Source organism: Acartia tonsa, chromosome 5, assembly GCF_053477335.1.
Source record: "Acartia tonsa isolate MP-2025a chromosome 5, ASM5347733v1, whole genome shotgun sequence".
Taxonomy (NCBI): Eukaryota; Metazoa; Arthropoda; class Copepoda; order Calanoida; family Acartiidae; genus Acartia; species Acartia tonsa.
Window position 1 is genome coordinate 18,726,249 of NC_137264.1, and position 507,875 is coordinate 19,234,123.

General features: G+C 32.2%; 22 protein-coding genes and 3 long non-coding RNA genes across 91 annotated transcripts; 18 read left to right on the forward strand and 7 right to left on the reverse strand.

Moving 5' to 3' along the window:
• The first annotated feature begins 28,083 nt into the window (after positions 1–28,083).
• LOC145320043 (uncharacterized) lies at positions 28,084–36,302 on the forward strand. Its single transcript, XM_080162481.1, has 3 exons — positions 28,084–28,202; positions 28,505–31,776; positions 36,228–36,302. Exons 2-3 carry the CDS (start codon positions 28,783–28,785, stop codon positions 36,300–36,302), a joined length of 3,069 nt encoding a protein of 1,022 aa, XP_080018607.1. The 5' UTR covers positions 28,084–28,202; positions 28,505–28,782.
• Positions 36,303–49,897: 13,595 nt separating this feature from the next.
• Positions 49,898–51,326, forward strand: LOC145318923 (uncharacterized). Of its 2 annotated transcripts, XR_013879588.1 has the most exons (5): positions 49,898–50,083; positions 50,240–50,287; positions 50,539–50,675; positions 50,839–50,947; positions 51,148–51,326. It is a non-coding gene; the product is annotated as an uncharacterized LOC145318923 (long non-coding RNA). The 2 variants fall into 2 exon arrangements; XR_013879587.1 differs by lacking the exons at positions 49,898–50,083; positions 50,240–50,287; positions 50,539–50,675 and having other exon boundaries at positions 50,807–50,947.
• A 42,417-nt stretch (positions 51,327–93,743) lies between these two features.
• Positions 93,744–96,979, forward strand: LOC145318925 (solute carrier family 60 member 1-like). Its single transcript, XM_080160630.1, has 8 exons — positions 93,744–93,837; positions 94,034–94,095; positions 94,250–94,359; positions 94,966–95,102; positions 95,257–95,364; positions 96,277–96,391; positions 96,562–96,650; positions 96,840–96,979. Exons 1-8 carry the CDS (start codon positions 93,777–93,779, stop codon positions 96,962–96,964), a joined length of 807 nt encoding a protein of 268 aa, XP_080016756.1. The 5' UTR covers positions 93,744–93,776; the 3' UTR covers positions 96,965–96,979.
• Positions 96,980–97,022: 43 nt separating this feature from the next.
• Positions 97,023–100,006, forward strand: LOC145318926 (solute carrier family 60 member 1-like). Its single transcript, XM_080160631.1, has 7 exons — positions 97,023–97,191; positions 97,346–97,420; positions 97,572–97,634; positions 97,798–97,899; positions 99,101–99,175; positions 99,415–99,501; positions 99,744–100,006. The coding sequence occupies exons 1-7, from the start codon at positions 97,104–97,106 to the stop codon at positions 99,848–99,850; spliced, it is 597 nt and encodes a 198-aa protein (XP_080016757.1). The 5' UTR covers positions 97,023–97,103; the 3' UTR covers positions 99,851–100,006.
• An 808-nt stretch (positions 100,007–100,814) lies between these two features.
• On the reverse strand, positions 100,815–106,937 carry LOC145318927 (uncharacterized). 9 transcript variants are annotated; one of them, XM_080160640.1, is made up of 11 exons: positions 106,847–106,937; positions 106,317–106,395; positions 105,938–106,006; positions 104,881–105,631; positions 104,119–104,281; positions 103,642–103,730; positions 103,336–103,454; positions 102,819–102,866; positions 102,433–102,566; positions 101,451–101,563; positions 100,815–100,941 (listed from the first exon to the last, which is right to left on the reverse strand). In XM_080160640.1, the coding sequence occupies exons 2-10, from the start codon at positions 106,369–106,371 to the stop codon at positions 101,465–101,467; spliced, it is 1,527 nt and encodes a 508-aa protein (XP_080016766.1). In that variant the 5' UTR covers positions 106,372–106,395; positions 106,847–106,937; the 3' UTR covers positions 100,815–100,941; positions 101,451–101,464. The 9 variants fall into 9 exon arrangements, with proteins under 9 accessions (XP_080016766.1, XP_080016765.1, XP_080016764.1 ...); XM_080160639.1 differs by having other exon boundaries at positions 100,815–100,978; XM_080160638.1 differs by having other exon boundaries at positions 100,815–100,989.
• An 11,278-nt stretch (positions 106,938–118,215) lies between these two features.
• On the forward strand, positions 118,216–139,488 carry LOC145318942 (uncharacterized). Of its 2 annotated transcripts, none has more exons than XM_080160675.1 (15): positions 118,216–118,324; positions 118,726–118,805; positions 119,340–119,441; positions 120,368–120,634; positions 123,894–124,057; positions 124,301–124,377; positions 125,399–125,461; positions 125,870–125,936; positions 126,231–126,273; positions 127,170–127,249; positions 127,804–127,870; positions 128,206–128,292; positions 137,857–137,916; positions 138,616–138,723; positions 139,126–139,488. In XM_080160675.1, exons 1-15 carry the CDS (start codon positions 118,249–118,251, stop codon positions 139,303–139,305), a joined length of 1,521 nt encoding a protein of 506 aa, XP_080016801.1. In that variant the 5' UTR covers positions 118,216–118,248; the 3' UTR covers positions 139,306–139,488. The 2 variants fall into 2 exon arrangements, with proteins under 2 accessions (XP_080016801.1, XP_080016800.1); XM_080160674.1 differs by having other exon boundaries at positions 123,861–124,057; positions 139,126–139,487.
• A 337-nt stretch (positions 139,489–139,825) lies between these two features.
• LOC145318940 (uncharacterized) lies at positions 139,826–145,112 on the forward strand. 2 transcript variants are annotated; one of them, XR_013879594.1, is made up of 10 exons: positions 139,826–140,353; positions 140,716–140,925; positions 141,030–141,287; positions 142,207–142,271; positions 142,643–142,763; positions 143,015–143,129; positions 143,377–143,537; positions 143,884–143,977; positions 144,266–144,701; positions 145,038–145,112. XR_013879594.1 is itself a non-coding variant. In XM_080160672.1 (9 exons), the coding sequence occupies exons 1-9, from the start codon at positions 140,100–140,102 to the stop codon at positions 144,623–144,625; spliced, it is 1,638 nt and encodes a 545-aa protein (XP_080016798.1). In that variant the 5' UTR covers positions 139,826–140,099; the 3' UTR covers positions 144,626–145,112. The 2 variants fall into 2 exon arrangements, 1 of the variants encoding a protein (XP_080016798.1); XM_080160672.1 differs by having other exon boundaries at positions 144,266–145,112.
• Positions 145,113–145,143: 31 nt separating this feature from the next.
• LOC145318938 (sodium-dependent glucose transporter 1A-like) lies at positions 145,144–169,243 on the forward strand. Of its 11 annotated transcripts, none has more exons than XM_080160660.1 (13): positions 145,144–145,283; positions 145,431–145,492; positions 145,713–145,822; positions 146,573–146,709; positions 147,377–147,484; positions 147,860–148,102; positions 154,824–155,063; positions 155,843–155,980; positions 156,379–156,480; positions 159,767–159,841; positions 160,229–160,315; positions 161,319–161,553; positions 167,874–169,243. In XM_080160660.1, exons 1-13 carry the CDS (start codon positions 145,196–145,198, stop codon positions 167,953–167,955), a joined length of 1,707 nt encoding a protein of 568 aa, XP_080016786.1. In that variant the 5' UTR covers positions 145,144–145,195; the 3' UTR covers positions 167,956–169,243. The 11 variants fall into 11 exon arrangements, with proteins under 11 accessions (XP_080016786.1, XP_080016785.1, XP_080016789.1 ...); XM_080160659.1 differs by having other exon boundaries at positions 167,891–169,243; XM_080160663.1 differs by having other exon boundaries at positions 167,989–169,243.
• Positions 169,183–183,384, forward strand: LOC145318937 (U3 small nucleolar RNA-associated protein 6 homolog). Its single transcript, XM_080160658.1, has 20 exons — positions 169,183–169,314; positions 171,323–171,430; positions 171,857–171,947; positions 172,779–172,839; positions 173,159–173,213; positions 173,357–173,404; positions 174,058–174,191; positions 174,550–174,799; positions 175,269–175,327; positions 177,418–177,529; positions 177,934–178,029; positions 178,653–178,730; positions 179,147–179,273; positions 179,573–179,673; positions 179,912–179,976; positions 180,506–180,661; positions 181,662–181,734; positions 182,327–182,395; positions 182,754–182,821; positions 183,119–183,384. Exons 1-20 carry the CDS (start codon positions 169,270–169,272, stop codon positions 183,183–183,185), a joined length of 1,863 nt encoding a protein of 620 aa, XP_080016784.1. The 5' UTR covers positions 169,183–169,269; the 3' UTR covers positions 183,186–183,384.
• Positions 183,385–187,947: 4,563 nt separating this feature from the next.
• On the forward strand, positions 187,948–191,261 carry Mnat9 (microtubule-associated Nat9). Its single transcript, XM_080162484.1, has 6 exons — positions 187,948–187,968; positions 188,210–188,311; positions 189,092–189,160; positions 189,618–189,644; positions 190,636–190,722; positions 191,130–191,261. The coding sequence occupies exons 1-6, from the start codon at positions 187,948–187,950 to the stop codon at positions 191,259–191,261; spliced, it is 438 nt and encodes a 145-aa protein (XP_080018610.1).
• Positions 191,262–191,373: 112 nt separating this feature from the next.
• On the forward strand, positions 191,374–200,441 carry PGAP5 (Per1-like protein PGAP5). 15 transcript variants are annotated; one of them, XR_013879600.1, is made up of 14 exons: positions 191,374–191,570; positions 192,868–192,952; positions 193,333–193,394; positions 194,129–194,213; positions 195,985–196,068; positions 196,376–196,443; positions 196,731–196,774; positions 197,096–197,224; positions 197,397–197,470; positions 198,015–198,132; positions 198,569–198,702; positions 198,873–199,074; positions 199,334–200,154; positions 200,382–200,441. XR_013879600.1 is itself a non-coding variant. In XM_080160682.1 (13 exons), exons 1-12 carry the CDS (start codon positions 191,543–191,545, stop codon positions 199,036–199,038), a joined length of 1,077 nt encoding a protein of 358 aa, XP_080016808.1. In that variant the 5' UTR covers positions 191,374–191,542; the 3' UTR covers positions 199,039–199,074; positions 199,323–200,441. The 15 variants fall into 15 exon arrangements, 8 of the variants coding, with proteins under 8 accessions (XP_080016808.1, XP_080016807.1, XP_080016809.1 ...); XR_013879601.1 differs by having other exon boundaries at positions 199,362–200,154; XR_013879595.1 differs by having other exon boundaries at positions 198,873–199,032; positions 199,362–200,154.
• On the forward strand, positions 200,441–209,366 carry LOC145318944 (ethanolamine kinase 1-like). 5 transcript variants are annotated; one of them, XR_013879602.1, is made up of 12 exons: positions 200,441–200,550; positions 201,004–201,114; positions 202,117–202,199; positions 202,705–202,787; positions 203,107–203,167; positions 204,227–204,311; positions 204,608–204,669; positions 204,992–205,074; positions 205,490–205,659; positions 207,036–207,147; positions 207,513–207,678; positions 207,810–209,366. XR_013879602.1 is itself a non-coding variant. In XM_080160687.1 (11 exons), the coding sequence occupies exons 1-11, from the start codon at positions 200,441–200,443 to the stop codon at positions 207,606–207,608; spliced, it is 1,056 nt and encodes a 351-aa protein (XP_080016813.1). In that variant the 3' UTR covers positions 207,609–209,366. The 5 variants fall into 5 exon arrangements, 1 of the variants encoding a protein (XP_080016813.1); XR_013879603.1 differs by having other exon boundaries at positions 207,826–209,366; XR_013879605.1 differs by having other exon boundaries at positions 207,513–207,662.
• Positions 207,610–273,770, forward strand: Gos28 (golgi SNAP receptor complex member Gos28). Of its 19 annotated transcripts, none has more exons than XM_080160708.1 (11): positions 207,610–209,507; positions 211,476–211,597; positions 212,106–212,189; positions 266,342–266,445; positions 266,697–266,789; positions 267,121–267,183; positions 271,021–271,105; positions 271,654–271,756; positions 272,284–272,432; positions 272,959–273,093; positions 273,529–273,770. In XM_080160708.1, the coding sequence occupies exons 1-9, from the start codon at positions 209,441–209,443 to the stop codon at positions 272,334–272,336; spliced, it is 774 nt and encodes a 257-aa protein (XP_080016834.1). In that variant the 5' UTR covers positions 207,610–209,440; the 3' UTR covers positions 272,337–272,432; positions 272,959–273,093; positions 273,529–273,770. The 19 variants fall into 19 exon arrangements, with proteins under 19 accessions (XP_080016834.1, XP_080016824.1, XP_080016825.1 ...); XM_080160698.1 differs by having other exon boundaries at positions 272,284–272,423; positions 272,959–273,084; XM_080160699.1 differs by having other exon boundaries at positions 272,284–272,403; positions 272,906–273,093.
• On the reverse strand, positions 249,182–258,515 carry LOC145318947 (uncharacterized). Its single transcript, XR_013879606.1, has 4 exons — positions 258,235–258,515; positions 249,962–250,085; positions 249,558–249,659; positions 249,182–249,270 (listed from the first exon to the last, which is right to left on the reverse strand). It is a non-coding gene; the product is annotated as an uncharacterized LOC145318947 (long non-coding RNA).
• LOC145318936 (uncharacterized) lies at positions 273,768–286,484 on the forward strand. Of its 4 annotated transcripts, none has more exons than XM_080160654.1 (21): positions 273,768–273,834; positions 274,109–274,392; positions 274,914–275,010; positions 275,399–275,486; positions 275,791–275,842; positions 276,444–276,530; positions 276,839–276,910; positions 277,201–277,308; positions 277,807–277,954; positions 278,371–278,470; positions 279,226–279,322; positions 279,833–279,923; positions 280,287–280,359; positions 281,065–281,133; positions 281,686–281,841; positions 282,448–282,502; positions 282,883–283,051; positions 283,307–283,408; positions 285,008–285,262; positions 285,650–285,775; positions 285,957–286,484. In XM_080160654.1, the coding sequence occupies exons 2-21, from the start codon at positions 274,327–274,329 to the stop codon at positions 286,178–286,180; spliced, it is 2,235 nt and encodes a 744-aa protein (XP_080016780.1). In that variant the 5' UTR covers positions 273,768–273,834; positions 274,109–274,326; the 3' UTR covers positions 286,181–286,484. The 4 variants fall into 4 exon arrangements, with proteins under 4 accessions (XP_080016780.1, XP_080016781.1, XP_080016779.1 ...); XM_080160655.1 differs by having other exon boundaries at positions 274,136–274,392; XM_080160653.1 differs by having other exon boundaries at positions 273,778–273,834; positions 274,051–274,392.
• Positions 286,485–286,516: 32 nt separating this feature from the next.
• Positions 286,517–299,124, forward strand: LOC145320045 (glycerol-3-phosphate phosphatase-like). Its single transcript, XM_080162485.1, has 11 exons — positions 286,517–286,564; positions 290,584–290,681; positions 291,504–291,622; positions 291,821–291,916; positions 294,433–294,452; positions 295,344–295,448; positions 295,738–295,843; positions 296,274–296,333; positions 296,497–296,581; positions 297,071–297,152; positions 298,189–299,124. Exons 1-11 carry the CDS (start codon positions 286,517–286,519, stop codon positions 298,291–298,293), a joined length of 924 nt encoding a protein of 307 aa, XP_080018611.1. The 3' UTR covers positions 298,294–299,124.
• On the forward strand, positions 299,118–310,037 carry Srp54k (signal recognition particle 54k). The gene is made up of 16 exons (XM_080160673.1): positions 299,118–299,247; positions 299,684–299,863; positions 300,499–300,608; positions 300,886–300,947; positions 302,050–302,146; positions 303,087–303,197; positions 303,513–303,586; positions 303,990–304,094; positions 304,474–304,576; positions 305,046–305,143; positions 305,630–305,745; positions 306,693–306,754; positions 307,165–307,236; positions 308,023–308,156; positions 308,596–308,772; positions 309,677–310,037. Exons 2-16 carry the CDS (start codon positions 299,706–299,708, stop codon positions 309,749–309,751), a joined length of 1,554 nt encoding a protein of 517 aa, XP_080016799.1. The 5' UTR covers positions 299,118–299,247; positions 299,684–299,705; the 3' UTR covers positions 309,752–310,037.
• A 6,185-nt stretch (positions 310,038–316,222) lies between these two features.
• Pgi (glucose-6-phosphate isomerase) lies at positions 316,223–324,856 on the forward strand. The gene is made up of 20 exons (XM_080160671.1): positions 316,223–316,351; positions 316,826–316,916; positions 317,360–317,425; positions 317,659–317,732; positions 318,070–318,148; positions 318,659–318,805; positions 319,252–319,359; positions 319,820–319,927; positions 320,200–320,257; positions 320,488–320,568; positions 320,770–320,835; positions 321,184–321,262; positions 321,972–322,057; positions 322,256–322,320; positions 322,704–322,762; positions 322,958–323,036; positions 323,345–323,422; positions 323,804–323,899; positions 324,044–324,109; positions 324,230–324,856. Exons 1-20 carry the CDS (start codon positions 316,260–316,262, stop codon positions 324,323–324,325), a joined length of 1,674 nt encoding a protein of 557 aa, XP_080016797.1. The 5' UTR covers positions 316,223–316,259; the 3' UTR covers positions 324,326–324,856.
• PIG-Q (phosphatidylinositol glycan anchor biosynthesis class Q) lies at positions 324,850–330,674 on the forward strand. Its single transcript, XM_080160709.1, has 9 exons — positions 324,850–324,976; positions 325,691–325,803; positions 327,499–327,560; positions 327,905–327,972; positions 328,292–328,394; positions 328,888–328,966; positions 329,460–329,519; positions 330,004–330,123; positions 330,405–330,674. The coding sequence occupies exons 1-9, from the start codon at positions 324,878–324,880 to the stop codon at positions 330,472–330,474; spliced, it is 774 nt and encodes a 257-aa protein (XP_080016835.1). The 5' UTR covers positions 324,850–324,877; the 3' UTR covers positions 330,475–330,674.
• Positions 330,675–331,619: 945 nt separating this feature from the next.
• On the reverse strand, positions 331,620–342,041 carry LOC145318930 (poly(A) RNA polymerase GLD2-like). 3 transcript variants are annotated; one of them, XM_080160643.1, is made up of 15 exons: positions 341,910–342,041; positions 341,397–341,514; positions 340,995–341,061; positions 340,172–340,260; positions 339,850–339,975; positions 339,469–339,521; positions 338,606–338,723; positions 338,052–338,213; positions 337,378–337,488; positions 336,309–336,356; positions 335,328–335,463; positions 334,915–335,084; positions 334,174–334,225; positions 333,352–333,489; positions 331,620–332,369 (listed from the first exon to the last, which is right to left on the reverse strand). In XM_080160643.1, exons 1-15 carry the CDS (start codon positions 342,007–342,009, stop codon positions 332,262–332,264), a joined length of 1,596 nt encoding a protein of 531 aa, XP_080016769.1. In that variant the 5' UTR covers positions 342,010–342,041; the 3' UTR covers positions 331,620–332,261. The 3 variants fall into 3 exon arrangements, with proteins under 3 accessions (XP_080016769.1, XP_080016767.1, XP_080016770.1); XM_080160641.1 differs by having other exon boundaries at positions 339,850–339,971; positions 340,168–340,260; XM_080160644.1 differs by having other exon boundaries at positions 339,850–339,971; positions 340,168–340,260; positions 341,397–341,513; positions 341,915–342,036.
• A 1,671-nt stretch (positions 342,042–343,712) lies between these two features.
• Positions 343,713–384,742, forward strand: Ufd4 (ubiquitin fusion-degradation 4-like). 2 transcript variants are annotated; one of them, XM_080160710.1, is made up of 65 exons: positions 343,713–343,950; positions 344,401–344,529; positions 344,772–344,850; positions 345,138–345,199; positions 345,594–345,665; positions 346,855–346,911; positions 347,296–347,412; positions 347,908–348,039; positions 348,370–348,476; positions 350,760–350,886; positions 351,151–351,254; positions 351,360–351,522; positions 352,003–352,163; positions 352,560–352,653; positions 353,043–353,155; positions 353,241–353,567; positions 353,724–353,807; positions 354,141–354,260; positions 354,562–354,667; positions 354,889–355,005; positions 355,504–355,599; positions 356,148–356,281; positions 358,182–358,309; positions 358,909–358,997; positions 359,247–359,928; positions 360,509–360,654; positions 361,149–361,295; positions 361,841–362,025; positions 362,358–362,422; positions 362,740–362,815; positions 363,919–364,036; positions 364,419–364,602; positions 364,877–364,948; positions 365,266–365,349; positions 365,546–365,623; positions 365,867–365,936; positions 366,318–366,429; positions 366,933–367,021; positions 367,222–367,382; positions 367,699–367,802; positions 368,027–368,288; positions 368,544–368,702; positions 369,087–369,184; positions 369,783–369,910; positions 370,249–370,308; positions 371,085–371,212; positions 371,606–371,710; positions 372,091–372,207; positions 372,701–372,871; positions 373,184–373,311; positions 373,448–373,552; positions 374,958–375,066; positions 375,378–375,508; positions 376,133–376,340; positions 376,733–376,891; positions 377,408–377,521; positions 378,593–378,712; positions 379,225–379,317; positions 380,203–380,333; positions 380,514–380,565; positions 381,204–381,313; positions 381,837–381,947; positions 382,208–382,283; positions 382,575–382,690; positions 383,610–384,742. In XM_080160710.1, exons 2-64 carry the CDS (start codon positions 344,402–344,404, stop codon positions 382,653–382,655), a joined length of 8,046 nt encoding a protein of 2,681 aa, XP_080016836.1. In that variant the 5' UTR covers positions 343,713–343,950; position 344,401; the 3' UTR covers positions 382,656–382,690; positions 383,610–384,742. The 2 variants fall into 2 exon arrangements, with proteins under 2 accessions (XP_080016836.1, XP_080016837.1); XM_080160711.1 differs by lacking the exons at positions 367,699–367,802; positions 368,027–368,288.
• A 1,039-nt stretch (positions 384,743–385,781) lies between these two features.
• Positions 385,782–464,055, reverse strand: LOC145318931 (tubulin polyglutamylase TTLL5-like). 4 transcript variants are annotated; one of them, XM_080160645.1, is made up of 32 exons: positions 463,529–464,055; positions 440,946–441,066; positions 434,678–434,750; positions 434,154–434,253; positions 433,055–433,118; positions 425,861–425,920; positions 424,745–424,870; positions 423,005–423,064; positions 421,796–421,902; positions 421,071–421,222; positions 420,317–420,387; positions 418,343–418,488; positions 416,856–416,947; positions 415,573–415,630; positions 413,380–413,458; positions 413,039–413,097; positions 412,386–412,440; positions 409,680–409,762; positions 404,353–404,440; positions 403,946–404,019; positions 403,433–403,493; positions 401,331–401,482; positions 400,070–400,160; positions 399,596–399,778; positions 399,247–399,306; positions 398,695–398,808; positions 397,331–397,417; positions 394,494–394,617; positions 393,405–393,649; positions 392,805–392,960; positions 392,072–392,161; positions 387,062–387,585 (listed from the first exon to the last, which is right to left on the reverse strand). In XM_080160645.1, the coding sequence occupies exons 1-32, from the start codon at positions 464,011–464,013 to the stop codon at positions 387,580–387,582; spliced, it is 3,522 nt and encodes a 1,173-aa protein (XP_080016771.1). In that variant the 5' UTR covers positions 464,014–464,055; the 3' UTR covers positions 387,062–387,579. The 4 variants fall into 4 exon arrangements, with proteins under 4 accessions (XP_080016773.1, XP_080016774.1, XP_080016771.1 ...); XM_080160647.1 differs by lacking the exon at positions 392,072–392,161 and having other exon boundaries at positions 385,782–387,585; XM_080160646.1 differs by lacking the exon at positions 425,861–425,920.
• An 8,829-nt stretch (positions 464,056–472,884) lies between these two features.
• Positions 472,885–475,127, reverse strand: LOC145320268 (uncharacterized). The gene is made up of 3 exons (XR_013880139.1): positions 475,072–475,127; positions 474,083–474,161; positions 472,885–472,981 (listed from the first exon to the last, which is right to left on the reverse strand). It is a non-coding gene; the product is annotated as an uncharacterized LOC145320268 (long non-coding RNA).
• Positions 475,128–475,290: 163 nt separating this feature from the next.
• Positions 475,291–478,907, reverse strand: LOC145320046 (uncharacterized). Its single transcript, XM_080162486.1, has 4 exons — positions 478,837–478,907; positions 478,269–478,336; positions 475,918–475,986; positions 475,291–475,418 (listed from the first exon to the last, which is right to left on the reverse strand). The coding sequence occupies exons 1-4, from the start codon at positions 478,905–478,907 to the stop codon at positions 475,291–475,293; spliced, it is 336 nt and encodes a 111-aa protein (XP_080018612.1).
• Positions 478,908–479,489: 582 nt separating this feature from the next.
• On the reverse strand, positions 479,490–483,303 carry LOC145320047 (uncharacterized). Its single transcript, XM_080162487.1, has 4 exons — positions 483,099–483,303; positions 482,721–482,781; positions 480,418–480,523; positions 479,490–479,618 (listed from the first exon to the last, which is right to left on the reverse strand). Exons 1-4 carry the CDS (start codon positions 483,118–483,120, stop codon positions 479,490–479,492), a joined length of 318 nt encoding a protein of 105 aa, XP_080018613.1. The 5' UTR covers positions 483,121–483,303.
• Positions 483,304–507,875: the final 24,572 nt, after the last annotated feature.

Consider the following 507,875-nt stretch of genomic DNA (forward strand, 5'->3'; position numbering starts at 1 on the left):
TGAAACATTTCAAAGTTCCAGTAACATTTACTGTCTAACAAGATTTTCTCAATTTAGAATGTATTACAGTTCACTGTTCTTTATTATGTTGCTAATACTTTACTCCTTTTTTAATAATATTCTTTAATCAAATTTTAGGGCGGATGCATATAATGAACCATGCTCTTTTGGTGACCTAGGCATTTTAAAATCGGCGGCAATTCAGAGATATACTTTTTAGAAAGTATATCAGATCACTTTAAATATCAAATTCATATTTGATTTTTTATATGCAGGATGTTTTTTATTGGTTTCAGAGCTTTGCAAGATAATTTCTCCTTTTCTCTATATCTCTCCCTCTCTTTCCCTCTATCTACCTATCCTCCCTCTCCCTCTCTCTCTCTCTCTCTTTCTCTATCTCTCTCTCTATATATATATACTAGTGGTTTCGCCCCTAGCCTCTAGGGGCTTTGCCCCAAGAGGTATAATTACATCTTCTATTACTTACCCAGCAGAACGGATCACAAATTTTCGCACCTACCCAGCAGGAAAACATTTTGCGATTAAATTCGCGAAATTCGTAAAATTCGTAAATTTCGTAAAATTCGTAAAATTCGCAAAATTCGTAAAATTCGTAAAATTCATAAAATTTGTAAAAAAAAAAAATGGGGGGGGATTTTTTTGTTTTTGGGGGGTTGGGGGTGTCCCACCCCCCCAAGAAAATAGCTTAAAACCACCGCAGGACCAATAGGTATATACCCTGAAGAGTAGAATCCAATCGGTTCAGTGGTTACCGAGATCTTAAGCTTCCGACGGACAGACGGACAGACAGATGGACAGACATCGTTCTACTTTGTATTATAGAAATCTCTTTCTCTCTCTCTCTCTCTCTTTCTTTCTTTTTCAATTTATATAGCAATTTATCTACCTTTATTTATTCTCTCTCTTCATTTTCCTTCGTCGAGTATGAAGTCTAAGAGCGCTGAATGCAATTCTGCCAAGTTTTAAAATATCATATTTAAAAATTCATAATTATGACCGATTTCTTACGGGTTCCTATATCTTCATTTGACATTTCAAGCTTCTTTGATATTCAGAAAAATATATGAAATTTTATAATCAACAAGGACAACGTATTCGTTACCAAAGTAGCAAAGATACTCTTTAAATCAGTTGATCTGTCTTAAAGTCTGTCATTATGTCCGTTAAGATAGTCTTTGGTTTTGAATATATTTGCCGTTTTTAACGTTAACACTTAAGGTTACAAATTGTAATCAGTTCAAAACAACAAATATTTGCACTTACGTTAAATGTTCGAAATTTTTCCTTATTTGTTTTTTTAGGGCAACCTAAGTTAATGAACCAACAACTAAGTTATTTTGGTTACTATTGGATACCAGTATAATTATAGTCCAATGTTCTCTCCCTCCCTGCATTATAGCACAAGTCATAATAATTATTCTGGAGTCATGAGGTGAGAATTATGGAATTACAAAATTAGGATTAAGATTCCATATCTATTATATTATCCTTTTAGTGTTCACACAATACAAATAATATTTAAAATAGCTAATGAAAATTTGGTAAAAACGTTTACGTATACGTTTCAGTCCCTTTTTGTTTATCTTATTATTACATTTTTTAGAGCTAACGTGTATTTATAGCATAGAACCATCCAAAGACTTTTAAATTAAATTTTATATTAAAATGAACATAATTGAAGATTTAATCAAATGCAGAGCTACATAAGTGGTTTGCGAGGTCTTAACGGACTAACAAATAAAACCTGACCTCACACCATAGAAGCATTTAAAATACGTTTTATTAAAGTTTGTTCGAAATTCACTTTTAGTTAATGGAAGATTGTCATTTTTGTGATTAATATTAGTATTGTCTGTATTGTATTAACTCTAAACTTATTGAACCAACGAATGAATTAATCCTATTTATTCATCATAAGCAACAGTTGGAACTTCATAGGAAACTCTTTAATTTTGTTTTGTAGGAGTGTTTGATATAGTTGTATGCTAAAAGCCAAGTTGTCGAAAGTAATACCTCTGGTACTGTTCAAATATTATAGACAACCAACTATTTGATTGACGCTGTTTGCCTAGAAATATTAACAGTGCAAGGGGATGAGTTTTTTAGGGGCCAGGGTATTCCTTCTTATATAACTTCTTAATGTTCTAAAAACGTCACTTTTTAAAGTCTTTTGTATGAAAATAGTTTGAAAAATTTGAAATGTAAAGTGTCCCTTGATTTAAAGGGCAAATTGGCTGCAAATTGATTAAAAGATGAAAATCTAAATACAGGTGGGGAAACGGAAAAAAGGGATAATCCACTCCAAGAGCCCCCACCCCCCCCCCCCTATCACCAAAATTGAAAGAGTATCAGACAAGACGGAAGTCTGGTAATTATGAATAATAAATCAATTATTAGAATTAAGTGAATTTAAAGTATTTTCTAGTTAAAGCGAATAAATGTTTTCTGAAAAATTTGAGCAAATCTATTTTTATGAGCTTTTCTAGAGACATTCTTCTAGTAATTTCCTAGATCTTTAGCTTCACACAAAAAAAAAACTTACTACTTTATACTTTAGGATATGTTTATAAGTCGTAATTTCCTAAAGAATTAATAATTTTATATCATTAAAAATACTATGTAAATACATTTTTTGCCATAAATGTTTATATAATAGGTGAATAGTAGCCTGTGAAATAACAATATCCTATACATTTCAATTATCCGGACACCTTTATAACTTACAGAGCAGCTCTCTCCTTGATTCCTCTCATCTTTACTTATGTTACTTATTCTTACACTATATGACTGACTAGCTGTTACGACCCTAGAGGCCTCTATTGGCACTTGAGGAGGGGGGGGGGGAGTTGAATATCAAAACTCATTTTTTTATTTTAGATTTTACATCTACCATCCCGCAAAATAGTTATAAACCTTCCCAGGACAAATGAAAAGCTCCCGTGTTAAGGAGAACCCGATCAGTTCAGCGGTTAGCGAGATCCTTCAGTACAAACATACAGACAGTGTTACTTTAGGTTAGCCACCTAAATTTGTTTGTATAGATTCCCCTGATTAACAGTAATGTTAATTATAAAATGACCAAATGGTCGATAAACTAATGTACATGAAAGATAAGCCTCTTCTTGTAGATTAAATTATTTGTGGTAAAGTTAAGATACTGCTAGTTTGAACCAATCAATCAAGATTTAACAAATTACCCAAAGTTTTTAGGATGAATACTAGAAAGTGTTTATAAATCTTTGGGCATCACTGCAAGTAACAGTTCAATGTCCTCTGTCTTTCTATTTAATGTATACCTGAGAGGTCTTATGTAAACTAGATGGGAAATTATTAAAATGTATTATTATTATATGAATAATCTAATCACTAGTCATCTATGTTGAGCAAAAAATGTTCCAAACAAAACCCTGATTGATTGTGAAAGGGGCTTCTTTGCCCCTTGCACACCAAAATCAAAGTATCTAGATGTAAGTATTAATTTAATTATTTCTTCGTGTTAGTGTAGTGGGGAAAATTTTATGAGGAAGGGGAGATTGGGCTGTAAATTATACTGGCACCCAAAGTTTTTTAAACACTATCACTAATTTGTAGGCTCAAAGCGTTTGGAACTTAACATTTAAACTTTGATTGGGTTGTACAAAACTTTAGTGTCTTAACTATCATTTTAATTGCAGTCAGTCAGTCCATATTAAGCCAAAATTATTGATTTTTTATTTATTATAGAAATACTTTGATTTATACAACCTTCCTCATTATCTAGCAATGTTCCCCTTGTTAAAGAGCGCAGCATCTCTACAATTCTTTCTGTTCTTGTCCACAAAATTTTACATAAATTTGAAAGTTTCTGTTAAAAATTTGTTATTTTTCAGATGTAAAATAGTAAAAAAAAAATTTTTTTTAGATGAAGTTTAAATTAATTTGTTCTTGTTTTTCATTTTCCATAATCCACCATTTAAAGACAACTTTGAACCCCTTGTTAGCTACCTCCCCGCCCCCCTTTTTTTCCACCTGTAACACGCCTTTGTGTGAAAATGTTTTTAAGGATGACTTTTTAAACCAACAGATTCAATGATAATTCAGATTCATCCTAAATACCCCTTTACAGGGCTAAATAGTATTTTAATATACCAAGATCATGGAAGTGATTTGACGTTAAATATAGGAGGGTTAACATATAAATTGATCAGTTTGTCAGTAAGCACATTTTATTATTTTCTTCGTTTGTGGCAAGTTAAAAATAGTAATTTTACAGCTTCCTAACTATAAGCCACAGAGCATTTGCTAATTCTATAAGCCTATTATTTTAAATGTAAAAAAATATCTTCTTACTTTTATTCTTTTTTAGAAGGTTGACAAGCCCTGAAAAGCCATAATTACCCATTCCAATGAAAGCATGTAAAATGACGTGGCTCCGAATATGCAAGCTTGAAATTTGTAAAAAAAAAAAGAAAAGAAAATGTAAGTTTCTTTTCTTGTAACATTAATACTTATCTTTGGTATAGACGTGCTCTTAATGGGAAATGGTGTACCCCCCACCCCCCCTCCCTCGATGCAAGGGGGAGGATAAATCAAATTAATAACCCCCCCGCCATAGCAAGAAATTTTGGCTTTTACTGTAGAGGTATTTATTGATTTAATTCAGTTTCTTAGAGAAGGGGGGTGCAAACCTCTCCTAACTTTTTGCATTTGGGAACCATTATCTTTCCTCATAAATTTTTGGTGTGTGTTGGGTGTGGTCGGGGGGGGGGGGAGACACTCCTTTGGGAAAGTTTATTTATGTATCATTTCTCCTGCTTTTAAAACGCCATACCTAACCATTCAATACACCTTTTTTACCTTCTATTTTCTATTTGATTAATCGAACCCTTTCCCAATTCTATACCGTTTTCCCTTCATCTTCCCCCCCAACCATGTATAATACTCCTTCTACTTTGTGTTCTAAACAGTTTTTACTATCGAATCACTGTCTTTTAGCTTTGACGGATTTATCCCCTTAAGAAAATATCCCAGAAACTTTTCTATCCTTTCTATTTTTTTGTAAGACAAAGTAAAATTGTTATCATTTCACTTATATCTTTTTATTGTCATAATAATACAAAGTAGACTATCGTATTGTATGTCTGTCCTTCTGACTGTAGGTTGGTCAGTCTGTTTGAAGCCTAAGACCTAGGTAACCACCGAACCAACTGAGCTCTTTTTTCGAGGAATATACCTATTAGTCCATGTATGGTTTCAAGCTATTTTTAGGGGAATTGGAAATAAGATACTCCCCTTCCCAAAAAATTATGAATGTAGAAGTTTAATCATTGGGCGAATCCACTAGTTTGTGATGTATTTCTTTATATATTCATACAAGAATAACTATTGCAAGAGGGGATTTGTCCAACTCCTTTTCAAAGCAAAAGTCACCTTTAATCTTGGTGGATATTGAATAGAATTTTACAAAATAAAAATACATGACTTTTTTTGCAACAGTGCGGACAGACAAAGATTTAGATATATTATCATGCAATTTAATTATTAACTTAATAATATTTGCCACTGCTTGCAATATTGCAGTTAGCATGTCTTTGCTGTGCTACTTATAAACAAAATTCTCCTTGTTTGAACAAGAACATTTAAAACCAGAGAAAGAGACAAAAGTTTGGATAACCCAAGAAAAGAAGCAATAACAATTTCACAAAACACTCAGGCAAGGGGGGACATTGGTCTGTTGATTACTCTAGTACCAAAAAGTTTTGTAATAACGTTTTATTATTCGTTTGATTGATAACTTTGGTAACTATATTAAACTATGATTGGTTGGTTTCTTAAGTTAAGTGTCCACACGTTTTTAAGGGTAATTTTGTATATCATCATCATTAGGATATACATCAGTTTATAGTCTATTGTCTTATCCCTTTAAATCTCTGGAAATGATCCACATAAAAAAACACAAAACAAAAGAAACAATATTTGGAAAGAAGAAAAAGGTAGATAAAAAGAAATATCATAGAAAAAATTAAGTAATGGTAAAAGTAGAATGAGCGGACAACACTATGTCCTATAGAAGAAACGCTTCTTAATTATAAATTGGTTTGAACATTTTTTAAAGTAACTGACCATATCCCTAATTATATTATCTTAATTAAACATCGCAAACTAGCTTTGACGCTTTTAACAGAAGATGTTTCTTGAAACCAGCAAAACAAAAACGTCTTTTTGCTAATTACTGTAATGCCTGCATATTTTTGTTTTATTTGGGTTCGCTACTATTAAATGTAATCTCCCTTGTTTCGATCTAATTAAAGCAGAAATTTACCCACATTTACCATTACCTTTTTAGAACCATTTAAGATGTAAACAAACGAAAATGAATTGCATTGCTGTATGGATACTTGCACAAGAGAAAGGATATAGAACTTGTAAAATATATTATATGTTGATTAATAAGTCTAAACTCTGTCGTCTTGTCCCTTAAGATCCCTGTGACAGTTTAAAAGCAGTGTCTTTGAATCTTTGGAAAAATGTCTATCAAAAAAATTTATATTACATAGGAAAAAAATTACAGAAGTTCTAATTATACACAGTGCAAAAAAAACTCTCGTCAGGGAAAAGATAGCTTCGCCCCTAGCGCCTGAGGGCCATATATTTGACAGTGTAAGGAGTGGCAGTAAAATAGTATGAAACCAGCCTAAGACTCTTTTTTAGAAATAGGATAACCTAAAACCATCCTAGGACCTAATTAAAGCTTCTCAAAAATTGAGAATTAAATAAGTTAAGTAGTTAGCAAGATCTTAGCACAAAAACAAAAAAAAACTTTCTACTTAAAAAGCCCTAGAGGCCTCTGGGGGAACTTGAAGGAATAATAAAATAAAATAATGGGGGACTCATTTTTTCTATGGAAGATTCCTCATGGGAGGGTTGTGGTACCCTCAACCAAAATAATCATAAACATTACCATATCGGTTCAGCGGTTGGCGAGATCATTCATTAGGTACAGACAAACACAGATCCTGTTACTTTTATATGTGAAAATGAATTATACCTTGTGTATGGTTTATCTAAAGATATTCACATCATAGCATTAAAACATTTGGCTTACTTAGAGTTCACACAAAAATAAGAAATTCCATTTTCTAAATCTTATTGGATATGCATATTGAGTAAACATATTTTAACTATTTTAGTGTAAAGGATTTTGTTGTAAATCATTCTAGTAAGCTTTCTAATAAATTCTTGATCTTATATCTTATTTCTCTTTTGTTAAATCTTGATTGGGTTGTGCAAAACAACATTGGTTAAACTTTTCCACCAATAATTTTGTTATTCATAATTGGGGTAGGGATGTATATCAATTTATTATTCATTACCTCTTTGAGATCTCTGAATTATTTGTGTGGACGGACAATTCTTCTGTACATAAGATCTCAGAAATTGCTGGTGCGACTGGGTTGTAATTTTATTTGGAAGCTTTATAAATGCCTTCCGGTGGTTTAAGCCTATTATCCTTACATCCCCATTCAAGGCCCGGGGTGAAGCAACTATAATGGTGTAACATTTTAGTTGCATTATGAGAATATCATTTGATTAAGAATAGAATACTTAATTTGTAAATTAGAGTTATCTTGGTGTACATTCACTTTCGCATATAATCACAAACACTAAATGTTTCACCTTTGAAAAAAAAATTATAATGGTACACGAAAAAAGGTGTATAATGTTGAGAATAAAGCTAAGGGTAAGTAAGGAGTATCTTGTTCTATTGCAATAATATGCAGTTTGTATAACTTGATAATATGAAACATGTGCGGAAGTCATTGCACATCAATTATCTCCACTTGATTAAGTTATATATGCAAGACAGTTACCATATCAAAGCTGTATGGACGGACAAACCTGAGTTTAGAAAATTTAAAAAAAAATACTCTTAGAAACGAAATTTAAAACATTAAACAAATGAGAAAAATAACATATTTTACTATATGATTAACCCTTACAGATCGGGCCCCAATTCCCACCTTAATAGATCGGGGGGGGGGGGGGGGCTCAAAGAGCCCCCCCCCTCTATCTCGGCTACTGGTACAGATAAAGACGTAAAATTTTTTTCTGGTGGTTCATGTGTATTTTTAGAGAAAATTACTTTTTCTAGTCATAGCAGTCAGACCGCTCCTTAGCCGCTTTTTAGCGGCCAGCCACTAAATTTTAAACAGCTGTAGAGCGGCCAATTTTGCAGCTAGGATGACCAAATTTTAGGACGAACTTTTATTTTTCATAACAAAAAAATTATTTTTTCAGATCATCGCCGAAAAACGGCAAATAACGGAAACCGCCATTTTCGGCGGTTACGGCGGTAAAACGGCGGTTGGCGGCGCAAATTAATATTTTTATCTGTTTATTATTGCTCAAGAATTTACCAAAAAAAATTATAGGTCTCTAGCTGTGATAGAAGCCACGATATTCATGATTTATATCTGTAGTAAAAGCCGGACAAAAATCGGTCATAAAGTCGGTCAGGGAGCGGTCAAACGGTCATAACACCACTTTTCTCAGAAGGTCATTGATATCTGAGTATTCACCAAAAAAAATTAGGTTTCTACCTTATACACAAAAGTTATAATGTAGTAATTAAGATTTATTTAGAATTTTTTCTAATTTTTTTTTGCTACCCAACCGACTTTGACCGGACACCACGACCGACACAGACCAGATATCCTAATAAAATCAACTCTTGCCGACGTATAATTACTAAACTTAAAAAGTCATGAAGTTACAGCTCTCCATCTTACCTACAAAAAAAATGAGATTGAAAAAACTGGAGGGGGGGGCTCTTTGAGCCCCCCCCCCCCCGATCTGTAAGGGTTAAGTTATTTTTGTTTGCTCTAAATTTGAAAGCAATAAATTTTAGACTTGATTAAAGAAAAACTTTCTTTAATGACTTATCCCCTTATCCCTAAATGTTGCTACCTGATTACATTTCTACCAATTAAATTATAATCTCAACAGACAGCTAAAATAAAACAATATTATCTCTTTAAAGGTTACAAGTTGCTTCGCCTCTAGCATCTTAAGGCTTTGCAAAGCATGGGAGAGGGTGCAGAAAAAAAGACTAAAACCATAGAATTTACTTCGAAAAGAAAAAGCATAAACCTTCTCTAAAAAAATAGGTAAGATTAGGTTAGGTAATTTTAAGATTGTTGTAGCTAGTTTAGATATGGCATACAAAACGTTCACCTCTCCGATGGGGTTATGTCTCTCAAATAGTAAAAATTCTTTGTACTTTGTTTTTTTTAATTAACAAATATACGCCAAAATTACGTAATTTCTAAAATATTTTTTTCATAGTTTAAGCGCATCAATTTAAAACATTCAAATTTTTAAATGAAAAAAAAATTGTCAGCTTGTTTTAGCTTCTCTTTTAATGGATAAAAATATTCTTTGTGAATGATGGTTATTGCTATAGATGTAGCCACTACTATTCACATAAGATGACTTGTAATACAGTGCATCAAAAGTCTGTTTAAACCAATACAAAACCCTTTCAAACAATCATTTTTATTGATAAACAATCACTATTGTAAGAATTTATACAGTCTATTTAATGTATTTTTATCTAATTGTATATTAACCCCTTACAGTCGGGCCCCTTGCCGCACCTTAATCGGTCGGGGGGGGGGGGGGCGTTCTCAGTTCCTATTAGAGCTAGAGGGCTAAATTTTTTTGTGCAAGTCTATGGTTTGATAATGAATTTCCGACCTATTATAAGTCTAAGTCAATTTTTGCTTCCTTCACCCTTTTATTTAACAACCTTTGTTTTTAGGTCTTTTTTTACTTAAAAATTTCAAACGGCTGTAACTTTCTTATTTTTGAAGCTAGAAGAAAATTTTTTTTCCAGAAAATGTTTATTTTTATGTAAATTTTACATTAGAAATATCAAATATAAGTTTCAGCGGCCGCAGCTGTACTTGGCAGCTGCCAGCCGCCGCAGTCGGCGGTCGGCGGGAAAACGGCGGCGGATCTTCATGAAATTTTAATACGTTATGTAGACATGTAAGAAAAGCTTAAGTTTAAAATTTGAAGTCTCTAAGTCAAAAATTACGGCCACAGGAGCCTTTTAAAGATTTCTGGAGACCTGGAGGATCAGGACCTGCAGGATCATACCTGGAACCTGAAAGTGACTTGAACACCTGTATTTTATATAAGGATGTACTACTAGAGGATTTTTTAGTATTTTGGTATGATAAAATGCTTTGTTTTAGTCAAAAAAAATATTTTTGCTCTTTACCTGGATGACCCTGCCAGGTTTGCTGGCATCCTGTGCCCGCCAGGATGGAGATATTCAAAAAATTCCAACTCTCAGTTTTGTGTCATACCCATACTTAAAAATTCAAGCAGTTTGGTCTCTATATCTTTCACACACAGAAAATGAGATAGAAAACTCCCCCCCCCCCCTGACCGTTAAGGGTTAAAGCTTAATCTCATATTACAACTTTTGCAGTATATAACATAACAGATAAAAAAAGGTGTTGTAAATAGCATATCATAATCTTTTTTTTTAGATTGCTGTGAGATAATAAATTTGTTTTCAATGAAAAATACATATAAGAAATAATTTTAGTAAATAAAGTTAAATTTCATCAAAAGGACATAGTACAAATAATACAAATTATGTATAAATTCCATATTTTTTCACATCTTTTTACAGATAGGGAAAGAGAATCAAAAAAGAAAGATAAAAAAAGCGTTTCACATCCAAAATATGATGACTATAATTTTTCAAAATATTTTTAAAACTCTTAAAGGGCAGCTTTCAAAATTAGTTCACCCATTAAAAACACTAGACCTGGTAGCCTGCACATAATACAAGTTGATTCCCATTGGGCGCTTGGCGAAGGGAAACCCGCGTGAGAGTTTATTCTTTGAGTGACTGAATAAGAATTGCTTAGTTTCTCTCAATCAGACACTCTTTACATTGATTGCAGCTATTAGATATTGTTGGTATAGACTACAAAATAGACTACAATACCCGTTAATTTTTACCATAAAAATTTCAATTTTCGCCAACTGGCAACTTTTTCATCCCTTATGAATATCAAACAAAGTTTTTTTTTAATTTTTTAGTTGTAAGACCAAGTTAAAATTTCTAGTATAACTCTGATATGATTCTTTTTTTACTAGCACTTTCCCAGGATTTCTAAAAATATTCTAGTCATTCAAATTATGGCTACCACCATAAATATGGTGTTTGTATAAACCAAAAATTTTTGGGGGGCTTTTTGTGCTGCTTTTTTTATATCACTTGCTAGGCTATAATTAGAGCATTTACTTATGTTACTACCAAAACAGTTTCATATTTGACAATTTATTGACAAAAACTGCTAAAGGACAAACATATTTAAATATGAGAAAAAATATTTTTGTAGCTACAATTAATTTTTTGTTGTCTTGTGTTTTAACTAGGTATGTTTAGATCCCTTTATATAATCATCAATCGAAGGTTATGGGCTTAATATGGGAATATGATTTATGCACAGTGGCATTTTAAACAACTTTTGAAACTATATTTAACTAAAAACTATAATCAATCCGACAGTGCTTAAAAATTCCAATAAGGGGTTTTCTAAGAATGTCATTTTGTGAGATAGGCTTTTTCTAAGTAAGGCGTTTTTGGAGATTATTCAGATGGAATAGTTATTTAACGCATAGTATTATAGACAGCTAAGGCGCTAGCTAATTAACCTGATATTAATTATAAATTTAAATTTCTATATTAGTGAACAATTTTCTGAAATACGATGCTATACATGATTTTTCAATATGGCTTAAACCAGCTATAATCCAACAAATATTAAAAGGTTTCGAAGCAATACTGAAAAATTATTTACTACATTGTTTTAAAATATTATTTTTCAATAGTGTGAGCTTGGCTGGTTAAAATTTAATAAATCATGTTTTATTGTATGTATGATACAATGTTTAACTATTGGAAAGAGTTAGGGGGTAAAAGTGTTAGTGTTTTTATATTTTTATCATACTTATTGTTCGAGGAATCATTTTTAAAAAGTTAAATGAATATTGCATATCACGTATTGCTGCCGTAAATATTACATTCTACCAACAGAAATACCATATCCTAAAAAGCAATTTAGACGAACGGAATGATAGACATTTACTTATTAAATAATTTGTTTCTTTAAGAACAAACTATACATAATTAAATCACATAGTCTTGAAATATTAATATATACAGTTTTAAAAAATCGCACATAAATTGTTAATAACAAGAGATATTATAATATATTGTAAAAAAAATTAACTAATTACATTTGGAGACATTTTGAAAATCAAATACTAAAATATTTTGTGTATGATAAACATTTAGAAGTAGGTTCTTCGCTACTAAAGAAGAACTACTAAAGTTAGGGAGGATTTCTCTGCCTTTTTCCCCTGAGTTTTACCCCCCAGGAGGTCTTAACAAATATTTGAATAATCAAACTGAGAAATTTTAAAATCATCCATTGAGCGTTGATGGGAAAAAAGGGCGCAATTTAGGAACAAATATTGGTCAAGTCATGATTAATCTTAGAAATATAGCGTACAGCATTTTCAATATAAAATACGTCGCTCTTATTCTCCAGGGGATGGGTGGGGGATAATTGGAACTATTGTGTAGATAAGTTTTCTAAAAAATTTTCAATAGGGTTAGTCTTGAAATAAATAATTTTTTTAAGACCAATATCTTCTTGCTATCTATTTTTTCAGACTTACGGACTAAAAGTTAGAACTTTTAGAGTATCTGAAAAAAGTCTATTAAAAGAGTTGAGTTTAGAAATTAAAGGATTATTTCTGACCCATCGCCTCTGCCTTATCTATTTGAAAGACACTTTAAAAGTTTTAATGTTTTAGCATTCCTGCAAAAAAATAATATTGGCTTTTTGCAAGCCCTGGGCAGGTTTATCCTATAACATAACGTAGAAAGCATTTCGTGTCTTAAGTAAAAGATCCTAAATGTGTATAAGCTATTATTTGCCACAGGTGGTTTTAGGCTACTGAAAATAAAACCGTTAAATGCTAATGCTGAAGTTGCTAGTATAGTTTTAGCTCTTTATTCTCAAGAATAATAAAAAGAAATATATTGAAAAATATTACAAGCACCCACGCCCTGAAAAATAATTATGATTTATTTTTTTTAAACTTAACTGAAAGGTCGTTTCTTTCTTTAGAGGTAAAGCATTTGAAGAGTTTATTCTACCCAAAACTTAAATTTTAAGTGGTTATTAATCATTTTATTAATAATGCATCAATTTCATGATTGAAATTTAACAAATAATAAAAAGTTTGCTTTTAAAAGTAAATTTTGTAGCAGTATTCTGATCACGTCATTTCTAACTTTAACAGTTACCTTAAAGTGACAGAGTAATCAGAGATAAAGGGACAGCCCAACTGAGGATAACTTTTTCTTCCCTATTAATCAACATTAATTAGAATGGGGGGGATGATCATATCTGTTGCACTCCCCCCCGCCCCCCCCCCCCCCACTTTATTTTCATGTTTCTCATTTGTATTATTTGGGGTAAAGATTAAATTATTGTCCATTGACCTCTACCTTCCTGCATGCAGTAAAATGGATAACATCAAGAATTAAAGAAAGTTAATCCAAACATCTTATTTTCAGACAACCTAGTTGGTGAGGAGGGGGGGGGGGCGAAATCCAATCTTGAATATGACTTCCTCATATTCAATGTTTTATTGACAATGCCTATCAAAAATTGCTTTAAAAATTTGGGTTCTTAAATTGTTGGTTTTCATTATCATTGTCCAAACTTTTCATCCCATAATTCTAATCACCAAAATAAAAAATTTGCCATCTTTGGTGATCTACATCAATTTATCGTCCATTGTCTTATCATTTAAAATCTCTGGTCCAAATAGAATAACTTGCAAATAGTTACTAATCTGAAGATTTGCTGTACTTGTTAGAATTGTTAGAAAACAAGGATCCAACATCCATAAAAGCGAAGCACTGAAACGGTAGGGCAAACGGACATTAACACTTGTATAGTGTCTGAACTGAATAATCAGAATATTAAAGTATAAGAGTCGAAGCAAAATTGTAAGTAAATTTGTTGAAAAACTGCTTGATACAGGATAATGTTTATGGACATACTTGCATTTTTAGGAGTTGATTATAGAGTTGCTTCGCTTATAATATTGTTCTTTGTTGTCCCAGAAATCAATATACCATAAATCAGATCAAACGGATAATTAAATCACATAAAAATTTGTTGTTAAAAAAGTACAAAAATCAACATGTTTAAAATGAACATACGGACATTTTGGTAATGATTATAGAGTTGCTACGCTTTCTAAATCGTACCTAACTACTACAGGAATCATCATGCAAAGTTTGAAATCGATAGGACAATTCTAGCATGCCTAAATTAACGAATAAAAGCTACCTTTCTCGGACGGACGGACGACGTACGGACCGACCCTAATTATAGAAAAGCTTCGCTTTTAAAAAATATATGCTTGCAAGCTTACATAAAGTTTAGGCCCGGCTGCCAAGCCCAAGAAAGACAGGAAATAACCTAAATATACCTAAACAGCTTTCATAAAATATTTTTGGTTAGGTTTTTTTAAAATTTTTTTTGCTTAACTCTTTTCATAAAAGGTAAATATTTAAATCCCACACTTTAAATACCAAGTATTTATCTTGTATGTAAAAAAAAAAAAAGGATGACATATCCATTGGCGCAAAACATTCATCTCAAGAAATAGAATATTAAATATTTAAATATTAAACAAAATTGTTGTAAAATTGCTTAAAATTAAATACTTAAGAATGGACACACTAACCAAATGAATAGTAATTATAGATGTTATGCTTTTAACATCGTATCTAATCATTATAGGAATCATCATTTCAAACATCTAATGATCATCTTTCTGTTACTTAATCTGCTTTACGGAAAAGTTTAATTGTAGAGTAGCAACGTTATCTAGAATGCACATAAAGAGAAGCACATATTCGCCTAACTTATTATTACAAAATTTCTACGTTTCTGTGAAAATTTACACTATAGCAACTGCTAAAAAGCTTAAAAGTGTGGTTAGCACGAAAATCTTAAAACTAAAGCTTTAAAAAGATTTACAAATCTGTCAAAAAGATTCGTACCTTATATCTAAGATTATTGGTTTAGGTTTTGAATCTTTGTATAAGGTTTAAACATGAGTCAAAACGTAAAGGTAAAAATTACTTTAAAATCATTACTAGAAAGTCTGTAATTTCATTTATGATAATATTGGGTTTTTTGTCACTTTTTAACTTGTTGGAATCAACCTATAAACTTTATTTGTAATTTGCCAATTATCAATTCATCGATTTTTTCATCCAGATCTTTTCTACGGTATAAAGAAAAGAGATAGTTAGTTTTTCTTCGCTAATGTATGGCCTTTCCTTTTGTGTTAGCTATAGTTTAGAGTATATTTTTACTACACTGAATGGACACTTTTGATTGCATGTTTGGCCTTTGCAAAAATATTCAGAAGCTTTGTTCAAATTCTAAATCAAGGAAAACAGAGGGCAACCTTTCAGCCTCTTCAAGGGAAACTAAATTTTAGGAGGAAAAATCGGCAATTTCCTTCATATTGAATGTGGACCACAAACACATTTTTATACTTATTTTAGTTTAAGTTGGGGATAACCTAAAACTTTTGTAACTTTGTTCTTTGTTTAATTTAATTAAGAAAGATATGTTCAGTATTTGCCTTAAACGACCATAAGACTTTTCGGGTATAGTCCCTTTCGTGACAACGCCTCTTAAGGGGCCAGTCATCGTATTTCTACAGTAGCTTTTCTCCTATTTCTAGCCCCTGCGGGGCCAATTGCCTTACCCTTCAGGGCATTCACCTAACCTATCAAAATCTACAGTGAAAATAAGACGAAACGCTTCTTAAGAGGGGTTGTCACGAAAGGAAGTATACCCGACTAATCAAAGCTTACATAAAAAGCACAACCATATTGGGCTGGTCAACTATTTTAAAATCAATTATCTGTGAAATACAACAGCTTTTCTTGTACTGTTTTATGTTCTAATTTTCTTACCAGAATACTTTTGACTGAATTTTACGTATATAAAAGTAAAAGGATATGTGTTTGTATGTGAGTCGATATGTGTGCTTTTACCGAAAGATCTCGTTAGACGAACCAATATGGCTCTTCTTTGGAGCATAGTTCAAATTATTTTCGGGAGGATACATTCACCCTCGCCAATAGTAAAAAAAACTTCCAAAACTGTATAAAGTGTCCTAGGGTTCTTTAGGGGCGTAGCCGATAGTATATAATATAGAATTAAAATATATATAAACGCGCGCGCGAGCACACACTCACATTCACACATGCACAAATATAGTCAAGCACAGTTGGTTATTAGCAAATAAAGGTTTAAATTATCTTATAATCTATGTTCATACATTCTAGCTAATAATTTATATATGAGAAACAGCTAATTAATATTTTTTTGCTCTTATTTGATATACTATTTAAATATTCTCTTAGTAGCGAAACTACTCTATTATAAACTTTGTCTGACCGTAAGTCAGCTGTAACGCTGTGGGGGAAATGTGATTTTCTTGGCTGCTAGTCTATGAATTGTTTTGTCGGTTATGCTTCAAAAGAAATAAACCTTAATTTCTAAAGTTCCTTGATTTTCTTTGAGTTACTGCATTTTCCCTCTCTTTCTTTTCTTTGTTATGACAACTGCACTTCTACTTTTTAAATCACTTTGTCCGTCTGTCCCATCTATGATTTTTTTGTGCTTAGCTACTTATGAATTTTGTTATCCTTGTATGTTCTGGGTATGTTAATCGAATCCTGCAAACATGTGCGAATAATCCCATCATATTTTTGCTATAATTTTTGTGTGCAATATTGCCTACATTGTAGAAATACTAGTTATGATATCTTAATTAGGAATCAAGCTAATTGAAATCAGCAACTATAGCTTGAAGCAAAAAATTGCGCGGCTGAACTTTTTCTCACGGCTATTATAAGTTTTTTATATATGGTTATGATTATTCTTAACTCTTTATGGAAAGGTTACTCTACATATATGTATTGTACTAAAAGCGAATCATCATTTTTTACAGTCGTTCCGTCCGTCCGAACGACTGTCCACTGTGGAAATCTTTGATCGTTTGATCGTTAATTTAGGCATGTTAGAATCGTTCGACCGATGTGTGTCAATGTGAAATAATTATCCTATTTGATTTTTAGATAGATGGTTCATAGAACAATTAGGCACTAAAGATGCACCTCTATATTCAAGTCTTAAAATGTAAATACGTCAAGATCAAGTACTCTCTTTTAAGCAATTTAGCAAAAGGGAGCTTAAGGGACAAGATAATGTACGATAAAATTACCCATTCTATAGATAGGTTTGAACCAATCAATCAAATTTTGATAAATGTACTTAAGGATTTCTTACAGAAAACTTTTTAAAAATCTTTGGGTAACAGTATAATTTACAGTCCAGTGTCCCCTCCCATGATGTAATTTATAGATATAAAGGTGAAGTATTTTTCCACAATTGACTTTATTTGGATAATCCTATATTAATTTATTGAGCCATATTTACTTCCTTTCCATATTTATTTCACGGATTTTTTATTAAAGGTTAGAAAATTCATATATAATTTATATACTAAAATAACAAGATGTGTGTCTGTCTGTATGTGAATGGATGTTGATAACCGATTTGGTTTTTCTTTACAGTATAGCTTCTCATCCTGGAAAGGTTTACGGCTATTTTGGGAGAGGCTACCACCACCCTTCAAAGAGAACTCGTCCATATAAAATTAGTTAAACTATATTAGTATTAGGGTTCAATATTCAAAGAAATTCAAAACAATTCAAATTGCAGTGTTGAACGGGGTGATAAAAAGGTGAAACTCATTACCATAAACATAGAGGACTTGAAGACAAAGGTCATACAACTAAAGGGCAGTACGTTTGCATATATAATCATGTTCCTATCTTTTTTACCTGAAGGACTTAAAACTATACCTGAAACTCAAATATCTAACCTTTCGTATACATCCATGATTCATTCCATTTATTATTATCATACTTTTAATTTCCGTTTTATTGACTAATTTTAAAAGCTTGATAAATAGACAACATCATAATTGTAAAACATATTTTTTAACAAGGATAATTCTTACCATATAAAGCGCAACAAAAGTTTATATCAATAAAGAAAAGCAAAGTCTAGTACAGTTATGATATGTCAAGTTATGCTTTTAGAAAAAGCTAAAAATGTATTTACGCATTATTTATTTTTTTAATGTATTTTTTCTAGTAATTAGGACTCCGCAAAAATATTTATAAAGTTTTATTGAAATAGGTGATAGTATTAAATAATAAGCTAAATTTGAAATCAGAAATTAATCTGCTATTGACAACTCCCTTTATTCCTTTTATCTATAATACAAAGTAGAACGATGTCTGTCCGTCTGTCTGTCTGTCTGTCCGTCCGTCCCTTAAGATCTCGGTAACAACTGAACCGATCGGATTCTACTCTTCAGGGAATATACCTACTGGTCCTGTGGTGGTTTTAGGCTATTTTCTTGGGGGGTGGGACACCCCCAACCCCACCAAAAACAACACCCCCCATTTTTTTGTAGAAGATTTTCTTGGTCCTTTTACGTATTTCGCCAAAAAAAAAAATTTATCCCCTCTTGGGGCAAAGCCCCTATAGGCTAGGTTCAAAGCCGCTAGTTGATAAATAAAGAAAGGAAGTAGTGACTTTTAATCTAAAGATTATTAACAAAGATAAGAAAAAAGAATTAAAAACATTGAAAATTTATAATGGATATTACTCAGGAAAAGGGGATATTAATGAATCTTGAAAAAACCGTAAACCATCTTCACGCTTGTACTAAATATTTTATCATTGACACAAAATTTATGAGCTTAGCATTTTGTTCAATAATAGTGGCTGGTCCCCTAGAATTTAGGGTATGAGATCATTCTAAGAATTGAATTATCTATTGTTCCTGAAAAAGTCATATAGGAAGGAAATGATTAATTTGCAATAAATTAAAGAAGCATGATGATTTCATCACAAAAAAAACAAGATATTTATGTATGACTGTCTGAAGGTTAAGATCTCTAAAGTCGCTGAACAGAATAGGCTGTGCTTTGTTATTAAATCCACTAGTCTTCTGATGGTTTTAAGCTATTTTAATAGGGAGGAGGAAAAATCCCCCTTTTTTAGAACAAATTTTTCACACTAATATCATCATTTATACAGGTAATGTTGATTATTTTTAAATTTAGAACTTGGATTATTTCTACCAGTAAAAGTCTCTAGATAATAGAGACGCGGCCACTAGACCTAGTATTAGTATAATATTTGTTATTGTAAATCTATGTATCACCTAGGCATTATAACAGTTTGTGGTCTTGTTTAACCCTATTTAGCTTGCTAATTATATTATAACATGGTAGTTTAAATACCCTTTTCCGATTTACCGCTCTGTGTGAATTTTACAGCATAATTTTGATCAGTTTTTAATACTTTTTCCAGTTTTTAATATTTTTTCAAAGCTGATTAATATCCACTGGACAATTATAGACAATTTTACACAAATATTTAAATAAAATCATAAACCAGTTTTAATCTTATAACATTTAATTTACTACCCACGGAAAGCTGTCTATAATACGATGGATAAAAAAACTAATTTTTGGTTTTTGAGAGTGAGAAAGACATCTTTGGTTTAACTCCTTTTTTGTTGGGCCAATATTTTTATTTTTTTATCATATCAATGTTCAACTTTTATAGTATGTTAGAGAAACATTTGAGAAAATATATCATTGAAAGCTCGAGCTTTAAAAGTTGCTACTTAGTGTCGGGTCGTTAATCCTCTCCTCTTTTCCTTTTTTCGCTTGATTTTGGTCCACTTGGGTGGCCGGAAATGAGCATTTAATGAGATAAGGTGTTCCTTAAAAACATCTCAAAATTTTTAATAGCAAAATAGCTTTTCGGCAAATTCAAAAACATTTCTGTAGTGTATTTTTGTCCTTTTACTCTTGGAGGGATCTAGCTACAAATTTATTTACATAAAAATATAATATTTCCATGCCCAACCATAATCAGAGTTGATTTGTCGTTGCTATGTATTATATTGTGTTTATTGTATACACAGCTGTGAATATGTATTTGATGAGGTGAGGGTAAACATGACTAAATTACCACTCCCCGTTAAAATAATTATATGCTAGCACTTACATTATTTTAGGGGATAATATATCTAGATTTCAAAGTAAAATTATATTAAATCTTATTTTTTACGTAGGGTTTCCGCTTAATTTTATGTACGACCTTTATTTCACGTCATTTCCAATGCTAGTTTATGTTATGTATGTCAAGCAAAGTAAAAAATGTCACTAAAACCACTAAGGCTTTAAAAAATAGTCTAAACCCATACTGGAACCCAGTGAATCATCTTTAAAATGTTAAACTAAATCTTTTCAGCGTTTATTGAAATTGTTAGGCTTTGGACAAAAAAACTTACTGCTTTATATCTTAAGATAACATGTTTGTATTTACCCCTGTTTAGTGAGAACTATTTCTCGCACAAGTTAGAACCATTTAGTAGCCAGGACATTAACAAGAATGGCGGCCCATAACTTCCGCATATTGGTTTTTTTTTTTCATTATATCACTTATTACTACAGCACAACTGACCCTTTTTTTTGCTTTACTCATTTCATTAAACAAATTCTACAGCTAGATTATTTAAAATTGTGTCTTTTTGGTAATATGACATTGTTTAATGAAATGACACCATGTGGAAGTGATGGTACACTGTGAGAAACATTTGGTAGCAAGCCAGGACACAAACATGTAAAGTAGTCTCAAGGAGAATCTTCTTTAAAATAGGAAATTTAATACTTTTAATAAAGTTGTGTGTTTGTTTAAAAGCAAAGATAGTTATATTAATGAGTAGCACAACAATTTAAAGTTTATATAAGTTCAGAAGAACAAGTAACTGTAAAGAACAGCTTTAAAGTTAGAGTATTTTTTTTACCTTATCTATGTTTTAAAATTATCGAGGTATACGCATATTTACAGAGTTATTTAAAGGAACCATGCAAGAAATACAACGCTTTAACTGATGAAAGACTGCCACAAGTAGACTCAATACCCCAAATTTGAAGCCTTCAGCTTCAATAACAAAAAAGTTCTAGGCATTTTACTATTACATTTTATGTACAATTAAAATAACCTTATCTTTGTCAGAAACTTAGGTTGCCGGTAACTAACTACTTTTTTACAAAAAAAACACCACTTTTCAAACCGGTTCTAATCCAGCGGATGGTAATCGCCTTCAAAGCCATTTTTAACTATCTTATGATATTTGAAGTACCCAGTCAAAACTATTAATATTGTAAAATCTCTATTTCCCCTACTTTAGGTATGATTGTTCTTGATTAAGATAGGAAGGAAATCCTCGGTCATTTAAACTATTTACATTTTAGTGTGTTAAACTTTTTGACATGGCGTACTTTTTCTAATAGTTTGAAATTTTGGTACCTAAACAAGATTTCAATGAGACCTATTGTACTATAATTTAGATGATTATAAATTAAAACCATTTATTATAGCATACGTTTTGTCATTCAAATTTTTAAGATAAATAGTGTTCCTTTTAGTCTCTAAGAAAACAAAAAAATACCTTATAAATCAAAAGAAAATTTTTGGAAAATTTTCATGTTTAGTACCAAAATCCTAAATTTTATAATGAAGCTACCCCCCTAAATGAAGCCATTTAACCCAAGGAAATGAGGATTGATTGGTTTGCTCTGGTTATGTTTGTTCATGTTACATTTCTAGAAACTTTAAAGGAAGCTCTTTTATCAAAATTACTTTGTAAAAAACTGTATCGAAAATACTTTTACCAACAGACAAAAGGACGTTCGCTTATTATAGAGAATCATCGCAACCAAAAATAGAATTGGTTGGGGGGGGGGGGAGGGGGGGAGGTGACACTTATAGCAATTTATGACAAACAAAAATTCATATTCTAAATATAGACTAGAATATGCATATCCAATGCTACCCAGGCAAGAATTTCACACATAACATTTCGTGTATCAGTTTAAGAATATAGTAATATATTATATTAGAATGTTGATAATTGGTCATCAATAACCACTTTTCCCTAAATTGGATAGAGGACATTAACCAATAAAATTTAATGTTGACAAAGGATGCCAACAGTTTTGATTGGAAAGATTTATTTATCATCATATGTGCCAACCCTGTACCCCTAGGGAGGCCCTTCCCCACTTTTTTTTATCAGCCTACAAACTTAAAGGCAGACTGTCCCTTCTGCACAACCTATCATGTAAAATTTACAAATCTGATTTTGATTATCCCTTTCTATTGCTTATAAACTTTTAATTTAAATATTTTAGCTAAGTTTGTTACAAATATCAAGATATTTATTTTTTTCTCACAATTCGAGCAAAAATAGAAGTCAAAATTTTGAGCTGTTGTTATATCAACATAATATTGTGTCAGACACAACCACTTTTTTAATGCATTACTTTAGACAAGAACTTATTGTAGGTTTTGTATACAGGACAGATTTTTTGTTTGCCTTAAGATCTAACGAAACAATAAACCGACTGAGTTCTCCCTTTAAAGTAAGTTTCACATAGGTCCCTTAAAGGTATTATGTAATTTTGTATGTAGGTTGGAATCTTGGGATGGTTTTAGACTAATTTTCTATTCCAAACTTTCCCTTAAAATCAGTGTTAATACAATTGTCTTAAAATTAAGATTTGCAGTTTTGTCGTTTTCGAGATCTTACTGGGCACACAAACATTCATGAACTTTGATATATTGGTTGGAGATTATTTACGATATTTGTTTAAATTTCGTTAAAGTTACTTTACGAATACAGCAGTAACTATATATAAATCTAAAATACCTTTATTGGCAAAATTTGTAATTTGAAGAGTTTTTTTTCATTTAAACTTGCTTCTAAAAATACCTTTTTAGTCTATAAAACTAGTTTATATGAATTTATGAGCATTGCTACTTCTGGATGTTGTCATTCTCGTTCAGTTTTTTATTGAATATAAAATATGTATGTTTTTGTACTGAAATTATATTTACTTGTTGAGATATATCTATATCAGTTATGAAGTTAATATTATGTACATTTTTTGGATACACAAAGTTTCTTTAAAACTGCCAAACATTTTTATCACAACCCGTGATCGTGGCTCAACACATAGCGCATCCGCTTGTCGCCGGGGAGGTGATAGGTTCAAATATCGGGCTGACACTGTGTCATAACTAAAGTCTTTAAAAATGGTTCCTACTGCTGCTATGTCAGGTGTGTGACATAAATAGTAAGAGTAGGGGGAATTCCTTGGCCCATGAACAGGCGCAACTCATTATAATGAACAGTTAGGACTTCTCAGACAAAGGTCGTACAATTAAAGGGTTAGTTGTCTGATGGATGTTACTTAACCTAATATCCTTGGGTGTTAGAGTATCGAATCCCGTTACACGATTATCTAGATGATCAGTTAAAATCGAAGGAGAATCCAGCCCTTACGAGGTAATGGTAATAAAATTATTTTTATCATAGAAAAGCGAAAATAAAATGTTTTCTTTGAGTAGATTCAAGCTTTATGTTTTGTTTTAAGTAACAATGGGAAGCTTCCATATAAAAGAGAACTCAATCGGTTTAGTAATTATCAAAATCTTAAGCTACAGACCAAAAGTTCAAGTTCAAGATGTCAGATAAAAGTGGTGTTATATAAATAAAATTCTCTATAAATTTCTGTCCATGCCCAACATTGTTTTTTTTACTAAATATAACAATTTACTAAACTAACTATTGCTAAATTTGTTACCAAGTTGTATGTTGTGAACACGGCCTGTATTTAGACCCCAGCTGTGTCTGTAATACCCCAGCTCACCGTACTTGGCCATGCTTATGATGAAGGCAATTTAGATGGACAGGATCAGATACATCACACTTATATACATCAGGCATCTCAAGGGATAAGACAATGGCCTATAGATAGATGTACATTTCCAATGATAGTACACAAATTATCCCTTCTTCAGATTAAAATTAGTGGTTGAAGCGATTGAACACTCAACTTAAAGAACTAACCAATCAAAATCCAATAAAGTCCCAAATGTTGTTAAGCCAACGAATAAGAAACCGTTGTAAAACTTTGGGGACTAGTGTTAAAAACAGCCCAATGTACCTCTCTCTCTCTCTCTCTCTCTCTCTCTCTCTCTCTCTCTCTCTCTCTCTCTCTCTCTCTCTCTCTTTCTCTTTCTCTCTCTCTGCTTATACACACATAATAGAGATAATCTAGATACACATTACACACTCTCTAAATCAGCCAATAGGTTACCATTGGTGGAACAATCAGGCCATGTTTTTGGTTGAAATATGTACTAAGAAAGGGAATGATTATTTTTTTGTATAAAGAGTCTGCTATAAACAGTTAAATTTCTTAGGATAAAATTTGCTTTTTCCGCCAAATTTCTTTGCATGTATTACTTGAATGAATCGTTTAAAACAAAAAAAATAAACAGAGTTTCTTTTATAGGTTTGACAGATTATAGGTCCAGTTCGTCTATCTAGATATACTATATCTATTATACACATATACGCGTTGGTATTTCCAACATACAGAATCAAACACCCTTTTGAGAAAAATTCTTTTAGGAGGGAAAGGTTTATTAAAAGCGAAGCTTTTCTATAATAAGGGTCGGTCCGTCCGTACGTCCGTACGTCCGTAACGGATAGCTTTTTCCGTTAATTTAGGCATGTTAGAATTGTCCTATCGATTTCAAATTTTGCATGGTGATTCCTTTAGTAATTAGGTACGATTTAGAAAGCGTAGCAACTCTATAATCATTACCAAAATGGCCGTACGTCCATTTTAAACATGTTGATTTTTTTACTTTTTTAACAACAAATTTTTATGTGATTTAATCATCGGATTGATCTGATTTTTGGTATATTGATTCCTGGGACAACAAAGTATAATGTATTAAGCGAAGCAACTCTATAATCAAGTCCTAAAAATGTAAGTATGTCCATAAAAATTTTCCTGTATCAAGCAGTTTTTCAACAAATTTACTTACAATTTTGCTTTGACTCTTATAAATTTATATTATGATAATTAAGTTCTAACACTATACAAGTGTTAATGTCCGTTTGTCCTACCGTTTCAGTGCTTCGCTTTTATGGATGTTGTCATCCTTGTTTTATTGCAGACTAAGTAAAAGGTGTCATTGTTCTATTAGGATTGCGACAATTCATATTTTGCTCTTTCTACTTTTACTATATATTGTGACTGTAACCCTAGAGGTAAGAAGTAATAAAATTATGGTGGGTTAATTTTTTTGGCAATTTTTACCAAGGGAAGAGGGATTTATTCTCCCCGAAAAAAAAGTTAAAAACCTTCCTAGCACATGTAGGAAAATTGTTTCGGTCCACCAATTATTGAGATCTTTTGCTTCCAATAAGATTCCACTTTTGTCTCTCTTGTTGAAGATATCTTCACCAAGAGAGGCAAAAGTGGAATCTTAAATTTCAAAAATCGTATCGGCGTTGAAGATATCTTCACCAAGAGAGGGGAAAGTGGAATCTTTCATTTCAAAAATCGTATCAGCGTTGAAGATATCTTCACCAAGAGAAGGGAAAGTAGAATCTTACATTTCAAAAATCGTATCGGCGTTGAAGATATCTTCACCAAGAGAGGGGAAAGTGGAATCTTACATTTCAAAAATCGTATCAGCGTTGAAGATATCTTCACCAAGAGAAGGGAAAGTAGAATCTTACATTTCAAAAATCGTATCGGCGTTGAAGATATCTTCACCAAGAGAGGGGAAAGTGGAAAGGTAGATTACAGTTTTAGAGTGTCCAAACCATAATCATAGATTATATTTCTGCTTCTATAAAAATGGATTCAACTCCCTAACTGTTATCCAAGATATTTCTATTCATGTAAAAAAATTGAAATTGAAATTTAATAACCCAGGATAACTAAGGGGAGCCAAACTTCTTATTTTCTGTCCCAAAACCGGGGTATGAGGTTAAGTAACACCCAGCAGACAACCAACTCTTTGATTGAACGAACTTTGTCCGAGAAGTCCTAACTGTGCATTGTAATAAGTTTTGCTTGATTTTGGCAAAGGAATCTCCCTACTCTAACTATTGATGTTGATCATCTGACATAGTAAGAACAATTTTTAGCGTCTTTAGTTGTGACGTGGTATTAGGTCGAGATTCGAACCTATCACCTCCCCGACAACGAGCGGATGCGCTACGTGTTGAGCCCCGATCGCAGGTCAAACTCAGGGATGTAAAGAAATAAGACAATGGTCAATAAATTGATGTACTTCCCCAATGATGATACACATAAAATCCCCTTCCGTAGATTAAAATCAGTAATTAAGCGTTTGGATTGGACACTCAGATCATCTTAATAATTAAACAATCCAATCAAATTCAATGAAAGCCCCCAAGGTTGTTATGCCATTGAATGAGAAAACGTAATATTAAAACTTTGTGGACAAGTGTAATAAACAGCCAATAGTCCCCCTCCTCCCTCCATTTTAGTTTAGTTTATTATGACCCTTTTAACACCACTCTTATGAACAAACCTCTATAAGGCGTCGAGAAAAACACAACCTACAACTAACCTCTATTTATAGAGTATCTTATAAGCTACAAGAAGTATAAGATTTGCTAAAATAGCTACTCATTGCAATAATCATTAACTGCCTACAATTTAGTACCATAGGCTTTTAGTATTTTCCTGTAAAACCAACCAAAAATGGCGGATGAATTTCAAATTTTAGCCAGTAAATAGAAATAAAATAGATGACAATGACCAAATTTATCTTGTTTTACAGCAAATATACTCTAAAATTGTTCAATTTCAAAAATACGGCATAAGACAATAAACGATGAATTAAAATAAAGATCATTAACCTTCTATAATTTTTTTTGGTTGCAAAGTTTGGACGGTGCTGGTTTGTATATTTATTCTCTAAAAAGTACCTTGAACGGGTTAGGTTAGTTATATATTATATGATTCTATGACCATAAAAATCACGTTTCTGACAGACAGACAGATTTAAGTTATCGAATATTAGGTTTTTGATAATATAAAACTTTCACAAAAAAATCAGGTATCCATCTTTAAAGACATATGAGGAATTCACTCTTCTTACAGACAGCCAGAAATTCGTAATCAAAGAGTATTTTCGCCTCTACAACGAATACACTAGTTCTGCATAACCTTGTTAGCTTGTAAGCTTCTGAAAAGTGATTATTCTCAACTTTATGACTCTTTTCTAACTAATAAACAACACGTCCTTACATGTTCGCTAAGAGTTTATACTTTGATTTAGCACAGGTAAATTCTATAAAAATTAACAATATGTTACTAGCTGTAAATTCTAACATAGCAAGATTATTGAATTAATGTTACAGTCAGTCAATCTCTTTGCACGACCTTTGTCTGGGAGTCCTTACTGTTGCACCTGCTTATATGTAAAAACATTCTCCCTATTTTGACATATAGATAGATAACATACAATTTCATGTCTTTTGCATGACGCTGTGATTTCCAGAGTCGATTAAACATCTTACAGTCAAGCTAATATCAGCGTGTATATCTTATTGCGAGTTATTGTATGAACACTGCTGGACTGAAAATGCCATCATTGTAAACCAATTGACTGCCTTAAAATAGCAACTCAGGCATTTAGGCATTAAAGGGACAGTTACTAGTTGCTTCGTCCCTAGTATCTAGAGACTCGAAAAGGAAAGGAAAGGGGAGAATAAAATTAGCTTGTGTCTTAACCTCTTTTCGAGGAAGCTTTGTGTTTATCAAGTTCGAAATTAAATTCCTTATCATTAAACCAAAAACAAAGCGCAAATGTCGTCTTTTAGGGCTTTCCTTTCATAATGTGGCGCGGCATAGAGTGTTTGTTTATTTTGAAGCGCACGTTCTTTACTTTTGAATGAGATATGAGAGTGTGAAGATTGCGGAGAACAAAATTGGGCCTATCATTGGTCTCATTGAGTGTGAACTACCCTAGTATATCAGGGATTTGAAACCATAAGAGCTTCAGGTAGAATTTGTTAATTTGATTAAGAAGTATGGTGTGTAGGACGATTATATGTAGTTTTAAAAAAAAGGCTTTAGCCAGCTAAGCATGAAACTTAATTATGATTATATATGTTTTAGTAATTTTTATGTGCCTTATTGTTGCATTTAACAATGATTTATTAAACCAAATAATTTTCTTTTAAAAGCCAAAGTTTCCAAAGATTCTTTAACCATAAGAAAAGAAAAAGATTTTTTTTAGTGCTCAAAGTTTTAAGATAACGAATAATATTTTATTCTGTTTATTAATTGATCTTGTAATTTCAGGTCTTTTGAAATAATTTCATCAATAAATCTATATTCAAACCTGCTGTTGAAACTTGATGGTTCCTGGTATTGGGGGTTTTGTATGTTCGCCAACTGATCTCGTGAACTTCCCGCTAATTCGGAAGTCCAAGCTCAACCAAAGTGTCATGGTTGAGACAATTTCAAAATATCTGATGAATAGGCGTTAGCATTCATCAAGAGATCAATAGCATCTAGTGAATTATTGATGCAATAAACTGTGACAATTTTTCTGTGAAATAAGTACCTAGTGAATCAATATGCCACTAACCAAAAAGCAGAAAATTGAGCGAGCAATCGCTATTGGCAGTGAAAGGCTAGAAGTTTTTGATGAACAGTTAAAATTGTTTTATGACAATCTAAAAGCCTGCCAAAGTTTTAGTTCATGTGAAAATGTGAATGTAAAATCAATTCGTGACATTTTTAGTGAGGTCAAGGACCAATCTGACCTAATAAAAAGTCTAAAACCTGCCGTGGAGACTAGTGAGCTGCGCGAGTTCAAGCGTGATTTGGATGAAGCTAGTGAGCAGAAAACTGTTGCAGATAAAGTTTATGCGTCGTTGGAGCAGTGTACAAAAATTCTGTACTGGCTTGACAATGATTCAGATGACGCGAGGTCAAGCACTGTCGCCAGGAACCTTGACGTCATTGAGAAGGTGAAGATGGACATGGGAGTGCTTAAAATTTCCGTGGAGTTGCGCCAAGAAGTACGTGATATGTACCGAAGGCTTAGAGAGATGGAACGTCGTTCATCTAACCTGGATGAGAGTGGGACACCTGCCATGCTCTCCAGAAGTATGTCTGCCGTGGATATTCGGAGTTCCAACCCGCAGTATGGGCGCTGGGACAACAGTTTGTTGCCGTCGTTCGATGGTACTGACACGGATTACCCAAACTTTAAACAGGTCTTTAAGGATCTATGCTCTGGTTATGGATTTGCTGACCAGAGGTTAAGTCTGATGTTGTGTATGGAGAAGGTGATAACCAACCCGGAACTACGCAAGCAAGTGTCAGCGATTAGAGATCACAATGAACAATGGGCGTTTCTTGACCAGATGTTTTTATCAAACACTCGCCGGTTCATGAGGATTTTAACTAAGTTGAACAAGATGAAACCTGTGGATAAACCTGTGGACGTGGTTAGCGCAATTGCTACCTTCAAGAGCATGATGCAGGAGGTAGAAGCCATCGTTGGTTCTGCTGCAAAGGACTACAACCACCTGACTCTTATTCATATTTTTAAAGACAAGTGCCCTGAGAATTTGAGAGACAAAATTATGATGGAGCTTGGTAGCATGAACCAACCAAACATCCCGAAGATTGTAGAACTGCTGGAGAGGACCAGGGGTGCCATGTTGGCCGGTGATATGTCTTATGATAATGGCGCCGGCAAGAGAAATCGTGATAGAGCTGCCGCCGCGCAAGTATCTGGCCGCAGCGACGATAAGAATGGGAAGGCTGGAAAGGGCAAGGCTTCCAAGTGGAACAGTGCATGTCCTGTGGAGAGCTGCAAGGAGAAACACCCGATTTTCCGTTGCCTCACGTTTAAGAAGATGGACGTGGTTGACCGAAAGAAAGTTGTCCAGCAGAAGAAATTATGTGAACTTTGCCTATGTGACGGCCATACTGCTGACAAGTGTAATAAGTCTGATAAGCTTGGTGTTTGTGGTACTAATAATTGCGACAGATACCATTCCAGGTTACTCCATGAGGCTAGTGCTGGTGTGAATACAGTTTACAAGTCAAGTTCTGCACCCAGCCCCTGTACTTTCTTACTGCAGTTAGTTCCTGTTGTAGCACCTGGCGGCGGCACCTGCCACGCCACGGTAATGTTTGACTCCGGGGCAAATTTGCCACTTGTGTCTGAGAAGTTATCCAACAAGTTGAAGCTGAAATCTACCGGCAGATATACAACTATTTCTGTAGCTGATGGTAGTGAGTCTTCCTGCCGCAATGTTGTGTTTTATTTGAAGGATAGGGACGGCAATCTGAGGGAGTTTGAGGCAGCTGTCATGCCTACCCTCGGCGGGGCCAACGAGATGCGCTCGGTCCACCCCGAAACTGCCGCCGAGATATTTAAAATGCCGCCAGAAAGGTTTACATATGTTAGTGGAGGCTTAGATATCATCATTGGAAATACACATCCTGACGTGTTTCCTTCAACCTACCAGAAAGTGGGCCAGTCTATGTTGTGGCGAACCATTTTTGGTAGTGGTTTTATCTGTACGAGTGCTGATGGTGGAGCTGGAGATCAAAAGTCGGCTTATAAGGCTGTCAGTGTCAGTGGAGGCACCTTGCCAGACTTTTTGACGTCTGAATCGTTTGGCATACAGCCGCAGGCACTTTGTCCTGGATGTACTGCTTGTCAAGAGTGCAAGGCTATGGCCGACGGCACTACCTGGGACCAGCGTGAGAGGCAGAGGATAATTGAGGCAGGTTTAACACTAGACTTGCAGTCCAACAAGTGGACAGGTCAATATGCTTATATTGAAGATCCTCACACTTTACCCTACAATGAAAGTTTAGCCCGCAAAATTGCTGAAAAGGATCGTGCCAGGATGGTCAAGGAAGGTACCTATGGAATGTATGTGGAGGTATTCAACGACGCCATAAGAAGAGGCGTTTTCCAAAAAGCCACGCCTGAAGAGTTGCAGTATGAAGGACCTAAGTCTTGTTCATCAATAGTGGTTGCTTTCAAGGAGGATTCAAGTTCCACACCCATGCGATTGTGTGCCAATAGTTCTCTGACGTTCAAGGGTACCAGTTTTAATAACATAATGCTGGGAGGCCCGCCGCCAATGCAGAAGATATTTTATCATTTGATGCTTTTCCGCGGTTACAAGGTTGGTATAACCGCGGATATCTCCAAGTTTTATAACTCCATCCTGGCCACAGAGTTCGACAGCCAGATGAAGAGAGTTTTATTTTCCCCGACGCCAGATGGTCCACTTGAAATTTACCTGACCAAAGTTGTAAATTTCGGCGAGTTAGCTGCGGGAAATTTGGCAGTTACAGCCCTGAAGTTGACGTCCCGCCTGTTCGGCGGAAAGAGTGAAGCAGAGGTCAAGGAGATGTATGGAGAGGGACAAATAAATGGTAGTGAAATTGTTGCCAAACCTGAATTATGGAAGGAGCCACAAATACCTACCTACCCTGATGAGGAATTCAAGTTACCTCAGATTCCAGTTGCAGTCAAGCTTGAGAAGCACAGCTTCATAGACGACGTTATTTCGGGAGCAGGATCGAAACCACAAGTCATTTATTCTGGAGATGATTGCCAGCCTACCAAGGTTCTCGGCCTGATATGGAAGCCAGCCACCGATGTGTTGTCCATCGCCACAAGAGTCAACCAAGATGGTAAAGTCAAGGGAAGGAAGGTGAAAGAGGATGCTGATTTGTACAACCACCAGGACGCCTTGGACGAGAATCTGACAAAGAAGATGGTCCACAGGTTCGCCGCCCAAACCTTCGACCCGATCGGGCTTTGTAGCCCAATTCTGTTGAGAATTAAACTTGTCCTGCGGAAAACCTGTTTGCTGAATTTGGGCTGGCAAGATTTCATTCCAAAAAGTCTACGGGATGAACTTGTTCAGTCGCTGGAGGACAGAGCTGAGGTCGCTAAATTGGAGTTTGACCGTTGTGTGGTTCCGGATGAACCAACTGGCCTTCCATCCTTGATGATGTTTTCGGATGGGTCATCAGAGGCTTATGCAAGTAATGCATATTTGAGGTGGCCAACTAGACAAGGATTTGAAACGTTTCTGCTAGCCACCAAGTCAAGAGTTGCGCCGGTCAAGTGTGAATCAATTCCACGCCTTGAGTTGATGGGGTGCCAGATGTCCACAAGGTTGGCAAAGTCCGTCAGAGATGCCCTGCCCTTTGATATTATCAGAGTGATGTATTTTACTGATTCATCGTGTGTTTTATCACAAATAGTTTCCAACAGTGCTATGTTGAACACATTTAATTCTCATCGTATTGGAGAAATTCAATCCGCGACCAACAAGGATGACTGGAGGTGGGTCCCGGGGACGCAAAACGTTGCAGATTTGGGCACCAGAAGCACCTGCAAAGTATCAGATTTGGGACCAGGTTCCAGGTACAGATTGGGCCCAGAATGGTTGCGCCAGGATGAAAGTGCGTGGCCGGTGAAAACTGCCGAAGAAGTCAAGCAGGTTTTACCCCCAGAGGAGTTGAATACCAAAATGGTTAAGTTATGTTCAATGAAAGTTGCCGGAGAAGCCGCTGAAGATGTCTTTAGGTTTAAGCACAGGAGATCATTTGGACAGGCCAAACGTATTATGGCAGCTGTCCTGCAAGTTGCGAACACCTGGTTGAAGAAGCTAAAGAGCAGACAAGAAGGTAAGGCTACAGCCGCTGGTAGTCATGTAGCAGCCGCAGATTCTGTGTACAAGCCGTCTTTGTACAATTTTATGGCGGCGGCGGAACTTTTCATTGTGTCACGAAGCCAAGAGGATGAGTGGATAAATGATGCTAAAGGCAATTATGCGTCATTAAATCCATTAGTGCATGAAGTATCATTGACCTGGCCTGTCGTTGGTCCCGGTGGAAATTATGTGACCAGGGAGATGAGGATTCTTAAAATGGTTGGTCGAGGACAGCCAGTCATTGACGCCATGACTGGCGGCCGTAAAATGATATTTGAAGACATGCCAGGTTTAATAATTTTGGAGCCTGGTAATTGGTTAGCTGCTGTTTTTATGAGAGAAGCGCATGTTGAGCTTCACTCTGGTGTCCGTGGAACTTTAGCTGAGAGCCGCCGTTGGTGCTGGATTGTGAAGGCAAGGAGGTTGGCCATCATGGAAGTGAAGAAGTGTTGGCCCTGCAGTGTTGAGAGGGCTAAGGAATGTCGTGCTACCATGAAGGAGGTGTTACCTGACAAGTTGGTCCCGAGCAGGCCTTTTGAAGCTGTGCAAGTCGACCTGATGGGTCCGCTGGTTACGAGGAGAGCTGCCGCCAAAACGAGGAGTCAGACAGCAACGAAGAAGGTGTGGGTGTTCGTGGTGGTCTGCAGATTCTCAGGGGCGTTGTGGTTAGATGCCTTGGAAAAGTATGATACCAGCAGTATCCTGTTGTCCCTGCGCAAGTTGGAAGCTGTTCATTGTCTGCCGAAGATCATAGTAAGCGACATGGGCACACAATTATCCGGTGCTCGCAAGGTTTTAGAGCAGAAGTTGGGCAGCCAGGTAGAGTTTTCTTGGTCTCAGATCCCGGCCCGAGCCCACCATTATATTGGGCAGGCTGAGAAAATGGTGGGATTAACCAAGAGATTGCTGTCCAAGAAGTTGGTGAATAGTTCTGTTAATTTCAACGAGCTCCTGGTGCTGTTGGCGGAGGTCAGCAAAATTATGAATAGCAGACCACTGACGATTGAAGCTGCGAACGACGTGGAGAATTGGCGGCTGATTACCCCTGGCCAGCTGCTGGGAAATGTTGACCGCCAGCCGTTGTGCAATGTGGCGATGAAACCGGAGGACCAAATTTCCTCCAGGTTGAAGTTGTTGGAAGATTTATCTGCCCAGTTTTGGACTGCCTACCGCCAGGAGATCCTACCGAAGATATTACGGATGTCCAAGTGGAAGGATGAGATGGCAGAGCCACTAGCTGATGGAGATGTAGTTCTGGTTACGAGTACCAATCCGCTGATGAGATGTTTGAGGATGGGCCGAGTGACGAGAATTGAGGATGGAAGAAAGACGGCAAGAGTCTTGTTCATACTGACAGATAAATCTCCCCTAGAAGAACATGCTGTATCAGTCAGGCAGTTGTTAAAAATTATGATTAATAATTGATTCTTATTTTATGGAAATTGAGATTTTTTTAGTAAAAAGCCACATTTTTCATATGCCTATTTTTATGCCTAAAATAAGAATCAAATGAAATGCGATTAAATATTCTTCTATTTCATATGCTCAAATTTAATTTTATTGAGTTTAATTTCTTTTCAAAAGTACAATTCATTTTAAAACTTACCTGAAAAGTTTAACCAAAAGGAATAAATGTGTCGAGGTTGCGTGATTCGATATTTATTCTAAGAAAAAAATCAAGTATTTTTTATCAGATTTTTTTTAAAATTATATATGAATTTCAATCAAGTAAAACATTTTTATTCAGATCAAGGAATGATTGAAAATTCATATTTAAAGTCTCATTTTTTTTTACAAAGAAAAATTGGTATTTTTTTCATAATTTCAATGAAAATTCTAACGAAGATATTATTATTTTGCTATTTTAAGTATTAAAAAGTTTTATTGTTGATTAAGATATTACAGTTCTTATTCATTAGGTTTGAAAAACTTTCTGCCCAAGGATTTTGAAAAATTTTTTTCTTACTACTCTTTTTGATGCTTAACAAATTTAGTTTTAAGTACCTATAAATCTTAATTTTCTTGTCTAAGATTTATTTCGTTTTATTTTTACCATTATTGTTTACATTTACATTTCAACCTGATTTCGTAGGTACTTATTGATTTATTAATAATGATTTATTACCTATTGATTATGAAATGATTATTATTAGTGTAGTTGTTATATTTACAACATCATGATTAATAGGATTATCCATTTTAGGATTGTGTATGTGATCTTGTGATTGTCATGTGCATGGAATGTTGTATGGTACAAACCAATCCCCATCCTTCTATCCTAAAATGTGAGGTATTATGAGTCCTAGTGAGGAGTATAATATTGTGTATGCATTTCACGGGGTTTCATTTAGTTAGGAGCAAAATTGTCACGTTTTCGGGATGTGGCCATTCTCATGTGATTATGGTGAGTTGAGTTTAGTGAGAAATGTTGCTAGTGCTCAGCGCGAAAAAAACCTTGAATCTCGTTAAGGAAGTTAATTTGACTTTCAAACGGGGGGTGTGTCTTAACCTCTTTTCGAGGAAGCTTTGTGTTTATCAAGTTCGAAATTAAATTCCTTATCATTAAACCAAAAACAAAGCGCAAATGTCGTCTTTTAGGGCTTTCCTTTCATAATGTGGCGCGGCATAGAGTGTTTGTTTATTTTGAAGCGCACGTTCTTTACTTTTGAATGAGATATGAGAGTGTGAAGATTGCGGAGAACAAAATTGGGCCTATCATTGGTCTCATTGAGTGTGAACTACCCTAGTATATCAGGGATTTGAAACCATAAGAGCTTCAGGTAGAATTTGTTAATTTGATTAAGAAGTATGGTGTGTAGGACGATTATATGTAGTTTTAAAAAAAAGGCTTTAGCCAGCTAAGCATGAAACTTAATTATGATTAATATATGTTTTAGTAATTTTTATGTGCCTTATTGTTGCATTTAACAATGATTTATTAAACCAAATAATTTTCTTTTAAAAGCCAAAGTTTCCAAAGATTCTTTAACCATAAGAAAAGAAAAAGATTTTTTTTAGTGCTCAAAGTTTTAAGATAACGAATAATATTTTATTCTGTTTATTAATTGATCTTGTAATTTCAGGTCTTTTGAAATAATTTCATCAATAAATCTATATTCAAACCTGCTGTTGAAACTTGATGGTTCCTGGTATTGGGGGTTTTGTATGTTCGCCAACTGATCTCGTGAACTTCCCGCTAATTCGGAAGTCCAAGCTCAACCAAAGTGTCATGGTTGAGACAGCTTGAAATAATCCCAAAATAAGATATATCCAAATAGATATAAAAAAAACTTCCAATGAGCAATATGAACTTGAAGTATACTATGTTGGCCACATCTACGCTGTGTATCTACCTTCATCAGCAGCAGCAACACCACCACCAGCAGCAGTGAAGCCAAGAGCCAACGACACCAATCTCCCATCCTACCTTACCTATTCATCATCGACATACACTTCCAGAGGTTTTTCAATCAACTTGAAGTTTCTCCTAAAATCTTGACTGACTGTCCAAAACCTTAATATTTTACTAAATGGAATATCTAGAAGAAGGTGCCTGTTATGTTAGCCCATGCCTTTTGCCTCTAGTGGCTAACAAAACACAATTTATTTTTATTTTCGTAACTGCTGTCCCTTTGTGAATTTTGCATCTAAATAATTTTGAATTTAGCTTGAGGCTAGCAAATAAATAATTTAAGTAAACGGCTATATATGCTCTTCTTACTGAAATTAGTAAAAAGAAATATTTCATTTTGTTGCACATTAAAGTTTTTTTAAGTTATTGACAAATATACACCCAAAAATAAAAGTATTTATTCCTGTAATAGCGAGAATTTAACTGTTAAGTTAAAGATTTTTTTACATGCCACTTTAAGGAGGTAGACAGATAGAAAGATATACATACATATAGGCTCATAGACTGATATATATATATATTTGGACAGACAAATAGTTCCATAAATAGATGAATAGACAGACAGATAAATTGTAAATACAAACAGACATATAGGTAGGTATATAGACGGATAGATAGATAGTAAAAAAGAAAGATAAAGACAGATCAAGGCAGATCAATAAATGATAGAAAGATAGAAAAATAGACAGAGAAACAAATATGTAGATGAATAAATAAAAAGATAGATTTATGGATAGATAGATAGATAGATAGATATTTTTTCTCAGTGCTTGTCCGTATTCCAAATTGTTTTGTGAGCCAGAAATTTCCCAGAAGTGAATTATGTTCTGAAAAGAGTTGGAAACAATGCAAGATTGACAGCAGTAACTCAACAAACGCGCCTCAATTTTAAGCGCCATTTAATGTTGGTCACAATATATCACGTTTAAGGAGGGGGGGGGGGGGGTAAACAAATGGGAGTTTACCTCCCTCAAACTTTGAAACCCCTTGTTTTACCACCATCAAATTTAAAAAAAAAATAAATTAGATAACCCCCATTAAACCCCTCATTTTATTCCCCCCCCCTCCCAAAAAAAAAATATTGTGCGTCTTTAAAGAAACCCTCTAAATTAGCGTAAATGATAAATAGCCTCCTTGCTGTTCGGGGACTGGTGTCGGGTTCGAGTCTAGAACACAACGCGTACTTGGGATGTTAATAGTACCAACTTCTGATATATCTTGCACGTGACACTAATAGTGAAAGTAGCGGGGGGGGATGTATTGGTCGGTTCACAGGCTCAACTTATTACAAGGCTTTCAGACAAAGGGTTGTTTGTAATTATGAGTTTACCTAGGCTATAAATATGCTCTTCCTTTTCATTAAGCTATTTGCTTAACAATTTTGATTAAAATGCCTTAACATTTTTTTATAATTAAGATTGATATAAAATATATTTCCATGGGAGAGCCGTTTTCATTGGAGCTAAATTTGAGTGAGATAAAGTTAACAAGATTGACACAATGCCCTCTCTGTGTTCTCAGCTCTATTGATCAGATTACAAAAATAAGTTGTTTCTTCAAAAATACTAAATAAGATATTTATAATTTAGTGAAGTTAAATAGCAATTCTTAAAAAATAAAAATATCTTTTGCTTTCAATTTATCATTTTTGATAGAAATAAACTTTATAATCAAAAGATAAATTCAGTTCTTGGGTTGAGAGGGGGGAGGGTAGTTTTTCGTTTGTTTGTCAGTTCAGGTTAGGTTAGGTGCTTTGCAGCCAGGGTTAGGAAGCCATAGGGGTTAGTCTTAGGGAAAGAAACACCTCTTTTCCCTCGCTTATTTGCATTTTATTCAAAAAAATTAAGGGGATGGGTTTTTGTTTCTTGCAATTGTGATGGGAATTTTTTTTGTAAAAACATCTTTATTCTTTACATGAAAAGGCTTGTCTTATATACCCTTATCAACTATCTAGCTATCTATTCTTAAGAAATTAAGTAACAATTAACTTACTAAAAACTTGTTTTTTTTATATGTCTATGTTAGCCTCAGCAGATTATTAATCTCCCATTTTTCATTACAGACCTACGGACAAACAAAGAGTGTTATAAAGCAGCTTTGCTATCAGAATAATTTAAAAGATTAGGATAATGGTTATTAGATTTATAAAATCTTATGGAATTACATTTTTGATAAAAATATTACTTTATTTATCCTATTATCCTATACATGGTGTAAACAATATAAATTTTTTGATAACTTCTTATGTTTTGATGTTAAATAATAATATTCAACTTGTTTTATGCATGTAAACAAGAGATTTTTGACATTTAGTGACAAACAATGATTTAATCTTTATGATGGACAAGAAAAGGATATGTAACTGAAAAGGAAGTGTGAAGGAGGGGAAAACTAAGGTCTAAGGTTGAATTAGGAATTCCAGGGGCAATTTCTCTTAGGAGGTTAGAGGTACCCTCCCCCAAAATAGTTATAAACCTTCACAGAACCTATCAGAAGCTTCACTGTAAAGGGGATCCTTTAGTACACTCAGACAGACAGAATAATACACGCCGTATCTCTTTTCTATATGTATTGTCAATTCAAAATTATAATCAACCTTTTTATAAAAATACATAACTTTCCTGCAAAGTAAATAGTAATTCAACTTCTTGTTTTTTAAATTAAAAATATGATCTAAGGATTATTATAAGTATCTTTGCTACAAAAAAAGTTCATGGCATATTTTATAGACGTTCAATTTGTACTTGGCCGATCAACACGATCTATGTCAGCCCTGGCGCGGCAACCGCAGTCGCATTCAGACGTGCAATTTAAAGAAAACCGGAGATCTTAAGGGATAAGGCAATGAACGATAATTTGATAAAAAATACACTATCATAATTATCTCTTCAGTAGATAAAATTATTTGTTACGACAAAGCAAGTTTGGATCGTATAACCCAGAACGCAATAAAAGTACCCAAAGTTTTTAATTTTCAGCTGCCAACTTGTATTTTGTTTAGATGAATCTGTGCCGCCGAAGCTTCTTCTACTGCCTATAAAAAATTACTTCATGCTGTCCTAGATTGATCAATTAAAATGTATACTGGCCTACCATAGGTAATTTAGTCTGTGTATTGGTCTATCATTGGTCATATGTATTGTTATATTTTATAGGCACTATAAAGAGCCGCCATTTGAATGCGTCAGCTGAGCCCTGGCGTAAGCAGCACATGTCTGGAGCTCATTAAGTTTACTCATTAAAAGTAAAATCACGAACTTGCCTAGATAGGCACACACCATACCTCTATAATAAACATCAAGCTAGGGTTCTGCCGGACTTGTTAAAAATATGAACAAATCAGCGATAAGCCAATAGAAGAAAAAAATATGTTCATCCCCTAAGATTATATTATACAAACTTCCAATTCTGTACATTAAAAATAATGGTTAAAAAGTTAGAACCGAACATTTGAGATTCACAAATAGTATCCAAAGCCAGGCTAGCGAATCAGAAAACTTTGAATACATTCCAAACGTTCAAAGTTTGAATTGAATATTCATTACAACCCTAGTTTATAAAAAAAGTGAAACATTGGGTCTGATTAGTTTATAAACTAAGACCATTACTTTTTATAGCCAAATATACATAAAAGGACACTCTACGATTACTTTTTATAGCCATATATACATAAAAGGACACTCTACTAGTACTTTTTACAGCTAAATATATATAAAAGGACACTCTGCTATTTTTATAGCCAAATATACATAAAAGGACACTCCACTATTACTTTTTATACCCAAATATAAATAAAAGAACACTCCACTATTACTATTTATTGCCAAATGTACATAAAAGGACACTCTACTATTAATCTATATAGCCAAATATACATAACAGGGCACTCTACTATTACTTGTTATAGCCAAATATACATAAAAGGACACTCTGTTATTACTTTTTAAAGCCAAATACACCTAAAGGGTATTCCACAATCATATTTCATATCACACATAAATAGACATTCCCATATAAACAACCCCTTAAATAGTGGATGTAAATTTCATTTATTTCCCTGGTATCTCATTTATATCCCTGGTATGATTTTAGAAGATTTTTAATTTTTTTTGGAAGATTTTATAATTTTTATTAATTACTAAAAGAAAGAAAATAATCTCCTTTTTTCATATTTATAATATTTTTTTGAAAAGAACACTTATTTTTATTATTTTATTAACCCCTTAAAATGAGTTTTTTGTTTAAATGAGAATGATATTCCTGTCCAGTTTTTTGTTTAGGAATGAATATTTCTTACCCTCGTGAATAAATGATGACCTATCGGTCCATCATTTATTCCCTCGGGTAAGAAATATTCATTCCAAACAAAAAACTGGACAGGAATACCCCACTCTACTATAACTTTTAATACCCAAATATGGACACTACAATTTTGTATAGCCAAATATTGAATTAAACAGCCAAGGTTGACTTGATACTCTATTCGGAAAATAATAAAAATAATAACATGCATCTATCTTTTACTGCAGATATTTGACGGAAATGTCACCCATACTCTTGTTTCTTGTTATTAAGCAGCTGCGCTGGTAAAAACCTAAGAATAATAATCGCATCGTATTATAAACAGCTTTCCACGGATACAAAAATATGATATAAAAACTAGTTTTTTTTAGCCCCAAGATGTTGAAGGCACGGGCTAAAAACTGGCTTTATTTTTATGATTGTACATTTTTATATTCGTAGAAAACTGGATATAATTCTATAAAATTCTATACATAATTTTTCAGTATTGCTGAGAACCGGGTCTAATCCACCGGATATTAATCGGTTTTGAAGCGATACTGGAAATATATTCTTAAAATTATTTTTTTATGAAAAAAAGCACATATAATTCTTGGGTATATTAAGAATATGTATATTCTTTTCTGATAAAACAGTGTTTGGATGATATTAAACAATATATTTCTGTGCTTTGATGATGCCAGTCTTGGAGTTATTTACATATATTAACCATCTCTGCTTATAATTGACCTTGTTTGGAACACAGTAATAGTGTCTGACTGATTATGACGTAACAAAAAAATTAGCCAATGAGAGGCCACTTTAAATTTTACCATTGGTCAATAACGGCCTCTCATTGGCTAATTTTTTTTTGTTACGTCATAATTAGTCAGACACTATTACTGTGTTCCTTGTTTGAAATTAAAAGCACATGCTCATGTAATAATTACTGCTTGTAAAAAAACTCAAACTTTATCTGTTAATAGGTCAAACATATAAAGTGCTACCTTAATTTTTCTCACACTGACAAACAATTTTATTGGATCGGAAATATTGTTTGTATTAGGGTCAGTTTTTTGCTGAATGGAGAAATTAACTCTTCCGCTCTTTTGAGGATATTTTATAATAGTGAGATTTGAAAATCTGGGGGGAGGAGATGTTGAGGGGCGTCCAAGCTTTTTTTTTGGGGGGGGGTAAAAAATTTGAGGGGGGGGGTAATTCGTGTTTGGGGGGGGTAAAATGGCGCGCGAAGCGCGCCGAAATTTTTTTTACCCCCCCAAAAATTTTTACCCTGGGGGTAAAATTTGATTGGGGGGGGTAATTACCCCCCCTAAAGTCTGTTGGGGGGGGTAAATACTCCCCCCAAATCTGTTGGGGGGGGTAATTATCCCCCCCCAAACTAATTTACCCCGGGGGTAAAATTTTTGGGGGGGGTAATTTAATTATGTAAAAAAAGCACCTACCTAATCTATTAAGTTAATAAGTACTATCCTATAACATAAAGTAGTAAGTAAGGTTTATTTGACTATAGCTTCAGATTTCATTACTTTTAATACTGAGTTCTCCTTTTTAGGAAAGCTTCACATAGATCCCATGATGGTTCCACACTATTATAGGTCAATCCTTTGAGTGGTTTTAGGCTATTTTTCTCCTCCCTTTTTACCCTTTAGAAAACACGAGTTCTTAGATGCTAAGGGCGCCACTACTATTCAAATATATAGTAGTATCTCATTCTTTAGAACATAAAAATACAATAATTAACTCACTAACCAATGAACCAATATGATTATACTTTAAAGTGAAGCGTCTTATAGGTCCTGGTAAGTTTTATATCTAGTTTTGAGAAAACTAAACAAGCTTTTTTTATGATTTCAATGGAATTGAATGCTTATTCTGTCCCATGAAGACGTCTAGACTCCTAACTCTTACCCGTTTTTGTATAACCCAATCTTTTTCTGACCTTTAAAAATAATCAAAAAATGTTTTTTTTTCTCGTTCGACTTTGAGACCCAATAAGTACCCGTAAAAATCATCTCACAAAAATTTGCTTTTATACTTTTTTTGTAGGCAATTTAACAACAAACAACTTATGTTTCATGTAATTTTCTGTCAATCGATTAGAACATGGAGATAAATGTCATTTAATGAAGATATGTCAAAATAATAACGATTTCGCCTAGCAACTGACTTGTCCCTGCCCTACCCTAAAGATTTTATGACTGACTGACAGTTTGCAATGATATAAAGCTTGATATTTCAACGACTAATGTACTACTTATTTTATTTTTGGTAACACAGTTCACCAAAATAACTTTAAATCTTTTTTTCATTTAAAATATAACTTCACTTTTTTATTCTCGTTTAGCGTGTATGATGAAATTTGTAAACAATAACAATCTGTCTGCTATGAACGTATTCATAAGAAACCTGTTTTTTGGAAGCCGGTTTAAATGTCGTCTTCAAGATCTGATTTAATTGAAACATTAGGATATACTTTTCATTAACTATTAGGAGACCAAACGAGGAACATAAAATATATTACACCTCAAGGATTACTCCCTCCCCCCCCAAAAAAAAATTTTCAGTAAAATTTTTTTTTAAGAACATTCAATTTGGGGGGGGTAAATACCCCCCCCAAAAAATGATGTTTGTGCTATCCAACCCCCGCCCCCCCCCCCCTCCTCCTTCTCCCAGTTATTTCATGTGTAAGTATCGAAATTATAATTTAAGTCTTCAAATAAAAGAAATAAATCTACCTAATGTTTAATAGATGATTAATTTTTCCCAAGCACATGCTTTTTGTTTTAGGATGGTTCCGGGAAAATTTGCATATGATATAACAGTAAAGTTTAATATCCAATGACATACTAACGTACTGTTATTCTTCTAAATTTTATTGATTTCAGGCCCCGTATTTAATCAGATATCCAAGCTGCCACTAAACTGCCATAAGAAATCTCTGTAAATCAAAACTGTTGCTTTTTACATATTCCCAGAAAAATCCTCAAAATCATAAAAAAAACAATACGTTAGAAATACAGAGGCTTAACTTGCATCTTTGTGCCTTATCTTCCAAGGAATTATTTTAATCAATAAATAAAAAAATGTGCATCTCATATATAAAAATCTACATATATAAAAGATTCAATCTAATCTACACAAGAAGCTTCGAAGAGTTCTGGAGGCAGATTAATTGGCCGTTCAATGTCCTATTAAAAAATCTCGATAAACCATTTTCTCGTATTCATTCGAATCCGGTGGATAGGAACCGGTTCTCATCCATTCGAAAAAACTACGTCTAGCATCGTATTATATCCAGCTTTCTACGAATATAGAAATGTACAATCATAAGATTAAAACCAGTTTTTTTAGCCCGTGCCTACGGCACCTAGGGGCTAAAAAACTGGTTTTAATCTTATAATTGTACATTCTATATCCGCGGAAAGCCGTTTATAATACGATGCGAGAAATAACTATTAACTTAATTTCATTTATTTAAGAGGAATATTGAATAGAAAATCTTTGAAATTCAACCAATATAACCAGGTAAAGTGATCGATTTTATTCCATTTAAATCATATATATTTTATGTATTTTTTTATTTATTAAACATTTTTCATGTTATATAAAGTAATAAGGTTTTTTTGTCTGTAATTTAAGATCTTAATGACTACTGGAGTTTAACATAGATCGTGTGATGGTTTTAGACTAATTTATTTAAGATTAAGTCTTTTGATGGTTTCAAGCTGTTTTCTAGGTCCTAGAAGCTTATGGCGTGGCTGCTAAAATATGATTAAAGTAATAAAATAATTTAATATTTGTCCATTATCCCTGATTTTGGCATAGGGCAGGTGGTGTGACTTTCAACTTATTAGTTTATACACATGTAACTTTTATTATCTTTATTATCTAGTATTTCAACTGGTGGTTGCGTCTATAGCTTTTAAGAATAACTACAAAAATTACTGGCTTTATCGTAAATATGTTTTATTAAACAGTTTTTAAGGAGGTAGTATAGCATTTTTTGGGTCATATATTTTAGGTTGAGTAACTTCCCCAAAAAACAAAACTAGCTTAAAAGCTGCCTACAAACATATATAAAAGATACAGACAAACATCCAACAGTTTGGTTAACAATAGCGAAGAAGAGGTAGATGGTAATCCCTCCCCTGCACTACCTAAATTATTACTGTTAGAAAAAAATACTAGGGTGTGGCCTAGAATATTAAAAACTGGAGAAGTAAGGAAACCTAATAGGTCCTGCAGTTTAGAGATCTTATTAGACAAATAATTTTTTCTCATTAACATAAAAATATCTATTATGGGACATTCAATTTTAGATATGAAATCAAATAATTGCAAAGCCCTAATTTACATTTTTGTAGCAATTAATTTAGGGTGGGAAATTTTATTTCAGATTATTTGATTATTTTCAGTAGCATAGCAACTCTATAACTCTGTCCGTTGCTATGTTACATCATCAAAGTAACGTAAGATGACAAACAAATAAATTACATAATCAAATGTTCTAATAGCAATGCAATTTTTTATCATTTTATTAGCGATTTCTGCAAGAGATATTATAGAAAAGTAACAGGATTTTTGTCAGTCTATATGTAGCATAGGATCTTGCTTACCAATGGACCGTTACGGTTCTCCTTTACAGTAAAGCTACTTATAGATCCAGGGAAGTTTCATAATTTTTTTTGGGGAGGGCACCTCCACCTTCCAAGAGAAATCGCCCCTGAAAAAGAAATATCAAGATTCAACAACCCCCAAATAATAAGTTGAGGATCGACTTACCCTCCACTGAACCTCAAGTGTCCTAGTGGCGTATTCGCTAGTAATCATTTTTGAGATTTTCGCTATTATGTCTCTTTTTAAACTTAACTATTACTTTTGCCGAATAACATATTTTATATTGTTTGTGCTTCCCTGTATGTTACCATAGATGTCCTTGTTGCACATTATAGACCAATTAGCAAATTGAAATCAAATTAAGATTATCATTATTATTATATCTATAATTTATTATAATATATAGATTCCCACAAAACCTCCTTAATAAATTTTTATAGAGCAAGACTTTTCTACATTTAGGGCTTGTTTTACATCTTCCCCTGATCTTTATGGTAATATATAGATTCCCACAAAACCTCCTTAATAAATTTTTATAGAGCAAGACTTTTCTACATTTAGGGCTTGTTTTACATCTTCCCCTGATCTTTATGGTAAGTTATAAATTAGTGTAGCAGCTCTAGAAATATTATAAGATATAATTATATATTACTTTTAATTGGCATGATAAAATTTTTCAAATACTATGATATTTTAAATGATTTTCGTTCATTTAACAGTTTATAGTCATAGATGGCATCTTTTTAACGAATTAGCATGAATTCAACCAATGCATAAGAGCTGAAGAGTAGCTTTGCTTCCTAAATTTTCCAATAATAGAAAACAGAAAGATAAGAAAATACGTTACAGAGAAAAGTCTAAATATGGAATAGTTTAAATATAATAACAAGAACAATTTTATTTATATCTATCTATTCTAGATTTTGTTGTAAATGTATTGCTAGTTAATAGAACATAATTTAAAAAGTCTTAATTTTAATTGTAATTTTATGTTCTCGCTCTAAAAACAAATTTACAAAAACATATACTTTAATTTGGAGAATAGCTACGCTGCCAAAGCTGTAAAAATTGGCTGTACGTTTGAGTGAGGGATAGTTAGCGAGGAATTATCAACTCTTTTTATTTGATGAAATGAATTGACTACCTTTTAGAACAATCTTAACTACCCATTCCAATCCCTTTGTAGTGTAACCTTAGCACTTTTTGCCCCTTTGCTCCCGACTAACAGAATTTAGTCACATGTAGGTATTTTAGGGAGTACACCTTCCATATCAGGGATTGATCTCCTCTTCCATAAAATAGGCAAAAACCTGCCCAAACCTTTTTTTTCTACTGGTTTAATAAATCTTAAGTTACAGGCAATTATGAACCTTGTACTTAAAAGGATAAATTTCTTTTTAAAACTTTTTAATGCTCGTTTATAAGGGGTTGAAACAATTGATAAGTATTTTTTGCTTAGGACTACTGTCTATCTATCTATGTACGAATATACCACAGTATACTTGAATTGTAAATGCGGTAAAAATTTCCAATAAATGATCTTCATTGTATTTTTTTGTCAAAGTATTAAAATTTTTAAATCTGGTGAACCAGTAAAAAAAATTTAGAATTTAATTATTAGAATAGTTATTTCTCAATTTTCTCGCATCGTATTATAAACAGCTTTCCGCGGATATAAAATGTACGGTTATAAGATTAAAAACAATCTTTTTAGCTCAGAGATGCATTTCATATTCGTAGAAAACTGGAAATAATTCGATGCTAGACATAGTTTATTCGTATTGATGAGAACCGAGCTGGATCTTTAAATGTGTAGCCGTTGCCATAGCCGTAGCCGTAGTTGTGGCCGTAGTCGTAGCCGTAGCCGTCGCCACTGCCAGTGCTGCCAATAAAACATGGATTTTTAAATCTTTGTTTTACGCATTATTATTATTATTATTTTCATAATTTTACTGAAAATTCAAAAAGTGGTTGTGATTTAAAGATTTAAAGCCGTGGTCATGCGTAGCCAAATTGATTTAAAGATCGCTATTAGGTTAGTGGCTCTACCTCTGGCAGCGGCAACGACAACGGCTGCACATTTAAAGATCTAGCTCCAGTTCTAATCCACCGGTTTTGAGTGAATACGAGAAAAAAAATTGTATGGATTAGAACTGGTTCTAATTCACCGGATTTCACATTATGAATTTTTTCGAAGCAATCACCAAACGGGAGAAATAGAGTTTTCATGAAGTTGAAGGCCAATTACTATTTTTTTGTGTGACTACTTATGTTTCAAATGTTTACATCTAAAATGGAAAACAGTAAAAGTGTCGAACTATGACGTCAGAAAAAATTAACAATTAACCAATGAGAGGCCGCTATATATTTTACCACAGTGAATACTGGCTTCATATTGGTTAATTGTTATTTTTTTCTGACGTCATAGTTCGACACTTTTACTGTTTTCTCTAAAATAAGCTTTCTTTTTATTATTGGATCTTGTTATGGGCCTTTTATGCCATCTTAACATTGCTTGTACGTCTAATAGTTTTGACACTACTACTTTGGGAAAAGGGCATTTCTTTGTATTTTTGACATGATCCAATTACGTTACCTACTTTTGTTTCAAACTAACTGTGTTAACCATGGCTACTGGCTACTTAAGCAGTGTTAAATACAAAGGTAGCTAGCTATAGGTGCTATCTAAATGTTAGAATGTTAAAATCTCAAATTAGAATAGAATGACATCTCCCATTGGGAGTGTTCCTGTAAAGCAGTAAAGTTTTAGAGTAAAGATAATTTTCATGTTAGATTCTTCCATAGGTTTTTGATTGTGTAGGTGCACCAACTAATCCTATAGGGACATAACATTTATGGGGACATCTCTGAAGTAAAATTCAATTTTTTTTTAAATTTGTCTTTTTTCAATCTAAAAAAACATCTTTAAATTAAAGCACAGTTATTGAATAGCAAAAGTTCCAAACCAATAAAACATTTCTATATCATTGACGTTTTAATTTGTACTAACAAACCCCCACTCAAGAATAGAGTTGCTTTGCTTAGAATCAAAATTTTGTTGTCCGTAATAATTTTCTGTTTTATAGAAACATGAAATATACGTAGAAGAAGTGTTATCCATGGACAAAGACGAATGTAATTTTTTTTCATTAAATCTATTTCATTTATGTAATGTTTGTATGTACGTGTTTTACTAGTTAATTCCTTACATCCCATCTATTAACTTTGTTTTAAAATGTAAATCCCCCGAAACATCTTGACGCTGTTTTTAATAATTTCATCTATAAGTTTTATGGAACGCTTAAATAAAATAATGTCTTTGTCCCCCCCCCCTTACCTTGTAAAGATTTAGAATGGCTAAAAAAAATCATGCCACCATAGCTCCATTGCAAATGATTTCTTATTAGGTGAATGAAAGGGAGGGGGGGGGGGGGACTAAATAATTCAAAGTATAGAAAAAATGTATGATTAAAATTGAAAAATCATTTCCCTATCCGCGGTGTTATCTTTCTCTCCAGTTTCAAGTTTTTACTCAACTTTTTCAACACTTTTCCAAATTGACTATAAATTTTGTTCAAACTTCATCCATGCGAACTCAATTTATTAAGCTCTATTAAGTAGTTGGATGTCTGTGTGTGTGTGTGTGTGGTCGTCTCTATGGTTCTTAAGATCTTTAGAACGAATGGTTTTTTGAACTGCAATAAGTAATTATTACGAGTGTGAGAAAAACCTTGTGAAAGAAAAGGATAAGACAATGGCTCATAATATGATGTACATTCCAACAAAATCACCCCTTCTGTAGATAATAATTATTTATTGAAACATTTGAACATTAACCTTAATTAACCACCCAATCAAAATTTAATTTAAGTCCCCAAAGTCAGCGAAATTGCCGTAAACCAATCTACACTATAATTTCAAAAGTTCGCCTGGAAATGTTTAGGAAAACGTGGTTTCGTTTTCTAATATGCGCGCAAGATACATGACTGAATTATTTATCACCTAACAATGAGAGCCCAGTATATAATTGACGTGTTCTGTCAGTCTGTCGGTAGAAAACTAAGGTTAAAATTTCATCAGTGAAGTACAACTTCTCACAAGATTTAAATTCTACCCCTCCCCCCTCTAAATAAGAAAGCTTCTTATACAACTTTGTGTATCAGTACTTTACACTGATAAGTTAACTTTGTATTCTAAAACATCAAGGTCTCTACGGTTGGAAAATGAGTAGCATCCTCAGTTTACAGATATAGAAATAGAGTACAGAATAATTTTATATAGAGCTGACATTTCACAAGCTAGATTCACAAGTACACAGAGATTTATCCCCTATCGCACATCTCTGTTTATTTATAAAGAAACAAAGATGACAACATCCATAAAAGCGAAGCACTGAAACGGTAGGACAAACTGACACTAACATTTGTATAGTGTCAGAACTGAATAATCAGAATATAAATGTATAAATGTCGAAGCAAAATTGTAAGTAAAATTGTTGAAAAACTGCTTGATATATGTTTTGTGAAAGTTGGAAAAACTGATAAATCCAGCTTCATAATAATTTCACATACATAGTTTAACTGGGAGTTGTCGACAGTTTGAAATAACACATAAATGAATAGAAATGAAATATCCAATAAGTTACTAAAATATATCAAAAAGAATGTTAATGTAATTATATGTTTATCATAAACGTATAATATGGATATAAATACAAAATCACGATAGAGTGTACTGTGATTTTGTTTAGTAATTGTTTAGCCTTGTTGGCATTCGGTGCCGTTAAAAGTGTTCCCTCTCAAAGGGGCACTCTGTTAGTTAAAATGTTCTGGAAATAAAAAGGTAATAATTAAAAATTGCTATAAAATCTTAATTATTACAGTGTAATATCGAATATTGAAACAATGTGTAAATAGTAATTGATCATTAATGTTTTATCAATTTCTTTGGAACACATTGGTCTAAAATAGTTAAAAATAAGTGCTTTATTTAATTTAGATCCAGACTGTCCTTTTGCTGTTGTCTGATTGGGCTTTTGGATGTACGGTAAGGTTTTATTTACTATTTAAAAGCCTTAATAGCCGATTTAATATAAGAGCACAAAAGAAAAAAGAACAGTTAATCCAAATGTTTTAAAATGCATTAGTATTGATTAATTAATTGTTGAGAATTAAAATATCTAAAAAGAGCAAATTAAGTGCATTATTGTAACTTTTGAATGCACATTGATTTTACTAGTACCAATAAACCTAACTTTAAGAGTGTACTTTGAAGCTAAATGTATATTCTTTTTGTAGGTTAACAGTGTGGATTAGATTAAATTCCAAGTACGAGACAGGAGGCCTAGATGCATGAAGATTCCTGTGCTAATGGACATCCCCCCCCCCCCCCTGTGCGCTACTTGATTCCATGTTAACCTGCCAATAACATTCAGGCACAATAGTTTATAATAAGGACATATAGGTTATATCTAGGGATCTCTAAATTAGTTAAAGATATGTATATTATGTACTGGATAGAAGGTCATTAGATTAGAATAAGGTGTCACAATACTAAAAAGAGAAAAAAAAGGTCACCTAACTTCGCCCAAAATCCAGGCTAGAGCCATGTATACACCACCTGCTGCTCCTTCCAGTGCCCGTTGATCCCTGGATGGACCTTAGACCCATTGTTGTTGGTGTGGACTGCTAAGCTGTGCAATTGTCGGTAAGATATTACTGTATTTTTATAATAGAGATTAGAGGAATAGACTAACAATACTGAATGACTGCTAAAAATATAGCACCAGATTCAAGCTTTATTTGATAGTAACTATATTATAAGAGATTAAAGCTTGGCCCATTAAATTTCAGGACAGTATTGAAAATTAATTGATCCTCTAAATTCTTACACCTCTATTATTTCAGTTCAACGAGTGGATCAAGTCCAGTTGAGACCCACAGCCTTCTCCAACCAACAATTTCGTTTTAATTGAAGCCAGTGTTTCTTTATGCTGCAGATATTCTTCATTCTTCAATAGTTTATTTTTAATTGCTATTATTGTTAGTTGTGTGTTTGTATTGTTGTATAAATTTAGCCAATTTCATTCCTTGCTTTTGTATTTCCGCACGTAATGGTCAAGATACTTTATAAGACATTGGGTAGTCTTACGTTCTATAAAATCACCCAACAATATAGAATAATGTTTATGGACATACTTACATTTTAGGACTTTATTATAGAGTTGCTTCGCTTATAATATTGTACTTTGTTGTCCCAGGAATAAGCATACCAAAAATCAGATCAATCGGATTATTAGATCACATAAAAATTTGTTGTTAAAAAAGTAAAAAAATCAACATGTTTAAAATGGACGTACGGACATTCTGGTAATGATTATAGAGTTGCTACGCTTTCTAAATCGTTCCTAACTACTAAAGGAATCACCATGCAAAATTTGAAATCAATAGGACAATTCTAACATGCCTAAATTAGCGAAAAAAGCTATCCGTTACGGACGTACGGACGGACCGACCCTAATTATAGAAAAGCTTCGCTTTTAAAAAAATGACTATTCTACAGATAGAAGTCATCCCCAGTTTTTCTTAATTAGATTGACATCTCCCTCCCCTCACACATGCCTCTGAATACTTATAAAAAAAAACATAAAACAAAATGACTATTCTTCAGTTACAGAAATTAATCTTGTGCCAAAGCATCTGCAGTGAGCCAGAGCAACCATCTGCGCGTATAATTATGCATCAACCCCCTCCCCCAGCACCCACCCCCCCAAAGAAAAAAGAAAAAACCCCTCAGATTATTTTTTTTATTGTGTATCAATTATTGTTATGTTGATTGCTAAACCCCCCCACCTTATTTTTCTCCTTATTTGATGATTACATATATATTCACATACCCCTATTAAAAGCAGGTGTCACCACAAAGTTCCCCCCCCCCCTGCCCTCCTCCATATGAAAATTAGACCCCCAAGCCATAATATGTGGTGTATCAATATAAACTCCCAAATATGTTTAAACATTACAGAAATATGAATCAAAAGTATTTTGATGCTTTTCAATAAAAACTTTAAATTTGTATGGAACGATTAAGTTGTGCTTTATAGGAAGCTAGCTTTTGCATTGATAAAAGTTTAATATTATGGACTATTAATTGTCATTTTTTAAATATTATAATAATATGATCAATGTAAAAGAATAGATGGGGCTTGAGATATATAAAACTCTCCCCTCAGCGCAGAGACCCTGTTCCAATTTTGTAATGGGTCTTTAAAATGAGCTAATAACTTTTGAAATTAAATTTATACAGCTTATTATTTAGAGCATTGTCTAAACACTCTTTTTAGAAAGATGATAGATATTTCTGTGTATATTTATCTGTATGTGTGTTTGTGTGTGTGTATGTGTGTGTGTGTGTTGATATAATTTAGATACTCCCATATAATATTCTTTGGTCGGCTGCCTACCATAACTAAATTTATGCAACTTATAACCAATTTTTTGTACAACTTCATATTCACCTTATAATTTCTGAGCTCCTTTGGGGAAAATCTATTTAATAATTAGAAATGTCCTCATGTCTGTCTCTATGTCCGTTGTCCATATGTCTGTTTTGAAGAAAAAACTAAATTTTCTTGGCTGTTATTTATGATTTTTGTAAAGAATAGTCTGTAACGAACTTGTTCCGTCGGTCTGTCGGTAATGCTCTCGGGGGAAATATTATTTACTCGGCTTCCAATAGGGATAAAATGTTGCCTTATTATTATTATCAGATGATAGGTACACCCATTTGGTGCCTTACAATATATGTCCATCCATATTCAAGTAATTTTAGACATCAAATTTTTGTTCATAGTTTTTATTTACAATGTTTTCGATGTTATACATCTTATAGATTAAGTATTTTTGATTGATAGCTAATACCTACTTTTTAAGATATTTAGTAAACAATTACCTTTTAACTGCAAAAATTAATTTTTGTACAAAATATTGATCATGAAATGTAATAATTCAAATTATAGTTGTATTCAGCATAACTCCCTCCCTCTATCTCTATTGGGATGAAAGAGGGGAGCATTTATTTGTCTTTATATTATTATGGGAGGGGGGCATTTCCCCTTATTTAGCAAGGCTTTAGATCTATTTGCTTGCTTTTAAGCTACTAGAATATAAGTATTTAGAAAAACAATGTCCTGAACATAATGTTTTCTTTCCTTACAGGATGTGTTTTATGATAGCCTAAAACCATTTCAAGGTTTTCAGAGAAGCACGCTTTTAATGGTGGAGCCGTTTCTGAGATCTTTTACCTTTAATATAAGATTGTTATATAATAAACATATTTATGAAAAAGTATATCTTTATCGCTTTATAATCTAGAAATATAAACACAAAGGTCTAGAAAGGAAATCATAATTGTTCTATAAAAATGACAATGTTAGAAAATTGTCATATAAAATTTTGGGGACATTATAACAAAAGACTTTTACACAGTCATCGTGTATTTAATTTTAAATTATATTCAGCGTCATTTTTATGAAAATATTGTGAAATTAATATTCATTTATAAGGGAAGTGAGCAATAATAAAATATTAAAAAAACAAGACCCGCCCTCGAAAATTATAAACCATGCAAAATAAAAATGTGGGAAACATAATAAATAAAGGAAGTGGAAAAATGCGGGAGGGACGGGGGGGATAATTTCTCCGGCTGTGATTGGCTAAGCAGTGCTGAGCTGTGATTGGTGCTCAGTGAAGCTCAGTGAACTTTGCCCAATAACAATGATTGTACGCTCTACGCGGCCAAGGCCTATGAGCAAGCTTTGTATGAAAAAAAGGGATGTTTATTAAATAAAAGGGAGAGTTCTTGGAAAATAGGGTGGGGAGGGGGGGGGGAATTAAAGCTCACTGAATTTAATATTCTCATGCATTTGTTGAGAAAAGGGGGGGTTTGGGGTAATTGGATTATTTATGCTTTGATATGCTAAACAAATTTACCTCAAACTTTGATAAATCTAGATACTTATTTATACTTATATTTTATGCTGAAAAAAATACATTTTGTTTAACAATGATATTTTTTATTTACACAAAATTTTTATACTTTTATATAAGTAGGTCTGTTTTTTTGTCAACCACTTGAGAGATTGAGTTCTCCTTTTTAGAGAACCTTTTGATAAGTCCCCGGATGGACTTGGGCTATTCTATTTTTAAATTTGGGTCTCGGGATGGCTTTAGGTTACAAAGTAATTTAAAAAAAAAAACATTCTAATGCTATTTTTATCTGAAACCTTCTTTTTCTGAGTAATATTCTACATTTTACTGTATAAAAGTTTACTCCTCTTCTTGTATGATTTAATGCTGCGCTACCTAAGGATTATAATAATGTTTAAATTTTCAAAATGAAATAAAACATCATTAATAACTTCTAAATTGGCTAATTTTACACTTTTTAAATAAAAATTCACAGCAAGCAGTCTCAATCAGTTTTAGGAAAAGTATTCTGACAAATATATATTCTAGATATACTTATATAAAAGTAACATGATATCTGTCTGTGAGTATTAAATGACCTCGCTAACCGGTGGACCAATTTGGACTTTATTGACCTTAACAGTGAAGCTGCTCAAAAATCAAATAAAGGACGTAACTTAAGTTTCTTTTTAATTTAAATATTTTAGAATGAATCTTATTTCAAAAATTTTTAGATTTGGCCATTTTAAAAATGACGATTTTTTGATGTACAATACATCCCTAATCATATTAAACAAACTTTTTGTTATGAAAGTTTTGACACTGCAAATTTTTTTCAATTCCCATTCAAGATTTTAGTCTCATTAAGTTTTTTTTGTCAACGAATTAGAAAACGTGTTTATCAGAACTTTTGGGACGAATACAATTTTATTTTTAAAGAATGTGGAATTTAATTTAATTCACAAATTCATTACAAATTCTTCAAAAATACTTTTTAAAGTTTTTATGATCAAAGGTCATTTCTAATTTGTTTATTGTTTTTCAAGGAAGTTTCATAACATTTAGGCTAATTCCCCCCATTTTCCTTCGTATTCAGAGTTGCAAGATGCTAGGGGTGCAGCCACTATCTTACTAAAAAATTGCTTTCTTTGGGCTAAATTTTGCCTATACCCTTTCTTGATTTCTGATTTGATTTTTTAATATTGTAAAATCTAAATTTTGATAAAGATATCAATCAAAAAATTTAAATTTTTTTGACGTAAATGAGTTCGCATGGAGCTAAGGATCTTCAAAGATAAGACAATGGACGATTTTACACCAATGAATAAAAGAACGTGTTAATAAAGAACTTTGGGAAAATTTACAGTCCAGTATAAATATCTGTGCTCCTTGTTTCGAGCATAGGTTCTCTATAATTAAATATTTGACGTATCACTGATTGCATTTTAAACATACTTAAAAAAAACTATCCCCCTACCTTAAAACAACAATTTAATTACAAATTTCAAACCAAAAAAAGAAATTTTTCTGAAATTATGTAATTATTGTTTTTATTATTACCAGCTGCTGATAAAATGTAGAAAAAAAATGTACAACATATTAAGATCATCCTTATACTAAAGTAACAGGATGTCTGTGTGTCTGTCTGTGTGTCTGTCTGTGTGTCTGTCTGTGTGTCTGTCTGTGTGTACCGAAGGATCTCGCTAACCGCTGAACCGATCGGGTTCTCCTTAACAGGGTAGATTCTCCTATGTCCCAGGAAGGTTTATAACTATTTTGGGGGAGGGTACCACCACCCTCCCTAGAGAAAATAAATTTTTTAAAAATTCCCAATTTTAGAAAGAGAGTTCAACGAAAAACAAACATCAAACGTAAAATATTTTTTAACTTATTCTTTTGAAATCTAAAATAAGAAATTGAATTATTAAATTCGACTCTCTCCTCCTCAAGTGCCCCTAGAGGCCTCTAGGGGCGTAGCCGCTAGTCTTTAATAAAGTAATGTAAATCATAGAGTAGCTAAACTACTAAAACATCTTTCTCCCTTTTTTATCAAGTTTCTGACACTTTTTTCTCTCAACAACCCCCACCCCCTTCCTATTTAGACACCCTTCTAAGTGGACAGATTTGATTCAAGGGAAAGTCCTCAATTTCTGGTTCTAAAAGACATCCTTTCAATTTTTTTTACAGTTGACTTTAGTATGTTAGAACTGTCATTTCAAAGTCTGTCTTTACTATGTTGAAAGCGTAGCAACTCTAAAAATAATGTCAGAATCAAACTAAAAAATATTATTGTGACAATTTTAAGGTTTACAAGCGCGCGCAAGGTTTGTCACAAAAAATATATGATAGGCGTTTTTTAGACAGACGTTTTCTAAGATAGGCCTTTTTGACGATGAATACCAAGTCGGTAGATGGACAAAGTGTCTCAAAAATCAGCCATTGATGTCATAAAAATGAGGGAGATGAGAAGAGAAGTGGAAAAGAAAACCCAAAAAAAGAAATGGATAATCCCTCATTTGTATGACGTCACAAGGATTTTTTAGACACTTCATCCAGCTAACCTAGTCGAAACACTTAAATCTTTATTAGTTAGGGACAGGGTAAATTTGTAACAACCTGAGTGTCCTTTAAAACTCGGCCTAGGGCTCTTTTTGTTCATTCTACGAAGCCAACTAGAAAAGATTATGAAAGAAATCTAGTTTAACCTGCTCTATAGTCAAATCTAAAATCATATCAATATTATTCTGTCCATAAGATCTCAGAAACTAATTAAAGGTGCTTGAATGTTAGTATGTAACCAATTAGTGCAGTGTCTATCTGTTTGTTCCTTAAGATATCTTTTTTGTAAATCTTAAAAGGAGTGCAAATGAAAAAAAACTTGGTATGGCTTTAAAAATTTATTTCACCAACATTAATTAATGGCACCGATGTGTTTTCAAAATACACAATGGTCTCTCTCTGATAGTTAATTAAAATGAGTACTACTATGGTTAAATGAAACACTATAAGAAACCATTGGACAGTTTTAGTTTCAAGGGGTAATAGACAGAGACGGAAAATAAGCAATTTTAATCTTTCTATTCTTAAAATAATAGTCTTTTATATACATCCCATGAGACGAAATAATTGCCACGTTTTTTTTAATAAGTAGGGTTTGTTTCTTAGCTATTTACGTTCATCTAATGCAATAGGGAATTGTCCTATCAATTTCAAATTGGTATGATGGTTTCTGCAACAGTTAGTTACAATTTAGAAAGCGTAGCAACTCTATGATCTTATTACAAATTCCGTAGGTATATGTAACTGATTCTACAGACTTGCCAAAATTTGGATGGTTACTGTAGACAGACTTGATTTAATTTAATGAAATATGTTCCTCTCCCTGATAAAGAGAGGAAACTTAAGTAGTATTACCCTTTGGGCTATGGATGGATGGATAGATAGATAGATAGATTTCAGTTTTTAATTGTTCATCCCTCTGAGACACAGCTTTCAAGAAAGTCATATAAAACTCTAGATGAAAAGGCTGGTAGCTATTTCTAAAATGACTAAGCAAATGTAGTTTTTATTTATCTGTAAAAGAAAGAAGAGTGATTTCGGCCTGTCTGATGCTTAAGGTATCATTAACTGTTTGGAACCTGCTTTTCAGGGACACCTTAGGAAAAAAAATACATGAAACCTTTCGCCAGTATAAAAAGCTGATATTAGAATTCTGAAAATATTTTTCTTTGTAAAAATTATATTTTTTATTGATCCATAATTTTTTAATAACTTATTTCTATCCCCTACGGGAGATTCTAACCCTATGGGACCTTATTTCTAAAGGGTACTACCCAAAGAAGCTCTTCTAACCTTTAAATTAAGCATCAAAAAATGTTTTTACTTTTAAACCAATAATCTTACTAGGAATGTATATGAATTTTTCACCTATTGTCGTATACCTTAAGTTCCCTGAAATACACCCATGCCCCATTGATTACTAATTACTTGCATATATGCTATTGTGATACATTTGCGTTTGTAATAATATGCGTAATTGAAGGCACACCTAGACAGATTGCCAAATTAAAACAATAGTTTTAACTTTAATCCTATTAAAATCTGAAGGACATCTATGCTGGCTTAATTAATTTACAACCCTTCTTTTCCCCTATTAAAATTACGTTAAAAACTTTCGATATCATGTCATCTGTGGCCACTTTTTTATTTAGGCTATATAGTCGACGAATTATTGTCAAAATATTCATTTAAAATAGCATTTCGTCATAATGTCAGCCACAAATACATTTTTAAAGACATATTGTCAACAAATATTTCCGTTGGGAGAGAACATCAGATAGATATAGGGTCGCTTTCCCTCAAAGCTTTATCTTGACCTCCAAACCCCCTCCCCCGTCAGAAATTGGTAGATAAAAGATGGAGAAATAAATCAATGTAAGGAAGCCTTATAAGTGATCATCAGTAAAAAAAAAATATGCACAAAGATAGAAAGAGAGCTAGATAAATAGATAGAAAATTATATTATTAGAAAATTTTTTAGATAACTAGATAGATAGATATATGTAAGGTAGCCTAATGAGACTATTATAAATTTTAAGTAAATCAAAAAAAAAGATAGATAGATATTATATTATTAGTTATATTATTAGGTAGATAGATAGATAGATATATGAGAGGTAGCTAATGATGGACTATCATAAATATTGAGAAAATTAATAAATGATAGATAAATTTTATACTAGATAGATTATTAGGCAGCTAGATAGATAGATATATGTATTATGTAAGTTAGCCTAATGAGACTATTATAAATTTAAGTAAATCAAAAACAGATAGATAGATATTATATTATTAGTTATATTATTAGGTAGGTAGATAGATAGATATATGTAAGGTAGCCTAATGAGGGACCATCAATAAATGTCTGTTTTGTAAAATGTGTCACGTTTCCTCAATAAAAATACCACAACCTTTTCAAAAACATTTTCTAAAGGGTATGGAATAAATATATATCATATTACAGGGGTATATATACAGTGTGTTTTTTTTTTATGAGAACCTTTTTGAAAGCAATTTTACCCCACTTATAGTTATCAGAATTTAATGATTGATGGTTTATTTTCTCCGTTTTTTAATGCAATTTATAGAACATTAAAAAAAACGAAGAAAATAAGCCATTTATCATTAAATTCTGATAACTATAAGTGGGGTAAAATTGCTTTCAAAAAAAGTTCTCATAAAAAAAACACACTGTATATACATTAAGGGATATAAGTTTTCCGGAATTTTAATCTAGGGAGTAGATTTGAAATCTGCATCAAATTTTAAGGATTTTTTATAAAATTCGTTTTTTGTATAATTCTTTATCTAAAAGCGGAAATACAAATTAAGTTAATTAATTTTGGCATCCGTGATTGGTGGATTTAAAAAATCTGCGCTCTGATTGGATGTCGTACATCATTCAACCAATTAGAGCGCAGGTAGTTTAAAATCCACCTATCCTATTGGTCAAAATCAATTAACTTAAAATGTATTTCCGCTGTTAGATAAAGAATTTTACAAAAAACGAATTTTATAAAAAATCCTTAAAATTTGATGCAGATTTCAAATCTACTCCCTAGATTAAAATTCCGGAAAACTTATATCCCTTAATATACATATATATATGGTTGTAATAAAAAACTTTTGTTTTCAAGTTTTTTGACATATTCAGTAGGATATAAGTGCTGAAATCAGCTGATATATCCACAACCGGTTTTAACAAGCGGTTTATACTGGATACCTAGGATTATGCAGGGATGTTGAGGGATAAGACAATGTCCGATAAATTGAAGTTCATGCCTAATGATAATACACAAAATTACCCCTTCTGTTGATTTAGTGTTAGAATTAGTGGTTGAAACGTTTAAACACCTAACTTAGTAAACCAACCAATCAAAATTTAGTAGAAGTCCCAAAAGTTGTTAAGCCAACGAATAAGAAAAGGTTATAATGTGCGAAGGGATGCAATCTTCGACTAACACAATATTTTGTAAAGAATATTTACTTTTTAAAGCTTAAAAATTTTGCCACGGGATAGGATTTAAGTAGCTTTTTAGGGCATTACCAGGAGATGGAAAGGGAATCTTGAAACAGGGCAAGTACATAAGTGAGAGATTTACCAGGGATAAGACAATGGAAGATAAGCTAATGGACAACCATAATGATTATAATCAAAGTTACCCCTTCTTCTCACAGCAGGTTTGAAGATCAAAATCAAGATTTGTTAAAAATGTCCCTAAAGTTTTGAGGCCAACTAATTAGAGAGCTTGTCATCAAAACTTTGGGGACAGTTGTCCAGTATTATTTACAGTCTAATTTTGTAATCTCTAGGATGATGCGGCCACAAATATTTTTATCAGAATATTTGTCACTGTTCTTGTAAACGGCAGCACTTAAACACTGACTCTGATTTCTTTTAATGATGGGGTAGGTAATATCAAACTATAAGGCTACTCTTTAACACAATTATGATTAATAAAACATACTTTTACACATGATAAATGATAGAAATTCTGGATTTTTTACTTTTTGACAATTTCCATATAACCGAAAAATAAATAAAAATTCTGCAACAATTTTTTGTTATTAATTTGTTTTAATTTTACTTGAGACTTAAATCTAAAAACTTTTTTTAAAATTTTTTTTCAATCTTTCAATTACAGTAAAAAAGTCTATTTAAGTTTTAATGGAAATAGGCTTCCTTGTTTTACACTAAAGAACAAAAATTCATTGTATAATAACTACTCACTATAATATTTAACTAACACTTACATTAACACAGACATGTTCTCTTAAATTTAAATTAAGTAAAATTTATATTTATGTTTAAAAAGGTAGAAAGGGGATATTGGACTTGTTAAAACATAATCTCTGATTAGTTAGCTTAATAACTTTGTACATTTTTATTAAATCTTAAATGGGCTGTTTTTATTAGCAGTGTCCAAGCTTTTCATCCGATAATTTTCATCTTCTAAAGGGGTATTTTGTATATCATTATTGGGGACACGCATAATTTAATATGATTAAAATTTATGAAATCTAGCCATGTTCCAAATATGAAACACTTTTTTAACAACTTCATTTATAATTCTACATATGAATATTATATTTTACAAAGAACTAGAATATAAGTAAGGTCTTTTAAAGGAGTGTTGAAAATCTAACCTCCGTCATAAATCCCTAAACGAAAGCAAGTTTATGGAATATTATAGTCATTCCACCGATATTAAACCCTGAATGAGAATTTCTACAATTATTAGGTATAATTAGGAATGTGCAGAAATTCTAAAATCAGTTTAAAATGATTTTTTAAACTATAAAAAAAAGGGTTCGGATGTCGCGCGTCAGCCGCCAATAATCCCGATTGAAATCAACCTTTTGAGGACATAGACATGCATTCCATTTCTATTTTACAGGGATATTACCAATATATAAATGTTTTTTTAATATTCAAAATTTAGTGGCCTTTAACTACTGACCTGAGTCATTGGATAAAAGAGAACAAAATTAAGGTCGCAAAGTTGCAGAACTTATTTCTGATTGGAATATTTTCTACTGTCCATGGTCGTCGTAATGTGTGATGCGAGTCTAATCAGAAATTTTTGACATAAAAATTTCTCTTTTTAAAGGACAAAAAAGCGTTACATTGTAACACTCAAAGAAATCTTACTTAAAAGTTTTTTTTAGAAAAAGAACAGAAATAATGTGGGTAGTGTTTATTTCCATGACGTATAAAGTATCGGTCAATCAGTTAAAGAGATCTTACAGTACTAACAAAACACAAAGATAGACACAAACCTGACCTGAAAGGAAAAAAAAGAAACAATGCTTTTGCAAAAACCTTTTTCTCGACCTTTTGGTTTGAATACCTTGGGCTTTTATCTTGTGGTTATATGGGTTATTGCCATAGTTACAAAAAAATAGACGCAAAAGTACTCGACCTCTATATTGAAAAACAAGTTATCTTATTAAAGTTAAAGGTAACTTTTATACAAAAAAAAATATTTCATATACCTGTTTTTAAATTTGAAATATGAGATGCTATTAATTATTAGCATCTCAAAGCCGCTCTTAGCGTCTGGATTGTTATAGCTGCAGCCGCAAAACTTTTAGGGACACGTGATCATTGCGGATTTGAGAGATCTCCAACCATTAAATTTAGATTATAAGCAGCCATGCAACGTCTGTTTTTCAATAACGCACATCCTAAACTATTCTCCATTCTCTTATATCATCGACGCTCTAAGATTTTGAAGTCTATTAATGAAAAAGGGGGATTATAAAAGTTGCCTAAATTAAAGTGGTGTATTTGGTATTTTTATGCGCTTCGGGCATTAACTTTATATGTCCCCTACCTCAGCTATTAATCGTAGCTTTCTATACTTTGAATTTGCCTGTACGTTCGATATTATATTTCCTTAATTTCCTTCCTTAATTTGCCACAAATTTATGACAACAAGATAGGAGTTATAGGTTATCCAAATTATAGGTTATCCAAATTAGTTAAGTTTTTTTGTGTGTGTTTGTTAAGATCTTAAATTTCAGAACCAATTGAATTTCTCGTTTAGGGAAATATATCTTATTTTTAGAATTAGTCTTTATTTAGTCTTTGGGTGAATTTAGGCTATGTTTTACCTTCCCCTTCGAATTCAGAAAATCTTGATTATAGGGGCGCAACTACTAGGACGCTGCCCTCTCTTAGGGACACTAATAACTGTGGCTCTATCATAAAATCTGACATTTCTTATAGGCTTTTCTAATATTGGAAGTTTACATCCTTATGGTATTTTTATCTGTCCTCGCCATGTTAATATCTTTTGTCACTATAAGTCCTTATTTTCAGATATCTTGGTATAGTTGAAAAGACAAAAAAAAATAATAAAATGAAAGGGAGGAATAGTTATTTAAGCCCGCTGCAAGTTTCACTTATTTAGATAATATAAAAATCTGATGTAAGATCTAAATAATTATATATCCACTTCTAGGTCGGATGGGTAGACTCTAGTTTTAGAGTAGCTGCGCTATTGATAAATTATAATCCTATTAAATAAAAAAGTTAGACTTTATTTGACTGAAGCTTAAGATTTTGATAACTATTTTACTGATTTAGTTTTTCTTTTTATGGAAGCTTTACAAGTCTAGTTTTGGGCCATATTATTTTTAGATTTATTACTCTGGGTTGTTTTAGGTTATTTTTTAAAAAAGGCCCTAGAAATTATTGGCGCAGCCGCTAGTAATTAATAAAGCAAAAAGAAACTGGAAACTTATTTATGAAAACACAAATTTGCATGAAAGATTTCGTGATTTTTTACCTTTCCAAAAACTTAAATCTACTAAAAGAGACTTTAACGGCAGAAAAAATAAACATCGTATAAACAAATTATTTTTAGTAGAAGGAAATATTGAATTAACCGTTATTGTCGCATCGTATTATAATCGGTTATAATCTAACGGATATTAATCGGTTTCGTAGCCATACTGGAAAATAATCTACTATATAAAAGCCCTAAATTATCTGGTATTTTCTTCGACGTATAAAATCAACGTTATGAATTTTTATTTGAATTCCTGTATCGAACATGTAATGTATTGACAATAAAAATCTACTAAACAGTTAACTATTGTTTTTTATTAACTGAAATGTACAGGATATATTTATGATATATTAAAAGGTTAAGATGTATATTTGACAATTTTGAATGGATAAAATATAAATGCCAGTGTTAGATGTATATTTGTCAGTATTTGTCGAATTTTACATCCATTTAAGTAATTATGTCACAAAAATATCCACAGTATTTCTGCTTGTTGTAGAAACGGACACGTCACAATTCGAATGTTTTAAATGAATTCTCTTATTTGTTGGCAGGGACAAGGGAAGGCTATTCTGGCAAACAATGCTTTAAAGCTGATTTCATAGATTTCCAGTTAAAACTAGATGATGAGATTATGCAACTTTTGGCAGAATTTGATAAGAATCTCAAGCATTATTTTATTAGTTTTTGCTCACTTTACTACAAGCCATGCAAAAATGATAGTCAGAGATTAGTTCCATGTTCAGTTTTGAAATGAACGAGTTGAATAATGCTTTTTACATATTTTATATATTTTATCTAAATCATAGACTACTCGTAAATTATATGTTTAATAGTGAATAAAATTTATTGAAAATCCCAAAGAGTGGATAGCTGTAATATTTTCAAAAATATTTAAGATTGCTTAGATATTTATCTCATCTAAAAATTTTACATAAAAAAAGTTTTTACGACACCTATCAATAAAATTCTGAACTACATAACTATTCTTTTCCAAATCCTAAATTTTATAATATATGTTGTGGTTTAATTTGGTATTTCTTGACAATTTCTTGCCTCTAATTGTGAAACAAGTTGGAGGGAAGTGGCGAAATGGGTAATGTACCTGGTTATTTTGACAGGGCAAAATCCGCTAATCTTTATCATTATAATTCTATGCAATTGCTTTACTATAATTAAAAATGTAATAAAATATAAATAATGATAAATAGATGGGTAATAAATAATAAACCATCATGTTTTTATATAATGTAATTGATAAATGTATTTTTTATCTTGCTATTTAATATTATTTTTGCCCTGATGGCGGAGAATTGTCCAAGATCAGTGGTTGTCGGATCTAGAGGTTAAATAAAATTTGATTTGATTAAATTAGAAGCTTCCCTGAAATCATGATTTATTATGTACTGCAATACTAAAAACAACTAATCTTCTCCGAATATTAACATTTACATACTTTTCACAGAATTTAAAATATGGGGAATTTCCCCCATAGTGCCTTGTAGAGCACAGAATCCCCACTTTCCCGACCATTAATTTAAAACAAATTGTAAACGACCAAAGGGGAGGGAGTCTTGGTATAGCATTAAAGAAACCAAAAGATATAATTCAAATAAGGAGGGGGATCAGTGCTTGATAGGCAACTTTGTGGTAAGGCACCAATATATGTTTTTTATGATTATTTTAAATTAAGTTGATCGTCAAATAGAATTTAGTTCTTTATGTTTCTAGGTCATTTATTTGTTAAAAGCGAAGCTTTTCTATAATTAGGGTCGGTCTGTAAGTCCGTCCGTACGTCCATCCGTTACAGTTAGCTTTTCTCATTAATCTAAAAAGGTTAGGATTGTCCTTTCGATTTCAAACTTTATATGCTAATTCCTATAGCAGTTAGGTACAAATTCGAAAGCGCAGCAACTCTATAATCATTACTAGAAAGTCCGTACGTCTATTTAAAAGAAGCTTTTCTATAATTAGGGTCGGTTCAAAAGTCCGTCCGAACGTTTATCTGTTACAGTTAGCTTTTTTCGTTAATCTAAAAAGGTTAGGATTGTCCTTTCGATTTCAAACTTCACATGCTAATTCCTATAGCAGTTAGGTACAAAATGATAAGCGCAGCAACTCTATAATTATTACTAGAAAGTCTGTACGTCTATTTAAAACAAGCTGATTTTTTACTTTTTTTACAACAAATTTTTATATATTCAAATTATTCTATTTATCTGATTTTTTTAATACTGATTCCTATTACAACAAGGTATAGTGTTATAAGCGAAGCTTCTCTATAACTAGTCTTAAAAACGTTAGTATGTCCTTAAACAGTAACATGTATTTAATAAGTTTTGCAACAAATTTACTTACAATTTTGCATAGACATATGTTCAGTTTATTCAGTTCTGTCACTCTATGAGTGTTAATGTTCGATTTCCTTCCAATTCAGAGCTTCGCTTTTATAGATGTTGTCATCCTTGTTTTAATAAGTAATGAGCAAAGGATTTTATTTTTGAGCTTTAAAGTAAGATGTTTTTAAGTTATTGAATCAATTTGAAACTTTTACTTTAACTTGCTCTAAAGGGTTAAATAGGAAGTGTTTGAAAATGAGCCGAAGTAAAAATTTGTCAAAATATTTTGTTTTTCGTCTTTAAACAGTTACAAATTTTATTGGTAGGAAAAATATTTAAAGATTTTATTTTTAGGAAGTATTTAAAAATGTTTTTTAATCTCCCTACTGTGTTATTTTTTTTTAATCGGTCTGCTAATAACATAAATAATCAGGGTTCGGCAGCCGCGCCTCAGCCTCACTTTTAAACCTGCTTGTGAGCAGAGAAAGAAATTTCAGAAAGAAGGATTGTCTGCTAAAGAGCAGTTTTATACATCCAGCTGAATATTATAGTAATAAAATGACGATATCACTGAGGCTTACACGCGGCTTACGTGTGGCTGCCGATCCCTGTTAATAATCTACAAACTTTTGATGAGGTTTAGTGAATTTAGATTAGCGAATTTATACTCAGACATAATTACTACAAGCCCCTTTTAATAATAGTTGAATCATCGATAATATTACACACTCATAAAGGTTTCGTGATTAGGTTGCATGGTTTTAATAGACTTTTTGGTCAGAGAAACCTTCCCTTGTCCCTGATTTGTTGGTTTCATCATAAGACTAGCGATTATGCCGGTACAATAACAGAATAAGTCTTATGTCAGCTGTAATCAACATTATGATGGACATAGAACATCTAGATGGCCAATCCTTAATTTGACCAATAGTAACAATCCGACCACATTATTGGTTAGAAAGTCTCACTTTTTGTACAAATGGAATCCCTTTAGTCCAAATGATAAGTCATACATAAATAGTTTATTTTTTTTTTAAATAAAACTTTGCTTTGGGAGATCAAATTGTTCATAAAATTCGTCGCTTGTACTGTGGGATAGAATAATATGTCACTAAATTTAAACAAAATTCTTCGTCTAGTAGAAATTCCACTTTAAGTTGGAATGGTTTTTGTGTCTGATTGACAATTAGGGTAATAAGTCTAATAATTTTTTTAAATGCTTACAATTTAAATGTGTAAATTTGATAAGTTCATTTGCGTATGTGTGAATGTGTGTAAGATTGTTTGGCCAAAAAAAGTATGGGCATAAAAAAGCTCGTAAATTCGTTTAAAAGGTTCTCAACATTGGGCAAATCTAATACATGTATAGACTATTTGTAAAATATATGACTAGGGCAACTGTCCAATGTCCCTTTACAAGTAACGCAGCCACTATATAATTGAACAAGGTTATGGGTTTACGAAGGTGGGTTTAAACAATTTTTTTTTAATATACATATAGATAAAAATAGGTGTTATTTTAGGCATAATAAAAGTTTTGATATTTCAACATACCAACGAAATATCTAATAAATTTATATCTATTTTATAGTATAGAAAATTAGATAGGATAATATGTATTAAAACTAGATATAAGACCGGCTACTAGGCTTTATACGAGTTTAAATAAAGTTCACCTTTCTTGCAGATAGGTATGCCTGTTAATATCATGCATTTTACATAGCAGCAAAATATAGAGTTTAAAAGTCTTTAGTCTTTCGTGGTTTGTTGAACTAATCGCCTACACGGCATCGAATGGTTTCGCTTTGATGCAGGGATGTAGGGTACATTGAAAAAATTATTCTGGTACCCAAAGTTTTATATACACGATAGCTCAATCGTTGGCCTAAACCCTTCGAGATATTTATATTAAATCTTGATTGGGTTGAACGTACCTTAAGTGTCTCGAAACTATTACCAATAAGTTGCACTACAGGAAGGTAGAGAATCAAATTGTCGTCCATTGTCTTATCCATTAAGATCCCTTGTTAATGCTAAGTTAAATATTTTTATATTCTTGATGACGACATCTAGAGGGCTTGGTGTCGCTAGGGGTTCTAGACCTCTCCACGCACCTTGAAAAACAATACTCCGCGTTTTTTAATTGTGTTGTAAAGCGTTCATTCGCTCGATAGACCACCAACCCTTTGATTGCACGACCATTGTATGGAATTCAAAAGTATGCATGGTATTGAGCTACGCCTGTTTAAGGGCCAATACAGATTCGAAACCGACAACAAGCCGACCCATTTCTACCAATTACGCTAATGGTGCGGGTTCTGTATTCATATTCTTACTAAGCCTAGTAAATTTAAAAGATATGGAGAATTGGTGAAATAAAGATTTTTATCCCTAGCCACTGAATATAACTTATTGAGAGGCGTAATCAGGGGTGTCTTGCTAATCAAATTAGGCGCCAACACCCCATCACCCTACCCCCAACGAAAAAAGTGAAAATTATATATATAAGAAGCTTTTGGAATGGTAATTCTTTCCAGTATGGCTCCGAAACTGATTAACGACTGGATAAAACCGGTTCTCAGCTACACTGAAAATTCATGTATTGCATCGTATAACAGACAATTTTCCACGAAAATTAAAATATTTTTAAAAAATTAATTCCAGTTTGTTTGCCCGACCGTCAGTTCCTTGGGGTTATCAAAACTGGTTTTAATCTTATAATTTTTCATTTTGATATCCGCGGAAAGCTGTCTTTAATACGATGCGATAAATAACTATTAGCATTTCCTTTAGCCTGCATCTAATTTATTTTGTGTAAAATTGCAATAAATCATTTTTAAAAGGGGAGGTGAGAAAATTTCAAATCGGTTCAGTAGTTATCGTGCTACTTTATTCAGACAGACACAAACAGTAGTCAAACATCCTATCTCTTTTACATAAATATATTATGATACACTTATCATTAATAAACTACCTTCCCCCTATATAAATGTGCTAGCTACACCCTTACACTAGTTTGTATATATTGGGTGTAACCTTATAATGTAGCTATTATGGTAGAACCTAGCCAAAAGTATAGCTACTGTGCATAGCACTAAACGATGGCCAAAATTATTGAAAATTTCGCCTAAAATATGGTTTCTTTACAATTATCTCTTGCAAATTTTTCTCTTCCCTTTCTTAAAAACTATATCAAAGTGTTCAAGTCAATTTCAGGTTCCAGGTATGATTCTGCATGTTATGTTCCCCCAGGTCTCCAGCAAACTTTGGTTGGCTCCTGAATTAATGAGTTTGGATACTCAATAATCACCTCCATTACATCAATACATCGTTTATGTCAAGTTTCTCTTAATACAAAGCCAAAGCCTTTCAGTCCAGGGGAAAATACACTAGTAATTCAAGAATACTCTAATTGAAGCGCATTTTATATTTTGAGGAATTTCAACTGAGGCTTATTTATGACTTAATGCGAACAGTAAATGCTCCTTTAGTTAGATAATTTTAAATAAAAGATATCTTCATCTTATGGTCAGTTTTGTGGATCTATCTATTTATGTATCTATCTATATATCTGTCTATTAAATTTATGTATCTATCTATCCATAAATCTCTCTGTCTATCTATCAATTTGAATATCTATATGTTTTTGAGTTTTATATCTCTTCTATATTAATCTATCTGTTTATCTATCAGTTTTGTATAAATTTTATCTATATATCTGTCTATTAAATATCATTTCTATCTATCTATTATCTACTTGTATTTCTACTAAATGACTGTCTATCTAGGTATCTATCTATCAGTTGCCTATTATCATTTATCTATCTTTTAGCCTATCTATATGTCTAATTGACTGTCTATCTATCTATCTATCTATCTATCTATGTAGCATGATAATTATAACACCATAATCTGATGTTTAATAATATTTTACAATCTAGAAGTTTTTATGGCTTTTTCCAGAAGCGAGTAGATATATATACCAGCAATGTTAGACAACATATAACTTTAGTCAAAATATCATTATTAGAATTACGTTTTATTGGTGATTAAGGATTCAAATTTGTATTCATTATTTCAGAATAATTTTCTAACGTCGCTTACAGTTATTGGTTTAAATTTTGTTTTGAATGGTCTCAGCTGACTTTATTGTTAAATTATTCAATACATCGTAATTCTAATTCAAGTATATTTAAGTAGCGAGGCTACTATAAAATTCACTTTGTCTGTCCATCCATAGTTATGGTTATCTTAGCTGTTATCTTCATATGTTTATTCTATCAAAACAATGGTATTTTTTTCGGCTTCTTATAAAGATACATAATATTTAAAGTTTCGTTTGAAGATTCCAATGACCGATTAACATCGATTCTAAAACTCTCCTTATCCTTTCCAACTATTCAAATATATTAAATAAATTGTTGTCATATTTATATGGTTTGGTATATATTTATGTTTTTATCCTTGTTGCTTATCTATCCTGCTTATAATTCATTTATCTGATTATTCTTTACTTCTCCCCTTTCCTGTAGGTACTTAAACGTACAGGTTAAGTCTTAATTTCCTTTTAAAATAGTCTAAAACCAACCTAAAATTCAGAAGAAGAAAAAGAAGAATCAACATTCAAATTTTGAAAATTAATATTTACCAAAAAAATGAATCAAATATTTATAAAAATCCTTTAAATTCAGTTTTAATATTTCCTAGTCTTTCTTCAAAACATACTTTCTATTTATCTATCAATTCGTTCATATAATTGTAGTAACTAGAAATATCTTTCTGCCTATCTATAAATCTAAAATATATAATTTTGTTAACTCCTCTGTTAAAATATTCCATCCATTTAACTGAAGGTGTATAATTTTCTAGCCCATTTTAACTGATTTTAAATAAATTGAGATATTTACACTTGAAAACAAGGAGTACAACTTCCAAACAAAGTGTACAATTTTACTATAAAGAGGAAATCTATAAAAACCCAAATGCTCTTAATTTCAACTTTATATTTAAGTGGGTACCCAGTGCCGACTTTCAATTGGTTCCTTGAATATCAGACAGTAACGTCGGAAATATTAACACAGCCAAGTCACTAAAAAAGAGCAGAAAGCAATATAGTAGCAGACGGAAAAAGTCCCCACTACTAGAACAATGTAGATGTCTAGGTTACACTTTACTGAACCTAAACTAACAAGCTATTATTGCTTGTGTTTTTTATTCAAATCTTTTTTACCCAAGGTATTATTTATGGCAACCCCTATGGCAACCCCTATTCCATCCTGAATGGTAAATTTAAGAAAATAGATATCTCTATACATATGTATTTCTGCCCTTTTATACAAATTGCTATTGAGCAATGAAATAAAATTGAGGTTATCCTACAAAGTTTTTACTAAATTATTCTGTAATAGAAGAATTTTAGAAACATATATGTATGAAGGGTCATTACCATGTCTTGTCAGACTTATAGATAAAGGTTGTGCATTCAAGTAAAAATTAAAGAAAATTAACATTATGGGATGTTAAAAATTACTCCTTGAACAGATAATTAAAGTTTATTGATTGAAAAGTTTAAACCAATAAATCAATATTTAAATAAAAGTTTTAAGTCTTTATGCCAAATGAATGAGAGAGCACCACTTTAAAACATTGCTACCTAGTTGAATTTACAGCCCAGTGTCCCTTCCCTCCCTAATGTTTTAATAAATTGAAAATGTGACAATCTGAAATTGAATAGCGCGCCAACCTCAAGTAGCTGTAATCAAGTAAAGTTGTGTTCCAACATACCAACCAATTTTTCCAATTGATAAAATAGTCGAAAAGGTTCTAAACCTCTAATTGACAATAATATTGACAGCATAGAATTTTAATAATTATTTTGTTTCATGGTAAGAAAACGAAGTAGCGGGTTTCGTCGTATTTTCTCAGTAGCTTTTGATAGGTTACTTCAGGATAGGTTAGGTTAGGTAAATGTCAATGATTGTCCCGCAGGATTAGGAAATTGTCTCCTCGTGGGCTAGAATTAGAAAAAAAAGCTACTGTGAAAATGCGATGAAACCCGCTACTTCGTTTTCTTACCATAATCCATTATTTTTTTTACTTTTTCTTAAATTCATATTCGTTGGTCCGAATGTCTGAATTGTTGAGCTACGCTAGTAAGGATACAAGAATACGGTATAAAACAAGCGAAATAAATCTTAAATAATATTTGGGGGCAGATAAATAGGTCGTCAAGTGTTGGTCCCAACGATAGCTGAAAATCACATATAGGTTTCATGATTTTTTCCGAATTAATTTATTATAAGCTGGTATAGATATGGTTCTGTTCTGCTTTGCAGTATCATATGAACATAAATAAATGGTATTTGCTTAACTCTAACAATTAGTTTTCTCTCCCCATTAAATCTGATTTTCTAAACGCTTTTTACAATCGCCATACATAAAGTTAGAGACTTGCTCTGACTGAAAATCAACTGTTTTAACGTGTGTTAAACAACTTTAGAACTTGATTTAATTTAGTATTACCCATCCACAAAAATTTGAATTGATCAATTCAAATCTTAAGCCATTCAATTTTCGCCTGACCATTGAGTATATGGTGAAAAATTTCCAGTATGGCTAACCGATTAAAATCCGCTGGATTACAACCGGTTGTCAGCCATGCTGAAAATCATGTATTGCATCGTATTACAGACAATCTTCCACGAATATTTTTAAAAAAATGATAAAATTCTTATTAGTTTTGTTAGCCCTTGCCTTCGGCCACTCTTCGGTGAACAAAACTGGTTCTAAACTTATAATTTTTCATTTTATATCCGCGGAAAGCTGTCTATAATACGATGTAATAAATAACTATTAGTAATTTTTTTTAAAAGCAACTAAGCTTTATACATGTAAATCATTTTATGGAATTTTAAAGGAAAATAACAAATATTGTCATCCATCCCTTCTAATAAAAAAAACTTTTGAAAAAAACGGTGATTTTAGGTCTTTGGTTTTACAAATCATGTAAATATTTTACATTTCACGCTAAAAACATGGGTTTTTAAACCTCCACCCCTCCCCCCCCCCTCCCCCTCAAACATTTTTAGAGGGAGCTTCATCACTTTCCTATTGAGATTTTGTACCTCTCTCCCCCTAGAAAATAGCTTGGACGTCCTTAAAGTGATCAAACTTATCCACCAATAATTTTATTCTATTTTAATATTTAATATCTATAATTCTATATTAAATGTTTTTATCATAATCAAGTGTGTACTAAAATTAATTTACCAAATGATAATTTTATAAGTTTTATTACAATAAAAAATCTAATGATTAAAAATTTATGAAATATAATTTCAACCTAAGAAAGATGAAGAAATTAGAAAACGGTAAAGAAAAATGAATATAAAAAACAGTCACACACCCACACACACAAACAAACTTACGAAAAAATCAGGGATTTTAGGGGATAAGACTTTAGTCGATAAATTGATGTACATCCCAAGTAATTACCAACTAAATTACCTATTCTTTAGATTAAATTTATAAGAATAAAAGTTTGGACACTGCAAATTTCAACCAACCTACTATCATTCAATAAAGTACCCAAAGTTTTTCAAGCCAATTAACGTGATATTATGTTTATAAAACTTTTGCTTCCAATGTAATTTACAGTCCAATGTCCCATCTCTCCCTGGTAATAATACAGTAGCAATTTTATCCCTTCACGCCATACATATAAACAACCACACTTTAATATACACCACATATACATATATATGTATATATCTGTATGTATACCATCTACTTTCACTTCTAAAAGCAGTAATCCCATTCCTTTGGCCTTTTGTTAAAAGCCCTATCCTTCCCCCCCAAACCACACAAATCCACCCACCCAAAGCATCTAAAACTATCCCCAAGTTGAAAAAAAAACCTCCCCCCGGGGTGAGTTGTCGCAATGTAAAACCTAGCCATGGCTAACCATGTGCGTGAGCGAACCACATATACTCGCTCGAGTTTACCCATTGTAGATAACTCTCTCTCTCTCTCCCACGCACCCCCCACCCCATCCTACTCATTTGGGTCTCTATCTCTTTCTCTCACTAATCGCCTAAAATCTCCCCATTAACTCTACCTTTCCCATTCCCCCCGGGGGCAAATCTTATTGGTTATATATCGGAAAAATGCGCCAATTGATTGGACGGTTTTCCCGCGCGATTATGTCCAAGAAGCTGCGTGAGAGAATTTTGGAGCGCGTAAGGAAAGAGTAAAACTGCAGGGGAGAAAGAAAGAGTGTGCGCGAGAGAGAGAGAGAGAGGGAGTGAGTGAGGGAGTTGAAAGCGCAGGCAGATAGAATTCGTGCCTGCGTAATTCAGGTATACAATACATATCCATATAGATAGATAGACATGTGTCCATCTGTATATGTATAATGTATATAGATATAAATACTTACCTATATGGATAGACAATGGCTACGTAGAGTCTCTTGAAGAAAATTTATTAGGAATAGCCTAAAAGGAGAGGGTATTAAAAAGAGCCATTAATAAAAAGTAGATAAACATGACCAAATTGAATTATAAAATATGAAACAAAAAAGAGACAGATTTAGTTAAATAGAAAATAAAAATGCTGAAAAAAAGTTTGAAATTTTATTGCAATTGAAAATATCGCAGATGAAATTCAACTATATGAATTTATAGAGTAGCTTTGCTACTAAAAAAAGTTAGTAAAGGAAGAAAACACACATTGTTAAATGCAGTATAATTCCAATTTCCAATCAAGAGAGGGACAGAAATTCCTTCCCCCATGAAAATTAAAGGTGCGAAGGGGGTAAGGGAGGGTGGATGATGACTCGCTTATCTAAACTTCTTTTTGCTTAGTTCGGTGTCAATTATATAAATACAATACATAAGAAGCTAAATCCATTTAAAATGGTGTCTAAAAATATTTAAAACTTTAGTATTACATGAGGATTTAAATGCTTGAAACAAGAATGGTTTTGTTTGATAGAATCATGTATGTACACTGTACAGTCATTTACTTTTTATGGTAAATTGGGGGGTTGAATGGGTTCTCAAACCATTCATGGTTAGTACATTTTTTCAATTTTTCAATCAGACTTATAAATATGGAATAAGAATAGAAAAGTGTCTTTTCCCTATTTTGCCTCCAGAAACTGCAGGGGGGCCTATACCTCAAAAGAACCTAACCACTAATAGTGCCATTCATAATCTAAATATACCCAATCAAACTAAACCTAATCCAAAACTGTATTTTGAAAAAGGCATAGAACGCATAATCATGTTAAGTTTTTTTCTAAATTCATTTCGCTCCCTCCCAGCATGCCCCTAATAAGTTAAATACAGTGATAATAATTCAGATACCAATTTTTAGTCTTTAGAAACCGTCTTGTTATAATCACACATTGCAAAGACATTCGTCAAGGTTATTTAAAGAAATTGTAGGGAGGGAGGTGACATTGGGCTGAGAATTATACATGTTTTCTCATTTGTTGGCATTAAACTTTGGGTAATATTATTAAATGTTAATTGGTTTGTTTAAATTGGCAGTGCCAAATCTTTTCAACCAAATTTAAAGTTACAGAAGGAGTGATTTTGTTTTATCATCATTAGGGATGGACATTGTCCATCAATTTAAAGCACAAATTGGCTTAACCCTGTATAAAAGAATTGTCATTTGGTTTGTATGGTGGAGTATAACACCAACTTACATTTCCAATGAAATTTTAAAACTGTGAGGGGTGCGTTCTTCCCACTAGGGGAAAAACTTATATGTATATTTTGAGTTTTAGCCCTATCACCCTCCCTACCCCCTCCTTCTAAGTCTACTTCCAATTTCTGTGAACATACCTCTGTTTATAAGTCACGTCCATTCACGTTAAAAGCCATCTTTCATCTTTTAAAGTTAAACATTTTTCTCCGATTTTTATTCTTCATCTTAAAAACAAGGATAATATGTGTGTAAAATTGAAGCGAAGCAATAAAAAAAATAACGAAAAATTGGTAAGGTACATATTTGATGCATACATGCAAGACTATAAAATAATTTTATTTAATTATAATCTTATAATCTAATAAATCCATGAATACCATAATTTTGACACTTCTCAAATTTTATGCGAGGTTTTTTTGCTATCCTAGTTTGGTCATATAAACAGCAATACTGACTGACGGTGAATTACACTGAAGATGCTCTTTAGTCAGAGAATCTACATAAAATATAGACATATAGCTTTAAAAGTGGCCAAGGAAATCACCAACCCCTGAGTAGAAATCCAAGCACAATGGATGAAAGAACGGACGACACAGTAAGACATCGATATTTCTTTTCATAATTGGCAAAAAAAACTTAAATTTTCAAAGATTTATTATTAAAAGAAGCCTAGAAACATATATCTTTTTGTTTAAAAACAGACAGGCGGACTGTTGATCATTTGAAATTAAAGAAAAGTCACGCTACTAACAAGACTTACATATTTTTTTATTCTTCAAGCCAAAGTTAAAATTATGAGTGCTTTCCCTTGAAGTGTTAAGCGAGCACAGACTCCTTCCCTATTGAATATTTGAAATGTTTTTTCTATGCATTTTTGGTTAAATTAAAGAAACAATTCCCTTTCAAACATCTTTATAACTGCCTTCCAATAGGTCGGTTCAAAAGTTAATCCTTGACAGTATTATCACTTTACATGATCAGACTAGCCTGGACTAAACTTCTTCTGTCATGTAGTAACTGTTAAAACCCACAAATATGATTTGCTATCTGCTTGACCCTCAAAAACTTTGCACTTTTTGGAAGCGAAGCTATTCTACAATTATGGTAGGTCCGTCCATCTTAGAGTTCGCAACGGGAAGCTTTTGTCGATAATTTAGGCAAGATGGAAATGTGCTATCGATTTCAAACTTTTTTATGATAATTCTTGTAACAATGAAAATATAACAGTTACATAATCTTAAACAGATAGTCTGTACGTTCATTTAATTCACATTTTTTGGCCATTTTGCTCAAAAATTTTTAAAACAAACATCCCATCATTTCTTGGAAGGTTGATTCGTAAGACGGTTAGAAACTGTGATCTTTATAATCAAGTTTAAAAGTATGTTCTAATATACATTTTGCAACAGATTTGCAAAAGTATTTTTATTAATTTTAATCATGCACTATCAACCTATATTTGATTATGTTATTTGTCCGACTAAGAGATTTTCGCGTTTATGGATGTTTCCTTGTTTCTAACTTGGATTAGGCTAGAAACAAAGATATCTAGGTAGATAGACAGATAGATAGTTGAATATTTTGTTTAAAGAAGATATCTGCATTACAAAGACACGACTCTCTTGAAAGGAATCTTTTAACTTTTGTTTTTATATGTCATAAACTGTAATTAATATTCCTCCTCAATCCTTGTAATAAGAAAAATCGTCAACAAGGAGAAGAAAAAATATCATGCGCCACCTATTTATTTATCTAATCTTGACATCTTGAAAAACATTTTACGTGCCCTTAGAGGCTTTCTATGGAAGCTAGCGTGGAAGCTAGTATTAAATATACTACTATTGCAATTCTGTTTCAGGGTATCTTCTCGTTACGTCACTATATCCTATTATATAAAATATGTAAACAAAATTTTTAAAATTATCCCCTAGAGGCTAGGGGCGAAGCCGCTATCTATAATACAAAGTAGCTTGATGTCTGTCCGTCTGTCCGTCTGTCCGTCTGTCTGTCTGTCCCTTAAGATCTCGGTAACCACTGAACCGATCGGATTCTACTCTTCAGGGAATATACCTACTGGTCCTGTGGTGGTTTTAGGCTATTTTCTTGGGGGGTGGGACACCCCCAACCCCCCCAAAAATAAAAAAAATCCAACCCCCAAATTTTTTTTTTACATTTTTTGTAAAATCTCAGTAACTGCTGATCAAATTGGGCTCTACCCTTCTGGGAATATACCTACTGGTCCTCTGGTGGTTTTAAGCTATTTTCTTGGGGGGTGGGACACCCCAATCCCCCCAAAAATAAAAAAATCCCCACTTCCAAAATCTTTTTTTAAAATTTTTTTAAAACAAAAACCAGTAATTGGGGTGGGGGAACCCCACTGCAACATGGGGCGAAGCCCCCATGAATCCCCCCCCAAAAAAAAATCAAAATATTTTTTTTTAAATTTTAATTTTGTGTATGCGAACAGCCTAGGTCTAATTTTGGGTCATCTCAAAAAACGCCTATCTCAGAAAACGCCTATCTCAAAAAACGCCCATCTCAGAAAACGCCTATCTCAAAAAACGCCCATCTCAAAAAACGCCTATCTCAAAAAACGCCTTTTTCATAAAATGCCTACTACATTTTTGAAAAATAAAGCCTAATTTATAACTAGTATTCAATAGAATAATGAAATACTTGTCATTCATGATCTATTAGGTATTTAAAACATAGTTAAACAGTTTTCAAATTAACCAGTCAATAAACTATGTAGAAAGATTGGTAAAATGGTAAACTTAAGAGTAGCTGCTATTTTAAGAGAATAGAGAAGGTTTAAATAAATGGAAAATGGGGGATTGTAGAAAATTATTGAAGGGAGAATTCATTAGAAGAAAGGGTTTAATTATTGAAGCTAATTCAAAAGTACATCATTTTTGAATCTAATAAAAATAAGAAGGAATATAGGGAAAAGACATTAAAATACTCTCATCCTCTTTTTCCCCCAAAATTCATCATCTATGGAAAGTAAGATTTAACAAACTGTTAAATTGCTTTATAATAATTTATGATAATTATTCTAAACTTTTTATTTTATTTTTAAGAACAGCTATTTAATTATAGTTGATTTATAATAATTATTCTAAAAAAAATTTTTATTTTGAGGAACAGCTATATTATTCTGGTAATTTTAAAGCATATCATACTCAATAAATATTTTGTATATTATTTGTGTATGTTAATAATTATCCTATTATATAAAGTAGTATAACATAAATCTAAAATTTCTTTTAAGCATAAAAAAAACTACAACAAAATTACACAACATCTTTATGAATGTCTCTTAACAAATTTACTAGGCTTAGTCATATTTACAACATTTCAACCTGATATTCTGTTAATTCAAGATATTAGGTTAAATGATAACATAATAAATAAGAATTATGTTTTATAGAGCTAATAGTTGTTCATCTTATTGTAATAACTGAAAAGTAAACTGGGTTGTTTGCAGTAGATATAAGAAGTAAAGAAACTCAAAACATGAATTAACTATGTAAAAGTTTTTGTTATTCAATTGTGATCAATTTTCAGACATTAAACCTTTAGTATGTTGTTGCTCAAAATTCTTTTAAAAAAAGTGCCTAAGGAATGTACAAGAGTGATATTATACTTCAGGGATAGATATTTTAATAAGAAGATTTATAATGTACATACTGTGCAATACCTTAGACTGACATGTTTCACTACAAGACAATTTTTAAAAATGTAGTAGACATTTTATGAAAAAGGCGTTTTTTGAGATAGGCGTTTTCTGAGATAGGCGTTTTTTGAGATAGGCGTTTTCTGCGATGGGCGTTTTTTGAGATAGGCGTTTTCTGAGATAGGCGTTTTTTGAGTATAGCCCTAATTTTTACGAATTGAAATTTTTGTGTGTACGGCAAACAACCTGGGTTTAATTTGTACAAATTAAATTTTGTGCATAAAGCGCACAACCTGGGTTTAATTTTACCACAGAGTAATTAAACAAAGAATAATTTTTTAAATATTTCTATTAAGGAGGGTTGACTTCCCAAAACTATTTAGGGCGAAGCTCCTAGAGGCTAGGGGCAAAGCCGCTAGTATTATATAAAGTAGTAAGCGTTTTTTGTCTGTACCTAAGGATCTCGCTAACCACTGAACCGATATTATTCTCCTTTATAGTGAAGCTTCTTATAGGTCCTGGGAAGGTTTTAAACTATTTTTGGGGAGGGTGTCTTCACCCCTTCCCCCCGCCCCAAAAAAATATTCATTTTCTCTTTTTAGTACAAAATTGAAAAAAATTGAAGAAAAAAATTCCGAAGAGGATAACGCCAATAATTCCAGTTTTGTTAGTCCGGTTCTTCGGACACTCGGGACTAACAAAATGGGTTCATATTATTTTTTAAATCTAATATCCGTGAAAAGCTGCCTATAATACGATGCAGATGCAATAAATAACTATTATAATATAACAAAGAAACATACATTCCCCGACTTTGTTTCAACCGATAAGGCTCACCTATAGAGACTAGTACAAACACACACACTCACACAAAACTTTAGGATGTTTTTTATACAAAAAAAACTAAAGTCTAGGAGTACCCAATGAAACGCAGAGTTCTGGCCCGGCATTGATTTGCATTGATTGAGTTGCCATCTTTCCTGCCAATAAAAAATAGGCTGGGATTATTACAGCAACAATTATACATTCATTCAATGATATTAGATAAAATTACCACATATAAAACCACACATATAAAAAAATTTATTGAAAAGTTCAGACACTGATTTTTAAAAAGAAACCAATTAATACCTAACAAAAGCATTAAAAATTTTGAGCCAGCGATTGAGATTTCATTATTATAAAACTTTGAGTACCAAGTTGTTCTATTTACATTGCACTATTATACCATCTCAAAAAAAAACAACAACAATTTATTCCAATATAAATTTCTAAAGTCTTTTTTACTAGTTTTATTTGTGCTCTATATGCAAAATCAATAGGTACGTAAAGCTAATCCTTTACTAAGATTTTTTAGTTTAAATTGATTTAAGTCTGATTAACTAAGATCTATATCTTTCATCTATACTGAATGTTGATAAAGCATATTTTGAAAACAGTAAAAGTGTCGAACTATGACGTCAGAAAAAATTTACAATTAACCAATGAGAGGCCGCTATATATTTTAGCACAGTGAATACTCGCTTCTTATTGGTTAATTGTTATTTTTTTCTGACATCATAGTTCGACACTTTTACTGTTTTCCATATTTTTAAAAAAATTTGCTGTGTAAACCCAAAACTCCAATCATCTGCTTTGCTTTGCTCGATACATAGAAGAGCGTGAAATAAAAATGGCATAAAAAGTGGTCAGTGTGCGAATTTGATTTTTTAGAACTTGGTGCATCTCAACACATTCATGCAAATACGTACAGCTTGCGCAAGATTTCCATGGAATTTGATTTGGAAATTGTTTCAACCTACTCATAACCCGCGACACGTAGCGCATCCGCTCGAAAGTCGTGGAGGTTATAAGTTCGAATATCGGCTCAACACTGACTAAAGATGTTAAAAATGGTTCCTACTGCTGATATGTCAGATGCAGGACATTAATTAACAGAGTAAGATAAATCCCTTGGCTCATCTCGTTACCATGCACAGTTGGGACTTCTAGACAAAGGTCGTGATATGAAAGTCTGTTGGGTGTTACTTAACCTAATAGCCCGGGTGTTTCGAAAGAATTCATTTATAGCATCGTATTAAGGCCAATTTTCCACGAATGTTAAAATAAAAATAATTAAAATTTTTACCAGTTTTAAACTCATAATTTTAAATTTTAATATCGGCGGAAGGCTGTCTATAAAACAATGCGATAAATAATTATTATCATTCAAATTGTTCAACTATAAATATATTTTTTTTTTTTTATAAAAATAATGAATATGCAATTACTAATTACTCCCTTGTCATGATGGCAACACATTAATAGGTCAAATACACTAAGTATCATTATGTCAATAAGTCAGCAATGATCATATTTTTTTTAAATAATGACAATGGGCGAAGTCTTTTTCTTTGGCTAACCTTAGAGCAAGTGTTTGCTAGGTCTTGTATATTCCTATTTATGTATATTATGTAAGGCTGTCCTAGTCGTGCATAGAAAGCAATAGACGTACAGACATACCCTAGTATGCAGTAGCTACAAAAAATAGATTATTTTTAAGAAAAGGTGGTTTCCCCTTCTAATGTATGTTGAGCACAAACGTACTTTTTATAAAAAGGTATTTTCGATTAAAAAACAAAATAAGGGGAGGTTGCTTCAGTGGTCAAAAAAGAGGTCTAGATGAAAGCACCAAATGAAGTGAATGGGATGATGCAAATCTTTTGGCGCAAAGATTTGTGTGAATAGAGATGTGCTAATATTTTTGTGCAAAGTTTTTTCCCCCTCGATTAAGGTCAGATAGATATACACATTACATATGTACATATGTGGTTAGTCTTTTATAGGAAGTTTTTTTTCAGGGCAAAGTTGATCCTTAAGCTTATTATAGCTGTAAGTGTACAGAGCAGCTATGCTATTACTAGGTAATATCCGTCTGTATGTAAATCCGACACAATATAAAATAACTACTTTTTTTTTATTAATTTTACCTACTTGCTGTTTTTTTTTAGAATGATATTTTACTGTTCTTTTTTTCATCCAGGTAATGTTACTTCCAATGCTGAGCTACTTCCATTGCTTTAAACTATTGGTCAATCACTTTTGAAGATTGTACAGCTGAAAAACTTGCATTAATTAAACTTGATAAAAAGTATTCATTTTGAAGGGTAAATGTGGAGTAATTTATTAAATAGAAGATGATACTTAAAAAATCTTGATAAAATCTCAAAAATTAAAATCATTTATTTTTGAAAAGCATAAAATGGTTGTTAATACATCACAGAATATGTAGAATACAGCGAATTGACTCTTGTTACTTTTTATTAGCAGAGCCTCTAGATAATTGGAGTATGGCAGACCTCTCTACATAAACAAACGCAGAGGATTTTCTTTTTTTTTACTGTATCATAGTTTACTGTTCCTTTTAAATTTGCATATACGTACTATAAGCTTGTTCTTTATTCTTCATTGATGTTTTTCTTCTAATTTTAGTTTTAAAAAGATTTTTTTAAATTTTAGTAGGCGGCATCGTTTTGTGTGGGCGATTTTATTATAGTTATGATATTTTCCTGGACCTATGAGAAGCTTAACTGTAAAGGAGAACATTATCGGTTCATCGATTAGTAAGATACTTCGCTGCAAACTCTGACAGACAAGCTGTTACTTTTAAATAAGGATTGTCAAGGCAATGATAAGGCCAAATAATAAGATACGCGACTCTTTATCTGTCATTATCTTTTTTACCTATTTGCTATTTTCAAATTTCACTTTTTTTCATTAAACCAGCCGTTTAAAATTTGATGGATATCAAGATAATGATTTGAGTCTTATTTAAACCCATTTACTTCTTTTCATAGAAAAATAGATAGGCGAAAATTATTCCAAAAAGTGATTTGTAAATTGGTCTTTAAATCTAATTAATATCTAATAGGGCTCAGCAGCCATGTCTAAGTCCCCTTATAAACCGCTAATTAAAACAAACTTTGGTGCTTAAAAATATTACCGAAAATACGTATTGCTATATGTACGTTTATAAATACAGCTGATCTTGATATTATACAAAAAGCAAATTCCCTATGAATTATAGGTATAGTTGACGTATGGCTGCCGAGCCCTGTTCTTTTCCATTTAAATAAACCAGTATTAAAGTTGAATGGATAAATGTAGATTTTTAATATTATTTCACTTTCATTTTTTCCTGAATTATATTCATTAATGTCAAAAGATTTATGTTTTACAATATTAATTATCTTTTACTTCTAACTGATATCTTGGACAAGGTTGATTAAATCCATAAGCTCTATATTTTTTTCCAAAACGGAGGTAATTCAACTTTTAGAAAGTAAAATGACACCCAGCCGCCATTTTTAGTGTAGACTTTTTTTATGGGTGGACAATCTAAATATTCCAACAAACAAATATTTAGGGGGTTATTACCTGAAACCTTATTATTTTTAAGGTAAAAACTTAACTTTTTATTGTCACTTACAGCGCTAATTTAAATTGAATCTATTAGATATATTATTCTAGATGATCAATCAGACATATTAATCCACCCAACTTAAAAATAAATTTTTAGCAGACGAAGACTATGTTTAATAATCAATTATTCGATCCCATAATCAGAAACTCACAATGATAACTAAAATCAAAGCTCTGCTTAAAAAATTGAACTTTTTATAGGTGACTTTTGAATGGAAAAATATTAGGGATTGGTTATCTAGGCTTTCTATATTTATTAGTTCTTTGTAAAGATGCATGGATTATTTTCATTTGGTTTTCAGAGCTGCTTAAAGTTTTCCTATTACAGTATAATTTCAGGCTTACTTTCCTTATTTTTATGATGTGAAATTATTACTATTGCATCTTGTAAGAACCAGACTTGTGGATCAAAGGTTTTGCAGCATCAAATTTGCTCTTCTTATCAATATTTGCATTGCGCCATTTTTTCCTAACAAAATCAGCTGTTTACATAAAACAACAAATCATAAGTAAAAATTGTCTGTAAAAAATAGCCAGACTGCTGCAATTGCTAAATAACATACTTATTTTAAGTATTATTCAACTTTATTGGATATGAAAAGAATTGGAATGTTTCGTAATTTAAGCTTATTAGAATTTTAAAAATCTACATAATGCTCATTTTAAATAAATTTTAAAAATTTTCTATACATATTATAAGAATATTTTAATAGAATTTAGCTACTACTATTTGACATGAAATATTTTTTATTATTTGAGGTTTGTGCACAGTTGTTTGGGATGTATGGAATGAACCTTCCGCACGTCCCTGTAAATGTTTTCTATTAAACTTTATTCATTTTGCTTTGGTTGGCTTTTTAATTCAATTCCGAAAAATAACATTAGAAGGAGAGGATAAAATTCCTAGTTTTTATTTCTCATGCCACTCTGTAATTTGTATTTAACAGGGATCTTAAGAGATAAAACGAGGGACGGTAAATAGATGTTCATCCCCATTGATTTTAAATCAAATGAGGAGGTAGATTGTGCTAAAAATCCGTAAATTTGTGAGTTTTAAGGCTGAAAAACAGTAGTAGAACGATAATATTCACTAAATATGTGTATTCCTTCTTGAATTTTTTTAAAAAGTTAACATGAATTTTATCGTTCTACTACTGTTTTTAAGCCTTAAAACTTACACTTTTACGGAATTTTAGCACAACCTACCACCCCCTTTATTCTTCTTTAGATTATTGTTATTTTTGATAAATTTGGAAACCTGCTAATCAAGATTTAATGAAGTAACCTACGTTTTTAATCCTACGAATGAGAGAACATGTTTATAAAACACTGGGTACCAGCATAATTCACAGTGTAATATTCCCTTGATCACTCGTATTTGATAATCACCTTCATTGAGCACAATTATTGAAATATTTTGCCTAAAGTAAAAAATTTAATTGCTACTCATCAGACAACAAACACTTTAATTGCATGACCTTTTCCGCTAGTCATTGGCGCTTGATATAACAGCAGAGGATACATTTATGATGTCTTTTGTGTGACGTAGATTTTAAAGACCACTTGTCCATGTCTATGTCTTAATGGCCCCCACTGATTGAATTATTCATATCTCTCGACTGAACGCTTTTTTGGGTATAAATATGTTTATTAAAGACAGAAAAAATAATACAAGGATTAAAGCATACATTAGTAAAAAAGCCCAAAAGAATATAATTGTCTTAATGACAATTATAAGTTAGATATTGAAAAGATAGTTTATCATCGGATGTTTAACGAGAAAACAAGATATCTATCTCGAATGTCAGCCAAGAAAATAACCAGAATAACCGCAAGTGGATCCACATTAAGAGATATAAGTTTTCCGGAATTTTAATGTAGGGAGTAGATTTGAAATCTGCATCAAATTTTAAGGATTTTTTATAAAATTTGTTTTTTGTAAAATTCTTTATCTAAAAGCGAAAATACATTTTAAGTTAATTAATTTTGACCAATAGGATAGGTGGATTTTAAACTACCTGCGCTCTAATTGGTTGAATGATGTACGACATCCAATTAAAGCGCAGATTTTTTAAATCCACCAATCACAGATGCCAAAATTAATTAACTTAATTTGTATTTCCGCTTTTAGATAAAGAATTATACAAAAAACGAATTTATAAAAAAAATCCTTAAAATTTGATGCAGATTTCAAATCTACTCCCTACATTACAATTCCGGAAAACTTATATCTCTTAATCCACATAGCTGCTCATTGGTCATGGGAAACAACATGGAGTATCTATGAATTCGTTACAGACACTTAAAATGATTGAGTAGCTACGCTAATAAAATGTGACAGTGCTATTATATTATTTGATTTGTTCGTATGACCATCAACGGTTTGGTGTACCTACACAAAAATAAATATTGTACATACATACACACTAGGAATAACTCAACTAGGCTTAAGACCAAATATATTCTTACAGCTAAGCTTTTCTATAATTAGGGTCTGTACGTCCATAACAGTTGGGTACGATTTAGTAAGCGTAGCAGCTCTATAATATTTACCAGAAAAAGTCTTTACGTCCATTTATCTAAATTTTAAGTTTATATATTACTGTTTGCTCTAATGGATTTTGGGTAAACTTAATATTCTTGGCTGCAATAATGAAAGTAGGCTGAAACTATTGCGAATATTCCTCTAGTATAATATTTATTTGTCCATATGCTCAAAGAAATTATACCTATAGTTTATATATATTTGGGAAACTTGTTTTATTTGGCTGCTGTTAGAGATAGATGGCTTATTTTTTTATAAAACTTTCTCTGACCACTGCATTTGCTTTTTTCCTTCCATATCTTGTAAGATAAGATAAGATTTATTTTCAAATCGGTTTAGTTATGATAAATATATTACAAATCATTTACAGATATTATAGATCACATCATGAATATACTTTTACTAATGTGTCATCTACGATTATGAGGCATTCCATAAACCAGAGGTGTATTAAATGGGGCCTTCAGTGTTAAAAATAGTTTAAGTAATCATATATTTAGAAAGTATTATGAAGATTGAAATGATGCATTAAAATAACGATCAATAAATATAATTAATTTTTTATGAAAGATGTCTTTCTTATTGTTTTTTTTAATGATGAATGGTATTTTTTACTTGTTTTTTACACAAAATCATGTTTAGAAACTTTAAGTACATTCTTATATGAATAATATTCTTACGTTGAAAACAAATATCAAACCCTAGTTTTTAAAACCATTTATGGTTTTTAAAAGTGTTTTATTATTTCAAATAAAAAGTAAACTTTAAAAATAGCCTCAAACTTTCCATACAATGCATAGCTTAGTCGGGTTTGCAGTTACAGAGATCTCAAAATAAATTTACAAATAAAAGAAAAGCGAGAAAAAAATGCTGCAGAGACAAGATATTAATCTTCCTAGTTATTCTATGGATTCTTTATAACATCGTATCTGTTTTTTCATATCTGGTGTCTAATTATAGTAATAGTTATTTATCGCATCGTATTATAGACAGCTTTCCGCGGATATTAAAGTGAAAAATTATGAAACCAATACCTTCAGCCTCTCGGGTCTAACAAAACAGGTTTTAATCTTATGATTTTAATTTCAGTTTTAGGGAAATTTTGACTGCAATATGATGATATACATGATTTTTCTGTATTGCTGAGAACCGGTTCTGATCCAGCAGATATCAATCGGTTTGAAAGCCAAACTGTTAAAGAAATTATGGGTATAGTCCCTTTCGTAACATCGCACCTTATGGGGCGATTCTTCGTATTTTTTACAGTAGCTTTTCTCCTATTTCTAGCCCCTGCGGGGAGCTCTAACCTTGCGGGGCCAATTACCTATCCCTGTAGGGCAATCACCTAACCCAATACAACCTAACCTAACCTAAGATAACCTATAAAAGCCATTTTAAAAATACGACGTATCGCCCCATATGGGGCGATGTTACGAAAGGGAGATTATTTTGATTTTGTTTGTGATGACAATTAATACAGTTATTCCAAGTAGCAGCAAGCATTTTGGGCGGTTTTACAGGGCCACCATTTGGTGTGGTTGGATATAGTCCCTTGCTTGGCTTTCAATATAAACATGTGAGAGTTTATTACATCTCATTAAAGCTGACAGCTGACAAATAAACGTCATAATCGTTGTATAAAGATGTAACAGGCTAGAATACCTGCCCAAATCACGGACTCAGGGGCAAATATTCTTTGTTGCATGGCAACTTTGTAATTCTAAACATCCAAATATCAAATACTTTGTCAGAAATTAGATTAAATCGGTTGTTATATTAGATAAATGTATGAAATTTCATGTGAAGATTATCATAGTCTGAGCAATAAATAATTTTTCCAAAAATACATACGTACCAGAACGTATTTTTATATAAAAGTATCTCGATGCTTGTCTTAAGCAAAGGATTTTGCCAACCACTGAATGAATCTTCCATTTAGTCGAGATTGACTACCCCGCCTCTCAACTCTCAATTTCCCTAAGAGAGCTCTAGGGGCGTAGTCGTATAATTATGAAAATATCATTTTTTATTTGTCTGTAGCTCAAGATTTCAATAACTAATGTTTTATTTTACAGAAGCTTCACATAGGTCCCAGGATGGCTTTCGGTTTTTTTCTGACCTTCAAATACAGAGCCTCTAGATGCTAGGATTTCATCATCTAATAGTTATTAAAAGTGTAAAATATATTTGTTGTTGCCCCTGTATTGAGCTTACCCTGTGTACAGGTAGTCTAACTAATGTTGTATCATAACTCCTAAAGTTAACAATCGGACCCCGTACTGCACACCTAATCACCAACATAAGTCATTCTATTTATACAAACATACAGACATTAAAACTCGCCCCATAGATTACTATGTTTGAAGTGTTAGGTAGCTTAGTTTATAAAGTACAGTCAGAGTTTAGAGCATGTCACCTTTAAATCTATCCACAATTTTTATATGTAAAATTCTGCCTTTCATAACATATATTATTTTAAGGGAGAAAGGGTAAAGGAGTAACTCTTCTTTATTTAAATTAAAATTCCTATTTCTTTTCTTAGCGCAATCTTTTTAATTATTTTTCATATAGAATATTATTCTAGTGTATTATTCAAAGATTAGCCTGTAAAGCATATAAAGATTACACATATGGGCTATAAAGTTATTAAAACAAGGTTAGCAAAAGTCATATAAGCGACTTGAAACCGTAGACAGTCCGTAAGAAAGCGAGTTATATAGTTAACTTTTTTAAAATGAAAATAATTATGGATTAAGAATACGTGGTGGATATATTGACAGGGGAAAATTTGTCATCAATTTAGGTTACTTATATTCGTTTATCCAGTTAGATGGGAGGGTATGGGGTAAAGGGAGTGGATGTGGAGTGTCGTTATTTTAGCCAGCGGGACTGATCAATTTATTACATAGTACATGAAAATCTAATGCAACATGTTTTTATATATATGTTTATTTATAATAGACTACAATAGTTTTTAAATGTATTTTTTTTATTCTACATAAAATCGAAATATGAAAGAAAATTTCTTTTATTAATTTGCATAATTCTTTGTCATTCCCTTTTTTACTTTTCTTGATATTTTACATCGGTACTTAAATGGATGTTGTAATCCTTGTTCATTATTTACTCATTTCACCAACAGAGCGCTGAAAAAGCTTGAAAAAAAATCTAAAAATATATATATCTAAGTTAGGACAGCCGTAACTGTGATTTTAAGGAGCACATATACAGATTTATTAAAAGAACAAACATTTGACTTACAAAGATTTCGTGATTCTTAAGACATTTAAATGATTTTTTCAAGCTTTTTTAAAGAGGTGTGGGGTAAAATAAGATTTTAAAGGTTTGAGAGGGGTAATCTAATGTATTTTTTTTATTTTGAGGGAGGGTAAGGGGGGCAAACACCCCTTAACCCCCTCTTGGACGTCTATATTGCTTAGTTATAATAATTGTGTTACTTTAGGAAAAGAATATGCTTAAAAGAACCAAAAAAAATGGTTAGTTATGTGAAGGGTGGTGTTAATTACATACGTTGAAAAATGGTATTCCTATAGATTTGCTAAAACAAGAGCTGCAAGTTTTTTCCTTTAAAATTTTACATTAGGTTTTTTGTTGCAACAAATACGGCGTGCATTTGGGCATGCGCAAAGCTTTTAGAAAAAGTTTGAAAAACACTGAAGATTTGTTACACCAATATGAAAACAAAATTAAGGGTGAGTGTGCCTCATGGGGGTATAACACAGACAAGGGGGGCGTTACATTGTCGTCGGGTAAATATAAAGGGATCTGAGCCTTGCATTTAATGGTTTTATATTTTTGGTTTTTCCCCAACTTGTTAAAAATTACAAAATTTTAATAATTTTGTTTAAACTCCTTCATAATGATGGCAAGAATATTTTTCATTTGTTATACGGGTTCTAAAGTTGTTTGCTTAGAAATAGCACAATCAGGTATAAATATTTATAGTCATAACAGTTAGAAGTAATATTACACTTTGGGAGTTATTAGAACCAACTTTTTATGAGCAAGCTTAGTTCACCTAAGCATCTCTATAGCCTTAACAATTGGTTGGGAAGGGTGCAAAATATTAATTTTAGAACAAGGATGACAACATCCATAAAAACGAAGCTCTGAAACGTACATCAACATTTGTAGAGTGTCATAACTGAACAAACAAAATATAAATGTACATATAAGTCTATACAAAATTGTAAGTAAATTTGTTGTAAAACTGCTAAATACAGTATACTGTTTAAGGACATATTTACATTTTTAAGACTTAGTTATAAAACGCTTCGCTTATAAAATTGTATCTTGTTGTAATAGGAATTCTAAAATTAAGATGAATAGGATAATTATAACATACAAAAATTTATTATTAAAGAGTAAGAAACTCAAAACGTTTTAAATGGATGTGCGAACTTTCTTGTAATGATTATAGAGTTGCTACGCTTCCTAAATCGTACCTAATAATTATAGGAATCAGTATGGAAAGTTTTAAATCGAAAAACCGAAAAAGGGTTAACCGTTCCGGACATACCTACCCTAATTATAGAAGCGCTTTGCTTTTAAAAAGTATGATAATGATAGGGAAAGGCTATAAAAAGCTTCTAAACAAGGGACAAGTATCTTTAAAAATAGATAACATTTTCATTACATTTAGTTTGTGTGTGTGCAAAGTAAATACAGAACTCCCAAACGATAACACTTGTTGAGGGTCGGAACATAATTATATGCAGAATGTAATTGTGTTTTCCACACAAATTTGTATGGAAATTTGTATCCATTACAGGATACTGTTTCAGGAAATGCTCACACTTTTAGTATTTGACTATAGAATAGCTTCGCTTTCTTAATGTCACATGAATCATCTACCAAAGTTTGAAATTCATAATTATAACATTCCAAATTATTAAAGTTTTTGGCCTCCATATTAATCTTGAATAATTTTTTTCTTCAGAAAACCAGTCCAAGGGCGCGACCAAAGCCCAGTGTTAACAAGTCTCATTGTTTCTTTTGATGGCTAAAAGTTTCCCCGGGGTAAAAATAGAAGACAAGGAGAGTGTTCATACAAATGCACAAAATTAGAGGTTTCGCTTCTAACATTAAAAGGGGATCTACTGCAGTTCACGGTAAAATATTGCTGGTAAGCAATATTTCCAAACATCTATGAATTTTAAAGGCTGCTAGCTGCCAAACGGCTGAACGTACAGATCTTGCCCGCACACTGTTTTAAGCGGCATAAGAAGGCCTACAAATAATCTGGAATAGCCGTAAATCAATAATGCATAATTATCTCGCAGTGCAGAGAAATGCACGAAAAAGACCTATTTTACGCGTTTTTTTCTACAGTAAAGCTTTCCCTGTGCATAATAGGATCTTGGTTATTCCAGATTATTTGTAGGTCTTCTTATGCCGCTTAAAATGCTGTGCGGGTATGATCTGTACGTTGAACCGTTTGGCAGCTACCAGCCTTTAAAATTCATAAATTTTTGGAAATATTGCTTACCAGCAATATTTTACCATGAACTGCAGTAGATCCTTAAAAGGTTTTGTTCCAAAAAAGGTAGATGTGTTAAATCTAAAGGGTGTTAAAATTCATGCTTGTTTTTAAAAGAAAAAGAATTTTTAATAATAGGAATAATTTTACGCTCTTGGGATGATTGTCCAAATCTCCTTGCTCCCTTCATAACTTGCCCTAAAAGAAGAAAAAAACTTACCTAAAAATTATAGAAACTTTAAAAAAGATATGCAGAATAAACATAAATTCTTTAAGGTTTAGGATTAAAAGGGCAAATGACCCACAATTATACAGATTTAGATCATTTAGAAACTAAACTCACTTAAATAAATTTATTTAGCTAAAAATCTATCAATTTTACTAGTTTTGTATTTACACTAGTTAGACAATATAATTACTCAGGATACCATCACACAACTCACTAAGGGGCAAAAAATATTTATAACTTTTTCAAAGATTATCTTTTGAAGAATTTGCGTTTGATAGACACAACCATAAGCCATTTTCATTCTATCAAGCTACAAAAAATGCGGTTGAAAGTAATAATGAAGGGGACAACACAACTTTGGGGACTTTTAATGAATTTGATTAGTTGATTCATTAAATTGAGTTTTGTATATCATCATTGGGGATCTAAATAAATTTATCGGCAATTGTCCTATCCCTTTAGATTGTGTTGAAAGCCAGTTTCAATATTTTTCTCAATATTCGCGGCTGATACTGAAATAATAACAGCTGCCGCTAAATGTTTTAACCTGCTACATTTATTAAAAATTCTGTTCAGCTGCAGGTAAATTTTTTAATAAATCAACAATTTAACGAGTCGCCCAGTTTCAACAATCCATTATATTATTCAGGACAACAACCATAAGAAGTTTTGATTATTATTTTTAAAATATTTTTTCTCTGTGCATATTAATGTACTTTTTAAACTTTAAATTTAACCAGAAAGCGTGATCTGTCATAAGTAGCTTTATTATAAATTCTTAAACAAAACATGGTCAACTTTACTTAAAAGCAAATGAATATTATCAAGTAGTTACTCGAAGTAGTTGAGATGTCTCTTTGAGTAGAATATAAGGAATCTTCCATATAAAAGTATCAGGATGAATGTGTGTTTGAAACGACATCTAATCGCTGAACCGACATGGTTCTCCTTTACATAGTAGTTTTTTTTAAATGGCCTCGTAATGGTCGTAACTATTTTGGGGAGGGTACCATCACTCTCTCAAGATTAATAGCCCCTGAAAAAATTACCCCTCAAAAAATATCTAGAGTGCCCCTAGAGGCTTCTAGGAGCTAGCTGCTAATATGTAATAAGTAGTTAAATCACATCTGAAAATACTATAATCAAATTAAACAAGAAAAAGTAACATTTCAATATTTATGATTAGTTGTCATAAATAGAAAACTTGGCTTTATTTTCATTGTTGTTTACATCCATGTTAATATTTCCTACTTTAGTATAATTGTTTTCCTATCAGTGCATTTGTGTCTTTTATACGAGTAACAAATTTTTACCAAAAATAACAGTTTTAAATACCAAAACAAATTACAAAGCTACACTATAATTTACTTTGTTTGTCTGTCCGTAACGCCGCTGTGGGAAAATGTGATTTTTTTTTGGGTACTATTAAGATAGACTGATAGATTTTGTCATATAAGATATCCCTAAATAGAGAGCATCCAGTAAAAAACTAAATGGTCCGTAGGACATGCTACAAAAAAACATAAATATTTACTTTTTGGAAAGTTTGTTTTTATTTGATAATCAAAAATTCTCTGTCTTTATTTCTTTTATAACCACTGAACATTTGCTATATAACTCAGATTATTAGTTTGTCCATACATGTCATTTTTGTGCATAGATTCTTATAAATGTGATACATATTTATTGGTACAACTGTCCTAATTTTTTTTCAGATATTTGATCTCAAAGAGACCATAATAAGAAATGGACAGTTCTGGAGAATCTTATCCATGGAACCTATTGAGGCGGACAGTTTTTGTCTTAGGTAACTTTTGTAAGGTTTATTTTGGCCGAAGCAAAAGATCTATCAAATTGCTACTCTGAATTGGTTGTATGCTTCAATTAAGCTTTATAAATACCCAAGGTGATTTTCTGACATCCTAAGCCCTTCCCTAAAAGCTAGGGACAAAGCTTAAGCAAAATCATAAGAATTTACTCAATTTCATGGCCCTTTATTTTAGCTGGATACTTGATCTATGGAATGAATGTTGGTATTAGAGGACCAACCCAACTTGACCTCAAGGTAACAATGAAACAGATTTGACTTGAATTCTCAGAATTCAATCTTAGAATCAGAAGGGGATATTATTACTCTTGTTTGTAATAGATTGTTGATTTAGAGAAAAAGAAGTATAAATAAGTGATATTTTACAATTTTTAAAGTTTACCTTCATTAGGATGTTTATGGTGTCACAGTCAGTGATATGTCATTTGTATTTCTACTTAACTCCATTGGTTCCTTCATTGGATGCTTTGGAATGGGTATTATTATGGATAAACTAAAAAGGTTAGTTGATATGGCAGTAATATGAATGTATGTTTAAATAAGGGTTGGCAATCCAACTAATTTTTGGACCGGATTCGGAATCCGTCCAAAAATAAAACGGATTCTCCACGGATTCTGGATTCTTATTTTTTTTTGACAGATTCCGGATTCTGGACTCCAGCAATATTTTAAAGGCTTTTTAAAAATAAATTAAGGCAGGATTAAATTATACTGGGTACTAGAAAAATCCAAAGCTGCGTTTTTTTCTGATCTCTCCACTTGGTGGTGTAGGTGGGGAGAGATGGGGGAGGGGGGTTATCTTTGCCTTTAAAGAGGGGGGGAGGTTGAAAGAAAAAACTCAAGACGCTGATTTTAGCTTAACAATTCAGAATCCAAATCCTCTATAAAAAAAAACGGATTCCGGATCAGATTCTGGATTCCAAAATTGGCCAAAAACTGGACGGATTCCAGATTCGGATTGCCAACCCTCGTTTAAATAATTTCAAAATTAAAGACATATTTCTCTCTAACTTCATTAAATAGCTATATTATGAAGTTTTTAGAACTTACAGAATATTATAGATGGACCTCAAATAGTGAATAAATGATTAGCCAATTGTTTTCAAGATTTCAGAACCTGGTAATCACAATTCAGTTGGTTATTTTTGGATTATGCACTGCTCTGCAGCCATTCTTGCCAACTATTGTTTGGTTGTATGTAATCTCCTTTATTGGTGGTGTTGGGATTGGTGGCTTTGATGTTGGTAAGTATAGGTTAAATGTTTCTCATGTTCATTATTAATGAATCTAATATTTATTCGCATATAATACCTAAATCATAGTTTAATTGTTACTTATGCTATCAATATCTGTAATATTCTGATTAAAAAGAGTGTGCAATGTAGTTTACAAATACAGGTGGAAAAGTGCTTGTGATAGATATCTGGAAGGGAAGAGATTCTGGTCCTTACATGAATGCTTTGGTGTTCTCCTGGAGTGCTGGTGCTTTCCTAGTGTCATTCATTTGTAAGTATGCATTTCAATTACCTTATCATTGTTAAAATTTTCTAACTTGCATGTTTATGATTAATGCAACTAATAAGGCATCTAATCACTAAAATAAGTTATCTAGAACTTTCTTTTCCTAAAAAAGGCCAATAGACATTATATAAACAAATAATGAATGTCAATCTAAACACCAATTCTTGGAGTAATTTGTTTCTTAAACTTTTCTTGCATATCAATTTTGAGTTTAGATATTAAAAACGAGTTTATTTACTAAGTATATTTGCGATAACTTTTATTTAATGAAATCTTCCAATTTTTAACCTGTACAAAACGGCCTGCTTAATTGCTTCAAGATCCATGTCAGATCTATATAGGAAATAAATGTCTATAACCGAGCTCAAGTTTTCCAAGGACTATTCGTTGAAAACTCATAGTGCTCCAATAATCCATAATAAACTCTCATTGCCCAGAACGATAAGACCCATTATTTTACTTTATTAAAAACAAATTCATTTTTTTCATTTCATGTTGCTATTTACATTATAATGAAGTATTTAATTTCTAATCATAAAAAAGAAAATTTAAATTTATGATATAATAGATTTAAGAAAACTCTGTTTTAAAAGAATTCGATTGTGGCGACACTTTGTGTGTTCAAATATTGTAATCATATAATAAACCCTTTGGTGATGGTAATGTAAAGAAAAAAATATAATTTAAAAGATCTTTTTAAGATCATTTAAATTATCAAATATTTACTTCCGTTTAAATAGTAATGCCGGGTGAGGAAAATAGATTTATTGAGAAATATATATGCATATAGAAAACTAGCCAATAGGGAGATAGTTATATCGAGCCAACTCTAGTGATTAAAATAAGAATGAGAGCTTTATTCTTTTTTAAAGAAAAATGATTTCCTTGTTTTGATAGCTCGATATTTTCTGGCCAATGTTGATGAAGAGCAAATAGTTGACAGTGTGTTGTCAGTTATTGCAAAACCAAATGAAACAATGGAAATTCTTCATAATCTTGATGCTATTGAGAGGTAAGATAAAAAGATGACTTGTTTTCTTTATTGAAAGAAAATATGTTAGCTACACTGGGGTTCAGCAATTAGAGATCTTTAGGTAAACAGACAGATAAACATCCTGTTAATTTTTTACAAGGATATTTCTTTATAAATATTTAAAGTTATTTTAAAGGATTATATTGTAGAGTTGGAGAACTGGCAAATACTGAATCAATATTTACAATCCAATTTTTGTATCCTTTAGTTGGAGCCCTTCCTGTGATTCTTAGCTTTGGTAAGAATTTGTCAAAATATTGTGTTTTAATTTTAATATTAATTTATGATTTAATTAAAACATTATGGGTAAAACAATTCAACTATAGTTTATTATATTCAATGAATGCAGAATTTGGAATATTTTCTGCAACAAAAGTTACATACATACATCTACTAATCACTGAATAGTTTTGATTATCTATTTCAGCATTTATCATTTACTTCATATCTGATGTGAAAGACAATAAATCCCTAATGAGCATAAATGAAGAAGAAAGGCAAGAAGAAAAATCCAGGCAAGATATTCTAACACAGAGTCTTCAAACTTTTTGAATTTATTTTTAGTGCAAAGTAGATTAGTAAAATTAGGCTATTATCAAAAAAATGAGCTAAACTATCTCATATCTTTAAATTTAGAGAAGAAAAAGATAAAGAAACTCAGTCAACAAGACTTCACTTCTTACTTCTTGTGATGATGCTCATTTTCTTTTTTGTTTATGTTGGACTTGAACATTCATTTGGAGCATATATATCTGTATTTGCTGTCAAGTGTAAACTAGGTAGAGTTTTCAATTCCAGAAATACTTTAAGGATTAACTTATTTTAATGCTTACATGATAATGAAAATCTTTATTAATAAAGCATTAATAGCATTAAAATTAATATAAGTTAGATTTAATTCAGGTAATTTTTCTGAATTATTGAATATTGCAGGATTAACAAGACAACAGGGCTCTGATTTATCAGCAGTGTTCTGGGGATGGTTTGCTGGAACCAGAGGACTTGCAGGCATAAATAATATTAAATATTTAGGAATTTTTATTGTACTAATCATATCCAAAACAAACTATCACTTTCAACTAGATGAAATCTTATTACTTTTATTCAAGTGTTTAATTGTAACAATTTCAGCTCAAATAGTAACAAATGATTTTTGTAGTGCCTGTTGCTTTCTTCGTCTCACATAAAGCCCTTATGGTGATATCTTTCCTCTGTGCTTTGGGTAATTATAAATTTTTTTTCAATAATCTTAATTAATGAAGGAAAATCCTTTTTAATTACAAGAAAAACTGGAAACAAATACAAATAAATCTCAGAAGTTTTTAAAAAACTTAATACTGCAAATTGAAAAGTATAAAGGTAATTGACTTATGTTTCTCTTTTAGTTGGAGCTTCTGTTATTTGCTTGATTGGAGAGGATAATATATTTGTTTTGTTTGTATTTACTGCCCTCTTTGCATTTGGTTTAGCATCAATCTACAGCACAGGTAGAATAATACTTATCAGTTTTAAGAAAGTCTTGAAATTTTGTAAAAGAAGGTGCATCAACTTTTTTTTATAGCTAGCCGGTTCTTTTAGTAAGTAGTAGATGTAAAATTTTTCATAGAATTCAGATATGCAATCGTTTTTTTTTTGTAGACCTCTTATTTTTTAAGTAATTTAAGTTTAAAAAAAAAAAAATTAAGTCGATTTTAAGGTACTAAAATGCAACAAAAAAAAGAAAGAAAATGGCCATTATGAACAAAAATAGTAAGATCTTTAATTTGACACCTTACTTTTTCAATTCTGTCAGGTAATTATTGAAAAAATCGATTTTTTTAAACCCACGAGAATAAAAACTTTGAACTTAATTTTATTATTTCACAGATAAAAAAATATGGGTTCATATATACCTTTAGAATCAGAAAAATATTACGAATTCATTGTAAGCAAAATTGAAAAAAAAAGTTTACAATATAGTATATAAACTACAATAAAAGGAATTATATGAAAATATCATATTATATTGTACAGGCAACGTCTTAATTCTTGAATTGAGTATAAAAATGGGAAGGGGGTAAAGAGGGGGTTTAAAAAAGGGAAGACGATAGTGTTGCCTGAACAAAAAATACAATTGGCCATTTGTTTAATTTTTTATTTTTTTACTTTTTTTCAATTTTGCTTACAATGGATTCGTAATATTTTTCTGATTCTAAAGGTATATATGAACCCATGTTTTTTATGTCTGTTTGAGAAAATATTTAGGTCTAAAGTTTTTATTAAACCGAGGTTAAAAAAATAGATTTTTTCAATAATTACTCAATAGAATTTTAAAAGTAAGGTGTCAAATTAAAGATCTTACTATTTTTGTTCTTACTGGCCATTTTCTTCTTTTATTTTGTTGCGTTTTAGTACCTTAAAACCGACTTTATTATTTTTTTAAAAAACTTAAATTACTTTAAAAATAAGAGGTCTACAAAAAAACCGATTGCATATCTGAATTCTATGAAAAATTTTACATCTACTACTTACTAAAAGAACCGGCTAGCTATAAAAAAGAAGTTGATACAACTTCTTTCACATTTAGAATAAAAGTGAAATTGGTTCCCATTTATATTACTCAAATGTCTTAAAAGTAAAAGAAAACAACTTGATGGATTGAACTGTTTCACTAATCTTAAATAGCATCAAGTATATGAAATTCTTTAGGTTTTGTATGGCTGGGAGAGAGAATGGTGATATCTAATAGAATAGGATCTGCTATTGCAATCTCATCATTCTTGGGTAAGAAGCATACCATCCTAATTAGTTTTATAATATTTAAGAAATTCAAACAAAGTCATTTGAATGAGTTAATAATTCATAATTCATACAAATGATAATTAAATGTCCTCTCATTTGTCCTCATATTTAAGTTCAACCTTGATCTTTCTGTGTTTATTACATATATTTTAAATCATGAAAATTAATAATAACAAATCAAATAATTGAATACTGCAACCATAATTGCAACATATTTGCAGGTTCAAAAGCATTTACTGTATTGACTGGACATATAGTAGAGGAACATCCTTTGACCTTTATGTACATAATCCTTGCATGTACAGCAGGTATTATCAATATTGTCCTCAGAAGCATAGGGAGATGAAACATGTTTTTAAATCAAATTAAAAGCACATGACTGTGACTTCCTAATTGTTTCCCCCCCCCACCCCTGATTATCATATTTATCAAAGCAACAAAATACTTAATTTTAACATGTGAAAACTAAATAAAATTCCCAACACTTTTTAACCAGACAAATTGCAACCTACAATATAGTTATTGTTTTTCCTATCAACATATTTTTCAGGCTGTATTTTACTGTTCATAACAAGTGTGCTGATTTCTAAGAAGATAGCTTCTCAAAAAAATGTCAGATCTAACACAAACAATAAATCAGAAATAGAAAAGTTTTGATAACAGCCATAAAAAAAGTGTAAGAGACAATTTCAAAAATAATTCTATTTGGTTTTTTTTTGAAATCTCACTGCTTAAAATTATAAAATGTCAGCAGTCAATTACGATTATAAAGTAGATGTTTCATATTTGAAAATAAACATGTTCTAATGTTTAGTGTGAATTATAAATTATTTTTTAATAATTCTGACACTACAAGTGTTAATGTTCATTTTTCCTACCGTTTGCTTTGCTTTTACGGATGTTGCCAATCTCGTTTCCTTTAAAATAAGGTAATGGTAAAGGAGAATAATTGAATCACACGTAAATACTCTCTTTTCCTTTCTATTCTCCATTTTGTGTTAATAATTTCTTTTTAAAAAAATGGGAAGCAAATTGGGTATATGACTATTAGATAATTCAATAAGATCGCCGCCAGTCCCAATCACCGCCTCTACCCGCCCCCTGAACCGCCCGAACCGGTTATCAGCGCAACCCATAGTCTAAAACGGTTCAATATGGACCCCTGAAGTTCAGAACCTAGAAATATTCAAGATTTTAGACGTTTTTGACATCTCAAAATCTGCCACGTTTCACTTTGCAGGAGTACTACGGCCAAGCCAGCTGGGATAGAGAGCTCTAGTCTTTTCTAGTGTCTTACTTATGTATCTAACAGAAACCCCTGCAAGTCTTATAAGACTGTCTCATCTACAGATGGACTGAGGTTAGATTTAGTAAGCCATAGTCGAGAATCCAGGGTATAGTACGGGCGCACTCTGAATCCGCCTTGTTGAACATATCCGCGGCCAGCTCGGAGTACATGTCCTCCATCGTCCAAAGATTTTTATGGGCATTACCTAAGCTTTTTTTAGTGGGGTCAAACGTCCTGATTGGTCAAGTAGTTTTGGAGCTATGGCCGTTGGAAAAATGTCCGGTTTTATTTGCCCCACCCTGTATATACATAAATATTCAATAAATAAAAAAAACTTGTGTAAAATATTTATTGTTTGTTGATACAGGAGTAACAATTTACAAAGCAAACATAATTTTAAATAACAAAATATTTTCGCATCACATTATTGTAAGCGAATTTAGTAGCATGATCATCTATTCTTTGTATAGGTGTACGAAGTAGAATTTCCATCTCCCCTTTTTCAAAGCTGCCTTATTGGGTAAACAGAATATTTTGTTTAATAATATAATATAGGATCGGTCCGTCAGGGCCAGTTAGCTAATTAATTAAAACAGGTTAGAGTTGTCCTATCGATTTCAAACTTTGCAAGGTGATTCCTGTAACAATTTGTTACGATTTAGAAAGCGTAGCAACTCTATACTCATTACCAGAAAGTTCGTATGTCCATTTAAAAATGGTGAAAATTTTAATCTTTGACAAGAAATTTTTGCATAATTATTTTTCATCGGATTTTTGGAACTATCCCTTTACTTATAATTTTGTTTAGACTTATGCATTAATATTCTGCTTGTTCAGTTCTCACACTCTACAATTGTTAATGTTAGTTTGTCCTACCGTTTCAGAGCTTCGCCTATATAGACGTTGTCAACATTTTCTTTTTTGAGGGGTGAGGGGATAAGGTTAAAGCGGATTAACAATATGCAGTACATTTTTGGCTTATTTTACTCAATACAAATACCATGTTGACTTATTCTGTGTTGTTTGAGATTCCACGCATTTTTCACTGTCACCTTGCATTCTGGACAGGCGAAAAATGTATCCTAAAAAGTATAAAAAATTATAACAAAAAGAATCTTATTCTTTTGAAAAAACAGTAAAATTAAGACTAAAGCGTAACATAAAAAAAACACAAGATAAGCCAATATTAACAAGAAACTAAGCACAAAATTATAAAATAATTTATTCAAAATTTAAAATATAAAGAAAAGATGAACAACAAACGGATATTTGTAAGATAGACTTAATACGGTACTAGGACAAACGTCAGAGCGACAAACATAGTTTTTAAGGTTTTTAAAAAACGTCAGACTTTTACAAAAAACTTAATTTGTCTGACCTTTGTACCACTCTGATGTTTGTATAGTCTGACGTTTGTCTCTCTGACGTTTGTCGCTCTGACGTTTGTCCTAGTACTTATTGATCAGAAAAAGTTACAAAGAAAAACAGCCCTTGCAAATCATAGGTACTTTACTTCAGATTAATCTTTACATAAATTCTACTGTGTACTTTTAATCTTGGATAACAGACAAGACGAACATATAAACATACAGACAGACATTTTTGATTGAGAAGCTTTGACATTGGACAATTCCAAATAATGTTAGTCAAACACTTTAATTATGTAAAAATTACACAGTTTAAACAAATATCGAAAGTGAAACGTTGTCTAAATGTCAGGGATGACATGGGTTTGAATCTCAGCCCATATCGATTCATAACAAAAAATATTGGAACTATTGCAAGTCAGAATAAATTAATGCTTTGGCTATAAAACTGGTATATCTCAATACTTTTGGTCTCAATACTTTTGGGACTACAAGGGTTGTGCAATCAAAGTGTTGGTTTCAATTCACTTTACCCAAGCATGTATTACTTGTAGAAAACTAGATCGAATATTTGATGAAAATACCTTGAGAACATGCAACCGTAATTTGTGACCCTTGAGAAGATCAGCTCTGGTGGTTACAAAGTCACACTCCTCACATTTAAATGATAAACTTTGAGCTTCTTTGGCAATTTGCAGAGCTAACGATAAACCATTGTCTATACATAAATGAACTTAATTAGAAAAATAAATAATTCATAATTTATATTGACATCTGAAGGGAGCAAAAATGCTCGTAACAATTTTATAGCTTATAGCTTCAGACAAATGATTTCAAGTCGGTCTTTAAAGTTATGGATGTCTGTCTGTACCAAGTATCTCAACCATTTTTCAGTTATTTTATTTTAATTCAAAATGCATAAGTTTTAGTGAAAACTAATACTTATTGTTTAAATTTTTAAAATATAAACCTGAATTGTGTTTTGCCCTTTGGTGCACAGTCAACCCTGCTTTTGAACCTTAACATTGAAATGTTTTATTTTATACATAATAATTTCAAGTAAGTATTTTATTTTCTGTACGGGTTAAATCTCAGATAAGAAATCTAACAGGAAAGAAACGGGAACGTACATATGTATCTTTTCTACATTTGTAAAAATATAAACTCCATTTTCGGAAGAAAAATCGGATATAGTCCCTCTTAAGGGGCATTTCGTCGTATTTTAACAGTAGCTTTCCCCCTATTTATAGCCCCTGCGGGGGCTCTAACCCTGCGGGGCCAATTGCCTAACCTAACATAAAATTACCTATCAAAAGCTATTGTGAAAATAAGACGAAACGCCCCTTAAGAGGCGTTGTACGAAAGGGACTACACCCGGAAAAACTTATTGAACTATACAGTATACCTATCAGCAGTACAACTATACAAAAGTTTTTCTATCTATCCTGTGACTGCTTATGTCCCAAAAACAGCTAAATCAAAATAACCTGAAACATATGTGCAATTAGGACAAGGAAACTTGGCTTTTTCATGAACAGATTGTTTGTGAATCTTCAGGTTATACTGGTTGGTGGTGAAGTAGTTGCACTTGTCACACGGAAATTTTCTTAATATAAAAATATGTTTACTAGGATAGAAAATATTTCAGATTTGCCTTTGTTTATTGTGATTGTCAAAGTTTACTTTTTCACAAAGCAAGCTAATAGTAATAATATAAAAGATTAAAATTGAACAGATTTTTTTGTTTGCTTATTACTCACTGATCAAATTACAAGATAATGAGTTCTACTTACGTTTGTTTGTTGTGTTCAGCTTGAACATGAAGTTTCAAGACCTCTTCCGATAGAGCTATTAGTCCACACTCTTTGCAGGTTATACGACTCTTAAATAAATTGATAAAAAACACATAAACTTTTTAAAGACCAACACGATGAATTTACCTTCTATCTTTAATTTTTAAAGGTATACAATTCTACCTTTGTAAACTAGAAAGTTTTGAGGATATGATAAAAATGTTTTATATTAAATGATCTGTCATTGTGAGGTAATTAACTTAAGTGATAAAACAATGGAAGATAAAGCGTACTCCCCCACAATAACAAAATAAATTACCTCTTCTGAAGATTAAAATTATCAACGGAAATGTTTAGACACTTCTATTTTGTACAAACTTCTCAAGATTTAATTAAAGTACTCTAAGTTAACAAATGGGAAAAGAATTCAAGAATCATTACGATTTACAGTCCAATCAACTGACAAAAAAAATTTACCTCATGAAAATCTTTCATATGTACTTGCAACTGTTCCTTGTCAAATGTCCAGAAATCTTGACACAAATCACAGAGTTTAACTTGACTCTTGTGGACAGACAATACATGAGATTTCATATTACCTTTGTTCAAGGTTTCAAAGTCACATTTACAACACGTAAACCTTGCAATAAGTTTCATTATCATTCATATTTTTAAGCGAAGCTACTTCAAAATTACTTTGTCTGTCAGCTAAAACTTCCTCCTGTACGTCCTTAGGGGGAAATGTGATTTACTTAAAGGTTATCAGATATAATAATAAAGAATTGTCGGGTAACATCGCACCTTATGGGGCGATTCTTCGTATTTTTAAGTAGCTTTTCTCCTATTTCTAGCCCCTGCGGGGCCAATTACCTAACTCTGTGGGGCAATCACCTAACCTAACCTATAAAAAGCCATTTTAAAAATACGACGAATCGCCCCTTATGGGGCGATGTTACGAAAAGGACTATTCCCGAATTGTCTAACATTCATTTATGTATGGGCAAAATGAAATTATCTCAACTTATTACATGACCAATAAAAATCTACTCTCTAATTCCATTTGTGTGGGTATTTATATATCACACTTTGTCAAAGCTGTAATTTCATGTATAGCAGATGTCAAAACTTCCTGTAAAGATTTGTTACTAAAAAACCATCCATCAATAAACATTTAACAAGTTTAGCTTATGAAATCAAATACTTGAAAAAAATTATTTGAATATAATGAACAATATTGACCTTTGCTTGTCATCTTGGTGATTATTCAAAATGTGAAGCTTTCTTCTCTTTCTGAATGAGAAAGTTTCTCCACAATACTCACAAGAATATAATGGCATTTCTGTACCATGTACTTTTAACATATGATTTCTAAAGAAACAGAGTGTTACAGATTTAACAGAACACTCTTTGCATTTATAGGTTGTCACTCCATTTGATGTTGTTACAGTATAGTTAGAATCATCTTGTTCATTTTCAATAATGTTATTAATGTCAAAATCATCGTCAATAGAGATAGTATCATCAGAATCAGATTCATCGTTTGGTTTACCTTTATTTGTAAAAGTATCCATTTTAATTACTTTTTTAAATGCTTTTGAATTAGACTGATCCTTTGGTGATTCATTTGCAGATATTTTTTGTGAGTCTTCTTTATTTGTTGTTACATTTTTGGAAGATTTCTTTAGATTTTTTGCTTTGTTAATTATAATGTTGGTTTTTGTTGAAGTTTTTTTGGGAGCAGGTAATTTTTTATTATCCAAAGGCGTCACATTAACTTGTTGTTTTGCATTAAATGATTTTAACATCAAGATGGCATCATTATCAGACAGTTTTTCATGTTCAACTTTTGTTAACAGAACTTTACATTTCTTGGAAGTAAAATTAGCTTCTGGTGTATTTGGTCTCTCAGCAACTGGTTCATTTTCAGTAGTAATATGATCTTTCTCCATCTTTCTAGATTTCTTAGGCTTTACTGTGGCTTTTGTTGAGCCTGAAATAAAATAATATACCTATGCAAATGAAATTCATTCATACCAAATTGTTATTCCATTTTTTTCAAAAAAAAGTGCAGTTGTATCAAGCTAATGGGGTTTTAAATTCAACATTAAACTAGGATAATACAATTTATTTTGAGAAAATGTGTAAATGTTATAGGAGTAAAGAGGAACTTTGTAGAAGCTGAGGTTCCTACAATGCTTTGCAAATCATACTCAACAATCTTTGAATAAAGGATAGAAGCTATATAAAAGAAAATTAAAGGAGATAAGAAGTTTCAAAAAGTTAAAAGCAACAATACCTGGAATTATTTCCTCTTGAGTTTCTTCTTTTATTGTTATTTCTGAATGAAGTGAGGATATATCTTCACCTAAAATATAAAACAATTACAAAATAATGATCAGAAAGAGCTTGAGAATTATCTTGGAGTAAAAGAAAACAATGCCAATAGTAATCATAAAGAATTTTCAAAACTACATAATGGACATTCACTGAAAGACTTACTAAAATTTATTTTAAGCAAAGGATGTCTTAACAACATATAAAAAAATCAAATCACTCCATATTGACTTTTAAAGATATTTTTATATGATTGTACAATCTAAAGAATGAACTGCACTTTGAATTAAATATTTTTTCCTTTACTAGTAGTAGGCAGATATGATATAATCTGTACAAACCTTCCAATTCTTCATCTAAAAGATCCATCATATCCACATTTCTCTTTGTTCCCATTTTAATTTGTGTTCTTGTAAAAACCTAAATATGTGTTATAGTATGTTATTAAAAATTAAATTACATCATAAATTAATTCAGATATTCTGTTAATAATAGCAGTTTAGACATGCTATCTTTCATGCATCAAAAGCGAATCAAAAATATTAAACATCCAACTAGACAAAAATGAACTGCTAAAGAGTGACTTTGCTTTAAATTTTGCATAACCGAAATTCGTAAGAAATCTAAATATAATCTAAAATTGAATGTAATGCAGAATACTTAATAAGGGCACCTATAATTTCTGTCAATTGAAAAAAATAGGTTTGTTAAAAAATTCAATTGGAACTACGTTTTGCTATCATTTTGACTTTTTAAAAATTGACAATACGCTTACATTCTATGAATTCTATTCATTACAGACGTACAAAGCCTAATTACAGAAAGACTTCGCTTTCAAAGTAATAAGAAAAATGTAAAAATTTTATTCCACCTGTTTCCTAATGTTTATTTACAACTGAGTAGCAGACAATACTTTCTGGCACGGCTTATTTCTACGACGACATTTTATCTCTAGACATTTTATCCTGTTATTTGGTCCCCCGTCTAAAAAAAGGGAAAAAGTGCAGATTTTTCTATTATTTGTATTAATTTCTTTCGGCAAGTTCCCAGTTGAGGAGTGAGATTCTACCCCATCTGAAAAAATAAACCCCCCCCCCCCGCCATCTATCAAATTAAACCCCCCCCCCCCCGGCATCATGAAATTTTTACCCCATCTTATTATTTTGTCCCCATCATGTTAATTTATCCCCATCTTCATATTTTGTTCCTCTCCAAGAGAAACAAAATAATGTCAGAGAAGGGATAAATTATTGAACAGGGGACAAAAATGAAGGATGGGGTCTAAAAAGGAACATGGGGCCAGGATTGGAAGGTGGGGTCTGATTTGACAGATGGGGGAATGATTGGCAGAAGGGGAAATAAAATCTGGGTAGGGGGGAGGGGAGAGTCTGGAGGGGTTTGCGAGTGAGCCTCGCGCGAAAGAATTTATATTAGGGTAGCATAAGCTACCATACTCCACTGTAGTGAAGCTATGCCTTTCACTCTTCTATATTTTCCTATATTTTGAATAAAATTTGAAAATGCCTCTATTTATTTTTTTTATTTCTTTTTTAAGACTTTTTTTATACTAAATCACCAACATATTCTAATACTTTACTTTACCTAATATTTTAAGATAAAAATTTGGCTCCATTGAAGAAAAAATACAATAGTTTGTTTGAAATAGGAACATCTAGTGGCAGATTATTGAACTACATAATATACATTTTTCTGGATGTCAACAAACATGATGATTGGTTGAAAAACACAGATGGGGTAGCAAACAATGCTATGATATTAAAATTGAAGCAAGGGGTTTAAACTCACACATGGTGGTCAAAAAATTAATATGGGGTCATTTTTTAATGATGGGGGTAGTTTCAAGTGCTTATATCTGGAGAACCGTAAGAGATAGAGGCCTAGTTGCTTGACTGTGGTAACTCAGATTTACATAAGGAAGCCATTTATGCACATGGGGGACCAAAATATGATATGGGGTATTTTTTTCATGATGGGGGTAGTTTCAAGTGCTTATATCTGGAGAACCGTAAGAGATAGAGGCCTAGTTGCTTGACTGTGGTAACTCAGATTTACATAAGGAAGCCATTTATGCACATGGGGGACCAAAATATGATATGGGGTATTTTTTTCATGATGGGGGTAGTTTCAAGTGCTTATATCTGGAGAACCGTAAGAGATAGAGGCCTAGTTGCTTGACTGTGGTAACTCAAATTTACATAAGGAAGCCATTTATGCACATGGGGGACCAAAATATGATATGGGGTATTTTTTTCATGATGGGGGTAGTTTCAAGTGCTTATATCTGGAGAACCGTAAGAGATAGAGGCCTAGTTGCTTGACTGTGGTAACTCAGATTTACATAAGGAAGCCATTTATGCACATGGGGGACCAAAATATGATATGGGGTATTTTTTTCATGATGGGGGAAGTTTCAAGTGCTTATATCTGGAGAACCGTAAGAGATAGAGGCCTAGTTGCTTGACTGTGGTAACTCAGATTTACATAAGGAAGCCATTTATGAACATGGGGGACCAAAATATGATATGGGGTATTTTTTTCATGATGGGGGTAATTTCAAGTGCTTATATCTGGAGAACCATAAGAGATAGAGTCCTAGTTGCTTGACTGTGGTAACTCAGATTTACATAAGGAAGCCATTTATGTACATGGGGGACCAAAATTTGATATGGGGTATTTTTTCATGATGGGTGTAGTTTCAAGTGCTTATATCTGGAGAACGGTAAGAGATAGAGGCCTAGTTGCTTGACTGTGGTAACTCAGATTTACATAAGGAAGCCATTAATGAACATAGGGTACTAAAATTTGTTGGGGGTTTCTTTTTTCATGATGGTGGGTAAAAATTGAAAATAGGGGCCATTTGTTATGGTGGAGAGGGAATTAGGTTAAGTTAGGTAAGGTAATATTGAGGAGCCCTGCAAGGTTAGGGCCCCCCGGGGGCCCTAACCTTGCAGGGCTCCTCAATATTACCTAACCTGTGCAGGAGACCCTAACTCTGCAAGGCTACTCAATATTTCCTAATCCCTTCATGAACATAGGGTACCAAAATTTGATGGGGTTGTTTTTTTTCATGATGGTGGGTAAAAATTGAATATAGGGGCCATTTGTTATGGTGGAGAGGGAATTAGGTTAAGTTAGGTTAGGTAATATTGAGGAGCCCTGCAAGGTTAGGCCCCCCCGGGGGCCCTAACCTTGCAGGGCTTCTCAATATTACCTAACCTGTGCAGGAGACCCTAACTCTGCAGGGCTACTCAATCTTAAACTAACCTAACTTAACCTAACCTAACCTAACCAATTTTAAACTAACATGAACCAACTAAACCTAATCTAACCCATTTTAATCTAACCTAACCCATCTTAACCTAACCTAATAAAATTAACCTAACCTAACCCATTTTAACCTAACCTAACCCATCTTAACCTAACCTAACCCATATTAACCTAACCTAACCCATTTTAACCTAACCTAACCTAACTTCACCTAACCTAACCTAATTTCAACCCCCAACCCCATCATAAAAAATTGGCCCCTATATTCAATTTTTGCCCACCATCATAGAAAAATGACCCCCATATTAATTTATGTACCCCCATGTGCATAAATGGCTTCCTTACTTTAATCTGAGTTACCACAGTCAAGCAACTAGGCCTCTATCTCTTACGGTTCTCCAGATATAAGCACTTGTAAGTACCCCTATCATGAAAAAAATACCCCATATCAAATTTTGGTCACCCATGTGCATAAATGGCTTCCTTATGTAAATCTGAGTTACCACAGTCAAGCAACTAGGCCTCTATCTCTTACGGTTCTCCAGATATAAGCACTTGAAACTACCCCCATCATGAAAAAAATACCCCATATCATATTTTGGTCCCCCATGTGCATAAATGGCTTCCTTATGTAAATCTGAGTTACCACAGTCAAGCAACTAGGCCTCTATCTCTTACAGTTCTCCAGATATAAGCACTTGAAACTACCCCCATCATGAAAAAAATACCCCATATCATATTTTGGTCCCCCATGTGCATAAATGGCTTCCTTATGTAAATCTGAGTTACCACAGTCAAGCAACTAGGCCTCTATCTCTTACGGTTCTCTAGATATAAGCACTTGAAACTACCCCCATCATGAAAAAAATACCCCATATCATATTTTGGTCCCCCATGTGCATAAATGGCTTCCTTATGTAAATCTGAGTTACCACAGTCAAGCAACTAGGCCTCTATCTCTTACGGTTCTCTAGATATAAGCACTTGAAACTACCCCCATCATGAAAAAAATACCCCATATCATGTTTTGGTCCCCCATGTGCACAAATGGCTTCCTTATGTAAATCTGAGTTACCACAGTCAAGCAACTAGGCCTCTATCTCTTATGGTTCTCAAGATATAAGCACTTGAAACTACCCCCATCATGAAAAAAATACCCCATATCATGTTTTGGTCCCCCATGTGCATAAATGGCTTCCTTGTGTAAATCTGAGTTACCACAGTCAAGCAACTAGGCCTCTATCTCTTACGGTTCTCAAGATATAAGCACTTGAAACTACCCCCATCATGAAAAAAATACCCCATATCATATTTTGGTCCCCCATGTGCATAAATGGCATCCTTATTTAAATCTGAGTTACCACAGTCAAGCAACTAGGCCTCTATCTCTTACGGTTCTCAAGATATAAGCACTTGAAACTACCCCCATCATGAAAAAAATACCCCATATCATATTTTGGTCCCCCATGTGCATAAATGGCTTCCTTATTTAAATCTGAGTTACCACAGTCAAGCAACTAGGCCTCTATCTCTTACGGTTCACCAGATATAAGCACTCAAACCTACCCCATCATGAAAAAAATACCCCATATCAAATTTTGACACCCCATCATGAAAAAAATACCCCATCTCAAATTTTGACACCCCATGTGCATAAAAGGCTTTCTTATGTAAATCTGAGTTACCACAGTCAAGCAACTAGGCCTCTATCTCTTACGGTTCTCCAGATATAAGCACTTGAAGCTACCCCATCATGAAAAAATGACCCCATATTAATTTTTGGACCTCCATGTGTGATTTTTGTTCCCCATATTTTAAAACTTACCCCATATGTAATATTTTACCCCTATAACTCATAGTTTATTACCACCAAGCTTTGTTTTATACATTGAAAATTACAGGGACCAAAATTTAAGATGGGGTACAAATCACATGATGCCGGGGGGGGGGGGTTTATTTTGACAGATGGCGGGGGGGGGGGGTTTATTTTTTCACATGGGGTAGAATCTCACTCCTCAACTGGGATGGTGCCGTTCTATAGATATGTAGCTGAGAGGATGAGGGTCTTCTTTACTTTTGCCAGCTTCTAGCATCATTTTACCAGAGTACATAAAAATCTGGTGCTACATCCAAGTAATAGTATATCCATTACTAATACGCTCATACTTGAAAAAAAGGAGGAACGAAAAGGAGAAAGAAAAGAGGAGTTATTTTTATGTTGCCAGACGTACTGGTAAAAATTAATTTTAATTTTTTAATTAAGCAAAATAATTGCTTGTTATTTTCTACTTAATGACACCATCCCAGTTGAGGAGTGAGATTCTACCCCATTTGAAAAAAGAAACCTCCCCCCCGCAATCTGTCAAAATATTCCCCCACCCCGGCATCATGTGATTTTGTACCCCATCTTAAATTTTGGTCCCTGTAATTTTCAATGTATAAAACAAAGCTTGGTGGTAATAAACTATGAGTTATAGGGGTAAAATATTACATATGGGGTAAGTATATAAAATATGGGGAACAAAAATCACACATGGAGGTCCAAAAATTAATATGGGGTCATTTTTTCATGATGGGGTAGCTTCAAGGGCCTATATCTGGAGAACTGTAAGAGATAGAGGCCTAGTTGTTTTGAAGGGGTAAAATATTAATATATGTGTTAACAATATAAAAGATGGGGAGCAAATATCACACATTTTTTCAAGATGGGGTAGTTTCAAGTGCTTATATCTGGAGAACCATAAGAGATAGAGGCCTAGTTGCTTGACTGTGGTAACTCAGATTTACATAAGAAAGCCATTTATGCACAAGGGGTGTCAAAATTTGATATATGGTATTTTTTTCATGATGGGGTGTCAAAATTTGATATGGGGTATTTTTTAATGATGGGATAGTTTCAAGTGCTTATATCTGGAGAACCACAAGAGATAGAGGCCTAGTTGCTTGCAAGTGTGGTAACTCAGATTTACATAAATCAAAGATGGCGGGGGAGGGGTTATTTTTTCACATGAGATGGAATCTTACTTCTCAACTGGGATGGTGCCATTTAAAATCAAACAAATAAGAATTCTTAAGTTCAGAAAAAAAATGTCTTTTTTTTTCATAATTGGCTATTTGATTATAAAATTGTGGCAACATGCTTCACCGGGAATGTGCAACAAGGTGGAAGAGAACGGGATAAGAAAGAGAGACAGAGAGAGAGAGAGAGAGAAGAAAAAGAAATTCAGGTGAAAGGAAGCACCATTTGCAATGCGCAAATGGGGGAAAGGGGGTAGAAGAGGTGTTTACACAACAACACTAAAGAATTTAGACCATAATATCGAAATTGACATTTTTAAATTGCTTTAACATGAATAAATCTAACTTAACCTAACCTAAAGCTAAACTTAATGGATCTAGGCACCATCCCAGTTGAGGAGTGAGATTCTACCCCATGTGAAAAAATAAACCCCCCCCCCCCGCCATCTGTCAAAATAAACCCCCCCCCCCCGGCATCATGTGATTTGTACCCCATCTTAAATTTTGGTCCCTGTAATTTTCAATGTATAAAACAAAGCTTGGTGGTAATAAACTATGAGTTATAGGGGTAAAATATTACATATGGGGTAAGTTTTAAAATATGGGGAACAAAAATCACACATGGAGGTCCAAAAATTAATATGGGGTCATTTTTTCATGATGGGGTAGCTTCAAGTGCTTATATCTGGAGAACCGTAAGAGATAGAGGCCTAGTTGCTTGACTGTGGTAACTCAGATTTACATAAGAAAGCCTTTTATGCACATGGGGTGTCAAAATTTGAGATGGGGTATTTTTTTCATGATGGGGTGTCAAAATTTGATATGGGGTATTTTTTTCATGATGGGGTAGGTTTGAGTGCTTATATCTGGTGAACCGTAAGAGATAGAGGCCTAGTTGCTTGACTGTGGTAACTCAGATTTAAATAAGGAAGCCATTTATGCACATGGGGGACCAAAATATGATATGGGGTATTTTTTTCATGATGGGGGTAGTTTCAAGTGCTTATATCTTGAGAACCGTAAGAGATAGAGGCCTAGTTGCTTGACTGTGGTAACTCAGATTTAAATAAGGATGCCATTTATGCACATGGGGGACCAAAATATGATATGGGGTATTTTTTTCATGATGGGGGTAGTTTCAAGTGCTTATATCTTGAGAACCGTAAGAGATAGAGGCCTAGTTGCTTGACTGTGGTAACTCAGATTTACACAAGGAAGCCATTTATGCACATGGGGGACCAAAACATGATATGGGGTATTTTTTTCATGATGGGGGTAGTTTCAAGTGCTTATATCTTGAGAACCATAAGAGATAGAGGCCTAGTTGCTTGACTGTGGTAACTCAGATTTACATAAGGAAGCCATTTGTGCACATGGGGGACCAAAACATGATATGGGGTATTTTTTTCATGATGGGGGTAGTTTCAAGTGCTTATATCTAGAGAACCGTAAGAGATAGAGGCCTAGTTGCTTGACTGTGGTAACTCAGATTTACATAAGGAAGCCATTTATGCACATGGGGGACCAAAATATGATATGGGGTATTTTTTTCATGATGGGGGTAGTTTCAAGTGCTTATATCTAGAGAACCGTAAGAGATAGAGGCCTAGTTGCTTGACTGTGGTAACTCAGATTTACATAAGGAAGCCATTTATGCACATGGGGGACCAAAATATGATATGGGGTATTTTTTTCATGATGGGGGTAGTTTCAAGTGCTTATATCTGGAGAACTGTAAGAGATAGAGGCCTAGTTGCTTGACTGTGGTAACTCAGATTTACATAAGGAAGCCATTTATGCACATGGGGGACCAAAATATGATATGGGGTATTTTTTTCATGATGGGGGTAGTTTCAAGTGCTTATATCTGGAGAACCGTAAGAGATAGAGGCCTAGTTGCTTGACTGTGGTAACTCAGATTTACATAAGGAAGCCATTTATGCACATGGGTGACCAAAATTTGATATGGGGTATTTTTTTCATGATAGGGGTACTTACAAGTGCTTATATCTGGAGAACCGTAAGAGATAGAGGCCTAGTTGCTTGACTGTGGTAACTCAGATTAAAGTAAGGAAGCCATTTATGCACATGGGGGTACATAAATTAATATGGGGGTCATTTTTCTATGATGGTGGGCAAAAATTGAATATAGGGGCCAATTTTTTATGATGGGGTTGGGGGTTGAAATTAGGTTAGGTTAGGTGAAGTTAGGTTAGGTTAGGTTAAAATGGGTTAGGTTAGGTTAATATGGGTTAGGTTAGGTTAAGATGGGTTAGGTTAGGTTAAAATGGGTTAGGTTAGGTTAATTTTATTAGGTTAGGTTAAGATGGGTTAGGTTAGATTAAAATGGGTTAGATTAGGTTTAGTTGGTTCATGTTAGTTTAAAATTGGTTAGGTTAGGTTAGGTTAAGTTAGGTTAGTTTAAGATTGAGTAGCCCTGCAGAGTTAGGGTCTCCTGCACAGGTTAGGTAATATTGAGAAGCCCTGCAAGGTTAGGGCCCCCGGGGGGGCCTAACCTTGCAGGGCTCCTCAATATTACCTAACCTAACTTAACCTAATTCCCTCTCCACCATAACAAATGGCCCCTATATTCAATTTTTACCCACCATCATGAAAAAAAACAACCCCATCAAATTTTGGTACCCTATGTTCATGAAGGGATTAGGAAATATTGAGTAGCCTTGCAGAGTTAGGGTCTCCTGCACAGGTTAGGTAATATTGAGGAGCCCTGCAAGGTTAGGGCCCCCGGGGGGCCCTAACCTTGCAGGGCTCCTCAATATTACCTTACCTAACTTAACCTAATTCCCTCTCCACCATAACAAATGGCCCCTATTTTCAATTTTTACCCACCATCATGAAAAAAGAAACCCCCAACAAATTTTAGTACCCTATGTTCATTAATGGCTTCCTTATGTAAATCTGAGTTACCACAGTCAAGCAACTAGGCCTCTATCTCTTACCGTTCTCCAGATATAAGCACTTGAAACTACACCCATCATGAAAAAATACCCCATATCAAATTTTGGTCCCCCATGTACATAAATGGCTTCCTTATGTAAATCTGAGTTACCACAGTCAAGCAACTAGGACTCTATCTCTTATGGTTCTCCAGATATAAGCACTTGAAATTACCCCCATCATGAAAAAAATACCCCATATCATATTTTGGTCCCCCATGTTCATAAATGGCTTCCTTATGTAAATCTGAGTTACCACAGTCAAGCAACTAGGCCTCTATCTCTTACGGTTCTCCAGATATAAGCACTTGAAACTTCCCCCATCATGAAAAAAATACCCCATATCATATTTTGGTCCCCCATGTGCATAAATGGCTTCCTTATGTAAATCTGAGTTACCACAGTCAAGCAACTAGGCCTCTATCTCTTACGGTTCTCCAGATATAAGCACTTGAAACTACCCCCATCATGAAAAAAATACCCCATATCATATTTTGGTCCCCCATGTGCATAAATGGCTTCCTTATGTAAATTTGAGTTACCACAGTCAAGCAACTAGGCCTCTATCTCTTACGGTTCTCCAGATATAAGCACTTGAAACTACCCCCATCATGAAAAAAATACCCCATATCATATTTTGGTCCCCCATGTGCATAAATGGCTTCCTTATGTAAATCTGAGTTACCACAGTCAAGCAACTAGGCCTCTATCTCTTACGGTTCTCCAGATATAAGCACTTGAAACTACCCCCATCATGAAAAAAATACCCCATATCATATTTTGGTCCCCCATGTGCATAAATGGCTTCCTTATGTAAATCTGAGTTACCACAGTCAAGCAACTAGGCCTCTATCTCTTACGGTTCTCCAGATATAAGCACTTGAAACTACCCCCATCATTAAAAAATGACCCCATATTAATTTTTTGACCACCATGTGTGAGTTTAAACCCCTTGCTTCAATTTTAATATCATAGCATTGTTTGCTACCCCATCTGTGTTTTTCAACCAATCATCATGTTTGTTGACATCCAGAAAAATGTATATTATGTAGTTCAATAATCTGCCACTAGATGTTCCTATTTCAAACAAACTATTGTATTTTTTCTTCAATGGAGCCAAATTTTTATCTTAAAATATTAGGTAAAGTAAAGTATTAGAATATGTTGGTGATTTAGTATAAAAAAAGTCTTAAAAAAGAAATAAAAAAAATAAATAGAGGCATTTTCAAATTTTATTCAAAATATAGGAAAATATAGAAGAGTGAAAGGCATAGCTTCACTACAGTGGAGTATGGTAGCTTATGCTACCCTAATATAAATTCTTTCGCGCGAGGCTCACTCGCAAACCCCTCCAGACTCTCCCCTCCCCCCTACCCAGATTTTATTTCCCCTTCTGCCAATCATTCCCCCATCTGTCAAATCAGACCCCACCTTCCAATCCTGGCCCCATGTTCCTTTTTAGACCCCATCCTTCATTTTTGTCCCCTGTTCAATAATTTATCCCTTCTCTGACATTATTTTGTTTCTCTTGGAGAGGAACAAAATATGAAGATGGGGATAAATTAACATGATGGGGACAAAATAATAAGATGGGGTAAAAATTTCATGATGCCGGGGGGGGGGGGTTTAATTTGATAGATGGCGGGGGGGGGGGGTTTATTTTTTCAGATGGGGTAGAATCTCACTCCTCAACTGGGAACTTGCCTTTCTTTCAATTTTAACTAACTTATAATAAGATAATTCTTAAAATTTTCAAATTAAAGTTACCCTATAAAATGGCATATTTACTACAAGCCATTGGGTATGCATCATTTACTAGAAGCCCTCAAGGTGCGCAGAATGCCGCGGAATTCTTTGTTATGTGTAGACAAGTTTACAAATGATGAAAATGTGAATGTTGGAAGTTTTGAGGAAAAGCATCAATTTTGTGTTGAAAAATGTGCTAAATTTTTGTGATTGTATTTATAAATTGTTAGCTTTTCAAATCATAGTTATTTTATCCTTTTAAATTATTTATATGTATCTTTTCATTTAAAAAATTAAAGATATTTTCAAAATTTTATAAAAATAATCTAATGGATTATACTCTATCCGGCCTACTATGTTAAATTCTGAAATGGAATATTATGAAGAAACCAAACACACAAACCGTCGTAAAATTTTGTTAAAAGCGGGATACCATGTATTTACGGTCACTGTGGGCTAGAATTGAATCAAGATAAAAGTAAGTGCCGAGTCCTGGGACCTATGTATGGTGAAAATAGACATAAAACCATGATGATTTCAGGTAAAACCAAAATATTTCAGCGGGGGCTTTTTGAGAAAATTAGATTTAAAAATTTCAAGTTCGATTTTTACCCCCTAGGAGTTGCCGCATAATCTTGACAAGAAAAGCAAATATTATTTATTTTAAATTTTGAACAACTTTGCTTTTATTTATAAAGTTTTTCATATAACCATTCCTGAAGGGAGTTAATAAATGGCCATTTCTATCACTTGCTTTGCAAAAGTCACGAAAATTCAGCCTAAAATAAATCATATGTAGAGGTTTTAAGAAGAACTTCATAAAAGCAAAGTTGTTCAAAATTGAAAATAAATAATATTTGCTTTTCTTGTCATGATTATGCGGTAACTCCTAGGGGGTGAAAATTGAACTTGAAATTTTCAAATCTAATTTTCTCAAAAAGCCCCCGCTGAAATATTTTGGTTTTACCTGGAACTATCATGGTTTTATGTCTATTTTCACCATACATAGGTCCCAGGGCTCGGCACGTACTTTTGTCTTGATTCAATTCTAACCCATAGTGACGTGCAAACTCATTTAAGATACTTAATGCAATTATATTTTAAAATTAATTCCTCAGTACCACCATTCAAGATCGTATGAAGTAAATAAAATTTTAATTAAATCTCATTAATCTAGTCGAGCATGCTGTCTGTCATTCCCTGAAATCTACTTTATAACCTTTATATATTAGTATATACATAATACATTGCAGACTTTGTTAAAATGGATCAGAACCTGCAGTATTCGAAGAAGAGACTTTTTGTTGGAAACCTTCCTAGGGACGTTTCGAATTACGATGGTAAGCTTTTTTTATTTGTATTAATGTTACTGGATCGAATTGAACCGGCTTTTCCTGATAAAAGAAGTAGGAATTTATTGACTGTTAGTTACTTTAGCGGTTTAGACATTCTATCAGACATAGGAGGTTATTAACGTAGATACTGGGTTAATTTGACCGTTAGTTCGTACCTATTTTTGAAAAAAATAAAATTCAGACAAATAAGTCGGACATCGTTAATTCCTCTAGTGGCGATTGTATCATAGCAGGCCTATCAAAAATTGTTTAGAATCTGATAATGACTCAATGGAAGCTTTCCTTGCAAGCATTACTCAATTGATCCTGCCTTTGTGGATATCAATTAATACAAAAAAAATCTTAAAATTGAACAGCATTCTATTTTAATTATAATACTTGTTTAGATTTAGTTAAAGAGTTTTCTGCAATCGGTCAAATAGCTAAAATTAATGAATTTCCTGCAAAAGGATTTATGTTCTTAGAGGTAATTATTTTTTTACTGTGTATGTATTTCAACTTGATTTGAAGTGACATATTTTTACTTTTACCTCGTCAATTACCTGATACAGGCGGAGATGCTGCCATGACACTCAAACGCGATGGTCCAACAACCCAGGATTACCAAGGGGAGCCAAAAGTCTCAATTTCTGTCCAAACACCCGGGGTATTAGGTTAAGTAACACCCATCAGACTACCAACCCTTTGATTGCACGAGCTTTGTCTGAACAGTCCTAACTGTGCATTGTAATGAGTTGCGCCTGTTTTGGCCAAGGCATCCCCCCTTCTCCAAGTTCCAATTATTAATTTTGTGCACCTGACATAGTAGCAGTATGAACAATTTTTAACGTCTTTAGTTATGACGCGGTGTTTAGCCGAGATTCGAACCTATCACCTCCCCACGACGAGCGAGTGCGTGTTGAGCCAAGATCGCGGGTCTTTTTTTACTTTTACATTATATGTCTATTATAATAGACCCGTTAACTTAGGTCATAACATAATATTGATCTTATAATTTCAGTACGCTACGGATGAGTTGGCTCAAACTGCCGTATTGTCCTTCGGAACGTACAAATATCAAAATAGATATATTAATATACAATTTGCAAAGGAAAGGGAGAAGGTAATATTTTTTTAGTATCTACCCAAGAGCAACAATACGGTAGTGGGGATTTAAGTTGACCTTTGCCTTGTTATTGTGTGTGTGTGTGTGTGTGTGTGTAGCCATTGTTTCTTAGTGTTTGGACCTAAGTAGTCATGGAGAAGGACGAGACACTTTTTTATAGCCACTAGGCCTAGCTCAATCTCCACGCTCAAGTACATTATGACTTGACCCGCTGTCTCAAGGGAGCTACTCGTTATTACCTCACCCTCGCCGAGTATGGCAGGTGTCCCAAATTAAGTCACCGTAATGGATGACGCTCTCCGCAAAGGAGCTTGGGATAAGGGTTGTACAGATGTTATGTACGTGACTATTAAGTATCCAAACCACTCAATAATCTCCCTTCTTACACAATCAGGGGAAGCTGCGTGAATGTATAACGACTGAGAAATTCGAGTTGCCACATAGGGACTTGAACTCGAACTCTCACCACCTTTGTCTTGTTATTGGTTTCCATTAATTAGGGTTATTACACTTTTTATTCTTAGAGCAGGTTTTGATAATATTACACAGAAAGCTTCGAGTATGTTATTAATATTTTGTTAGACAAGAGGAATTTGACCTCATTTTACGCAGACACCCATAGGCATTAAGAAGCTCAGTTGGAATATCACCAAGTTACTTTTTGTGAGTTAAAAAATACCGCACCTATAAGGCAGCTGTTAATGAATTTTTAACTTTCTCTGGTGTTTTTAAGTGTACTAATTTAAGACTTAATATTTCAGTACCTATCTACATTATAAAGTAATAATTCTTTTCTTCAAAGGTTTATTTCATTTTAACAGAAAATTATAGTTCAATGAAGGATATTTAATATTTATGTCACATAAACTTTACAGGTTGTTTTAAGTTAAAAACACAAAATTAAAGAAGAAAATTTTTTTTAGGATATACATAAACAAAAAAACCAAGCCCTCGAAAAGTATCTACAGCTTGGAGGATTCAAAAATCAAAATATTTGGGGAGCACAACAGTCCAGTGGCCAAAACATGGATTATGGCGGTGGGAATGAACAAAACTGGGAAGGTGAGCAAGCAGAAAATTTCAGCACATACAATGATTATAACGATTGGTATAACAATACAAATGGAGGTCAACAAACAGAACAATCTGCTGCCATCCCACCTCCTCCTCCTCCCAAAGAAAATCCGCCAAGGAATGGTGCAATTTTCGTTTTAAATGTTAACATTTCTTAAATGACTGATCGTTTATTAAAGGGGGGGGGGTCCGTAATGACATCTATTCGTAATTCGTGAGCAAAATGGTCTAAATATTTAGCTAGACCCTTCAAACTTGGTATATAAGCCTAGTCCTATAGGTATTACATCTAAATGGCAAAAAAATCCAAAAATTTTTATTTTAAGGTTAGGTTAGGTAAGAAAAACCCTGCGGAAATGGGGTTTTTAGGCTTTTTTTGGTCTATTTTGATGTGGAAACTTACCTTAAATTGTTTTTTCTTAGGGTTTTAACTTAAATACACTGTGTCTATTCATATGGACATTAATTAAGATGATTCAACAAGTCTTGCACCGACCCCAGGGGGCTAGGTGGGTGGCCCGCAGGGGTTAAGTGCATTTTTCCCAATATATATGTTGTGATACATCAAATTATAGGTTTTTTAGGTCAAGGAACTCAAATTCAGAGCTAAAATAAGCATTAGACTAATCTGAAGCTAGCCCCAGCGGGCTAGGTTGGTGGCCTGAAGGGGTTAAGTCCATTTTTTTCCAATATATATCTTGTTATATATCAAAATATAGGTTTTTTAGGTCAAGAAACTCAAATTCTCAGCGAAAATTAGCATTCAACTAACCTGAAGCTAACCCCCCCCGGGCTAGGTTGGTTTTCTGCAGCGCTTAAGACATTTACCTAACCTAACCTAGAAACTTACTTATATTTTCACAGGTTTTTTTCTTGAATAAACTGTGTCTATTAATGAGGACTTTATTTAAGATGATCCAGCAAGTCGGGGACTGACCCCAGCGGGCTAGGTGGGTGGCCCGCATGGGTTAAGTGCATTTCTCCCAATATATATGTTGTGATACATCAAATTATAAGTTTTTTAGGTCAGTAACTCAAATTCAGAGCTAGAATTAGCATAAGATTAATCTGAAGCTAGCCCCAGCGGGCTAGGTCGGTGGCCCGCAGGGGTTAAATGCATTTTTTTTTAAAGTATGTGTTGTCTTACATCAAATTATAGGTTTTTTAGGTCTTACAGCTAATAAAAGCATCAGACTAATCTGATGCTAGGTCTTTGGCTAGGTGGGTTGCCTGCAAGTCTTAAGTGCATTTTACCTAACCTAACCTAGAACCTTACTTGTTTTTTTAGGTTTTTTTCTGGAATAAACTGTGTCTATTTATGAGAACATTATTTAAGATGATCAAACAAGTCGGGGACCGACCCCAGCAGGCTAAGTGGGTGGCCCGCAGGGGTTAAGTGCATTTTTAAAAAGTATGTGTTGTCATACATAAAATTATAGGTTTTTTAGGTCCAGAAATTCAAATTTAGAGCTAATAATAGAATCAGACTAATCTGAAGCTAGCCCCTGCGGGCTAGGGGGGTTGCCTACAAGGCTTAAATTCATTTTACCTAACCTAACCTAGAATCTTACTTTTTTAAAGGTTTTTTAATTGAATAAACTGTGTCTATTCATGAGAACATTATTTAAGATGATCCAGCAAGTCGGGGACTGACCCAGGCGGGCTAGGTTTTACTTATATACACAGTGTTTATTCCTAAAGCCATCATTTAAAAGATTCTTCATGCAGGAGGCTGGCCCAAGGAGGCTAGAAGAAAGGCCCGCAGGGGGTTAATTAAAATTTTTCAAAAGTATTTACTGCATCAAACTACAGTTTTAGTTAGGTCAAGAAGCTAAAATAAGATTTTTCAGATTCCGATGATTTGAGATAAAAAAAATTGAGTTTCTTGACCCAGGTATAATTTGATGTATGACAACACATACTTTAGAAAAAATGCACTACACCCCTGTGGGCCACCCACCTAGCCCACTGGGGTCGGTCCCCAACTTGCTGGAATATCTAAAATAATGTCCTCATTAATAGACACAGTTTATTCAAGGAAAAAACCAAAAGAATAAGTAAGTTTCTAGGTTAGGTTAGGTAAAATGCACATAAGCCCTGCGGAAAATCTACCTAGCCCGCGGGGGGTAGCTTCAGGTAAGTCTTATGCCAATTTTAGCTCTAAATTTGAGTTTCTTGACCTTAAAAACCTATATTTTAATATAACAAGGTATATATTGGAAAATAATGCATTTAACCCCTGCGGGCCACCGACCCAGCCCGCTGGGGCTAGCTTCAGATTAATCTTATGCTAATTCTAGCTCTGAATTTGAGTTACTGACCCAAAAAACTTATAATTTGATGTATCACAACATATATATTGGGAACAATGCACTTAACCCCTGCAGGCCACCCACCTAGCCCGCTGGGGTCAGTCCCCGACTTGCTGGATTATCTTAAATAAAGTCCTCATTAATAGACACAGTTTATTCAAGAAAAACCTGTAAAAATATAAGTAAGTTTCTAGGTTAGGTTAGGTAAATGCTCTTAAGCCCTGCAGAAAACCAACCTAGCCCGGGGGGGTTAGCTTCAGGTTAGTCTAATGCTAATTTTCGCTGAAAATTTGAGTTTCTTGACCTAAAAAACCTATATTTTGATATATAACAAGATATATATTGGAAAAAATGCACTTAATCCCTGCGGGCCACCAACCTAGCCCGCAGGGGCTAGCTTCAGATAAGTCTAATGCTTATTTTTGCTCTGAATTTGAGTTCCTTGACCTAAAAAATCTATAATTTGATGTATCACAACATATATATTGGGAAAAATGCACTTAACCCCTGCGGGCCACCCACCTAGCCCCCTGGGGTCGGTGCAAGACTTGCTGAATCATCTTAAATAATATCCATATGAATAGACACAGTGTATTTAAGTTAAAACCCTAAGAAAAAACAATTTAAGGTAAGTTTCCACATCAAAATAGACCAAAAAAAGCCTAAAAACCCCATTTCCGCAGGGTTTTTCTTACCTAACCTAACCCTAGAATAAAAAATTTTGGATTTTTTTGCCATTTAGATGTAATACCTATAAGACTAGGCTTATATACCAAGTTTGAAGGGTCTAGCTAAATATTTAGACCATTTTGCTCACGGTTTACGAATAGATGTCATTACGGACCCCCCCCCCTTTTATTTTAAAAGAATGTTTATTTTGCCATACCATCACCCATTGCTTTATTTGTATTTTGTTCTTTCCCTATTTTGACTAACAAAAAAAGAGGCAAAAACAAAAATTTACATTTTCAAAGTTTATTTAAGGCTAAAGCATAAATTTTTTTAAATGACTCAAAATTTGAACCAATGTAGGGATACATCATTCATTAATCCATCAACAAACAGAGACAGAAGAAATGAATCCAATGATAAGTGGGAGAACCCTTCTAACAAGCGTAATCTCTCTTCGGATAGAGGGGACAGGTGGACAGATAAAAGACAGAAATCTCCAGAGGGGAGGAAAGGAAACCAGAATAACTCTAGATTGAAAAATGCGTCAGCTGCCTCGTAAGTTTCAGTTTTTGCTTTTAAAAAATATTCTTTCAATAGGTAAATCTTTAAAACATAAATGATTTTTGCTCTGTTTAGCGGCGCAGCTACTTTATTTAGGATTTTTAACGTTGATATTCCTTCTAAGTACTATGGAAATTTACCATATAACTTTGAGGACCGACTTGAAAAAAATTAAGCATTGATCTACATGCATTATCAAATGAAAAACGTAATGTAAATACATTTAATTTGTTTCAGAAATCTGGTAGAAGCAAATGATGTGGAGATTGTTTGTTTCAAAGAAAAATATACAAAGTATGCTGAATGGATTGAAGGTAATCATAAAGTATTTTTAAAAGCGAAGCTTTTCTATAATTAGGGTCGGTCCGTCCGTACGTCCGTCCGTACGTAACGGATAGCTTTTTTCGTTAATTTAGACATGTTAGAATTGTCCTATCGATTTCAAATTTTGCATGGTGATTTCTTTAGTAGTTAGGTACGATTTAGAAAGCGTAGCAACTCTGTAATCATTACCAAAATGTCCGTACGTCCATTTTAAACATGTTGATTTTTTTACTTTTTTAAATAGCTTTTTTCGTTAATTTAGGCATGTTAGAATTGTCCTATCGATTTCAAATTTTGCATGGTGATTCCTATAATAGTTAGGTACGAGTTAGAAAGCGTAGCAACTCTATAATCATTACCAGAATGTCCGTACGTCTATTTTAAACATGTTGATTTTTTTTACATTTTTAACAACAAATTTGTATGTGACCTAATTATCCGATTTGTCTTATTTTTGGTATACTGATTCCTGGGACAACAAAGTACAATATTATAAGCGAAGCAACTCTGTAATCAAGTCCTAAAAATGTAAGTATGTCCATAAACATTATCCTGTATCAAGCAGTTTTTCAACAAATTTACTTACAATTTTGCTTTGACTCTTATACATTCGCATTCTGATTATTCAGTTCTGACATTATACAAGTGTTAATGTCCGTTTGTCCTACCGTTTCAGAGCTTCGCTTTTATGGATGTTGTCATCCTTGTTATATTTATATGTTGGTTTAGCGGTATATAGGAATTTTACTTCTTTTGTGTTTTCTATTAAATGTTGTTAATTTTTCTTTTGAAGGTATTGGAAATACAAATCTATAAATTTTAAACAAAGAAGTTAAATAATTGTTGACAATTGTTTAACTTAAATGTCACCATTTGTTTTGATGAAACAGGCTTTAAATTCAAATTATATGATTAATATCATATTGTTTTTGATGTTATCGTTCTATATCAATTGGAATTATGTAGGTAATTAGGTAATATGAAAAATTAAATTAAATTTCCTATTTTCAGAAAGGTTAACAACAAAGGGACTAAAAGTTGATATTCTCTACCCAAATCCAGATATCACTCTAGGTCAACCATAATATTTTGTAAAAATGGAAAATCATTACCTAGAAGATTCAAGTCTTCCTTTTTTTTTGTCTACTCACATTTATAGTTTAATGTGGTTCAAGCTTTAATTGTCTATTGTTATTTTTTTATTACAAATAGTTCAATTTTAAGCTTTTAAGGATGTTGTCATGATTTTACAGTTTTATTTTTCAAAACTAAACAAAATATAAGGGGAAATTTTGAAGGATTTTAATTGATTTTCATCTTGTCTGTTTGTATTTTTTATACATCTTGTTTTTGAAACAATCTACCTAAGTATTATATGATTCAATCAAAATCTTTAAATTTCATTCCAAGGGATCATTTATTGACCAAGTCTGTTTTATTGGCAGGTGTTATAATATATTATAGTTTATATTTGAATATTAGTACATTTACTGTGCAACATCTCTGTGAGGAAGGGAACATTTGCCATTGTCATAAATGCAGACAGCAAGTAAGACATTATTTTTTACAAAACATCAAGGACAAGCCATATTCATGAGTAAAATCAACAATAAAAAACAATATTTTTTAAAAAATACGATAAGGGTGTCATTTTTTGGCTGGTATTTACAACATATCTGTGAAAGATTTTTTTTGGTTTAGGGATTTTAATTGCATACCTATCTACTAACTACTTACACTATTTTTGCGTTTGGAACAGAAAATACAATAAAAAAATATCTTAAACCATATATAGGGTAAGACTTTTAAATATCAATCTTTTTCAACAAGTCTTTTTCTTTAGAGAAAACCGAACCTTTGATGTTTATGTGTTGCAAGGAGAAATACAGGAATTTTAATTGTTTACATTTAGTTAACTAGCATGGCTAATATGTAGTTTACACTTTTGATTATATTTAATCCCATGTTGATTAACTAAAATTAAAACTTTTTTTCTTATGCTTAAATATTGTTGGGAAAATATGGTTTTAAATAAATAATCTTTTGTCTCTTATACTCTGTGCGTTTAATTAACAGTTCTAAAGTAATGTTTAAAATTTACTTAAATTGCTTTGCTCTTCTTGTAAAAAGTACCTTTAGGTAGTAGCTCAGTGCAAATGACAGGTGTCCCAACTATTAATTTAACAAGAACGAGCATCACGCGCATCTCTACTCTGAAACAAAATAATGAACCTTGGAATCTTTACACATGAATAGATTTAAGCCCAGAATCTGTTTTTAATCTCTTTGGAATATAAATGCCTCTTGAATAACAAAAATAGAATAAACAACAAAAGAAGCAAATATATAATTATATTTTTACAACATAAAATAATAAGCTTGGAATCTGTAAAAATCATCTGACTGAGATTGAACACTGATTTGATATCTTTCATTTAGCTTGCTTGGAATCTGTCTTTACCTAAAATATTAACAACTTAATATTTTATCACTTTTCAAACATTAATAATATTCTATTTTTTTTACAATATACGATGTCATGAATCCAACAATGTAAAAATACAAACTGTGTTCTATAAAGCTTTAGGTTTTAATATAATTCTATAAATCTGCAAATTGAATATTTTAGTATCAAAAAAATTTATTGTTCATTGTTAAATATGTAATAGATTAATAACTTTACTTATTATATGTTATGTTATTGCCTCCAATTTTAACTTTTTGTGTTATGATGTAAATGGCCTTGTTACTGCTGAAATAAAATGTAAACATTAATATTACTCAGGAGCACAAAAACATGCCAGAAACTGACGCCTTATCATACATAGTCAGAAACTACTCAAAGATTTCCAGTCGACATTCAGGGACGATAGAAATCATAAAACTGTCACTAAGACATATTTTGAGACTGTTTATGATTAGCGAAGCTACTCTATGTCCGGCCATCCGTCCGAACGCTATGGAAGAAATGTGATTTTCTTGGTTACTATTTAAAGTAGACAGATTTTTTTCTTGTATCTATTATATAATTTCAGGGATCTAAAGGGATAAGACAATGGGCGATATTGATGGAACATCCTAAATAATGATACACAGATTACCAATTTAAATAAATTAAATATTTAAACTATTTGAAAGGTTCCATGATTTTTTTTATATTTTTGACCTAAAACAATTGCACATCGGGTCTTTGAATCACTTTCTTCGCCCATCCATGAGTTTTCCTTATGGATGTTTTCATCCTTATTTACTTTAATTCTACTTCTATTCATTGTACTTGGAGAGGGAGTAGAAAACAACGTCCAAATCGTCTTTATATCCATTTCTCTTTAACAAGTAACATTATATCAAAACATTCATTTATAATCCTAGGGTTGTATGTATATACTGAAATGATGTATGATTTTTTTGTCCTTAGGAAAGGTAGAGAAAGCAGAAAGACCAACATTTGATTTAACTGCCGAGCTGTATAAGATATTCAAGGTAATTTCCCATATTTTGTCGTTGGCATAAGTTATCATACGAAACTCCCACCTCCTCCTTTTTCCCAACCCTCTTAAATTTTAATGAATGAGAGTTAAGGGTGGTTTGCATTTTAAAAATTTCAAAAATGGAATGTTTATATCCTATTGACCTCAAGATACCAGCTAATCTTAATTAGTATTGGTTATACATGTTTAAAAGTTAGTTTTTACGTTGCTAAAATACTTAAATATCTTATTGTACCAAAATTTTTAGGTCATCCTACTCCTCTAATATTATCATTTTTATTCAATTATGAACATTGAACATGTCCCAATTACAAAATTGAATTTTAGGATCTTTATTATGGACGAGAGGTAGAGATAGCCGAGTATGATAAAGCTATTCAGTACCTAGTTAACAATAGAGATGCTTTGTTAAAGGTTAGTTATATAGGATTTAGAAAGTTAGAGATTATTTTATTATATTACAGTTCACGTAATCAAGAACATTTAGAAAAATCTTCAGATTTAGTTTCATAGAAAGAGGTATTTACAAGGTCAACTTTTAAATAAATATATAAATTTAATATTCGTGACAAAACGCTAAAAAGGACTAATGAGCTAAAATATCACAATAAAAGATTAATTTTTTAAAAAGACTATATGAAAAGAATTTGAGTGCAAGTGTTATCATTTTTGAATCTTATTGTGAAATGTAACTATTTATAGTTATCATTAGATAGGTTAGATTAGTCACACACAGTGGTTAGGCTTTGGTAAGTAGGATGGAATCCATTTGAATTTTGGAAAGGATTTTTTATCACTTTAAAAAGTTTTACACAGTGGTCCTCAAGGCAAAAAAAGTCTGACAAAACCTACCATAAAAACGGACTATATGGCCATCAAATTTACACATTGGAGGGCCAGGAACTAATTTTCTTAAGATCATAGCTGTTCCTTCTTGGGGTTTATTCCATTTCAAAGTTAACAGACCAAATTCCCTAAAAAATCAAGGTTGTTTGTCACGATTTTGTTGCTTTGGATTCAAACCTTTATAACTTTGGCTGTATGAAAGACTCATGAAAGCTAAACCTACCATTGGAAAGCCTATTGAATGACAATTTCAGACATAGCTTTAAATTTTTTGTAGCTTTCTTACTTTTTGCTCTACAAGGAAAATTGTAACCAAAGGGAGAAAATGTACTGATAAATCTATTCCCAGAAAGGCTTTCACTATGGTATTTTGATATAAATTTTTCAGGATTTTTCTCATGTTCAGTGATTCTTTTGATGACAAATGCAAAAAATACACTTTCATACATTTAATTTGGTATATTTGCATTTTTTCTACCTTGTGCCAAAAATTTTTTTTAAAAATTATAAGTTGGTGTATATTTTTTTGTCCAAAATTGTACATAAATTTCAGGAATAAATATTAAGAACCATCAATTGCTACATTTTACATGTGTAGTTTTAAATTTCCTATATTTATGGTTGTGTAGGAGCCTCCAAAATGCTGAACCTACCATTGTAAAGCTTGTTGAACACTCTATCCAAATAAATCTAAGACTTTAAAAAAAATTGACCTAAAAGGCTTGCACAGGATTTATGTTAGGTGTAATAAATTTCACCAAAAATGTTTTCTTTCCTACAAAATTTGGAGTAGAAGGGAGGTTACAAAGCAGTAATAGTTATCACATGTCCTGTTTCAACACCAATCTATGGGGGGGGTGTGCCCCCCCCCCAAAAAAAAAAATGGTGCAGGGCTTAGGTGCCCCCCCTTTCCCCCCCTAAAAAGGGAGGGGGGTAACATTTTGATAAAATTTAAAAATAAAAAAAATATTTTTTTCAAAACTCAACAAGATACAACATACCCTCCCCCCCCTGGCCCCTCTCCCCTATCCCATATCTATGGGGAATAATTCACAGTTGGGGGAGAGGGGGAGGTGTAAAAAGTGCATGAAGAGTCATCATCATTGCCTTTTAGTTCTCGGCAGAACGTAGGCTATGCACAATGGTTCTCCAATCTTCCTTTGTTTGGGCACGTTTTGAGGCAATGCTGAAAGATGGAATTTTTAAATCTTTCAGTTCACTTAAAGGGACTGTAAACGTAAATTTTTCTCATCTTAATATCAAATCTTAACATTATCTCATTCATAATAACTCACAGATAGAGCAAAACTCGCTTTTGTTTGCTTAAAAAATGGCTTTTTCCGACGATTATTATAAGGTACAGGGAAAGGAAGAAATTTTACGTATTATATAAAATGTGCATTAAATTTTTTTCTCCCATTATAGCTAAAATTAAAATTTTTCACATAGTTCTTGATTTTTCCTAACAGTTAAGCTAACTTTAACATAATCCTTGCTTTAAACCAATGTATAGTTACTTAGAAATTGATAAAATAAGCAATATTTTTTATTGAAAACCAAATACAATAACAAAGCTAGAAACAGGTTTTTTTATTAGTATCCAATTAACTTTAGATGGCCCATCTCTCGCCCACCTTTAATTACAAAATTTGTAAATAATAAAGATGCAATATTTCTTTATAAACAGTCTGATAAAAGTGTAAACTAATTCTCCAAAGTGGGTTATTTATTGTCCAACACAATAAAAAAGGATATTATCACTTCAAATAATCTCTGAGATTCAACCCTTTGTAGACAGTGAGGTATTTTTTTGTCAATAATACGAATTTAAAATAAATCTTTATTACTTTATTTCTACGTTATTAGGGCATGAATTAACAATTTTATGTCATAAAATAAATGCTTAACAGTAAGTAAATAGTTTAAACTATATGTGACAAGTTAAATATCCCTACAAACATTTTAATAAAGAAAAAAGTTCAGATTTTCCCTGTTTTTCCAGTTTTCCCTCCCAAAATACCAAAAAATCAAGGCTTAAATCCTTGATATTTTTGTTAATACGAGGTTTTTAGTTGATCAGTTTATTGAAAGGTGCTTAGAAAATGTTAAGATTTGATAATATGATGAGAAATTTTTACCATTACACTCCCTTTAAGTGTTCCCTCCTCCAGGTTGTTTTTGGTCTATCTGGTTTCCTCTTTCCTATTTGGGGGTTCCAAGTCAAGGCCTGGATATATCATCATGCCCTTTCCTTAGTGTGTGCCCCAACCATCACCATTTCCTCTGTTTTATTGTCAGTTTAATGTCTGACATGTCACTGCGCTCTAGAAGCTCAGCATTTGGGATCTTATTTGGCCAAAAGATCTAGTGGATTCTCCTGAGACATTTATTGATATATGTCTGTAGCTTGGAGACCACTGCTGTGTTTAGGAACCAAGTTTCAGCCCCATACAGCAAAACAGAGAGAACATCTTAACTTGGTCTTTATGGAGATGTTGTTGGAATTCCAAATTTTGTTCAGGCTGGCAAAGGCTGTCCTAGATTTGTTAATTCTAGCTTTAACATCTGTTAAAGTGCCTCCAGCTTCATCAATTTCCAAGATACTCAAAACAATCTACATCCTCAAGAATTTGGTCTCCAATAGTAATTGGTTCTTGGGAATTTGCATTTAATTTGAGTATTTTGGTTTTAGGAACATTAATTTCTAATCAATTTTCTTGGAAGTTTCAGCTATCATGTTAGTCCTTCTTTGCATTTGACTTCTATTGCTTGTTAACAAAGCAATATCATCAGCAAAGTCCAAAACTCCCAAATATTTTGGATTGCCAAATAGCTCCCAGTAAATGCCATCATTACTTTCACAGTTCTTCATGATCCAGTCAATGGCAAGGAGGAAAAGGAAGGGAGAAAGAAGGCATCCTTGTCTGACGCCTGTTACAATCTCAAAAAAGGTTGATAGTTTACCTTTATACATTACATTTCCACCTCCTTTATGAAAGATAGCTTTAATGATATTGATTATCTTTTCTGGAATGCCATAGTGTTGGCAGATTTTCCAGAGAGATCTTCTGTCTAAAGAATCAAATGCTTTTTTGTAGTCAATGAAGTTTACAAAGAGCTCAGAGTTCCATTCCTTGGATTGCTCTATGATGATTCTTAGAGAGGTTACCTGATCAATATTGGAACGGTTTAGTCTAAATCCAGCCTGATTAGGTCTTAGCTTTTCATTAACCTTTTTCTTGATTCTATTAAGAAGAATCTTACTAAGGATAGGGCTAGGTACTGAAAGAAGCATTTTCCCTCTGTAGTTTCCACATTGGGTCAAGTGTCCTTTTTTGGCTAGTAATTAGATATGTCCATTCTTCCAGTCCTCTGGGCATAACTCATCATTCCACATCTTTGTGATCAAAGGTAGGAATGCCTCAGCTGATGTATCTAGGTCTGCTTTTATGACCTCAGCTGGTATGTTATCAGGTCCAGTGGCCTTGTTATTTTTCAAATTTTTAATGGCCTCTTTGATTTCCAATAGATTTGGCGCTTGACAGTCAATGACAAGTGCATCTGAGGGTGGAATATCAGTTTCTTCCTCTGGAACTGGAAGATTTAGCAGTTCAGTGAAGTGCTCTGCCCATCTATTTGGAATATCTTCATCAGTTTTAAGGAGTGAACCATCCTTGTCCCTGATGTGTGATCCTGATTTGTGTACTTTACCCGCAATGCTCTTAGTAATCTCATAGACATCTTTCATTCTATTTTGATTAGCAGCATTTTCTGCTTGCATAGCAAGGTTTTCCAAGTGTTCTTTTTTGTCAATTCTGACACTTCTTTGGATTTCCCTGCTGAGCATCTTATACAGGTCTTTATCTTCTGGAGAGTTTCTAGAAAGTGTCTTTTGTCTTACATCTCTTCTTTGATCCATGAGATCAATGGATCTTTTAGTGATCCACGGCTTTTGGTTAGCCTTTTTGAAACTTAATTATTCTTGGCTAGTATCATTATAAACTTTTTTGATACTTTGCCCAATATCTTCAACTCCATCTTCCTCTTGAATCTTCTTGTGTTTAAAGATGGTTCCACCAATGACAAGTTTGTTTTCAGTACAAAAACTTACAAGTCTATTACCATTGTCATTTTCCTTGCCATTACTTAAGCCTAGGCCATATTTGCCCATGACTTCTTCTAAATTCTCATTATTACTCCCCTCTTGAGCATTAAAATCTCCTAGGAGCATGGTCAGGTCCTTTTCTTTATGACCATTCTTAAATACAGAGTCAAGCTGGTCATGAAATTCGTTTTTGACCTCTGTATCTGCTTGTTCTGTAAGAGCATATGCTACTATAATTCTCAGATTGATGTTTATATCTGAGGATTTGAAGTAAGCCTCCATGATTCTTGGACCATGGGGTTGGCAACTGATCATGGCCTGCTCTGCTTGCTTGGTCAGCATAAGAGCCACCCCTTGCTTATGTCCTAGATTCTCATTCATATGGCCTGAGTTAAGTATTTTCAAGCCAGAATGATGTTTAAACTCTCCATTATTTGTCCACCTTGATTCGGTGATAGCCAGGATATCAAACCTGGCTTAAAGCATTTCTCAGCAAATGTTTTCTTTCTGGCCTGACTGAAACATTGTCCAAACATTTTTACATTTTTACACCCCCCCTCTCCCCCAACTGTGAATTATTCCCCATAGATATGGGGTACGGGAGGGGGGCCAGGGTAGATATACCACACTTTTCTGGGATCTTGCCAGATCAAGTATCAACTGTGGGGAATACCAAAGGATGACTCCATGCAAAATTTGAGCCGGATCCGGCCAAAACCGGCCGGGATTTTTATAAAAAACCGGTTTTTTCCGGTTTTTAGGGGGTATCTGTAAATCAAGCCCCCTCCTGGGTACGCCCCAATGATGATTTTTGCTTTAAGGTCTGATCTGAATTCCTCAACACTGGATATGACCCCTAGAGTTGAAAAAATGGTTAAAATCCGGTCTTTTGACCGGTTTCCGGCCATTTCCGGCCCAAAAAAAAAAAATTTTAAAATCAAAATTTCATTTAAATTAAAAAAAATATGCTTTAAATTACATTTTTCATCAATATTTTTTCAAAAACCAAAAACCTTAGGTAATGAAGATAATCTTAGCAACTTAAAATGTGAAAAAAGGTTGAAAATTGACAAACTTGTGTCAATTTGAAAAATGTTGGTAAATCCTAAAAATTTGACGGATTTATACATACGTTAGAATTTAGGTTGACTATGGTCTTTAAGACACGCCATATCCAACAAAATTGCAATGAGAGGGTCTAAATGTTTTTCTGAACCAAAATTCTACATACCCTGGCGGTTCCAGGGATATATCATTAAGGCCGTACGGCTGGCCAGAAAGCTTTTAACAGGTGGCCGACTAAAAGCCGGATTTGATAGTTATCAACCGTAAAAAGTAGCGGTTTTCGTTTTTTTGGCCAAAACTCATGCAGGGAGTTGTTTTTTTGGGATTAACACACAAAAGCAAGTTTGTACAACTTTTTGGAGCGGACTTTTCTTTACTTACGCATTATCTGCCACGGGTGAACCGTTTGGCCGATACACGCTGCCAAAGGCACGATTTTTGACAATTTTTCAAAAAATCTTGTTTTTTTGCCCCTTTAGGGGATGACGGAGCCGATTTAGCGACTTAGGACACTTCTTCATTAATGTTCAACTTTTTGAGGCGGACATTTCTATACTTATGTATTATTCACCTCTGGCGGACCGTTTGGCCGTTATTCGTCACCGAAATCGCGATTTTCGGCGATTTTGCCGTTCACAAGGTTTTAACGACCATTTTTGAGGGTAAGGAGTCATCCAATCAATATAACTCTGAAATACTTTTCATTTGCAAATTAAATTGGCTACATTTCATGTGAAGTAAATTTTTTTGTAATTACTAATTACACCAACCCCATGAAATGTATTTACCCCCCACAAGAAACAAGTTTGGGTGAAATAATTTTTTAAGCCGCAGGCTCCAAATTATCTTATTATTGATTATAACACTATAATTATGAATTATATTATCTTACCATATTTATGCATAATAATTATGATTATCTTATTATTATTCAGTTATAGTATTATAAGTATTAATTATCATATATAACCTATTACAAATCAATCAATAAATTATATTACATAACCTATTTTAAATCTATCAATAATAACTCATTTTAATTATCATTATCTTTTTATTACTTATTATTTATGATTTTATCATTATTAATCACATAAAATATCCTATTACTAATTGATCAATACTTATTCATATTGTTATAATTTTTTTTTATAATGTAGTAACTATCACCATTTCTAAATTACTTTATTTGATTATCAATTGAATTACCTAACCTAATTCATATCTTATAGTAATTTTTATTTCTTTTTAGTTTATAAATAATTGCTAGAGATGAATAATAAGTATTCAGATTTACAAAGTAATACTCATTAGAGATTAATCAGATAATTAAAAGATAAATTAAAAATTACCAAGTAGCAAATATCAGTGATTGAAATGTGGAATTAATTATCAAAATTATGATGTACTAACAATTAGTGTTTAATTAGTTTTAAAATTACAAGAAAAAAATAATTATAATTAAAAAGTAATAATTTTTAAAATTTCAACTGGAACAAAAATTGGTTGGACGCACAAAAAAATTTACTTTACATGAAATGTAGCCAATTTAATTTGCAAATGAAAAGTATTTCAAAGCTATTTGATTGGATGACTCCTTCCCCTCAAAAATGGTCGTTAAAACCTCGCGAACGGCAAAATCGCCGAAAATCGCGATTTCGGCGACAAATAACGGCCAAACGGTCCGCCAGAGGTGTATGATACATAAGTATAGAAATGTCCGCCTCAAAAAGTTGAACATTAATGAAGAAGTGTCCTAAGTCGCTAAATCGGCTCCGTCATCCCCTAAAGGGGCAAAAAACCAAGATTTTTTGAAAAATCGTCAAAAATCGTGCCTTTGGCAGCGCGTATCGGCCAAACGGTTCACCCGTTGCAGATAATGCATAAGTAAAGAAAAGTCCGCCCCAAAAAGTTGTACAGACTTGCTTTTGAGTGTCAATCCCAAAAAACAACTCCCTGCATGAGTTTTGGCCAAAAAAACGAAAACCGCTACTTTTTACGGTTGATAACTATCAAATCCGGCTTTTAGTCGGCCACCTGTTAAAAGCTTTCTGGCCAGCCGTACGGCCTTAATGATATATCCCTGGAACCGCCAGGGTATGTAGAATTTTGGTTCAGAAAAACATTTAGACCCTCTCATTGCAATTTTGTTGGATATGGCGTGTCTTAAAGACCATAGTCAACCTAAATTCTAACGTATGTATAAATCCGTCAAATTTTTAGGATTTACCAACATTTTTCAAATTGACACAAGTTTGTCAATTTTCAACCTTTTTTCACATTTTAAGTTGCTAAAATTATCTTCATTACCTAAGGTTTTTGGTCTTTGAAAAATTATTGATGAAAAATGTAATTTAAAGCATATTTTTTTAAATTTTAGATGAAATTTTGATTTTTAAAATTTTTTATTGGGGCCGGAAATGGCCGGAAACCGGTCAAAAGACCGGATTTTAACCATTTTTTCAACTCCAGGGGTCATATCTAGTGTTGAGGAATTCAGATCAGACCTTAAAGCAAAAATCATCATTGGGGCGTACCCAGGAGGGGGCATGATTTACAGATACCCCCTAAAAACCGGAAAAAACCGGTTTTTTATAAAAATCCCGGCCGGTTTTGGCCGGATCCGGCTCAAATTTTGCATGGAGTCATCCTTTGGTATTCCCCACAGTTGATACTTGATCTGGCAAGATCTTAGAAAAGTGTGGTATATCTAGGCCAGGGGGGGGGGTATGTTATATCTTGTTGAGTTTTGAAAAAAAATATTTTTTTTAATTTTTAAATTTTGCATTATTTTCAACTATCAAAATGTTACCCCCCTCCCTTTTTAGGGGGGGGAAAGGGGGGGGGCACCTAAGCCCTGCACCATTTTTTTTTGGGGGGGGGGGTACACCCCCTCAATAGATTAGTGTTAAAACAGGACATGTGATAACTATTACTGCTTTGTAACCTCCCTTCTACTCTAAATTTTGTAGGAAAGAAAACATTTTTGGTGAAATTTATTACACCTAACATAAATCCTGTGCAAGCCTTTTAAGTCAATTTTTTTTTTAAAGTCGTAGATTTATTTGGATAAAGTGTTCAACATGCTTTACAATGGTAGGTTTAGCATTTTTGAGGCTCCTACACAACCATAAATATAGGAAATTTAAAACTACACATGTAAAATGTAGCAATTGATGGTTCTTAATATTTATTCCTGAAATTTATGTACAATTTTGGACAAAAAAATATACACCAACTTATAATTTTTATAAAAAATTTTTGGCACAAGGTAGAAAAAATGCAAATATACCAAATTAAATGTATGAAAGTGTATTTTTTGCATTTGTCATCAAAAGAATCACTAAACATAAGAAAAATCCTGAAAAATTACATCAAAATACCCTAGTGAAAGCCTTTCTGAGAATAGATTTATCAATAAATTTTCTTCCTTTGGTTACAATTTTCCTTGTAGAGCAAAAAGTAAGAAAGCTACAAAAAATTTAAAGCTATGTCTGAAATTGTCATTCAATAGGCTTTCCAATGGTAGGTTTAGCTTTCATGAGTCTTTCATACAGCCAAAGTAATAAAGGTTTGAATCCAAAGCAACAAAATCGCGACAAACAACCTTGATTTTTTAGGGAATTTGGTCTGTTAACTTTAAAATGGAATAAACCCCAAGAAGGAACAGCTATGATTTTAAGAAAATTAGTTCCTGGCCCTCCAATGTGTATATTTTATGGCCATATAGTCCGTTTTTATGGTAGGTTTTGTCAAACTCCTTTTGCCTTGAGGACCACTGTGTTTATATCATAATTTGAAACAAATTCGTTTGCTCGTTGTATAAGCTAAATTTTCATGAAATATATGTAATGTTTACTACTAAGCCAAAAATAAGTTTTAGTGTTTTAAACTTCGTCTTTAGTGATAAACTCAAGTTCTTATCAACCTTTTAAATGTAAAACATAATATTTAATTACTAGGAAGAATATGGCTCTAAAGTACCTGCTCATTTACTTGTACCTCCCTGTGCTCCAAATAAGGTAATAATTTATTTATAATATAAACTTACCCCCCCCCCCCCCTCGGGCGGGGGGATAACCTGTCGTTATTGATTTTACAAGCTAATTGCAATCAAAATATGGACTAGTTTTAAAAAGTGAGCTTCAATCCTAGTTTCATTTCAAGTAGATGGGGGGGTGGGGGGGGGGGGGTGGAAGTGGTCAAACCAAGAGTGACAAGCATCCTTTTCATTTTTCTACAGGAAATCTTAATCCTGTCATTGCTACAAATTATGAAAGGAGAGCCGTTTTTATCAAATTTGATTAACAAAATTATGAACACTAATGGCAGCTAGCGGCCAGACGGCTGAATACAAATCGTTAAAACCGGCAAAAGAAGGCTGACAAATAATCTAAAAATAGCCAATAATGGTGCCCATGTAGCTCTTGTTTAAAGAAAGCGCGCGTTAAATTAAGTCTTATTTGCGCATTCATGTGTGCCGTGCATTATTGAGTATTAGCTATTTCATATAGGTCTTCTTTTGCCAGTTTGTGATGTTTGAACAATAAACATAACATATCTGTCTAGCCGATAGCAGCCTCACTGTTTTTTAAATACCTACTTGATTCCAGCAATAATTTATTGCGACTTGAGAACCTGAAACGAAGTATTAATCATCAACGTTATAATACAGTAATTTTTATTGTTTAATCATTAAGTAAATTTGTGTAAATGTCTAGGATCCATCATTGCGAGGAAAACAAGAGGAAGTACAAGAATATATTTTAGAAATACTTAATAAGAATCCAGATATATTAATGCAGACCAAAGAATTGCCAGGTTTTAAGGTATTTATTTATTATTATTGTTCTAGATTTTAGATTGATAAGTATCTTTTTGTTTTTATAAACGAACCAAAATGAAAGTGATTTTAACGAACCAGAGCAAGTGAACCTGAGTATTTTTTATTGAATATTCTAGGTTAATGTTTTTTAGTCGATATAATTGTATTAATCATACACCTCGTACATTCACAAAAAAAAATACTCAGATTCAATGCTGGATGGTGCTTAAAATCACTTGCTTTCGTTCGTGAATAGTCCCCTTTGTCCCTAACTTGTACCATGCAGCAATACTTTTAAAATCGCCCTATGTGGTTCGTATATCTACACTACACGAAAGAACAGGAATCTTTTTTTCAATTCTAAACGACATTACTTTTCAAGAAAACTAATCTTGATTTATTTAAGGCACCTCAGCATAGCTCGACAGGATATTCCAAAGAAGCAGCCAGCAGCTTGGATCATGCACCAAACAGTATGCCCAGCAACATGAATAATATGAACAACTTTAACATGGCTGACATGGGCAAATTATTTGGTATGATGCAATCCATGTTACAACAAAATCAATCAGTATTCAATTCTTGAGTATTTTTGTTGTTTTTTTATTAACGGATTTTCTTACAAATTGTTTTGAAGATTATTCTATGTGTCCAGAGCTTGATCTTTAAATCATTTTAGGGGTGATTTGGCGCGCCCCGATCTGAATCGCCACTAAAATGATTTAAAGATCAAGCTCAGATAAATATTGTTAGTTTGTCATGTATATTGTTACTGTTTTTATCAGGGTTTCGGATCCGGATCCTTAGACTCCAAAAAATGCGGAAAAATGGAAAAATCTACCTAAATTTATAAAAAATCTCAGACATTCTCTTGATGAGAGCCAATCTTTAAGGTTTAGGTTCAGACTTGAAAATTAAAAGTATTTTTGACTTCGAACTAAAGAATAAAATTTTTTTGAAAAAATTGGTGATTTTATTTTTATTGTCAAAGATCCGGATCCGGATCCAGTAGGATCCGGATCCGGATCCGCACTGACCAAATTTTGAGGATCCGGATCCGGATCCGGATCCGCATAAAATCAATGCGGATCCGAAACCCTGGTTTTTATTTGAAAACAATATTTGTTTTCTATCAAGTCATTAGTATTAATGTTATTTTACGAAATGCTAAAGTTAATTTGATTAGTTAAATTTTAATCTATTTCAACAAGTTTTATTTTTGTTGAATTATTTTTAATCCTCTGGAAAGATTAGAATATAAAAGGAAGGGTGGATAATAAACGAGATATACTTAATACGATTCAATCTTAAACTTAACTCATAAAAAGGTAATTTTCAAAAATCAGAATGCATTTCAGATTAGACTAATATCCACAAAAAATGCAGGAAACAGATAGTAAAGTATTTATTGGGAACATTCCCCTGAAATCCGACATGGAAGAATTGAAGAAAATCCTGGAGGCCCACGGCAAGGTGGTCGCTATGAACATGAAAAATGGAAAGGGCTTTACCTTTGCGCACTTTGAGACACCGGAAATTGCTCAAAAAGTGATAAAAATGGAGGACGGGAGGATTTTTTTTGGACAAAAGTTGAATGTGAGAACGGTGGTTAAAAAGGGGGAGACCCAAGAAAGGTAAGGATTTATTTTTGTAATTAAAAACACCTCTTGTTTAAGTTTATTTTAAAGTAAAAGTTTAGCACAGTATTTGAATAATAGAATAGAATGAAATTACTAAACCGTGACAATCTGATTTAAATTAAATATATCAAATTCAGATAATATCTTATTAATGCAATAAAATATTAAAAATAGTGTTACGCAAACAACATACCTACCTACATATTTATTTATTATAATTACATTTTTAGTTTTATTTAAACTGTATAATTTAATGGTTGTTTTTGGGAATATTTATATGTGGTATCTTTTTGTTTTGGTTAAGACCCTGTTTATTTAACTTTTAATCATTATTTTACTATAACTTTTATTGTTAGAATATTGACAGCTAAAAACCCAGAAGGAGAAGTAAGCAAAGAAGACACAGGGGGTGGAAGTTCGAAACCCGACCAGAAACCCGCAGACGATAAAACTCAAAACAAAACAGAAACACAATCTTCGGGACCAACGCCAAATATTGGGGGAAATAGTTTCCAAAACAGACCCCCGCCAAATATTCCCCCTCCCCAGCGAGGGGGATTTGAAAGGTGAGAAGACTTTGGTTTTAAACATTTACGGTAATGAAAACCAAATGATGTGAAGATTAGTACATTTCTTGATGAAAAAAGTGTTAAACTTTCTTTTTTTTTAGGAATACCCTCCTCAACACACCCCCATTTAGACCTCAGGGACCTCCCCATCTCCCCCCAACCCACCTGCCACCGCCGCGTCATGCTGGGCATCCGCCCATCCGCCACAGCGGACCTCCCTCGCAAAATTATTCAGCTCCGCCGCCACATCACCAGTCCGCGCCGGCGATGCCACAGCCCCCTTCACAACCACAAGTTCCAAACGATGTTGAAATTATTTGTATTATTAAGAATACTCGTAACTGGGCGGAATTTATTGAAGGAATCGTTATTTGTATAAAAATAAAAACAAAAACAACCAGGTCCATTGATGTAGCGTAACCATCAAAAGTTTTTTTTTAACAACCATTAGCAGGTTTTGCAATAAATCATTGTTCATTGATCTCTATATTTAATTCCTACGTCGTTTATAAAAGGATGAAGCAGTAAAGGGGGGGGGGGGGGTAATGCAACCATCTCGTAATCAGTGAGCAAATGGCACTTAGAATTCGAATTTCTATCTGAAATTTTGCATGAATAATCCTTGGTAGGTCTATTTTCCCTAAATCGAACAAAAAGTTAAAAAAGTAACGGCTTGCGGCTCAGCCGTTTTGCCATTTTTTTGGATATCTATATTGCAAATTAGTCACGAAACCTATCTCTACATAATACTCTTTTTCACTTCAAAACGTTATCAAACGGTTCTAGACGGTAGCTGTTGGTACTAGAAGTTTTTAAATGGTCATTGCTATCATTTAACATAAATTTAACCAAAAATATGTTTTAAAAAGTTGATTCCTGCGTAATTGATGATGAATTTACCCTGAAAATAGGCAAAAAACGGCTAAACGGCTGAGCCGCCAGCAGTTACTTTTCCAACTTTTTGTTCGATTTAGGGAAAATAGACCTACCAAGGATTATTCATGCAAAAGTTCAGATCGAAATTCGAATTCTAAGTAGTGCCATTTGCTCGCTGATTACGAGATGGTTGCATTAAAAAAAAACCTTATTTTTATTGATATTTAAGGTAACGTAAAGTTGGACAAACAGATACAATATAGTTTTGCAATAGCTGCGCTACTAATACACGTGAAGATATTGCATTTTGAGAAAACAAAATAATGTTCCTCTTGAATTATCTTTTCTTTAACGTTCCAAAACATTAGTATTTAATTTATCAAATAATGACTGTAAACTAATAGGACGATTGAAAAACATGGGACTTCGTGTTGACGTTCTTTTCCCTAATCCAGATATTTCATTAGGTAAGTTGTCACCATTAGAAAAGGGTATAGGTACTTGCCTATTAAAAATAAAATACTATTCTTAAAATAAAGTAACAGAATCTGTGTGTGTGTGTGTGTGTGTACTGAAGGATATTGCTAACCACTGAACCAATAAGGTTCTCCTTTACAAGGTAGCTTCCCAGAGGTCCTGGAAGGTTTATAACTATTTTGGGGGAGGGTTTCAACCCCCTTTCAAGAGAAATCACCCCTAGAACCCCACAATTCTTTTTTATAACTTATTATCTTAACAACATTTTAGAGCCCGTGCGTTTGATGATTGTTTCAACCGTCGAATTAAATTAGAAAACGCTGCTTTTAATTCTCATTTTCTAAATTTTGGTAATATTTAGGTAAAGTATTGGGTAACATAGCAATGCGTGGTGTAATGTTTGGTATATGTGTCACACCTGATAATGAACGACACAGATCCCTCACTGTTAATGTACTACAAGGCGAACAGGAAGAACACAGGTGGAAATTATAGTAAACAAGGACAATTATGACTTAAAGCAGCGTAGCAATAAAAAGCTGACAAAAAATCACTTTTATGATAAGAAATGAATAATTTGAATCGATTGATTAATTTTTAGTTTACATAAAACGAGTATGTTTTATACTAGCCCAAAGTTTTATAAACACGATTTCTTCGTTTGGACTGTAAATCGTGAATCATCCATTGTCTTATCACTGAAGGTCTTTACATTAATTTATTTATGTTATAGAAACATGCCCTTGGATGAAGCTATATCCTTTATAAGCCGGCGATACAGCACTTTTATTGAGAAAGGAGAAAACAAGGATAAACCAATTGCAGAAGCGGAGAAAAAAGATGAAATTAGGAATGTGGTTACTTTGATAAAACACGTTTTAAAAAAATGTTTTGTACCTATATGATGAATATTTTATCTATATAATAGGACTTTTCCTCGTCTCTGTATGACTGGCCTACTTAAAACTACACTTGGAAGTCAGATACAAAAATATCTTTTTAAAGACAATATTATCTATTTATTTCATAACCTACTAGCATTCAACTTTATTTTTGAACTTTTTAAAAATAATTGTGCTAAGTATCCAAATGTACAGGCCAAGACAATCTTCTATTGGTCGAGGGGAAAGGTCTGCACCCCCATCCTCCTCTCTGATTGGTTCAAATTCCTCGCTACCCAAAGAAATCTTGACTATCATAGGTTTCCTCACAGATGATAGACCTATGAGTATTATGGAGTATGACAGATTAATCAGGTAAATCGTTAAAAAGCTGCTTTATCATTTCACTATTTTAGAAAAAAAAACTCACAACTTTATATTATAAGATTTGTATTCAATAAGGGGTTTTCTGCAAGGTGATTGTCACTCATTTCAAAATGTAAACTCGTCCTCCTATTGAGATTGGAAAGATTAAGAAATACCCTCCCCATAAAATACTTCTTTGAAGAATGAATTTTTTATGTAATGATTTTTCATATTAGTAAATTAGTAAAGCTACGAAAATTAGAAAAAAAACCGTTAAAAACTCTTTTTTTAGTTTTCTTAATAAATTGATACTAACCCTCGTAAGTAAATAGTTGCTAGTAATTTTTTTTTCTAGATTTTTAGCATCTAAACGCGAAGCATGTTTGAAGGAAGAATATGGATCAAATATTCCTGCACATTTACTAGTTCCACCAGTGGGACCTAACCAGGTAAAAACCAGGGATTCAGGAATAGGATCATGAAATATAGATAAATCCAGTCCACAATTTATTCTTAAATAGATGGTAAATATTCGAGGGAGTAGATTTATTTCTTATATTTTTCCTCAATGAAATATCTTTTTACTTGAATTCTACTCTAATTGGAACCTATTACAAGTTTTACCGTTTCTTTTTATTTTTTTTTTGGAAGGGTGGGGGGGGGGGGGGCGCATAAAAAATGCTTTTATGATGCATTACTACACTTATTTTCTATTTTCTTTATCTTAATTTTATCAGGATCCATCATTAAAATCAACACAAGAAGAATTACAAAACCGAATCATCGAAATCTTAAACAAAAAACAATCCCTGTTAAAATCTCAGCAGCCTGACAGCAGTAGCGCAGCAGGGGGGAGTGGCAACAGCGAGCCAGCAGCAGCAGCTGCAGGAGCTCCACACACAACAGCTTCCATAGCACCATCCTTACAACAAGCCATTGATAGTCTTGTCAAGACAGGACCTAACCTTTTGGCCAGTCTTGTGGGCGGCGGCCAGGCCCAGGGGAGTTCATCTAGCGGCCCTGCAGGTGAATCGATGGCGGAATCAAATGGAGGCGGACAACTGGATAGGTTTTATGCCTCTTTAATGGACTCATAAATTTAGTTTATCTCATGTTATTATAACACTTAATATTATATTTGTATAAGAACACTTACTTATGAAAAAAGCATAGGTTTTCATGAAATGACTTTAAGATTATTTGAATTCAAAATATTGCTTTTATAAGTAGTAATGTTTATTGTCTGCCCTTAAAGATCTTGACAATCCTAATACTGATTGGTTTTCCATTTTATGCATAGTTCATAGGTATTATACGTTGGCGATAGTTGTTTGCAATTTTGTTCAGTATTAAAGTTTTGGGATAGTTTTATGCTACTTTTCTGCTCCCTCCCTCCACTCAAGATTACATATCCCCTAGAAGCTAGGGTCTCAGCTGTTAGTTTTTAAAAAGTAATTAAATTGCTGCATCATTTCTTTGTGTTTTATATGTTTTTATTTAAAACATAAGTAATGTACTATTAATTGAAAAACTTTGTTTTGTTTTGTTTGTATCTATATTAATAACTGTATAATTTCAGAAAAAGGCAAACAGCTTGGTCTTATATTAGGCTAATGTAGTATTATTCCGGTTTGTTACATTTTTATGAAAAATAATATTACTTTAAAATGACGGTAACTGAAGATAAGTTATGTGAAAAAGACAATAAATCTGTATACCCGTGGCATCTTTTTATGAGAACATGCTTTTTGTTAGGTAACAATCTTTTTTATCTCTGGATTTTGGATTTATAGCATATTATTTTTATTATATATACTTCACAATGTTTCAAATCTATTGAGCATAATCGTTCTTGTTTTTATATGCGTCTAAATTCCTTTTCATATTTTATTGTGATTTTAGTTGGATTTTTGTTTCTTGGAATAACTGATGCCATCAAGGGTCCTACTTTGCTTGATCTAAAGGTAGATTATTAGCAGCATAGCTACTCTAATTTCAAATGATCGTCTGCAAGAAGTCTATTGGTGTTAAGCAATTTTCTTAACTACCTTTTAACATATATGCCTAAAATTTCTTGTTGAGATTCTTATAAATATTTAGAAAAAGCATGCTTGTTAAGCGTACTAAACATAGTTGAATGTTTGTTTCATTTGTGTAAATGTTTTCTAGTTTTGATTTGTTTAGGATCTATACAATGTGACTATTGGAGAAATATCCTTTATAATATTACTGGGTTCCATTGGTGGATTGGTTGGATGTTTTGGCGTGGGAACTGTTATGGATAGATTAAGAAGGTAAGACTAGAGGGTTGACAAAAACTATTTAAGATCCCGTAAAATAAAGTGCTAGTACATTTTGAAACACCCTAAAGCTAAAAGTTCTTAAAGCTTTAACACTTGGTTTTATGGTATCTTAGTATTCCAGGGGTGTATATTCTGCAAATTTGACACTACTAAGGGGGACGGGGGTAAAAAATATGTGGTTGGGGGGAAAAATGTAAGAATTCAGAGAAAATTAAGATAAAAACCTAACACTGAAAACATTTTTTCCATTTTTCTTCCCTCCTTGGTGAAAAAACTAAAAGAATATGTGGGAGGGGGGATAATATGAATAAAATAGAGTTCTGAAAAAAAAATTTATTTTACCCCTTCCTTGCTGTAAAAAGCTAGGAGGGGAAAAAAAATAAAAAAATTTTGCCTTTTTTTTACTTGATCAGAATTTGGCAAATATGTCAAGTTTTCCCTAAATTACAAAAATAACAACAAAAACAATGCTGTGCATAAGCCGCCGCACATCGTATAGCCACAAACTTACACAAAAGTAAATAAGCCACTACTATAAATATGAACTGAGAAATAATAAAAAGATATAAAAAGAAATTAAATAGGGAATCTGACCGAAAGATAACCTATTATTTTTTACAGTAGCTGAGGAAAACTCAGTTTTATCTTCCTATATCTTCAAGTATTAACAAGCCATTTTTTCAAGATATAAAAAGCAACAATGTTAAGAATCAAGTAACAATGAGATAATTTAAATTTCAGGTACAGATATTTGGTAACTGCTGGCCAGTTAATACTATTTGGGACTTGCATCATATTATTTCCATTGTTCCCCCATGTTGCTGGTCTATTTACAGTTGCTTTCTTTGGTGGCATTGGCAGTGGATCTTTTGATGCAGGTGTTTAAGTAGCACTGCTTCTCTATAGCTATAATGTTGTGCTTCTTTCATCCAAGGTTAGAAAAAGCCGATTTTTTAAAAATATCCCAGTTTGATTATATTAATACAAAGGGGGGAGGCGAAAGTGACACTTTTTGAAACCAAAACTAAAAGTCAAAGGAACTCAACTAAAAAAGAGTTACAGGTCTGACATTATGCATGGCAGTTGCTTTATAGGGGTACAATATGGAACTGTGAAGAAACGGCGTCGCAACCGCCGAAAACCGCCGAGAAAAGGCAAAACAAAATTCGGCGGTTTTCGGCGGTTGTGCCGCCGTTTCTTAACAGTTCCATATTTTACCCCTATAAAGCAACTGCCATGCAAAATCTCAGACCTGTAACTCTTTTTTTAGTTGAGTTCCTTTGTTGACTTTTAGTTTTGGTTTCAAAAAGTGTCACTTTCGCCCCCCCCCCCCTCTATCACATAGGAATTCAATGCCCCCCAAGCTTTAATCACAGAGAGGTGACATTCGACTATAAAACAAATTGTTGCCAACAGTTTTATAACCACGTTATATTATATTCTTTTGTTAAGACACTTGTCGGTACTTTTACAGAATTTTGATAAAAAAAAATTGAAAAGCAAAATCCAGTCCCAAGAAGAAAAAAAGTAATATAATCTTTTAAGGTGGCCAAGTAGTCCTGTTAGATATATGGAGGGGCAGAGACTCAGGCCCTTACATGCACGCCCTACATTTCTTCTTTGGTATCGGGGCATTTCTTGCCCCTCTGATAGGTAAATTTTGATGATAGATAACTATTGGCACTACCCCTACAGGTGTAGAAATGTTTCTCTCTCTCTTTATTTAGGAAGAATGAAAAACAAAAAGGAAAAAATTAAGGGTTTCTGCCTCCCCTCTAAAAATTCCTTAAACTTCAATCAAACCTTGCTGAAAAAGTTTTCAGTTTTTTTTCTGCATCCGGTTGAATTATATAATTATGTTGCACATTTGTCTTAATATACCTACATAAAAACAGCTAATTCTACATACCATACATAGTGAAAAACCTTATTCTAAGAACAGCCATTCGTTTACCAGTCATGGACCAGTCATATTTTTTGATTGAAGAATTTTTTCTTCGGTTATTAAATAAATGCTTAACTTTTTAGCTAGAGCATTTCTGGAAAATTCTGCAGAAGTCGATATACATGGCAATATTATTCCTGAACTATCAAACACAACAAATGCATCCTTGGAGGACGCCATTGTTACTCAAGATGACATCAATGATACATTTGATGGTGTGGAAACAATAGCTGATGTCAGAGCAATGTTAGAAGAGACAGATTCTATTTTTACAATTCAATTCTTGTATCCTCTAGTGGGCAGTTTACCTATACTTCTTAGTTTTGGTAAGTTAAAATTTTTAAAACCCTATTTAAACAAGGAGAAAGCTTTTAGCATAAATAAGACAAAAACTCAACTCACCCGGTCATTATAAAAAGCTTGTTCTGAAAGCAGCAACATATTTGAGATCTCCATAATACATCCATTATACATCCAATAGTCAAATAAGAGAAATAAGCGCCATCCTGATATGTAGGTATTGTGTGCTTCTTATTTGCAGATAGGCTTTGTGAGTCTTTGCAAAGGTTTCGTGACTTATTATTTTAATATCCATTTATTGATTGTTTGACTTTCACGAGGCCTTTGATAGTCAGATGATGGTTCTTCTTGGTTATCTAAAACAAGAGAGCATTACTGATTAGCGTCTCCCTTCTTTTCAGGTGCAGGTACATTATTTTGTACAGAAATGACTTCTTGAAAGCCTGAAGAAAGTCTATCCAAGATAGAATTAAAAGTGTAGACTCTGTTTGTATCTAAATTTTCAGAATTAGCAGATAAATTTAGAGGTGGATGCATAAACGAGTTATCTGTAGAAGGTTGATGAAATATGTCTGAAGGATCAGGATCTGGGTGTTCTTGAGCATCAGAATAATCCCAGTCTAATGATGAGTCATCAGCAGTTTCATCTTCATTACAATCTAATAAATCAAAAACAGTAAAGGAATGTCTTCTCTGTATAGGTTTTGATTCAGGACTTGTCTGTTTGGAGGATTCAGAACTAAATTCAGATTCTGACAGAATACCATCTACTTGGAGAATATCCTTTTTATTTTGTAAACATGCAGTTATTTTACTTTTTGCCGCTGTTTTTTGATATCGTGCGGGTCTCTCTGTTTGCACAATATTTTCAGGTTCCATTGGTTGATGAACAATGACATTTGTTTCTATTTGATATGATGAATTGGCAGATTTAAGTTGGTCAGAAGCCTTTTGTCGTTGTAATTCTAATCTTCTATCCAAATCTTGATAAATGTCTGGTCTGGTATTTGCTGTATTCTGTATCCTAATATGTGATTGGTATTCTTGATTTTTATTTCCATTCACACTTTTACAATTTTCGTTTTCATCTTCAGAATTTTCTTCAACATTTCTGATAGGATTCCAATTATTTATTTTCTTTGTTGTTACAGGTTTTTCTTGTGGAATATGATGAAAACTGTTTGTGACAAATACACGTTCACTGTTGGTTAGATACTGTTTTGAACGAATATTTGGGTTGTTGGAGTGTGGGTGAATAATTTTTTTGAATCCTTACCTTTTCTTCTTCAGATTGTGATACAATATAGACATCTCTTGCTTTGTGCTTGTCAGATTTATTTTTTATTACTACAATATCACCTGGCTGGGGCTTGTGCTGTGGTTCCGGAACTTTTTCATTGTGTTTGGTATTATGTTTATCTCTTATCTGAATTTGATCTTTTCTTATCTTTTCATAATCCAAATTTAAATTTTCTCCTGTGTTCATATCACGGTTGAAATGAATCTCAAATGATGAAATTTGTCCTTGTCTGCGTAATTTATTATTCAGCCTGGATACTGTAATTTGAAGTGTTGTATTGTTTACTGGTCTCCCATCTGGTTCTATCCTTTTCAACTCCTGTTCAAGTTCTTGGCAACCCTTGTCTACTACGGCGTTGGCGTTTTTGTTGAAGACATCGGTTTGTATTACTTCAATTTGTAGTTTTTTTAAATCTGGGTCTCTATTATCAATTAATGGGCAGAATCCTTTAGCATTATCGACCGTTAATCTACATTTTCCTAATAGTTTGATAGGATTTATAGTTTCTATTATAGCAGATTTTAGTTCTTGGTGAGTTTCATTTTTGATAATTTTGGCTGCTGTTAAGTTAGAAAAATGATCACGAACTATAAAAATACACTGACCTTGTCTCCTTATTACATCTCCATGAAATTCGACTCCAGGGACTCTGACATCAGTTTCAGTTTTGTGGCTGGTCACTGTGGGTATTTTTTTCTGAGTAGAACAGAAGAAACATTCATTATATAACTTTTCTAGGGCCGGGGTTAATCCTACAGAGTAGAAAGATTTATCAAAATGAGCTTTGAGTTGAGACTTTGTAGGATGTTGTAAATGATTATGAATTTGCCATAAAACCGCCGGCAGATGTGATTGAGGTATAACAATCAGATCTTTAGTACTTGTGGAAAATTTGTTGTGTTGAGAAGGTACAATTAACATATTGTCTTTATCTAATTTTGCCACAGAGCACAATCTTCGTATTTCAGAATAAATTTTACCTGACTGTTTAGTTGGGGTTTTACCAGACTTCAGGAGATATTTTGCATCTTTACATGCTTTCTGTTGGTCTTGTATGTTATTCCATGCTGTTCTGTTGTGTAATACAGATACTGGTTCCATATGATTTATAGCAGCAGGTATAATAACAGAGTCAGATTTTTCTGAAATAAACAAGCAAATAGAGCAGTGTTCAGCATTACATGAGCTTGGATGTCTTGACTGAAAATCACTACTTTGATTTTGACCGGACTTGCCACTTGCCAGTTGGACGACAATAGGTAATCTATTTATATTACTAATAAAACTTTGCATTCTTGGATTTGAACTGTAATGACCTTTTTTTATTAGTTTAACGGCATCTGCAACTGGTTTACTGTCGGGTGTTATAATAATGGGTTTAGTACATTCTTTTAATATGTTGTACTCCGAATTTATTGCTGTAGCAAATGCTAAACTTTCTAATTCACATGCCATCCATTTTGAATGATTAGGGCTCAATTTGGCACTATGAAATGCAACAGGTAGCTTTTTACCGTCTTTGATGCAATACAAAGTATGGCCTATACCTGGGGTTGATTTAGCAGCATCAACTTCTAGGAGCAGCTGGTCATCAGGATGAGGAAGGTACAGGGTCTGGAGCTTATCTACGGCTTCTGTTGCTAATCTAAATTGATTTATCAAGTTTCTATCCCATTCTATAACATCTTTAGAGTTTTTATCTGCCACTTCTAAGTCAAAAGGATTTAACATTAATGTGAGGTTTGGTGATGATGGAAGTAATGTTTTATATAATCCTAGCCAACTTCTTAGATCTTTAACAGTTTTTATGTCCTTATGTTTTGTATTTCTTAGGGCATTTACACGATGGGGGGATGGTGATAAAAATCCACCTTGTTGCCATTTCCAACCTAATACATCTACACTACGAAGAAATACCTTGGTTTTTGACGGAGAAATCTTGATATTTGCAGCTTGAAATTTTTTCAGTATTTCCTTGTAGTTTTCCGCCGTTTCCATGGGGGTTCGTCCACCTACAATAATATCGTCAGCAATGCGGGCACATTTCCCAGCTTTCATCTCTGGACCTAATATTTTGCTCAGCATTTCATCCAGTTCTTCAGACTGACCTATGAGACCTTGACCTGACCTTTTCAAAAATCTAAGCCCACCAAAGGGTGTTGAAACTCCAAGCCACTGATAATCATCTGAACAGACATGATTTTGAAAAAATCCTGAATGAAGGTCAGTAGTTATAATATAATTCCATTTACCCAATGTAATGAAAATATCTTTAGGTTTGGTGATTGTAGTAGGAATATTTTTTAAGTAATCATTGAGTTGTGTAAAGTTTATGACAACTCTGACGTCATCAATTCCTAGATCTTGTTTAGCCTTATTTTTAGCCTTTTGTTTTCTGACAAGAAAAGCAGGGGAACAATATTGAATGGGTATATCATAGTCTTGAGGAATGCCAAAAACGCCCTTTTCTGTCAAATCATCACATACATTTTGTAAAAGGACTTTTGTTTGATGATCATAGTTAATGTTTTGAACTTTAGCTGCTGTTGGCCTATTCGGACCCGCCCAATTAAGTTTAGAAATATGTTTCCCATATCTATGGTTGTAGCCTGTAGAAATGTCGTTGTTAAATACATCTCTATAAGTATGATGAATATCATTAACATACCTTAAAATGTCCGGGTGAATATCTTCTTTGTTTACTTCAATTTTTCCAGTATTATCGACATCTGTGGGAGTTGTATGTTTATTAGTATTTACAGGTATATCATCATTGTTGTTAAAGTCATCATTCAATGTACGGACTTGAACTTTGGGGCTACTTTTAGTATGTACAATCTCATTATAGTTATTTTTGACACTGATTTGGCCGCTTTTAACTGAACAAAGTTGAGGGTCTGGCCACTGTATTCCTTTGTTCTGGTGCCATGGTTGGACTGCTAGAATTGTGTCATCATCGTGGGGTACTGAGAACTGCACTTCTTGGCCTGGCAATATAACATTAAGATGGTTATTTTGCAATAATAAATTGTTAGGTTGGGTCGGCAAAATGAGAGATTTACTAGTTTCAGAAATAACATATTTTTTGTGGACAGAAATTGTTTTGGCATTTAAATCTTGAATTATTGAATTTTCTTTTATAAAATTGTTCCCTGCGACAAAAGGACAATGTAAACTTTCAGTTACAATTGCATGGAATCTTACACACCAATTGTTACGGTAAAGTATTTCATCAATTTCCCCAATTGCAGCCATTTTTGTTCTCCTGTCCGCTAGTTTAGAGAGTTGGGAATTGGGTTTAATTTTGAAACCATGGGCTAGAACATCAGACAATTTAGCATAACTAACCGTAGCGCCGGAATCCAGGTCCAAAAAAATATCTTTTTTGTTGATATCTTGTACAGAGAGTGTTTGACTGGCGACGGGTTGAATAAAGTTACAGGTCAGAGGCTTGCTAAAATTAGAGTTATTTTCAGAATTATCAACTTTTGAATTATTGGCCATAGAAGAATTAAACTTTACCTGCTGCTGGTCTTGCAGCTGCTGAGTCTCATCTTGGTCATATCCATATTCTCGGGCAATAGAATCATCATCTTCTTCAATATTTATTGTGCTGAGCTGTTGGCTGATTCTGTTGGTTAAAAGCTGTTTGTCTTTGGCAGACAATGATGGACATGTTGCTTCTCCCAAATAGTGACTGGTAAACAAGGCTTTTGATAATCCCGATAGTTGGCATACTCTGCAAAATGGTGTTGGCTGTTGGCTAAATGTTTGGGGCTGACTATTTGAGGCAGACTGCTGATTGGGTGTGAATCTAGGTCTAGATTGTTGATATCTTCTCTGTTGGAAAGTTGATCTGTTGAATGATGGTCTTGAGTAGTTTTTTGTTGATGTGTAGTTGCATTGTGCTTCTTCAATTGATGATACTTGTGGGGAATCAGATTCTATTTCAAGAATGAATTGTTTAGATTTTGTTAAGATCTCATTTTTAAAATCCATGAGATGCTTATCTTTGCCAATTTTGTGGGCATACATTTCTCTAATATATGATGGAAGCTTGGGATGGATCAGTGTAAGAACATTAAGAAGGATTAGATCTTCATGACTGGGTGAAAGACGTTCATCTTCGGTTAAGATTTCATTTTTCCATTCTATTTTTGAATCCTTCTTTGCCAGATTACCAATGATGAGAGATCTGTACTGGTTGTAAAATCCGACAGGTGTGATTGATCCCGCAGGATCCCACTGGAGGTCAAGTAGATTTAGGAAGAATATTCCTTGTGTTTGAATATTGTAATCTTCTCTGATTTTTTTGTATATCCATTTGAGTGATGAAGAATGTCTTATGATTGGGTTGAAATAATCACAGTGTACAAATTTTGCAACTATTGAAACAAATTGACGGAGGTCTCTACGCAGGTCTGGTAGGTCTTCTGCTTTATCCGGTGCTATAGCAGACAAAATTCTTTTTTCATTATTCTCAGCAGGTGTCCATTCAGAATATCTACCACCGGGAAGAAATTTTCTGAATTTTTCTTCTATTTCTAAATAGACCTCAATGGTTTCTTTCCAGATTTCAAACTGGACATCCGTTATGTTTTCTTGAGGTAGAACATTCGGTGGATAAATCTTGATTGATGACATGTTGAGCTCAGATCTCTTATTTGTCTACCGGATGTATTATAGAGACCAAAAAGGGGGAGTTAAAAAGGGGGGGGGTTTAAAATTACATGTTTAAAATTAAGATTAATAAATAACTAAAAAATCACTATATTTTTTTAAAATCACTTTAAAATTTGTCTAATTCCAAGCAAGAGGAAAAATGTTTATTTTTTTCCAAAGTTTATAGAGGAGAAATCTCCGATGGGGGTAGGAGGCTGTTCTGGTCAGAGGTGTGAGTTTGTCTCGGCTGCCACCACATAAATAAGACAAAAACTCAACTCACCCGGTCATTATAAAAAGCTTGTTCTGAAAGCAGCAACATATTTGAGATCTCCATAATACATCCATTATACATCCAATAGTCAAATAAGAGAAATAAGCGCCATCCTGATATGTAGGTATTGTGTGCTTCTTATTTGCAGATAGGCTTTGTGAGTCTTTGCAAAGGTTTCGTGACTTATTATTTTAATATCCATTTATTGATTGTTTGACTTTCACGAGGCCTTTGATAGTCAGATGATGGTTCTTCTTGGTTATCTAAAACAAGAGAGCATTACTGATTAGCGTAGGTAAGAGACAATTTTAAAGAACTAAATGACATGCAAATATTTGTCAATTAGTTGATGAGTTGCTGTTCTTAAAAAGTTAAAATAAATGGACACTCAAAATGCAATTAAAGAGGAGCTTTGCTACTAAGCAATTTAAATTATAGTTATTAGGTATTTTGAAAATCATCAATCATACGTGTTAAGTTTGTTAGACTTATCTTATTCTTTATTTTTTAGCTTTTATCATTTACTTCATAAGCGATGAAAGAAATGAAAAATCAAAATCTACCCAACTAAACGAAAAGGAAGATAATAATGAAAAAGAAGAAACAGGAAAGGACAAAAAGAATGAAAACAAAATATTTGGAACAAAGCTGGTTATTCTGGTTATAATGATGGTGTTTTTCTTTCTGTATGTGGGACAAGAAGTGGCTTTTGGAACATTTATCTCTGTGTTTGCCGTGGAGTGTAAATTAGGTAGGCACCAACATTTTATGTATTGGAATAATTCACGGCAACGTTGTTGAAAAAAAGACTATCCAAGGAAAAACACACAGCTCAATTGTAGGAATATATTTCGATTAAATCACATCTAATCCTTGTCAACCTGCACATAATTAACCATATTTCATATATTTATAATAAAATCAGATACATATTTTTTAAAATATAGGTTATTTTAAAGTAAAGAAACAACAAAATAATGAAAAAGTGCTCGAAAATACAAAGAAAAAGTTAAATGTATTATAATAAATATGGTTATCCCTTCTTTATCATAGTTCTTTACTGTACAAAGGTTTGTTTGAAACTGAGTAATTTAACCGCTGGTTTTGGTGTAAAGGGAAGGGTTAGAAGGGATGGGGGTTCAAAAGAATCAAAGTTGTGTACCATATAACTTTTGTAATTTTAAAAATATTGCAATTATATATGCAATTGTGCAATTTTATGTATGATGTTGAATATAAGCACATGATAATATAACAGGAACCAATTTAACTCAGATAAAAATAGAAACAACACAGGTATTTGGTTGTTGTCTTAATATTTTTAATATAAAAGTGTGATTAGCCAGAAGATATGAAAAACCGCTTTTATGTTTATTTTTTCATGGCTAGTTAAATAACACTTGAATTGATTTTTTTGTTGGGGAAATGAATCATTTATTTTAAATTTTGTTATTTTTTCTATATTATTATTTTATAAATATGTTAATTTTAAAAGACAAAATTCTTATGATTACAGTGATTTTCTTTTAGGTCTAACAAGGCAACAAGGTTCTGACCTTACAGCTGTTTTCTGGGGAACATTTGCTGGCACCAGAGGACTGGCTGTACCTGCGGCTATATGGATACCATCAAATATTATCATGGCCGTTTCTATGGTGTCTACACTAGGTTAGTAAATTAATTTCCCGTATTGCTTTGAAACCGATTAATATTAATATTAATGAATTAGAACCGGTTCTCAGTCATACTGAAAAATTATGCCTAGCATCGTATTATATCCAGTGTTCTACGAATATAAAAATAGACAATCATAAGAAGATTAAAACCAGTTTTTAGCCCGTGCCTTCGGCATCTCGGGGATAAAAAAGCTGGTTATAATCTCATGAATATACATTTCTATATCCACGGAAAGCTGTTTATAGAAATATTAGGTATTGTTTCCTTTATTAAAAGCCATCTTTTTATATAAGTCAGGATTCAAATAAAACTGAACATTTCAGTTAATTCAATTCAATTTTTGCCAGTAAAAAGACTGAAATTATACAAAGAAATATTTGTTTATCTAGTTGCTGCTTTTGTGCTAACAATTTACGGAGAAGCAAACATATACGTTCTGTTTGTCAGTACAGCATTGCTTGGATTTGGCATGGCTTCTATTTACGCCACAGGTAGTGTTGGTTCTTATGTAGGGACGGGGTTGTATATTCTGCATTGGGGAGGGTGAAACTTTTGCAGCAGGGAAAAAAATCTTGTTTAAAATAGGTATAGTGTATGTATATTGTATACACCCCTGTGAAGGAAGGGATACAACCATTGCATTGGAAGCTAAAAAATGAATTCTGGTATTGCTCCATATTTTACAAAATATTTTTGAAAGCGAAGCTTTTCTATAATTAGGGTCGGCCCGTCCGTCACAGACAGTTAGCTCTTCTCATTAATTTAAACAGGTTAGAATTGTGGTATCTATTCCAAACTTTGTATGATGATTCCTGAAGTAGTTAGGTACAATTTAGAAAGCGTAGCAACTCTATAGTCAATACCAGAATGTCGGTACGTCCATTTTAAACATGTCGATTTTTAACTTTTATGACAACAAATTTTTGTATGTTAAAATTATCCGATTCTTCTGATTTTTTGAAAACTGATTCCTATTACAACAAGGTACAATGTTATAGGCGAAGCATCTCTATAAACAAGTCCCAAAAATGTAAGAATGTTCTTAAACAGTATCATCTATTTATGCAGTTTTGCAAAAAAATTTACTTACAATTTTATTTGTACTGATGCATTAGGTGCATTATTTGCCAAATGTACCACTTTTCTGCACTACCTCTCCGATTTTGTTAATACTCTATATTTTGGTCCGTTGGGTCATTCAAGGATGCTGGATGGCCAAAAAAAAGTTTCAGAGTCCCTGGATGTCTAGATATCTAGCTATCTATGAAGGTAGGTAACAAAAATGTAAAAAACACCCATTTTTTCACAATTTTAAAAATTAATTTTTTCATCAATCTTACATCCAATCTATACATTTTATACACCAAAATGATCGTTTATTCATGTAAAAAGCGCACATAATGCTATTTTGGCCAAAACTCTAATTTTACAGGGTGTCCAACAAAAAGTGTATTTTGGATATGTAGCATAATACCCAAAATACCTGTCCGAAAAAAATCATTTTTTTTGGCTTAAATCCTGTGTTTTATCTGTGTGCATATGTGGTATATAACGGTTCGGACCACCCGGGACTATAAGGTTGTCAAATTTCACTTTGGGACACCCTGTAATTGTGATTTTTGCGTCTGTAGAGCTAAAACTTGGTCCAAATTGGCTATTGTTTTCAAATTACTCTAATATGTGTCTTAGTATGTTTGGCCATAGTGTTTTCTGACCAGATCAATATTTTTATATTTTTTGGACACCCTGTATTTTCAAAAAAAGAGAAAAAATTTTTTTGTTTTTTTTAAATTTTTTTTTCTATTTTTAAGTTACTTAAAACTGTCATATAGATACAGATTTTGACTAATAACAATAATATTTGCCTATTTTACAATTTTTTACACTTTTGGGACACCCTGTGCATGTTTTTGAAAAATGATGGTTTTTGCCCATTTTTTGGGGGAAGGAGTCGTTTTAGGGCCATAGACTATTTCTTCATTTTTGTAGAACTTTTCAAGACACATCATTTGTTATTTATGCAAAAACCGCAAAAACCGAACCGTTTTGCCGTTATTTACCGCCAAAGGCAGAATTTTTTACGTTTTTTGCCGTTCCCGAGGTTCTAATGGGCATTTGTGGTAAGAAGACGTTGATTTATCAAGATAACTGTGAAATACTTTTATTTAGGCATTTTCATTTACTAAATTTCATGTGAAGTAAATTTTTTTGTATATCCAACCGATTTTTGTCAAAAGGAATTTCAAATGCACATGATTTATGTTTCTTTTATCACTTATGTTATAGCAATTATTTATGTTATATTCACTTCATTTTCTTGTTTTAACAATTGAAATCCATCTCGACGAAAAACAGTTAGCTGCACAAAAAATGTTACTTTATATGAAATTTAGTAAATTAAATTACCTAAATAAAAGTATTTAAGAGGGATCTTGATAAATCAACGTTTTCTTACCACAAATGCCCATTACAACCTCCGGAACGGCAAAAACGTAAAAAAATTCCGCCTTTGGCGGTGAATAACGGCAAAACGGTTCGATTTTTGAGGTTTTTGCATAAATAACAAATGATGTGTCTTGAAAAGTTCTACAAAAATGAAGAAATAGTCTATGGCCCTAAAACGACTCCTTCCCCCCAAAAATGGGCAAAAACCATCATTTTTCAAAAACATGCACAGGGTGTCCCAAAAGTGTACAAAATTGTAAAATAGGCAAATATTATTGTTATTAGTCAAAATCTGTATCTATATGACAGTTTTAAGTAACTTAAAAATAGAAAAAAATTTAAAAAAAAAATAAAAATTTTTTTTCTCTATTTTTGAAAATACAGGGTGTCCAAAAAATATGAAAATATTGATCTGGTCAGAAAACACTATGGCCAAACATACTAAGACACATATTAGAGTAATTTGAAAAAAATAGCCAATTTGGACCAAGTTTTAGCTCTACAGACGCAAAAATCACATTTACAGGGTGTCCCAAAGTGAAATTTGACAACCTTATAGTCCCGGGTGGTCCGAACCGTTATATACCACATATGCACACAGATAAAACACAGGATTTAAGCAAAAAAAAATGATTTTTTTCGGACAGGTATTTTGGGTATTACGCTAGATATCCAAAATACACTTTTTGTTGGACACCCTGTAAAATTAGAGTTTTGGCCAAAATAGCATTATGTGCGCTTTTTACATGAATAAACGATCATTTTGGTGTATAAAATGTATAGATTGGATGTAAGATTGATGAAAAAATTAATTTTTAAAATTGTGAAAAAATGGGTGTTTTTTACATTTTTGTTACCTACCTTCATAGATAGCTAGATATCTAGACATCCAGGGACTCTGAAACTTTTTTTTGGTCATCCAGCATCCTTGAATGACCCAACGGACCAAAATATAGAGTATTAACAAAATCGGAGAGGTAGTGCAGAAAAGTGGTACATTTGGCAAATAATGCACCATTAATATTCTGCTAAGCCAGCTCTTACAATCTACAAGTGTTAATGTTCGTTTGTCCTTTCATTTCAGAGCTTCGCTTTTATGGATGTTGTCATCCTTGTTTGTTAATTCTCCAATCCTATTGTAGATTTTTTGTTTTTGTATAAGAATTCAATCGGCTTTAGTCATCCGGTAATAACCAGAGCTTATTCTTATTATCTAACACTGGCCTGCGTATAAGGAGACTATTTTGTTTTCCTCATGTTCAATTATAAAATGAAGCATTTAACATAAACGCTAACATATAAAAGATCTGTTTTGAACTGTTTGTGTTCTAGGATTATTGTGGTTAGAGAAACGAATTGAAATAACAAATAGAATAAGTGCTGCCATGGCAATTTCTTCTTCTCTAGGTAGGTACTTAAAAAGTAATAATAAAGTAACAGGATGTCTGTTTGTTAGTATCATAGGATCTCGCTAACCGCTGAACCGATCGGGTTCTCCTTATTTTTACTTTTTAAAATCTAAATTTATAAAAATGGGTTTTGGGATTCAACTCCCCCCTCTTCAAGTGCTCCTAGAGGCGTAGCCGCTAATACAGTATAATTACCTAAATATTTCATAAACAATTAGGTATAGTATTGATACCAGTATGTTTAATTTTATCGTATACAAAGCTTTCCGGTAAAGGAAAGTTTTATCGGTTTATACCTTTCGGTATAACAACACTGAATAGACACACAGACACTTATCCTGTTACTTAAGGATTGATCAGATAAAAACGATGATTATGTTTTTAGGAGCCAAAATCTTTCCCGTAGCCATAGGACAAGCTGTAGAAAAATATCCGATGAGCCTAATGTACATGATCCTGGGAACTAGCACAGGTTAGTCGTAACTACCTTATATAACATTAAAATTTATTGAATCAGAAATATGGCTTTATTGTGCTCCCATAAAAAAAAGCCTTGAAGAATAGAATCAGGAAATTTAGTCTGTTTCAAAATATTTCGTTCCTAGTCATGGGTGTATATTCTGCAAATTTGACCCTGCTAAGGTAGGGGGGGGGGGGTAAAAAATAAAAATATGTGGTTTGGGGGAAAAAATGTAAAAATTAAGAGAACTGAGAGCATTTTTTTCCATTTTTCTCCCCTCTTTAGTGAAAAAAAATCAAAAGAATATGTGGGAGGGGGATAATATGAATAAAATAAGGAGTACTGAAAATATTTTTCCATTTTATTCCCTTCCTTGCTGGAAAAAACTAGGAGGAAAAAAATAAAACATTTTGCATCAAAGAAAAAAAAATAATCTTGTGCAGAATATACATTATACACCCCTGTTCCTAGCATAAGAAAATCTCAAAAAAAAACTCTACAAATTGGACAATTCTCAATAAACCCTAACAAATGGTGTTAGTCATTTCTAAGGCAAGAAACGAGATATTATTAAACGGACCAAAGTTCCTGATTCTACCACTCAAGGTCTTTTCAGGGAGCACCATGAAGCCATAGTTCTGATTCATTCACAAATAGATATACAATTGTATGTGTGGTCGCCAAAGGTCGTAGACTTGAAAAGAATTTTAAATCATCCAGAGGTGTATTATACTTAATATATTAATCAAGTGCAGGTTCCTGCTTAGGTCTCAGATAAACATGACCAAAATATTTTGAAAGCATTGCTTTAAGTGTTTAAATCATTCTAGATTAATATTTTCTAGTATTTCTGTACGGTAAAAAAACTATTTTTTTTCAAATTAGATCTAACCAGTAATGAAGGAAAACCAATTTTTCGCAGTTTCTCAAAGTATAGGAGGTATTAATAATGAAATCTATGTTTTTGATTTTCTTATTTGCTGACAAATGTCTTTAAAACTATATACTATTTTAGGATGTACACTACTGTTTATTATAAACTCAATCCTAACACTAAAGATGTTGAAAACAGCTGCAAGCCACGAAAGTATAAATCCTGAAGAACTTAAGAAAATAACCAATAAAGGAAAAGGAGATACAAATGATGAGGTAGATACTGATAATGAATGTACAAATGAGAAGGAAACTGAAAGTATTAAACTAAAAGATAATGTTCAGGCAAATAGAGAAATAATAAAAGTAGAAGAAGAGTAAGTTGATAAAGTAGAATTTACCCCCCTCCCCCCAAAAAATTCTTTTTAAATCTTTTGAAACTCAAATTAAAAATGGGATGAGGTCGACTTTTCTCTTCCTACCTTAGCCGATAGTATAGATATATTCTAAGTGGCTAATTTTACCAATAATATTAAAGGTCAAAAAGCGCCCTCCCTCTAATCTACAATATTAATGATATATAGAAGCTAAATATTTCTTAGCTAACAAATATTTGTTCTTTACCTATCGTTTAAGAAATTTATTTGATTTACTGTATATTTACTTCATTTTAAATAAACTTACTTAGACTATTAAAAAATAAAAATCCTAGAAAATTTTTATAGATTTACAATGCAATTTACCTAATCAAGTAGATATTTCTTTCTAAATAAAACTGTTAGAAAGTAGTATTAACCTAAAAGATCTGATAATGGAATCATTCAATTTTTTTCCGTTTTTATTAAAGTTTTAAAGATTTTTAAAACTTTTAATACAGGAACATTTTTTTTTTCATTGGGAAGTTTTTTTTAATTGACATTTTTTTTTAATCAAAAACATAAGATTAAAAAGTGTCACAAATGCAGGGCGACCACTGCATACTATATATACTATTTATACTATATAGGATGAATTTGGATACTATATCATACTATATGACTAAAATTTACTATATATACTATATATTATTACCTTTATCTGACCAAAATTTACTATATATACTATATAATATTACATTTATATAAAAAAAAACGAATATTGTCAGTTTTGTGACAATGCCTCTTAAGGAGCATTTTGTCTTATTTTCAAAGTAGGTTTTTTCCTATTTCTAGCCCCTGTGGGGGGCTAAAAGATACTGTGATACGACAAAAATTCATAAAGCTCTAAAGTAAGAACGAGACGAAGAAAATCCTTTAACCCTTACAGGTCGAGGGGGGGGGGGGGCTCCAAGAGCCCCCCCCCCTCTAGTTTTTTCAATCTCATTTTTTTTGTAGGTAAGATGGAGAGCTGTAACTTCATGACTTTTTAAGTTTAGTAATTATACGTCGGCAAGAGTTGATTTTATTAGGATATCCGGTCTGTGTCGGGCGTGGTGTCCAGTCAAAGTCGGTTGGGTAGCAAAAAAAATTAGAAAAAATTCTAAATAAATCTTAATTTCTACATTATAACTTTTGTGTATAAGGTAGAAACCTAAAATTTTTTTGGTGAATACTTAGATATCAATGACCTTCTGAGAAAAGTGGTTTTATGACCGTTTGACCGCTCCCTGACCGACTTTATGACCGATTTTTGTCCGGCTTTTACTACAGACATATATCATGAATATCGTGGCTTTTATTACAGCTAGAGACCTAAATTTTTTTTTGGTAAATCCTTGAGCAACAATAAACAAATAAAAATATTAATTTGCGCCGCCAACCGTCGTTTTACCGCCGTAACCGCCGAAAATGGCGGTTTCCGTTATTTTCCGTTTTTCGGCGATGATCAGAAAAAATAATTTTTTTGGTATGAAAAATAAAAGTTCGTCCTAAAATTTGGTCATCCTAGCTGCAAAATTGGCCGCTCTACAGCTGTTTTAAAATTTAGCGGTCTGGCCGCTATGACTAGAAAAAGTAATTTTCTCTAAAAATACACATGAACCACCAGAAAAAAATTTTACGTCTTTATCTATACCAGGAGCTGAGAAAGAGGGGTGGGCTCTAGGAGTCCCCCCCCCCCCCCTCCATCTATTAAGGTGGGAATTGGGGCCCGATCTGTAAGGGTTAAAATGTATTTTTGTTTGTGATTATGATTTAAATATTAGTTATTTTTCATAGAATTAACTTAAGGGTGAGGGGGAAGTTTTACTCCGTGATTATTAGGCTAGGTATTAATGTGAGACTAAAGGTTATTTGGGAAAAAAGTTTACTTGTGGGTAGTAGTTCACTTATATTTAATAATTTTTTGGATAGTTTCCAGGTTCAGGTGCTGCAGGCTAAAAGGTGGTTTCTGGACAGGTAAAAAAAATATAAAATTTAGAGTTCAACTTATTAAACAAAATATGCATCTTTCAGGATGTTATTAACATTTCTAAAGAAAAAATTTAAATTGGCCTTCAAGTTCTGGTCCTGCAGGCCACCAGGTCCACTCTGGTCAGGTAAAAATTCAAATTTTTTTTTAAGAGTTAGAGGTCAACCTATAAAACAGAATATGCATCTTTTTGGATGGTATTAACATATCTGAAAAAGAAATTGAAAATTAGTCCCCGGGGTCAAGCCCTGCAGGCCTCCAGGTCCACTCTGGACAGGTAAAAATATCAAATTTCTTATTTTAAGAGTTAGAGGTCAACTTATTAAACCGAATATGTATTTTTTGATCTTATTAACATATCTGAAGAAAATACATAAATCGGCCTCCAAGTTCAGGTCCTGCAGGCCTTTAGGTCCACTCTTAACAGGTAAACAATCAAATTTCTTATATGAAGAGTTAGTGGTCTATTTATATAACAGAATATGCATTTATTTGGATGAGATTAACATATCGGGATCCAAGTTCAGTTTTATTCAGGACAGGTAAAAGACTCAAATTTCTTATTTGAAGAGTTCAAGTTCAGGCCTCCAGGTTGTCTCTGAACAGAGTCTACATGAAAGCCTGCAGCACCTGGACCTGGAGGTCAATTGTATTTTTTCTTCAGATGTAAATAACATCTGAAAAGATGCTTATGGTGTTTTATAAACTAACCTCTAACTCTATAAATAAGAAATTTTTCATTTCCAGAGTTCACCTGGAGGCCTGCAGCATCAAAACCTGGAGGTCGATTGTCATTTTTTGATCCACGAAAAAGAACAAGTGATTTTGGGCACCTTCCAGCATTGATCCTTGGCATTTTTGTAGTGAATATACTAGGTTCATGTTTATTATTTGGTTTATCAACTATAAAGTTAGGTTTCACCATGGTTTTGTATGAAATAAACTTTGAAATGTTAAGCATAGTTTGGTGCAAATTCATTAAATGTTTTGATGAGTTCAAACTGTTGTTTAAAAGCTTTGACACAAAAGTATATCATTTTGATTAAAAATGTATGTTTAGAAAAGGGTTGGAAGCTTGTAATATTTTAAATAGTTTAATTAATGTACTTTTGCAATTTACAGCATTTGATGCTTTAATTTTATTTTGTCTTTTGAACTCAACAAAGCAGTTGATGATATTATATCTAAAAATGCTTTACATTTTAAAGTTTTTTTCATATAAAACCATGGTGAAGCATAACTTTTTAGTCAATAAACGAAATAAACATAAACCTAGTATATTCACTAAAAAAATACTATGGATCAATGTTGGAAGGTGCTTATAATCACTTGCTCATGTTCGTGGATAGTCCTCTTTAAAATTTTTATTTTATTCGTGTCCAGAGTCCATCTTGAGGCCTGCAGCACCTAATCATGAAGGCCAATTTTATTTTTTTTCCTTCAAATATATAAAGAACATCCAAATATAAGCTCATTTTGTTAAACAAATTGTATACCATTAACTGTTCAATTAAGGGAAGTTTGATTTTTACCTGCCCAGGACCAGAACCTAGAGGTCGATTTAAATTTTTTTCTTCAGTTATGTTAATAACATCCAAATAGATGCACATTCTTTTTAATAAGTTGACCTCTAACTCTTCAAATAAGAAATTTGAATTTTTTACCTGTCCAGAGTGGAAATGGAGGCCTACAGGACCAGATTTTGGAGGCAAATTTTGATTTTTTCTTCAGATATGTTAATAGCATTCATAAAGATGCATATTCTGTTTTATTAGTTGGTCTCTAACTCTTCAAATAAAAAAATATCTATAACCTGTCCAGAGTGGACCTGGAGGCCTGCAAGACCAGAACTTGGAGGCAGGGTGTCGGAGCCGTTTATTTTTGATGCGGCTCCGCGGAGCCGTATCTGGAAATACGGCTCCGGCTCCAGCTCCGGCTCCGGCTCCTATCTTAAAATTAATATATCAACTTTTGTTCATTATTGAAATTGATAAAATAAAATAAATAATATAAAATATTTTGCTTTTATTTGATTAAAGCTGTATAAAAGTAGAAGGATGTGTGTCTATTTGTTAAGTAACAATAGTTTTTCAGTTTATTATATGGAAATAGACCGTTGCCAAATTATATTATTACTTTAAAAAATCACTTTTGGCTAATCTGGAGCCGGAGCCGTTTTTAACGAAAAATACGGCTCCGGCTCCACCAAAAATGTTGCTGCTCCCGGCTCCGGCTCCGGAACCCTGCTTGGAGGCCTATTTAAATTTTTTCTTCATTTATGTTAATAACATCGAAAAATTTTGTTTTATTAGTTGATCTCTAACTCGTTAAATAGAAATTTTAATTTTTTTACTGTCCAGAAACCACCTTACAGATAGCCTGCAGCACTTGAACCTGAGACCTATCCAATAAATGATTAAATATATGTGAAATACTAACCAAAAGTAAACTTTTATCCTAAATAACCTAAGGTCTCACCTAAATAGCCTAATAATCATAGAGTAAGCCCCTTATATGTGAAATTGCTTCAATAACAGCTATGCTTTGAGTTTATTGATGATGTACAGGGTGCGGCACATAAATTCGGACTTTTTCTAATCTTTAAACAAATGAACATAAAATCGTCAATTTTAAAGATTTTATTGAATTTTAAAAACAGAGAGTCAGAATAGGTATTTGACTACTAGATTATTTTTAAAAATGGCTGCCAGTCTTATTCACCGCCTCTACCCGCCTCCTCAACCGCCGGCAGGCCCCGGTCAAAATGTACCTGTCCAAGCTGGCGAAGTTCTCCTTGATAGTGGCAATGAGGGAGGTCTTTGTGATATGGGCACGTCTATTGGTGCATGCTTCAAAGTAGCTGTAGGCCCAAAAGTCCATTGAATTAAGATCAGGCTGCTGGGAGACCACATTTCCATAGGAATGTGAGTAACCGCAGGATCCAAATTAACCCAACTTTCAAGCTACCCGTAGACGTGGAGGCTCTTATTTGGACCACAGTTGAGCTATAACGACGTTTTTTACCTTTTTGGAAATGGCATGACGATTCAGCTAGGGTTGTTAGCGCAACAAATAGTCTGAAATGAGTTTTAAAGTTCAATATGGGTCCCTGGAGTCAAGAACCGAGAAATTTTCACGAATTTTCACGGTTTTTGACTTTTTTTACATCTAAAAATCTGCCCCGTTTCACTTTGCTGGAGTACTAGCGCCAAGTCATTTCAGAAAGAGAGCTCTAGTCTTTTCTAGTATCTTACTTATGTATCTAACAGTATTTCCAGCAAGTTACATAACTACCTCACCTACAGATGGGCTGAGATCAGAATTATTGGACCCTAGTCGAGAATCAAGATTAAACCACCTGCGAATTTCGAATCTGCCTTGCTGAACATATGCGCGGCCAGCTCGGAATACACGTCCATTCTCGTTCAAAGATTCTTTTTTGCTAAAAGGTCATTACCTAAGCTTTTTATAGTGGGTTCAAACGTCCTGATTGGTCAAGTAGTTTTGACGCTATGGCCGTTTTAAAAAAGTCCGGATTTATGTGCCGCACCCTGTATATACTATGTATTACTAAATAATTCAAAGTCTGATACTATATCATACTATATGGATTTTAAAAATATACTATATATACTATATGGATTTTAAAAATATACTATAAAAATACTATATTTTTTTTGTTTTGGAGTGGTCGCCCTGCAAATGGTTTATGGCGGGTTGTTTCTGATTGACCTTTATACATTGATAACTAAATCTCTAAAACTATCACCAATTCAATGAAAGACAGTTTAAACATCTTTGATTATTGTAACAGAATGTATTCATAATAAGAATGTGCAATTTTATTTAACTTAAATTCTCTAAAGCTCAAAGATTGAACTTAAAATGAAATGATTCCATATATTTACGTTTATTTTATCCTAAACCTAAACAGGTATGACAATTTAAATCCATTTCGGATTAATTCGCAAAACTCAGAATCCGAAATCCGTGAAAATTTAGATATTTAGCTCGGATTAATCCGAAATCCTCATATGTTTTGGATGAATCCGTCAATACTTTTACAATCCCGGGGTGTATATTCTGCACAAGATTCATTTTTTCCTCTCCTATTTTTTTCCAGCAAGGAAAGGGAAAAAATTGAAAAATTATCTTTAAAGATATATTTATTATATTCAAATTATCCCACATATTTTTTTATTTTTTTTTTATTAAGGAGGGGAGAAAAATGAAAAAAAATGTTTTCAGTTCTCTTAATTTATACATTTTTTCCCCAACCTCATATTTTTTGGTTTTTCGCCTCCTTTAGCACGGTCAACCATGCAGAATATACATCCCTGTTACAATCCGAATCCGATTGCCTTGGATTGGCATCACTGAACCTAACATGAATCAAATACTTTTATATTGTTATATAATCAAAGCAGCACCTAACTGCACTAATAAAATATCTTTTATGATTGTCATATGTTGTTGTTTAACCCGAACCAGTGTAGTTAATATTAATCTGTGATTTTAGAATTATTTTGTACCTTTTGTAATTTATTTTCTCGTATTCATTCGAATCCGGTGGATAGGAACCGGTTCTCATCCATACGAAAAAATTATGTCTAGCATCGTATTATATCCAGCTTTCTACGAATATAAAAATGTACAATCATAAGTTTAAAACCAGTTTTTTTAGCCGGTGCCTTCGGCACCTCGGGGCTAAAAGAAACTAGTTTTAATCTCATAATTGTACATTCTATATCCGCGTAAAGCCGTTTATAATACGATGCGAGAAATAACTATTTCTTCATTTAGCCCTGTTAAAAGAAACGAAGAATATGAATTAAGTTATAGCCAATACCTCTATTGGAAGTTGCTTTTTTATGCCATTTTCAGTTCAGTTCCTCTGCAAGTTTTTTTTTCAAAAGTGACAAATGAGAATCCTCTATAACAAATCCTTTTTTTATTATAATCAATATTGTTATTGGTACTTTCTGAACATAATTGATTACAAATTTAATTTACATTTTACTCATGATCTTTTTTCATTATATTGACAGATTTTTTTTATGTTATTTTAGAAGAATTTTATACTTTTGTATAGGTATTCATATTATTTCATATTCTTTATATTTTTAAATTAGGTTAATTAAGTAGAAACAGACAGGCAAAAAAAATACTCATACATATAAGTGAACTAAATTTTTGTCTGCTCTGATCTACTACTATTTTTATTTGCTTGGTGTTTTTATCCAAAAGTATTTGCAACTATTCTATATAACTAGTGCGTATGTCCTACAGTCCGACATAAATTTATAGAAAGATTGTATTGGTTGAAATCATATAATCTAACTATATAATCTAACTGCATTGCTTTATTAACAACTATTGTATTAGTTCCTAACTTCCTAGCCTCATTGGCCTTAAACCAGGCCTGGACCAAAATTACACTTCGCTAAATATTTAGATCGGTCATTCTTGTTAAACACCCAAACACATACAACTTTTATAGAATAGGATATCATGCCAAAGAATTGCAATTTTTTTCACCGCTTCTTTGATGGTATAGTTTTGACGAGATATTACAAGTTTACTGTAATGTTAAATTTTTTATTGCTGCGCTGCTAATGTGCAATTTCATTAATGTTTATGTGATATTTAATATTTATACATTTGGTTAAATTTACAGAACTAGACAAGAACAATAAGGAACCAAAATGGCGGAGAGAGTGGAGACGATGATGGAGGAGATGATTCAGGAGGTACATAGTAACAAAATTTAAATATTCATTCACATCGCAACTTCCCAAAAGAATGATATTTTCAGAGGTGTCAAGTCTGCAAAAGATTATTTTTGTTCCCCGGATGCAAATTATATTTTTTTTGCCAAGGGTGTTGGGAAATGAATTAATATTTTCAGTGGCCTGTATTATACTCCTTTTTTGATACCCCTCCCACATATTTATCTAGTTTATCTTAGATGATCAAAAATTATATATTATGGCGAGAAAGGGCAAAAAAAAAATTCGGCGGGAACGGCGGTTCCGCCACCATTTCTTCACAGTTCCATATTGTTCACCACAAAAGCAACTGCTGTGCAGAATTTTTAGAGCTGTAACTCTTTTATGGGCTGAGATAATGCACGTTTTACTTTTGGTTACAAAAAGTGGCACATCCGCCTCCCCCCTTTGCATATATCGCACATACCAGTACACAAATAAACACCCTTACAGTTGTTGGTTTTAATGCCAGATCATTTTTTATCTGAACTTTGTTATAAGATTACTTGAAATATTTCTATTTTGAATGCGAGATTGTGAGAAAGGTTATGACTGAACCTTTGGAGGGATCCAACATTGTATTAATCCATTGGGAAATTTTACTAAAAACCATTTTTCAGTATGGCTTCGAAACCGATTATTAATTTCCGCTGGATTAGAACTGGTTTTAAGTTATACTGACAAATTATGTATCGTATCGTATTATATCCAGTGTTCCACGAATACGCGGAAAGCTGTTAATATCATGCGATAAATAACTTCATAATACAGTGTGTTTTTTTTATGAGAACTTTTTTGAAAGCAATTTTACCCCACTTATAGTTATCAGAATTTAATGATTAATGGCTTATTTTCTTTGTTTTTTAATGCAATTAATAGAACATTAAAAAAATATTACAGTTTTTGTTTAAAAAGTACAGTAAAATGTAAAATTCAAAACTTAGGTGTCAAAATCTAAAAATGGTTTTAGCGCATTTTTCTTATGTTCAAATTTTCTACCTTTTGCAAGAATGGCTGCAAAACACTTCAAAGTTGAGATCTAGAGCTAAAATTAATACAGATACTATTGGGGACATGTACTAGAATATATCAAAGTTTGCAGGTCATATTTCAATCAGAAAGGGAGTACTGGCCCCCCAAAGTCGACTACTGAAAATCCAATTTTTTTCTTGCAAAGGGTAGAAGATTTGAGCATAAGAAAAATGCGCTAAAACCATTATGATGTTGTCACCTAAGTTTTGAATTTTAGATTTTACTGTACTTTTTCATTAAAAAACTGAAATATCTTATTAATGTTCTATTAATTGCATTAAAAAACGAAGAAAATAAGCCATTAATCAATAAATTCTGATAACTAGTGGGATAAAATTGCTTTCAAAATAGTTCTCATAAAAAAAACACACTGTATAATACTATAATGAAAGTATTTATCATGATATTTAACAACCATTTAGACGTCTAAAATTAGGATCATAATGTAAAAATAGCTACCTGATCAGAGATAAAAAATTTTAAAGCTGTTAATACCATGCGATAAATAACTTCATAATATAATATAATACTACTAGCGGCTTCGCCCCTAGCCTCTAGGAGCTTTGCCCCAAGAGGTGATAAAAAAAATTTGGGCGAAATACGTAAAAGGACCAAGGAAATCCCCTACAAAAAAAAATAAAAAAATAAGGACCAAGGAAATCCCATACAAAAAAAATGGAGGGGGGATTTGTTTTTGAGGGGGTTGGGGGTGTCCCACTCCCCCAAGAAAATAGCCTAAAACCACAACAGGACCAGTAGGTATATTCCCTGAAGAGTAGAATCCGATCGGTTCAGTGGTTACCGAGATCTTAAGGGACAGACAGACATCGTTCTACTTTGTATTATAGATAATGAAAGTATTTATCATGATATTTAACAACATTTTAGACGTTTTAAATCATGATTATAATGTGAAAATTGTTACCTGATCAAGATGTAAATGTTTTAAATATTTTAGGTGGAAGAAATGGAACGAGTTGGAATTCTGGAAAATTTTGAGGTCAAAGAACTTATAAAGAAAAGAAAACATTTTGAATACAAGATCGTTAAATTGAGTAAGAATAAGGTTAGTTGAATTTTTTTTGTTTCATTGTCTCTATATTAGAGCATGCGAGAAGTTTTTATCCAATATCATCCTAATATAAAAGTCACAGGGTGTTCGTCGGTATGTGTTTGTAACGAAGGATCTCGCTAACAGTGGACCGACATGGTTCTCCCTGACAGCGAAGCTGTTCACGGGTCAAAAAAAAATACCTCTTCCACATACCTCGAATCCTCTAAGGGCTTAGCTGCTTTTCTTCTAAAAAGAGGTTTGTTTGTTGTTTGTTTGTATGTTTGTACCGAAAGTTTTTGCAAATCACTGGCCTGAAATGATTCACCGTTATTGGGAAACTTCTTATAGGCACCAGGAAGGTTCATATACTACTATTTTGGGGATATTTCCACATTTTTTTAACTTCCACGAATAGTGACAGTGTTTATTTTAATCTAGGAAGATTTTCTTAACTACATCCAATATGAAAGAAATCTGGTAAAACTTATCAAAATAAGAAGAGAGAAAATACGTTATCATCATAAACAAGGTAAAACTTATTTTTATATATTAAATAAAAATTACACTTAACAAACATGTTACCTCTAAGTTTTCTAGCAATCAAAATAATAAACACTATAACTACTCTGTAACACGAATCAAACCAACACCCAGTCTGTCAGCCTGACCGACACATTTAGTTGAAATGATTGGATCTTCTATTTTTACCATTAGGTAGTTTTTTTCACTTTTAAAACCTAAATTGTCTAAAACTTTAAGGAAGATAATAGTTTTATTGAATTAGATAGGTATAAATCTATACCTAATACAAAGTAGAACGATGGCTGTCTGTTTGTTTGTCTGTGTGTTTGTTTGTAGCGAAGGATCTCGCTAACCGCTGAACCGATCGGGTTCTCCTTTACAGGGTAACTTCTCATTAATCCCGAGCTGGATCTTTAAATCATTTCAATGGTGCGCCAAATCGGGGTGAGCCAACTTTCCACCAATGAGAGCACCATTGAAAAGATTTAAAGATCCAACTCCGGGAAGGTTTATAACTATTTTCTTGAGGGGTGGGACACCCCACCCCCCCAAAAAAATTGTTTTCTTTTAAAACTAAAATTAAAATAGTGGGGTCGACTACCACCCCCCCATAAAAAAAAAATTCTCCCCCCAAGAAATTTTTTTTAGATTTATTTTTTAAAATCTAAATTACGAAAAATTGGTTTGATCAAACCTCTTAAGGCAAATTTCCTAGAGGCTAGGGGCGAAGCCGCTAGTAATATTATAAAATACATAGGCCGAAATTTAGCTTTAGCATTTTATGTCGTTTCAAATGTATATATGTTGTTACGTTCTTCAATTGTATTTTTTCATTTAGATATTATTGAGTATCCAATCAATCAAAGAATTAACAGACTATTCATATCCCTTGAAAATAAGTAAGTATCCACAGTCAAGCTTCCATGGATTGCAACCCGCAAAAATCCGCAATTTTTTTAACTACTTATCATGAAACGAAATCCGTATAAATTTTGAATTTCGTCTCGGATTTATCAGAAATCTAATTCTGTTATATTAGTCCTCTAATTTGTATATTAATTGGCAGCTGCGGGCCTGTCAAAAAAGAAAAGAACCTAAGAAAATTTCAAAGCTTTTTGGGCGTTTTTATTGATATTTGACAAATTACTTTAATATACCTAAATATCATACAGAGAACACAAAGTTAGAAACTTTAAAGAAGTATATTAAATCTTTCAGGTGGGCGTCTGATGTTAAAGTCTGGCTGTCTCATATAGACTGGCTGAAAAATGAGGTAATTTTTAGAACATTTTGATTTTTATTAGTATTCGGTTTTTGGTAATTTCTTTCCTTTATAGCATTTTAAAATATCAAGTTTTTTATCGTTATTATCATCTGTATGTATTTTTAAAAATTATTTATTCAATTTAATTTTAGGTTAAATGGAACAATGTTCTAAGTAGGCAATACATGAAACTTCTGTCGGTAAGTAAAAATATTACTTATATTTTTTGTGATGTTTAGATGAGGTACATATAGTAGGATAAAGGGATTATTAAGGGGGGGGGGGTATGAGGAATGGGACACGGATAAGGACGTTTATGTCTTTTTATTTTGGTAGGGATATTGAAAAGGGGGGGGGGGGTTAATGGCGTGTGAATCTTTTGCACACACCAAAAAATTTTACCATGGGTTAAATGGTTAATTAACCCCCCCTGAAATCTGTTGTGGGATGGGGGGTAATTACCTTTCCCCTTCTATTTGTTTGGGATGGTAATTACCCTCCCCCCCCCCTCTTAATCTGTTAATGGGGGTAATTTATTAGCTCCCCTAATTTAGAACCAGATCAGTTCAGTGGTTAAAGAGATATTTTATCACATATAGACAGACATTCTGTTACTTATATATAAAAATAAGCAGTTAAGATGCAGTTATTATACAATATACTAAAATGTTTTTAATTAAAATGTCTATTAGTTGTTTGATATATTGCTAAAAAGAAAAATTACACCTAAATTCAACAAAATGAGCGCCAACAAATGAGAGAACGTTTAAGAAAAACTTTGGGTACAAGTATAATTTACACAACAATGTTCCCTCCTACCATGACATTTATTATCACAATTATGCTTTTTTAGGTTCATAGTTTTGACCCTAAGTTATGGGTAGCCGCAGCAAAGTATGAGTTTGAAGATCAGAATGATGTGGACAGCGGCCGCCAGATTATGCTAAGAGCTCTCAGGTTTCACCCGGAATCCAAGCTTATTCACAGGTAGGCGAAGACGCGTGCACAGGAATTTGTAACGCTACAAAAGCAGACTAAGCATTTAACTATATTAAACAGAAACATAGTATATTTACCAATAAAGAACCCAACATTACTGCTGGAAGGTGCTTAGCATCATTCTTGTTCTTGTTCGTGAACAGTTTTCTTTTATGAACGGAGTAAAATAGCGCAGTGGATACTAGCGTTATGAAAGGGAAAAGATAATCCATAAAAAATCAACTCTTTTATGACATTTGAGAAAATTTCTTTTAAGAAAGTGACTCGGTCGAACAGAAAAACTGACTTAAGATATAGAGAAGCTGGGCCAAGCTCCATTTAGCAATTTATGTTTTCTATTATTTAGGGAGTATGTAAAGTTTGAGCTGCTCTATGTGGAAAAATTAAGAGCAAGACAAAAGGTTCTGAAAATCGAAGTCAAAGAAGAAGATAAGGAAAAGAACAATGCTGAAAATGAAGATGGTGAAAAGGAAGGAGATTCAGAAAGTAAGAATAAAAAGGACAACAAAGAAGAAGAAAAGAAAAAGGGAAACTCTGTTCTGGACGAAGTGAATGATAGGATCCTTAATTGTGATTTAGTTATTCTGGTAGTTGAGGTATTTTTTTTTTTTTATTATTTGAATATTATCCCTCTTCTATGTATGTTTCTTAATTGTATTAGATCTAAGGACAAGGTTCATAATCTAAACCTTTACCAGCCTTGGACTAAAACTCCAAAATTTTCTTCAGACAACTAATCCCTGGATTGCCTGTTTAATGTTTATTTCTATGCAATAAATTGAGAAGAGTTACCTACTCTTGTTAGTTTTCCATGCATTATAATTACACTTTGAAATACGCTCTCAATGCACACATATCTTTCTAATATGAAAAATGTGAAAAAATCATAAATGACATGTAATTTTGTTATTTTTAGACAGGATGGCAATATGAGTTTATTTTATACATTCTAATTATGAAAAAGTGAAAATTAAAAGGCCATATTTACCTACGGATTTTTAATTCGGATTGTCACTTCCTTATTTCAACCCATTTTAACTTATGCTTATGTTTGTTCTTGTTTAGTCTGCCTTGAAAGCAATTCCTGAGCCAGAATTTGCCGTTTCCCTGTTGATGACAATCAGGCATAAAAACTAGAGATTCTTAAATGTTCATAATAAAATGGATAGTTTCAAGTAGGATGTAGTTGGCTGTGTTAGATTTTAATAAAAACAGGGTAGTTTCATTTAGGTCTTCTTTCATTTTTGTTTACATTTTACATCAATAAAAATTGATACCTTCATGTAGAACTTCTAAAAGAGTTGGTTATGTTATTGTTAACTGCTATAATTAATAAAAGGGATAGTTTCATGTGGGATGTAGTCGACTATGTTAACTTCTAATAAAAAAGCGATACTTGGACTTTAAAGAGAGTTTGTCATGTTAACTGTTAATTATGAAAGGGATAGTTTCATGCAGGTTTTAGTAAAGTTGGCTATGTTAATTGCTTTTAATATAGGAGAATTGGATCTACTGCAGTTGACGGTAAAATATTGCTTGTAACGAATATTGCCAAAAATCTATGAATTTTAAAGGCTGTTAGCTGCCAAACGGCTGAACGTACAGATCATGCTTACACACTGTTTTAAGCGGCATAAGAAGGCCTACAGATAATCTGGAATAGCCATAAATCAATAATGCATAATTATCTCGCAGTGCAGAGAAATGCGCGAAAAAGGCCTATTTTACGCGTTTTTTCTTCAGTGAAGCTTACCCTGTGCATCATTGGATCTCGGCTATTCCAGATTATTTGTAGGCCTTCTTATGCCGCTTAAAATGGTGTGCGGGTATGATCTGTATGTTTAGCCGTTTGGCAGCTAGCAGCCTTTAAAAGGGGGGGGGCGAAAGTGACACTTTTTGAAACCAAAACTAAAAGTCAAAGGAACTCAACTAAAAAAAGAGTTACAGGTCTGACATTTTGCATGGCAGTTGCTTTATAGGGGTACAATATGGAACTGTGAAGAAACGGCGGCGCAACCGCCGAAAACCGCCGAGAAAAGGCAACAAAAATTACGGCGGGAAACGGCGGTTTTCGGCGGTTGTGCCGCCGTTTCTTCACAGTTCCATATTGTACCCCTATAAAGCAACTGCCATGCAAAATCTCAGACCTGTAACCCTTTTTTCAGTTGAGTTCCTTTGTTGACTCTTAGTTTTGGTTTCAAAAAGTGTCACTTTCGCCCCCCCCCCCCCCCCTTTATAGATTTTTGGCAATATTCGTTACCAGCAATATTTTACCGTCAACTGCAGTAGATCCGGAGAATTTTCATGTAGAACTTTTAACAGTGTTGTAACTTCTTATAAAAGGGATTTTGAAAGCAGGAGTGCCATTAATAGTTTTGTAGGATTTCTGTAGGATTTCTAACTGCTATTAGTATATGGATCAGATTTATTTAAAACAGTGTTGTTTATGTCCACACCTAGAATTATTTATCAATTAACGTATTGTTGATTAAGAATTATTTATGTAAAGTCAATTTAGCTTTAATTACAAAAAATGCTTTTAAAAGCTTTGTTATTATAATGTACAGTACACTTGCTAGGGTGTCCCATAGTATAGTGGTTAGCACACTACGCTGTGGTTGGGAGAAACCGAGTTCAAGTCCCCACATAGACTTTGCACTTGGTTGACAAATGCTGTCGCAATTTGTCAGATTATGATCACGCAACCTTCCCTAAGATGCCCTAGGGTTGTAAGGGGGGAGATTTGTAGGAAGTTAGGATTCTACAAATCAAGCAGCTCTAACCATGCTTTCCCTCATTCATGCTCCTCGTATGAGAGTGCCATTAATTAGGGTGGCTTAATATGGAACACCTGCCAAAACTCTATGCCAGGGTGATGTAATAATTGAGTAGCTTCCACGAGAATTGCGGGTCAGCTTGTAATGTAACATAGAATACAATCAGCTGTGCGCGAAGCTTACCAATCTAAGATTGGCCAAAAGATTCCCACTTCCAGTCTCCGTGTGCATCTGAGTCCTAACTTCAGAGAATCATGGCTACAACAACAACAAGTACACTTGCTAATCATTTAAATCGATTTCAATGATATTTTTGTTGGGTTTGGGGGGGGGGGGGAGAGATATTGTATTGAACCTTTTGACAGTAAGTTAGGTATTAATATTATATTGTAGACTAAGTTACCTAATATTTCATCTATAGTTATTTATGCTACCAGAAAGTTTAATTTCACTGATGCAGTCCAAGAGAAGATCATTAGTCTGCTGAAGGAAAACTATGGGGATGACGCTCTTACTGTTGATACTCTTGCAAGGATTCAACTTGAAAAGGTTAGTCAACTTTATTATATTATACTGGAATACAAATCTTCAATATATTTCACTAAATTCTAAATGATCAAATTGAAAGTATAAATTTTATGAATTTAGAAATGGATTAGTTGAGATAAAGATAAGACTTGTATATTCCCTCAAAGTCCTGAATTAATTCCATTTGAATATTTTGATATTCTTGTGGCGTAATGTTTGGTATAACTTGTTTTGTGTTGTAACTAAATGGAAGTGGAGAAGAAGAAAGTGGGTTGGTGGGAAATTGTCACTTAAAAATCTTTGTCAGAATCTTAATTCTTTGTCCCTAATAATTACTGACAAATTTTGAAGTCCACTTAGTGCTGACGTTGTGATACAAGAGTAAGACCGCTATGTTAACATAATAACAAAATATATTTTTACAGGAGGGCAAAGCTAGTGATCTTGTGAAAGCCTGTGTATCAATTTACAGAGAAGCCATCAAATCTGAGGTTGAAAAAGTCAACAATATTTCCATCCAGGTAAAGTTTAGGATCTTATGGAGTTTATAGGCGTGATTTTTTGTTTGTTTGTTAATTCTGTTAGGTATACTTTATATATTGTAAGAAGTGTTTCAGCTCTCCAGTGGCGCTAGTTGGCCCTTTTTCTCCTTTTTATGGGGTTACCACTCCTTGTGACGAGGGGGGGCCCCTTTTTATTGGGTGGCCCTTCATAAGGAGAAAAGTTGGGTTTTGCTTGAGTTTTCCTTCATAAGGAGAACAACTGTTGGGTTTCACTCTGTTTCCCTTCATAAGGAGGACAAAAGTTGGGTTTCACTTGGGTCGCGAAAATCCAACTAATGCATGTATGTGAATCAAAGAAATCTATGAATTGTTCTGTGTGTGTATTCTTTACCTGGATATCAGTTAAATCATTACTGTATCAGATTTCAAGTATTATCATACATTCATTACCGTAAGCTTCATATTGCATGTTCTACTTGGATTAAGCTAATGATTAGAATCCATCCATCTACCCCAACCAACTTTTCTTTACCTCTTACTCAGTGATCTCATCCTCAGACAGACGACAAAGTGAATTATATAGTAGCCTCTCTAATTAAAAAAATAAAATAATCTTCTAAATAAATTTTGTTTTTATTAAGGAAAAAGACAAATGTTGTGGAAATCTCAGCAAGTTACTTCATCTAGCTGCTGACACTTTAAAGGACCTCATGAATAAGGTAATCAATATGATTATTAGAATATAGTTGGCATCATCCTATTAAATAAAGCTGTAAGGTTTTTTGTCTTAAGCTTAAGATCTCAATGATTATTGAACCGATTAAGTTTTCTAGTTTATGTAAGCTTCAAATAGGTCCAGTGATTGTTTTAGGCTATTTCATTTTCAGATCTTAGTCTTAATATAGATTTAAGCTATTTTTCTTGCCCCTTTGAATACAGAGCCCCTACGGTGCAGCCTCTAGTAAAAAAAGTACTAAACTATCTAAGTCTGATTAGTGATTATTTATGTTATAATTCAATATAATATAGATATCTACTATTTGAAAGTCCTGATACTCTTAAATTCGACATTTTCCTTTTCCTCTTTTAAACCCTATTGAACTAATGGACATAATAGTTCTTGTTTTTAATTTAGGTAAAGAGTTGTGACATCTTGCTCTTAAATTCAATGTTGGAATTATTCGAGCTCGGTCACTCAAGCGGTCAAATGGCCATTGAGGAGTATGAGTTCTACCTACATCTTATCAATATTGATAACTCTTTAGGGATATATATTTGTTGGTTTAGAAAAAAATCTTTATATAATAGGGTTGGTACATCTAGCTAAGCTGCAAAAGACTGAAGAGGCCGTTGCTATATTTCCAGAAGTTAATTTCAAATAATTAATGCGAAGAAAAGACTTGCATAGCAAATTTAGCGTCATTTAAAAACTAGGGTATATTTGATGTACGTACATCGGATTACGTCTATTCTGCTCTAAAGATATGTTGAAATTGATTTTAAAGTATATTATAATATTTTAGCAAAAATGAGTTATTTGTAAACAAATATATTACGCATGTAGAATTTGAAGAGGTGCTTGGAGCTGTGCTTGTCAAATACCCAGATCACTTGGACTTCTGGAGGATCAAACTGGAACATGATCTTCGAAATAGAGAATTTAGGGATGTTCATACGCCACAACTGAAAAATTTGATCGTCTGCATAATGGACCATTTTTTATTTCTTTATTTTAAAGATAATGAAAACTAATCTAGTTCCTTGTTTACAATCTAAATTTTTTTTATCCTTTTTAAAATTATTTGTCTCCGCCGTTCCTTAAATAAGCTATCTTTTCTACAACAAAATTAAAATTCGCCAAATAAACCTGCTGTGCATTGTATGAACATACTATGTATGCAGACAAGCAATGGAAGGTGCGCACAAAAATCTTGGCCAACAGGACCTTGCCAGGATTTGGAACAGGTAGGATTTTATGCGGATAACAATCCTTATCAAGTTCGTAATTAATAGGACAATTTTGTTGTACAAAATTTAAGAATCAGAAATTAGTGAAAATTTTGACTTTTGGGTAGAAATTCGCCTGTATCGATCATTGATGATTAATTTATTACAATCTGCACTAGAAAATCAATCTGAAATTGTATAAATTAATAAATTGGTTTTGCACCCTTGCTTAATATTTACCTGTAAATTACCGGTTATACTTATGAACGTGTGGCGTCGCAAGGACAAACGCGCTCATAGCCGACTAATTTTTGATATTACTGGCATAAATGTTTCCTGCTGCTGCTATATTTAGCGTGTAATAATAGTGGAAGTTAGATGAATTACTTGTGAGTCCAATAAACAGTAATAAAACAAAATCATCCTTAAAATCTTAAAACAGTGGGAGGATAAAAATAAGAATACCTAGTAAAGTATACAATATTTCTTCTTTGAAAGTAGAAATAAAGTATTTAACTTTCCCGTTTAAATTGAAAAACTTGTTTAGGTTTATGGAGTTAATGACCCGGCTGAACCGACTGGTAGATGCTTACCAGTACCTGGAGGAAATGGCTGGAAAAGTCAACTTTGCCTTCCTTAGAGTTCTTTACCTGGAAAGGACCTATGAAAAAGGAATTGACAAGGCCAGAGCGGTTTATAAAAGGTAAAATATTTGAGATGTATTTTAAAGGGTAACAATCAAGAAACATAGAATTAGCATGCTACATTTAAGTTTTAGAAGTCGAGGCGTGCAAGTTTTATGTTTTTAATCACATTTTGCCTTTATTATTTGAAATACAATGCACAACAATCACGAAACATGATGATGATGGTTGTAGCCACGTTCTCTCGTTTATCAGGTTTGTCATCAAGTCTCGTTATTTAGTTGCAGGAATGTAGCCACTTCTTTAGGCCTTTTCCACAGATCTATGGGGGTAAATGTTGTTGGTTTGTTGGGGCAGTTGAAGAGGTGAGTTACATCATGTGGGGAGTTATTGCAGAGAGGGCAGATGTTTAGTATGGTTGGATCAAGTCTGTTTCTGTAGTCGTTCAAATCTCTGCTGAAACCAGACCGAAGTCTCGATAATTCTGTTCTGGGCAGGCTTTCTTTCTCAATATTTAGAGGTGGTGCTTTCCTTTTTAGGACTCTGTTATCTGCATAGTTGACGATGGTTCTATTTACTGCTGTAGTATGTAATTGTTTTAATTCAGCTTTGTGGCTTGATTTATCTATAACAGGAAGGCATTGTTGAATGTCGTCTTTATAGTATAGGATGGTTTTCTTAATATTTCTTGGTGGTGGTGGTCTCTCAAGATGTTTTTGTCCCGGGTGGCCAGGTAGATGGTTGGTGAGCAAGAATTGTTTAGTCAGAAGCATAGCATGGGGTTGAATGGGTAGAACCTTGGTCTCGTGGTGGATGTGGTCTAAACTTACAATTTTTGGACATCCAGTTGCAATTTTTAGGGCTTGGTTTTGAATTATTTGCAGTTTATTCCAAAGGTGGGGGGAGATGCCGAGAAGAAGCCTACACGCGGTGCATCTGTCAGTCCCACAGGATTGTAAAGTTCTTCGTCCACTCCACGCTATCTCAACATCACGAAACATAAAAGTAGCTTGCCTGAAAAGTTTAAACATTTAGTTACTAATGATTGTTTCTTTATAGATTTCATCTTTTACCGCCATTCAGCAGTGACCTTCACAAAAACATACTCACCTATGAACTAGAACAGAAAAAGGTAAGCCTATTTTAGCGACATTCTCCCTCATAAACTGATGAACTAAAATGTTAATTACACCCAGGGGTGCATCGTGTATATTCTGCACAAGATTATTTTTTTTCCCCTGCTGCAAATTTTTTTTCTCTCCTGGTTTTTTTCCAGCAAGGTAGGGTAAAAAATGGAAAAATATTTACATAACTCTTACCTAATTTTATTCATATTATCTCTTGCATATTCTTATAGTTCTTTTTTACACCAAGGAGGAGAGAAAAATAGAAAAAAAATTACACCTAAAGTTTAATTACCACGTTATCTTATTCGTTGGCTCAAAAATTTTTTTCAGCACTTTTGTTGATTTGATGGTTCAGTACTAATAATGTCCAAACTTGTCAACCAACAATTTTAAATTTACAGAAGGGGTAATTTTGTTTATCATCATTGGGGATGTACATTAGTTTATCGTTCATTGTCTTATTCCATAAGATCCCAGGGAAATATGGAGAAAATATGAGAAATGTGTGTATTTTTGAACCTTTTTTTGAGACATAAAAAAATGTGTGGACACTCTATTATCAATGTCGGTCTGTTAGTTTTATCCTTAACATTTTAGGTGGATAGAGAGGAAGTAAGAAAAATCTACGAAACTTATTCTCAACAATTTGGCGATGAAGAAATTCAGGTTTTTATTATTATTTACATTTTTTTTTATATCCTAACTTTACAATTGAGATAGGAATATTTTTAAAAATGGGTTGTACATGCTTTGTATATTTACAACTTACAAGTAAGGAAAGGTTATTTCCTAAAGGAATAAAGCTGTTAGAGTTATTGCTGTTACCAGTTTTTGAAACGTGCTGGTTCTGAAAGTCTATATTTAAAGAATTTCCAACCGCAGCTCTCTAAAATTGGCGGCTAAAATACAAAATATTACAGCAGCCAAGTATGGCATTGTGGCTCTAGAGTTGAAATTAATTTTCACTCTTCAAGAGGTGGACTTGCATAATAATAACTTGCTGAACTTTTCATATATTATTTAGATCTGGTTGGATTGGATAAAGTTTGAGGAGAAGTTAGGCAGCGTCATGGAGGTTCCCAACATTGTCTGCAGGAATGATTTAATATCTTTTTATTCATGGTATAAAATACGATAAAATCAATGTTGTTGCATGGGAACCAAATCGTACAAAAGGACAGACTAGGATTTAAGCTGCTAGTGGCAAAAATGAATTCGTAAGATTCATTTATATTTAAAACTTATATCAATAATTTTTTTTCTTCCTAGCTATCTTTTTTATTTTCTTCATACCTATTATAATTTGGATTTTTTTCCCTAAATGACGAAAGATTTGCTGAAGGAAAGTTATACTCATTGTTTTTACAAATATTAATATCATGACTACATCAGGGCTGAGTCAAGACTGATACCTGATAAAGTGAACAAGTTCAACACTCTCAGAGATTTCAGCTGATTGTAATGCAAACACTTGAATCAGCTGATTTGACTACAGCACTCACCGAAACAGCTGTTCACGCCTAAATCAGCTGATTGTGCTAACGATTATCAAAATAAAAATCCTTCATTCTAATGATACATTTGTTTTTTTTTATAAGTATGTTTACTGTCTTACAAAACTTGGGCTGTGATTATTTTTTGTTATTTTTTTCAGATATCAGAAAAAATATGAGATGATTTGATTTGATTTAATTCTTGAAAATTGAAGGTAAGTCTTTTGACGTTTCTTTAGAGGTCCCTTGGTAGGACAACGTATTTTCAACGCGGTTTTTCTTTGTGCCTACTACAGACTTTTTTCAGATACTCATAATCATTCTTTCATCAAGTATTTAATGCATTCTACTATCATTTTAAATTCAAATTCAACTTGTTACCTGTTTTTCGCTGTGTTTTTGAATAAAACTTTTTATTTTCTGATTTTACAGTGCACACTCTAAAAATATTATTCTTGTTTGAATGAATTTTAAAATGTTTGCTGAAGTTTAATGCAATAATCTAAGACATATGTTTCTTATTTTAATGATACTTTAAATTCTTTTTAAAAAACTAAACAGTGTTTATTAGGCAAAGCTACTCTTTAACTAATATCTCACCGAGAGGGGAAAAGGGTTTAAATAGGCTGCTATTAAAGATAGATAACACAAAAAAGTTTCAAGATTAATTTTACCAAAAATCATCTATTCTATTAAAGATTCTTTCATCTTCCATGTACCTATCCCTGTAAAATACGCAACATTTTATTTTAACATGAATTATCATCAGTTATGAAATTGCATTGATAATGTCAACAAAGATTGTGAACTTAAAATATGTTTTGTTCATTATTGTGTACTTTAATACTACCGTACCTAGCAGGGTTTCGGATCCGGATCTGGATCCGGATCCGGATCCGCAAGGATCCGCATATTTTTGAGTCCAAGGATCCGGATCCGCAAAAAAAGCGGATCCAGATCCTTAGACTCCAAAAAATGCGGAAAAAATGGAAAAATCTACCTAAATTTATATAAAATCTCAGACATTCTCTTGATGAGAGCCAATCTTTAAGGTTTAGGTTCAGACTTGAAAATTAAAAGTATTTTTGACTTCGAATTAAAGAATAAAATTTTTTTGAAAAATTTGGTGATTTTATTTTTATTGTCAAAGATCCGGATCCGCACTGACCAAATTTTGAGGATCCGGATCCGGATCCGCATAAAATCAATGCGGATCCGAAACCCTGGTACCTAGTAACATATTTTGTTAGGTATGTTTTAATCGTCTTTTTCTATTTATTTAATTTACTTACTGTGAACAAAAAAAAATGACTACTCAGAATAACAAAGTACTTTGTTATTGTTATAAATGTTATTTACTTTTAGATAATGAATTGGAATGAGGACCAATTGGAATACAATGGTACAATGCTCTTCAATTTTTCTCTAATTTTTTTACTATTTCTAATTTCTTTTGATAAACTTATGAGAAGCTAACGGTCAACAGCTTAATAAAGGATCACTGAAAATTAGTATATCCACTAGTTGTAACTAACAACTGAATTATACAAAATTTTATTTTGACAAACTCTTCATATTCCTTACCATAAGGGGGGGGGGGGGAAGTTTGTACACTTATAGGAAATGAAATTCAGTATCAAATTTTGGGAGGGACGTGTAGGCTTGTGTTTATAGTTATCGACCTAATTCTTTTTGTAAAAGCTCTTATATGACTGGATGTACACGGAAAACTTTTAAAATTGAATTTCGGGACTTTCCTTCTAGGGGATAGTGGAGCAAAAGACCCCCCAAAACACTAAAAATATGAGTTCTGAGCTTATTTTTAGAGATATCAACCTGATTTTTTTAATGAAAACTTTTTAAAAATAACTGAACTTAGTAACCATTACACATTTCATTTTGGGACTTTCCTTCTATGGGCTTGTGGAGCAAGAGACCCCCCAAAACTAAGAATAGGAGTTCTGAGCTTATTTTTGAAGATATCAACCTGATTTTTTTAAAGAAAACTTTATTAAAATAACTGAACTAAGTAACTATTACACATTTCATTTTGGGACTTTCCTTCTACGGTCTTGTGGAGCAAGAGACCCCCCAAAACTAAGAACAGGAATTCTGAGCTTATTTTTGAAGATACCAACCTGATTTTTTTTAAAGAAATCTTTTTTAAAACAACTGAACTAAGTAACCATTACACATTTCATTTTGGGACTTTCCTTCTAGGGGCTTGTGGAGCAAGAGACCCCTCAAAACTAAAAATACGAGTTCTGAGCTTGTTTTTTAAGATATCAACCTGATTTTTTTTAAAGAAAACTTTTTAAAAATAACTGAACTAAGTAATCATTACACATTTCATTTTGGGACTTTCCTTCTAGGGGCTTGTGGAGCAAAAGACCCTCAAAACTAAGAATAGGAGTTCTGAGCTTATTTTTAAAGATATCAACCTAATTTTTTATAGAAAACTTTATGTAAATAACTGATCTAAGTGACCATAACACATTTCATTTTGGAACTTACCTTTTAGGGGCTTGTGGAGCAAAAGACCCCCCAAAACACTAAAGATATGAGTTCTGAGCTTATTTTTAAAGATATTAACCTGATTTTTTTCAAAGAAAACTTTTTTAACATAATTGAACTTAGTAACCATTACACATTTTATTTTTGGGCTTTACTTTTAGGGGCTTGTGAAGCAAAAGACCCCCAAAACTAAAAATATTAGTTCTGAGCTTATTTATAAAGATATCAACTAGATTCTTTAAAGAAAACTTTATTAAAATAACTGATATAAGTAACCATTACATATTTAATTTTGGGACTTTTCTTCTAGCGGCTTGTGGAGCAAAAGACCCCCAAAAACTAAAAAAAGAAGTTATGAGCTTATTTTTAAAATATCAGCCTGATTTTTTAAGAAAACTTTTTTGACATAACCGAACTAAGTAACCATTACACATTTCATTTTGTAACTTTCCTTCTAGGGGCTTGTGGAGCAAATAACCCCCAAAACTAAAAATATTATTTCTGAGCTTATTTTTAAAGATATCAACCTGATTTAAAAAAAAAAAACTTTTTAAAATAACTGAACTAAGTAACCATTACACATAATTGATATCTTTAAAAATAAGCTCAGAACTCATATTTTCAGCGTTTTGGAGGTCTTTTGCCCAACCAGCCCCCAGAAGGAAAGACCCAAAATGAAACCTGATTTTTTTTAAAGAATATTTTTTTAACATAACTGTACTAAGTAACCATTACACATTTCATTTTGGGACTTTCCTTCTAGCGGCTTGTGGAGCAAAAGACCTCCCTAAACACTTAAAATATTTTTAAGAGCTTATTTTTAAAGATATCAACCTGATTTTTAAAAAAAATCTGTTGTGGCTACGTAGTTTAGTTATGTGAAAAAAGTTTTCCTCATAAAATCAGGTTGATAGATATCTTTTAAAATAAGGTCAGAACTAATATTTTTAGTGTTTAGGGGGTCTTTTGCCCCACTAGCCCCTAGAAAGAAAGTCCCAAAAATAAATCTGTAAAGGTTACTTAGTTCGTTTATTTTTAAAAAGTTCTTTGAAAAAATCAGGTTGATATCTTTCAAAATAAGCTCAAAACTCCTTTTTATAGTTTTGTGGGGTCTTTTACTCCACAAGCCCCTAGAAGGAAAGTTACAAAATGAAATGTGTAATGGTTACTTAGTTCAGTTATTTTTAAAAAGATTTCTTTAAAATTCAGGTTGATGTCTTCAAAAATAAGCTCAGAATTCCTGTTTACATTAAAAAAATCAGGTTGATATCTTAAAAAACAAGCTCAGAACTCGTATTTTTAGTTTTGAGGGGTCTCTTGCTCCACAAGCCCCTAGAAGGAAAGTCCCAAAATGAAATGTGTAATGGTTACTTAGTTCAGTTGTTTTAAAAAAGATTTCTTTAAAAAAAATCAGGTTGATATCTTCAAAAATAAGCTCAGAATTCCTGTTCTTAGTTTTGGGGGGTCTCTTGCTCCACAAGACCGTAGAAGGAAAGTCCCAAAATGAAATGTGTAATGGTTACTTAGTTCAGTTATTTTAATAAAGTTTACTTTTAAAAAATCAGGTTGATATCTTCAAAAATAAGCTCAGAACTCCTATTCTTAGTTTTAGGGGGTCTCTTGCTCCACAAGCCCCTAGAAGGAAAGTCCAAAAATGAAATGTGTAATGGTTACTTAGTTCAGTTATTTTAATAAAGTTTTCTTTTGAAAAAATCAGGTTGATATCTTCAAAAATAAGCTCAGAACTCCTATTCTTAGTTTTGGGGGGTCTCTTGCTCCACAAGCCCATAGAAGGAAAGTCCCAAAATGAAATGTGTAATGGTTACTAAGTTCAGTTATTTTTAAAAAGTTTTCATTAAAAAAATCAGGTTGATATCTCTAAAAATAAGCTCAGAACTCATATTTTTAGTGTTTTGGGGGGTCTTTTGCTCCACTAGCCCCTAGAAGGAAAGTCCCGAAATTCATTTTTAAAAGTTTTCCGTGTACATCCAGTCATATAAGAGCTTTTACAAAAAGAATTAGGTCGATAACTATAAACACAAACCCACACGTCCCTCCCAAAATTTGATACTGAATTTCATTTCCTATAAGTGTACAAACTTCCCCCCCCCTTATTATGCTTAGTTAAAACCAATGCTTATTTAGATTGTTGGAAAGAATGTAATTCTGGTTCCTTATCAGAAGGAGCATGTAGAAAAATATCACCAGTGGATGAAATCTACTGAACTTCAAGTAAGTTCTAGACTTTTTACGTCATCAGCATCTAGGTCACAGAAAAATAGCATAACACTAGTTCATGTCTTGAATTTAAAAATGAAATAGATTAAAATCAATATGAAGCTTTCCCAAAAAGTAAGATTTAAGTTCTTAGCGAGATATTAACAGACAAGCACACAAAAATATACTAGTTCATATTAAAGGATATCTAATACGTCCTATGAAATATTTGATCTTACAAATTTTGTTTGTCTAGGAATTGACCGGATCCGAACCTTTAACACTGGAGGAGGAGTATGAAATGCAAATATCTTGGAGAGAAGACAAGGACAAGTGTACTTTCATACTTTTAGATAAGGTACAATTTACAAATCTGAGAGGGAACATTAACAAAAGGAATGCTAATTATTATCCTTGAAAGTTAGGTTGAAATCAAGGATTATCTTTTGCAAATGTAAAATATTATTTCTATTTTCTTGATAACAATCACCAATCCAACTGACATTTTTGGTTAATATAATCCTTCAAATGTTTTAGTAGAATGTGATAAAGGGGGGGGGGGCGAAAGTGACACTTTTTGAAACCAAAACTAAAAGTCAAAGGAACTCAACTAAAAAAAGAGTTACAGGTCTGAGATTTTGCATGGCAGTTGCTTTATAGGGGTAAAATATGGAACTGTGAAGAAACGGCGGCGCAACCGCCGAAAACCGCCGTTTCCCGCCGAATTTTTTTTGTCTTTTCTCGGCGGTTTTCGGCGGTTGCGACGCCGTTTCTTCACAGTTCCATATTGTACCCCTATAAAGCAACTGCCATGCAAAATGTCAGACCTGTAACTCTTTTTTTAGTTGAGTTCCTTTGACTTTTAGTTTTGGTTTCAAAAAGTGTCACTTTCGCCCCCCCCCCCCCCCCCTTTATCACATTCTACTAAAACATTTGAAGGATTATATTATTCCAAAATATCTTTAATGAAATAACTTAATTATCGCATATTACAAGCTTAGATATATTTCTTGAAAATCCATGTTAAGGTTCTCTAGTTTTCCAGAATTTACTCTCCTCTTAATATGCTTAGCAGTGTTGATATCCTCATTAAGCAAACAAATATCCTTGCTTGTAAGATAAATATTAAATTGTCAAGGAAAAGGTAGATGAAGGCCTAGATGAAATAGAGTGTATGGTTGGAGATACTAATCTTTTTATTCAACAGGTAATCCTTATATAAAAGTCAGGATATATGTCAGTCTGTACCAAAGGATCTCGCTAACCGCTGAACCGGTATTGTTGGAGGAGAGGTTACCAACACCCTTCCAAGAGAAATCGCCCCGACAAAAAAATGAACCCTTATCAAAAGAAATTCTTAACTTTTTTTTTTATAAATAAAACAGAAAGTAGGTGGGTCAAATTTTTTATCTAAAGTTTTTATTTCATTAAATCGTACCTATGTATTATTTAACTTTTCTTACATTACAAGTGTGAGTAATTATGCTGAAAAAACATTAAAATTAAGTCTTGTCATTAATGATTTTTCATACTTTAACACTGTAATGGAAAATGAGAACTATAGAAAGTTTTGTTTCTTCTATAAATTAAAACTAATCAAGCAGGTTGTTTCAAAAATCTTAATTTACATACACATAGAAAGTTATACATACTCTATTTTTTAGAACGATGACGATGAAACTGTTGCTGAGGTAAATTTTCCTTATAATAAAGTAACAGGGTATCTGTCTGTTTGTCAGTCTGTCTGTGTGTACCGAAGGATCTCGCTAATCACTGAACCGATATGGTTGTCCTTTACATGGTAGCTTCTCATAGGTCCTGAGAAGGTTCAAAACTATTTTGTGGGAGGGTACCACCAACCTCCCGAGTTCCAACAGAAATCGTAAAAAAGAAAAAAATATAACTAGCGGCCGAAAAATTGCTTTTGGTAAATAGCTGATCTTAACATAGGTTGAAAATAGTGGCGTATCAGCCAGAGATTAATATTATAGTATTATTTTTTTGGTCATCATTACCTAATCTTTTCTCCTATTATTAAATAATAGGATGTTAGTTTTTATTTATTAAGCTTTTCTATACTAATAGCGTTCGCGCGTCAAGAATGGTGCTCACCTTTCTTGGGGCATTACAAGCTTGATCCACTCTGAAACACATCAGACCATAAGTATTTGTATTGGATTGCACATTGACATAGACAGCATGATAACATCACAGAAATTATATCTATATGACTTCATAACCAGCATTCTTCTTATTAATCTTCTTATTTGTCTTCAATTAACATATCCCTCTTGATGTCATCATCAATATAAAATCATCTTCTTATCCTAAAATAGTGAGAAGGTTGATTGTCGCCGTCTGTCTGAACGTTAAAAATAGTTAGTATAGAATCTACATTCTACTTATCTATTTCAATCGGGAAACGGTAGCGTAGCGATTCATTAGGTTGAAAATAAGGTCAATGACTCAATACGTTCATTTGATTTCTTATTGATTTGATATTAGTTTTAAATTTTGCTTTGGTGGTTCCTATAATAACAAGGCAAAAATTTTTATAAAAAAAACACTGAAGAATTTGTTGCTTGTTAAGTTTTTAAAAGGTTTTTTTTCTGTAAATGTTACTGTTCGTTTGTTCTTCGCTTTATGGGATGCTGTCATCCTTGTTACTAAAAAAATATTTAGGCAGAGATTATGATAGTAGAGAGTTCTGCCCGTGGAAAAGGATTTGGACAACAAGCTCTTTCTCTCATGATACAGTATGGTGTTCAGGTAACATAGAAACATACTGACGGATTGATTTAGTTGTAGAGCATATGAAAATTATTAAAGGATTAAGTACAGACAGAGGTTAATCTTGAATAGCATGCAGGCAAAATTGTTTTTAAAAGTTTCTAAAAACATTGTTTTTTTTTATGTATGGTCAAACACTTCAATTGAAATTATACAAAATTTCCTTAGTCCATAGTTACAGTATTAGTTTCGATATATTTTTCAATTCTAGGGTGTTTTACACTTCAGTAGTTGAAAAGTGAAAAAATACTACCTATTGGATACAAATTTTGTTTCTACTTTTGTTTACTCTCTTTTTGTCCAGGGTTGCAGAAATATATTAATTGAAAATGAATTTTAATAAATATTTGTTTTATTTGCACCTAATATTTTTTTGTTTTGTTTAGACACTTGGAATAAAGAAATACATTGCCAAGATAAAGTTTGGAAATACGGCCAGCGAAAAATTATTTGAAAAACTGGGATTTACTGTGGAATCAAGGAATGTCAGATTGTTAAATATAGAAAGTCTAAATTGAAGTGTTAGAACAATCCGATTATATCATTGGTTATAAAGTGTACAAATTTTGGGGACTTGAGGGCAGGTTTTTTTTTCAATTAAGTGTAAGTTAAAATCTGACATTTTTAATCAGGAGTAAAGTATTTGAAGAGACCACTTATAATTGGGAGGCAACCAGTGATTCTCAAGATAACATTTTCAAACAAGAATTTGAAATCAAGCAATTTGAAAATACTGAAAATTAGAAACTATTTTGATTGACCGTTGTTAATTGTGATCCTACAAAGTTAATCCATAATCATGAGTTTAAGACTTCAACTCTTTAAAGGTAAGGAATTATTTTTGTATGACTAAAAAAATGTACGCCTATAGTTTGTACCTACAAAAAAACATAAAAATTGTTTTTTTTATATTTTACCAGAGAGGAAGGGGATATTTAACTGTAAATTATTCTGCTCTCCAAAGTTTCATTTCTCTTATTCGATGTCTTAAAACCTTATGGGACTTAAATTAAATCTTGATTAGTTAGTGCAAACCAGAATTAAAAATAGTTTTGATATGAAAGATCTACGTGGAGGTACATATCAATTATCGTCCATAATTATATTTGGAGGGTCACTAATAACTATTTTGTTGAACTTATTGAATGCACTTAATGAACTATCATTTTTACTATTTTTTAAATTGTCTACTATTAGCAACACTTATTATGCTATACAATATCTACTATATGACCCTGTATTATTATAATATTATATTTAGATTGTCTACTATTAGCAACACTTACTATGCTATGTAATATCTACTATGTGACCCTGTATTATTATATAATATTATATTTAGATTGTCTACTATTAGCAACACTTACTATGCTATACAATATCTACTATGTGACCCTGTATTATTATATAATATTATATTTAGGGTGTCTACTATTAGCAACACTTACTATGCTATACAATATCTACTATGTGACCCTGTATTATTATATAATATTATATTTAGATTGTCTACTATTAGCAACACTTACTTACTATGTGACCCTGTATTATTATATAATATTATATTTAGGGTGTCTACTATTAGCAACACTTACTATGCTTTACAATATCTACTATGTGACCCTGTATTATTATATAATATTAAATTTAGGGTGTCTACTATTAGCAACACTTACTATGCTCTCCAATATTTATTAAGTGACCCTGTATTATTATATAATATTATATTTAGATTGTCTACTATTAGCAACACTTACTGTGCTATACAATATCTACTATGTGACCCTGTATTATTATATAATATTATATTTAGGGTGTCTACTATTAGCAACACTTACTGTCCTATACAATATTTACTATGTGACCCTGTATTATTATATAATAATATATATTTAGGGTGTCTACTATTAGCAACACTTACTTACTATGTGACCCTGTATTATTATATAATATTATATTTAGGGTGTCTACTATTAGCAACACTTACTATGCTTTACAATATCTATTATGTGACCCTGTATTATTATATAATATTATATTTAGGGTGTCTACTATTAGCAACGCTTACTATGCTTTACAATATCTATTATGTGACAATGTATTATTATATAATATTATATTTAGGTTGTCTACTATTAGCAACACTTACTGTGCTATACAATGAATTTCTTATCTACTATGTGACCCTTTACTACTGTTCATATCCAAAGTAAGATTTTTTTATTTTCTGTTTATGGATTTTGGAATGGGTGGAGGCAGGGTTGAAAAATGGCCATCTAAAGTAAAATATAATTTGAGATAAAATTATTTTTATATCTTATTACTGTGATGTTATTTCTCTGCTCCCCCCCCCCCTCCCCATTTAAACAAATAAAATTACGTATTACATTTGCCTTTTACTTTATATAAAAACTAGCAGCTTCGCCCCTAGCATCTAGGGGTCGCTTTATTGTAAGAGGTAGATATAGGGCAAAAAAATTGCCGACAATTATTCCAAGGTTAAATCTAAAATTAAAATAGCCTATAAGCATCCCAGACATTTTATATATAAAAGCTAAAAAATCTAAAAATTTTACACCTTTTTTTCAGGGAGCCTGTAAAAAATGAGGGAACCGTAGATGCCATGATCCTTGCTGATACTCATCTTTTAGGTAATGGTTGAATTTTGTTGTCTAAGATCTTAGAAACTGCTGTGCTTCTACCTTTTTTTTGTGTAGATATGATCATTGAACATTATGTCTGTCTTTTTTGGTCAAATTTTCTTTTATCTGCCTTCATATATATATGAGCTTTGCTACTTATGGATGTTATTATCTTTGTTATTGTAGTGTCAGCCTTATATTATTGTTCACTTGGACACATAATTATCACTTGGCCTTATTTCCTAACTTTATCCACCCTTACTTTTTTGTTTTGCTATGGGTGGGTGAACTACAACCATCCACCAATAGAAATGTAAGAGACTATCCCACCCAGCTCTCACCTATAAAACTGAAAGAAATGGATGTAGGATATACGTGGTTATATTTATAGAGGAAAATTTGTCGTCAATGGGGGGTATCGTTATTATAGCCAGCTAGGCTGCCAGCATCACTTTATCATACATAAAAAATCTGGCGCAACATCCAAGTGATAATATAACAATTCTTTCAAAGCTTATTTATTATCTTTTGTTTTGTTTTTCCAGCATGGCTTTAATATACGATGGATTAGAACCGGTTCTCAGCCATACTGAAAAAATCATGTATAGCATAGTATTACAGACATTTTTTTTTACAAATATTAATATAAAAATGAAAAAATTAAGACCAGGTTTGTTGCCCGGGCCACAATATGTCTACAATATGATGCGATAAATAACTACTCTAATTTAGTATATTTCTAGGTTCCAGAAACGGGCATTGGTTTGATAAGCTCCGTAGAGAATGGCAGATGTACAGATCCTTCCAAACTGCAAATACATATTTCAGGTGCGCCATTCTAGTCCGTATTTATTAGAAGCGTCGCGTTAGAATCTAATTCAAAGTAATTTTTTAATCAATAAACAATTAGGTAACTTTTTCATTATTGATGGCAATCCGTCAAATTTTTGGGCCGGATTCGGATTCCGGATTCTTAAAAGAATCCGTCAAAAAAAGTGGCGGATTGCTTGCGGATTCCGGATTCTTAATTTTGGCGGGTTCCGGATTCTAGTTGTATTTTAAAAGCCTTTTTTAAAAAAATGAACGAGGCATGAAAAGCTGTGAAATGAAAATAAATATTTACAAAAAAAACGCAACTTTGGATGCTAGCTACCATTATACCTGTAGTTAAGAAGAAACAATAAAATACTTTTTATGTATATGTCTGCCACATTTTAAATAAGTTTTGTCTGAAAAAAAACTGTTATTTGTATTTTAGCCTACCAATTAAGAATCCGGAATCCGCTATTAAAAAACGGATTCCGGATCCGGATTCCAAAATTTGCCCAAAAATTGGGCGGATTCCGAATCCCGGATCCAAATCCGGATTGCCATCCATATCCTTATAATAAAGTAACAGGATGTTTGTGTGTCTGTGTGTTTGTGTGTTTGTATGTTTGTACCGAAGGATCTCGCTAACCGCTGAACCTATCGGGTTCTCCTTAACAGGGTAGCTTCTCATAGGTCCCGGGAAGGTTTATAACTATTTTCTTGGGGGGTGGGACACCCCCAACCCCCCCAAAAAATGAAAAATCCCCCCCCCCCCCAAAAAAAAAAAAAATTTTAATTTTTTTTAACTAAAATGAAAAATGAGGGGGGGGGGGCACCCCCTCCCCAAAAAAATTTTTTCGCCCCCCCCCCAAAATTTATTTTTACTTTTTCTTTTAAAATCTAAAATAAGAAATTGAATTATTAAATTCAACTCTCTCCTCAAGTGCCCCTAGAGGCCTCTAGGGGCGTAGCCGCTAGTCTATAATACAAAGTAGAACGATGTCTGTCTGTTTGTCTGTCTGTTTGTTTGTAGCGAAGGATATCGCTAACCGCTGAACCGATCGGGTTCTCCTTTACAGGGTAGCTTCTCATATGTCCCGGGAAGGTTTATAACTATTTTCTTGGAGGGTGGGACACCCCGAACCCACCCAAAGAAATTAAAAATACCCCCCCCTTCAAAAATTTTTTTTTATTTTTAAAAACTAAAATTAAAATCGTGGGGTCGACTACCCTGGGCCCGCCCCCCCCAAAAAAAAAAAAATTTCTCCCCTCAAAATTTAAAATAATAAATTTTTTTTATCTAAAATATGAAAAATTGGTTTGATTAAACTTCTAGGGCAAAGCCCCTAGAGGCTAGGGGCGAAGCCGCTAGTTTTTCATAAAGTAGCTCTACTTTACATTAAATACCCTTTGAAAGTCAAAAATACAAAAATTTTAAACAATTGGCGTTGGGTTGATTATAAGATCTCGTTGATCAAGATAGACTTAAATTACAGAAAGGCAAATCTTCATGTACACTGTGTACAGCTGTAAATGAATTAAATACTTATTAATCTTGTTTTCTTTAAAATATATATTTTTTTCAGTTAATGGTAGAAATATTTTTAAACGATGGTTTTTATTGTCGTGTTGTACATGCATACAAATATAAATTTCTTGTCAGTTTTGTCTTGTAGCACTTTTTTAGTTTTAATACTACAAGTGAGACCTCCACAATAAAAAACCCCACTTATTGAAATCTTCCAAGTTTTATTGTTAAATAACTTAGAAGACTTGCTTTTGTGTTTAGTCCCGAGGCTGTGTTTTTCCTGGGTGATATCTTCGACGAGGGGAAGTGGTGCCCCCCTGAAGAATTTCAATACTATGTCAAAAGGTAAAATGATTTTTTAATAATGAAATGTACTTGTATGTTTACAGAAAGATAAATAAAAGGATTGTCAGGTTTTTAATTTTCAGTAGCCTTCTACGGTCACGTCAGGTTTCAGACTATATTTATATTTAAGCTCCGGCCCACTTCATGTAAAATATTTCATATTTAATATTTCATTTTCTACTGCTCGATAGAAAATAGAAATTAAAAAATGTGAAAGAACGATTTTTTATAAATCTCTTGTTTGGTTCGATTTACCAATACAACCTTTCTTTTTTTGTTTGGTTTAGAACTGATTCTAATATTTTAGGTTTAATGATTTGTTTTATGTGAAGAATGAAACAAAAAGATATGCCTTAGCTGGAAACCATGATATTGGTAAGTCCAATTTTTAAAATAATTGCATACACTTTTTATTATTTTTACATTGAAAATATAAAAGGAAAAAGGTATAAAAAACAAGCGAAAAAAATCTAAAATAATATTTAGGGGGAAAATGGAGAGGTCGTCAATTCTACTATATGTTGCCCCCCAACGACGACAGCTGAAAATTAAGTATAGGATTCGTGATTTTTACCCGAATTAATTTCGTTGTTGGTGTAAGCTGGATCAAACCAATTTAGTTTTACCTTGTTTTATATTTGATCATATAAACTTTTTCTTAGGTTTTCATTATGCTGTGACTCCATATCTTCTAGAACGATTTCAGGTAAAAAAATTTATATTGATCTAAACTTTTTAATCAAGAGTGTTTAAACTACTTGGTTTTTTTCTTTTAACCACTGCACCCAGAATCAAAAAAAATCTTCCATGAAAAGCCAGTCAACAGTTAGATTTAGACAATAAACTTAATCATTTCTAGATTATGATATTCTTTGGGATAGGACATAATATTGATCACAACCCCCCTGTCCCCCTTTCCTCATTTGGTGTAAAATCTGTCTTTGTTAGTTGTTAAAGTTTAGAGAAACGTAGAATTGTAAGAATTGCAGTGTTTCCTTTCTCCCTTGAAAATTTTTGAATATTTTAGTCTGCCTACAAGAGTAAGAGTGTAAAGAGGGTGAAGTTGAAGGGACTTGACTTTGTTTTGATCAATAGCATGGCCTTTCATCAGGATGGATGCTTCCTCTGCAAAGAGGCGGAGCAGAGACTTGATAAGGTAGGCGGAGTTGTTGGAATCATGGCGCGAAGCATCAAAAACTATTTTAATATTCAAATGTTTTTTGTTTTTTTTTGTTTTTTTTATGAAGGTGGGGGGGGGGGGAAGGGTTGGTAATATTTCTTTTTGTGGTGGATATAAAAACACACAACAAACAAAATATTAATTTTAGTTAAGTGCCAAGCTGAAGTGTGAGGGTAAAGATTGTGTCAGACCTATTCTTATGTCTCATTTTCCACTCTTCAGGTAATTGGAATTTGTTACTATTAAAGCAGGGAGGGAGGGAATATAGAGCTAATATACTGCACTGGTCCCCGTTAGGTCCCTGTATTAAAGTCAACATTATATTAAAATGATATAATGCACAATTACTAGAGTTTCTAAAAACAATTTGCCACGTTAATTCAATAATAAAAATTGTAAAATTGAGTATATCTAATTTCAAGTTTGATAGAAAACCTGAAATATTCACTTGGATACCATAAAAGAGATACCTAGTCGTGCAATTTCTAAAAAATATTTTCTTGGTCAATTACATTCTAATCCATAAGTTGTTCTGATAGTTTTTTTGTTGATGTTACTATTATAAAAAGTAGAGGTTGTGCCTTCAGCATGTATTTGAAAGGGATAGGCAGTCTAAAACTACCAAAAGACTTTATTTTATAAATAAACCAGCAGTAAGCGAGATTTAAGGGACAAATGAAACAAAAAATATTAATTCATAAAATAGGAAGTGTTAATTATGAGCTTCGCCACTTTTGGATATTGACATCCTTGTTTATTTCTATAGAGATTCAGATGAGATGTGTGATGAATTAGATGAAGCTTCCAGTGAGGAGAAATTTCACAGATTCAAAGAGAAATGGGATGTAATAAGCAATGCTTCCACTCGCCTTCTACTTGATAAGGTTGGTTTGATTAAATAATTGGTACTGACTTTACCACTTTTCTACCTTTGCACTCCTTCACAGGCTAATTAGTTTGAAATTAATAAAAGTTTGTTCAGTGGAGGGGAGGGGGATATTGCTTTGATGTTTTTTTATGCCTAGACTAAACGGAGCTCTAACTTTGTTCATGTCGGGTTAACCCTTCTATGAAATAATGAAAATCTCCATTTTTACAGAGAAGGACTGTACATTATACTGGCTTTAAAAGTTTGATAAATCCCTCTTTATAATTTTGTGGATTCTATTAAATCAAGATTGGATAGGACAAACTAGCAGTTTAAACTTTTTCACCTATAGTTTAATTTACTGTAGGAATTTTATCTATAGTAATTGCGGATGTACTAAGTACTTATCCTTCATTATCTTATCCCGGAAGATCCCTGTATTTTTGTTTAAGGTTGGTCCCCGAGGAATCTTCACTGGGCATACGCACAACGGGTGCACTACCGACCACGGGGGCGGAGTCACTGAATGGACCGTGTCTTCATTTAGCTGGAGGAACAGAAAGAATCCGGCTTTTTTGTTGGCTAGGTAAGCAAAAAAGTATTTGGTCAAATAAAAGATTGGTATTAGACATAAGACTACCTATCAAATTAATTAATTATTCAATTAATGAGAAGTTTCACTGTTAAGTAGAACCATATCTGTACAACGGCCAGACAGACTTTTATGTACGGATAACCTTATATTTAAAATTTTAGGTTCAGTAATTCCAGCATATCCGTATCCAAATGTATGTTACCAGATGAAAACACTGTTATCAACATCTACCTGTTGCTGCTGGCAGCCGTTGTCCTGGCCCTCCTCAGATACCCTTTCTATCACTATTATGTCAACTATGTGAGGGTGAGAAGGAAGACTGTATGATAATGGCTGCAAGGCCCTTGTTGCCGCAGAAATAAAGTATACAGAGCTTAGCTTTCCTTAATCTTGTTTCGGGTCTTTTAGAAAATGCTTGACATCAGTGGCGGGCACAGGGTTTTGACTGACTGGGAGAAATTTAGGGGGGTTAGGCAGGTATATCAAAATTTTATAAATGGGGATTTTATCACTTCCCTCTGCACGCCAATGCATGACATCTTTAAACAGAAACATAAAAAGGCATAATAAAGCCATTTTTTCACAAGACTTGAAATTGTCTATTAATGAAGCTAAACCTAAGAATGATACTATATTCCTGCTCTAATAAGTGTGTCTTTAGAAACAATGTCGATTTTAATCTTCCAACAAATGGCTTCGTGTAACACATACAATTATTAATATTGACATTTATAACTCTTGGCGTGGATAGTCCATTTGCACCATTTCTACTGCCATATCATGTTGAGCACACCAGTTCTCGTCTGATCACATAAGTTAATGTATATTAATATTAAGAAATTGCTACTTTTCCAATCCCTCCTTTTAGAATTAGATGTGATATTCATAACAAAAATGTAATTGCTTTCTTTTTTTTATCATTATTGCATTTGGTTGTTGATTTATTTTGTAATATTTAGAAGACAATAGATTTTCGCTTACAGTAACAAAAAAATCTTTAAAATGTCCATTTTATTAATAATATAAGTAGCTAACCTAACTTTTACATAACTTTAAAATTGTTTTTTTTTTCATCCTTTATATAGACGCAGGTTAATTGATAAATAAATATCAGATTTGAAATATTTCTGTTGCCTTAGAGAACCCATAAGACCAATCTAAAAAATCTTTGAAACCCATTTCTTAAACAACAAGATAATGTTGATATCATACCCCTGTGATATAAATATTTATACAAGACTTTGTATATTAATATTTCATCCTAATAATATTTATAATGTTCAATAGATTTAGAAATAATGGATCGAGTCGGAAATATCAAGGAAGACATGTTTAATAAGTTTAAAAGCCGCTAACAGCTGGACGTACAGGCCATCCTTCGTATTTCCTATTGGATCCACATTTACAATTAAGGATACTTTTTTCATATTATTAAATGTTCAGGTCATAGTAATTAATATGGAGACGTTTTATGAAAAATATCTCATGAAAGCGTATTTTTGGTCAAATTAAGCAAAGGTTAGGAGAGCTCTGCAAGTTAGTTTCCTAAACTAAAGGGGGAGAGGGGTTAAACATACTTAAATTATGCCTCTGGGTTATTATACCCAAAATAATCAAGCATTATACGTAGGATACTTTTTATGAAACGTCCCCTTTCGTTTAAAAATTAGCAAAACCAGCCAAGACCTTTTGATCTCACCTTTTTCTACAAGCTTTGTTGTTATTTCAGATGTGCCTAGGTAAAGAAATGACAGGAATAAAATTTGTAGATGTTTTCATAGATGTCGCAAGTGAAGAAACTATCAAGGATGGAGCTTCTAGTATTCTACAACATATCAGGTTAACTTCTTGATAATTGATATATTAAATAAATTTTGTACAAGGACGACAACATTTGTAAGTGACGAAGCTCAAATTTGATTTCTGTACCAATCCCAATTTACCAAATAAGCGGGCATTTAAAGATGATACGTTATTCTAAAATGTCTTACTTTGTTATAAATCATTTGGGGCCAGAGGATTTTGCCAGGAGGGTGCACCGCACCCTCTTTATGCCGCCACCTTAATTTTGCCAGGGGGTGGATACACCTCCATCCTGCACGCCTCTGGACTCAAATATTGTTTGGAACCAGAGGCTGTAATTTAATTTCGATCTTAAATCAATACTTGTGCACAATGTCTAATCTACTTTCTTAAAACTAATCATGCCTATAACTATTTTTTTCCGAGTTTGTTGTGCTTTGATTTCTCAGCCTCCCTGTCAATTATTCAATTATTTTGATTTATATATAGGCCTGAATGGAGTCTAGATTCTGTTTCTTGGAAGGTTTTTACGGATGGACTAACGAATAAACTTATTGGTGCGTGGCATAATGACAACCGGCAGGATACTGTTCTCTTTAGGTAAGTGACAAAAAGCCAACATGTTGAAATTCAAAATATAGATTAATAGCTTTGACACCCTATTTGTTTAACCTTTAGTTGTTTTACTGCACAAGAAAAAGACTTGACATTATAATGATTTCGTCAAAAAGGCAACCATTGATATACCTATTTATAGTAATTTAGTGTTCCTTACATAACAACAACCAATAAAACAACATTATTCTTATCATTGTATAATTGAAAGTCAGACAAAAGCAAAGTTTTTTTTACATTTAAGGATCTGTTAGTTTATCTGTAACGGATAGCTCTTATTGTTAATTTGGGCATGTTAGAATTGTCATATTGAATTTAAACTTTGGATGCTGATTCTGTTCCAATTAAATAATGTTCAATATGAAGTGCACAGTACTATTTATATCAAAATGATTTTTTTTTATCTATTCTTATGTTTTGTGAATCGTAGATTTTATAGATGATCATATTGTCATTGTTGTCATTAAAATAGAATTTACTCACACCTACAGATTACAAATCCAGCATTTTATGATTGAAACATTCAACATCCCAAAAACATATAGAGAGTGGTTGCTCTCGCATAATTCCGTAAAGTTGTGTGTTTTAAGACTTAAAAAAACAGGAGTAGTCGTAGAACAATAATAATCGCTACACAACTTCCTTTCTTATTGAAAACAAATATATTATTAAAAAAATTAACGATAGGTACCTGAATATCATTTTCAAAAATCGTCAAATTGAAGTCAAATGCTCTGTTTAGTCAAACTGACAAAATTTAACGTTATAATATGCATGTTAGTATAGTAAAATTAGAGCAGATTTTTTGGGATATTAGAGGAATCACCTACAGTGCAGTTTAAGTAACAAGTAACACCCTATGTACATAGTGAATATTAGCGTTCCAATTTTATTTTAAAATATTAAAAGTAAAACACAACTCTACGGAATTATGCGAAAGCAACCACTCTTGTTTTAGTGTCAAAATGCCAATTCTTAAATATTTAGAATCTATGGGGAAGGCACAGATGCAATTATTGATAGAAAGGCAGAAGTCGACAACATGACTAGAGCCCACAGTATTGGGATAGGTAACATAATTTGATATTATTTTAGATGATCTATTTACACCAATGGATGTAGAATATGAATATTATGACAGGGGTAAATTGTCGTATATTTCGGTGCTATTTCCCCTGTCATTTATTAGGGGATGGGGTAAATAGGGGTGGAGGTTGGGTATTGTTATTTTTGTCTGCTACAAGTCTCACTTAATTCTAGTGTAAGATCCAAGTAATAAATTACATCTATTTTTCAACACAAGATGTTTAGTAGTTTACCTCACCCACAGATTGTTTAATGTATGATCTTAAACTAAGTGGGACACAGACAACCAACTTTATGATTGTTTACTTTTCTCAAAATATCCACATTACTCCTGCCACCAATATTTCAATCGTTTTTTTTATTGAGAATTTTTTTTATCTAAGCAGACGAATTCAACAATGAAAGCCTTTTTGTGTACTTTTTGTAATGACTTCCTAATTAGATATAAGTTAACTATGTTTTCAAAACATAAAAGAATTGTATTTCTAGGTAGCCAACTGTATGCCATGTTCAAAAACGGTCTGGCCTACGAATTCATTCATGGAGATATTCTTGATCTTGTTTCTGTTAAGGTGATTCACAAAGAGGGGACACAATCTATGACACGATCCCGTAAACTAAGTGTTTACCTAGTACATTGAGAAAAATAAACAAACAGCCTCCTTATAGGAACTAGGATGCTCAATAAAAATAAATATAAAAACCGTAAAAATGTCTAAAAATGTCTCCTTGAGACCAGATATATAATACCGGAGCTATATGTAGATTTTTAGCTTCGGGCTCGAACCCGACACCTTCCCGACCGGTCCAAAGTTACGCCATTAAATAGCGTCTGTACGAGCTTTCTTTTAAACACTTAGTTTTATAAAGACTAATCTTGTTAATTTTTAGGATGTGCGAATTTATCCAATGATTGCTAAAATGATGGCGAAATTTCATACTGTAGATATCAAGGAAACAAGTAACAAATAAAAAATTTGTTTACACTTTTACGCTTCTGTAGACAATGTAGACAATAATTATTTTTTTTAGTATATGCGATTAATTTTAGATCTGACAAGTCGTCGTTAAAGAATCAAAGAAGCTGCAATTAGATCAGATAAGGGGGGGGGGGGTTTAATGCAACCATCTCGTAATCAATGTATAAATGGCACTTAGAATTCGAATTTTGATCTGAAATTTTGCATGAGTAATCCTTGGTAGGTCTATTTTCCCTAAATCGAACAAAAAGTTGGAAAAGTAGCGGCTAACGGCTGGCGGCTCATCCGTTTAGCCATTTGTTGGGTATTTTCAAGCGAAATCCATCACGAAACCTCTCTCCACATAATGCTCTTTTCCGATCCAAAACGTTTTCAAACTGTTCTAGCCGGTAGTTGCTGGTACTAGAAATCTAAAAAATGTTTTTTTGTATCATTTCACATGATTTAAAGCAAAAATATGTTTCAAAAAGTTTATTTCTACGTAATTTATGACGGATTTCTCCTAAAAATAGCTAAAAAACGGCTAAACGGCTGAGCCGTCAGCCGTTACTTTTTCAACTTTTTTTCGATTTAGGGAAAATAGACCTACCAAGGATTACTCATGCAAAATTTCAGATCAAAATTCGAATTTTAAGTGCCATTTATACATTGATTACGAGATGGTTGCATTAACCCCCCCCCCCCCCTTTAATTGTTATTTTAGTATAAAAGATGTTCATATTTATTTTTATTCTGCATAGTTATTTACTTGGATTCGATTTCTTTGTAGTCTAAAAAAGAAATAGGTACAGATAATAATAAAAAGTTAAATACCTTTCTTTTAAACGAAAGATAATGTAAAGAAAACTTCAGACCAAATGTAAATTCATAGATTTTTTTTCTAAATTAATCACCTACTATTTTTAAAAATTGAATATTAGGTTCAAACTGTTTTAAAATGATCTTAAGTTATCAACCTGTTTATAATTTTCAAGCTCCGCTAGTCACTGAAAATATCCTAAGCTAATCAAATGTAACTTGTTGATGTAAATAGAACGAACCCTGTGGTTTGTGGAATAGGATGTTAAAATTCATATCAATGAGCCCCACTGAACTCAAAGATCCTACCAAGAACGCTAGGAATAAACATGCATTTGTTTTAGCGCTTTTTGAAGCGTAGCTACTCTGTAATTAATAACTGTCCGTTTGTCTATTTTGAGAGGCAATGATTTCCTATAATTTTCCTTTCATCAGCGCAAAACATTCTTTTACTATAACAAAGCTTTCTAGAAAATTATTGAAATTTATATTAGACTTGCCAGTTGCCAGATATTAATGGACGCAAACACGTACATCTGACTTTTTTTTAGTACATAGGATTAATTCTAAGGCAATAAAGAAAGTTATTGAAAAAAATAATGTATGTTCTATGTTAGATTACAAAATGAGTTTCCAAGAAAACACGAGCTAATGCAAGATTATAATATGCTAAAAGGTATAATTACTAATTAAGTAGAAGCATCACAGCTCTTGAAGTCTTATTATGTCTGCAAGTTTAATGGCTAATCAATTAATATCAAATTCCTCTTTTTACCTTAATGTGTATATCGTGCTTTGAGCTCCCCCCCCCCTTCCTTAATTTTATTTTTCTTTAAATTAAGGAGAATGGGTGATTATCAGTGCTATTATGAATGCGCCTCATTGATAACTTCTTATATTTCACTTTTCTCTCTTTTCACCATCGTCCCAGAGATGTTTGGTTGTTGTCATCCTTGTTTTTTTTAAATTCAACTTTTTAATATTTATTTTCCTACTAGGTGCCTTAGAGAGCAGCAGTTCTCCCCTCGTATTCTGTCATAATGATGCCTTACTTGCCAATATTGTCGATCAAAAGAATAGGGTAAGTAAAGTAGAAAAAATAGTAGCATCTAGCGGCTAGATTTGGAACTATTTTTATATCAAATATGAGAGTAGAAATTGGAATGGTAAGGGAGATGAATTATTAGCATGCTGATTTTTGGAATACAGCTGATTCCTATTAAAACAAGGTATAATGTCATAAGCGAACCGTCTCTATAATCAAGTCCTAAAATGTAAGTTTGTCCTCATCAAACAGTATCCTGTATTTACAAAGTTTTGCAAAAATACAATTTTGTTTAGACTCGTGCGTTTATATTCTGCTTTCAGTTTTAACACTCTACTAGTGTTAATATTCGTCTGTTCTACCGTTTTAGGCTTCGCTTTTATGGATGTTGTCAACCTTGTTCGTATTTTAATCAAAGATAGCTTTATGAATGTTTCCATCCTTGTATTAGGTTGTGTTTATTGATATGGAGTATGCCGGCCCTGCTCCCGCGGCTTTTGACATTGCTAATCATTTTGCTGAACATGTGGGTGCTGATGGCGTGTTGGACTATAGAAAATGGCTTCCAAACAAAGAGTTTCAAATGGACTGGATTAAAATATACCTCACTGAATTCAATAGGTAGGGAATTAAAATGTAGGTTATGTTAAAAATGATTTATTTTTAAGAAACATCTATCTAGATTTTTACAAGTAATAGAAAAATCTAGTCATTCATATAAAGATTAGGTTTTCAATATAATATTTTGAGATTTTAATGTTCACACGCATTAAGAAGTTTTAGCGATTCTCATTAAGATTATGTTTTCAACGTATTTTTTCAATGTTTTAAAAGTTTTCAGCGTTTTTCAGTAGGTATTTTCAATGTTTTTTTTCAATGTTTCCTTAAGCGTTTTTTAATGTTCTCAATTAAATTGCAAGAAAAAAATCTTTGAACTGAAAACAATAAAAATCTTTTTATACAGTGTGTTTTTTTTATGAGAACTTTTTTGAAAGCAATTTTACCCCACTTATAGTTATCAGAATTTAATGATTAATGGCTAATTTTCTTCGTTTTTTAATGCAATTAATAGAACACAAAAAAAATATTTCAGTTTTAATTTAAAAAGTACAGTAAAATCTAAAATTCAAAACTTAGGTGTCAACATCTAAAAATGGTTTAACGCATTTTTCTTATACCTAAATCTTCTACCGTTTGCAAGAAAAAATTGGATTTTCTGTAGTCGACTTTGGGGGGCCAGTACTCCCTCCCTTGTTGAGATATAACCTTCAAACTTTGATATGTTCTAGTACATGTCCCCAATAGTATCTGTATACATTTTAAGCTCTATATCTCAACTTTTGAAGCGGTTAGCAGCCATTCTTGCAAATGTAGAATATTTGAGCATAAGAAAAATGCGCTAAAACCATTTTTAGATGTTGACACCTTAGTTTTGAATTTTAGATTTAACTGTACTTTTTAAATAAAAACTGAAATATTTTTTTGGTGTTCTATTAATTGCATTAAAAAACGAAGAAAATAAGCTATTAATCTTAAAATTCTGATAACTATAAGTGGGGTAAAATTGCTTTCAAAAAAGTTCTTATAAAAAAAACACACTGTATATATTATAGAATTACAATTACTGAATATGTATTCGTTTTCATAAACTATTAGTGGAATAGTTACAGTTTTGTGTACATTTAAACAATTTGATAAGCTTTTTGTTAATGTAAAAGATCTTTAGTATAGATGTATATACAGATATCTGCCTCCTCCCCTTTTTCAATGACCTTTTTCGTCTGCTAGCAAATTGTTTTCTGCTACTTCGCTGTGTTAATATTCCCGTTACTAATACTATAGGTTGATTTTCAAAGACCCAATTGAGAGTCGGCACAAGGTCATTGCGATAGAAAGTTACAGTTCTTCTCCTTCTAGTGTTTTACTCTAATGGTGCTGCGCTACTTTAATTTAATTGTCAATGTTAGCTTGAATCTTTACTCCATCCACTTTTCCAGATTGCACGACCGACTTGATCCTAGCTCTGGCGAAGTTGACAACATGTTCAATTCTGTACAAAAATTTATGCTGTGCGCGCATTTGCTGTGGATTGCTTGGGCCTTAATACAGGTTAGGTTGTTTTTTTTTGTGTACAATAATTTTTCATTTGTTAACATGTACTACCTACCGATTATTGTTCTAAAGCTTAACAAAGAACCCTTTTATTTTTTCCTGTCCTCAGTCAGACAACCACCTCCATTATGTCAAATACTGTAAGAGATGAAGGGCTAAAAACGCTCCTCCCCCAACTGTTAAGGGTTAACGTTTTTATACTTAATCTTAAATCAAAATAAATCCGCAGAGAGCTAGGGAAATTAAAACTTAATTAAGTAAAAATTCTAGATTTGGGGGGGAGGAAGTAATTTTTATTTAAGGGGGGGGGGTTATTTCGAAAGCTTTTATTTATGCCATATAATATATGAATGTTTTTCTAGGCTGCGAATTCTTCGATAGATTTCGACTTTGTTGACTACGCCATACAAAGGATGAGTGAGTACAAAAGAGCAAAGAGTTTAGTTCAATTTGATTAGGTCATCAGTTTATGGACAGCTAGGTGTAATTACGATACAGTCAAAGATCAAAATGTATATTTATCGCGACGTATTATAGACAGTTTTCCACGAAAAGGAAAATTAAAAATCATTGGATTAATTCCTATTTTTGGCCTAGAGAGGCCTCTAATTCTATGACTAGTTTTTTCTTTCTTGTGGAAAATTGTTTTTAATTCGAAGCGATAAATATATTTAGAGAACCGGTTTTTATCCAGCGAAAGTTAATCGGATTTGATATTTGGCTAACAAAGCCTGAAAGCTATATCTTTATTTTTTTTCTAACTTAAATCAAAAAATCAAATTATAGATGGGAAAGTGTAACATTTACCCTTATATTGTATACACTATACATATTTAGCTAAATTTGAAAATACAGATTGCATTTTTCTGGAATATTCTAAATGTTTTTTTGATTATTTCATAGATGTGCATAGCCATATTCTTATTATTTTACATTAAAAAATTGGTTGTATTATATTCACTTATTAAGGTTGAACTTACTATTTAGTCTATTTTAGTCATGTTATATAATATTTTATTGTTTTCTTGTAGTTTACATATTATATAAATTTATTGCATTTTTTCAAAAGGAGATTTTTTAATCGTTTTTAAAAGTGCGCATTAATTGATTTGGTTTGATAAAAAATAATTTCGCTAAAAATATGGGTTTTAACAGCTGTTTTGGGGGTTTCTTCTGAAAGAAAAGTATGTTAGAAGCATGAAAGTCAAATGTATATCTGAAATACTGGAAAAGAATTGAATAATTCTTAAGTGTGCAAAAATGTTTAACAACTTAATGCGACACAAACCTAATTTTAGCACATCTTTTTTTTAAAACATCCAATATCTTCTTTGTTTTTGGAAAACGCTTTGTTGTGTTTTAATTATTTTTAACCCTTTATCATCACAAATACTTATTTTACATATCATAATTTTATTAGGTATAAAAAGCTATATTTTATTATTTTTAATGCATGATATTGTTATTAGTCATAAAATTATATTTTTAATAATTTTGTCATTATTTTTTTGGCATTTTGCCCTCATAGCCCATTTATAATAACTATATATACAAATGTTATTTCAATAATATACTGTGATATTTTTATACTTCAAATAATCAGATGATATTTTTAAACAAAACTCTAGAAATTTATCCTTTTTTTAGTCCAATTATGATAATCTTCAGTCTTTTATTATTTTATCTATTAAATTATGTGATTTTGGGACCCTGTTAATATATTTTTTTAGATAAGTAATTTTAAATTTTTTTTATATTTAACTGATTATATTCTAACCATATTCTAATTATATTTATGTATTTTTCATATAAAAGGGAGGGGGATTTTTATACACTTTGAGAAGTGGGGATGTTTTTTTTCAAATCTATCTTAACAGCCCCCTACAGTCTAATTTGAAACGACGACCCCTCTCCTGCTTAAAGTTTCCAAGTACCCAACCCTCTTTAACTTTCTACAGCTTATTGTGATTCTTATTCTGCTATAATTAAGAAGCTACATTATCATTTAAGTTATTCTCCTTCCCTTTTTCTATTACTAACCAAGTCATTATTTTTCCCACTCAAGCATTTTATTTTTATGACTATTATATATTATTACTAATCTGTTGATTTGTTACAAATTTGATTTTGGGACTTCTGAAATAATTTTAAAGATTCTATTTAGATTATATTTTATTATACAGATATTTATATTTGGTTTTTATTTCAGATTGAGTCTTTGTTGTTATTTATCTTAACATTATATATTAATTATATTGTAAAAGATTAGAGATTAAAATGTTAAATTGAAATGAGCTGGGTTGATTTTGATCAAGGGTTCGAGTCTAAGTTTTATACACAGTCAGCCAAAATGACAGGTAAGGCTAGTAAACTAAGTAGGGTTGGCAAGCCGCAATATTTTTTGGCTGGATTCGGATTCTTACAAAAATACGCCCCTAGAAAAGCGGGTTAATCCGTGGATTGCAGATTCTTGTTTTATTTTTGCGGATTTCTGAATTTTGGATAGCGTATTCTAGCAATATTTTTCAAGACCTTTTATAAATAAAAAAATTCTAGAACCTACAGCGGTCATCTTCTAACCCTTACTTAACCTAAACTAACATAAAATAAGCATGAAAAGATACTGTAAAAAAAATATAAATTAAAACTTTGGGCGCTACCCACCACTTTACTTATAGTTAAGAACCAATAAAATACTTTGTAAATAAAATTTTCTAAGTGATACAAGAGTCAAAAAATTCTTTGTAAAAAAATGGACGGATTTCGAATTCGGATTGCCAACCCTACTAGTAAGGGATCCAAGGGAGCATATTCGGAGCTGATAACTATGTATTCGAGTGTAGGCTTCTGACAAAGGTTTCAGGTTTAATGTACGTTTAAATTTTTAGGGGGGTTAGATAGGGGGTTTTAAATTTTATGATGGAATAAACAACACTTATCCCCCCCCCCTTAACGTCTATCTATAATACAAAGTAGCTTGATGTCTGTCTGTCTGTCCGTCCATCTGAAGCTTAAGATCTCGGTAACCACTGAACCGATTGGATTCTAGGATCAAGTCAAGCTGAGTTTGCCAATGGCAACAAGTAAAACAGAGCGTGCCAATATTCCCCCTAGTCAAGTAGAGTATGCCAATATTCCCCCAAGTAAAACATAGTATGCCAATAATTCATCAAGTAAAGCATGGTATGGCAATAGTATATCAAACAAAGCAGATTGACAAAAAAATAAAAAAAGAGATGAATTTAACATATTTTCCGATTTATATTAGGTATAATAATTCAACCTACAAATTTACTACTTTATGTACGTAAAATATATAAACTAGCAGTTGCGTCCCTAGCATCTAGGAGCTCTCTATTCCAAGTAGTAGAAATATTACGAAAATTAGCCTAAGACCATTAAAATTTCAAAATAAAAGATCTCACTAATCGATGGACTGTTATGGTTCTTCTTTCTATGAAGCTTCTTATTGGTCCTTTAAAATACCATGATTTTGTTACAATAGTTTTTCTTTTTAAAACTTAAATGTAAAGGAAATTTTCAGCTCTTTCCCTCCCTCAAATGCCCCTAGAGACATCGAGAGGGGGGGGGGGCGCGGGTGGAGCCGCTATATATATACTTAAATTATTTCAAAATTTTAGGTAAATCATATCTTGACAAGTAAAGCAGAGTATGCCAATATTACGCCAAGTAAAGCAGAGTGTGCCAATATTCCCCCTAGTAAAGTAGAGTATGCCAATATTCCCCCAAGTCAAGTAGCGTGTGCCAAAACAGGCTATTGGCATACTCAGCTTGACTTGATCCGGATTCTACTCTTCAGGGTATATAACTATCGGTCCTGTGGTTGTTTTAAGCTTTTTTCTTGGGGGGTGGGACACCCCCAACCCCCAAACAATGAAAATTCCCCCCCCCCCTAATTTTTTTTTGCAGAAGATTTCCTTGGTCCTTTTTTTATGCAGAAGATTTCCTTGGTCCTTTTACGAATTTCGCCAAAATTGTTTTTGATCACCTCTTGGGGCAAAGCCCCTAGAGACTAGGGGCAAAGCCGCTAGTGCTTTGTGTAATGGAGAAGAGTAAATTTATTAATAAGTAGGCAAAATGTACTTCTAGTTGTCTAAAATAAGGTTTTGCACTACTTAGGAATTATGACATCTTTTAGCCTTAAGTTGCCTACATACATAGTTACTACTCTTTGTTCGGGCTTGTTAAGCAACTAAGTATGTAAGTGTTTTTGGTAAAGAAAGATCTTTTGACAGAGATATGGTCAAATATTTGATCAGTTGAACGCACTTGATACGATTACCCTAACCAATCTTGAACTACAGGACGTGGAGGATGGGAAGGATTACGGAAACGTGCCCGGGCCCTGGAAAATGACCTGGACACGAAGCTGGTCGCGTACAGCAAGCTAGGAACATCATTGGGAAGAGCAAATAAAGGACCACAGGTATTGTTGCTTATCTTGTTGTTTTGTGGACTTTATGTTAAGAGGACTGTCCGCAACAAAAAATAAATTTTGATATTTCAAAATTTAACCTGAAACTATTGTTCTCTGTTCAATTTAAGGCATATTTTATATTTGTAGAATTATATTTTATATTTGTAGAATTCAGGTTAGATTTTGATAAATAAAATTTATTTTAGTTGCGGACAATCCTTTTAAATTCTGTAATGTAACACAAAGAGCCTGTTTTGCATTGATAACCCCCCAGGCCCCCCGCCCCATTTCTATAATAAATTGAAAGTAAGAGGTGGTAACGGAGGCCTAATATAACCTGACCTAAAGTATTTAACAAACAAACGAAAAATAAACCCTCTCCTTATTTTCAATTTTTTTTTATAAAAATAAGGCGGTTGGGGTTGGCAGTGCTCAATAAGGTACTTTGTGTGAAAGTGATCTCGAATTTATTCAGCTTGTCTTCAATAATACTGTATATTTTATTTTTTTAATTAAGGATAAACAACCATTGATATCTCAATCTGACACAGTAGAGCAGCTAGGAGCCGAGATCCAGGGCTTACTGGACAATCTCACTAAGGTAAGGATTTTTTTTATGTCAACATTTTATTCTACAAAATATTGCTTTGGGTTTCCCTTATTTTGGATGGTTCAAAAAGGGTTTGGGTAAATTCACCACTGCTTATAAATAAGAAATTAGGTATAAGAAAAAATAGTCGTCTTTAAAAGGAAACATTATGATTCTAAACAATTAGGCTGAATTCAATAACGCTAAAAAAATGTAGTTTTAGCTGGATTAAATCAAAATGATTAATATACTTTTAAAACTATTGTGTAATATATTAAAAAACTTGCTTTGTATAAAATACAGATAGGTAGGTATTACTTCAACTATAATTTGATTTTCTTAATTTTTATGTTTCTTCCTCTTTATTCGTTGATTAGCGGCTTCACTACACCCCTATGTTTTTTTACGATTTCTCTAGGGAGGGCGGTGGTACCCTCACTCAAAATAACTAAAGCTTCTTAGGATATATGAGAAGCTACACTGTAAAAAAAGAATTAAATTGGTTCGGCCATTAGCGAGATCCTTCGGTACAAACAGACAGTAGATATCATGTTACTTTATTTTATGGATATGTTTTTATTGTCATATTTTTGTTCTTGTGTATGGTTGTTTTGATATAAGGGGGATGTGGAAAATAACCATTTGGGCAGGGGGGGGGGGTTTACTCGAGAACCCTTAGAGCTAGAGGGAGCTAATTTTGGATTTAAGCTTCTATGGGGCCAAAGTTACTTTTAAAATTATCGTCGACCCCCCACCCCCCCCAAAAAAATTTTTTTTTTGGGGGGGGGTAAAAATTTTTTTTATTGCATTTCTCGCCGAATTAGGCAATTTGGAATCATTTGAGACCATGTTATTTTTTTCAAAAATTTTTCGCCTTACAAGCAACCCTGCGGGGGGACTTAGTCATTTTTTTCAAATTCTCGTTTATGAAGGTATATCTTAAATACAGTATGCTACTCTCTTAGTTTTAAAGATAATTGGATGAAATCTTTTTGATTGTGTCACTAATTACCCCAAGTTTTGGTATCTTTAAAAAAAAACGGCGGCGGGACCGCCGCTCCCGCCGTCCGCCGCCGTTTTCCGCCGCCACCAAAAAAGAAATTTTTTATTGCATTTCTCGCCGAATTAGGCAATTTGGAATCATTTGAGACCATGTTATTTTTTCAAAAATTTTTCCCCTAACAAGCAACCCTGCGTGGGGGACTTAGTCATTTTTTTCAAATTCTCGTTTATGAAGGTATATCTTAAATACTGTATGCTACTCTCTTAGTTTTAAAGATAATTGGATGAAATCTTTTTGATTGTGTCACTAATTACCCCAAGTTTTGGTATCTTAAAAAAAAAAACGGCGGCGGGACCGCCGCTCCCGCCGTCCGCCGCCGTTTTCCGCCGCCACCAAAAAAGAAATTTTTTATTGCATTTCTCGCCGAATTAGGCAATTTGGAATCATTTGAGACCATGTTATTTTTTCAAAAATTTTTCCCCTAACAAGCAACCCTGCGGGGGGGACTTAGTCATTTTTTTCAAATTCTCGTTTATGAAGGTATATCTTAAATACTGTATGCTACTCTCTTAGTTTTAAAGATAATTGGATGAAATCTTTTTGATTGTGTCACTAATTACCCCAAGTTTTGATTCAGTTATGTTAAAAAGTATTATTTAAAAAAATCAGGTTGATATCTTTAAAAATAAGCTCAGAACTCATATTTTTAGCGTTTGGGGGGTTTTTGTGCTCCACAAGCCCTAAGAAGGAAAGTCCCAAAATGAATCTGTAATGGTTCGTTGATTCAGTTATGTTAAAAAAGTATTATTTAAAAAAAATCAGGTTGATATCTTTAAAAATAAGCTCAGAACTCATATTTTTAGCGTTTGGGGGGTTTTTGTGCTCCACAAGCCCTAAGAAGGAAAGTGCCGAAATTCAATTTTCAAAGTTTTATGTGTACATCCAGTCGTATAAGAGAGCCTACAAAAAGAATTAGGTTGATAACTATAAAAATAAGCCCACACGGCCTTCCCAAACTTGGGTAAGGTTGATATCTTTAAAAATAAGCTCAGAACTCATATTTTTAGCGTTTGGGGGGTTTTTGTGCTCCACAAGCCCTAAGAAGGAAAGTGCTGAAATTCAATTTTCAAAGTTTTATGTGTACATCCAGTCGTATAAGAGAGCCTACAAAAAGAATTAGGTTGATAACTATAAAAATAAGCCCACACGGCCTTCCCAAACTTGGGTAAGGTTGATATCTTTAAAAATAAGCTCAGAACTCATATTTTTAGCGTTTGGGGGGGTTTTGTGCTCCACAAGCCCTAAGAAGGAAAGTGCCGAAATTCAATTTTCAAAGTTTTATGTGTACATCCAGTCGTATAAGAGAGCCTACAAAAAGAATTAGGTTGATAACTATAAAAATAAGCCCACACGGCCTTCCCAAACTTGGGGTAAGGGGGGGGGGGAAGTTTGTACAGTTATAGGAAATGAAATTCAGTACTAAAGTTTGGGAGGGCCGTGTGGGTTTGTTTTTAGAGTTATCAACCTAATTCTTTTTGTGAGCTCTCTTATATGACTGGATCTACACATAAAACTTTGAAAATTGAATTTTGGGACTTTCCCTCTAGGGGCTAGTGGAGCAAAAGACCCCCCCAAACACTAAAAATTTAAGTTCTGAGCTTATTTTTAGAGATATTGAGATTATTTTTTTTTCAGAATTTGGAATCATTTGAGACCATGTTATTTTTTTCAAAATTTTTTCGCCTTACAAGCAACCCTGCGGGGGGACTTAGTCATTTTTTTCAAATTCTCGTTTATGAAGGTATATCTTAAATACAGTATGCTACTCTCTTAGTTTTAAAGATAATTGGATGAAATCTTTTTGATTGTGTCACTAAGGGGGGGGGGGGGAGTTTGTACAGTTATAGGAAATGAAATTCAGTATTAAAGTTTGGGAGGGCCGTGTGGGCTTGTTTTTATAGTTATCAACCTAATTCTTTTTGTAGGCTCTCTTATATGATTGGATGTACACATAAAACTTTGAAAATTGAATTTCGGCACTTTCCTTCTTGGGGCTTGTGGAGCACAAAAACCCCCCAAACGCTAAAAATATGAGTTCTGAGCTTATTTTTAAAGATATCAACCTGATTTTTTTAAATAATACTTTTTTAACATAACTGAATCAACGAATCATTACAGATTTCATTTTGGGACTTTCCTTCTAGGGGCTTGTGGAGCAAAAGACCCCCAAAAACTAAAAATATGCGTTCTGAGCTTATTTTTAAAGATATCAACCTGATTTTTTTAAAATAATACTTTTTAACATAACTGAATCAACAAACCTTTACAGATTTCATTTTGGGACTTTCCTTCTAGGGCCTTGTGAAGCAAAAGACCCCAAAAACACTAAAAATATGCGTTCTGAGTTTATTTTTAAAGATACCAACCTGATTTTTTTTAAATAATACATTTTTTAACATAACTGAATCAACGAACCATTGCAGATTTCATTTTGGGACTTTCCTTCTAGGGGCTTGTGGAACAAAAGACCCCAAAAACACTAAAAATATGAGTTCTGATCTTATTTTTAAAGATATCAACATGATTTTTTTAAGGAAACTTTTTGAACATAACCAAACTAGGGAACAATTACATATTTTATTTTAGGACTTTCCTTCTAGGGGATTTTGGAGCAAAAGAACCACAAAACACTAAAAATATTAGTTCTGAGCTTTTTTTTAGAGACATCAACCTGATTTTTAAAAAATAATACTTCTTTAACATAACCAAACTAATAAACCATTACAGATTTCATTTTCGGACTTTCCTTCTAGGGTCTACTGGAGCAAAAGACCCCCAAAACACTAAAAATATTGGGACTTTCCTTCTAGGGGCTTGTGGAGCAAAAGAACCACAAAACACTAAAAATATTAGTTCTGACCTTATTTTTAAAGATATCAACCTGATTTTTTTAAGAACACTTTTTTAACATAATCGAACTTAGTAACTTTTACAGATTTCATTCGATTATGTTAAAAAAGTATTATTTAAAAAAAATCAGGTTGATATCTTTAAAAATAAGCTCAGAACTCATACTTTTAGTGTTTTTGGGGGTCTTTTGCTCCACAAATCACAAGAATAAAAGTCCCAAAATGAAATCTGTAATAGTTCGTTGGTTCGGTTATGTTAAAAAAGTATTATTTTTAAAAAATCAGGTTGATATCTTTAAAAATAAGCTCAGAACTCATATTTTTAGTGGTTTAAGGGTCGTTTGCTCCACAAGCCCCTAGAAGGATAGTCCCAAAATGAAATTTGTAATGGTTTGTTGATTCGGTTATGTTAAAAAAGTATTATTAAAAAAAAATCAGGTTGATATCTTTAAAAATAAGCTTATAACTCTTATTTTTAGTGTATTGGGGGTCTTTTGCTCAACAAGCTCCTAAAAGGAAAGTCCCAAATGAAATCTGTAATGGTTCGTTGATTCGGTTATGTTAAAAAAGTATTATTTAAAAAAATCAGGTTGATATCTTTTAAAATAAGCTTAGAACTCATATTTTTAGTTTTTTGGGGGGATCTTTTGCTCCACAAGCCCCTAGAAGGAAAGTCCCAATATGAAATCTGTAATGGTTTGTTGATTCGATTATGTTAAAAAAGTATTATTTTTAAAAAATCAGGTTGATATCTTTAAAAATAAGCTCAGAACTCATATTTTTAGTGTTTGGGGGGTTTTGTGCTCCACAAGCCCCAAGAAGGAAAGTCCCAAAATGAAATCTGTAATGGTTCGTTGATTCAGTTATGTTAAAAAAGTATTATTTAAAAAAATCAGGTTGATATCTTTAAAAATAAGCTCAGAACTCATATTTTTAGCGTTTGGGGGGTTTTTGTGCTCCACAAGCCCTAAGAAGGAAAGTCCAAAAATGAATCTGTAATGGTTCGTTGATTCAGTTATGTTAAAAAAGTGTTATTTAAAAAAAATCAGGTTGATATCTTTAAAAATGAGCTCAGAACTCATATTTTTAGCGTTTGGGGGGTTTTTGTGCTCCACAAGCCCTAAGAAGGAAAGTGCCGAAATTCAATTTTCAAAGTTTTATGTGTACATCCAGTCGTATAAGAGAGCCTACAAAAAGAATTAGGTTGATAACTATAAAAATAAGCCCACACGGCCTTCCCAAACTTGGGGTAAGGGGGGGGGGGGAAGTTTGTACAGTTATAGGAAATGAAATTCAGTATAAAAGTTTGGGAAGGCCGTGTGGGCTTATTTTTATAGTTATCAACCTAATTCTTTTTGTAGGCTCTCTTATACGACTGGATGTACACATAAAACTTTGAAAATTGAATTTCGGCACTTTCCCTCTAGGGGCTAGTGGAGCAAAAGACCCCCCCAAACACTAAAAATTTAAGTTCTGAGCTTATTTTTAGAGATATTGAGATTATTTTTTTTTCAGAAACCTTTTTTTAACAAAACCAAACTAATTAATCATTGGAGATTTCATTTTTGGACTTTCCTTCTAGGGGCTTGTGGAGCAACAGACCCCCAAAAACACTAAAAATATGCGTTCTGAGCTTATTTTTAAAGATATCAACCTGATTTTTTTTAATAAAACTTTTTTAACATAACTAGATCAACGAACCATTACAGATTTCATTTTGGGACTTTCCTTCTAGGGGCTAGTGGAGCAAAAGACCCCCCCAAACACTAAAAATTTAAGTTCTGAGCTTATTTTTAGAGATATTGAGATGATTTTTTTTGTCAGAAACCTTTTTTAACATAACCAAACTAAGTAATCATTGGAGATTTCATTTTGGGACTTTCCTTCTGGGGGCTTGTGGAGCAACAGACCCCCAAAAACACTAAAAATATGCGTTCTGAGCTTATTTTTAAAGATATCAACCTGATTCTTTTTAAATAATACTTTTTTAACATAACTGAATCAACGAACCATTACAGATTTCATTTTGGAACTTTCCTTCTAGGGGCTAGTGGAGCAAAAGACACCCCCAAACACTAAAAATTTAAGTTCTGAGCTTATTTTTAGAGATATTGGGATGATTTTTTTTAAAAACCTTTTATTACATAACCAAACTAAGTAATCATTGCAGATTTCATTTTTGGACTTCCCTTCTTGGGGCTAGTGGAGCAAAAGACCCACAAACACTAAACATTTAGGTTCTGAGCTTATTTTTAGAGATATTAAGATGTTTTTTTTCAGAAAACTTTTTTAACACAACCAAACTAAGTAATCATTGCAGATTTCATTTTGGGACTTTCCTTCTAGGGGCTTGTGGAGCAACAGACCCCCAAAAACACTAAAAATATGAGTTCTGAGCTTATTTTTAAAGATATCAACCTGATTTTTTTAAATAATACTTTTTTAACATAACCGAACTAAGAAAGCATTACAGATTTCATTTTCGGACTTTCTTTCTAGAGTCTAGTTGAGCAAAAGACCCCCAAAACACTAAAAATATGAGTTCTGACCTTATTTTTAAAGATATCAACCTGATTTTTTTTAAGAACACTTTTTTAACATGACCGAACTTGGTAACTTTTACAGATTTTTATTGTTTTAGGGTCTTTTGCTCCACTAGCTTATAGAAGGAAAGTCCCAAAATGAAATCTGTAAAAGTTACCAAGTTAGGTTATGTTAAAAAAGTGTTCTAAAAAAAAGGAAGTTGATATCTTTAAAAATAAGCTCAGAACTCATATTTTTAGTGTTTTGGGGGTCTTTTGCTCCACTAGCCCCTAGAAGGAAACTCCCAAAATGAAAGGGGGGGGGGGGGCGAAAGTGACACTTTTTGAAACCAAAATTAAAAGTTAAAGGAACTCAACTAAAAAAAAGAGTTACAGGTCTGACATTTTGCATGGCAGTTGCTTTATAGGGGTACAATATAAACTGTGAAGAAACGGCGGCGCAACCGCCGAAAACCGCCGAGAAAAGGCAACAAAAATTACGGCGGGAAATGGCGGTTTTCGCGGTTGCGCCGCCGTTTCTTCACAGTTCCATATTGTACCCCTATAAAGCAACTGCCATGCAAAATCTCAGACCTGTAACCCTTTTTTTAGTTGAGTTCCTTTGTTGACTCTTAGTTTTGGTTTCAAAAAGTGTCACTTTTGCCCCCCGGCCCCCCCTTTGTAATGGTTCCTTAATTCGGTTATGTTAAAAAATCAGATTGACATTTTTAAAAATAAGCTCAGAACTCATATTTTTAGTGTTTTTGGAGTATTTTGCTCCACTAGCTCCTAGAAGGAAAGTCCCAAAATGAAGTCCCAATAAAAAATCAGGTTGATATCTTTAAAAATAAGCTCAGAATGCATATTTTTAGTGTTTTTGGGGGTCTGTTGCTCCACAAGCCCCTAGAAGGAAAGTCCCAAAATGAAATCTGTAATGGTTCGTTGATTCAATTATGTTAAAAAGTATTATTTAAAAAAAATCAGGTTGATATCTTTAAAAATAAGCTCAGAACGATATTTTTGGTGTTTTTGGGGGTCTGTTGCTCCACAAGCCCCTAGAAGGAAAGTTCCAAAATGAAATCTGCAATGATTACTTAGTTTGGTTATGTTAAAAAAGGTTTCTGAAAAAAAATCATCTCAATATCTCTAAAAATAAGCTCAGAACTTAAATTTTTAGTGTTTGGGGGGGGTCTTTTGCTCCACTAGCCCCTAGAAGGAAAGTCCCAAAATGAAATCTGTATTGGTTCGTTGATCTAGTTATGTTAAAAAAGTTTTATTTAAAAAAAATCAGGTTGATATCTTTAAAAAAAGCTCAGATCGCATATTTTTAGTGTTTTTGGGGGTCTGTTGCTCCACAAGCCCCTAGAAGGAAAGTCCCAAAATGAAATCTCCAATGATTACTTAGTTTGGTTTTGTTAAAAAAGGTTTCTGAGAAAAAATCATCTCAATATCTCTAAAAATAAGCTCAGAACTTAAATTTTTAGTGTTTGGGGGGGTCTTTTGCTCCACTAGCCCCTAGAGGGAAAGTCCCAAAATTCAATTTTCAAAGTTTTATGTGTAGATCCAGTCATATAAGAGAGCTCACAAAAAGAATTAGGTTGATAACTCTAAAAACAAACCCACACGGCCCTCCCAAACTTTAGTACTGAATTTCATTTCCTATAACTGTACAAACTTCCCCCCCCCCCCCCTTACCCCAAGTTTGGGAAGGCCGTGTGGGCTTATTTTTATAGTTATCAACCTAATTCTTTTTGTAGGCTCTCTTATACGACTGGATGTACACATAAAACTTTTTTTAGTTGAGTTCCTTTGTTGACTCTTAGTTTTGGTTTCAAAAAGTGTCACTTTCGCCCCCCGGCCCCCCCTTTGTAATGGTTCCTTAATTCGGTTATGTTAAAAAATCAGATTGACATTTTTAAAAATAAGCTCAGAACTCATATTTTTAGTGTTTTTGGAGTATTTTGCTCCACTAGCTCCTAGAAGGAAAGTCCCAAAATGAAGTCCCAATAAAAAATCAGGTTGATATCTTTAAAAATAAGCTCAGAATGCATATTTTTAGTGTTTTTGGGGGTCTGTTGCTCCACAAGCCCCTAGAAGGAAAGTCCCAAAATGAAATCTGTAATGGTTCGTTGATTCAATTATGTTAAAAAGTATTATTTAAAAAAAATCAGGTTGATATCTTTAAAAATAAGCTCAGAACGATATTTTTGGTGTTTTTGGGGGTCTGTTGCTCCACAAGCCCCTAGAAGGAAAGTTCCAAAATGAAATCTGCAATGATTACTTAGTTTGGTTATGTTAAAAAAGGTTTCTGAAAAAAAATCATCTCAATATCTCTAAAAATAAGCTCAGAACTTAAATTTTTAGTGTTTGGGGGGGGTCTTTTGCTCCACTAGCCCCTAGAAGGAAAGTCCCAAAATGAAATCTGTATTGGTTCGTTGATCTAGTTATGTTAAAAAAGTTTTATTTAAAAAAAATCAGGTTGATATCTTTAAAAAAAGCTCAGATCGCATATTTTTAGTGTTTTTGGGGGTCTGTTGCTCCACAAGCCCCTAGAAGGAAAGTCCCAAAATGAAATCTCCAATGATTACTTAGTTTGGTTTTGTTAAAAAAGGTTTCTGAGAAAAAATCATCTCAATATCTCTAAAAATAAGCTCAGAACTTAAATTTTTAGTGTTTGGGGGGGTCTTTTGCTCCACTAGCCCCTAGAGGGAAAGTCCCAAAATTCAATTTTCAAAGTTTTATGTGTAGATCCAGTCATATAAGAGAGCTCACAAAAAGAATTAGGTTGATAACTCTAAAAACAAACCCACACGGCCCTCCCAAACTTTAGTACTGAATTTCATTTCCTATAACTGTACAAACTTCCCCCCCCCCCCCTTACCCCAAGTTTGGGAAGGCCGTGTGGGCTTATTTTTATAGTTATCAACCTAATTCTTTTTGTAGGCTCTCTTATACGACTGGATGTACACATAAAACTTTGAAAATTGAATTTCGGCACTTTCCTTCTTAGGGCTTGTGGAGCACAAAACCCCCCCAAACGCTAAAAATATGAGTTCTGAGCTTATTTTTAAAGATATCAACCTTACCCAAGTTTGGGAAGGCCGTGTGGGCTTATTTTTATAGTTATCAACCTAATTCTTTTTGTAGGCTCTCTTATACGACTGGATGTACACATAAAACTTTGAAAATTGAATTTCGGCACTTTCCTTCTTAGGGCTTGTGGAGCACAAAACCCCCCCAAACGCTAAAAATATGAGTTCTGAGCTTATTTTTAAAGATATCAACCTTACCCAAGTTTGGGAAGGCCGTGTGGGCTTATTTTTATAGTTATCAACCTAATTCTTTTTGTAGGCTCTCTTATACGACTGGATGTACACATAAAACTTTGAAAATTGAATTTCGGCACTTTCCTTCTTAGGGCTTGTGGAGCACAAAAAAAACCCAAACGCTAAAAATATGAGTTCTGAGCTTATTTTTAAAGATATCAACCTGATTTTTTTTAAATAATACTTTTTTAACATAACTGAATCAACGAACCATTACAGATTCATTTTGGGACTTTCCTTCTTAGGGCTTGTGGAGCACAAAAACCCCCCAAACGCTAAAAATATGAGTTCTGAGCTTATTTTTAAAGATATCAACCTGATTTTTTTAAATAATACTTTTTAACATAACTGAATCAAAACTTGGGGTAATTAGTGACACAATCAAAAAGATTTCATCCAATTATCTTTAAAACTAAGAGAGTAGCATACAGTATTTAAGATATACCTTCATAAACGAGAATTTGAAAAAAATGACTAAGTCCCCCCCGCAGGGTTGCTTGTTAGGGGAAAAATTTTTGAAAAAATAACATGGTCTCAAATGATTCCAAATTGCCTAATTCGGCGAGAAATGCAATAAAAAATTTCTTTTTTGGTGGCGGCGGAAAACGGCGGCGGACGGCGGGAGCGGCGGTCCCGCCGCCGTTTTTTTTTAAAGATACCAAAACTTGGGGTAATTAGTGACACAATCAAAAAGATTTCATCCAATTATCTTTAAAACTAAGAGAGTAGCATACAGTATTTAAGATATACCTTCATAAACGAGAATTTGAAAAAAATGACCAAGTCCCCCACGCAGGGTTGCTTGTTAGGGGAAAAATTTTTGAAAAAATAACATGGTCTCAAATGATTCCAAATTGCCTAATTCGGCGAGAAATGCAATAAAAAATTTCTTTTTTGGTGGCGGCGGAAAACGGCGGCGGACGGCGGGAGCGGCGGTCCCGCCGCTGTTTTTTTTTAAAGATACCAAAACTTGGGGTAATTAGTGACACAATCAAAAAGATTTCATCCAATTATCTTTAAAACTAAGAGAGTAGCATACTGTATTTAAGATATACCTTCATAAACGAGAATTTGAAAAAAATGACTAAGTCCCCCCGCAGGGTTGCTTGTAAGGCGAAAAATTTTTGAAAAAAATAACATGGTCTCAAATGATTCCAAATTCTGAAAAAAAAATAATCTCAATATCTCTAAAAATAAGCTCAGAACTTAAATTTTTAGTGTTTGGGGGGGTCTTTTGCTCCACTAGCCCCTAGAGGGAAAGTCCCAAAATTCAATTTTCAAAGTTTTATGTGTAGATCCAGTCATATAAGAGAGCTCACAAAAAGAATTAGGTTGATAACTCTAAAAACAAACCCACACGGCCCTCCCAAACTTTAGTACTGAATTTCATTTCCTATAACTGTACAAACTTCCCCCCCCCCCTTACCCCAAGTTTGGGAAGGCCGTGTGGGCTTATTTTTATAGTTATCAACCTAATTCTTTTTGTAGGCTCTCTTATACGACTGGATGTACACATAAAACTTTGAAAATTGAATTTCGGCACTTTCCTTCTTAGGGCTTGTGGAGCACAAAAAAAACCCAAACGCTAAAAATATGAGTTCTGAGCTTATTTTTAAAGATATCAACCTTACCCAAGTTTGGGAAGGCCGTGTGGGCTTATTTTTATAGTTATCAACCTAATTCTTTTTGTAGGCTCTCTTATACGACTGGATGTACACATAAAACTTTGAAAATTGAATTTCGGCACTTTCCTTCTTAGGGCTTGTGGAGCACAAAAACCCCCCAAACGCTAAAAATATGAGTTCTGAGCTTATTTTTAAAGATATCAACCTGATTTTTTTTAAATAATACTTTTTTAACATAACTGAATCAACGAACCATTACAGATTCATTTTGGGACTTTCCTTCTTAGGGCTTGTGGAGCACAAAAAAACCCCAAACGCTAAAAATATGAGTTCTGAGCTTATTTTTAAAGATATCAACCTGATTTTTTTAAATAATACTTTTTAACATAACTGAATCAAAACTTGGGGTAATTAGTGACACAATCAAAAAGATTTCATCCAATTATCTTTAAAACTAAGAGAGTAGCATACAGTATTTAAGATATACCTTCATAAACGAGAATTTGAAAAAAATGACTAAGTCCCCCCCGCAGGGTTGCTTGTTAGGGGAAAAATTTTTGAAAAAATAACATGGTCTCAAATGATTCCAAATTGCCTAATTCGGCGAGAAATGCAATAAAAAATTTCTTTTTTGGTGGCGGCGGAAAACGGCGGCGGACGGCGGGAGCGGCGGTCCCGCCGCCGTTTTTTTTTAAAGATACCAAAACTTGGGGTAATTAGTGACACAATCAAAAAGATTTCATCCAATTATCTTTAAAACTAAGAGAGTAGCATACAGTATTTAAGATATACCTTCATAAACGAGAATTTGAAAAAAATGACTAAGTCCCCCCGCAGGGTTGCTTGTAAGGCGAAAAATTTTTGGAAAAAATAACATGGTCTCAAATGATTCCAAATTGCCTAATTCGGCGAGAAATGCAATAAAAAAATTTTTTACCCCCCCCCCCAAAAAATTTTTTTTTTGGGGGGGGGTGGGGGGTCGACGATAATTTTAAAAGTAACTTTGGCCCCATAGAAGCTTAAATCCAAAATTAGCTCCCTCTAGCTCTAAGGGTTCTCGAGTAAACCCCCCCCCCCTGCCCAAATGGTTATTTTCCACATCCCCCTTTTACTTTTATAAGATTAAAACCTTGTCAGTTTGATTTTTCTTTAAAAATTGTTTAATATGTTATTATGCGCACTAATGGCCGAGTGCGTTCTAATTTTACTGTTTATCTCTCTTGCGCTTACATTGTTGTACTATGATATTTTTAACAAAAAAAATGAACGTACTATGCAAACATTAATGGTGCTTAGACAGACAGAGAAGGAGAGAGCGCGGGTTTTTCATCACTTCTGCATATTGTCATAATCACAATTGGCGCATTTATGTCAGTAGACATGATCTGAGGCATGCAAGTGTACTACCCACCTCCCAAGGAAAAATTAACAGTGCGGTAGAGATTTGAGGGGTGGATAGATTGGGTAAAACATATAGGAGCCACGTTAACCTTTTTCCCATAATATAGTTCCCCCTCCCCACAAAAAATTCGGAAAGTACTACCCTATAATTTTTTTGACGTTTCAAAACTCACCAACCACCCTCCCAGCCAAAATCGCACATATATTAAGAGGGGGGTGTTAAATGGAAAGAGCCAAGCAATGTGATCGGGGAAGTTTCTGTACATGTGCCTATTTATTTCTTTTGATATTACTTAGATCTTACACCAGATTATCATGTACTCTAATGATTGAAACTTGTAGCTGGCTAAAATAACGATCTACCCCATCCCCTCCTACTGGATGAACAAACTGACCAGTAAGTGACGAGGGAAAAAGCAACCACAATTGACAATTTTTCCCCTTTCATAATATCAGCGTAATTCTATACCTATCAATTAACTAATTGCGGTTATGATGATTTGAAAATGTGACAATAATGTCGGAAGTGATGGAAAACCATGAGAGAGATAAAACATCTGACTAATTTGAGAAGTGAGCGACAGAGTTTTACAGATTCAGCAAAATTTAAATATTAAAGCTGTCTTACATGATTAAAAAAACAATTAATATAAATAAGTTATTAGGTACCTATTAATTTTACATATTTATTGATATGTAAAATCCTTAAAATAGGTCTTTGGATTTCAAACTTCCTAGAAAGGTTTTAATGCATTTTTAGGGTAAGTCAATCCTCTACTACAATGTTATGACCGTGAAATATAATTTAGTAAGCAAAATATTTTAAAGGCTTCCCTGTAAAGCATCATCCAAACAGACCAACCACTTCTGATATATTAATCTACATATAAAAACCTTACTAATTTATGATATAGGACGTATCATTTTATCCTATTCGCAAATCTAGTACATTTAATAATAAAAGCCAAACCCCTTATATTCATAAACATTAGGGTGGGTCGATTTTGGACATTTTTTTTCTAAGGCCAAAGCGGGGATCTGCACTCAATTTATATAGATATAATACACCATTGGATGATTTAAAATTTATCCTAAGTCTTAAAACCGCTGACGACCAGACATTCAATTGTATAGCTATTTGTAAATGGGAGTCAAAAATTTATTGAATCAGAACTATGGCTTCATGGTGTTCCCTGGAAATGCCTTGAGCTGAGTCAGGAACTTTTGTCCGTTTCAAAAAATCTCGTTCCTAGCCTGAGAAAATCTAAAAAACCTCTACAAATTGGACATTCTCAATAAACCTTAAATTTTTTTGGTTTTTTAGTGATTTCTAAGGCTAGGAACGAGATATTTTGAAACGGACAAAAGTTCCTGATTCAGCTCCTCAAGGCCTTGCCAGGGAGCACCATGAAGCCATAGTTCTGATGCAAAAAAAATTTTGAATGTCGTCTTTGCATACTAATAAGTAATGAATTATATTTTTAAGTGGTCTTGTTCTAAAACTTAATTTTTTAAAATTCTTTTTCTGTCTGAAATGTATTTAAGGTTAATTTCATCTGTTGCATATCCCCTCTTTGTCTAATTCCGATATGAACCCACCCTAATAAACATTCCTTACTTTTAACTTTTGCTATTTTTGATGATTGAATATTGTGCGTATTGTATAAACATATTTAGCTTTACCTCTATCCAAGTTATGTTATCCTGTTGAATTCTGAGTTTATAGTACATTAATTTACTCTTATAAGCCTCCTTTTATAAACTAGACTCTTGTCCATATAATGCTGCTAATACTTGCAGTATAGCTTTTCCCTTATCGCTTTGAAACCGATTAATATCCAGTGGATTAGAACCGGTTCTTAGCCATACTGAAAAATTATGTCTAGCATCTTATTTTATCCAGTTTTCTACTAATATAAAAATGTAAAATCAAAAGATTAAAACCAGTTTTTTTTAGCCCGGCCTTTGAAAAAAAAACTACTTTTAAACCTCTAGGGGTTTTGGCCAAAGTTTTGAGGGGGGAGGGGGTATGATTGACTATTACAATGGCACGCATCTTAAATGATAATTTAAATGTTTATTATTTTAGATTATATACTCTTTAATTCAATTTTTAAAACGCGTAAAAATAATTTGCATAAAAGTACGCCAATAGTTTTGACTAGGGTAAATAATACGTCTTAAAGTTTATTTTCTGTACAAAGATCATTGGTTAATTCTGGAAAATATAAAAACCCTCAAGTACGCCATTTTAACACACACACACACGAACCTTAAAAAAACAGGGATTTGAAATCATTCTTCCTCAAAGAAATTTTTATCATTTATTTTTTTTTATTTTTTACATTATTTGATGTTTTTTTAAACTTTTAAATATTTCACTTTATATAATTTGTATGAAGGTAGAAGATGGGTATATTTACCCCTGATTAATTGGTTTCCACGTTATTACGACTATCCTTTAACGAAAGCTTTTTAATTCAACCTTGCTACGAAGCCTTATGTGATGCTAGGGTGTTCTTAGGGAACCACACTAATTACATAATATTATCTTGAGTTAGACAGGCTTTAAGCTATAAACAGACTTATACAATTAGATATGTCAATATCTTTAAGTTATTTATAATCTATATAATGGCACCTTTGAAATAAGCTCATATTATATCAAACCTATATTCGCCTTTTAAGTTATTGAACTCCAATTGTACTAAATAAATTGTTTAATAAGTACTCTTTATACGTCTTATCATTATCTATTACTCCTTATGTTCTTTTCGCTTCATTTATCTTTCTCCCCCCCCCCCCCTCGTTCTCTCTCTTTCTTTATCTCCCTCTCCCTCCTTTCTTTATCTGTCTGTCTCTCTTTTTCCTCCCACCTCTCTCTTCCTCCCAATTTCCATTTTTTTTTTGGTTGTTGACAAAGGAGTGCCAAACTAACCCACGCGGTAGGGGCGTGATTTAAATATATATATAGTACACATTTATTTAAACTTAATTTAGGGGGTTACATATTATTACAACGTAGTTATAAGACTTTGGGTAGCAATAAAATGAGACGTTGGGTACACCTCAAACTGAACCGATTTTTGATTAGTCAACGGATCTAAATTTGTCTCGGACAGGATATAATTAAAAGCCTAAATCGGCCAAGGAATAGCCGAAAACGATATTTTTATACTTAAAATTTAAAATAAAGAGCTAAATGAGTGATTGCCTCTTTCTCTTTTTATCGACAGACGCACTTGGATATATTATTTTCATAATGAATGATATGTATTTCCGATTTTAACGTCAGCTTATGTGTAAATTTGGTGAGCTATATTATTGAGTAGCGTTGTTAAGATTGGATGGAAGAATTTTGTAATGAAATCGAAAGTGGGGTAGAGGATAAGGGATGGGGTAGAACGGGTTATCAAAAAACCAAAACTTCTTGCCAGTGGAACAAATTCCACCTTTTTTTTACCATTATCTATTTCTCCTTATGTCCTTTTTGCTCCCTTTATCTTTCTCCCCCCCCCCCCGCCTCTTTCTCCCTCCCCCTCCATCTTTTATTCTCTCTATCTCTAAATTTTCGTTGCTACTTAAGTTATCGTTCCTTGTTGAACTTATTGAATTGTTTAGTACGTACTCTTTATAACTTTGTACCATTATCTATTACTCCTTATGTCCTTTTTGTTCCCTTTATCTTTCTTCTCCCCTCCCTAGCCTCTATCTGATGACGGGTAATAAAAATCTGAAAATTGAAATGACGCAAATGACGCAAATTCTGACGCAATTCTGAACGCAATTCTCACGTTTATCTAAAAATGCAACATATAATAATAGCTATTAAAACAATTTTCAAGCATAACTTTTATCTTATTAGGATAACAATTAAAAAAGAAAAATATTTTTACCATATGAAATTCGTGATCAAACACCTAATTGAAAAAAATGCAAGACATAGCTTTTATTTTAAGAAAGACTAGGGGCAACGGACGCCCCCAAGAAGCCTCTAGGTGTTCTTAAGGTGGGAGGGGGATAAGTCAACCGCCCTTCTACTTTTGAACTGAGTTTTAATAAGAAATATTCAGAAAAAAATTTGGGGGTGTGATTTTAAATTGGGAGGGTAGAGATACACTCTCCCAAAATAGTTAAAAACCTTCCCTGTACCTAAAAAAAAGCTTAATTGCAAAGGAAAACCAAACAGATGTCATTTTTTAACATTTTTATAAAAAAAACATTGGCGCACTTGTATAAACACCTTATCGCTATCAAGTTTTGGATAGATAATCCAGAAAAATCCAGTTCAAAGGGGAATGCATAAAGAGATGGGGCGAATCGAACCGAAAATAGTTATGATGGACATCTTCCTTTATCCCTCTATCTCCCTCCCCCTCCCTCTTTTATTCTCTCTCACACTTTAGATTTTCGTTGCTACTTAAATTATCGTTTTTTATGAACTTATTGAATTGTTTAGTACGTACTCTTTATAACTTTTTACCATTATCTATTTCTCCTTAAGTTTCGCTCATTCTATCATTCTTCCCATCCCGCCTCTTTCTCTCTCCCCCTCCCTCTTTTATTTTCTCTCATACTTCAAATTTTCGTTGCTTATTAGTAGCCAAGCTACTCTATAATTCGAAATGTCCGTCTGTCTGAGACAAAGTGGGGGAAACGTGATTTTCTCGGCTCCTATTAAAGATAGACAGCTGAAATTTTTAGTGCAGATTCCCATGACAAATGCGCTTCTAATCTATACATTGTTTTGTCCATCTGTTTGTTAATTGGGGTGCTAGATCGATTCCTAGATTTTTTTATTTTTGTAATTTTCTCGACTTCTTTTCAAGACAGACGACTGAAATTTTCAGGGATTAAGTAAATTTGTATTCTACATATTTTTACTAAGTTTCATTAAGATTTGTATATTGATTGGGGTGCTAGGTCGATTCCTAGTTTTTCAAGTTTTCATGATTATCTCAACTCCTGTTCAAGATAAATGGCTGGAATTTTTAGGGATTAATTAAGTCAACATTCTACACATTTCTATAAAGTTTTTTAAAAACATGATAATTGGTTGGGGTGCTAGATCGATTCCTAGTTTTTAAATTTTTCATGATTTTTTCGACTCCTATTCAAGACAAACAGCTGTAATTTTTAGGAATTAATTAATTCAACATTATACATATTTTCACCAAGTTTAATAAAGACTTGCTATTGGTTGGGGTGCAAGATCGATTCCTAGATTTTACGTTTTTCTTCTTAGCCTAATGCTTCAAAAAATATTTTAAAAGGTTTCGTGATTTATTTCATTTATATCTTTTTAGCATACTCAAAAGATTATTTTTTCCTGATGTCTATCAATAAATTTTGACCTTCGCTACTTATGGATGTTGTCATCCTTGTTAAATTATTTTTTTTTTATTTTTTTTATTAGCTTAATTTATTTCAGTATAATTACAAATAACATTAAATAAACTATAATATTTTTGGATTTTTTTTATAAATTAAATACAGTAAAATATTTCACATTAATGAAATAATATGTATAATAATTTGTTTTGTTTTAATAGTTTAATAGTTATTTCTTTCATCGTATTAGAAAGTCGTTTATAATACAATGCTAGACATAGTTTTTTCGTATGGATGAGAACCGGTTCCTATCCACCGGATTCGAATGAATACGAGAAAAAGAAATATTTACTTTATTAGAAAAAAAAACATTTTTAGGTTTGAAAGTAAGTAATATTATCTTAACCCATTAGTGCCGAGCGCCACTTTTATGTAAGTTTCAGGGAAGCTTTATAATGGTCAAAACGGAATTCGTATTTTTTTGTTTTGCTCTAGTGGCGTGCACAGGAAAGTTGCAAAAAAAACCGGTTCGGCTTGGCCATAAATACCAACCAGGCATTAACACCCGTTTTTGGTGCTTTCCCCCAGTTTTAAAACCCGGTTGACCTGTATAAACCCGGTTATTTTGACCAAAAATCGAAAAATGTAATTTTTGAACGCCAAAAGTGAGATGAACACTTTTTAGAACTTTGATACGATCCGTAATTGAAAACTACACAACCTCATGTAATCTAAAGAGCTACAAGTATAATACAAAGCGATTTATTTCAAATTTCGTGTTTAGCCGGCGATTTCGGGTAAAAAAACCCTGTTTTGTTGTTGTTGTCAAAAAAGATCTATTAGTGAAACCGGGTAATAAAAATTTCAGACTCAAAATGGAAATGCCGAACCGGGCCTATATAGGGCGTAAAAAAACGATAAAAAAATCATATAAAAAATAATAATTGAAATAAAACGAATTCACAAATAGATGTACTTGTCAATAAACTTTAGATTTAACGAAAAAAATCAGCGACTTTACTATAAAAACAAAAAAGTTAGATGGGGTATTTTGAATTTTCATGATTTTCAAACTTTGTTGATCTATACCAGCAAACGGAAGTAAGCAAAACTACCTGCTCCAGGGGGAAATGAAAGCCAGGGTAGTAGAGGGGGGATTCATACTGAGAATGATGCAATTTTAAAACCCGGTTCGGCACTAATGGGTTAATATATTGTAAAGGAAAATTCAAAAATTCAGATGGAATATTAATATATGAAGAAGTTCTTTTTTAACTAATTGAATTGTTTAATACGTACTCTTTATAACTTTGTACCATTATCTATTTTTCTTTATGTTCTTTTCGCTTCCTTTATCTTTCTCTCTCCCTCCCCCACCCCCTCATTCTCTCTCTTTCTGTATCTCCCTCTCCCTCCTTTCTTTATCTGTCTGTCTCTCTTTTTCCTCCCACCTTTCTCTTCCTCCCAATTTCCATTGCTACTTGAATTATTGTTCTTGTTGAACTTATTGAATTGTTTAGTACGTACTCTTTATAATTTTTTTTTACCATTATCTATTTCTCCTTATGTCCTTTTTGCTCCCTTTATCTTTCTTCCCCCCCCCCCCCCGCCTCTTTCTCCCTTCCCCTCCATCTTTTATTCTCTCTATCTCTAAATTTTCGTTGCTACTTAAATTATCGTTCCTTTTGAACTTATTGAATTGTTTAGTACGTACTCTTTATAACTTTGTACCATTATCTATTTCTCCTTATGTCCTTTTTGTTCCCTTTATCTTTCTTCCCCCCCTCCCCAGCCTCTATCTCCCTCCCCCTCCCTCTTTTATTCTCTCTCACACTTTAGATTTTCGTTGCTACTTAAATTATCGTTTTTTATGAACTTATTGAATTGTTTAGTACGTACTCTTAATAACTTTTTACCATTATCTATTTCTCCTTATGTTTCGCTCATTTTATCATTCTTCCCATCCCGCCTCTTTCTCTCTCCCCCTCCCTCTTTTATTTTCTCTCAAACTTAAAATGTTCGTTGCTTATTAGTAGCCAAGCTACTCTATAATTCGAAATGTCCGTCTGTCTGAGACAAAGTGGGGGAAAACGTGATTTTCTCGGCTCCTGTTAAAGATAGACAGCTGAAATTTTTAGTGCAGATTCCCATGACATATGCGCTTCTAATCTATACATTTTTTTGTCCATCTGTTTGTTAATTGGGGAGCTAGATCGATTCCTAGATTTTTTTATTTTTGTAATTTTCTCGACTTCTTTTCAAGACAGACGACTGAAATTTTCAGGGATTAAGTAAATTTGTATTCTACATATTTTTACTAAGTTTCATTAAGATTTGTATATTGATTGGGGTGCTAGATCGATTCCTAGTTTTTCAAGTTTTCATGATTATCTCAACTCCTGTTCAAGATAAATGGCTGGAATTTTTAGGGATTAATTAAGTCAACATTCTACACATTTCTATAAAGTTTTTTAAAAACATGATAATTGGTTGGGGTGCTAGATCGATTCCTAGTTTTTAAATTTTTCATGATTTTTTCGACTCCTATTCAAGATAAACATTTGTAATTTATAGGAATTAATTAATTCAACATTATACATATTTTCACCAAGTTTAATAAAGACTTGCTATTGGTTGGGGTGCAAGATCGATTCCTAGATTTTACGTTTTTCTTCTTAGCTTAATGCTTCAAAAAATATTTAAAAGGTTTCATGATTTATTTCATTTATAGGTATCTTTTTAGCATACTCAAAAGATTATTTTTTCCTGATGTCTATCAATAAATTTTGAGCTTCGCTACTTATGGATGTTGTCATCCTTGTTAAATTATTTTTTTTTTAATTTTTTTTATTAGCTTAATTTATTTCAGTATAATTACAAATAACATTAAATAAACTATAATATTTTTGGATTTTTTTATAAATTAAATGCAGTAAAATATTTCACATTAATGAAATAATATGTATAATAATTTGTTTTGTTTTAATAGTTTAATAGTTATTTCTTTCATCGTATTAGAAAGTCGTTTATAATACGATGCTAGACATAGTTTTTTCGTATGGATGAGAACCTGTTCCTATCCACCGGATTCGAATGAATACGAGAAAAAGAAATATTTACTTTATTAGAAAAAAAAACATTTTTAGGTTTGAAAGTAAGTAATATTATCTTAATATATTGTAAAGGAAAATTCGAAAATTCAGATGGAATATTAATATATGAAGAAGTTCTTTTTTAACTTATTGAATTGTTTAATACGTACTCTTTATAACTTTGTACCATTATCTATTTTTCTTTATGTCTCTTTCGCTTCCATTATCTGTCTGTCTCTCTTGTTTACCCCCGCCTCTACCTCTCTTTCTCTAAATTTCCGTTGCTACTTAAATTATCGTTCTAGTTGTATTTATTGATTTGTTTGTAGTTGTACCATTATTTATTACTCCGTATGTTTTTATCGCTTCCCTTATCTTTCATTCTCTCTCTCACACACATACATACTATTGTTAATTTTGTACAGTTTTGTCCTCTGTTTGTACAGTACAAACATCATATTTTTTGTTGGTCTATTTTCTCTTTCTTTTTCTCTCAACCTAGGTACCCATCTCTCATTTTATCTTTTTATTACTTGTACATAATTATTTAATTGTTAATTATGTACAGTTTTGTCCTCCGTTTTTACAGTACAAATATATAATATTTTTTACTCCATTTACTCTGTCCATTTCTACCTCTCATTTTTCTCTATCTTTCTTTCTCTCAAACAGGGGGAGCAAAGCAACCTGATTTTCTCAGCTACACTAGATATATAGTTTCTAATCTTTTTAAAAGATTATTGTTAATCATATGAGTAACCTTTTCTCCCTCTCTGTTAAAATTTAATTTCCTCAATTTTTCCCTACTCTATATACAATTATTCTTGTGGTTGAAAATGTACAGTTTTTTTCTCTGCACATATACAGTTCTAACTGTACATATAGTAAACCTCTCTCTCTCTCTCTCTCTGGTCTCTAAACTGTAAAAGGGTGACTCTGTCATTTCAATAATTTTCAAATTGAAATGCAATTATGTTGGTGTTGGTTAAGATCCTCCTACTGGCTTTTAACAAAAATAAGAGCTCACCAGCCGCCGCTTTAAGCAAACTGCGGCTTAATTTAATGATGCATGTAATGAAATTTTTACTCCAACTTAAATTGAAACATTGTAAAAGCCCCATTATTGCCTTCTGAATATTGCTGGTTAGAAGATTTTTCTGATACATGAACATTTCAATAGACGCCAAGTCCGTGGCTCAACACGTATCGCATTAATTAGTCGTCAGGTAGGTGATAGGTGAGAGGGCGGGGTTGTAACTACTCTAAAATAGTTGAAAACTTTCCTAGACCAAATCAAAGATGTTTTTGTCATGAGAGGTGGGAGGGGGGCCTTTGGTCGAGCCTTTACTAGATCTTAGTAGACACACATTCTACATTTTTACATAATCTCTCTCTCTATATATATATATATATATTAAGTTCTCCTTTATAGAGAAGCTTCAGTCAGGTTCTGGGATGGTTTTAGGCTATTTTTTTGGTTTTTGGTGTTGGTTTTAAGCTAACTTCTGCCAACTTTTTATTACCATTTGAATACAAAGTCCTTAGATGCTAAATAATCCTAAATTTATCCTTGTACTAATAGTACTACTTCATCTCTTTTAATAGTACAAGAGTACTATCCCATCTCTTTCAATAGTACAAGTGTACTATTCCATCTCTTTTAATAGTACAAGTGTACTATACCATTATTTTTATAGTACGTAAGTACTATCCCAGTATTTTCAATAGTACGAAAGTACTATCCCCATCTCTTTCATAGTACAAGTGTACTATTCCATCTCTTTTACTAGTGCAAGCATAGTACAAATGAATTATCTGTCTACTTTACCTTATAGTGCTAATGTACTATGATATAAAGGAATCCCCCTCACTGCCTCCAACCTCACCTCTTCAACTATAGTTTTTTCCCTAATAAATATAGACAGTCTAGATACACAATCACTTATTTTCACCAATTGGAACACTTTGTAGGAATAATACGAACGCATTATTGGGTTAGAAAAGAATGATACATGCTCTGGTATGGTATATCAGTTTTTAAAAAAATATAAAAGTATTAGGTCAGCTATGAAAACTGGAATTTCTATGGATAAACATTATTTAAACTTTCGTTGCTCGAAGAAGGAAAATGAATGTCATGTGATATAAAATCTTTGTCTACTTAAAATTACTTTTCAAGTTGGACGGATTATTTTGTTTAATTGGTCATCTAGGGTAGTAAATCTATTATATTTCCGTGGAAGACCAAGCACTGCAGCAACAAAATTCATGTAAATTTTGTGTAAAAATTAATTCCGAAGGTTCAATACCCTCGTACATTTTTATTATAAAAAAAACCTACTGTTCTAACTCCATCCCAATTTAACCTAACCAAATCTCAGATAAAGAGGAAAGTTAAATAGAAGTTTTGTTAAGGATTAATTTTTTAAACCTTTTTTTGGGGGGGGGGGAGGGGGATTTATCATTTTAATGTGTATAATTTGAAAAAAATTCCCTAATTTCATTAATTTTAATCAAAATGTACTAAAAATTATTAGTGTAGTATTAGTCACCACTACTTTCGGACATATTACACTCACTTACAACACAAAGTTATTCTTACGTAAATGTTTCAGTTACCAAAGCTCACATTTTAATGCCACAAGTTTCCGCTAGGGGTGATTTTTAAATACAAATGAAGTCAAATTAAGATGACCAGGGTATATTTTAGTCGGAAATTTAGATATCAAAAAGATTAGAAAACAGATAATAAATTAGAAAATAAATAATTTCATTTTCTATTTGTACTATTTGAACATGAATCCTTTGGGCTTTGATTATATATTTCATTTACAAAGATGTAGGTATAAACCTTACTTGAATTTAATAAATAAAATTACATGATTCTTCTTGATAGTGCATTTGTCATATAAACCTTCTTTAAATAGATTAAACTAGCCTTGTATGTAACAGAATGTCTGAGTTTGTTTTTGTAATTTAAAATCTCGCTGCCCGATATGATTCTTTTTTACAGTAAGCTTCTTATAGGTCCAGGGAAGATGTATAAGGGGGGGGGGGGAAGTTTGTACAGTTATAGGAAATAAAAATTCGGTACCAAATTTTGCCCTGGCCGTTTGGGCTTGTTTTTATAGTTATCAACCTAATTCTTTTTGTAAGCTCTCTTATATGATTGGATCTACCTGTAAAATTTTGTAAATTGAATTTTGGGACTTTCCCTCTAGGGGCTAGTGGGGCAAAAGAACCCCCGAAACACTAAAATTTTAAGTTATGAGCTTATTTTTAAAGATATCGAGCTGATTTTTTAAATGGAACCTTTTATTACATAGATTAGTTGATTAGCCACCCCATATTTCATTTTAGCACTTTACTTCTAGGGGCTTTTGGAGTAAAAAAAAAACCCCAAATACAAAATTTATAAGTTTTGAGCTTACATGCCTCTAGAGGTAAGGTGCAAAAATGAAATATGGGATGGCTAATCAACTAATTTATGCAATAAAAGCTTCCATTTAAAAAATCAGCTCGATATCTTTAAAAATAAGCTCATAGCTTAAAATTTTAGTGTTTGGGGGGGTCTTTTGCACCACTAGCCCCTAGAAGGAAAGTCCCAAAATTCAATTTTCAAAGTTTTACAGGTAGATCCAATCATATAAGAGAGTTTACATAAAGAATTAGGTTGATAACTGTAACACCTTTTAAGTAAAAGTAATAAAATTTAAGTATTAAAATTGTAGATAATTGATGTGAACTAAATAAATTTTAATCTCTATGACGTACATAATAGATATTACCACACTTGTAGTTATGTGATGTATTATTGTAATATTTTTGTATTTGTGGAGTTAGATTATAACCATAAAACAGATTACACTGAAATATAATATAGAAGAAAATTATTTGTGTTACCTTCATTAGCGGACTTTATTACAGATTGGCAACCACATCGGTCAAGAATCAAGGAAAATTTCTTTTGGACTTGGTAAAATTTTATTTTTTTCAAAATTTTTTAGTAGGATGAATGGTAACTTTTAATTAAAGTAAATCTAATTTATAATTTCAAAAGATATCTAGTTGGTTACAAATAAAATTTGTGAATAAAAATCTAATTCCTTTTTTTTAACGATAATATTGTCTGATAAAGGCAAAAAGATAATAAAAATAAAGTTTTGTCTACTAAAAATAGAGGCAAAAAGATAAAATCTAATTACGGTAATATACAAAAAAAGATAATTTGGTCTGATAAGGACTAAAAGATAGTAAAAACAAAGTTTGTCTACTAAAAATAGGGGGCAACAAAAATTGAATTTATGCTCCATTACGTTCTAAGGTTGATAATCAACATTTTTGAACTAGTTATTATTAAATTTGATGTAAAAAAGAAAACCTTTAATCAATCAATAAATCAAGATAATAATTTTTATGTTTATGAAGCAAATTTCTCATTTAAAATTGGGGAAAATTTGAAAATTATATATTATGCAGTTAAAAGATTAATTCAAAATAGATATAATTTAATAAGACAAGGTAATACAGGTATAGGAGATAGAGGTACAGCGGAGAATCTGGATAATAATTCATCATACAATAGACAAGAAGTAGATCAAGAAATAGCAGGTCCTTTCACATTTAGTCATTTTGGAATAAATAGAACTTTAGACAGGTTTCCTGAGTTTAGAAGATATTTAGGTGGAACGATAATAATTGGAAACAGTCAAATTGATAATATCTATCATTCTGATTCAGAATAAAGTTTTAAAAATATACGTCATCAAAATATTAAAATATTGAAAAATTTCATGAAAATTGTTGTAAATATTTAAAACACAAGTGTTTTTCACCGGACATACACTGTAATTATAGTAATTATATCATTTCATTAAAAGGTTGGGAAGTTGAAAATTTTTTAATTACCTAACATTTTTAAATTGTTAAGAAAATAATATTATAGTTTTGTACTTTGGACACAAAAGAAAAGTCTAAATTATAAAACTAAATATAAAGATAATTAAAAAAGGTAAAATAAAAGTTTTGTATATTGAACACAAAAGAAAAGTTCAATTCAAAGTTCTACAAATTTGTAAAGAAAATAATATTATAGTTTTGTACTTTGGACACAAAAGAAAAGTCTAAATTATAAAACTAAATATAAAGATAATTAAAAAAGGTAAAATAAAAGTTTTGTATATTGAACACAAAAGAAAAGTTCAATTTATAAAGTTAATAATTATTGTTAAAGTAATTAAATGATAAAATTTTGCTTAAATATTCTTGGTTTATGGAAATTAAGAATTCTATGTTCTGAAATTAGAGGGCAAAATTGGACTGAAAAAATTCGAAGCTGTCAAATTACTCTTGGTTCTATAACTATTATAAGAATTAAGTTCAAACAAACATTGTAAAATTTTTAGGTAAAGGTAATTTTAAAAGATAATTCTACTTGTTAATCTAAAAATTGGTAAAAATAATTTTGGAAAATAACTCTACCTGATTTATCTGGAAAGTCATCAAAACATTGTTCCTGTTCAAATTTCATTGAAATCTAAAAAAAAAGATAGTCTCCACCAAGAAAATTGTTCCTGAAAGATAATTTGGTAAGCTAAAAATAAAGAAGGTTTTAATCAAAATAAAAACTTTCAACGGTAATCAAGTTTTATTTTATACACTGTAAAAAACATTTTCCTTAAAACATAAAGGTAAAGAAAATAAAAAATGTCGGACACAGAACAACAAAATGATCCTTACTTTGCAGGTGCCAGACGAAGGAAGTTTAGTAATTGGTTTGTTAAAAATAAGGAAAAATATCTAGAAAGGCTACAAAAGTATAAAGATAACTTGGAAAATTCAAATGGAGAAAATTACAAAAGTATACGTGAAAACCATGTAGATTTTAATACAGAAACAATGGATTTATTGCGCAACAGAGAAGCAGAAAGTTATGTAACAAATTTTACAGAGCTTACTGATGATGTTTCACTTGGAAATCTCAGGGATGAAAGGGATAGAGAAATGAACTTTGAAAGAAGAAATTTTAATCAACATAGAGATAATTCTAATCAATTTAATTTTGATAGAGAAAATTTTAACACAAATGATCATGATAATAATCAACATCAAAATCAGTGGGGTGAATTTAGAGGTTTTAATTATAGACAAGAACAAAGATATCCAAAAAATGAAAGATATTTTGAAAGAAATGAAAGAAATTCTAGACAATCTAGAAAAGATAGTTTTCAAGAAAATAGAGATTCTTATTTAAATAAAAAATATATGGAAGATTTACAAAAGAAAATTGATAATCTAAATATGGAAATAAAATATTTAAAACGAAAACCGGCTAGAGGAGAAAAATTTGAGGCTAAAACAGTATATAGATCTGCGGAAAACAGGGATTCTAGCCCTGCGGGACTCTCGTTGACCCATGCAGCCGAAGCTGTGGAACTATTAGAGGAATATTTAGTATCAAATCAAGCAGAAAAACAAAAAATGAAACAAAATGTTATTAAACAATTATCAAAAATTGGTAAAATACAAACATTGGAAAATAAATATAACTCGTCAAAGTATTATAATTGTGATGATTTCACACCAAAATTTATAGATACAAGTCTAAGATATTACAATGTTGAGAAAGTTAGCGATAAGTTAAAAATTATAAAAAATCAACTTCTCTCACTGAAAAATGTAGGACTGATCGATTACATCGACCAGTTTGGTGAATTCGACTTTGATAGCTTTTCACAATTCGAATTCAATGCAGTTTTCCACAATTCTCTCCCAAGGGATACCAAAGATAGGATTGAATGCAAAAATATAAACCCAGCAAAATTGACTACCAAAGATTATCTTAACATTGTCAGTGACATTGTTAACAATGGACGTATAGCAAACCATAACATTGATTATATGCTTGAAACATTTAAAACATCCAAAAGAAACATAGAGGATATTTATGATGAGTATAGAAGGAAAATAAATAATCTACCTCCTAATGTTATGTCTGCTAGTGAGAAAGAAAGAAGAATACATTCTCAAATGATGAAATATCTACCAACTCAATTATTATCTATTTTGAGAATAGAAGAAGCTAAATTAGGTAGAAATCTTAATAGTGAAACACTCCATGATTTCATATTGCTTAATAGGGATCAAATAAACAAATATCTCAGATTTGTTAACAAAACTACAATGACAAAGAAAGTTCCAATAAAAAGGATAGATGAAAATGAACTAGAGGATGATAATACCACGGAAATAAATTATGAAATAGAGGAGGAGTATCTTACTGCAAGTAGTGATGAAGAAGATGAAGATTCCAATGTTTTAAAAGTAAAAAATGAGCCTAGGCCATTTAAAAAATGTAAAATATGTAAGAAAAACTATCATACTCAAGACGAGTGTATATTTAATCCCGATGAAAATAAAAGACAAAAAAATCAGCAAAAACTAAAAATTAGAAATTGTCTTAAATGTAAGGGCCAACATAAGGATAGTAACTGCGAAATATTTAAGAAACTATTGGTTTCTAAACCATGTGAAAGGTGCGAAGCGGCCGAAAAATATGAATACCACCATACCCCAGAAGAATGCCTACAGGTCAATTTTTTAGAGAAAATAAAAAACAACCAATAAAAAATAAATTCAATGAAAAATGGTATAAAAAAGTTGAAAAATTAATTAATGATAAAAATGACTCAAAAAATAAATTAGAGCTAAAAAATGGTTGTTTTTCAGAAAAACTTATAGTTGGAAAAGTAAATGATAATAATTATAAAAAATTAGGCCAAAATTATGCTAATTATGAATTATATATTAATATGATAAAAAATGAAATGATGCACAAGTGTTTAAGTAAATTAATAGGGTATTTGAACCTTTTTAATTTAAAGTACAGGTGTTATCAATGTAAAAATTATGAAAATAAATTCAAATCTTTAGAATATTTAAATTTAATAAAAATTAAAAATAATAAACAAGGACAAAACCATCCATTAGTGTTGAATAAAATAAATGATTATCCAATGGAAAAAATAAAATGGATAAAAATAGAACCTGTTTGCGATGAAAATATAATCAAGAAAGACAATAATAAAATATCCTGTATCAATTTAATAAATAGAAAAAGAAAAATAGATTCAAATGTATATTTTAATCATAAATGTTCAAAATCAAACAATGAAAAATTCAATATGAATATTTGTAGCGAAGAAATTATTCAAACAAATAACAAGTACAATATTGTTAGAAATTACATAACAATGCATGGAAATAAAATAACAAGCAGCAATGTGTCAAAAAGCATAGAAGCGAAAATTGTTAAAAAAGAATATAAGGTAATTAAACCATCCAAACATTGGTATATAAACCATAATGTTTTCTATATAAAGCTAAATAAAACTAATAAAATTAAAGATACTTTTATTATTCAGATAAGGAAATATTTGGAAAGAGATATGAATTCAATAAAAAGAAAATTAAAGAGTTATAGTAACATTACTTTCTCTGTAAAAGATGTAGAAATAATGAAAAAAATAGATGAATTAAAACCAGATACGTGTAATTTGAAGGAAAAGGAAATTTTTCCAGCCAATAGTTGGATTACTTGGGAGTCAAACCTTCAATGTCCGAGTATACCTGAATTACAAAATAAAGTATTTAAGGATAATAAATTAAAACAATGGGGAAAAACTATTATAAATAAAACCAAGAGATATAAATGGGTTCAAGATATCAAAATTAAGTCAGAAAATACGGTAAATTATTTAAAAGAAATAGAAATTATGAAAAAATTTAAAAAATTTGTTGAAAATAGTGAAAGCCCAATTATAATTATGTGGATAATTATGATAGCAGTATTTATGATAAGTTCCATGGAGAAAAAGATAGATATTGTATTAAATCTAGGAACCTTTTGGATTTCATATATCTGTACCAAAAAGAGTATAAATTGGATACTATTAATATGGAATTGGCTGAAAAATAAAAGAAAAAATTATAAAACTATAAAAAAGAAGATAAAGTACAAAAAGATAAGATATCATAAGAATAAAAAGAATAAACGGAAATATTCAATGAATAAAGTGAAATTTAAAACAAAATTAGTAAAAATAGATAAAGCAAAAGAATTCTGTTTCCCAATATTTTATGAAGATACCAAGATAATCTTTGAGCTAGACACAGGTAGCGAATATAATATTGTTTCCAAGGATTTTATTCAGAATTATATCCCTGACTATGAAAAATATTACAATGGTCCAAATAACATTTCACTGACTGGAATAGAAAATAATAATCCAATAAATGTGATAGGAGTATATAAAATACCATTTAATTTACCAGGTTATGGAAATATTAATTTAACAATTCGAATATCAGATAATATTGATGATTTTTTTATACTGGGAAGACAATTTTTCAAAAAAGTTGGAGGTCTACTACAATACGATAAAGAAAATAAAACTGTAAAATTAGAATTTTCAATGAAAGGAACACCCAGCTTATTTTTTGGACAAAAATTACAGTTTAAACCTAGAGAAGAAAAATATCTTGTGGGAAAAATTATAAATGGTGAACCAATAAAAGATTATGTAATTAAAAATAATGTAAACTTGCCCGTGTATATAGAAAAAGAGAAAATAGTGGAAGATAAAATGATATGTAGAGTAAAAAATAGATTGAATATACCTGTGCAGTGTGGCTTATCAGGGGCCTTTTTAATGCAGAATCTGGATCATCCTGCGAAGGACCATATCGGCGACGGTTCTCTTGATTTTGATTCTCCATTACAACAAACTTCATGGTCTAAAATAAAGAAAATTGTAAAATCAATGAAAGAAAAGATAATTAAAGATAAAAAAGATATAGATAAAGATGAAATGAGCCACTCTAATAGTAAAAATGAATTTATAAAGGCTTTTAAAGAAAAAGTTGACCACTCTAGTGGTGTGGATATAACAAAATTATTAGAAATAAAAAATTTAACGGTGGAAGAAATAGCAGCTTTAATGAAAACTGGAAATGCTGACGGTAATTATCAAATAGCAGAATATTTGTATAATGAATCAATTTATTCAAGACATACATTTGATTGTGGGAGATTATCAGATAATATACCTAAATTAGATGTAGAAACAAAAAGTGAAATGGTAAAAAACACTAAACCATACAATTTGACACCTGAAGACCAAAATCATGTAACCAATTTTTTTAACTTATTATTAAAAAACAATTTAGTTGAAGTAGCTCCACCACATCAAAGTTTTGGAGCACCTATATTTACTGTAAAAACTAGAAATGATGGTACTGGTTTACCAAGGATAATAGCAGATATGAGAAATGCAAATTTAAGTATTAAGCAATCTAAAGCTGCTACTCTACCAGATTATAAACAATTATTGAATAAAATGATAACAAAATCTAAATATGTGTCATCTTTTGATTTGAAAAAATGCTACTATAGTATCCCACTTTCAGAGAGGGCAAAAGAAACGGGGCTATTTAATGTTATACTTCCCCAGGGAGTATATAGATTTAATACAGCTATAACTGGGTTAAATTGTGTTCCTGCTTTTATTGTGCAAACCTTTTTAAAATATTTACATTTAGATGAAAATGGGAAATTTAGCTACATAAAAGACATAATTGTCTTTATAGACGATATTATAATTTTCTCAGATGGTAATTTAGAGGATCATGTCTGTAAGGTAAAAAATGTTCTTAAAAGATTAAAGAAAATTGGGGTAAAGGTATCCCCAGAAAAGGCTAATACTTGTATAGATATTGACAACGGTGAAATAGAGCTACTTGGATATAAAATTAAAAACAGAAAATTTTGTATACCTGATAAAAAAATAAAAACTATTACAGAAATGACATATCCTGACTCATTAAAGAAACTACAAGTGTTTTTGGGAAAATTAAACTATTATAGAAATATATTTAGTTTAAAAATACATGAAGCGTTAAATAAATTATACAAAAAACTTTCACCATTCACCTTTGATGATGAATTAAAGAAAAACTTTGATATAATTAAAGAAAAGCTTAACAGAGAAATTCAATCAATAGACACTATAGAATCTAATAGTGTAAATGTCTTGTTTAGTGATAGCAGCTTCTATTCTACAGGAGGGGTGTTATTAAATTTAAATATGAATGAAGCCTGTAAAGATTTGGTACACAAAATAAAAAGCTTTAAGTTCACACCAGAAAATAAAAAGAAATTTTTAAAAGAAGGGGAAAATCTCCAAATACTAACATGTAAGGATAATTTTGTTGAAACTTTATTTGAAACAGCAAAAATTTTAAACTACAAAACACAAATTACAAATGATATACAAGCTTTTATGAATTTAGCTTTTATTTACTGTCAATTGACAGATTTTGAAGGATTTTTTCCAATACGGGAAAATGAAACTGAAAAAATGGCATTAAAACGGCTTGAAGATAATTTATTTTGTAAGTCATACACAGAGATAGATAAAAAATACATGGAAGAAAAATTAGATGAATTTACATACCTCTTGGCAGGTTTTGCGAATCTCCTGGATGTCAGAATCCATATGTTTAACAACACCCATAACCTCGGTTTTAATGTGGGATCCCAGCTTTCTGAAATATTAATAATGTATAATTGTGAAGAAAACTTATACTATGGTATAAAAGTAATCAAATCAGAACGATTCAAAATAACTACAATAAATTTTTCTCCAGATCTTATGAAAAAAATTGAATTAAATACGTACTTCTTAAAAATAATAAAAGAAAACACCTACGAGCAAAACAAAAAGTTTATAAAAATTTTGGGGTATTTTTCCAAAGCAGTACCAAAAGGTACTGAAAAGCTAGGAATTGCTTTTCTAGAAATGTGGGCATTATATTTGTGTTTAATGCATTTTGAACCATATATTATTAACAGACCCACTTATATTTTGATAGACAGTAATGTAATTACCGCAGTCTTAAATAATAGTAAACTTATAAAGAAAACTACAAAATTAGATAACTTAAGTTCTAGAATTACATCTTGGTACAGCAATGATAATATCTATTTTATTCATTGTACAGATAAAGAAAATCTTGCGGACATCTTTTCAAGATTAACTGGAGAAAATGAAAATACTGGATTTAATGAAACATTTAAACCAGTATATAAAGATGAAATGTTAGAAATAGTATCATTGGAACAAAATTCTAGGATAAAAGAAAAATCTTATGATAAACCTTTAAAGCGAATGATAAGGAAAAAAGACATTTATCCAGCAAAAGAAGTAATAAAAAACATTCAAGAAGCCTTAAAATTGCCGGATCCAGGAAGACATATTATTAATAAATTAAATAACATTATGAACACGAAGGACTTTGTGAATTTACAGTTACAAGAAAAAAATTGTCCTAATCAAAATCCTATGGATCTGAAATTCATAGATAAGAAAATTTTGTTACCTACAAAACTAATTTTACCATTTATATGCCTATTTCATTATTCTTTAGGTCATATTGGTAAAAAGAAATTAAAAAATTATATATTTGATAATTATTATATAAATAATAAAAAATATGCCAATATGATATGTGAAAATTTGACAAATTCTTGTATGGGTTGTTTAACAAACAAACAATTAGTACATAAATATAAAGAGGGGTCTACATCTTTTATTAACAGTAAAAGGCCTAATGAAACCATTTATATTGATTTATTGGAGTTTCCAATAATAGAAAGCCATTTAAAAAAGAAATCAAAATTACCCAGCGCAATTCTGGTAATTAAATGCGTGTATAGTAATTATATTTCATTATATGTAATAAATGAAAAGAAAGATTATGCTATAAGAAATTGCCTCACAAACCATTTTTGTACTTATGATTTACCTATGTATTTAGTAAGTGATAATGCCCAACTATTTAAATCTAAACTAATAAAAACATATTTATCAAATTTAAATATAAAAATGGTAGAGAGCTCTGCTTTAAAATCTAAAGTTAGGGGCTTTGTGGAGATAGCGGTGAAAAGAATTAACTATCTTTTACGGGTAGTTAGAGAAAATAAAAAATACTTGGACGTCCATCATATTATTTCTATAATAGCATATATGCTGAATCATACACCTTATGGAAATAGTAAGTTAACCCCATACAACATTATGTTTTTATCAGTGAAAAATTTGGATGGTAATATAAAACAGCCAGGCGAATATTTGTTTGATTATAAACTTAAAGTAAATTCTGATCTAGAAGAAAAATTAAAAAGTTACCATAAAGAATTTTTAAATATGGTAAAAGAATGTAGAAATAGAATTATCAAAGAAAAACAGAAGGTAATATTAAAGAAAAACAAGAATAGACTTGACCACAAATTTAAAATAAATGACTATGTTATTATTAAATTAAATGACAGTGGTTATGGTGCAAAATATAGACCAATTTTTGGAACTATTCTGTATAAAGTTATAAAAACAAAGAAATATGTTTTACTTTTAGAATCAACAGTAAGTAATCAAATTATAACTAGGCATATAGCGGATGTAAAGTTAATTAATTTTGAAAAAATTGCAGAATTAAACCTCCCAAATTATATAGCTGAGATGTTTGGAGGCATTAATTTAAGTAATTTAAGCAATATTTTTGATATACCTAATATGGAATCAAAAAGATCAAGAATAAAAACGAAAATTAAAGAAACAGAAGAAAAATTTGACAATATAGAAAGTGAATCAGATGAAGAAATCTTTATACAAAAAGATGAAAATGATAATCTGTCGGATATTCAAGAAGAACCCTATTTAGAAGCTTTGGATGAAACACTATAACAAGCCATTTAAATTTCAAGTGAAAAATAAAATCGATTTCCATATTAAAATAGCTAAATATGTGAAAAAATAATGAAAATTTCTAAAAAAGATAATTTTTATGATAATTAAATAGATAAAATAATAAATTAAAAGGTAAAAATTTGAATGTATGGTAATTAAAAAGTATTAAAACAGAAAAGAACACTTGTGGGAAAAAATTAGGAAATTGAACGTACGTATAATTGCGTGTTAATGCTTTAAAATGATAATCATCAGACCATAAAAAAAAAGGACACCTGTAAAGTGGACCTAATAGTAATTAGGGGTAATTAAATAAAAAATGTACACTAGTTGATAAAATGATTAATAAAACACTTGAAAAGGTAGATGATTCATAAAAATTTGAAAAGTTTTGAGGTCATAAAATAAACAATTAAAAGATATATGATTCATAAAAATTTAAAAACACTTGAAAAAGTATATGATTCATAAAAATTTAAGAAAGTTTTGAGGTCATATGATTAATTAAACAAAATTATATTTTAAATGTGTAAAGTTACCAATTATAGTTTTGAAATAGGAGATATTTGCTGATTATTTTGAATAGTCTAATCTAAAAATAGTCTAAAATTTGAACCTAAAATGTATGGCTAAAAAAGATATACAAACAATTATGCGGTAATTAAAAAGACAATCATTTCTTCTAAAAAATTAAAAATTGTACATAAAGAACCATAGAGTAGGTTTTGTGTGTAAAATGATATTAAAAATGAGGTTTCATAAAAGTGAAATAAAATCAAAAATTTTTCATGAAAACAATAAAATTGGTTAGAAGGAAAAAATGTTTAAAAAATGAAGTGTCCTATATATTATAAATAAAATAGGGTCAGGAAAATTAAAGTGGGGTCTCTAATTAAAGAAAAGGACACTCTTGTTTTAATTCAAAAATGTTGGGAAAAGATATAAAGATAAAAATAAAAAGTCAAAACGTTACACACATAACACTACGAAAACTAAAAAACCACAACCCCCCCAACTAACGGAAAAATTTAAAGATAGAAAATTATAAATACCAAATAAATAAAACCAAAAACACCCCCCCACTAAATTATTCATTTTAAAGGGGTGACATATTAAAATGATTGTTTAAGAAAACATTAAATGAAAGAATGACCTTTTATAGACTAACTTTTTAAAAGGACACTTATAAAGGAAAATTTATAAGTAAAATAATGTGGTTTATAAAACATGATAAAAAATAACTTAGGTTATAAAAATGAAAGATTTGTAAACTATTTTTCATAGAAATAATGTGGTTTATGGAATATAATAAAAAATAACTTAAGTTATAAATATGAAAAACTTGTGAATTATTCTTCATAAAAAATAATGTAGTTTATGAGAACTTAGGTGATAAAAATTGGTTAAAATAAAGTTAAAAATAAGCTAGAAAGTCAAAAGAAAAAAGAGACTGTCCTTTTACAAATTATGCTTTAAAAAGGGACACTCGGTCAGTTGATATATCAATTTAAAATGAATATTGTTAAAAAAATCATTAAATAGATTATTAACAAAAAATAGCAAAAGAAATGTAAAAATCTGTTTAAAATTGAAATAATAAATAACGGAAAAAACTTTAGAGAAACAAAGATAAGACGGTTCTTTTAAATAGAACATCTTTTTAAAACAAACATAAGACTGTTCTTTTATAAAACATCTTTTAAAACTGGACAAAAAATTGTCAACCCAAAGTAAAGTAGTTAGGTATGACATTAGTTCATAAAAAATACTCTTAAAGCAAACATATCTCAAAATTAAAACAGTTAATCTCAGTTATAGTTTTACAAGAATTCTTGGCTTAATTTATTTTGAAATGTGAAATAAATTAAAATTATAATTTAATGTGAAATTTTCAGAGAAGAAAATGGATCCAGGGAGAGATAGAGACAGGAAAAGATATGATAGGTAAAAAAATTATTACTTGAATTCCTCTTCATTAGATGGGTTTTTTTCTGTAGCACGTTTTCTGTCGCAGTAATCTTTCAAAGTTTTATGTATCCACCGAAAGAAAGTCACCAGATAGACTAGTGGAACGATAACCTAAACAAAAAAAGTCTATGGGCTCAAAGATATCCCTCAAAAGAACAAATTAAAATGGTAAAAGTTCAAGAAATGTCTTTATTTTCCATAGCAAATTTTCCTTTGAATTAATTGATTTACGGTAACATTAATTCGAAGCTAGTTAAAGTTATGAAGTATATGATAAAAGTAACTTTAATTAGATTACCCTTATTAAGTCAAGGGTAATAACACTTTTAAAATGAAAAGTAATAATGGTAAACTCATTTTAAAAGGGGTAATTTTATATGGGGTTCATGTAAAGTTACCTGCAAAACCATAACACAGGAATAACAGATAAGTAGGTAGCGAAGAATAGCTACGTTGATACCCAATAACTGCGTACACAAAGTTGAGACAAGTGTTCCATCCTAGAAAGAAAATTTTTCTTCAGAATTTAATTTCACACATTGTATTAAAAATTCTTACGCTTATGGTATTAAAAAATGCTCAATTTTCAGTGATATTTTAAATTAAATACTCAAAAAAGAAATGTTAATACTCAAATCTCCTGTGATTATAAAATACTCATTGAACTTTTTCTCAAGATTTTTGTCAAGCTAATTAATGCCATACCTTAATTTATGAAAGTTAACTTTAATGAAAGATATTTATTATTGATAATTAAAACTATATAAGAAAATAAGATAAGTTAGTATGAATGATAACTCACGTCAGTATTCAATAAGTTTATTAAACCCAACTGAATCTTGTGTTGAGATAGTAATGGGTTCTTCTCCCAAAACCTAGCGAGAGCGTCGTCGATAATGTGGGGCTGCTGTAAGGTGTAGTTGACCCTAAACAAAGATATAACATTTATGGAAATTCTTTTTAATTCCTTAAGATAAAATTTTGATTAAACTAAGATAATGAATTAAATTAGTAAGAGTAAAAGTTTATGATTTACATAATGCTATATTAAGGGGAAAAATTTTCCAATGATAATCAACAAAATTTTCTAAATGCTAAAAATTTTCTAAATACTTAGATTTAAATTTTTAATGATAATCTGTAAAAATTTTCTAGAATTTTCCAATGATAATCAACAAAATTTTCTAAATGCTAAAAAATTTTCTTAGATTTAAATTTTCCAATGATAATCCACAAAATCTTCTAGATACTTGGGTTAAGTTTTCCAATGATAATCTGTAAAAATTTTTTCTAGATACTTATATTTGAATTTTCCAATGATAATCCACCAAATTTTCTAAATGCTTAGATAAAATCTTCCAATGATAATCTACGAAACCTCTTTAAACGCTTAGATTTAAATTTTTCCAATGATAATCAACAAAATTTTCTAAATGCCTAGCTTAAAATTTTATTATGATAACTTACATCATATTATACACAAATTCTTGTATATTCTCTTGAACTAAATTAACATCAACAGTGGACACAGTTAGTTTTTCTAACATTTCATTTTTATAAACTTGTAGCTGCGGGCCGCAGGCCATTTCACAGATATTGTTACGACTAATGTTAAACATTTTCACTAGTAAAGTAAACTTTCAACTAAAATACCTGAATAAAGTAAGATGATACTACTTGATACTACTTGATACATTTTTCTGTTGACATGCAAAAATTCTGAAATTAAAAATATACGTAGTTTATATGTTATGATTAAAAAGATAAAAAGCGAAAATTATATGACAAGATAATTTATAGACAAAACTTTAATTTTAAAATATTATGAGGGTAAAATTAAATTGAAAGTTTAGGAATACATTATAATAAAGATAAAATTGGAAAAGTAAAAGTATAAAATGATAAAATGTTGTTATGGATTTTGAAAGTATTAAAAAAAAAAAAAAACTATTGCTAAAAATTAAGTGGAAAATTTGTTGGAAAGATTAGACGTGTAAAATGTTATTTTCAGGGGAAGATATAATAATGGAAGGTACAGGGGTGGATACATCAGGATTTAAATTTGTGGAAAGTTGGGAGAGATCCATTTGTACTTCTTTTAAAACCTTAAAATGCTTCTTGTTCATCAAAAGTCTCTTGAATAGCAGACCTAAAAATAATTAAAATTATTATATTTTTTTTAGGAATGGAAGTCAGTCCAGGGATGAAGATAGAGGCGTTAAACGCTACAACCAAGGATTGAGGGACAAGCCATATGAAAAGAAAAGATCAAAAAACGATAATAGAGAATCATCAAATGACTCCATTGAAGAAGTTGCTGTAAAGCTAAAGAAAACTGGTTATACCCAGGGTGAAATAAAAAATATTCTGGGCGCTGCCAAGATATTCCTGTCATCAAAAAATGTGGAAATAAAAACAATGCTAGGACAACAAACACAAACCTTTGACAAAAAAGTATCTGAAAAGGAATGGAAAAGCATGGATAAGAAAGTAATGGAAATGATAGTTAAGGAACTCAATGAAAATGACTCAAGAAAGACAAAGTTTGTTATCATTGATATTGACATTTTCTCATGCTTTAGCAGCGATAGTTATGATAAAAATCTAGAGGTGTACATTGGGAAGATGAGTGAGATGATAATGTCAAATGTGAAATTTGAAGAGTCACCAACCATCTTGATCATGAGTTTTCCTGGCAACTCCATGGAAGATATCCACCTGCGCGATAAAAATCTGTTCCAACTAATAGAAGGAGTAAAGGAATACTTAAGACATGTAGGGAAGCAGATAAATATTGAGTATATGAGCCATATCAGAAGTTCAATTGTAATGTCTGTGCTACGTAGAAACAATCTGAATGAAAACACCAACACATATCCCCAATATGTAAACAATCTAAAAGCCAGAAATACCAACAAGGCAGAAATACCTATCTTCTTTGTTTACAACCTTGAAAATACACAAAAGTATTACTTCCAAGCCAGGTGTGTTGTGGAGTATATGGAAACCGGTCATTTCATCACTGCTCTGGCAATTCTGCTAAACAATTGTGATGATATATTTGTTAGACAAAGGAAAGTTGAATACAATGAAAGAATATTTGGTACAACAAATAATACTGAGGAAGATAAGAAAGGATTCAAACCTACAAATGAAAGAAGTGATCTAAGATTGAAATATCATGAAAACAAAGTTGCTCTTCTAAAAGATAAAAAAACACAAGCGGAACTTGAACTGGAAGAGTTAAAGAAAACAACAAAGAGTAAGAATCTAACTGAACTGACCAACAAACTCAAGAGGATTGAAAATAGAAGCCACGAGCTGCCAGAGAATGTCAAGCAGCTGCAAAAGTACATTTCAACCTTGGAAATAAAAATAAAAAACCTCCAAAATGAAATATTGAAAGAAGATGATCAAGACAACAAGATACTGCTGGAAATTAGATGTAAAAAAGCACAGAAGGAAATGAAAGAGGAAGAACATAAACTTAACCTTCAAAAAGAAGAAAGTGAAAAAGAATATGAAGACGACAAAGCAAAAAGAATCAAAATTATAAAGGAGAAAATAGAAAAAGAAAAAGCTGAAATTGCAAAAGATGACAAAAAAGTTGAAAGTGACTTTGAAAAGGAGAAGATAAGACAGCTACAAAACATCAATAACAAGTGCCAATCAAACACTGGACTGCTGGAAGATATTGTCAAATTTTGTCAAGAGATAGAAAAAAATCAAACTAAAATGACAACAGAAATGACCACAAATGATTCCCTTGAGAAAGAAGTCCAAGAATTAGCTTGGAAAAATGGTAATTTGACAGATGAACTTAATGCTACGCTTGAAGAATTGGAAAAAGTAAAGAAGGAAAAAATGGAAGATGAAAAAAGATGGGAGGAGTTACGCGAAGACTACAGGCGAAGCCAAGAGCATTTGATAGAAATGCGCTCTGACATAACAACAAAGGAACAAGAAGTCAGTCAACTAACCAAGAAATTAGAAGCAAATAAAATCCTTGATATGGAAACATTTACCATTGGAGGTGATGATGAAGATGAAGAAATGGAGGAAGGAAAAAATGATATGGATGAAGAAATGGAGGAAGGAAAAAATTGAATGACATCACAGGCAAAAAACACAAGTGTAAATAAGTGTATATATTATAATAAAAGTAACACAAAATTGCCAGTTAGTTTTAAACTAGTAAATATAAAACATTGGAAAATTTTCTGAAGTAAAACATTTGCTAGTTATATTTGAGAATCAAACTTTTTATAAAGTATTTGTAAAGTTTTATGATAACATTAAAGTTCAATTTTTAAAAAAAGATTTATGAAGATAATATTGAAGGTACTTAACTAGATTAAGTTTTCAAAAAGATAATACTTGTTTCATATTTAAAGATATATGCAAATTATTACTTAAGAATCAAATTGTAAGGTTTCGTGATAATTTTAATGTTCAATCTTTAAAAAAAAGTATATAAAGATAATATTGGCAAAGTGTTTGTAAAGTTTTATGATAATAAGGATAATATTGAAGATACTTAATTGGATTAAATCTTCAAAAAGATAATACTTGTTTTCTATTTAAAGCTATTTAAAATTTCAAATTAAATGAAGTTTTAAAATGATAACCCTGTAAAATATTCAAAAGATAACCCTGTAAAATATTTGAAAATTACTTGTGAAATTATAATATTTGGTAAAGGATTTAAAGTTTAAACAAAGATAATTTAAAGTTAAAGTAACGTTTTCTTTAAAAAGATAGTTAAATAAAATATTTTTAGCGATAATTTAAAGTTAAAATTTTGTTAACTATGATATGATAACACTGGATAAAAGGATATGTAAGTTCAAATGTTTTAAAAATAAGATTTTTCTTATTATTAGAAAAAACGAAGTAAAGATAGTAAAATTTAAAGTCTTAAAAACGAAAATATTCTTGATATTAAATGATAAAATTGTTGTATTTGTAAAGTGTAATAGATCAAGTAAAGTATAATACTCTAACATAAAGATAATACTACGATAATTTTTGATTTCAGATCAAAATGAAAGTAATAAGATGGTTAATGATAATTTTGGTCACAATTGTAAACACTAGAAAAGGAGAAGAGGAAACCATCATATATGGCACATCCCACTTTGAGGTAAGCGAAAAGTTAAAAGATAATTTTAGAAAACCAGAAAAGATAAAAATAGAAATATTGGGCATAAAGGAACTTAAAAATTTAGAATTGCAATTGGAAAAAAATCCCTTTTTGTCTATATTAAGAGGGGAGCCAAATGTATTTGACAAATGGAATGAAATCAAACAAAAACTTGGGGGTTTCAATACAAATGATAATGTGGAAAATGATAATACATGTTATATAACAAACTTGATAGACGCAATGACATATATATTAAGCACTATTCCAAGGACAAAAAGATCAGTAGATAATATTGATGGACTTAGTGACGAAGAAATCGAAAATTTGTTTATAGAAATACAAAATAAAATTAAAACAGATCATAGAGAAATATATGACGAAAGCCAAATTTTGATTCAACAGGTTATTGATGCACAGACTACAACACAAGCACAAATAAAATTTCATAATTTTAGAAGATATTTAATGTGTCAAGTAAATGATAAAAAGAAAGAGTTATTGCTAATTATTGGCTATAATTTAATGAAAGATACACAGCTAAAAACTCCAATGGAACTAAAAAATATGTATAAATCTTCTTTAAATGAATTACGTATTAAGATTACTAATTTGCTTAATATTTTAGGAAAACAGTTAAGCCACCCTGAAGAAAATGAAAATTGCAACGATGAGCAACCTGAAAATGGAGAAAATGATAATACAAACGATAATAACCAAGAGGATGAGAATAATGATAATCAAAATGGTGAAAGTGATCATGATACTGACTCTAATGATAATAATGATAATAGTCAAGGAAATACTAATTCAAAGGATCAAAATGGTGATAACCTTGATAATAATTCAGATGACAATAATTCAGAGGATCAAAATGGTAATAACCTTGACAATAATTCAGAGAACCAAAATGGTAATAACCCTGAAAATAACTCTGAAAATAATTCTGAAAATAACTCTGAAAATAACTCTGAAAATAATTCTGAAAATAATTCTGAAAGTAATTCTGATAATCAGAATGGTGGAAACAATAACGACAACGATAACAATCAGAATGGTGGAAACAACAACGATAATGACAACGATAACAGTGATAATAGTACCACCAATAATAATTCTAATCAAAGTGAAAATGAAAATGACAATGATAGCTATAGTGAAAACACAAATAAAGAAAGCATTTTGCACTTTTATAATAATATTCGCAAGATGATCGTATCAATTAATTTAGAAGCTAATGGAAAAGCTGGAAATACATTAAATGAACTAATCAACAAAATAGATCAACAACTGTCAGTTATGAAGAATGATATATCAAACAACTTCGGAGAAAAATTTAATGAAAGTCTTGAAGAAATTTATAAACTACTTCAAAGCAGCTTCAACATATTAATAAACACCCTAAGTGATGAAGAAAAAAGAAAACTGGAAGAGCTGGATACAATTACAGGTGAAGACAGTAACATTAAAATTAACATCAGCCTTAAAATATTATCAATGGTTGAAACAATAAAAAGTATGGTGCAGTTATTAAATTTAACCTTTAAATCTTATCAATTAAATAGTCTAGATGATAGCTTTCTTACTAATAGGGATGATAATATTAGCGAAAGGAGTGTTGATAATGATGTATGCCACTCAACTCCTAATAAATGCACTAGCGATGGTATCCAAATATCAGTTATGAAAGATAAACTAAAAAAGATCTTAATGTTAGATGACATTAGTGAAATTAAAATAGATAATAAAAAGGGCAGTTCTGAAATCTATGAAGAAATTATTGAATTAATTTCTTTCAAGGACTACCTCACTAAAATCTCTAATTTTGAGAAAAGTAAATATAATTTTTCATCTCAGAAAAAACAATTTAATGTAGAAGGCTTAAAGGAAATATTAGAAGATGAAAGAAAAAATCACAGTATTATGGAAACATTAATTCAAATTATAAATTATCTTTTAGAGCTAGAAGAAAAATTAAAAAATTCAGAAATAGCAGTTTTAGATAAAAAATTATTTGCAGAATGTAAAATTATGGGTAGTTTTAAAAGCTTAGTTGTATCAAACAATACAATTTTTGGTTTTAAAAAGAAAATATCGCCTGCTTATAAAGTTATACCAGTGCCATTTTGCTTCGATAAAAAATGTCTTATTCTAGATGCAAAAAATTATGTTATAGACAATAAGGGAATATGTGAAGGCCAGATAATTGAAGATAAAAACTATTGTCTAAATGAAATTATAGATATTCCGTGTAAGCAAGAAAAGAAAAATACAGAAAAATGCCAATTTAAAAAAGCTAAAAAAGGTCAAACTATTATTTTGTTGAATAGGGAATATAAATGTGAAAGTATATGTACTTTTAGGAAAGACGGGGTAATTACAGAACAATCTTTTATAACAAATAAAGATTTCAATAATAACTTCTCAGAAGACAAAACAATTTTTGAAAGATTTGCTTCAGAAAATATATATATACAAATCTCATTATACATGGCAAATTTGATTCTAGGGTATATTGTTCTTAGTATATTTAAAAGAATTATGAGAAAATGTATAAAATTGTGTCAAAAAAAAAGGAAAAGAAAAGATAATATAGAAATGATAGTTGTAAATGAAGAAAATAGGCCTATGGTTAGACCAGCTAGAAACCAAAGGCGTATTCAGTTTAATCCCACAGCACCATAACTCATATATAAATTAATTTTAGATAATACCTGTGAGACACAATAAGAAAAGGTTCAGCAGGATGCTGAAAATTAAAGATGCCCACAGTATAGCGCCAGAGAAATTAATGGAGGGAAGATCCATCTCATCCAGGTACGGTATTTTATCCTAAATAAAAAATGAAAAAGATAATTTTATGATAATCCTGGGGAGAAATATTAGAATGATAATTTTAGCACGATAATTTAAATAGAAAAACAAAAAGGTTAAAAGAAAATTATGCGAAAAAATGCCTAAAGAAAATTTTAAAATATTCAATTTAAAAGTGTAAACTAAATGATAGTTGAAAAATTCATTAAAATAAAATTCTGTTTACTTTTAAGGTCTCCAAAGATATGTCAACAGACCCTGACAAGAATGAAATGGCGCTGACCGGTTCATTAACCAGAAATTTAAACGCCTGCGCCACAGTAAACACAGACATGAGTTTAGTAAATTGAAGGTAAACAGTATGACTACAACTCATTTTTGGAAAATATCTATAAAAAGTATTAAAAAGATATTACTTTTCTTGAAAAATTTATGATAACCATGCAAAGTTATTGAAAGTTTAAAAGATAATTTTATGCAAAGTTATTGAAAGTTTAAAAAATAATTTTATGCAAAGTTATTGGAAGTTTAAAAAGATAATTTTATGCAAAGTTATTTTAAAAGATAATTTTATAAAAATTGAAAGTAATAATGATAAATTCTAGTAGACGTGTATGATCACTGGCCACTGTAAAACTAATTATTATAACATTATAGGAAATTGGGTGGAAACCAGTAACAACAAAAAACCTGAAATTAAAGAAGCCAAAACGAACAAGGATAAAGAGAAATTTAAATTGATTTCTTATTTAATTTTTCATTGCAAATTAAATGTAAAAGTAGTGGTTTATTTTCCTTGTTATAGAAAATAGAAAATTTTATTATTAAAGAAATTTTTACAATTTTTATGTTAAGGTCTCCTCAAAAGGTTTTCAGTAAAATTTTTATGAAAAGTAACAAGTAAATTAAGATTTTTTTTTATTGTTGAAAAGTAAAATTACAGAAGAAAATTTTTCCATTTCAATCATTTGAATATTATGAATAAGCAAATTAAAATATTTTTATCTTTTGATTAACAATTAGAACTTAAAAAATTTTATATATATATCGCTTTTGGAATTATTATTGATACAAAAAAAAAAAAAAAGAAAAAAACATTAAAGGGAAATCACTTATACCTGCCTGATGAGTCAACAAGTTGTTCCGGATACGAGTTCAACAAACAAGAGCAGAGAATTCACCCATCTGCTGAGACAACATGCACATCCTTCTCTCCCTGAAATATGGAGAAATGTATTCATTGGATATTTGGAATATCAGGAGCTGATGATCCGCAACCACACATCCAGCCAGGAGTGCCTACAACTAGAATTACTGAAATAACAGCTGCCATCAGATGAATCCCTTATTAATCATTTTAATATTTCCAAAATGTGTTAAAATTTCTACAATTTTGAGTTCTAAAATACAAGCAAAAATTCCTTTTTTCTTTAAATAAAGCAAAATTACAGTATGATTTTGAAATTTTTTTAGTAAACAATTAAAAAGGTAATTTTTTTATTTTTTACATTCAAATATTCAAACTTATTTAAAATTTTTTTTATCAAACAGTCTAAATTAAAATTTTGTTTTACCTAATTAAAAGAAATTTTTAGCTTTTTGAGGGCAGACTGTAACACCTTTTAAGTAAAAGTAATAAAATTTAAGTATTAAAATTGTAGATAATTGATGTGAACTAAATAAATTTTAATCTCTATGACGTACATAATAGATATTACCACACTTGTAGTTATGTGATGTATTATTGTAATATTTTTGTATTTGTGGAGTTAGATTATAACCATAAAACAGATTACACTGAAATATAATATAGAAGAAAATTATTTTTGTTACCTTCATTAGCGGACTGATTACATAACTATAAAAACAAGCCCAAACGGCCAGGCCAAAATTTTATACAGAATTTTCATTTCCTATAACTGTACAAACTTCCCCCCCCCCTTATTCTGGGGGAGGGTACTGGTACCTTCATCCTCCCCAAAAAGCATGACCTTGATAAGTATCCCCCCCCCCCCCATAAAAAATGTTATACTTTTTAAAAATTAAATTCAAAATTGAAAGTGTTGGATCGACATCACCCCTCTCCTTTCTCTAAAGTGTTCCTAAAGGCTTGAGGTTCTATGGGTGTAGCTACTTCAAATAGTTGCCGCACGCCCCCCCCCCCCCCTCCCACCCCAAAAAAGAAACACAATGCAAATAATAGAGTGAGGTGGCTATTTTGTTGAATGCTTTTTCGTCATTTGTATGGTCTTTGGAACATCTAAAATTATGGTCTCCAAAAATTTGTCTGTTTGTCCATTTCTTTCGTTATATTCCAGAATATATACACGGTGTCCTAGAAGAATGGTTCTTTCAGTTTTAGAATCGCATAATCGACCCATTGGGGCTAACAAAATTGGTTTATTTAAATCTTATAATTTTTCATTCCCATATTCGCAGAAAGCTGTCTATAAAATGATGCCGTAAATAACTATTATCCCTAATCCCTGATTTTGTAAGCTCCCTATTTTGTTCTGCTTTCCTATTAGATTCAGAGTTGATAGTACAAAATTTAGCTTGCGCAAGTTCTTCTCTTTCTTCCCAGTAAACTTTGCTGAATGTTCCTTCATAACAGCTCAACCAAAATGTTCAGTAATAAAAATGAATAAAAAAAATTTAACAATGATGGTAACATTTTAAAGTATTAGGTGTCTAAAAGGTTTAAATATAACATGTTTTAGTCGGACTCAGCAATGATTAAGTACTAAGTAGTCCCACACTTTCAGCATTTTTCTATGTATATAATTACGGGAATCGCAAGGGTTGAAATTAATTGAACTATTCCAATACACCTAAGTTTACGGCCTAAAGTAAGCAATACAAAAAAAATAGAAATAAGTCAATTTAAAGCAATTTTGAAATTAAACATTACCAAAAAATGAAATTATCTTCAATATATGAACGTCCAATTCTGAAATTTTGTTACTTGGAAATATAGAACGGGCTGGGACTAATAAAACAAGGATGATAACATCCTTGAAAAATAGGATCAATACGTAGCTTATAATAGAAAGTAATGTGCATATCTGTCCATATGTCCAATTGATGAATATTTATTGATCGCAACGCATTACAGACAGTTTTCCTCGCCTATTAAAATAAAAAGTTACAAGATAAAAACCCGGCCTAACAAAACTGGAATTAATTTTATGTTTTTAGTAGCGAAGCTACTCTATAACTTGCAATGTCCGTCTGTCTGTATGTCCGTTTGTCCGTCTGTCTTAGTTTGGGGGAAACGTGATTTTCTCGGCTCCTATAAAAGATAAAAGGCTGAATTTTTTTGACAACATTCTCATTATTAAGGAGCACAATTAACTATAAAACATCAATGGCGGTTGGACCGCTTTTTAGCAGGTTTTAGGCTATTTTTGTATTTTTCACATTTTTGTCCATGTCTTTGGTGTTTATGGTCCGATTTCCAAAATTTTTTCAGTTATAGTATCAAAATTAAGTTTCCTGTCTTTTCAATAAAACATCAATGGCGGTCAGACTGCCTTTTTGCAGGTTTTTGGCTATTTTCATATTTTTCCTCACATCTTTGGTGTTTATGGTCCGATTTTTAAAATTTTTGTAGTTAAAAATATCAAAATTAAATTTCCCGTTGTTTTGAGCATCCATTTACTTTGACTGCCAGTCTGTTAGTCATAGTACTGAAATATAAATATCAAGAAATTAAAAACAAATGTTAAAAAGGTTTCGTGATTTTTTTCCTAATATACATGCTTTTGACAACTAATCTTTAAATTCTTATACATATTTTTTCTGCTTCGCTACTTATGGATGTTGTCATCCTTGTTTATTTTAATATTCGTGGAAAATTATCTAGATACGACGCTATACATAATTTTTCAGAATTGTTGAGAACCGTTTCTTATCCTGTGGATATTAATTGATTGGATTCGAAGCCATACTGGAAAAACAAATTTCATCTACTTTACTGACAGGGTTCTACTAGTTGCTTTACCCCAAGCCTAAAAACCATTCCAAATTATCTATAAAGCTTCTCTGAAGAGTTAGATAAATTCGGACCTGCAATTTCCGAGAACTTAAGCTTCAGACAAACTTCATATTATAGGATATTATAGCGGGGTTATACACTAATCTCGGAAATCAGAATCGCCCCTGAATAAATAATTAAAGATTTGTATAATAAGTTATAGAGCATCTTCAAAAATACTTCTACTGTACTCTGCTGTGTGGTGTGTGTGTGTGTATCTGGTGTGGTGTTATGTGTGAGTGTGTGTGTGATTTTGTGCATTTTCGCATGAAGGGTTGCAAAAGGTTATGATATGCACATAAATGAATCAAGCTTCCCTTGAACCCAATTACATGCTACTACTAAACAGCAGGAAGGGAGGGGACATTGGACTGATAACACTAGTACCCAAAGTTTTGCTATGATGTCTTATCATTGGCTTTGGGTACTTTAATTAAATTTTGATTGGTTAGTTCATTAACCTGTGTGTGCAAACGTTTCATCCAATAGTTTTAATAAACAGATGGAGCATTCCGTTTTTCGGAATTATGGATGCACATTGATTTATTGTTCATTTAGGTACAATACAGAAAACTCTCTTTTCAATAAATTGTGATTATAAAAAACTCTATGAATTGATAAATTCGGAATAGAATTTATTTTTGGTGTCTAGTCCTTTGAATTTACTTATTCTTGTTTTTTTGTGTTGTAAGTATATTTTATACAAGAGTTTTACAGAATTAAGATTCAGAGAAGATTGGATGGATAGTAACAAGTATTCTAAAATTTCATATTATTATTGTAATCTAGTCTATAACTCACTGTCCATCTAATTTGCCAAAATTATTGATTGATTTTTTTTAAATTTTAGCTTTGTTTTAAATGTATGTTGTCATTCTTGTTTACATGAATACATGTCTGTGACTCTGAATTCAGAGACTAATTCATTGGAATATAAGATTAAAAACGGAGCAAAGCTTTTATAAATTACTATAAGTATTTACTATTTTATAGAGAGAAAGTTACTCATACTTTTAAAACTCAATATGTTGCTTCTCTAAAAAAGGGAAAACCTTTTTATTCATATTCCCTCTAAATATTTGGATACGCATTTAGCCCATTATTGCTGCGCTTCTGATGAACAAAATTATTCTTGTTTTATACTGTAAACAACTTTCATAATAAACGTAACAAGGATGATAACATCCATAAGTAACGAGAAACAACGAAATTATAAAGCAGATGTTGAGTCGTCATGAAAAGATAATATGTGACTATTAAAAAGCATGAAACCACGAATTCTTTCTGTAAAGTAAATATTAAGCATGACCGACAGACGGACCAAATAGCAGCTAAGAAAATAATATTTCAACATAACATAGCGTTACTGACGAACAGACGGACAAATTGAATTACAGAGTAGCTTTGTTTCTAAAAACTAACAATTTTACTATCATTCAATAGAATAGAAGTAAATATAAATTTTATTTCTGAAGAAGAATAATATTTTAGGATTAGTTTTCTTATTAATTCAAGTAAAGTTGGACATAAATATTATGTTTTTAAAGGACCAATAATTTAGAATCGTACACTTGTACTATTGTATAGTACAGTTGTACTATTGCATAGTACCATTGTACTATTAGATAGTACATTTGTACTAATGCATAGTACCATTGTACTATTGCATAGTACCATTGTATTATTGCATAGTACCATTGTATTATTGCATAGTACCATTGTATTATTGGATAGTACCTTTGTACTATTGGATAGTACAGTTGTGCTATTGCATATTACCATTGTATTATTGGATAGTGCATTTGTACTATGTAAAGTATTAATCATAGTAAAAAAGTATTATTATTCCTCATAGTAATAGTATACTTGTACTATGCAGCTCAGTGTTAATACAATATTGTTGACAATATTATATATTAGCAAATGATAATTTTTTTTCTTCTGTAAAGTTAAATATTTAGATTAGGTCGTGTTTTAATCCTCTCTCTCTATATTACTAGGGCTTTTAATTTTTCAATTTCTTTAGAAAACATTTCATCATAAAACATTGCATTTTCAATGTCAATTTTCGAATGTACGGTAGTTTTTTTTGTTTGTATTAACTTTGCTTTTTTTGAAGATGATAATATATTTTACATTCTTTTTTGCTATTTATGTCATTACTTATTCTTGGTGATTTTGTATAAACTGTTTCGAGGTTTAAATCTATGCATTTGCTCTCAGAGTGTCGTCATCACAAAGTATATTATTTGTATAATAGCAAATTATTTCAATATATAAAGTGCAGGTACTCCACAAATATGTTATACTGTATTGTAAGATTCATTATTTTTGTGGCTTTAATTTTATGTTAGAAATTCATTTCTTTATATCCTTAAATGTAAAATGATATCTGTCTGCGCCGAAGGATCTCCCTAACCGTTGCTCCGGTTTAACTTTACAATTTAGCCGTGTGTTTGTGACTGGGAAGATTTTTAATTATTTTGTGGGAGGGGACAAATGACTAAAATTTAAAATGGAGGGGGACTTCCTCATCCCCCCCCCCCCACTCAAGTGCACCAAGAGACCTCGTCTTAGCCTCTATTTATATTGGAACAGTATTTTCGTAATTACTGAAGTATAAACGTAAGTACGTCCATCTATTATGATCTACGCTTTTTAGGAGGTTGTCAACTATTGGCGCCTGCGCCTGTTATTATTTGATAATTTGCTATTTTAAAAATTGTATGTTGATTTCTATGAACACGGGTAATTCCTGGTAATTTTATAGTAGACTCTGAAAAATTAGAACTTATATTATGAAGAGTATGAAAGTGAGGATATGAGAGGACCGGTTAATCTCATGGATTTTAAGGGATAAGGTAAAGGATGACGTATTTTGACATATTTATTAAATTCCTTTATTAGGGAAAACAAAACATCCTTTCTATAGGTAAAATAATTGGATAATTTTAGCTTAAAACCAGACAACCAATTATCTAAACTTTTTGAGCCAACGAATAAGATTTGAATTTTCTAGTCTGTTGTATTATTTTTCAGGATATATTTATTTCCCTGTGGCGAATGGATAGTAAACGCGTGTTCTTCCACGAGTTTTATTCAGGACATTGGGCGGTTTATTACTTTAATCCCTTAAGTTTTATGATAACATATTCGTTGGCTCAACAACTTTCATGACTAATTGTGAATTTTTATTAGTTGTTTTATTAAGATGAGTTTTCTAAAGAAGGGGTAATTTATTATATCATCATTGGGGATTCGCCCCAAAATGCGGTGTGGGTTTCACCTCCACATTTTTTTGGGATAGGGAAGGTTGTGAATTTTGCACCTCGAATAACATTCTAAAATCTTTCTTAGACAAACATATATAGTACTATATAAAAGGTATAATGTAGCTTCGCTCTCAACCCTCCGACTTAATTTAACCTCCACCCCCCTTTCCCGAATATTGCTCTCTCACTTTCTATTAAATATTAATACTCTCTCTTTTGTATTATGGAATCTATCGCCTCATTTTGTTATCTACTCAAATTTTTGTACAAGCCTTTACCTTGTAGTTTTCTTTGACAGATATTATTTTTTCCTCTCATTTTGCGATATTTTCCACAATTTAGTAGTGAAGCTACTCTATTTATAATTTAAAATGTCTGTATATATATTTGAAACGTTTTAGGGGAAAAGTGATTTTCTCGGCTCCTTTAAAAGATAGAAGGCTGAAAGTTCTTGTCAATATTCCCTTTATTTTGCACCACAATTTGGTATAAAAAAAATCTACGTTAGTCTGTGATTTTCCCTGTACAAACTGACCGAACTGACAGTAATCCTGTTACCTTTAATTGAGGAATATTTGAGCGTAATGATACATTCATGAACATGGTTGTTCTTGTTTTAATTATGTAGCCAAGTCTTCCTATCTTTCACAAGAGTGTATTTTTCCTATTTAATAAGCAATATTTTTAATAAATGTTTTGTATTTTTCCTATATTTACTCTGGAACATTTATTTTTTCAATCATTTTACATCAATGGATATGGACCTGTATTAAACATTTATTAGAAAAGACAGATTTAAGTAACAAATTATTAAATTATAAATTATTATTTGAAACATTGATTTCGAATCTAGAAATAAAATAGCCTTAAACCATCCTGGGGCCTTCCTCGGACCTATGAAGATCGCCTTAGAACCCAATCTGTTCTGCAGTTATCGAAATCTTAAGCTACAGACAAAAACCTTGTTACTTTATATAATAGGATTGATATTGCTACACTACTATTGACCAGAGGCTGTGATTCAACCTATTAATTCTAATTGAAATTGCCTAAAATTAAATATTTTGTTGGCGAAAAACTTGTTTTTTCATGTTGCTGAAGGAAAGTGGGTAAGAAGAGGGGAGAAATAAGGGAAGAGGATGACGGAGATATTTTTACTTAGAATTATTTGTCTGAATCACATTCCCTAGTCCCTGCTTATGACCACTATTGTCCAGGATCAGGATACATATCCATGTCCAAAAGTATAAGTTTCCGCGTAGGTTTACTTTGGAATATTACATCTCGCATTTTTTCCGTGGATTTTTACTCATTGTGTGTGTGTGTGAGGATTTATTGTAGTACAGTAGAATTTTTCCATGAAAAAATGTTCAAATTTTGACAGGATATCAGAACAGTGGGCATTTGTTTAGAAACGTGTGTTTCTATGTACATTTAAATTGAAACAGGAACATTTTCTCATGTAAATAGATTGGTTACTTTCTTGTAATTTTTATATAATTTATTGGATCATGTTAATTGTAGATGCAGCGCTTATCACATGTTACTTGTAGTTGCAGCAATATCCCCCTCCATTCCCTATAGAGATACTAATATGATTATAAATAGGAACAATTAAGATTGATTCGTTAGCTAAACATTTATTAGTAATTGTTTTGAATATAAGCAAAATATTATTAAATAATTGCACATGATATTGAATAGCAATCTGGTTGTACAAATTGTAAAATGCATTATTATTATAGCGATCCCTCCACATGTATTCATCCAAATAACCGAGTAGGCATTGGTAAATTATTTCCCTCTTTATTATTTGCATAAAATCTATTAAAGAGTCCACCTAGAGGGTAACATTATTTTTAACCTAACAATTATTATTGTTGATTCTAAACCATATTAATACTTTTATTTATTTAGGTAAACAATGAGATGTCCGAGTTTGCAGGAGAGCCAGGAAGTGCTCAGTCTGCTGCTATTCATCATACACTCCAGAGACATACTGAAATACTTCAAGACTATAGGTAACACATATAGGTTACATATTATTTCAGAAACTGGAACAGCTGAGCTTTCCAATAAAACTTTTACACTACAATACTATTTTAAAATTCGCTAAAAAGTACTTGAAGGTTAAATATATATCTATTTAGAAACTTGAATAAATTAACTGAATAACCATTATAAAAATACGTTGTCATTGTTATGTGAGTGCAGATGAGGTTAAAACAACTATTTAATTTAACGGGTAAAATGTTGGTCTTTGCTTTTTTAGGCAAGAGTACAGAAAAACTAGCGCCAACATAACCTCACTTATGGAAAGGGAAGATCTTCTAACCTCAGTTCACACGGAAATTTCTGATTATAGGTAAACAAAAAAATACTTAGCAAACCCAACCAACGGGATAAGAGTTAATGGTAACCTTTCTTTTGAGTCTGGGAGTTGGCAAGTACGAGTCTAGACTATTTTTTATTTGGTTCAAACTAGCAGTGCACCAACTTTTTGACCAATAATTTTGATCTATAAGGGTAATTTTGTTACCTAATTCTTATGAATTTTAGTCAATTTATCGGCCATTGTCTTTTATCATTTGCTCCCTTCCCTTCCCCCCCCCCAAAAAAAAAAAATTTTGTGATAAAGAACTTACGGACAGATAGAATTATGGAGCAGCTTCGCTACTAAATGTTTTTATTTGTAGGAACAAAGACAATAGCCGTGGAAGTCGGATGGATGCTTTGCTGAGAGAATCTGAACACGCGAGGTAAAACTTTGGATCTACTGCAGTTGACGGTAAAATATTGCTGGTAACGAATATTGCCAAAGATCTATGAATTTTAAAGGCTGCTAGCTGCCAAACGGCTGAACGTACAGATCATACCCGCACACCATTTAAAGCGGCATAAGAAGGCCTACAAATAATCTGGAATAGCCAAGATCGAATGATGCACAGTGTAAGCTTCACTGAAGAAAAAACGCGTAAAATAGGCCTTTTTCGCGCATTTCTCTGCACACTGCGAATTTTAAAAGAAAAAAAGTTGACCCTTAAAATTCCACCTTGAAGTGATACTTTTCTAATAGTTTATAGTCCACTAAGTCGTAAGCAGTAAAAATTGAAATCCATTAAGTCCCTTCTAACGAGATATTGGCAACTTTTTGCACACATTTTTGCAAACGGCAATTATTTCCTTTATTTGGAGTTTTGGTTAATAACATTTTCATAAAAGTTTTCAGTAATAATCATTTAAGATCCATTGTTGAGAAGAAATGACTGAAAAAGTGTGTTTCCATGCAAAATAAGCTTAAAATCTAATGATTTTAAAAATTAGCGATTTAATAGTAAAAAAAAATATTTTTAACTTTTTGATAGCCTGAATATGTTTAATTTAGTTTTTTTATATAATCTGTTCTTTAAAAAGACAGGCATATTCTTTCAGATTTGAAAAAAATAAAAAAAATAAAAAATCGGAATTAATCAAAATTAATCTATAGCCTTTAAAAAATACTTTTGATATTTTCAACCTATATAATCAATAAAATCAATGGAAAATAAAATATTTTTATAAAACAAACTTTTGGAAAAGGTTTAAGATATCTTCATAAAAGTAGCATTTAAGTAGAATATTTTTCTTGTCTTTTAAAAAAATGCAAATTAAACATAGTTAACGACTATTTAATTAGCAAGAATGGTAATAAAATATTTCAATAACTGCTTAAACCTTTTTGTGGCCATGTTATTTACTTAAACAGAAATTCTATTTTGTCAGAATTATAAAAATAATAAGGTATTTTCAAAAAAGCTTGCAAAATAAACGTAATTTTATCAAACTTCCTCACAGTTTATAGAGGGTATTGTTGTAAAATGTTAATTATCAAAATAAAATCTTCAATTTACAACGTTTAAAACACCTAAAAGTAAATTCTAAGCAAAATTAGATTTATTTCCTAGATTTAGAGTAGCTGCGCTACTTAAAAAAAACATCTAGTATTAAAACCAATCAGCTGATCAAATTGCTATAGACATTATTTGTTGGGTTGTTATTAACTGAAACATTTATTTTCTTTTTAATTCTAAAACAATGCTTGCCATGCTAAAAACGCTACGCCCCCAGCAATCATTATGGGCACTAGAATTTAATCCCCTCTATTTTTTAATTAAAGTTTTACAAAAAAAAAACAAGGACCACATCTGTTCAGCGGATAACGGACCACATCTGTTCAGCGGATAACGAGTTCCTTTGCTAGAGACAGATATACATACATCCCGTTATTTCCATATAAGGACTAGCGGCTACGTACCCTTAAATCCTCTAGGGACACTTGGGGATAGGAAGGGGAGGGAGGGGGAGGGGGGTACCCTTTCCCAAAATAGTTATAAACATGGCCAGGACATATGTATATAAAGCTTTAATGTAAAGAAAAACCATATCTGTCTAGCAGTTAGCGAGATCCTTTGAGACAAATAGATAAATAGACATCATGTTACTGTTATATAAGGATAAAAATCAAAGAAACTCAAGCTTTTTTGGGATTCAAATTAAAAAAAGAGTTTTGCGACAGGTTTGTGGGTAAAATGATGCACGGAGTATCAAAATGCAGTTTCACACTAACTTGAAACTTATATTGTGGGATCAGAACAAAAATTTTAGTATTATTTTTTTATGAACATTCTTCTTATTAATATTTTTGACAAACTGAATTTGTGATATATTTTTATTCATGAAAGTACCCCCTTGCAAAAATTTCAGCACAAACTAACATGCTAACATTTATTGTGTTATACTTTGATCATTGTCAAAATAAAACATTTATGACAACAACCATTAGTAGCAAAGCACAAAAAATCTTGTAATGGTCAAATGCACAAAGTGAGAGCAGATGTTAAGTTTTCTTAACAAATACAAATGAGAGGAGAAAATATGTAATATGTCTTTTGAAGCATGACCAACAGATAGACAAAAAGGCATTGTAAAGAATAAATGTCAAAAGAATCTTCACTGAATATTTCAGCTGTCTCCAATAAGACCTAAGAAAATTACATTTTCCCCTTAGTGTTACGGACTAACTAACACACAGAAAAAGTGAATTATAGAGTAGCTTCACCACTAAAGATTTGATTCTGAATAGTATTAGCTCAAACACCCCCTCACTCCTAAACAAAGCAGCTTCACATTGCTGAAATCTAATATGAATTATCATAAACATTAACAGTCCTTTTAAAGAAGATTGTAATTATAGAGTAGCAGCACTTAACTACTTAACTATAATTAAAGAAGAAAGTTATTTGTAGATACAAATTTATTTATGTATGCTCTAATGAAAATTCAATTGTAGCTCCCAGTAGAAAATAAAATATTAATAAAAAATAGAATAAAGGCAGCCGTTAGTAATATTTAAGTAAAAAAGGACCTAAAAACAAAGGTTGTTAAATAAAAGGATGAAGAAAGCGAAAATTTACTTTGACTCACTTATAGTCGGAAATTTATTATCAAACAGGGGACATACACAGAAATTTTAAGACCTCTAGCTCCAATAGTGGCTCAGATAATAGGGGAGGGGGCGTCGAACACCACCCCCTCACCCCCGACCAATAAATATGCGGCAAGGGGCCCGACTGTTAAGAATTAAGTAAATTATACAATATGACATTTAGTCAAATTTCAAACAAATATTTTTTCATTAATTCATTTATAAAAATCAATATTATAAATATGAACTCACAAAGAGACGTTGTATGTTATCATAATACATTTAGTCTGCTATGTAAAACAAAACAAATTTTTTTCTTCTTTCATTGCAGGGATGATTCTAGTACAAAAAAAAACAAAAAAATAAATTATTTTTAATTTAATTTGATATTACCGTACAATATTTTTTTATATACATAATTTAAGAAATATATTCATAACATCTTCACCTGTCATAAAGACGACATATAAAATCAACATCCTGATAAGGATATTAAAGTTTATGTTAAAAATTTTCAAATTCATTTTATGCTTAAGAAGGAACGAGAAGGAATTGAATCTCAACATTAAATTGTTATTTTGCTTGTATATTTATCATATTTGTTTACAGTTTATTGGTAAAGTTTGGTAATACTTTATTTCGAGTCTATCATGCAGTGTGCACTGCGAGATAATTATGCATTATTGATTTATGGCTATTCCAGATTATTTGTAGGCCTTCTTATGCCGCTTAAAACAGTGTGTGGGCATGATCTGTACGTTCAACCGTTTGGCAGCTAGCAGCCTTTAAAATTCATAGATCTTTGGCAATATTCGTTACCAGCAATATTTTACCGTGAACTGCAGTAGATCCAAAACTTTTAAAAAATCCCTAAACCTATGTTGATAGGCAATTTAAATTATTAACCGTATCATTAATTGAAATATGCTCTAATGATAATTCAAATATAAAAGATATTAAACCTTTGTTTTATTTGATTTTATCTATACTTGCGGCTACGTCCCTATAATAGGGAGGGGGTTTCTTTTTACGATTTCTCTTGGGAGGGTTGAGGTACTCTCCTCTAAAAGGAGAGTCATATTGGTCCAACAGTCAACAATTTGATCTGTTTTCTTATGCTTATTTTTCACAGAAATTCTGAGCGGTTGATTGATGAGCAGATTAATATTGCTATGGAGACAAGAGACAATCTAGTTTTTCAAAGAGAAACAATAAAGGTAAGGTAACTTTTAAAATAGCACTTTACACTTCAAGTAAGGGGCGAAGCCTCAATAGTTTCAGATTTTTTTCTTAGTGGGGAGGGGATTTTTCTCGGGCCCATGTATGATATTGATATTACCTAACCAATACCCTTAAACATGATCAGATCATGTTACATACCAAGCCTTCCTTCTTATCTTTTTTACCAGTTCATTATAAAATTTTACTGGGTGCATTTTCATCCTCCAGCTTCTTCAATATTTATTTTTTCATTGGACTGTACACTGGCAGTACCCAAAGTTTTATAAACACGCTATCTCATTTATTGGCTTATAAATCTGGGTACTTTAATGAATTTTGATTGGTTTGTTTTGAACTTGTAGCGTCTGTTTTCCGCCAATAATATCTAATTTACAGGAGGGGTAATTTTGCTTGTCATCATTGGGGAAGTATATCAATTTATCTACCATTATCTTATCTCTTAAGATCCTTAAATATTTAGGTTAATTTTGTGTCATTATTAGAAACCATGGATTCTATAAATCACACAAAAATAAAATTTTAGGCGTTCCAGAAGAAACTGAATGACCTGACCAACAGATTTCCGATGATTAATAACTTGGTGAACAAGATCAATATTCGCAAACGTCGTGACGTCATCATTCTAGGCATGTTCATAAATATCTGGCTTTTAGATATACAAAATCTGATTAGATGAGAAGCATATCTATAAGTATCCACTTTCCTCAATGACTCACTCCTTCCCTAATAAATGTGCATACCGCTACCAGAGTAAATGCTATTAGAATGCTGTTAGAATCCATAAAATTAGAGTATAATAGTGTAGTATATGTTAGATAATATCCCTTTAATTTTTTTTTAGATGTCCAATCTTTTTAAATCTTTCTCTTTTGGTGTAGATAGAATATGTTTACTATTTCGTACCTAAACCTTTTAAAATAATTTTGATTATTAACCCCAACTATACGATACTTTCATTAAAAACGGCGGCGTGACTGTTTTCCGCCGCAACTCAAACAAAAAAATATAAGACAGTTTTGAATCATTTAAGCCCAAGTTATTTTCATAAAAAATGTTTCCCCCTTACAACTAATATGTCGTCTATTTCCTGTTATTATTTTATTATCTTTAGATTTTTTATTTTTGTGTGTGTCAATTTTATGAACAATTTTAGGCACCGTTATTGGTCTCTGTCTTACCTTCTTTATCTGGTGGATATTTGGTTAAATTAACAATCAGTTTTTATATACTATCTTGCAACTTACCTATATTATTATAAAAAATGTATTTTCGAGTTTGTTAAGAAGCGACTCTGTAACTAGGGTTTTGTATGTTCGTCATTCGTTATTTATGGATTAGATATATATTCCCTTATAAAATGTCTATTTAGCAGTATAATTGAATGTTAAAAAAATATGCTTTGCTAATGGACAAAAATGTCCTATTCGCTTTGTTTAAGCCATAATAGTCTTTAGGAGGGATCATTTCTAATCATGCTCCAATTACAAAATATTTTTATGGGAAATAATGAAACACAAAAAAAGTCGCGGCATAATTAGTGAGAAAATTCCCTACGTTGAAAAAGTATTTTTAAACATCTTTTTTGTTCTATAATGACTAGGTAGATAATGGTTTGTTTTTCTTAAAATATTAAATATATTTAATAGATTCAATTAGATATGAGTTTATTTTATTTTTAGCAATAAGAGTGATATTTATTATTATTTGGCCCAAAAAAATACCTATTTGAATATGTAGGTACAAAATTAATTTTTGGATTTTTGCAACTTTTATAGTGAAAATAACTTAAATGTGAAAAATTTACAATAACACCTAATACTTTTTATAGGATTTATTTTTTAAGTTTAAAATATTTTCTTATATGTAAAATCTTACTGTGATGTTATATTTTGATAAAAAATTATTTGAAATTGTCTTGTTTTAATATTTATTATATTATTATATCTTCCCTATTGTAAAGAGGGTGGAGTGGGGTTTGTTTCTCACCATCCTAATAAGAATTATCCTTGTGAAATAAAGCAGGGAGGGAGGGGACATTGGTCTGTTTATTACATTAGTCCCCAAAGTTTTATAATAACGTTTACTTTTTTTTTGGCTTAACAACCCTGGAGACTTTTGTTAAATTTTGATTGGCTTGTTCATTTATTTGAGTGTTCAACCACTAATTGTAAACTAAATAAGGGGTAATTTTGTGTATTATCATTGGGGATGTACATCAATTTATCGTCAATGTCTTATCCCTTTAGATCACATGAAACGAAGACTCTTATAAAGTTATAATTATGAAATATAGGTTAGTTATTAGATGCTTACACATCAATTCTAAGAGCCATTTTTAAAGGGTAATTCTGATAAGGATATTGAAATGAACCCCACCCACCTCTACCTATTAGTCTAGCATTTCAAAATAAGAAAACTAGCTTATTTTCAAAAATTCGAGTGTAGTTTATTATTTTTAATTTAAGGTAGTTTGTGGAAATTGGGCTAAATTGATGTCCCTTAAAGGTTCCGTTTAATAATTGTCAACAACCTAACCTTCCCCAAACCATTTTAAATTACGATAAGAATTGTTTTTGTTTATTGGTGGTTGGTTTTCTATATTAATTTTATGTTTTAAATTGTATGACTTAATATTTCAGATTAATAATAATCGATGCTTAAAAACTTGTTGGCTGTTGGAAAACTTGTTCATCAAAATTCAAATGTAAGTATGAAAATGACAATTTTTTTGTGTAATCATTTCATTAGGGATGTACATCAATTTATCGGTTATTGTCTTATCATCTTAGATCCCTCCATAAAGAAGTTTTTATAATAATTTACTTTGACGAGAAATGATAAAATCTATAATTTTTCCTCCACATTTTGTAACTGCCTAGTACTGAAACACTTTTTATGAACGAGTTCCTATATGTTTTAGGTTAGTTTTAAAAAGTGACATTTTGACGTAAAAGCGTTTAATGTATATTTTATGTTAGTGATATAGATGCAATTAATTTACATAGTAGAATACAATTTCAAAAAGGAAGTTCACCAAAGAAGAGAAATTAAAACAAAATTTTTGCAAAGAGTTCACACTAAATGAACAAGATTACAAAGAGACTACATACAAATCATAATAAAACAGTTATAGAAATGTTAGAAACATAAAATAAAAAAGGTCCAACAAAAAATCTGTGAAATAAAATTGACAAGAATGAGTCAAAGCCAGGCAAACGAAGCTTATATTTCTGTACGAATAGTCACCATGGATTCTTACCAGGTTAGTTTTACAATATATACATATTACAATTTACTATCCGTATTAAAAGTAACAAGATCTTTGCCTGTGTGTCTGTTCTGTACCGAAGGATCTCGCTTATCACTGAACCGATATGGGTTTCCTTTACAGTGTAGTGCTTCTCTTATGTCCTAGGAAGGTTCATTACTATCTTGGGGTAGGTTATCACCACTCTTCCAACAGAAATCGCTTTAATTAAATAAATAACCCCTCATTTTTTTCTTTTTTCTCTTGAAACTAAAATTGGGCCTCTATTTTCCCCTAGAGGATTGGGGAAAAAAAAAATGTTGTAACGAAGAAAATAAACATTTCATATTTTTTTAGTTATCAGTAATTAGGTATTATAAAAAAATTTATTTTTGAATCTGAATTGGGGCAAAATGTCTTATTTTTTAGCTAAAGATTACTTAAAGGGTAAAAGAAAAGTTTCTCTTTGGTACATAAAGACACTATTATTGTAATAAAATGTCAAAATATTTTTTTATAAAAAACTTTCTTCTCAGGGCGAGCCACTTGAGTCCCTGGATCCCTTTACATCAGACAGAGGTTATGAAATAAGAAGGGTTCCTGTTATCAGAGTTTTTGGTCCTACGCCTTCAGGTTAATATTTGCATCCGCATGTTGACGGGGATTTTTAAAACTCATCGTGTCATAGTTTTGACATTAAGATATGTGCATTGCATGTACTTATTGAATAGGTGGAGAATTGTAGGTCAAATGTGCAGCCTACTATCATTCCATTTATGATTCTAGGCTTGAGAAAAAATTGTCTTAAGTATAGTATTGCCAAACGACATTCTGTTCTAGCTTTATTTCTATGATGCCTTACAAATAATCAACCTCATCTTTAAAAAAAAACGCTAATTATTCCATCGTTTCATATCCATTGGAATGTAAATAGTCCATCTACCTACAACATTTTAGTGCGCTCTTTGTTATGGTGATTTTGATTTCGCAGCCAAAATATTATTAGATGTTATAATTTTAGGCCAAAATGTTTGTCTGCACATCCATGGAATATTCCCATACCTGTACATCCCTATGCCTGAAAAAGAGGATGATGGATTTCCCTACAGGTATAAACTCATTTACTAGCTCCGCTGCTGTTAAAGATAGATATTCTTGTGACGATTCCCCAAACTTTTGCGATTTTTTATGACATTAAAAGGAAAACAGATTCTTTTTTGCTTTGAAGCTGCTATTATTTTTTTTTACAATATATTAGTATATATCAATGATAGCTGCCTGATATTTCAAGAACGAATATTTTATTTTTATAGTTAGAGATTAAATGTTGCATTATTTCGGCGGGACAGGCTGTTTTTTAATTTGTGTCCTTCGTTAATGTTTAAAAACTTTAGATGATAATTTTTTGTTCAGATTAGCCCAAGCAATTGATAAGTCAATTAATACTTCTTTTAACATGTCAAAGGTTAGTAAATTAAGTAAGAAGTTATCAATTATTTATTCACAAGGATGACAACATCCATAAAACGAAGCTCTGAAACGGTAGGACAAACAAACATTAACACTTGTATATTGTCAGAACTGATCTGCAGGTTATAAATGTATGAAAGTGGAATGAAACAAAAATGTAAGTAAATCTGTTGAAAAACTGCACAAATACAGGATATTGTTTCAGGACATTCACACATTTTTTTGACTTGATTATATAGAAGCCTCGCTCATAACAATGTACTTTGTTGTGCGAGGAATCAGTATTCCAAAAATCAGACCAATCGGATAAATTTATCACATAAAAATTTGTTGCTAAAAAGTTAAAAAGCAACATGTTTAAAAAAGCGTACGGACTTTCTTGTAACTATTATAGAGTTGCTTCGCTATCTAACCCATACCTAACTCCTATAGGAATCATCATGCAAAGTTTGAAATCGATAGGACAATTTTAATATGCCTAAATTAACGAAAAGAGCTATCCGTTAAGGACTCACGTACGGACCCTAATTATATAGAAAAGCTTCGATTTCAAAAAGAAGATTGGTTTAATTAAGGCTTATCTTGCTTAATTTTAGTCTCCAACTCAGCACGTTTACAAGGCAATAAAGGTTTCTGGCAGACCTTTCTATGGTTATCATCCAAGACAGCATAATTTTATCAAGGTCAGTTATTTCCTTACCATTTTTTGGGTGGCTTGGTTACAACTTACCTTGTATATATGCAAGCGGATACGCCCCTAGAAAAAAAAAATTGGGGGGTAATTTTTTGGGGGATGAGTTGGGGAGGGGAAATGAATGAATGAATTATCCAATATTATATCTGTGACAGTTTTTATAATATCTATATTTGTCAATCCCTTTTTCAAAAACGCTAGAGAAAAATATGATTTCTGTAAAAAAATCATTGTTTTATTTCTGTGTTTATTTTTCTTTCGATGGACCTAGTATTTCAGTTTCTTCTTTATTTTCAGTTATATTTCTACAATTATTACATGTTAAAGAGAGCTTCTGATATGTTGGCCAACGGAGGTCTTATGAATCAAGTAAAATTTAGTTAAATTATTAGATGTGCCATAAGCCTTTAAGGTGAAATCATATTCAATTAAACCTTAAAAAATCATTTTTTAATAGGTGTAATTTTATTTTATACCTAAGTTTAGTTTTCCCAGAAAAGTTAAAGCTTCGAAATTTTCGAAAAATATTATAAAATCATAACAAAATTCTATTTATCTTTCCTAAAAAGTTTTAATGGACATAAGACAATCTGTTGAAATGACATACAGACTCTATTTAAAGAAAAAGCTTGGCTTTACATATAAAACTAATAATACAGGTATTACAACCCCACGAGGCCCATGTTCCTTTCGAGCTTCAGTTTATGATGGACTACAACCTGCAGGGCATGAACCTTATACACCTCAGACATGCTGTCTTTAGACAGGTGCACATTTAATAACCTAGTTAAGATTTCTGTTCAAACGCCTGGTGATTTATTTACAGTAACAAATATCAGACATCTAACTTAATGATTGTTCTGCCTTTGACTGCAGTTCCAGTAATTTAACTGTGTATGGTATTAAAATGTCCCTGATTATGGAATTAAGACATTCCCCTACCCTCACTATTGGTGTCACGCGTTTGATATCCATAACTTAAAAAGCATTAGTAATATAGTACGATGTTGTGTACTGAATTATTGTTTCAACAAATAATAGTATAACAGTAAGTTAGAATAATAAACAAATAATAGCTTTACCAGAAAAAAACTCAATTTTCATCAATTCTGTTTTTTTTTATTCTACAAACTTCTGTTTTGACTGATTTTATAGGGAATATAATAGATTAATTCATTTAAGAAAGGTGTAAAAGGCAAGTATAATAAAATAGAATAATTTTACGACTTGCATGATTGGGAATATAATATATTGATACATTTAAGGAAGGTGTAAAAGACGAGTATGATGAAATAGAACCTTTTGACGATTTGAAACCTCCCAGTTACAGTTACAAAAAGAAACAAGAACAAAGCCAATGCAAAGCTGGGCACTCAACTACTCCAAATAATTCTTTTCTGTCTGGGACACCAGGTAGAGGTGAAAGTGCATCGCATGATTGATAAAAGTTTATATGAAGATAGACTCAAGAATTATTATTTAATGCAGACACTGTAAAATATTTACTATTAATTATATTATTATCATATTAACCATTCTTTCTTAAACCCGCGTCGGCTATAGCGTACAATGTAGCGCATTCACTTGGATTAGAATCTTAGCCCAAACTACATCATACTCAATATTCATAGACATTAAAAAAAATTGTACCTTTGTCTTGCCTTGGTCCCAAGCAGGTGCAACTCATTCATATGTTTCCATACAAAGGTCGACCAATCATAAGGTTGGTTGTCTGCAATGATGGGATGTTAGTACAATAGGACCCTAGCTACTATAATTGTCTGGCCCGACGTTTTTATCTGCCGTCCCCTAGAGGTTATATCTTTAAGGTAGTGGAAGCCGAAGTCTCGCGCCTGACCATGCAACAGAAAGATTTTTCTTCTTGGATGACGTCCCTGAATATTTAAAGCTTCCTGCTGATATAAAAAAGTAAGAATATATTTTGGTTTTCATTGTACCTTCTTATTTTATTCAAAGTACCTATATAACGTTTGTTCGTATAAAAATATTGCCCCAAAGTTCCTTTTCCATCATAAAACCTCATCATTTTGGAAAAAATAAAAATAAGCAGAGTAAGTACCTAGTAGTGTTTTGTGTTTTTTTTACCTGAAGCTAGGTAAGGTTTGGCTATATGGTGTAAACTACAGGGAAGCCCTGGAGTAGGGGATTTTTTCCCCCGGCCTTTTTTAAAATTCAAGTAGTGCAGTTGCAATTATTATGCCTTTTGGTGAAAAAACACTTGTGTAAAAATTTTAACCATTTTGGACAAGTATTATGCCCAGTAATTTCACTTTGAAATTTTGACGCCCCCCTTATAGGGGTAAAAAAAATCAATGCATCAGAATTATGGCTTCATGGTGCTCCCTGAATAGGTCTTGAGAAGTAGAATCAGGAATTTTTGAAATTTTCAAAATATCTCGTTCCTAGCCTGAGAAAAGTTCAAAAAAACCCTAAAAAACGCCATTTTTCACCAAAAGGCATAAAAATTGCAACTGCACTACTTGAATTTCAAAAAAAGCCGGGGGAAAAAAAATCCCCTACCCTGGAGGGATTCGTCTTAAAAAAATAACCCATCCCATAAAAAGGTAGGACATCTACTCTACACAAAGTGTCTATCATAATAGATTTAGTTGTTAAATGTTTAGACTTATAATTTCAAGTTACTAACTCAGTAATCATTCAAGGGTATCAACATGCGAGTTGGAGATAGATGCTGTGGCCGCAGATATTCTTAATTCCAATGATCTTGCAGGAGAGGGAGCTATGAATCCAGGATTAAAGGTGAATATTAACCAATTCTCAATTCAAATAACCTTGCAGGAGAGGGAGCTATGAATCCAGGATTAAAGGTGAATATTTACCAATTCTCAATTCAAATAACTTTGCAGGAGAGGGAGGTATGAATCCAGGATTAAAGGTGAATATTTATAAATACTAAATTCTAATCACCTTGCAGGAGAGGGAGCTATGAATCCAGGATTAAAGGTGAATATTTACCAATTCTCAATTCAAATAACCTTGCAGGAGAGGGAGCTATGAATCCAGGATTAAAATACTCAAATCTAATCACTTCGCTGGAGAGGGATTGGACTTTGGGCTGTTTTTTACACTAGTCCCATTACTATAAGCCATAATAAAAAAAACATGATTCGTATAGAATTTTAAACAAATTTTTAAGAAAAATAAAATAATTTTAGTTTTGTTAGCCTGGGCTTAATCTTTCATTTTACTATCAACGGAAAGCTGTCTATAATACAATGCGATGAATAACTATTATATCATTTATGTTAGTCACTTTGGGAAGACGAAAGAGAGCGACGGAGACAGTTAGGAATAAAAGATCCGCTAACCCCACCTGATTCTCCTCCTAGAAGCCCCGCAGGTAAAACAATGATATATGCTTGGAACCAAACTAATTTCCTTGAGAATAAAAATAGTACAAAACTATAATAAAGAATATCATAATAATTTAGTTTTATACCTACAAAATGCAAATAATAGACCAACACAAAAAGAAATCATTATTTTATTATTGTGATAAAATTTTAGGTAAAAATTATGACAATACCCATACAAGCAACGCTCTAAAATCAGACGGGCCGGGCGGTAGGAAAAACAAACATTAGGAACAGACACTAATTTCGAAAAACTACGATTGAAAAAAAAAACGTTTAAAAAATTTAGTCATGAGTGAAATTTTTATTTAAATGGCTTAGGTTTTAACTCAAAATAATCCTTTTTTTAGCCTATGAAAGCTCTGATTCAGAAAAGTTTTGGATGGCAAGATTTGATACTATGTTAAAGGAGAAGAAAGAAAGGTATACTTCTTAATGTTGAATGATTACTAACTCTATTTATAAACTTTTTAAAAGACAAACTTTTCTATAATTAGGGTCGGTCCGTACGTCCAGAACGGATAGCTTTTTTAATTTAGGATATTAAAATTGTCCTATTGATTTCAAACTTTGCATGATGATTTCTGTAGTAGTTAGGTACGACTTAGGTAGCAACTCTTAATCGTTACCAGAATGTCCGTACGTCAATTTCAAACAAGTTGATTTTTAACTTTATAAAAAATACGTTTTTATGTGACATAGTTATCCGATTGATCTGCTTTTTGGAATACCGATTTCTAGGACAACAAATTACAATATTATAAGTAAAGCAACTCTAAAATCAAGTCCCATAAATGTAAGTATGTCCGCAAACAGTATCCTGTATTTAGATAGTTTTGCAACAAATTTACTACAATTTTGTTACGACTTTAATACATTTATATTCTGATTATTCAGTTTTAGCACACACAAGTGTAAATGTTCGTTTTTCCTACCGTTTCAGAGCTTCGCTTTTATGAATGTTGTTAAATTTAAGCCACAAGTTTATTGAAGCTTCTCATACATTATTATTGTCTTAGTTACTTTCTTTTAGTATGATCAGTTTATTTTCTTATTACCTATCCTTGTAACAATGCTAATTTGGTTCCACCTAAAATTCTATTTTGGTTATTAAATTATCCTTTTTAGGGAAGGTACACGAAGCCTTTCCCCATCTCAAGATCCAGACGCTACAATTAATATTCAACATCATACTGGGTAAGCTTTGTTGTCTACCACCACACACTACTACATACTAGAGACAATGAAAAGTGAACCTCTTGCATGTATCTAGAAAATAGACATAAGATATCTAGATGGTCCATTTGACCCCATTTTTCGTCAAACTTGAAAAGAGATATTTAGCAGACAAAAACAATTGTTTACTTTTTATACGGGCGACGTATAATTTTTAAAACTTTATCTTAAGAAATTCAACTATTTATAACTAACTTATTACCTTTGTGGTTTGTCACATGCTTCACATTATACGAGGGAAGAAATTTTTACACGAAAAAATAAAGCTTTATTTCTAGATATGCGACAATTTCTAGTTAACCTAAAAGTAAACTAAAATGAAAATATAATTTTCTTACGTACCAAAATCTGTATAATGTTTCAACCAATGAGATGTCCGTAATGTACTTTCACTATTCTCCTATTGGCTGATTTAAACAGTAGTTTATCTTTGTTATCTAGGGCAAGGTTATATTTTGATAAAGTATCGATTTCTATATTTTTAAAAAAATATATAAACCTGTTATATTTTAGTGCAAGTGCGTATGCAACTGAGTCTAGCGACCACGATATTCGCCAACTGCCTACGGCCACGCAGCTGGAAAGTCATGTGGATACCCTGTCCGCCTCCATTCTGGAGCTCAGCCTATCTGCAACTGCCTCTCCCTATACAAACTCAAGTTTTCTCAGGTAATATTTAGAAACAAACTAAATATACCTTTTTATATTGTATCATAGGCTACTCTGTAAGTCTTTATCGTAACGTTCATAATAAGCAATTTTCCTAAATAAGTGAAAGATTTAAAATAAGTTTTTAAGAATACTAATAGGCTTCTATATTAGTTTGGCATTGAAATTGATATTCTTCAAAGCTTTACAAAGTGTCTCAAAAAATGTGTCATAAAAATGAGAGATTACCTATCCTTTTTTTTTTTTTTTAATGGGTTTTCTTTCCCACTTCTCCTTTCATCCTTCATTTTTATGACGTCACATGGCTGATTTTTTTATTTACTTTGTAAAGCTTCATATTTATTAGGTAAAATTAGGAAAAACGTTATTGTAATAGCGTTGATTTGAAGAAAACAGGTTCTGCCAATCAGCCAATTAATCTCATTTAAATATTTTGTTGGCGTTGAGTTGGCGTAATACTTTTTTATGTATCTGAAAGGAAGTTGGTAAGAAGAGCTTTGAGATAAGGGTAGAGGGTTGGGGGAAATTTTGTTGTATGAATCACATTCTCTAGTCCCTGGAAGAAAAGAAAACTACTTTATTTGTAATTATTTTTTATTATTATAGTCAGTCTCAGATTGGAACTCCTCGAAGGAAGAGTGGTGAAGTTGATACGAATAGTCAGGAAATTTTAGCACAATTCTTATTTGTGTACAGGCAGATTTAATATCAGTGCCTTTTTCCTAAGAGTGGGTGGGACAATCAACATCCCCTATTTTATTTTTTTTTTTTGGGGGGGGGGAAATATGAGTTACTTTTCTTTTAATATCAAATGACCAACTCTTTTTCAAACTAGATAAAAACCTGTCCAGATAGTTATTTGGGAACTCTAAATGTTAAATCCTAAGTGGCCATGTAATTGTATGTAAGTTGTAATAATAACAAAATTAGAATTAACGCCTTTTATGTCAAGATTAGGAATTATACATTACATGTTGCTTAGGTAGGTACCTTAAAAGAATCATCAAAGTTTTAAAAATAAATGCTCTAATTCTCACCTTACAGGATTCTGATGACTCTGATAATGGTTATGGTGATGAGACAATAATAGAACTTGATGACAGTGACGAGGACTTTATTGATATGCTGGTTAATCTTGCTGATGGTAAAGATACAGAATCTAATAATCAAAATTGTACTGCATCTGAAAATGAAAATTTGAATAATGAAGGTAAGGAATTTTTTATTACCCATTTATTCAAAAATCTAAATTTCATTTTTCTGTCTTTTAAATGGCAGCGATCTTAAAGGAAAAGAAAAAGCCGATAAATTAATGTACATACATCCCCAATAATGATATACAAAATTACCCCTTCTATAAATAACAATTAGGTGTTAAAACGTTTGGACACTTAACTTTATGAACCAACAAATCAAACCAGCTCATTGTCCCATCCCTGCCTGTTTAATAAGTTCTTATTTTTAGGAGAAGGAAATTCCCCAAACGGAATGATGTCACCTTCCCAATCTTCCAGCACAATATTCAATCCTTTATCCCCATTGAATGTCATTCGATCTCAATCTCCAGGTATGTCATAGATCAATAGTTTTTATTTTTACAGTCATGATAGAATAATAAATTTTTTTAATGTATACACATTTTAATGATTAGATTAGATTATTTTGTAGAATCAATATTATCTCCCAATTTATTGTTAATGAGAGTCATTCTAACAAGAAGGGAGGGAATATTTGGCTGTTAATTACACTGGGCCCCAAAGTTTTATAATTACATGTCCTCATGCAAACGCAATAATTTTGGGGACTTTCATTGAATTTTGATTTGATGTTTCATAAAGCCTTCCTAATGTCCAAAATCTTTAACCATTGATTTTAATCTACAGATATGGCAATATTGTGTACCTATCATCATTGGGCACAGTTCACTCGAAGCGACAGTAAGAGAAAAAAAATTTCCCAGACATAAGGCCAACTGTTTCTAAAATGTCCCAATGAACATATAAAGGGGGGGGGGGGGGAAATGTGGTGACTCGTGCCACGACATACCAGCAATTTTATTTTGGGTGCTACTCCCTTAGTTTTAGAGATAATTGGATGAAATCTTTTGGGCTGGGTCAGTAGTTACCCCAACTACTGGTATCTTTCAAAAAAAACGGCGGTGGGACCGCCGCTCCCGCCGCCCGCCGCCGTTTTACGCCGCCACCAAAAAAAATTTTTTTTTTGCATTTCTCTCCGAATTAGGCAATTTGGAATCATTTGAGACCATGTTATTTTTTTCAAAAAATTTTCCCCTTACAAGCAGCCCTGCGGGGGGACTTTTACTGACTTTTTTCAAATTCTCGTATATCAAGGTATATCTTAAATACCTACAGTACTTCTCCTGTGATTTTGAAGATATTGAAACAAAATCTTTTTAGGTTGGTAAGTAAAAAATATTTAAATTAAGAAAACGGCGGCGGGACCGGCGGGACCGCCGCTCCCGCCGTCCAACGCCGTTTTCCGCCGCTAACAAAAAAAATTTTTTTTGCATTTCTCGCCGAATTAGGCAATTTGGAATCATTTGAGACCATGTTATTTTTTTCAAAAATTTTTCCCCTTACAAGCAGCCCTGCGGGGGGACTTTTACTGACATACCTAAAAATATTTCGTTTCAATATCTTTTAAATCACAGGAGTACCTACCACTGAATTTAAGATATACCTTAATGTATGTACAAAAATTGTACATTTGAAAAAAAATGACTAAGTCCCCCCGCAGGGCTGCTTGTAAGGAGAAAAATTTTTGAAAAAAATAACATGGTCTCAAATGATTCCAAATTGCCTAATTCGGCGAGAAATAAAGCAAACTTATTCAAAATTTTAAATAAATAATCTTTGCTTTTCTTGCCATGATTTGGCGGTAACTCCTAGGGGATGAAAATTGAATTTGAAATTTTCAAATCTAATTTTCTCAAAAATGCCTCATTTTTAGATTTTCGTTTTTACACTAAATTTATATGTTCATAGGGACATTTTAGAAACAGTTGGCCTTATGTCTGGGAATTTTTTTTTCTCTTACTGTCGCTTCGAGTGAACTGTGTGGGGATGTACATAAAATTGGTTATTGTGTTATCCCATTAGATCCCTGCATTCATCATTATAAACATTTCTCATTTATTTAATTTAAGGAAGCAGCCAGTCTAGCGGTAATTCCTCTCAAGAACGCCGTCATAAAAGGACACCAAGTGGAGATAGTAACAGCAACCCATTTTCACCATCTAGCAGCCAAAGTTTACCTGGAAGCAACCCTTTTTCTTTATCTAGCAGCCAGTCTCTACCCAATAATAGCCAAGGAGGATCACAAAAGAAATTAATCGCCGAAGATTTTCTGAATAACAGCCTGGGTCTTGCTGATATGGCGGATTGTTCATTTGATAATCAAGGTATTTCCAGTTTCTAAATAGAAAAATTAGGTATCCCACGCAATTTTTTTTTAAATGTCTAGTAGTAGCTTCTTACAGGCTAAAAACGGCTGAGCGGCCAAGAGTATGATGTGTAGATAGCACTTGTGGCTATTAACACCGAAAATATAAAAAAAAAATTTCTAAACGGCTAAGCCACCAGCTTTTAGCCGTTACTTTTCCAACTTTTTGTTCGATTTAGGGAAAATAAACCTACCAATGATTACTTATGTCAAGTTTCATAATGAAATTTGGATTCTAAGTGTAATTTGCACACTGACTACGAGATGTTTGCATTAACCCTTCCCCCCCTTATTTTCAATTTGTGTCGTACTTGTTTTAACTAACTGCATTTTTATTGTATTTTAGATGATGACTTTACAGGCCCTGATGCTTTGTCAGACGAAGAACTAGTTACTCTTGAGATGACCCAACCCATCTGGGACTCTGATCCATGGCAGGAAGACAAGGACGAAGATAGTTCTAGCCACTCAGGAATTAATTGTGAATTCAGAAACTTCGATAGCTCGGAAGCTTTAAAAAAAAGGTAGCTCTCTAACCGATTGATTAATTGGGCAACAAATTAATGATATTGCTTTTCAAAACTGTTATTAACTTATTTTATTTCTGCAAAAGTATTCCTATTCCATCGACCTCACAATTACAATTGATTTAAAAGATGAAAAGGCGGGAACTGATGATATTTTTGATATGTCTGTTTGGAATCCTGATACTGAAAATCATGACGCCAATGAAGAACATGATGAATCTAATAACCAAGTTGAAACTAATGATGAAACCCAAGATGAATCAATTCTAAACTCTTCAATTTGGAGCAATGATAATGATGAAGAATTAATTAAAACTCTTGAAATTGAAGAAAGCAAAATTGAAAGATAGAAAAATAAAAACACAGAAAATTGAATTACATTAGAGGTTAACAAATAAATCAAATTATGCATCATATTTTGAATGATTTTATTATCATTTGATAACAAAGGAAATCTACTTTGAAAAACAGTTCACCCGATACAAAATAAATGAAAGTACCTAAACCAGTGACCTAAAATAATATTCTTAATACGCTTCTTAAACTGTGATAATGAAATATTTTAGCTTGAATGCAGAAAAACGCTGAAATTTGTTCCTATCATAAATTTTTCTGTATTCTATTAAAAATTTATATTATTGTTATTTTTTCAGAGGTTTTATTGTTCTCCAAGCTTGGGATTGAGTATGGCGTCCTGTAAAAAAGTATCTGCTCTTCAGAAGGAACAAATTCAAGTAAGTTCATATACTTTTAAAGAAAGCATATATATCTACAGAACAAGCAGAAACAGAGGTCAAAAACAAATTTTATGACCAGCTTGACTCTGTATTTAAGAATGGTCATAAAGAAAAGGACCTGACCATGCTCCTAGGTGATTTCAATGCTCAAGTGGGGAGTAATAATGAGAATTTAGAAGAAGTCATGGGCATTTATGGCCTAGGCTTAAGTAATGGCAAGGAAAATGACAATGGTGATAGACTTGTAAGTTTTTGTACTGAAAACAAACTTGTCATTGGTGGAACCATCTTTAAACACAAGAAGATTCATACTGCCACCTGGAGATCACCAGATCAAAGAACCTTTAATCAGATAGATCACATCTGTATATCTAGACGTTTTAAAGGTTCTCTCCTTGATGTCAGGGTTGAAAGAGGACCTGATGTTAATTCAGACCATTATCTTCTATCTTCTAAAGTTCGGCTTAGATTTAAAAAGCAGGACACAAAGCCTAACCCCAGGAAAAAGTATAATTTAACAACCCTTCAAAACTCTGAAAAGCTACAAGAGTTTAAGCTCACTCTAAAGAACAGATTTGAGTTGTTGACTCTTCAAGAGGATGATGGAGTTGAAGATATTTGGCAAAGTATCAAAAAAGTTTATAATGATACTAGCCAAGAAAAATTAGGTTTTAAAAAGGCTAACCAAAAGCCGTGGATCACTCAAAGATCCATTGATCTCATGGATCAAAGAAGAGAGGTAAGACAAAAGACACTCTCCAGAAACTCTCCAGAAGATAAAGACCTGTATAAGATGCTCAGCAGGGAAATCCAAAGAAGTGTCAGAATTGACAAAAAAGAACACTTGGAAAACCTTGCTATGCAAGCAGAAAATGCTTTTAATCAAAATAGAATGAAAGATGTCTATGAGATTACTAAGAGCATTGCAGGTAAAGTACACAAATCAGGATCACACATCAGGGACAAGGATGGTTCACTCCTTAAAACTGATGAAGATATTCTAAATAGATGGGCAGAGCACTTCACTGAACTGCTGAATCTTCCAGTTCCAGAGGAAGAAACTGAGATTCCACCCTCAGATGCACTTGACATTGACTGTCGAGCGCCAAATCTATTGGAAATCAAGGAGGCCATTAAAAGTTTGAAAAATAACAAGGCCGCTGGACCTGATAACATCCCAGCTGAGGTCATAAAAGCAGACCTAGATACATCTGCTGAGGCATTCCTACCTCTGATCACAAAAATATGGAATGATGAGTTATGCCCAGAGGACTGGAAGAATGGACATATCTCAATACTAGCCAAAAAAGGAGACTTGACCCAATGTGGAAACTACAGAGGGATAATGCTCCTTTCAGTACCTGGCCGTATCCTTAGTAAGATTCTTCTTAATAGAATAAAGAAGAAGGTTAATGAAAAGCTAAGACCTAATCAGGCTGGATTTAGACCAAACCGTTCCACTATTGATCAGATAACCTCTCTAAGAATCATCATAGAGCAATCCAAGGAATGGAACTCTGAGCTTTTTATAAACTTCATTGACTACAAAAAAGCATTTGATTCTTTAGACAGAAGATCTCTCTGGAAAATCTGCCGACACTATGGCATTCCAGAAAAGATAATCAATATCATTAAAGCTATCTATCATAAAGGAGGTGGAAATGTAATGTATAAAGGTAAACTATCAACCTTTTTTGAGATTGTAACAGGCGTCAGACAAGGATGCCTTCTTTCTCCCTTCCTTTTCCTCCTTGCCATTGACTGGATCATGAAGAACTGTGAAAGTAATGATGGCATTCGTTGGGAGCTATTTGGCAATCCCAAATATTTAGGAGATCTGGACTTTGCTGATGATATCGCTTTGTTAACAAGCAATAGAAGTCAAATGCAAAGAAGGACTAACAGGATAGCTGAAACTTCCAAGAAAGTTGGACTAGAAATAAATGTTCCTAAAACCAAAATACTCAGATTAAATGCAAATTCCCAAGAACCAATTACTATTGGAGACCAAATTCTTGAGGATGTAGACTGTTTTGAGTATCTTGGAAGTAAAATTGATGAAGCTGGAGGCACTTTAACAGATGTTAAAGCTAGAATTAACAAATCTAGGACAGCCTTTGCCAGCCTGAACAAAATTTGGAATTCAAACAACATCTCCATAAAGACCAAGTTAAGACTGTTCAAGTCAAATGTTCTCTCTGTTTTGCTGTATGGGGCTGAAACTTGGTTCCTAAACACAGCAGTGGTCTCCAAGCTACAGACATATGTCAATAAATGTCTAAGGAGAATCCACAAGATCTTTTGGCCAAATAAGATCACAAATGCTGAGCTTCTAGAGCGCAGTGATATGTCAGACATTAAACTGACAATAAAACAGAGAAAATGGAGATGGCTGGGGCACACTCTAAGGAAAGGACATGATGATATAACCAATCAAGCCTTGACTTGGAACCCCCACGTAGGAAAGAGGAAACCAGGTAGACCAAAAACAACCTGGAGGAGGGAACTCTTAAGTGAACTGAAAGAAAAGAAAATTCCATCTTTCAGCAATGCCTCAAAACGTGCCCAAAAAAAGGAAGATTGGAGAACCATTGTGCATGGCCTACGTTCTGCCGAGAACTAAAAGGCAATGATGATGATGATATATATCTACAATACAAAGTAAAATGATGTCTGTCTTTCTGTCTAGTCTGCCTCTTATTCTGAAGCTGAAGGTCCTGATAACCACTGAACCGACATGGCTGTTCCCATGTGATAGTTTTGATCTATTTTCCTGTAGGATGAAACAAAATTTCCCCTACAAATTCACTTTTTTTCACAAGAAATAGCATTATTTCTTCTACACTAGAGGCTATTGGAGAAACCACTAGTGCAGATATAAAAAGAAAACCAAAGTAATTTAATCTGAAAATTACATCTATGTAAAATTTTGTGTATGGTAAATAATACTATAAATATACAGAAAAATAAGTTTATATATAGGTATAGTTCAACATATGCTTATTATAATATGTTTCCTGTCAATTACCTCATACGGGTGAGGTTGCTGTCCATGACACTCTTAGTGTCAGGTCCAACAACCAAGCATTACCAAGGAGAGCAAATCTCTTCTTTTCTGTCCAAACACTCGGAGTATTTTCAATTTTGGTTAAATAACTCTTCAATTACACGACTTTTGTCTGGAAGTCCAAACTGTGCATGGTAATGAGTGAGTTGCGCATGTCTGGGGCCTAGGCATTCCTCTTACTCAAACTATTAATTTCGTTCACATGACATAGCAGCAGTAGGAACCAATTTAACATATTCAGAATAAAGGTACTAAGAGAGGGAATGTCTGATTGAGCCAATAGGAGAATCGCATCGGTACATACATTTAATTTCATTGGTTGAAATTTTGTACACATCTTGTTACGAATGCATGTTTTTTTTTCATTTCACACTTAGATAAAAGTCAGCTGTAAACAGTATATTTTCTTAATAGAAAGCTTTGCGGAATCAGAATTAATTGCCAAAAATTTCGTTTAAATTCAAAAGCTTAGTAACGTGGTGGATTCTTAAAAAAAAAGTTAGGCTGGCTACTCGCTGGTGAGGCAAAATTATTTTTGTGAAAAATCCTCCAAAATCGAATAAAAAAATTTACAAAAATTAAATAAAATCTTAAAAGGGTTATTAACATATGATTTTGTTTAATTTTTGTAGATTTTTAATGCGCTTTTGGATGATTTTTCACAAAAATAATTTTGCCTCACTATCGAGTAGCGAGTCTATAATTTCTTAAGAATCCACATCAGCTTGAGTCGAAAGTAAACAATACTTTTGTCTGCTAGAAATGTTCCTTCTTAGATTTGACGGAAAAAGGGTTCAGAATATGCTTCTATTTCTATTATATTCAGTAATGAAGCGTTGTTTAGCTAAGATTTAAACCTCCCTGACGATGAGCGGATGCGCTACGTGTTTAGCTACGGTCGCGAGTTAATTTAATATGTTAATAGGTACTTATTTTGTGTTTATGAAAGGCATGGTTTGAGTCGTTTGACACTGTGATGACTGATTGTGATGGAGTTCTCTGGACTGGAAGTGAAGCAATTCCTGGATCTCCAGAAATAATAAACAGGTTGTCAGGGGCGTCCATTTTTCAAAGGGGGGGGGGTAATTTGTTTTCGGGGGGGGGGGTAAAATTTGCTTGGGGGGGGGAGTAATTACCCCCCCTGAAATCTGTTGGCAGGGGTAAATTTTAAATGGGGGGGGGGGGGGGTTATCCCCATTTTACCCCCCTCCCCCTTGGACGTCTATGCAGGTTGTTATGATACAGAAAGTTAAAACTTTGACAAAGAAAGATTAACATGGCCTAAATAATAGTTTCTTTTTGTTGTTGAAAACTAATATGACTTTACTTACATTATTTTACTTTGAATTTGTAAAATCTGTTCTATTTGATTATCTATGAAACAAAGAATGATGTTGTTTTGTTGTTCGTCCGTCTGTCTGATGATCGTATGCAGATTAAGATCTCGCAAACCGCCTAACCATTGGTAACGGCGTAACCCTTCACCCTTATTAAATTGTACTTTAGCTTGTTTATTTAATGGGGTAACAAAGTACCTACTCTAAGTTAAATAGTAACCTTTTATAAATCTTTATAATAAAGTGAGGATCTCTCTCTCTCTGTGTCTGTTTGTACCGAAGAATCTCGCCAACCGCTGGTTAGGTTCTCATAGTTCTTGGTAAGGTTTATAGCTAGTTTGGGGGAGGGTACCACCACCATCTCAAGAGAAATTGCAAAAAAATTAAATAAACCCATCTAAACACTGAAAAAAAAACAATTGTTGGTAAACAGGCAACTTAGATTGAAAAAAAAACATTTTACGTTTCTAGTTGCCTCTATGGGCCCAGCCGCTAGCAAATACTAAACTAATCATATGTTAATTGTTCATAGATTTCGGGCCCTTGGAAAACGAGTATTTTATGTGACCAACAACAGCACCAAGCATAGGAGGGAATACAAGGATAAAGTGGACAAACTTGGCTTTGGCGGTGATCTGGAGGATATCATTGGTAAGTTAAGATGGCGGAATATTATTCGGGAACATTTTAGCGGGAAAAATATTGAAAATGAAAAAAGGCGGAAAATACGAGGATAAGGTGGAACACTTAGTTAATGTAAATTTATCATTTGTATGGATACCCTTTTTTTTCGGGGGGGGGGGATGGATGTATCCTTTTTTCAAATGTTATGATTGTTTGATTGTTCAGGTACAGCATACCTGGCAGCCACTTATCTGGAGGACACAGGTTTTGACAAGACTAAGAAGGTTTATGTAGTGGGATCTTCTGGTATTACTCAGGAATGTATTTACAAAACAGATTTAGTTCTTATTCCTTTAGAGGCTTTAAAATATGCAAAGTAGCAAAAAATTGACAAAATTACCCGCCACAAAAATCAATCTTGGGCTACTAGAATGATTTCCTGAAAATTCCACAATCGTCTATTAAACTTATTTTCAGAATTCTTTCAAGGAAAGTCTTAAAATACTCTATTATACTTGTGGTATTTTAGACTAAATTAAAGTATTTGACAGAGATTATAATTTATTTCTTATCGGTTTTGAGGGTTGAAGATGCAATCTTTGCAAAATATTTTATGTGGAAATGAATCTTAGCGGAAGTGTAAAATAATAAATTCTTCATATATAAAGACTGTTCTGTAATAACAATTATATAAAACAGGAATTAGATGATGTCGGAATACAATATCTTCCTATTGGGGTAAGTTTTTAAATTAAATTAATTTGTACAAAACCTTTTATAGCTTAGTGGACTACAAAAACTAGGTACTATGTCTGTATGATTTTTTACATTTTCTAAACCGATAGGGGCTATTGTAATAAACCAATAAAGCTTAAAATTAACATTATTGATAATTATTTGTGTCTAAATTTTGAGGTAAGAGTTAGAGGAAAACTGACAATTAATTTATAATTTTGCTAAAAAAGTTGCTTAGATATTTGAATGGGTTCAATGTACCTAAGTAATATGAAATATTTTCTAAACCACTGATTAAAACAAAATATATTTAAAAATCTGTTTAGTTTTCTTAACATTTAATTTTATAAAACATATAACGAATTTGAAAGTAGTTATATGTCCAACATTTAAAATTTCTGTCACATTTATCATTAGGGCAGTAAATTGGTTTAAAATGTTTAGATTGAGGAAAATATGAATTTGGACCATGATTTTAAGCTCACTGGAACCAAAGAAGCAGGAATTTTAACTTAAAAATATAAGTTCTATCTTTTTTTATAAAGTTTCATCATTAAAGCTTAAAATTATTGGAAACTTAAGTTAAGAAATGTTTGCTGCTAAAGGAATTCACAATGAAGATATAGCAGCTGTTATTATTGGTTTTACAAGGATTCTAATTGTCACAAATTTTGGATGTCTATATCTTTGATTTTATTTTTTTTTCGCATTTTATCTAACTAGTTACCTACTAAGTCAAAAACGTTGTATCTTGATTTAATTAGATAAAAGAATTTAAGATTTCTTTAAAAGATTAGTTTCTTTTGAAAATAATCAAGAATCAAAACTATGTGACATTATCAATCAAAGATCATATTCTCTGCATCACGTGATCACTGCCACGAATTTTTTGCAAGACAAGGAATGCAGGCTAATAGCTGACTCTCCTGATCCAACTTTCACTTTAAGGCATCATTGCTTGCTTTTAACAATCTATTTTCCCAAAAGATTTTGCTTTAAATTGAATTTTTAAAAATTACCAAAAATGTGGCAAGATATTGTTTTACAAAGGCGGGAAAAATTTGGATAAAGGATCAAAAATTATAGTGGGAAATTAGATTATTAGGAAAAAGGCGGGAAATATAAAAGCAATCAACGCAATTTTTACAGAGATGAACATAATAGAAAAATTTTAGTTCCAGGTTAGGATTATATTTTTGTTGTTATTTTCGGGTTTATAATTATAGATATTATATAACACTCATGGTAATGGATAAAAATGCATGAATTATAAAGTAACATACTGTAAAATAACTTAAATATTTGATCACAATATATTATTTTTAAAAAGTTAAGATACTGCTTTCTTGGTTCTAGATAGCTTGGGCTTGGTAATTCCTAATTGTGGTTAATTTTGGATGTTTTCAGGAGACCCAAGGAAACAGTTTTAATCTGGAATCCATAGGAAATTCAAATCTAAATTCCAGTTCTGTTTTAGATAGGAAAGCCAATGACTTAACATTCTCCATATTTTTTCTGTAGTAGAGTTAAGATTCACCTACAAATGCAAATCTGCGTTGAATTAAACAATTGTTAGCTCATTGAGTTTTGTAGAGATGTCTCTGCAGTTTTAATGGGATTTGATGGTTCTGTCAATTATTGGAAACTTATGCTGGCAGCTTCCTATGTTGGATCAAGTCCAGATATTCAGGAAATACTTTTGTTGGATTATATTTAAACTTGATTAACTTCAGGAGTTTATGAAAGTGCGCGCTTACGTTTTAAAACGTAACCTTTTATTGCACAACCTTTGTGATGAAGTTTTATTTGTAGTTGCAACACTATAAGTCATTTTCTCACTTCTTGCATAGGTTTTGGATTTATTATTTAATTTGAATTGATAAGAAGTTCTAATGTTATTTTCTTTCTATGGCTTACTAAAAGGGCTTGAAAAGAGCAAGTTATGTTTCACACCTTACACAAGTGATATAATTTTTTTTGTCTAAATAATAGGTTTCTATAAAAAAGAACTTGCTCTATGTTGTCCATAGTCAACTTTCTGTCCAATAAAATATTAAAATACTAAAGTTTGTAGCAACAAATATGGACGCTTGTTTCTTGAGTTCTGGTCTGGTTTTTCCAGGTACTCAGTGATTGCTTGGCATTAATGTTTGCTTTTTTGTTTGGATTAATAGTTTTGCTATCCTGTTTGTTTTTCATTTGGTGATTGTTTTTAATGGTCCTGTCGGTTTGTAAAGTTTTTTTTGTGAAAGAAATATTTTATTTGTTGGACATGAAACTGCAGTTTTGACATTTTTACATGAAAAGGTTTTTTAAATGATACATAATATAAAAGAAAACTAAATTAGAATTTAAGGTCAAGTCGGGAATACGAAGAAAGTTACAGATTACTTTATAGGCAGAGTGTCTTGTAACCGGCATAGAAATAACCAAGACACAATTATGCAAAAAGATGGCATTTACCATGAAAATGCGCGAAATTTTTAAATTTTTATGGCTGTTATAGCTTTCTTAAACCTTTTGTGTACGTAAAAACGTTTAGATGTTGTAAACTGATAATATATCCGACGAAAAAAAGACGCCACTTCTTCGTATTTCTTACTTTATCTATATTTATTTATGTTTATATAACTAGGATACGTGACAAAGAAATTAAAAATTGCAACTGTCAACTGGGTTGTGCTTTCAATTTATTTTCAATTTTATACTGGAGTCTGTATTCTGCACAAGATTCCCCCTTCCTTCTCTAGTCAAAATTAAATTTCCCATCACTTCAAGGGATCATTTGTGTTTATGTAGATGAGAGAACAAGTAAATTTTTTTTCTGATTTTTTAAATATTTCACCGTACCAGTGGTGTTTTTGATCCGATTTTCTGGATATCATCAGCTGATGTTCTCAGTACACTCTATTTTTCATTTCCCCCCCTACATATTTTTCACCCCCCCCCCCCCCCCCCTCCCTCTTTAGCCATGGATCCCATGCAGAATTTTATACAACCCTTGTTTTTGTAGCCTGACCCTGACGGCCACGTGGAATTAGGAAACCATGGTCATTTAAAGCTGGATAGTGAAGTAACAGCTGTTATTGCTGCCATGGACCTACATATTTCTTTCTCTAAGGAAATTGTTAAACTTTGTAATATTCTTGACATTGAGGTTAGCCGGCCATTAATGATGTTTAGCTGTTTAATTGCAATTGTCTAGCCCTGCTTTATATCATATACTGATTTTAATCACCTAATAAATGTAAGTTAACTTTTTTATGACCCAATGAACAATGAACAACACAAGTTGGCATACAAAATGTAAGTAATGTTTTTAGCTTGTTTGCATTTTCTACTAATCTAACTATAAATAATGTATTGAACAGTTTTAGTTTGTATTAAAATAAAGTTAACAATACCTAAAGCTGTTGAAAGCTGCCAGTTATTTATCACGTCCAGGCAGCCTATTCCTGGCAACTAATACTGATGCACAGTTTCCTGTCAAAGGAAAGGAAATTGTTGTCCCAGGTTTGGAAATCTTTTGTTATGTTTTTTTTCTTGTGCATGTTCGAAAATTTTAGAAGTTTGATTAGACAGCATGGTCAAAATTTAATAATTAGGAATTTTTATGAGATATAGAATTACTGCAAATGAAATTTTTGAGAAAATGGAAGGAAAACTAAATCTGATGAGTAAAATAGGGATTTAGTTTTAGCTGGGTAAGAGTACCAGCCGTTTTTGTATTTTTCTTTCTTTATATGTAAAATTTAGATTTGTTATTTATTGGAAATAAAAAATATAAGTATGCCTTTTTACTATAGGTATACCTAATAAGTTAGTATTTTTATAAAATAAAGCAAAATATATTGTGATCAAATATTATTACTGAATCATTCTATTTAGTTCAGTTGTTAACAATACTTGTTGTACAAATTGCTAAATTTAGATACTGTTTCAGGAACAGGTTCAATGGTTGCCGCTGTATCTACGGCCGCAGGAAGAGACCCAATAATATTAGGTAAGGATAAAGGGAAGGGGTCCTAAAAGATATTAAAAATAGATAAATATACTTAGAGTTTGGGGGAAAGAAATTCAATTTGGTTGAAAAATACCCTGTGAATGGTGGTAAATCGCCTACTCGTTCCTCAATTGAAATCCTATATAAACATATTTCTATTCAGGCAAGCCAAACAAATTGATGTTTGAAATAGTTCAAAGACGACATCCCGGTGTTGTACCTGAAAGAACTCTCATGATTGGAGACAGGTAATATTTGTAGTTTACCCCTGGTGGCTATTACAGAAACAAATATTTTAAGAACAATCGAATATTGAAAATTTACAGTTTTTTTTTGTTTTAATACTGGTCTCTACAAGGGTTTACTAACACAGTCTCTCATGCTCTTTTATTGTAAATTGATTAATATTATGTTGTATAAGTGTGTATGAATTAAAACCTGTTCTCAGCCACACTGAAAAGTCATGCATAGCATCGTCGCATAAAAGACAGTTTTCACGAATATTGAAATGAAAACCAAAGCATTAATACCATTTTGTTAGGTTAGGCCTTCAGCCCCTCAGGTCTAACAAAACTGGTTTTAATTTAATAATTTTTCATTTTGATGTCTGTGGAAAGCTGTCCTCTATTATGCAACAAATAACTATAATCATTTTCTTCTACACACATGTGAAAATATTTTATAAAAATATCAGATTATGAACAGAGATCCATACATTTATTCTGTCATATATGTAGGGCTGACACAGATATATTACTGGGTAAAAACTGTGGACTTCAAACTCTAATGGTTGGCACAGGAGTTCATTCTTTTGAAAAGGTACTATTATTAGTTGTGCAATATATATTTTTAAAAATTATTTCAATAACGCAGCTACTCTATGATTTCAGATGACCGTATGTTCGTTTTTAAAAATATTTCTATGTAATATTAACAATAGAATTAAGTAGGGAGGTAGAACGGTAATATTCACTAAATATGTGTACTCTTTATTGAAAAGAATTATAGACACAAAAATTTGGTTTAAAGTTAACATAAATTTTATCGTTCTACTACTGTTTTTATGCCTTAAAACTCACATCTTTACGGAATTTTAGCTCAACCTACCTCCCCCTTTTTAGTTGTTAAAGTGGTTGTATGTTTGTAGATAAAGGGGCAGGAAGCTTTATTCAATGTTAAGTTATTCAAGGCGATTCTTCTGACTAAAAAACATCTACATCTTCTTATGTTTCTTTGTTGCTATTTTTTCATATTTTTTGCTTATAAATATTGTCATCCTTGTTTTATCCAATAATCCAACCTTTTTTTATAAGGTATAATTTTAAGGCATGATGAAATAGAAACTAAAATTAGATTAATTAAATTATGAGCTATTTTTAAAAAGTACGGTAGCTAACTTTTTTCAATTTCACTAGATTCAATATTGAAAGTGCTTTAAAACTATTGTCCACAAAGGCCTGGAATATTCCTGAAATATGTCCAATGTCCATTTTTCCTTCGTTTTTGGAATATCTTACCTATATTAAACCATTTTTAAAATACTGGTGGAGCAACTTACATTCGCTTGTTTAGATTAGCTGCGCTAATGCAAATACTTGATGTTTATCTCAGGGAGGGTGGGGACATTGGGCTGTTCATTACATCAGTCCCCAAGGTCCTAAAATAACTTTTTCTTATTCGCTGGCTTAACAACATTGGGGACTTTTATTGAATTTTGATTCGTTGGTTCATTTAGTTGATTGTCTAAACGTTTCAACCACTAAATATAAGGGGTAATTTTGTGTATCATCATGGTGATATATATATCAATTTATCAACCATTGTCTTATCCCTTCAGATCCCTGTGTTTATCTAGGTAGAAGAATGGGAATCCAGCAGTGACCCGGAGCACACCAGGCTTATACCTGACATGTACATTGATAGGCTTGGAGACCTTCTTGACCTAGTCAGCCATTTGTAGGAATACACGGATAATACAATCAGAATTTTTGTTTATTCCTACTAATGTATCAAGTTCTGTCTAGTTTTAAAAGTATTTGGCAGAAGTATGATTTATCCTTCATTATACTCTCCCTCCTTATGGATCATGTTACTTTAAAACGGGAAACTATTTAAGAAAGAAATATTAAGAGTTTACAAACAAAAAAAATATATAATTTAGGTTACAAAACCTTAAAGAAATTAGATTCAATGATAAAATGTATTTTTATTGTTAATTGCTTTGCTGACATCTAAAGAACATCATATAAAATATTTTGAATATTCTTTTACAAAGCTCCCTTTAATTTAAGTGTAATGTAAAAAATGCAAAAAATTGTCATGAACAGGGTTTATTTATTTTATAGTGTTTGGCCCATTAAATTTGTGATATAAATTGTTAACTGTATAATATTATGACTAAGTACTAGTGAAATATGAATTTATAGATCTTAAAGTGAATTAATACCGGTAAAATGATCATTAAAATAAATTTAGGCATTTGTTCTAAAGATTCTTTTGAGATTTTGTGTTTTTTGTATTTTAATCTCAATGAGATTTAATCTTTTTATAAAGAGAGGCAAGATTATTGTAGAGGTCCCTCAAATCAAGATTTGAAAAGAAATTCTAAACTTCATAGAAAGAAAGCAATTAATATTATATTGCTGTTGATTTATCAGTGTCCCCCATACCTCGATTTACGAGATCAGTACAATGTCTCCTCTCCCTTTGTCTTTATGGCAAGTATAATTACCAGTGAAAGTTTAGTCATATCATAGTAAGATATATTAGTTGTTATAAAATTTCAGATAAATTTTAGAAAATGATATAGTGACATAGTTATTTAAATTTATAGTGATTAAAAATTTATACCAGTTATCAGTGACTTAGTTAGAATTTAGGTGAAAAATCACCTGGATTATTATCTTATTTTAAGGTACAGGAATAAGGATTCTTTTAAATCTTAAAACCTTTTTAGAATAAAGTAGGGTTAATGTGGGCTGTTCAAAAGGAATGTCTTAAAAATACCATTGTGAAAATCGCTATTGTAAAATCAGCAATCGTCAAAATCGCCATTGCAAAAACGCCATAGATAATATAAAATAAATTATCTCAAAATGCGCCACAGTTACAGTATTTTGAAAGAAATGAAGGAATAATAAAAACATTATAATAATAGAATTATTTGAATCATAATTAGATACTTCACCGCCTTAAATAACTAATAGGTATATTAAAAAGAAAAAGTTAGGCATAGAGTGGTTTCTACATGATCTACTAATCAATAAAAAGCTTACCTTATTATCTATATGTATAATATACACAACTTAGTTTTACAATATACATAGAATCCTTATTTCAAATGTGATAAGAGTTTAAGTAAGAGCAGCCAAGATGGTGTTAGCCGACTTAGGCCGTAAGTTGACGGCCGCCCTTCACTCTCTTGGCAGGGCGACCGTGATTGACGAGGACGTGCTGAATGCCATGCTTAAGGATATATGTGCTGCGCTTTTGGAGGCTGACGTCAATATTATGCTTGTCAAACGTCTCAGGTAAACATTTCCAGTATGGCTTCGAAATCGATTAATATCCGTTGGATTAAAACCTGTTCTCAAATGAAAAATGACGTAGGTATAGCATAATATCCAGTTTTCTACAAATAGAAAATTTAAAACCTTTAAATACTATAAATAACTATACTTGCCTCTAATTTTAACGGAAGAACCGTGACTAGTTAGATATTGTAAACTGCTAAAATGGTCATTCCATAATTAACAGAAACCCTTTGTATTCTCAGGGAAAGTTTTATGCTTTTTAAATTCGGGCGGGGGGGAGGTCTGATAGATTATTATTTAAATTGTAATGTCAGTAGGTAATCAATTTTAACACTATATAACGCAGATTTATTTCATTAAATATACCTACATTTTGTCTTTTGTTTGATTTTATTTCTTTTAGTTTATGACTATGCAATTTTTTAAAAGAAGGAATATTTGTACTGTTTCCTTCAATGCAATTAAAAAATGTATTGCTCTCTTGTTATTTATTTGAGCCTAAGTACCTCAAAAGCAGTGGTCTCTATAAAAATTGCTTAAGGTTTGTAGTTTGTACCTAACTATATGTGTGTATACAAAAGGCCAAAAAAAAATTATACCAAGGTATTTTTAAATACTAATCTTGTTCCTAGGGAGAATGTTAAGAAAGCTATTGATTTTGATGAAGTTGCCCAAGGTCTAAACAAGAGGGTCATCATCCAGCAGGCTGTTTTCCAGGAACTGGTCAAGCTTGTGGATCCAGGTAAATCTATTTTCGTATTCATTCAAAACTGATTATTATCCGGTGGATTAAAACCGGTTTTCATCCTGCCGAAAAAGTTATGTCTAGCATCGTATATTATATCCAGTTTTCTACAAATAAAAGATATACCTACAATCATAAGATATTTTGGATATTGTCATCCTTGATTTGATTGATACTGACGGACAGATGAAATTGTAGGTTATAGGGTAACAATAACAGTACCAAATTTTTTTTTATATTATTTTGAATTACCTACTTTATAATTTTTTTGCAGGTATCAAGCCTTATCAACCGAAGAAAGGGAAGGCTAATGTCATCATGTTTGTGGGTCTTCAGGTATATTTACATTTTAATCTTCAGTAGGGGGGTTCCAAAATAGAGTAAAACAATAGAGGGGGAAGGGGTTAAATAACTGTATGTCCCCACCCGAAGGACTCTGTGCCGACTTTCTTTCAATTTGGTCTTTGAAAATCAACCAATAGCGTCGGGAATAATAACACAGTAAAGTCGCATAAAAGAGCAGAAAGCAAGTTGCTAGCAGACGAAAAAGGTTCCCAACAGGGGGATACAGATACTAGGTAGTTGTCTGGTTGTACATCAATATTTAATATTTATAGATTTATTGGTTCAACAACTCCCTTAAAATTAAAGGCCTGCTTTCCCCCTTTCTTCACCCCCAAATGGTTTCACACGCCCCTAGTGAATCACTGTGCACGCCACTGCTTGAAACATGTTCTCTACGAGGGGGTAGAAAATACAATAAATCTGACATTTGCAATTTTTCAAAAGATGTAACAAGAGGGGGAGAAGTTTTGGCACATTTGCGTAAACAGTGAGTGTAGGCTTTATCTTTGGACTGAGAGGATAGGTTATGAAAGAAAATGTTATTCATATCTAATGAATTTTCCCAAGTTTTAATATTTTTTGGATAGGCCTCCAGGTTCAGGAGCTGCAGGCCTCCAGGTGGTCTCTGGACCGGTAAAAATGAAAATTATATTTTTTGAAGAGATAGAGGTCAACTTATTAAACAAAATATGCATATTTTTTCTTTAAATATGTAAATAACATTTTAAAAGATGCATATTTTGTTATTTAAAATGTCTTCTAACTCTTTTTAAAAAAATTTTAAATTTTTTGTTTTGATTTTACCGGTCTAGAGCAACTGGAGGTCTGCAGCTCCTGAACTTGGAGACCTGGATGCCTATCCAAAAAATCTTAAAACTTGGGAAAATTTATGATATAAGAATGATTTTATCCCTAATAACCTATCCTCCAGTCCAAAGATAAAGCTTATACTCACTATTTACGTAAATATATCAAAACTTCCCCCCCCCCTCATAATTACACATTTGTAAATCATTTCATTATCTATCCAGTTAAGAATAAGTTAAATAGCATTTACTCTATAGTTATATTACCTATATGTGTGTGTGTTTAGGGTTCCGGCAAGACCACCACCTGTACCAAGCTTGCCTACCATTACAAGAAGAAAAATTGGAAGGCCTGTCTGGTCTGTGCTGATACTTTCCGTGCTGGTATGTAGCCATTTTTAGTAGTTAATCTACTCTATAAGTAGTTATGTCCATACAAGTACATGTCAAGTCAGATTTTAATTAATTAAAAAAACATTCATTCGCTTATTGACACAAGATATCAAGAAAGAGTATTTTTAGCTTGACATTACTTCACTCTTGTTTTGCTTAGATTTTCAATGTAAGAAGGTAGTCTACCCACAATCCATCTTTTTTTTCGACAATACAAGGGGGGGGGGGTTAATGCAACCATCTCGTAATCAATGTATAAATGGCACTTAAAATTCGAATTTTGATCTGAAATTTTGCATGAGTAATCCTTGGTAGGTCTATTTTCCCTAATTCGAACAAAAAGTTGGAAAAGTAGCGGCTAACGGCTGGCGGCTCATCCGTTTAGCCATTTGTTGGGTATTTTCAAGCGAAATCCATCACGAAACCTCTCTCCACATAATGCTCTTTTCCGATCCAAAACGTTTTAAAACGGTTCTAGCCGGTAGTTGCTGGTACTAGAAATCCAAAAAATATTTTTTTGTATCATTTCACATAATTTAAAGCAAAAATATGTTTCAAAAAGTTGATTTCTACGTAATTTATGACAGATTTGCCCTAAAAATAGCCAAAAACGGCTAAACGGCTGAGCCGTTAGCCGTTACTTTTTCAACTTTTTTTTCGATTTAGGGAAAATAGACCTACCAAGGATTACTCATGCAAAATTTCAGATCAAATTCGAATTTAAGTGCCATTTATACATTGATTACGAGATGGTTGCATTAAAAACCCCCCTTTGCCCTTTACAATGTCTTAGATTTTCCATGAATCTATTGTATGAATCTTTTGTAGGTTTATTGTTAAGTTGGTGTAGTTTGGTGTTTTGTTTATATTTTTTAATGGGTCATGTTAAATTTGGGATTTAATGATTAGAGTATCTCACTGTCTGATTCAGGTGCCTATGACCAGTTGAAACAGAATGCCACCAAGGCTGGAATTCCTTTCTATGGTTCTTATACAGAAGTTGATCCTGCAGTTATTGCTGGAGATGGTGTTGAAATGTTTAAGGAATCATTTTCTTTAAAATTATTTTTAGTCAACGATTACTCCAGAATTTTTTAGTTTCTCCATCAAAAGCTAGTGTCTGTCAGTACGTCCGTATTTATGTATTGCACATTTCCTTGACATAGATAAGATTTTTCAGCTTTTATTAAGTTTTTTTCTGCGTTTTTTAATTGTACAGCTTTAATCAACGATACCCACTTAATCTTTTGTGTCGATTCCCCAGAGTACCTATCTTCATACTTTAGTTAAAATACACATAACTGGATTTTGAAGACTAATACCAAAAAAGTTTGAATAACAAAATGATGTAAACCATAGGAGGAAGGCTTTGAGATTATCATAGTTGATACCAGTGGTAGGCATAAACAAGAAGATTCACTTTTCGAGGAGGTGACTTTTATTTGTATTATTTTTATTTGAAATTAGCGGTTAAATTATTAATTCCTTTATTATGTTATTGATTTATCTATGTTTTGTAAGAATATAGAAAGACAAGCAAGGAAGTACGTCAAAGCTTTTTTTATTGGGGGGGGGGGGGGGGGGGGTATATATTTTGAGGGTTAATTTGTAAAAAGCCCAAAAATTTTCTGATTTTGAAAAATTGGGCATCAAAGCATGGTGCAACACGCCAAAAAATAATTTCTTTTGGGTTTCAGAGGATTTTTAAGGAGGGGGAGTAATTTAGGAGTAAAAATTGTAGGGGGGGTGGGGTTAACACGCCTTTCTTTCCCCCCTCCCCCTAGGAAGTCCTTGTTAACAAGTGAATTTAAATGACCCTATTTTGTTATTTTAGATGTTGGCTGTCAGTAATGCTGTTCAACCTGATAATGTTGTGTTCGTGATGGATGCCTCTATTGGTCAGGCGTGTGAAGCTCAGGCTAAAGCCTTCAAGGACAAGGTAACTTTTTAGTTTTTCGGATCATGGAAAGAAAACGAAGTAGCTTTTGATAGGTTAGATTAGGTCAGGTAAATGTTAATGATTGCCCCGTGGGGTAAGACCCCCGCAGGCGCTAGAAACAGGAGAAAAACTACTGTGTAATTACGATGAAACCCGCTGCTACTTTGTTTTCTTTCCATGATCTAATTTTTCTCATATCTATAAATAGTGAAATATTTATTGTTTTATTTACTTCATATTCTAAAGTGGCAATAATGTTTCAAAATAAGATCTATTTATCCGAATAAAAATATATATTTTAATGGTTAAAAATTAAGCATTTTCGTGACTCTCTTCTATTGGGTGTGAAAATTAATAAAAAAAAAGCAATTGTGTTAAGGTTGACGTTGGTAGCGTTGTTATTACCAAGCTTGACAGCCACGCTAAGGGAGGAGGAGCATTGTCAGCTGTTGCTGCTACCAAATCTCCAGTTATTTTCATTGGTAAGATTCTTTATTGACTTGGATACACAAATATAAATAGATGGGATGTTAAATAGATTTATTTAGTTTATAAAAGTTGTCAGATTTGGCGAAGGCCAATTCAAGTAATAATGTGCTCAAATGTAGAGGCTTAGTTGGTCCTAGAAGCTATATAAAAGTGTCCCGTTTTTCCCTCCTAATACTATAGCTACAAACACACTCTTAAGTTACTGTCCTTTTATCTAAATTGATATGATAAATCGAATCCTTAAAATAAAGTAACAGGATGTTTGTTTGTTTGTACCGAAGGATCTGGCTATCCGCTAAACCAATATGGTTCTCTTTTACAGTGTAGCTTCTCATAGTTATTTTTGAGTAAGATATGGAGTTAGATAGTCTGATAGGTTGATAGATACTAAAAGCATAAATAATTTATAAAATTGATGCTCTAGATAGATTGATAACCTTACTAACTTTATTGATATTCTAGGTACTGGTGAGCATATCGACAACCTGGAAATGTTTGAAGAGAAGGCTTTTATCTCCAAGCTTCTGGGTATGGGTGACATTCAAGGTCTTATGAACAAGGTAGGTAGTTAACATATAAAAGAAAATCTGTTTAAAACATTAAATAATATGAAATGCAAAAAATCTAATGAATAATAAGAACTGTTAGAATCTTTTTTTTTAAATATTGGATACAATTTTTTCAACTGTTATTTTTACTTTTCTATAAAAAAAATTTAAATAGATTTTTTTGTCTCTACCAAACCACTGAACCGATACGGTTCTCTTTTGAAGTGTACCTTCTCATAGGTTTGTTTTGTAGGAGGGAAATTCATCAAATTTTTCCTCTAAAGGATAAAAAGCTAACCACTAAACCGATACGGTTCTCTTTACAGGTTCGCATAGGCCTTTGGAAGGTTTATTTTGGAGGAGGGTACTTCCCTCTCCAAAAATCTGGATGGTAGGAATTTTTTTTACTTTTTCTTTTCAAAATATTATGGAGGGAGGGGCAAAGTACCTCTAGAGGCATCTATGGGCGCAGTCGCTAGTGAATAATAATGAATTCAGGTGAAAGAGTTGAACGTTGACGAGGAGCAGATGATGAAAGATATTCAGAAAGGAAGATTTACCCTAAGAAATATGTATGAACAGTTCCAGAATATCATGAAGTTGGGACCAATCTCTCAGGAATAAAAACCTATTTATTTTTATCGCCTTTATTAGAAAGATTTATTGGGAGTTTCCCTTAAAGTTACTTGTCGAGCATAAAAAACTTGCCAATATATTCTGCAGTGCCCATAAGGAAAAAGGATAAGAGGATGAATACTCACCCCCTTTTCATGGTAAAATACTACTTCCCCATCCCTAAATCTTTAAAGAAAATATAGCAGACGAAAATCAAAAGCCGCCCAGGGCTTTTTGTATGTCAATAAAATAATAATGTGATTCAAAAGAAAAGCGATATTTAGCAAACAGCTGTGGGCGGTCAGAATCAGCTGAATGTTTATTATGAAAAAAATTTCCCCCTTTTTAGAAATGAAAGGATTCATCTTTCATGCACAAATTTTTTTAAATAAAAATAAATTCTTTGTAATTTTTAATTAAAACACTAAAACGACAATATCTAAAAGTAAAAAGTAAAAAAAAATATTTTTTTAGATGTTGTTGTTTTAGTATTTTTTATATTTAATAACAAAATTTTCTTTTTATTTTTAATTTAAATATTATATTCTAATTATTAAAACTTTATATATTAATTTTGTAATCCTCCCATTTGAAAAGTGGTTGAATAGCAATAAAATTTAGCGCGGCAACAGCGCTAATTAGGCCCCTGGGCCCACTGCCTATTTTCGTCTTCTAGTTGCCAATAATAGCACAAAAAAACTGACCAAATGAATAAACAAACGAAAACTACTTATCCCTCCCCTTCTATTTCTATTTATATTATTTTCTTAAAGTGGAGGGGGGGGGGGGGGGCTCAGTGATCAACAGAGTACTCTGTGTGAAAGCGCCATTGATGATAACAGTTTAAATCTTTTCATCCGATTTGATAATCCAATAGTTGAATACAGCATAATACAATTTAAAAAAATTTTTTTGCATGGGTAAAGTTAAAAGGTTATTTTTTAAATCAGGTTGTTGGTATGATTCCTGGTTTGTCCTCCGTGTTTGGTGCGGCTGGTGGTGGTGCAGGTGAGATACATCTTGGTCATTTTATCTTAAGTTTTAAGTATTAATGACTGAGCCTCTACCATCTTAGCTTTTACCAACAATGATATTAATTCGGGATTTCTTTCGCTTGTTGATACCTTATTCCTCCTACCATCTAAGGGATCTTTTTGAAAGGTAGAGGGAGGGGACAAACATGTTGCCTTATATTCTAAAAAAGTATATTAAAACGATCTCAGGACTTATGCATTCCCTAAAATTAACAGCTAAGTCAGTTCAGTGTATACAAAACCTTAACGGACAAACAAAAAACCCTTACTACTTTATTCAATAGGATATTTTAGGCTGTAAATGTTGTTGCAATGTACTAATACAATAACACATTACCAGAACTGTTCCTGATATTTTAATGATCACGGAATATATTCTTACAGGTGGAGTATCTGATCAAGAGAGTATGAAAAGACTGAAGAAATTGATGACTATCATGGATTCTATGAATGACAAGGAAAACTACAGTTTCAAATCAATTATAGAGCAGAGTGAACTTTAATTTAAGTCAAAACTAATATGTGTGCCACATCTTTTTTATGAATAAAAAAGGCACTTCAGTATGGCTTCTCCTAATCCTATTAACTATCCATACTGAAAAAATCATGTTATTGGATTATAGACAATTTTTCAAAAACATTAAAATAAGTAGGTATTATTAAGTAATAATACCTATAATTTTTATTTTACTCTTCACGGAAAGCTGTCTATAAAACTATAATATAAATAACTATTATAGAAACTGTACAATTAAGAAATCTGAATATTAAGATAAGCTAATTGATATGGCAAAGTCTCATTAATCAAATTCTAAAATGGCATACATTGTAAGAAATGCCTCTACCCTTGGCCTTTAAAACCCTTCGACTGATTTATACGTTACATTAGTACTTTTCGGGACATGTACAACAGATTACAAACAAAAAGATAAAAAATTAAGGATAAAACTTTTGAATAATGATTTTAGAATTTCTAGAAAGTTAAGGGGTGTAAGGTGGTATTTGACGATAGTAGAAATAGACAGCAGTAACCAACAACTAGTAAAAATATTTTAGATATTATTAAGACCAACTTTTTTATCTGCCCACCAAATATTTTTTTGGATTTAATTCGCTTGTTGGCTATAACTTGTTCCTGGTAAAAAGGACCGAAGATGAACTTTTTGTTTTGAAGATTTTTTAACGCTGTTAATATATATCTTTATAAACCTAACAAAGAATTGAAACTGAATATGACCCACCAGGAGTTGGACGACACTGACGCCATGAAGACCTTCCAGCGCCAGCCCTCCAGAATCACCAGGGTGGCCTGTGGGGCCGGAGTCATGGAGATGGAGGTCATGGCACTTCTGGATCAGTATAAGAAGTTCTCTCAGGTATACAGGGGTTTACTGATTTTTTAGTTCTAGGATAACATACAGGAGTAAAGGGATAGGACAAAAGTAAATAAATTCATTATTTGAATTCTAGTTTTATCTGATACATCTGGAAAAATTACAACAATTTAGTGGTAAAACAAGGGGCTTAACAATATGGTACTTATATATAACTATTTAAAGTCTTAAATATCAGCCCAAAAGTTGCTTTTCTTCTAGTACCCAAATTCTAAGAAAATCTAAAAATTATTTTTAGAAATATTGCCCCCTCCAAGTATTCCTGGATGAAATAAATAATTTAAAATAATATTAGCAAAATTAATTGAATATTATTTGTTAGTAACTAAATAGGATTGAATTGACTGTGCTTTATTAAAATGATATATTGATTGTCAAATTGAATATACTGATTTACATAACCATTTCTTTACTATGCCAGGTAGTGAAGCAAATGGGCGGAGTGAAGGAGCTCTTCAAGGATGAGAAGAACATGAAGAACCTGAACCCAGCCAAGATGGGCAAGGTGTACCAGAGCATGGCCAAGGCCATGGACCCGCAGATGTTGAGGGCAATCGGTGGCATGTCCGGTATTGAGACTATGATGAAACAGATGCAACAGGAATGGATATTTTATTTACTAGCCGCCACGCCTCTAGGGACACTTAAATGAAGGGAGGGGAGGGGTTTTTAATTTATGTTTTAAATAAGTAGAAAAAAAGTTTTTTTCTTGTAATGGTGTAGGTTCCCTCCCTCAAAATATTTTTTAAAATTCTTTTTACCTCTAAGAAGCTTCACTACAAAGGGGAACCAAATAAGCGAGATTTTAAACGCAGGTAGACAAACATTCTATCATCTTCTATAATACAAAGTAGAACGATGTCTGTCTGTCTGTCCGTCTGAAGCTTAAGATCTCAGTAACCGCTGAACTGATTGGGCTCTAATTTTATGGATTATACCTACTGTTCCTGTGATGGTTTTAAGCTATTTTCTTGGGGGGTGGGACACCCCCAACCCCCCCAAAAACAAAAAATCCCCCCCTTCTATTTTTTTTTATTGCAGAAGATTTCCTTGGTCCTTTTTTTTTTGCAGGAGATTTCCTCGGTCCTTTTACGAATTTCACCTTAATTTTTTAATCACCTCTTGAGGCAAAGCCCCTAGAGGCTAGGGGCGAAGCCGCTAGTATAATATAAAGTAGTAACTTTTTTGTCTGTAACGAAGGATCTCACTAACCGATGAACCGATTTAGTTTTTCTTGTCAAGTAATCTTCAAATATGTCACAGGGTGGTTTTAGGCTATTTTATTTACGGATTTATGTCTTGGAATAGTTTTTGTTAATTTTTTGCCCTTTCCTGCTCTTGAAATACAGAGCCTCTTGATGCTAGGGGCGCTGCCGCTAGTTACCTTTACAAAAGAATTGATTAAATAGTACATCTTACTTATTTTTTAAGAAACTACTATTCCAAAAAGAGTTTTAGATATAGTCAATAAAAGCTAACAAGAATAAGATTATCCATTACTGCAGGGAGGACAGCTACCTGGAGGCATGAACATGCAAGGTCTGGAGGCCCTAATGAAAAAGAAGAAGGGAAAATGATAAATATTTCTTCCCTTTATGTTCCCTCATTTTTTCCTTTCCGACTTCCTGGATTTTTTTCAAATCCTAGCTGCATTAATTTTTTTTTGCATTTATCCTTTAAAAAACTTTTTATTTCCTTTTTTTCCTCTAATATAACTATGAATGTTACAAATTTTATATTTTTGTTGAAATAATAATATGCTTGTTTTTAAGCTAATGTTAGTAAGTTTATTTAATTGTAAATTTTTTTATGGAATAAGTATTATACTATTTATTTATGGTGTAATATGATAAGTATTTAGAATTTTGTACTTTTGAATTGCCGTTTGTAATAACATAGCTACTATATAATTACCTGCGTTTGTATTATTACACATAGAGAAAATGGAAAGTTTGAAAATCGTTCTGCCAATGGTCAGCTTAACGGGATTAGGTTAGATCAATTTTGGATTATACAAAGGAAACCTATCAAACCTTTTTCCCAATGATTTTAATTAGCGATGGCAATCCGTCAAATTTTTGGGCCGGATTCTTAAAAGAATCCGTCCAAAAAAATTTGCGGATTCTGGATTCTTATTTTTAGCGGATTCCGGATTCTAGCAGTATTTTAAAAGGATTTTTTAAAAAATTAAGTGCTACATATGTCCTAAAAATTAATGTTCTTGGTTTTCTCTATAATTCACTTTCGATAATCGAACCAGATTTTAAAAGATTTAATATGTAATGATGATAATCTTTGCCTTCAAAAAGAGGTAGTTGAAAGAAAAAACTCAAAACACTAATTTTAGCCTACCAATTAAGAATCCGGAATCCGCTATTAAAAAAACGGATTCCGGATTCGGATTCCAAAATTGACCCAAAAATTGGACGGATTCCGGATCCGGATTGCCAACCCTAATTTTAATGCTTTTATTGGTTTCTGTCATTCATAATTGTTTTCGCCCTTGTCTTGAGATAAGAGAAGTAATTTTTCATTATAACAAAATACTAGAGTCACCAGGGAGGGAGGGGACATTAGGATGTTTATTACACTAGTCTCCAAAGTTTTATAATAACAATTCTTATTCGTTTTGGCTTAACAACTTTCAATGCCTACTTTTATTGAATTTTGATAAGTTTGATCATTATGTTGAGTGTCCAAACGTTTCAACCACAAATTGTAATCTACAGAAGATGTAATTTTGTGTATCGTCATTGGGGATGTACGCAAATTTATCGGCCATTGTCCTATCATACGCACTTCCAGCTAATAAATAAATACTATAGGAAAAATAAGTTTTTTGTGTGATAAAAATGTTTAATTGTGATGAAGATTAAAGTCAGATAATCGATCATGTATAAAATCTGATATTTATATTAGATGATATATATGAAAACATTTAAGTTTTTATGCTTGAAAGATTTTTAGTTAATTGTTTTAAATACCATGTTTGTGGTTAAAATGGTCTATTTAAATTTTTTTAAAAGAAAAATTGTTGGTCAGTTTGAAATCAGGGCTAGGCAGCCTCCAATTTTAAGTGGAGATCATTGAAAATGGAAAAAAGAATGGCTGCAAGCCGCGTATATGCATAAAATACAACGTTTCTCGATCTGCTTCGGCTTGTTAACTGGCAGCTTAGACGGAAAAAATCGGACAGACGGCTGCAGCTACTAAATTATGGCTAAAATTTCACTGTAACTCATTTAATTTGTCCAGTAGTGTTTGTTTATGGTCCATTGTGAGGGTTATTGAATAACTGTTCAGTATTAAATCATTTCAACTCTGATTTACTTCAGTTATTTGTTGCATTTGGTGATGAATTCACTTTTTATTTGTTAGAAAAAAATCAACGGAGATTTGGCGTAGCACGTAATACATCCGCTCGTTGTCGGGAAGGTTCGTATCTTGGCATAACAATGAGTCAAAACTTAAGACATTAAAAATGGTGATTATTGTTTCTATGACATGTGCGCGATGTAAATAGTTAAGAGTTTGGGAATAGTCCCTTTCGTGGCAACGCCCCTTAGGGGGTTAGGTTAGGTTATATTGGGTTAGATGATTGCCAAACAGAGTTAGCCAATTGGTCCCGCTGGGTTAGAGCCCCCCGCAGGGGCTAGAAATAGGAGAAAAGCTGCTGTGAAAAAAAAAAAAAACGAAGAATAGCCCCCTAAGGAGCGTTGCCACGAAAGGGACTATACCCAAGAGTTTTTGGGAATGTCTTATTATTTCAATTATAAAATCGAAAGAAAAATAAAAGTCGAACAAAATGTTAACAATTAAATGAGTTAATAAGCCAAATCATGTTATTTTCATACTCCATTGATTTTAAATTTTAAATTACACATCTCATCTTATATATATATAACATTTAAATTTATTTTGTATGTAGCTTTTCGTTATTTTGCTTTTTCTATTATCCTAAAAAGGCAGAAATTGGATTTGTTCTAAGCAATAACTGCTCTTTAAAGCTTCTAGTTGTACTGCATACTTTTGGCGATTTAATCAAAGTCTATTTAGTATTATTCATATTTTGTTAAAATATATGCAGGTTATCTTAAATCCTTATTCCCCCAAAGCTACTTAGGCTGAATTTCTCAATAAAGATTTTAAATACAAATTATTTTAACGCCTGTTGTTCTATCCTTGAATCCTTAAATAATAAAGGAAGAAATGATTTTTATGGTTTATTTTAATAGATGTAAAACCACATTATTTAATAATGCTTTACATCATTTTAGAGCCTAACGTTTCTAAATAAGATTCTACAAGACTAATATTTTAACTAATTGTACAACTAGGTAGTTGCTTCTCCCCTAAAGTCTAGGGGCTTTAGCTTCCACATTTAATCCTTACATACAGATTTGTTTGGGAAATAATTTTAATATACAGAAGGGGCAATTTCGTTAATCATAATTGGGGATGAAAATAAATTTACCGTCAATTGGATTATCCCAGCGGATCCCTCCCCTCTCCCCCTTCAATTCATCCTATATCACAGCTTGACTTCTAGTCATAGTGAATTTTTTAATTAGGGATTTATTTTAGAAGAAAAAAGTAGTAAAGATTTTTGTTCAAAGATTATTTTTTTTATTTTCTTAGTAGAACAGCTACTTTATATCTAGGGTATGTCCGTATGTACATACATATTACTATGTCGAGCAATCAAAGGTGTTAATTGACGAATTCAGAAATTTGACAAAAAAGAATTAACAAATCACCCAAAGTTTTGGAGCCAACGAATACGAAAACGCAGTTTTAAAACTACGGATACCATTGGGTTACAGTCTCCTCCCTCTCAATGTTTCTCCTAACATAGTTTAGTTTTTATGTTGGTTCCTAAGATGAATTATTCCTGTCCAATACTTATGTGAGTGTAGGGGTGTGTGTACGTGTGTGTGTGAGATGTAAGCCATGAAACCTTGATATTTAAAATTTTAGAATTTATGACAGTCTTCTGGTTATACGCTTACAAACCTAACATGGGTGTCAACTTGTACCAAGACTTGCGGAAACTTATGTTATACAATTGTAAAAACATGACAAATAACAATAATAAAAGTTTTGTAGATAAATTTAAAGCTTGGCTCGGCAGCTGTGCATAAACCTTCAATTTAAGTATATGTAATATTGAATAAGGAAAGCATTTATTAGCTGTATACAACCGCTTGCGGATTTTTTTTATGTATGCGGCACCCATGTTACAAGACAGAAATTGAACAGCCAAGCATAGCGTAATCGTTCAGTTTGTGTTAAACCATTCTACGAAACGGTTGTAGCTAGTGATAGGACAATGAGTGATAAATTAATATCATTTTTTTGGGGTGAGGGGGGGGGGTGAAGGGGTAAGATTAGAAATATAAACTGAGTTTACAAAAATAGATTCATTGCAATATTTTCCATGGTTCAAAGGCAGCGTAGCTACTCGGTTTATAGGTTTTTCGCATTAGGATATCCTGTCCTATTCTCATATCACTGCAAATTCTGCTGCTTGTCGCTGCTAATTATAAATTGACCTCCCCCACCACTCATAATGCTAAAGTACAAATAATGACGTTGTCCATAAGTATCTTTCAATGGCTTATCCTTGTTGACGGTAAAAATATGAACACATAGCAGACATCGTGTTACTAAGCTGCAAAAAGTATGAAAACATCTGACCTATCCCTTCCCTTTTTTATGTTACAACTTTCCTACCCCCCTAAAGTCTGACCGCTCGCTTACTAGGTGTTGATGCAACACAGCAAAACTTTTGATAATTACGATAAATATTATGGATCAAAAAAAATCTTAATGCAAAGGTAATATGTATTGTATACTGTCTTCGATAAATTTAAAGCTTTTGTCCCTCCCACCCCTTCGGAAGTCGAGCATAATGACACTAGTGTATTTGTGCTTATTTTGCATTTTTTTACTCATATGCTTTGGCTGTTTTGTGCGTCACTCGCTTAGCTATTTAGTGGCGTGATTTTAGCCTACCCCATTACTTCTTAAGGAATTGACGTATACAGTTGTAAAGCCGTATGTTGGTGATTGTTTAAATTTAGAATTGTTCTATTGATTTCAATCCTTTTTTATAGTATTATTAAAGTTTCGGTATATGAAAATCAATTAAATAGTTAATGCTAATATTATATTGCAACATATTGATACATTTATTTAGCTTCATTTTAAAGTTTTTATTAGCTACGTTATTCATATCAGGGATCTTAAGGGATAAACTGATATAGATTAGCCTTTCTGTAGAAAAAATAATTTATACCAACCAATCAAGATTAATAAAAGTGTAAATCTAAACTTTTAATCCAATTAAAGTGAGATCGTGTTATAAAGCTTTGAGTACAATCAATTCCCCTGTCTGATCTGCCAAGTTAATAGTGATCTCAATGTTTGTGTTTTGTTTTGGATTTTTTCTTTCTTGTCAATTTATAAAATCGAGGCTCCGTATTACTCTGTTGGACGTGAGAATGTGCAAAACATCATTTTAACACTTTCTCATTTTCTTTCTCTCTCTCCATCTCTTTTAAAAAGCTTTTCTATAATTAGGTTTGGTCCGCCCGTAACCGTTAGCTCTTTTCGTTAATTTAGACATGTTACCTAAAAAAAACATAATTATTTTAATGTATTTACGCAATTTTGCATCAAGTTTTTATACAAACTGTGTATACCCTTAGATTGATATTATGCTTATTAAGTTTTGACAATACACAAGTGTTAATGTTCGTTTGTCCTACAGTTTCAGAGATTCTTTTTTGTGGATGTTGTCATCCTTGTTCTTTCCATTTCTCTCTAGATCTCTGTCTCTACGTCTTTCTCTCTTTCACTCTCTACGTCTCTCTTTCTTTCACTCTCTGTCTTTTTTGTCTCTCTCTCTACATTTTACAACTTTGCTTCTTTCGCTCTATGTATATTTTTGTGTTTCTTCTGTGAAATAGTATGGCTACCAATGTTAGGAGAAATATACACTAAATATTGTCATGTGAATATTATGTAAATATACACACAAAGTAAAGGTTACAACAAGGATCTCAATATTATTAAATGCAAAACTTAACCAAGTGATTATTTAGAGACATATCTTTTTTTAAATAAAGGAACAGAAAAGGGGGGAGGCGAAAGTGACACTTTTTGAAACCAAAACTAAAAGTAAACAAAGGAACTCAACTAAAAAAAGAGTTACAGGTCTGAGATTTTGCATGGTAGTTGCTTTAAAGGGGTAAAATATGGAACTGCGAAGAAACGGCGGCGCAACCGCCAAAAACCGCCGTTTCCCGCCGAATTTTTTTTGCCTTTTCTCGGTGGTTTTCGGCGGTTGCGACGCCGTTTCTTTACAGTTCCATATTGTACCCCTAAAAAGCAACTGCCATGCAAAATGTCTGACCTGTAACTCTTTTTTTAGTTGAGTTCCTTTAACTTTTAGTTTTGGTTTCAAAAAGTGTCACTTTCGCCCCCTCCCTTTCTTAGTAAGAATAGAAATTTAATGCTCAATTTAAGAGTTTCTTGAACATTTAAATTGCTGTAAATAGGCTTGTATGCATCTAAAATTGCATGCTTCCTGAACGTTTTAGGAATCGCCGTAATTGAGGTTTTTCTTAATTATTCGAAGGATTATTTTTATCTCAATTTTCAGTCTGATTTAATAATATAAAGGTTTTATTATATTGGTTGTAAAATGCTTACCCCCCCCCCCCCCCCCACCTCTTTAAATGCAAGTCTGTCTTGTTAAATAAATGCCATTAAAGGTTGTTGTCTTGACATGCGGAAAGTGTGCAAAACGACCATTGTGTTAAATTTTAGCAGTTACTGAACCGAACCTAAGGCTATAGATTACATGCAGGGTGTATATCACCACCAGCACCAAGATAAGGAGGAGTAACTAAAGAAGAAGCTGCATTCAGCAACATTATTATGATCCTCTCAAGAATAGATCTGTTGAGAAATCGCCAATAGTTTATTTAATGAATGTCAATTTAAACTCACACAGAAATTTCAATTATAGAAGACTCAACCCTTCACTGACAAAACCTATAAATTTCAGACTAGCCAAAAATGGAGTCCAAAGGACCTTTGACCGAGAGTGCTGCATGGAAAAATCTTCAAAAGTATTATGATGAAAACAAGGACAATATTAACATTCTCAAGTAAGGTTTAAGTGGTAGCGCAGAAATAGAAAACCCCTAATACTATTTTAGAGAAAACCCATAATACTATTTCAGTTAAGTTATGTGGTTTTAACTTTACAACAAAAGCGTATTTAAGTTTTGATGCTTTATTTTAGTTGCCTATCCAAAATAACATCCAAGAAAATTATATTTTCCCCACAGTTTGAAATAGAATACAATTCATAGAGTTATTGATGCACATATGAATCTAAACAAAAAAAAATACAATCTGAAGGTATTTGATAGCAGTACAGAAAATATATATTCTTGAGCATTAATGACAGACCCACAGACAATATCAGTAAAAGTTACTGGACATTAATTAAGGGAGAAGTTTTATTAGCATTATTTATTTTTATCAAACTTTGTTTTGTTCTAAATAATTTTGTCTGCAATAATATATCTTAAGCCAGAACATTGCTCACCTATCTGATCCCACTTTTATTTGCACAGGATGTTCCAAGAGGATCCGGAGAGGTTTGCCAAGTTCAGTGTCAAGTTGGACACCCCCTGTGATGGACCTTTGCTCCTAGACTATTCTAAGGTGTGTATGTTTAATACATTTATTTTACCATGTAACTGATAGCAACACCTTATACGATCTTATTTAATTGTAAGATATATTTTCTGGTCCCTGGCTCCTCTTGCCTCTAGGGACACAATCTTTGCTAGGATTTCCTAAACCTTACTTAATTTTTAATGCAAAAGTCTAGTGCTACTGTTAAAATAAGTTTCTTAATTACCCATTTTTTCACTACATGCCCCAATTGATAGAAATTATAGAATAAACTACTCTGAGTATTACAAAGGTACAGTAACTACTCTATCAATCTTTTAACAATTTTATAACCTCTTCATGTCCTTTAGAGTAGGTGCGTTCTAATGAAGATGTTACCATATATAAATGCCTACAATACAAGCATACATACTGTTACTTAAGTATACAGGATCATTATAAATATTATTAAATAATTTAATTTCTTTTAGAATCGTGTAAATGGACAAGTATTTGACTTGTTACTCAAGCTGGCTGAAGAGAGGGGTGTCAAGGAGGTAAAAATTTTTTCAGTATGGCTTCGAAACCGATTAATATACGCTGGATTAGAACCAGTTCTCAGCCGCACTGAAAAATCATGTATTACAGACAATTTTCCATGAATATTAAAAGACCTAAGTTATAGGGTAGCTGCGCCACTTATAATAGAAACCTAACTTTTTGTGCATGCTGAATAGATAAGATTGTTGTGTCACAAAACACTTTAAAATGGATTTTGTTAAATTTGTAGGCTACTTCTGCAATGTTTTCTGGAGCGAAGATCAACTTCACTGAGGATAGATCTGTCCTCCATATTGCCCTCAGAAACAGGAATGGCCATTGTTCATACATACTGGCTTAAGAGTAGTTTTGATATTAAGATAATAATATGCTACTTTTTTAACATAGTTCATATTTAGTACAGGAAATATCTTTATAAAACTAAAATAATATGGTAATTCTAAAATTTGTTTTAAAAAAGAAAAAATATGTTCAATATTGACTTTGTCATTACATAGTTGCCTTGATTTTCAGTTACATTATTGCGCGATTAGATTTTATAACTTAAAGCTAACCGTTGCAGAAAACTCTACGGCCTTACTCAATATTTAGAAAAACTTTGTTTTTAAAACCAAAATTATATAATGAACAATTCGTTAAAAAACAGGTCCAATGTTGCAATTGAGGTTGATGGTAAGGATGTTATGCCTTCAGTCAATGCTGTTCTTGATCATATGAAGGTGAGTTGTCGTTTTTGTGTTGACTGTGTTATGTATAGTTGGGTGACTCTAAAAGCAAAAAAATCGGCTGATTTTGACTGCTGTTTAAGGATAACCTGTTAGGGTCAATATTTTAAAAAATCGCTATTTGATGCTTAATCTACTCTTCAATACGAATTCAGTAAGGTATATACTTTGAGAAAAAAGAATTTTGTACCCTAGTGGGGTATTAATAGTCATTATATCATAAAAGGAATGGATTGGAATAACACGCCCATTGAATTAAAAAAAAAACTTGTAATTCTGAGTCACTGTAATGCATAGGGATAAGAAACTATCATAGAATGTATTTTGAATAAAAGGCCTTTTTTTTTAATTTGTGAAGCCTCCAATAAATCAAAATTAGTGGTCTTCAAATAGATAGTCTGGATTTAAAAACATTTTTGTGTGCAAAACGGAAATTAAACAATAGGTATCATAGGTCTAAAGATTGTTTTCACATTCATAGAAGCTAAAAATATATTTTCTAAGGATTTCTGCAACAGAGTAATCAGTGGAGAATGGAAGGGTTACACAGGAAAGAAGATTACAGATGTTGTCAATATTGGTATCGGTGGCTCAGATCTCGGTCCTCTCATGGTCACTGAAGCATTGAAGCCCTATGCTGTTGGCCCTAAGGTGAGTGGGGAATGGGGATTTATCATTGAGTTATTTCAAAGTTCTTATGGTTTATCAGTTTTTTGATCCCTTTTGGCAGAAATTATTTTAAGTGTTAGGAGGTGTTATTATGGTAACCCTTCCGATCTGTAAGGGTTAAGAATAGAAGATTTATTAGAGGTTATGATTTCAGGCGAATTTGCTTAGATCAGGAGTGTAAAGGGGCATAAAAGTAGGTTGAAAATATGCAAGATTAGACTTTATCTTTTATTTTAATTGATTTATTGTTCATTTATTTGTATTGTTTTGTTTAGTACCTACCTACTTATTCTTCACAAAAAGCTTGAAAATCTAAGATTTTCAAATAGTTGTTTTGTATGTTATTTTGATTTTGCGGTTTGTTGATTTTTTTTTACAAAATTGTTTAAGGTTAAAGTCCTTTTTTATTTTTGATCTGATTGATTCAGGTTCATTTTGTGTCTAACATTGATGGAACCCATATGGCTGAAACTCTGAAGAAGCTAGATCCTGAGTCAACTCTATTCATCATCGCCAGCAAGACTTTCACCACCCAGGTAAAATTTTTCAATAGTTTCTGTCAACTAATTCTCTGCTCATTTAGTTGATTTTATTTATGCCTCACGTTCTTTGTACAAAAAATGGTTTCTTATCTAGATTTGTTAACCTAAACTGAATTTATTTATGATTGAAATTACCAGAGCTTGCATATCCAAACGTATTACAGACAACAAACTTTTTATTGGAAAGTCATAAATGTTCTTCAATAACCTAGGATAACTAAGGGCATCGAAATAACTCCTTTTCCGTTAAAACACCCGGGGTATTGTTTTAATTAACACCCATCAGACAACCAACTCTTTGATTGCACAACCTTTATCTGGAAGTCCTAACTGTGCATAATAATGAATTGCGCCTGTTTTGGGCCAAGACTTTCCCCTACTCACACCCCTAGCTTGACAGCAGCCTTTAAATTACCAAATAGGATATTCTTTACTTAATTGGAATTTTTTTCAGGAAACCATCACGAATGCTGAAACTGCTAAAGGGTGGTTCTTGTCCACAGCCAAGGACGAGGGTCATGTCGCAAAACATTTTGCAGCTCTGAGCACAAATGCTGAGAAGGTAATTGAGCAATTTTTGTCTTTTATTAATAGTGCTTATACTATCACTATGAAATGTCTACACTACTTTAGATTTTAAACATTTGAAATATGAAATGTTGAAAAGTTTAAATTAAACAGGATATTGATGAAAATTGCCATAATATGATTTACTAACAACGCCCCTAAAGATCTGTCCTTTTTTTGCACTCATTATTTTGATCTCCAATTTAGAAATGCCACATAATCATTGATGTTTAGAAAATGTCGTCTTATTTATTTACAATTGTTCAGGTAAAGGCTTTTGGAATTGATGAAAACAACATGTTTGAATTCTGGGACTGGGTCGGAGGTAAGATTACAAGGAAGTATAATCAGGTACAGAGGGGGGGGGGGGGAGTAGTAGTAATGAATGAATAAACAGCACTTTTACTGGAAAATATGTTGAAGAAATTTTAAGGACATTTTTCCGCTGCCTCACAACATGTGGTTGGCTATAGATATAAAAGTCATTTGTAAAAATTGATTAGATCATTACTTTTGTAGTTTCTTGAAATTTGAATGAAAATGATTTATTTTTAGGAAGGTATTCCTTGTGGTCTGCTATTGGTATGACAATTGCTCTCAACATTGGATTCGATAACTTTGAAAAGCTCCTCTCAGGTAAAATGTTTGTACATACTTACGAGGGCCTGATTACTTTAGACATTATACTAGTGTCCATTATACTTAATTTACGAGACCATGCAATAGTCATTCCTCCATTTTAAATACTTAAAAATCTCTTTGATCGTTCAAGAAAGCATGGTATTTAATTATCAAAAGTTCTAGTCTATTTTGTAATACTTATGGATTGACTTTTAGGTGCCCACTGGATGGACAACCACTTCAAGACCGCTCCCTTGAATGAGAACATCCCTGTCATCCTTGGTAAGATTTTATATCAAGAAGGAACAAAAACTAAAGAAATTACTAAACTGTGGAATATTTAAAAAAAAAAATAAATGAAGTAAATATTATCTACATTAAGTATGCTGGAAACACTTTTGTTTGTTTTTTAATTTGTTTAATCAATTGGAAATAGTTGTAGATTATTTTAATGGTAATGGTATTCTTCCCTACTTTAATATTTAAAAAAATTATTTGCTCTAAACATTGTATTGCCAGAAAAATTTAAAGTTTTCTTTGTGAATTAGTTCCCTAAAGTTTTCTTTGTGAATTAGTTCCCTTGGATGAGATTTTTTTGCCTCCGAAAAATCTTTAAAAATTTTATTTTAGCTGTTCTTGGAGTTTGGTATTCTAATTTCTACGGATGTGAAACTCATGCTTTGCTTCCCTATGATCAATATATGCACAGGTATTGTTCTTGTTGTAATATTAATATATTTATAAGGATTAGATAGAACTTAGGTAAAACTGTTTTAATTTAAAATACATTAAATACGAGAAAATATTTGGATCAGCGTGTAGTTCACGGTAAAATGTTCCTGGTAAAGATTATCTCTAAAAATCTACACTTTAAAAGTCTGCTAACGACCAAATGGTGGAATTATGCTCGCACAAAATTTTAACCGACAAGGCCTAAAAATAATCTGGATCAGTCATTGCTCAATAATACAGTTTTTTCCAAGTGCACATAAATTTGCGGAAATGCCATGTAGGCTTAGCTGTTTGACAGCTAGCAGCCTTTAAAGTTCATGTTTTTGGAGATAATTCTTTACTAGGAATTTTACCGTGAAATGGACAAGATCCCAATGTTTTTGTCGTATTTAATGTACTTTTGAATATTACTAAGCATTTGACGTATTCACCACCCAAAATATTATATTTATTACATTATAACTATCTGTAAAGAAAACACATTTCCTTACATTCAAGTTTACTTTCTAGATTAAATCGAGTTTTTTCTTCTATTTTTTTTCCAATAACTTTATTTCAATCAATGTTAAGATCAGTTGTTTACCAAAAAATATTTTTATATAAGGATTAGAAAGATCTTCAATTGTTCTTACTATAATTCATTAATAATCTGAACTACTTGTTTGTTTTAGTCTTTGTTAATCTAGGTTTGCTGCATATTTCCAGCAAGGAGACATGGAGTCCAATGGTAAATACGTCACCAGAAGTGGAGCTCAGGTCAACTACTCAACAGGTACAATGGATATAATATGTGTGGATATAATGACAAGAAATTTTTTTACATCAATTTAGGTTGCTAGTAAAAACCTCTTATATTGGTCAGTTCATTGTCATTGAACCCAGCCATGTATCTTTAATAGCAGTTGAGAAAATGATGTTTCTAAACTACTGTACTAAAAAAATGGAAAAATACTAAATAGAACAAATTAAGGACCTATTGTATGGGGAGAGCCTGGTACCAATGGACAGCATGCATTTTACCAACTTATTCATCAGGTACTATTATACAGAAACTTTGCTGATTGATTTTTCACACAACACAAAATACAATTGAAATGTAATGACACTGTTTACTATTTTAATCTCATGTACCTACTTAGGGTTAAGATTAAAATTAGGATTTTTAGAAATATTTATTATAATATCAGAATCATACCCGCCATCCCAAAATAATAAAACCTAGAAAATTCAAGATGAATTTAAAACATTTAAAATGTTTAAAAATAACGTACCATATAACATAGTTATTTTAATTACGAAGTTTAAAAATGTAAACTAAATGTGCTCTTGTCCTGTCCTGTAATTTAGACTTAATCAAAGCATTTGATTATGTAGCAAATGTAAAATAAATTTTATTATCTAAATCATTTAATTTTTAGGGAACAAAGATTATACCCTGTGATTTTATTGCTCCTGTCAACACTCAAAATAATATTAGGTAATTATTAGTGCGGGGCGGGAGATGTCTGATTTTTAGATATCAATCTTGTAATCTAAGTAAACAATTAAAAAATCGCAACCAAGGTATGGAGGCCAAATAAAAACACCTAAATTAAATAATCCTGGCCTAATTGGAATACTTTGGCCCCTCTGGACTTATATAACTGGTTTTATTCTTTAACTATTATTTCAGAGACGGACTTCACCACAAGTTGTTGCTCTGCAATTTCCTGGCACAAACTGAGGCTCTTATGAAGGGAAAAACTAGACAGGTATGTCCAAGCTTATATTGGAGAGTAAGGGGGGAGGGGGTGGGAGGGAGTTGGAGATAGATGTTATTAACACTATAAGAATTTTTTTTAAGTAGACCAACAATTTTTTTTTTTTTTTTTTTCAAAGCTAGCTATGTGATAAGCTATTATATTTTTGCAAGTCTTTTACCATTTCTCAGCTTTATAAATAAATAGACTCTTTTATTTTGTATTTTTAATTTTATCTCCCTAACAAATCTTTTATTTAATTTTACCTAGGTATTGATATTCTTGTTTAGAAATATTTGAAATATGATTGTGTTGTTTAGGAAGTAGATGAAGAGCTGAGGAAAGGTGGAAAGTCAGATGCTGAAATTGCCAGCATTGGACCACACAAGGAGTTCAAGGTAAAACTTTCATCTCAATTCATCTTTGTTTAAATCTGAAATTTCAACATCTTAGTAACATTGAAATTAAAATTATGTATTAAAAAATAGATGGGTAGAATAATAATGAATAATATGATTGTAATTTATGCTAATATTTTGTTACTAATAACAACTAGAACAATAACAAATTACTCATTTTTATGACACAAAAATATGATTGAACTTATTCAAATGAAACATTTTAAGCTTAACTTAAAGAGGCTAAAAAAATTATTCATGCATCTTTTATTTTTATAAATTTAATAGTTTTACCTTCTCAAAAAGCATAATCATAATAGAATAATTCCTTTTATTGACTAACCATTTAAATTAGTTTTAATTTATATATATATTTTGCAGGGCAACCGTCCAACAAACTCCATAATGGTTGATAAACTGTCCCCCTTCACCCTGGGAGCCCTGGTGGCTATGTATGAACATAAGATATTTGCCCAGGTAAGCAGGAACCTGGTCGAGAACAAGACATAGAAATTTAACATTAGTTCTACGGTTAAATACAGACAAAATGATGTAAAAGCGTACGAATCTGACCAAGTTGAATAGAAATCATTCCATGAACAATATATAACAATTTTTCAGGGAGTTATCTGGGATATCAACTCTTATGATCAGTGGGGTGTAGAGCTTGGGAAACAACTTGCTAAGGTAAACATTATTTTTGTGTTGATTTCAGTTTTTTGAGCAGGTGTGGTAACTAGGGATACATCCATAGGATGAAATAGTATGTTTTTGTAAGGAAAAAAGTGAATTTTTGTTAATTTTTAGGCAATTGAACCAGAGATGACCGGATCAGACCCCGTGTCCTCACACGACAGCTCCACCAACGGACTAATCAACTTTATTAAGTCCAGAAGAGTCTAAAATACATCAGTATTTCAAAACATGAAGACAAAAATCCTGATAAAATAATCCAAAAAAGGATGAACCCTTTCTTTGGGAGAAGAATCCAGCAAATGTAATTAAACCATTTTTGATAGAGTTACCAACTTTTACAAATTTGTAACAGGGGTGCCAACACTTTTTTAAAAATGATGCCAACTTTCTAAAGCCAGTAAAATTACGTAATTTTGTGAATTTTAGATCTGAAATTGAGAGTATATTGTAGTTTTCTTCCATTTTTTACTATGCAAATTTACATAGAAAATTTTAAAAGAATTGTATTTAAATGATATTTATTTGCATATACTAATAAAATCAAGTGTTGTGAATAATTTAAAATATTTATATTTTGTTATGTTTTTAGATTTTAGTAATTTTAGAATAAATCTTTTAGCAATCAAAAAAGTTAACTTATCCTAGTGAATAGTGTGATTAATTCTAATCTTTTTAAAGGATTATAATTGTAAGATGATTTAGTAGTTTTGATTATCCTTTAGTCATGTTTTAGCGTAGTTTTCAGATGTAGAAATTAAAATGTTTTTAAAAAAAGATTCAGTTTTGAAAAACTCTTTTATTATTCAATTTGGCGATAAGCTGTTAGATCAATGCTGCTGTTTAACCAACAAATTTCGAGTAAGTATAAACAGAAACCATGAACAAGCAAGCATTTTATTTGGAAAATATGGTTTTGCACCTTCCTTTAAATCAATGTTGATGTTAAAGTCATGCTGTTTAATCAAAAGGGGTAGTTTCACGAAATGCATTTGAACTTAATTTAGTGAACCGCATATTTTTCCTAGTTAATGGGTTAAACTACATTTATATAGCATTTATTTGAAATAAATTCAATTTTCTACCACGTAGTCTTTAAAATATCAAGACTTGAAAATTGTCTCTTGTGATATATGCAATTTAAAAAGACGATTTTCAAGTCTTGATATTTTAAAAACTACGTGGTAGAAAATTGAAATTCTTTCAAATATATGCCATATAAATGTAGTTTAACCATTTAACCAGGATAAAATAGGCGGTTCACTAAATTAAGTTCAAATGCATTTCGTAAAGATACTGAGAAAATTTAATATGTGTGTATACTCAAGGATTTAACGTTTGGACACTAAATTTAATAAACCAACCAATCAAATGCAATAAAAGTATTTAAGGTTGTAAAGCAACTGAATAAGAAAATGTTATTATAAACTTTGAGACTAGCATAATAAACACTAAACAGCCAATAGTTCTATCCCTCCCTGGTGTTTGCCCTATTGTAGTTTTAAGAAGAAAAAAAAGAGTGGGTGTACTCTCATTTCTATAATAGTTGCACATTATTTACCCTTTATTTTCTAGATTTTCACACTAGCTGTGCTTTTTCTGGACCTATTCCTTGGTTATCTTGCACAACATTTGTGTGTCATCTATGGTTTTGATCTTCAGCAAGTTCCTGATGTTATTATCTATAGGTTTGTTCATGTTATTGTTGTGTTAATTATATTTAGTGTTATTATGTATAGAGATGAGATACAGCCATATGAGCATTATGTCAGATACATATCTGACTAGCATATAGCATTATATATTTGCCTAACCCTTGTCTGACTATGACAGGTGTCCTACTAAGATACATATCTGACTAGCATCTAGCATTATATATTTGCCTAACCCTTGTCTGACTATGACAGGTGTCCTACTAAGATACATATCTGACTAGCATCTAGCATTATATATTTGCCTAACCCTTGTCTGACTATGACAGGTGTCCTACTAAGATACATATCTGACTAGCATCTAGCATTATATATTTGCCTAACCCTTGTCTGACTATGACAGGTGTCCTACTAAGATACATATCTGACTTGCATCTCTAATTAATATATTTGCCTAACCCTTGTCTGACTATGACAGGTGTCCTACTAAGATACATATCTGACTAGCATCTCTAATTATTATATTTGCATAACCCTTGTCTGACTATGACAGGTGTCCTACTAAGATACATATCTGACTTGCATCTCTAATTAATATATTTGCCTAACCCTTGTCTGACTATGACAGGTGTCCTACTAAGATACATATCTGACTAGCATCTCTAATTATTATATTTGCATAACCCTTGTCTGACTATGACAGGTGTCCTACTAAGATACATATCTGACTAGCATCTAGCATTATATATTTGCCTAACCCTTGTCTGACTATGACAGGTGTCCTACTAAGATACATATCTGACTTGCATCTCTTATATATTTGCCTAACCCTTGTCTGACTATGACAGGTGTCCTACTAAGATACATATCTGACTAGCATCTCTAATTATTATATTTGCCTAACCCTTGTCTGACTATGACAGGTGTCCTACTAAGATACATATCTGACTAGCATCTCTAATTATTATATTTGCATAACCCTTGTCTGACTATGACAGGTGTCCTACTAAGATACATATCTGACTAGCATCTAGCATTATATATTTGCCTAACCCTTGTCTGACTATGACAGGTGTCCTACTAAGATACATATCTGACTAGCATCTCTAATTATTATATTTGCATAACCCTTGTCTGACTATGACAGGTGTCCTACTAAGATACATATCTGACTAGCATCTAGCATTATATATTTGCCTAACCCTTGTCTGACTATGACAGGTGTCCTACTAAGATACATATCTGACTTGCATCTCTTATATATTTGCCTAACCCTTGTCTGACTATGACAGGTGTCCTACTAAGATACATATCTGACTAGCATCTCTAATTATTATATTTGCATAACCCTTGTCTGACTATGACAGGTGTCCTACTAAGATACATATCTGACTAGCATCTCTAATTATTATATTTGCCTAACCCTTGTCTGACTATGACAGGTGTCCTACTAAGATACATATCTGACTAGCATCTCTAATTATTATATTTGCCTAACCCTTGTCTGACTATGACAGGTGTCCTACTAAGGGAATAAATAATATCAGGGCGGAAGTAAATATTGGACTGTTGTTTTAAATTCAGGGAAAAAGGGATAAGACAATGGCCGGTAAATTGATGCACATCCCCAATAATGGTACATAAAATTACCCCTTTTCTATTACGTAAATAATGTGTTTGTTAAATCCATATGTATGTAAAAGCTAAAAACTTGTTTTATGACTATTTTAGCACTGAACACACAGTTTTAAATTTGAAACAAATTCTTCACTGGTTAATGAGCAATCCAGCAGGCAAGTTTAGACGCTAATAGTTATTTATTGCATAGTATTAAGACAGCTTTCTTTGTGTCGAACAACATGGTTTTAATCCTATAACTTTTATTTAATTACTGGAAAATTTCTGTAATACGATGCTATACATGATTTTTGAGTATTGCTGAGAACCGTTTCTAATCCAGTGGATATCAATCGGTTTCGAAGCCTTTTTTTTATTTTCAAATATTTTGCGACTAAGACTAATTGATTTATAATTATATAGACCTTCCCTTCTTTCACCAATTTAAAGGACAGTGATATTATATATTTTATTTTAAAACGCCCTCAGGTTTCATGATAACTAATCTTATTTGTTTCAGGCCTGAAGTTGAATTCAGTGCTCAGTAAAGCTTTGGGAAACTTCTTTCTTTATCATATTCATTTATGGGTAAGTTATTTTTTTTTTGAGTTTGTTGTTTCTCTTGTTAAGAGATGAATTGAGATATATGAGATCCGAAGGTTATGTAGCAACTTTTTTTATTAATTCAACATTAGATGAATATAAATTAATGCTTACTCATTATTTCACATCCCTGACCTGAGTATGTCAGGTGTCTTACTTTGGTCCACTTCACATGAATAAAGTCTAACGGTAGGGTAGAGAGGTTTAGAACGCAGATAAAAAGGGAAGTTTTTGGAAATTATAAGACGTCAAAATCACCAAAAATAAATTATAGAGTAGCTGCCACTAATATTTTTCTCTTCAGGTGACCTATGTGGACCTAATACTGCCAGCAGTAGGCCAAGTATTCACCATCATTTCTCCTTACATTCAGTTCTTTCCAATCACTCTTCAGTTGGCAATTTTAGGTAGGAATAGTTTTTTGTTTATCGCTGCGTCTTCATATATTCTATTTTCATGCCTATGTAATAATATATTTATATTTAGGAGATGTATCATCTATGTTATGTATACATATATTCTATTTTTATGCCTATGTAATAATGGCTCAGTAATTTTTGTCATAAAGGTACACTTCTCATAAATATATTTGTCATAAAGGTACACTTCTCATAAATATATTTGTCATAAAAGTACACTTCTCATAAAAGGTACTCTTGTCATTGATACATTTGTCATAAAGGTACATTTGTCATAAATTACATTTGTCATAAAATATATTTGTCATAAAATACATTTGTCATAAAGGTACCTTTATGACAAACGTACCTTTATGACAAATGTTCCTTTATTACAAATGTTTTTATGACAAGTGTACTTTAATGAATATGTTTTATGACAAATGTATTTATGACAAGTGTATTTATGACAAAAATTACTGAGCTGTAATAATATATTTAGGAGATGTGTTATCTATGTTATGTATACATATATTCTGTTTCTATGCCTATGCTAGAAGAATAACTCAACTACAGTACAGGTAAATTCAGGGAGGGAGGGGACACTGTGCTGTTTATTACACTGGTCCCCAGAGTTTTATAATAACTTTTTCTTATTCGATAGTTGAACAACTTTGGGGACTTCTATTGAACATTGATAGGTTGGTTTATTGAGTTCAGTGTCCAGACATTTTTACCACTTATTGTGATCTACACAAGGGGCAATTTTGTGTATGATTATTGGGGATGTAAATAACTTTATTGGCCATTGTTTTTTCCCTTTAGATCCCTGGTTAAATTGAATTAGCATAGTGTGTCATAGTTACTCCATAATTAGGGGTATGTCATTACGTCTGATAGTAATAAAAAAAACTACAAATAGCTAGCTAATTATTTTTAAGTGTTTCATGTGTGAACTTTTTTTAAAGTGTTCTTTTTTTGTCTTTTGCTCATTAGGTAAAATTTAAAAATAACTCCTAATTTGTCAAGAATTACAATTGGTGATTCTATTTCTAATAATAATATTGTTTTAAGTGGTTGTGTAGCCTATGCCCGCCTGTTTGCTGGCAAGAAGTATAATCCTTTAAGAAAAAGGTATTTTTATTTAATTTTTTGAAGAAAAAGAAGCATAAAGTATTTTTCTTTGCAACCAATTCTTACAATTGATTATGATCCTCAGTGATGGGAATGTTGTCAAAAAGTTTCAGTCATCTATCTTTTATAGGAGCTGAGAAAATCAAGCTTACCCCACCTTGTCTTTTACAGACAGACAGAAGGACATTTGGAATTATAAATTGCTTCGCTACTTATATTGTAGGAAAATTTTTTTATTTATATCCCAAGCTCTTGCAGGGCCTATAACTATCCAGTACCCAATATAACCTAACCTAACCACACCTAAATTAAATAGTCCGCTAACAAAAGCAAATCTAAGCCGCTTTATTTTCAATTTATTTCAAATAAATAAAGGGCGTGGGTTGCAGTGCTCAACAAGGTATTTTGTGTGAAATTGCCGATAATTATAATTATAAAGACAGACCTGTACCTCAACTTATTTAGAATCTAATTGATATTTTAGAATAGATACAGCAGATGATGTTAGTATAGAGCACTTGTTTCTGGGGACAATACTCTTCACAATTCTCTTGTTCCTAGCACCAACTACTTTCACTTTCTTCACTGTCTTTTGGTTGTTAAGGTAATTCATATTGATGTTCATCCTCAATGATGATATGCAAAATTATCCCTAATGTATTTTACAATGAATGGTGAAACGTTTAGACACTCAACGAATAAAAATTTAATAAAAGTCCCTAAATTTGTTAAGCCAACGAAAAAAATGCGTTAATATTAAACTATGGGGAAAACTACAGTGAAATAAATAGCCCAATGGCATTGGTAAATAAGATAAATTTCAAAGTTTTGCAGAAATAAACTGTGTTTGTTGCGCTACTTATGGTCATTATTATCTTGTTTCAGATTATCATCACTGTTTGCCTTGAAGACCATTTCAACAGCTATCTTCTTAATTCAATTTGAATGGATTTGAACAAGTTTCAAATTTACAAGTCAGACAAAAAGTATCAACAAAATTGTTTATAAAGTTGCAAAATTTAAATTGTTTAAATACAGAATATTGTTTGACCTATCATAAATGTAGAAAAGCTTCGCTTCTGATAAAATAAAAGTCTGATATGTTCAATATTGATATATTTATAATTTGAAATAAAGTAGGTAATAAAAAATTAATATTTCTTTTTGTTTGATTGAATCGTGAAAAATATTTCCTTACAAGATATGTTTTAAACTTTGTTAAAAGCATAGCAACTCTAATGGATTTATCATTACTTGGATCTTTCACCAGATTTTTATGTTTTATAATAATGTGAACTCTGTAGCGGGCTAAAATAACGATCTCTCTGCTTCAGTGCTTTACCCCATTCTATTCCCCCTGCTGGATAAACGGCCTGTTCAATAAATACTAGGGATATTGCAATCTAAATTAACGACAATAGGTATATTTCTCCTGTCATAATATCCACGTATATTCTACATCCATTACAACTCTATAATCTAATGAAAGTCCATAAAAATACAACTTAACTGCTATTTAAATCATTGCCATTGGTTAGGGAAATCCTTTCAATAAATAACAGCTACAGTAGGGTTAGATTAATAGTTCTTTCAGTTTTATAATCCTGTAACTAATCCTAATCAATCTAGAACACTACGGCGTTCGCATGTCATTCGTAAGTCTGTCCGTCTAAGAGTGTTAGCTAAAAATTTTGAACTTTGCTACAGTAGGTCTAGATTAATGGTTCTTTCAGTTTTAAATTCCAATAATCGATCCTAATAAATCTAAGACACTCCGGCGTCCGCATTCTGTCATTTGTATATCTTCCGTCGATCATTCTCCGTTTATTTGTGGAATACCGATTCCTAGGACAACAATGTACGTTATCTTGCATGTACGCATTTTTTCAACAAATTTACTTACAATTTTGTTTAGAACTATATACATTAAATTCTGATTATTCACTGATTTATTTCTGACACACTACAAGTGTTAATGTAAATTTGTTCAACTGTTTTATGGATGTTGTCATCCTTTGTTCACATAACATTTAGCTTTTTTCCTTACTTTAAATCTTATTTTTTTATCTGAAATAAATTGGTAGGTACTAAAACAACACAAAAAGAAAATAGATGTATATTTTCATATGAATGAACATTACACATAAAAAAATGAATAATAACACTATTTAACACTTCAAATTTCCAAAATATACACTGAAATTTACAGTAACAAAAACTAATTTTTAAAATTAAAAATGTAACAAGATGAGATTTAAAAGAAAAGTAAACCTCTTTCTTGAGATAATTTGAAAAATATTGCTCTATGCTCGCTAGGCACTTAAAGAGAAAGCACCAATTAAGTCTATAATAAAACTTTGGAACTCAAGTTATTAGGGATATACTTAAAATAAAGGGTAGAGGTATAATCACAGAAACAACAAACATTTAAAACAAAAATATTAATTGATTAAAGTCACAAAATATCTGTTCATGTACTCGAAAGAATTTGTATTTGGTTAATTTTCAGGGAGGGGGGGGGACACTGGACAATATTATTCATTATCTCATTCGACTATTTGTTAGATTTAAAACTTTAAAGGGTTATATTAAATATTATTTTTGTTATTGAAGTAACAGTTTCAAAACTTTTGCGCTAATAATTTTCATCAACATAAGAAGTAATTTCGTTGGTCATAATTTAGGGTAACACTACGTTAGTATCCATTGTTCCATCCCTACAGATATATGGTGGAGTGTAAACTAATTGAAATGTGTATGTTTGTTTGCTTTGTTAATGTTACATAAATCATTGAGGGAGATATCCTTGGTTTCTCCTTTCTTCAAATAGTTCATATATCTGTAAACATCCTAAAACAAAAAAATATAAGTGTAGAAGCTGGTTTCCCACTAAGTTCCCAATAAACAATGAACTTCCAACTCTATATCTGCGGTGCCATTACATTTACCCCCCTGCCTGCGGATAACAATATACCCCAGGATCTAAAGGGATAAGACAATGACCAAAAATTTGATGTTTTCATCCCCAATGATAATACACAAAATAACCCCTTCTCTATATTGCAATTAGTTGTTGAAACCTATGGACGCTAAACTTAATGAACCAACCAATCAAATTCAATATAATAACTTGATTCGCCAAAAACAAAGGATGAAACCATTTATAAAAGCGAAGCTGTAAAAATTAGATGCTTGCTCAGGCAAATGGATAAGGGATGAAGTTATTTAACAAGTTTGATTGCAAGCATAAGTTACGAGAATACCATCTAACAGGTATAGACTATAGTTTTGTTTTACAAAAAAAGTAATCAATTTGGCACCAACATAATAGTCCTCATGCTGTTTTTGCGAAAAAAGGACAGCCATTTTTGTTGCATATATCAAAAAAATATGATTTTCAAGTCTTAATATTTTTAAAACTACGTGGTAGAAAATTGAAATTCTTTCAAATATATGTCCTATAGATGTAGTTAAAACTATTGAACTAAAAAAAATATGCAGTTTACAACATTCAAGTTTAAATGCCCTTCGTGCAACTACCCCTTCAGCTATTTAAACTAAAAATAGTATATTAAGTAGGTGATCTCATGCTGACAGACAAACTGAATTAAGAAGTAATCCTATTATATAATGTACTAAAGTTTTTTTGTCTGAAGCTAAATATTTCAATAACTACAGAACAGATTGAGTCCTCCTTTATAAGAAAGTTTCACATAGGTCCTGTCATGGTTTTTGGTAATTCTAATTTTAGATTGAATCCCTTAGATGGTTTTAGGCTTTTTTTATTAATACAGAGCCCCTAGACGATGTGGCGCTAGTACTAATAACCTACCTGAATGCAAGTCTTAATCTTGTCAAACTGTGATTCGTTGCAGACAGCTCTAGCTGCATTGGTTCTGTCAAAAGGTTCCTCTAGAAGCATATGGGCGCGCCATTGACCAGGAGACAGCTTTATGCTTCGAGCATACGACTAAATCATAATTTATTATCAATTTGTAGTTGCTTTTGGTGGTATTTCTCCCTTTCCTTACTTAGAATTCATTGAAATTATAGTTTGCTTGGGGAGTAACGACAGGTCATTGGCCTTTAATGCGATTTGTTTTTTACTCAGGGGCGTATTTCCGCACAAGATTTATTTTTTTTCTTCCCTGCTGCAAAATATTTTATATTTTTCCCACAAGGAGGGAGAAAAACGGAAAAATGTTATAAGTGCTATTTATTTTATCAATTTTCACCTCCCACACATTTTTCTTGTTTTTCTACCAAAGGAGGGGGAAAATAGTTTTCAGGACTGGTCATTTCTTCATTTTTTCCCTCCCACAAATTTAATTATTCCTATTTCTCCCCCCCCCCCTCTTTATAAAATGCAATTTTCTGATTAGTATAACTAAACTATATAGGTATGGTTGGTTAAATGACAAGGTTGAAACCATCTATGAAAGCAGAGATGTATAAATTTTTAGCCCCCACCACTTCAAGTACCCCTAGAGGCCTCTAGGAGCGTAGCCGCTGGTTTTAACTAAAGATCGATGTTAGGAAGTCGAAAATTGTTAAGAACCAAAACTATTCTAACATTAACGATCAGTGCTACCACTTACAGACGTTTTACCGTCATTGAATGTTATTATTAAGCTTCGCGATAAAAATTGCTTACCTCACAATCATCCTTTTCCAATATGCAACCCTTCCTTATACTTGCTACATCTCTACAAAATTATATATTTATTAATTTTCACCTTAAAACCTTTTAAAAAAAGCACAGGAATAAGATAATGGACAATAAATTGATGAACATTGAACATCCTAAACAATTTATAACAAGACGTACCAGATTTGACATGATTCAAGTTTACAAAATCCTCAAAAAAGTTGACAAAGTAGAAGAAAATATTTGGTTCACTAGAGCAAATGTTAATTCAGAAAGAGTTACTAGACTAAATGCCAACCCACTTAACCTGAAGAAAAAAACGTGTCAACACAGATGTCTACAAAAACTTTTTTTTCTAACCAACATTTCTTTTGTAGATTTTTTGTTGAGAATTGTAGACACTGCTATTTAAAACCAACCAATCAAGATTTCATTGATGAGTCAAAAGGGAATGAGAGAGCTTATCAAAAGATCGTTTTTTAGCCATTTACAAAGTACACAATTAGAAAACATAACAGTTGTAACATCAAAGCAATAATAAATGCATCTTTACTTTACATGGCCGACACTTTGTACTCCAACTATAATAACCTTTTATTTCAGAACCGTTGTAAAAATTTACACGAGCAGGCTATTTATTGCATTTACGATGATTTACTATCAATGTCACGCTTTTTGAATAGCAGCAGGAGGTACAATTTTAAACGTCTTTAGTTATGACACTATTAAGGCTGGTGCAATACTTACCTTTCATAGTCGAACTCTGCGGCATAGTAATGGAAGAACTGGGCCATCAAGTCCCCCAGAGACTGCTGGTTCTCGGACTTGAAGGAGGGGGACTCGGAATAGTCGAGGTTGAAAATGTTGGAACGGGCGAAAAAAGTCTGCGGATACTCGTCGTGAAGACAGGGAAGTACCTGAATAAAATTTTAAGATAAGTTTTGATGTAAACTGATATCATTTGAAATAAAAAAAAAGTTGAAGAAAGAAAAATTTCATTTTTACAAACACACTATTTCTCTGATATACATTGGCATATTTCAATGATGTTTCTAAATGTACATTGTACAATAAGTACATAGCACTGGGTTTTACAAGTTCCCTGTTAATTGCCCTTTTTCTTCCAATGACTAATTCTTGTACAACTAATAAAATGTTACCCTGGGTTTTGCTCTGAACTGGAGAAAGTGTATAACCATAAGTGTCCAAGCATAGCTAGACAGTGTCTGACAACTGGCGTCATTAATGCCGACACTTTTCGCCCAGCATTTCACAGCGTTGACTAGTGGTCGAACTCTAAATAACAATCACATTTAAAAGATCTTTAATATAAGCAGGGCCAATAATGGATAAGATAATAGAGGATCAAGGGGGAGGGGGGAAGGAGTTTTGACACATTTTCGTAAACCTGGTGTATAGGCTTTATCTTTGGACTGAGAGGATAGGTTATCAGAGATAAAATCATTCTTATATGATTAACTTCCCCCAGAAAGATTTAAGATTTTTGAATATGCCTCCAGGTTCCAGAGCTCCAGGCCTCCAGGTGTCCTCTGTACAGGTAAAAATAAAAAATAAACTTTTTTTTTGAAGAGTTAGAGGTCAACTCATAAAACAAAATATGCACCTTTTTGAATGTTAATCACATAATGAAGAAAAAACATGCATATTTTGTTTCATAAGTTGACCTCTAATTCTGAAAAAAAACATTTTTTTTTCATTTTTACCTGTACAGAGACCACCTGGAGGCCTGGAGCTCCGGAACCTGGAGGCCTATCCAAAAAATCTTAAAACTTGGGAAAATTCACCATATAAGAATGATTTTATCTTTATTAACCTATCCTCTCAGTCCAAAGATAAAGTCTATCCACCAGGTTTACGCAAATGTGTCAGAACCCCTCCCTCCCCCCCCTTGATATACATCCAAAATAATATTTATCAAAACTACCCCCTTTGTACATTGAAATTATTTGTTGAAAAGTTTGAAGACTACTAATTTGTAGGTAACTTGCTATTCGAAATTAAATAAAAGTCCAAAGTTTTTTAGTAAACAAATAGGATTAAGTGGTTATAAAACTTTGGAAACCAATATAAATTACAGTCCAATTAAAAACGCAGACCTGTTATTTTATCTTATTTCTTACCTATAATCAAGCGTAGAATAGTGGTACAGCAAGTGGGTGTTTCGAATACTAAAACATTAATATAATATTATCTACCAAATATTGTTTGCAGAAAATATAATACATATTCCAAATTCGAAAGTATAATAGAATAGAATATAATTTATTATATAATGCAATGCATTAAAATATTAAATAATTTAATAAAGGGGGGGGGGGGGGTTAATGCAACCATCTCGTAATCAATGTATAAATGGCACTTAGAATTCGAATTTCGATCTGAAATTTGCATGAGTAATCCGTGGTAGATCTATTTTCCCTAAATCGAACAAAAAGTTGGAAAAGTAACGGCTAATGGCTGGCGGCTCAGTCGTTTAGCCAATTTTTTGGTATTCTCAATACAGATCCATCACGAAACCTATCTCCACATAATACTATTTGCGTTTTCCAACGATTCTAGTCGGTAGTTGCTGGTACTAGATATTTAAAAAAATGTTTTTTTGTATCATTTCACATGATTTAAAGCAAAAATATGTTTTAAAAAGTTGATTTCTACGTAATTTATGACAGATTTGCTCTAAAAATAGCAAAAGAACGGCTGAACCATTAGCCGTTACTTTTCCAACTTTTTGTTCGATTTAGGGAAAATAGACCTACCAAGAATTACTCATGCAAAATTTCAGATCGAAATTCGAATTCTAAGTGCGATTTATACATTGATTACGAGATGGTTGAATTAACCCCCCCCCCCCCCCCTTGCTGAACAAAGAATAATTAAGCTTTGGAGTAGCCAGTTGATTTAGCCCTTTAATTGATTTCATTTTTTGTTCAGTCGTCAACAAAACGAGGGAGAAGAAAGGTAAAGATAAGATAATTAATCACGAAACCTTTACATATAATGTATAATTGTCTTTTGTATCATGACCTAGAGACTAACTAAGATGTATACTTAAAGAACTATAGTAAGTATGGAGTAATGCAGCAGAAAATATCTCATTTTCCATATAGCGTTACAGACTGAAGGAGGACGGACAGAAAGACAAAGTGAATTTTAGGCTATCTTGGCTCCATGCAAGAGAAAAAATGCTACCTGGTGGGGTTATTGACACTCAGATCAATATCCAAGTTTGCCATAGAGTCCTTAAACTTGAGGATTGGAACCTTGGCAGGTACCAACTCTATTCCTCCACGAATATTCTTACTTAATTAAAAATAAATGTTTAATTTTGTATGCTTTATCTTGGAATAAAAGTAACAGGATGTGCTATTGTTGGTAGTTCAAGATCTCGCTGAACTAATTGGCCCTCCTTTACAGTGAGGATTCTTATAGGTCCAGCGGAGGTTAATATTTATTTTGGGGGACGGGTATCTCCCCCCTCCCAAGAAAAAAAACCCTAAGAAAAAAAACAGAAAAATTTCTTTTTAAAACATAACTTAAAAGTGGAGGGTTGACTTGACCCCCTCCCGCGCCGCAAAAGCCTCTAGAGAAATTTAGGGTCGTAGCCGCTGGTAGTTAATATTTTTTTGTGTTTTAAATTGTTGCATAAAACAAAGTATAGTAATTGAAAATTATATTCTATTCGTTAAGTCCTCAAAAGTTTTGAAAAGTCCATGAAAAGTGGCTAGAAGACAGACAAACGTTTAGGAGACCCACGTTTAAGTGCCATTTAATCATCGATTACGAGATGGTTGCAGTACCCCCCCCCCCCCTTAAGTACATTACACGACTAGAAAATATTTTCACTTTAGATAAAAAAAACGTACCTCCAAAATTTCCTGAGCAACCGTCTGACAGCGCAGAGCTTCTCCTTGTCTGGCATATCCTGTGTCCTGTCCAGCCAGATGTTCATGTCCATGTCGCTGCTCACGTTCCCAAACCCGTTGAACGTGGACCCGAATATGAATATGCCACAATCATACTCAGATCTGTGTGTAAATAAGGGTTTATTTATAACAGTTCTTCTCTAAAGGAGGGAGAGGACATTGTACTATAGATTACACTGGTACACAAAGTTTTATAGCCACACTTTTGGTGGTGCTTTTATTGAATTGTGATTTGTTGGTTGTAATCTTGTAGTGTTTAAACCAATAATTTTAATCTACAAAAAGGGATAGGTAAGCTTGTTCACTGTCATCAGGGAAATGATGTTGATCAATTTATCGTCAATTGTCTTATACTCTGAAGTTCTCCTCTGCCCAGTGAGGGAAAAAATTGAAGGAAGTCAGATAACTGATTTTTTTTATTGTTCTATCCCTGAACTATTACATCTTGAATCAATTTTTAATATTAAATTATGTAAATCAAAAGAAATCCTTTCCTAATGAGTTCATACAATTGTTTCCAGAAATCAATTTTTCTTTCCATAGACGGCATTGTTTGTTGGCTATCACAAAATTTATTCAAAATTGTTTTGGTCAGTCTTTTCCATTTCTTATCTAAAATAGAATACCTAAAGCTTCATTATATAAAACACTTTAACGTCAGGTAAAAAAACAAACAAGGATAACCAAGGGAAGCAATATCTTCTTTCCTGTTTTAACAACCGTAATAGTCAAGTAACACAAAAACGACAACCAACTCTTTGATCTTTACCTGAAAGTCCCAACTGTACAGGGTAATGAGTCAAGCCTATTAAGGGCCAATGCGCCCCCTACTAAAAATTAATGTCACCCATCTAACCCGTGACTGTGGCTCAACACGTAGCGCATCCACTCGTCGTGTCGGGAAGGTAATAGGTTAAAATCTCGGTCAGACGCCGCGTCAGAACTAAAGACGTTAAATGGTTCCTACTGCTGCTAAGTCAGATGCGCGGCATAAATAGTTGCGGGGAATGCCTTGGCCCAAAAAAAGCGCAACTCCATGCACAGTTAGGACTTCTCAAACAAAGGTTGTGCAATAAAATGGTTGGTTTTCTGATAGGTGTTGATACCATAGGCGATTAAGCGCGTTAGATGTTAAGTATGTTCAAAGGTGACGTGGAGAGGACTTGTACCCGAAGCGTCACCACGCCCCTAGAGTCAATAGTGAAAATCTTAAATAGCAGCAGTAGGAAACATTTAGGAACGACTTTAGTTATGACACGATGTTGAACCAAGATTGAACCCAACGACGAGCGGATGCGCTAATGGTAACCCATGCCTGAAAATGGCAGGTGTCCTATTTATTCTTAAAATGTCAAACCTGTATGAATAATATCGTCAGGTATCTTTTGTGTCAAAAATCTTGCTACTTGTCTGAATAAAATTTAGGATTTTAATGTTGAATTCAGATATTTGTTAGGGGGATTTCAAAGCCTTTGAAAATTAATTTATTTGGTTTAGAGATATTAAGAAACATATGTGAATTAGAAGGGGCATTAGAAGGGAATATTTTTTTTCTTTGGAGGATTTCTCCTATAATAGTATTTTTTTTTCTTCACCTATAGAAAGCATCACAAGTTAAGGATTAACTATATCGGTTCAGTTCCTACGCTTCACACAAAGAGAAATAGACAGTCAACCTGTTACTTTTATAAAAGAACAAAAAACAGAGGTTATTCCATGAAAAGAATTTTTTACAAACCTGAATGAATCTGGATCTGGGTTGAGTGCCTGTCTAAACTGTTGGCTGGGATGTGAGAATACATCAGGACCAGGTACAAAGAATTCATCTTCATGGGAGCGGGGCCGAGGGTAACCATTAGGCCTATTATAATATGCCACAATTTATATTATCATATTTTTCAATTGCTTCATGCAATATTTATTAGTAATTTAGTTAACTAATGAAAAAAAAAAATACTTTTTAACTGTACCTATTATAAACATAATCTATTACTTTTTGTCTAGTACTTCACAAAATATTACTATTTTATGTTAAAGGATAATAACAGTGCGCATTCCTGTTGTGAAAATCTGGTCTTTGTTGTTGGTTATTTTGTCTATTTCCATATTCATTTATCATATGTCTAGATGTCGAAGGTCCAGGAAAAACCTAAAAACAATATATTATACAAGTTATACAAATACCATATAATAGAACGCCTTGGAATTATTTTCTGATACTTTCAAGCCAAAATAAATTTAATTTAATGAAAAATGAACAAACACAACAAATTTCAGACAAAATACATCCAACTCATCCAATTATTGCACAGAACAACTGTGAATTATCTCTAAGGATTTCCGCAAAATAATTCCGATGAAAATGGCCAATAATAGTTGGAAACACTAGTTTAATGCTATCTATAATACAAAGTAGAATGATGTCTGTCTGTCCGTCCCTTAAGATCTCGGTAACCAGTGAACCGATCGGATTCTACTCTTCAGGGAATATACCTACTGGTCCTGTGGTAGTTTAGGCTATTTTCTTGGGTGGTGGGACACTCCTAAACCCCCCAAAAATAAAAAAATACCCCCCGCCCCCCAATTTATTTAACGAACTTTGCGAATTCGTTTTTTAAATTTTTTTCTACGAATTTCGCGAATTCGCCATTTATTCGCGAAAATTTGTATCGGCTGGGTAGGTAATAGAAGAATTAATTATACCTCTTGGGGCACAGCCCCTAGAGGCTAGGGGCGAAGCCGCTAGTTTCATAAACAGGACTAAAACGCAACGAAAGAGGTAGTCACACGAAATGCATTTGAACTTGAATTTAGTGAACCGCATTTTGTTTTCACAATTTGGACAATTTTTCAAATGCTGTTAACCTTAAACCTGAAAATTACCTGTCCCTGATTAAAGCCTCCGCGTCCGAATCCGAATGACGCACCATTGCAAAAGAAATTTTTCTCCCTTAAAAAATTTAATGATTCTATTTAAGTTTAAATCACAAAAATGAAAGTGAATTTTTTTAACAACTATGTGGATAAAAAAACTTAGTGATCTGAATGAGTAAGACAATCGCTTATTGATGTACAAACATCTGAAGTTATGATAAACAAAATTATTCCTAATGAAAATTAAAAATGGCTAAAAAGTTTGAAAAAACCTAGTTTGAAACAACCAAAAAAGATTTAATAACAAGTAATCAAGTTTTAAATCTAAACGATAGAAAATTTTCATTTAACCTTCAGGACCAGTATAATTTAGAATTCAATGTCCCCTTCCTCCCCCGGTGTTAATAATACCTATATTGAAACTGTTGTCCCCATGCCCTGGCCTGGAGTCCATTATTTCCATACCACTGAACCTGCTCTCTAGCAGAATCAAATCTTCCTAACAGTCCCTTGTTCTTGTTACTCAAATCTAAACAAGGACAATGCAATTGTGATGAGATAAAGTAGCGAAACATTATTAATAAATACCTAGTAATCCAATTATATAACATAGATAGTAAGTTTATTGCTGTATTTTTATTAAGATCTCGCTATCCACTTATCCGATTTCTCAATTTCAGGGAAGCTTTGCGAGACCTCCTGGGGTAATTTTAGACTATCTTATTTCTATATCAAAGTCTTGGGGTATTTTTTAGTCTATTATTTTGTCCCCTTCCTCCTACGAATATTGAGAGCCCCTAACATACTAAAAGACACTATATGGTATTAATATGGAGATCCTTTACGTAAAAAAATCATAACGAAAAGCGCTAAAGTTATTCAACAATATATTTAATTTATTCTACTTAATAATTCTTACATTACCTCGGTCTCGCTTTGGCTTTTTAGCTTGAGTTTTCTTCGATTCATTTTCTTCTCCTTGTGTAAGGTCTATTACTTCGTTTGGGTCAAAACTTCGTTTCATTTTACATCTTAAATTATTAATTTAAAAAATATTATAGGCTTTAGAATAAAAGATTAAAAACTTTGGGTACTTCTATTAAAATCTTGAAGGAAATATTTGAGGATATCTAACTTGATTTGGCGACTTTTTGAACGGAAAAACACGGAAAATCAAAACAATTTTGTTTATTTTACTGTTTCTAAGGATATTTTATACACAATAAATGATTTATTTTTTATTTTAATAGATAATAATCAACAACTCTATATAGACGTACTTAGATAACGCAGAAGTTTATCTTAAATTAATGCGAGTTTATTACATATTTCGACATTAGTGTTATGGACGGAAAGACAAGGGAGTTATAGAATTAAATTGATAAACCTACAATAATAAATTGGTTTAAAAATAATTTCATCTTGGTCGAAATAGGTAGGCATACTTTCAAACAATAAACATTTGATTTGTTTTGATTTTAAATGTAACATGTTTCCAATAATAAAAAGGTTGCCAAACAAAAAGAAAGAAAATTAACTTTAAGTTTATTAATTAAAGATTTTTATCTTCTTTTAAAATATAAATATGGAATAAAAATTCAAAACTTCAAAGATTATTTTTAAAAATTTATATTTATAAAATAAATATTTGTTTTGATTATAAAAATGTGGCAACACTGTATCAGCTGATCTTTGCAGACGAGGACGAGTTTTTTTCTATCATAAATACTTAGAGCTAGCTTTAATACACACTTTTTTTATTCATATCCGGCATTAAAAATAAGATTTTATACATTTATTTTATTTTTTAAACATATGATTACAGCTAGCTTTTTTAAGATACGTCAAAAAAATTTCACTGATTTGGTGAGTAGGAGGTAGCAGCTTTTTCAAGCAGCTAGCTTAGTAGGCATAATATAAAATAAATACGTATTTTTCACTCTCCCCTCTATTGTCTGAGTGCTTGTACAGATAGACAAAAGGAATTTGGAAAGCTAAAAAGTGAATAATAGAAAGATTAAAAGCTAAGCTATGGTGTAAATAGTATATTGCGTAGCCTATAGAAAAATCACAAGTTTAATTTTTCCCATTACATAAAAATTGTAATTTTTTTGAAAAATGACCTTGATTTTTAAGAAATATTAAGTGCATTGGAAAACAAATATATATACATTTATATGTCGATTAGAAAAAAGTTAAAAATAGTTAAAATAGGAAAAGTGAAAGAAATGACTTAATCTAAAAATTAAAAAAGTGATTATTAAGATATTAATTTTATTGGAATAAAAGGCAATTAACCAAAAAATTCTTTTATACATGAACCGTTACGATAATTTATGCTTAATAGTTTGCCTAGAATTATTATTAGTTATTAAATTAGTTACATTTGAATAGAATGTTCTTGAAAATTTAACATTATCGAAATTTCTTGTTTTTTTTTGAAATTTACAACTGATTATCACACACAATTAACTTAATTGTTGGATGTTTATTGAAATATTTGAGTTTTTTTTGCACAAATGGGATATTTTACTGTTAAGTGCTTATAAGTTAATGCAACCCTCAGTCTTTATAATATAAGTTATCAGCGCATTTAAGATGGGAGAGAAAAACTAGCTTTGTACCTCGCTGTTTTTTTTAACATTTCTCTGTTATGCCTAATTTGAATGTTTTATTATTATAATGTCTAGGTATACATATATTAATTAATATACTCATAAAATTAACTTTTTTTTCAGATTTTAGATATCAATTTTTGAATGTATCAAGTTAAATAAACAGAAAACAAGAAGGTTGTTGTTACAAAGAAGGGGAGATCAGTGCTTTAGCACTTGCCCAAGTGCGCACTTAACACTCTCCAAAAACAAATAGCTACCTACCATCCTTTCTACGCTGAAAATCTTCCAAATAGAACTACTGCTAATTCATCTACTTTTCTAGTCCGTGATACCAGCTAAATATTCAAGTAAGTTCTCAAGAAACTCTCGATTGTTAATCAGTGGATATACATTTAAGTTCCCTATTTTAAATTAATAAAATATTATTCAATTAATTTTATCATGCTCTTAAAACTCTAGCGAAGGAAATAAAATAAGAGAAGAGAATCAAATGTGCCTTAGGAAAATGTTTACCTGCTTTATTTTTATTATTTGCCTTAGTTTAGGTAATCTTTTTTACCTTCTTATTGTTAGGGTCTATTTTTTAGGTTTATACAGAATTAAGATTGCAAACCTGTAGGTTAGTTTTCTAATTTGAGATGAATCCTCCAACTTAAGTAAAATCATGATGTGTAGCTTTTACTAAAACTTTCGTTTCCGTAATATTTCTATGTGCTTTTTTGAAGGGTCGTTTTCGAATTCTTACAGCACGAATAAAGCTTACTACTTTATAGTTTCAACAACCATTTTTGTTGCAGGATGGGAGATGTTGATCCAGAAACGCTGTTGGAATGGCTGCACAGTGGTGCCGGGGAGGAGAGGGACATGCAGTTAATTGCCCTGGAACAACTCTGCATGCTGCTCCTCATGTCCGACAACGTGGATAGGTACGTCCTGATACGTCACTCATACGTCTGTAGACTGGCCAAGTAATTAAACAAAACGACTAACTTTGTTTCAGATAGCATTAAAAATTAGAAATTAATTATCGAATTCAACTTTTGGCTAGTTTACCAAAATCTACTAACGTATATTTGACCAACTGCTTAAACACTTGAAAAATTTACAAAATAATATTTTCTTTATCTCCCCTAGGTACCTACTATTTATGTTAACATATGATGTTTAGATGTTTTGAATCATGTCCACCTCGAACCTTCCTGCCAGCCCTGTGTGGCATCTTTCTGGATTGTGCAGCACCTGACCAGGTGAATATGGGCGTTTTCTAAGAAAGTCGTTAATTAAGATAGGCATTTTCTAAAAAAGGCGTTTTTTGAGATGAGCTGTTCTAACTTGTAAAAGACAATTTCTTGTAAGGGTAAATATTCTGCCTATAAATGATAATTTTACTCAAAAGGGTTTTATAGTACCTATTGGAAATGATTTCTTAACTAAAGAAATACATATTAGGTTTTATTTTTTTTTGAGAATTAAGAAGGAAAATAGTCTAAAACCTGCTATGATATGCTTTTTGATTAATATTATATCTGTTTAGGTGCTGGAAGTAACAGCCAGAGCAATAACTTACTATCTTGATATCTCTGCTGAGTGCACTAGGTAATATTTTTACAATTATGTTTTCCTTATAAATGGTAAAAGCTAAATCTGAAAGTTCTTTGATTATCTTGACTTCTTACACATCATACATTGTATTAAAAAAGAAAAAAAAATGTGCTATTGCTTTTAGTAGAATTTCAATATACTCTGTTATTCCCTCATGAATAGACGAGTTAACCCCCTTCCTCCTCCCCCCCCCCCCCCCCCCACCCACCTAATATTGAAAACTTTAAGGTGTCCTAATCCTGCAAGCCAATACCTAATCTTTTAACCCTTATTTGATTTTGCCCAAACAACAAAAAACTTTTATGAAAAACTTTGTTAAATTGTCGCAGTAAATTCCCAAATATTTCTTGGAACACAACAGCAATTTTTATTTATTAAATTTTTCTAGGAGAATTGTTGCTGTTGATGGTGCAATCAAGGCCATGTGCACGAGGCTAGAGGTTGTTGATCTTTCTAATAGGTAAATAATAGATTGTGCATTCATTACCGCATACTATCATCTTATTATTTCGCAAGAGTATTTACACACAATAGCGGATAAATAATAGGGAATGTGTTTAATGACAAGAGCAAAGCAAAGGGATAGAAACAGTTTGTGCTGTTATAACAATGTGCGGTCCTGATAATTTGATATTTTGATACATGTGTGGAGGTGAAAGTGCACCAGAAAAATCCTAATCTCATTATTTTTCATATTTTAATAGATATCTACGATATCGCCTCTAGTTTCAAGCAAACGTGAAATATTTTTTTTTAAGGATTAAACTAGTTGATAAGATATTATGACACAAACAAGTTTATACATCCTGTTAATACTATTTCTAACTTTGTTGTTGTTATGTTCCAATATATTTAACAAAACAATATTTGTCGTTTGTAAGTTTTTCTTACTATATCTGATTTTTATAAACAAAAATTCACATTTCTTTACAGCATAATAACAGCTTTCACAAGCATAAAAGATATTTTTAAATGGGGGTGTAATACTTTAGAATTAGCTTATGATGACTCATACAAGAGAATTTTAGAGATAATGGCAGGACAATAAATTATGTTTCAACAAAGCTACCTAAAAATGCTTCAACCCCGTATTTTATAGAATACTTTATTTACCCTACAACATTTTGCACCCTATCATTAAGGGGATTTATATTTAAAGGTGGAGGAAAGGTATAAGACAAATAGCTATAAACCATTTAGATCCAATGGAAAATTACTTCAAGATAGCGATAACTTAACGGACAAAGAAAAAAACCATACATTTTTAATTTGAAAAAGCCAAAAATATACTAAGCTAGACCCAAAGGCTCTCGCTACTTTGAAAATCAAGTAAGAGAACGACGGGATGTTGTTTATTGAAGAAAAAAATCTGAGCTTATCTCAACTTTTGGATATAGTCCCTTTCGTAACAACGCCTCTTAATGGGCGTTTCGTCGTATTTTCACAGTAGCTTTTGATAGGTTAAGTTAGGTTAGGTGATTGCCCCGCAGGGTCAGAGCCCCCCCCCCCTCGCAGGGGCTAGGAGGAAAGCTACTGTGAAAATACGACGAAACGCCCATTAAGAGGCGTTGTCACGAAAGGGACTTTAACCCAACTTTTTTTATTAGTCGAATCTTTGCAGGTTCATCTACAATATATATTTATATTAGAACTAGTCGTGATCTTGCCGAGCAATGTATTAAAGTTTTGGAACTTGTCTGCTCCAGGTAATATTTAGTTACAAGCGTAGCTACTCTGTACCTGGGTATGTTACTTTAATTTGTGCGCTCGTTACAGTAGGATAATTCTTTCTAGAAACCATTACTATTGGATTAGATTATATAAAAATGAAATTCTATAAAAAAAAAACAGCTTCAATAAAATAACTAGGTATACCTGTAGAGTAGAGATTTAACAATGAAGTATAAATCAAACTTTATGATTAATTATAAATTTCAAAATCTTCTTGAAAATATTAGAAAGGGGTTAATTTATCGCTCACTTATGTCTTATTTCCTACATAAAAACCTACATTTTTTTAGCTACACACTTAGTTTACTGATATTATTATGTGTTGATGTAAGTTGTAATTTTATTATTTTACTTATCAGGGAAGCAGGACCTGTATTTGATGCAGGTGGTCTGTTCTGCGTGCTCAACTTTATCAGGGACAGCGGCACTCATATCCACAAGGATACGCTTCATTCTGCTATGGCGGTTGTGTCCAGGTAATGGATATATTATTTCTTGAATCTTACCACAGATTTTCATGTTCTTTAATAAAGTGAAGCTTTTAGCGGGCTAAAATAGTGATACCCTCTATCCACCCCCTTTACCCATTCCCCCACTTCTCTTACTGGATGATCGAACTGACCAATAAGTGAGTTATCAACTTAAATTTACGACATTTTTTCACCTGTCTAAATATCTACGTATATTTTATATTGTCCAGTTACATTTAAAATTAGATAGGTACGCCATCTGTAGATAAAAATTGTTTGTTGACAAGTGGACACACAACGAATCATTCAATCATTATTTATTAAAATTATCAACGTTTTTGCGCCATTACTTTTGGAACCAGTGTAATTTACAGTTTAATGTCCCATACCTCCCTGTTTTATACGAACCGAACTACCACAATATAAGAAAAAAATCCTCTTTGGTAATATAAATGTAAATGCGCAAGTTTTCCTTAACTTACCTACTTCTATTAATTCTAGGCTGTGCTCCAAGATGGAGCCGAATGATGAATGTTTAAGCAGCTGTGTCAGCTCCCTCTCCACTCTGTTGCAGCATGAAGATTATCAAGTGGCTGACGGAGCTCTTAAATGCTTTGCTTCATTGGCTGACAGGTGAGCTATCTATCTATCCTTCAATATATATCTTTTGTGCTATGTAAGACTCTTTGTTTACTTGATATAAACATTATTAAGTGGCTGACGAAACTTTAAAAAGGCTTTGCTCAACTTGCTGATAAAATCTACCTTTAAATATAGCTTGAAAATAAGATTAGATTGTGGCTGATTTAGCTCTTGAATGCTTTTCTTCTCTCATTTATCGGTAGATTATTATCTATCTAACTAAATGATCTATATTTCCATCCATATACATATTTATATACATATGTTTCTATTAAAAATGAGTGAGTAATGAGTATAAATAATATTTAACTTTATTTTTAGATTTATCAGAAAAGGAGTAGATCCTGCCTCTTTGACAAACGATGGTTTAATTCAAGAACTTTTGAACTATCTCACCAATGTTTCAAATCCTTCCTCAAACTCAAAAGGTAAATATCCGTCTTTTGTAATTTATTTCGTGGATTTTTTTCTTGAATTTTGTCATTCTTTATAAATATGATGAATACTTTTAATAACAACGACGAAATAACATAAAAAGGCATCAGAGCAAAAACACCAACCAACAGGTTTTTGCTTATTTGCACAAACCCCTTTTGTCTAAAAGTCATGGCTGTCGTATGATGTATAGAGTCAAATCTTATCTTTAAATGATGTCTTTTACTTTGTTAGTATACTATTAGCTACGCCTCCAGCCTCCATGACGTCACGCTAAATAAGTGAGGGGTGAAAGGTAAAAGGGGGGGGGGGGATTGGTTCAAGATGCCTGGTTTGATTTTATTTTAGGGGGGTGTCAATATATTTTTTTTGTTATGGGCTAGGTACTTATTTCTTACCCACCCACAAAATAATCTATAACTTGGACTTTAGCGAATACTAAACTTTCCTACAAATTAGGGAGCGATCGTTCCAGCCGTTTACGAGATCTTACTAAACGAATTGACATACACAAATACAGTACACTCGCATTCCTTATGTTGTAGGAATGGCATGTGATTTTGACACACGGAAAACGTTTCATTTCCCTTATACTTTAGATTCATAATTGATAATATCTTGCATAGAAACAGTTGTAAAACAATACACACAATGCTTCACATGGGGACAAAGAATATGAAAAAAATATCACAACTAGTTAAGAACCAGTTAATTAAGATTTGATAAAAGTACCCAACCTTTTAACCGATCGAATGAGCTCAATATCCCCCTCTTTTGGGCTAACATGACTTATGAATGTCATTGTAGAAATAGGATGTTTGCTCTTGTGTCATTTATTTTAGGAAAGAACTATCTTAGCGCTTGACAGGTATGGGCTATTTATGGATGGGCTGTCCCTGTCTGATGAAAACTTTTTAATTGATTATTATTTTGGCTTTTGTTCATGAATTTCTTTGTCCCTGTCCTATTTTAGATGACATTACATTTGTAAATTACGCAATAAACATCTGATTTAATCTAAATTTAGTGGATTTATTGAATGATTTTCCTTAGGGAAATAACAATCAATATCAACCCCTTCAGAAAAAAATCCTTTACTTAACCTTATTTTTAACCAAATAATTTAATTGACAAGAAATCTTTTGTGTTTTGATGTTGCCCTGAAACTTAAACCCACTGTTTGCAAAAATGTGAAAGTCTATGAAAAATCTAAAATATGTATTTTTAGAAAATTGGTAAAAAAACATATTTCGTAGAAGTTGACGGAATTGTATAAAAACCAGTTTAAGTCTTAGTTCACATTAATGTATTGTAACATTCTCCCAAATTTTTTATAATAAAGTTTTCCTATTCCGTCGTTGGCTTAAAAACTTAAAACATTTAATCTCAATTTAGCGTATTTATCAAAGGATTTTCCTTAAGGAAATTGCAATTAATATCATTTTAACAATTTTCATCATTTGTCATTTACTGAAAAAATTCTTTTACTTTACATTATTTTTAACCAAATAATTTAATTGACAAGAAATCTTTTGTGTTTTGATGTTGCCCTGAAACTTTAACCCACTGTTGCAAAAATGTAAAAGTCTATGAAAAGGTCTAAAATATTATTTTTAGAAAATGTGTAAAAAACATATTTCGTAGAAGTTGACGGAATTGTATGAAAACCAGTTTAAGTCTAAGTTCACATTAATGTATTGTGACATTCTCCCAAATTTGTATAATATCGTTTTCTTATTCCGTCGTTGGCTTAACAATTTTGGGGACTTTTATTGAATTTGAATTGGTTGGTTGAATATCCAAACGTTTCTTGAATTGTAATCTACAGAAGGAGTAATTTTGTTTATCATGATTTTGGATGTACATTAATTTATCGGCCATTGTCTTGTGTATCCCTTTATTCACTAAGTATGCAAAAAAATATTATAATAGTTGACCATTTAAAAAAATACCCAGACTTAATTTTCAATCTAAACTAGGTATACCACCAAATATTTGTTGACTTAAATTTTCATAGTTTTATGGATTTCTGAGAGTAAAACACTAGATGGGGCAGGGGTTATATAACTGTATCTACCCATCTTAGTGTCCTTGTGCCGACTCTCAATTGGGTCATTGAAAATCAACCAATGGTGTCGGTTATATAAACAGCCAAGTAGCAGAAAACAATTTGCTATCAGATGAAAAAGGTCATTGGAAAAGGGAGGTTGGTTGTTATCTGTATTATACTCTATACTATAAATCTATTTTTTTCTGACTTTCAATTTTTTTTACAGGTTCAAGCGGAGGAAGCAGCGGTATGCCAGAATCTGGGATGAAATATTCCCAGTCCATATCCACAGCCATCTCCCTGCTGTCTACTCTGTGCAGAGGCTCACCAACTGTCACTCACAATGTTTTGAGGTAATTTTTATATTAGAGTTGCAAGCTCAAATATTTTCACTAATTAGGATTATGACTAAAAAACTTAGGAATTTAATTATAACATCGGTTGTTTAGTTTGTTGTAGTTTATTACATAAAAATAATACTACAGTAGGTAAAATCTAATGATTTGTTTGTGCTTATGTAAAGAATTTCATGTGTGGGGTTCAAATTAAAAGAAATATATGCAGAAAATACACTTTTTTACTTATAATACAATGTAAAGTAATAACATTTTTCTTAGATCTCAACTCCCAACAGCTATAGAGAATGCAGTGGGTGGAGATGAACGTTGCGCCCTTGACACCATGAGACTTACGGATCTTATTCTAATTCTTCTATTTGAAGGTTAGTTTTTCATTTATAGAAAATTTTCTCCAAAAAGAACATTTTTTTTAGATGACTTATTTTTCATTCTTGGAGAATTGTGTTCCAATTAAAGATACATTTTAGGTAGAAAAGGTCTGCCGCAAGCCAGCGTTCCGAGTCCTAGCGGCCAAGTTATGGATTCCAGATTGGCCTCCAGCAGCGGCCAGGCAGCCAGCCAGCTGGCAGGACTGCGCAGGATGGATTCTGCCAGAGAAAGAACACACAGACAGCTTATTGACTGTATAAGGTAAATATTAAAGTTTCAAAGGGGTAGTTTCACGAAATGCATTTGAACTTAATTTAGTGAACCGCACATTTTATCCTGGTTAAATGGTTAAACTACATTTATATGGCATATATTTGAAAAAATTTAAATTTTCTACCACATAGTTTTTGAAATATCAAGACTTGAAAATTGTCTTTTTTAATTGCATATATCACAAAAAAGACAATTTTCAGGTCCTGATATTTTAAAAACTACGTGGTAGAAAATTGAATTCATTTCAAATATATGCTATTTAAATGTAGTTTACTTCATTAACTAAGAAAAAATATGCGGTTCACTAAATTAAGTTCAAATGCATTTCGTGAAACTACCCCTTTTAACACATAAATCAGTTTCTAAAAAAACAAGAAAAAATGAAAGTTAATTATAATTATTATAAAGTACCTACTTTACTACTTATGCAATGCAGTACATAGTTCTTGATATTAACGATCTTATTAGGTCTAAAGACACTGAGGCTCTGATTGAGGCAGTTGAAAGTGGACAGGTTGAGGTCAACTTTATGGACGATGTCGGTCAGACCCTTCTTAACTGGGCTTCAGCCTTTGGCACTCAGGAGATGGTGGAGTACCTCTGCAATAAAGGAGCTGATGTTAATAAAGGTATAATGTATGACATAGACGTGCGTAGAAATGTAGAAAAACTTTGTTGTTTAAAATAAAATACAAAATTAGGTAAAAGAAAGATTTGATAAGTTTTGAAGAGTCTTGCAATTAGATGAGGTTGTTAAAAAATGGTGGCAGCGATTATTGATTATTGTAGAGATCTCGTAATAAGGGTATGTTGGAAACTTCTTAAAAAGCTGAAATGCATATTCTTAACTGTTAAAAAACAGTTATGAAATGCTTTGCCGTGTCCAAAAATTCATAATCATATCTTAAATTATGAAATGATCTCCCATTTTAATTTAATAGCACCGTAAAGTTGATCATAACCTAACGTTTTAAGTAATCAAATTATACATATTTATGATAATCATTGAAGAATATATAATTCAGGACAAAGAAGCAGTAGTCTGCACTATGCCGCATGTTTTGGACGACCTGGCATTGCCAAGGTGCTCATGAGACATGGAGCCAACCCAGATTTAAGGTAATATCATCAGAGATCTTAAGGGACAAGAAAACGGATGTTGAATTGCTTTACCCCCTAATCATAATATTTCTCCCAGCTGGCCACCAACCCCCCCTTATAACTACCCTCTCCAGACCATGGAGGAACGTATTGACCAATATGTGTGGACTTTATTTGCAACATAGATTGACGAAAGATTCCACTTCACAATATGCACGTATTCTACATCCATTTACCTGGATTTACTACGCTTGTTATATCGTGACAATTATCCCCAAAAATCAAACATATTTGTTTTCAAAAATTAGTTTAGATCATTTTATTTACCCTATAAAACTAATAGAATCATTGCAAGAATACATTCTTTCGATCTTTTAAATTTGCTAACCTAATCAAGTGCTCTTTAGGGATGAGGATGGTAAAACTCCCCTGGACAAGGCCAGAGAACGCAGTGACGATGGACATCATGAAGTAGCTACGCTCCTACAATCACCTGGAGACTGGCTGCTGCAGGACTCAGGTAATAGGTGGATTACTCTTTAAAAAAAAAAACTGTGCATGCAAGTGGTTTCTAAGTATATCAATAATAAAAATTGTACATTAAGGCATGATGCGTGAACGCTCCGAGGGCGAGGACTCTAGCGAGCCCTCCGGGGATCCAGAAATGGTTCCTGTGTACGTGAGAACCCTGCTGCCCATATTCTGCCGAACCTTTCAGAGCTCTCTGATCGGCAGTGTTAAGAGAGCCGCATTGGGCATCATCATGAAGATGGTGCACTATGTTGATAAGGACCTACTTGGTGAGCTATCGCACAGTGACGTGGGTAGTGATGTTGTGCAGGTGCTTGCTGGTGTTCTTGATACAGAAGATGATGAGGAAGGTCATCTGCTTGGCCTATACATCATCCATGATCTTATGCAGAAAAGCTCAGGTGATTATTTATATAAAAAAATTAAGATAACAAAGCCTCGATCCAAAAGGTTGAACTTAGTAGGTAATAGAGATTAACAGATAAATTATCTGTTACCATGTAGTTTTCAAAATTCTTTGGTAGTTTTGTACTTCTCACATGATAATTTTTTTTCAGGTCCAGATAACAGTGAAAACAAATGGCTGGAATACTTTGCTAAGCTTGGAGTATTCAGCAAAGTCAATCATCTTTGCAATCCAAAGGAAAGCAAACTATTAATATGAGCAATATAAAAAGATTTAAAAAAAAAATCTAGAACAAAATTGGTGATATAGCACTCAAGTAAAGAAACATTTAAGTAAATAAATAAGTTCATTATGTAATGAGAACAGGAAGTGAGAAATGGGGCAGAAAATAGCCTAAATCCACTCCAAAAGCTGTGTAAAGCTTTCCTAAAACAGAGAACTTCATCAGTTCAGTAGTTAACAGATCTTTTCGGATAACATGAACCTTACTACGTTATAACATAGGATTAGTTTTAATTATTCCCTGACAATAAGATTGACAAAAACTTATAAACTTGCTTAATTGTACAGGATAACGTATTTGGCATAGTGTCCCTGCCGGAGGCGTACATCAGCGAGGATGAGGGTGGCGAGGCTGGGGGCTCTGGCGCCAGCGGAAAGGCGAGTGTCCCAACAGAGATTAATACAGGTCAGTTGTTCAAATTGGCGGCAGGCAATCGTCAGTCGCCAAGTATGCATGCAAATATTGCTAGCACTTAGAATAAAACTTTTATTATATTTTTTTTGATTTAGAGAGGGAGGCACTCTGAAATTAGCCAAACTTGTAAATGTGTAATATCAAATACTTATCATTAGCTGGTAATTTTTATTTAGCTTACTAAAGTATAAGTTAATTAAAAGCAAAGTCTTTTAATTTTACTATGCTTGGTGATGGGTAAGCATTTATTTCCCATTGTGCTAAGCTTATCTAATACTTTGTTTTTATTTAGGCTGTGCTTATTACTGGAAGGATTGGTGCTTAGTGAAGGGAAGAGATTGCATCTATGTTTGGTCAGATGCTGCTGCTTTAGAGCTGTCTAACGGCAGCAATGGATGGTAAGACTTATCTATCTATCCGTTTGTCTATTTATCAATCTATTAATTTCTTTAACCTTTATCTAATACAAGGCATAATAAGATATAGTTATCATTTAACAAATATTGATATAAAAGTTTGTAAGAGAAGGGTTTGTTATCTGATTTATTTAAAGTAATTTATTATCAATCCAAATAACTGACAACCCATAACTGGAAAGTGAAATAAAATTTTTGTTTAGGTTTCGCTTCATTCTTGATAACAAGTTGTGTACAATGTACAGCAGTGGAAGCCCAGAGGGTAGCAGTGATACTTCTGAAAACAGAGGAGAATTTCTAGAGAAATTACAAAGAGCTAGGTAAGGATTTTGCAAATGAATAGTGTTATTTATAGATAAACTACAAAGAGCTTATGAGGAATCATTATAGTAATGATACCTGAGCCTTTAAAAATATGATTCAAAGAGCTCAGAAGCATCTGTTAGAAATACTTTTGAAATTAAAGTAATTCATAGATAAGTTACAAAGAGCTTATTAGGACTCATTATAGTAAAAATGATAGAAAAAAATAGAGGAGATTTAAAAGATTTAATAGAAAAGAACTTAAAAAGGTGATACTAAGAGCTCAGTTAGGTTTTGTTAAAACAGGATTAGAAGAAGCAATCACTCAAAAAGCAATCTGCATCCCTTTTTTTGTATTTAGTAGGTAGTTACCATTTGTAAAATTTCTTATCGATAATTGGGTTAAAGATTTAAAGATTTTTTATCACCCTTTGTATAATACCTATACATTTTTAACTTCTAAAGATTGTACCTAGAAATTAAATTCCTGAAACCTAATGCTTAATTCTATTTAGATCAAGTGTAAAGCCTAAGCAGCCAGCCATCCCATTGTTCAAGGGTGGTCCTTCTGAAACAACTATTACAGTTGGAAATTGGATTCTCAAGTGCAGGTAGCAATTTTTTATTACAAGATTTCTTAGTCTTACACTTATGATGATAGTCAAAAATACATTTAACCAAAATTGTCATCAAATATTTCAATATTCAGTCAGGGGTGTATATTCTGCACAAGATTCATTTTTTCTCCTGCTGCATATTTTTTTCCCCTCTTAGTTTTTTTCCAGCAAGAAAGGGGATAAAATGGAAAATTATTTTCAGAACTCTTTACTTAATTCATATTATGCCCCTTTCCACATATTTTTTAGTTGTTTTCACCAAAGATGGGAGAAAAAAAGAAAAAAATGATTTCAGTCCTCTTAATTTTTACATTTTTTCCCCCCAAACCACATATTTTTTTACCCCCCCCCCCCCCCTCCCCCCTCATCCGGGTCAAATTTGCAGAAGATACACACCTGTATTCAGTTGAGCTTCCAAATTCTTGCTTTTAAGGAGTAATATATGCTTTTTTAGCTTTTTAGTTTGAGATACAAAAACAATAATTCTGTCCCATTTTATATTTTATTTGATTTTCTTTTTTTAATACTTGTTTAAACTTCAGGAAAGCTGGTGAGCTGTCAGTTGTAAACACCGAGGGACAGATGCAAAGCACCATCCTGAAGGAAGATTATCCAGGATTTTTGTTCGAGTCCAATAGGGGTACTAAGCATAGCTTTAAAGCAGAGACCTCATTAGGTAGGTTCTTGTTTTTTATTCCATCAAAATATCATCTTAAATCTATCATTGATTTTATAATTTTGATAGTAAATAACAATATTTGATGTATGTACATTTTTATACCAAATAAGTTTAATGTCTAGCGCCATTTATGTGCTTTTAAAATCTTCCAATGTGTAGATCTATTAAAATAATCCCGAGCTCTTCGTCTTGTAAAAACAACAGTAAGTGGGCAGATATTAGCTGTTTCAATCCGATTTATTGATTTTAATATTTAATTTAATTACTAAGGTTTTTTATCTGACTTTCTAAATTGATGCTCTTTGAAATTGCTGAAAATTTGGACCTTATATGGCGTATTGTTGGCGTAAAACTTTTTTTGAGATGCTGCCACTTTTACCACTAGCAAAAGTACAGCCACTGTGTTTTTGACAAAAATTGGGTGTGTTTTTGTCAATTTCGTTTTTAGCTGTATTTTTGGCAATATTTTTTTATCCACTGTCAAAATTACACCTTTCTGCTGTCATAAACACAGTTTTACTGTCAAGTTCACACCCATGAAATTCAAGTATGCTGTCAAATTCACAGTTTTGATGACAAAAATACACCTACTTTTAAATTAATATTAATTATAAATATTTTGACCAAGTTGTAAAAACTTATAACTATTAATAATAGATAAATCAATCTACACAACAATAATTCTAAACTTTTCTAAAGAAGGTAACAGATAAATATTGGATATTATAGAGTAGTGTTGCACTAATATAAGAAAAATCTTGTTTTTATTTAACACATTTATTAAATATATAATTTATTTCGTCATGATAATATTGTTGATAATACAAAATACATTTTAATTTTGTGAAGATCTTGACATTGATGAGTAACCATTCTACAAATAGACTGACCAAAGTCATCAACAAATTGGGAGCTCATGTCCCCACTTCCATAAAAATTATGTTGGCAAGGTGGGTTCCCCAACCTGGTGACAACTAGGGCCAGCTTGTTGGATATCTAAAATTGATCTTTCTAACGAGAAAACTTCGTCTTCTAATTGAGAAAAAGTTATTTTCGAACCAGTGTTAATAGCTAAACCTATATCAAAGGAGAAGAAAACATTTCTTTCCCTCTTATATGACTGCATCAGGATCTAGTGGTGATATAGGTACAGGTGTAGACGTCGGAATTGAACTATGTCATTGTCCAGGTTCATGTACAGTTTCAGGTATGAGCACAGGTACAGGCACTGGTTAACAGATTGTAATATGCCGTGGTAAATAAGAACTCGAATATTCCTTATTACAAGAAGGACATGGTTTTCTACCCCTCACAGAGTTGGCACCACGACCAAGGGGTATGTATAATGCTACAACATTGACGTGGGTTTATACACATATTTTTCTATATGTAATAGATGTATTAAATATTATGGATAAATAAGTAGGTATACATTTAATAGATGTATATTTGTCAATATGTAGGTGTATAATTGACAAATTATAAATTTAATAGATGTATTTTTGTCAATATGTGGGTGTATAATTGACAGCAAAACTGTGAATATGCCAGTGCAATAACTGTATTTTTGTCATACCCCCTAAAAACGCAGGTGTGAATTTGACAGTAAAACTGTGTTTATGACAGCAAATCACTGTGTTTATGACAGTAATATCACTGTATTTTTGCTAGTGGTAAATCTGCCATGTACCCCTTTTTTTGGACTGTAATTAAAAGGAAGTGGGTAAGATTGGGGGGGATAGGAAATGGGTTTTGAGAACTTTTTTACTTAGAATTGTTTTTCAGAATCCTTGTCCTTTGTCCATGATACGATTGAACTTGAAAATAAAAAAAGAAATTGTAAATGTTTACTTAGTGTTATGCTGGCTCCGATTAAGAAAAAAATAATATTTTGCAGGCACTGAATTTTCAGCTGGCTGGTCAACCGACAAGGTGAAGAAATCTGTGAGCAAGTCTGACCAGACCAAACAGAAAATCTACAGGCTGGCTCATGATATCTATGACCAGTACTTTGAAGCTGCTCAGGTTAGAATTAGTAATATTGTTGTTGTGTTGAATATTTTGTCTTATTATAAATGGGAATGATATAGGATAATAGACCCGAATCCATATTAGAGCTTAACAAGAATACATTGGTATGTAGATTACACTAGTACCCAAAGTTTTTAAAACACACTCTCATTCCTTGGCTAATAAAACTTTGGGTACTTCAACTAAATCTTGATTTGGTTAGTTTTAACTAAATCAGTGTTCATACTTCTTTTCAATTAATGATTTTTTTACGATGAGATAATTTTGTCCTACTTTAGTCCACCTTTACAAATGGAACCTAAGAATAAGGTGTATATGAATTACCTACTCATTAAACTTCCTTAACTTTATATTCATACTAGCGTCTACACCCCTAGCAATTAGTGGCTCTGTATTCGAAATTTCTTAATCTTTTATTCTAAAAATAAAACAGCCTAAAACCATCACAAGACCTATGTGAAGCTTGCCTGAAATAGAGTACAGTACTACAGTAGTTATTGATATCTTAAGCTTCAGACAAAAAAAAAACTTTACTACTTTATATCATAGGATAATATCACTAAATTACAATCTAACCTAAAATTCATGTGTAGGCTAATCCACCCAGTGGAATAATGGCAAAGCTGGCCAATGTGGTGATTGTTGTGGAGTCAGCTATGAAGATGCAGGTTTCTGGTAGCAGGTAAATAAGATAATCATGCATTCGTAGAAAATTATGAAAACTAAAAAGTATAGGAGAATAAGATTATAGTTATGTACCTAATAATTTTCAAATATAACATTTATGTTAAATATAAATATACCTGTTAGCCTGTTTATCGTAAACTATATTAAAAGTGCCCTTTTTACCTTGATTACGAGATACCATATTCATAATAATCAATCCATTTTTTTCTTCTTGAATATCACATGACTTATTAAATATTTTCAGTGATTGGAGTATGCTACTGAGCTCTGGACTAACCGACCTTACCACACTTCTCCATGAAGATGAAAATACCATATCTGCCTATGAATTATACAGCTCTGGGCTTATTCAATGCTTTCTCAAACTGTTTGCCTCCAGTCCTAACTCAAAAAGCCAACGGAAAATGTACGAAAGCCGGATGGCCGTTTGCCGTCAGGTTCTAACTGATAACACCACCAAAAAATTGGTGAAAAAGTTGATTTCTGTGCTTGAAACAATTGAAAAGCTGCCGGTTTATCAATATGATCAATTTAATGGTGGCCACGGTCTACAGCTACTCACCCGTCGGTTTAGATTCCGCCTGGAACGTGACCCAGAAGAAAGCGCCGGTAGCCTAATTGACCGCACCGGTCGTACCCTAAAAATGGAGCCCCTAGCAACGGTCAAACAACTGGAACGTTTCCTGGTGAAAATGGTGGCTAAACAGTGGTACGACTATGACCGTCCTACCTTTAATTTTGTCAAGCATGCGGCGAAGGTCGGTACTATTACGTTCACCTATCAGTCGGATTTCGATGAGAACGGGTTGATGTACTGGATTGGGACCAATGGGAGAACGTCGGTGGAATGGGTGAATCCTGCACAGTATGCACTGGTCACTGTTACCTCCAGCGAAGGAAGAAACCTTCCTTATGGAAGATTAGAGGTGAGGTTTACACAATACAATAATTACAATATTAGGATCTTGGGGGAGAAAAAACGAAGCAGCGGGTTTCATCATGTTTTACAGTAGCTTTTGATAGATTATTTTAGGTTAGGATATGTAAATGTTAATGATTGCTCCGCAGGGTTAGGAAATTTGCCCTGCAGGGGCTAGAAATAGGAGAAAAGCTACTGTGAAAATACGACTAAATCCGTTATTAAGTTTTCTTTTTTCGATCCCAATATTAGGTATTTTAAATGAAATTATCCAGAGTTTATTTAAATAGATTATCTATTCATGCAAAAAAAAGGTATATAATATATAAAGAGAGGGGTAGGTTTCTAGTAGAATCCGTAAAGGTGTGTGTTTTAAGGCTTAAAAATAGTAGTAGAACGATAATATTCACTAAATATGTGTATTTCTTATTGAAAAGAACTATAGACAATAAAAGATTTAAAAAGTTAACATTAATTTTTATCGTTCTACTACTGTTTTTTACTTATAACACATAACCTTTACGGATTTTACGAGAAACCTAACCCTCTCTTTATTTTAACTTTTGTGTAAAGTTTAAATTTTGTAGGATATTCTATCGAGAGACAGTAGTGCGTTGAACTGCCATACCAACGATGATCCTAGAGCATGGTTTGCCATTGATTTGGGTGTTACAATCCTTCCTACTCAATATACACTCAGACATGCCAGGGGCTATGGACGTTCAGCCCTAAGGTAAAAGATGTATGCATTAATAGGGTGAAGACAAGAGGGTTAAAATTAAACATTCCCCTCCCAAGTCTCAAAAATATTTTTAAAAAGTTTTAAAATATAATTATGCCTTTATTCATCCTTTATTATTCAATTCTTTCATGTACCCATGAAAAAAAGTTTACATTCAAATAGACTAGGTAGGTAATTAGATTTAAAAATATTTTTATTTATCGTCATATAAATATTTATATTTGTGATTATTTCTGTCATTATCTATTTCCAGTATCTTATAGTATTTTCGCCCGTAGCCTATCTAAGAGTCATGAATGGGTGGTGGGAATCTTTGCCTCCCTTCATAAAACCGCATTCTACCTCACTTGAAAATAGAGAATCCAAAAAGACTATTTACAAGATTTACAGACGGACTAATATTAACCTACTTAGTATTTTATGTAAATTATCTAGTCATCTATCTTACTATTCCTTTAAACTTTCTATGTGTACTATCTCTCTAGAAACTGGCAGCTGCAGGGAAGCAAGGATGGTATGAACTGGAGTGTGCTGAGCGACCACACCTTGGACGACAGCCTTGGAGACCCTGGCAGCACCGCGTCCTGGCCAATTAACAGGGATAAAGTCAGGGATGGCATCAGACATGTCAGGTTGGTTTTTACCTGATTTTTGGTTCGGTGACTTGTGTTCTTAAACTTGAAAGAATGCTAAATTTGTCTACTGGCAAATATGGAAATCAGATCATTTCGCATAACAAAATTGACATAGGATATTTTATTTTTTATACATAATATTCTAAAATCAACAAGTTTCAAGTAATAAAAGGGTAGTTGCACGAAATGCATTATTTGAAATTGAATTTAGTGAACCACATATTATAATTTTGTCCTGTTTAAATGTTTAAACTATCTTTATAGGGCATATATTTGAAAGAATTTCAATTTTCTACCGCATAATTTTAAAAATATCAAAACTTAAATCTTGAATTTTTTTTATACAAATTAGACATTTTTGCAATTTCCTCAAAAAACTTTCTGGTAAAGTTTATTTTGATTTTAAATATTTTTATTGCTAACCTTTATAATATATATACCTCATTTAATTCTACAAAAAAAAAACATTTAAAAGTTCAATTCTACAAGTACACCCAACACGTTTAATGCACTTCATGCAACTATCCCTTTTAATATTATAGAATCCAGCAAATGGGTAAGAACGCCAGCGGTCAAACGCACTACCTGTCCCTGTCCGGGTTTGAGATCTATGGAACAGTGACAAGTGTTTGTGAAGATATTTTAACTTCTGCTAAAGATGTGGAGGCTATGCTGAGGAAACAGAGGCGTGCTCTGAAACAAGGACTGCTGAAACACATTGTTCCAGGTTTGTTGTTTTGTTTAATGTTGACTTTAGTGTGAAATAAGTACGAGGTACAACTATGGGATGTAAAGTAATGTTTTGGGCATAATCTTAATGTTCTCAATTATACATTCTTATATAAAAGTAATAGGATGTCTGTCTGCGTGTGTATGACTGTATGTACTAAAGGAGACCCTTTTTTTAGTATATCCCTTGTGAATATGTTTGTACAGTTAGGCGGGGGCAGTTAGATTAACCATATCTTTGTGGATTGTTGACTTATTTCAAATACTGTGTAGGACCGTAGGTACTATATTTCTTAGAAAAAAATCAGTTTTAAAATTATTGTTATTTAGGAGCTCGTGTAGTGAGAGGCCTGGATTGGAAATGGCAAAATCAGGACAGCAAAATGGGTGTTCAGGTAAACATTTCTGGTAGCGCATCCGCTCTAAAACATTGCTGTTTGTTTGTCGGTATTCTTAACATCTCGATTTTATTTTCTACACTTTTTTGCAACTTCAAATTCACAAAACAACACTTGTTTTCTTAATTGTTCTTTTTTTGTTTTATTTGTCGTTTCATATATACCATGTCTCGCAACATTGAGACAAAGAAAAATTCTTGTATCTGGAGAAAAACAATTTTGCCTCTAACCTTTCCGCTTGTCTAAATAGTGTTATTTAGGTAGATATTTAAAATTTATATTAATTTCTTTATAGATAACAATTGCAATTGTAGGGTGAAGGAACTGTGATAGGAGAGATACATGATGGTTGGGTGGAGGTCTCGTGGGATCATGGACCAGTCAATAGCTACAGGAATTTATGCATTTATTTTTTTATTTTTTTTTATTTGTGGTTCTGTTACCTACTTTATATTTTTTTATTTAGCGAAGCTACTCAATAATTTACTTTGTCTGTGAGTCAGTCCGTAACGTTATATAGGTAATACTATTTTCTTGGCTGATATTTAAGATAGACTGCTGTTTTTTTTATGCATCCATGAAGCATCTAGAATACAACGTACATGTTCCATGATTATTTAGCCATATTTTTGGGGGGCTTTGCTACATAAGAACGTTGTCGTAATTGTTACGTGCAGGGATAAGATATAATCATATGGTGTAAAGAAATATTGATTGGGAGCTTAATTTATATTAACTAACCCTTGCAACATCATGGACGATAGTCTAATTTAATCCACCTTAATAAAGAGTGTGCAAAAAATGCGGACTTGTTTAAAATTGAAATTGCGCTGCTTGTGTTAATAGTAGAAAAATGTCATGCATATCGTTAGAATTGCTATGAACTCTATTTTTTGGAAATATAAGAACGGATCCTGTGCTACGTATAGTTAGGGAGCTACGTGTTAAAACGTCCCAACTGACTTAAAACTTTACTTGCGAGTAAATTTTGGGACATTTTACCATCTGGCTCCTAGATTATTTGTAGCACAGGAACTGTTCTTATATTTTCAAAAAAAATACAGTTCATAGTGGTTCTAACGGTATGTGTAACATTTTTCTACTATTAACACAAGCCGCGCAATTTGAAATAAAAAATGTAGGCATCTTTTTGCAAAATATCTTCTCTAATTTTTAGTTATATTTTAAAATTAACTCGCAAGTCAAGTTTTACATCAGTTGGGACATTTTAACACGTAGCTCCGTAACTATACGTAGCAGAGGAATCGTTCTTATATTTCCAAAAGATAGACTTCTTAGCGGTTCTAACGATATGCATAACATTTTTCTACTATTAACACAAGCCACGCAATTTTAATTTTAAAAAAGTCCGCATTTTTTGCACACCCTTTATAAAGAGCATATGAAGAGGGAATTAAAATCATTGCTTTTTGTAATGTTTGTAATTTATTTTTTTTAAACGTTAAATGTTATATTATGCATAAATAATTTGAACAGAATGGGCGCAGAGGCCAAGTATGACCTTAAGCTGGCCCCAGGTTATGAGCCACCAGAAGGACTGGCCGCTTCTGCACTTCCAGAGTCCACTGCAGCTGTTACTACAACATCCAGGTAGAGAAATCAAATGGTTTAATCAACAGTTTAAGATAATAACACAGTCGTTTAATTAACAAGGATTACAACATCAATAAGAAGCGAAGCACAAAACAGAAAGACAGACATACTTAGCATAAAAAGATAAACAAAGATGGATAACTGGTTGAATTTCAAAGTCATAAAGCCATACCTACAATGATTAACAATTCTAAACAAAGATAGACACTGAAAAAAGTGAAAATAAGTTGAACAGACGTTTAGTGTAATCAAAGACATACAAAAAAAATACTGACATATCTTGTAGAAGATATTAATAAAATTTATTCAATATAAGTATGATGTAAGAGAAATTCAAGAAAATGAACAGCATAATAAGTTAAAATAAAAAATATTTTAGTCTTGGAAAGAAAGTGTTCATGTCATCAGCCGGCAGCGGCAAGAGTGGCGAACAGTCTCAATTCAGGCCTCTGACTGGCCGTAAAGCAGCCTCCATTCCAAGCATTCCCGAGGCCACCACTGGTAAACCTTTCATGGAGTGCTTTGAACAGGCGGTATCAGCAGACAATCTTCTTAATAACCAGGTAACGTTCACATTTGTAAATAAATGGAAGTTTTGTTTTAATAAATCAGTTAGGTACTATAGATTTTTGGAATCATTGCATTAAAAATAAAAAGCTTGTACGTATTAGTATTCCTGTAATGAATTTAACAAATACATCAAATACTTCATTTTAATACTCTACCGACTTACTATAAATGTCAAGCATCTGATATAGCAGTAGTTTAAAATCTCAGGGATTTACATGATTTTCTAGTAAAAAAATTTGTATCACATAATTCTTTGTTTATCTTTAGGAGGGTGGAGAGGATAGCGCAGCCACAATGAGTGAAAGCAGCGCTAGAGAAAATTTATCAGCTACACCAAAGGTACAATTTTGTTTCTAGTTCAAGTCAACGTGGAAATTTGATGAAATTTTTTTTATTTCATTAAGCATGTCCATTTTCCACAAACGAATGCTTGTTCAAAAGAAAAATTACAAAGTAATATTAATCTTTATATTTTCGTATGAGTGTTATAAAGTAATATCCTATTTTTAGAGTAGGAACGCTTATTATGTTATTCCTTTTAATACTTTCCTTAGAAAATTAAAATTTGTTTTAGGCTCTATGTTTATGTCTTGTCTTATGTTTAATTTTTGTATTTCATGGTTGATAAATCAGAGATATTTCAAGTATTTATCTAGGATTCCATGGTTGCCGAAACAGTGGCCAGAAATGTTTTATCTCAAGTATTGTCAGACGGAAAGGCAGCCGGAGTTTTATCACAGGTAGAATTAAATAGAAATTTGAAATTTTCCTCCAAGTGAGAGTAGCCCACAAACTATGTATTTTTATGCTTAATTTTTTTAAAGATAGGTTAGTGTCACTGTTAGCTGTGCTCACATAAATAGGGTCCCTGCAGGGTTAGAATTCTCCGCAGGGGGTACAAACACTTTTATCCACTATTGAAATGACCATATTTAGGTTACAAGTAGTCTTGAAGCTGTGGCAACAGCTGTTGATCATCAAAATCAACTGCGTTCCACAACATCAAATCAGATGGTAAGTTACACTTAAGAATTTTTTTAAAAAATCAATCATTAATAGTGGTAGTCAAAAAAATTTTAAACCGAACTGTATTACAGTTTACTTTTATTTTTTCAAAACTTCATTAGCTATTAAACACATTAGTGTTAATTACTATAAATATGCGTTACAATAAAGTGATTTGAGAAGCATAAAACAAGGACTCAATTGTTTTAATAAACGCGAAGCTTTTTAAATTTATCTTTACCTTAATTATAGAATCTGAGTTACACAACATCACTGACAGATACAACCAATTCAAGCACTAATGAGAAATCCACTGCGTCGGGTAAGCAAAGTTTTAATATTTTTATAATAATCTACTGAAAACAAGTATGACACACGAATATTAGCACTTGTAGAGTAGAACTTAACGGTCTAGACAAATACATAAATATCAATTTATTGCAAAATTGCAGAAATACAGAACAATTTTTACAGAATACTTACAGTCATAAGGCTTTATTATAGAGATGCTTCGCTTATAACATTATGCCTTGTTGTCCAAGGAATATTTTTAAAAATAGTTATTCAATTTCTTATTGATTAAAACTGTAAACAGTTGACATGTATGAAAATTTTGAACTTGACTTTTATTTTACATCTTTTTACAAATTCAGCATATTAAAATTTTCATTAGGTATGTTCTTATAACAAAAAATTATTGTAGGTCTTGCTTCAGCATTGGCGGTTGATTTGGCTCAACTAGTCAAGTCCATGAATTTGTCAGATGATAACAACTCTAATAACTGGAACGCCAACGTTTCTGGACATAACTCCAGGTAAATTAATTGGGAGGGGAACATTCATGTAGGTTCGCGTAAACACTGATTTGTGGATTTTTATCAAAGATTATTTTATTTAAACATTGTACTGTAAATTGCACTGGTAGGTACCCTAAGTTTTATAACCACGTTATCTTATTCTTCGGATCAAAAACTTGGGTAGATACTGTTTCGAATTTTGATTGTTTAATGTTCAGTTCCACAGATAATTTTGTTTTGCTTAGAATCTTTGGGTACTTTTGTGAATTTTTATTGGTAAAATCAAACTAGTAGGTAGTGTCCAAACTTTCCACCAGTAATTTTAATCTACAGAAGGGGTAACTTTGATTATCCTCATTGGAGTAATAATTTATTTTCCATTGTCTTTTACGAAAATTATTACTTCATGTTTCCCAATTCTGGGAATTTGCCTGAAGTGCCTATGCATTTTTTTAGCAGCTAGCATGAGTTACTTTAAAGATTTTAAAGAGCATCATTTCCAAATATCATTTTATGTGTAGATGTAACAATGACGAATCAAACCTAAGCGCAGAGCTTAATCTTGGCCTGGACAGTGTTCTAACTACCCCCACACCTCCCCCTACTACAGGTTAGTTTCTAGGATTCTTCTTGTTCTGGTTAGATCCAAGAACAATATTTTTGAAAGCAAACATAATAAGGTAATTGTAAGATTGTATTAAAGGATAAAGGTTCCTTTTATTCTTAGGTTTCTTTCTCTGCTAAATGACGTCTAAGATCAAAAAACTAAGAAACGTTTTTATTAGAGAAAATTAAACTTATACTTTTAAGGCCAACTTCTAGCCGGATATGTAAGTACCCCATCCCCAACATCACAGCCCTCCTCAGTGCCGCCAGCACCTCCCCCACTACCCCCTGCACCCCCACAACCACTCAGCAATATGACCGCCAGCCTCTCTGGAGATGAAGAGAACAGACGCGCCAAATCCGAGGTAAGAAAAATCCCCTAATAAAAAGAATATATACATGTGTGTGGATTGAAGTTTACTATAGTATAATTTGAAAACCCTTTATAATTATTGTAAAAATTAGAGATATTTCATTAAAATGACCAAAGACTTCAAGACTGCACGGTGCTTACATATACATAAACTATGAAACTAATAAATACTTATTTTAAAAGATTAGATTTAAGACTTTAATTTCAAGAATCTTTACCTTAAATTTTGCCCCATTCTCAGTTATATTGAAATAACTTACACGAATATTATTTTTAAACATAAAAAACACAACTTTTATATTTGTCAGGCTGACAGGGATAGCGCAGAGCCCCCTTATTTGTCCAATACTTCGCTGGACCCCTCTGGGCATGTCTCTTCTTTGTCTAATAATTCCCTGGACCCTACAGCCCTCAGGAATAATATGTTAATCTTCTTGTAGTTAAGCTTCTAATATTTTGGACTTAAAACTTGAAAAGGTTTTTTCTAATACAAATTGTAATGTTCTCAAAGCAATTGTTTGAGTTAAGTTATAAATATATATAGTATATATTATTTTTTAAAACTTCGATTATTAAAAAAAAGTAAGTATATATGACCCTAGCTACTAATCATTAACATAAACATGTGTGTTCAAACAGTTTGCTTGAAACATTCGCCGCCGTGACACACAGACGCACACCAGCGGCTACTAGCAGCGGCATTAGCGCGGCCACAACTGCTTATCTGAGCAGCAGCGGCCAGGATGTAGATGCCCCTACGACTAACACATACAACAGCCGCAATACGGCGCTGTCGCTGAGTGCCAGTGTGTTTGGCAGCCGGCTGTCCACTAAGAGTGTGTCTAGTTTGGTCAAGTTGGCTATGTCGGCTAACTTTCCTAATAGTTTGATTAATCAGGTAGGTCATATTTAGTTGCGCGGATATTCTATAACTATGGAAATTTGTGATCGTGAATACCAATATTTTTATACCTAGTTAAATTTAAGTTAAGTGATTATGAGCCTGTACCCTATAAACACACCCAGTTTAACATTTTCCAAATTTCCTAATAATTTTTTCAGTCCAAAGTGATTATTCTCTCTTGTTAAGTTGTTATGTTATCTTAATTAATATTTAATTTTGTCATTTAATATTATCTGTCTATTAATTTAGGCTAAGATGTATCCTGGACTTGGAGGCCAGCAGGCAGCCAGCCAGCACCAGGGCAATGCCAATCCCAGGCAGAATTATGATGCAGAACAAGTTTCTCTGGAGGAATTCCTTGACTCATGTCAAGCCTCGTCACTCCTCGCTGAGTTAGACGATGAAGAGGTGAGTCCTATAGTCCGTCAATCCGTCTGTTATAGACGTTTAGCCAAAATGAATAACATCACGGCTCTAAATATGATAATTTTCATAGGAATTAAACCTATGAGGGTTGAAACATTATACTGTAAATTATACTGTTACCCAATGTTTTATAAGACGTTCTCTTATTTCTTGGCTTAAATATTTTTGAGTATTTTTTTAACCTTAATTGGTTGGTTCAGAATTTAAAAATTGGTTCAATTCGGCAGTCTGCGAAGCAACAAAATGGGTTTTAATCTTTCATTTTAATATCTGCAGAAAGGTGTCTATAATACGATAATAAAATAGCTAAACTATGCTCAATTCAAAGGCAATATTTTTATTAAACTAATTTTTTTTATTGTTCAGGAGTTACCAGAGGCAGACGAAGATGATGATGACAATGACGATTATTGTCAGGACAATTGTCATGATGAACCTCCAGAACCTTCTAGAACTTCCATCAGGTATGATTTCCGTTTGTGATGTTGTTTTACATATAGGGATATTCAAAGTTAAATAAATGGTTTTTTTTTATTAAGTCCTCTTACGAAAATCGCGGGATGGTTGAGACATTCAATTATACATTACACTGGAACCCCAAGTAATAGATAGGATCTATCATTCGTTGGCTTTAAAACTTTTTTTTTGTGGTTGCTTTTAACTAAGAATGAGTAAGTGTCCATACTTTTTAAAACAATAATTAAATCTACAGAAGAGGTATTTGAGATGAACATTTTCATAAATTTATCGTCCATTCTCTTCTCAATCTCATTGATCGGCAGCCACGCGTCAACTGCCTATAAGCCTAAAAAAAAACAACCTTTTATAAATTCAAAAATCAGCTGAGTTCTAATTCTGACCATTATATGGAAAATCCTTGTCTAATCCCAGAACTGCATTAATTTGATATTTGATAAAAAATTAAATAGAGATAATATTTCTAAACCTTACTATAAACTATATTTAAAACTTGATGGTTTATCTATCTATTCATTCACACGTTTGTCCAGTCCATATATCTATCTATTTACTTATTAAATTCCATATTTGAATTAATTATAGCAAGCAGAGAAAATGGGATGATGATTTCATAATCAAGCGCAAGTTTTCTGCCCTCATCCCGGCATTTGACCCTCGTCCTGGCAGAACTAACATCAACCAGACCTCAGATATCACTGTACCCGCTCCAGGTACTGTTACACAGATTTGAATAGACACACTAACATATACATTACAAACAATTATCTGATATTATAAATGCTGACTGACATCATGACAGGGCCCTTAAAATTAGAAAGAAATTTTCATTGGAGGAGAGGGGGCGGGTAGGGATAACTAAAACTTTTTATTTAACAGGGGTGAGATTATTTTTCAGGGGGGGAACCCCATTACTCTGCCTAGACGTCCCTGCCTTTTTAGATGTTTACCTTGTTTTCATCCTGTTGATAAAATATGTTCTTTGTTAATTTGTCTTGATTTTATTTTCTGATTATATCAATAGGTAGCTAATGATGTATGATTTGCTTAGGTTCCAGCAGTGAAACAACCACCAGTACACAATCAACCGGCAAAAAGTCGCCAAGCCCAGGTAGGACACAAAACTAATTTACAAGTATGGATGAAGACTCAAGAGCCATTTAGCTTATTTTAATTTTCTAAGTAAACGCAAAGTCACAATTTCTATATGTGGTGCTATTTTTGTCTTTAGATCAATGTTTTAATTATTCATTATTCTTATCATTTAAGTATTACATTTATTACCTAAATATACCACAAGATTTTTTACGGTACTATACTTCTGTCACTTTTGTTGTTGTTGATAATAGCAGATTGTGTGCTAATCATGGACATAATGGTTCTTGTTATTTCATAACTTGTAATAAATTGCTAAATAAAATCTATGAAAATGCTAGATGAACAATTCCTTGATTGGACTAATAGTAACAAAGTGTAGGAACAATCTTACCACATTATTTTACACTAGCTGCTACGCCCATAGCATCTAGGGCTCTACAAACATCTAAAACCATCCTAAAACTAAACAGGAGACAGAAAAATAGCCTTAAGCCACTTAATGATTAAATCTAAGTTAAAATAGCCTAAAACCATCTCGTGGCCTATGTAAAGCTTCCATATAAAGGAGATCACAATCAGTATAGTAGTTCTTAAAATCTTAAGCTTTAGACAAAAAAAACCTTAGTACTTTATATAATAGGATTAGGCCAGGTTTTTTTTATCCATTATAAGCTTAATATAGTCGAATAAAGATTAACTTTGGAAATTTGACAAACTAAAATATTTGTCTGCCAGAAATTCCATTTTAAGTTGGACCGATTATTGTATCTTATCGTATTGTAAATGTAGGAGTATGTATGGGACCAAGATTGAGCCTGATTCTACGCGGTCCCAACCTCCCTGATGTGGAAGACATAGAGGTTGACCTGTCAGATTCAAATTGGACCATCTTCAGGGCCATACAGACTATCATTCAGGTAAAGTTAACTCTGGATTGACGCAGATACTCTGTTATAATAATGGCATGTACGACCGTCCGTACGTTAGTCATACTTCATTCATCTAAAAACAGTGTGCGCCATTTAAAACGCAAAGAATCACTTAAATGACATAAACAAACAAGCATTAATAAAATACATTTATTGAATGTGTCACAATATTTTCTCTTCTGAGTTACAGTTTCTGATAAATGATGGTCATGCTGCCTTACTTAAGATCCCAATTTTAATTGTCAACTAAAAAAACATAAATAAAAAAATTTTAGAAAAGGTGATAGGTGACGAAATTATTCCTTTACAGCCCTCAAAATTTTTATTAACTTATCTCTTAATAAAAAATCAACTTAAATATTGACAAAACCCATAATTTAGACAACAAGTTTTGGAACGAAAGCTGAGAAACTGCGCCGGATTTGGGAGCCAACATATGTGATTACTTACAGAAATGGACCAGAGTGTAGCTCTCCTGGTTTAGAGGTTAGTTCATTATGCCTTTTTATGTTAATCCGTCGTTACATTAATTTTGGTGTAACCTAAACATTTTTCATCGGTTTTTTGTTTTCTGCTGTAGGTAGGCATTAGAGTAATTTTAGTTCGTTCTAAGTAGTTTCTGCCAGCTTATACCAACAACAAAATTAATTGGAAAGAAAATAACGAAACCTGTACTTGATTTGTAGCTGTCGTTTGGGGGCAACACACAGTACAATTGACGACATTTTATCTGCCCCCCGCCCCCCCCCCCCCAATATTATTTTAGATTTATTTCGCTTGTTGGTTATAACTTAATCCTGAGTTTCTTTGCTCAACAAGGCACTTTGAGAGAAAACGACGGATAATTTAATATTATACCTATCTAGGTTGCGTGTGATTGTGAGCCAAGCAGACGTCCGTCCAGCGGTCAGACAGATCCTGCCAGCAGCTCTCTGTCCAACCTGTCATCACTCTCAAGAAATAATCCTTGCAGTATGGATGAGGTAGGAACATAATCATTAGTAACACAGTTTTTTTATTATATAACTTGATCGTCGGAGTTCATTTAGAAGGGAGGGGACATATCTGGTTTATTTAATTTGCAACCCTTTTTTCTGACTTTACCAGCTACAAACGGCAAAATTTGACATAGACATTAAAGTAAAACACTAGAGGGGGAAGGGTTTAAATAACTGTATGTCCCCTTCTCGAGGACCCTGTGCAGACTTTCAAAAGGGTCTTTGAAAATCAACCAATAGCGTCGGGAATATTAATACAGCCAGGTCGCTACAAAAGAGCAGAATGTAATTTGCTAGCAGACAAAAAAGGTCCTCATTAGTAGGATCCAGGTAGTTGTCTTGTTAATACAACTATACTATTACTATAGATTTATTTGTTAGACTTACAGGGAAATATACCCAATCGTTTATTGTCAAATACCTGTAATATAATCTAACGTGAATAGGTATGATTTTTCTCAATTTAATTTTTTCGCAGGTGCTGCAGTTAATCCGTCTGCTGTTCATCAGTTGTAAGCCTGGCGAGGTGGCTGATCTGGACAGCAGTATCAATACCTGCCTGGCGGCCACACAGGAGGCTGAAACTCCGCTGGCCAGCCAGGATTTCCTGTCCAAGAAGATTACAAACAAGATTGTTGCACAACTTCAGGTAGAAACAATTAAAGATGGAACACAAGGAAAGACAGAGGAACACGACCTCAAGGAGGGCTGGGGAGACACTTCAAGTTCCTAAAGTTATCTCATTATACGGCTACAAAAATTTGGAGATGTTTATTGCATCTTGATTGGATGACAGACACAAACCGGTATTGTACAAACTTTTCACCGACAATCTACAGAAGGGTAATTTAGGGTATTATATTTTTTTTTACTTTTCTCTAGGTACATGACCTAGACAACCTTTTACGGACGAGTTCAGTTCAGTCACAGCCATTAAATAAACAAACTATAATTTGTTTAGGATCCTTTAGTGCTGAGTTGTCAATGTCTACCAGACTGGTGTGAACAGCTCATGTACTCTGCCCCCTTCCTCTTCCCATTCCAGACCAGGCAGCTCTACTTCACCTGTACCGCATTTGGATCTTCCAGGTATAGTTGGTAGTATAATAATATAATCGGATAATAATATTTATTTTCATATCCTAGCATCTAAAAGTTATATGTCTCTCTTTATCCTCAAAATGATAAAACTAAAATTTAATAGAATAATAATGAAATATTACAGGTCCATTGTGTGGTTACAACAGCAACGAGAAATTTTGGAGCAGCGCAACAGATTGACCGGCAGCGGAGCCGCTAGCAGGCATCACCAGGATCATACTGAGTTCAGGTACAAACAGAGATAGATAGATAGATAGCAGGCATCGCCAGGATAAACTGAGTTCAGGTACAAACACAGATAGATAGATAGATAGCAGCAGAGTTTCGGATCCGGATCCTCAAGGATCCGCATATTTTTGAGTCCAAGGATCCGGATCCGGATCCTTGGACTCAAAAAAATGCGGGGAATATGGAAAAATCTACCTAAATTTATATAAAATCTCAGACATTCTCTTGATGAGAGCCAATCTTTAAGGTTTAGGTTCAGACTTGAAAATTAAAAGTATTTTTGACTTCGAATTTAAGAATAAATTTTTTTTTGAAAAATTTGGGGATTTTATTTTTATTGTCAAGGATCCGGAACCGGATCCGGTAGGATCCGGATCCGGATCTGCACTGACCAAATTTTGAGGATCCGGATCCGCATACAATCAATGCGGATCCAAAACTCTGGATAGCAGGCATCACCAGGATCATACTGAGTTCAGGTACAAACACAGATAGATAGATAGGTTGCAGGCATCACCAGGATCATACTGAGTTCAGGTACAAACAGAGATAGATAGATAGGTAGCAGGCATCACCAGGATCATACTGAGTTCAGGTACAAACACAGATAGATAGCAGGCATCACCAGGATCATACTGAGTTCAGGTACAAACACAGATAGATAGCAGGCATCACCAGGATCATACTGAGTTCAGGTACAAACAGAGATAGATAGATAGGTAGCAGGCATCACCAGGATCATACTGAGTTCAGGTACAAACACAGATAGATAGATAGGTTGCAGGCATCACCAGGATCATACTGAGTTCAGGTACAAACAGAGATAGATAGATAGGTAGCAGGCATCACCAGGATCATACTGAGTTCAGGTACAAACACAGATAGATAGCAGGCATCACCAGGATCATACTGAGTTCAGGTACAAACAGAGATAGATAGATAGGTAGCAGGCATCACCAGGATCATACTGAGTTCAGGTACAAACAGAGATAGATAGATAGGTAGCAGGCATCACCAGGATCATACTGAGTTCAGGTACAAACAGAGATAGATAGATAGGTAGCAGGCATCACCAGGATCATACTGAGTTCAGGTACAAACAGAGATAGATAGATAGGTAGCAGGCATCACCAGGATCATACTGAGTTCAGGTACAAACAGATATAGAAAGATAGACTAAAGATAAAAAGATAACTAAATGACTTAGTTAGAAAAGCAGTTAGAGACGTATTATTATAGAATCTGTTAGATATGTATAATAGACATTTAGACAAATAAATGAATAGGATAAAGACGAACAAATAAATAGAGAAATGACGTATAAACACATAGATAGGAGATAATTTAAATCTTTCTAGTTATGTAAACTATGGATTAAAATCGTACTTAAATACTAATATATTCAGGATTGGGCGTATCAAGCATGAGAGAGTGAAGGTTCCTCGTGGAGACAAGATTCTAGATTGGGCTGTCAATGTTCTCAAACTTCATGCCAATAGAAAATCAATTTTGGAGGTGAATTTTATTTATTACTCTTATGAAGAAAACACAAAAGTTAAAAAATATCATCTGAATGATAGAGGAATAGGATAAGGGGTGAGATTCAACCAGCTATTTAATTTTTCTCCAGGGGTCATTGGGTTGGGTGTTAAAGGGCCTCCACCTCAAGTTTGTTACTTATTAAGCCTACTAGAAGCTTGACTTTAAAAGAAAATCATATCGATCTAGCGGCTAGAGTGAAAGATAGACATCCTGTTATTTTTACTTCAGGATATGTTTTGAATTTTTTTCAATCATTATTTATTTACTGTAAATTTTTGTTATAGGTTGAGTTTCTGGGCGAGGAGGGAACAGGATTGGGTCCCACCCTGGAGTTCTTTGCCCTGGTGGCTGCTGAGTTCCAGAGAACAGATCTGGCAATGTGGATCACTGATAACACTATTGATAATATTCACAGGTTGGTTCATTATTTAATACTCATTAAATTATAAATATGCATATTATAACAGGGACTGATTGATAGCTTATCTTTTTCTTTCTGAAAATCCTAATTCTGAAAATTCTCATGTCACTAAGTCATAATTAGTCAAATCAAATGACACCCAAACAAAATTTCTAAATACATTGTTAACTATGTATCTATAATACAAAGTAGAACGATGTCTGTCCGTCTGTCTGTCCGTCTGTCCGTCTGTCCGTCTGAAGCTTAAGATCTCGGTAACCGCTGAACCGAATGGGCTCTACTCTTCAGGGAATATACCTACTGGTCCTGTGATGGTTTTAAGCTATTTTCTTGGGGGGTGGGACACCCCCAACCCCCCCAAAAATGAAAATTTACCCCCCCCAAAAAAATACTCCTGGTGCTGCTGGTGCAGCTGGTGCTGCTGGTGCTGGTGCAGAAAATTATTTTTTTTCTAGGGGCAAAGCCCCTAGAGGCTAGGGGCGAAGCCGCTAGTCTATTATAATATAATAAATCGATATGGGATATTTTTAATAGGGCTCGTCAGTCGCAGCCTTTAATACATAAGGAATTATATGATCTGATTAATACAGTCAATAAGCTCCAAATATGAATATATAGGGACAAGGGAAGCGGAGAGAAGGTACCGGGTTACTACGTCCACTGGGCTCAGGGACTATTCCCAGCTCCTCTTCCACAGGACTCCAGCCTCGTGGACACTGTGGCCAGCCTCTTCTGGACACTCGGAGTCTTCCTGGCTAAGGTGCTGCAGGATGGCAGACTGGTGGACCTACCCTTGGCCATTCCTTTCCTTAAACTGCTCTGTCAGGTAAATGATGCTCGTTAAGAATTAAACATTCCATTTACTTAATGTACCATAAAATTAGTTTTTCTTCTGTCTGTATCACAGTTCACTGTTCTTTGGTCATTATAGATCAGTTTATAAATGAAATACATCAAAAATACGCGCCATTCCTATTTAGGTTTTTGTGAGTCACATATTTGCATATAGCCAGGCTTTGTGAGTCTATTGAGGTTTCGAGGATTTATATTTTCTATTTGTTAGTTTGACTCTTTTAGTGCCTTTGATAAATTTTTCTTATTGGTTATCTAAGAAGAGATCATTATTAACCAGCGATATTCATGAAGGGGATAGATATATTCTTAAAATCAATATTTCCATATTGCACATCAAAAATTTTTACAATGTTACACTTTTAGGGTGATTTAAGTAGCAGCACAGCGGACACGACCACAGCCAATAACAACAGTAGGAATCTGAGCCCTGACCCCTCCAGTGTGAAGCTCATGACCAGTAGTGGGGACGCTTCTTCCAACGCGAACATCATGACCACCAGCGTGGCATCCACCACTTCTGAGGTAAAAAATGAAAGAAAAAAAAATGATGATAACATCAATCAAAACGAAGCTTAATAAATCAGACAGAATATTCGAACTCTGACGAATATAAAGTAACAATGCATTCAATATTCAAAAAATCTGAAAGTCTAAAAAGATTACGTTTCAAGTAAATCTATCCCAAAATTATTTGATTTTAGGATTCTTTTACGAACATACTTAGATTTTTATGTATTATAAAGATTTTTTTTTCTAATCGTCTAAGTAAAAATAAATTCCAAAAATCAGATGAATGGGGTAACTTGACAGACAAATAATTTAAAGTTTTACCCAAATGAAAGTGACAGGTACTATTTATGAAGATATGAAGTGAAATAAAAGAATCTTTACAGAATAACAGTGAGAAATATACCTATAGATTCTGATGAAATATAGAAATAATATTTCTATTTAGAAAGAAAGATGCGTATTTTTATTTTATTTATAAATCGTTGTATTATGTATAAGAGAACTATAACTATTATGTTTATTGTTTAGGATTATGACTCTATAAGTTGTGGTACCCCAAGGCCAGGAGCCTCCAGCTCCATCAGTACAACCTCATCAGGACCTGCTAATCTCTACTGGTGGCAAGGTCTACTCAGCCTTAAGGTAGAATTTTTATACATGGATGAAAAATATCATGGAAGAAGGCCATTTTACTAACCTAATAAACTTTTGATAAAGTTATGATGTCCCGATCTTAATTGTTTTTCGTTAGCAATTCCAATCTTTAAAGTTTTTTTTCTAAAATACTAATGTTAACATAATAGAAATAGAAGAATAGAAGCATATTCTGAACCCTTTTTTCGTCAAATCTAAGAAGGAACATTTCTAGCAGACAAAAGTATTGTTTACTTTCGACTCAAGCTGATGTGGATTCTTAAGAAATTATAGACTCGCTACTCGATAGTGAGGCAAAATTATTTTTGTGAAAAATCATCCAAAAGCACATTAAAAATCTACAAAAATTAAACAAAATCATATGTTAATAACCCTTTTAAGATTTTATTTAATTTTTGTAAATTTTTTTATTCGATTTTGGAGGATTTTTCACAAAAATAATTTTGCCTCACCAGCGAGTAGCCAGCCTAACTTTTTTTTAAGAATCCACCTCGTTACTAAGCTTTCAAATTTTAACGAAATTTTTGGGCAATTAATTCTGATTCCGTAAAGCTTTCTACTAAGAAAATATACTGTTTACAGCTGACTTTTATCTAAGTGTGAAATGAAAAAAAACATGCATTCGTAGCAAGATGTGTACAAAATTTCAACCAATGAAATTAAATGTATGTACCGATGCGATTCTCCTATTGGCTCAATCAGACATTCCCTCTCTTTCTTAGTACCTTTATTGTTAACATTTAATGTAAAGGGTGGGAGGGGGGGGGGGAGGGTGGATGTGTCACATATATAGAAACCATCCTCCAGGAACTCGACTAAAACAAAAGAGTTACAGTTGCTTTGGTGTCAGCTGTGCAAAATGGAACGGTGGCAGAACTATAATTTCCTACTGTATTTTTTTGACAATTATGACAGTCAGATATGACTTTTTTTTTGGTGGTAGCGAAAGTAACATCGCCGTTCCACATTAAACTCGATACAACTGCCAGCTTTACGGAAACTACGCGAAAAAATGACCCCCTTTATGTCTTCGCTTATATTAAATTTAATCTCTTGCAGGATCTGGAGATCCTGGATCCAGGTAGAGGCAAGTTCCTGGCAGAACTACAGCAGCTGGCCACACAGAAACACAATATCAACATTGATAATAATCTGACTCAGGAAGAGAAGGAGGAAAAGGTAAGTTAATATCCTATAATATAAAGTAGTAAGGTTTTTTTTGTCTGTAGCGCACTATCTTGCTAATTGCTCAGCTGATGTGGTTCTCCTTACAGTGGATATTCAGATCCCAGGTTTATTTTTATGAATAAGTCTGGGTATGGTTTTATGCTATTTTTCTGCCATTCCATATCAAATATAACGCACCTAGATGCTAGAGGCGAGGCGCTAGCATCCATACAAAATAGCTGGATGTTATAGTGTGTTTGTAATGTCCATTATTGAAGGAGGGAATAACCTTCATACACTCCTATAGCGATGCATATTGTTATGATTATTTTTTCTCTGCCATTATAAAAAAAATTATTCGATTTGCGGACTAATTCAGTTTAAATTAGAACACCTAACCCATAGCTGAACTGCATTATACTAAAAAGGGTGCAATATTCACCAAAATATAGGTATATTTAGAATCAAATACTATGAAGAAAATGACTTTTGTCACTTCGTTGAATTTATCTAATTTTTTCCAGATTGAGGCTCTTACACTGGAAAATGGAACTCGGATTGAGGACTTGAGTCTTACCTTCCAGTATAGTCCATCCAGCTCTATCTACCAGTTCCAGGTATAAAATTAAATATTATAGGTAGGAAACGAAGCTTTTCTATAATTAGGGTCCGTCCGTAACGGTTAACTTTTTTTTCCTAATTAGGCATGTTAGAATTGTCCTATCAATTTCAAACTTTGCATGGTGATTCCTGTAGTAGTTTGGTACAACTTAGAAAGCGTAGCAACTCTATAATCGTTACCAGAATGTCCGTACGTCCATTTTTAGCATGTCGATTTTTAACTTTATTTAACAGCATATTTTAAGGTGCTATAATCATTCCATTTTAATAATGATTCCTAGGATAACAAATTACAATGTTATAAGCGTAGCATCTCTATAATAAAGTCCTAAAAGTGTAAGTATGTTCAAGTGTACAAGTGTTAATGTATGCATTGATAGATAGATAGAGAAATGAATGGATTATGGGTAATTTAAGATAGATAGATGTAATTTTGCCAGTAGGTAATATTGTTAATAATACACATAATAATAAAATTGTCAAAACCACACCCACTTCTTGTCAAAACACAGCAACTGAACTTTTGTTAGTCGTAGAAATGGCATCACTCCTTTACTAAAGAATGATAATATTTATGCTTACATAAATATTATAGATAGATATTCTTGTAATAAAGTAACAGGATGTTTGTCTGTACCAAAGGAACTCGCTAATCGCTGTACCGACATGGTTCACCTTTACAGGGTTGCTTCTCATAGGTCCTGGGAAGGTTTATAACTATTTTTTGGACTCCCCCCCCCCCCACCCCTAAAAAATCCACCCCTAGAATTTTTACTTTTTTTGTAAAATCTAAAAAAAATGGGATATCGAATTCAACTCAAGGGCCCCTAGAGCCGCTAGTCTGATATATAGGAAGATATATAACAACTGCAATGTTTCAGAGTATTGACCTGACTCCTGGTGGAGGTGACCAGGATGTGACTATCCACAACCTGGAGGATTATATTGACAGAACTGTCGAGTGGTGTTTCCAGCTGGGTATTGCCAAGCAAATGGACGCTCTCAAAGATGGGTAAGGAGATTTGCTAATTTCATTTAAACACATCTTTTGAGAAGTAAACTGTTATCTTTTTTATGATAGGTTAGGTTAAACAAGGGTTGGGGAGCCTTGAAAGGATATTTTATCTTGATTAAAGCTGCCTTTTGATTTATGACTTCATGCCAAGATTATTATATCAATATTATTTTTTAGATTTAACACAGTATTTCCAATGGAGAAATTGGCTCCTTTCTCTCCAAGCGAGGTTTGTTTATTTATTTTTTATTAAATTGATGTGAATCTATATTCAGAAATCTGAATATGCTTATATTTTTGCATCAAATCTTAAAGAAAAGGGAGGAAAAGTGGTATGGTATGTTACTGTTATAAAAACCGACCTAGATAAAATAAAGAAAGGAACTCAAGTACAGACAATAGAAGTACAAACTTACAAAGTGGAACTGAAAAAATTACCTCTTGCCGATTAAATAAAATAATATTATGCCATCTATAAACCAGATATACCTATATCTCTTAGAGCCTTTTCATTTATATTTTTTTGTCTATATTGCTAACTATATATCCCATTATGCTAACTATCTATCTATCTATCTGTGCAGGTACAACACATGCTATGCGGAGATCAGAGTCCTGTCTTGCTACCTATCTATCTATTCTATCGTGCTAACTATCTATCTATCTGTCCCATCTTGTTAACTATCTATCTATCTGTGCAGGTAAAACATATACCATGCAGAGATCAGAGTCCTGTTTTGCTAACTATCTATCTGTCCTATGTTGCTGACTATCTATCTAAATATCTATCTTTCTTTTTATCTATCCTATCGTGCTAACTATCTATCTATCTGTCCCATCTTATTAACTATCTATCTATCTGTGCAGGTACAACACATGCTATGTGGAGATCAGAGTCCTGTCTTTACAAAAGAAGATGTGATGAAGTACACAGAACCCAAATTGGGCTACACGAAAGATTCCCCCGGATTTATCAGGTTTAGTTGATTATTTTTACGTCACAGCACGGAGGGAGTTGAGAGTACCTCACAAATTTTTTTTTCTTAGTTTCATTTATTTGGGTGAACAATTTCATATTCCTCTCCCCCCCCCCCCCCTTCAAAGAATCATATAACATGCCCATGACTTAAAAAATTGTAGAGCGACCTGAACAAGAAATAGAATCATAATAATATATGTGCGATTTTTGTAAGTAAAGAACCTGGACAGTTGAATTACAAGTTTGTTGGACAAAAAAAGAACTATCGATAAGTTTATGATAAAACTTAAAATGCGTCATATATAAAAACGTTTCATTGATTTTTACTTCTGCGATATGTATGATCGTATGATGTAATACTAATATTAAAAGAGAAGAAACGTCTTACCCGCTAAACAGACATTTTTGCATTCTAAAGATTCTAGTACTTCCCTACAAAGATTTGCAATCAATGAGTATTTTGTAGTAAGTTTGACATTTACACCCAAATAACTTCAGTAATCAAAAAATTTTTTTTATAGATTTGTGAACGTGTTGGTCAACATGAATTCCGATGAAAGAAAAGCTTTCCTACAATTCACCACCGGCTGCTCTAGTCTGCCACCTGGTGGCCTTGCTAACCTTCATCCAAGGTATGGGCGTGAAGATAGGGCTTTCCCTTGGAGGGCATAGCGAGCATAGAACCATCCTTTATTATTTTTTAAATACATTTAAGTAGAATTATTTTTAATGAATCTTATATCAAAGTCAAGCTATCAATTCCCAGAAAATTATACCTTTATAGATTAGCTAAATATCCAAAACATGGACAGCTTAAAAAGGAATTTGTTATTTTAGATTTATCCCCTTTTTATGTACAAAGTTACATACATATTGTGAAAACTATTTTTAGATTGACTGTGGTGCGTAAAATTGACGCAGGTGACGGTAGCTATCCATCTGTTAACACATGCGTACATTATTTGAAGGTAAAAATAGATATATAGATAATTTGATTGTTAGTTTGTTAGATAAATGTGTAGTCAGATAGCAAGATTGGGCCTACATTGTAGAGAACTTCTCAATGAATAAAAAGACAAACATACTGTAGGGAATGTAAACACTTATTTTCTCTCTTTTGCATATATCTAAAGATTACCTAAGATTTTCAAGTCTTCATATCTTAAAAACTATGTGGTAGAAAATTAAAATTCATTCAAATAAGTGCCCTATAAATGTAATTTAAACAATTGAACATAATCAAAATTCTTTTTTTTAAGCTACCTGATTACTCGAGCGAGGAGGTATTAAAGGAGAGACTAATGGCTGCTACCAGAGAGAAAGGATTCCATCTTAACTAAATTTCTGGCCTTGGCCTACAGTTTAAGAAAGTCAGGTAATAATAGCAGTTTCTGAATCTACGCTTTAGAGAAAAGGTATGGGGGGGGGGGGGGGGGGCATTTCTTTTAAAGTATGTTGAGAATGTATACAGACGCATATATTGAAGAGAAGAAAAAATAGTGTAACTTAGTGCACAGGGTGTCACTGAAATAGGACATAGAAATACATTTTTTATGCTAATTTTAGGTTAAAGTTTTGATACCCTCTTGGGGGTTTTAGCTCTCAGTAGGAACATAAACAACTGATTTTATATAAACAAGGATGACAACATCCATAAAAGCGAAGCAGTGAAACGGTAGGACAAACGGACATTAACAATTGTATAGTGTCAGAACTGAATAATCATAATATAAATGTATAAGAGTCAAAGCAAAATTGTAAGTAAATTTGTTAAAAACTGCTTGATTTAGGATAATGTTTATGGACATACTTACATTTTTAGGACTTAAATATAGAGTTGCTTCGCTTATTACATTATACTTTGTTGTCCTAGGAATCAATATACCAAAAATCAGATCAATCGGATGATTAGATCACTTAAAAATTTGTTGTTAAAAAAGTAAAAAAAATCAACATGTTTAAAATGGACGTACGGACATTTTGGTGTTGATTATAGAGTTGCTACGCTTTCTAAATCGTACCTAACTATTAAAGGAATCACCATACAAAATCGATAGGAAAATTGAAATCGATAGGACAATTCTAACATGCCTAAATTAACGAAAAAAGCTATCCGTTACGGACGTACGGACGTACGGACGGACGGACCGACCCTAATTATAGAAAAGCTTCGCTTTTAAAAAGTAATGGGTGTAGAATAATTGGATTCTACCGTAAGGTTAGCTAAATAGTTCTCTGGGCAGACTGACCCGCAAAACTTATAACGTACATTTACAAAATTCTATGTTTTTCAGATTTGTAGAAGCACATATGAAGAAAATAAAATTTTCACTGTTTGATATATTAAAAAAACACATTGTAATATGTTTAAAATATGATAATAATCAATATTACTAAGAAATTCAATAAATCAATGTACCTTTATTTTTTAAGGGCATCTTTTATTTTAAAATCACGATTTTTGTTAAAATTATTTAAAGGTTTTTTTTGTTCTAATAATGTATAAATGGAATCATGTTTATTGTAAAATTTAAGCCTAAAGTATTTCTTATTAAGGGCTAAATAGGTGAAGAAAAAAAAATATTTGAACAGGACTTGTAAATGAAATTTAGAAGTAAAGTAAAAAACACAATTAAAAATCTCTTCTTTTCTACAATTTTTTTCTCTTATAAATCCTTACTGAAATTTTGCTTCTTATCAAATTAATAGTTTAAATATTTACATTTACTATTAGAAAAATATTTAACCATTTAAAATTCGTTAACTTTTTTTGGCTTCATTATTAATATCTTGAATATAATATTCTAATAAAAACACTTTTGTATAATCGCAAAAATGCTTTGTATCTGTATTATAAGCTTGTAGATGCCTTTTTTAATATCATGCAAAATATTTTAAAATAAAACTCGTATAAAAATTTGGTAAACTTTTTGCAAAATTTTGGATATACATTCTTAAATTGTTATGTATTATTTTTATTCTGTACATACACCATTTAAAGTTTAATAAAGTCGGTCTTCCTAAAAAGTACCTATTAGTTTTGGCATTTTTTAATTGCTAATATTGTGGAAGTTAGACCTGCCATTATTAAACCAAAAAAAAGGAATTAAAAAAAAATTGTAACAACATTTTAACCTGCTTGCCAGTTGCTAAATATCATATTACAATGAGGAACTATTAAAAACCACAAACTCTATCGCCGAATACCTTTATGATTTTCAACAAAAATACAGCAGAAAATACCATTTTCTTTCGGTTTCGCTGCAGTTTCTTCATAAATTTTTTTTGTGTTAGTTGCAAGAAATGGCATTTCTAATTCCCCTTTTAAATTTTCTGGTGTAAAAGAATGGTGTATTATTCTATCATTTTAGTTTGTTTTGATCGTGTTAACTTGCCTTTTTTTGTTAAATAAAGCTGGTCACTAAAATTTCTTCGTTTTTTTATACAAAGCAACTTTACAACTCTACGTGGTATCAAAACACAGTTTGATGTTTGTTCATTGAGGGAAAACCATTACAAAATGGTACATCAAGGGATTTAAAAACACGAATTGCACCATCTATAACTAGTGAAGCACAAAAATCATGAATTATAATACAGACAGGGTGATTTAAAGAGCAAATGTTGAATAAAGAAAGATTATTGTGGAAAAATCACGAAACATTTCAACTTTTTTATATTTCTTCAAATTTCGTAGCATTACTGACAGACCGACTGACCAAATATATTCTATAGTACATGCTCTTTGGTACAGGGCAGGGGCTGTGACTAAGCCATTTTTTTTTCATTTGAAATAGTCGAAAATTAAATATTTTGTTGGCATAAAACTTGTTCTTTGATGTAGCTCAAGAGAAGTGGATGGGGAAGAAAAAATTGTGAGGGTTTTTGTTAAATTATCGCTTAGAATTGTTTGTCTGAATCACATTCCCTAGTCCCTTTTACAGCGAATCTTCACACAAAATATCATCTGCCTACCTTAAATTGCATGCGAGGAAAACACAATTCCCTTAAATCATTTCAGACGGACAGACAAAGTTAATTATGGAGTAGCTTCTCTATTAAAAACATGTTCTCTAATTTTATAGATCGACAGCTATCCATTCTAAGCATTTATTTTAGCTATGCAGCTTTTAATGCCATTTAAAAAGCCTCTGTCAGTATCACGGCTTTGAAAAAAATTATCTGCAATAAATCGCAGATAAGAGAAAGCTAGACAGCGTAAAAGAATGATCACCCACTTCCTTTGTGAGACACGCGCAACCACAAATATGTATTTAGAAGCATCCGCGCGTATAAGTCGAGGCTGTCGACTCCTGGTTAATTCTACTCCATATGTTTTGCATGATTCCTAACCTTTAACGTAAAAGTACTAAAATATTCAGAACAAAAAATATAACATTCGTTGCTGACATAAACTTCTGAAGAATCAAAGCTTTATAGAACACTCTATGTTGCCAAAAGAACAATTAATTGTCTAGTAGTTTATTAATTTTTCTAAATATTTCCATTTATTTAACACTTCAAATAGAATTACATGGTTGGCCTCTTATTAAAAAATAAAATAATTTTAAGGTGTTGTTTTACAAATAAAAAATATATAATTTAAAGAAATAAAAAAAAATTTATAATTAGATTTAAAAAGGAAGCACTTTGGAGTAATTGCAATATGTTTTACCCTTTGAAAAAATTAAATACTTTTAAATACCCTTATTATTAAAAGGCAAATAGGAATTTTCAAGAAAAAAATAGGCTTATTTTATTGTATAGTAAAAAGAAATCAACGATATCTGAGCAATTTTCATTTTAAATTATATTTTGTTCAATTAATTGATTTTTGATGTGTATCAAAGCTTTTTTAGGAATTAACGAGAAAAATATTTTAATATTAATGGCACAAAATAACGACTTTATGATAATTGTTATCAACAAATGTATATGGATGGAATCTTAGTTCTAACTAGAGAGCACCATTCTAAATTTGATAAATAATATATTAAGATAAAAAATTAATGTAACAAACGATCTAAAAGTAATAGAAATAAAATGGCGCTTTCCCTCAAAGTTCCTATTGAGCACTCCGACCTCCCCCCATTATTTATGATATACATAAAATATGAGCGAAATCTAACCCCCCCCCCCCACACACCAATTTTTTTCAATGGGAGGGGGGGTAGTTTAGTACCCAACAAGATTTTGAAAGATAACGCCAATCAATCTTGACAAAACTCAAGAAAAAAAAGTGTTTTTATAAAAAACAAAAGAAAAAACTAGCTTAATAATGTAAGCTAGACATTAACAAAACATTTAACTCGAGAGCCTAACTTTATTCTAAAACAATATGGAAATAATGAAAATTTTCAATTAAAAATAACATATTAAGTAGGAAAACGTCAAAATGCATAAAAATATCTAATCAATCTGCTACATTTATTACAAGCTTTAATTTAATAATGAATATCTATGGGTTCTATTTTCATAATGAGTATGAAGTACTAAACTTTATAATTAGTTTCAACATGCTTTTTTTTAACAAACAATGTTAGAAAATATTTCAAAATTAAAAAGTGGTGCTTCTGCTTAATGTTTTCTTTGACAAGAAATATTGTTAGATATTTTAATTTGATACAACTTTAAAACAAAATTGAATAAAAATCTGAGATATTTGACTGTTTATTTTTGGAAGAAGTCTCTTAGATTTCAACAAATTATACATTTTTATCTGATTTTTTATGTGGAGATTTCTTTTTTCTGCTGTCAACTTAAATTGTTTGTCTGATGTTTCCCGTAGGGGTTAAGGGTTTGACAAAGAACCTAACCATATGTTTTAAAAATGTAAATTTTGTTGTAATTTAAAGGGCTTCTTGGCATGGTCTCAGATTTTAACTTTTTAATAAATAATGAATCAGCCAAGGTTGATTTTATATCACATCTTGTTTAAAGATCATTTTAATATCAGCACTTGTCTAGTTAAGGGCTAGGGTAGCGAGAAAATGAAAGGTTTAATATTCATTTTCATACCCATAAATAACATATGTATATATCACTAATTAAAATGGCAATTATTATATTACATATATCAGAATCCATACTTTTATTTTAATTTATTCCTAAATTTAATTTCTTAGGTATGATTCATAATTATACTAGGTAGATGATTTCACAACATAGATCCATCAAGTTTTCCAACATCACTTTCTTTCAATAAGTATTTTTAGATCACAAACATTGATTTCTTCATTAAATGGCAGTTTCTTCTTACTTGCTTTATGTCTGAAAAAAATGATAAGATAAGAAATATTAACTAAGAAATTATTCTTAAAAGAAAAATAACACTAAACTGTTTTATTACATTTAATAATGGTCTGATAGCAATTTGTTTTTTTTTTATTTTTTGTAGGGGCATGGCATGCTTACGATTAAACATCCATATGTAGCGAAGTAATACAATTAACAGCCAAACTTCCTTGTGGGTTATTTAGTAGAAATTCATCATCAGATAGCAAAATATACACAGCAAATTTCATCCATCAATCTTTTAACAGCATAGGAAAATAAATTAATCCTTTTAAGTTTTATGCATTACAGATAGTACGACGGACCAAGAAAATTGTAGAGCAGATCTATGATAAAAGCAACGCTGAAAAAATCAACATTATTCTTGTAGAATATCGTTTGTTACTGATAATATTACATATCAAATACTAATAGAAAATTGTAGTATTCATCGATTTTTTATATAAATACAAATTTACGTTATGCTACTTTCTTGTTAATGATGACAAGATTTTTTTTGGTTAAAATTATGATACTATTTGACATATCCTAATTGTATTAATTCAAATAAAAAAAACTTAAAATTAAATTAGTAAATTTGTTTTGCTAATTTCAATATTTTTAAAAAAACACAGGTTATAAAGTACACAATTTTGATTCTTTAAACTCCCATCTATTCTACGCCTTCCCTTTACCCAAATTAGAGGTGAAATTGCTTAGTTTCAAACCATATTCATTATAAAACATTCTACTGTTTCTCTGTTATTTCAAAGCTTTTGCCTTGTATCTGATTTTATTATAAATATATGAAATATGGTCGATTTTGTGAGGGTTGACAAGGACTTTATGTAGCTGATCAAAATATATTCCTACTTTTGAGTGTGTTTTATTGTGGATAGTCTCTTTTCAACACTAATACAGTGTATTGTTCTATCAAATATTATTAAATGAAGAAATAGCAAAGTTGTAACTTAAATGTACTTTTGTAACTCACTGAGGACTTACAGACATACACTTGTGATAGAGCAGTTGCAATAATAAAATTCGTTTTTTCTCAATTAAAAACGAACTTTCTTTTAATCGTTATAAATACCCAAATTAATAAAAGTACTTATACTAGTGCCCCTATCTTTAATGTCAGAATAAATAATTTTTTAAAGAGCTAAAACATATAATTATCTTTTTCAGGAAAGCTTACCCTTTGTTTTTAATTGTTTAGTGTTGTCATAATCTATTTAGTCCTTGACAAAATCATAGCAAATAAAAAAGAATTGGCGTCAAAGGATTGCATTACACAAAAGTAAAAGTTTGTTAGAAATGAAAGTATTATATTATAGAGTATTACATTATAAAGTTTTATATTAAAACAACTTGCAGTTGTAGTGCTGGTAATGCATTTCCCCCTCCCCTGGGATACCATACATTACCATTTGCACTGCGTTTTTACAAAACATCAGAAACAAAAAAATCGCTAAAACTGATAAAAATATTAAAAATAGTCCAAAAATGAGGTCATATGCATTTTCATGTTAAAATGATTTTATTATTTTAATTAATACTAGCGGATTCGCCCCTAGCCTCTAGGGGCTTTGCCCGAAGAGGTATAATTACATCTTTTATTACCTGGAGATCCCCCACTCCACCACTATTTTAAATTTTAAAAAAATGGCTGGGGGAACTTTTGTTTTTAGGGGGGTTTGGGGTGTCCCACCCCCTAAGAAAATAGCCTAAATCCACCACAGGACCAATAGGTATATTCCCTGAAGAGTAGAATCCGATCGGTTCAGTGGTTACCGAGATCTTAAGGGACAGACGGACCAACAGACATCATTCTACTTTGTATTATAGATTGTTAATTCTTGGACATAGCTGAAAGGTGCTATGATCCTCGATTTAGACTTGCGTAATATTTTTGACTAGCAGCAGCGCCCCTAGGGGCACTTGTGGTGGTGAGTCGACCCCTCCCCCCTAATTAAAATCTAGTTTTGAAAGAAAAAGTAAGATATTTTTTTGGTTAGGGGTGGAGGATAATTTTTTCAAGGGGTTATTTCACTTGTGTGGGAGGTAGTACCTTCTCAAAACTTATAACTTTCTCAGGACCTATGAGAAGCTACATTGTAAAGGAGAACCATATTAATTCAGAAAGATCCTTAGGTACAAAGAGGCAGCTAAATAGACATTCTTTTTGTAAAAGGATAGATGGGTTGAATGAAAATATATTCATGACAATAGTTGTTTTATTCATGTTAAATTATAATATTTTGGCTGGTTTAGAGGAACTTACTAATTTTGGATTGCATTGTTTTTACTTTCTATACAGAGTGCTCTACTAGTTAGAACTCAGGAACAAAGGACACAGTTTATGGATAAATGTTGGATTTCCCAGATATCAACATAAAAATATTTAAAGTTTTATTCTATTTTATAAACTTTTATTTTTTTTACTTTCATCTGAAGTATTAAGCACTAGCTGAATTAAATGTCATTTTTATTTCCTCATGCTGCTATTGGGCATAATTGTCCTTGTTTTTTTGTATTGCATATTCCTTGATATTCCTGATTAAAGAAAGCAAGGCCATTGCAAATTATAATTTATAACACTTTTGTACAAATCTGTCTTTCTATCCAGCAATATATTTATCCATTTTTTAACCACCCCTTAAAGATATTAAGTTGCAAGTTGTACTTTTAATTTCTCGCATAAGTATGAAAATCTTTGAAATAATGCCCCATTGTGAATTATGCGCATATTTTGAGTTTTATAAATACATCATGTATATTATCTTACCAAAATTTGACAATTTCTCCTTTACTTTAAAATAATGTTAGGTTTTTTGTTGTTGAAGAGATAGCTACTTGAACCTATACTCAAATAGATTTTAAATAAAATAAAACTTTTAAGCACTCCAAGAAAATAAGAATCTATGATTATCTATTTTTATTTTTAATTAACTCAATAAAAAAGAAGATTATCAAGTTAAAAAATAAATACTAAAAAATTTTGCGGTGCATTAGAGTAATTTAGTCTCATGATTATCCAATAAATCTATATCATAGATGTATATAAAGATAACTAACTAAATGACCTTTTTCGTCTGCTAGAAAATTGTTTTCTACTACTTAGCTGTGTTAATATTCCCGACACTTTTGGTTGATTTTCAAAGACCCAATTGAGAGTCGGCACAAGGTCCTTAGGATTGGACTTACAGTTATTTAACCCCTTCCCCCTCTAGTGTTTTACTCTAATGATAATCCTAGTTTTTATTAAATTTTAATTATTTTTGTAATTTTTTTTACTCATGAGATTAGTAATACAAAAAAGTAATTTGTTTATATTAAGATTACTCACCTAGTCGACTATTTGCAAATACAAAATTACCAACTTGATGTAATACATAACTGTTTGCAATTCTACTTTAAACCAGGAATCTTAAGGGATAAGACAATGGACGAAAAATAATATAATAAACCAAGAATAATAGATTACAAACGTTGGTTGAAACGTTTAGACACTAATAATTTCAACTAACCAGTCTAAATTTAGTTATAAGTTATTTACTTCTAAATACTAACAAGTTTAACAAAATTTAGATAGTTTTCTAATTTGAAAAAAGTTTTCTTTTTCATTAAAAAGATTCATATTTAAACATATTCATCCCTTAAAACCCCAAAAATGTTTGGTAACTTGTCCTAATGATATAGAGGATTTGTTTACTTTTTGGTCATTATTATTAAATGTTATTTACTTTTCTATGATAAAATCTATTCTTATAATTTTTACTACATCGTGTATTTATAAATTGCAACAGCCCAACTTTTCTTTTATTCAAAATTCATTAATTCAAGCAAATAAGTTTAGGCATAATTTTATCTATCTTAATCATGATAGATTTGTTACAAATTGTATCCTAAGTATAAATTTTACTTTTTCTTTAAGAGCTCATGTATAAAAATTATTCTTTTGAACTATGTAGGTCAGGGGATATAGTTTGATGCAGGAATATAAAGGGATAAGACAATGGCCGATAAATAAATGTACATCCATCCCCAATAATGATACATAAAATTATCCTTTCTATAAATTTAAATTAGTGGTTTTAACGTATTAATACACAACTATACGAACCAACCAATTAAAATTTACTAAAGTCTCCAAAGTTGTTAAGCCAATGAATAAAAAAACTTTATTATAAAACTTTGGAGACTAGTGAAATTAAAAGTCAATTTTCCCCTCTCTCTCTGATTTTGATGTTATGTTAAAATTGTTCAGTTAGAAATATACAAGTTAGATTTTGCACAGTTTATACTTAAAACTTTACTACAAACTATTTATTACAAAATCTTGAAAATAAACATAATCTCTACTTTAGATTAAGTTATTCGCAGTTATTCTGTTTGTCTGTCTGTATCTCTTTAACTTTTTTTATTTAGTTTCTATAATAATTAGCTAAACTACAGAAAAAACTAAAAATATGTTGCTTACTTGGGTAGGGGCAGAAGCCACGCGTGGAAACACCCCACCAACCTGGAGATTCCAGCTTTTTTGGAACTCACAGCGCACCCACCGTTCCTTCTGCACACATATACTTAACTACACTAACATGGACGTTGTCATCCTTGTTAATGTTCCGTTAGTTAGTCATGCTAGCTACTTGGACGGCCCCTAGAAACCCCCATAGATGTACAGCTTTAGTTAGAGGTGACAACCCCTCTGTTTATTAAGCTAAGCTACGCTACTTTAGATATAATCATACTTGCTCGTTTCAAAATTAAGAATTTAAAGCAATCTCAACAATGTATTACATTTCAACTTTTATAGGTACTATGTTTCAAATATTTACATTATTTAAAGACGCTCTATTAATTGAAACTCATTTAGTATAAATATATTCAATCATCTTTACATATATTTTTATTGACTTGTTGGGCACTGAATCCTCCTCCCCCCCCCCTCCCTCATTTTTGTAATAGTTTAAAAATAAAGGGGGGTTGTTTTTTGTTTGTTTATGATTAGGGTGATATATAGGGGGAAAACAGCCTTATTTAAATAAGGGGTAATGGGTTATCAGTTCTAAACAGGCAATTTATTTGAATGCACCTGACATTTGATTAAGCTTAGAAATAAAATTTTTATTTTTTTAGTTTAGCTAAAACTTTAAGCCTATCATTATCTCTGGAATGTTATCATCCTTGTTCAATACTAAAACTAAACTTACTTGACTAGGAGCTGAAGCTACTCTAGGATACCCTTCCCACAGATAGATTCCATCCTTTTCAGGTGTGACTCCTCCCCCAGCTTTCCTGTTGGTTGACTGGTCAGCTATTGGAGTTCTGGAACTATTATCCATCCCGTCCTCACCTCCAGGATTTGTCTGCGAAACATAAATAATGTATTTGACTTTATGTATTTGATTATATCTATTCTAAGGGTATCTCTATGTGGTTAGGTTAGGTAAGGTTAGGTTAAAAAAATATAAAACCCCGCACTCTGAAATTATTCAGGCCTCAATGGCTCGGAAGCAACTAACAGAGTTAAAGCTTTGTTTTGGTATAAATATCTATTTATCCATCTATCCTTCATGAATAAAACTTTTATCTATCTATTTAATTTAGCCATCTATTCAATCTATCCATCTATTCAATCTATCCAACTATTCAATCTATCCACCTATTCAATCTATCCATCTATTCAATCTATCCATCTATTCAATCTATCCATCTATTTAATCTCTCAATCTATTCAATCTACTCATCTATTCAATCTAACTATCTATTTAATCTATCCATATATTTAATCTATCTATCTATGCATGTACCTGTATGTCAAGACATTTGGCAGGTCCTGGCGTGGGGAGGGAATACATCGGTGATACAGGCGGATTTGCCCGCGCCGACATCCGCATGGAACACTGGCGGTCGCGCAGATTGCGGTCGGGCGAGATGCCGTAGGCGGTGCGCAACAACGGGTTGCGGCGTGAAGTGACTGGCGGCAAACACTTGCCGAGAAATATGTGGGCACAGCGGTATAACTTGGTCTGCAGAGTTAATACGTCTTCCAAATCTTTGAAAAAAATATTTTTACAAATTAAGCTATCAATGTTATTAAAGTTGTATAATTTCATTATTAAAATAGCGTCTTCTGATAAATAAGTCAGATGGCCGACTAAATATCAGACCAATATGACCACTAAGTTAAATACTAATGAGAATAGTAGATGATCGAAAAAATGTAAAAGATTTTATATTTTTCGCAGTAAATGAAACACTAAAAGAAAAAGAGAAAACAACATGTTTTTCAGAAAAGATTATTTTTTTACTCAGACATTATGTTATTGTGTTATTTTTGCTAGACAAAAAGTTTTGCAAAATGTAATCATTTTCTTTTTCACTGACACTGAAATAAGTTTTTTATTATGTTATATTTATACAATTTAAATTCTGTTTAAAAACGATAAACTTAAATTCTTAGTTATTCTGCTTAAAACAAAGATCAAGCTCACAACCAAAGGATTAACTTGGTCAATTCGAAGTGAAATTTAAATCAAAGCGCCCTAAACGTTTGCGTATTTAGATTATAAATTACTAGCGGCTACGCCCCCTAGAGGCCTCTAGGGGCTCTTTAGGTGGAAGGGGGGAGTCAAACCCCCTTCTTCATTTGTAGTTTTAAAAAGAAAAAGTAAAAAAATCTACGTGCGTTTTCTATTGGGATAGTGGTGGTACCCTCCCCCAAAATATTTATAAACCTTCCAGGACCCATGAAACTCTACCATGTAAAGGAGAACATTATAGGTTCAGTGGTTTGCGAGATCCTTAGGTACACACACAGAGAGGATAATTTCCAAATTTAAATTTTGAAGAGAGTTTTAAAACTTCATGCACCCGACATTGTAACTTGTAACTGATACCTGAATCGCTGGCAAATGCGATGAATTCTTCAAAGATATGCCGGGGAATCATTCCAGACTCCTCCTTGAACACTGTGAACATTTCTGTCTCCTTCTTGTAGTGGCCCAGGAAATCACCCAACTCCTACATCAAGCAACAAAATTAAATTAGAAAATTATTGGAAATACGCTTGGGGATCGAATGTAGCCAGGGAGGGAGGGGACTTTGGATTGTAAATAACACTGTTACCTAAAGTTTCATAACCACGTGATCTTATTTGAGGGCTCTAATACTTTGAGTATTTTTATTGAAATTTGATTGGTTGGTTCCAAACTTAGAGTGATAAAACTTTTAAATCAATAATTTAAATTATAGAACGGGTAATTTGGTTATCATCATTAGAGATGTATTTTGGATATAAATTCATCATCCATTTTAAATTTTAAAACACTAGTCACAAATCAAAAACATTATTCCATTTTAAAGGTTATATAGTTATTAGTTTAAAAAAACAAAGACATTACTTTAGTTGCTCAAAGCGATTTTTTATTCAGTATATATATTTATGTTCTTGTTAAATAAAAATAAGCATAATATGTTATTTCTAAGTTTTGTTTTTGATGATAAACATATATCAATTAATACCCATATCATTAACAGTGTACATTGTATATTATGTAAATGTGTAAAAACAAGGATGGCAACAACCATGAAAGCGAAGCTCTAAAATCAGAAGGAAGGACAAACGAAAAATAACAATTGAAGAGTGTCAGAACTTTATAATTAGAATATAAATGTATAAAAGTCGAAAAAATTGTACGTAAATTTTGTTAAAAAACTGCTTAAATACAGGATATTAATTAAGGACATACTTACATTTTTAGGAATTTATTATAAAGATGCTTCGCTTATAACATTGTGCTTTGTTGTCGTAGGGATCAATATTCCAAAAATCAGGTCAATCGGATTATTATATCACATAAAAATTTGTTGATAAAAAAATAAAATGAACATGTTTAAAATGGACGATCAGGGACATTCTGGGAACCATTATAGAGTTGCTACGCTTTCTAACTGGTACATAACTACTAAATGAATCACCATGCAAAGCTTTAAATCGATAGGACAATTCTAACATGCCAAATTTGACGCTATCCGTTGCAGACTGACGGACGGCTTCGCTTTTGTAAAAAATATATTCTGAGATAAAAATTAACTAAGCTCTGAAGAAATTTTCATTACTATATTGGTATGTGTTTTGAGTTGTAACTTTTAAAATGAATTCTTTATTTTTAGAGTTAATAGTCAAAAAAACAAATTATAAAAATATTGCTCTAGATACTAAAAAAACACTAAACATCATTCAAAAATAAAGTTACACACACCCTTTATATACTTTTTTTTGCAACGAAGAAAAACATGAGGAAAAAATCCATTTGCAATTTGCTTTTCTAGCAGTAGAGTAGTATATCAGGGGTGGATGGATAGATAATATGACGAATTATATTTTAAAGATAAAGTGAATAGTATCTTTCGCAAAATTGCTTAAAGTTGCGAGTAAGATTCCAGTCAAATGCGCTTATTAGGTCAAACTGTCTTTAATTATGCGTTTAATTATACTATGCGTTTGGTCAACATTAAGAACAGTTAGACTTAATAAGCGCATTTGACTGTACCATAAAAAGAACTTAATATATTGCAGTGCATTCTTGTTTTTCATCTGTTAAATTAAAAGATTTGGAGTTTATAATGATTATTTCTTTGGTTTTAAAGGAGCTATTGAAATTTAAATTTAAAACCAAAATCTGTTCAAAATAATTTTAAAGTAAGCCAACTGTGTGATACATTTTTCCCTGTTAGATAGAAGCAGAGAAAATTTCTCCTATCTCATTTCATACTGCATTACACCATAGGCCTTTTAACTATTGGTTGAAGGGGCAATTAAGTGAAATAGACTACATGTCTCCTAAAATCGTCTTTGTGCAAATTTGAGGCTGGTAAAAGTGTCTTCTAAAAAAGGGGAAAATTCAAATAATCTTTGTTTTTTGGCCTGATTGACGTCATATTTCTTTCTATCATGACTTTAATCGGAGGAGTTTGAAAAAACGTTATAACATTTATCCTCTTTTTTAGGAGACACTTTTACTTGCTTATGCACATTATTGTGTCTTCTATGCCAATATTTGATTCAATATACGCGCATGAATGAATAATAGATGGTGGAAAAACATGAAAACTCGAAGAATCAAAAGAAGTTTTAAAGAGTTAAATAGAACCTGCCATTCCAACTACACCAGGCCTTTAGTGTAGTTATTTTGAACATTTGGTGCAAGTTTTCCTCTCGACTAGGCTCTCTTCCAACCAATTAGGAAAGCAAAGTAAATGCTTCATTTTATATATTGTAAGTGTTATTGGGGAGTTATCCAATCAGAAGCTAAAATTCTTATTACGTGATAGTATAAATCGACCACAGAGTAAGCTTCAGGTAACTTAAGGGATAAGACCCGTGGTGTTAAACTTTGGATACTAGTGTAATCTAAAGCCCAAAAGTCCCTCACTCACTGGTAATTCTATATCCATGTTACTATTCTCATTGTACAATAAGATAAAAGCATTATTAATTGACTTCAGTGCAGTTGTTCTTACGGACTTATCCAATGAGACATGAGAATTTCAATCACGTGATTAAATATTAACCAATAATCTTTGAAGATTGATATTATAAAACATGACTATGTTGAATTGCGATTATTTCAAATTGTATGTAGGTTATAAAAAAAACAGAAATATTTAGACCAATAGTAGGCCAAGATACTGATCACATGATCAAATAAATTCACACTAACAAAAATCTTACCTTTGCAACAACAGCTGCCCTGTCCTTCCCGCCCAATTTTGTGCTCGGGGCTTTCAGCATGTAAGATTCTCGTAGACTCAAAGCAGCCTAGAAAGATTTTAATAATATTTCATTCAAAGAAAATCCGTCCTACTTTTGAGATTAGAGGAGAAGTGGGAAAGAAAACCCCTAAAAAAGAGATGGATAATCCCTCTTTTTTTGTGAGGTCACAGGAACCAAAAGTAGGACAGATTGGGCTTCGTAAAATCCGCAGAAACGAGAATTTTGATTATGTAAGCGAAGCTCTTTGAACAAATAGCTTAAATCGTCTTTATTTAAATTTGTAAAGAATTTGATTTTTAATCTTTTGTAGAAGGAATTGTGAATCAGAATTATAATATTAAAAGTTTATGCATTCTCATAATATGAAAGTAAACAGAAACATATTCTTTAAAAAAATTATTTGTAAGAGCTCTTCAAAATTTATGTTAATATTTAAGTCCAAATAGCTTAAACCCTGCACTAATATAACACTTCCCTCAATTTGAAATAATTCATCTTTCTGCCTATAGACACAGGCAAAGATCCTGTAACTTTAACAGAAAAGATTGTTTTTGCTTTGTCCTTATCTTTGAATACAACAAACTTTGGTACAAGGGTAACATATGACAATTAAAGGGCCCGACAACCGCAGCCGGCCGCCTATTTATTGAACATTAAGCAGCAAGCAGCCGAGAAAAGCAATTTTTGGAACAGTTAACTGTCAACATTTTAACCTCAGCCGTTAGTAAGTCAATAATTTACAACAGAGCAGCCCTTGGTTTCAAAAGCACGTAGCGAAGCCGCTCATAGGGTCAGCTGTTCTAGAGAAGTAAAGGACGGTGGTTTCCCTTCAAGTGTCTACTCGAGCACAGAAAACCTCCTTCACTTTCATTTTGAAATAAATTGTAAATAAGGGAAGGGAGAAGAGGGGGGGGGCGATAGTTTTTAGTGTTTTTTTACTTTAGGTCAGAGCTGGATCTTTAAATCATTTTAGTGGTGAGCCAGATCGGGGTGAGCCGAATTTCAGCCAATCACAGCGCGGCATTTCATAAAATGCTGTGCTCTCATTGGTGGAAAGTTGGCTCACCCCGATCTGGCTCACCACTAAAATGATTTAAAGATCTAGCTCAGGTTAGGTTAGGTATTATTGGTAGCACTGCAGTGTTGAGGCATCGCAGGTAAACGCCAAACAGGGCCAGGCAGCGCCCCCCTTCAGGGATTAGGTTCAGGAAAAAATCCCCCCCCCCCCTTTTTTAACTTTTTTTATAAGCAGACGGGGAGGTAGGGGCTTAAGTGCCTGTTATCAAATTGAGAGAAAACACCTAAAGAACCTCCTAACATACCTTCTGAAGGAATTTTAGCACAAGATCGACTTGATTCTGGTCTCCATTTTCAGGATCAAAATCTGACAACCTCTGGAGTATGCACTGCAGGTACACGGCAAACGCTTTTCGAGCCTATAAATAAAAATATTGTTAAAATCCATATTTTTTATTTTTTGGCTAGTAATGTCAATAAATTAAAGAATACCTATGATATTTTGATAATTTTGATTTTTTAAAGAAAGACTTGAAAGTGGAGGAATTTTAAAGTTAAGGCAGCTTTCCGCGGTTATTAAAATGAAAAATTATAGGATCAAAACCAGTTTTGTTAGTCCCGAGAGGCCGAAGGCCTGGGCTAATAAGATAGATACAATACATCACTTTTCAGCATGGCTTAAAACTGGTTCTAATCCAGCTGATTTTAATCACTTACGAAGCCATACTGTAAAATAGGTTATAATTGTCCAGTAAACTGTTTATCTAATGTACATAAACAGAAAGTTATTTTTGTAGCACAGCTACTTTGAACTTCCTCGTAGTTTGTTTGTCTGTCTTTCTAACTGTAACAAATACCTGATATTCACTGAGTTGAAGACCTGATTCTATCATTTTTACCATCTTTTCTCTTAGCACCTAAAACAAAAATTAAGCATAAGCTTATCTTGGAAAAAAAACTGTTCAAACAAATGGTTTGTTTTATCTCATTATATAAAGTAGCAAGTTTTTTTTGTCTAAAGCTTAAGATTCATTTGAGTTCTTATTTTTAGGGAGGATTAACAAAGTTCCCGGGACGGTTTTAGGCTATTTCTTTTCTATATTTAAGGCTTAGTTTTAGGCTATTTTTCTACCTCTTCCTGCCCATTTAAATACAAAGCCCCTTAATGTCAGGGGCGCAACCGCAAACATTTTAAATTCTGTCTACCTGCGACCTTTCCCTCTTCTCTGTGCGACGCTTGGCCACCTTGTCCGGGTCCTTGTCCTTGGTCCTGTCCTTGATGGTGGTTCTGTGACCCTTCGTTAGAGGCTTCTCATACTGGGCTATTCTGGCCTCTATGGGGGTGGGCTTGCGCTCCTCACCCTCCCCTTCTTCCCCTCCAAGATCGTCCTGAAAATGAAAATATTTTCAGTTTGGCTTCAAATATCCGCGGAAAGCTGTCTTTAATACGATGTGATGCATTAAAATCGTAAGATTAGTATATTAGAAATATTCATACTATCAAATGCTTTACTAAAGTCAAAAAGACATAAATAACAAAAATTTGCAAATATTTGTTTTCTTTTATTCTACTAGATCCTTTGTTATATTCATATAGACATCAAACTTTATAACAAAAATAAAATTGTTTCAGAGTTATTGCTGAAAAATTCCAATATAAAAATGTTAAAAAAAAGTTACCTTCAATAATTTTTTCTCTAATTTTCCACCGGCACTTTGACTTCTTTTTCTAATGGCGGCTTCGTAACCAGTTTTAAACTTGGATCTGACCCTGGTAAATACAAGAAATAGTTGAGAATAAAAAATTTACAGAAATGACACAGCAAATCAAAACGCGGGAATTTAAAAAAAAAACATTTCGCGCGTTTTGTGTTGTTACAGAATACTTTTTGACCGTTTTATTCCTTTTCTAATGATATGCTAACACTGACTGCGCTACCAGAAGTTTGAGATATAGTTGTAATTGAAGTAATTTAGTCAAAACAATAACTTTGGAATTTTGTGTTGGTCTATTATTACTTCTAAAATCATATGCTATTGAAGAAGAGTTTTTTAAGGAAAATTTTTAATAACTTTTGAATATTTTTTTCTTGTACAAAATGCCTGAAGCCAATAAAGAGAATAAGATAATTTTTTAATTTCTGTCAAAGGTAAGTGGGTTCTACTAAGCAATACTTTTGTTTCAGTAAATAACACTTTATATATTTAATGATTATAAAACAATACTTTTAAAAATTTATGATATATAAGTAAACAACCCTTTTTGGCATATAATCATGCCTGTTACAAATTTTAATTAAAGATATTATTTTTTCTCTTTATAGAAAGACAAACAGAAAAATATGCAGGAGAGGAAATTTTAATCAAAAACTTTGCAAAATCTCTGTCAAATATCAAATATTAATCTTGTATAAATTGGATAAATCTCTCTGATGATATATATGAAAAATCTGTTACATATTTTTGTATTTCAGACACTTTAAGTTTTTAATTTGTTCGCATTAAAATTCTTCAAACTTTTTATTAATCAATCTATTATTTTATTAATTTGTAAATACACCATTAGGGGGAGAGGAAGGTGGTTGTATTGGTCCTCTACTAATGGTTAAGGGGTTAATTTCCATTGATTTCTATAAAAGGTATTGGAAACAACATTCGTAAGAAGTAAAGCACAAAACTTTGAGGATGGATTAACGGATAAAGTGAGTTATAGAGCAGATATTCATCATAATAAAAAAATACAAAATCACGAAACCTTTTAAATTTTAATAAATATTGATCTTTTTGACGTGATCGACACACCGACGGACCAAGCAAAATTCCAGCCGTCTATTTTGAATAACAGCAAAGAAAACCCCTAACTAATATTTACAGACGGACAGACATTTTGAATTATTGAGAAGTTATGTTTCTAAAAATAAGATTTAGATAAAATTGTTACCTATTAGCAGGCTTCATCATGACATGTGGGAAGAGATGTTCATGCAGAATAAGATTATTACTGCTGGAATATTCTAGAAGGGCTCCGTAGGTATTCCAGGTTTCAGCTGTTGGAAAAACTCTCACCCAACCTCGTCTACGCGAGTATTGTTCCTGAAATACAAAACAAATAAGGTAGTGACTATAATTATTGGTATACATTGTATTGTATTAAAAAATCGACACTAAGTCAACCATGACCACTTCTATTCAAGGAAATAAATAGTTTGTTTAAAGTTTAAAGTTTAAATGAAGTAACGATATTAATAATAACTTATTATGTGAGCCAAAAAAATATTTTTCCCTCCATGGGTAAAATTGACAATTGCGGAATAACTGCCTACTTAATTCTTTAATGGGGGAGGTAATACCCCACCATCAAAATTTTAAGGAAAAATGTAAAATAATTATAAAATACAAAATTAATTCAAAATATAGCTAATATTATTATTTACTAATTGCATTTATAGAATGTTTTACAATTAGTAAAAATAAATATTAGGATAATTCTCTCTTTTAGTTTAAAAACTTTTTAGCCTAGAACTCATTTCATTAACGAATGCAAAAACGCCTTTCTCATAATAAAAGTTAGATTTGCAACCTTGCTCATCTAATAGATAGGTATTATATAAATAGTCGAGGGCTCGATAGCCGCGCGTCAGCCGCGTGTAAGTCTCATTAAATCGTTATATTATAACGAATGTTTTTAAAATTAGCTGGATGTCTAAACCTAAACCTACATATAGACATTCCATTTTTTCGGAATTTTTTTAATGCTCTTAAGCGGGTTTCAATTTGAGATTTATGTGCGTCTGAGACACGGCTGCCTAGCCCAGATAAATACATAGATTGATAGATAATGCAAGGCCAAGACTAGATTTAAAAATCTGAAAGAGTACATAAATTTTACAACAAATCTTTTTTAGGTCTATGCTACTGAGGAGAGTTAAAACATATATTTAAATTGTTTCTAACTTTTTTACCCAATTCGTTTTACTACTTTCTTTTTTTTGTGAAAACTTATTCGATATGCATTTTTTATTTTCTCCCATTATGTAAAGTCAAAGAAGAAAAATAAAAAATTAAATAGGATCAGAAAAAGTGAGAATGTCAATTCAGATTTTTTCTGTGCAAAAACATTCTTTATTTTCTGCATCTTTTTTTGCATAAAGTTAAAAAAACATAAAATAAACTTGGTCTAATTATTATATTTGTATTCCAGGACTGATTATAAAATAGAATTCTCTTAAGGCCCGATTATGGAACTAATATCATGCTGTAATTATCATCACTGAAGAAAAGATTTTTATGGGTGGAATTGAAGAAAAATCCCCAACAGATAAAACATTTATCTTTATTGTTTTATTACAGACAAAATAGTTTTTTTTTCGTTTGCCTTTGCCCTTCCGAGATATTAGACTTTTTTGGGAGGGAGGGGAGGGGGGATCGGAGGGTCAAGGTGTAAAACTTATATTATGGTGTTATAACCCACCCCCTTGAAGGTGCCTGTTGTAGGTATTATATCCTTTGTGATTTGGTGAAGTTTCAAGTATAATAACAATATGTTACATTTAAGAAAAAAAAGTAATTTAACAATTTGAAAGTAAATATAAAAAGAGTAAAATTTAAAAATTTAGATTACTTATCACTAGTTTGTTTTGGGTTTTCAAGGAACAAAAGTTGTACGAAGGCACCTTGAAACTTAAATGATTTGATGCAAATAGTTGGAAAATCCACCTCAACCCTCCTCAACTCTATTCTGTTCTTAAAACAAATTTTGCTAAAGCAGCTTAAATTCATCTCCCTGGAACCATTTTGATACTTTAGCAGAAAAAGGACAAATGCAATGCTTCCCCATAATGTTCAGTCGTCGGTTGAAGTACACTAGACAGACAAACGGACATACCAACATAATCAATAATAAAATAATTCAGTAAAAATTTGAATCTTGTTTAAGCATAAAATAATGATTAAATTATCAGGTTTTAGTCTGTGTTTTTACCTGTTTTTTGCAATCAATAAAAACTTTTAATAAAGGGATCATGAGGGAAAAAAATTACACACCTTAGCATCTCTTATCATTCTTGATAGATCTTGGGATAAGGAACTTGTAGATGACGCCAATCTAAAATAATAATATGCTAGTCATGCGAATGACAATGAAAAATGAATAACTAATTCAGATAAAACAGAGATAACATAATAAATGTTTCATATTTCAAATAGTTCACAACAAAGCATAAAGAATTTGAAATTTCATATTTTTTAGATTATGTTATTTGTATTTTTTTTATTTCATTCCAATTAATCTATAAACTTTTTCCTATCTGTAAATTACAAGTTTCATGCTATTGAATAAAATACAACAAAATGAACTGTTTCCCAAGTTGTGAGGATTTATCCTGGATTTTGGGGTTTTTAGTTCAACCATTTAATCTTGAAACTAAGGTTAAATTCAAAGATTTTTGGATAAGTAATACATCAATACAGCATATAACCTTACTGCAAGGACTAAAAATAATTTAGTATTTGCATACAGTTTTAACTTAATAGAACATTTCTATCATAAAATAATACCTAATGGCAGCATATCTCCTAGTATCATTTGAAACATTTCTTTTATTCAACTTCTTATTACTATCATCCTGAAACTAAACAAAAAATATGAGTAAGATTGCTGTCTTAGGAATCAAATGTTCGAAAAATCAAATAAATAGGATGATTATATTATACAAATAACGTTGTCAAAATTTTTGTAAATGTTCTAAATGGACGTACGGACATTCTAATAACGTTCATGAAGGTGGTTCGCTTTAAAATCGAAAGTTTTTTAATAGATAGGACAATTCTAACATGCTTAATTTAGGGATAAGAGCTATCCGTTACAGACAGATGGTCGGACGTAGGACCTTACTTATAGAAAAGATTGGCTTTAAAAAGAACAAAACTGAAAATTTATATGAAAGTGTCACCAATATGAATACCTGTGTCAAGTTATTTATTTTCTGATTGAATTGAGCTCGTTTTAGAACCGGATCAACTGCAGGTATACCAACCAGGGTCATCAGGTCACTAGAATAGTCATTATAATTATATTTTCACATGACTTAGCACACACACACACTACCAACCAGGGTCATCAGGTCACTAGAATAGTCATTATAATTATATTTTCACATGACTTAGCACACACACACACACACTCTACTCCAGGTATACCAACCAGGGTCATCAGGTCACTAGAATAGTCATTATAATTATATTTTCACATGACTTAGCACACACACACACACACACTCTACTCCAGGTATACCAACCAGGGTCATCAGGTCACTAGAATAGTCATTATAATTATATTTTCACATGACTTAGCACACACACACACAACTGCAGGTATACCAACCAGGGTCATCAGGTCACTAGAATAGTCATTATAATTATATTTTCACATGACTTAGCACACACACACACACACTCTACTCCAGGTATACCAACCAGGGTCATCAGGTCACTAGAATAGTCATTATAATTATATTTTCACATGACTTAGCACACACACACACACACTCTACTCCAGGTATACCAACCAGGGTCATCAGGTCACTAGAATAGTCATTATAATTATATTTTCACATGACTTAGCACACACACACACACAACTGCAGGTATACCAACCAGGGTCATCAGGTCACTAGAATAGTCATTATAATTATATTTTCACATGACTTAGCACACACACACACACACACTCTACTGCAGGTATACCAACCAGGGTCATCAGGTCACTAGAATAGTCATTACAATTATATTTTCACATGACTTAGCAAACACACACTCTACTGCAGGTATACCAACATGGGTCATCAGGTCACTAGAATAGTCATTATAATTATATTTTCACATGACTTAGCACACACACACACTCTACTGCAGGTATACCAACCAGGGTCATCAGGTCACTAGAATAGTCATTATAATTATATTTTCACATGACTTAGCACACCCACACTCTACTGCAGGTATACCAACCAGGGTCATCAGGTCACTAGAATAGTCATTATAATTATATTTTCACATAACTTAGCACATACAAACACACAACTGCAGGTATACCAACCAGGATCATCAGGTCACTAGAATAGTCATTATAATCATATTGTCACATAACTTAGCACACCCACACTCTACTGCAGGTATACCAACCAGGGTCATCAGGTCACTAGAATAGTCATTATAATTATATTTTCAAGTGACTTAGCACACACACACACACTACTGCAGGTATACCAACCAGGATCATCAGGTCACTAGAATAGTCATTATAATCATATTGTCACATAACTTAGCACACCCACACTCTACTGCAGGTATACCAACCAGGGTCATCAGGTCACTAGAATAGTCATTATAATTATATTTTCAAGTGACTTAGCACACACACACACACACTACTGCAGGTATACCAACCAGGATCATCAGGTCACTAGAATAGTCATTATAATTATATTGTCACATAACTTAGCACACCCACACTCTACTGCAGGTATACCAACCAGGGTCATCAGGTCAATAGAATAGTTATTATAATTATATTTTCACGTGACTTAGCACACACACACACTACCAACCAGGGTCATCAGGTCAATAGAATATATAGTCATTATAATTATATTTTCACATGACTTAGCACACACACACACTACCAACCAGGGTCATCAGGTCAATAGAATAGTCATTATAATTATATTTTTACGTGACTTAGCACACACACACACTCTACTGCAGATATACCAACCAGGGTCATCAGGTCACTAGAATAGTCATTATAATTATATTTTTACGTGACTTAGCACACACACACACTCTATTGCAGATATACCAACCAGGGTCATCAGGTCCCTAGAATAGTCATTATAATTATATTTTTACGTGACTTAGCACACACACACACTCTATTGCAGATATACCAACCAGGGTCATCAGGTCACTAGAATAGTCATTATAATTATATTTTTACGTGACTTAGCACACACACACACTCTACTGCAGATATACCAACCAGGGTCATCAGGTCACTAGAATAGTCATTATAATTATATTTTAAAGTGACTTAGCACACACACACACTCTACTGCAGATATACCAACCAGGGTCATCAGGTCACTAGAATAGTCATTATAATTATATTTTAAAGTGACTTAGCACACACACACACACTCTACTGCAGGTATACCAACCAGGGTCATCAGGTCACTAGAATAGTCATTATAATTATATTTTCACATGACTTAGCACACACACACACACACACTCTACTCCAGGTATACCAACCAGGGTCATCAGGTCACTAGAATAGTCATTATAATTATATTTTCACATGACTTAGCACACACACACACACACACTCTACTCCAGGTATACCAACCAGGGTCATCAGGTCACTAGAATAGTCATTATAATTATATTTTCACATGACTTAGCACACACACACACTCTACTGCAGGTATACCAACCAGGGTCATCAGGTCACTAGAATAGTCATTATAATTATATTTTCACATGACTTAGCACATACAAACACACAACTGCAGGTATACCAACCAGGATCATCAGGTCACTAGAATAGTCATTATAATTATATTTTCACATAACTTAGCACATACAAACACACAACTGCAGGTATACCAACCAGGATCATCAGGTCACTAGAATAGTCATTATAATCATATTGTCACATAACTTAGCACACCCACACTCTACTGCAGGTATACCAACCAGGGTCATCAGGTCACTAGAATAGTCATTATAATTATATTTTCAAGTGACTTAGCACACACACACACACACACTACTGCAGGTATACCAACCAGGATCATCAGGTCACTAGAATAGTCATTATAATCATATTGTCACATAACTTAGCACACCCACACTCTACTGCAGGTATACCAACCAGGGTCATCAGGTCACTAGAATAGTCATTATAATTATATTTTCAAGTGACTTAGCACACACACACACACACTACTGCAGGTATACCAACCAGGATCATCAGGTCACTAGAATAGTCATTATAATTATATTTTCACATGACTTAGCACACACACACACACACACTCTACTCCAGGTATACCAACCAGGATCATCAGGTCACTAGAATAGTCATTATAATTATATTGTCACATAACTTAGCACACCCACACTCTACTGCAGGTATACCAACCAGGGTCATCAGGTCAATAGAATAGTTATTATAATTATATTTTCACGTGACTTAGCACACACACACACTACCAACCAGGGTCATCAGGTCAATAGAATATATAGTCATTATAATTATATTTTCACATGACTTAGCACACACACACACTACCAACCAGGGTCATCAGGTCAATAGAATAGTCATTATAATTATATTTTTACGTGACTTAGCACACACACACACTCTACTGCAGATATACCAACCAGGGTCATCAGGTCACTAGAATAGTCATTATAATTATATTTTTACGTGACTTAGCACACACACACACTCTATTGCAGATATACCAACCAGGGTCATCAGGTCACTAGAATAGTCATTATAATTATATTTTTACGTGACTTAGCACACACACACACTCTATTGCAGATATACCAACCAGGGTCATCAGGTCACTAGAATAGTCATTATAATTATATTTTTACGTGACTTAGCACACACACACACTCTACTGCAGATATACCAACCAGGGTCATCAGGTCACTAGAATAGTCATTATAATTATATTTTAAAGTGACTTAGCACACACACACACTCTACTGCAGATATACCAACCAGGGTCATCAGGTCACTAGAATAGTCATTATAATTATATTTTAAAGTGACTTAGCACACACACACACACTCTACTGCAGGTATACCAACCAGGGTCATCAGGTCACTAGAATAGTCATTATAATTATATTTTTACGTGACTTAGCACACACACACACTCTATTGCAGATATACCAACCAGGGTCATCAGGTCACTAGAATAGTCATTATAATTATATTTTTACGTGACTTAGCACACACACACACTCTATTGCAGATATACCAACCAGGGTCATCAGGTCACTAGAATAGTCATTATAATTATATTTTTACGTGACTTAGCACACACACACACTCTACTGCAGATATACCAACCAGGGTCATCAGGTCACTAGAATAGTCATTATAATTATATTTTAAAGTGACTTAGCACACACACACACTCTACTGCAGATATACCAACCAGGGTCATCAGGTCACTAGAATAGTCATTATAATTATATTTTAAAGTGACTTAGCACACACACACACACTCTACTGCAGGTATACCAACCAGGGTCATCAGGTCACTAGAATAGTCATTATAATTATATTTTTACGTGACTTAGCACACACACACACTCTATTGCAGATATACCAACCAGGGTCATCAGGTCACTAGAATAGTCATTATAATTATATTTTTACGTGACTTAGCACACACACACACTCTATTGCAGATATACCAACCAGGGTCATCAGGTCACTAGAATAGTCATTATAATTATATTTTTACGTGACTTAGCACACACACACACTCTACTGCAGATATACCAACCAGGGTCATCAGGTCACTAGAATAGTCATTATAATTATATTTTAAAGTGACTTAGCACACACACACACTCTACTGCAGATATACCAACCAGGGTCATCAGGTCACTAGAATAGTCATTATAATTATATTTTAAAGTGACTTAGCACACACACACACACTCTACTGCAGGTATACCAACCAGGGTCATCAGGTCACTAGAATAGTCATTATAATTATATTTTTACGTGACTTAGCACACACACACACTCTATTGCAGATATACCAACCAGGGTCATCAGGTCACTAGAATAGTCATTATAATTATATTTTTACGTGACTTAGCACACACACACACTCTATTGCAGATATACCAACCAGGGTCATCAGGTCACTAGAATAGTCATTATAATTATATTTTTACGTGACTTAGCACACACACACACTCTACTGCAGATATACCAACCAGGGTCATCAGGTCACTAGAATAGTCATTATAATTATATTTTAAAGTGACTTAGCACACACACACACTCTACTGCAGATATACCAACCAGGGTCATCAGGTCACTAGAATAGTCATTATAATTATATTTTAAAGTGACTTAGCACACACACACACACTCTACTGCAGGTATACCAACCAGGGTCATCAGGTCAATAGTATAGTTATTATAATTATATTTTCACGTGACTTAGCACACACACACAATAAATAATACCTGATCATGGCAGATTTAATTTTCATATCTATGGGTGCATCAACGTTCAGAGAAGGGGACAGGTTCACTTCCAGCAACCAAGCCTGACAAAAGTAAAAATAATTATAGAAGGGATGACAACATCCATAAGGAGATGAGAGCCCAAAAATACTATTAAGATGTCAAGAACAGCCAAACAAAATAAAACATGGTAAGAGAGTTGACACATTAGTCCTAGAAATCATTTAAAAAAGATTTTGTTTAATGATCCGAGTTTATCGTATTATTGAAGGCCGGAAAGACAGACAGACTTACAAAGTTTTTCTAAATAGTTTTTCAATCTTTTTCTATAGATTCAAAGATTTTTATGGACTGACGTACAAATGGAGATTCTTATTTATAGAATAGCTTCGCTACTAAAGACGTAGAGAATGAAAATTATATTGTATGAAAAAAAACATTTGCTTTTAATAAGTTTTTGTTTATAAACCTTCCAGGATGTATGAATACATAGTTATTAATTAAACATATATACAACTAGAAATTTAATAAACTTTCATCCTAATGAAAAACACAATTCTAATTTACTTATGTACTTAAAGATATGTTTGAATGTATTTTCATACGATAAAGCATTAATAATAATATGTTAGCATTTTTCCTTATATCCAACGTGGAACACAAACAATCTTTTAAAAAAAAGTAATTTTTATGCTTTTTTGGTTAGGTTAAGTTACTTTGGGATTAAAAGATTGCCGCGTTTTTAATCACCCCGCAGGAATAACCCTAAGCAACAATATATAAAAGTACAAAGCTACTGCAAATAAATCTAACTGTAAGAAAGTCCTTTTAAACCTTGTTTTGAAACAAACAAAGTTTATATGCAGTGTTACTAATGAATCTAGATTTTCAATGTATGAAATCCTTATAATAAAGTAACAGGATGTTTGTTTGTCAGTACCAAAGGTATTCGTTAACCGCTGAACCGTTATGGTTCTCCTTTACAAGGTAGCTTATCAAAGGTCCACCAAATCGCCCCTAGAAAAAAATTGACTCCCCACCTTTAAAAGTAATTTTTTTTCTTAAACTAAAAAAAAACCGCCTAATTTTTTTACTTTTTCTTTTCAAATCTGATAAAAATGGGTTATCTACATATTTTAACTCCCCCCTCCTCAAGAGGCCTCTAGGGGAGTAGCCGGTAGTAGACAAATATTTCATTATTAACAAACCGGTTTCAAATCGTTAAAAAATAGTTGTATTCTTTATCAGAAATCCGCGAACTCTTCATTTAAACTTTCTTTTAATGGATGGTTTAGTAGCAAAAATATTATATTGATATTTAGATGCTCTAAATGTACTTGAACATCTGATTATTTCTAGAATAGTAATCAAACACTTTGCTAAAGTCTAGGTGTAGGTAAATACAACTAACTATTCATCTGTAATACAGAATAAAAAGATGTATGTCTGTCAGTCCGCCTGTTCGTCCAGATTAAGATCTTGCTTCCTGCTGATCCGATTGGGTTGTGCTATTCTTATTACCTAACTGTTAATTTTATAGACTGTATTTCTATGGGTTGCAACACTCTCCAAAATTTAATAAATTCCTCTTCAACTCCCTCCTCCCATATAAAATTACCCCTTGCTATTCCTAGCAGTAAAGCTAAAAACTTTGATAATGGTTCCTACTGCCGCTATGTCAGGTGCGCGACATTAACAGTTTGAGTAGGGGGAATGCCTAGGCACAAAACAGACGCAACTGATTACCATGCTTGGTTGGGACTTCCAGACAAAGGTCATGCAATCAAAGAGTTAGTTGTCTGTTGGGTGTTACTGAACCAAATAGCCCGGACAGAATTGACTCCTCTCAGTTATCCCTGGTTATTGAACCTGACATTAAGAGTGTCATGGATAGCAGTCTCGTCTGTATCACATGATAATAAACAATAAAAAATAGACTTTGTTAACTGCATGATCAGAACAAAATGCTTGTTTATAGACCAATAAAGCGTTATTATACATAAAGTATCTAAATACTATAACTACATCAATAATACTAGATCGTCAATAATGATTTGTAGGTTTTGTACTTATATATGCATGTATAAACAGAGAAATTGCGTATTTTGCTTTACTGTACCCTTTCAAAACAATATAAGGTACACTCAAAGATAATAAATTATAAACATATTTAAGTTGTTAAGCTTAATATAATCTCAGGATGGTTTTAGGCTATTTTCTTCCCTTTCCTTCCACTTCCAATACATAGCGCAGACACTATCTAATTATAAAAGCGCAAGAACTAAGTTGTACAAATTTTGGAATTTGATTTTAAAAGTCCAATACTGCACAGTGACACTACATACTGTAGTACAAATACATGCCAATAAAGAAATAAGTACATAATAAAACTTTATGTTTTACTGTACTGCATTATTCCTTACACACTGCAGCTTTTTTATATTCTACATACATTTATTCTACATTATATTAATACATTATTTCAATTTTGAAACTATTAAAAAACAACTGTTTTAGGCTTTTTGAAACCATTTTTAAAATTTAATGTTTTGCTTGGCTTTATTTTAAGCAATAATCCAGCTTAAGCGTATACCTCTTTTCACAATTTAATATATGTGTTTGTTTTAGTTTAATCTAACAAAATGGTTTAACAAAACAGTAATTATTTGACAAATAATGTTTTAAAATATTTAAAAAAATTGTTACCTTTAATTCTGAATCTATGAGTATATCAAACCCGTAGAGTTCAAAACAGTTGTTCCTGAAATTAATAAGAATATTAAGATTTTTGTCATGCCTTTATTTAAAAGTCAAGTCAGAATTTCTTAAAGAGTAAAACATATTTTTGGCTACATTAATGATATAAAATAGCTATAAAAAAGTTTTATTATTCATTTGTACATACATACCTACAGAGTTTTAGTTTTTTTCTGTAAAAAAACTTTTGTGAAACTAAAAACCTCAAATGCATTACAATACATTCTTCATTTCGTTTTTTTTTCATGAAATAAAAGTATGTATCCATCTATGAATCTGTCCGTCTATATAGCTTTATGTCTATTTGTCTATCTATCTATATGTCTGTCTATCTATCTGTCTGTGTGTATGTCCGTCTATCTATCCGTTTGTCTGTCTATAGCTCTGTATTTCTATCTGTCTGTCTGTCTGTCTGTCTGTCTGTCTGTCTATCTATCTATATATCTAACTATCTATCTATCTATCTATCTATCTATCTATCTATCTATCTATCTATCTATCTATCTATCTATCTATCTATCTATCTATCTATCTATCTATCTATCTATCTATCTATCTATCTATCTATCTATCTATCTATATATCTATCTATCCATCTATACCTGTGAGGAACAAACATCTTGCAAGCACTGTTAACAGGAAACTCCACAGATATTATACTCTAAAGGAAAATTCAAAATGAAGAAATTAAGAGTTAAGTATTAATACTCTTCAAAAGTTGAAAATTAAATAATCAAGTATTGACCCAACTAAAAAAATGCTTTGAAATAAAATACGTTAGTGCACTTTTTTGGATAGGGAGAGGAGAAGTGGGGAGGTAAGTCCCTGTTGAAAAACCCTGTTTAAAAAGTTTTACCCTCTCCATTATTGAAATATTCACATATACAATAATATAATAATAATATATAATTAGTAGCGCGGCTATCATATAGCTTTTCCTTACCTTGATAATGACATCCTCTATATTTTGCATTAATTGTCCAGTGTCGATATTGTTCGCTTTCAGATGTTTCAGAAAGGCACTGAAAAGAAAATATAATAATTTATTCTTTTTATCCAAGTATCAATGAACAATATGATGATTTAAACTCCCCCTCCTTCATATAATAGAGTATACAAAAGTAGGAATAAAGTTGTTGTCAAAGAAGTAAAAACAGCATGTTTTATATGAACATACGGACTTTCTGGTAACGATTTTAGAGTTGTTACGCTTCCTTATACGTACTGAACTGTTCCAGGAATTATCATTCAAGAATTGAAATCGATAGGACAATTTTAACATGTTTAAATTAACGAAACGAGCTATCCAGACGGACGTACTGACAGTCCCAAATTATAGAAAAAGCTTCACTTTATAAAAATACCCAATAAATCTAATTTGCATAATAAAATCTGATTGACCTAGAGAAGTATAAAAGTATGAAGGGTAAACATAATGGATATATTATTATTTGGATCTTACACCAGCTTTTTCATGTTATTTAATAAAAAGAAACACGCAGCGGGCTGACATAAAGATTCTCCCTTCCACATCCTTTACTCTATCCCCTCATCTCCTATATTTGAACAAATTAACCAAAAGACAGTGGAAATAGCAATCTAAATTTACGACAATTTTCCCCCTGTCATAATATCCACGTATATTCTGCATCCGTTGTAAACATTATTAACTTTCTGAAATTTGCATTAACAGAGTGCAAAATTTGGATACTTCTAAAAAGAATCGCCCCATAGTTTTCAGACTGTTTATGCAGTTTCAGGTAAAGATTAGGTACAATCTAGGAAGCGTAGCAACTCCATAGTTAATATCTTGAAAATAATATATTGAAGTTTATCTATGAAAACACTGATATTTTTCATTTTAAAATTTCTCATACAGTTTGATACTGAATTTGTTAATTCCTAGTATTATATGACACGATAATGGCATATTATTATGTATCACGAATTATGTTTTGTAAGAAAAAAAACATTTTTTATCAATCTATTATCTGATTAATAAATATATAAATAAGTATAGAAGTATAATCCAGATAACCACTTGACCCAAGTAGTGGAACCTTTTTCGTCTGCTAGCAAATTTCTTTATGTTCTTTTGCAGGGACTCGGCTATGTTTAAATCTTGCGACGCTATTGGCTGACATTCAAAGACCCAACTGAAAGTCAGCATAGGATCCCTACCCCGTGGGTAGAGTTACATAAAACTATTTCCCCCTCTATTCCTTTACTTTAATATCTGATTATATAATGTACAGATGCAATATTTGATATAATTTAAAGTTTGAAGGCAAATCAGATGCACAATACAAACTATATAATAATACAATTAGTTTCTTTTATATCTTCACAGTAATTTGTATAATAAAGGAATAGGTAAAAGCTTACTTTAATTAATAGAAAATATTCTCAAAATTCTAAAGTTATAATCAAAATCAATTTTGAAAGTATGATTACATCATTGAGAAGCTTAACAACAGATTAAATAGCTACCTGTTATTGTTATTAATTAAGAAAATTAAAGACCCAAATGGAACCTCATTTTCTAGAAAAACAGAAGTCATGAGCAATATAGTATTTTTCAGGTGCAATAAGGAAACGTGATGAAAAAAACAAATTCAACAATTATAAAATTCTTCTTTACCTTTCTCCGTGATAAAATTGGAAATTATGATTGTAATTGTATTAGTTTCAAGGGTAGAAAAGATTTTGAAAGCAAATACCTTGAACATTTATGCAATGGTAATTAGCCTTCAAAGAAAAATCCAGAAAAATCTAAGGACAAATATAAGAAAAGAAGTAGAAAATAGGAAAGGGTATAAGTTAATTCATCTTTCCATCTATTTCTCTATCCATTTATTATCTATCAATCTATTCAATTTATCTATTCATTTAACAATCTATCCACCAATTAATCTAACTTTATCTTCAAAAAGCTATCTAGTTATGTATGCATCTAATCCTTTCTAATTATAAATTTTTCCATATTTCAATCTAATCATCTATCTAGCTATAGATATATCTATCTTTTCATCAATCCTACTTTCTATTCGAAGTTGATCAATCTAGCCATTTAATTTCTACATCAACTAATGCTATATATCTATCTATTCATCTATCCTTCCATCCGTTTGATTACCTTAAAGACCATTTGTGACCCTGATCATCGTTATCTGGATCACTACTTTTTATATAATCTAAAAGAAATAAATAATGTTATTCATGGGATGATTTCCCTCAAAGTTCCTATTGAACAATGAAACACACAACCCTTTATTTTTGAAATTGATTGAAAATAAGACAAGGGGGTAGTTTAAAGGCTAATACTGGTGAAGGGTAGCTTTGTAGGATACAGATTTGACAGTTGTAGATTAATGAACCAATCCTTTTAATATGTTTAATTTATTTTAAGCTTAATTTCAAAGTCATATAACCCATTTAGACATGGTTTATAGGAAGGATATGATGCAGTGATAAAATAATCCCCTCTTCATGAAACAGTTTTAAGGTATGAAAAAATTGAAAACTGACTAAATTCTGACTTATTCTTGTTTAATTCGAAACTTTTCAAATACATCCGATTGTCAAATTAATTTTTGAAAGAGAAAAAAATAATAAAACATCCAAGAACAAGTCATTTTAGATTTTTTATACAAATGCAAGGAATTAATCTTACTTTGGTTGTTTAAGCACTTTTCTCATCATTAGAATTGCTTTTCTATCAAAAGACAAATTTATGTTTTCACTGAAAATGCTGAGGTAAGGGGCCTACAACTGCAGTGCCTTAACCCTATTGGGCTACCAAATACCCAATATAACCTAACCTTAATAAAAAACAATCGAAAAACTATCCACCCCCTTCCACTTATTTTTAATTTATTTCAAAATAAGGGTATGGTGGGTTTGTGTTCTGGGTACTTTAATGAAACCACCGACAAATGTGTGAAAAGAGATAAATTAAGCTTTCAGCGGGTATAAAATGTACAATTATAAGGTTAAAACCCGTTTTTTAGCCCCAATCTTATGATTGTACATTTATGTTTGATATTCTAGACATAATTTTTTCGTTTTGCTTAGAACCGGTTCTAAATTCTAATCCACCGGATATTAATCAGTTTCGAATGAATACGAGAATAGTTATTTCTCGCATCGTATTATAAACGGCTTTCCGCGGATATAGAATGTACATTTATAAGATTAAAACTAGTTTTTTTAGCCCCGAGGTGCCAAAGGCACCGGCTAAAAAAGCTGGTTTTAATCTTATGATTGTACATTTTTATATTCGTAGAAAGCTGTATATAATACGATGCTAGACATAGTTTTTTCGTATGGATGAGAACCGGTTTCTATCCACCGGATTCGAATTAATACGAGAAAAAATTAGTCATTTACTTAACCTAGTATCCGTGTATTCAAGTTTACCTGAATGATATTTGTTGATGGAATAGTTACAAAGATGCATACATGGATTCCAAAGATTTTTACCAGAATTATCATACTTCACAGTTGCAAACCTAAAAGAAGATTACATTCTTGTACTAAAGTAGTTTGATGTCTGTTTGTCTGTGTGTCCTGAAAAAGTTAACAAATGGGGGTAATTACCAAGTTTTTTTTGTCGATATAATTCTTTGCAACGGAATTTTTCATGATTTAAAGAAGTAAGGATTTTGTTGGAAGCGAATTATCTCTGAAAATAATTTGAGGGTTAAGTTGTGCTTTTAAGGGACGCTTTTGGATGGTTTTAAGCTGATGACTAGGCACCCCTTCACTAAAAAATTATACCCAGGGGTGCGTATATTCTTTGACCTATGTTTTGACCAAAACAAAAAATATCCTGCCACCCAGGGGCGTCTAAGCTTTATTTTTTTGGGTGGGTAAAAAATTTTTTATTTACCCCCCCAAAATTTTTACCCCGGGGGTAAAATTTGACAAACCCCAAACTGTCCCACTTTGAGAGAGACGATTCCAATGACGTCATACACGTTTCGGGAAAGAAAAAGGTTGGGGGGGAAGAAAATCTCTTCAAAACAGATGGGAGAAAAGGGAAGAGATTTTCTTCCCCCCTTCCCTAAACGTATATGACGTCACTGGAATCGTCTTTCTCAAAGTGGGACAGTTTGGGGTTCGTCGTAAAATTTGCTTGGGGGGGGGGGGGGGGTAATTACCCCCTCTGAAATCTGTTGGTAGGGGTAAATTTTATTAAATATTTAGTATTAAAAATGCGCGCGAAGCACGCAAATTTTTTTTTGTTAGAGAATTTTTGTTTTTTGGGGGGTATTTACCCCCCAAAATTGTTTGGGGGGTAAATACAGGGTAGGGGTAAATTTTAAATGGGGGGGATAAATGAAAATTTGGGGGGGGGGGTAATCCCCACTTTACCTTCCCCCCCTTGGACGTCTATGATCCCACCTTCCCATGATATTTTTCTTCTTTTTTTCATACAACAAAATTAAATGTGTCGAATTTCCCCCCCTTCATTTATTATTTGAGGCAACGGCTCTGAAGGCTAAGGGTGAAGCCAGATATACCAAAAAAAAGGAGGAAAAAAGAAAGAAAGAGAGCTCTCAGTGGGACTTCTATAAATTGAATTTTCCTAAGGAGAAACCTTCAAAGTAAATTCATCGCATATATTGTTACAGAATAGGATAAATTTGTTTTACCACACATGCAAATGGTGTTCTTTAGATTCTAACTTTCATTACGTTGGAAAAATTTATATTATTTTTTTATGAGTATAACTATTAGAACTAGAGATTTTTTGCTAGGGCCAATTTCACCCAAAATAGTTAAAAACCTTTCCTGGACCTATAAAAAGCTTTACTGTAAAGTAGCACTATATGGGTTCAGAGGTTAATGAGATCCTTTGCTACAGACTGATAGATGCACACCATGTTACTTTTATAACCTACCTTACAAGGCCTTCTTCATATAGATAGATAATGAGCGGATCATATGAAGTGACCAGTACGTAAAGCCGAAGGTCGGATTTGTGTCCGTTGATCAGGAGCGGATTGTCTATATACTTGGCCACCACCATCGGCTCTTCTAATGGCACCTGGATAAAAAGAATATACATATTTTGGCAGTTTCCCTCAAAGTGTCTAGTCGAACACAGAATCCCCCCCCCCCTCCACAATTAATTTGAAAATAAGAAAGAATGGGGGAAGGCAGTTTTTTCTTTTTGTTAGTTCATTACTTTAAGTCAGGTTAGTTAGGTTATATAAGGTGCTGGGTTAGTCCCTCGCGGTTGTTACGTATATAATAATAAAAAACTTATAATTTTCAATCTGATTTAAACTAAAGGGATTGGGTGGTTTCTGTGTTCTCTAGGCACTTTGCGGGAAAGCACTTATTTAACTTGGAAACAAGAAAAATGAATAAATTTTGTAAGAAAGTGATAGAAAAATAGATAAATACTGTTGCATGATGAATTATTTTGAATTACCTCTACGTCACAGTTTTTTTTTATTAAAAACAAAAATAAAAGTTACTCAAGAAAACCTTCTGTATTTGTGTACTTTTTAGAAGCAAATCTACCCTACAAGTCTAGTTAATAAATAGTATAAACTGAGCATACCAAGTTCTTACGTGATTTGACCATATTAACATTGATATACAAATGTAAATAATCATAATAATAGTAGTTAAAATTCAAAATTCTTTTATTTACTTTATATAAAAAACTAGCGGCTTCGCCCCTAGCCTCTAGGGGCTTTGCCCCAAGAGGTGATCAAAAATAAATTGAGGTGAAATTTGTAAAAGGACCAAGGAAATCTTCTGCAAAAAAATAAAGGACCTAGGAAATCTTCTGCAAAAAAAATAAAGGACCTAGGAAATCTTCTGCAAAAAAAAAAAAAAAAAAAAAAAAATAGGGGGGGATTTTTTTGTTTTTTTGGGGGGGTTGGGGGTGTCCTTCCCCCCAAGAAAATAGCCTAAAACCACCACAGGACCAGTAGGTATATACCCTGAAGAGTAGAATCCAATCGGTTCAGTGGTTACCGAGATCTTAAGGGACAGACAGACGGACAGACGGACAGACGGACAGACGGACAGACATCAAGCTACTTTGTATTATAGATTTCAAAATATTTTTTTTTGTTTCATTAATCTTCTTCTTTATGTAAAGCTTAACTTTCAATTTTTTTGAGTGTCAAAAGTACATTTCATTTTAAAAAGCTAATTAAAGTAAAAATTAAGATTCACATTGCATGCTAATGCTTAATACAATTTTATTTTTATTTTGTTAATTTTAAGTTAAAGTAAGAAAATGTTTAGAAACATTTTAGAAATATACTATCATACTATGAGACAGTCCTTAATTCTTATCATGACCCATTACAGAAAATAGAAAGAGGATGGATAATTAATCTTAAGTTGACCTATCTCTGTAAATTATGATTTCTGACAGAAGAAAAAGTAAAAGTCATTGTTTGTGAAATGTCATAATATAATTAGTAGAAAATTAATTCGTTTCAAACCAAGAAAAAACTAATTACATTTTGACAGTTAAACTTTAAAATGTAAGCTATGATCTCAAACAGTTGAAAGAATGTAGATAGATTTACAAATAGGTAGACATACAGATAGATACATGAACAAATAGGCAGATGGATAGAAAGATGGATGGATTGATAGATAGAAGAATGGATAGATACATGGATGGATACAAAGATGGATGGATATATAGGTGGATGGATAGCTAGGTGGATGGATAGATAGATGGATGGATAGAAAGAAAAATTTATTTATAGATGGATAGATAGATGGATGGATAGAGAGATGAATGGATTTATAGATGGATGGATAGATAGATGGATGGATAGAAAGAAGAATTGATTTATAGATGGATAGATGGATGGATAGACAGATAGATAGAAGTATACCTGATTTGGATGATTAACAAGGAAAATTCCACGACCCCTGGAAGACGCAACTGGCTTTACAATCCAAGCCCCTGAAATTGTTTAATTGGTAAATTTTAAGATTAATTTCTGAATCCTCTTTTCTCTTAAGAATACAAATCCCCTTGATGACAGGAACGCATTTGCTAATACTTAGAATTTAATAACAGTTTGTCTGTCTGACTGTACCGAAGGAACTGGCTGACCGCTGAACTGTTATGATTTTACTTTACAGGGTACCTTTAATAGGTCCTGGGAAGGTTTATAACTATATTTGAAGAGAGTACCACCTCCCTCCAAAATATTTTTTTTAGGGGGCGTAGCCGCTAGTACGATATATAGAGGTAGGAAAAGGTAATATACATTTTTAAAATACTCGTAAAGTGTTGTATGTGTTTCATCATTTTATGAAATTTTATCTTTATAATCACAAGGCAATAAAAGATAACATTACATATTTTTAAAATAACCAAGGGGGTCACTTTCCAGCAATGACAACTTTAGGTAATTAACAATTCAATATTTAGCAAATCATATTATGGATATTTTCTGCGGATAGTAAAATGTGAAATAATTATAGTTTTGTTGGTCCTAAGGACAGAAGGCCCGGACCATAGAAACTGGTATTGATTTTAGTATTCATGGAAAAATTGTCTGTATTATGATACAATATATGATTTTTCAGTATTGCTATGACACAAAACCAGTTCTAATCTAGAGGACTATAATGTCTCACCTCTCATTCTATGATGTGTGGCGGCAAATTCTGAATATTCGTGTGGGATGAGAAATGTCTTGGGAATAAAGTTGAAATGTTTGGGTCCCTTGGCGTGCTGTAATCTTTCTATGTTTTTGTACATCCGGTCCTTACGGGTCAACTCATAACTCCTAAAAATCGCAGTTTCTGTAGAATTTTAATTTTAAAAATGTCTCTAATCTTAAACTTGTAAATTATAGTTTTATGTGAAATAAAATTTATTTTTAAAGAATATTAGAACAAATAATCTTAGAATTAAAATATTTATCATTTTTATTGAATTTATTTAACAGTCGCAATCTTAAAAGAGTGGAAAATGTTTAACTCATTTGTTAACATCCTATTAAAATACCAAAAAATTAGAATTTTTCCCATCTTTTTAAGACCATGTGAATTTGGTTTTTGTTATAGACACTATCAGCTGCTTCTTCGGTGGTTCCTCCATCGCTTAGAGAATTTGTACCAAAACATTCTAATCTAAATTGTTCTTTATACCACAGTTATACTTTTTTGTAGGCAGGTATGAGGCTGTTTATAAAGACTATGAAAAATGACATCATACATTACAAATGACCAATGATAGGCCTATACACAGACGAATGGCTGGCAAGTATACATTTTAATTGAACAATGGAAGGCCAGTATAACGTCATTTTTTATAGCCACTATATAACGATAAAGGTATTGTCTAAGAATTGTTTTACCTTGGAAAATGATTGACCCGTTGGTGAGGAAGCAGAGATTTGAAAGATTGGGGCTTGGGATGAGAACCTGTCCACATCAGGTTAAAATCCTGGTTCATGTTTCCAACCTAGATAGATAGATAGATAGATAGATGGATAGCTAGATATATAGAAAGATAGATAATATAAGAGATAGATAGACAGAGATTTCAAAGATTAGGGCTTGGGATGAGAACCTGTCCACATCAGATTAAAATCCTGGTTCATATTTCCAACCTAAATAGATAAGATAGATAATATGATAGATAGATAGATGGATAGAGATTTGAAAGATTGGGGCTTGGGTTGGGATCCTGTCCACATCAGGTTAAAATCCTGGTTCATGTTTCCAACCTAGATAGATAGATAAATAGATAGATGGATAGCTAGATATAAAGAAAGATAGATAATATATAGAGATAGATAGACAGAGATTTCAAAGATTAGGGCTTGGGATGAGAACCTGTCCACATCAGATTAAAATCCTGGTTCATATTTCCAACCTAAATAGATAGATAGATAATATGATAGATAGATATATGAATAGAGATTTGAAAGATTGAGGCTTAAGATGGGATCCTGTCCACATCAGGTTAAAATCCTGGTTCATATTCCAACCTAGATAGATAGATAGATAGATTGATAGATAGATTGATAGATAGATTGATATATAGATTGATAGATAGATTGATAGATAGATTGATAGATAGATTGATAGATAGATAGATTGATAGATAGATTGATAGATAGATTGATAGATAGATTGATAGATAGATTGATAGATAGATTGATAGATAGATTGATAGATAGATTGATAGATAGACTGATAGATAGATTGATAGATAGATTGATAGATAGATTGATAGATAGATTGATAGATAGATTGATAGATAGATTGATAGATAGATTGATAGATAGACTGATAGATAGATTGATAGATAGATTGATAGATAGATTGATAGATAGATAAATAACCGAATAGAAATAAATTGAAAAATAAAATTGGCGTCTTTCTCATGAAAATGATAAAAACAAAATATTTGTATTTGTTGATTTTATTCATAATATTAGATAGATAGAGTAAGGGATAACTAGCATAGACATCCATGGGGTGGGTTTAAAGGGGTGTTTACCCCTCTCAAATTTTGAAACCCCTCATTTTACCCCTTTCAAAAAATACTTGATATATACCTCATGAAAGCCATGTGCATGAAATATTTGACTAACTATCTTTGCATCTGCTTGAACAACCTAAACAAAAGCAAATTAATTAGTTAGGGACAATTAAAACCTTACCAATTGATAATTCTTTTAAGAATAAATTTACTTTAAAAATGTTGCGGTACATTTTTAAGAAAGGGATCACTTGATTGTCATTGTTTTCATTTTCCTAAAGTGGTTAAAAATCCAACTTGTAGAAAAGTGAGGAAACCCAATAAGCAGATTTAAACATACCTATTTTATATATAGGTTTACACCTGTGGGGTTAATGAATACTGGATAGGTATACATATACTATTATTTATGTAAAATGGTAAGTTTTTTTTCATATATTTACAGCTTAAGAATTATTAATCTGATTGAGTTTTCTATTTTTGGAAGATTCACATAGGCCTCGGGATGATTTAGGCAATTCTATTTTTAGATTTAATTCTCAGGATATTTTTAGGATACTTATAGTCCTATTTTAGTTTTTCCCTAACCATTTAAATACAGAGCCCCTAGATGCTGTGGGCGTAGCCGATAGTTTAGTACATATTAATACGCTTTTATTATAAATTAATACTGATTGAGCTATTAAATATTTAATGGGTTGCGTACAAAAAAGAAATTTCTAACAAAAATCTGAAAATCCAACATTCTTTTATTTTGTGTATTGTTTGTGTTAGCAAATTTAGTTTGTCTTGTTTAATTAAACTTTATTTCAAACAAACAGATACACATACATATGTATAATACATTTTCCAGTATGGCTTGAAAACCGATTATTATCCACTGGGTAAGAACCGGTTTTCAGCCACACTGAAAAATCATCTTTAAAAATTTTCCACAAATACTTAAATAAAAATCATGAGGGGATTTAATCTTATAATTTTCATTTTAATATCCGCGGTAAGCTGTCTATAGTACGATGCGATAAATAACTATTATAAACAGAAAACGTTAGGTCTTTGTTGAGAATAGAAGTTATAAATAGAAGCTAATCTTAAAAGAGGAAGAAATGAAAACTATTTTTAAAAATTGAATTTATTAAAATTCGATTCCAAAATGCAATGAAATTAAGGGATAAGACAATACATGATAGATTTATATAATCTCAAATAATGATAAACAATAGGGTTGGGCCGGATACCAGATATCCGGCTGATTTATAATGCCGGATATCCGGTTCCGACCGGATATCTGGCCAACGTTCGATATCCGGCAAATTACCGGATATCCGGCCGGATAACCAGATATCCGGCGTCAAAAATTAGCCGGATATCATGTAACCGGATAGTTTTAATATCCGGTATCCGGCCGGATATTGAAAATGACCGGATATCCGGCCCAACCCTAATAAACAATACCCCCTTTGTAGATCAAAATTAATGGTTGAAATGTATAGAAACTGTTAATTTGGACCAATCAAAATTCCACAAAAATATCCAAAGTATTCTTAATAGTCAAATATCCCCTTCCTCTCTGATAAGAATTGGTAATTATATATGCATGTATTAAACTCTTTGCTAAAGTCAAAGCTACTTAAACAGCCATTATAGATGTCTTGTGGCTGGAAAAGCAAGATTTTTTTTTATCACAGAAATATCCTAAAATTTTTTAACTAACTTTATAAATATGTAAACGCAAACAACCATCAATTATCAGTTCGTTAACCATAAATAAGTTTTCTTAAATTCAACTGATTAAAATCATACATAAGATACTTACCTTAAAGGTTAGGTGATACTTGATGCCCACAGGGGTGTTGGAGGGGTTACTGAGAGCGCTGGGGTTGAACACAACGATGGGATACCGTTTATTCTCCATTGCACTAGCCCACATTACGTCATCCGCCTTGAAATATGAATTAGTTTAAATTTCTTTATAGTTGTGGCGAAAAAATAAAAAATATTAATATTTGTTAACATAAAAAGGTTCCAGAGCGAAGTTTGTGTGTTTTAGATGTCTGTCTATCTATCTCCTTCAGAGCAATTGAAAATTTAAAAATAAGATTATCTGAAGAAATTTTTTTCTTTAAAATTCAAAGATTAAAAATGTGTTTTCTTTTTTCAATAAAATGATTTAAATGTATTTTCACAATATTATATATTAAACAAAAACAGCATTCAAACATCCAAATGTCTTTGTTTCATGTTTTGTATGTAATGATCAAACTATGATAAATTTTAAAGTTGTTTTATATAAAGTTAAAGCTACAGTGGACACGTTGATGGGTACATTTGTTCTTTCATAAGCTTAGAAAATTATTAAAAACTTCTGTTATTAACACTAACTCAACCTATTTAAACTTTTATTTGATGCAATTGTATATGGGTGCATTTCTATTTTCGCCAATAACCCGCGACAAATGCATAAAGATGCCAGGTTTGAATCTCGGCACAGCACCGCGTCTTAACTAAAGACGTTAAAAATGGTTCTTACTACTGCTATGTAATATGTATAAATCAATAGTTAGAGAGAAGGTTTTGGCCAAAAATAGGCGCAACTCATGACCATAAGGAATTAGGACTTACAGAGAAAAGCAGTGCAATCATATTGGGTTGGTTGTCTGTAGGGTGGTTGGCCGCGTAATCTTGCACTTCATTAATAAGATTTGGTTTAGAGATACACAAAAATTAGACCTATTGATGAATCCCGTCCTCTAGAGGCTTTCCAGATTATGTTCATTCGATGATTTTACCTTTTCTATTTAACATTGTTACTTTCAGAGCGCGGTAACTGCCAACCAGCGGCCAAAAAGCCGCCATTAAACCGAAGCTAAGAAATTTTGAAAAAGCAGCTATTCGGCGGCTGGCTGGCGGCTGCAGAACCCAGGTATCCTACCTTATCATTGGCCCATGAACCGCTGTATGAAACTCGACTGCGTGACCTTTCCAAGTCAACCTAGTAGACACACACAACCATAACAACCAAAATTAACAAGGACAATTCATTTTAAAGCTTGCATGGCTTTTAGTAAACAATCCTCGCAGGAAATGATTTCTGCTCCCAACCATTTTCTCTGTTTTTGATATTTTGCTTATTTTTGGCCATAAATACATGAGTTTGTAAGGTGATTACCAACTTAAAAATTCAGAGTTAACGGTTTTTGTTCTAAGGAGCATTATCATTTTTAAACATGTCTTTTCATGATATAGCGTATAAATAATATAAAGTATAAATTTCATACAGTAAAATTTGTTAGTTAATCATCAATAACCCACTTTTAATCCTTAAAAATATCACAAATACGAAGATTTTTTTAAAATGGCTTTCTTAAAGTTATGTACGCACTGTTAAGGAGAAAGAATCAATCCATGGAACAAAAGTCACTTTAAAATCTGCAATCATTTACAAAATCGAGCGTTTTTCATTATCTCAATACCACTCTTAGCTTTCAGGGTATTTGTAAAACTGACTCTGAAAAAAATTATAAAAATACTTTTATTTATAAAACAAACTTATTAAAGACGGATGGGAATATGATTGGTCAACTATTAAAATGATTAATTTATTAAAAATTGTATGTTTCATATTTTCATACTTTATTTTATCAGTTTTAACTACCCATTAAAATGTTTAACTTTGTTCAAATCTTACTGTATAAAATAAATTTATTGTACAACCAACTTAATTTTAGTTGTACAATTTAAGAATAAACAAACATTATACTGTAGTTGCTTAAATTTTGCTACACAATTTTTGAATGATCAACAATTGGTGTTATTCGGTTGTACAAATTTACGTCAAGGCACTAATACTGTAAAAAACAAGCCAAAAAAGGGTAAGAAAATATCACAGAATTAGCGCTCACTATTGATCATCAATTTTATGTATTTCTCTATTGTGCTTTGAATTTTGTGTCAAATTTTAACATTTAACATAACTTAATCAACTTACATAATTTTGCGATAATTGGGGGGAAGACGGTTATTTTTATAACCCTAAAGTTTATAAGATTTTTTTAAACTTCCTGTCTCACTTGAAAAGTTTTTGCTGTTTTTGCAACTTTTTATGCATAAATTATTTTTAATTAAATTAAACCTTAATTATTTCAAAATAACCCTTCTATCATTTTATGTCAGAATAGTATTATGAAACTTTAATCAAAAAAGAAAATAGCCTAAAATCATCCAGAGAACTAAAGTAAATCTTCCCGAAAATAAAAAAAAATAATTGATGCAATGATAATAAAAATGTATGGATTTGGGTTTATTTAAGCAGCAAAACTTTAATTTGTTGATTTTTTTGGGTTGGTAATTATCTGGAAATGTCTTACAAATCACACTGTCACCTTTCATCAAATACAATTTTAAAACTCTCTAATTTTAAACAAATTTGCTGCTATTTCAAAAATCTTTCTAAGAAATGATTTTGAGAAAAGTCACAAATGTAGGGTTAAAACAAGAAGATAAATAGTGAATAAAATTGGCAATTTTCATTTTGGAATTGAAAAAATATATGTATGATATCAATTTGAGAAATGGCTTACAGCACAAATTAAGTTATTATCATTTGCACATCATTTAAACAGACAACATTGCGAAGGACCAATCATGTAAGAACTTACTCCTTAAATTACTTTAAATTGATCCTTTAGGGGGTGGAAAAAAATATATAAGGTGCTCAAACACTCTTTAGGAATGGGGCCCACTGTACTATAAGTTGTGCGTGTCAGTCTTTAGGTGTTTTTATTATTGTGAGAGAAAAAAAGGAAAAATGTACTGCAATAATTCTAAGTTTAAGTTATGACTGCCAAGAAAGTGAGAATATTCAGACAATTCCAGCTTTTCTCCAGAGATTAATCATTCACAGTTCATTAATACCTGTATTTATCATACACTGCACATTGGGGCAGATCAAGCAAAAAGGGGATTTAATTATTTAGAGCCCGATTTTCGTGTTCGAAATTGTCAAATAAGGGTTTTTTGAGGCCAGGGAATGTATTTCTAAATTTATCAGAGCAATATGAGAATTTTTTAGTAGCGCAGCTACCCTATTACTAGCTTTTTGGGCCTTTTAAAGTGTATCTGTGTCAATTGTGGTCATTAATACCTGCATTTATCATGCACTGTAAACAAAACTATTAATATATTTGAAAATATTTTCTTATAAATGTTAAAAAAAAATCGCAACCAGCATAATAAATGCAGGAATAAGGTATAACCAACAAGTGAAAATCTAAAATAATATTTGGGAGGCAGATGGAAAGGTCGTCAAATTAACATATATGAAAATTCGTATAGGTTTCGGGATTTTTTTCTTGAATTAATTTCGCTGTTGGTAAAAGCTATAATTAATGTAGCATAGTAGACATAAGACAACTAGCTATTTATTTTTTTCGCCTTTTCTTAAAGATCATAAATGGGCCCAATAATGAGAATATATCAAAATCCGAGAAAAATAAAAAGCCTATCTACTTTAAAATTGGAGGTAGGGAACATTGATCTGTTGATTATACTGGTTCCCAAAGTGTTTTTAAAATTTTTTTTTGTTGGCTTAAAAACTTTGGGATTTTAATTACATTTTGATTGGTTGGTTAAAATCAATCAATAATCAAGGGTTAGTTTTGTTAGTTAACAATCATTAAATGATTGTTAACTAATAAATTTTAAAAAAGTATCCTATTAAAAACATTACCTAAAATAATGTTTTAAAAACATTTATATGTATAACTATATTCTAATAAACAGATGCTATCGTGGCCATTAGTAGCGCAGCAATTTTCCACGGTTAGAAACATGTATTTAATGTTTTGAATCATGCACTTATTGTGTTGTTAATCAACTTTCCTTCACACAAAGAAGTTTTGTAACTACCACAAATCAGCTACAAGAGCTAACCTTTAAATTTTTCCTATTGATATTTTGTAACCCCCCCCCCAAAAAAAAAAAAAATTAAACGTCCTTGATTATACTTTTGTAATCATTTACAATCATGACGAACAAAGTAAAATATAGTTTAGCTAATCTTCTAAATCTGTGCTCTAATGAAATTTACTAATTTCATGCTTAACACTAACATGAAAAGTCCTAAAATAATGATTTCAATTATATTTATCGCAAAGCATTATCAAAGAATATAATAATAACATTTAAGTGAAATTGTGAAATAAAAATTGTATGTAACCTTTTTATGAAATAGTGGAATTTTTGTTTTAACTGTGCTTTCAGTGTAAAGAAACTGTTTTAGAACATGAGGTGGTGCTTTTAACTACTTAAAACAGTAAATCAAAACTTTGTTTTATATTCTCTAGATATGAAGAAATTAAAAAGATGGACCATTACGGCAATTTTCCAAAAGAAAATCTAAAAATTATATATCTTTTTAAATGGCAAAGCCAAATTAATTACAAAGAATTTTTGTGTACTTTTGACTACTGTAAAGTGTTTGACGGCGAGTGGTTTTATTTCCAATATAGCTTCGAGCCAATTATTATCCGCTGGTTCTAAGCCATACCAAAAAATCATTTATCGTGTCGTATAATAGAATACTAATAGATTTATAATTTGCACGGAAAGCTGTTTATAATATGATGCGATAAATAACTTTAATCTAGAGAAAATAAATGTTTTTTTAACAATATCTTGTAAAAAAAACCAAAGAAATTTACTGAAATAAGTAGCATAACTCATAACCTCTCGTTCATGACAAGTCGACAATTGTGTAATTTTCTAAAAGGTGCTCAGCCCTATGTCTAGGCATCATTAAGTCATAAAGAAAACTAGTCAACAAGAACATAACAATAAGCTTATTGCGGAGCTTACCTCCCCGTTAATGAAATACCTAAATTACGCCCCTATATGGGTTACCTTTAGCTTCGGTTTCTTTCGTAGCCTATAAGATTGAAAAAATCAATAATTTCTCTTAATTTATCATTTGGGCTTTAATTTTAAATTTCAAATTGGTAAGTTTTTGAATTCTTTAACACCAATAAAATAAATTGAAAGCAAAAATGTTTCTACTCTGTGTTTGTTAATTTTGTTTGTTTTAAGTCCAAATACTTTTTGTGGGACAGCGATTTTTGGATATTGTCATTCTTGATTATAAATAAATAAGATTCAACGTCATAAAGTTAAAAACTAAACCTAATATTGTAATGTATCTATTTATACTCAAGATAAAAATAACAAAATTTACGTCATAAAAAAGTTAAAATTATAGTTTAGATTAACTGCATAATGTTTATAGTAGTATTTTATTATTACTATAAAGAACCTATATTTATAAATGTTTTTCTTGTACTTATAGCTTCTACAAATATTGAACAAGGATGGAAAACTTCCATAAAGCAAAGCTCTAAAATCAGAAGGTAGGTCAAACGAACGTTAACACACTAGACGTTGAGTGTCAGAACTTAATAAGCAGAATAGAAGAATCTTGGTTTAAAAGAATATTTGTTAAATAATGGATACTGTTTAAGAACATATTTACTTATTATTATTTATTAGGACTTAAAAAGAAGCTTTACTTTAGATAATGTACCGTGTTGTCCTAGAAATCATTAAAAATCAGATAAGACTTTTTAGTAACACTTGTAGAACTGCTACGATTTCTAAGTTCACATGCCTACACTATGTATAAGAAATATACGTTACGTACGCACAGACGTGCAGCCCTTATTGTATAAAAGCTTCGCAGACTAACTTTATCAGTATTAAAATTATTGGCAGAAAAATATATATTACAGATTGACTATAAAGCATTAAAAGCTTTGCAATTAAGCGATTTATGAAATACACACCCTTCAGTTGTTTCATTCGATGCCTTTTAGAATAATTCAAAATATTATAATCATTTATTGTATATTAAGATAGAAAGAGAGAAAAAGAAAATAAAGAATAAATAGAGAAAAATAGAAAAAGAAAGATAGGGAAAGAAAGATAAGAAAGGAAAAATGGAGAAAGAAAGATAGAGAAGGAAAAAAAGAGAATGAAAGGTAGAGAAAGAAAGACAGAGAAAGAAATAGAGGAAAAGAAAAATAGAGAAAGAAAGACAGAGAAAGAAATAGAGGTAAAGAAAAATAGAGAAAGAAAGATAGAGAAAGAAAGAGAGAAAGAAAGATAGAGAAAGAAAGATAGAGAAAGAAAGATAGAAAAAGAAATATATATAAAGAAAGATAGAGAAAGAAAGATAGAGAAAGAAAGATAGAGAAAGAAAGATAGAAAAAGAAATATATAGAAAGAAAGATAGTGAAAGAAAGACAGAGAAAGAAATAGAGGTAAAGAAAAATAGAGAAAGAAAGAGAGAAAGAAAGAGAGAAAGAAAGATAGAGAAAGAAAGATAGAAAAAGAAAGATAGAGAAAGAAAGATAGAGAAAGAAAGATAGAGAAAGAAAGATAGAGAAAGAAAGATAGAGAAAGAAAGATAGAGAAAGAAAGATAGAGAAAGAAAGATAGAAAAAGAAATATATATAAAGAAAGATAGAGAAAGAAAGATAGAGAAAGAAAGATAGAGAAAGAAAGATAGAAAAAGAAATATATAGAAAGAAAGATAGAGAAAGAAAGACAGAGAAAGAAATAGAGGTAAAGAAAAATAGAGAAAGAAAGATAGAGAATGACAACTAGAAATGAAAGAAAGAAGAGAGAAGAAAATTATATCCTTAACATTAATCACCTTTTTGTTTGTGACTAATAACCATGAAAATAAAACCAAAAAATGCAAATTCAAGATGTGCTAAATTTTAATCTCCTATTGTGTACACAGTTTCCTCAGTGTTTCCTCATCCTATCTCAATATTTACTACTAGCAAAAAAATTTTATAGCTAAATTTTAATTTTTTAAATTTAGATTTTTTTTGGGAAGTTTGAAGCTTTTTTTTAGCTAGTAATAAATATTGAGATAAGATCAGGAAACTGTGTACACATTAGGAAATTAAAATTCAGCACAACAAATTCAAGTTGCAATTTCAAGTAGCGCGGCTACTATATAAATAGAGTTGTACTGTCTATTTGTATTTCTTTTAAGTCATTATTGTAACTATTTTTCTTGATATATTACGAGATTTAAACCTTTTTTTTAATAACAAGATCAAAACTTATTATGTGAAAATGTAATTTTTGGCGATTTTTCTTTTTCTTTTTCTTAATCTTCAATTTTAACGATGATTATTTCTATTATCCAAATTAAAAAGTAAGAAGGATTCAAATATTAAAATAATTTCGTCGCATTTCTGCTTATATTCTACTTTTTAATTAGATTAGCTTATAGACATAATTTGTATAGCTTATACGTTGATGAATAAATTGATTTTAAATTATGTGAATCAAGCAAAAAGGATGTTTTAAGTTGTATAAGTTCATAAACAATAGGGAAGAAAAATTATTTGTAAATGTAATAAAATGAAGCTTTAACAGCTCATAAAGAACATAAATATTCAATGTTCCTAATTGCCCCAAATCAAGAGATTTTTTAATTTATTTGATTTTAAAATCCAAAGCACAAAAGAGAAATGGCTATTTTATTTCTAATTGAAGTAGAATAAGTCTCAATTTTATCAAACCAATTTAGGCGTTTTTAAAGAATAATGTCCTAATATTAAATAAATTTTGATATTACTTTTCCATTTTGATATATTATAGAACGTTAAACAATAAGCAAAATTATGGAAACTAATAAAAAACATGCATAACATTATAAATATTTATAATTAAAGATTGATAGATTAATTGCAGAAAAATATTGGCGATTTCCCTAAAAAGGCCCAATCAAGCACATAAACCCACCTTTCTATTTGTTTGCGTGTTACTTTATGTCAGTTTAGGTTAGAGCCTCCCACAGGGGATAAGAAAAAGACTACTTTCCCCTCATTTTGAATTTATTTCAAATATAAAGGAGGCGGTTTCAGTGCTTAATAGTCACTTTGAGGGAAACCACAAATTTATGTATTAATGTTTTAAAATTTATATATTAATATATTGTTTGGGACATTGGGTGTAGATTAATTTTACCTTTATTGTCCTATCCTTCCCCTGGCTACAATTAATCCATCAATCAATGAATCAAGAATATGAAATGAAAGATGGCGTGTAAACTTACCTCCTCTTCCCCTTCTTGGCCATCTTTGGTGGCTTGTCTCCCCGCCCCCTCCAGCTCCTCTCCTCTACACATAGATAGATAGATGTATATAGATAGATAGATAAATTGATATTTAAGATTGTTAAGCACAAGTTAGATTTTTGAGCACTTTAGATAAAGGTAAACTAGGATTATCTCTCGACTATTATTCTCATAATGCACCATTAAATTTTTAATTTTTAAAATTAAATTGGGACTTACTAATGAGCAAAAAAATTATGCTAAAATAAAGGGGGGGGGGGGGTTTAATGCAACCATCTCGTAATCAATGTATAAATGGAATTTTGATCTGAAATTGTGCATGAGTAATCCTTGGTAGGTCTATTTTCCCTAAATCGAAAAAAAAGTTGAAAAAGTAACGGCTAACGGCTCAGCCGTTTAGCCGTTTTTTGGCTATTTTTAGGGCAAATCTTCATAAATTACGTAGAAATCAACTTTTTGAAACATATTTTTGCTTTAAATCATGTGAAATGATACAAAAAACATTGTTTAGCAACTTCCGGCTAGAACCGTTTGAAAACGTTTTGGATTGGAAAAGAGCATTATGTGGAGAGAGGTTTCGTGATGGATTTCGCTTGAAAATACCCAACAAATGTCTAAACGGATGAGCCGCCAGCCGTTAGCCGCTACTTTTCCAACTTTTTTGTTCTAAGTGCCATTTATACCTTGATTACGAGATGGTTGCATTAAACCCCCCCCCCCCCCCCCCTTAGGTAAATTTGTAATGAAATATAAAAATTCAACCCTTTTCATAGCTAGCCTAATTATCTCTCGATTTTTTTATTATTAAAAACTAAATATCTATCCATAAAAACAACAAATAATTGTTGCAAGTTATCAAAATAAAGTAATAATAAAATGTTTCAAATTATACCATTTTATAAAACATAAAAAATAAAAACAAAATATGTTAATGTTGCATTATTACACTTTTCATGTCACTTATAAAATACTTTAAAAATTTCACTAAAACTCGTATAAATCTAATCTTATTCTTTAACATCTATTATTGGTTTCTCAAAAAAAATTTAACGCTTCGTGCCAATTCCGTAATACACACCTGTTGATGTTTCCTCCAGCTTCTCCTTGTTGTTCTGTTGCCTGCACCTGGCCGGTCACGTGTTCTGGTGATACTTCCGTACCAGCAGGAGCCAGCTCACCTGACATACAACACGATTATTATTGTGGACAACCTCTAACGAGTAAGGTCTTATTGGCTGTTTGATAAATTGATAGAATGTTTATTAGAATATATTAGAACCGGTTCTTAAAAATATGAAAAATCATGTAAAGCATCGTATAACAAACAATTTCCCACGAATATAAAAGTAAAAGTTTTAAAATGAATACCAGTTTTGCTACCACTGGCCTTAAACTGGTTTTAATCTTATAATTATCATTTTGAAATCCTGGAAAGCTATCTATAATAATATTCTCTTCTTCATGTGAATTGAAAATGATTGCTATAATAGAAATAAATCTTCATATATTAGAATAGTTAATTTCAATTTGAAATAGGTTAATGTCATAGCTATTAAAAACCTTTACTCTTTTTTGCCCTGTAAGATAAAAAAATGTGCTTGCCTTTATTTGCACGCGTAGTACTGTTGCTACGATCCTTTTTGTACTCCCCTTTGTCTATCTTCTCAAGCACTTCCTAGAAAAAGGAAAAAATATTATTAGCCAATAATTAACAAGAGCAAAATGAAAAATAACTAGGATGACAACATTCATAAAAGCAAAGCTCTAAAACTGTAGGACAAACGAAAATTAACTCTTGTAGAGTGTCAGAACTTAATAAGCAGAAAATATTTTAAAGATTTAACAAAATTGTACGAAATTTTTTTTCCTGTTAAATACAGGATACTGTTTAAAGGACATACTTAGATTTTTTGGGACTCCGATTGTAATATTTTACTTTGTTGTCCTAGGAATCAGTATTCCAAAAATAAGATATATAGGATAATTATATCACATAAAAATTTCTGTTATTAAATTTAAAAATCAATATGATTTAAATTAACGTACGAATGTTCTGGCAACTAATTAACAGTTGTTGCGTACCTAAAAACTTAAAAACTTTGGAAGATTTAAAAAATCTTAATTGATTGGTTTAAACTCCAAACTATCAGTGTCTGAACTTTTCAACTAATAATCTTAATCTACAGAAGGGGTAGTTTTATTTATCATCGTTGTGGATGTACATCAATTTATTATTATCCATTGCCCTATTAGATCCTCAAGATCCATGAAAATTTAAGATTACATATATTAAAGAAAATAAATTCCATTACCAAATGAATAGAAATATCTAGTGAAAACATCTTACATTTACAATCAAAACTACTTTCTTTAAGGGATTCAGAGCTGGATCTTTGAATCAGTATAGTGGTACGCCAGATCGGGGTGAGCCAACTTTCCACCAATGAGAGCACAGCATTTTATGAAATGCCCCGCTGTGATTGGCTGAAATTCGGCGCACCTCGATCTGGCTCACCACTAAAATGATTTAAAGATCCAGGTCAGGATATAGGTCATTAGGAGATTATTTAGCTTTTCTAATTTTCAAAGATTAATATTGCAGAAAGAATTGGAAGATGATTAATTTAACTTCCAATGTTCTATATATTAATTAAGTAATTTATAAGCTTTGCCTTTTTTTTTTATAATTTTGTTTACAAACAATAATGGATGCGTCCTTATCCCTATCATAAATGTAGAGGTATTTGGGAATTTCAGGACAGCCATACAACTAAATTATAAAATAGAAAGGATTAGTTAATTTTTTTTATAAATTTCTCTTTAAGTTTTGTTTGATTATCCCACAGAAAATAACTTTAAGATACAATAGAAAGCTATTTAAGTCAGATACATAAGTACAAAGATCAGACACAGTAACAATATTATTGAAGAGAAGCTTCACTCTTTGAAAAAAGAAGTTAGAAACAAAAAAAAACATTTACAAAATGTATATTGAACTTGACAACACAAAAGTAGGATAAGTTTCAAATTTTAACTCTCTGCATCAAAAAATGTGTTTTTATGCATTTTTGCAAAAAAATATCTTGTATCAAGTTCAGTTTATGATAAATAAAAATGGTTTTAGTAACATTAAAATGGTCCTTTTGAAATACTAAAACAATTGCTAGTTATAAAATTTAAAATGGCCAAGGTAATTTCTTTTCTTTTTTGCCATTCTTTTTTAAATGAGGTTAAGATTTTTGATTGAATAGTCTTATTCAAACAAGGATGACAACATCCATAAAAGCGAAGCTCTGAAACGGTAGGACAAACGGACATTAACACTTGTATAATTTCAGAACTGAATAATCAGAATGCGAATGTATAAGAGTCAAAGCAAAATTTGTTGAAAAACTGCTTGATACAGGATAATGATTATGGACATACTTACATTTTTAGGTCTTGATTATAGAGTTGCTTCGCTTTTAATATTGTACTTTGTTGTCCCAGGAATCAGTATACCAAAAATAAGACCAATCGGATAATTAGGTCACATACAAATTTGTTGTTAAAAATGTAAAAAAATCAACATGTTTAAAATGGACGTACGGATATTCTGGTAATGATTATAGAGTTGCTACGCTTTCTAACTCGTACCCAACTATTACAGGAATCACCATGCAAAATTTGAAATCGATAGGACAATACTAACATGTCTAAATTAACGAAAAAAGCTATCCGTGACGGACGGACGGACGTATGGACGGACCGACCCTAATTATAGAAAAACTTCGCTTTTAAAAATTTTCAATAGTAATTTCAGAATACAAGAGTAGTAGTGGCAACGCATTTTTAGAGCTAAAGTGTAAAGTTGCAAAAAAATGTTAGATCAAATTAGCAACAAAGTTGTGTTTGTCAAAAATACTATTGGAAATATTAGTAGACCTCACAAAATATTGCTCTTAAAAAATGTAATATAAGACGATTTCTTTTTACTATTTAAATCTGTTGAAATGGTTCATAGTAATTTAATATAAATGCTTAACTACGTAAGAATGTAAATGCTTGCTTATAAAATATCTTCAGAAATTAATAAACTTTGAAAATTTTAAGTTAAGGTCAAAGGTCTTATCTATTAAAATCCCTGATTTTTAAAATGTAACTTTTTTCTCTAATTTTGCTCTAAATCGTAGAATAAAATTCACTTTTTATGTTTAGCTTTTTTAGCATGATATGGAGCCGGAACCTTTATCTTCTGTTATCCAGTGTTTATTTACCCAACCCCTAGTTTCAGAGGTTATGTTGGCAACAAATAACAAAGTGCAAGAAGCTTTAAGTCTCTAGGGAGGTATGGGTTGGATCAGGGACCTTCAGGGATAAGACAATGGCCAATGAATTGAAATACACCTCGATAAATTATTTACACTTCATGTAGAATGAAATAATTGGTGGAAAATTTAAAACACTGAATGTTGTTTGTACAACCCAATTAATATTTAGTATCAGTATGACATAAGAAGGTCCCCAATTTTTAAAGCCGTGATTAAAGATAAATAGATCGAATATTATGACTTGGATGCTGCACAAGATTTTCATGTATTATACTCACAGCTAGATGATATAACGATTCCCCCCATCCACCTACTTTACTCCTACTGGATGAACAAAATAATCATAGCAACCTAAATTGGCGACAAGTTTTCCCATGTCAATATATCGACGCATTCTTGATCCATTATACTAACCTTTTTGATATATTTTGATATTAAGGTATTTAGTGATTATTTACCTTTTTGTGTAAGCACTATTAGTACAAGGGATATAAAATATAAATTAGAAAATAAGGGAAAATTTCCTGGTATATTTTTAGAATATTTTTATTATATTAATTATTACTTTACCTATTCTAAAACAAGACTTACAACATTTGTAGCAGATTCCTAACAGATCTGATGTGGGGGTAACATCAACTTGAGTAAGGGAGTCCCCTACATGCTAGGGGCGCTGTGCTAGTTTAATAATATAAAGTAAAAGCCTAAATCAATAATGAAAAGTTTAAAAGTAAAAGTAAAGTGAAGGGGGGAATTTAAAATCTGTTGAGTGCCTTTACTTCCGTACATGTATCATATCATCTAATCATCAAAATCGCAAATTATTCCCTTAATTTTGCTCTCATAATTAAACAGCAATTATAATTAAATCATTATTGTGTCTTCTAAAAAAGGGTTATGTATGTAGTAATATGCGTAAGTGTGTGCACACCAAAATTTGTTGTAATCAAAGTTTCCTTTCCGTTTTACTACAAAATTGTGGAAAATTAAAGTTTATATTTCCTTCAGTTTCTAGAATTTTAACTTGTATAATATTATTTGTGAATTTTTATAGATAAAGGTTCAGGTGCCTATTTATTTCGCGCAAGACATGTTTTAATTATGCTAGGAAAAAAAGAAAGTACAAACAAATTTGTTGCTTGAAAATAAGAGGAGGGGTAGTTTTTTCCCCCATGATTAATTGAAGCAGGAGGTCCTAACCCCAGCAAGGTCTATATCTGTGGTTCCCCAACACTACCCAGGACCCAATATATCCTTACCTAACCTGGCCTAAATTAATGAATAAACAAACGAAAAACTGCCCCATCGTTATTTTCAATTTTGTTTCAATATAAAGGTGGGACTCCGGGTTCGGTGTTAAATTAGGGAAAACGCCGCTTACTTTAAAAAAAAAGCCAATATAAATGATGGTATTAAAAATGAGTTTAAATGAATAAGAACAATCACTTTCATAGTTTTGGCAACATAATTTCCAAATTTTGACAGATTTTTTTTGGCATAAGTTCTATCTTAAACATATAAATTTTGTTACAATGACAAAAGCAATTCTAAAATTTTTAATGGAAGTATGCTTTTATTAGTAGCGAAGCTACTCTATAATTCGAAATGTCCGTCCGTCCGTCCGTCTGTCCGTCCGTGTGAGACAGAATAGGTTTACAGAAAACATCCATGACGGCCACACTGCCATTTTGCAGGTTTTAAACTATTTTTGTATTTTTCACATTTTCACCATATCTTCAGTGTTTATGGTCCAATTTTCAAAATTTTTTCAGTTATAGATATAAGAATTAAATTTCCCGTCGTTTAAAGAAAACAACCCTGACGGCCAGACTGCCTTTTTGCAGGTTTTAGGCTATTTTTATATTTTTCACATTATTCTCCATATCTTCAGTGTTTATGGTCCGATTTTCAAAATTTTTTCAGTTATAGATATCAAAAATAAATTTCCCGTCGTTTAAAGAAAACAACCATGGCGGTCCGACTGCCTTTTATCAGGTTTTTGGCTATTTTTATATGTTTTACTTATTTCCCCATATATTTGGTGTTTTTGGTCCAATTTTCGAACTTTTTTGGGATATCAGTATCAAAATAATTTTTCTCATTGTTATGAGAATCTTTTATGTAATCTACTTTGACCGTCGTCATCATTAAAAATAAAACAAGGTTTCGTGTTTATTTTCTCCTATAAATCTATTCTTGATTTTAATAAGTACACTTTAAATCTACTTTTACGTATTTTTATCCACGATTTTTTGTGCTTCGCTACTTATGGATGTTGTCATCCTTGTTTATAAATAATAATGTATTAATGAATTTCATCAAGAGATTCAACTCTGTAAGTGCTAATGCTCTTTTGTACTTCGCCTGCCATTCTTGTTGTTATTAAAAAATACAAATTTAGTCATAGTTAAAAAGTTATGTTATGACACTTTTACATTACTAAACTTATTTAGTAAGCCAAAAAATGTAATATAAATTACAAAATATTAGTCATAGTTTTAAAACTACCAAAATATTTTTTATTATTTTCAATGCTGTAACCCTTTTCTAATTAGATAATAAAAATGATTCATTCATAAGGAAATGTTTTTGCATAATGGAATATTTTTACCTTTTCAAAATAAAAAAAATGCTGAAAATGCTTAGTATTGGTATACTTCTATTGAAATTGAACATTGCTTGTATGAAAAAGACAAAATAATAAACCACTTTACTTACCGGACATTGTCTAGAGGCCCTAGTGTTAAAGAGCAAGCTAGTTTAAGGATATTTGGTACTTTATCAAAAAATGAATTTAAGTATTTTTGCTAATGATTATTTTGAAAATATAGCGAAGGAAAAAAGGTGCATAAAAATTTGATATTAAAAAAAGAAAATGAGAAAATTGTTGCTAAATACTTTATTTGTTATTTTTGTCATTGAATTTACAATTTTTTTGCATTTAAAATCAAAACACAAATATTATTAGAAATATAAAAAACAAATATTTCAAGATAATTTTAGCTCAAAATAAATCATTTGGTATTTTTAGGTGTTACTAGTATTTTGTATTTAGGAAAAAAATACAAATAAAATTGTATTTTTAAAAGTTTATAACAGACATCTCACATCTTATCTAACTAGTAAGGATATTTTTAAAAGAAATATTAAAGTGATCAATTTAAGATAAGAATAAATTTGATTTGAAGCTTTTTAACCTTATAATAATAAATAAATTATAATAAAAATACGTTATTATACACTTAAATTACCTAACTTATCCACAGATCAACAGAACAAAAGACAAAATGTCTTGTAGAGTAATAGTAAACAGAAGGATAAGTTGAGTTATAGGCTAGATACGAATTAGTCTAAAATTTATCTCTAACAGAAGCCGAGCAATTTTTAACACGTAGAAACAGCATGCCTCCCATACCATTATAATGTGAAGGATTATGTTCATAACTATGGATAATGTTTAAAAAAATCAGCCGTCCATCTTAATTAGCAGCCAAGAAAATAACGTTGTCATCAAAAAAGTCATTTAGTACAGGCATACAGACGGATATTAATTTGCTAACCTTTGTCTTCTTGTTCTCGTCGTTGATCCTCTTGATGAGCGCCTCAATCTGTGAGATGTTCCTTGTAATTCTCTGGCTCGAGTCTCCGTCAGATTCAGAGCTTAGTGTTCCACTACCATCACTGAAATTATTTATTTTGAGTAAAAATTATCAAACTAATCGTTTTCGAAATTCAATATTTTATTAAAGATCTACCAAAAATTCAATGCCTGTTTTGATGGCCGGCGTATTCAATGATTCGGGCCGTCAATATGATTTATATTTTCTTTTTGTTGTAAAATTGTTTATAATACGATGAAACTTTATTCTTTTTAGTGAGGTTGATAACTGGTTTTAATCCAGCGGAAATAAATCACTTTCGGAGCCATAAATATTACCAAAGTAAATATTTGTTCTATTTTAATTAGTGTATTATTTCTTCCAATCAATCAATGAAATAAAAACCCTATTAATTCTAAAAAAGAGTATAAATATCATTCAGTGTTATATTTTAAAATATTATCCTTCTTGAAGTATCACTTTAACTATAAAGTTAATATTAAAGTTTTGGCTTCTCATGAATACATGAATTTTATATCAGTTACTTTCTTCATTTAAGTTTTACATTTTCAAAATTAAATTTTAGAAATTTTTAAAGGCATTTTTTTATTGCATAAAAAATAGCAAAATATCTAATTTTTAAAGATAAAGCAAATTACTATCATTATTTTTTACTCATCAACAAGTACAATACTTTCTAAAAGTAGCAGTGGCCCTTTACACAGAGTACCCCTTTGATCACTAATTTTACAATAAATTGAAAATAATGGGGTCTTTGTCTTTTTGTTTAGGTCAGTTTATGTCAGACTATACTGGGTAGCCGCGCAGGGTTAGGGCACTGAAGGTTAAAGATCTACAGGTTTAGTACCCCATGCATAATTTAAGAAGAAAAAAATTACTTCCCTTCCTTTATTTCAAATTAGTTACAAAAAATAGGCGAGGGGATTCTCATTGCTCGGCAGGCACTATATATTTAAATTTAAGATTTTCAATAAAAAATTATTTGTTTATTAATTTAATGTAATCAAAATATCAAACTGATTAAAAACTACAGGACTATAACTACAATTGCAAAGAGCTTGACAGACAGACATTGTAAAATATCTAGCAGCTTATAAAAAAGGTAATTGATAGACATGCAAAAGAATGGCTTAACATTTTTCCAATAATGAAAAATAACATGGATATGCACGCAACTGTGTACAACTAAGTCTTGATTAATCTTTATTATTTAATAGTAGGTGGCTTCGCCAACAGACTATTAAGCCTAACCCTGACCATATCATATAACAAAAAGTAACTTTTTAGTGATTTAGGCTATCACCCCCTCCCCCCACAAAATCTTATTACTGAAATACAAGAGATTTTTCCCTAAAATTGAAAATTAGTTTTTTCTAATTAAACTTGTGTGATTCCATGTTTCCAATTTAAAAATCTTGGCTGCTTCTAGATTAAAGATTAATTTATTCTCCAATTAAGAGTGTAATATCTTCTGTATTTAGTAGCTTCAAATAATTTGAGAAAGAAAATTTCATTTTCAATTTAACTTCCCTGAATGAAGAATTATGCTTGTTAAACATGTTAAAAATGAATAAAGCATATATTTCATTCATAAAATACTGCTGTTTATGAATATTTATGTCGTTGCTCATTTTATATTCATTGAAAGAATTGACAAATACAATTTTTGTGGATTTTTAAATATTTATTTATCGCGTCGTATTTAAAACAGCTTACGGTTTCTCGGGACTAACAAAACTTGTTTTAATATTATGATTGTTTTTAATGTTCGTGGAAAGTGTCTGTAATACGATGCTATACATGATATTTCAGTTTAGCTGAGAACTTTTTCTAATCTAGAGGATATCAATTGGTTTCAGAGCCACACTAGAAATAAACTTACTTTTTTTGTGTCAATAATTTTACTTAATTTTGATAGCAGACTAAAAAATTAAAAATGTTTTACCTTTTACTTAGTTTTTAATTGAAAGAATGATACTATATATTCGCTTTAGTCACTTAGAATTTATTTACTGTTTAAGCTACAATACTTTTTTGTTTGCCTTGTTTGTCTCAGAAAGGTTAAGTCACTACTAACCTCTCTTATCCTAATAAAAGGGAATCTTGCAACGTCCAAAAGAAATTTATCATCCTGCATTCTTTATTGAATCAGGAACCCCTCAAAGAATCTTTTTTTGACATTCAGAATTTAAAAAAAAATATGAAAAATAGATTATTTATAGTCTTTTAGGTATTAATATTTTATTAATGAAAAAAATAAAATGAAACAAATTTAGCTGGGGAATTTTCTCTAATAATAGTATTGGGACTGAAGAAAAGAGGAACAGATATTTCATACAATTAAGCAAATAAAGCCTTTGTTTAAACTGCAGGTAATATCTAAGATTATTTTTGGAAACTTTTTTTCTGTACCCTCTCTCCATTATGAAACTTTTTATTTTTAAAATTTGTATTTAAGACAATGGCATACTTAGATTTGTAAAACAGCCACGCTATTTTGAAAATATTTTTTATTGTAAGAACACTGTGAAGTGAAGGGAATTAAACTTAATAAGCAAAGAAAGTCATTAAGTTTTGCACTCTAATGGCAGATTCTAAGAATATTGATTTTCGTTGATATCACACTATAATCTAGTAGGTTTAAGGTGTAAAAATAAGTTGTTATGTTATTATATAAAATAATTTTAGGACCCTATGGAGAGAATAGATCTGTTATGTTGATAATATTTTGTAAAACAAAGTTATACTAGCTGTTGTTGGTGAAAATTATGCACAAAACTTTTTGCAAGGTTGACTTGGGATATACCATTCAGATCATATTTTATAGATTATTATTAGTAGCTTTGCTAAAGCCTCTCTGGGGACTGCAACAAAAAGAGAGGGTCGAAGTTTTGTGAATCCTCCCTAGGCTAATGTTAAACTTTAGGTTATAGGCTAGGGAGCGCGGCTAGGCAGGAAAGGGGGCCGAGCACTGCGGCTAGGCAGGCTAGAGAGCCGAGCGCTGCGAGTTCATAATTCTGTCGGGGGGGGGGGGGGGGTGGGGGGACTCAAATTTTTAAAATTGAAAAAAAAATTTCAAAGAGGATATTACCTATTTTTTTGTTTATTTTAGCTGTACAACTTATTCCTGTAAATTTGTAAAATTTGAAAGCAAAAGTGGCAAAAACCAATACACTCTAAACTCTATGTGCAATTTCAGACAGGAATATGTATTCTATAGAAAAAAAAACAATATTTCAATATGCTATATATAATATATCTAGTTAAATTGGTCCTTTTCCGTTTTTGAACCATTTTAGTTTAAAAGGGCAAGATTATAGGTCTTTCAAAGTTCCCTCTAAAACCCGTTGAAACTTCTCAAAATCTTCTTTTGGGGGTTTAATTATCCCCCATTATGGAATTTTGTACCTCTCCAGAAAAAGCCTTCAGTTGCAAGAGTAAAATTTATGACTTATGTTATTTCAAAACAAAGTTTGATTTTAAATCAATTAACATATCCCTGTATCCATAACTGCAAAAGCTTCGCTGACAAAAGTTCAAGGAGGACAAGAACAAATTTATCATGAAAGTTGGTGCATAGAAGACATATTTGTTAGCCTAAAACCAAGCATTAAAAATGAATATAGAATGTACGTGTATATTATGACAAGGAAAAAATGTCAATTTAGAAAACTAATATGATATGAAACTCATTTATTGCTCAGTTCGTTCCTCTAGTAGGAGTGGAGTGGATGGAGTAAAAGGGGTGGATGGGGGATACAGTTATTTTAGCATTTTCCCTTTATTAGAAAACATACAAATCTGGTGTAACTTCAAAGTAATAATATATCAATTGCAACTAACAAGAAGAGAATGAGAGGCATTTACCTGCGATGCCAAAAACCTGCGGGGCGACCCTGTACTTTAATATAACCTAAAATAAGGAAAAACACTAACAAACAAGAACATCCCCCCACCTTCATTTTCAAAATTAGGAGAGAGGGAAGTGGTGTTCTTTGCTCGCTGGTACTTTGAGGGAAACCATCTTAAAATCAACACACAAACTGCCTTAAAGTATAAGCTTATAAAACCTCAGATATGTTTATCCATACGAAATTACATTTATTCTACATTGTACGCCTAAATTTTTATATGTTCTGTTCTACTCTAAATTTGTTTAAAATAACACAAAATCCGTGAAAAAATCATTGTTGGGAAAAAATAATAATGCACAGTGCGATGAAATGGCAAATATTTTTCAATTCTCTGAAATAATATGCAAAAAATCTATTTTATTGATTTGCAAGTCAAAATAATTTATGAAATTCGACCATATACATAGATTAGCTAAATGGTTTTATTATCAACATTAAAATTTACAAGATAGGGTGCGCAGCAATTCAGGAACATTTTGATAAGTATTGTAGCAATAGATATAAAAATAATTGCAACGGACTTTCGCTTTATTTAATAAATGATTCTTTACCCCATCCACTACTCTGACCATGGAGGAACGTATTGACCAATATCTGATGACTATATTTGCAACCTGAAGTGGCGATAAAAATTTCCCTGTCACAATATCCACATATTACTGTAGAATGAAAAAGATGCTGTACGTATTGGTGCAAAAAATGGGGACAAATTTCAAATTGTTTTGGCGTGTGACGTCATACCCCCATCTCTTTTCTAGGGGGTTTCTTTCCTCCTTCCCTTTTCTTTCCCCTCACTTGTGACGTAAATAAACAGCCCCGTCAAATCAATTTAAAAATTTCCCCATTTTTTGCACCAATACGTACAGCATCCGATAGTCAAAAAAAAAAACAATTTGGGCAACTGAAAAATAATAGTTATATAGTTTGTTACTCTAAGCCTGTTACTCATTTATATGTTTAATTCATTAAGTTCTGCTGTCATGGATGTTGTCATTTTTATTCTTGAGTTGCTAACATGATCAAATAAAAAAAAACAGACGTAAATTGAACACCATTGCCAATTGTTGCATGATAATACAAAAATTTAAGCAAATTTTCTGACAAGAGATAGAAGGCGGAGTTGCCAACAAAACTGAAATCATTTCATTTCTAAAAAAGTCAAAAAAGCTATTTGCTTTTACAAAAATGTAACAAATTAATTAAATCTAAATAATACTTTTTTGGAGCCAAAACAAATTCTAATGGATATAGAATACGTGGACACATTGACAGGGGACATTTATCGTCAATTTAGGTTACTAAAATGGTCCTCATTTATTGGTCAGTTCGTTCATCCAGTATAAGTGTAGGGGATAGGATAAAGGGGGTGGTTGGGGGTATCGTTATTATAGCAAGCTGCGAGTATCACTAACTGGTCCAAGTGGTGGGAACCTTTGTAGCGCCTTGTATTTTTTTATATTTCTGAGGCTTTTGGCTGATATTCAAAAACCCAATTGAAAGTCGGCAAAAGGTACCCACTCCGTGGGTAGAGTTACATATAACACCTGCCCTCTCTATTTTGTTACTTTAATTATTGAACACTTTTAAGTTGGCTACTCTGAAGACGGCGGCCATTCAATTTAATACTCAGACAGATTTACGAAGGACTAATTCAAAGAAACAACTTGTCTTTTATCAGGAATTCAAAATATCATGTTTCAACCTAAAATTCTCCAAGATTTATATTTTTGAATTATTTTAGATTATTAGGGGGAGAGGGGGGGGGAGTATATATGGGGATAGCTTATTCTTCTTCTATTTGCCAAACCTAGGCCAACAGCAAATTATTCAACATAATTAATAAACAACAAGGATGACAACATCCATAAAAGCGAAGCACTGAAACGGTAGGACAAACGGACATTAATACATGTATAGTGTCATAACTGAATAATCATAATATAAATGTATAAGAGTCAAAGCAAAATTGTAAGTAAATTTGTTGAAAAACTGCTTGATTCAGGATAATGTTTATGGACATACTTACATTTTTAGGACTTGATTATAGAGTTGCTTCGCTTATTAAATTATACTTTGTTGTCCCAGGAATTAATATACCAAAAATCAGATCAATCGGATGATTAGATCACATAAAAATTTGTTGTTAAAAAAGTAAAAAAATCAACATGTTTAAAATGGACGTACGGACATTTTGGTGATGATTATAGAGTTGCTACGCTTTCTAAATCGTACCTAACTACTAAAGGAATCACCATGCAAAATTTGAAATCGATAGGACAATTCTAACATGCCTAAATTAACGAAAAAAGCTATCCGTTACGGACGTACGTACGGACGGACCGACCCTAATTATAGAAAAGCTTCGCTTTTAAAAATTTTAATTAATTTAAAATTATTTTTATTCCTGGTATAATTTTAACAAAGTTTTCGTTTATATTTGATTATTATTTTCCAATAAAATGATTAAATGAAATTACTTTTTAAATTTTTCTTTTCCTTATTTTTTTTTGCAGAAAAAAGGCTATCTGCAGAAATATAAGTATTTTTTTTTTTTAAAATTTTTAGAGCAAAAAAAAACAATAATTTATTAAATACACCAAATAATACAGTTGTGAATATTCATATGTGCCTCTTAGCTGCAACCAAAAAATGGTCATTCATGTTTGTTTCAAATTGCTGTATTTTACTAGCAACCGCGCCCCAAGCGTCTAGGGGCTCTGTGTTTAAAAGGACAAAAGGGGTCTAGAAAAATAGCGTAAACCGAGACTTAAATCTGAAAATAAAATAGCCTAGAACCAGCATAGTACGCAAGGGAATAGAAATAGAAAACCCAATCAGTTCAGTAGTCAAGCTTAAGACAAAAAAACCTTTTATGTAATATAATACTTAATAACGGCTACATTTACATGCTCTGTATTCGAAGCCTTTCAATCAATCATCAAAACTATTTATAGATGACACAACAGTCAAACTCTTTTCTGATAAAATGTATTACTTGAATTACTAAAGTTGAGTTTAACTGAAAAGTTTGACATCTTTAAACGAGCAGAAAATTCTAGAGTTTAAATAAAACTAACAAAAACAATATTTCTCTTTTTTTAGTTTTCTGTTACCAAAACAACGTAAATCTAACATTCTAATTAGAGTAAGTGAAATTAATATATCATAATTTGCTGTAATTTCCAAAAAGAAAATTTGTATGTTGCAATATCTTAAAGGAGTTAAAAGAAAATTCACGCATTTGCTTTTGCTTTTAAAAGAAATCTAGTTACACTGAAAGGACTTTTTTGTTCAAAATTTTTCAATATTTTGATGTGATATTTCTAAAATGTGATAGCCAATGCATTTTATAATACTTTTTATATTCACATATTTTCTTATGCATTTCAATTTTGAACATACATGATTTATGGGAAAAGCCTAGTAAAAGGGCAAGTTGCTTCACCCCTTGCCTCTAGGCGAGGGAGGTTAAGTAAAGGAAATTAGCTTAAACCATCCTAATGCATATATTCCGCTTCCCTAAAAAGGACAGCAAATTCAGACTAACAGTTCCAGATATCTTTAATTTAAACAAAAAACCTTACATTTTCTTGAGAAAGGAGTAAGATTACCCATCAACACAAAAATTCTTATTGAATAAATCACAAATTCCATTTATGCATGTCTGTGTGCTTATTTACGATGCATTTTTTAAATTTTCTATCCAATGTCCTTTATCCCTGAAGAATAAGATGTCAGGGAGTTGCTTTGTCAACATTCATTCAAATTTGACTTTGTTACAGGAATATTGGGATAAGCAAACGTATTGGGACAAAGTAGCATATTGATGGCATAAATTTTCAAGTTTAAGTTCACAATAGGCATCCAATAATAGAGGTTATTGCACTCAACATTCTTAAATACATGATATTTACTTCGAAATTATGAGCAATTTTACGGATTTCTACAAATAAATCAACCTAACATTGACATACAGAGGAAATAACGTTAAGTGAGGCTTAAAGGATTTAATATTGATATATGAATGAAAAATTTATCATAACTTTCTATATATCTTTTTATGATGAACTGAAATTAGTTTCCGAATGTGAACACATTTTCCTAGGTGTTTCCCAATCCTATCTCAATATTTGCTACTAGCTAAAAAGCCTTCAAACTTCAAAAAAAAAAATCAAAATTTCAATGTATTAACGATTTATACAAATTTTGATTTTTTTTTTGGAAGTTTGAAGGTTTTTTAGCTAGTAGCAAATATTGAGATAGGATTGGGAAACACCTAGGAAAATGTGTTCACATTCGGAAACTAATTTCAGTTCACCCTTTTTATGCGTAGAGATAGTAATTTTTATTTTGTTGGCATATCCCTCTAGTTCTGATTTATTTGGTTTTCTTTTGTTTCTTACAAATATAAAGGGATAGTTCTACGAAGTGTATTTAAAGATTTAAGGTACTTAGAGTAGTGAACTTTTATATGTCTTAGTAGAATATATTAGGCATTGGATAGATATGATTATATGTTAAAGAATTTTTAACATTGACCAGACCAAATTTTTTTTATTTGACAATATCTAAAAAAGTTAAAGTGATTTGCCACATAAATTACATGAGAATGGTCTATTTTTTCCAAATATGTATAGCCAAAACACCAATATGAGAGAATCTTTTTCCACATATTTCACAAGAGTTATAAAAAAATTGAACAGGGGTTCCCCTTGGGACAAGTTACTTAAAAACATAAAAAATAGCGCCTGGTTCATTATAGGACAGGTTTTCTAGAGATTCTTTTTAAAACCGTCCGGTTTACTTACAATATACAAATTATCTCACGCGGAAATACCAACTAACCATACAACCATGCTATCTAAAGTTGTATTTATGACAAAAAAGTTTTCGCCATATATAACATGCAATGAAGTTGAAAATAAAAATGAAAAACTCATTTTTTAAAGAAAATCCCTGGTCAAATCTTTTAATTTTAATCAATAACTTTATATTATGCACTACTACGTTATTTAAAATAGAAAAAACTTACAGTTCACTATTTTGTTTTATAAATGCATTTCATGAAACTATCCCTTTACAATGCAATGAATATATACAGTAAAGACAGAACAAAACAAACATTATTATCTTCTTTTTTAAAGCGAAGCTTTTCTATGATTAGGATCCGTCCGTCACTGATAGCTCTTCTAGTTAATAAGGCATGTTAGAGTTGTCCTGTCGATTTTAAACTTGACGTGGTGATTCCCTAAGTAGTTAGGTATGGTTTAAAAAGCGTAGCAACTCTGTAATCGTTATCAGTATGTCCATATGTTCATTTTAAACATGTTGATTTTTCAATTTTGAATTATCTTATTCAAATGATTTTTTAAAACTATTGATTCCTTGGACAACAAAGTACACTGTTATAAGGGAAGCATCTCTATAATAAAGTCCTAAAAATGTATCTATGTTGTCCTTAAATTGTATACTGTATTTAAGAAGTCTTGCAACAAATTGATTTACAATTTTGTTTAGACTTTTTATACATTTATATTTTGACTATTCAGCACTGACACCTTACACGTCCAAAATGTTTGTTTGTAGTACCATTTCAGAGCTTCGCTTTTATGGATGTTGTCATCCTTGTGATGTAAGAATTTTGACAGTTTAAGCGTAGCAGCTTAATTCTTTAGGATATATCTCCCTCCCTACCTGCATATAAATATTGTTTATTAAACAATTAATTGTATCTAACCACAAACAGTAGCAAACAGACAATGGAGGCGAGCAGACGTCTTCATATTCAATCCTGTGTAGATTGAATTTTTTCAATCTTACCCTTACAGTCAGCTCTTCAAAAACATGGGTTGAAAATTGTATGGGTACCCATACTAATTCATGTGTTGTTAACATGTACCATCAAAAATAAATCTGCCTTCTTCATCGAAAACAGTGAAGCCACCTTTTTTTTTCTTCTGCAAAAAAAATCACTCAAGTTATAATGAGACACACCCCTCCTTAACCAAACTTTAGATTAAAAAAATTTTCCAAACATTCGGACAATTGGGCGTTCAAATAGGACCTAGTGGTAGTTAGAATCAGTTGAGAACAAAATCCTAGCCGTTCCTTCTTGCCAGATATCGCCATTTTAAGATTTTAAGTAAAATTACAATAAAAATCCAAATACAAACCTAAATCTTCTTTCAATTTTTTAGTATAATTTTAGTGAGACAGCCCCAAAACAGAGTATCTTCGCTCCTGTGGCCATACTGACTGTCTGGAGTTCCTAACAGAGAGTGCCTTCATGTGTTAACACAAGTAGGGATTCGAACCCATTCCCAAAACTAACAAATGTGGAATAGCTGTGTATTACAGCATGATGTCAGTATTTTTAACACTGATAGATGGTTGGCCAGCAAAGGTAGAGCATATCCTAACCAGAAAACCTGATCATTCACCCACAGGCTCCAGTGGAACACCTTTGAGGTCTGCACCATATGTTTTCTGGGGTGTTGTTCACCTGCTCCCATGGATTGGGCAGGTTTAGACCCAATGGTGCCCTCAGACTCCCATTAACCCTGCCATTTGGGCCAAGTTTAGAGTGATGTTACACTCCTGGCCCGTGAAATGGGCCGTGAGATGCTCCCCTGCAAAGATCAGCACAACCGCCACAGAAGGATAGCTACAGGTGGTGGGCCACATACATTTCTCAAGATGCAAGTTAGCCCCATTCTGATCTTTATCCTCCAGGAGATCATGGTAATGTGCTTTTTGAACCATACCCTGAGCCTGGGAGGGTTCTTTCTGATGAGTTGGGGACACAGTTACAGTTTGACAGACCTGAGCTGGTGGTATGGATTAGTTGGGAGAGTAGCCATGGTCGCCCCCACTCACACTAACCAAGTGGCCCCAGCCCTGCCAAGCCTAGGACCTGGGTCTTTCCCACAACCAGCGGCTGAAGGGCAAGAAGCGCTCTAGCCATACAATTAACTGTCTGGCCAGGGCTGCTTTCAAGGGGCCACTGTAAGCCACAGCCCTTTTTCCCATAGAATTCCCTAAGGTCAAGGTGCACCTGAGCTGACCGATGAAACCGTGAAACTGGACAGGGGCTATTCTTAGTTGTACACCCCCATGGTGTTCAATGTGCCTCCAGGAGGTGCGACTGCATCAAACTGCCCCCCAGGACAGAGATGGTGGACAAGACCAGGCCAAACTTCCAGTGCAGGGGCCTGACTATGAGGACCCCAGGTACAAGTTCAACAAGGAGCTGACCATGCATATCAAAAACAACAGCTAGAGGGTATCCAGAGGGGCATGCATTGCCCGAGCCCAATAAACAAATTACCACTGTCGTGCTGTAATATACAGCTATTCCACCTTGGATAGTTTCAAACAGTAACTGTGTCCCCAACTCTCCCAGAAAGAACCCTCCCAGGTTCATGGCATAGTTCAAGATGCACACCACCATAATCTCCTGGAGGATCAAGATCAGGGTAGTGCTAATTTGCATCTTCAGCGAAGGTATGCGGCCAACCACCTGCAGCTATCCTACTGTGGCAGCTGTGCTGATTTGTGATTGGCAGGGGAGCATCTCATGAACAGAGCATAGGCCAGGTGTGTAACATCTTTGAGCTTGGCCAGGGTTAATGGGAGTCTAAAGGCCCCATTAGGTCTCAACCTGCCCAATCCTAGGGTACAGGTGAACAACACCCCAGTAAACATGTGGTGCAGACCTCAAAGGTGCTCCACTGGGCCCTGTGGGTGAATGATCAGGTTTCTGGTTAGGATAGGGCTTGCTGTCTATCTGTCAGTGGTAAAAACACTGACCTTATGCTGTAATACACAGCTATTCCACGTTGGTTAGTTTTGGGAATGGGTTCGAATCCCTATCTGTGTTAACACATAAAGTCACTCTCAGTTAGGAACTCCAGGCAGTTAGTTTGGCCACAGGAGCAAAGATACTCTGTTTTTGGGCTGTCTTACTAAAATTATACTAAAAAATTGAAAGAAGATTTAAGTTTGTATTTGGATATTTAGTGTAATTTTACTTAAAATCTTAAAATGGCGATATCTGGCAAGAAGGAACGGCTAGGATTTTGTTCTCAACTGATTCTAACTACCACTAGGTCCTATTTGAACGCCCAATTGTCCGAATGTTTGGAAAATTTTTTTAATCTAAAGTTCAGTTAAGGAGGGGTGTGGAGAGCTTGTTATACGATCCGATCTGGTCCTTCACCCCTTCCTTCTCCTCATCCCCAAGATGTAAGGTGACACAGACGACCGCTGTTTTACACACCACACATGCACAATGGGAAAATCTCGGAACTAAACAAATCATGCTGAGGATCAGATTTGTTGGTTGCTGCTCAATGTTTATCCTCTGGCTATTACTCAGGCTGTTGGTTTCTACCAATTATTAAAATGAGTTAAAGGCATCCTTCATTGGATGTGTTGCGTCGAGCTGCAGACGACATGTTATCGTTTCTGGCATCTTCAATTTAAATTTTCCGCCAAAATAGTATGACAGATGAAAACAGCATTGTACAAACTGTAAATAGAAACAATAGCAAAGAAATGGTTTATACATCTTCAATCAATGTTTCAATTTAGTGAATATCTATCTAAGATATTGAGTAGAAACTGTATCAGACTACAAAGTATAAAATTTAACTGTGAATCGAAATATTATCAATCTACATAACACACATAACAGTTGAATACTACTGATGTTTTATCATTATTGTAGTGATTATATTATTCACTGTTTTATCTATATTTGCATTATATGTGCTATCATGATTTTTAACTACTTTATAACATTGTGTCCAATGTTTTTCCCACAGTGAGTGTGGATATCTTATCTATTTATAAACAATGAGAAAGAATTAATCCTTTCTCAAAAGACATGTGTATGTCATTAACTATTAACCTGTATAATAACTCATTATTATAACAATTTTGCTATTTAATATTTTGTGTTGTATTAAAATAGTAATTATGATTACACAGTAATTTTATATATATGTAGAATGTTTATGATTTTTATTTTAATATGTATGATATCTTTTCCTAAAGTTGAAATATATCATTTAAAACCATCTAACCACAAACAGAAAATAAATCCATATTTGTGTACTGTTTAAAGTGTGTGATATGGGGGTGGGGATATAGAAAAAGTTTAAAAAAGAGGAGCAAAGAAAAGAAAGTGGCATGTAGTAGTAGGGAGTTAATTATATCCACAAAAACGCTGTCTACAATACGATGCGATAAATAACTATTTTCTTATCGTATTATACAGCATTTTGTCTAACGATCATTTATATATTAAAAATACAAATCAATAGTTTTTATTTTCTTTTCCGTGGAAAAAAATTTCGTGCAATAAAAATTTTCTGAATTACTAAGACCTGGTTTTAATTCAGCGAAAATGAAACAATCTTGTAGAATTTCTGTTTAAGTAAAGGTTGCGCGAATTTTTTATTTGACATTTGCAATTAAGCTATAAACATAATATAAGAGCTTTATAACTTAAGAATTCTCCTTATATAAAAGTAACATGGGCTTTGTCTGTCTATCTGTGTGTCTGTGTGTCTGTCTGTCCTAAAGAAGAGATGGTTCTTTTTGACGGTGAAGCTTCTCATAGAACCTGTGAAGGTTTATAACTATTTTTGATAAAAATGTACCCATCCCCACAATTTTTATGCTTTTTCTTAAGAAATACATTTAAAGTGGAGGGTCCCCTCCACCTTTTCTTTCGAGTGGCCTCTAGGGGCGTAACCGCTAGTCATGAATAACATAAGAACATTTTTTTTTATTTTGACAAAATATAATTAAATATTTACAAAATTTAGAATGAAGATTTAAGCAGAATATTCTTATTTTGCAAAATTCCTCTAAATGCGGCAAATCAGAAAAAAAGATAATTTTTAAGCCAAGTTCTTCAACAAGCAGTTGGCTGTCTCTGTGTTTCCGTCTTTTTATATGCTTACAAAACCCTTATACTATTTTATGTTAGTTTTGATTATGATTATGGGGGCATCGAAAAAAACCTAATTCCCTACAGTGGCGTGCACAGAATATTACCAAAGGTATTCAATAAAGAGAAGGTTTCCTCAACATCTCATTTAAGGGGGGAGTTGACATCCTACCACACACCACTCATTTCCTCCCCCATTCCCTCCAAAAAACTCACTCTGTCTAAATCTGAAAAATAAAGCTCTTTAAATTTGCTGAGAATATATTCGTAAGTTCATTTATCCGTGCAAAATAAGTATAAAACATGAGTTGGCATAATTTTTTTTCTGCAACCCTTTGCTTAACTTACATACACACACATACATAGATGGTGTTCCTGTGTTTCCGCTTATTTTAGTTCTTTACATGATAAAGTTAGTATTCTATAATTGAGAAATTAGTTTTTTTTTCCAGGGTGGGATGGGAAATCGAACGGTTAATTATTATGATACTCAAAATTTTATATAAACAATATATCAATCACATGCCATAAATACTTTGGATACCCCTATTAGATCTCGATGGTTGGTTTAAAGTTGAATCTCAATGGTGCAATTTTGTTTATCATCATTGGGGAATGGGATGTATGTACATTGATTAATCGGGTACAGTCTTGTCATTTAAGATCCTTAGTTGCAACAAGTTTTTACTTCTTCCAATTTTAATTAACTTTTTTATGTCTCGTCTCAATGAATGCACACCGTACAAAAACTAAATGCACGTTTTCCTTATATTTGTAAGAACACACGCAGTCACATTTTACAAGCCTTGTTTATTTCATATGACAAGTAATAAAATATACAACAATGTCATAAATAAAAAAACATTTTGGAGCTTATTTATGAAAACCATTTGAAAATATCTTTTTTTAACTCATTAAACCCGTTTGTAAATTTGTAATTTAACTAGCGGATTCGTGCCTGGAAGCCTCTTGGGACATATGAGGTGGGGGGAACGAAGACCATACCCTTATTTTTTTTTGGGGGGGGGGGGGCTTTTTATCTAGTGGCTATTTATCTTAGGTCGGCGATGATGACACAATAAAAACTGTTCCGAATTTGTATTAATTTTGAGGAACACGACTCCAGTTACGTCATATTTTTCTTTCCCGAAAAAGGGAAGGGGGAAAGAAAAAAAAGGGAAGGGGGGAAGAAAAAAGAGATGGGAGAAAAGGGGGTTTTCCCCATCTCTTTTGAAGAGATTTTCTTCCCCCCTTCCCTTTTTCGGGAAAGAAAAAATATGACGTCACTGGAGTCGTGTTCCTCAAAATTAATAAATATTCGGGACAGTTTTTATTGTGTCGGCGATGATACCCTCTCCCGACATCATTATACACCTTCACTGGACCAATGAGAAGCTGCATTGTAAAGGTGAATTATTAACGGTTAACGATACAGACAGACAGAAATATATCATGTTTCTTTAATATAAAGATTTGTTATGATTTGACATTAAACTTTTCTGATTAATTATCATTTTTTGCAATTGTTTACTCAATCTATCAAATTTGTTTTAAGTGGGGCGTGCGAGTGGGTGGTTGTAGGGGGGTAGGGGGGTTGAAACATACCACTGATACTCCCCTAACATATTCAAGACGGGGGTAAAAGTCCCCCTCTCCCCTCTTAATTCACCAACCGAATTAAAAAGTCTTGGACAGTTATAATTGAGTAGCAACTCTACTGAAAACTCTTTACTCGTGTGTTTAAACTTAGATAAAAATTATAATTGACTTTTTCCCAAGACATTTAAAACAAGATAATTGAAAAATCAAGTATTTCATAAAAAAAGTAAAGATTTATTTTTGATGGTTGTGTCTTTAAATGATTTTTTTTATCATAATTTGAAAGCCTTAAAAGGGCCCTAATTATCCTTTCCTAACCTAACCTAAGACAAGTATCACAAAAGAGAAGATTTATTACCTTAGATGGTTAGACATAATGATCTTTCCAACTAAAAAAAATTTAGGTTGATGTAATTTCCCGAAAGCTCGCATTATCCTAAGGAATTTAACTATTTTTTTTATTAGATGGGTACAATAAAGAAGATATTTAACTTCTCGTACCCAAATGTGTACATTTTCTAACCAATTATATAGTTAGATTGTTCTTGCACTATTTTCCTATATGTCCTCATAGTTTAACAAGTTTAAAATATTTTTTTTTTAATTGTTTCATAGAAATACTGTCAAGATATAATGTTAAAACTAACAAATTATGATTGATATCAAACTATTATATTTCTGTGTGATGCGGTCACTTACAGGAATATTAATTTATAGGACATTGTACGATAGATGTACATACCCAATGATAAACAAAATTACCCCTTGTGCAGATTCAAATCTTTAATAACCAATCAAGATTTATAAAGCATCCAAAGTTTTTAAGCTAAAGAATGAGATTGCATATGTTTTTAAAACTGATAATTTACAGTTTAATGTCCCCTTCATCCCTGGGTCAATTAGCATATTAACATATCATGGATATCAAAAAGAAATATCAATTGAAATGAATTTAGCTTATTATTATCCCACATTAGAATTTCTCAAATATATTGTACAGAGAGGCAACTCTATATTAAAGTCGTAAAAATGTAAGTATGTCCTTTAAACAGTATAATGAATCTAAGAAATTTTGCAATACATTTTATTAAGATTTTATAAATTGAAATTCTACTCATAAAGTTCTGACAATCAATAAGTGTTAATGCTAGTTTGTCCTACACCATCTACTTTTAGACTTTCGCTTTTTTGGATGTTACCATTCTTTTATTTTTGGTGGAAAAGTATCTTGTAATAAAGGCGTGTGCTGTTTAAAATTCCTTAAAACATAGAATTCCAATACAAGGCGGGATTTTTTCCCCTTTTTTAATTTTAATTTTTTTTTTATTTGATTGATTTTAGCTTGACAGGTGGGACATTGGACTGTGAATCATATTGGTGCCCAAATTTTTTTAAACCGTTCGGTCCATTGCTGCCGTAAAAACTTTGGGTGACCCTTTTAATTTACAGAAGAGGTAATTCTGTTGAACATCATTGGATATATATAGTCTATTGTCCTTTCCCTTAAGATCTTTGTTCAAGAGATTAAAAATATAACCATTTACTAAAATATTGGCTTTGTACCTAGCGTTTTACCCAAGAGATTAGAATTTTTCACTTAAAATCGAGTTTTTAAGAGGAACAGATATAAATCATCTTAAAATCATTATAAATCTTTAAATCTTCTTTTCAAGGAAGCTTCTTACAGGTCCAGGGAAGGTTAATAAATATTTTGGGGGGTGGGGGTCGGGAGGGGGGGGGGGTGGATGAGAGGGTTTGGTACCTCGTGAAAAAGTTGGAATAAAATAAAAAATACGCGCTGCTTTAAAACGATTCTTTGCCATACTGAATTTTCGCGGGAAAATGTCTATACCATGCTATAAATAACTATTACAGTTACAGAGTAGCTGTATTTAAATAAATGTACTTACATACATATATAGGTGTTATTTATATTATCTTACAATTAAATATTTCCTTAAATGGACTACATGTACATATGTACATTCAAAATATAGCAGGGGGGGATGGGGACATTGCACTGTAAATAACGCTGTTATCCAAAGTGTTATAACATCGTCATATTATTCGTTGACCTAAAAACTACTATTATAAAATTCTGATAGGTTAATAAGTCATTTTGAGGTTCTTTATTTTAACTCTTATTTTTTCCCATTAGAGCAAATATGTTAAATTGTACTGCAAATGTATTTAAATAATGAAATTGCGTGCCTGCTTAATACTGTGTGTATTACGTGCGTAAGTGTTGGTTACGCGCGTACAGTGTAAGTTACGAGAAATCTCTAGATTTGTATTGGCCTATCCCCTTATTATGTAAAGTAAATAGAATTTGTTTACATTTCTTTAATTATGTAAAAGTGGTTTAAATCAAAAATACATTACCTCAATACATATTTGTAATTTTAAAACAATAATCTAAAATTTTTATTTTATAAACAAAAGTTATTGCTAAGATTTTTAGGTGATTCTTTGTAAAAACACCTTTAAAAGGTTTGAATGTACAACGTGTATGAGTCATTTTAATAGTAAAGGCGCCGTATTTTTAGAGGATACTATAGTCTTAGTCTTACATGATAATTTTGATTTTTTATTTTAGTTAACGTTATGATTATGTAGCTAATATTGCAAGACCAGCGTCCAGCGTAACCTAACTATTTAAGATATTATAGCTGACAAAAATAGCAGGTTAATCCCATAAACTCAACCGCAGCTAGCTAAACTAATGTTTATTCATTCACCACCGTCGCCAATAAGACAACAATCTGCAGCTGTCTGTCGCCGCCGAGACTTTTCAGATTTTCTTTTCTTTAATTTTATCCAAGATTTAAAAACATAACTTAAATTTTAAACTTTTGATTGATGAAATTAACTTGCTATACATAATACATATCTGTTTTAAAATAACTTAAATTTTAACATACAAGTCTGAGTAGGGCCATGTCCTTTTTGTATAAAATCTCTGCTTACAAACACGCATCCATATATGGCAGTTAGGTCATACACACTTTCCTTTTAGGTCTAAATTTAATTTTTGCCCTATTCACGAATTGACATATGATTAAAAAGCTAACCTATTGAAGATAAGCATTAAACAAGCATGACAACATTCATTTCAATAGATGTTCTACAATGCCTTTATAGTGTAGTTACATTCAGTGTCGTGCGAAGGGTTTTTTCAGCGCAGTTTGAAGCGCACTTTTAAACCCCCTTTTTTGAATTTGACAAAGCGAGGGGGTTGAACACTATTTTATTATTTGGGGGCATTCACACTCCTACATAATCCACAAACTCAGAAGTCAAATTAAGCGTTCTTTAGACTAAATAACCCCCCCCCCCCAACGCCTTTTTGTCTGTTTTAAGGGGATTTATCGGGGGGGGGGGGGAGGGGTGAATTCTAAATTCCTTTATTTTGCCAGGAGGGTAGATATACCCCTTCTGTACAATTCTGGATATTGCGAAAATTTAATTAATTTAAACCGCTATAAGGGACCTTTTAAAAAGGAAATATTTATGATATTTTCCTTGTGGTCAAATAAGAAAAAGTCTAAACGTTACAGACAGACGTAGTAAGTGTGAATGAACAGACATATTGAAATTATTAAAAGTTTGTAAAACTAAGTAGACTCTAAATTGTAATTTAGATAAATGAGAGGACATTACTATAATCTGAATACATTAACCTAATCGTCTGTAAATAGATAACTGAAACAAGTGAAATTGGCAACACATTTTTACTCCACTATAAAAATCCTTTCTCGATTAGCAAAGCTTTTAAACAATTTTATCTTTTAGATTTCAAATATTTCATTATCAAACAATTTTCTTCTTATGTTTTAGGTCCGTAAATGAATCTCTATATTTGATTTTTTTAGTAGTGAGGCTACTCTATAATTCGGAATGTCCGTCCTTCTGTCTGTATGTCTGAAACGTTTTTGGGAACACGTGATATCCTCGGGTCATATAATAGAGAGAGGGCTGAAACCTTTTGTCAACATTTCCATTATTATGGAGCATCGAATTTGTAATTTACTTTGACCGTCTGTCTCTCAGTCAGCAAACAAAATATACATATTAAAAAATAGAAATAAAAGTTTCGTGTTTTTTCTCTCTAATATTCTTCAATTTAACAATTGCTCTTTAATTCATTGTCTTATCCTTACACCTATTTCTTTTCTGTTGTCGTCCTTGTTTAGTCTACAAATGTCCATCTATGTCTGTCTTTCTGTCTGTCAATCTGTATAAAAACAATTTCTGTATATTTAATTTGGCTAAAAAAGGTAAAAGTCAGAACTTGTTTCTTATTTCCTGTGTAGGTATCTAAAAGTGTAACAACATTAGTAGCTAATTCAATAGTATCAGGGATACAGAGATAGGAAAGGGGTAGATAAATTTATCTTTCAACTAATTTAAATAGGAAATTCTCCAGTGATCTAAAGGATTAAGATAGTGGCCTATAAATTGATTTACATCTTCAATAAAAAAACCACTAAATTATTCCTTCTTTAGACTACAAATAATGGTTTTGACACTTAACTTTATGAATTAACCAATCAAAATTCGTTAAAGTCCCCAAAGTTTTTGAGCCAACGAATAAAAAAACGTTATAATAAAACTTTGGGAACTGATGTAAAAGACTAGATTAATTTAATCCTCATCTAAATATTCCTGAAGCCCTGAATATTATTTATTCTATTTCTTTTTGTCTCTAGGCGACCCTAATCAAATAGAGAAATGGATAAAGAATACCTGGACATTGTGAGATATCCTCGCTTACCCTGATGAAATGTTTCTCCCATCTGGCTAATATATAAACTATAAACACAACCCAACACCCTTATGAATTCAGTCCCGTGACAATGGAGGAACGTACTGACCAAAATCTGAGGACAATATTAGCAATCTAAATTAACGATAAAAATCCCCTGTAACAATCTCCACGTTTTCTATATCCATTAATAGAGAACACTACAATTTTCTTTTGTACAGTGCAGCTACTCTATTTCAAGGGTATGTCCGTCCGTATGTAAGCCCATCATAGCTAAATTTATCTAAATTTGGCATTACTCAGCTGCTTATAGAGTCATCTGATTTTATATCTTAAATGCCCATCTCTTTTTTTATAATATGCATGATCTTATAGTTTATATTCATAAAAAGGACGCACACCAACTATCCCGTTCCCCAACAAGGACAAAAATCAACACATGAGATCTTATAGTTTGTTATTGATGTTATTTACCTTAAATTAACATATTCTTTCCTTCCTCGACAATGAGCGCAGAGCAATAAGCAACAAAAAGAAACTGGTTGAAAATGCTGCTTTATTATTTTTATTTACTTCGAATTCTGCAGATTTTTTTTTATAATTTAGTTTCCCTCTTTTTATTACTAACTTTGAACTACAGGAAAAGGTTTATGGTAGATAAATAAGACTTTTTCAGTATCGCTTCGAAACCGATAAATATCCAGTGGATAAGAACCAGTTCTCAGCCAAACTGAAAACTTATGTGTAGTATCGTTTTATATTCAGTTTTCTACGAATATAAAAATGTACAATCATAAGATTGAAACCAGTTTTCTAATCCCGTGCATTCGGCATCTCAGGGCTAAGGGGGTGTATGTAGACCTTTAACAAAAGGTGTGAAGTGGTGTAGGGGGAGTGGACACAAAGAGGGGGTGTACTCACCCTCTAATTTTAGATACATCCCCTTTTGCACGCTTCTATATCCCTGTATTTACTATTTCGTAAATATTATGACATAGTGACCTTACCAAATTAGGTTTTACTTAATTTTGTTTAATTACTTTTAGTTTTTTTGTGGTATTCAAATATTATAAAAGTTTATAAAAATGAGAGCGACAATGTTCTTATCTCTCGATAAATATTAAGCAAGAAGGATGTAAAAAACCACAGGAGCGAAGCTTAAAAAATCAAACAAACTAACATTTACAAATAAACTGACGACAACTCTTCATTATTGAACTTTTCTTTGAAAAGAAGTTCCGCTAAAAATTTTAAATAATGTCGTCAGTTACAAAAAAAAATTTGAACAATCCTAAACTTTCGGACACATTATATGTAAATGTAATGTGTACTGTAAAACAATCACAGACATAAATTAAAAAAAAAACTATTTTCAGTAGGTTAGGAACTTTGCAATTGGGTTTTCACTTGTAAGGGAAGAAATTTGTCTTTTCTTCAAATATTAAAAAACAAGGGGGGGGGGGGGATGTGCTTTGATAGCCTAAAATTAGGTTTTATTAAAAGCATCTAAACTTCTAATAAAATCTGTAATATTATTTAATCCTGATATGTGAAAATGACAAAGCTTGTTGTATGAAAAATGAAAATTTATATATTGACCTTTATTGCATTTACATTTTTTCTCAGTAATATATGATCATACTGAAGTATTTTAATACACGTATCTTAACCAAGCCTATAAAGACTTAAAGGACGCATATATTTTAATTAATTATTGATGACATGTCAAAAAAAGCTGCATCATGTAAATAAACATTTTTTTTCTCACTCATTGACATACATACTTCAGATCTTCATATGAAGCACATTAAAGCTAGTATTTTAAAACGTATATCTTAACCAAGCCTATAAAGACTTAAAGAAAGCATATATTTTAATTAATTATTGATGACTTGTCAAAAAAGCTGAATTTATGTGAATTAACATTTTTTCACTTATTAACATACATACTTCTAATCATCATATGAAGCATATTATTGCTAGTATTTCAAAACGTGTATCTTAACCAAGCCGACAAAGACTTAAAGAAGGCATATATTTAAATTAATTATAAACTTTTTTCTCTATTATTACCAGACATATTTCAAATCTTAATATTACGCAAGTTATAGCTAGAATTTTACAACATATATCTTAACAAGCTTAACAAGGCTTAAAGGAAATATACTCTTTTAATAATTATTGATGACTTGTCATAAAAAGCTGCATTTTTATGCATTATATATTTTACACACATACTTAATATACATACATGTACAGAACATAGCATAGTATAAGTAAAACAAACCTTATTCCACTGTCCATTGTATCTGTACTGCCGCATTTAATTGCCCCACCGCCTTGGCGGATTTTTCGCGGCGGATTCGGCGATTCCAGCACGTCTTCGCCACCACAATCAACCAATCCCTCACCGCCGCACTCTGAATCTGAACTAATGTCTGAATCTTGGCATATAACTGTGGTGTTAGTGAGAGTGTGTTCACTATGTGACTGATTTCTGCCACTAGTAGTATTGTATCTCATAGAGGAGAGAGTTGAACTCGAGTCCACTTTACAATTCTCAACACAACTTCCAACAGCAACTTCTCCCCTCTTTCCTCCTACCCCCAACTGAGGAGGGGTTGTTGTTGTGTTATTTATCCTTGGTGTCCCCCCACCTCCCCCGAAGCTCACGGGGTGGGCATCATATGAAGAAGAGTGCACCGTAACTTTGTTGTTGTTAAATTGTCCGCTGTTGTGCTGTTGTGTGGGGTTCCTCACTTCCCTTCCCATAGATGTGCTGCCACTACTTCCTTGGTGGGAGATATTTTGTCCCAGTCTGAGGGTATAATAAGATGTTTTAGTTGCCAAAGCATTAGCTGTCAAAATTTCTATTCTATCCTTTTTTGTGTCGCGCAGCTACTCTAAATGTTTTGTGTAATAGTAAATTAGAATGTTTCATAGTTAACCAAACATTTATGAATATATCAAAACATATGTATAATAAGCATTGACTAACTAAAGGTAATTAAAAACTTTCACGAAAATTACGCCATCTATCTTTGTAGGTGTCAAAGTAGATAAATCCCCCCCCCCCCCCCCCATAAATGTCTGGATGTTATATAGGTCTAGTTAAGCTAAGGAAATTCCATTCCCAAATAACTGTAGAGATAGATTGACGTACGGCTAGACAAACGAACAACGTTAGTTAAATAGCATATTTGCCTCTATAAATGAAATTTTTTTTCTTTACACTATCATAATACAAATACATAATTGATTTATAATTGAAAAGTGTTGATCATCTACTCTATTAATCACTATGTCCGTCTATTATATCTGGCTTCTCTACTTTGAATCTTAACTTCCTTGTTACATTTCCACTTTTAAATTGAATTGCTTGATATGTTAGGGTTAGACAATTGTTTAATTTTTTATTTCATGTCAAAATTTGATTGACAGCCATTTTAATTACATGATGGTTTTAGTAGCGAAGCTTATCTATAATCAACTTTGTTTATCCTTCTTTCTGTTAGCTATCCGTCATACTACACAATATATTTATATAACTTTCTCTGTCCGTTTGTCTATTCCTAATTTTGATGGTTCAATGCATATTAATGTTGTCATTCATGTTTTCAAGCATAGTATCATAAAGATATTACGGAAGAAGAAATTTCCATATAAATATATCGATCTTCGGACATTTTTAATGCTGTTGTTTTGGCAACTTTTCCTTGACATGGAAGGTTCTATGCTTGAGGATGCCCTTGAGCTGAAGCCAGGCGTGTCAGTACAACCAGAATCCAGGCTGGGCGTAATGGCACACCCACCAGAGTCGAGGCCGGGTGTGATGGCACAACTAGAAGAGTCTCGTCCAGTGCAGGTTCTTGACAACCTTTCTGGCGTGTCAGTACAACCGGATGGGTAGAGGCCAGGCGTGCCGGTACAGCCAGACGAGTAGAGGCCTGGCGTGCCGGTACAGCCAGAAGGATGTCTGTCAGTGGCCTGGCCGGCCTCGGAGCCTCCATGGGACAAGTCAGGGCTCTAAAACAAAATTGAAACTGAAGATTTGAAGTAAAATGTTACAGAGAATTACTTTTATGGTATTACATACATAGGCTTCAATGAATGGCGTGCCATAGGGGGGTATAGAGTGGCATCATTCAACACCACCAAAACAGGATATAAGACAAAGAACTGCTTTCCCTTTTTTCAACCCATCAAGGTTCTACACCACTCTGGTAAATTGCTGTGCACGCCACTTGCTTTACTGAAAATAAAATTTATTCTATGTCAGTATATCCGTCTGTTTATTAAGAATAGCTTTAACCCTATCTTAAGCATATGTATTGACTTAAAACACTGCTTGATGATTCCTGTAACAGATACAATTTAGAAAGCGTAGCAACATTATGATCTTTATAAAAAAGTCCGTATGTCCGTTTGTAACATTGATTTTTTACTTTATCTGCTTTGATCTCATGATTGTCATACTAGTTATTTTATATTATATATGTACATATTCTATATTTATAAATTGATGTCTTTTTTCACAACATTAAATATTGAGGCCAACTTAAAAATTCTAAGAAACTTTATTGACCAAAACGTGAGGGAATAAATGGTTGTAAATGAACATATTATTATTGATATAAAATTTCTATATGATCAATCAACATAACATTGTATTCCCAAACTTGTAATTTCAGTAAACATGCAATTTTCCAGAAAGCTTAAACGGGCCCATAAAAAAGCCTTCAAGTCGCTATATAAAATGAATTTGAAACAATGATGACAACACCCATAAAAGCAAAGCCTAAAAATTCAGAGAAGTAATCGACTAATGGCAAAAATTTAGTAATAATGTAATGAATTTTCAACAATATGTAGTAATGTAAACAAATATTTCGTGCAACGTAGTGTCTAATCGTCCTAGAAATCCATTTAAATATAATATTCATTATGCTAAGCAAGTTGGGTAATTTGTCTTTGGGTGGGGGGTAAAATGGCGAGCGAAGCGCACGCCACAAATTTTTTTTACTCCCCCCCCCCCAAAAAAAAAATATTACTCCAGGGGTAAAATTTGCTTGGGGGGGGGGGAAATCACCACTCCCCCCCCCCCTTGGACGTCCTTGATGCTAAGTTTGAAAGCGATGTGATAATTCTAACACGATAAGATGGACAGAAGTCTATAGGATATGTTTGCCAAAATAGTTGTCCACGGATACAAATATGATAAATTATTTAATAAAAGTATTGTCGTCCTTATCAAAAATTTATTTCTAAATAGAAAAGAAGAGGGGAATTTAATTATTGGCTCATATCAAATAAAGTGAAAATTGCCTTCAATAATATTTTGTATGTAGTTTGTTAAATCAATATAAAGAGATGTAACTTTATTTTCTTTGTAAAAATTATTGCTTACACATGTATACTATTTTATTATAGTATTTACTTTTACTTTTAATTTTTTTTTGGTCTTTGCCTATTATAATAAGTAACGTAGCTACCTACTCTAGAATTAGGGCATGTCCGTTAAAATTTCCTTACAATTTCCGTCAAGCAATGGCTAGAAATCAACCTTATTCGACATTCACTCAAAGCCCCAAAAATAATGGACTTAAAAGTGTATTAAACTGTATATAAAACATTTGTGAATATATTGATACCATTAATTTGCCTCTTAGATAGAAAAAAGTATGTTTTTTTAATATTTTTCTCTTGCTACAAATCAAATTTCAAATTTGAGTCACCAAAAATGCTAAACTAATTTTTGCTCTAGAAGAATCAATTTTTGGAGTTAGAAAGTGCTTAATACCTCATTTTAATCGCCTGGCATTGCTTTATAATATACAGGTAATGACTTGGTTTTTTATGGAACAGCTGACTAAAAAATCGAGGTTTTGTGATTAACCCACTTTTGTTGTTGCTCCATAAATGATATTTTTTTTCCCAATTTTTTTGGCTGTAAAGAAGCTTTATATATTCATATAACATCCACCTAAATTTGACTTTTGATATTTTATTTATAACATCACCAGAGGGAATTGAATTTTGGAAAAAAAATATCAATTTATATTTTACACTGCTATGCATTGTTCTTGTTCTTGTTTCTAAAAAAAATTTATATTATAAAAAAGAGAATTATTTAACGCTTCTATAGGTATGTTTATCATTTTTCTAGGCTTAATATAACTATAATTACACCATTTTAAAGTTAGACATCATAACATATTAACACAATTATTGAATCGGTCTGTATTATTAAGCTGGCAACTCTTAAAACAGCTGCATTTCATTATCCTATTATATAAAGTAGTAATCTTTGTTGTCTTTAGCTTAAGATTTCGACAATTACAGTACCTATTGAGTTCTGTGTTTTATGGATGCTTCCTATAGGACCCTGGATAGTTTTGGAATTTTGAAAATAATATCAATTTATATTTTACACTGCTATGCATTGTTCTTGTTCTTGTTTCTAAAAAATATTTTTATAATTAAAAAGAGAATTATTTAATGCTTCTATAGGTATGTTAATCATTTTTCTAGTCTAAATATAACTATAATTCCAGCATTTTTTAAACATCATTATATTCAAGTTATTGTAATTTTTAAATAAAATATCAATATCAAGAACTATTGGAACAATTTTTACCATGCAAAACAAGGTGTTATAAAGTGTAGGATCCCTCACAATATCTATCTGTCTGTCTATAATGTATTACACATGTAATGCTAATAGAGAGGATGCTATAAGAGTGCTCTTATAATGTGAACTTCTCATAATTGAATGGGCTTCCTGAAACCAGAGACCATAAAGTTGGCCTAGTAACTACAAGGGGGAGTGCAGGAGTATCCATGGGGAGGTGCTTGTAAAAGGGTAATTTTTTTAGGGATGGGGGTAATCACCCCCCTTAATATATTATGGGGGGTATAAACCCAGCCTTTTAAATTTTTTTTAATAGGAGTAAAGAAAATCCTTAAAACTTACAAATCTAGGAATCAAACTAGCACCCCAACCAATAATCGGTTCCATGCCAAATGTAGGAGTGGAAAAACATTGAAGGGACAAATGCATGAGTCCCAAACGTCAGAGTGAAACAAACGCAGGAGTGGGACAAACGTTGGAGTGGACAAACGCAGGATTTTTGGGACAAACGTCAGAGTGGACAAACACAGGAGTCCCAAACTTTTTTTTCAATTTTGAATTTTTGTTTACAAACACAGCCCCCCCTACCTTCGTCCCGTTACTTTTCTTAGTTAGGTTAGGTTAGGATATAGGCTAGGGGGCTGAGCGCTGCAGCCATAGTCATTATTTTGTAGACAGGGGTATAAAAAATTTCAAAATTGTAATATTATTAAAATAGTAGACACTCCTAGGTTTTATTTAAGCAATGTCCACTCCAATGTTTTCCACTCTGACGTTTGTCCACCTTGATGTTTGTCCACTCTGACGTTTGTCCCATTCTTACGTTTGTCCACTATGATTTTTGGGACTCCTATGTTTGAGGTAGAACCCCAATAAGTAAATCTCAATAAAACTTGATAAAATTATGCAAAATATCAAAGTATTCAATCCCTGAATTTCAACCATCTATCTTGAATACCGAAATCTTAAGCTACAGACAAAAAAGCTTTATATAACATGTATTAATTTGTAAAACTGCAAATGATAAAATATGACCTATTTTTTTCTCTTTAAAAATTCTCTTTAAACACCTCCCCCTTTTTATATAAAGATGCTAATTCCCCCCTAACCCCAAGAGGATATAAGCAGTAAAAACCCCGCAGGTGGCACAATTTTCTAACACTTCTTTCTTATTTAGTCTTTTAGAAGGATTCAAAATGCATTGACATATATATTTTTTTTTTTAACTCTTATTTTATACATCTTAATTGGAACTGATGATCTATTTTTATAGAGAAACATATGTATTCCATCAATAAAAAGTTAAAAAATTAAGTGTGTTTATACATATAATAATTACTATATATAATAGGATAATGAAATGCAGCTGTTTTAAGGGTTGCCAGCTTAATAATACAGACCGATTCAATGATTGTGTTAATATGTTAAGATGTCTAACTTTAAAATGGTGTAATTATAGTTATATTTAGACTAGAAAAATGATTAACATACCTATAGAAGCATTAAATAATTCTCTTTTTTATAATATAAATTTTTTTTAGAAACAAGAACAAGAACAATGCATAGCAGTGTAAAATATAAATTGATATTTTTTTTCCAAAATTCAATTCCCTCTGGTGATGTTATAAATAAAATATCAAAAGTCAAATTTAGGTGGATGTTATATGAATATATAAAGCTTCTTTACAGCCAAAAAAATTGGGAAAAAAAATATCATTTATGGAGCAACAACAAAAGTGGGTTAATCACAAAACCTCGATTTTTTAGTCAGCTGTTCTATAAACAACCAAGTCATTACCTGTATATTATAAAGCAATGCCAGGCGATTAAAATGAGGTATTAAGCACTTTCTAACTCCAAAAATTGATTCTTCTAGAGCAAAAATTAGTTTAGCATTTTTGGTGACTCAAATTTGAAATTTGATTTGTTGCAAGAGAAAAATATCAAAAAAACATACTTTTTTTTATCTCAGAGGCAAATTAATGGTACCAATATATTCGCAAATGTCTTATATACAGTTTAATACACTTTTAAGTCCATTATTTTTGGGGCTTTGAGTGAATGTCGAATAAGGTTGGTTTCTAGCCCAATGGCTAATACAACTTTCATTCTTTATAAAAAAAAACTCACTCTATGCATTCCAATATATATTCCGTTGAATATTGTATATTTTATCTTTCTCTCATTACTTCATAGATGTAAAATCTTGAAAAAGAACGATTGATCATTAGAAACTGAAGATACATTCCCCAAAATAGATATAAACCTTCCCTGGACATATGAAAAGCTACCCTGTTAAGGAGAACCCGATCGGTTCTGTAGTTAGCGAGATCCTTAGGTACAAACAAATATACAGACAGACATTAAGCTACTTTGTATTACAGATGATTAGCCTGGTATAACTCAAATCTGTGAATTTCTTTGCATGCCGTGCTTTGTTTTTGCAATTTATTTGTGCTATAAAAATTGTATGAAAGTTTACTTTAATTTAACCTTATTTCCAGTTTCTTTTACAATTAATCAAGACATAGGTATGGGCCAATGGCGAAAAATATACTAACATAAAAGAAACAAGATATTCTTTATTTGTGTAGCTTTACAAATAGTTTTCTCCCGTTTACTTAACTATGGGTATTCCCTGATGATGTAATAAAGGTCTTTGTGAGCCCCTTTATACCAAAACCTTTGTCTGAATGTATTTAATTTCTTGTGGGTCCTCTCTGATGGTATTTCTATTAGTACTAGAGATCCTAGTGAACGCTTTCATAACATAACCTTTGTCTGTATGTATTTACTTACTTGTGGGTCCTCTCTGATGGTATTTCTATTAGTACTAGAGATCCTAGTGAACCCTTTCATAACATAACCTTTGTTTTTATGTATTTACTTACTTGTGGGTCCTCTCTGATGGTATTTCTATTAGTACTAGAGATCCTAGTGAACCCTTTCATAACATAACCTTTGTTTTTATGTATTTACTTACTTGTGGGTCCTCTCTGATGGTATTTCTATTAGTACTAGAGATCCTAGTGAACGCTTTCATAACATAACCTTTGTTTTTATGTATTTACTTACTTGTGGGTCCTCTCTGATGGTATTTCTATTAGTACTAGAAGTCCTTGTGAACGCTTTCATAACATAACCTTTGTTTGTATGTATTTACTTACTTGTGGGTCCTCTCTGATGGTATTTCTATTAGTACTCTAGAGGTCCTTGTGAACCCTTTCATAACATAACCTTTGTTTGTATGTATTTACTTACTTCTGGGTCCTCTCTGATGATATTTCTATTAGTACTAGAGGTCCTTGTGAACCCTTTCATAACATAACCTTTGTTTGTATGTATTTACTTACTTGGGGGTCCTCTCTGATGGTATTTTCATTAGTAGTGGAGGTCCTTGTGAACCTTTCATAACATAACCTTTGTCTGTATGTATTTACTTACTTGTGGGTCCTCTCTGATGGTATTTCTATTAGTAGTTGAGGTCCTTGTGAACCTTTCATAACATAGCCTTTGTCTGTATGTATTAACTTACTTGTGGGTCCTCTCTGATGGTATTTCTATTAGTACTCTAGAGGTCCTTGTGAACCCTTTCATAACATAACCTTTGTCTGTATGTATTTACTTACTTGTGGGTCCTCTCTGATGGTATTTCTATTAGTAGTTGAGGTCCTTGTGAACCCTTTCATAACATAGCCTTTGTCTGTATGTATTTACTTACTTCTGGGTCCTCTCTGATGATATTTCTATTAGTACTAGAGGTCCTTGTGAACCCTTTCATAACATAACCTTTGTTTGTATGTATTTACTTACTTGGGGGTCCTCTCTGATGGTATTTTCATTAGTAGTGGAGGTCCTTGTGAACCTTTCATAACATAACCTTTGTTTGTATGTATTTACTTACTTGTGGGTCCTCTCTGATGGTATTTCTATTAGTACTAGAGGTCCTTGTGAACCCTTTCATAACATAACCTTTGTCTGTATGTATTTACTTACTTGTGGGTCCTCTCTGATGGTATTTCTATTAGTACCAGAGGTCCTTGTGAACCCTTTCATACCATAGCCTTTGTCTGTATGTATTAACTTACTTGTGGGTCCTCTCTGATGGTATTTCTATTAGTACTAGAGGTCCTTGTGAACCTTTCATAACATAACCTTTGTCTGTATGTATTTACTTACTTGTGGGTCCTCTCTGATGGTATTTCTATTAGTACCAGAGGTCCTTGTGAACCCTTTCATAACATAGCCTTTGTCTGTATGTATTTACTTACTTGTGGGTCCTCTCTGATGGTATTTCCATTAGTACTAGAGGTCCTAGTGAACCCTTTCATAACATGGCCTTTGTCTGTATGTATTAACTTACTTGTGGGTCCTCTCTGATGGTATTTCTATTAGTAGTTGAGGTCCTTGTGAACCTTTCATAACATAGCCTTTGTCTGTATGTATTTACTTACTTGTGGGTCCTCTCTGATGGTATTTTCATTAGTAGTGGAGGTCCTTGTGAACCTTTCATAACATAACCTTTGTTTGTATGTATTTACTTACTTGTGGGTCCTCTCTGATGGTATTTCTATTAGTACTAGAGGTCCTTGTGAACCCTTTCATAACATAACCTTTGTCTGTATGTATTTACTTACTTGGGGGTCCTTTCTGATGGTATTTCTATTAGTACTAGAGGTCCATGTGAACCCTTTCATAACATAACCTTTGTCTGTATTTGTTTACTTACTTGTGGGTCCTCTCTGATGGTATTTCTATTAGTACTAGAGGTCCTAGTGAACCCTTTCATAACATAGCCTTTGTCTGTATGTGTTTATTTACTTGTGGGTCCTCTCTGATGGTATTTCTATTAGTACTAGAGGTCCTAGTGAACCCTTTCATAACATAACCTTTGTCTGTATGTATTTACTTACTTGTGGGTCCTCTCTGATGGTATTTCTATTAGTACTAGAGGTCCTTGTGAACCCTTTCATAACATAGCCTTTGTCTGTATGTGTTTACTTACTTGTGGGTCCTCTCTGATGGTATTTCTATTAGTACTGGAAGTCCTTGTAAGCCTAAACCCCGAGCTCAAAGGATAACAGGGATAGCTACAGTCCTCTTCGCCATCTAAAAAATGATTACATTTTAAAGTTTTTATATGTTTCTAGGTATAGTTTAGGTTAGTTAATATTTACAGGCCCGAAAGGGTTGAGCGATTCCGAGATGTTATAGAATTAGTTTTAAACATTGAGGGTTGGGCTGACTTTTTAGGCCAAAAAAGAGATTCGAGATATTTTAAAGGAAAAAAAATATATGTTTAACTATATAATTTGCTACTCTTTTCTTCTTTGGTAAAATAAAACTATAGTACAATGCCAGATAGAATGAAATACTTTTGGCTTCCGATTGATTGTGACAGATAGAAAAATAATTTCACAATGTTTAAGTCCCAGGAATAAGGTATAACCAACAAGCGAAATAATTCTAAAATAATATTTGGGGGGCAAATGTAGAGGTCGTCAATTGTACGATGTGTTGCCCCCGCAACGACAGCTGAAAAACACGTGTAGGTTTCGTGATTAATTTCCGAATTAATTTCGTTATTGGTATAAGCTGCCAAAGTCCAATTGTAAAACTGTGTAAAATTACTCAACCTTTCAAAAATAAGTTCTTGGAGTAAGTTTTCATTTCAAATCAAATATATCCTATTTTTTAAGAGGTAGTAAGTAGAAAGAATAGATTGTCCGATCATTCTACAATTTTCTAGAATTCTAGGCCGTTGTGCGGGGGTTGTAAGTAGTGGGTTTGGTGAAAAAGGGGTAGTTGATTATTTAAATATAAAAATATATTATATGTATTACTAGATGGGTGCTAGTACAAAATACTACAGCTTAAATAACAAGATAGTAGGTTTAGGTTAAGCTATGTACTAGTAACAAAATGTTGTTTTATTCTAGGGAGGGAGTAGACATTGGGCTGTTTATTACACTAGTCCCCAAAGTTTTATAATAATGTTTTCTTATTCGTTGGCCTAACAACTTTGGAGACTTTTATTAAACTTTGATTGGTTGGTTTATTTAGTTGAGTGTCCAAACGTTTAAAAACCACTAGTTGCAATATTCAGCAGGTTTAATTTTGTGTATTATAATAGGGAATGTACATAAATTTATCGGCCATTGTCTTATCCCTTTTGATTCCTGCCTATTCTATGTAATATTTTTAATTTACCTTCTGAGAAGAAATCATCATTGAAGCGTTGAGATTTGATAACTATCTGTCTTCTAAACCTTTCTTCCTCTACACTTTCCTATAATAAAGAAACCAATGTAACTAATTTCAAAAATAGTATAAGAAAATAGGATAAAAATTGCGCAGAAATAATAAGAATTATAGTTAACTTTCAAGGAGGAGTGTTCAATTACATAACGCAGTGAAAATATTCCTGTGTGGAAGAATATAAACCCACAATTGTTTTTTCATTATTGGGCGGAAAAATCACCTTTCTCCCACCCTTCCCCGCAAATAAAGTCTATGCCCTTGCTGTTGCATAAAAAGAATTAAATTTTATCAGCACTCGACGGAGGACGACTTTTTCTGCAAATGTTTAGTTAAAATATCTAATAAGGGAATATTTTCTCTGATAGTTATTGGCTTTTCTCTATAGCGCAGCTACCCTATAGTTAGGATATAAACAGGTAGAAATGCTCCAGATGTGTCTGTACCTTACACTTCTAATTTATGTGAAAAACTTATGACATCATGAAACATTTACCTATCTTTATTTAGTGGGACAAAGTGACTCAAAAATCAGCCATGTGACGTCATAAAAATGAGGAATTATCCATCTCTGTTTTATGGGTTTTCTTTCCAAATTATCCTTTCATCTCCCTCATTTTATGAGGTCACATGGTTGATTTTTGAGTCACTTTGTCCCACTACATATTTATTCGCATTTCCTTTTTTTGCTGCGCTAATTATTAAAATTAAAACCTTTTTTTTATTGTTTGATAGATTTGAAATAAAATTCTTCACAATATCCTAACTTTACTCTCAATTAATATATTCCCCAATAAAAAATATTTGAAATATTAGAATTTATTCTAAAGTGAGCAATAATCTAGTATTTTTAATAAGGGAGGAAAGGCTGGAATAACCCAGAGTAATTGAAACCTAATGGGGACTATCAAAACCTTCACCCGACTATCAAAAAAACATACTTTATCTTCAGATATTTGTCTTGAGTTGACCAATCCAAGTCTTTCCTGTTTTATTTAAAAATTTAACTTTTTATCCGCGGAAAGTGAATCACATTTCAAGTGTGTGATCTTATAGTAACGAATTTCCAAATTTTTGAATTTATCTCTAAAAGGATTACTTGTCTTTTTCAAGATATTTTTTGGATTTGCCTTTAATGTTTAGATAAAAAGTGTGTTTTATTAACTAAATGTAATATTTTTTTTAAAAAGTTTAATTTCCTGAAATATTTTTCTAGCGATGGAAGCACAATCTAAACTCTTTGGTGGGTCAGGTATTGGGGGACTTGGACTCGCATCCACCTTGCCATCTACAATACAAAATTTACGGATCATGGAAAGAAAACTAAGTAGCGGGTTCATCTTATTTTCACAGTAGGTTATTTTAGGTTAGGTTTGGTTGGGTAAATGTTATTGATTTCCCCGCAGGATTAAAAAATTGGCCATTTAGAGTCAGAGCCCCCCACCGAAACTATAAATAGAAGAAAAGCTACTATGAAGAAATTTTTTTTTTCAATTCACTTTTCTAAAAGAAACTTGTATAATACCTATATGGAGTAATTGTGGCACAAATGCTACAGGTGCAGCTGTCAAATAGCTTTTATAGTTGTACTTTTGATAAAATTGTTATTAGATATTAATGGGTAATAAAATATGCCATTTAATCAAAAATATTTTTGAAGAAAAATAATTTAGAATTTTGCCTACATAATGTTGAAAATGTAAAGATTGATATATCGTTTCCTGTATTCACTTATACATTAACTTGCTACTCGGGATAAAACATATTTTCAGGGAAGCTTTCTTTACCTGTAAGACGAGACTTCTGTAGCAAAGAGATGTCTAAATATTCAGGACTTGGCTTGGATAAATCACAACCTAAATTATTAGGTTTATATTATTACTTTAATATTTTTTTAGGTAAAAAAACGCAACGCATCTGCAAGATGGTGGTGGTTTCGAATCTTTGCTCAAAACTGCGTCACAACATAAGACGTTAAAAGGTTACTATTGTTGCTATGTTAAAATGCATAAAGAGAATTGTTAGAGTAGGTGTAGTATGTTGGCCTAAAACAGGTGCAACTTACTACTGTGCACAGCAGTGACTTCACAAAGTTATGCAATAAAAAAGTTAGTAATGAACAATTCATTAAAACAACATGTATTTTTTATTGTGACATAGCATAAAAACCGGCATAGCTCAGTAGCCTTTTAAAAGGTCCTATAACCCTAGAATCTATTTGAAGCGAAAGTTTATTTTTAAAGTCAAAATTTGAATTATTTGGTAAAAAGTGAAACTACAGGGGAGTACGGTTTGTGTACAATTCCTTTAATAATCTTATTTTTTCAAATATCAACTAAAAACACTTTTATTCAAACAAATGAAATAGCAACATCTTTTCAACATTATTTTGGACCCCTCTTGTCATAACTTATACATTATATCCGTTTGAAATTTAATTTCTTGAAAATTTATATAAAAAAGGCTGATCTACTATTAAATTAGAGTTTGTCTGTAATTCCCGTGTTTGATTGGTCGTTTAGTATATTATTTTAATTGTAATACGTCATTTTATTGATTAATAAAAAATGTAACTCTTTTTTAGTATTCTATTAAAAATGGAGGATGTTACTTTAGACAAGATAAATCATTTTTGTCCTTCCATTTTAATTATGTTTTTTTTAAAGATACTTTTCATTGTTTAGAAGATATATGTCAGTCATAAATGGCTGAATCCAGAATCCTATAATATTTCTTAGGCTATCCTTTAGGAGTTAGAGTTTCACAAGTAATTATAATAATTTTTCTCGTATTCATTCAAATCCAGTGGATAGGAACCGGTTCTCATCCATACGAAAAAACTATGTCTAGCATCGTATTATATCCAGTTTTCTACGTATATAGAAATGTACAATCATTAGATTAAAACTAGTTATTTTAGCCGGTGCCTTCGGCACCACGGGGCTAAAAAAACTAGTTTTAATCTTAAAATTGTACATTCTATATCCGCGGAAAGCCGTTTATAATACGATACGAGAAATAACTATTATCAATGTAAGGCCAAGGAAACCCTTACTCCCATGCTAGCCTAAGAAATTCTATAGGATTTGGCCTATAATCTTAGCTTATTTCAGCTAGCATATTCTTCGTAATTATTTAAAATGGGAGTGAAAATTTCCATTATGAATGAAAAAGAAATTGTTAAAATGCCCCGCAACCTTGCCAAACTGAAGCAAAGGTCAAACCTGCGAAATTATCGTCAAAACATTTCCAGTTAAAATTAAACTTTTTATCCAAATTTCTGACTAATAGTAGCACAACATTGGAAAAAAAGGCTTTTTAGCAATTTCAAACAAATTGTCGCAAGGCTTTCTCATTGCATTTATAATGACTTTTAGTTTGCAAACATCGATACAAAATATAAATAATAAATATTTTGGCCAAATTGCACAGTTATTTATTGCAGAAAGAATCATATTTCAGCAGCAAATTAAGACTTAACAGCTTTACTAAATAGATAAACTACATTTGTCATAAAATCAGACAAATGAATATAAAACACTCAACTTTTTTATGTAAATCTGTCGAAAAATCATTAGAATACAGTTTGCTTTCTAAGGAAATACTTCTATTTTAAGAGTCGATGATTCTTCGCTTAAAACATTTGTTTAATCGTCCTAAGAATCACCATTCATAAAACCAAGATGTTGATAGAATTACTATTATATCATTATATCAAAAGTTAGCATCAAACCAACTAAAAAATCAAAAATTTATTTATCTAAATTTAATTACAGAGATGCCGCTATACTACTTGTTACAGGATCCATTATGCAAAGTTTATTTATTTATTCATTATAGATGGTCTCAGGGAGGAATTCTATTTAAGAAAAAACCCAGCTTTTAATAAGAAATATGTTCAACAGTTAGTAGCAAAACTAATAGCAGTAAAGTGTAGTGGGACAAAGTGACTCAAAAATCAGCAATGTGACGTCATAAAAATGAGGGAGATGAGAGGAGAAGTGGGAAATAGAACCCCTAAAAAAGAGATGAATAATCCCTCATTTTTATGACGGCACATGACTGATTTTTTAGGCACTTTGTCCCACTACAGTAAAGAAGACTGATCAACGAAAAAAGAAACAAATGAATACTTTACCTAAAGTTATTTCTTGATTATAATGAGAATTTCTAAATCTTCGTGTGTTGGTTTCTGGGCGGCTTGATCTAGTAATGGTTACTTTAGATTTAGAAATAGCTATTATATATCCATCTATTAATTCCAAATGATCTTGCTAACAGCTGAAACAATAAGGTTCTACGTTTATGAAGACTTGATATAGATTTATATCACAATATTTTAAGGGGTTGGTCAATGTTTCCAAGAAAAATTGCAACACCTTCTTTTCTAGCCGCTTAATTTGTAATTTTAAGGCAAATGCAGACAAACACAAAATTGCGCGGTTGTGGACCTCTGATAATGTAGAGATCATCCAAAAATAGTTTAATAAAAGTTAAAGAAAAAAAATAAGTGTCTTATTAGTTGAATATTAATTTAGGCCTCAAAAGTATAATTTTCTTTCTCGATCGGGCGCTTCAATCCAAAGACAAGATGGACCCGTCTTTAGTTTAAAATCGGGGAGAGTAAAACAAAAATTAATATTATTTTTATGTTTCTATCTGTGGAAAATTGTGGATGCGATAAATATAAACATCTAAAATAATGCCTAGGTGCAAGAGAGAAAATATTTTCACAGCTGGAATATCTGGAAGGTTTACCCGCCAGCCCTTTCTCCATCCTGGTCACGTGGATCCTGCTGTACCCAACATTATACACAATACTAGCGACTACGCCCTTAAATTCCCTTTTTGGGGGGTGTTAGTGGAGGAGGTAGTCGGTGGTCAGTTGTACCCTCCCCAATATAGATAAAAAAAGGACCGTAATAAGCTAAAATGACATAGATAGCCATATCGTTGCGGCGGTTTGCGAGATCCTTCCCTACACGCCGACATATACACAGAAAGACATCCAGTTAATCTCGGAAATACCCCGAAGCCCGTTTTTACGTAGATAAAAGAAAACATATTTCTGTTTTTTTGACAAATTAAAAATTATAAAGTTTTGATAACCGAAATGAAAGGCTTTAAGGCTAAAAACTTTAATATTTAAGGTAAAAATATTTTTTTTATTGATCAGGGTAAAAAATCAAATGTTCACATTGAAAGAAGAAATTTTCTGTGACTTTATAAGTGGCAATTTGACAGGATAGGGGTCATCAAATTCCGTCATGCAGTATCTTTGGGTTTAATCTTGATAAATCATGACCGATTCAAAGGAAACTGCCGCAAATTTCAACGACACATATCTGCATTGAAATTACTATGAAACAGATGGATAACTAGAATGTTTGGCCTTCCTGTTGACGTCTACCAGATTCTGTTGGCTGGTTGACCGGCGGAGAAAGGTAGCTCCGCCTCCTTGACGTCGCAAGTTCAACGGTGCTATGGCCTGAGTTTTTAAAATACATGCTTAACATTTATTTAAAATTAAAAAAAATATTAATGTACTTTGAAAATACTACTTATTACATTGGATAATTGTTAGTAGAAATGCTACTCTGTAATTTATTTTGTTTGTTTGTTCGTAATGCCATGGGGGAAATGTTATTTTCTTGATTGCTAATTAAGATAGACAACTTAATATTTTTTTGTGAAGATTACTTGTATCAATGAGCATTCAGTATATAGTTTACTTGGTCCGTTGGTTTTTCGGTAATACTTTAAAAAAACATACATTTCGCTATTTTCTGTTAATTATACAATATCCCTCTTTCCTTTTTTATGACACTTTCTTCTATAACTCACTTTGTCCGTTTGATCATTGCTTCGATATTTATGGATGTTGTTATCCTGGCCTTGTTGAATTACGCGTAGTTGATTTTATTCTTAAGAATAAAAAAAACGCAAAAAACAAAAGTTTTTGCAATCTTTTATATATCACATTTTAAGACTAAGCCCAATCTGTACCACTTTTGATTCCTGTGACGTCATATAATGAAGGTGATGAGAAAACCCATAAAAAAGAGATGGAGAATCCCTTATTTTTATTACGTCACAGGAATCAAAAGTGGTGCAAAAGTGGTACAGATTGGGCTTCGTCACATTTAATTGTCTTACCTAAATAAGGCTTTATCTAAAGGTGGAGGGTATCCATACAAAATTTATGGCATAAAATGGATAGTCATTTGTTTACTTTGAATTATCAAAGATGACGAATATTTGACAAATTAAACAGCATTTATTTCAACCTTGATTGCAACATTTGAAGAGTTTGCTGTAAGGCTATTGGAACTTTTGGATCGTTTCTTTAAAAATTTCAGGTAAGATATTTTCTCCACTGGAGCTTTTCTGGGTCTGAAATATAAACATAAAGTTAAATTGATAAGTGATATAATTAAAAGGGTAATTTAATCGACTTAATAATCATACTTTAATAGTATAGACCAAAATAATTGTGAAATTGAAAGGGAAAACGGTTGAAAAAATGCTCCTTTATAAAAGAGAGACATATAAACGATTATGTTATTTCTTCATGAACACGCGACCGTGGCTTAACAGGTAGCACCCGATCGTCTTAGGGGAGGTGAACTAAAAACGTTAATAAATGGTTACTACTGCTGCTATGTCACGTACGCAACATAATAAACAGAGTGGGAGAATAGACTTCCAAACAAAGGCCATACAATCAAAGAGTTGGTTGTATGTTACTTACTCTAATTCCCCGGGTATTTGAACAGAATAGAAAAGAATGGCTCCTCTTAGTTTTCCTTGGTTGTTAGACCTGGTGTTAAAGTGTTTTGGACAGCCGCCTCGGTAATTGATATGTAACATTACTTCAATGATAAGCAAACCAAATACTATCACTGCTTTTTTAGAGTTTGGTAAAGGGTATTTGCTCTGGACCATAGTCAAACATGAACAACTTCCTAATTTATTATTCTATAGAATTAAGATATAATTGTTTACTAAAAGCAAATAATATTTTCTTTCTTATTAAAGTTTCCCTTCTAATTAGTTAATTGGGGCATTAAATACAATAAAAACAACTTTACCTAATTTGCTTATTTTTACGCAATCACAAAACTTTTTAGTTTTCATTTCAGGTTTAGACTAGTTTTAGGTTTTTATATTTTTTTAATAAACTAGTTGGATCTACTGAATCTATGAATTTTAAAGGTTGCTAGCTGCCAAACGGCTGAACGTACAGATCATGCCCGCACACCTTTTTAAGCGGCATAAAAAGGCCTACAAATAATCTGTAATTGCAAGATCCAATGATGCACAGGGAAAGCTTCACTGAAGAAATAACGCGTAAAATAGGTCTTTTTCACCTATTTCTCTGCACTGCGAGATAATTATGCATTATTGATTTATGGCTATTCCAGATTATCTATAGGCCTTCTTTTGCCGCTGAAAACAGTGTGCGGGCATGATCTGTATGTTCAGCCGTTTTGCAGCCTTTAAAATTCATAGATTTTTGGAAATAATGCTTACCAGCAATATTTTACCGTGAACTGCAGTAGATCCAACTAGTTTAACTTATCTAAAGTCTACATGTTTCCCAAATTCAATAATTATCCTGAGAAACTCCTAGTATTAGAGTTAAAATATCTAAATATTTCTTAATTAGTTTATTACCCTGTGAGACCCTAGTTGATAAATAGTTAACTATAAAGTCTACCTGAGGTGGGTTCTTAATTTTTTTTGGCTTACTGGATCGCTAAAATCAGTGAGGATCGCAGTGAGGCAAAATTATATCCACCAAATTTTTAGCGAGCCTCACTGATTTTGGTGAGGCAGTGCGCCAAAATGTTTTTAAAGAATCCACTTAAATTAAACTATTATCCTGTGAGACCCTTGTGGATGAATATCAATCTAAAATGTTTACATGTTCATTAGTTAACTAATTAAGTATTTGTTTCTTATTTTACTTGTTGTCTTACGGCACCCCCAGTGGATAAATATAAAACTAAACCTATTTCCTAATTTAATCTATTATCCTATGAGACCCCTAGCTGAAAAATAATAAACTAAATAGACTACTCGTTTCTCATCTAACTTATATTTATATAAAGCCCCAAGTGGATAAATATCAAACAAAAAAGTCTATCTGTATCTTAATTTAACTTATTATCATGTGATTACACTAATTGATAAATATAAAACTAAAAATCTACCTGTTTCCTAATTTAACATATTATAAGGCTCCTTAAGAATAAATGTGAAATAACACTCTATATTTTTTTATAAAATTATCTCATGAGACCAAAGTGAATAAATATTAAACTAAATTGTCTACCTATTTCCTAATTTAACTTGTGATTCTATGAGACCCGTAGAAGATAAATATAAACTAAAACTTTACCTATAATTTAATTTATAACCCTGAGATACCCTAGAGGATAAATATTAAACTTAATATTCTACCTGTTTCCTAATTTAACTTGTTCTATGAGACCCCTAGTGGACAAATAATAAATTAACAAGTCTATCTTGTTGCTAATTAAACAATAATCACATGAGTGGATAAATAATAAACTAAATATTCTACCTGTTTCCTAATTTAACTTGTGATCCTGTGAGTCCCCCAGCGGCTGTCACCACTCCCAAATCTGCAAAACAAGCATTAAATAAGAAAGATAAAGGCCTGAAATGATCTATTGAAGTCAAGCAGGTGGCTAATTTAAGGGTTAAGCTGATAGAACTTTCATTCTGGAAAAACGCTGTGAGCTCAGCATTTATCAATAATTTGTGTCTGGCTTGTCTTCAATTATTCCAAGTATTATTTTTCTTATAGCCACATATGTGGGGGAGGGGGTGTATCAAAGGGGGCGGGGATAACATACAATAAATATGGAACTAAATAAGAACTTAACTTTCATCTGATGGCTTAGACAAATTTCTGTTCATGTAACTGAAAATAACTTACTTTGAGTACAAACAGATTCCATTTCTCCATGTCTCACCGTCTCCTTGTTATCTACTGTCCATACTGGTCTTGGCTGGAGCTAGTTAAAGCTCCTATTGGCTGCTTGAAAAGCTCCTAATTATCCCCTCTAAACCTTGAAATCACTTTTAGTTTTGTTGTTATCACTTCCTCAGCCTAGTCGAACATTGTTAGGTAACACATTTTTACATCTGAAATTTTGCATCACAAGTTCAAAATGTTTTTTTGTTGCGCAGCAACTTTTTATTTGTTAGTTGTTCAATTGTTTGATTCCTACACACGTAATTTTGTGTTAATTATTTAAGAAAATAAATGGATTTTTTATTCCTTTTCCTAATCATAAATCATTATTCATATTATTTTGATAAAAATTGTTAAGAAATGATTAAATAATTATGATTTGACCCCCAGCCTGTACGAAAATGGATTCAACTTATCCTAAACTATCTGTATACAAGTGGTTGCTGCCCTAGCTTCTATGGGCTCTGCAAAAAAAAAGTAAGAGTGAGGGGGCAGCATTCAAGCAAAAAGGCCAAAACCAAGTAGGGCTTTAAGTAAAGAATGGAATAGTCTGAAACTTTGCTAAGACCTATGTGAAGCTTTCCTGACATGGGAATTTCAATTGGATTAGTGGCTAGCTAGATTTTAATGAACAAACAATAAACCCTAATTCTGCAGATTATAGAATAAAATTTTAGAAAACTATTCTGAAATTTAAGGTATTCCCTAAAGTTATAGTCTAGAGACGCGGCCTAATACTATGTTGTTTTTCTGGTCTAAGTGTAAAATCACATAAAAGGACAAATTTGTTTTGACGAAGATGTGTATCATATATTTAAATATTTTCTAGTATGGCTTCGAAACCGAATAATATCAGCAGGATAAGAACCGGCTAAAAAATGATTACCAGTTTTGTTTGCCCGGTACTTCGGCCCCTTGGAGCTAAGAAAACTAGTACATGTAAATCTGGTGCAATATTTAAGTAATAATATATCGATTGATGCAATAATATTTAAAAAAAACCTAAAACTTTTTTAGCTTAGAAATCTAACCCCAAATTTTAATTTACATTGAAGTATAGAACAAGTAATGTGATATTACAGTATGAACTGTTTAATCTAATTTTATATAATTTATTTAAGAGTAAGTTTGAACTTATTGTGTAACATTTCATGCAGTTAACAATTTTAAGTATAATGTACTGCAACAATACTAAATAATACAAACCCTAAGGTTATTAATCATTTCTTTCAACAAATTATTATTATAATTTTCCCCAGGAATATTAAATTACCCCATACATAGAAAGTTACTTTTATTTTTATTCAAGCCATCTAGAATACATAATAGAACGATATCTGTCTGTCATTATGTTCTTTCTTTAAGATATCGCTAACCGCAAACTCACATGGAATTTGTAGATTAACGATTCACTTTAAGTGTAATTAAAAATTTGTTAATTTAAAAAGTTCAACTGGATGTCATTGTCTAAATCTGGTTTTTTTTACACAGAATTAAGTTTATATTTGAGGCTCATGTGCGATTGAGGTTCAGCCCTGGTTTTAATTCTTCTTACAAGTTTTTAGAAATTAAAAAATACAAAATATAATGAATAAAGTTACGTAAAGTTATCATAACAAAATTATGATAGTTAAGAAAAGTTTGTTTTAACTTGATATCAGGTTATGGCCTGTACTGCACTATTGTGTAAAGAAAAGCATTCATAATAAAACTGACACAGCAGGAGAAACCAATCACCCAGACAGAAAACTAAAATATCAAAGGACGGTTCTCATACTTTTCAGCAAAATATTGAAATAGCCACCTCAGAATGTTCAGTAGCAGATGCGAATCTTGTACGTAGAGGCCTCAATGAGTTTTTTTTAAGCGGGCGGAGAGTCATACTACTGCCTAGCCTTAAAATTGAGGTAAAGCGGTTAGCAAGATCATCGGTACAATCAAACAAACAAAGAGACAGATATTCATCCTCTCTCTTTTGTTAAGTTTAATATAGACTAGTGTTAAGTTTACTTTTCCACATCATTTAAAAATATATTTACCAAAAAAAATGTTTGCTGTTTTACAGATTAGTCAAAACCACTTTTCTATCCCGCCATCTTTTCCCCTCTGCCATAACCTTTCCTCTCTTTACTTTGGATCACTTTGACACCTTGCCACAGCCTGCCCCCCCCCCTCCCTCCTAATAGGTCTGTGAACTATGTCCTTGCCCCATATAAAAAATATAGTTTTATTCCTAATGTCACCACTTGTGCAGTTTTCATGCAAATTTTACTTTTTCAGTCGGAGTGCAGCTACTTTATAACTGACTAGCAGCTGCAGATCTAGCATCTTGGGGATCTGTATGCAATTGGGGAGGGAGCAGAATTATAGCCTTAAACCATTCCAAGAATTAAATTTAGAAATAAAATACTAGAAAACCTTTCTAAGACATATAATGCTTAACTTAAATTGGGAACGTAATCGGTTCAATAGTCTTAGAAATCTAAACAGACAAACAAACAAAACTAATATCCTTTAAAAAAGGATTATACCACTTTTATTTTTGCATAAAAAACCTATATATCTTTGATGTTTCAACTCCTTTTAGAAACCTCTTGATTTAAACCATAGATCTTATATCATGTTATCTATTCAGCTGCGCTCCTAGCCTTTTAAAGATTTGCATAACTTTGCAGAGAGAGCAATGTAAGTTTAGAATCTTTTTCCAGTATGGCTTCAAAGTTTAAACCTGATTCTCAGCCGAAAAATTTACCTCGAATAATAGAATAAAATCGTAAAATTAATACCGGTTTTAATCTTTTAATATTTCATTTTAATATCCGAGGAAAGCTTCTTTACAATAACTAGTAGAGACATTTTCACTTTCAATAAGATTATTTGTATTGTTGTTCACTTTGAATAAATAACAGCGTTTGATTAAAAAAAAATAATTTGTAAGGCAAAACTTTTTTTCCTTTAGATTTAGTCGGTCCATGCCAGAGATGTTTAAGCTTTTATTATAATGAGATGTCTCAAAGGTTTGAGGGGTTAAACTAATGTATTTGTTATTTTGAGGTGGTTAAAATGAGGGGAGTTAAAGTTTGAGGGGGTAAACACCACTTTACCCCCACCCTTGGACATCTAAGGTCCATACTTACGTATTTTTATCGATTTTCAACTATGTATGATCATTCATGTTATATGTAGTTAAGTAAAATTGATATCAACCTTACTTTAAAAATAATTTTAAGAAACTAAATTTCTTTCTTGTATAAAAATAATCCAAAAACTAAAAAAAAGCACACGTAGAAGCCGGTATCTACCAGTTAGGGGGATATATTTTAGTGTATTTTATTTATTACACTAAAAATTATTACATCAGGGGTTGAAAATAATGAAAATAATTGTGAAGAGGCCTCTATTATTAACACAATATAGGTTGCATTCAATTATAGCGAAACTGATTTTTAAAGTATGATTCTGATTTAATGATACTTTATAAAAAAAACAATCTAAAAAAACGGATTTTAATGCTTTTAGGTTAGATTATGTAAAGAGCACTGCATGGGTTAGGGCTCATAGGGGCTAAGAACATATTCTAAAAGTTTTAAAATAGGTTATTAGGAGCAGTTAGACAATGACATTGAAAAAAATTTGTTTGAACATGTACACTTAAATTAAGATTAAATGATAAAAGACAGAGATGATTTTTAATTGTGACGTTACATGAGCATTACGAAATAACGACTGATAAAATGTCTTTTAGAGCAGCTACACCACTAAAATAATTTACTACTGCAAGTGTACTGTGTAACAATAATAATAATAATACTTCATACTTTTCTTCAAAATAATACAGATAGAGTCAGCCTTAACATAGAATTTTATCAATAGGGAAATCAAGGATAGTGCCTTTGCAACAACAAAAACGCGAGATATTATTATTGTTGAATAAAACGAGGACGTCCATGCTTTTTCTTTTGGGGAGGGTGTTAAATGAGGTGTTTCAAAGGTTTAAAAGTGGGTGGGGTAAACTAATGAACACCCTCCACTTTCAAGTTTAGTTTAAAAAAGAAAAATTTAGAAAAATTTAGTTAGGGAATTTTTCAAAGAATAATATCAATTGGGAGAGTGGAGGTACCCTCCCCAATAATAGTTATAAACCTTCCTTGGACCTATAAAAGAAGCTTTATTGAAAAGGAGAAACATATCAGGCAATATTTAGCGAGATCTTTGGCCACATAAAGACAGATAGACATCCTGTTACTTCTATATAAGTATTATGTGATATCCCCTATACAAAAACCAAGCTATATATAATGACCTGGAAAAGTAAACTTTACTTGAATGTCGATACATGTCACGGAGAGGGGATAACTTTTAAAAGAAATTTTATGCTGAATATTTTGTTATTTATTTTTAAATATTCATCATTTATTTACATTAATAGGTGCTCATTTAATAAAAGAGGACAGAAAATACCGCGAAACCATCTCAAGACTTCAATCTAAAATTCTAAAACAATTTCGAGACATCTGTGTAATTTACCTTCAATGGCAAACAGAACCGGTTAAATCATTGGTCTAAACGAAAAATAACAACCTACTTCTTTATTTTTAATTAAACAACATATACTTCTTATTTTTTTTAAATTCAATTTTTACACAGAAAATTAAAACAAGTAAAAAAATTTTTAAGAAAGGTTCAAATTTCAATGTGTAAAACAGATATTAAGGAGCACTCAACTGCCAATGGATGTACTAATTTATAAAGTAAAACATTTGATTGTTCCTCCTTTGTCCCTGGGTATCCATGTTTTGCAGAGCCCGCCATGACCAAACAAAGTTATGTCAACAAATATTGCAGAGAGTTTCACTAAAAATGTTCCAACAATACTGAAAAATTAAAATTTGCAAAAAATATTGACCATTACTCTTCATAGTATACTTAGGCTTTTGGACAAGAAAAATAATGGATCAAGGAAGTATCGGGTTTCGTCGTATTTTTACAGTGTCTTTTCTCCTATTCTCGGCCACTACGGGGGGCTCTAACCCTGCGGGACCAATTTGCTAACCATGCGAGGCAATTGTTAACATTAACCCAACCTTATTTAAAATAACCCACTAAAAGTTACTGTGGAAATACGACGAAACCCGCTACTTCATTTTATGTCTATGATAAAAATATTAATGAAATGTAAGTTCGAATAATGTCTTTCTTGCTTACATGTAAACATTAATTATTATTTATGAAGTTAATATTAATTTAAACATAAGAACAATTACACAACATTACAGAATAACCAACGGACCAAAAGGTATTCTTTGATATAGGGCTCGGCTATTTGCTAATCTAAATCTGCTGCTGAGCCATAATTTTTAGTTATCATAAATAAAATTCCTAAAATTTGCTAAACTGAAAAAATAGCTTAATTTTTAAATACACTAATAGTAAAGGGAATATTATTGTATAATGTATTAGTAATAATAAGTATTATTTTCTTTATTTTTATAAACAACTAAACTTGGAATAGAGGTCGTCTAATAAATATAATAGATATGGTTAATGTAATGGCTTTAATAATTACTCAAGTAAGACCTCGTAAACTGATAGTTTTATTGTTTTACAATATTCAGGATAGTTTTGTAGTGGAACAGGTTAGGTTTTAGGCTATTTATTTGGTTGGGTTGGAGGCTCGTATCGTTAGGCATGTTTGAATTGTTGCTTCGAATTCCAACTTTACCAATTGAGCACAATCTAGAAATCGAAGGAACTCTCGTTACCAGAAATCCGTACGTTTATTCAAAACATGCTGGTTTTTAACATTTATGACAACTTTTGTACATATGATGTAATCATCCTATCCTATGATTTTTGAAAATTGATTCCTTAGACAACAAAATATTTAAAGCAATGCTTCTCTATCATTAAGTCCTAAAAATGTAAGTATGTCCTTAAACAGAATCCTTTATTTTCCAATGTTGCAGCAAGTTTATATACAACTAGCGGTTTCGCCCCTAGCCTCTAAGGGATTGCCCCAAGAGGTAATTAAAAAAAATGAAGTACTACTGTTGCTGTCGCCAGTAGTTTTATGTGAACTAACTTCTCCATTAGAAAAAAAATGTGATAAAATGGGTACCTACGCAAGAAGAAAAAAAATGGAGGGGATTTTTTTTTTGGGGGGGGGGGGAGGTTGGGGTGTCCCACCCCCCAAGAAAATAGCCTAAAACCACCACAGGACCAGTAGGTATATTCCCTGAAGAGTAGAATCCGATCGGTTCAGTGGTTACTGAGATCTTAAGGGACAGACAGACGGAAAGACAGACGGACAGGTAGACATCGTTCTACTTTGTATTATAGATAGTTTATACCTTTAGATTGATATAAATGAAAGGGGGTTGGAATTCATATTTTTTTGTCAAATCTTAGACGGGAATACATACACACAAGTTTCTTCTTTATTATAATGGAGTGGGGACAAAACACCTAATTTAAAAATACCTAATTTAAAAATGCCTAATTTTATAAATGTCTAATGTGACAAAACACCTAATTTATAAATACCTAATTTAAAAATGTCTAATTTAAAAATACCTAATTTTAAAAATGCCTAATGTGACAAAACACCTAATTTTAAAAATGCCTAATTTTATAAACACCTAACTATAAATACCTAAGTTTAAAAATACCTAATTTTAAAATACCTAATTTAAAAAAACCTAATTTTAAGCATGTCTTAAAACTGTTGTTGAATATATTAAACCGGCGGCTATGCCCCCTAAAGTCCTCTAAGAGCGATTGCAGTGCGGAGGGGAATTCAATAAGTCTCAGTGGGGGGGGGGGGGGAGGGGGTTACGACCCCCCTCCAAAATTTTAAAATATAATTTGAAATAGAAAACTGGACGGACGTTCGGACGGACTGACCCTAATTATAGAAACGCTTCGCTTTTAAGAGTAAAATTTTATGATTAGTTTGTGGCACCTCACATGAGATTGAGCAGGGTTGTGCAAAACCCGGGTTTTTAAAAAATATCCCAGGGCCGTGGGTAATAGGGGTTTTACACGGGTTTTTGGGGTATTTTGGGGGTTTTGGGATTTTGTACTGTAAAAGCTAGAATAATATAAGATATTTGATTATCTAAAATACAAAGTAGCTTGATTCTTGTACCTTGACCATCCCCCATTTTAGTTCTAGTTTTATAAAGAAAGATTAAAGAAATATAAAAAACGGGGGGAGGGGATTTTTTGAAAGGGCGATTTCTCATTGGAAGGTGTTGGTAACCTCCCCAAAAGCGTTATAAACCATGAACTACGGGAAGCTTCATTGTAAAGATGAACCATATTGGTTCAATGACTAGCAAGATCCTTCAGCCAATTGGATTAGTGTTATAAAAATTTTAAGTATTTTAGTGAAAAAAATAGATATTTTAGAATTAGGCATTGTTAAATTAGGCGTTTAGATAGTTTAGAATTAGGTATTTTTAAATTAGGCGTTTTTAAAATTAGACATTTTTAAAATTAGGTATTTTTAGTTAGGCATTTTTAGTTAGGCATTTTTAAATTAGCCATTTATAAATTAGGCATTTATAAATTAGGTGTTTTTAACGTAGGTGTTTTTAACATTAGGTATTTTTAAACTTAGGTGTTTTTAGTTAGGCATTTTTAGTTAGGCATTTTTAAATTAGGTGTTTTGTCCCCACTCCATTATAATGGCTAAGCTACTCTGCATCTAAGGTTTGTCTATACGAAGACAACTGCGCATCTTTACTTTGCAAGTTAAAAAATTTATCTAAAAAAGTTGCAAAGTTTTTTTTCGATATCTTCTGAACTGATTGAGTTCTCCAGTTTGGGGAAGCTTCACATATGTCCAGTAGTAGTCCTAGGCTATTTTAATCAAATATTTAAAAAGTTTTAAAATAATTTAAGGCTATTTTTGCACTTTCCTACCCATCAAATACAGAGCCTCTAAATGCTAGGGGCGCATCCGCTCGTTTATAAAAAGGTATGGTGTCATTCTTGTTAAAACAAATGAATTTAATGCTCTTCAAAGAATATCATCATATTTTAAATTTAAATTGAAACAAACGTACATAAAGATATATATATTGTAGATGAATAATAAATAGCAGAAATATTGGTTAATCTAAAAATAGGATGATTCCAATGTTCTAATGACGTAACAGACGTCTATTCAATTATGCACATCTCAAAAGTCAAGGAAAAATAGATTTTGAAAATCAAAGAGAATGTAGCCATCCTAAGTATTAAAGTAGCTAGGTGGATGTTTGTTTGTATGTGGTTATTATGAGTGTATGCTTGTCTAGTGAAAAGTGGTGTGTAGCCGCCTTTTTGGATCCTCCACTTGCATTACTTTAAAACCGTACTTTTCATCCTTTTTTGTATTTTAATGCGGTTCCAGCTAGAGCTAAACTTAGCTACCAGTAAGACCACCAAAAAAGGCTGAAACAATCATTCCATTGCAAAAAACGCGATCTTTGGTTTGTTTAAATGTCCATTTATTTAGCATTTTTCAAGAATGTCAAGAGTGGGAAAATTTTTAGAATGTGGGAACCATTTATTTTGATTTAAATGGTACATATGATTTTCATTTTAATTCATTTTTTTGACCCATGAGAAATTTTTTTTAATGTGAGAACCATTTAATTTTCATTGAATTTCATTTTTTGGAAGTGTGGGAAAAAACGGGAGAAAAAATATAACGCTCGATCATTTAATACTTTGGGATTTAAATATCCATTTATGCTAAATTTTGTTTGCCTAAATAACTCATTTAAACATTCTCAGAGATGCTAATATAGGATGAGCTTAATAACCACCAGTTTTAAATAATCCGCTGCCGTTGATTTTGCTATTAGGTTTGAGTCGCATTATTATTTATTATGATGGCATATGCATATAAATTGTTTAAATAAATATTTTATTATTTTTTCGTCGGGATGCAAACAGGCAAATTATCTACCTAAGTACTCTATTTAAATGCATAATAAGTAAAATTTAGATTTTATTTGATATCTAAAAGCCATGTTTACCAATGTTTCAACCCAGGTCTAGGTGTAAGAACTAAATTAACTCGAAAAAAATATTCCGCAATTTTAGCTTTTTGGGGGAGCTACCTTAGTATTAAATTCACCTGGTTCCAACCTATTTCTAAAAGCGAAGCTTTTCTATAATTAGGGTCGGTCCGTCCGTCCGTCCGAGGTAGTTAGCTTTTATTTGTTAATTTAGGCATGTTAGATTTGTCCTATCGATTTCAAACTTTGCATGGTGATTACTGTAGTAGTTAGGTACAATTTAGAAAGCGTAGCAACTCTATAATCATTACCAGAATGTCCGTAGGTCCATTTTAAGCATGTTGATTTTTCTACTTTTTTAACAACAAAGCAACTCTATAATCAAGTCCTAAAGGTGTAAGTATGTCCATAAACATTATCCTGTATCAAGCAGTTTTTCAACAAATTTACTTACAATTTTGCTTTTATATTCTGATTATTCAGTTCAGACACAGTGTTAATGTCCGTTTGTCCTACAGTTTCAGTGCTTCGCTTTTATGGCTGTTGTCATCCTTGTTCTCGTAAAACCAACAATATGTAAACATTTTCAATCCTATTAAACATACCGATAAATTGAGTTTTCGTATAGCTTTGCAGCTAAAATCTTAGTAGACCTAATGCAACATTTTCATATTGTCAGACAAATGCAATAATACTTATTTATCGCATCGTATTATAGACAGCTTTCCGCGGATATAAAAAAAATTATAAGATTAAAATTGGTATTAATTTTATGCTATTTATTTTAGTATTCGTGGAAAATTGTCTGTAGAACAATGCTATCCATGATTTTTTCAGTTTGGCTGAGAACCGTTTCTAATCCTGCGGACAATAAGTGGTTTTGAAGCCATACTTGAATAATATTATTCTACGTTTTAAGCAAGGTTATTGGTTAGACTATTGTAACGAAGCTAGCTTGTCTATAACTTGTTTCTGTCTGTACCAACCTTCATAGGAAATAATTATTTTCTTCATATTTTGATATTGTTCATAACAAGAAAAAGGCGATTTCTCTTAAGATAATAGAGTAACGCTGATCCAATATGAATAAAAATCCTTTATGGTACCTAATGGAAAACTCAATTCGTTCATTTGAGAGCTAAGATTTACCGGACAGATTAAAAGTCTTAGGTACCATTTCATATTATATATTCCCCTCATAAACAGTATAGAATTTATGCTCATTAAAGCATCATGTATTTTTATTTATCTAACTGAAGATTGTTCTTGACATGAAACACTGTGTATTGGACTTATCAAATAAAAATAACATGTTTAATTAATCTGTGTTAATCACTCTATGTTATATAATATAAAGTAGTAAGACTATTTTGTCTGAAGCTAAAGATCTCGGAATTGCTTTTCCGAATTGATTGTACTTTTTAGAAGAGTTTTATAAATATCTTGGTGTTGTTTTAAGCTATTTTTTAACTTCCTGCGCCTTCCCCTAGATGCTAGGGGTGGAGCAACTGGTTTATATGAAATTAAAATAACTATTGAAATGGTTTTATACTTTACAAATTTGACACCTGTTGCTGAGTCAAGGCTAGGCCTGATCTGATCACCGTAGACTGAAAAAATCTTTTCAACGGCTAGAAAGGTTGAAAATGTCTTTCAAGCTGAGAAATATTTCAGAAACACTCTCTCCAGAGCTGCCAAACAATGTATACCTGCCGGCCGTATCCCTAAAGTTTACAATGCAATTCCAACAGCTGTTGTTAAACTCATTGAGGAACGAGATGTAATCAAACAAAATAATCCTGCTGACGACAGATTAAATGACATCAACAAAAACATCAACAAAGCCATCGCAGAACATCGGAAAATCAAATGGCAAGAACATTTAGCCAGCTGCCAAGCCAACTCTAAGAAATTATGGAACACCATAAACAGCCTCAAGGACAAACCAGTCCAGCCGACAACCAAGGCATTTCTTTCAATGGCAAAGTAACCAACAATGCCAGGACTATGGCAAATGAGCTAAATAAACAATACACACCTTGTTTGGAGAAAGCTCCCCCTAGGTCCCGTAGGCGTACTCTGAGGAAACTTAAGAAGAAACCTACTGACACAACAGTTATTTTCACGGCTGCTCAGACACTAGAAGCGATAAAGAAGTCTAAAAGTTCAAAGGCCCTTGGGCCTGACGGACTTTCACCAATCATGCTAAAGCATCTTGGGCCAAATGGCATAAGATACTTAACTGCCATCTTCAACATTAGCATAAACAAGTCAAAGATCCCTTGTGTTTGGAAAACAGGAAAGATCATCCCCTTACTGAAACCTGGGAAACCAGCGGACCAAGGGACAAGCTACCGTCCTGTTTCACTTCTCTGTCCTGCTAGTAAGATCCTGGAAGCACTCTTACTTCCATATGTCAATGATGCTGTAAAACTTGCTGACCATCAACACGGTTTTCGCAAAGGCAGATCGACCACCACTGCCCTCCAGAGCATCAACACTTTCATCACCGACGGCCTCAACAAGAAGAAACCTGTTGACAGAACAGTGTCTGTTGCTATCGACCTGTCTAAAGCATTTGACACGGTTGACCACGAACTTCTCCTCCAGGATATTCATTCCCTGCAGCTCAACAGTCACATAAAACGGTTTCTTTGTGCTTACCTCAGAGGCAGACAGCAATATGTCATGTTCAGAGGATCCAGATCGAAATACAGAATTGTCCTACAGGGTGTCCCACAAGGTGGTGTACTTTCACCCGTACTTTTCAATCTGTATATGTCATCTATGCCACAACCACCATCAAACATCCATCTGGTTTCATATGCTGACGATTCAAACGTGCTTAGCCGCGGCCCACACGTTGAACCAGTAGTCAGAGATCTGAACAAATATCTTGCTGTCCTGGATGAATGGTTTAAGACCCGAAACCTTCATATATCTCCTTCTAAATCATCAGCCACCATCTTCACAACTTTTTCAAATGATGCCAGTACAGTTTTAGATATAGAGATTAACGGCGAGAAAGTTCCATCTGTCCGCCATCCAAAGTTCCTAGGAGTTACCTATGATAACCTTTTCTTCTTTAACCATCATGCCAAAGAGCTACGAACCAAGCTCAACGCCAAGAATAACATGCTGAAGGCCCTCTAAGGTACAACCTGGGGGAAAGAAAAGGAAGTAATCACTAGCACATACAAAGCTATTGGTCAATCTCTTTTTAACTACTGTTGCCCCATTTTTACATCAACTTTTAGTGATGCCAGCTGGGAAAAATTGCAATTTGCACAAAACTCTGCTCTCAGAACTGCTACTGGCTGTCATCTTATGACAGATATCGATCATCTTCACCAGGAAACCAAGATCATGCCAGTTAAAGAGCATTGCCAGATGTTGAGCAAACAGTTCCTGTTATCGACACAACGTCCCAACCACCCAAACAGAACAAATCTCAACCCACCTCCACCCAAACGTCAAATGAAAGAGACTCTTGTATCTCTCTTTGGCAAGGAAATAAATAAAATTTCCACCCCAGATCTCCCTGAGAAAGCCTATAAAACTAAGCTCAAGAAGATTCACACAACCTCTGTACATGACACCATCAACAGCTACAGAGAAAACAAGGTCCTTAACACCCGACCACCGGCCATACATAAAGCCGAAAATAAGCTGCCCAGAACCACCAGATCCACACTGGCGCAGTTAAGGTCAGGATACAGCCTGTACCTGAACACTTTCAAGGCCAGAATAAATAAAGATCCGACGCAAATAGTACCAGAAACCTGTCCTAAATGCCAGGAACTGCATACTACCAACCATCTTTTTAACTGCCGTCAAAACCCTACAACTCTTACTGCTAGAGACCTTTGGAGCAAACCAGTCGAAACAGCCAGATTCCTTGGACTACCTGTTTCTAATGATGAAGACCCGGGATGAGCAGAAATGTGGGCTAAACAAACAAACATCTGATCACCGTGTCTTAATGCCATCTTATTTGTAATGATATATTTAGTATCAAACTAATTTCTTGTACTGAAATCATTGTATATAAGTAACAAGATCAGTTACTGTGTGCCTGACTTTATGTATGTCACTAATCTACCTAATATATATGGTAAATTTTCAGTTCCTGGGAGAAATCTCACCCAGAAATGAACCCCTCCCCCCAAAAAAATGTTACCTTTTCTTTTTATAAACAAAATTAAAAGTTAGAGGACGACTTCATCCCCCCTCCCTCAATTGTCTCTAGAGGCCTCTAGGGGAGTAACTGCTAGTGTATTAATAACCTGTGGGAGCCCTGTTGGAGCCCAGAATTGTACTTCATAATGTATTTTTAAATATATTAAATGTAATAATTAACGTTCCTGACAAGCAAGAAGCTTCTCAAGAAATTATTCACTCTAGCTTTTATACCTTGGCTAATTAAAGAATGCAATCCACGGTTTGATTTTTGGCAGAAAAATGATTAAGTAAGCTGATTGGAAACAAGGACAATTATGTCAATAAGAAATGAAACATAATTTTAAATTCATGGTTTTTAAATTTATTTCCAGTATTGCTTCGATACCGATTAATAACAGCTGGATTAGAACCAGTTATCAGCAACACTGAAAAATCCTGTATAGCATCGTATTACAGACAATTTTATTGGTTAAAACAAGACTTTGATACCCCCCCCCCAAAAAAAAAGAAGAAAAATACACAATTTAAAAAAGAAAAAAGTTCTTGCTAATTTACAAAATAATTTACTATTTTATTCCTTATATACAAACTAAATTACAGAGAAGCTATAGCGCTAGCTTCTGATAACTAATATTGACAATTTTCTGTGATGATGGAAGCCAAGGCTGCAGTTATTATCAAAAAGAATACAAAAATGCATTATTTCTAGCATTCACTAATTTTTAAGCAAACAAGGGCAAGTTAGTTCATAAGTAGCACAGCAAAAAGCATAAAAAATATTCCCTCCCAAAGGGAATGGATAACAAAATAGAAAACTTACAAAAATTGAAACAAAAAAAAATATTTCACATGTTTAATTGTTCCTTTCTATTGGCGACGCCCACTAGCATCTAGGGGCTCTGCATTCGAAAAGATTGAGCATAAAAGCCTAAAACCACCACAAGGAATAAATTGAAAAATTAATTAGCCTAAAACCATCCGTTTGGACCCGTCTTTTAAACGGAGAACTTAATTAGTTTAGTGGCATTGAATTTTGGAGGCTTCTCTTAAGCTCCATTCGCTGTAGGCTTGATTTTTATCTGTGCGCGCACAAAGCTATGTGACTCATCAGAACAACAAAGTTATTATTCTGATTCTTTCAAAGATAATTATGTAAAATTAAAATCTACATAATAATTTTCACTGGTTCCTAGTTAATAAGCACTGTTAAAACTTGAAATATGTCACTTTTAAAAGTAAGTAAGTAGGAAAACACATTGATTATACAAAAAATAAATGTAACGGTATAAAAGATATGCAAATAACGTAATTTTACGACAAGGTAAATATCTGACTGACACATTATTTCCCTTGGGACCAAAATTCCTTTTTGCCACCATACATATAGTAATGTACCCCTAGTGTGGTCAATGAAACTTGTTGACTATATGCAAGGAACCTTTGAAATAAAGAATCACCTAGATTTCCATGGATCTAAATGGATAAGATAATGATTGATAAATTGATGTACTTCTCCAATGATTATATATAAAATTGTCCCTTCTGTAGATTAGTGGTTGAAACACTTTGACACTTAAATGAACCAAACAATCAAAATTCAAGAAAAGTCACCAAAGTTGTTAAAATAAAACTTTGTGTAAGGGTGCTCAATGTCTCCTCCCTAACATTCTTCATAATCATCAATCATTATTTCAAATTTAACCTTTTAAATAATGCCAGACTAAAGATGATATTTAAAGACATATCAACCGCTCTGCATATAGATGACAAAGTTTATTGAACACACTGGAATACACATAGTAGTATTGCTGGTAGTAGTAGGATCACGATTCTACAGGCGTAAATCGACTAAACTTTGCCCCCTTCCCCCACCCCCTCCCTCGTCTATGTAATATTTCCCCCATACTTCCCTTTTTCCTTTCTCATGAAAAACTTCTTTCCCCCACTGTTACTTTGATTTACCTTTCCCTTTTTATTCCCTTTATATCTTATTCTAAATATACATGACAACTTTCCCCCTTTAATTGACTTCCTTTTACCAAGTCATGGTTTTTCCCTACGGCTGTATGGTTTGTTTACTTAAACCAATTTTTGGACAATCCCCCCCCCTCTTATTTTTTCTTATTGAAAAAAATATTTTTTGTCCTTTGGGCCCTAGGCCCTACTCTCTTCTTTTCTTTATAAAACCTAACATAAATAAGCATATTAATAATAATAATACAGTTGGTCCATATGCGATTTGAAGGAAATCGCGAGTTGTATTTAGAAAAGGGTAATTCTTAAAAACAGCAAATTTGTAATTTTAATTTTCATCTAAAATAAGAATTGTTGAAATTTAGAATAAATATTTGTAATTTTAAGGATTTTTTAAAGAAGGTGTATCAACTATTTTTTTATAGCTAGCCGGTTCTTTTAGTAAGTAGTAGATGTAAAATTTTTCATTAAATTCAGATATGCAATCGGTTTTTTTGTAGACCTCTTATTTTTAAAGTAATTTAAGTTTTAAAAAAAAATTAAGTCGATTTTAAGGTACTAAAATGCAACAAAAAAAAGAAAGAAAATGGTCATTATGAACAAAAATAGTAAGATCTTTAATTTGACACCTTACTTTTTCAATTCTGTCAGGTAATTATTGAAAAAATCGATTTTTTTAAACCCACGAGAATAAAAACTTTGAACTTAATTTTATTATTTCACAAATAAAAAAATATGGGTTCATATATACCTTTAGAATCAGAAAAATATTACGAATCCATTGTAAGCAAAATTGAAAAAAAAAGTTTACAATATAGTATATAAACTACAATAAAAGGAATTATATGAAAATATCATATTATATTGTACAGGTAACGTCTTAATTCTTGAATTGAGTATAAAAATGGGAAGGGGGTAAAGAGGGGGTAAAAAGGGAAGACAATAGTGTTGCCTGAACAAAAAATATAATTGGCCATTTAATTATTTTTTTATTTTTTTTACTTTTTTTCAATTTTGCTTACAATGGATTCGTAATATTTTTCTGATTCTAAAGGTATATATGAATCCATGTTTTTTATGTCTGTTTGAGAAAATATTTAGGTCTAAAGTTTTTATTATACCGAGGTTAAAAAAATAGATTTTTTCAATAATTACGCAACAGAATTTTAAAAGTAAGGTGTCAAATTAAAGATCTTACTATTTTTGTTCTTATTGGCCATTTTCTTCTTTTATTTTGTTGCGTTTTAGTACCTTAAAACCGACTTAATTATTTTTAAAAAAAACTTAAATTACTTAAAAAATAAGAGGTCTACAAAAAAACCGATTGCATATCTGAATTTAATGAAAAATTTTACATCTACTACTTACTAAAAGAACCGGCTAGCTATAAAAAAAGTTGATACAACTTCTTTCTAATATTACATTACTACATTACTTTTCTAAAAATTATCGATATATTTTTGATTGTTAAAACATACTGCCTTCTTCTTATTATACCTTTCTATGAAAAACCATCCTGTCCTTATGTCCCTTTTTCCATGGAATAATGATATTAGATTGAAACCAGGGTTTAACAGCGGAGTCATATAGCTTACTATTAAGTCGCTTAAACGCCTCTGCTTTAAACTTTGGATACCAGTGTAATAAACAGCACAATTTACCCTCCTTCCCTGCATTAAATTATTTCATAGCTCAATAATAAGAAAATTTCAATTTAGTAACGAAATTTTAGCAAATTTCTTTAATTTACTTAAACGTACAAACCCAGAGGCTTCTTATTTCGAACAATACTGTAACTCTACTGAATATTGTTCTCTGTTAAATGATTGAACCTACGTTTCATAAGAAATTGTCAGATTTTTATATATATTCCCTCGTCTTGGCATACGTTACTTTCAACGTTGGATTGTATCTTCCTTGCTAAACTTTACATTAATAACAAGGATGACAACGTCCATAAAAGTCAATTATTAGAAATATGAACAAAAGCCGATTTTAAACATGGTAATTTCACTCAAAGTGCCTAGAGAGCACACATTTGTTTGGAGGGCTAATCACTCTTTTACGCCCTACCCACTTTGACGTCTCATAAGGACGAAGCAAATAGTATTTTTTATGTAACTATAAATAGTGATAAATAGAGGTATTTCCCTGTGATACACAGAGGTTAATTGACGTAGAATGGCGAAAATCACAGAAAAATGAAAGGTTACGAAGAATGTTAAAAAGATAAGGCATCGAGCTTTAACTGCAGCCGAGACGGGTGGACGAATAAGTAAATGAGTAGCTTCGCTAGTACAAAAATTGAGAAACCTGAACAGAGATATTCTAAACTATTGATTTCATACAGTCTAAGTAATATCCTTCTTTATCCCTTCCAAAGAAATGTTATTTCAAATTTCTATAAAACAAAAACAATGATAATGCTATTAAAAAGTATTACTTTTTACTGTTGATAGACATGTTCCATCAATATATAGATATTTTAATGTAAACAAGAAATTTATTTTTAGAAGTAGCATAGCATTAAAAAGAATACTATTCCAAGAAGATAAGTTAGTCCTTCTCGTGGCAACACCTTTAAATGGGCCTTTCGTCATAATTTCACAGTAGCAATTGATAGGTTATCTTAAGTTAGGTTAGGGATTGCCACGCAGGGTTAGAGCCCCCCGCAGGGGCTAGAAATAGGGGAAAAGCTACTGTAAAAATACGTCGAAACGCCCCTAAAGAGCCGTTGCAACGAAAGGGACTATACTCAAGCAATCTATTTCGAAGATTAGATGTTTAAAATTAACAGTTGTTGTGAACAAATTAATTTTTTAACTTTTGAAATTTTGTAAACCGCCGAAAAACAAGGTATAACAGTACTCATTGAGCCGAATAAGACATTTGCTAATTAGAAACAAGGATGAAAACATCCATAAAAGTGATGCTCTAATTTCAGACACACGAACATTAACAGGGTGTCAGAACTCAATAAAGCAGAAAATTTTTATAAGTCTAAACAAAATTGCAACAAAAACGCTTGAATACAGGATACTGCGTAAAGAAATAATAATTTTGGAGACTTTATTATAGATATTTTTTGCCATGCTAGTCTTAAGGTTAAAAGGGGGTTAACCATCTTTAAAAATTTCCCAATTATATAAATAAAGTTTAATGTTATGCACTCTTTTAGTAGAAAACAGCTATAATTTGCTGAAGGCTGCCTTTAAAATCGTATAGCGTTTATTAAGAACTAAAACAACAAATAGAAAGATTTAACATTCCCCTACAAAAACAATCTAGAAAAAAGCAGTATGTATATTGTATATATGCCATTGCTTTGAAAAGAAAAAGCTTTCCAAAAATCCCTTTAAAATCTGGAAATAAGCAGTAAAAAAAAAATGTCATAAAAACGTAGTAAAAAGTATGCTTTCAGATCTACCTATGCACCTTATAACAATAAAGTTTAGATTACTAATATAAATATTTTGTAACTTATCTATTATAGATATAAATTAAGGTTCGCCCTAAAGTTATTACAACCAATCGTCACTACAAATAGATTTATTATCTTATATGGTCAATCAGTCACGATAATCTGTCCAACAGAATAAGAAATTTATGGCAGTCTAATATACTTATTTGTATTTTTTCACTAGAAATTTAATTATTAGCATTCGTCTTATTATATGTTTTAAAAGAAAATTCATAATCCTAAAAAAAATGTATACACTTTTCAACCAATATATGTCTTCCTATTGGTCTAATTAAGGAATTTACTTTCAATCTTAATTCATAAATTTATCCCAGCCAATCTCCTGAACCATTTATGAGATAATCTATGATACAAAGTAGAACGATGTCTGTCTGTCTATCCGTCTGTTCGTCTGTCCCTTAAGATCTCGGTAACCACTGAACCGATCAGATTCTACTCTTCAGGGTATATACCTATTGGTCCTGTGGTGGTTTTAAGCTATTTTCTTGGGGGGTGGGACACTCCCAACCCCCCTAAAAATGAAGAAATCCCCCCCCAATTTTTTCTTCTATTATTTAAAATTAGTGGTGGAGTGGGGGCTTCTCACCAGGTACTTAATTTTTTTCTCATTAATTATCTCTTGGGGCAAAGCCCCCAAAGGTTAGGGGCGAAGCCGTTGATAAGAAACATAAAGGAGCATGGCGCCTCTAACAGGAAATCTTTCTTGCAAACTTTGATAATCTTTCAACTATTGATCTGTTAGTGTTGTAAAAAAAAGAAACGTAGACACGTATTTATATTTGATAAATCATGCAAGTTTAAAATTCCCTTCTGCAAAGACAAGGGATAAAAAATTATAATTTAGTTCCAATGACAATTTACAAGCCCCAATAGTCTCATTTGCAATATTTCTAAAAAAGAGAGGGGTAGGTTTCTGGTAGAATCCGTAAAGGTGTGTGTTTTAAGGCTTAAAAATAGTAGTAGAACGATAATATTCACTAAATATGTGTATTTCTTATTAAAAAGAACTATAGAGAAATTTAAAAAAAAAAGTTGACATACATTTTTATCGTTCTACTACTGTTTTTAACTTATAACACATAACCTTTACGGATTTTACCAGAAACCTACCCCTCTCTTTGTTAAAAATTTGTATAACTATTAAGAGAATCTTCACCATAAACCTATCTTAAATAAAAGGTAAGTAAATGAAAGAAAAGGAGGCGGGGGGGGGGGGTCTGTGCTCGTTTAGGCACTATGAGGGATACCTCCTTAAAACCTTTAAAGCACAAGATAGAACATAGTTTCCATTTTAAAATACAAAACAAACAGACAGATGTAATTATAGAATAGCTTGGCTGCTTACAGTTTCATATTAATTTTCCGTCATTCCTGATATTATATTAAACAAAATACCAACTTTCAAAAAAAGATAGAATTAAATCAATTTTAATTACAGATTAAAAAAATACAATCTTTATTTCGTGTGGTGTAAAAACTATACGGGAGGGGGGCGTCTTTTATATATATACCGAAAAAACAGTAAAAAAGCCAATTAAAAATTATTTTTACAAAAAAATGAGGCCACTTTAAATATTTTATTAGATCAGAGATTAGATTAGATTAGATTAGATTTATTATTCTTGGGTGTACATACATAGAAAAAAAAACAACAAAATAATAAATGAATTAAATAAATATTATATACATTTATATATACAGTCAAATTTTATTGATATGATTAATTTATAAAAAAATTTTCTTCCCAAATGGCAGTTTCCTAAAAACTAGGAAGTATGCAGTAATGTGTATTCACACATTGTTTTCATACAGGCCATATAAATAAGACAAAAAAAATAGAAAAAAAGATAATAAGCAATAAATAAAATCATATTGGAGAGGAAAGAATGATAATAGGAAGGATTGATTAGGACATACAAGTCTCACACCATTATTGCAATAATAGAAATTTTAAAAAAAATTTTAACAAATAGATTTTGATTGATTTATCAGATTTCAAACAATATTGAAAAGAAATATAATTTTATCTACATTCTTGACATAATGGGTTGTTACACACTAAAGTTAAGCTTGATAACAAAGATTCTTTTAGATTTTTTATAAATTTTTTTCTTGATTGATTGTGGGTTAATAAATCATTATTACAATGGTTATTCCATAATTCTTGGAAATGATACTTAGGAAATCTTTCAATAGATTTAAACTTCGGTTTTTTAACATCAAACATATTAGAGTTTCTAAGATTTCTGGTATGTAATTGATTACGGCGAAGCCATGTACCTTGAAAGGAACTTGGTAGCTTACTGTTTATAAAATCATACATAAATAATAATTTCAAATAATTAGCTGATTCATGTAAAGGAAGGACATTCATTTTTTTAAATAAAGGCATTGTGTGTGAGATGTGTTTCTTACTAAAAACAATTCTTATTGCCTTTTTTTGCAATTTAATTAATGGGTCCATAGTAGATTTTAGACCACAACTCCAGGCAGGTAAACAGTAAAGTAAATGACTATTTATAAGTGAGTGAAAAAGCATTTTTTTGCTATCTAAATTCAGTATATGTTTAGCTCTATTTATAAGAAATAAGGAACTAGAAATCTTTTTACGTAAATGTTCTACATGATATTTAAAATTTAAAGAAGGATCTATAAATACACCTAGGAATTTAATTGCAGGAATATTGCTACTTGAATTGACATAATTTAAGATTTTTATTTTCTCAGGATCAAACTCATTTTCATTGTTAAAGTTTAGCTTAATATTAAGAGCATTCCAATCAATAGTATTTTCATTTTTATTAAATATCATGATTTTAGTTTTATCAGGATTTAAGCTCATTTGATTACTCCTAAACCAATCAGATATCTTTTTAAGTTCATTGTTTAATTTCAGTTTTATCTCTGTAAAGTTTTTACCAGAAATTAAAAAATTACTGTCATCAGCAAATAATAGGGTAAATAAATCAGTACAGTTTTTAAGATCATTTATGTAGATTAAAAATAGAATTGGTCCTAAAATAGAGCCCTGTGGGACACCTCTATCTATGTTCAGCTTTGTTGAGTCAGTGTTGTTTACATGTACAAATTAATGTCTATTACTTAAATAATTTTTAAACCATTCAAGTTCAACGCCATTAATGCCAATTTTTGACAACTTTTTAATTAAAATAGAGTGTGGAATTGTATCAAAACATTTTGCAAGATCACAGAAGACTCCAATTACAGTTTTATTATCATTTTTTGCTTCAGCTATATAATTTAAGAGGTGTATCACGGGGTGTATTGTAGACTTTTTTGATTGAAATCCATACTGATGTTCAAAAATGATATTATTTCTAATCCAATAGCATGACAGTTGTTGATAAATGACTTTTTCTAAAACTTTTGAGAAAATAGCTAATAAACTTATCGGCCTATAGTTTGATGGATCAGCTTTTTCATTAGAATTATTCCCTTTTAACTTAAAAATAGGTATAACTTTTGCGATTTTTAATTCAGAAGGTATTTTTCCAGTTAAAATAGTTTGGTTAATGACATGAGAGAGAGGAAGGGCAATAACAGAAATTATTTTCTTCAAAAAAGAATTTGACAGGCCAAAAATGTCCATACTTTGTTTATTTCCCATTTTTTTAACAATATCTATAACTATATTTGGGTTTATTGTATGCATTTTAAAACTGGAATTATAATTAGGTATATAGCTACACGGATCAATGTTAGAAGGATTTATTTTAGATGATATCTTGCTTGCTACAGAAGTGAAGTGTTCATTCAATTTCTCAGAAATTTCTACATTATCTAAATATATAGCATCATTAAACTTCAATTCATTGATACATGTTGCTTTATCTTTTGTTTTTCGGATTGCATCTCTAATAATATCCCAAGTTTTCCTCAAGTCAGATTTACATTTTTTTAGCTCATTGCAATAATACAATTTTTTAGCTGTTTTTATTGCACGATTATAGACATTTCTATATCTATTATACATCCTAATATTATCAGCAGTTGGTTCATTAATACTTAACGTGGACAATTCAAATTTTTTATCTCTACATCTCATTAAACCATCAGTCATAAATTTTTCAATTTTATGTATGTTCTTATTAATTCTAATCCTTTGTAAAGGAAAAGAAAGTTCATAAAATTCATTAAAAAGCTCATAAAATTTATTAAAACAATTTTGGGGTTCTAAACTGTTAGTTACATTTTCCCAATTAACATTTCTTAATAGATTGATAAAACCAGTAATTTTTTCTTCATTAATATTTCTTGTAAAAAAACAAGATTCTTTACTTGCTTTATATGAATAAGGTGTTATTGTGAAAATTGGGAAATGATCAGATATATCATTTAATAAAATTCCTGAATGAAAACTATTATCTTTTGCGTTAGTAAAAATTTGGTCAATACATGTTGCTGATGTTCTAGAAATTCTTGTTGGTCTTGTTATCAAAGATAAAAAAACCATTTGCAATGCAATTTTCAAGGAAATCATTTGTTTTTTCATGACAGTGATACTTTACGATGTCAAAATTAGAATCTGTGAAAATGTAAGAGGCACATTTAAAAGACATTAATTTACTTTGTAGGTTAGAAAAATTATCAATAAAAAAATCCATTTGTTGAGATTCAGTAAATCCCATTATAGAAGTATTAGGCCGGTAGACATTACTCAAAACAAATTTTTCTTTGTTATATTCAAGTTGAATTGTGAGTGACTCAAATAAGCCTTCTTCAAATGTTGACAATTCATTCAATATTTTGAATTTTAGATTTTTATGAATATAATAAGCTATCCCGCCGCCCCCTTTATTCTTTCTACATTTATAGATAAAGATATAATCATCTATTTTAAATATATCTTGGTCATAAATAGTCCAGACTTCTTGCAAAGATATTACATCTATTGTAACTTTATTTTCTTTTAAATAATCTATATATTCTTTAAGCTGAATAAATTTACTATTAAGACTCTGAATGTTCCAAGAAAGAAATTTTAATGTTTGAAATTGCTTACATTTTTCAATAAATTGTTTGTTATTAAAATATGAACATGCCAAATCAATTTCATAATACGGATTTTCATAATTATTACCATTTAATGTGGAATCTTTATATCTAGATAAGAAATCATATTCAATATTATTTAGAATCTGACAAATACTACCCACCCTATCGAAAATCATTAGATAAATATAGTGTGAGACAAATACATAAAGGGTATGATGAAGAAACGAAGTTGGGGGAAAATAGGGAGAAGTTTTTAATGAATGAAAAATAAGGAAATTGGGTGTAGATTAACATGTAAACAAAACTCAGCTTACAAGGTATATAACTAGCGGTCACGTCCCTAGCCTATAGGGACTCTGTATTCGCTTTGCAGAGAGGGGCTAGAAAACTTAAAAATATCCAAAGACTTAAATCTGAAAATAGAATAGCCTAAAACCTATATGTGAAGCTTATCTAAAAAAGGGAACCCGATCGGTTCAGTAGTTTTGAGATTTTAATCTTCTGACAGAAAACCCTTACTTAAGATTATTACCTATTACCTAATTGGGGCGGGTTTCTCCTTCGATTTCAAGTAATTAACTAGAAACCCCAAGGGCATCATCCGCTTGTAATAAGAGGCAATACTCTAACGTTCACTGGTAGATATTATGTTAAGTACCATCCAACTGACAACCAACCTTTTGATTACACGACCTTTGTTTGAGAAGTCCCAATTGTGCATTAGGAACCAGCGATATTGGGCCAAGATTTGAAACTATCACCTCCCCGACGACGAGCGGATGCGCTGCTTGTTGAGCCACGGTCACGGTTAAGATCAATAGCTAAATCTATAATCTAAAATCACTATAAAGAAGTGTTGTACAATGAATGTATAAATAGTAGCCCATTTGAATTTATTTTAATTTCAAAACTTTTATTTAAATTAGCGGTTTCACCCCTAGCTGCTAGGGGCTTCTCCCCATGAGAGGAGCAATCAAGGTAAGTTGCATCACAAGATATGCCAGTGTTTATTTTATTTTTTTTTTTGGGGGGGGGGCGCTGATTTTTTTTTGGTGGGAATAGGATTAACCCCCT

Bases quoted from the DNA above. Each gene is read 5' to 3' on its own strand.
- LOC145320043 (XM_080162481.1), top strand. From the start codon at position 28,783: ATGCCACTAACCAAAAAGCAGAAAATTGAGCGAGCAATCGCTATTGGC. The intron at 31,777-36,227 runs GTCATTTATTCT...ATGAACTTGAAG, and splicing joins GAGCAGGATCGAAACCACAA to TATACTATGTTGGCCACATC.
- LOC145318925 (XM_080160630.1), top strand. From the start codon at position 93,777: ATGGACAGTTCTGGAGAATCTTATCCATGGAACCTATTGAGGCGGACA. The intron at 95,103-95,256 runs GTAAGTATAGGT...TTACAAATACAG, and splicing joins GATTGGTGGCTTTGATGTTG to GTGGAAAAGTGCTTGTGATA. The intron at 95,365-96,276 runs GTAAGTATGCAT...TTGTTTTGATAG, and splicing joins TTTCCTAGTGTCATTCATTT to CTCGATATTTTCTGGCCAAT.
- LOC145318926 (XM_080160631.1), top strand. From the start codon at position 97,104: ATGATGCTCATTTTCTTTTTTGTTTATGTTGGACTTGAACATTCATTT. The intron at 99,176-99,414 runs GTAAGAAGCATA...ACATATTTGCAG, and splicing joins TGCAATCTCATCATTCTTGG to GTTCAAAAGCATTTACTGTA. The intron at 99,502-99,743 runs GTATTATCAATA...CATATTTTTCAG, and splicing joins AATCCTTGCATGTACAGCAG to GCTGTATTTTACTGTTCATA.
- LOC145318927 (XM_080160640.1), bottom strand. From the start codon at position 106,371: ATGGGAACAAAGAGAAATGTGGATATGATGGATCTTTTAGATGAAGAA. The intron at 105,632-105,937 runs GTATTGTTGCTT...ATTTTATTTCAG, and splicing joins TCAAGAGGAAATAATTCCAG to GCTCAACAAAAGCCACAGTA. The intron at 103,731-104,118 runs GTAAATTTTTTT...AATTTATTTAAG, and splicing joins ATATGAAAGATTTTCATGAG to AGTCGTATAACCTGCAAAGA.
- LOC145318942 (XM_080160674.1), top strand. From the start codon at position 118,249: ATGGATCAGAACCTGCAGTATTCGAAGAAGAGACTTTTTGTTGGAAAC. The intron at 119,442-120,367 runs GTAATATTTTTT...AATTTTTTTTAG, and splicing joins TTGCAAAGGAAAGGGAGAAG to GATATACATAAACAAAAAAA. The intron at 120,635-123,860 runs AGGAATGGTGCA...TTGAACCAATGT, and splicing joins CTCCCAAAGAAAATCCGCCA to AGGGATACATCATTCATTAA.
- LOC145318940 (XM_080160672.1), top strand. From the start codon at position 140,100: ATGCAGGAAACAGATAGTAAAGTATTTATTGGGAACATTCCCCTGAAA. The intron at 142,764-143,014 runs GTGGAAATTATA...TTTATGTTATAG, and splicing joins GGCGAACAGGAAGAACACAG to AAACATGCCCTTGGATGAAG. The intron at 143,978-144,265 runs GTAAAAACCAGG...TAATTTTATCAG, and splicing joins CACCAGTGGGACCTAACCAG to GATCCATCATTAAAATCAAC.
- LOC145318938 (XM_080160659.1), top strand. From the start codon at position 145,196: ATGACGGTAACTGAAGATAAGTTATGTGAAAAAGACAATAAATCTGTA. The intron at 155,981-156,378 runs GTTAGTAAATTA...TTGTTTATCTAG, and splicing joins TTCTATGGTGTCTACACTAG to TTGCTGCTTTTGTGCTAACA. The intron at 156,481-159,766 runs GTAGTGTTGGTT...TTTGTGTTCTAG, and splicing joins GGCTTCTATTTACGCCACAG to GATTATTGTGGTTAGAGAAA.
- LOC145318937 (XM_080160658.1), top strand. From the start codon at position 169,270: ATGGCGGAGAGAGTGGAGACGATGATGGAGGAGATGATTCAGGAG. The intron at 173,405-174,057 runs GTAAGTAAAAAT...ATGCTTTTTTAG, and splicing joins AATACATGAAACTTCTGTCG to GTTCATAGTTTTGACCCTAA. The intron at 181,735-182,326 runs GTAAGCCTATTT...TTAACATTTTAG, and splicing joins ATGAACTAGAACAGAAAAAG to GTGGATAGAGAGGAAGTAAG.
- Mnat9 (XM_080162484.1), top strand. From the start codon at position 187,948: ATGAAATCTACTGAACTTCAA. The intron at 187,969-188,209 runs GTAAGTTCTAGA...TTGTTTGTCTAG, and splicing joins TGAAATCTACTGAACTTCAA to GAATTGACCGGATCCGAACC. The intron at 189,161-189,617 runs GTAATCCTTATA...TCTATTTTTTAG, and splicing joins CTAATCTTTTTATTCAACAG to AACGATGACGATGAAACTGT.
- PGAP5 (XM_080160677.1), top strand. From the start codon at position 191,543: ATGAGTTTAAGACTTCAACTCTTTAAAG. The intron at 193,395-194,128 runs GTAATGGTTGAA...GTATATTTCTAG, and splicing joins TGCTGATACTCATCTTTTAG to GTTCCAGAAACGGGCATTGG. The intron at 196,444-196,730 runs GTAAGTCCAATT...ACTTTTTCTTAG, and splicing joins AGCTGGAAACCATGATATTG to GTTTTCATTATGCTGTGACT.
- LOC145318944 (XM_080160687.1), top strand. From the start codon at position 200,441: ATGTGCCTAGGTAAAGAAATGACAGGAATAAAATTTGTAGATGTTTTC. The intron at 201,115-202,116 runs GTAAGTGACAAA...TTAAATATTTAG, and splicing joins CAGGATACTGTTCTCTTTAG to AATCTATGGGGAAGGCACAG. The intron at 205,075-205,489 runs GTAAGTAAAGTA...TCCTTGTATTAG, and splicing joins TTGTCGATCAAAAGAATAGG to GTTGTGTTTATTGATATGGA.
- Gos28 (XM_080160688.1), top strand. From the start codon at position 209,441: ATGAGCTGGGTTGATTTTGATCAAGGGTTCGAGTCTAAGTTTTATACA. The intron at 211,598-212,105 runs GTATTGTTGCTT...TTTTTAATTAAG, and splicing joins GAGCAAATAAAGGACCACAG to GATAAACAACCATTGATATC. The intron at 266,446-266,696 runs GTAACACATATA...TTGCTTTTTTAG, and splicing joins GAAATACTTCAAGACTATAG to GCAAGAGTACAGAAAAACTA.
- LOC145318936 (XM_080160654.1), top strand. From the start codon at position 274,327: ATGAGTCAAAGCCAGGCAAACGAAGCTTATATTTCTGTACGAATAGTC. The intron at 276,911-277,200 runs GTAAAATTTAGT...CTAATAATACAG, and splicing joins ACGGAGGTCTTATGAATCAA to GTATTACAACCCCACGAGGC. The intron at 283,409-285,007 runs GTATGTCATAGA...ATTTAATTTAAG, and splicing joins CATTCGATCTCAATCTCCAG to GAAGCAGCCAGTCTAGCGGT.
- LOC145320045 (XM_080162485.1), top strand. From the start codon at position 286,517: ATGGCGTCCTGTAAAAAAGTATCTGCTCTTCAGAAGGAACAAATTCAA. The intron at 290,682-291,503 runs GTTGTCAGGGGC...AATTGTTCATAG, and splicing joins TCTCCAGAAATAATAAACAG to ATTTCGGGCCCTTGGAAAAC. The intron at 291,623-291,820 runs GTAAGTTAAGAT...TTGATTGTTCAG, and splicing joins TGATCTGGAGGATATCATTG to GTACAGCATACCTGGCAGCC.
- Srp54k (XM_080160673.1), top strand. From the start codon at position 299,706: ATGGTGTTAGCCGACTTAGGCCGTAAGTTGACGGCCGCCCTTCACTCT. The intron at 300,948-302,049 runs GTATATTTACAT...GTGTGTGTTTAG, and splicing joins TCATGTTTGTGGGTCTTCAG to GGTTCCGGCAAGACCACCAC. The intron at 307,237-308,022 runs AGGAAAACTACA...ATATGACCCACC, and splicing joins CATGGATTCTATGAATGACA to AGGAGTTGGACGACACTGAC.
- Pgi (XM_080160671.1), top strand. From the start codon at position 316,260: ATGGAGTCCAAAGGACCTTTGACCGAGAGTGCTGCATGGAAAAATCTT. The intron at 320,836-321,183 runs GTAAGATTTTAT...ATTTTATTTTAG, and splicing joins GAACATCCCTGTCATCCTTG to CTGTTCTTGGAGTTTGGTAT. The intron at 322,763-322,957 runs GTAATTATTAGT...CTATTATTTCAG, and splicing joins AACACTCAAAATAATATTAG to AGACGGACTTCACCACAAGT.
- PIG-Q (XM_080160709.1), top strand. From the start codon at position 324,878: ATGTTTTTAAAAAAAGATTCAGTTTTGAAAAACTCTTTTATTATTCAA. The intron at 329,520-330,003 runs GTATTTTTATTT...TTGATATTTTAG, and splicing joins TATAATCCTTTAAGAAAAAG to AATAGATACAGCAGATGATG. The intron at 330,124-330,404 runs GTAATTCATATT...ATCTTGTTTCAG, and splicing joins ACTGTCTTTTGGTTGTTAAG to ATTATCATCACTGTTTGCCT.
- LOC145318930 (XM_080160643.1), bottom strand. From the start codon at position 342,009: ATGAAACGAAGTTTTGACCCAAACGAAGTAATAGACCTTACACAAGGA. The intron at 339,522-339,849 runs GTTTGTAAAAAA...AATTTTATTCAG, and splicing joins CCAGATCCAGATTCATTCAG to ACAAGTAGCAAGATTTTTGA. The intron at 336,357-337,377 runs GTAGCATTTTTT...TTAATGTTTTAG, and splicing joins AGTGTCAATAACCCCACCAG to TATTCGAAACACCCACTTGC.
- Ufd4 (XM_080160710.1), top strand. From the start codon at position 344,402: ATGGGAGATGTTGATCCAGAAACGCTGTTGGAATGGCTGCACAGTGGT. The intron at 367,803-368,026 runs CAGGAATAATAT...TGTGTGTTCAAA, and splicing joins TCCCTGGACCCTACAGCCCT to CAGTTTGCTTGAAACATTCG. The intron at 371,213-371,605 runs GTAAAGTTAACT...CCCATAATTTAG, and splicing joins CCATACAGACTATCATTCAG to ACAACAAGTTTTGGAACGAA.
- LOC145318931 (XM_080160645.1), bottom strand. From the start codon at position 464,013: ATGGGAAGGGAAGTGAGGAACCCCACACAACAGCACAACAGCGGACAA. The intron at 413,459-415,572 runs GTAATCAAACGG...TTTTCTTTTCAG, and splicing joins GGTCACAAATGGTCTTTAAG to TGCCTTTCTGAAACATCTGA. The intron at 392,162-392,804 runs GTAAGTTTAGTT...ATATGTGTGCAG, and splicing joins TAGCTTCAGCTCCTAGTCAA to AAGGAACGGTGGGTGCGCTG.
- LOC145320046 (XM_080162486.1), bottom strand. From the start codon at position 478,907: ATGGAGAAAGGGCTGGCGGGTAAACCTTCCAGATATTCCAGCTGTGAA. The intron at 478,337-478,836 runs GCATTATTTTAG...AACCATTACTAG, and splicing joins ATTTTCTCTCTTGCACCTAG to ATCAAGCCGCCCAGAAACCA. The intron at 475,987-478,268 runs GTAAAGTATTCA...CTAATAATTTAG, and splicing joins TAATCAAGAAATAACTTTAG to GTTGTGATTTATCCAAGCCA.
- LOC145320047 (XM_080162487.1), bottom strand. From the start codon at position 483,120: ATGGAATCTGTTTGTACTCAAA. The intron at 482,782-483,098 runs GTAAGTTATTTT...CTTGTTTTGCAG, and splicing joins GGAATCTGTTTGTACTCAAA to ATTTGGGAGTGGTGACAGCC. The intron at 479,619-480,417 runs GTTGAAATAAAT...TTAAAAACTCAG, and splicing joins CTTCAAATGTTGCAATCAAG to GCCATAGCACCGTTGAACTT.